General features: G+C 33.2%; 5 protein-coding genes and 1 non-coding gene across 8 annotated transcripts; 3 read left to right on the forward strand and 3 right to left on the reverse strand.

The window, feature by feature from the left end:
* The first annotated feature begins 69,410 nt into the window (after positions 1-69,410).
* Positions 69,411-105,616, forward strand: MED20 (Mediator complex subunit 20). Of its 3 annotated transcripts, XR_004758563.2 has the most exons (7): positions 69,411-69,529; positions 75,382-75,524; positions 81,344-81,594; positions 85,410-85,609; positions 87,828-87,878; positions 97,211-97,362; positions 105,454-105,616. XR_004758563.2 is itself a non-coding variant. In XM_035362100.2 (6 exons), the coding sequence occupies exons 1-5, from the start codon at positions 69,468-69,470 to the stop codon at positions 87,832-87,834; spliced, it is 663 nt and encodes a 220-aa protein (XP_035217991.1). In that variant the 5' UTR covers positions 69,411-69,467; the 3' UTR covers positions 87,835-87,878; positions 105,454-105,616. The 3 variants fall into 3 exon arrangements, 2 of the variants coding, with proteins under 2 accessions (XP_035217991.1, XP_035217993.2); XM_035362100.2 differs by lacking the exon at positions 97,211-97,362; XM_035362102.2 differs by lacking the exons at positions 87,828-87,878; positions 97,211-97,362; positions 105,454-105,616 and having other exon boundaries at positions 85,410-85,613.
* Tsr1 (Tsr1 ribosome assembly factor) lies at positions 93,692-161,692 on the reverse strand. Its single transcript, XM_085812396.1, has 20 exons — positions 161,533-161,692; positions 158,410-158,480; positions 157,169-157,255; positions 150,332-150,447; positions 142,101-142,179; positions 141,904-142,017; positions 135,417-135,487; positions 130,844-130,988; positions 125,760-125,927; positions 115,473-115,611; positions 112,645-112,820; positions 112,503-112,570; positions 112,319-112,411; positions 112,089-112,230; positions 110,204-110,255; positions 108,822-109,027; positions 105,471-105,573; positions 94,122-94,262; positions 93,950-94,024; positions 93,692-93,871 (listed from the first exon to the last, which is right to left on the reverse strand). The coding sequence occupies exons 1-20, from the start codon at positions 161,639-161,641 to the stop codon at positions 93,711-93,713; spliced, it is 2,316 nt and encodes a 771-aa protein (XP_085668522.1). The 5' UTR covers positions 161,642-161,692; the 3' UTR covers positions 93,692-93,710.
* Positions 161,693-161,957: 265 nt separating this feature from the next.
* LOC118194289 (uncharacterized) lies at positions 161,958-226,665 on the forward strand. Its single transcript, XM_085812410.1, has 10 exons — positions 161,958-162,637; positions 190,300-190,443; positions 201,447-201,673; positions 204,611-204,665; positions 210,219-210,309; positions 210,532-210,614; positions 212,148-212,308; positions 216,184-216,235; positions 221,639-221,756; positions 225,617-226,665. The coding sequence occupies exons 1-10, from the start codon at positions 162,212-162,214 to the stop codon at positions 226,504-226,506; spliced, it is 2,247 nt and encodes a 748-aa protein (XP_085668536.1). The 5' UTR covers positions 161,958-162,211; the 3' UTR covers positions 226,507-226,665.
* Positions 226,666-235,006: 8,341 nt separating this feature from the next.
* Positions 235,007-475,726, reverse strand: LOC118194290 (calcium-activated potassium channel slowpoke-like). Its single transcript, XM_035365509.2, has 30 exons — positions 472,508-475,726; positions 412,942-413,003; positions 399,908-399,928; positions 385,351-385,447; positions 379,245-379,356; positions 370,704-370,855; positions 367,609-367,776; positions 347,422-347,513; positions 338,736-338,846; positions 333,519-333,624; positions 328,134-328,286; positions 321,671-321,826; positions 320,686-320,798; positions 319,369-319,527; positions 316,463-316,539; positions 307,293-307,313; positions 304,357-304,407; positions 301,611-301,676; positions 295,192-295,263; positions 289,777-289,800; positions 285,685-285,916; positions 272,845-272,928; positions 266,825-266,999; positions 262,028-262,252; positions 260,301-260,484; positions 258,161-258,262; positions 257,052-257,182; positions 253,042-253,236; positions 241,833-242,000; positions 235,007-238,936 (listed from the first exon to the last, which is right to left on the reverse strand). Exons 1-30 carry the CDS (start codon positions 472,868-472,870, stop codon positions 238,856-238,858), a joined length of 3,753 nt encoding a protein of 1,250 aa, XP_035221400.1. The 5' UTR covers positions 472,871-475,726; the 3' UTR covers positions 235,007-238,855.
* TRNAS-GCU (transfer RNA serine (anticodon GCU)) lies at positions 424,607-424,678 on the reverse strand. The gene has a single exon. It is a non-coding gene; the product is annotated as a tRNA-Ser (tRNA).
* Positions 475,727-521,316: 45,590 nt separating the features above from the next.
* On the forward strand, positions 521,317-555,535 carry LOC118194287 (UPAR/Ly6 domain-containing protein bou-like). The gene is made up of 3 exons (XM_035365506.2): positions 521,317-521,452; positions 547,760-547,906; positions 554,416-555,535. Exons 1-3 carry the CDS (start codon positions 521,404-521,406, stop codon positions 554,631-554,633), a joined length of 414 nt encoding a protein of 137 aa, XP_035221397.2. The 5' UTR covers positions 521,317-521,403; the 3' UTR covers positions 554,634-555,535.
* Positions 555,536-576,716: the final 21,181 nt, after the last annotated feature.

Below are 576,716 nucleotides of genomic sequence, written 5' to 3' on the forward strand. Positions count from 1 at the left end.
CATTGGAACTGTTCTCGTAAATAATAAAAGCTGTTTCTCAAAATATTTCATACCTCTGGACATAGTAATCTTTTACGTGGTGTCTAACAAGTTTACGTTTAAAATTTCTCTGGATTTCAGTATCTCATCACGCGAATAAGATGCGGTGTGTGTTTCCACCGAAAACAAATGCCGCTAACGCTTTCTCCGACATTGTTAAATGAAACGATCGTTTGGAAGTAGGTATAGTTTTTTACGGCAGAGACATTGCATGGGAATTGAACGTATTTGCAATTCTTTGAAAGCCCCGAAGTAGCTCCTGTAACGACGCGCGAATTAAACCCTCTCTTCTTCTGATTGTGTCACAGTAATTTTCAAAAGTGGATGACGATGGGTCCCGCAGGCTTACGAGAAATGACTCTTTTCTGACTTGGAAGAGCTTTATTGTGAAATGTGAGGTTCCTGTTAACTAGACGTTTTAACTACGAATTCTTTCTTTTGGGCTTAGATGTATCATTTGGTAACAGTACTGATTATGAGATTGTTTCGACAACGGCACTCTGTCTTTAAGGAATTTAAAAAAGCCAAAAGATAAAAGTGCATTGTCATGAACTGTATCAAAATGATGTGATATTTTCCAGCATAGACCAAATATATTTAAGCATGCGATTTTATTCTCAGTGGATTGATTTTCTTCAAATGTACAGCTTCGGAAATCTACAAGTGTACAACTTTGGAAATTTTTACTTCCTTCATAAAGGAAATATTGTAATCACCGAAAATTCCGGGTATCATATGTCAACGAAAATACCCATTTTGACCACTATTGAATGCAATTGAACGATGTTTTTCCGTGAAATTTATACGTAAGGACAGAATAAAGTACTTCCGCCCCAAACGAATTATGGAACTGATTTAAAATGGATTCAGAAGAGATTTTTTCGTGGCCTGTTTGTATGTACGTACGTATGTATGCATGTATCTCGCAAAACTCAAAAAGAGTAGTCTCAGGACGTTGAAATTTTCTATATAGGACTGCTATAACATGTAGTTGTGTACCTCCCTTTTTGGTTGCAATCGGCCGCATCAAAAGTGTATAAATACACTGCTCAACATTGAAAATGCAACACCAAGAAAGAGTGGTCAGAAAATGATGAAATTTGGAAAAAAGACAGAGACAGCAAGCAGCAATAAGTGATCTTTATTTCAAAGAGATAGAATACAGAGCGAGAACATACAGCATTTTATTGATGATCTCATGACTTCTCTATATGAAGGATGTGAGGATCACCTCCCCGTATTAACTACTTAATAAGCTACATTGGTGGAAAAATGAGCTAGCTACGCATACAATAGAAAAAGTGCCGCGCGCTGAGACGTTGAAACAAGAAAGAATGAACAGTATTGAGTCTAACACTCTCATCCTTTTTCAGAACGAAACGGCTTTATACAAACAGATGAGTATCGAAGCAAAAATAAATTCACGGGAAAACTTTTGTACATATAACACCGTTACATATGGTTTTTACCACACCATTGTAATGGATAAGCTGTAGAAACCTTTGCATTATTTTAAATCGGCGATTTTTGTGCAGGGGTCATGTGACAAGGGGGGACACAGTGCTATACCAATTAGCCGCTACGGTAGAGGGGTGGGGCTCGCGTCCTCCGTCACTTGTCATCAGTCAGAGCCTACGCATGCAAAATCCAAACAAAATCAATCAGGAAGACGTATACAATATCTGCGTCCACGAATCAATTTTGAAACATAGGGTAGCTAGCTTTCTGAACGTCTTGAAGAAGGAAAAAGTACCTAAATACTTAAAAGTTTTCAGAACCTGGGGAAAAATAAGCGAGTGAATATGGTAAATGCTGATTTGTTTTTCAGTGTATCCTTTGAGAAGATATTTCTAGCCAGCCGTATTGCATATAAAACAGCTATTGATAGTTATTTAGTTGTTCATGAAAGAGCGTCAGGCTGATACTTTATTCATAAAATATTCATTTTCGTGTGCACCTTCAAGCATGAAACGTCCTGATGCAATATAAAATGCACGAATAGAAGAAGGCGATGTAGTTGTGGATCGCGTGTGAGTCACCGGAGGATTTCAGACTGCAACGGGATTATCACTTCCCTATTCCCGTCACCTTTGATGTCGACCGACTCCAATATTATTAACTCACTTTTTAGCTCTACCGCTTCATTTGCTTCATTTGTGGAGTTCCTCCTAAAATAAGAAACTGAATCAATCTACTGGACTATGTGGGAGTGGAGATTTGACGTTATGCAACTTTCCCTGGGAGTAAAATGTTCTTTTCTCTCAAACAGCAGTTTTCGGAAATATTTTGATCAAATTCTCGAAAGATTGATTGGAATAATGGGTGTTACATTACAATCGTATCGATAAGTAAGTAAACGTGGTAGTTAGATACCGTCTAACTTCCCATGAGGAAGAACAACCACCTCATTTAACAGATAACTTAGGAAGATATCAATTATTGGCCTAACTCACTCGTACCTTTCGCCTCTTTTCTTAAAATTATACATATATTTTAATAGCGGTCTTTCTCTTAGAAATAAAATTAGGGCTTAGAGAATAGAACTATTGCTTAGAAATAGTGCTTTTTTGCCTTAGAAGTAAACACATTTTTACTTTAAATGCCGTTAGTAACATTATTCCTTTACCTTCAAAGAAAAATATAATTTATCACATTGCTAAAGTAATGCGATGAATTGCATCTTTATTTGAAGGTAAAAATATTTGTTTGGGTTCTCATTAAGTTTGGATTTTGCTGAAAAATTATACAGAAATTTGAAAATGTTTCTTCACCACGTGAAGATCTTGCATAATTTTAAAAATCTTATGTTTGCAGAAGATTTTGCCAACAAGCAAGAGTAACTTGACACTGATAAGTGTTTTCAACTCAACTTCCAAGTTCCTTCACAACTAAAATCTATGTGATTTGTGAGTTATTTTTGAAAGATTCAAATTTTAAGCAAGTTTAATTATTTAAGAAGTAAGCGTTTCTTAAAATTAGATATTTCTGATAAAATTGTTCCTCATTTTAAGATTTTTTTCCTTCTATAACTTTTTAAAAATTTCTTTGATACTAAGCAATTCATTTTATTCACTGTAATCAATGGAACAATTCAGAAAAGGAGAAGGCATGGCTACAGTTACAACAGTTATACTACACAGTTAATAATACAGTTATTTATAATTCTTAACACTCCAAACACTCCAACCTCAACGGAAATTTTTAAAATTAGAAATGGTTAGTCAGAAAAGTTTTCAGTTTTTAAAATTAAAAATGGTTAGTCATTTTTATATTTCCAGAATTAATTTTTGAATCTAAAAAGACCAAAAAATTAATATTTGTAACATTTAAAACATTTGTTTAATTGGAAATGGATTTCTTTGATTAAAAGTTTTGAAAATAGAGACTGGGTAAGGAATTTTGTAGACAAGTTTATACTGATATACTATTTGATATAATAATTAGATAATTAAAATACTTGTAAAATACATGTTTAACTGAAATGCAGTGAAATCTGCAGCACGAATAAAATATGTTTTTGCTGCCATGAAATTATATATCTTGATATCAAATTTTTTATTTCTGTGACTTATGTCTTGTCTTTCAGTATTCAGGTATGCTTCTTTTTTGTGTTTTTGTTTCATTTTCTCCAATATTTGTAGAATTAGTTAAGCGTACGCCACGTTAGAAAGTAGAGGCTTTAAAACGTTCAGGAAATTATTTATTTCTTTTTCTGGGGGTCTATACTCCTTGTGTGATGCAAATTTAAATTGTGAATGACAGATCGACCGTTGAGATCTCGATAATGCTGTTAAGCCCCGAACATCTGGACTGTTCGCTTAATTCGCCAATCAAAACAACTTTTTTCCTTCTCTCCATTCATTCGTTTGAGATCATTCTACGGGTCCAGTATTTATCCAGCTAATTTCGGCCGGCAAGCTTATCAGCGAACATTCAAGAGCAGCTGATGGTTGCGTTGATCTAGACGCAATAGAACAGACAGGATTTATGCTTCCCCATCCTTTCCCTCGATGGAAGACGCTTTCTTTATAAGGGGGGTCCACTCCAAATAGAATATTTACCCATTTTGCTGATTTTATTTCATCAAAGATATTACTGTTTTCATTTCGCGTTAAACGCTTTTAAAAGCGTTCTCAGAGTATATGCTTGTAGGGTTTATATTTATTTTAACTAACATTTATTTTAAGTTTAAACTATCTTTCCTGTCAAGCCTTACTTTCCCCTGGAATTGCCAATGCCAGAGCATGTAAATTTTAGTAAAACGCGCAAAGTATTCAAATTGTCAGCGGAAGTAATCTGAGTTAAATAGAAGGGAAACAAGTTCGTAAGTGTGCTTTTCTTGCTTCACGAGCGTGAAGGTGGCTAGGTAGAAATTGAAGAACCGCGCGTTTCGGCCTGTGTGCTTGCCTCGGCAGATAGTTGAATCTTTCAACTTAATATTCAGAAAGTTTGCTGAAATATCAGCTGTATCTTAGAACGCGGTTAGGTTAGTTACGTTAGAGAGCCTCGTAGGTAGTAACTTGTTATTATTCATTTTTAGTTTCTTATTTTTATTTTACCGCCGGGTCGGCGTAGTTTGTGAGCGTCAAGTGCACGCATCTGTAACTTCTAAAGTAGAATAAAAAGGGAGTTAAACCCTTCTTAAGAGTTTTGTGTACTTTCCAGTTCATAGCAGTCACTATTATTGTTGCGTGTAGATTGGGGCTGCGCAACACCACATGCTATCAGACTTTACAGCATTTAGCTCACATAAATGTGCATTTAAACTTTGAAAGGAGACCTCAAAACGCTACTACGAACAAAAACGCTATTACAACAATACTATACACTTATGTTTCTTTTTTAGTCAATTTGATAGCAAGGGTTCATAGTTATAACTTCATCTTCAATTTCCAACCACATTTATTTATCTTGCTCTTTTTTCTACATATTTTTTGCGTAAAGGTAGAGTGCGTAGCTTTTAACTTTATTATAACTCCTATTAAATGGTTATTTTTTTTCCTTAAAATTAACAAGTTCGTGAGTTTTAATTCTTTTATTAAATTTTTTTCAGCGTTTGCTTCATATGGAAGTAGTTATTTTACCGTCTACTTACCTTTGTGTATTTCCAGGGATACATACAGAAATTCCAGAAATCTCAAAGTAGCGTGAACAACTATATTTATATTCTCTTTCATTATTACTTCGGCTTACAGAATATCTTTACGTTAGTTTTTTTCACTCCCTTCAGCTTCTGTTTGAAAATACCCTATGTGCGACAAAATTTGTTCTTTATAGTACCACACCTCATTGGTGTTGAATAAGGCTTATAACGTATGTAATGAATTTTATGGAGACACACGCTCACACAGATATATATATATATATATGCTCAAACAAAAAGAATGGAAAGTATTTATAATAACAGTTAATGATTTTACAAAAGAGCTTACTTTATTAATTAAAATGCTAAAAGACGACAAAATACAGCATAATTTCAGCAAAAGCAGCTAGCTAAACTAGTCAAAAGTTATAAGGAGTTGTCAGTTAAAAGTTATAAGGAGCGAAAGTTTTGTGTGCTGTTGTATTTAAACATCCCATAGCCATCAACAAATACTTATGCTGATTCGTGTTTAGAGGAACTCCCCATTTTTCAGCAATGTTTATTTTATTACTGTACAGTATTATGTTACTTTTCTATGTTTATTAATATTTAAAGTCCATTTTACATTGCTAAAATAAGAGAATATAGATTATTTTATAATCTATATTTTCTTATTTAATTAATTTAGTTGATAATTATTTTAATTGAATTTCATGAATATATAAAAATGTCTGGTTTTATGTTGACTACAATAATTTTTAAGAAAGACTTTCCAGACAAGGACTGTAGAAATTACGTTATGGTACTTAAGCAAAGATTTTCAAGAACTGCGAATTTTTTCAATTATTTCTTGAAAGAATTAGGACTTCAAATTTAGAGCAATTTTAATAATACCCGGAGAGGAGAGAACATTTCAAAAAGTTTGGAAACATATTTTTACAGAAACTTTACTTTCTTTTTAAAGAAAAAAGAAATTTTTTCAATTTTTAAAAGTTATGAACTTTTAAAAGTTTGAGCTTAATACTTCCAAATTACAATTTTACGTGTCGTTCCGTTTGTTAAGATAAGAGAAAGTTTATGAATAAAATGACATCGCATAGTGAAACATCTGTCCTTGAAAAAAAATCCTTTTCTTTCTCATTAAAAATTCTGTCGACAAGCTTTTTTCTCCTTGAAGGGGAAGGATATGCAAGATATAAAATATGAATGAAAGCTTTTAAATTTAATTTAGCGATAGTCAATTTTATTCCTCATTTGAATTTGAATAAATCCCCTTTCTGTCTTAAAAGCTATCCTCATTAGATTGTAGGGTTTATATTTATTTTAACTAACATTTATTTTAAGTATAAGCTATCTTTCCTGTCAAGCCTTTACTTTCCCCTAGAATTGCCAATACCAGAGTATGTAAATTGTAGTAGAACACGCAGTATATTCAAATTTTAGCAGAAGTAAGTTGAGCTTAAATAGAAGGGAAACGAGATTGTATGTGTGCTTCTTGAATCGCTAACGTGAAGGTTGCTAGGTAGAAATTTAAGAACCGCGCGTTTCGGCCTGTGTGCCCCATCTCGGCAGTTCGCTGAATGTTTCAACTGCTTAATCAGTAAGCTCGCTGAATCTCAGCTGTATTTTAGAACGCGGTTAAGTTAGTTACGATTTTAGAGCCTCTTAGGTAGTGATTTAGTTGTTTATTCATCCTGTCATTAATTTTTAGTTTCACAGTTCTGTTTTTGTTAAACCACCGGGTTGGCGTAGTTTGTGAGCGTGAAGTGAACGCAGCTGTTATTTCTAAAGTGGAATAAAAAGGGATTTAAACACTTCTTACGAGTTTGTGTAATTTACAATTCATAGCAGTCACTACCATAGTTGCTGACAAGTTGGGGCCACGCAACACTATAAGACGATCTTATTAATCCTACAATGTGATCAGCTGTTGACCAATCACCGTTCAAAATTTAAACAAAGAAATCAAATCTACAAATATCTCTTTGCTGAAATGAGCACTAACTTTCCTGCCTTCTCCTTACTCTCCTCGCACGTGCCTTTCTGCTCCCTATGTTCTCCACTGTCTCGAGATGTCATCAGTTTTATAAAATTTTGGGTGCTTATCGCATCTACAATCTATGAATCTATGAAGAAAATCAAAATCATCAACATTCGAAGCTGGAGTATGTTAACCGTAACATGTGCCTTGAGCAAGAGAATTTTAGGTAGAGCTGTTAAGAAATCAAATTTTAAACTTTTATTAATTTCTTAATTGTACATCTATATCTTTACATTTACGAACACACACACACATATGAAAGGTCATGAATAATGACAGGGCATAGGAAAAATCTGCAGGCTATATCCTTGATGCTTCCTCGTGTCTTTCCTCATACGATAACCTTTCTCTTGTTACGCCAATACAACAATACTTTTTCTGCAACCCTACTCTTCTAACCTTTCTTTTGAATGAGGGGGGATATGTAAGATATAATAAATTACGATGGCTGCTTTAAAAATAATTGGCGACGTCAAAATTAACTATTTTAGATTTGGTACTCTCCCCTTAAATTCATCTGCTCTCCTAAATTCGATATCTTTCCATGTTATATAACACTGCTTGAAAAAAAAAAAAGGTAACTGAAACTAAAATTTAGCAATCATAGCTTGTCTCTACAATTGCATCTACTTCGGTGTAAATACCGCTCGAAAATAACTACGTCATCCTTCCCTTTTCCTAACTTGTGCTCTCCCAACATTGCACTGCTTTACCTTGCTTAAATGCTTACGTCTTACTTTTAAAACCGGTGTATATGTTACGGTGAAACACCGAAATCTGGAGAATGTCGACTTTCACCAGTGAATGTCAACATTCACATAGTCTCTTGCTGTATGTCCGAAATATTTTCCAAATTCTCTTATTTCTGACTTACACCGGTCAATGTCGACATTCAATATGTACTAATGGTGAATGTTAAACATATAACAATATTATATTTTCTTCTCCGTCATTCAGTCGCGAATAAACGCATTTGAGACTTGAAATAAGAACTCAAAAACATGAGAACCTAAAACACACAATACATTCAAAATGAGAAAGGAAAATAATAGAAGTTAAAACTTACTTAATTATACAGTACGTTCTAAATGAGAAAATAAAATAACAGTCCTAAAAAACTTACTAAATTATGTGATTCAAATCTTATTTATTGCAACAACTTAAACTATTATTTCACTTTATGACCTCTCTTTTCGACTTTCACCAGAACATATCTGTGATTGTCGACATACACCGGTAAGGGTCCAAATATACAAGAATGTAGTGAAATATTCGGTCTTTCACCGACGTATTTGGTGAATGTTGATATTCTCCGGTGAATGTCGACATTCTCCAATTTCGGTCTTTCACGGTAACATATGTAAAGATTATCGTATTTCATTGTGATTGTGTAAGTGTATTCTCAGATGGTTTTATATACGTGAAAATAAAAATTGTGTTACTTCAAGTTCAGTTGCGTTAACTGGCGCCATCATAGTTTTTACCTTCAGGCACTACTGTCTTCTCAGCCATATGATGAATATCGAAAGCTGTTAAAGTATCCGATTCCTCCTACGCATTAAATTACGATACGCGCATATATATATATGTGTGTGTGTGTACTTATGAATATCAGAGAACGGAGGATGCGAACGATATTTATTACTCCACTCCTACCAAAAAACGCGTTTGCAGAGTACCTAGCTCGCTCCACCTTAAATTTCACTAACTGGAGTAGAATTGTCTTACGCGATCGATCCCGCTACGAAATAGCCAGATGACAAGCGAAGACGCGTGTGGAGACGTCCCGAACAATCATGGAATACTGACTTAACTGTTTGTTGTTGTTTTTTTGTAGAGTCATTCTGGGTTCTCACTTTAGTAGGATAATGCTAGGGCATATCCTACTAAAGTGGATATAATGGCAATCCTTTCGAATGATTATTTTTGTGCTTGTCAAGATAATTTTCTAGTGCTCAGAAGATTTTTCGTCAGTAGAGCATGTCTAAGGTTGTATTATAAGGTATTTCTCCCGCCTTCTTAGCATGCCTTCGTGGTGTAGTGGTCAGCACGATCGGCGCGAATTTGAGAGGTCCGTGATTCTAGTCCCGGCTACGGAATTGCTCATTTTTCATCTCTCCTGCTTTCAAAAAAGTACCTAATGTACAGGATGAGCAGGTGCCTCCGATAGTCTCAGAATGTTGCAGATGTAACTCTACAGCTTCAGAAAGTTTGGCAAAAAAACCGAAGAAGTCATCATATGACATCTACCAAATTTTCGTCCCATTCGGACAAGTCCTTCCTGGTGAATGCCCCGATCAAGGCTGTTGAACACTGGAAGTTCGGACCTCGTTCGAACCAGGGTGAATGAGCTGGCTCTTTTATAATTCTTTCGGAAAGGCAGGCTTCCGCTCAGTCTGATAGCTATCGAGTGCTAATTTAAATAACCTTACCTAACATTATTCTCGCTATTTTTCCTTACCCTCTTTTATAGGTTGTATCAAATTGCTTATTCAAGAGCCCTCATACGAAGAGCATGTATGAAAACACATGCACTGACGGTAAAATATACATTAAAAAAAATCCGAAAGGTTTCAGATTTTAAATTATGTCCAAAGCGGCAATTTTTTTAAAATTTTGTGTGTTATCTTTATTTAATAAATAGCATATTCTTCATATTTAAGCCATAGAATTCAGTTCAAGAGCAATATCGCAAAATAATTTTAAAATGAGCATATCTTTAGAATTCCCGATACAGAGTCTCGCGCGCTGGGGATAATTTTTATTTTTTTTATTTTTATTTTTATTTTTATTTTTTCCGTACAGTGTTGCCATGGCTCGCTTTGAAATCGTTAAGTTTGTTAATAAAAAATTTGTTGAAGTGTTACAAAATGTGAAATCGATAATGAAACAAATTTCAAATTCAAATTAGCGCTTTCACATGCCCATATTCTATGGAAGATTACGTTATTCAAATTTCGATGGTTCTAGGTACCGTACTCTTGTTTTATCACAATGCGAGAAACATATATACCTTCATGCAGATTCTTCATTATTTAATTTCTTTAAATACAATATAAGGCTATAATATTTGGTGGTAACAATTTGATAAGTGAAACAACGTTTATCGTGAATCCGCGCAAAATGCAAAAACGAAATTAATAGTCCTTTTGAGCAAATTGTTCCTTTGGACTAATAATAAAAAAAAGTATTAAGCAATATTGTATGTAACGCAACCCAAAAAAAATTAATAAAGACATATACTGAGCTGCTACATTATTTCAACAGTGTTTTGCAATTTATTGATAGTGAAGAAAAAGCCCAAGATCATTCCAGACTAACAAACTTGTAAGGTATTTCTCCCGCCTTCTTGGCATGCTTTCGTGGTGTAGTGGTCTGCACGTTGGGCGCGTGTTCCAGAAGTCAGTAGTTCGACTCCCGGCGAATGCTTTGCTCATTTTTCATCTTTCCTGCTTCCAAAAATAGCTAATGTCTCTACAGTGGCGCCCGAACTAAAAGGGTTTGAGCCACTGAGCTGGTTTCCGTCCTGGGTATACCCATACGGAATTGGATGCCAACCTCGCGGATATTAATTGTTCCATATAAAAGATTTACATGGGCACGGTTACAGGGCCCTTGATGTCTTGGTTACATTCTGTTGTCAACAGAGATTAAGGGATTATTAACATAAGAGACACATAGACTATACAATAATTTGAAGCTATTAAGACTGTACGTGAGGCTATTAAGACTGTACATTTGAAGCTATTAAGACTGTACATGAGCTATTTTGCATGATGATGTTTGAGTGCGAATATCAATGTGTCAGTCGCATGACAATACCCACCATTGGTACTTCTAATGCTGTACATGTGACTTACATTATGCTATGAGGTGAGATTTTTAGGAGCAATACATGGGGGAGCATGGATAAACAGACACTATAGTACCACACTCGATACTAGGATAAACAGACACTATAGTACCACACAGGATACTAGGATAAGCAGACACTATTAGTAACATACATTGAACATTAGAACTGTACTTAAAATACTACATATAACAAGCATTATACTAAGCATTGAAACAATTAAGACAGTACATGGTGCTGGTAATACATGAAGATACCGATGCGAGCCAATTGGTGCTGATTAACACTGTTAATGCCGATCAGGATACATACATTATGCTGTAGGAATGCACAGTAGTACTTATAACATACCTTAACCTGAATATTAGTACATATGAAACCATACAAGAGAATGCGTGATAAACATGAGTGCTGAGAGAACATGATGGCAGGTTCTCTCAGCACTCATGTTTATCACGCATTCACGCATGTTTATCACTCATTCTCTTGAACTAAAAGGGTGGTGGACCAATATTCTCCACACCCAGGATTTGGCGATTGGGTCCCTTAAAAACCCAGTCGCCCTTTAAAAGGGGTAGTATATAGGGTATTTGTTCGTGGTGTATTGGTCTGCATGCTGGGCGCGCATTCCTGAAGTCCTTCGTTCGATTCCCGGGAAAGGCGTTGCTCATTTTTAATCTCTCCTGCTTCAAAATTCCTAATGTCTCCACAAACTAACCAAAAATCATTACTGAAAATGACTCACTACGATAAATCTTTGCTTTATATATATATTTTTTTATATTTAATAGACAATAAAGCCTCGTTTCCCTAAAGAATCGAATAATCGGAATCGCTATCTTGATTAATTTTATCCTCAAAAACGCTCCAAACACACTTTCGAGCCTAAATTGCCCTCGGCATTAGGCCAACCAGACACTGATATTCTTTGGCTCAAATCATATTACCAACCTTTGTGATAGGTTGATAATAACTTAGGTATGTAAGATTTTGTCTGTAAGTACTTTACCGATTCTTGTTACTAACCATTGTTATAAATAAAATAAAATTTTGACTTGAACAATATCCCATATCCTAGTTACTATCCTTTGAGAAAAATGAAATGAAGGTATGTAAGATCACTGCACTTAATGCAACACATTTTTCACTGCACTTAATGCTAATTTTTTCACTGCGCTTAATGCAACACATCTGAAATCGGGCTACAGGGACATATAGGATTTGAGCTCTTGTCTCAGCTCAAATCCTATATGTCTCTGTAGCATCTAAATGATATCTTTGGGTTGTGATAGCCTAGGCGTATTCTAATATGCTTTAAATTAAAATTACTGACCAACGTACCTGTATCCTTGTTCACCGCCAGTCTCCAATGATCTGTCTCGAATCTGTTGATGTTAACTCATCGAATGCACGAAGAGAACTAACGTTTTTGATTATTTAATCACCTCTCTTAGATTGCTTTAGATTACTACGCGCGGTTACCATTTTTTACTCTTTGCCTTTTTCTAACATAAGATATTACAGTCTGAAATACATTCAGTTTATAATATATTTGGTAAATAATTTGTATGAATATTTTATATTAATATATTTGGTAAATAATTTGTATAAATATTTTATATTAATGTATTTATTAAATGATATTGCTGCGGCCACAAATTATCTACCTATGTCCAGAATAAGCATTTGCGTATAGTCTTCTAAGAACTTCTTTTTTCATGTCACACGCACATTGATCTACCAATAACAAGTACCGAATTATTCTCATCTGAAATCGGGTGTAATGTTTTTAATGACAGTTTTATATTAAAGAATGCTGAAACATGCAAACATGTAAACCAGGCTTTAATTTGAAATGAAATTGGCTGTGCAGAAAAACGTGTTTATGATAACCAGAGCATCGAAGGCTGTTTTGTTGTATGAAAATGGATGCGTTACAAAGCTCCACCCTTAAATTTATCAGTATTGCTGAATCCAAACCATGTGCAGTACGTGAACGGTCCCCTGAAAACCGCATTAACTGAGTGGGCTGTGAGAAGTGCTGCTTTTCGAATTTCTACTAGCAAAATGGCAGCATTAAATCCTTTTAAGCGAAGGGAAGTTGCGTCACAAAAGAACGGAAGAAATCACATAAAAAACAGATTAATTTTTTTGGGTGGTGCGTTTCTATTTTGCTCATTCTTTGGTGAAGTATTACATAAGGAACTATAGAAACCTTCGAGTGTTTATCATTGCTAGCATTTTATTTGATTTTGTGAGAATTAATATTTTGCAAGGTTGATTGTCTGTTTTGCAAAAGATTCAGAGAGGTGTTCTTGGCTAATGAAATATAAATGTTGAAAAAAATAAAATACACACACACCTGTGATGAAATATTTTTGTTCGCTGCAGTTAAGGTATGTGCCTACATACGGAGCCCTTTTTTTTAAATACATAAAATTTTAATTAAACACACATGTTTTTGAGTAAGATGGGATATAAAACTATGAATTTAAATGGAATTTTATAGAACGTTTCATTAATTTTTCAAATATAGGCAATATTTAGTAAAATTTTAGTGAAAATTTTCATTTACGTCAGATTTCCTAAAATAAATTTTAATGAATATACTTCATTAATCTTTACACAGTATATAATTAACATACTTACCTGTGTTCTGTATCGAAAGATTTGCAGTACTTATAAATTTTTTTGAAATATTCAAAACTTGGTGCAAAAACTCAAAATTTAAACAAAAAAAAATCCTCTTTTCTTTCAAATACTGTCAATAAAATCAATAAATAAATACAGAGGTCAGATTTTGCTACAGAACACAGATAAAGATAAATAAAACATTTTGGCAAAATTTCATTTCAATATTCTAAATACATTTTGAGAAATTAATGTAATCGCAATCAAAAATAACGAAAAACACAATTTCTCAGAAAATGCATTTAAAGATTTTAATACGGCACAAAAAATTTTGTAGTCACTTTAGACCTTTAAAACTCGCCGTATTTGTATGTTAGGGCCCTCTTTTACTTCATTCTGAACTAATTTTGACTTTCTTTTAGCATTTTACTGGTTAAGTTTGCTGCTTGTAGAGATTGGCTTTTCTATTTCTGAATTCGCTGTTTGTCTATTCCCATGTAGCTTTCAAGCATAATGGGATTAATTTCTATTTCTATATACCTGAAAATAGGTAAAAGTCCTAAATATCTTGAATTAAATAATAATACAGCAATATCTGCACCTAAAAGCAATGTTTTCAGTTGGACAAAAGTTTCTTTAGGTAAAATATACCTCAAAAGGTTATTAAAATACTCATTATTGTTTTGAGTCTTGCCATGTAGGCATTTTATCAGCAAAGTGTCACACAGTGAAAGATGTGTTGTTTTTACAGCTTTTATATTGTTTAAAAATTAGAAAATAGTTGTTTAAACTTATTGTTTACATTTTTACAACCATTTAAATGCCAACTACCGGCATCCAAAAATTCACTTCCGGTTTACTTTTTATACTATAACTTTGCTTCTATTTATCGTAAACACAAAAATAAAGCATTTTTGGAAACCTAAATATATGGCTTATAAAGTGAATAAATAAAAAAAAATTTCGAAAATTTTCACCAAAACGACGAATTTAGGGTAGGCACATACCTTAATTTGAGAAGTACATAGCTTCTTTAACTTAAAATCCCATTGAAATAATACAGTACTAACTTCCAAAAGTTTCAACATAGTATTTTCAATTCCTTACGGTCATACATTTCTAAAAATAATTCTTTACACTTAGAAATATTCGACTAAATTTCTGTGCAGTCTTGAAAGATTCCAATCTTTCACGGTAACATCTTCAAAAGGCTTATATAACTGCTATTTTTACAAAAGTCAATGCAGCAATCCAGGAGAAACGTTTGATGGAGTTACATGGCAGTCCTTCAGAATGCTTCAAATTACCAGAAAGTTTTCGTAGCGGCAAAGGTTTCAACAACGACTAACTCTACGAAAAGAAGAAATTATACGTACGAAATTTTTGTAAATAAAGCCATTCGTTCTCAACAACATATTCTTGCTTGGCAGTTTTGCCAAATATCCTAATAAAAGATATTCACTATCTATCCCGTTTTACCTTCGATATCAGAAGAATTAAGATGGAAAATGAGTATACAATCAATTATCCAATGAAAGACATCTCGTCACAACACAAACAGTTTAATATTACGATTCTATTTACAAGTCTAATTAAGTGTTAGTTTTAGCTTTGACACCTCAAAGCAATACTCAAAACATAAATGGCATAAAAATAATACTCATCAGTTTTTAAATACTCATGAATAACATCTCAAAAAGTCATTATTCTCATTACTTAAAACGAAAAGTAAAAACTATAGAACAAACTCGAAAGCGTAGATGTTAAAAAACTCAACTGTTGCCAATCGCGATTTACTAAATTACATCAAGATAAAGATAATAATCAGGTAGAGGCTCAACTTAGCACTACCGTTAAAATCAACATTCTAACTTTAAATTAATTCATTGTAAGGAAATGGTAGTTAGAGGAGATTGTATGGAAATGGAAGTTAGATGAGATTTTCTTCATATATTCTTTTACACTGGCTCCAAAAAGTGAGCCAGTCTTTGATTTTCGCATCAAAATTCAGAAGTTCGAACTTCGGTAACTTTCATTTTTGAACGTTCGAAGAAATAACAGAACTTTCGACTTTAAAATTCTGTTAAAATAAAATACATTTTTACGTTTACTTCTGCTTTTACGAAATTTTCGTATTACTCTTCTAATATCGCGTGCTTATTTCCATATTTTTTATCATCTTCGTCTTCTAATAATAAATAACATATTTCATGATGTGTTTCTGAGAGTGAATTCTACTTAAATTAGCAAAATTAGATTTAATGATCTTTTTTTAACATTATCTCCTTCTAATAAACCATTCAATTCATTAAAGCACTTCGTAAAATTATTTCTTATGAATGAGCGTTTTTTAATAAACAATTCCACTGTGGAATATTACGTCAGCCAATAAATGTACCTCTAAAATCACTTCTGGGTTACCATGTTGCGAAACTTTGAGTTTTACTCATTCAGTCGGTTCTCCGGTAAAATATGTAAAAAGAAAGTAACAATCAGTAGAGCAGGCGATCTATCAAAGTAATTAAAATAAACAGATAATCCACCTTAGTACGAAAATATAGCCCATTTCCACCTTTCGTTTTTTGCCAAACCGTGAGCAAAATATCTTTAAGGAGAATTATGTTTTCTCAATTGTTGAGTTGCTCGCTATATCTCAGGCCACTGCTGTGATTTCTAATTTACCGCCCTCTTCAGGAAATTGTAACCCTTTATGTTCCAAATTACTTTATTTTTTGAAAAAGAGTTTGTAATTTTTTATTATATTTCTTTATGCATAAGAAATGTCTCACATTAAACTTACAAAAATATTATTATAAGTTGTTTGCAACTTTTTTTTAAATTTAAAATTGGGGCTTACAAATCCCGTTGGGACATAATTGAGCTATTTTGTTGTAATGGGAGTTTAAAGTCCCAGTTTAAGACAGGAGCTTGGACTGAGTGCGGTTTTAAATACTGCAAACTTACAATTCTCACTCCCTGTGTCGCCTATCAAATATTTTTCAACACTTTTATACAACTTCACTGCTTGACCTCGCAACGCAGCGGATGTTATGGCTGCTTTTTATTTCATCAACACAGTGAAACCTCGTTACAACAATATTTTAGGGACCAAATAAATATATTGTTGTAGAGAGGCATATTGTTATATCGAGAGCCCACATATTTTGAGCATTTAATAAGAGTTTTTTTTTTATTATTATTATTAGTTTAAGGTGCATAACATACTACTTTTAAGTCTATATTTAGAAGAAATTAATTTGTAAAATACTAATAATAGTGGTTTAAATACTAAAAAAATAAATAAATAAGATAAATTCATAAAATAAGCACAGAAATATTCACATACCTGAAAACACATTTTATTGAAAATAATCCAATATTTTTGTTTGTTTATTGATTTTTTTTAACTGTTAAGTTCACCAATACTGTATGCATTGAGTCTAGTGCACGAAAATGTTCTTCATTTGTCAACGGAAGGCTTGAAAAAAATGTCCGTAGAGAATTCACAGATTGAAGAGCTTCCTGGGATGACAATAAAGACTGCGATGGACCTGTATTATCATCATCATCATCAATATCATCATCATCTCATCAGTAATTTCAGAGAGAATATCTTCATCAGTAACTCCTGCGAAAACCATAAGATCATTATCTGCTGTTAAATAGTCTTCTATAGTAATTCCAAACTTTTTACTGCTTGTTTCCTCAAGCTGGGATACGGATTTTTTGATGTGCAAAACACATTCTTGATTATCTGAGAGATCATTGTCTATGGAATTTTCATCATTATCAGATTTCTTATCTTCCATAACACAAAGACCGGCCTGTTTCCAGCAATTCCGAATGGTTTTTTCTGTTACTTCCCACCAACTTCCAGCAATATTGTCACACGCTTCCTTTACATTTACAGCTTTGAAAGGGTCTTCTATTTTATTTTCAAAGTATTTTCAAAGTATTTTTCAAAGTATGGAGTCCACCAACCGTTTTCTGTAATATCCTTTGAAGCACTTAATTATGCCCATATCAAGAGGCTGTAAAATTGAAGTGCAATTGGCAGGGGAAAAAGCGATTTCGATATTTTGTAGCTTTGGAAATGACGTGTGAGCACCGCAGTTATCTATCAACAAAACGGGTTTTTTCTTTCTCTTCTTCATTTCATTGTCTAACTTCTGTAACCATTCGGAAAAAAATTTAGACGTCATCCAGGCCTTCTTATTTGCTTTATACTCCACGGGAAGACTTTTCACGTTCTTAAAGCATCTTGGCTTCAATGATTTACCAATGACGAGAGGTTGTATTCTATGCGTTCCTGAGCTATTTATACACAGAAGAACAGTCAGTCTCTGCTTTGATTTCTTCACTCTATAACACTTTTCACCCTTGAATGCCAATGTTCGATCGGGTAGGAGTTGGAAAAACAGCCCAGCTTCATCTGCATTATAAATGTCTTCTGGAGCATACTTTTCTAAGATTTCGTTCATCTTGTTTTGCCGCCATTCATTTGCGTCGTTTATCGGGGCTGACTTTTTCTCTCCGTGAACTTCTTGGAAAGTTATTCCATGACGATCTCGAAAACGCATTAACCAACCATTGCTAGCTTTGAAAGTTTCGTTTCCTAGCATTCCTGCAAATTTCCGTGCTTTTGCACATAATAAAGGTCCATTTATTGGGACATTTGTTGCTCTCATCTCTTGAAACCATTTTAAAACCGCAGTATCAATGTTTTCATTTGTCGCAACTTTCAGTCGTTTTCGCTCTGGGTTAATTTCATTTGAAGTTACAGCATCTTCGATTTGCTTTCTCTTCTTTAGGAACGTTGCAACTGTAGATTGCGATAATCCATGTTTCTTAGCCGCATCAATATGCTTCATTCCCTCATCAATATCATTGATAACGTTCAGTTTATCTCGAAAAGATAGTTGCTTTCGCCCTGCCATCTTAGGGAACAATATCGCGTGAAAGAAAGAAAAGTTTAAACCAAATGTTTCGCGTAGAACTCAAAATCGTTAAAGACTATAAAACAACTTTTGAACTCACTTTTCAGTACGTCACTTAACAACACCCCGCCTCCATCTCCCCCTGTTCCTCTAACAAAGGGCACTTGTTCTGTGACAAGGTGACCAGACAGGTCTAGATGTCCTTAAACCTTATCAGAATTCCAAAGCTTACTGGGAAATGAGACTAGGCATACATTTACACTTCACCCCCTCACCCACTCCAATTTCCAAAAGGGTGGTCTTCATCTTTTTTGAAATCTGAACAATAGCTATTTATTCAGGGATAAGTTGAATATCTACAATGAGTCTTAATAGACGGAAAAAATAACAAAAGAAAACGAAAAAAAAAAAAAAAAAAAAAGCATTTGAAAATCAAAATATAATTATAAAGGGAGAAAATAATACTGAAATTTAGATTGAAAAAAATCGTTTTACAGAGGTATAGCAATATTGAGGGGAGATTAACATTAGTTTATATGCAAAATCACCGGCACCACAAAACATTATTGTAGTAGAGGGAGTTATTGTTGTATCGGGTATCGTTGTAGCGAGAGTTTACTGTATAATAAAACATGAATTTGGAGGCTTCTAAAAGACTTCTAATCTTAGATGATTTAATCAGAATCTTTAAATGTTCGCGATAAATCCGTATCTTTCCGTATGACTTGTCGGTGTGTTAGGAACTTCGAGTCTTTGAACAGGCCAGGCCAAAAGTTGCGCAGTTTTCAGGCATGCTTTTACAATAGTGTTGGAAGCAAGATGTAAGGCTCTATGTCTAGAAGCTTATCTTAATGTCATGCAGACCCTACTAGACTGAGAAGCAAGTTACCGCTTTGTTCTGAAGCAAATGACCAAGTCATAATGAAGGTTAAAAACTGCTTGTGCTGTAGACGAAACTCAGCTACTTGAGAGTATTTAACATAACATAAAGTTAATTTTAATGTAGTTTGAGACTACACACAACATAGAATGCGTTAGCTGGCTCAAGATATTAACTGTGCATATTTTAAATAACGGCTAGCAAAATGCTAAAGTCGGAATACATTGGCAGAGCTGGCGATAGTGTGTAACTGCAAAACGAAGTGGCAAGAAGCTCTCTCTAAAGCATTCAGACCCTCGGCAACAACTAATTTGTATTCTGATGAGGACTGAAAGAAGTTGAAGTAAATATTGAAATCATAATAATTGGTTAATTATATAAAATTCCCACAATTCAAGTCCCCAGAACTATTACCTTGTCTCGAATATGACGGCAGGCAGCTTCACCATTTTCAGAACATCATTGTATTTTTCAACAGAAGCATTTGCTTTTTTCTCCAGAATATCGTTGTATTTGCCAGCCAATTGCAAAATCTAACGGGAAAACATCTGCAGAAGAGCGTAAACAGCTTAACTGGCTCTGTGCCACTTCAAATATCGGTTTTCATATTTGCCAAGGAAGGGACACATTAGCTAAAATACACAACTGTTTCTTAATGAAAATTTCTTGATTCAAAATTATAATTTTCACGTCACCTCAGGTGATATATGTATGTATATATATATATATGCTGAATTTCGAGGACGTAGCTCAATTGTTTTACATGTGTATATATTTTTTCTTCTGAAAAATGTACTGGAAATTATCATTTGTTCAAAAATCTTATATAATTGTTTGTTAACATACATATATATTTTAAGGACGATCCGTTAGGAATATTGTTTATTTCTTTCTAAGTATTAAAACATAAACTTTTCATTAAATCATTAAAGCTGCTATAAAGAAGAATTAAATTTTCTCGACGTGTAATTCAGATTAATATTGCAATTAACTGTATTATAACGGCGCTTTTACTAATTATAATATGGTAATTAATTTAGGTACTAAAGAAGGGTAATAAATTGTATGAAACCTGAAAAGTGATAGTAATTATATCATTGAGAAAGGCATTGCTTTGAGGAGTTTATATTCGATGAGTGATGATGAAGGTTTGCAAGGGGGATGGCTTGAAGAGCAGGTGGCTTCTCTTTATTCTATTCATTCTCAAAAATGTGTATTTTAGATCATTATGTGTAAGTATGATGATCCAACAACTGAAGTAGACTGATCATTTTATTTTTATTTTATAATTTTTTCCCATAATCTCTGCAAATGAAACACTTTCGATTCTTCAAAAGCATTTATAGAACTCCACTTTTTTTTCTCTGAAATAAAAAGTCTACAAGCAGCGCAACAAAAGCTTTCTGCACCTTTAAGAGATTACAACCAATTAAAAGAGATTAGTTATTTCCGAAGACTCGTTCCGTAATTTGCTCGTTACAGCCAATCACGGGAAAAATCATTTTTCCATTTCGTTTGTTTGCCATACGCAGCCCTACTACCGTTTTATGTTATCCTTCTTCGAACCGGAAATGACAGCAGATTATTTTCGTTGTAATTCTTAAGCAGACTTTTTTTTTATTTTGGAAGCCTAGGTATTAACTTGGCTTTCGTGAAGCTATTCACTCCTGATTTATTTAACGTTTTCTGTTGAGCAAATGGATTTTTAACAGAAGAACGATTTCCTAGTAAATTCTTAATTTTAATTAATTTACATACATTTTTATTAAATTAATTTTAATTTTGTGCGCAAGGGCAATTTATTCTACGCAAAATGGAAAACAGCTTTTTGATTAAAAAACATTGTTACATCATTTATTACATCATTATTTTCACTTTTTGTCAAATCAAGTCTTAGCCTCATAAACTAAAAAACGAAAATGATGTCAAACTTCGAAGCATAAGACCTCTATTATAACGTATGTATGATGTCTTACGAAAGTGAAGGACAGTTTTAGTTTCCGAGAACAATATCAAAATTTTTAAATGTATGAAAGTGGAACTGAAAAACATAATTTTTGAAAATTATATGTTTACCTAATTTTTATCATGCAATGTATTTTTCAAAAATTAAATACTGACTTTTCCTAATACCTTCTCTTTTATCCAGGAAAATCGTGTCACAAGTCTTTGATACTGATGAAACTGCAAAAGAAATTAATTGTAATAAATGTAATATGTAAGATTATGACATTCTTTTATTCCTATTAACAGGCAGCACCCCTAAAGAGAGCTACATTTGTAGGGTTTCTCTTAATTTAGTTAACCTATTATTCAAATTTTTTGTTATCTTTCCTGAACTCCTCAACTATCCCTTTCATTTCCTCGCCAGGATGTAAATCTAAAGTTAAGTGAAGCGAGTATTTAAATGGGTGAATCTTGGAGTTTATTCAGAATGTGTTTTCGTTAGTTGTGTTTTCGTTAGTTTCGTTTTTCGTTTCATTTCTGACCTTGCTATTACGCGGAGTTGCTTATACACCTTTTTGGCCATTTGAATAATTAGCACGCTGGGTAGATTTGTCGAGTCAACTTAGTTAGCTGTAACTTAAAGCTAGTCCAACACTAATATTTGGATTGATTTGTGTAACAGTGCTTAAGTTCCACCGCAAGTTGTCGGTATTATTGCAAAGCACGAAGTACGTGCTTTTCTATTCATAGTTGATAATAATAAAGGCTTATTTTCAACCTTCTTCTGTGCTGGTACTATCTCATGCCTGTGGAGAAGTCGCCAAGTTTATTAGTAGCATCTAGTAGAGTTTATGTGGCCAAAGAGAGTTAGATCCTATACATTGACTTTAATGTTTCTTTATAATTAATCTTACTTTTACTTTTTTTTTTCTCTTTAATCTTGGCTTCTTTAATATATGCGTAGTAAATTACTTCTTCATTTGTTTCTCGGAAAAGAAAAATCTGTTGTTAAAGTGGCTTAATCGTTTCTCGAAAATTTGCAGAATTCAGGTTGACAGTCAAAACTAACATGGGGAAAAAATAGAAGATTGTTAAAACATTGCAGCAATCAAATATTAAGTGCTTCCAAATTTTCAGGAAAACTTAATTCGTCAAATGCAAAATCAGTTAACTTATAACGTTGCGCGCCTACAACTTGCACGCAACCAAGGGTGACTGTGAAAGCTTGTATAAACCACAGAGTCTTGTAAAGGGTTTAAGTCCCTTTTTATTCAACGTAATAAATTACAATTGCGTCCTCTTGACGCTTACAAACTGTGCCCACTTGGCAGTCAAAATAAAAATAATAACCTGAAAAGAAAATAAAGACAAGATTCTAACTACGAGGCTCTCTAAAATAACTAACTCACCGTGTTTTACAATACCGCTGCTAATTCAGCAGACTTGAAGCTCACTGGAACAATTTCCACAACTTCCCGCCAAGCACATAGGCCGCAACGCGGGGTTCTTCAATTCTCGCTAACTACCTCCGCGCTCGCTAAGTAAGAATCTCACCGAATTCGTTTCCTTCTATTTAAATCATAATACTTCCGCTGATAATTTGAATCCTTGCGCATTCTACTAAAATTTACATATTCTGGCATTGGCAGTTCCAGGGGAAAGTAAGGCTTGACAGGAAAGATAGTTTAAACTTAAAATAAATGTTAGTTAAAATAAATATAAACCCTACATTTGCCGCTGCCAGAATTTGGAAAACTTGGAAGCAGGTCCTACAAACGACCTGTTGTAAGTTTATCTAATTCTGAACTAACTGGCGAAAGCCTCGTTTACACAAAAAAAATCTTATGTAACAATTATATACTAAAATTCTTTTGCTCGTTACAAAGCTTTCTTCTTACAGCAACTTTTCCTGGACTTCATCAATCAATCTTGGTCTTTCCTTCCAGCATCTGGAAGGAATAAGTATCAGTATCTTTCTACATACATTATAATTTACACTTTCTTGACACAATAAATTTTTGTTTTTAACGTTTCGTTTTTCTTAGTTATTGCTTACTTCACATTCATTCAATTTTTCAAGCATTAATTTAACTTTACCCTGGCTCTCCACCATGTGTGGTGTCAAACGGGAATATTCGTGTTTTAGTCTTACAACACTTCCCCTAACCACCATGATTTGTTAGAATTCAACAACCAACTAGACACACCTTACTCGACATTCTACAACTCAATGAGCTACTTTAATATTCTTAAAAATTCAAATGTAGGTGGAGAACCCTACAAAACACATTCATTCTAACTTCCCCCTCATTCATCTTTAAACATGCAGGCTTTCGCTCTAAAGCATGTCTTTACAGTTTAATACTTAAATTTTGACTTCATTGCTTTTAAGCATTCACTTTTAGCATCTACAATTTTATGCTTCTAGACTAAATTCTAATTTTATATAACCTTCAAGTATTTACATACATTTACAAATTTTTAATACATATGCTTTTTACAATTTACCATAAAATGAATAAGAGAAAATAAATTTTTACTTTACTCATTCTTCGCCAAACTGGCGGCACTAAAACTAAAATTCTTATTAGTACAAGAATACGAAGTTATTTTTATCTCCGGCCAAATTTTGGCTTTAACATAACAGACTTAGCCTTTCGACCAACAGAAAATGCTTGTTTTTAGCTTTTACACTTAAAGAAAATAATACACTCACGTTTGTGAAAATTGCAACACCATGAAGGACTTACGCGAGTGAGCTGAAATTTTCAGGAAATGCAAAGTAGCGCATGATATGCAAATGATTAGAATTGCAAATCCGTAGCGCATGCGTATGCTGAGCAGCGCCCTCTGAACGGCTGATGGATCCGAATAAATAGACGGCTGTAGCGAGGCGTGCAAGGTTCTTTAATATACGTGTAATAGGCGTGTATGGTTATCGGTGGTTATCTGCTAGTGGTAAACGTTAACTCAATCTGTACTTATGCCTCATAATTCAGCGGCCATATTTGCAGCAGTAGGTCGCATTTTCGTCGCTCCTCGTGTTTCGTCTTTAGCAGCGGAAGTTTTTATTTTCAGGTGCTGAAACAAGTTTTATTATTTAGCCCACATCAGTAGGAATACGTAGACACTAATGTTTTGGTTCTACGACCAACGGTTCATTAATTACGGATTCATTAATTTCTCAGTTTAACATCCAACGGGGCTGAACCTTAAATTGCTTTTGAGCGACCGCCGGAAGCCGAATCATATTGAATTTTATATCGCTGGAAAGAGGACCTTACAAGGAGTATTTACAGACCAGTTTCAAGACAATTGGTTAATTATACCGCTAGTAATTAATTTTTAAAGTAAGTGATTCTGCAGCCACGAGGTGTCCGTGACCCTCGACCTTTTCAAGCGATCCAACGACCACCTGCTGTCCAGCGACCCCCCGGCGTCAGCGACTTCCTTTCTATCAACAAAGGGGAAAGAAGACCAACAAAAGGGACTGTGTTTTAATTCGTCTTTTCGCTAATTAGGCAACTAACTGAAGTAGCTCTTCGGAACCTTCAGTTTTGGACTCCTCATGTGACAGGGATTACAGGGATATAAATTTCAAATTTTTTGGACGACTACAACCCGAGTTTTCATTTTTTGTGACTTTATTTTGGACAGGATTTTCACCTTCGCGCGCCTGTGTTTACGTACAGTGTTTACCTGATTTATGTCCATCTCTTGGATTACACAGTGACAATATTTGAACGATTTCTGCAGAAACTCATTATACAGAAGAAGAGCAGAGAAAATAGCGGCCAAGTGTCAATTCGCTTACCGCGGCTGCTTATAGATAGTACAGAGAAGGTTAGCAACCAAGGTAGGATTGCCTGTTTCTAATTAAATCAATTAGTTTAATTAAGAATCGCATTACTTACTGGTTAGACTCGGCTAATTTTAGTCATTAACTTCATATTATAAAATAGGCTTCAGGTATAACACCGGATACTGTATAATTATCAAACTATGTCAATTTGTGTCATTTTGCGCTATCTAATAATATCTATTACTGCTATGTTAATTTAATTACAGTTTCTAACGCTACAATTTTGCTGTGATCGTGTGCATTTAATTTGTACTCTGCACAGAAGGCTCTAGCTCCCATTACAAATCTGTTTTATTTACCTCAGTTCAAACTGGCTCATTAATTATATTAATTGCCAGTATAATTCTCTTGTATCAGTATTTGATAATATGTTTTTACGGAATGCATAAACAGTAGCATTTCTTATCAGAGCATTATGATTTAGTTTCTCTGTACTTTATTCTAAACTTTTACGTGTGGTAATTGGCTTACCAACGTGTTTTAATTAGGCAGTAATTAAACATAAATAGTAATACTATATTATTTGTGTGTATCCCTGTGCATATTATTTATTCCGTGAATGTATAATAGTACTATTACAGCATTCTGGTCACCTTTTGATTATTCTATTTTATTAATTAGCATTAATTAATTTGTTGACCATTACAAATTTCTTCGAATAAGAGCATTAGCGTTACTTAAAGTGCAAGTGTGTGTGAATTACGAGCAGAGTTAGTGTCACAGTGAAATTTTACTGCAGTGAAAGTGAATAAGTGATTATTAAGTGCTTACAGTGATACGTGTGCAAGCAATTAGTGAACAAAAAGTGCATTAGTGATTAGTGCTGATTAGAGTTAGTGTCACAGTGAAATTTTACTACAGTGAAAGTGAATAAGCGATTATTAAGTGCTTACAGTGATAAGTGTGCAAGTAATTAGTGTACAAAAAGTGTATTAGTGATTAGAGTTAGTGTCACAGTGAAAGTGAATAAGTGATATTAAGTGCTTACAGTGATACGTGTGCAAGTAATTAGTGCACAAAAAGTGCATTAGTGATTAGTGCTGATTAGAGTTAGTGTCACAGTGAAATTTCACTACAGTGAAAGTGAATAAGTGATTATTAAGTGCTTACAGTGATACGTGTGCAAGTAATTAGTGCACAAAAAGTGCATTAGTGATTAGTGCTGATTAGCACAAGTGCATTTACGTTCAGTGAGTGCATTTACGAGCAGAGTAAGTGTCACAGTGAAATTTTTACTACAGTGAAATGTATAAGTGATCTTTAAGGGTAACAGTGATACCTGTGAAGCGACTTCTGTGTGTGTCTATGTGATTTTACTCTTTGCATCAAATTCAGTGCGCCATCTCAAGTCCACAACTGTTTCTCGCACTGTATAGTGCAAGTGATTGCTACTATGACACGGCCATCAACCTCAGTGGCTGAGTACGACAATTCTAACTGCGACTCTGATCCGGCAACTCTTGCTGGCTCAGAATTAGACTATCACACAAAAATCAATAAGCTCTGCGAAAGTCTTAGAAAAACAGCCTCCATACAAAGACGAGGCAGATACCTTCTTCCTTCAGACGTAAAGGTATCTCTCCTGGATTTGATAGACGCAGTGCACACTTTGGCACTCGAAGGTCCAAATTACATACCGAAACCTGAAGCAGCAGACGCCTGTACCAACACTCCCTCCATAGTCTGTTGCGGTTCATTGCACGGCACAGCTCCCAACGATTCATCAGCGCTTAGCGATACCGTCGTCAGAGTCAAAACATACGCGCAAGCAACCAGACCGAAGCCAAAACATACGGTTTTAATTTATCCCTCTGAGGGTACTGCACAGGGTAATAAGGACCTAAAAGCTGTCCTTAACGAAAATTTCCCTATTCAGAAGCTTGGAGTTAAAATCTCCTCCATTAGAAATCTACAGAAAGGAGAACTAGCTGTAGACTGTGTTTCCAAAGAGGACGTGACCAAGCTCACTACTAGTTTACAAAGCACGCAGGGACAAGTAATAGTCAAGATCAAGCAACCACTGACTAGACTACCACGAGTGGCTATCCACAACGTATCTCCTGACGTCCAGCCAGAAGAGATAGAAAATGCACTCGCCTCAGAACTCCACCTCATCAAAACAACAGCCAAAGTCATGTACCGACTCAAGGATAGAGGAAACACCGTCAAATGGATACTTAAATGTCAACCAGCAGCATTTAGAAGCCTCCTCCAGTCATCCAAGCTCTTCATTGGGTGGAGAGGACATAGGATTGCTGAGCACTTCGACATAAAAAGATGTTTCCGATGCCAGGAGTTTGGCCATCTGCAGCAAACATGCACCAATCTACTGTGCCTTCTGCTCTGGAAGTCACAGTGTTAAGGACTGTCACGCCAGCAGGCCAACATGCATCAACTGTTCAGACGCCAACTATAAAACGCGCAGCACAATGCCATGCAACCATCCGACCTATGATACCAACTGCCCAACGTATGGACGATACATCGAACGCGTCAGAAGGAGCACTCTCTATGAATAATGAACAAGAGCCGAACAGCACGACAACAGAACAAGCGATACGCGGGCCAACCCAAGAAACTTCAAGTGCGGAAGCTAATTCTAATCAAGCACAGATAAAGTGCACACAAATTAACTTACAACGGGCGGTAGCCGCGACCACGCAGGTAGTCCAGCATGCTATTCAATATAACTTAGATTTCTTGATAATTCAAGAACCTTATTGTCGCGAAGGACAAGTGGCAAGCCTAACAATGGCATGGAAAATTTTTCAGAAGAAAGCCAATGCAGAACAAGCACCACGGGCAGCCATTGTCTGCTGCAACCCCTCCTGGTCTCCATACGTAGTAACCACAGAAAGAGACTTCGTTACTATTCTAGTCATCTTTGAAGAGCAGCAATTCCTCCTAACCTCCGTCTACTCCCCGCCCACGGAAGGTCTTACGGATGTGACTTGCAACTTTATACGAGTGAAACAGAAATGCCCAACAGTACCTCACGTCGTTGGAGGAGATTTCAATGCACATAATACTATATGGGGCTACCAAGACACAACGCCTAAAGGGCGAGACATGGAAGACTTTATGGCCTGTCACGATCTACATTTACATAATAGTCAAGGGGCACAACCAACCTATGACAATACTTATCATAAAGGATGGCCTGATCTTACACTCTCAACTGCTAATTTTGCCAACAACTTTAGCTCATGGGATGTTCTAGATGATGAGAGTAACTCAGATCATCGATACATCCACTTCACACTAACACTTGAAGCCAGCATTAATATCCTCCAGAGATTCAAACTACCGGGCGGAAAGATACGACGACTGAAGAATGCCTTTCAGGAGCTGCTCATCAGAGAAGACATACTAGAAGACCTTACCAACCCCCAAGAACTGGATGATTACACAGACCACATTCTGTCATTACTCAGACAAATATGTCAGCAGATCCTCCCTACAAGGACCGCCAAAAAACTCCAAGGCATATCCTGGTGGACGGGAAGACTGAGAGAGATGAAACAGAGGTGCAGAGCTCTGCGCCGCCGCCTCAGATCTGCTACCAACGAAATTGTAGCTTCCAACATCCTTACGGCCTTTCGGCAAGAAAGGGCCGCCTACAAGAAAGCAATTCTTGAAGCTAAAATTAACAGCTGGAGATCTTTCTGCACCAGTAACAGTAATCCATATGGAATTTTACACAAACTGGCAACGCAGAAGATCTTCCAACCAGCGCAAGTACCAGTTCAAACAACAGCACTACATACTATGGACGTAGCGGCCTCCACCGCCAAGGAACTTTTAAATGCTATCTTTCCCACAGATGATACACAAGCAGATACTTCAGAACAGAGGCAAATTAGAGAAGATACAAGCTCGCCATGCACACCGAACGATATACAGTTTTCTGCACAGGAGATACGTAATATATTCCGGTATCTGCCACTAAAAAAGGCCCCGGGTCCAGACGGACTCGATTACGCAATTATCAAAGTTGCATATCAGGCACGACCATCCTACTTCCATAAATACTACAACCAGCTTTTGCATTATAAAATATTCCCCACAGCTTTCAAAAAAGGCAATGTGGTATTATTTTTAAAAAAGGATAAAGACCCCCTAGTATCGAGTTCCTTTAGGCCAATTTGCCTTCTGTCGGCGATGGGAAAGATTTACGAGAAGCTCATCGTCAACAGGCTAAAATTTTATCTACATCAATACCAAAGCATTAGCCCAAGACAATTTGGCTTCAAACAAGGCAGTTCTACCATTCATGCCCTGCAGCGAATCCATGAAGTCATAATTCAGAAGAAATCGCAGGGCTACCAGACGGCTTTTATATCGATAGATTTGCAAAGTGCGTTCGATACCCTCTGGTGGCCTGCCATCAGGCAGGCCCTCAGAGAGGCAAGATGCCCAAGAAATATCTTTCAAGTTCTGGACAACTATCTGGCAGACCGGCAACTGATGATCTCTAACAACAGTAGTACTGTTTCAATAACACAAGTGAGAGGATGTCCACAGGGGTCCTGTGCAGGGCCTCTGCTATGGAACCTCACCTTTAATAAAGTCTTAGAGGCAAGGTGGCCACAACATACTGTGTTAGTTGCATACGCGGACGACGCGGCATTACTGGTCAGAGGCCGCACACGCGCTGAGCTTGAAGCCCATGGCAGTGAGTCATACACTATCTTCGAAGTCATGCACCTCTTCGAAGAGCTAAAACTCCAAATATCCACCACAAAGTCCACTGCTATCATCTTTCCAAGAAAGGGTACAAATCCAACACGTAGCCCATGTATCAAACTACAAGGCCGGAATATTAAGGTCGTAAAAACTTTAAGATACCTTGGGGTAATATGGGACCCAGGTCTGACTTGGCTTCCGCATATCCAGGCACAAAAGATTAAAACATCTGCAATTGCCAGGAGATCACGACAATTCCAAGGCCGGAACTGGGGACGGAATCCCCACATTCAAAAGGTACTTTATAAAACTGTAGCTGAGAAGGTGGCACTCTATGCGGCAGCTATATGGGCACAACCCATGACCGCACGCAAGGTTAAGCAACTCCTATCACTACAGCGCCCATTCGCCATAGGCTTATGCAGAGCCTACCGCACCACTGCAACTTATGCAGCACTCACCTTGGCAGGCATCATACCACTTCATATCCAAGCGGAGCTAGAGGCCACATATACTAAAATAATACATCTACAGAAAGACGCAACCTTTGCAGGCACCTTACATAGCCCTGCAAATTACGAACATCCATGTACTCCTCTCCACACGCACCCAGCACACAAGGGACTTGGCATTCACACTGTCCTCAAACCGTCACGAAGTCAACCAGAAGGAAACCCTAATATGCACGCGTTCTACACAGATGGCTCGAAAACTGCTGAGGGTGTAGGTAGTGCCTTTATATACTACAGGCAAGGCCATGCTGCACACCATTGGAAAGGGCACCTCAATCCAAATAATAGCATTTTTCAAGCAGAAGTAGTTGCCATAACAGCTGCCATTGAATACGTGGCGCTCAACAACATCACACATGTGCAGCTTTATACAGACAGTATGTCGACACTGCTTGCTCTTGACAAACATAGTCACGCCTCCCCGCTGATCATACGACTGCAGCATATCCTAAAAGATAATCGGCACGCACATGTTGACCTAGTATGGATTAAAGCCCATGCAGGTAACATGGGTAATGAGACAGCGGATGAACTCGCTAAAGAGGCTGCTTCGAACCAAAATGCCAGACCGATATCAGTATCAGCACCACCATCTTTCCTCAAAAGTCAACTGCGAAATGCCGCTATCCAGTGGTGGCAAAGAGAATGGGATCAGGGCGACACGGGAAGGAGAGCGCATAGCTTCTTGTCAAAAGTAACCACGGAGCGCCTTATGGCAATTGCTCCCCTTACCAACTTCATTACTGGTCATGGTCCCTTCCCGGATTACTTCTGCCGCACCATCTCAACCACGGATCGCTGTGTTTGCGGGGGTGAGGGGTCACCGGACCATTATATCTTTCAGTGCCCACTCACGGAACAGTTCCACTTCCCGATACCAGCCAATATCTCAGCATTTCACAAGTTCCTAGCCAAAAACAGAGCGGCCATAAATAAAATCTGCAAAATAATAACCACCATTGCAGCATATGGCCAGGACCTCTGTCAACCAGAGTAATATGGCTTACATGCATTACTTGCACTGACATATGCACTCTAATGCTCTACCATCTAATCTCTGACTGCATAGGGAGCAGAAGAAAATTGAACACCATTTTTAGGTGTTTAATTTTCTTCTTTTGTTATAACCTATTAAGTGTTTTTTTTTAAACCGTGCCTGTATGTTAATTCAAATGTACTTCAAATGCCAGATGTCAAACAGTTGCCCCTGTATGGCCATGTATCCACACTTATAACTATTAAATAAACTCCAGGGGAGGACGCGGGACATATGCCTGTTAACCTCTGTTAAACTTCAGGCGTCCCCGTCCTCCGTCACCTGTCACCTGTACTTATGCCTCGTCGACGAAAGAGAGCGAGATTTGAACAACTTACAGAGTTTGAACGAGGGAGAATCATCGGCCTTCGTGAAGCTGGATTGTCGTATCGTGCAGTAGCCTCTCGTGTGCAGCGTAACAGCAGCACAGTGATGCGCGTTTGGAAGCAGTGGACGGACGAGTGTCGGACAACTCGGAAATCCGGGAGTGGACCCCGAAATGTGACGTCAGCTCGCGATGATAGACACCTGGTCCGCATGGCGCGGACGGACCGTACAGCTTCCTCTAGACAATTGGCAGCACTGTGGTCAATAGCTACAGGTGTTTCATTGTGTGCTTCATCAATTCGTAGACGTCTGCTGCAGTGTGGACTGCGCGCACGGACTCCTTTATACAGGATCCCCCTAACGCACGACCATCGCCGCCTGCGGCTACAATGGGCCAATCAGCATAGAGACTGGCGTGCTGATTGGCAGCATGTCGTGTTTTCTGACGAATCCCGCTTTAATTTGTGGTACCATGATGGCCGCATTCGTGTCAGACGCTATGCCGGTGAACGCCACCTTCCGGAGTGCATTATCGAACGCCACAGTGGACGAACACCCGGAGTTATGGTCTGGGGCGCCATAGCATATCATAGACGATCTCAATTGCTACGAATTGTGGGCAATCTGAACAGCAACCGGTATATCCGTGAAATTCTACAGCCCGAAGCTGTTCCCTTCCTTCAAAGCTTGCCAGGCGCTGTATTTCAACAGGACAATGCCCGCCCTCATACTGCTCGGATTGTTAAATCCTTCTTTGCAGCGCAGCAGGTACAGCTTCTTCCTTGGCCTGCGTGTTCCCCGGATATGTTGCCAATTGAACATGTGTGGGATGTCATTGGTCGGCGTCTTGCTCGTGATCCTCGTCCTGTTGCGTCTGCAGACGAACTTTGGGTACGCGTACAAACGATATGGAATGCTCTTCCTCAGTCAGACATTCAAACTTTGTTTGACTCCATGCCACGTCGTGTAGCAGCACTTATTGCGGCGCGTGGTGGCCACACAAAATACTGATTCTGATCTCTTGTTCTTGTTTGTTTGCTTTGAACATTTAATCATTTATTTGTACCACTACCACTCAACTGTGTATTAAATTGCATTCAATTATGACGATTCCTTCTTGGTGTTGCAATTTTCACAAACGTGAGTGTACTTTTGCCTTAGCTAAATAAAGTAAAACAAAACTAAGTCTCAACCGAGACATATTGACTTTCGTCAAAACATAGAACTTCGTACTTATGCATAACATTTCGGAACAAAAGAGAGAAAAAAAAATTTATAGAAGGTTTTAACTTATCTTTGAATTTTCGATGCTTGAAACTCCGTCATCCGTTTTTGACAAAATTGATCCCAAGTTAGAGGTGTCATGGATGTCAATCTTCTCCTTATTGATCTCCGAGTGTCGTCCCCGTTGCTCTTTCTTTTGCGTCCTCTACATGCTGGCCTCTTGACGGAGTAATCGTCTGGTTGTTGGCCTTTGCGTTTCTGCCTGGGACGGCTGGTCGTGACGTCCTCCGGTCTGGAGTCCTTCTTGAATTTCTTCTGTTCGTCGTATTTTTGTGCCTCCTGTTGGCGTTTCAGTTTCCGGAACGGCGGCCTTGCTGGCACCTGACTCTGTGGCCGTGTGCGCGTTCTCCTTGATGTGTAATTTCTCCTGCCATCTTTTGTAGGTGGTGTTTTCGTCTTTACCACGGTTTCTTTACCCGGTCCATCTGTATTTTTGTTTTTCTTAAACGCCGGAGTTTGAAAATCCTTTTTTCTTTTTGATACCGACGTCCGGGTTGTAGAAGTGCTAGGTCTCTCTTCAGTTCTCCGTTTCTTGGGTGGTGGAATAGTTGTTGCAGTCTCTGGCCCTTCTATTTCGTTTAGACTTGAATCCTGCAAGAAACTTTTAAGGATTTCAAAATCATTTGGATTATAGTATTTTTTCACCTGGTCGGGACTTGCTTTACAGATTTCCCCTCTCTCGTTTTTAAGATATAAGACTACTCCTTTGATTTCCTGAATTACATAGGGGCCTTCAAACTTTGGAGCTAGCTTTGCCATAAAATTGTCTGGGGCACTTGATAAAGAAAATTTCCGTTTCAATACTTTATCCCCAACTTTAAAATCTGCTTCACGGCGTTTTCTATCATAATATAACTTCTGTCTATTTCTTGCCGTATCCGAGGTTTTAAGCGCCTGATCAATCAACTTTTGCACGTCTTGTTGTCTAAATTCCTGCTCTCTTTGTTGCACAAAGAATAATTTATCTAAAGGCGTAATTAACTTTCTGCCTAAAAATAATTCTGCTGGAGTTTTTCCCGTAGTATCATGATGTGCCGTTCTTAAAGCATAAGCTAATTCATTTATGTAGCCATCCCAGCGCTTGTGATGTGTGCTAACGTAACTGCGAATTATTTTTACAATGTTTTTATTAACTCTTTCTGCTATGTTAGCCTGTGGTCTATACGGAACCATTTTGATATGGCGTATATCAAGTCCATTGCATATGTTTTCAAATATTTGACTAATGAATTGTTTTCCGTTATCGCTAATGACTTTTATCGGTGCACCGTATTTTAAAATGTATCTACGTAAGAATGCATCTGCGACTGTTTTGGCTGACGCGCGTTTAAGTGGAACAATTTCTATCCATTTTGAAAAATGATCTACTATTACTAAAAGAAAACGATTTTTATTTAACTCGCTCTGGGGGAAGGGACCAAGGAGATCTATGCCTAAAATTTCATTCGGAAATGTAGCGCGAATGCTATTTAAGTACCCGGCCGGGCTGTAATTAATATCATTTATTAACTGACATTGATTGCAGGACCTGACATACGCCGTTACTATTTTGCATAATTGCGGGAAATATACCGCCTCGCGTACCCTTTTTATAGTCTTTCTGACCCCGAGGTGGCCCGCTGTTTTTTTTTCGTGCAACTCCTTCAAAATGCTTAATCGAAGCGAGGCTGGGATGACTGGCTTATACTCAAGATTTTCGTTTGTTGTTTTCGTATAGAATAATAAATTATCTATTATTTCATAGTTTTTTGCTCTATTTCTTATCGCATCGATATCTGTATGCTCAAAGCTTTCGGGGTCTTTCAAATAAGCATAGATATTTCCAAATTCAGGATCAGCTTTCAGTTCAGTAATAACCGTATCTCTAGAATCTAAAATTTTTGAAGTCAACACAGCGCATTTAAGTTCATTACCTTCATCGTCCAGTTTTATACGAGAAAGTGCGTCAGCTACATTGTTTTCCTTACCCGGTTTATATTTTATTGTGATATTATATTCTTGGAGTTTTTAAGCCCATCTTATTAACCTGGGCGTTAGGTTTTTTCCCGAGTAAAGTCTACCAACAGCCGCATGATCCGAAAAGACTGTTACTGGCGATTTGCCGAAATAAACTCGAAATTTGTGTACAGCCATTAATACGGCTAATGTTTCTCTTTCTGTAGCTGTATAATTCCTTTGTGTTTGATTCAATGTTTTACTAAAAAATGCCAGCGGATGGTTATTTTGCATAAGAACCGCGCCCACCGCATAGTCTGATGCATCTGCCGCAATTTCCAGGATTTCGTCCCCCTCAGGGAATTTTAAAACAGGGGCATTAATAAGCGCTTCTTTTAATCTTTCAAAAGCTGTGTTCGCTTCCGCTGTCCACGTAAATTTACTCTTTTTTCTTTTGATTACTAAGAGTGGTTCAACAATATTAGCGAAATCTTTTATGAAAGATCGATAGTAAGAACATAATCCAAGGAAAGACGAAAGTTTCTTGGCGGTGTTGGGCGGTGGGAAATTCTTAATAGCTTTTATTTTTGAATCTTGCGTTTCTATACCCTTTTGCGAAATTTTATAACCGAGATATTTAAGTTCTTTAGTTGCGAACTTGCATTTTGAGGCGTTAATTGTAAGACCGGCCTCTTTTAATAATTTAAAAACTTGTTCGAGGTCATTAATGTGTTGTTCCAACGTACTACTCGTTATAATTATATCATCTAGATAAATTAAAGTTGATTTTCCTAGGACAGGCTTTAGAACAATGTCCATAGCTCTCTGGAATGTTGATGGGGCCCCACACAACCCAAAAGGCATGCGTAAAAATGCATAAGTGCCCGATTTTGTTATAAACGCGGTTTTATGTATATCTTCGGGTCTCATAACTATTTGATAGTAGCCAGACGTTAAGTCCAAAGTAGACATATATCTCGTCGATTTGATCTGTCTAATGATCTCGTCTATAACCGGCAAAGGGTAAACTGGAAATTTAGTTATGCTATTTAGTTTTCTATAATCGATAGCAAACCTCCAAGCCCTTTTATCCGAAGGAGGAAACTCGTTCTTTTTCCTACATAGTACGACTGGACTCGCGTACTCACTATTTATGGGCGTTATTATTTTATTCTTTAACATCTCCTTAATATGTTTTTCGATGATTAAGTCTTTTTGTTTATCATAGCGATACGGTTTAGTCCTACAAGGTTTTTCGGCATTTAATTGAATCTTGTGAGTCACGATCTGACAGTTTCCCGGTTTTTCTGAAAACAAATGAGAAAAATTACTCACCACTTGCTGTATTGCTTTACTTTCCTGGTCATTCAAATGGCTAAGGTCCAATTCAGGTGTCTCCACCGGTTCCACCACCCTCTGGTCCATCTCCAGCACCACGGAACTATCTTGAAAATTTAATTTGGCCCTCGCGGCCCTTAAAAAGTCCATACCTAAAATAAGAGAGTGTTGGAGGTCTTTCACCACAAAAATTAATACTTTGAGATTTTCCTCTTTTACCTGTACGTTTAATGATACTTTCCCGATGCAGTGACATGTTTCTCCTTGCGCCGCTATAATTTCCGTATTTCTGGTTTTAAAGAGTCGTATCCTATAAAAATTCTTTTTGAAGAACTTTTCACTCATGAAATTTCCTTCTGCTCCTGTATCGATGAGGGCTTCTACTGGTACATCGCCAACCAGGACTTGTATAATTGGTAGCTGTGAGTTTTTTACGATGACTGTATTTAGATGTCTATTTGAGGGTTTTTCTAAAACTTCCGGGGTCTGGACCCTCCCTTTCACAGGCCCCTTTAGTCGTTTAAAGCTTTCCTTTCAATCTGTGTCTTCTGGGTACGCGGATGCTTATTTTCAAATTTTCTTTTCGGGCCTTGACCTTCGAGTTTCGATGCGTTAGCTTGATAGTTCTTTCCCCCGATCCTTTCTTGATCGTTTCGATGCGTTTCTTGATAGTGCTTTTATGAGCGATTTCCATTTCTGGTTTCCTCCTTCCTTCTGGTACTTTGAGAATATGTTTCCCCTCTCGCTCTTTCCGCTATTCTGCGATTTTGAAATTTCACCGCCAATTCGAAAAGTTCCTGCAATGTGGTTGGGTTTCTAATTTCAAAGTAGTCTTGGACAGCGAGTAACAATCTTGGTAATATTATTTCAATAATCTCCGCATCGGGTTTCTTGCCATACAGCATATCCGTTAGCTTGATTTTTCGTAAAATAAAGTCCGTCAATTGTGCTGTATCCCGTTGATAGAAACTATATAGCTTGGCTTCCAGCCGTGCGCGATCTTTCACTATGGGGAAGGCCTTTACTAACGATTTTTTGAAATTTTCAAATGTATACGTCGGGCTTCCAAATTCACCTAGAAGAAATTTGCCTATATTTTTCCACCATAGCGCGGCCTGTCCTCTTAGTGCTGATGTGGCGATAGCAACTTTTTGTCTTTCAGGCACAGGATAGAGCTGAAAGTGGTTTTCTATACCTTCTAAAAATACGGACACCGAATTTTTTCCGTCGAAATAAACGTTTGGCTTGATTGATGCTCTCAAAGTCTGGACCAGGTATCCAAATCCTTCTAACTGCGTTGTAATTTCTTGGTGTTGTCCAGCGGCTTCCATCCAGTTTTCGGCCATTTCAGTTCGATAAGTGTTCGGGCGCCAATATAACGTTGCGCGCCTACAACTTGCACGCAACCAAGGGTGACTGTGAAAGCTTGTATAAACCACAGAGTCTTGTAAAGGGTTTAAGTCCCTTTTTATTCAACGTAATAAATTACAATTGCGTCCTCTTGACGCTTACAAACTGTGCCCACTTGGCAGTCAAAATAAACATAATAACCTGAAAAGAAAATAAAGACAAGACTCTAACTACGAGGCTCTCTAAAATAACTAACTCACCGCGTTTTACAATACCGCTGCTACTTCAGCAGACTTGAAGCTCACTTGAACGATTAACACTACTTCCCGCCAAGCACATAGGCCGAAACGCGGGGTTCTTAAATTTCTCGCTAACTACCTCCGCGCTGGCTAAGTAAGAATCTCACCGAACTCGTTTCCTTCTATTTAAATCATAATACTTCCGCTGATAATTTGAATCCTTGCGCGTTCTACTAAAATTTACATATTCTGGCATTGGCAGTTCCAGGGGAAAGTAAGGCTTGACAGGAAAGATAGTTTAAACTTAAAATAAATGTTAGTTAAAATAAATATAAACCCTACAAACTTAAGTGAATAATGGGTGGGTAACGAAGAAAAATATATGCATCAGTGAGGGAATGCAAAATGGCAAATATATTTCTGTGAAATCTATGACAAATAACTGAATGGGATAATATTTGCTGGCTAAAATAATATTGCAAGAGCTAAACTTATGGCACGAAAAAGCTTCAGAGAAGAATTTCAAATACAATTCCCGTTGTAACGTTATTACAGTAACGAAGCTCAAGAGACTGAAAATACAATTTATTACAACCAATGGAAATACAATAAGAAGAATGAATATCCTGCCGCAAAATAATGGCACAATTATTTGACGAATTAAAAAAAGAAATTTTTTTTAAGTGATTATCACTGTTGCACCTCCCACCACCCCCCAAAAAACGAATAATAACATCAGTTTTAAATTATCATATTAAGGAGCAATAATAATTACTGTTATATATGTAGTTAATAAATTTTTTATTTTTTGCCATTCAGTTTCACGTTACATGAATAATTCTCCACGATAAATTGCTTAACATGAAATTCGCTGCTCATATATTTCTCTCCAATAACTTATCTAAAACACCATAAATTATAATTTTTCCATAAAAATTTAAAAACTCTACGTATGAATAAGCAGAAATACTGAGAAATTTTTGTTAATTAATTAATCCAATTATGCTATCATTTTACTTTTGCTTTCATGTTTACTTTAGTTAGCTCCCACTAGGAGGCAAATTAGTTTATGCCTCCTACTTAGGATGCATAATCTTATATCTTACATTTATTACAATTAATTACCTTCAAAGTATTTATGTAAAAGCGCAATGTTCTGCAGCTCGAAAGGAAATTTTTGGCAGTTGTCTCACTGGTAGATTTTCCCTACTACTGAATTTTTAATCTCCTTTGTTTTCGCCATCAAGGTAGGAAGTAAGATGGAGTGGCTCTAAACATATTTCTCCCGTACCCTGCTTTGAAGCACTGGCGATCCCTACGTGGTGACCAAAACATTGGTTCATTTACCATTAAGTTCAATGGGTTTTGACGCGATCGGTTGTAAATATTTTGTAATTACGTCGTAAATATACATATAAATGCATATATTTTCTTTTTCTACAACACTTCAGAGTCCTAAGTATATGAAAACAACATATTTTTAAACAACATTTCATTCTGAACGGAATTAAATGCTATACTTTTCGCAGAACAGTTTTCTCAGAATGGTTTAGTTTGAATGAAATATTTTCACAAGTTTTCGTTAATTACATTAGAAAAAAAAAATGCAAGGTAATTCGATTTATAGAGCTTCTTCCTAAAATACTTCCTTAAATATGACATGATTTTTTGGCTTCTGAGGAATCTTTTAAATCGAAAAATGGAAGTCAAATTATAATTAATGCTCTATTCGGTTCATTTTAAATTAGAGAATTATTAGGAATTAGCGAAATACTTTAAATAGTACTTAGCTGTCTCTGAACATTTTTGAAAGGGAATAAAATAAGTTTTTTTAAAAGTATTATTTAAAACTTGTAACTGATTTATTATAAAATGAAAGTGAATAATTCTTTTAATTATACTTATCAGATTTTTTTTACCCTTAATTTCAACAATACATATTCCAAAACTCTTTATTACTTTCTTACTCTTTATTACTTTATTACAAATGTGTGGTTCCAAATCAAGGGAGAGCTAACTTATTGGCATATCTGTGTGTATATTTATTAATTTTGACGAGGATTGCAGCATTTGATGGTAATTTTATTTTTAATTAACCCAAATGAGTAAAACGTGTGAGCTCAAAGTAATTATTTTTCAGATATATAAAATTAAAACGATAAGTTTAAAATGAGCAGCAGTAAAGCCTCTCCTGTAAAAAATTTTAAAAGGTACATATTACAATAATATAGCGGATGTGAAAAAAATTTATTTTATTTAAAACATTTTGGCGTTTGGAACATAAAATAAAAGTAGCGAATACTCTATCAAGGGTATCGAAAGACGTCTACAATTTTAAAGGTACCGTAAGGTATTTTTCATTCTTTAAGCATAACATTTTTGTTAAAATCTATATTTTTGTAGTTCAACAGCTTAGAATTTTATAAAACAAATTCATAATCAAAATCGCTGTTGTTAGTTATCGAAAAATAACCAAGATGTGATTTTTGCGTAAATGTCACTAAACTATAAAAATTGCTATTATCCATCATACTATGAATGTTTCTTTCATGCGAAAGTGTCCCTTTTTCGATTTGTATGGAACTGTCGTGTGTCGAAATACTATCAGAACACTATCAAGCGAGCTTCTGAATGTAAACAAAGAACACTTCATCTGGTGACTGAAGCTTCGAAGCAGTGCTTCACTTCTAGCGCCGGTTGGCCACTCCTTCCTTTCTCACCTCCATGGTTTTCGCTATCCGCTACTTCATGAAATCATGGCGCTTAAGTTTGATGCCTTTGTACCATCTCGGTGCCTTTCTACCAAGCGCGGTGGTTACTGTTATGATTTTCTGTAGTTCTGCAACCGGATAAAATAGATAGTGAGAATCTAATTGTTCCAGAAAGGTTGCTACCGAACTTCTGAACCGAAATTACTTGCTGGTTTAATTGATGCTCGCGTCGTGTCTACGATGAACACGGATCGGATTTTCTGGTGCCTAGTGATGAGTCGGTACTACCGAACCGGGTATTTTGTAACGGGTACTTAGTTGTAACGGGTACTGAAAATCGGTACATCCAAGTACCCGTTACTTCAGTACCGAAATCGGTACTTTTCGGTATTCGTTCTGTACCGAAACGGGTACTTTTCGGTATTCGTTACTTCTGTACCGAAACGGGTACTTTTCGGTATTCGTTACTTCTGTACCAAAACGGGTACTTTTCGGTATTCGTTATTATGTTACTTCTGTACCGAAACGGGTGCTTTTCGGTATTCGTTACTTTGTAACGAAAATATGCGTCTCTTCTCGGTATTTCGGTATTCGTTACTGGAGGATCGATGAGGGTTCAGCTCACTTCGGTTTTGGTACGAGGACAGTAGTATCTGGTTGTATTTGCGAAATGGTTATATGCGCTCCTTGTGTCCATGAATGGTCTGCTCCTCAGACACTTCCGTAGTTGACATGTTTTCTGATATTCAAAATCTTACTCCGTACAGATAAAATTAAACACGTGGTGACATGGCAGAGTTCCTTCGATACTCCAAATCGTTACTAGGGTACTTTGGTACTCCAAATCGTTACTATGGTACTTCGGTACTCCAAATCGTTACTAGGGTACTCCGGTACAGCAAACCGTTACTAGGGTACTCCGGTACAGCAAACCGTTACTAGGGTACTACGGTACAGCAAACCGTTACTCCGGTATTTCGTTACTTCGGTACTCCAAATCGTTACTTGTGTACTCGGTACTTGAAATCGGTTTTCGGTACTTTGCAAAGTAACGGTTACTTGAGTAATGGGTATTTTGTACCGGGTACTTGTCTGTACCCGTTACTCTCGTACCGGGTGCAAGAATGTACCGAAGTTGCCCATCACTACTAGTGCCGGTGGAGCTCGCAGTCTGGGGTGGGGTGGGGAATAAATGTTTCCTTTCCTTGCAACATGATCGTTAATTTGTTTGGGTGCCACATATCACTTGATCTGATAATGTTAATCCAATAACCCTCACAGATATGAAGCGAATTATCGCTGTGTCTAAAGTAACTACAAAGTCATTGAGAAGGTTCAAAGAAACCTTTCATTTTATAATAGAATTTAGAACACAAAGGTATCCTCTTGAGCAACAGCATCAGAGCCAGCTCGGGGTGATGCATCTAAACAGAAAAGTCAAATTTAAGTTAAACATTTATCATTATTCAGGGTCTACAAGGTTAAATATTGCTAGATGCTGGCTCAGTTCTCTATCAGGGGGTTAAAATCAAAAATTTCAATTATTCGGTAGCGACAGAATGCAAATTCCAATTATTGAATTACTGCCATACCTGGCAGGAAACAATCACGTAGCGTTCACGCGAGCCAGAAACACGATCTGTTTTAAGAATAAAAATCTCAGTTTAAATAATCGGCTACACATTGCGTAATGGGATGGAATGCGAAAAGAAGTTATAGTAAAGGCCGAAAACGTAACAACTGGTTAGCTTAAAATAATAACCTACTCTTACTAAATATAATTCAGACGTTTTGCATTCTACCAGGCTGAGAGCTTTTAGCGTGGCGAGCGAATTTAAATTAACTGTTCGAAATTGTAAAATACCTGTCGTTATTCAAAATTAAAGTATTTTTTATTTTCCGAATTATTCTTTATTTCCTTCAAAGCTTTAAAAATATTTGTTACCTGCATATGAATTTCTAATCTGATTAAGTCTGTAGACCCTAATTGAGACAAATTACTTTTGAATTTGACTTTTTCTCAATCTGGCTGCTTACCTTTTTCCCATTTTTCCTGTACAATATTTGTTACGTTTGCCACCAAAGCTCGGAGAGAAAGAAAAATCTAAAATTTCAGTTTAGCCCAAAATACCCGGATTTTAAAAGACGAAACTATATTTTGCAGTTCCTCGACATGAAAATTACTCATCTCCTTAGGGGAGGATACAAGCAATGACAGCACACGACCGTTGGCCCCACTGATAATTTTGTAGAGGTGATGATTTGAGGATTCGAAAATAACAATATTTTAGAACGTGTGGAAGAGAATACACCAGTTAGTTTTTAGGTATGGTCGAGATGGTTGTGGATGTTGCTGGCATACTGAAAGGATAAGAGAAGGAGGGAATCTGGAGATAACAACTGGATATTCACTATATAATTTGATTTAGTTGTAGAGACATTAGGTATTTTTGAAAAAGAGAGTACACTGCCGGGAAAAAAAAAAGAGACAATTCTATACCTCCCGTTCTACTGGCCGATTGACGAAAATCAAATTGCGTTTTTCATGTTTCGAATGGGCCCACCAGCGACCGAGCGGTAAAGTCGCTGAACACTGGTAGTTCGGTCCGAGGTTCGAATCCCGCGAACGGGCTGGCTGCATGAGCGTTTTCGTGGTTTTCCCCATGTGTAACGTGTATACGAGCCAGTTTCTCTTAGAAAGCCCTCCACGAAGGCATCCCTCCCCTTAGGTAGATAGCCCTAGTGTGCTTTGCCATAATTAAATACACCATGTTTCGAAAGTATCTCTTTTTTTATTAATCTTATCTGATTCTTCCTTTCGTATTTCGAAATTTAGATTCATTCCAAATAAAACTCGCCTATTTTATATGATTTATTTTTAAAATTTATATTTTAAATAATTTTTATAAATTTTTCGAAACAAATTTTGAATTATAACCTATAAAAATTTTCACATCATCTAAAAGAAGTTGTATTTCCAAACATACCTGCAAAAAATTATAGTTTTTTATTTAAAAGTTTCTAAGATATACGTGAATTTACATTTTGGCGAGTTTTGAAATTTGGTGTTTTTATTATAAACGACAATAACGAATATGTGGTTTATGCACTTTTTACTTCCTTGTACGAAGTAAAAAGGAAGTATTGTAATCGCGAAAAGTTTCAGGCAGCATATTTCAACGAAAATATCCCATTTTGACCTCTTTCAAATGCAATTTAACAATGTATTTCCGTGATATCTGTATGTAAGGACAGAATAAAACACTCTTTTCCTCCAAAAAATTATAAAACTGCTTTAAAATGAGTTCTGAAGAGAATTTTTCGTGGCGTCAGTACGAACGTATCTCGCATAACTCAAAAACGAGTAGCCTCAGAACGTTGAAATTTTGTATATAGGACTGCTATAACATGTAGATGTGCACCTCGTATTTTGGTTGCAATCGGCCGCACCAAACGTATATAAATATATTTATATATATATATCCACTCTGTTACCCGGCTCAGTAATTCAGTTTCTTTACTCTTATATGTTTGTAAATTGTACATTTTTTGCTTTAAAAATGATTGAATTATGTTGTTTTTATCTTCCGTTTAAAGTTTTTATGCCTTTCGTAATTCTGGAAGCAATATTTGTACAATTATCAACAATTTAAAAGCTGTTTAAGTGCGGTTAAGTTTTAAATAACATGGCGGACATATTTATGTTTACATTTGAAACAGCAGAATTGTAGATTTGTTGCCAATCTATAGAGACTAAGCTTCGCAACACAAAAATAACGCTTTCGTTTATTATTGCAAATTAAATCATGCTTAATCCTTTCTGGAATTTTTTCCAATATTTTTAGAATTATCAACAATTTAAAAGTTGTTTAAGTGCCGCTAAGCCTAATATTTTTTGCCATGGCGGCAATTGCTTGTTTACACTTGAAACAGCAGAATAGTAGATTTGTTACCAATTTATAGAAAGTAAGCTTCGCAATAATAAAGATAACGCCTTCTTTTATTATTGCGAATTAAATCATGCTTAATCCATTCTGGAATTTATTCGATGAAATAGGTGTTTAAGATTTACTTCGTAATTTTTAATGCAGATATTTTGAGTTTATGTATTTTTGCCTTGTCGCAAAGTGAAAACTGAATTAATTGAATGAGAAATACTCAATCATCTGTGCAAAACTGTTTCTTTTTTTTTTTTTTTTTTTTGCTTAATTTCTTTTATACATCGTTCTAGCTTTGTTATAGTATTTGAATAGAACATGTGGCAACGATTAGATAATTCTTTAAATGATATAAATTTTGTGCATTCTGAGTTATAATATGAATGTTATAATATGTCCCTCGCCGGGACTCGAACCTAGACCTCTCGAATACACGCCGAGAGTGCTACCGTTATACCAAAAAGGCATGTTGGAAGGAGGAAGAAAATGCCTTACATACTCCCCATTTTAAGGGGCGCTAAGGATTAGAGGACCCAACCTACAAATACTGGTGGCGAAAAATAATTTTAATATCTAGTGCAAGATCTTTGCAAATAAATTCAAAGAATGTAAGTGTCGGAAAACAAGCGTGAGCCACTACAAGAAATGTTTAATGTAAGGGAAAATTTCGAAGCCATGTCTTTCTCCTGCTTGAAACGGGAAATTAAATACCATTACTAAGAGATGAGGTACATTTCTGAAATTTGTTCTAGTCGAGAAAAAAAGGCACGAAATTCTGTTTATTTTTATGCTTGCAATAAATATTCCTTTCTCGCTATAAAAATACCCGGGATTCGCTGCGACATTATCTGTGATTGCATTCTTCACTAAGAATGCCATTAATTTTTTAGCATTAATTTGCATACTCCCCGGTGGTTTCAATTAAAACTTAAGTAACCCATAAATGGGGAATTAAAATACTAAAAGGTTCACAATGAAAAACAGTTTTATATTTTATAGTGCGTGTAGATCATTTTGGACTTTCATTAGAGGCTATAAAAATTTTTAAGTTCATAATTTTGTATTTCCTGATAGTTCACTATTACTAGATGCCTGTTTATTCAATAAATTATTTTTTTTTCAATCGTAAGTTTCTGTAGTCGTCAATAGTAATTTAGCTGAAAAACTGATAATTCTGTTACTTCATCAAATGTGCATCTGTGTTATCAAATAGGATACAGCAAATATATTTTGTTCCCTTTATAATGCCTATGTTAGAGTAGGAAATTGCTTATACTACAATGCAAAAGACTTTCCCTGTTCTCTTCTACTATTTTAAAAGCGCACCAGCGGCCGAGAGGTAAAGTCGCTGAACACTGGTAGTTCGGTGCGAGGTTCGAATCCCGCGAACCGGCTGGCTGCATGGGCGTTTTCGTGGTTTTTCCCATGTGTAACGTGTATACGAGGGAGTTTCCCTTAGAAAGTCCTCCACGAAGGCATCCCTCCCCTTAGGCAGATAGCCCTAGTGTGCTTTGCCGTAATTAAATACACCATCTACTATTTTAAATTCTTTGTTTTGGTTTACTTGATTGTGGCATGCTAGGGCTATGCTAGGGCGTGCTTGGGAATGCCTTTGAAGGGAAGTAACTAAGGGAAACTACTTCGTATCTATATCAAGGAAACGCACATGCAACCATCACATTCGCCTGGAATCAAACGCAGGTCTAACTACCAGTGATAAGCGACTTTTCCGCTCTGCAGCTGGTGGACATTTGACTTAGGCATTGTTAGAGTCTGATCGAGAGTGAAGGCTTCGCATACGATGGTCCCTCCGTCAGAGACATGTGTCTGCATATTTGACTGTTTCCTTTTGTAGAATCAATGGAATTTTTTTTCAAGCAGAAATTCTAAAAAAGAAATGGTTATTTGATTCAATTATCAATGAACATATTCTCTAAATTAAACTGCTTAAAAATACAGGTGAATTGTTAACAGAATTTTATGCTATTTTAAACAAGGGTTATTGCATTTGTGTCTTTTCAGCTGTTTGTTGGTTTAAACTTTATTTCGGGTTACCCCTGAAAATGTCTAGATTAACCGGTTTTTCCTTGGTTAATAGGAAGTACTGGGTAGTACTGTTGTATAGTAATGCCGCCGTTCCGTGAGCTCTATGCTTCAAGATTTACTACAACAGCGAACACCGCGTAAACTAAAATATTCCACTGAGAAGTGTCGCGGTGTATAATTTACCAAATGAACTTGGCTTTAACAATATATGTCATAATTAATACAGCCAAGTTAACTGATAAATTAAGCACCGTAAGATATTACCGAAATTAAATAACATAATAAGCGTACGTCGTTAATACAGTCATGTCCATAAATTAAGGATAATGCAAAATCAGGCAAAAAGGAAGAGTTAGAAGCAAAACAAATTTGACTTATTTGTAAAGCTTATTTATTAAACAAAAAGTAAAGAACAAAAAAAAAAAAAAAAAAAAAAAAAAAAAAAAAAAGATGCTACATGTTTGATATTATTAAAAAAATTAGCGATTTTTTATCCCTGGAGCAAATTAAAAAAAAATATTTACAAAAAAACAATATTACATGGTTGGTATGATTTTTAATACATTGTATGTCTCCTAGACGATGCAATACAGTCCGTACAACGCCTAGGCATGCTGAGTATCAAATAATCGATCTGATCTTGGGGGATATTACACCACTCAAAAGGCAATGCTCTCCAAAGTTCCGGTAGACATGTAGGAGGAGGTTGACGGGCTGCAACTCGTCCGCCAAGCATGTCCCATACGTGCTCTCCTGGATTCCAGTTCGGTGAGAATGCTGGCCAGTTCATATGGGTGATATTCTCCGATTGAAGGCATTCACTTACGATGTTTGCACGGTGAGGACGGGCGTTGTCATCCATAAACACAAATTGTGCGCCCATGGCGCCACGAAACAAACGTACATGTTATTCCAGAATGACGTCCCGATAGATTTGGCTTGTCATGGTTCCAATTTGAACATGCAGGTCAGTTCTGGAACCCAGAATAATTCCACCCCAAACGAGCACTCCTGCACCACCGTAACAGTGTCGTTCAATGATGTTTTCTTTGTGGTAACGGGTACCTGGAGCTCTCCTAATGAAAGTCCGGCGAGAATCAGACTCCAAGCTAAACATGGACTCGTCGGAAAACGTCACACAAGCCCGCTGTTGCGGTGTCCACAATGCATGCTCTCTACTCCAGGCTAACCGCAGGCGACAGTGAGTTCATTAAGTGGAACGCATCTGACAGGTCTACGAGCATATAGACCAATCTGCCCTAAGCGTCTGTACACGGTCTGCCTTGAAATTGTCGTACCAGTGGCTGAAGAGAGCTGACGAGACAGGTCTGAGGCTGTGCTCCGCCTGTTTCTTTTCGGCAGTAACTGCCAAATACCGGTCCTCATTCGGCGTTGTAACGCTGGAGCGACCTGTGCTGTAACGTCTACTCACATTACCATCATCTTTGAATCGTTGTCAAAACCTGGAGATGACACTCTGGGCAATTCCAAGTTCGTCTGATACTTCCAGTTGGGTATGCACACATTCCAAACGGCCGATAATATTCTACCACGTAAAAAATCATCCAAATGCGTCCTTTGTGTCATAACTATTCGGTTATTGCACTGAAATGCTCATAAAGCGCCTGCGAACAATTTTACTTCTTTACCTGTATTCCTTATACATCACTCTCTTACACTGTCGTCATTGTGACGTACCATCGGTGTCATCTGGTTAATTCCTGAAATTTGCATATTTTTGAAGATGTGTGTAGTGATTTTACAGGTGATATATTTGTTTTAGAGTTCGATTTCCGCGTGACTCCGAATTATCCTTAATTTATGGAAATGAGTGTAGTATAGTTAATCATGCATATTATATTGTGTTCTTAAATTTCTCTTTCTGTTACATCATGAACGTATGGAGTTAAGAAACTGAATCCTAATGCGTAAAAGATAAATGATAAAGAAACAAATACATTTTTACTTCCTTGTACAATGTAAAAAGGAAGTATTGTAATCGCGAAAAATTTTGGGTACCATATTTCAAAGAAAATACCCATTTTGACAGCTATCGAATACAATTTAACGATGTTTTTGTGTGACATCAAGATGCTATCACGTCTGGTCTGTGTACGTACCATTTATTCCATAACTTACAAAAATAATGCAAGATTTCAGAATTAAATCATTAATTAAAAAATTTTTAATTTAATTTGACATAATTAGATATTTTAATGTAAATATAATGTAATCCCTATTAACCGGCAGATTATGTGATTTCCTAATGTATATTAGATGTAATTATGATACATTAATTAAAAAAATTATGTAAGACTTCAGCAAAGATGCAATTGTCTGTAACATGATAAAAATGAAAGGAAATGTACTAATACGGAATTTGCGAAAACGACAATGTACTAGGAGATGTATAAAATATTCTTCACTAATTAGTTCCTTAAAAAGATGTTTAATGTAGTTCGATGTAATTAGGTATACTAATGTAAATATATTGTTTGTATGATGTACAATGTGCAATGTCGAATGTACAATGAATGTTTATATGATGTATGTTCGAAGTAATTATGTTATATTAATCTGTCATATTGCAATTTTTTAATCGATTAATTTCATTGTAATAACTGTATACCGTGTTATTGTCATCGTGTATTCATTGCGGAGTCTAGAATTAATTTAAAGTATCTCTGTAAATGTCTTGTTAGGCTGGTCTCTTATGCGGGTCAACCGAATGCCCAGAGGGTACAGTAGTGTGGCGGAGCAATACCTGTAAAAGTCATTGGCGAAGTTCTGATGCTCCGTTTATTTCTCCCTGTCCCTAGGACAGAATAAACGATTCTTCCCCCCAAACAATTATAAAACTAATTTAATGGATTCTGAGGAGATTTTGTTTCGTGGCATCTGTACGTATGTACGTATGTATGCATTTCGCATAACTCAAAATCAAGTAGCCTCAGAACGTTGAAATTTTGTATATTAGGAATGCAAAAACATGTAGTTGTGCATCTCCCATTTTGGTTGCAATCGGCCGCACCAAAAGTATATAGACATATGTATATATATACACTCATGTCCATAAATTAAGAATAATGCAAAATCAGGCAAAGGAAGAGTTAGAAGCAAAACGAATTTGACTTATTTGTAAAGATTATTTATTAAACAAAAGCTAAACAGCAAAAAAAGATGCTATATGTTTGATATTATTAAAAAAATTAGCGATTTTTTCTCCCTAGAGCAAATTACAAAAAGAACCTATTTACAAAAAAAGAATATTACATGGTTGGTATGATTGTTAATACAATGTATGTCTCCCAGACGATGCAACACAGTCCGTACAACGCCTAGGCATGCTGAGTATCAAATTATCGATCTTATCTTGGGGGATATTACACCACTCAAAACTCAATGCTCTCCGATGTTCCGGTAGACATGTAGGAGGAGGTTGACGGGCTGAAACTCGTCGGCCAAGCATGTCCCACACGTGCTCTACTGGATTCAAGTCCGGTGAGAATGCTGGCCAGTCCATACGGGTGATATCCTCCGATTGAAGGCATTCGCTTCCTATGTTTGCACATTGAGGACGGGCGTTGTCGTCCATAAACACAAATTGCGCGCCCATGGCGCCCGAAACAAACGTACATGTTGTTCAAGAATGACGTCCCGATAGATTTGGCTTGTCATGGTTCCAATTTGAACATACAGGTCAGTTCTGGAACCCAGAATAATTCCACCCCAAACGAGCACTCCTGCACCACCATAACGGTGTCGTTCAATGATGTTTTCTTGGTGGTAACGGGTACCTGGAGCTCTCCATATGAAAGTCCGGCCAGAATCAGACTGCAAGCTAAACCTGGACTCGTCGGAAAACATCACACAAGCCCGCTGTTGCGGTGTCCACAACAGCGGTCCGACATGTGTCGACAACAGCGGTCCACATGGTGTATGTCCGAAATATTTTCTCTCTACTCCAGGCTAACCGCAGGCGACAGTGAGTTGCAGTAAGTGGAACGCATCTGACAGGGCTACGAGCATATAGACCAATCTGCCCTAAGCGTCTGTACACTGTCTGCCTTGAAATTGTCGTACCAGTGGCTGAAGAGAGCTGACGAGACAGGTCTGAGGCTGTGCTCCGCCTGTTTCTTTTGGCAGTAACTGCCAAATACCGGTCCTCATTTGGCGTTGTAACTCTGGGGCGATCTGTGCTGTAACGTCTACTCCCATTACCATCATCTTGGAATCGTTGCCGAAGCCTGGAGATGACACTCTGGGCAATTCCAGGTTCGTCTGATACTTCCAGTTGGGTACGCCCACATTCCAGACGGCCGATAATTCTATCAAGTAAACAATCATCCAAATGCATCCTTTGTGTCATAAATATTCGGTTATTCCACTAAAATGCTTATTAAGCGCCTACGAACAATTTTACTTCTTTGCCTGTATTCCTTATATATCACTCTCGTACACTCTCGTCATTGTGACGTACCATCGGTGTCATCTGGATACTTCCTGAAATTTTCATATTATTCTTGAAGATGCGTGTAGTGATTTTACAGGTGATATATATATTTTAGAGTTCGATTTCCGCGTGACTCCGAATTATCCTTAATTTATGGACGTGAGTGTATATAGCCACTCTGTTATTCGGCTTAGTGAGCTCCCTTTCTTTATTCTTATATGTTTGTAAATAGTAAAATTTTTGCTTTAAAGCTGATTGAATTATTTTGTTCTTATATTCCGGTTAGGGGTTTTCTTTTCCTTTTTCTTTTTTTTTTTTTTTCTTTTGGGTAAGAGTTTACAATTGGGTGTCCCTTGTTTTTTGGCGATTCTTTTTTGACGCTAAGATCGGGGCCAGGAAGGCACAATTTCAAGATGGCCGCTACATAAAAACAAAATAAAAAGTCAAAGAAGTGCGCAAATTCTGTGTCCATGTACACATTGATCTATTTTCACTTAAAAAAAAATCAGAGAATTGCACAAACTAGGCAGTGCGCACTGCTTTAGCTTTGTCCATGCACACATTGATCTATTTTCACTTAAAAAAACATCAGAGAATTTCACAAACTAGGCACTGCTTTAGCTTTGTCCATGCACACATCAATCTAGTTTCATCTAAAAAAAATTCTGATGTGTGCACCACATGACTTCCCTGTACGGAATATTAAATTATACCATAGCGACACTCTGGCCCTAGGTTCACTTAACAGCGTTACATTTCATTCATTTTTTTAACTCACAATGCACAAAATTCGTATCATCTTAAGAATTATCTAATCGTTGCCACATGTTCTATTCAAATACTATAATAAATCTAAAACGATGTATAAAAGAAATTAAGCAAAGAACAACAACAATAACAAAAAAGAAACAGTTTTTCACAGACGATTCAGTATTCTCATTCAATTAATTCAGTTGTCAGTTCACGACAAGGCAAAAATACATTAAAACTCAAGAGGTCTGTATTGAAAATTATGAAGTAAATATTAAACACTTATTTCCTCGAATAAATTCCAGAATGGATTAAGCATGATTTAATTCGCAATAATAAATGAAGGCATTATCTTTGTTATTGCGAAGCTTACTTTCTATAACTTGGTAACAAATCTACTATTCTGCTGTTTCAAGTGTAAACAAGCAATTGCCGCCATGGAAAAAAATATTAGGCTTAGCGGCACTTAAACAAATTTTTAAATTGTTGATAATTCTAAAAATATTGCATACAGAATTACTAAACGCATAAAAACCTTAACCGGAAAATAAGAACAACATAATTCAATGGTTTTTAAAGCGAAAAATGCACAATTGCACATCTACATGTTATAGCAGTCCTATATACAAAATTTCAACGTTCTGAAGCTATTCGTTTTTGAGTTATACGAGATATATACATACGTACGCACAGACGCCACGAAAAATTCTCTTCAGAATTCATTTTAAATTTGTTTTTCAATTTTTTTGGGGGGAAAAGTTCTTTATTCCGTCCTTACGTACAGATGTCACGCAAAAACATCGTTGATTTGCATTCGATAGCGGTGAAAATGGGTATTTGCGTTGAAATATGATGCCTGAAGCTTTTCGCGGTTACAATACTTCCTTTTTACTTCATACAAGGAAGTAAAATTCAGGATACGAAAACAAAGTTAAAACTATTATGATAACCAGAAATAAGGTTTCATCGCCAAAATTTAACAAAATTTGTCGCTAATCGAGGGGGCACCCAATTCTATACTAGAGCTTCTATTAGTTAACCTGCATTTATAGTTGTAGAATTATCAACTATTCAAAAGTTGTTAAGTGAGGCTAAGCCTAATTTTTTTTTTTTTTTTTTCCATAGAAGTCATATTTGTTTACATTTGGAACTTACCTGAGAAGTGGATTTGTTGCCAATCTAGAGAAGCAAAGCTTCGTAACAACAAAGATAACGTCTTCTTTTATTATTGCAAATTAAATCATGCTTAATCCATTCTGGAAGGATCATTTAAGTTATTAAATTATCCCATATGTTGACTCAGCAAATTCCGTGACGTCCACAATAAATTAAACTAGTTTCTACGGCTTCAGTGTGTTTTTGCCGAGTTAGATCAAAAGTAAACTTTCAGTTTTGTGCTCCGAAAAATCTACTCTTGCCGAATGGCTTGTTTTTGCGTAGAAACTCATTTTTAATTGTACAAATTTTCTTTTTATTGTTTTAACTGTACTTTCTGTTTTAAGTTTTTATATATCTTTCCATTTTTAATATAGAAGTTTTATGTGTTGTTGCCTTGTCGCGAAGTGAGAACTGAATTAATTGAATGAGAAATATATCTTTAATGAAATTCGAGGAAATAAGTTTAAATGAAAGGCATGAAAAAATGCGTATAATTTAATATTCCGTGCAAGAATGTCATGTGGTGTACACATCAGGTTTTTTTTATTATTCAACGTAACGCCTGCTATCTGACAGAGCAGTGCAAAATGCGCAGTACGGCTATAAGAGATCCATGCCTAGATAATTTTTGCTTTGAGGCAAAGAGATAAATGCACGTTCTTGTATGCAATCAAATTAACTACGTATATGTACTTTTTATTACTCAAATAAAGTAACTATTTTAAATCGTAATAGAATAATTCTTATAATAGTTCCTAATCTCCGAGATAGTATATATTCAGGAAAATAATGTAATAAATTATAGTTTTTAAATGCAAATAGCAAATGTACCTTTTTTATTAAAATAAATAAATAGCCTTGAAATAATATAAAAGTAATATAATTAGTCTAAAAGTATTGCACTAATTTTTCAAACTTTATTTATTTATTTATTTTTACGAAAACAAAACGAAAAAAATTATCAACAATATTTTCAATATCTGATTTAGTTTCTTAATTCATACTCCATAGAGATGACAGCCAGATTTCAATGCTTTTCCGGATCAAGAGAAGATTTTGGGTGATTTTTTTGTATTATTCTTGAATTCTGTTTTACTTCTTTTCCTTTTCTTTCTATAGACTTTTTTTTCCCCTCTCTCCATTATTCTTGGGCCATTTATTTTAATTTCATTTTGTCCCATCTTTTTTTACTGGCCTTTCGAACTCGTATAAAATATATGAGATTCCTTTTTACTCTCCTCTGAAATAGGAAATTGCACCCTTTCTATATACCTCCTTCGCATTAAGCTTGATTATATGAAGCACGTGAAATAGATTTTGTAGGTATCTTTTTAAACCTTTTTGTGATGTTTATTGTTTTCAATTTGAAATAAATCCCAGCCATGATAAGTTAATAATAAACTGCAATATATAAAATATTTATCTTCAGCATTATATGAGTTCATTACTCAGCACACAATTAATCATTTTAAAAGTAATTTATGTAGATTTCTGAACAATATTCGAATTCCCTACAATTGGTGAATTCTAAAATCTCTATCTAGTATGTACAGTGGATGGACAAAAATATGGAAACACCTTGTGAAATGCATGTTTGAAAAGAAAGATTGATTTTAATGAAATATGTAGGTGGCGCTGGCGTTTTTGACTACTGACGCCACCTATACAACTTCGTAAACGTGCTAAACAGTTCAGTTGTTGTCGGAGTACTGTTATGTGAGGTTGTCATTGCATTATGTCAGAGTTAACAGACTTCGAACGGGGGCAAATTGTTGGAGCACGTATGGTAGGTACTTCCGTAAGCAAGGTAGCCGAGGTGTTTAGTGTTTCAAGAGGTACTGTATCGAAGATTTATTCCGCATATTTGAAAAGCGGAAACATATCATCTGCTAAATCACAGCGCGGACGAAAGTGTGTCCTGAGTGATCGTGGCAGACGATCATTAAGGGCAATTGTGACGAAAAATAAGACCACAGCTGCAAAAGTTACTGCTGAAATGAATGTTGTGTTACCGAACCCTGTGAGTACCAAAACAATTAGAAGGGAGCTTCATAAACAGGGAATTGCTGGCCGTGCTGCAATTGAGAAGCCACTCATCAGTGATGCTAATGCCCGTAACAGGAAAAGGGGGGGGTTTAAGTCATAAAGCCTGGGCTATAGAGCAGTGGAAGCGAGTAATATGGTCTGACGAGTCTTCTTTCACATTGTTTCCCACTTCTGGCCGAGTTTACGTCTGGAGAACGCCATCTCAAGCCTATAATACAGACTGCTTGTTGCCAAGAGTGAAACATGGCGGGGGTTCTGTTATGGTTCGGGCAGCCATATCGTGGTTCTCTGCTAGCCCCATGATAACTGTGTCAGGGCACATGACTGCCAAGACTTATGTGAACATTTTGGCCGATCTAGTTCATCCCATGGTACAAACTTTGTTCCCCGATGGTGATGGTGTCTTCCAAGACGACAAAGTCCCTGCTCACACAGGTCACATTGTCCAGGACTGGTTTTCTGAGCACGAGGATGAGTTGTCAGATCTCCCCTGGCCACCACAGTCACCAGACCTGAATATTATCGAACCTTTGTGGTCTACATTGGAACGGAAAGTGCGTTCTCGTTATCCACCGCCAACATCGTTATCTGAACTTGCCACCATTTTTCAGGAAGAATGGTATAATATTCCCTTGGCAAACATACAGGAACTGTATTTATCCATTCCGAGAAGACTGCTAGCTGTTTTGGATGCCAACGGGTTTCCTACACCATATAGGAACATGTTTTTTTAAAGGTGTTTCCATATTTTTGTCCAACCCCTGTATCTTCGGTACGCTTTCATCTGATCCCAGAAAAAAATTTTATGATTATGATAATAGTCAGTAGTAGTATAGATTGTATAGATTGTATAGATTGTAAGTCTCTTTGAGTTTTTCTTAATTTTGCTCCAGTAGCATTCTATTTTTTTTTTATTTTTTATTTTTTCATAATTTTGTTTACAGCATTTTACTTTCAACGAAAAAATGCAGGACGAAACGGTACATTTTTTTTTTTTTTCTTTTTTTAGTCCAAAGGGGCTTTGTCGCTGAAGGACTTTTGTTTTCGTTTTGCGTTGAATCTCTTTTCAAACTGTTGCCACCAAATGTTAGAGTCCTGCATTATATTTGAAGAAATTAAATAATGAAAAATTTGCATAAATGTATGTATATTTCTCGCATTGTGATAAAACAACGGTACATAGAGCCATCGAATTTTGAATGACGTAATCCTCCTATGAATATGGGAATGTGGAAGACCAAATTTTAAATTTAGAATTTCTTTTATGATCGATTTCATATTTTTTAAAACTTTAAAGAATTTTTGAGTAACGAACTAAACGATTTAAAAGCGCGCAATGGTAACACTCTACGGGGGGGGGAACCTTTTTTTTTTTTCCTGCGCGCAGAACTGTGTATCGGAAATTCTAAAGATATGCTCATTTTAAAATTATTTTGCAACATTTCCATTGAACTCAATTTTATGGTTTAAGTGCGAAGAACGTGATATTTAATAAATAAAAGTAACAGACGAAACGTTAAAAAAATGCCCCTGTGGACGTAATTCAAAATCTGAAAGATTTCAGATTTTTTTTTTTTTGAGAGGGGGGGGGGTTAATTTTATATTCAACAGTAAAGATTTTCGTTTGGAAGGCAGTAAATATTACTTTTAATTAGAAGTTATTAATTTACAACCGAAATCTTGCGACTATAATCATTTTGTTTATAGTTAAAAAACTTTTTGTAGTTTAGAAGTTCTAACAAACTCTGAGATATTGTTGAATGTATAATTCTATTTATAAAGATGTGTAAAGAATTCTATTTGCTTATGATTATTAAAGTTTTACTTATTAATAATCATTTGTAAAATTTTACTTATTAATAATTAATCTTGATATCATTTGATTATCAAGATTATTTCAGTAAAAGTTTGAAATGAAGATGTAAAAAATCCTTAGGTACGTAAAGAAAGAAATTGCTCTTGTGTAGTTGATTACACAAAAGCGGTTTCATTTTTTTTCTTTCCCTAGGTTTTAAAAAAAGTCCTTTAAATTGAAATGGATTAGCAGTTGGAGAAAAATTCCAAATCCTCTGACTCGCTTTGCAATTAAATGTATTCGCCATTATCTATTCTTTCCGTTCGAAACTTATACTTGTTTTCTGTAACACGCTAACAGTTATTTGACTAAAAAAATAGCACAAGGATTATTTTTGCAGCCTCTAAATTTAAAGATAAATTGGAAACAAATTGAAAATTTTTTATGATGGATTGTCGTCGAAAATAAGCGGAATTAATTTTAATTAAGTGTTTCAAAAACAAGTCCCTTTATCTTTTTTCTAAGATCGTAATTAATCTAGTAGGAAATCCACCGAAAGAAGAGAATTACATCACAGGTTTGGAACTGTGCTAGTATCCGAAATTTATTCAGAAAATTTAAGGAAGAAAAGATGTAGTAATGACGAAATTGAAAGAGAATTATTCATATTTCAGTTTCCGGCAAATGAGATCACAAACACGAATGCAATTGCTTTTTTTAATATCATTTAAAGAAAAAGAAAAAAAAAAAAAAAAAAAAAGAAAGAAACTTTAAGATGGAAGAACGACCTTTGTAGCTTCGTTTGAGCTTTCTAACGAAAGAATACATTAGTTGCTGATCCTTGTAGAGTTTACAGATAACAAAGCCCTGTCATAAAGTCACCCTTTGTAGAGTTAAGTTGTTCTGTCATCGTTGATATTGTGTTCAAAAACAGAATTATGTAACTTATGCAATTTCTTTGCAATTTCGTGAATTTTTAACATTAAAACTTACTATTCTTTTCTTTAACATTTTAAAATATATTTTAAAGCAATATGTAATTTTTAAGAATAAACTATTTTAAAGTAATACAATTTTAAAAATAATATATAAAAGTTTATTTTTTTTTTCATATTTTGGTATTGGTATTTAACGTTATGCTTCCAAGTGGCTAGAAAAGTGAGGCTATTTGACGACACAAGCGATTTTCATTTAACATTTACACTGCCTGAAAAATGGAAAATTCTCAGAGGCCATTTGAGGAGCCATAAGCTTCTTCGTTCAAATTAAAACTATACAATGGTTAACAAACTGAGAGATTTGAAAGCAATTTTGAATAGATATAATTTATAATATATCTAATTTCTTTTATATAATGTCTAGATGGTAATTTCTATAAACTTTTATACTCGTATCATAAACGAATCATGTAAGATATTTCGTCATGCTTTAAATACTTCGATGCGTAAACGCTTAAATGATGCTTAAATGCTTCGATGCACTACATCTGACGATCGATGTTCATGGTACACTTACATGATATTACTGGCATTTGTAATAATAGATTATAATTAAAATTAATTACAAAAAAATTAATGGGCAAAATTTAATACATTATAATGTATTAAAGATGTTCTTTCAGTGTGTCTTTTTAGATTCTAAGGTACATCCTAAGTTTATAACAGTTATTTTAAGTTTATTCACTTTTCCTATTTCTTCTAGCTTCAGCTTACAATTCATTACCAGAATGAGTTTTTAAAATCGCTATTAAATGCAAATGAGAAGCAGAGTAGTATTTAAGTCGATGTTCCACTGACTTCAGCAGAGAGAGAATTAGTTTTCCTGGATAGCGCGCGTTTGCAGTTTGGCTACGTCTCTCTAAGTTGTTACTACGCTCGGGCGTATTACGTACCCTTGATAGCTTCGCTGGCTAATTGAATATTACGGGACAAATAGTTTAGACTTGTGCTAGCTTCGGCTGAATCTCTTTAATTTGTCATTAGTTAGTTCTTATTTCTTATAGTTTTGATTTTAAACCCAAGTGGAGACTTGTTGTGCGCCCTAAGAAAGGGGCCATTTGTGAATATTTATTTTGAGCAATAAAGGGTATTTAACCCTTCTTGAGTTGACGTTTCTGTTCTTGAACTTAAGCGATTATTCGCTTAGCTGTTCACTAGATTCCTCAATACTTAGTTGATAGATAAAAGTGAGGAACCCTACAGTATAATAGTGAATGCCTTCCATTTCAAAGTAAGAAAGTCGTGGTTTGGATTCCCGGCAATTTTACCACTGATTTTTAGTGATTATAATAGACAATGGATTAATAATTTGTTCCTACTTTAATTAGGAATTTTTAAATATTTCTGTAACTTATGTAAACATTCGTGCTTATTTGCATGTAATTTTTTTTTTTTTAATTTTTAACCCAGAAAGGGATAATTTGTCCAGAAGGGCTATTATTTTCGTGGCATTTTGCGTTGTCCACAATAAAACGGCGTTTCACTTTTCAAATTACTACCGCCAAACATTAGATCCCTGTATTACTATATTTAATAAATAATGAAGAATCAACGAGAATGTATGTATATAAAAAACGCATTGTGAAAAAATAACAGTACCTAGAGATATCAAATTTTGAATAACATAGTCCTCCCCACGAATATGGGCATCTGGAAGCCCAAATCTGGAATTCGTTTTATTACCCGTTTGATATCTTGTAAAATACAGGGTTATTCAAAAAGAAAGAGCAGATTACAAACATGTATTTCTTCCAAACTACAAAAGATAGAAACATGATTCTAACGTTAATGGATAGAGAAAAGTGTACAATTTAGTATTGGTAAAAGTTACGTAAAAGAGCTTGTTTTTATCTCTCCTATGCCTGACACTCTTGAAGATCTACGACATCAAATTATTGAAGCAGTGAATTCGATAACGAAAGACCAGCTGATTCGTGTGTGGGAAGAAATGAGCCACTGATTCGACATTTGTCGTGTAACACATGGTGCTCATATTGAATGCATACCATAATTGTAAACTTTTCTCTATCTATTAACGTTAGAATCATGTTTCTATCTTTTGTAGTTTGGAAGAAATAAATGTTTGAAATCTGCTCTTTCTTTTTGAATAACCCTGTATTAATGAAATTTTTATTAAGAAACTCACTGATTGTAAAACGAGGAATGGCAACGCTGTATGAAAATAAAATTATTTCCAGCGCGCGAATTTTGAATGACGTAATCCTCCTACGAATATGGGGATGTGGAAAACCAAATTTGAAATATGGAATTTGTTTTATTATCGATTTCATATTTTGTAAAATTTTAATGAATTTTTCAGTAACAAGCTCAACGATTTAAAAGCGAGCAATGGCAATACTCTACGGGGAGGGGAAACCTTTTTATCTCCGGCGAGAGGAGCTGTGTATTGGAAATTCTAAAGGTATGCTCTTTTAAATATTTTGTGATGTTGACTGAATTGAATTTTATGGCTTAAGTGCGAAGAACATGATATTTAATAAGTAATGGTAACACGCAAAACCTTAAAAAAACACACCCCTTTGGACGTAATATAAAATCTGAACGCTTTCAGATTTTTTTAATAGTATAATTTTTTATTTTATTTTGTTTTGTATCTATTAGTAAAATCTGGATTTAATCTAGATTAAAGCTTTAATCTGTTGTTCCTTAGTGCGTTTAATTCGGATATATTTTATAGAGCTTTTAATTCTGAATCGTCAGAGATAAGGCTACAGAACCCTCTACGGGACTCTGGCGAGAAATTTTATTGCTTCTTTGCTTTCAATATGATATTCAACAGGAAGTGCTCCTATCCTAAGTCATCACTATTTATGGGAGTGATCATTATCAATTACCAGTGCATTCAAACTGCCAAAGAGCAATACCAGTACTCTAGACTCTGACGCTCAGATATATAAACTATGAATTTTGAACTTTACATTATTATCTGATGCTCAGCATACAAGTGCTCTCCATACTGCTGCGCACAATTCTGTGCGCATTGAACGCTATGCACAATGAACTCTGTGCACTCTGTACAAAGTGAACTCTGTGAAATCTCTGCACAATCGCACAACGACACAAAAATAACATAGCGTTATAACTCGCATCACACTCATCTTCCCAAATGCTAATATATTCTTCCAAGCACACCAACAAATATCAAACTGCAACACCAAATTAATTAAAACTTATTATCTGCACCTTGATTCCTGTGTACCAATATATCTGTACCCCAATTACCTGTACCCGAATTTATCTGTATATATGTTCTTCTTATCTAAATAACTTGTTACTTCGATGTGTTTTATTATGTCAACAGTGTAATGAAATGACCTGATATGTATGTAATCTTTTGCCTTTACACTCAATAAATGTCGGAAAAGGTTAGTGCAGTGGGGCAATACAATTTTCGTTTCTATAACGATGTTGTGAACCTGAACGTTTTCCTGTCCTGTCCTGCTTCTTGGCATTCTGGAATTTTCCAAAAAACATATTTCTGAGACCGTACGAGTTATTATCTTAGAAGGCTCTAGTCGCCTTGCACATGGCTTCAGAAATAATAATTTTTGTATCTGCGGTAGCATTGGTGGTCCTGATCTCTGTATGTTCAACTACTCGCATACCACAAACTGTCATTTGAAAAGATCGTCATGTCCCGTCAACAAGCATGAGTGAAAAATATCAACAAAAAATAAATATGTGCTCAGTCGCATTGTTCTGCGCATTTCTAAGAGTATAGCTGGTGGCCTAGAATAATTCGCTGCTAATTCTCTATCCCCCTCTCCTCCACACACACACACACACACACAAAAAAAAAAAAAAAAAAAAAAGAGGCCTCAGCTGTGTATGTTTGCATTTTATTACGCATTTTCCCCTCTTCGTATGGATTGTTACCTTGTGTTTTATATCCCTGTATTCCTTATTGCACATAATTTTTTTCTGTTACACAAATAATATGTAACATTTTTGTATGATTTATTTCTCTAAATATGCTTCTCTATTAACATTGTACCAATATATTGTTCTGCTAGACATTTATATTAATACTAGAAATCCCGACGGTCATATGAAATGACCGCTGTTCTAGATATTATAAATTGTAATTAAAAGGATTTGTGCAAAGGTGTCTTCTAATTTAAACTGAATTACCCAGGGCAGGCGGTGAGGACGCCCCTTTCCTTACTGCCCCACGGAGTTTCCCACTTCTACTTGCTTAATTCCTTAAAGCAGAGTGCAATGAAGGAAACCACTGGCGGTACATTTCTTAAGAGCCACCGCTAGCTCAATAAATAAAGGTGATTTAAATAATAAAATGTTAATTAAATGTAAAAGATCTCTTTGTACACAACATTCTTGTGTAAATCTTTCCATCATTTTTAAACTCGCCTAGCAGAGGACCATCCATTATTTTTAATTTTACGTCCGTTCTTTAACGAAATCTTGCACAGGCACCATAAAATTGACCGTGTCCAAATGCAGGCTCAGGTAAAAGAATGCTAACACGCTTAAGCGTTTGACCCTGATACTTATTGATGGTCATAGCAATGGCAAGTTTTACAGGAAATTGTCTACGTCTCAAATGAAACAGGAACCCTGTGCCGTGGCAACTTCAGCCCATTGGTCAGCAACCAATAAACTATCGGCGACAAACAGACACTTAAGGCGCATATATATATATATATATATATATCTGGGGTGAAGTAATATCAACTCCTCCGAAAATGCTGGCTCCCGGGCTTAGCGAAGCACACCGTTGGATTCCGCAGGTCCGTGGCACGCCATTTTGATCATTCGCGTTTTTTTGGGACTTTAATTAGCCGAGATATTAATTAAAAACTAATTTTCCTCTACGTTTTCCCTACATTTTCTACTTTCTTTCTTGGGTTTTCCCTATTAGAGGGATTTGGCTACGTGCCAAATTCTTTTTTCTCGAATATCTACGGAACGGTGCCGAGTTGAAATTGGAGACGCGTATCCTCCGATTCCAAAAAACTCTCCGAATCCATCGATACCATTCTCATCTTCGTATGAAGAAATTCCTTAGCGAGATTCCATCATTGGATAAGCATTTATCCGTTGTAACTTTCAGTATTTCAAGTGTTCCCAAATAAGATCCAAATTTGTCCTATAAGGGTGTCAGTAATAATTTTTGGATTCATTTTACAGATATTATTGTTTTCAACGATTCTTTGACATATTCTTCCTCCAAAATACTTTCTCAACCGTAACGTTATCTATAGTCTATGCATAACTCGCTCCATTTGGTGTTAAACTATCTATAGTCTATGCATAATTCACTCCGTTTGGTGGTAAAAATTCTCAGTCCTGTCTTGCTTTGAAACCAATGATAGTTGTTTGCACTAAACACTGGAATTTGTTTCAGGAGCAATATATCATTATCTTTATCAAATTTTCCTTGGTTTCAAAACGGTAATTCTTTTAAATAATCTCCAACTGTCTGAACTATAATTTAAGGAAAGTAATCATTTAATTTAACTATAATTTGAGGAAAGCATCGTAGTTCATTTGCCTTGAACTATTAATTTCTAAAATTAGCTGAGAAATCGTTGCTTGGTTTTTGTTTTAAGCTCGAGCTTGTATTCTTATCAGTTCGGCTTCATTATTAGTTTATTTTTCTCTAACTCAAATCCTTGATCTTTTTCCTTGATTCTATCCTTAACAATATTCTTCAAAATTACTTTAGCAAAATATAGATCACTTTTATACTAATTGTTATTTAGAGTAATATTCTTCAAATCGAAACATTTTGCTGATAGAGGCACAAATTGGCCAGTTCCTTTTGCCGGAATTTCTTCTGCTTGCTTGAAATGTTTCAGAAAATAAAAATTCATTTAAACCTCCATTAATAAATGTTGGTTAACCTTCCAGAATCCTGTAGGTGGGCGTCAAGTACCACAATAGCTGTTCTTTTAATAAGGAAACATTATATATATCAAAGATTCCCAAATAAAGACGTTTTATTTATGTTATATATTCTTCCAGGAAGTCGAGAGAATCTAGTATCTAGCATTCTGATTCGTAAATTTAAAGAATATTCATTTTTGGATGAGAATAAAATGAAATTAAATATTGTTACCTCTCAGAAATTATATTAATAAAACATGACTTATATTTACGTAGAACTTATGTGTTTGAATTAAAATAAATAAATACTTAAGAAGCAAACGATAACAACTTACTTATTGTGCTTTCAGTTGTATGGTTGCTTTATAATTAGGAATTCATTGCGTTCGAGCATGTGATATGAAAATGAAGATTTCTTGTTGTGGGATTCCTCACCGTGTAATTCTCAGTTACTGTAGAAAGTGAAGACCCTTAAGAACTGATAAGCGAATAATCGCTTGAGTTCGTGTGACAAGAAACAACAAGATGGAATGGTAAATAACCCTTTATTATTCAAATAAAATTTAACAGAACTCCGTCTTGGAGTGTACAATAAAAGCCGACACTTGGGTTTGAAGTCACTTATGTTAAGAAATTTTAGAATGAAATGCTTTCCATTCTTGACAAAAAGAAAGGTGGTATTTATAGGCTACTCTTTTAGAATCTTCTAAGAGAGTAGCCTATAAAGACGGACGCGTGCAGACAGTATACATGGTAACTCTCTTCCTAAGACCGAAGAACTTCGCTCCTCCTCATTATGTATTCATACGTGATTCTAAAACTACGTTCTGGCCGGAAGTAGTAAGTTGACGTTAAGAATCGACAAGAAAGGTACTTAAAATTTATCTGTTAATAAAATTAACATAATCCTTACATTGAAATTATAGAATATTATGATGACAACACATATAACTAAAATGTGAATATAAACGAAACCAGGGCCGGATTAAGGGTGTCGTAGGCCCTAGGCACTCCAGCAGCGTAGGCCCCGAAATAATAAACATTTTTTAACTGAAATTGACCGCTAATATTAAGTAATAATTTTGTTGTAGATATAAATCCGAAAATGTGATGATGCGGTAAAATAACATTATTTTATTTTGGGATTTTAATGTTTTTATTTTTCATAGAGCCATTTTCAATAGCCATAAATCCAGAATTGAGTTTATCTGCAACAATGCAACTTTTATATCTACCAAATTCCATGCAGAATTCCAGGGTTTTGAACATGACATGAACATGACAAGACATTAGCCGCCGGGCGGGAAAACCTCTCGGACGGGCACATGCGTTTGACACAGTTGGCCACGTTTCCATGCCCACTACCAAACGCTTGCGCGCGATCGAGAGGTTTTCCCTGCTGCTAAGGTCTTTTGTTTTAGTAGCTCAGTTGTGTAATAAGTTAATATGTAAACACTACGATAGAGCGTGTATGCCTGTGCTTGTATTTAATCACGCTCAACCCCAAGTCAATCTTTAGTTTAAAAACTGGAAGTTAAATTTATTATAAGTAAGGTAAGTAAAGGAAAGTTGTTTTTATACTCTACTAATTTCAACCTAGTTTTTGATTCTGGAATATTGCTTCATTCCATTATAAATAATAGAATTTTCATTTTATCACTTCTTATTAGTATAATAGTCCACCGTAGAATGCAGCACAATGCAAGGAACTTTGAGTAGGCCTACTATGGGGTGGTTTGGCCATACTATTGTAAAAAATCTCCAGTAGTAGTCGTAGAAATAGTACAGTCCAAATCACCTTTGGAATAGCTTAATTTTAATCCATACTCGTAAATCCGGGTTTCGTTTTTACAAGTTTAAAATGCATTACTTAACAAATTTAAAATAACTTTTTAGCTTTCTGATAGCATAATAAAAGCGACGGGCGCAAACTAAAATGTATATTTAAAGGTGACGAGAAGAAGGAGAAAACAAGTTTAAATTTTAGTTTGTGCGTGCCCATCGCTTTTATTATGGTATATCAGAAAGTTAAAAAATTATTTTAAACTTTTAAGCGCAATTTATAAAAGCTTTTTTTAAATATTTTTTTTTTAGCGAAAAATGTCTGATGGATATAAAAGAAAACACCAAAGTGGACATGAAAAACGCAAAAAGAAAGAGAAAGTGAGTGAGTCGCTTAGTAAAATTAAAGGTTCTTTATTGAAATATGTTAACATTTCTAAGGAGACAGAAGATAATGGAGATGCGGTAGATATTTCCTCGATCGAGGTTAGACCTAAAGAAGCTGAGGCTTGTTGGGACTCGCAAGAATGTTCAACCAATAAAACTGAGAATGTCACAGAAGACGAGGCTGACGGGGGTTTACGAAATTTTAACGACGCTTCGAAGCAGGTGGTGCCTGAATCACTACCAACAACATCAGCCTCAAGTATTTTCAGTTCTGATCCAGCACGGTGGACAACCATAAGCGCAGATCTTATCGATTACTTCTCTCGTAATCACCCTGTGCAGAAATTGGATATAAATTTTAAGTTATACGCCACTAAATTTGGCGAAATAATGAGATGTCCATCACAAGATTATTTTTTCAGAAAACTGAACAACAATGATATTATAAAAAGGGACTGGTTGATATTTTTCCGAATCTACTGGCAAGTTTTTTTGTTATAAATGTATTTTGTTCAAATCGGACCTACCTGGAAATCCAAACCTGTGTAACCAATTCCTTACAGGCTTTAATGACTGGAAAAACGCACATTCGAGAATTTCAAGTCATGAAGTGTCAAAAGAACATTTTGCATCTATTTCTGCTTTAGTGAACTACCAACAAACTAGAAAAATTGATGAGACGTTTGATATTGTCAAGGAAAAAGAAAGCACATATTGGACAACTGTTTTAAGAAGAGTAGTGGAAGTAATTAAGTTTTTGGCCGAAAGGGGACTAGCGTTTAGAGGCGATAATGAAATACATGGTGATCCTAGTAATGGCAATTTTCTTGGGTGTATCGATCTCTTAGCCAAATTTGATCCGTTTCTAGAAGAACATGTAAGAAGATACGGTAATCCAGGCCGCGGAAAAGTATCATATTTATCCTCCACAACGTATGAAGAACTAATAATTTTACTGGGGTCAAAAGTATTGGAAAAAATAATTACAGAAATCAAAGAAGCCAAGCATTATGGAATCACTGTGGATTCTACACCTGACGTTAGCCATACGGATCAACTCTCCATAGTTATTAGATATGTCTCAAAAACTGGAGATATATATGAAAGATTTTTTATGTTTGTTAAAATAGAAAAACATGATGCCAAGTATCTTTTTGACACTCTAATTTCAGTTTTAGAAAATCAGGGAATAGACCCAAAATTTTGCAGATGTCAGTCTTATGACTATGCGGCTAATATGAGCGGAGTGTATTCGGGAGTACAAACTAGATTTAGGGAAATCAACAGCGCAGCCACTTGGGTACCATGTGGAGCTCATAGTCTTAATCTAGTTGGCACAGCAGCGGCAGAAAGCTGCTTAGAAGCTGTAAATTTTTTTGAAATTTTGCAATCGCTCTACAATTTCTTTGCAGCGTCCCCTCAAAGATGGTCTAAACTAAGGTCTTTGGGAAGTAAAATTTCTGTAAAAAGACTTTCAGAGACCAGATGGTCAGCACGTTATGAGGCTGTAAAAACATTATGTGCCCATTATGATGATATACGTGGTATTCTTACAAATATTTCAACTAGTGAAGGTATGAAACCTACAACAGTGATTGAGGCACAAACCTTAATCCATCAAATGAATACTTTGGAGATGGTATTACTCACAGTTATTTGGGAAGATCTACTAAAACACGTCGATATTGTAAATAAATCTCTTCAAGAACCTGGCATCGAGTTTAACACGATGGTGCGACTTTACGACAGTTTAATTCAATATTTATCTCACTGCAGAACTGAGGACATGTATAATAGCTATTATCTTAAGGCAAAAGCCCTTGCACCAGATTCAGAATTTAAAGAATCCGAAACTAGAGTTCGTAAGAGAAAACGACAGTTCGATGAAGGGCCAGATAAGACTCCCTCTCGCAGTGCCAAAGATTCCTTTAAGATTAATGTTTTTTTTTATTGTTCTGGATGTGCTTTGCGCTGAAATGACAAAGAGACGCACTGCGTATACCAGCCTTTATGACACATTTAGTTTTCTTACGGATAATACACTGACGGAGAACATTATCAAGGTTAAGGCTCAAGCTCTGGTAAAAATGTATCCGTCTGACTTAGAAGAAAACTTTGTTAATGAGTATTTGATTTTTTCAAATTTGTACCCCAAAACCACCTCTACAACGGATCTCATCAAATTACAAATAAAGGATAAACTTGTGTCAAGTTTCCCAAATGTTAATATTGCATTGCGCATATACCTTTCGATATTGCGTTCGAATGCAGAAGGAGAAAGATCATTCTCCAAGTTGAAGCTTATAAAAAATTTTATGCATTCAACTATGGGTCAAGAGAGAACTTCGTCACTGGGCCTTCTGTGTATTGAAAGTGATGTCGCTCGCGGCATTAATTTTGAAGATATAATACACGAATTCGCTGTGTCAAAATCCCGAAAAAAGGAGTTATTTTAAGATCTACTTAGTAAACCAAACGTTTTGTATTCGTATTTTTTGTGTATTTGTATTTACATATATTATTTTGACCTTAACTATATAATAATATAAAAATGCTTATAAGTTTTTGGGGTATTTTTATTTCAATATATTTTTTTTCAAAGCCTTAAGACCTTTGGCCTTCGTAGGCCCTAGGCACGTGCCTACTGTGCCTAATTGGTAATCTGGCCCTGAACGAAACTAGTCTATGCTTCTTTGAAAGACACATGATTCATAGTCAGTCACAATCCCCATTAAAAAAACTTTGTATCTAGAGTCGTAGCTAAGCTTTTCAGAGCACGGGAACAAGTGAAGATTTCGTGCCCCCTTTCTGTTTGTCAAGAATGGAAAGCATTTCATTCTAAAATTTCTTAACATGAATTTAGCGCCCCCTGGATACTGCACCCGGGGACAGGTGTCCCCCATTGCTTCCCCCTAGCCACGCTTCTGTCTGTATCATCAAGTAAGATTCCGTAATTTACCAATAAAGAATCGTGATCTGTATGATTATAGTTCAGGCTGTGAGTTATTATACATGTATTCCCAGACACGTGAGTTGATAAGTGGTGGATTTCAGATGACATCTAGTTAGTATTTCTTACATTTCATTACATTTACTTAGGATTTTGTGGCCACTAATAATTTTTTCAGTTTTGTTTTTGGAAGTGGCAACAAAAAAAACTTATACAATTAACAAAAATATGTGCTTGAAGTAAGTAGAATTATGAAAAGGAAGTTTTGTTATTTACGCGAGTGAGGTTTTATTTATGGTTCAAACTTATTCCCAGCAATAAATGGATACTTTAGAATACGTTTATTAATCTCTAGAGTCCGTGATGCACTGATAGCTTTTTGTAAATACGGGGTTACCAACTCAGAGCAATAGAAATAATTTTCGTGCAATGTTTGGTAAAATCACAGCATTTGATTGGTGGATTGCCATATTTATGAAATCTGGGCAGAAAGTTAACACTATGTTTGTGGGTTTTTTTTAACTCATCCTGTGGGCAAAAAGTCTTAACTGTTGCAACACGAGGATAATTTTTTTTCCCCCTCTTTACTCTGCGCGTGCGCATTGATGTTATGGGTACAATATTTTGAATGTGCTATTAACGAAAGAAGAGGTATGGGAGTCGTAAGGTAATTGTGTATTAGCATTCTCGTATTTTATATTTGTATGCTAACAATAATTGGATTAGCACGGTTTAGTTTGATAAAGCATCTTTATAATGCATATTTTCGCCTAAAATGATCTTTTTAACTACCTACTTCTTCTCGATGTATGTTTTGATGGTTTGGAAATATAAAGAATAATAATAATATATAAAAAAATGTTTTGAATGCTGTGTTGTATCTAAAATTAAATGGCTAGGAACAACTGTATTAAACCTAAATAGCAGCCATCTAAAATGAAATAGAATGTAATTCTGGTGAACTGCAGAATCGGCTACTTATTTGGTGGGTTATGTTTGGCGCTTTTTACAAGAGTAATACTGGTTATATATCCTGTGAACCTTAATGGTATAAGCAGGGTTTATTGGGACTTCTATTTGAAATTAATGAAACAATTTATTACAACAAAAATAACATACAAAACACAACAAAAATAAAACATAATCTTTTAATTAAAATAACATAATCCTTACTTAGGAAAACATTAAATAAACATTTTTCTTCAATTCAATAATACAAATTATAGTAAAATTATTGACATCCTTGTGATAAAAAATATTATTTGTACAAGAATATACAATCTCGAATAAATTTTATGATGAACAGAGACTATAACAAAATGAATAACTTTTTCAATTTGTTTTTATCATATTTTTACATATGTAATATATACAATAGCCAATAGAGTTCAATGTCCAAGATTATCCATCATTTATTTTTCAATTTTATCATATTTTATGGGTGCATTACCCATAATTATTTCTTATTAGAAGATCCATTTGTCTTCTAAAACAGGAAGATGTCATATTTTGTTGGTGTATTACCCATAATCAGTTCTTCTTATTAGAAGATCCACTTGTCTTCTAAAACAGGAACAGTTTTTATCTGAGCTAGAATGCTTAGTTTCTAAAGCTAATTTATTATTCGCTTGTACACAATTAATGCATTCAGTTTCATTTTTACATTCCCAATGATTATGCCCTTTCTTAGAACATTTACCACATATCAGATCCTTTACACATTTTTTTTTGAAAATGACCAAATTCTTGATATTTGAAACATCTAACGACATTTAAGTACTGTTTTATTGTAATTCTATGCCATTTCAAATTAATTTTAATTTGGTTCATAATTGAACCAAACTTATCTGGTTGAATATTTGCTACCCAATGAACTTTTTGGTTTCTAGCTTTTATTTTGAACAAAAGTTCAATTCCTTCATTTTCGAATATTTGATTTTGTCTCTTAATTGCTTCTAGAATATCGTTTTTATTCATTTCTTCATCCAAGTTATACAATATAATTTTAGGCTGTTTCTTTTTAGGAGCTTTTACTTGAATTTCATCTCTCAAAAGAGATATTAGAGATATCTCTCAAAAGAGATTATTTCTTGTTCAAGTGAGATAATGTCGAACATTGTGCAGCCAGACCTCCATTTTTCACTTTCCTAACATTTTTAATACCAATCTTCAACTCAACTGGGTCTATCACTTCAACCACTTTTAATTTTACTTCTTCAGAAGAAGTTCCCTTTTTATTAGGATATATTAGCATCACATGCTTTTCCATTTTCTTGGTTCTATCTTTTTTTGGATAAGCTTTCTTATCATATATTTGTTTCTCATTAAGAACTTCAGCAAAAGTTCTCTCATGTTGTGGTTTCTATTCCAAAATTTCTAATTTTCCTTTTAAACTTTCAATCTCTAATGCTTGAGATACCAACTAACTAAACAACACTTCTTGTGTATTAAAAACTTTCTTTCTTATTGCTATTGTAACTCTACTTGCATCTTCCAAGCAAGTTTCAAGCTCACTTATTATAGTTTGAGCTGCTTCTATTAATTCATTCTAAATATTCTGATCCATTGTCAATCTCTTTTAGAGTTTGGATGGGAGGTGGAGCCCTCAGACCACGACAAGGTACCAAACTCCTGGGAATTTTTACAATTGACTATATCAAATATTCAGGTATATATAACACTTTCCAATAATAAACACTTTTTCAATCCACCTAATGAGCCCAATAATTTCCCCTGAGGGAATTCCCTTACAAGAAAGAGTAAAAGGAATTGGATTTTTGTCAATTTCCTTTGACTTTTTAAGTGAAAAATACATTGATGTGTACATGGACAAAGTTAAGGGAGTGCGCAATGCTGACTTTGTGCAATTCTCTAATTTTTTTTTAAAGTGAAAATAGGTCAATGTGGATACCGAGTTTGTGCAATTCTTAAAAACACAGCAAGCAGTGGGTGATTCTGTATCTTCCGCTGTAATTTTTACTGATTTATAGGTTTTATATTGTATGAGTATTAATGGTTTTTGAAGTTAAATTATAAAGTATTAGATGGCAGAAAATTATATCACTTCTCAAAATGGCTCTAGTGTAGAATTGGGTGCCCCTTTGATTAGCAACAATTAACAAAAAAAATTGATGATAAAACTTCACTTCTGGTTACCATGATAGTTTTAACTTTGTTTTAGCTTCATGATTTTATTTAAATGAAAATAGATTGATGTGCACATGGGCAAATTTAAGGCAGTGTGCAATGCCTAGTTTGTGCAATTCTAGGATGTTTTTTTAAGTGAAAACACATCGATGTGTACATGGACACAGAGTTTGTGCAATTCTTTAACTTCGTATTTTGGTACTGTGTAGCAGGCGCCTTCCTGGCACCGATCTTGGCTTAAAAAAAGAATCGCCACAAAACAAGGGGCAACCAATTGTAAACTTTTAATGTTTATAATACTGCCTTGAATTTAATGAGCTTCTATCTGAAGAAGCAAAGCTTGTACTGTGAGTATAACGGACTGTATATTTTGAAAATCAATATGAACTTGATTGTTAATAAAGATTACAGATTTGTCATCCATTAAGTGTAATTTAAATAATTAATATAACTACTGTAATTATTTATAAATAAGGTGCAAAAAGAACCTGTACCTGTTCACCTTTGAAATTAATAGATTTCAGTTAAAATTATGCCAAGCTTAAGGTTGTTGTTTTGCCTAATTTTAAGTTCTACTTAAGCGTGTTTGTGTTCTTTCTCAATTGTAGCTGTATCTTTAAGAATATCTAGGTTAATCTTTGGATTATGGTAACTTGGCGATTTTGTGGCGAAAATTTGGCGACCATCCCTGCTACAGCAACCTGCTAGTTTTTGTTTGGATGCCATTTTCTTTTCACAAAGTAAAGGCATTTTTTTTTTTTTTTTTAACTCAAAATTTTTTTCCAACAATCTAGCTGAATTATGCTTATGCTAGAACTTTTATGGAATAAAAGTGCTTAATCATGATGAAGATTAAGTGCGAAATTGGGAGAAAGTGCAGAATCGCAAACTGCTTGCCGCGTTTTTTAGAACTGCACATACGCGGTAACCATGTACACGTTGACCTATTTTCACTTAAAAAAACATATCAGAATTGCACAAAAATAGCATTGCGCACACTCGACTTTATCTATGTACACTGCTAAAGTCCTAGCTAGTAACCTAATCGCCTTACCAAAATGTCGCCAAAGTACCTGTTACCATATTCCAAAGATTAGCCAATATCCAACAAAACATTGATTGATTTAGGTTAAAATAAAAGATTTTGACTTTCCACTTAGTAACATCTGTAATAGAATTTACTGATTCTGTGCATTCTTAAAGCCTATTCTTCTAAATGGTATAGGTAAATGGTTATTCCTAAAATAATTTTTTATCTTAACTGCTCACTTGAGGACAGCATCAAATATTAAATTTTGTCCAAATAAATTTAACCATTAAGAACGTCCACATATTAATTATGATCAGTGTTGTTAAGCTATCTGTCCTTCACTTCAGCATTGTCACTTATAATTGCTTGCATAAATGTAAAGCATTATCAATTTGTAGTAATCTGCACTTTTCTTGAATTAGCATTTTGCACTTTGTAATAATACCATAGTTTCAAGAAAAGATTGCTTCATAATAAATCCGTGTAGCTGTGATTGTATCATCAGGAATGTTACTTCTTCCTTTTACAGTCAATTACAAATTCTGTTTTAAGATTGTCATTTGCTTTTTGAGCAACTTGTGATTTAACTTCATGAAGCAGTGATGCAGCAAGGCTTTTTTTAATGATAAACAGGTCACAAAGCTGAAATTAGGCTCGAAAACTAAATGATTTTGACTTCATGATAAAGCTATAATTTAAAACAAAATCATGCAACTATAATTTCAATTGTCCTGTCAAACAATTCAAAGTTACTGTCTTTAATTTTATAATGGCCAGCACCATTTCATCGATGAAAAATAAGTTTGAAGGGTATAGGAAGTTATATGGAGACATATCTCTTCTCGATCCAAAAACTTTTCAAAGCCATTGTCGCCAAACTCTTTCGACTATTTATCTATATTATTAGGCCACTATGCAAGTGTAACAACTGATAATCTTAAGGATGAATATCAAGACCTAGTAAGTAAATGGAAATTACTAAAAATTTCAATTGAAAATCATTATTTTGAATCTGATACCGAGTTGGAAGGAGAGAGTGCTTTATCTGTTAATGAGCATTCGTCCAAGGCTGAATGCAGTTGCGGCTAATCTTTAGAATATGGTAACAGGTAGTTTGGCGACATTTTGGTATGGCAATAAAGGTTACTAGCTAGTAGGACTTTTGCAGTGTACATGGATAGAGACAAGAGTGTGCGCAATGCCATTTTTCTGCAATTCTGGGATGTTTTTTTAAGTGAAAATAGGTCGACGTGTTCATGGATACCGTGTATGTGCAATTCTTAAAAACGCGGCAAGCAGTTTGCGATTCTGCACTTTCTCCCAATTTTGCACCTAATCTTCGTCATGATTAAGCACTTTTGTTCCATAAAAGTTCTAGCATAAGCGTAATTCGGCTAGCATCTTGTTGGGAAAAAAATGTTGCGTAAAAAAAAAAAAAAAAGTCTTCGTGAAAACAAAATGGCGTCCATACAAAAACTAGCAGGTTGCTGTAGCAGGGTTGGTCGCCAAATTTTCACCAAAAAATCGCCAAGTTACCATAATCCAAAGATTGACCGCAATTGCATCTTGTGTATATATAAAGTGCTTTTGAAATATAATTTATATAGTAGCACGTATGTCAATGTCTTTTTTGCTTATAAATTTGTACTCGCCATATTTGTAATGCAAGGTGAATGCGAAAGAGCTTTTTAAAAATTGTAAAATGCAGATTAAGGAGGACTATGAAGTAAGCTAATTTGGAGTCATTGCTATGGATGAACATACAGAAGGATATTTTGGCTAAAGCAAAAATTGAAGATATAATGGAGGAAATGTTTGCCCAGGCACCTGGAATTAAAAAATATTTAAATGGCTAATTATGAATCAACTGCTGTTTTCCTTATTATTTACTCACTGTTATTTATTGTTTGTAGTTTATTTGCATATATATATATATGAATAAACTGTTATTTTTCTGCAAAGGTATATTTTTATTTTATAAAACGAATTTTTATGATGAAGATGACAATGTTAACTTATATGTATATTACCTCACATTTCATATAGGGCCTCAGGGCCGACATTTTTTTTTCCCCTGCCAGGGTCGATTTCTTCGAGGGTTTGAATACGCCACTATTAAAATTTATAATTGGGGCATTCTTTCATAGACATATTGTACTTCTAAAAGTCTAAACGTTTTAGTCTGGAAGATAGAAAAATTATATAAACATCAAAGTTATGTTTGTCTGCACACATCAGCCATAGCTATTGAAGGCATATTTTGTCCCAATTTTAATACTTCTATATGTGTCTTATTTTTCATTTGTGTAATGTATATTTAGTAATATATTTTAATTTTTTAGTATTCATCAGTTTCCTATCCCAGAAGGAAAAAGTGGACAGCAGGCTGCTGAATTGTTACAAAAAAGATTAGAAACAATTGGAGCTGTTAAAACTGGTACATTTTGTGTTGAATGCGAGACTTATTATGCTGCACCTCATATAAGTATGTATGCTAGTATAATTTTTTTCTATTTCATCTTTCTAAATGTAATTTGAGGTTTTAAAATACTTACATTTTGTATTGTTTATTGAATATTTAGTAACCAGAGTTTTGTCAGAAACCTTGTCTACCCTTTTAAAAAATCATATTCACATTCATATCCTGCTTCTAGAAAAAGAAGAGTTGTAATTGAATGAAATTTTATACATGCTTTGCTTATCAATATATATATGTATATATAGAAAGTACTCACTGCTTAGTAAAATCATTTCCGATCCAAAAGTATTCGAGTTTATTAAGCTGCTGAGTGTAAGAGAGCGATTTGTATATGATGAACCATGATTTAGTTTTACACCTTTTCAAGTAAAATAATGAATAACAACTAATTCATTAAATAATCCAAAATAATGATTAAAAATTAATACTAAAATTATTTATGCAATTTTTAAATTCATTTTTTATTATTTATAAAATATTTTTATTGAATTTTTATCACATTATTAAAGGAATTTAATCTTTTACAAACGATCTGTTCTATCTGTATTTGTATTCTCAATTTCGTAAGACTGCCAACAGCTTTTCTGATCAGCATGTTTCAGTTCAAGAATTTTTCTCAGAATTTGCAGTGCTTTTCTATATCTGATCGATGCATGATCTCACATTTTAACACATTACAATGCATGCCATAACATTTTATCGTATCACTTTTGCAGTCAGTTTCTACAGTTCTTTTAACACTTTCATGGTCAGTTTTTGTACACAGTATTTCGATAAATGACACAACATATTCTGAAAATGAATCTTAACTTCTCTCACTGATCTAACTTCTATCTTCGTAACCTGAAATATTAATTATAGTTTGCAATTCCTCTGAAGATTTTGATATAAAAGTCTCTGAATATCAAATTATACTCTGAATATAAAAGTTGGTACTGGCATGTTTATCGCAACTACCTTAGTAGAAGTTGCGAAACTCTAGTGACCGTGCATGCAACAGTTCTTTTGATAACCATATCCATTGTAAGTTGCAATTCAAAAATTCGATAAATCACCTTTGGTTATGTAAAAGACCATGAAACTGCAACAAAGTGGTTGTGTTAATACATAAGTACCTAAAAGTCATGTTTTTGAAAACAATTTCAAATGATTTGAAGAGATTAACACCCTTTATATGCATGGTTTCTGCACCCTTTATATGCATGGTTTCAAAGGAAATAAATATCAATTTATTTCCTTTGAAATACTTGCATTTTCACAAAATTTAATTATGTTTATCATTTACGAAACATCTTTCTGTAATGACATTTGAAAGCTTTTATAATACGCTAAACTAAAGTTTACAAGTTAGAAGTTGTATTTGCAGGAACAGGTACTACTTTTCAAAAAGAAATCTGAGATATATATACTCCATAGTTATCTAATTATTAAACCTGTTTTTTCATTTTTCAATTCACTGTCAGTTTTAAATAGAACATAAGTAAAACTACTTTTTGTCATCCATGAGTTCTTGTTGGTATGGTAAGTTAGAAGTAAAGTCTTGACTCCTTTCAAACATCGGAGTTTATTGATTTTGTCAATAACAAATATTGTTTTTGTAATTGTTGAGTCCATATTGTACATTAATAAAACAGGAACTTATTTCTTCAATTTGTTAAATAAACTATTGTTTTACTTTTAACTATTAGTGTATATTCCTGTAATGTGCTGCACTCCACTTTCATCTGTATTATAAATTTCATGTGGCTTGTATTCATTTAGCAGCCTAAATAACATCTTGTATCCAGGTGTCAGTTGCATGATAATCCACTTTCTCCTTGTGAGCCATATGTCAGTTGGTATAAAATTCTGTCCTAGCATTTAGTGAATAAATGAGAATAAGCTCTAGAAATAGAAACATTTTGTAGCTTTATAGCTTGAAACCATTCTGGAAAAACAGTATCAACACCTCTCAGTTTTCTGGTTTTTTTTTTTTTTTTTTTTTTTTTTTTTTCACTTCCTTGAGACGTGCATTTTTTTCGTTCTTCATTAATTATAAATTTTTGTTTATGTAAATTGCACTATGTTGCTTATAATGTAGTTTTTCTCTGGCTGCTATCACCAAGAACATTAAAATCTTTAACAATTTAGCTTTTCTTTCAGGTTTAAATCTCTTTGCTTGGCATTTCGGCATGTTACAAGTTGAGGGTAATACAAATTAAAAATGCTTCTTCTAATGATTTATTAAAATTCCAATTTACATTTTTAGCCAACTGAAAGATTATCCTTTATCTGTTTAGTCCATATGCCTGTTCATGATTACAGGCATAGCCAATGCTTTCCTTGAGTTATCTTCAGTCTACATTTGCCATTTTCTTTTCATTTAAAAACTATTAATGTGCTGTAATACTTTGAAGAATTTCATGAGCTTTTTTGCAACTCATATGCATCCCGAAGTGATGAATCTGGAAACCTTAAAAGGTGGAATACCAACGTTGCAATTTCACCTCTTGCCAGCTGGTATTCAAGAAGATACCTTATTCATTTACAGTGTTTGTAGAGAACTGTTTTTGTTAACCTTAAGATAAGGAAATTCTGCCCCTCTGAAGTCCAGTAGGGGTAAAGAACTCTGAAAGCAGTATGTCATAGGTACAGAAATAGGGGGATAGGAAATTTTCAATCAAACTGGTTTTATTGAAATATTACCTGCTTGAATGATAGAGCCACAGTCCACAATATGTTAAATGAATGATTTATGAAAGGCTTTGATAGGTACAAGTAAGGTAGTCTGGCACTGAAGAATAAATCTTTTGCCAATCTGAGCTTAATAAGCTGTGGAAATGTGTTCAAACAGTGGTTTTTCCATTGATTAGCATATATTTATTTTGATTCATAGAAATTTGAACGTAATAAGCGGCTGAGTTTATAAACCAGTGAGTTAGGTAAGCAGCGGGTACTGTGTATGTGTGATAATTTTGAGATAGTGGTATCTTTAAGTCATGGCTGAGATGGTTATAGATGTTGGTGGCATACAGATGGAATGCATTCCATCTGTATCCAACATGGAATTCATAGGAATTTAGAGAACAAAAGTAACAGTAGATCCACCACATAATTTTATTTCTTAAGGTATCATCACTATGGAAGTGATAAACACCCCACAGTTCTATGTACAATTTATCACATTTTGAGACAATGATGAAATAGAGAAGTAAGCAATTGCTTGTGCTCGCAGAGTGAGAGGAAGTCTGGGAAAACTATTTATGCAATTTTTAAATTCATTTTTTATTATTTATAAAATATTTTTATTGAATTTTTATCACATTATTAAAGGAATTTAATCTTTTACAAACAATTTGACAAGAGCTAACCGTCAAATCTTTTCAAGTAACACAGTTTAGATTCAGGAAGAGAACATAGCCGAATTACAAAGAATTAAAAAGACTGTTGCTAAAATATAGTAATTTTGAGTCGTGTATTTGTAATGGGAAAGGAGAAAGATGAAAATACAAGTAAATGTCTGACTATTTTGTCATCATTGTCAGATAGTGTGATGGTAACAGAATTGTTTACATCAATCCAAGCCTACATGTTCTCTTCTCGGACATTAATCTTCTTCAAACATGTAACTAAATCCAAGATGCTGGACATGAATATCGGACTTGTTTTAAAACCACACCAATCTTTGTCATTCGACTAGTCATTTACGAACATGGTCGTAGGCTACAACATAATATTCCAATCAAGAGCCAAAGTAAATATGGCATCTTTCAATGTGAATTGTTTTTGAAAGCCATTGACATTACCTTTGAAGTTATTATATTGATGCATGAAAAGGGATCAACATTTTATAACTAATTCAGGTCTTCAATTTATTTGCCCATTATGTATTTTTAGTTCTAAATTTCAGATTTAAATTTGTTTCTTCAAAAGTGTTGTTATTTGATATTTTATTTGAACTAGGTGCTCGTCATAGAAGGATTTTCTATATTAGAAAAGTTAATAATTCTTATTTCTAACATCCACTTAAATATAATAAAGCATAATACATTTTATTTCTTTATTTTTTACTCGTCTTTTTGTGAATTAAGTTAAGATGTTAGAATCTTTCACTGTCATACAGGTATGAGAGAGAGTATGTTCTAATATTCCTAGTGTACAATTAACTATTCTACATTGCTTTATTCAGCAACAGGATCATGCATTATTGTCAGTAAAAAAAAATTATTATAATTATTGGTACTTTTCCGTTTTGCTGGCGCAGGCGACAAAGTTGCCAATAATGGTACAACCGATGACAAATGGAATATCCTCGCTGGTAACCTTTTACGCATCATTTTCAAAAGAAGTCGCAGCCATTTCTAATCAGATTGATTGTATCTTTCAATATTGGCATACAATTACGTATAATTTTTATCAGATAATTCAATTTTATGCTCTAAGGCCATTCGCAGTAATCAAGTCAATTAGGATGTAATCACACCACTCACCCAAAGGCGAAAATGTAGAAAAGGCAAAGTCAAGGGCTAAATTCATCAATTGTAATGAGAATGCCCTAGCGAAGTAAAGCACTGCGGTTTTACATAACTTCTGAGTAAGCTGTTCATACGAATTGAAATAATTCTTGTATTTAAATTTGTATCCCAAATTAAGATTTAACTTGAAATTAATGTAGATAATTACTGAGAGAATTAGATTTTTGTAGTGTAGTTTACCTGAGGTCATTTGGGTTCACGTGATAAGAACCGGCGAATCAGGATGTTGAACCATGAAAGCATAGTAAATTCTTGAATTAATGCCATTTTACAAAACTTTAAACGATATTAAAATGTTTATGCCTTCAAAATAAAAAAAAAAAAAATCTTAGAACTAACATTTGTTAAAATTTTTTATGTGTATACTGTATGTTATTGCCAATGCAGTCTGCTTGGCGAGATTTGCTGCGGCGAAATGGAAAAGTACCTTATTATTTAATTTAATTTTGGTAATATCTTTCATATATAATTTACAAATTAGATCATAATTATGTATGTTATATAGATATCCTGTTTTATGTAGCATTTGCTATTATCCTTATTAAGTCTTGGGATGTATTACTTGCAGATGTGGGTATACTATTGTAAAATAGAAATTGTTATTTGTGCATTCATGTAATAGATCTTTTATCATTTTTAAAATTATAGATTTGATAAACTGTTACTTGTACATTTATTATTTGTAGCTGTTGGTGCATAAGTCCTTGTCATTATTCATTGGGTTGGCAGTATTGCATTGTGAAGCCTTCATTTTTTATTATTCAATTGTATTTCTTCAGGAGTTTGATTTTTGCAAACAGAAATTTGTATGTTGATAACAGCTAGTTTTGGCCATTTTAAAGGCCAGTATGGAGCGTCCAAGTAGAGAAAAATTAATACTTCTGATATATTTATCCCCCTTTCTGATTACTCTTACGATTTCTGCAACAGTTGTACAGGAGGCATTGAACTCCTACCTAATTGCTAGCAGGTGGTCATTGACGAAGATGGTGATTACATTGCTGAGTGAATGAGTGATAATTGATTTATATTATAGTGTATCAATGCCTTTATATCATGCATTGTATTGTTTTGTAGTTTATTTTGTACTGATAAAATCATAGAATGGTAAACATGAGAACCAAATGAAGAACAGCAAGGATATATTCACTGATCCAGTATTTACATAGGCATTTATTTTAAAATGTTGCAAAAACATTATTTAATGATGCAGTGTGTGTTGTTTATTATTAAATTTAAGCAATGTCAGCCAATTAATAGAGAGAAATCTATACAAACTGAATTTATTTGTTTTTTATTTCTTTGAATTAGATCCTAATAGGGCGGTTAATATAATTCATAACAGTGAACATCCAGTTACTTGCTTTGCATTGCTGGATACTGGAACATGTCTAACTGCTGATTCTCAATTTGATATGTTCATGATGAAAATGGCTGGCATATATATCCCGAAGAAAGCTACAAAAATTGAATCTAAAGGACCTCGTTACGAAGTTCGAGATTTCGTCATTAAATTAGGAAGTGTATCTATTGGACCAAGTTTTAGAGGAATATTAGTTGAAGTAAGTACATCAACTTTTTATAATTGTTTTATATAACATTTAAAAGATTACTGATTTGAAAAATATGTGTAATAAAACCCACCAAAATGTGAGTTATTTCAGTGTAAAATGTATTTCATACTGGCATGCACATTATAAGTTCCATTTGGGTCAGTGAGAATATTTTCTTCCACTATTTAAAATCCAAAGTTTATTAAATAAAGTTCAGGGTTTAGTTAATTGTATTTTAAAATTATTGATAAGCAATACAGAATCTCCCCCTTCTCTCTTTTTTTTTTTTTTTTTTTTTTAATATGTGTCCTTGTTGTGGATTCTTTTTGAGCTGTATTATTAGCCTGAGTCTTCTGTACATTTCAGCCATTTTATAACCATTTCTAAACATTTAACACACTTAATTAGCATTAATTATTTCATATTACAATTATTTTCACTCTGTTCTGAATTATGTGTTTATCTTGAAGTGGCAGCATGATCTAATTTGAAATATGATAACCATGATCATTTAGATTGACATTTAGCTACTTTTTAATTCTAATTTCATCATGGTTTAGATTTCTTTCAATCATCTTCATAACATCCATTTCAAATAACGTTTTCCTAATTGTTTATATCATCCTTTCTAAATTATGCATTCGTATTTTGATCTGAAATATTCAGATAACCAGCATTCTATTAAATCCTTCACCATTAAAATACTATGACATTTAGAATCAATATTATTCAATGAAAACTAATTTTTGTTCAGTGTACTTTGTTAGAGAAACTTAGCTAGAATTTATTTATTTAAAGTGTGTTTGAATATCGGTTTTTAGTTTAATTTTTTCCTTCTTTGTAATCATGAAAATATTTATACCCATTGATACTTTTTGTATCATACATTGATATGTATTTCATACAAACATATGTTCATAAACTTGAGAACTATCAGTGTGTTAAAATGATGGATCTTTTTTAAAGAACTACTCTTATAAGCACTATCAGGTCACCAAATTTCTTGCCAAATATTTTTGGCGAGAAACTCCATGCTGCCATATTCTACCTAAATTTTTTGTTTACATTTCGAACTTTAAGCCTAAAATGTCTCCAAAAACATAGTTTTTGCACATACAATTTAAGCTAAAAATCCGAAACAAAAACAAAATATTTAGATAACAAAAACATAAAGTTTCTAACCAAAAATATTTGACAAGAATCCATGTACACAGCGATATGTTTAAACTTAAAAAAACATCTACGAATTGCACGATCTAGGCAACGAACGAATCTACGAACTACACACACCTTGCTTTAATAAATTAACATAACAACAATAAATTTCAAAGAATACCATGTACACAGCATTCTGTTTCAACTTTAAAAAACATCAATGAATTGCACAATGTAAGCACTACACATTAATCAACAAAATAAACTAAAACAACTAAAATAAATTTCAAACAATTCAAAAAAAAAAAAAATAATAATAACGACAGAAATTCATACTAAAAAACAATGAACATAACATTCTACAAAATAAGAACAAGAAAAATATAAAATACTTTTTTTGAACAGCAGAAATACCAATTTAATACCGCCTTTAACATGCCACCACGTAATCACTATCTTATTTATATGACAGCCAGACACACTGTCTAGAAAATTCATACTATGGTTCACAAATAAATGTTCAAAACCTTCTTTTCCTAAATCCTTGTAGCATTTCCATCCATCCAAAAAAATAGTTGTACCAGGCTCAATCCACTCTTTAATGCACTGCATCAGTGTTTCCCTACTTCTATCATGTACAACCACTAAAAATAATCTCCCAGACCCTCTTTTCACACCTTCAAATACCCACTGCCCCTCAACAGGATGGCCACGATATTTCCTTTTCCGAACTTTGGATTCATCAACTTCTACCACTTTATCTTTCCCGCCTATCTTCTCAGACACAGAGCAGACTCGTTAACAACTCCAACATCGTACCTTTTAATACTAAATTTCTTTTGTACACAATCTAAAATACGCGATTGAAATCTTGCCACCACGTCTCTCATTGCAACATAGGCCATATCAAAACACGCGCGACACGAACCAACGAGCAATTAAACTACTCCAGCAAAAGATCTTTCAACGTCAACAGGGTTGCCATACAACATGCAATCGTGCCAAAAACCACAGAACACATTATCGCCACATTTGGTGATATTAGGGCACATATGAGTAGAGCCTTTTGTAAATTTAGGAAAGGGGACCTTAAATTAGTGTAAATTTTATATAATGAGATGTTTGATCGTTCTTTGTTTGAAGAGTTTTTTTTTAAGTTATTAGCCCAAAGGGCTATTAATTTCGTTTTGGCATTTTGCCCCTATAAAAGTCTGAATCACTTTTCAAATTGTTGCTACTGGATATTAGAGTCCTGCATTATATTTAAGCAAATTAAATAATGAAGAATCTGCATGAATGTATGTATGTTTCTCACATTGTGAAAAAACAACGATATCTAGAGATATCAAATATTGAATAACATAGTCCTCTACTCAAATATAGGCATTTGGAATTTGTTTTATTATCTATTTCACATTTTATTAAACTTTAACGAATTTTTGATTACCAGTCTCAAAGATTTCAAATTAACATTAACATCGAGTGCATTTTCAAGCATGGATATTGGTATTATGTTTGTAGCATAGCAATGTAAAGGCATTACGTCTAATGGTATTTTGCATTGATTGATACTGAATGTTTGTATCACTTTTCAAAATCTCATTTTGAATCCCCAGTGAAAAAATTCCCCTTTGGGTATAATATAAAATATGAAAGCTTTCAGATTGTAATTTTTTAAATTTTTATTCTGGAAAAAGAGGTTGTGTATAGAATCTTTCTTTAAATTGGTAGAATTTTATTAAAAATCTATACCTGTGTAAGTCTTCGTTTTGGAGGTGGTGATTAAATTTACATTTTGCATTAGCATGTTTCTCTTCCATACAGTACATCTTTTTGGATCTTGATGGAAACAAGTGTATATTAATTGTTGGTAATTCAGTTATTAATTTATTTGAACAAATACTAGTATTGTTTAAGAAGATATTTATAGTGCAGTGCTGTAATAAATAAGACATGTATTCATTAACAATTGCTTTTTGCATATGAAATAAACATGCTGAGTATCTTGTTTCTGAAATAAAAATTAATTCATTTTACTTTTAATTGATTTGGCTTGCATGGAGAAACGAGATATCCACATATTTGCTAAAAACTTGATGTGTTTTAAATATAGATGTTAGATTTGCGAACGTAATTGACATGCTCACCTGGTTGAAATAATACTGAAAAAACAAATTGCTGTAATAATTTCTGTTGCTTATAAGATGGTAAGTATATGCAAATTAAGTAAATTTAATGTCATTATTCTTATAATGTAGATTCTAGTTTTCAGAGCTGCCAATAATATAAAATAATGACTTTAAAGAAAATGGTACAGTCTCTGTTAAGGAATACCTTGAGTTAATGGGTACTTCCTATTAATGGACAGTTCCTATATCCACAGACAGTTGGCCAGTTATCACTTTTTCCTTTGCAACAAATGATGAAGCTTAGTTAAAAAAATTAATTTCACATCTTAGTTTCATGCCAATAATGTGCATGTATTATTATTTTGCAATCAGCTTATGTTATTAAATTTTGAATTAAACATTTTAGCCTCATATTAAAATAAATTTTGAAATGGATTTATTAATAGTTTCATTTATAAAATTATTTATCATGAGAGATTCATTACTTGTCCTGGTGCTTCTCTAGAAATTGTAATCTACATTTCATTTATGTGTCCTTAGGTTGAATATACACCTTGTGTAATTCCTTTTTTTTGTTGGGATTTGATGCGAGAATTACTGCAAGGTTTCATGGGAAACAGTGTGCAGTGCCCTTCACAATACCTGCAAGGAAGAATGAATGAAATATATACAGCTATAGACACTGTACAACAATACATGGAACATTTTAATTCATTTCGCAGGTTACCATCTGGTGTAAGGTAAGATTAATTTTCTATGTTATAAAACAATATCTAGTATAGTTCTTAGACCGTATTACCCATGTAAAGATGTAAAGTTAAAGGGGGGCAGAAAGCAGGAGCCTTAGTTTGGCATATATTTTGAATAAAACTTGATTGATTTTGATGGCAAACAGAAGCAAGTCTTTCTTTTTCAGGAGGGAAAAAAAAAAAAAAAAAAAAAAAATTATGCAATTATTTAGCCAGGTACACAGCTTTTATAAAAATAGCTCTTGCCTGGAGCCTGAATTGAATTGAGTTTCTGAAATTTCTAATTTAAAATTCTTCTGTGAGGTGTTAGCAGAAGTTTTTTGATTTGTTTTAATTCCTGACTGTATTTAACAAAGATTTAAGCATGCAAATTTTCTTACAAATATATTGTCTTATATTATTTCTGTGATAACTTTTCCTCATCTCAAAATATTCTAATGCATGTTTTGTAATGAAATTCTTTAGCTTAAACATCGGGAAAGTTATTTCAAGTAACTATGTTATGACAATCATTAAGAAAATTTTGATAGGATTGGCTTTACATTTTGTACCACATAAATAAGCATAAAAAATAAGTGTACCAAAAGGGAAGCTGTGCTGTATTTCTTTAAATCTTTGTTTAAAAATTGTAGAACCAAAAATAACGTAATGTACCATTAGTGAACATGTTGTACAGTTTGAGTAACCCTGGCATAGTTTAATACAGTACAAAGTCCATTATCCGGAATGGTCTATAATCCGGACCTCAAAGCCACAAACTTTATGCATTACGCATGCGCGCATTAAAAGAAATGTTTAATAACGTAAACAAATAAATATTAAGTGGTTTTTTTTTTTTTTTTTTTTTTTTTTTTTTTTTAAATTTGATACCCTTTAGATCATAGTTGCTCTTTATTTCAGAAATAACGGTTTCATATTTGTAACTGTATAATTTCTGCATGCCATCTTACCAGATTTAAATTGATGATCTATAATCCGGAATTGCCGAAGTCCCGACAAGTCTCTATTATGGACTTTGTATTGTAATAATTTGACATATTCTGTGTAGGAAAATATTACATAAAAATTTGGGTACTTATATATTAACTTGTTGACCTTAAAAGTTAGCTGCCAAAGAACCATGAAAGTTGCCAAAGCTGTGTAAATACTTCCTGTGGACTTCTGAAAAAACTGGTACATTTAATAAACTATCAGTATTTGACCTCCTTCATTTTTGCCCTTTGCAAAAGAGCTTTTGTCATTTTCTACTATGTTTTAGGCCTTCTGATTTTACTGAAAGCTTTGCTTAGAATGCGATGAGTACAAATTTCCTGCTAATAACCATTCCAATCTATTGCAGTTTTGTTGCCAGTGTTCAGTTAATCATATTTTGTCCATTAATGCTCGCTTTTTTTTTATGGTGGAATCCCATACCTTTGAAAATAATCCACTGCTTATTCTACAGAAATTAGGTCCCAAACTTAAACAGTTTCCCCCTCCTCCAAAATGCATGAAAAACCACTGGAGTAACAATTAATTTATATCTTTTCTTGTTCATAAAAGCTAAATGTGACTTACCAAGAATCAATCCAGGTTACGTCCATTGAAACCACACATGTTATGAGTGTGTTGTTATGTCACACTTATTCATAAGTGGTGCTAAATCATGTTGTATGGTGACAGTTTTATGATCATTAGGCTAATACATAAGTACCAAAATTTCTTTTAAGTATTCAAAGTGACAAGTTCAAATACAAATCACAATCTTTGAGCTATGACAAGGTGTGAGACAACATGCTGTAACATTACAGAAGTGATAACTTGTTCAGTGATGCCTCCATTTCACAAAAGCCATATCTTCATGACCAGTGTCAGGATATTTTAGTGATCTGCCATCAAAAGCTCTTAATTTCAGGGTGCTGACCAAGCAGCGATTTTGGAAATACTACCAAAAAATTAAAAGTGCATGACTAATTCAGTCTGCAAAATATTCTAGACAATAACTTCACTTGTCGTCGAAATCAAAGAATAAATTTATACAGGTTTCAAGGTTAAAAAATTATGAAGTTCTTAAAATATAATCATAGCAAAACTTTTGTAATTTTCTTCAATTATAAAATGGTTACAATGAATGAATAACCATGTACTTCACATAAAAAGATTTTAAAATTATATTTACAATTCTTGATTTATAAATTTAATTCTAATTTATATTTCTTTTCTTTTCTAGTAGTTGAAAGAAAAAAAAGAACCATTTTAAGTCATGTGCCTCTTGTTAAAGGTAATTAAAACATACTCCTTTGTAAATATTTGTATCATTTTACAATATAAATATTTGTGCTTTTGGATATTTTTGTAGGAATATAATTGTTTCTGAAATTATATAATTTAGTTCATTAAACTTTGAAGCTGCATCCATGCAATGTATAAGGTGTACAAATTTACGAAATTTGATGGCCGAAGCAAAATGTATTAGGGAGGCCTTTTTCTCGTGTGATTTCTTTCAAGATTGATATCAGTGACGCAAATTATATAAAGTGCTTCATGAAATAACCTAATTTACTGTTTTTTCATTTAAAGGTATTTCTCATATTCATATGAATTTTAAATGTGACAAATTACACAGCAGAAAATGGCTGTGTATCTTAACATTAATTTACAAATTGAAAGAGGCTTTGTTAAATAGTGTCAGTCACTAGTGGAAGTGCAAGACTAGTCCAATTTACAATATTTTAAAAAAATCATAAACTGAAATATGAAATTTTACATAAAAGGACCAAGAGGCATGTCACTCATTTGCTGTTGTGTAGGCCCTGGGCACATAATTATTCAAAAATAGAAAACTAATCTGTTCTTGGGAGAAATGGAGTCAGTGTTGTTTTAGTTTATGAATATAAAAAACATTGTATTGTTTGTATAAAGTTTGGTATTTATCAACATTTTCTTATTTAATTTGTACAAAATTTTAATCTAAATTTAAATAAATGTATGTGGGAAATGTTATATCATGATATTCCCTAATCCCCTACTGTGTGACGTATGCATTGCGTCAGCATGTGTTTCCCGCCTTCGGGAGAAGACGAGGATTAGCTGGCGAGCGGAGCAGATGTCGCTCGATTGCTCGTATACCATTTTCATTAATTGTAATCCTAATGTAATCTATATTTGTAAATAGTAATAAATGTATTTGCTATCAATTATGGTCATTGCCTTTCCCCACATGTATATAATTTTTTTTTTTTTTTTTTTTTTTTTTTTTGAATTTTGGAAAGGAGGAGAGGGATGATTGTCTGGCAATGATGAAAAGGGTGCTGCAGATTTGGTTTGGGCAATTGCAGATATTGTCGTTCTCAGCGTACGGTTTGTATTAGCCAATTCCCAGATACACATACCATCTTCACACTTTTCAAAAGTCTCTTTTTCACCTCCATGATATTCCTAACCATTTTTTACTTGATTCTTCTCATTAATTCTCTTAAAATTTAACAAGTTTACAAAAAACACAATGTGAAAACCATTTTTAGCTTGTCTCTTTTCATTAACTTTCTTAAAACTCAATGTTAACAAGTTTAAATTATGGGGAAAAAAATAATGTGAAAATTTAGGGTTATAGTGTGGATAGTAACAGGCATACTGGTGCTCATGGCCTGTCATAGCATTGTCTCCAACAGTGTAAATAAAAGATATGCATGCAATCATGACTTTTCAGCTTATTTGATTGAATTAATTTTAACAGATCTCCTATTCACCTGCTAGTTATCTGTTTATTCTTGCAACTATTCTGTTGCCCCCTTCATTTTAGAAGTATAATTGCCCTTTAAAAAATAATTCATTTTAGAAGTGTAATTGCCCTTCAAAAATTGAATAATTAATTTCAGAAGTTGCTACACAGTGTAATTATATGTTATAATGAATAACTATATTAATTAAATACTTTTTCAATCTAATACAATAATTCTTAACTCATCAGTATTATTTTAAAACATTGCAGGAATTACAAACGAATGATATACCATATAATTTCTTTTACAACAATCTTGTCAAAATTTTTGAATGGTTTAAATTATGCACTGCCAATCTTTTTTTTTTTTTTTCGGAAGGGCTCAGCCCATAATACCTTTAGGCATGATAGCAAACTTGAAGACATTTGTATGTTTCTACTGATTTAGCAATCACCCCCTTCTCAAAAAAAAAAAAAAAAAAAAAAAATAAGTTTAAGGAAAATGAAATTGAACTCCAGAGGGAAAGTTTGTGCATAAAATTAAAATTCTAAAGCAGTTCTGAATCACCAGGTAAATTTGATATAATGCGATTAAATATTTTCTAAGTAAAAAAGGATATATAAAACTTTTTTTTTTTTCAGAAGAAAATTTGGGTATAAATTAAGAACTATTAATATGTTTTAATATACTAACATAAAAAATAATGAATTTCAAAAAATTCATTATGTTAACATAATGAAAAAAATAGTAATAAATGTGTGCTATCAACTATGGTCGTTGCCTTTCCCCACATGTATATGTTTTTTTTTTTTTTTTTTTTTTTTTTTTTTGAATTTTGGAAAGGAGGAGAGGGATGATTGTCCGGCAATGATGAAAAGGGTGCTGCAGATTTGGTTTGGGCAATTGCAGATATTGTCGTTCTCAGCGTACGGTTTGTATTAGCCAATTCCCAGATACACATACCATCTTCACACTTTTCAAAAGTCTCTTTTTCACCTCCATGATATTCCTAACCATTTTTTACTTGATTCTTCTCATTAATTCTCTTAAAATTTAACAAGTTTACAAAAAACACAATGTGAAGTATATTAGCACACTAGTTTAGAAAATAATGATCCTTAAATTAAGTGACTAAATATTTCAAAAAAATTTAATTTGGGGAGTAGAGAAGTATTTTTCATTCAGTACTATCAATATAAACATCAGTAATCATACATATTACTCTTTTTGTACTTCAGTAATTTATAGCACTCCATTTTGAAATACATTAGTCAAACTAAATGAGTTTTGAGAATATTTCTATGTTGTAAAATGATAAACGAGTCTTTTGCCATTAACCAACCATTCTTTTAACCGGAGTTCTGCTAAATGTACTCAAAAGATATTTCAATAGGTGAATTAAATTTACATGTAAAGCTTCTACATCCACATAAATATAACAGTAAATTTTTAATCATAAATCCTCTTGTTCTTGAGTTCAGAATCTTTTATTGTTCAAATTATTAGAATGGTTAAATCCATTTTTAAGCATATGAACATTAAAATGAAAAGTATTACTTTTACATAAATTTTAGTAATTGTAATAATTTAATTTATTAGAATAGTTCATTTTTTATTTTTAAACCATGGTTTTGCTTCAATATAACATACATACATGTTTAATTAGTTCATCAAAAATTTGTTAGACACTATCCAATCAAGAACTAGCATATTTTTCCACTCTGCAATTCTACTCTAAAGTAGTGAATTTAAAATGGTTAAGAAATATTTTCAAATCATCATTAGTAATATTTCTTTCCTTTCAATTTCCAGTTGCTGAAAATTTTAAAAATATTTGAAATTCTAGTTAGATCTATAGACAAAAATAATTATTTTGTAGTTAATATCAAAGGTAAAATCCTCTTTCATTTCTTACCAACTCTAGCCGCTGTCCTGTCTCCCCTCCTTCCCTCTGTGGCCATTCTAGACTCGAAAGGGGCTAAAGCAATTATGCAAGGCTTTCCGCTCTCTTTTCTTTAACTGCTCTTTCTCTCAGCTGGGGGACAAAAGAAAACAAACATAAATAATTTCCCCCCTGTATAGCCAGTAGACAGAAAACTGCACAACAAAAGCCCACAAGATGAGTGTCCACTTAAAAAGAGCGCATATTTTCAGGAAATCTAAAACAGTTACGACTTCTTGAAAAATTTTACAAATTATTATATATAAATAATAATTATATTAGATTTCAAGTGGGAATGAAGTTATAATTTATGTAAAATTGTTCAATTAATTTATTTGAAACCTTGCTTTTAATTCACTATTGTATATTTATTATTTCTGATAACACAGAAATATTTTCCTAATCATAATAAAATAGGATACTTTTATCTCTTTCGTTGAAATAAATGTTAAGCTTGAATTCTCCATATTAAATTCATTATACACACATAGTTACTAAATTAAGTTACACATAGATATACGTTTTAATTAATTTTATTTTGATTGACTCTCTTTTCTCTCTCTCTCTATATATATATAGGGTAATTTGTCACATTTAAAATTCACATATCACAGCAGCCGGAGCCCAAAATAAAATTTGTTCCATTACATTGTTCAATTATTTGTTATGAATTTATTTTTTATTTCATCTTTTTCATGAATCTGCTGTGTATAACTGGAAAAGGCCGGGGAAAGATATTAATTTCAATGTAGCATGTACATCGATCTGGGTTTTTGTCAGTGTTAGCTCCTATCAATATTGGCTGCTTTGGCTATCAGCGTGCACTTTCATCAGTATGGTATTTGTTGCATGGGCAATAATAACAGTGGGGATTTCTTTTTTGTGGGCTTTTGTTATGTGCATTTCCAGCCAGTGGGCTTTGTCTGGTCACTGAATATTTAGTCTCTTAATTTACAATGAAAATCACTAAATAATAGTTTTTTCTAAAAAATATCTTAAACTAGATGTGAAACTGATTGTAAAAAATATTTAACTAGCCACTAGTCTTGATTGGCTATTTTTGCTTGTTTTTTATGCATATAAATTACTTTTAATTAATCACTCAGCTCCAATTTTTGGATGCTTCAAATAATTTGTTCTTTTTAAAATTGGTTATGTTTCATCTGTCTAATATTCTAATCTTTAACTTTAAGATTTAATTAACTTTTCAGATTCCTTAACAAATTCATTATTCAGTTTAGCCTTTTGCATTTCATGTAACTTCCTGCATACAAAATTACAAGTTTGTAAATTCTTGTGCATTGTGAGCAATATCGCTACTTTTTTTAATCACACCTTTTATTTTTTACTTAAACAATATCTGACTAGATTTTGACTGGATGTATTCCAAATGATATGTATTTTGGCTGAAAAAGAATGTTATTTACCAATTAAATGCAGGCAGTGGTGCTGTTGATTGCTTCCATGTGCTACAGATTTTGAGCTAGATATATCTAGCTCAAAAATCGAATTTCAGCTTCCCGAATATGTCAGTTTATAACAGATGATTCTAAATTAAATGGCAGCTTTTTGCACCTTTTCAGATGACAAATTTAAAGGTGGAATGATCCTGATTCCAAAGGAAGGTTCACTTACAATTTAATTTCATCAGTAAGTAAAAAAAGATGTATGAGTATCTTAATCAAGTGTTGACTGACTCATCATGGACATTTTCCATCTTACTACGAAAGGTTCTCGATTAAAAACTGTGTTTATCTTTGTGGCATATGAAATGCTAATTTAGAGGACCTGTTATTTAGTTGTTCCATTATGAAATATATTGTACAAAGATTTATCCCTAATATTATTAAACTTATTAATTAAGCGATTTATGTAAAAATGTAGTGTCTAAATTGAGATTGTCAAATTTCATAAATTATGTGTCTGTAAACGAAAGGGTATTTATTGCATATTGAATGAGTTCAAGATATTCCTGTCTGTTTTACTTAAATTATTATTATTATTTTTAAAGGTTTAACTGTCAATCTGATGATTTTGGGAAAAGAACAGTATTTCCAACACCTTATGTCCCAAACACTTTGAAGGGTCTAAAATATGTAAATGTAAAGCATAATATAATTACTTAAAAATAATCCTAATTACTTTTGGATATCTTCTCGCATAAATATCTACACCTTCTTTGGGATTCAAGCTCAGGCTCGAAATGCGAACAGGGCACATTTTAAGAACCAAATTAGTGTAGTCCGAAATTGTATTTGCCTAGTTACTTCTATATCTGTATTTTCACAATTTAGAACACTTAAAAATAATTTTAACACTTAAATAAGACTTGAAATAGCATTTACAGCATACATATTGAATACTTTCAGGAAGCAAGGTTATAAATATTTAAGGTAAATAGGTTATGTAATTTAAAAGATATAGACGAAGCATATTAAGCATAATTTATTTACAACATTTCTACATCATTTGCAACACTGATAGTAGTTGGAGTTGGAATATAAGGGTCATAAGTCCATTTTGGAAATATTCTTTTGTAAAGATACATTAAAACAACATCTTGAGATTGTAACTGTTTTTCAAAAACACATTTCATGTGCCCATGGGAACCTGAAAATAATTCAATATTCATTATATTTGATCTGTATTAAATTGTTTTTTAATACTAAATGTTTTAAATGAACTCACCTAATGATTGTATTATGTTACCAATATTTCCACATTTAGTTCTCAACTTGATTTTTTTGAACCAGTTAATGTCCTCTGAAATCAATTATAATGGCATTAAGTTTAAAAGTAAATTAAATGTACTTAGTATAAAAACTTATAATTATGCTTAAAATATAAATTATATACTTGCCTTTATTGAAAAACATATATCTTACAACAGCACTTCTTTTAAAAATTTTAAAAGGATGCCCACTGAGAACTATTCGTTTTATAATAATACGCTTAGGATTGGCATCAAGGACTGAACCTGTAGCTATTAGTTCATGACTACCTATAAATAGGAAGAGAGAAAATACTTTTAACATTGATAGCAAATTTTAAACATTATCAAATTAAAAGATTATTTATAAAAATAAAAATAAAAAAAATATTATCATCAGAATATTAACTGTGGAAAAATTCGCATTTATATAGTTCACTGTCAATTGTCTTCCCTTTTCTACTAACTACTGTCATTGATATGAAGGGGGAAAACTGTGTGTAGTACATTCTTTCTAAAGGGAATGGTTAAATGAATGGTTTAGTGACAGTATTTTTACTTTAATAGTAACTTGTGAGTAATATTAATTAATGCTATGGTTTGGCTATGGCAAAGCCTCGAGGGCTATCTGCTTAAGGGGATGGATGTCTTTGTGGAGGATTTTCGAAGGGAACTATAACTGCCTTGTACACATATTATACATAGGGAAAACCATGAAAATGTTTATGCAGCCAGTCCGTTCATGGAGTTCAAACCTCAAGGAATGAACTATCGGTGTTCAGTGACTGTTCTGTGACTTAACATAGAAGCAATAACGGGGAAAGTTACAAAAGGGATGATGAAATTTTTTCTGTAAAGCCAAGGAAAGCACTTTTGTGTTTTCAGTTACAGCCTCATTCAATTCCTGGTGGTTGTGGAATGAGCAGTGATGCGTGCAGTAGCTGTCCCAGTCCAGTAGGCGGACAGTGTAGTGTTTTATGATTTTTTACTGCAATTTCTAATTTTGACTTAGGTACCCTCGGATACAACAAAATGTCCTTTCATAGGACAGCGTCTGAATCTACGGATGACGAAGGAATGGACACGGACAGGTCAAGATTATCGACGAAATCTCAACCGGCGAAATGGAATGGGAAAGGAAATGGAATTTGTAAAGAAAGGAAAAAAGAAGAAAGGCAAATCTTGCACAGAAGAAAAGATAGACATTTCTGGTTCAACTGAGGAGGTACAATTGGCACTTTTCATGGAAGGTTTAAGGCATCATGGAATGGGAAACCTTATGGAACTTGCAAACAAGTGGTGGCTCCACAGGACATACAAAATGCTAAGAAACTCAAGCGCAACGAAGATGATCAGAAAGAAACAGAGAGCCAGGTGGATAATGAGAAATCGGACAGTGAATGGAAAATTCCAAGGAAAACGGCAGAATCCCTGGAGAAAGAGGCTGTCATGCAAATCAGGAATGAAAACCCCCTTCAAACAGGTAGAAGAAAAAGATGTTAATGGGGAAGGTGGAGTTATCATAAAGGAAATGCCCCCACCCATTGTGTTTCGACAAAATTTGATAAACTGGCTGAAAGTGGATGAAATTTTTCAAAACTGCTGTATGTCAAGAACTCGGATGACTACAGGAAAACGACGAGAACACAAGTTAGTTTGTTGTTGTTTTAAGAGTTTGTTTAGAAAACTGCTCTTGTTGACTGTAGCGAATTCGCGGTTTAGCTTTCTATAGTTGTTTTGAATAGTTCTGTTGAACGTTTGAGTAGCTAAAAGATAACTACTGTGAGATATTGTAATACTGTTCTTGACATGCACATAAATATTGTTAATTTTCATATTTGCCTCTTATTCTTCAGTACAGCAGTTTTGAAAAATTTCATCCACTTTCAGCCACACCATCAAATTTTGTCGAAACACAATAAGTGGGGGCACCTTTCAAATTCAGTTTGGAATTTCTCTCTGGGGTGTTCTCTCCGTGCTCAGGGGTGTTCTGCAGTTCCTTCGTATGTGGCCTTCAATACCGCAGTTCCAGCACTTTAGGGTCGGTTTTCTCTCACCAATATTCTGTCTCAAGGCATTCACTGGTCTTGTCAAATCATCCGTTTTGTTGACCATGTAAAACTTCCAAACTGAATTTGAAAGGTGCTCCCACCCATTGTGTTTCGACAAAATTTGACGGACTGGCTGAAAGTGGATGAAATTTTTCAAAACTGCTGTACTGAAGAATACAAGGCAAATATGAAAACTAATAATATTTATGTCGATGTCAAGATCTCGGACGACTACAGGAAAATGACGAGACATTCCATACATGCCAGCTGAAAAGAATATACAAGAAACAGATGCTGTTGCGAAGAAAATTCCTGATCCAAAAAGTAAGACGATTCACTAGAACCAGATGAGGAGTGACAGAAAAACTGCCTATTTTCTTCCTGGAATTGACAAGAAATGCTGCCGGAAGTGCCATATTCTATCTGAATAACATGTTCAGCATCAATATACAGATTGAGAAGTTTGTCCTCAGAAAGCATCCGACACAATGTTATATATGTTAGGAATACAGCCACACCCAACACTTGTGCAAATATCAAGAAATATGTTGTAAATGCGGAGACAACCACAGCACCAAGTTATGCCCTGAAAACCAGAAGATGCTCCTACCTGCATTTCTCGTGGGCAAGGACATGTTAGCAGTTACCATGGATGCAAGGCCTATCAAGAAAAGTTTGAAAGAAAGGAAAGGAAAAGGCCCCCAGCCCCGAATCTAACAGATGAGGAATTCCCAAGTCTAAGCGTCTCGAGTGGAAAGGAAGCAAGGTCAAAGGCAAAGAATGGAACCAGACCAAGTTTCAGTGACTAAGTGAAGGGAAGAAGATTCAATATCCCAAGAGAAGCAAGTGAAGCCATTAACTGGCTCTAAGATGAGAAAATACGGGACTTCCTAAGCACCATCATCACACATATAGACAAGATCAAGAAAGCAAGTATGGTTGCAGATAAATTATCCGCAATATTCAAGGCAACGCTGTACCTCATGAGAATTGCAGAAGAAGCAGATTTTAGAAGACATGCACATTCGACGGATTTTCCTACCTACTGTTACTAGTATGTTGCTTAGTTTAAATTTTCGCTAAAACTTTAACATACTCATGCTTTCTTCCTACTCTTTTTCTAGAATATAATTGGTCTTTTTTTCCTGTCAGTATTTGTAATTTTTTGACATGTTCTACAACGGGTAGGGTCTTTGAACTCAGATACCCTGGTATTTGACACCGCTCTACTGGATCGAGGTTACAGCCAGTTATGGATAGCTATGAATTTTGGATAAACCCAAAAGGAATAAAATGGTGAAATAACAGAATTAGTCCTCCCCCCTCATAAATTTTAAACGGTAAGTCATTTTAATTCGGCTTCACCAAAAAGCTTCTTTATATTGGAATTTAAGATTTACAATGTTAAGAGAAAGATAATACACACATGAATACACAGTTACGTTCAGTTATTTCTCTCGTTTCAAAATTTTCAATTTTATTGATTATATTCTAGTAAAAATTAAAAACCTCATCTTTAAATATTTAGATTAATTAATTTTAAAATGTTAATTGGAAACAGGGGCCAAGTTCCTAATTTCATTTTTGAACACAGTTATAACAAGTGATTAGTAAAATTTAGAAGTAAAGGTAAGGCTTACACATTTAATGTGTAAACAACGAATAACAAAATTATTCAATATATTTAGAAATGTATTTAAATTTTTTTATTAAATTTAAGTTATTACTGCACTTCTTCCACTGAAAATAAAACTGGAATATTTTGTGTACCGATGAATGTAAAACTTTACCCAAAATATCTTTTTTCAAACATTTAATTTTCTCAGGGATGGAAACTCTTCTCCTCTGATGCTTCAAATAAGCTCTTGTATGATTTTTAATTTTAAATTCAGGTATTTCAGTTGCTGGAGAAGCTCACCAAGGTTCTGAAGAGCAGAATTTTGCAATATTGTACATGATTTGACATAGACTAGAAGAGAAACACGCTAATGTGACAATCAAAATCGTAAAAAACAACCTTATATTTAGCGTAGGTATAATGAAACACTCAATCGATTTCGAGGGCAGCTAAAGGTCCCTCCTCATCAGGAGAAAGAAATACATAGAAAGAAGAAAATAGGAATCACAGAAACACGTGGTGCTTATCAGCACTGCACGTGGTTATAACTAGATTTTTAATCAGAGTTGCACTGGCTGCCTACTTTTACTGAGCCAGGCTGTCTGATCAAGCATAAAGAAATATTAGCGAAGTTAAAATAGAGAGCGAGGGGCAAATGCACATTACGCTCAAAATCTGAACTTCAAATAATGGAAAGCAACCACTGAACGGATTTTTATACCCTCTGGTACCAAGTGCGAGGAGGTAACGCCATCTATCGGCAAAAATAATTGAATTAAGACAGAAGAATTTTAAAGGCATTAGGAAGGACTGGATTGGACTTCAAATCATTAACTAAACTTTCTAAATCTTTGTGAATGTGAAAAGCCTCAAGAAAATCCAATTCGCCTATGGAAGAAGCCTTTTGGATGATTTTTGCAGACCCAAAATCAAAATTATGGTTAAAAGTCCAGCTATGATACGCTATTGAAGACTTGTTAATTTCCCCTTTTTTGACATAAGATTCATGTTCCTTGATACGAAACTTCAACGCTCTTTTTGTTTGGCCAATATATCTTAAACCACACTGACATGATATACTATAAATTCCCCAAGAATTCAAGACAGAAACGCAATCTTTTAGAATCGAAGGGTGAATTTTATTAATAGGGGAGAAACCGACTTGAAAATTGAATTTCTGGAGAATCCGTGCAATTTTATAGCTAACAGAAGGATAAAATTGGAAGCACGACAAGGTCATTGATATTATTTCTAACAGTGGAATGTCTTCTTTGATGGGAATCTGAAAATTTTTTGACGGCTTTATCAATAATCACGGGAGAAAATCCACGGTCAATCGTATTGGATGTTTCTCTCCTTTTGGAATGTTTTTGTCATTTGTTGATGAAAATTGTCTTCATTATTTATTGGTGTTTTTTTCATGTTATAAGTAATTACTTGTTTGGACTTTCGGAATTACATTTCTTTTGTTCACTTGTTTCTTGCTTGTGCCCTTTTCACAATATGTCCACTGACAGGAACCGATTTTGTAAGTTACGCCTTAAGCGTACGAAATTCTTGAATCATCTACAGTTTCTACTTAAATGCAAACATCAAAATTTCATTCCCAAATTTATACATGTGAAATGTAGCCTTAAAGCTTCCGTTCACGTTTCAAAAATTTTGCATAAATTCAAATTGGCACTTCTTCGTCACATTATAAGGGACACACGCAAACGTTTATCTAAAATTGAATTTGAATTATATTACCTCCATTTAAAAATTGCTAATTCCACTGAAAATTTTTCCTCATTTGAACATACATCCTGGTCTAGAACCGATACCGTTTGTCAACGGCATAAAAATGTGCTCATTTCTTAATTCCAAAAACTCACACACCAGTCGGATAGACCCAATTATCTAGCTGATCTTCCCACTGTAAACGTTAACTGCATCGTTAATATCTCCAATAGGAATCTTTCGGAGGATCAGTTAGAAGTATTAAAATATAATTTCAACTTTTCAAAGACATCTAAACCTTCAATTTCTCAAATCATCGCCCCTATAGAGAAAGCCTTTAAATTCTCCAAAATTTCGGAAACGCAGAAGGATACAATCCGCCACCTAATTGCTCATAACGTTAATTTTAACAATAAATCTTTGGGTTCTAATCTTAGCAAAAAGGAAAATGAGATCTTACGTGAAATTCATTCTGATACTAATATCATTATCTCTAAAGCTGATAAGGGCGGACAGATCGTTGTTATGGACAAACACACATATATTACTGGAGTCTCTAAATTGATAAATGAAGGCCCATACTGCTCGATCCCTAAAGATCCTTCAACTTCGGACCTCATGAAAGTAAAAAGTGCTATTAAATCTTCCCACATTCTGCCAACTCAGTTGAAGAAATCACTTATTCCGCCTATTACTAATTGCGCTAGACTTTATGCTCTTCCAAAAGTCCACAAAACCAGTATTCCTTTTCGACCAATTGTTTCCAACATAGGTACTGCTTCATATCCTTTGGCCAAATATTTAGTTTCCAGATTTTCTCCTCTACTTGATAACAATATTCACACTGTAAAAAATTCTGTTGAAGTCATTGATAAACTTAAAAATATTTCCCCACTTCGTTCCATTATGGTTTCATTTGATGTCAAATCATTGTTTACTAATGTTCCGGTCGAAGGAGCACTCAATTGTCTTGAAACTAGGCTTCGGGAATTTCACTTCACACATACTGAAATTAATGAGTTGGTTTCGCTTACTAAAGTTTCTCTAAGTCAAACCCACTTTGTTTTCCAAAATGCATATTTTCGTCAAGTTGAAGGATTGGCTATGGGTAATCCTCTCAGTCCGGTACTTGCTGACATTTATATGCACTATTTTGAGATGAAATTATTTGATAAATTATCTTTTCGTCTTTGGATTCGGTATGTTGACGACACTTTCGCACTTTTTGACGGTTATAAAGAGGATTTATCCGAGATTCTATCTATTATGAATTCAATTGATCCAGCCATCCAATTCACTCTTGAAATTGAATCCAACAATTCCCTCCCCTTCCTCGATATTCTTATAATCCGCAATGAAACCGATTTTAGCACCACTGTGTACCGTAAACCCTTTGCAGTTTGTTTACCACCCCATGCCAAGTCATGCCACCCTGTTAAGCAAAAAATGGCTTCTTTTTACTATTATGTTTTCCGCACGCTAAAAGTTTGTTCCTCTGAATCTTTGCTTACCAATGAACTTAATTATTTGAGAGCAGTTGCGATTGACCGTGGATTTTCTCCCGTGATTATTGATAAAGCCGTCAAAAAATTTTCAGATTCCCATCAAAGAAGACATTCCACTGTTAGAAATAATATCAATGACCTTGTCGTGCTTCCATTTTATCCTTCTGTTAGCTATAAAATTGCACGGATTCTCCAGAAATTCAATTTTCAAGTCGGTTTCTCCCCTATTAATAAACTTCACCCTTCGATTCTAAAAGATTGCGTTTCTGTCTTGAATTCTTGGGGAATTTATAGTATATCATGTCAGTGTGGTTTAAGATATATTGGCCAAACAAAAAGAGCGTTGAAGTTTCGTATCAAGGAACATGAATCTTATGTCAAAAAAGGGGAAATTAACAAGTCTTCAATAGCGTATCATAGCTGGACTTATAACCATAATTTTGATTTTGGGTCTGCAAAAATCATCCAAAAGGCTTCTTCCATAGGCGAATTGGATTTTCTTGAGGCTTTTCACATTCACAAAGATTTAAAAAGTTTAGTTAATGATTTGAAGTCCAATCCAGTCCTTCCTAATGCCTTTAAAATTCTTCTGTCTTAATTCAATTATTTTTGCCGATAGATGGCGTTACCTCCTCGCACTTGGTACTACCAGAGGGTATAAAAATCCGTTCAGTGGTTGCTTTCCATTATTTGAAGTTCAGATTTTGAGCGTAATGTGCATTTGCCCCTCGCTCCCTATTTTAACTTCGCTAATATTTCGTTATGCTTGATCAGACAGCCTGGCTCAGTAAAAGTAGGCAGCCAGTGCAACTCTGATTAAAAATCTAGTTATAACCACGTGCAGTGCTGATAAGCACCACGTGTTTCTGTGATTCCTATTTTCTTCTTTCTATGTATTTCTTTCTCCTGATGAGGAGGGACCTTTAGCTGCCCTCGAAATCGATTGAGTGTTTCATTATACCTACGCTAAATATAAGGTTGTTTTTTACGATTTTGATGATTTGACATGTTTGGGACTTAATGTCCGTTCTTTCTAGGAAGAACATTATTAAAAATTAATAGCAACAGCAAAAGTTATAAATAAAAATGACTTAAAAATGCAGCTAGTCACTTCTAAATAAAATGTACGTGCTTTGTTATTAAAACAACCACCTCCACTTGCACACATTGGAAAGAGCAGATCTGAAAGATCTAGATGTGAAGTATTATCAACCAAATTTTTGCTTCTCCAATCTATGCATTTTCTACATGCAAAGGCAAATTTCATATAAAAATTCAGTGTTTTCTCCCACATTAGTAATTTCAGCTTAAAGAATATTAAAAAGATAAATCATCTAAATGCTGATATACATGGCAAATTCTAAGTGATATTTGAACTAAAATAATAAGGGATTATTTTAAAAACAATTTATAAATAATTTGTTCTTTAATTTGGCCAAAATCAGCAAAAGGTCCTTATTTATTCATTTTTGAGAGATATGTTTTGATGATTCATTAACAAATACAGTACAGAATCTTTAATCCAAATATCCATAATCCGGACCTCAAAGCTACAAACTTTCTGCGCATGTTTAGCATTTACGCATGCACGTTTAATGTATAAACGGACGGTATAAGCTAGGCTAAAATTATCTAATTCAGTTAATGTTGCAGATTGCGTTGTTCCTTGGTCTTCTAATTGGATCCAGCTTATTATTTTTTGCAGACTGTTAGAGCAATTTTATAAAAAGTAAGCTTGAACTTTCAATTATGTCAAAAAGAGTTTCTGATTCTGGAGCTGCCAAAGGATCTACAAAGTGAAAGCATATTTTGATGTCCATCAAACAAAAAGTGGAATTGCTGCAAAAAACGGATAAAGGCATGAAAAAAGTGACAGAGAGGTTCGTGAAAACGAAAAAATTTCGATTGACAAGTTAGTCGGTATTCTCGGCACAGCAATTACAGGACTTGAACAGCGGAACTTTGTAACTGAACAAGAAATTATGACTGTTTGTAGAATTAAACAGAAAGTATTAGCACAAAAAACGAAGCAACTTAAACAACTTACATTGAAAGAAATGTTTAAATAAAGTAAACAAAGAAGTATGAAGCTTTTTTTTTTTTTTTTTGTAAATTTTGATACCCTTTAGATCATAATTGCTCTTTATTTCATAAATTACGGTTTCATATTTTTAATTTTATAATTTCTGCATGCCATCTTACCAGATTTAAATTGATCATTTATAATCCGGAAAAACCCCTAATCCAGAATTGCTGAAGTCCGGACGAGTCCGGATTTAAAGACTTTGTACTATATGTATTTGATGGGTTTCCATTCGAATTCTTTCCTACTTCTTAAAATAAAGCACTTTTAGTTTCACATGTTAAGATTATTTAAAAACTAATATCATCTGTCTTCTTTTATATGTTTTCATAAGAGTTCCCCCCCATGAAGTTGTTTCAGAATATTTAAATGTGTGTCAGTTTTCTCTTAAAAATTCACTTTACACTTTTCTGAATTCTTTTTGGAAGGTTTTAAGATTTGAAAGCAAGAATTATAAAAAAAAATGCCTTCATCACTATTAACACAATATAAATGGGTTTTACAGGTAATTTATAATGAATTTCTTATTTTCTGGAGAATTTTTGTAAGAACAGTGAAAACAAAGTTATCTGAATTTTCTTCCTTTGATCCTGGAAAAAGTCTTTCTCTTAACATGTTTATCGCCACTTTATTTTTTTATCTTTTCATTAGATACAAAGTAAAAATTGAAAAAATGTTTTAATATTGGCACATAGACAGATTATCTTATATGTCTCACTGCACCATTTACAGGGAAGAGCTCTAAGTATTTTGCCACCTGGTGCAATCTATGGGTTCCGACCAGTGTCTGTCCTAAAGTCTAAAATTTTGCAAAACCTTAATCTTTAAATTTTGTTTCTTAGTGCTTCATTAAGGTTTAAAGTTCTGCCCGAATGGCTTTTGGCCCTGGAAGTGACTTTATATCATTTTACATTTATTCTCAATACTATATTAAAGAAATAAAATTAGAATTATACATTCTAAATACATGCAGTTCTTTAGAATAACAGAAATCTTAGTGAATTCTGAAATTCTAAAATGAAGAGGAAACTTATTGCAAAATTGATTACACGAAGAAAATTATTCTTCAAAGGTGTGTTAAAAGTATTAATAAATTAGGGGAAGAAACAAAATCTAGTGGGAGGATTGATTTGTTTATTGAACCTTAGAGAGATGCTAAAGAGAAGAAAACTAATGTAAATTAACTAAAATATCTGAAAATTTTAAAGTTAAAAGATGTACAAATTATTCTGTGAATTATTGCCATATGTTTAATTCCCTCCTGCTGCTCCCCTTAAAATACCACGTTACTGCAGTTCATTTACTGTGAAACATTTTAACATTGACTCTAAGCGAGCTGGAATCACAGTGGTCCAGCTGTTTTTTCATTAGTGACCCATACAGATCACAATTTCCATGTGCAAAAAATATGTTCAAACCCTGAATGAATTTCTAATCTGAAGTTTATTTTAAATTATATCGTAATGGAGGTTCTCAAAATGCTTTTTTTTTTTTTTTTTTTTTTGGCTTGCTTGGTTTGTCATACATTTTTTTATATATTTTTTGTATAAGTGAATAATACAGTAATGTTGTTTACAAGTACAGTCAAAAGTCGTTAATCCGGACTCGTCGGGACTTCGGCGATTCCGGATTATAGATCATCAGTTTAAATCTCGTAAGATGGCATGCAGAAATTCTAAAATTAAAAATATGAAACCGTAATTTATGAAATAAAGAACAATTATGATCTAAAGGGTATCAAAAAAAAAAAGCTTAATATTTATTTGTTTACTTTATTAAACATTTCTTTCAATGTAAGTTGTTTAAGTTGCTTCGTTTTATGTGATAATACTTTCTCTTTAATTCTATAAACAGACATAATTTCTTGTTCAGTTAACAACTATTCCGCTGTTCAAGCCCCATAATTGCTGTGTCGAGAAGACAGACTAACTTGTCAATCGAAATTTTTTCGTTTTCACTAACCTCTGTTACCTTCTTCATGTCTTTATCCATTTTTTGCAGCAATTCCACTTTTTGTTTGATGGACATCGAAACATACTTTTGTTTTGTAGATCCTTTGGGAGCTCCAGCATCGGAAATTCTATTTGACATAATCGAAAGTTCAAGTTTACTTTTATAAAATTGCTCTTATAGTCTGCAAAAAATAATAAGCCTGATCGAATTCGAAGATTAAGGAACAACGCAATCATCAACATTAACTGAAATAGATAATTTTAGCTTACACCGTCCGTTATACATTAAACATGCAGGCGAAAACGTATTCTGCGCTTGCACAGACACATATGCGTAGTCGTAAAGGTCTTACGCGCACGCATAAAACGCCTGTGCGCATGTGTCAACGCGGTGCATGCGCAGAAAGTTTTTAGCTTTGAGGTCCGGATTATGGGTGTCCGAATTAACGACTTTTGACCGTATATGGTTTGCTATTATGACTTTTTATCCCATAGGCTATAATTTATGGTATTATATTCATGTTTAATAATGCTTATGTGTTAATTTAAAATAGGATTAAATAAAATTTACCATCTTGACACTGCCTGAAAACTGTGACTGATGCTGGTGGAAATATCACAGGAGCATAAAAAGAAGCAACAGCGGGTTCGTCATGTGGTAGAAAACGTTCATACTGAAAGGAAATAAATGAATAAATAAAAGATATATGTAATATGTTTCCTGATTTATTAAATTAATATTTTAATAACTTAAGTAACAAATTTATCATTAATATGGAAAACAATTTAACCCAAATACTGTACAAAATATATTAAAGAATTTCAAGAATATTCTTGAATAAACTTTCAATTGGCATCTTTTTAAGTGTCAGTCGGAATAAACTTAAGTGTATTGCTCTTAAATGAATTTTGTGCTTAGCCTAATTTTCAATTAAAATTTTAACAAAACATATTTCCTTGAATTAACTTATTGAGTCTAAAGATTGTACATAACTCTACAAATAATTTAGCACTGTGCAGCAAGATTCACCATATTGCAAAGTTAGGTTTTAAGAGCTGGGAATTCCAACTTTTAACTATACTCTTCTGCCCTCTCCAAAAAAGGGGCACCCTCAAAAGCTGCAATACAATCATAAAATGGAGCATGCAAATATCAGTGGAACAGATATGCCATGGATACTGCAAATTGTGAATAAAGATATTTTTGAGATGTACGTAACAGAGCTACAAACAACTAATTAAGAGAGAGGTTGCACTATAAACTAAGAGATGCAGATTGGCATAACAGCTATATCAGTTGTAGCCTTGGTTGATGCAAATGGATATTTGCATAGCTGCTAAATCTCCCAGCAGATCACCAAATATCCCAGCTTTCTTGTTAAATTTTATTTCATATGAATTATATTTTTTCATGTAATATTTTATTGACCTCTGTCTTATTAAATTTGATTTGATCTCAATTATCATCTACTACTCATTATCACTATCGTTATAGTCTACTGCAGGCATTTATAGATTTCTATCTGAAGATGCAAACAATGTTTAATCAGTTAATATTCATATTAATTTTGTTTACTTCAATATACAGTACATTACTAAGTTTACCAGTACAAATACTGTATGCAGTAATTATTTAACTCCACTTATTTTATTATGTACGGAAGTTTATATAATTTTATATAACAAAAATACTCTGAGTACATGTAATGGCTGTCTGTTTCAGTTAATAAATCAATACTAGAATTACACACAGTGGAAGAAATTATAGAGTTTAAATAATTTATTATTTCTTGGTAAGTTAAAAGAAAAAAATTAAGTGCATGGACTGAATTATTTCTGAAATGGCAAAGTACATTCATACTGTGTTAAACAGTATATCTGTGTTGAGGAATTTTAAAAAAGAAACTATGTACGTATGTTACCAATGAGTAAAACCTCATTCAGCCAATGAGTAACAAAAGCCAGGACAAATTATCAGTATTAGCAGCTGCAATCAGTTGGCATCTTGGCAAATTTATCTAATTTATGTATTGAAAAAGGCTATAAATACCACATGCTGATAAGTAAATATTAATGCAGATGTATCAAAGTCTAAGTAGACTAGGCAAGTTTGTTAAATATGATTAAGCAGTCAAGAATTATCTTTCACAGAAAGGATGCTTTTATGGAAAACTTTTTAATTGTAATGACCCATACTTAATTAAACACATAAAATGGCCACCTCCATTATTGATTCAATTTATTTCTAAATATTTTGAAACTTCATGTTACTTAATTTCTTTGTTACACAGACTAAGATGAAACAAGTAACTATCGGTAATACTTAAGAGTTTAACTCATGAAAAGCTTCGGATAAAAATTCATTCAGTCAGTTTTCTACTATATACACTGGTGTGCAAAAATTAAGGACGAAGTCGAAAAATTAGAAGAGGCAGAGCGGACAGAAAGACCAATCAGGAGATTAAGTAAGATGATGTACGGTAGCACATGCGCAGATATGCAGGTAGACGTAATGGGGGAGTGTCTGAGTAGTATAAAGCATGTTGTCGATGTAAGATCAGTATTTCTGGCAAAGAGATTGCATGCCATATAGCAGTTAAAATCACACCAATTTGCTGCCTCAGCGAGAAATGGCGAATAATAAATCTGTTAGACGACATCTGGATGCTTTTACCCGAGGTCGAATCATTGGGAAGTTGGAGGAAGGCCATAGTGTGACAAGTGTGGCTGCAGAGTTCGGAATTGCTCACAGCATCGTTTCACGACTTTGGAGACAATTTCAAACTACAGGAACAGCTATCCGGGGGTTTAGCAGTAGTCGTCCACGAGGAACCACACCCGCAGATGACCGGTATATTGCCTTACAGGCCAGAAGAAACAGGCGGCAGACAGCGGGAGAAATCGCTAAACACACGACACAGGTGACTGGACGACCGATATCGCATTTTACCGTGGCCAGAAGACCGCACGGTGGTGGTTTGTTTGCAGGACGCCCTGTACGGTGTGTATCTCTAACGCCTGTCCATTGGAGAGACAATGAATGGGGACGAGTACTCTTTACAGATGAGAGCAGATTCAGTCTGAGTAGCGGATTCTCCTCGCACACTCATCTGGAGAGAGCGGGGAAGCCGCAATCATCCCTCGAACATCATTGAAAGGGACAGGTATGGAGGTGGCGGTGTTCTCGTTTGGAGAGGCATCATGCTTGGTAGTCGTACAGACCTTCACATCTTCGACGCAGGTTCAGTCAACGGGACCCGATATTGTTACGAGATTCTTCTTCCATATGCGCATCTTTTTAGAGGCGCTATCGGTCCGCAGTTCCTTTTCATGGACGACAATGCACCATGTCATCGCACAGTAGCTGCCGAACAGCTCTTAGAGAGTGAGAATATTGAACGTATGGATTGGCCAGCACGATCTCTGGATCTCAATCCCATCGAGCATGTATGGGATTTTCTAGGCAGATGCTTGGCAGCTCGTACCTTACCACCAGTAACGATTCCGGAGCTTCGATTGGCGCTGCAAGACGAATGGGCAGCAATGCCTCAACAACTCATTGACACCCTCATTCTCAGGCAGATGTTGTGAAACCTGCCTATCAGTCAGGGAAGATCATATCCCCTATTAAAGACCGGATGTCTCTTGCTGGACACCCATCACAGGGATGTTTCGGCCTTCAGTCGCATTGCGCTGCATGCTACTTTTTCAATAAAGCTTCTTTTTATCGCTCTGATTTCTCTTTTAGTAAGTGTTGCTTACATTACTCATGTCCTTACGTATTGGGGATCTTACGGTATTAAATGTGTTGATTTGGAAAGCTTTTGTACAAAGTTATATTGAAAAAACCGTCTCGTCCTTAATTTTTGCACACCAGTGTATATGCAAAAGAGATGTATATAAGACCTGAAGCAGAACTTACTTTAAATTTATCACCAATATGGTTATGTTCTGAAAATATTGGTTGACAAGTGAACCTACGATATCCAACATGAAAGATTAAAGTGTCTTTTGATTTTACTGGAGTCTGACATGAAGTTTGTTTACGAATTATAACATTCACAACAGACATCTTTTGCTCATGAGGCAGCAAACCATACACAACAAAAGGTGATTTTTCTGTATTCTCTGGAAGAAAAAAAAAAAAAAAAAAAAAAAAAAAAGAGCATTTACTGCATATAGTAAAACAAAAAATGAAGAATGTGAAATACTGTAATTACTATTAGCAATGAATAATTTAGTTTTTAACATGAGTACGTAAACTAACAATTTATAATGTATTTGCTAAATAAATATAATATACAGTACAATTTGAATTAACCACTAAAGGTAGAGAGGTTGGAACTGTTGCTTTGCATGATTAACAAAATTCCTGCCCCAGATTTAAGAACATCAGCGTTAAATTATATTAAGTATTTTTTTAAAATATTCCAAACTACTCTCACAAAATATCGTTGACTGTCTCACACATCTGCCTCCATTTTGAGTTTCATCATGCATTTAGTAACATTTTACCGTGTCAAAAGATTTTAGATGCTTTAAATTAGCATATGATGAATGCCTACTTTCGTAAGTATTAAGATATGCCTGCTCACGCAGCTGAATTTTCTTCGCCCACGGGTGTTGGTACTTCCCTAGTACCATTTATTTGAAAATATCTTTGCCTAGTGCACTTTAATGCGATCTACTGGCGAAAACTCTTTAGTAGTTAATGACCAGAAAAAAGTAAGTCATAAGTCATAAATTAGCTACTTCAACAAGTCTCACAACAGATAACAGTTTTTGTAGCTGTAAATTAAAAATATGAATTTATTAAAAAAAATTATAAAGAAGCATTAAAGTGATATTAAAAAAAATTAGAGATGATTTTTAGTTGTTTCAATGCAAATTAATGCCATAAATTTATATATTGCTCTGATTACAGATGATTTTGCTTGCAGTTTCTGTAGACTTCAGGACTTGATTTTTTCCACTCTTTTTAAAATAAATAATTTATTTTTGGAAAAAGTATAAAAGGAAGATTAGATGAACATTTACTGAAATGAAATTATGTTTTACAGAATTTTAATAATAACAGTATTTTTTTAGAATTAAGAGTGTTTGATTACTTTTGTGAAACACTATGTCTATTAAATAGTAGATTCTTGCTTAAATTTACGATTTATCTATTCACATTTAAAAGACTTGCATTCACAATTAAAAGACATTAATATTCCTTATATTATAATAACTTATATTTTAAGAAACAAAGAGAAATTCAGAATTACACAAACTAATGCCAAAAATTTAAGGAATTTTTTTTACCGTATAACGATTGTGGCACATTTATGATATGCATGGTCACGTACAGTCCCGGCTGAAAGAGGTAAAAAGATAATAACTTATGATGATTTAATAATTACTAAATTCGCTCAGATAATATAAAAATACATTTTTTACATATTATTACAAAACTATTTAAAGTTTTATAAAATCTAATATATTTTTCTTAAATGGTTATATAACAAACATTTGTTCTTTTCTAAGCAAATTTTGCAATAAAAATGACAATATTCTTTCTTATTATGCCAGGATAACTATTTATCCAATATTATAGACTCCAACCTATAGCAAAACTTGTCAGTAATCAATGCATGAACAATATTGTTACAACTCTGAACTGGGCATGTAAGCAGAATTTTTTTATTAACCTTTTGTTAATTTTTCAATTAATCATTAAATGGAATTATATTAATTCAACTTAATATACATAAATGTAAAAAATTGAATGTTCCTTGTAAATTATATGCATTTTCATTTTATTATTCAAGCAGAAATATCACCAGACCTACCTAATATATTATTGAAGCAAATGTTTTAAATAACAAATAATCATAAAGGAAAATAGAATACGTAAACCATACATCTTTGAGATTTTTGGATTTGATTTCTGTAGGGAAATAAATAGTTTTCACACTCAAATTTGGTGTAAGTAAAATCCCTCCCCTTTTTTCCTTTTAATAACACAATTCTTTCACAGGTTGCATTTGAATTAGGTAATTTTTTCGCTAAGGAAATTGCGTTTTGATACTGAAATTGAAGGGCTATTCAATTAAAAATGAAATTAAATAGCATTCAGCGTTTATAAAATTCATTTCATCGTCTTTTACGAAGAAATTTGATATTTCTTGCAATTTTAGTGAACTCGCCTTTGAGAAAATGCATGCCATTAGAGTTTTACACTAGGCGCAGCTGAAACGTCTTAGTTGCTAATGCAAGGTGTATGATTTACAGAAACTTTCAATGTTTAAATCCATGGAAATTCTGCAGAATATGAGTTTTGGCTTGATAATTTTAGGCCTGTTGTATTGAAGTGATATAATTTATGAAATTAAAATCTTCCAGTTTAATTCCAATTTATAAGAATCACGTGTAACATTTTCTCACCGTAACATAACCACGCGGGATCTGCAGGGTGCTCAATTAGGAGCATTTCACCAGTCATTGGAGGAGTAAGTTGATTCCATTTTACATATAATTCTCCTTGTCCTTCTTTCTATAAAATTTTTACTTTTTCCCATAGCTCATAGTGTTTAAAAAACAATGGGGAATCTGTAGTAACTACAGTCTATGCATTATTTTGAAGCTTAAATTATTAAAAGAGAATTATAAATAGTTAGCATAAAATTTCAACAATGACTCTAATTATATATTTCAGAGGTAATTCTTGCTATTATCATTGGCTCTTACTATCTAGTTGCAAATTCTGCTATAATTCTATAAGTCTTGAATGTTCTACTGATGCGGCTTACAACAATATGCCAATAATGCAGATGTGGAATAATGTGCCCCAAAACAAAACAGGGATTCTTCAAGTGTTCAACATATTTCCTTATCAAGAACGTGGCCTCAACACATTTAGCTGTTTAAAATCTAATTTAGAAAAAAAGTCGCAGTCTAAGTAAACATGAAAAATATGCGTGATCATAAATTAATTTTCCAAAAATGTGTTACTGAAAATTCCGAAAATTAGGTTTCCCTTGAAGCTTTCGTTTATTATTTAGAACACTGATTCACTCTTTTGCATTGATGAATAATATAAGTTATAATTCATCATTTCTCGTAATGTTTTATTTTTTCATGGATGAAAAAATATACATGATAAATTTAAATTAAATCTTTTATGTACGAAAAGTAGATATATACACACCATTGCTCCTTCTTTTTCTTCAGTTAAAACTTTCTTCTTTGTTTGCTTAAAGCTTCCAAACATGTAAATCCGTGAATAATCAGGAGGTAAATTTTCTAAAGGATCCCAGACTGATTTCTTGAAGCTTTCTAAACCTCTATACCTATGAAAATTATTCAGAATTTTTAATCCATTAATTTAGGTTTGGAAGATACTGAGTATAAACTTAATTAATTAATAAAATATAATACCTTTGGAATCTTACTCTTGCACTGATATCGATAGGAGTATCTAGTTCATCGGGGAACATCTGATTCAAGCGTTCTTCTTTAAATCTCACTAGCCTTTTAAAAACATAGAATATTGAAAGTGAAATAAAATAATCTCTTATAACTAATTGCAAAATTTTATAAAAATACAATAAAAAATACTAACATTTTCTTTTCTTCATCCAAATCCAACTGCTTATCATAATTTTCATCTTTTAATTCTGGTACAGATTCCTAAAATAATTATATAAAATGAAGTAATTTTGCTTAATATAATAAAAATCCTAAAACATTAAAATTAACCATACCACATCATCCATTTCAACATCACCGACTGCTTCAGATCCAGACTGATCTTCATCATAACTTTCATCTTCACTACTTTCACTTGCATCATCATCATCACTATTGAGAATCCAGGAAGCCTGATAATCACTTGTTCCTTCAGCTACTTTTTTAACTTTTTTCTTGGGTGTTAACATGGCTGCATTAAAGAAAATGCTATTATTTATCTATCATTTCTTAAAATGACAAAACATGACTGATTTATATATCATCCCACTTAATTCATAAATTATCATCCAAGTTTGAACATAATTCCATTATTTCAGACCAATAATTAGTTCATGATTCATTTCTATTTCAAATACATTAAATAAAACTAAACATAAAAGAACAACTCTAGCAAAACTATATATATAAACACTGCTGTATATACTAAATATTTACTATACATAAAAATCACTAAACTGAACTTGGAAACTATTTGTTTTGTACTTTAAAGATCTTCTTTTCAGACGAATTCCTACAAATTTAGCAGAAATTCTTATTTTTAACTACTTTCTGATATTTTAATTTGCTTGCCTATTTAGGAAATTTATCAATTTAAACTGGTATTATAATAATTTTTTTCAATTTCTACATTTCTTATCTTTTGAAATTTTTAATTTAGAAACATCTAAAATTGACAATACCTACTTTCTGTAAAGCATGACATTATGCTACAAAGGATTAACCATCCATGTTGGCAAACTGCCACTCCTGAGAACTGTTGCCATTCCTCAAAGCATACACAATTTATTAATCATTACCTGACCTCAAAAGATATCAATTCTAAAAGCTACTGCAATTCTTAGCAGCATAACAAAGTATATTTTATTAGTATATTTGGGCAATTTAAAAACTGTACAAACCCTGACATTTAAAACTATTTCTGTTCCAAACATATTTGAGTGTTTTAAACAGCTGAGTTGAATAGATGGTGAATCAGTTTCTAAACTTTTCAAGTAAAATAATAACTAATTTATTAATTAATACTACAGCTATGATAAGATTTTATCACTTACAAACAACTTCTTTGTTTGTTTCAAAGTTTTCAACAATTTTTTCAATTAGATTTTCAGTTTTGTAAAACTGGTGGTAGCTTTTCAGCAGCACCTTTTTTGGTTGAAGAATTTTTCTTAGAATCTGCAGTGCTTTATATTTGACTGATGATGGCATATTATCACTTTCACTGTCAGTTTTTGCAGTTATTGAAATAATTTCACAATCAGTTTTTGCACATGTTCAGCAATGGCAGAAATTTGATTGTCCTAAGCAGCTTAGTTTAATAAGTAGTGGGTACTGTAAATATTTCTTTAAATATTAGTTAACAAATTTAACTTTTCAAATTAAAGCCACACTCTGCTTATCTAGATTAAAAAAATACCAAATTTTAAACAATATATTTCACAATACATATTAATACAGTACAAAGTTTGCAATCTGGACTCGTCGGGACTTCGGCGATTCTGGATTATAGATCATCAATTTAAATCTGGTAAGATGGCATGCAGAAATTATACAATTAAAAATATGAAACCGTAATTTATAAAACAAAGAGCAATTATGATCTAAAGGCTATCAAAATTTATAAAAAAAAGCTTAATATTTATTTGCTTACTTTATTAAACATTTTTTTCAATGTAAGTTGTTTAAGTTGCTTTGCTTTTTGTGCTAATACTTTTCTTTAATTCTATAAACAGACATAATTTCTTGTTCAATTACAAAGTTCCACTGTTCAAGTCCTGTAATTGCTGTGTCGAGAATACAGACTAACTTGTCAATCGAAATTTTTTTGTTTTCAATAACCTCTCTTTCACTATCGGAAGCGGTATTTTCTGGATCTAGAATCACACTACAGATTTCATCGTCCGTTAATTGATTGATGATTGGGGCATTGTTGCAATGAAAAACTTTTGTTATATCATCTTCATTTGTTACCGTTTCTCCACATTTCTTTACAAAATCCAATACCTGGAAAATTTCACCTTTAGTTTGCGATGTCCAAAAACCTTCAAATTCGCAGCTATCACCTCACCATTATGGTAGCTGGCCATAAATTATGCCAAGCATTTTTTAACACATTCTCCCAACGCGCATGCGTAAAGCATACAAAAAAAAGTTTGTGGCTTTGAGGTTTGGATTATAGATCATTCTGGATAATGGATGTCCGGATTACAGACTTTGTACTGTATCAGTCAAGTATCTGTAAATGTTGATTTTAATGTTGTACAAACAACTCCAATTGATAATTACAAACTCTCATTAATAATAAAAAATAATGCATTATATTTATTAGATATCGCTACAAAAGAACTACCTCTCTACGTATGAAATGTAAAGATACAGTAAAAATTGCTACCATAATTTTAAAGGCCAGCAGATCAAGATGGCTAGTAGATGAAGAAGTATACAGCAGTTAAAAATTTTAATGTTAATTAAACAGCTTCCACAAAGGCTGCCAATTAAAGTTGGCACATTAAAATCTTTTTGAGACAAAATCGAGTATGATGTGATAAAAATATATGTAATTTTGGAAGAACTTCCTAATTTAAGATGAGATTAAAAGATCTTTATCTTATACATCTGTATACTGAAAAGAAGACAGCATTAGTAAGTAATATTAAACAAAAACGAAAAAAAAAAAAAAAAAGAAAAGTTATTATATGACTGATTCAGTAATTACTGGATTTTAAAAAAGCAATTTTCTTACACTATCAGAAGAGTAAATTCAAGATTTAGGAAACTATTTTTTACTGAATAGATTAATTAAAAAATATATTGTTATGTTTCATTTACTAAGTTTCCTTAATACCTGCATTTAGCTCTTCTTCAGTAGGCCATGTTTGTTCTCCTTCCATGGGATCAGGTATAACCTCTGACTGTAAGGATTCTTGTTCAGATGGATTTGGTTTGTTAGAAAAAAGTACATTATCTGAGGCCATTTCTACATCCTTAACCAAAAATAAAACATTAGTCAAAACAAGGCATAAAGAAATTCAACAATAAGATTAATGGATAACAATGTAATAAATATATACATACTGGTTGTTGAAATTTTTAGATTTGGCTCATAAAAAACCTTTTAGCACATATTAAATCTGTTTATTGCATATCACTCAAAATATATTCTCTCTGGATCCATTCATTTAATTTAAAGTTTAATACAATATTTTAAGAACTCCTGTGTTTTCTTTTTTGGAACACCACTGAAAACCTTAGTTGAGACTCTATACTTAAAACCATTAAAATGAGTTTATTTCATTTTCAATTTTAGTTAAGGGAATACAAAACAATTCAGGAAGAAAAAAAAAAAAGAAAAAAAAAACAGTTGGTGAAATAGCAGGATGATGAAGTACAGTAATTTAATTGAAGGCCAAAACTTCAAGGACAGTCATAAGAGCGAATTCATATTGATACAAGAACTTTTTTGCCAGACAACAAACTCTTGCTCTGTTAGCGAATGTGGTGTCAGGTATTTGATTTCAAAGTTCTAAGCTTACAACTTTATGGCCCTCTGCTTTTCTCAGAAGCTTTGTTTAGAACAGTAGAAGTACAAACTTCCCGCAAGTAATTTGCCAAGATATTACTGCTTCATCGGCAATACCCAGCAGCCCCCCTCCATGTTTCGAATATTCTCTCAACCAATTGTAAATGAACTGGAATGAAGTCACAAATGCGATTCTACAGCGCTTGGAACCACATTCTTTTTCAAATGAATGAATGAATATTCTCTTGTCACAGTTTTTCATACTGCAGCACCACTGTTGATCTGTGGTTACATCAAATAAAGAGCAGTTGTTATGAGTGTGTTGCCATGTCACACTCATACATGTAAGCATGATTGTAAATTATTTATTGTTATTAGACAAAATATCTATTGAGAAATGGCAACAGCTAATTTCTGGATGTCATTCTATTAATAATTTAAAAAAATATATTCAGATGATGTACGATTGAAATGTATGTCGGTAGAATTCAGTAAGAACATCTGTTATGTTATGTACGTTTACGAACACGTTACGTGTAAGTTATTAAGTAACGAGTACAATTTATTTCTAAGTAAATGTTTGTTTGTCTTTTAAAATCGTTTTATGAATCATTAATTAAACTACAAAAGGAAGCTAACATCCATAATTCACACTAAGTCTTGCTGCATGGCAATAGTTTCATGGTTGATGGAAATAATACATAAGTATTGAAACTAAAACAACATTTTATTTATTTTGCCAAAAATTTGCAATGGATTAACATTTAGCAGTGATGATATATTTTTTCACAACAAATGACTACTAAAATTAAAAAATAAAAATTTAGAACTAGCAAAGTATACTTGCTGGGACTTGTCATCTGCCAAAAATTTACGCCATATTTACGAAGTATCAAGTATGCATAAAGTTAACCTTCCTGCTTAGATAAAATTGCTTAAAACTTTAGCAGGAGTAAATATTTGTATGATATTCATAACTTTTCACAACAACAACTCTGATGTTTAAGATAAGCATAAATGCTTCTTCACTTATTATCATATAATAGTGACACCTTTATTGCAGGTATAATAATGACTATTTGAATCTTGAAAATTTGTATTTTTCTGTTAACAGGATGCAAGTAACGAAATGTCATAGCCTTTTTATATCACTTTATGAATGGCTGTGCAGTGGTAATTCACATAATGCCACATTTGTGCAAGTCTCTGATTTTTTAAACAAAAACAGATTGTCATGTGCATGAAAAGAACAAAACTGTTGTTTGTTGTTCTCCCTGTGAAATAAAAATTCTGTGTCAGTTAAAGAAAATTAAAAAAAAAAAAAAAAAAAAAAAAAAAAAAATTAAATGTTTGGTGCTAAGTAGCACTTTCTTAACAGAAAAGTTACAAAATTTTTCACAAACTGAACATTCCTTTCTGGGAAACATGTTAACTTTTTGTGTGTCTGTGTATGCGCATTTGTTCATTTAAATTGATTACTTGGGAATTTTTCTTCTTAAGGCCCTACTTTATTAAAAATCATGCAAAAAAGAGACTTTAGTTTGGCATAAGTTTTGAAGATTTGTATTGGCACTAATTCCAATTCAGTTCTTCCTAATGCTTTCACAATTTTTTTTCTTAATTTTTCATGGTTTATCAGATTTTCCTAGATACAGGGTTCGTACACATTTCTGCACATGAAAATTAAGTACTTTTAAGGATCATTAATGAAAAAAATTAAGGACCTATGAGCTAATAGCAAATTAATAATTCAATTAAAAATATTATCTTTGCCTGAACTTTACTTTTGTAATACCATCCAAAAAAATAAAATAGATCCGTAATTAGGATGCATTATTATTAAACATCACTTAATTAACATACTTATTAATAAGTTTGAGAATTAAATATACTTTATGCAGTTTATCAAATAGCATTACATATTATACACTTATAATAGTTCGGCAGATTTGAGAGAAGATAACTGACATTTTATTTACGTTTTACTAATAGTTAGTTAGTTTTTTTTTTTTTTTTTTTAAACGTCTTATTTTTTCACATACTTGCTCAATCTAGAGGTTTAGTAAATAGGAGGTAGATTTTATGTCAAGTGGTACAGGTTAAAATGAGAAGTAAAATCATAATCAGAATGATTTATAGCAAAAGAATGGCTCTTGTCACCACTGCTTCTTGCCTACAGAGAGAGACCTGATGATCAGAACAAAACTGAAAGGCCAGATGTGGGCACGGTTGGCAAGTTTTGAAAGTTAGTTGGGCTCTGTCTGATGCAGTTAGTGTCATAGCTTCGTGTAGAGTTCCAAGGGTTGTAACTAGCGGTGCCATCTCGACTCTCAAAATCCGGGAGAGGAAAAAAAGTTTCCAGGAGAAGAAAAATGTTTCTTTGGCAGTCGCAACTGAAGAAAAATCGGCCTCCTGAATCTCATTTAAAAGTATTTCTTGAGCTGCAGGAGCAAGCACACTCTCGCAAATACTTGTACATTTCATTCTACCACAAGAAATCATTTTGCCAAAGAAGAATCTAGAAATAGAGTGCTATACAATTTGTTTGTGCAATCCTGGAAATTAAAAATGTGATGGTGCTTAATGCTATGATAGACTGAAGTAATTTCAATTGCTGATATACTGTCCTTTTCTTTTGAAGATTTCTTTACAAAAAGGTTTGAAACCGATTGCGAAGAATCCCTATTCAATATTAACGATTGGTGTTTCTTGCTTTGGGTAACGTACAGTTAGGTTAGAGTCACTACTCTAACACCCTCGTACTTAATATTAACCGTTTTCTGACATAATTTACATTCTCCGTTAAAATTGTCTCTCTTTCTAAGCCAATCAAATTAAGTTAACCACTTGTCTTGAAATGACGTCGAATATTTTGTCTTTTGTTGTGGCACTTATTCACTTGCAGAATCAGAATCGTTTTTTCACTAGACATTATTATGAAAGCGTTTAAATAATTCCAAAATATGCACTTTTTTGTGGATAGCTAGCTAATTGAAGACTAAATTAAAGAATGGATTGAAAATGACAGGATGAGGGCGCACGAGCGCGACATGCCAGCATGAAACTACGACTCATCCATAAGGCGCTTACTCACCGCAGATTGCTGCTGCAAAGAATATGTATTGACATAGACGTTCTTTGGGTGCTGTGCACGGTCGTGCCATTTTCGATGCTCTCTACCATTTCGCCCATGCGCATTGTATTGTTATTTTCGAGAACGTGATATTCCGGGAGAATAATATTTATTTTAAATTTTTTCTGGGAGATTTTAATTTTCAGGGCCCAGGAATTCCAGGAGAGGTGGGAACCTTAGTTGTAATCCAGTTAACATATTTTAAGGTTCCAATAAGCCACTAAAGCACCAAAGGTGATACTAAATTGCTTTGTATTATTTCAGGTCTTACTAGATACAAAGAATAAGTTTTACATGAATTTTTACATTTTTGTGTTTTATCTTGTACCACGGTAAGGATTAATGAAAGGCAATAACATGCTTTTATATGCAGAGACGATTTTTAAGTGTAAGCAGTTATAAATAATTGATGGTTAGTTGGTTGACTTTTAATGGCACAAAACCTTGAAGGTTATCATGCACCAGACGAATGGTTAATAAAATCCAAAATGCACAAACACATTGTATCAGATGAATTGTTGAAATGAACCTGTAATGCTGATGAAGACATGGAGAAATGATTTTGAGAAATGAAGGTAGAGCAGGATAAAAGGGAAAAACTTCAAATCATATGGTAAAAAGAGATGTCTTTTAAAAATCTTGTGAGGGTGATGTGAGGGTTTCTTCAAATGTTAAGTTAACATTCGTAGAGTTGAAATGATATTCACGTTTCTGACTAAAAGCAGGACAGCAGGTTGATATAAATAATTGACTTAGGTAGTTAGATAACCTTAGTCATTATGGATTTACATGACCACAATTAAATTTTACTTATTTTTTAATAATATTTATTAAAAAGCCATATCAAAATCATAATCTAATAAAATTTCACAGTTTAGAATACATGCTATTTATGTCATTGATTCTTAAATGATATTAGGTTAATCATACATTAAAAGCTACAAAACATTTATGTTTTGTAGCAACAACACTCAACAAAATATTTTTGCCTCTTTTTAATCTGAAGCATGCCCAGACATTTTGGCTAATTTATATAGATTTTCTTCTTTTAAAAATTTCTTTCAATATGCAAACCAATGTTCTCACTAGTTTCTGTGTGCTGTATCTCCTAACTTGTCAATCTCTCCACAATGTACCTATGAGGGTTTACTTTATCTGTTAGAAGTTAAACAGTTCAACCCCCTCCCGACAGATGTGAAGAAAATTATCGCTATGTCTGAAAGTAACTATAAAGTTAGACAAAGCCTCTTATTTAAAAAGCACTTAAAGGCATGTTTTTATGCTAACCAAATCAATTGCAGTTTGTGGTGATGTAATTAAACGAGAACAGTCAAATTCAAACAAAAAAGGTGGACTAGTGGTCAAAGACTGTACAATTTAATTTTAACTTAAGCTGGCTCATTAACTCTATCGTCATAACTAATTCAAATGCCAGCAACGATAATGCAGATCAAAAGTTATAAATTATCAGAGCTGGCAGGAACTAATGCAGCGAGCAAGCGGAGATTAAAAACACATTTTGTCTTACACACCAAAAATCTCAGTTTTAAAACTATCTAAGTGATTTGCATTCTGGGGAGGAAATAGAAACGAGAAATTATAGTAAAAGCTGAAATTATAAATAACTGGATAATTTAAATAATAATAACTGTATATATATTCGAAGAATAATTTCCTTTCTCTTTATGTATTCGGTTTCTTTCTTCAACATGCTTCCTTTTCATTTTAGAATTTTTGGATTTAATTAAAGATTTCTGTAATTCTAAAAAAAAAAAAAAAAAAAAAAAAAAAAAAAAAAACCTATATGCATTTAGAATGCATATTAAAAGCTGCTAATTTTATTTCTTTAGCAATACGAACATTCAGAAGAAATATGAAATATATATGGTAAGGGCCGGTTACAGAGCTGGTGTGGCAGAATGTTTAGAATTTAATGACACACCGAGCAACACAATCTAGAAATGGCAAAACTTTTAGAACTTAGAGCAGGTACTGGAAGCAGAATTTAGGATCTACAGATATAAATTTAGTATTCCATGTGATTTTACCAGGTGGGAAAATGCCTAATGTCAGACCTGTGTATGATGCATTAAGACATACCGTATTTGACGGCATATAAGACGCACTTTTTTTCCTAAATTTGGTCTCAAAAAAGTTACCTGCATCTTATACGTGAAAGACACAGGTTAACTTTCAATACTAAATGCTATTTTTAGCCCAGATAAAAGGTCTAGACACACATAACTTTTTCTACATCTGCCATAATTATTTTGCGCATGCGTGAAATATCTGTCGCCAAAAAGCCTCAAAGCTCGAAGCTGATGTCGAAGTTCAAACAGGTTCGACGGTTACATTACGTCTATGGAGCCTTTCCTTCTTTACAAAGACTTTCTTTGACTCAGCCGACACATGTATCGGTATCGGTGCTTAAAACTATTTGTTTAAAAAAAAAAATACCCTGGAAAATATGACTACAGGAAACAAGACTGCTTAAAAAAAAAAAAAAAAAAAAAAAAAAACTTCGATGCCCAGCTCCATCTTGGTCTGAACTTGAAAATGCCGTAAAAATGTGGGTGATAGATAAAAAGAAATCTGGGATAAGTGTTTCAACTAAAATGATAATCAATGAGGCCAAAGGATTTGCAGAAAAACATGGGAATCAGAACTTTTCAGGGTCTGAGGGCTGGTGCAACAGGTTCATGAAAAGGCAAGAATTATCAATGTGCACAAAAACAACTATTGCAAAGAAAATGCCAACAGACTATGAAGAAAAAAAAATACTAGCATTTCATAGGTTTGCTATAAATGCACGCAAGAAAACTTCTTTTGAGCTCGGTCAAATAGGAAATATGGATGAAATTCCACTCACATTTGATGTATCACCCAACAAGATGTGAGTTTTAAAGGATCTAAAACAATAACCATAAAAACCAAAGGTCATGAAAAAACCCGATATACGGTAGTTCTAACATGTTGTGCTGATGGCACAAAACTACCGCCGTTTTTCATATTCAAAAGAAAAACTTCCAACGGGTGTTATTGTTCATGTTCATCCGAAAGTCTGGATGGACGAAGTTAGAATGAAACTGTGGTTACAGAACTTATGGGCGAGTCAACCTGGTGAACTCTTAAGAAAACGCTCTCTTTTGATTTTGAATCAGTTTAGCGCCCATAGAACTTAAACCATAAAGAATAAAGTGGGAGAATTAAAAACCCAGATAGCTGTCATTCCTGGAAGACTGACTAGCCAATTACAGCCTTTAGATGCATTGGTGAATAAGCCATTTAAGGAAAAGGTGTGAGAACGATGGAACAAGTGGATAAGAGAGCCACATCACGCCCTCACATTCTCAGGTAGAATGAAGTGGCCCTCTATTTCGCAAGTGTACGAGTGGGTAAAAAGATCTTGGGAGGACGTAAAGGCTGAAGTAATTGTTAAGTCCTTTAAGAAGTGCAGAATTAGTAATGCTCTTGAGGGAACAGTAGACGACGCATTATTCGAAGAAGGTGATAATAGCGATGACGGAAACAGTAGTGATGATGATATTCTCGTTTTCGATGATGATGATAGTGAAAAGGATTTTTATGGTTTTGAAAGTGATTAAAGTCTAATTTCATGATAGGCAACGTTTTCCTTGAATCTGTGTTTTTTGTTATTTCTGCTTTATTTTGTATTATGTTTGATTGCTTGCCGTTCATTCATTTATTCATTATTGAAATTTACATATCATGTTCAAAATAGCTTGCCGTTTGTTAATTTTCCTTAATAAAAATATGTTTGGTAATTGCATTCAATGATTGTTTATTTGGCTTTTACGAAACGTGAGAACTAAAAGAAACCACATTTGAAGTTATTGTGGACTATTGAAACTTTTTTTCCTTGTGTGTGGTCTAAATAAGGGTGCGTCTTATATGCCGTCAAATACAGTATTAGATGAATCTTCTAAATTGCCACTTTCCAATTTCTTTATTAATAAAAAAATCCCTTTCTATAATGCCAGTCCATGTGATACGATTAGAAGCATTTTTAATATTTCCCATGCTTGTGTCTAGTGAAAAGTAGAGAATATAAAGGAAAGATAAGCATGTTAAAAAAAAAAAAAAAAAAGACTCTAGTTTCAGAAGTTAAAACATTCAAATATTATGTTTTCATTGTTCTTCCAGATGTTCTCCAAAAAGTAAGAAATTCATTGCATATTTTCTGTAAAATACATACATTATGTGTTAATACATACAGACATTTTTCATTTTGTCACATTTTTCTGGAATCTTCTAGAATCGTGGCTCTATAAATCTTGCCTTAAAATCTTTCTAAACTTTCCAAGTTGTAATGTCTAATGTCCCAAAAGAAAATTACCCCTACCAATTTTTTAACAGCAAACAGCCAGAAATAGTTTGAAAAAAAAATCAGATTTAAAAAGTGTAAAATTAATTTTATAGAGAAAACTGATGCATATTCTGAGACAATTACATGAGAACATTCTTATCATGAAAAAATTAAAAAGAAGATATTTTTAATTAATTACACAGCTATTTTGCTTTTGCTAAGAACTGTTTCGTAAATTGTGCATTATACCTTGTTTATTTTTCAGATTCAAAATATTGTATAATATGACAGTAAAAAATAAAAATGTTATATTTTAATGTTATTTTTAAAATATAATTTCAATATATTACCATTATTTTAATAAAATATATCAATGTTACAACGTTAAAAAAAAATCGTCGAAAAATTGCCAGATCTTGGAATTAAAAATTTGCTATAGAAACTGAATACAGCCGTCCCATCCAAGCAAAAAGTTATTTAAAATCTCTTCATTAGAAAAACTGAAACAATTTCGAAATGCTTATGTTTCACTTCTTGTTTAGAAACTCTAGCATCCCACCATTTATATTAGAAATACGAACACATTATAACCCATTCAAAAGATAACCATATTTATCAGTGAATCACCAAAAATATATCTCCAAAATGGCAATTCACACTTAAAATTTCAGTCGTACAAACAGACAGAAATTTGACGATTAAAATTAAGGACCTTCTCCCGATTTTGGCTGAAATTAAGGACTTTGAATGACCAAAAATCAATTCCAAAAAACTTAAGGACTGTACGAACCCTGTACATACATGATGTTACAGTCATTTTCGTTTGCTCCAAAAATTGTTTTCAATATGAAATGGTTGTGCTCCTCTTATATATATATTTCTTTTGCTCTTGAAGAAGGAAGGGGCTAATTTTAAACTCTACATTGGTGTGTTTACCTTCCAATTTGGTAACTTAATTAAGTTCGAACATATTATTAATGAAATCTATCAATTCTGGCCCACAAACACTTTAAATAGAATTCCAAGAAAAAAATACTTATGAATAATTGTAGTGGAAATGAATAATATGATTAGTATGAACAATATGAAATTGCAAGTATATTTTCTTGGTTTGAAGAGAGATCAGACTGAACCAAATCAAACTTGTACACTGTGGATTGATCTGGAAATGTCATTTTTTTCATTTAAGATTTTTGAGAAATTGTATTCCTGGCAGTAAGCGTGCTTAAATTTCTGTAATGTTGCATTTTCAGTAACAATTCAAACCAAATTTTTCATTTATCAGACATATTTATATAGGGATGAAGATCACTATCATAATCTACTTGATTCATTTGGAAATCACTCCAGCCGGTATATGAACAAGTGGATTCGCATTTAGTGGTTTAGCTCAAACACATCCAGATACTTTTAATGTACCATTATTCAAGGTCTGGAAAATTGAAAATTTTGTATATATGCTTATATATCGAAGTTTTTAAAATGAAGCAAAACAGCACTACAATGTTGAACAAATATTCTGCTGATTCACATGAGATTCTCAAAAAATCTTATGGGCATGTCTTGATCAGGCAATGAATTTTTAAGGAAATCTTGGTTCTCAATAAAAGTTAATTATGCCTCTGAGTATAATCTTAAGGGATACAATTCAAAACTTAACTCCTAAAAAAGACAAAATGCCATCACAGAAAACTGATTTCAACCTTAATTTATTATAAATTTCCTAAGCACTCATTTTGTCTGCTTATTTTTCAATGACTAGTTCAGGTATTGTTGTTTCTGTTGTAACCTTTTACAGAAGAGATGTATCATATTAAAATTCACTTTAGGGAAAGTGAGCTTTATTTTACTTAATATAGTTATTTATTTATAAATGCATTTATGTTGTATTATTAGCTATAACAGTAATCTTGAGAATTAAGTCTACACAGATATTTTAAAATATTTAACACATGTTTCACTATTACAGTTCTGTAATATAAAACCTTAGTATGGTTTATTACTCTTTTCTAACTATCTAATAATATTAAAATTCTACTGTGTAGGGGGAAAAAAAAAAGAAGAAGAAGATCCACTTTTTATTAAAATATATGTGGAACAAAAGACATATACTGGTTAAAGATGAAAACAAGTTTAATTATTTAATACTCACTTTATGAACACCAGGTTTTGCTTTGTTAGCAAAGGGATGAGGATCATTTTCATAATCTACTTGACTCATTTGGAAATCACCCCAGCCAGGTATATGAACAAGTCCATTCACGTTTAGTGGTTTACCTCGAACATATCCTGATACTTTTAGTGTACCATTATCTAAGGTCTGAAAAATTGAACATTTTGTAATCCAGAGAATTACTTACATACTGAAACTTTTCAAAATGAAGCAAAAAGGCATTACAATGTTTATTTTATTCTACAAATACTGGAATCATCTATTCTTACTGTTACACTTAATTTTTTAAGATGTATAATTAATAATAATTTCTCAAAAAAGAACTGTATAAATGTTTACAAACATGATGTTACTCAATTACAGTGCCGAAACTATTTTATAAAATGACTACTGAAATTCCAATTTACGGAATGTTCAAGTTACTGTTTTACCACAAACACAGGAGGTTTTAAGAGAACACAAATTTTAACTTCATTCAGAGTTAAATTTATACTCTGCCTGAAACAGAAACCGAAATTATTTCATCATATTTGAAAATGCATAAAATATACTCAATGGGGTAAATGTTAAGGGCATTTTCTCAGAAACAGTCATCACAACTTGATACATTAAAAATGAGGTTTCCCCTACACAGAAGAAATAAATATATAAAGTTATGCATTTTTTTAATGGTTGGAAGCAAAGCAAATATAGAGGAAAATATAATAAAAAATCACATTAATTAAAATTTAAAAACAGCAAAAGAAATTTTAATGGTAATAATATACCAGGTTGTAACGCAAGTTTTCCACTAAAAAACATTCTTAGTTGGGGGGGGGGGACATGAAAGCAGTACTTTTAGAGCAGGTAGTAATAATCACCAACCAAATCTATGATTTTCTGCTAATATTTTGGTAGTTTTTCAAAGCCTTTGGTCCAGAAACTTGATGGCCATTAGTCCCAAAACCTCATTTCGGACATCCTATGCAGAATAGAAGACAGCACCAGCAAGATGTGAGTTTTCGGCTTCCCCGTCTGCACGAACTGAAACACATTTACGGGTCCACCCACCCCTCAGAACCAGGCACGGAGGTTCAACCTCTTCTAGCCTCTCAGAGAGGGTGCAGCACCACCTGGGGGTACCAGGCAGCACTAGTCACTAATTTGCTACCTACCAGCCGCTCGGGCTGCCCGTCGCAGTGGATCATTACCGCACCCCCTGGCTACTAGAGTCGTACCGCTCACGACTTGTCAGACCCTGAGGCCGGCCAATAAGTGACTTTTCCCAGGGCCTTCAGAACCACCAAGTTCATAAATTTTATGTAAATGTTATACCAGCAATATGTAGCTACAGGTGTGAAAAAAGGAGTGATGTCGATGCTGTATGGTGGGTGTGGCAAAAGATCCCATTTGAGTCTGTAACAAGTCCAGCTGGCGAATGCAGACACAAGTGGCTTCTCACTAGCTTGATTAAAAATTACCTTATTTTGTTGGAACTCAGTTCGACATTTTTCCTTGATAGCAGCATCAACGCGGACTAGCATCTCGCAGTACATCTTACTGTCGAGGGTTTTACCTTTTCCCAGATACTCTTTGTGAATAATACTATGGCAATCCCACGAAATACAAAGTATGAGCTTTTTGTTAGTCAAATTCTGCTTTGCGACGCTGACCACCCCCCCTTTTCAGCCCGTGTTGTTGAAGTGAATCCACTTTTCATCACAACTGACGATCCTATGCGGAAATTTTTAATCCTTGCGTTGATATTTGAGCAGATTACTGCAGACTCAAACACGTCTATTCTTATTTGCTCGAGTCGGCTCATGCGGCACCCAACGTCAAGTTTATGTGATGTACAGCATGACTAATGGACATGGCACTAACATCTAATTCCTTAGCAGACTCTCGTGTGGTTGCATATTGATCTTCCTCCATAAGTTCTCGCAGGCAGGCCAGAGCGCTCTGCTTCTTGAATATCATAGTCTTTGTTTTGGAACTTTCGGTACCAAACCTTCACCGTGATAGTTCCCTTCCAGACACCTTGCACTCAATGATAACGATATTGTTTTACAAATTTCACATAACAGTGTTCTAAAGCAAGTCTCTTTCTTCCAAATGACAAAAATACGCAAAAAAAATATTAATATAAAAAAATCCGCATACGTTTGACAAAAGATTAAACACAGCAACATGAACTATTTGCACAGACGACAGTTGCGGCAGCGGAAAATTTTCATTAAAACCTGATTTTTTAAATATATTATAAGGCACATAGTAAGTTTCAGAAATATTGTGTCACTGCAATATTCTTTGGCCAAACTGGATTTTTATTTTATGGAAAACTATTCTTATATTGAAGTATTTCTCTGAAATAAAAGTGAATATTTTCAATGCAATGAAAGATGATACCAGAAATGTTCTAGCAAAGTAATCAATACAAAAATAAAAATTTTAATTTGTAATTAAAATATGCTTGCACCAAATTACAGATCAATACATTTAATTTGATTATACATTCATTCATTACAATGCTATAAAATCTATATACTCTTACGAGTGCCAGCAATAAATATACAATTCCTTTTTTTAAATTAAAATTTGCTTTCAACTAAATTTGTAGTCATTAGGTTGATGCTATTGGCAGTTGAGTAAATCTTGTGCTGATTATAATCTCTGAGTAATTGTATTATTTATACACTATTATTCTCTACCTACTACTCACATTATTTTCTGTTACTCATGTAACAAAGCTTAGTTAAAGAGCCTTGGACATTTCGTTTTCCTGCTTACGGATTCGTAATGACCTTGTACGGTCTTTCAGAATTTCCTTTCCTTGGTCACACTGGCAGGGTTTGCGAAACTGGAGGGTGAATTTTGCAAATCCCGATGGACCAATTGGACATTTTGTTTTCCTGCTTAGGGATTCATAATGACCTTGTACAGATTTTCAGAATTTCCCTTTCCTTGGTCAGACTGGTAAGACTGGCAGAACCCTGAAGGACCAAAATGGGAATGGAGGTCATTAACAGACAGTTAGAGGATGTGCTTTGGTGTGACATGATGTATTGTCACTGCACATAAACATATTGTCATTTCTTGTTTTTAGGGTATCGTTTCGTTTTAATCGATTTGAGTTTTTCATTAACTTAGAAGCAAATGCTAGTCTTAATTAATAAACAGGAGATGTTGTTATGATATCATGACTGAATCTAAAATTAAGTTCAAGGCTAAAAATGAAGCAGTTTTCATGCACAAGGCATATCTTAATCATTTAAAGTGAAAAACTCATAGTAATAAAATTAATATTTTCAAAACAACCTCAAATTGGTCTCCAATATTTACCCTATACATTAACCCTAACTGCGTACTCTTTTTATCAAACTAAGTTAAAAAATTGCGTATTTTTTATTACATATTTTAAATCTACATATATTTTAGACTTAAAATATACAAAAATTTTTTGTAAAAGAGTTTTTTTTTTCAATATAGAATTAGGTCATAGGAAAAGGTTGTCAGAATACTGAAATTGAAGAATAATGATATAAAAGGAAAATTTTGAAAATTAATATTGGCTAAATTGTGATTAATTTTATAAAATACAAAGGCGAAACATATATACTAATGAAATATCTGCATATCAATTTTGCACCAATGTCGAACGTTTTCAATAGGAACTCAATTTTCAGATTCATCACTCTCTGCAGAGGAATCCGAGAAATTCTCATCAGTTTCGCTATAACTATCTTCAATATACTTGAAATCAGAATCGGAATTACTATCTCTGTCAGAAATATCATCAGGAATATAGATTGTATCACTCACGAAATGCTTCCTGCTAGACATCTTTGAACTCTGAAAAGCGCGCGCAAAATGCTACATTACGCATTCTTGTATATTTGGCAGAAATGTGGACAACTAATGTCATCTTTTGCCCACATCTAAATAAACAATTAAACATCACAGAAAATCCAAAAAGAAACCTTGAACAGGGAAAGAGCGGGCTGCACAATTAAATAGACGGCAAAAATTCATCCCCGCGGAAATCGCGGGTTGCGCAAATTTTGCTACTTCTACGTTGCCCGTGGAAATCACGGGATGCGCAGCGAGAGGGTTAATGTCTAAATAAAAAATAAAACCTTATGATAACTACATAATACTGTAGACACAAACACTGCAATCTGTTTTTAGCTTTTAATTACTGATTTCTGTATCAAAATAATACTTCCAGCTATGCCAATAATGCTGAATTAAATTTCACTAAAATTTTAATTTTATATTTTATTTTTGATGAATAGTTTTTATTGCAAAATAAATCGTAAGTTTCCATCAATAAAACTATTTTATCTCAATAAATGGCTGAAAAGTCTTGCTTACATCTGCACTTGAGGACATTTCTGCTAAGAGAAATAATTGAAATTTCTTTCAATTTTTAGACATTTGTAGAATTAAATGGTAAGATCTTTTCTGTTTTATTCCTTTTTTAAAAATAAAATTGGTTAATTGACTACGAAAAGCTCAGCAAAACTGTCTATCTAAGAATGGGTGCTTTCGTACAGAATTTTCTAAGCAAAATTTATTGGTATGCATTTTCATTACACATGGGGAAAATTTGAAAATTGTTTGTTGCAACATGAAGTGAACTACTTTACTTCAACAAATAATACTTTGTTGAAGAATTTAAAGCATTTGTTATTATAATGTACTGTTCATGCTTGCTAAATTTAAACACAGATAAGCTAAAGGAAATGTACTTTCTGATCATCCACACTCCTGCAGAAAAGTCAACAACTCATTGGCAACTAAGTTTTTGCCAAGATGACACAAAAAGGCTACAGCCATTTAAAAAAAGACAGAGAACTAAGAATTCCATAAAAAAGCAATGAATCAATAAAATTGAAAAGAATAATCAATAATAAAACAGTTACTTCTTCAAGAAATATTTATGCAATTTTGTAATTTTGTAATTTTAAAAACAAATTTTTTAAATACCTAACATTACTTTTGAAAAGTTTCTTACAGATTAGACAGCTGTTATGATCTTTAAAAAAACAAGGTGAAAAATGAATTTTAATATTATTACTTACAGGATCATATTCAATATTTTCTGCTAATAAGTGAAAACGTGCATCTCTAAATGCTACAGGACGCTGCTTTTGGCACCCAATCTGACGAAGAAGAAGTTGAAATTCTTGTTTTGTGTCAGTTGAGTGAAGTTTCTCATCAGGAAATCTATTAATGAACAAAAAATAAACAAAACTTCAACACATAATTAGAACTTTTGTTACTTTCTCATTATCAATAACCCACAAAAAATTGCTAATGAATATTGCTGAAAATATTTGTTTAGCTATCTTTACACCTTATTCATAAATAATTTTACAAGTAACAAGAAATGAGAGTAAGCAAAAATCTCTCTGGTCAATATTTACATTTTTTACTGCTGGTAGATGCTTTCAGCAAAATCACAACTCAATACAAATCTGCATGTACTCAAATGCATATGTGTTGTGCACATGCTTGAGCTGGCTGTTACTGCACCTATACCTGAAACTGTCAAAACCCTAGCAAATCTAATTAATGTTAAAATTGGAGGAGGGAGGTTAAATTAGATATTCCACATTTTTTGTTCTTTGTCTAATTTCATTTTGTTAACTTTCTGATAGTTTTATACTGAGAAAATCCTGAGTAGAGTAAAGGAAGTTTTTACTTATCAAAGTATTTTTAATACAGTGAAAATATGTACATACTGTTGCATGGATAAACTTAGTAATATATCATTTATTAATGTAAAATAATATTAAACATGAATATTAATTGATTAAACATTGGTTGAATCTTGATAAAATGTTCTACACATGACTACTGTAGATTGAAGCAATTCAGGTCGACTTAAATTTAATAAAGAAAATTATACTACGTTTCATTTTATTTCTGGGAAACATTTTCTTTAGGAAAATATAAAAATTAAACACTGCAAGATTCGACAATCTACTGATACAGTTGGCAGTAATAGAATATGAATCATAATACTAACATGAGTAAGAAGCATATGCATTTGTTTCTTGCTTATTCACAAAACAAAAAGCTTGTACTACTACTGTCTGAGAGACTTTATTGATTTAATTACATGTTTAATTTAATTCCGATATCCTTCCTTGTCTTAAAATTTTCAATGGATATGCAGAATTAAACCTTGAAATTTACTATTTTAGCTCAATTTCACTGTAAATAAAAAACACATAGTTGTGATACTGCAAAGATTTAATATAATATATATACATACATATATATATATATAATAAAACTGTTCCATTAGATGTAAAAAAACTGCATTATTATTGAAATAAGAGTGCATTATTAGATGAAATAAGATGGCTTATTGAGAATTGCAATAGACTGGCTTAGGAAGGACTGCGACTTTGGTGCGTAGTTCTGTACATGCTCATTCTTTGGCAGACAAAATGGAAAATTTTGCATTTTCCGTCAAAAGCTGTATGCATATCAATTTGTGTCCAATTTGCTTTATATCTTCTTGGTGCGTCATTTTTTTATGTCTAAGAGTGTATATATATATATGCAATAATCATATACTATTGATAGTAACAAATTTTCTCTATTTAATATTCTGCTACAAATCATTTTGTTTAAATTTATGAGGAACAACACCTAGCTGTTAGCAAAAGAAATGTACGTATGTATACCTCTCTCAGATACAAGCATCCAGTCTTCTACATAATAGAACATCATGTAAATAAAAAATCTGATGTGTAATCCACATGACTTCCTTCTGTAGAATATTAAATTATATGCATTTTTTCCTGCATTTCATTTATGCTTATTTCCTCGAATTTAATTAGACATATATTTCTCATTCAATTAATTCAGTTTGCATTTCATGACAAGGCAAAAATACACGAAACCTCAAAGCATCTTTATTAAAAATTGAAAAATATAGAAAAAATAAAACATTAGATACAGGTAAAACAATTAAAAAAATTTTTTACAATTCAAATTAGAGTTTCTTTCTTTGAAAAAACAAGCAATTCAGCCAGTGGGCGAGAAGGCAGATTTTTTGGTGCACAAAACTGAGTTTACTTTTGGTTTCACTCGGCAAAAGGATACTGAAGGCGTAGAAAATGACTTGATTTGTTGTGGACGCTATGCTGAGGCAATATATGAAATAATTTAATAACTTAATTGATAATTCCAGAATAAATATGGCCAATAACAGAGAAGTGCCAAGAGTTGTTTGTTTAAAGATTAAAATAAAACTAACTAGAAAGAAGTATATCTTTCAGCAATTATCAAACACTACTGGTTTAAAGGCATCTTATGAGGTATGCTTAGAGCTAGCTAAAAGTAAAAAGTCTTTTAGAGATGGTGAGCTCGTTAAAAGATGCATCATAAAAATGGAATCATTATTTGGAGATAATAAGATGGCTAAAAATTTTGATACAGCTGACATCAGTCAACTTCTTATCTTTGTCCGAACAATAAATGAAGAATTTAAAATTCATGAAGAACTGTTGGAATTAAAATACTTAGGAACAAGTACCAAAGTGACTGATATATTTAATGCACTGGATAATATTTCTAATTTTGGAAGTCATGGGAAGAGCTCTGGCATTGTAATAGATGAAGCTAAAGCAATGGTTGGTCATAGAACTGGATTAGTAGGACTGTCTAAAGAAAAAGGCATACATTGTTTGTTTTTCCACTGCATTACTCACCAGTAGGCTCTCATTGGAAACATTATAAGGCTCAGTGAGACAGTGAAAAACCGTTCTAAATACTATAAATTTAATAATGGGAGACAGAGCATTTATTGCATTTCTGGACAATTTGGAAGATGAATATGGTAACAGTTCATTGTACTATGAAGTGCATTGTCTAAGATTTGGAGATTGCCTGCAGTAGTTTTTTTTTTTTTGGCTTGAGGAATGAAATTCTTGCTTTTCTCAAAAAAGAAAATACTGTACATGAGTATCAAGAAAAACAGAAGAAATCCAGTTTTTAAATGATCTTGTTTTTCCGACACACTTAACAACCCGTCTAGATGTTTTAAACCTGAAACTACAAGGGGGAAAAAAAATGCCTACCTTTTTAGATATATTAAGAGATCATTATTCATTAGATCAAAAAACTTGATCTAATGAAAACTGCTCTAAAGGCAAATAATACAGCCCATTTTCCATCTTGTCAGTAGTTGAAAGAAGAAAATGACACTAGTTTTAGTATGTTTCATGAAATAATAACTGATGTCAAGAAAAAGTTCCAGGATTTTGATTCCCTAAAACCAATACTTAATTTGTTCTGTTAAACAATCCCATGGACTAAGGTGAGTGAGATGCTCTGCAACCTGCAAAAAATTTGTGATTTTCAGGCAACCCATTCTACCAAAAAAAGTGTAATCTCTCTGAAAATGTTTGGAAACTGATTTCTAAACAATGTTTCCCTAAAATACTTAAATTCTCACTGCAAATGTTATCACTGTTTGCCAGTACATATGTGTGTGAAAGTGCTTTTCCTGCTTCAAAATAAATTAAATTACAAATGAGAAATCACATTGCAAGTTCTTCACTGGAATTGAGCCTAAGACTTTGTTTTACTGAAGTTACAGTGGGCATTGATAAACTTGTACCAGAAAAGCAATGCCCATCATCACATTGATTTCTCAACTGTAAAATAAAGTAGCATATTAAACTAGTGGTTGGCCCTCACGTATTTAAAGGTTGGACCACATTGCTTTAAAGAAAGCAATACAATAAATAAGAAATATTTTTAAAGCAGTGGAAATTTTCCTTCACTGGGTAAAACTTATGAAAGTCCAATTTAATTAATTTTCTTTATATTGCATATCCGATTGTAACATGCTATTTGTGAACGCATCTGTATGTTTAATGTGAACTGAGAGTCCAATACAGAAAAATATATTTAAACTGCCCTTAAACTGCATTAAATAAAAAACTGTGTTTTTTGAAAAACTAAATTTAAAGCCTTAACATGACTGTTATTAATTGCTTTTAGGACTAGAGACACAATTAATTTAAAGAAACAGTTGTTAGCTAAAAATCACCACACCATTGACACTATCATGTTCTAAGGCCAGCATGTGGTGCCCAAGTTAGACACCATCAGTTTAAAGGAAGAAACTATTTCACATAGGTAACATTCATTCACTATTCAGATTCATTCTTTATTTTTCATTAATGATATTCTGGTAAAGGCATACATACCAGAAACTAAATTTTTTAAACAAATGTAGGCATTCATTTTAAGTTCTAGGAGAAACATATATTGCAAATACAGATTTCAAATTATTGAATGAAATGCATGTGATAATAAACAAATACAAAAATTTCTACAGTCACATACTTACAAAATACCATAAATAAAATATCATTTATTTTTTATTTAATGATTATTTAAATGCAGCATTTGGGTACAGGAATATACATGGAATAATCAGAAAAAACACTATTACATCCTATTTTATATATGAATAGAATTTGGAATGAATACATGCACACACACACATAATATTTTACACATGTAAAGTTTAAACTTTCACAAAACAATTTACTTATAAATAAAAGTTATATAATCTCAAACCAAGATTAGTTACTTTTGTCAAGAAACCTATAAAAAAAGAATTACCTCTTTTCCAAAGTTTTCAATATATGCTTTCGACACTCAGCTTTCTTTTTTGGGTTTAATTTTTCTAAGCCCTATATTAAAAATAACAAATACTGAAGCTAAGAAATCATCTCAAAACTTAAAATGATATTTTTCATACATATTTTTATCTCAAATAATAAAGTTAATAGTTTTAATACCTTTCTTTCATAAGCACCAGTAAAAAGACTATAATACCCCTTTCTCTCCAAAATATTTTATACTAAAAATTTTCCCCATTATGCATGATCTAATACAGTGTTTAAAATTTCTTATATTTTTCATTCTATTGGGGAAGGAAAGGGATTTGCATTTCTTAAAAAATTTATTGATATTGTATATATTACTAAATAATGTCAATAAATATGCAATAAGTTGATGCATTCTTAATTTAGATTACTAAATTAATTATGCATCAACTTCTTACTGAACTTAGATCCATTTTTCATTTATAAAAAAATGTATGTATGTGCACAAATAAAATATATAGAAACATACAAGCAGTACACAATTGATTATTAGTATAATATATATACAAATAAAATAAGCAGCAGGAATCAGAAGAGCTTTAGAAATTTATTTATATTTTTTTCGTTCTTAAATTTAACAAAATTAGTATCTAAAAACTTAATACTGGTGCTGCCAAATTATGTACTTTATAATATTTTGAAATAAACTTAACAGTTGTGTTACATGTAATAAACTCAACAGCTTAAGAGCTGAGTTGAATTGGCTGTGTAAGTAGTACACTTCTTTCACAAATTATTAGCAACTGAAAAATCGATCTGTTTTGCATGGAGGAAACTTTATCAAAGATAATGCATTCTCCAGTTCTCTAATGTTACTCTGTTTTTGAAAATATCACACTTCTGAGTAATTATCTAATATTCACTATCATCACTAGATTTCAATTATCTTAAGCAAAATAATTGATTCTCCAAAATGCTAATACAAATGTCATGCTGAATGTCAAAAGTCACAGGCCTTTTGAACCTATAAAAAAAAAAAAAAAAAAAAAAAAAAAAGAAGAAGAAGAAGAAGAAGATTGAAAGTGAGTATTCAAATGGATCAATAAGAGCAATACATGAAATAAACTACCATTCCAACAAAAACATCAGGAGACATATGAAAACATCACACAGAAATTACTTTTCATATTAACACATTAAAGGCGGGGGATCTTGACGAAAATATGCTAGGTAACGCAGCAACCGCCTTGCCTCGTTTTTCGTCCTAGAGAGGGCAATATTTTGTGTAATCATAAAAAAATTTACACTTAAAAAAGTTTATTTAAACTCTTAAAACTACAAGAAATATTAAAAAAGAACTAAACACTAATTACAAAAAATGTTTTAAAGTACTTATTTATGAGAAGAATCTAGTATTTTTTATGTGAAATTGTTGATAACACTCGCCACGGTGAAGAGGTGCATTGCAAAACTCACATTTGAAGTAAGTCAACTTTCTTTTTTTATGTGGCACACAAACTACGCAGTTTTGTTGGGTATATAGCTTTTTTGCCTTTATTTTCTATCTGAATTAATTTGTGCTTCTTGATGTCTAGCAAAAGACGTCCAGGCAGATCAATTTTATATCATGGTGCCGAGTCCGATGTACCAGGTTGTGGCTCTTCAGTGTCCATCAATTCCAGATCTTCGGTTTTTTTTGTCAGTTATAAGACAGAGTGATAATTCTAACAGATATTTTTTATATGTCAAGCTATTATTATTATGCATGTTATATACTAAATAGGAATTGAAAAATGCACAATTAGAGAGAGATTGTAAGTAGAATGTAAACAACCAAACAGCTTCAAACCACAAAACATACTAAATACAAATGTAAAGTGGCCATGGATTGTGCAATGTGCACTAATATGACTCCCACCTTTAAGCTATAGTCGAGATAAATTGTAGTTCTACGACTGCCGCCTTTGAACTACAGTCGAGATAAATCGTAGTACTACGACTCCCGCCTTTAAACTACAGTTGAGAAATTGTAGTACTACGACTCCCGCCTTTAAGCTACAGTCGAGATCAATCGTAGCCCTACGACTTCCGCCTTTAATATGTTAAGAAATATCAACACATGCTCAATGGTTTGTTTTAGGTGATTATGACACATAAACTCCCCTTAGGCAAATAGCCTTCAAGGCTATTTGTCTATGGTGAGGGATGACTTCTGGAGGACTTTCTAAGGGAAACTAACTCGTATATAAGTTACACATGGGGAAAACAATGAAAAAGCCCATGCAGCTAGCCTGTTCATTGGATTTGAGTCTCGGACCAAAGTACCAATGTTCAGCAACTTTACCACTTGGCTGCTGGTGGGCCATGTGCTCAGTGACTTTTGACATTACAGTATATTTACAACAACCAGAATAACACGATTTATCAAAGTTAGAGAGGGCCATCAAAATATTACAGTAATAAATATGTTTATTTCTATCACTTGCTTTTACTTCCAGTTACAGTCAAACCTCTATTTCACAAAGGCATGTGAAAAGCTTTGCTAAAATAAATGCTAAGAAAATCAGCTACTTTAGTTTGTTTTGGTTGTCAGGAACAATGTTTATTATCATAATAAGTCTTGCATCTTTGTAATGTATGGAAAACATCTTTTGGTACACTTTCTTCAGAATTAAAACCACACTCTAAAGTATCAAATGCAGTTAGCATATCTTATGCTGAAGATTTTGTACATTCATTTTCATCTTCTTCGTCACCATCAGTAGCTTTCTAGCTACTACTTTTTTACACTCTCCAATACGTCTTCTTAAGTAGGAATTGTTGAGGTCTCAACATAGTTATCTACAAAGAAGTAATCTTGTAAATGATCATTATTCTTTAATTGTCTTCGATTTTTTAATAACCACATATTATTCAGTTCCTCACTCTTCTACAGCTCTTCCCAGTACCACAGACTACAATCAGTAGTTACCCTTCAAACTACTCAAAGCATTAACACAACGAACTGAAAAACTGAAAGTTATTACTCTTTCCAGTCTTATTGTATATACCATCATAAATGTGCACCTATAAATTAAAAATATATTTTCAAATTTTCTGATGTATTCCCTGTATAATGCATACCCCTTTCTTTACGAAGATACCTGAAAGATATATGTGATATCTTTTGAAGTCATTCATTCAAAGATTTTTCTCAGGCTTTCGAACAACAATGTACCAAATTGACAAGTGATAAGGGAAACAATATTAATCTTGAGCGAGTAAATAATTCCACAAAGAGGGTGATTGCATTCAATGCAGGTGTGAGAATAAGGATTTAGCTTTAGGGTTTTGAAAAAAGCAGAGCATAATTTGGGGTAAGAATGCATTTCCTAACTGAATGAATTTGTGGAATTCATAATCAGATGTTTTCTCTTTCTGCAGTTGTTTGAAGCCATGATTTTAAACTGAACATCAAAAGGTTTTAGTAAATTGCATTTGCTTTAGTTAAATACAGTTGATCTAGTGTTCCTTTTGGTAGTGAGTATGGCTCCTGCCAAACAAAACAAGCTAAGTGCTGGTTTCAAATGCAGTCATTCAATTTGCGAAAAAAAAAAATGGAAATTGCTCTTTAGAAAGAATGCTTGGTGTTAGTGAAAGCTCCATACATGAGTGGAAAAAAATTAAATCGCAATAATTATGCCAAAGAATAAATGTTTTTGTGTAAAGCAGTAACAAAATGGCCTATCCTAGAAGAAAATGTTGTGAACTGGGTTCTAGAAAATTCCCAGAATGGAATAATTATAACAAGAAATAGCATATGTATATTTGCCTTAATGTGGGCAAAATAGAATGCAATGAAAGTGAAAACTTTAAAGCAACTTTGAGTTGGTATAGTTCATTTATGGCATAAAATAATTTAGTTCTAAGGGAAAAAACAAGAGTTTCACAAATGCTTTCCGAAGAATTGGACACATTGGTAAGTTTCAAGAAGTATGTTACTGAATGTATGTTATTGGAAGGTACTATGGCAAAAAAATTATTTACTGTCACATATCGGAAGTATGGAGGAAACTCCAGTAATGTTGGTATGGTAGAAAATAAAACAACTGATGTGAAAGGAACAAAAAGGATCACAAAACAACAGGTCACAATATATCTCCCCCTCACTGTAGTGCTTTTCTGCTTAGAGGATGATACAAAATTAAAACCCATGGCTTTTGGAAGAAAGACGATGCCAGTATGTAATTTCCCATTTTTCTTCTCATTTACGCTCAGAAGAAAGGATGGATGGATAAAAACAATGTGAAATTGCAGATAAGAGATATCTGTCAACTAAAGACTCTAGAAAATCTTTTAATTTGGGACATGTTCAAATACCCTCCAACGAATAATTCAAAGATATTGTTGGAAGTGTGTAATAGTGACATGACAGTTATTTCATGTTGCCTAACACCATTAGATGTGTGTTTCAGTCAACCAATAAAAAAAATTTTAAATGACAGTAAAATACATGGATGTTAAAAGGTGAAAAACATTTACGAGAGGAGGCCAAATGCATAAATAGTGTGTGAATGAATAATAAAAGCATGGAATTAAATTAAACACAAGGTAATTGGAAAAGTCATTTAAAAAATGCAGTATACTACTGATCTAGATGAAGTGGTAAGTGATTAGACTAGAAGAGAAACACGCTAATGTGACAATCAAAATCGTAAAAACAACCTTATATTTAGCGTAGGTATAATGAAACACTCAATCGATTTCGAGGGCAGCTAAAGGTCCCTCCTCATCAGGAGAAAGAAATACCTAGAAAGAAGAAAATAAAGGAGTCACAGAAACACGTGGTCCTTATCAGCACTGCACGTGGTTATAACTAGATTTTTAATCAGAGTTGCACTGGCCACCTACTTTTACTGAGCCAGGCTATCTGATCGAGCATGAAAAATTAGCGAAGTTAAAATAGGGAGCGAGGGGCAAATGCACCTTACGCTCAAAATCTGAACTTCAAATAATGGAAAGCAGCCACTGAACGGATTTTTATACCCTCTGATTAAAAATCTAGTTATAACCACGTGCAGTGCTGATAAGGACCACGTGTTTCTGTGACTCCTTTATTTTCTTCTTTCTAGGTATTTCTTTCTCCTGATGAGGAGGGACCTTTAGCTGCCCTCGAAATCGATTAAGTGTTTCATTATACCTAGGTTGTTTTTACGATTTTGATTGGTAGGTGATTATTTATTTACGGTTCAGAGTAACAGTGATGGTGAGGATGAAACAGAATTCGAGGATGTGGAAGACGAATATGAGTTCTTGTTGAAATCATAATTTAGGATGTAGTACGTTTATAACATCTTGAATTTTTACTTTTTCTTAAGAGGAAAGGTTTCAATTTTTCACTTTTTTCTACATTTCCAAAATAACAGTACAGTAACTCAACTTTCCCATACTTGCCTCCAAAACATTTCTTTTTCTTGAATGTGAATGATTTTATCAACATTGAAAATATCTTTTAGCTTGTACACTTCATTATTTCTTTTAGTTTTCGATCTTTCCATATGAAAGTCATCTTTATTAACATCTTTGCTTTCACCACATATGATTTTTCAACCACTCCCCCCTTTTTTTTAAATTTCCCCAGCCACTCACAAAAAATTCATTTTGTACTACAAGCTTTGGCAAACTCTGCAGGTTTATTTGGTATTAATGGTCCTGATACTGGTACATACTGTTCTCTCACTGTATGCGGCCATTTTAACATCACTTTCCTGCACACATTTTTTCATGTATGGCACTTGGATCAACGGAAGCTTGATGAAAATTTGTCCTCATTTTTCAGGATTGTCTTATAAACCATTTTGCAAAATACCAAATTGTATGGCAATGTCTTCCTTCTTTACACATTTGACCACTTTGACAAGAATCAGCATTCTTTTTTTAAGTGTTAGACACATTTGTTTTGACACTTCTGTCAATTATTACACAACTTACTTTAAAAAGGAACTGCAATATAACAACAACAACAAAAAATAAAAATAACATACAGCTGTTGCTTAACCTTACTGGTTTGCGAAATACGACTGATTGGCGAATTTTCAACAAAAGAGTGGGTAAATGCGTTCTCATTCAAGAATCTCCCTCTCCCCATTTCATTCCTCCTGTATTATGGAGTAGGATAATAGATAATGCACCACTTGCTTTTCTTGAGAATCAGAGCTGCACACTTGTGTCACAGCAAATTAATAGTTTCAAAGTAACCTTGAAAAAGCATTTATTGTAAAATTTTGATAAATAATTAGTATACTTCACAGCTACTAGATTTGTATACAACAAAATTCACACCTTGGGTAAAATTCTGAAAAAAATTTGCGAAATAGAAGAATTTGTAAAATAGGGTTTAATTAAATAGAGGTTTGACTGTACTGTAATTTCATTTGTACATTTATTCTATGAACAAAAGAGAACAATATTACAATTTGCTTGAAAACATAATGCATCAAAAATTAAAGTGATAACATTACCTGAACAACATGAATTGTTGTAGGTAAAGCATGAGCAATGATCACAGACAAAAGCATATTTTTGTTATCATCTGGAGGATCAGAAGAATGGATCAGAACTAGAACATCAGCAACCTGAAAAGTCACATTTCAGTAAACAAAGGTTAACAGAAAATTACTTAAATTAATAAATAAAATAAGACATTTTAAAAATGTACCTTCATAGCATCCATCACAGAAATCAGATCTTTTGTATTAGGAATTAAAAAAGTAAATCTTTGTTTCAGTCGAGAAGAACTAAAGAATATAAAATAGTAAGTGATGTTTTAAGAGAAAATTTCATGAAGTTATTGAAATAATTATGCAATTACTTATGTAGTAAAAAAATAAAGTCAAAAATTCATATGATACATACAACATACACATTTTGTATTATAAATCAATACTCTGGAAATAAAATTAGCTCCACATATCTAAAAAAAATAAAAATGTAAAGCTATGCAAATTAAGAATTATATAAATTCAAGAAGTTTTTCACTGCTCTGAAAAAAATTTGATAAGAGCATCTTGTAAACATGCATAAATAAATTTTAAATACATTCATTAATGCTTTGGAAATTGAATTTTATAAGGTATTTCTCTCCTTCCTTTCCATATACCTTTGAGGTGCAAATGGAAGCAGTGTATTTGAGAGGTCCAGGGTTTGTATCCTGGTGAGGGCACTGCACATTTTTCACATGTCCTGCTTAAAAAAAAAACTCAATGACTCCACAATTTAGAAACTATGATGGAAGTTTTTTCTTTTTAATTAGAAATAATGTATTATCTTCTCTTATCCATTTATTTATTTATCTACTTTTTAACATATTGGGCATGCAAAGTAATTTCAAGTTTGGTGAGCATAAATTTTCATTTAAATTTAAAAAAAAAAAATCAAAATTTGCAAGTATCTTACTTTTTTCTTTATTAACAGAGGAAAAACTTTTACATTTATTAAGTTTTATTTAAGTTCAAGCATTAAAATATAATTTTCATTTATACACACAGTTAAAATTTGTTAGAAGAATTCAACACTTTTGCATTATGTAACTGAAAGAGCATAAATTTGACAAGCTGAGACAAATTTGTGTTCCATTCCACAGTTACCAGCAGCATATATGCATCTTAAAACACTGAACTTTTGAGTGACCTATGCAAATAACCTAAGACATAAGAGTACTTATTTAAATATTATTTTGAAATGTACTTATTTCTTCAGAGATTTGGAATGAAATGTACATTTTCTCCACTGGGATTTAAGTATTCTTTGCAGTCAGTTGTTATTCCTAAGAAATGTTAACTAGGATAATTGAGTGCCTCTGAAGATGTTTTTAAGCTCCCTCATTGTGCAAAAGAACTTCATAAAGTTTTTATTGAGGTTTGCGCTGTTAACTGTTTTGGAATAAGATTTAGGCTTTAAGACAGCAGTAAATTTGGAATTTTTTCTGTTAGAAGATGTTATTTTGTCATTGTTGGGGGGAGGGGAGTTTTTCTATGATTGTCCATTTTGTGGCGGGTATTATTATTATGCTGAAAATTGATCGATTTTATGAAATCTGGCTTTTGGATATTATGAGCAGTCTATCAACAAACTCGTTGATCAATTCCAGAAAGAGCAGGATATGGTTGAAATTCCCATAAACCATCATGCAGCAAGTTCACAACACAGATGAACTAACTAACCAAAATCTGTACCTGACCCGTGAACTCGATTACATTTTGGGGACTGATACAGAATATCAGCCATAAAGCCACCCAAAGGATGGTATAATACTCTGTTGAGTCCAGGAGTACCACATCCTCAAGATCATCAACATGTTAAGGCTCGCTCTTAAACCCACTGCTAAACACTAGCCAGCCAAGACCACCATCCCAGTGAAAAGAGACTACAGTGGGTTGGGTATCAAAACTTGAAGCTTTTACTGGCTGTTGAAAGTGCTACCTGCCAGTACTACGTGGGCGGCCCCTCCCTTCAGGCTTTATACAGATTACCGAGGACAGTAGGGACAAGATACTCAAAGGCCCAAGTGTTATTCGGCTACTGAGATATTCAAGTTAATGGAGACTTATGCCACCCGACCCGTGAAAAGTGAAGGTGAACCTACCCCATGGATCACCGGGAACTGCCAAGTTCATGAATTTTATACCCCCATGGCCGAGACTGCCTAGGTACAGATCCTAGCCAGTACTGCACAGAGTGCTCTGTGCCAACCCCTGGGCAAAACTGAATATGTATAATGTAGTTGGCACCTGGAAGTATTAGAGCAAAGTTATGCAAACATGGAACATAAGGACTATTTTCGGAATATTTAACATAATCCTGAAATGCAAGTTTTGTATATTGATATATTATATACATATATAGATACTTACGAAAAATCCTGTCGACCATTTTTGCCTATTAAAGAAAAGACAACAAACTACGCAATTTTTCGCCAAAAATGGAAAAGTCTTCTTTAAACACACTGGGTTTGGTGTAACCTTGATTACACGTGTTAGTTATTATTCTTAAATAAAGACTCCTTTTTTTTCCCTCTATCACTCATTTTCAAAAAAAAAAAATTAAAACTTGGGACCTGCCTACTACAGAAGAGCATGCTGTTGAATATTTCCAAAGTTATGAAATCTTAACTGCCTAAAAAAATGTGTTAATGGCCCCACGAAATGACACTTTATTTAAAAACTGAGGGAAAATTAAATATAAATAAATAATAATATAATAAATTTGAAAGAAAAATAAGAATAGAATGTTTTTTCTTGTATTTAGTAAATAGTTTTTTTTTTTTTTTTTTTTTGGTTTGGCGCAAATGGTGTCATCTCTTGCGGTTGATGGTATTTTCTGTTATATATATAAAATATTTTTAAAAATAAATATTCAGAATTTGAGTTAGGACTTTTAGCCTCAGGCTGCATTGATGAGATACCAATTTAAGTCTGAGAGGACTGTGATACATGTTTTGAACATTTACCTTGTTACTTTTACTGCTTTTGCAGACCACTTCTAAACGTAAGTTATAATAAACATTAATTTTTTATTTAATGTTTATTATAACTTACGTTTCTTTTTTTTTTCCTTTTTTTTTTTTTTTTTTAACCTGTGCTAGAGAAAAGGATAATCAGCACCTTAGCCTTTTAAAGTTTAAATGCACATGCATCAATGATTATGAGACTGAAGTTTAAAAAATTCATTTATCAAAATCTTCCTAAAAATTTGAAATTTTTTCTAAATTATTCTAAGATAGTAGCAGGTTTCCAAGGTTTAAAGGTAATAGTAACAAGTGATAATGTCTATTTAAGAATAAATTTGATCTAAAAAGTTAATTGATGAAAACTATTATGTGTGGAAATTTAGCACCAATAATGGATAAGAGCAACATGACAACCCAATCATTAAGATCTTCACTTTGGTTTTATGTAAATCTGATGAATTATTGATAATTCGGTTTAATTTTTGCAAAAAAAAAACAATATAAGTTAACTGCTATTTATCTGTTTTTCAACTGCATTTTGAAAAAAAAAATGATTAAAATTTAGGACTTCAATGAAACAGTATGCAGTAGTAATTTTAAAAATTACAGGAGTCTGGCATGAAGAAAAGTGTGAAATCATGTGAATATACCCATTTTCACTGGCTATGAAGCATGAAAAATTATGATAAGCAATTTAAGTTTTTTTTTTTTTTTTTTTTTATGTTATCTCCATAACTTGAATATGATGATTACCTAAATAAGGAACAATCTGTTCCTTCAAATTTATGCAGATTGACTGGCATAAGTTTGGTGACATTAATTTTCATGGTTGATGGAATTTTATAATTAAATACAGTCAAAAGTCATTAATTCGGACACCCGTAATCCGGAATGATCTATAATCCGGACCTCAAAGCTAAAATCTTTCTGCGCATGCGCCGCATTGACGCATGCGCATAGGCGTTTTACTCGTGCGCGCAAGACATTTATGACTGCGCATATGCATCTGCGCAAGTGCAGAATACGTTTTCGTGTGCACGTTTAATGTATAAAGGTCGGTAAAAGCTAAAATTATCTAATTATCTATTTCAGTTAATGTTGATAATTGCGTTGTTCCTTAATCTTCAAATTGGATCCGGCTTATTATTTTTTGCAGACTGTAAGAGCAATTTTCTAAAAGTAAGCTTGAACTTTCGATTATGTCAAATAGAATTTCCGATGCTGGAGGTCCCAAAGGATCTAGAAAACGAAAGTATGTTGCGATGTCCATCAAACAAAAAACGAATTGCTACAAAAAATGGATAAAAGCATATCCTTTGTTTATCTAACCGTTCCGAAATCTGTTTATCAATTTCACGCTGCTCTGTGCGAGGGGGCACGTCGCGGCGCGCAATGAACTTAGCTTAAATTGCTTATCATAATTTTTCATGCTTCATAGCCAGTGAAAATGGGTATATTCACATGATTTCACACTTTTCTTCATGCCAGACTCCTGTAATTTTTAAAATTACTTGATCTTTCAACACTATCGTTATCTTCAGGGCAGATGTTTTTATTTTAGTCGGCTTATAATTCCTTACTAAATGTAGTATTTAATTTCGATGTACTCCGTCTTTGATATGATTTAAATCAAATTCCTCGTCATTATAAATATCATGAATACAAATCACATAGTTTTCTGGTTGCAATTTTCTAATTTTGGCTATGAGTACGGTATGCTTTACGCATCCGCGCGTTAAAAGAAATGTTTAATAAAGTAAACAAATAAATATTAGGCTTCTTTTTTGGTAAATTTGGATACCCTTTAGATCATAATTGCTCATTATTTTATAAATTACGGTTTCATATTTTTAATTTTATAATTTCTGCATGCCATCTTACCAGATTTAAACTGATGATCTATAATTCGGAAAAATCGCCGAAGTCCCGACGAGTCCGGATTAAAGACTTTTGACTGTATGATGTTTCACTATGATCTTTATGTCTGAAATGTCTTTTTTTCTTTGATGTCTCAAATAATTTAAATATTTACATAAAAAGCAAAGCAAATAATTTCAGATATCGTGACAAAAACAATTTCTAAAATAAAATTTCACTCTTTGAATTTTACACATATCAAACTGGAATTACAGTTTTATCAGCAAAGCAGGAGAAATGTTAGGGAAATTCAGTATTTTTGCAGAATGAAGCTAAATGCAATGTCTGCAGAAGAGTATAAAATTGGCAAGCTAAGATGAATTTGTTTGTCATTTCAAATTTTACCTACAGCATGCCCATAGCATAAAAGACACAACAAACATAGCCTCAACTTGGGTTATATTTGAGAGCACTGTGTTATGCTGTTGACACATTTACCTCATTAATAACTTTTACTGTTTCTGAAACTGTCAGCTCTGTTTTTCATACTGAGTACTTTTTGAATGCTAAATAAAGCACTGCTGTTTATTATAACTCATGATACTTTTTATTCAAGCTACTGGATATGATACTGAACACCTTAGCATTGCTTAAATGCACACACATTAAAATAATAACAATAATAATTAAAAAAAACTCTACAGATATTTACCCCAAAGGATTATATCACTGAACTATTTAGATTTACTTTTGTTTTTTAGATACAACCGCTACAGTTTCAAGGTTCAGGAATGTTACTGATAATAGGAAACAGAATACTTCAATGCTAATGACTCTGAAAAAAATATTCATTTTTGATTTATAAACTGTGACTAATATTTTGCTTTGCATAAGGATTTACTCTGTGCTGTTAAGTGAAAATACATAGTAGTAAGTGAAATCAATAGCTTTTGGGCTAAACAATCCCTAAATAATATAACTTTCAAATGCTCAATATCAAAGAGGCTGACTAATTTACTGAAAACTTTGGCACACCCACTCAATGGTATTTTTTATGAACAAGAAACATAATTTGAAAGACTGCTTCATAATGGTGCCATGTCACCTTTAAACACATTGGTCACTATAAGAAAATATGTAAACTGTCATAGCATAGAAGTGCAAGCACCTTTATGCCAGAGCACTGCAATGAAAATAGGGTTTCAGGTAGCTACTCTGATTAGCAAAGGACATGCAAATTTTACAAACATATCAGTGTCCTAGCATAAAGGTGCCTGAACTTTTAAAAGCTGCTTTCAGCAAGTTAAAAATTACCATTAGGACCTCTTATAGCGACACTGGTAATATTAGCAAAATTTAACTGGTTTTATGAATGACAGAAAAGATTAATGAATTTGTTACAAATGAAAGAAAACATTCAAAACATAAAAAAGAAACTGAAAAGTTTGAGATTTTAAATTAAGTCCAAAGGTGCTTTTTTTTTTTTTTTTTTTTTTTTTAATGTCTTGTGGTGTTACCTTTATTTATTAAATATCATGTTCTTTGCACTTAAACCATAAAATTCAGCAATGTCACAAAATAATTTTAAAATGAGCATATCTTTAGAATTTCTGATACACAGTTCGGCGCGCTGGAGATAAAAATTCCCCCTCCCCGGTAGAGTGTTACCACTGCTTGCTTTGAAATACTTGAGTATGTTAATCAAAAATTCGTTAAAGTTTTACAAAATATGAAATTGATAATAAAACAAATTCCAAATTTCAAGTTTGGGCTTTCAGATGCCCATATTCTCAGCAGGATTATGTCATTCAAAATTGGATGGCTCTAGGTACCATTGTTTTATCCCAATGCGAGAAACATACATACATTTATGCAGATTCTTCATTATTTAATTTCTTCAAATATAATACAACGCAATAGTATTTGGTGGTAATGATTTGTAAAATGATACAGCCTTTTAAAGTTTTCAATGCAAAATCGCAAAACGAAAACAAGAGTCCTGCAGGGACTTTATTCATACCATAATAAATACAAGACTTTTATTCTTTTATTTTCTTCATAATAACTTGCAAGCATTATATAAAATTTTAAAATGCCTACAAATACAGAATTTTAAATACTGCTAAAGAGCAAATATTGTTCTGACAGCTGTTATTGAAAAAATATTCCGAGCAAAAAACATTGACATAATTGAAAGATGACACAATTTGAAAAATTATTTTACAGAGTAAAGTTTAGAATAAAATTATGTATTAATTATGTAAGTTTCATTATAATATTTTAATTTAACCAAATATTATAAAAAACAGACAGACAAAAATATATACTTCATGTAACAAAACCTTCAAATATTTTGTAATACATAAAATGTTTTCCATAAGTAAAACGTGGTACTTTCTGGTATCTGCATTCCCACTGGAAAGTCATGAAAAAGGATTTACGAGGCAAAACAGTTATACAGTCAAAAGTCGTTAATCCGGACTCGTCGGGACTTCGGCGATTCCGGATTATAGATCATCAGTTTAAATCTGGTAAGATGGCATGCAGAAATTATAAAATTAAAAATATGAAACTGTAATTTATGAAATAAAGAACAATTATGATTTAAAGCGTGTCAAAATTTACAAAAAAAAAAAGCTTAATATTTATTTGTTTACTTTACTTTCTTCGCTATCGGAAGTGAATTATAATGACAAGGAATTTGATTTAAATCATATCAGTATGGAGTACATCGAGATGAAATACTACATTTAGTAAGGAATTATAAGGAAAATAAAATAAAACATCTGCCCTGAAGATAAGGATAGTGCTGACAGATCAACTTCCAATTCATTGCGCGCCGCAGCGTCTCCCTGCCGCAGAGCAGCGTGTAATTGATAAACAGATTTCGGAATGGTTAGATAAACAAAGGTTTTGCCTTTATCCATTTTTTGCAGCAATTCCACTTTTTGTTTAATGGACTTAGAAACCTCGATAAACATATACTTCGCACATGTCTATTTTGGCTGGTATGCAATATGGATGTTGTACAATGTCAAGTTTGCGCAGTTTTACGATGTTTTTTAAGTGAAAACAAACTGCTATGGACACGAAGAGGACAATAATAGAAAAAAGGTACATGTTTTATTACTAATGTTTCTTGTTTTTTCAGTTTTATTAATTGCTTACTCTTATATAAAATTCTAACATGCCACCATTTTGAAAATGTATGTTGCCTTTAACTTGGCAAAATATTACTCACCGAGTTTACAAATATTTTCCATAAATAGTTGATAACGATAAATAGTTGATAAAGAGTTTGCGACTTTAAAGTGGTCATATGTATAATATGATAGCACTAAAAATTTTTAATTATATAACAATATAAGGATAATTCAGAATTAATTTTAAAAAATTCAAAATTTTTTTTATTTATTGAAATGCAGGTTAAGATGTGTTTGAAAAAGCCAAGAATCATTTGGCTTAATACATAAATTCATTCAAATTTTAAAATTATACATTGATATTCTACTTTATTTCATTCAGTAAGAAAGATGATTTAATTCAAATGATATTCTTTGTTCAATATGATCAAAAGCATTTACCTTACATGACAATGGCCAAATTTATTATTGATAACAAGCAAGTTATCATCATCACAATTTTTCATATCATCCAGAAATTTTTCAGCATCAATTGTATCATTAAGTGGCAAAATCACCTATAAAAGTTCAAGTAAATTAACCATGCAACTTACTGAAATAATCCAGAAAATGATGAACTTTTTTGTACAAAAATTATAAATACGACTGTTTTTAAGAAAGTTATATTTTAACACTGTTATAAAATAATTTACATATTATTTCTGATGCCCATGCATTAAATGACACAGAGAAAGGCATATTTATAAAAAAACACATAAAATGAGGAAGCTACAAACACTAGTAATTAGTTTTAGGATAATATCAAGTTTCAAAATATCTATGGTGGTTAGTGAAGTTGCTTGTTATAACCTTGTAACCAGATTCATATCCAAGAGAATGTATGGCTATCCACAGCTGTTTAACTCCCCTTCTTGTAAGTATAATATTAGTTGCACCCTGGATAACATTCTTGGTTAACAGATGACTAAATAAACAATGAATCTAGTGCTGGATAAGAAAATATCTGATCACTGATTAACAGAAAAAAGAATTTCAAACATTATTTCTAAATCCCCTTACACAATTAAAACTGCAACAACAAACCACTACTGTAACTGATTTAAGGAAAAAAAAAAAAAAAAAAAGGAGGCTTGTTAAATGGAATGACTTCTTCCATGCAATTAAAAAAAATCTAAATTTATCTGAAGAGAGAAAAAATTCATTTGCTCCCATATCACTTTTACTTTATTTTAAACTTTGGTTATATGAATTACTTTCAGAAGTCTACCAAAAATGAGAACTTTACCGAATTTGCTTGTTAATCAAATTAATGATGTTGCAATTCTTTGGAGTTCAGTGCATTAATTCATTCCTTTTTTTCATTCTACACTGAATTTAAAGGCTTACTTTTAGCCCCAAGAATGGTATTTAAAAAGGTCTTTGGTAAAATGTGCTTTAACAGCTTCTTTTAATGATTCTTCTTTTCATAAGCATTATTATTGCTTTTTATCATTTGTTCTCTGCATCGTCTTTTATCAAAGACATAATTTTTTTACAAACATTTATGTTGAGGAAGAATCTGTTGAATCATAATTCAAGTATTTAATAGTTGAAAATGTAACTGAATGATACTTTTACAAAACTGGCAGCTTCACAATATTGCTAGGAAGGGGGGATAAAGACACACCAGTTTTTATTTTTTATTTATTTATTTTTTTTTTTTTTATGTGGTGTATTTTCAATGTTGTACACTCCAATTAGTATTTTTAACAAGTTCTTAATTTTTAACATCACTTTTTTTTATGTTTTGATGCATAATTTAAATTCACTCTAAATGTAACTGATATGCAACAAATGAAAAATAATGCTTCATTTTCCAGCTTCTGCCTCTTAAAATGCTTTCTAAAATAATAATTATAATGAAAATAGTGAAAGACAGAACAATTCTCGATGTGCAAAATTATGGAATTCTAAGAAGTAATACTAAAAAAAAAAAAAGCAAGAACCTGTCTAGAGTTGCATAAAGTATAGGAAATCAGTAAATATGGCAGTTCAGAATTTTAAATATATTGTACTTCAGATTCTAACACATTTTAAAGCTTATCATATATATTTATATTTGTTGGGTCAATAAGCTTTTAAAAATTAGTTTTGTTACAAAGAAGAATAACAATTAAAGTACAAGCTTAAAATTTACACGGTAAATAGAATTCTCTTTGAACAGCACCCCCCCCAGAGAGAATGAGTAGTTAGGAAATTATGGGACACTGAAAAAGTGATTTATTAAAGAAAATGATGATTCATTTCATGACTACTTAAAGAAGTTTATTTGTTTTACACTTCAATATTCTATTATTTTTTAGTTTTTTTTTACTTGAAAAAGTTTATTAATGATGATAACATTTTTTTTGTTTTTGTTTTTGTTTCACAGATACCTACATATAAACAGGAATGCCAAAAAAGTGTTATTTTTTTAAGCACTAACAGTGAGGTGGAAACCCATAACATTTTAAGAGCAAAAGCTGGATTCAGAAAAATGCAGCATTATTTTTCATTTGTTTTACTCTTATAACAACTGCTTGTGGGACAAGCTATATCAGCTGCTTGTTTTAAATTACACATCAAAATATTTTAAAAAAAAAGTGATCTTGAAAATTAGAACTTGTGAAAAACACTCAACATTTTAGAAACTGCTTGTTTTAAATTACACATCAAAATATTAAAAAAAAAAAGTGATCTTGAAAATTAGAACTTGTGAAAAACGCTCAACATTTTAGTAAATCTCTGAAACTCTTATTCAGCGCTTTTGAGTCTGCTGGTTACAAAGAGCTGAAATATTTTAATAGGCCACTACGATTTTTAATCATTTTTAGCAAATCTGTTCTGGTACTAAGTATTATTAAGTGATTTTGTGAGATCAATAAATAAGGATCACTGCTGATGATTCACTCTGTTTATTCATAGTCTGTTTGGAGAATGGATAGGTTATCAAAGGCAATATTAAAAGCAGTACAATACATAAGATGGCTGATTTTTAACATACTACAGTCAAAAGTCTTTAATCCGGACTCGTCGGGACTTCGGCGATTCCGGATTATCGATTTTTCCGGATTATAGATCATCAGTTTAAATCTGGTAAGATGGCACGCAGAAATTACAAAATTAAAAATATGAAACCGTAATTTATAAAATAATGAGCAATTATGATCTAAAGGGTATCAAAATTTACAAAAAATGAAGCTTAATAATTATTTGTTTACTTTATTAAACATTTCTTTCAACGCGCACATGCGTAAAGCATACATTACGCATAATTGAAATTAGAAAATTGCAACCAGAAAACTATTTGATTTGTATTCGTGATATTTATAATGACAAGGAGTTTGATTTAAATCATATCAAAGACGGAGTACATTGAGATGAAATACTACATTTAGTAAGGAATTATAAGCCGAATAAAATAAAAACATCTGCCCTGAAGATAAGGATAGTGCTGACAGATCAACTTCCAGTTAATTGCGCGCCGCGACATCTCCCCCCCGCGCAGAGCAGCGTGAAATTGATAAACAGATTTCGGAACGGTTAGATAAACAAAGGATATGCCTTATATGCCTTTATCCATTTCTTGTAGCAATTCCACTTTTTGTTTGATGGACATCGAAACATACTTTGGAAGCTCCAGCATCGGAAATTCTATTTGACATAATCGAAAGTTCAAGCTTACTTTTATAAAATTGCTCTTACAGTCTGCAAAAAACAATAAGCCGGATCCATTTCGAAGATTAAGGAACAACGCAATCATCAACATTAACTGATAATTTTAATAATAATTAGATAATTTTAGCTTATACTGTCCGTTATACATTAAACACGCACGTGAAAATGTATTCTGCACTTGCGCACACACATATGTGCAGTCGTAAAGGTCTTGCGTGCATGCATAAACGCCTATGCGCATGCGTCAATGCGCCGAAAGATTTTAGCTCTGAGGTCCGGATTATAGCTCATTCCGGATTATGGGTGTCCGAATTAATGACTTTTGACTGTACTACTTTTGGTTTTGTGCATTTCTTAATCCACACCTATATAGATGACGAAACGTGAATTAGGTAATTGAAAAGTTAGGTTTGAGGGCACCTTCCCCCTTGAAAAGATCTGTCTCCTGCCTGCTGAACAATTATTCACTTCATGCACATTAAAATTTATTTTAAAAGTTTTTAAGATAATAAATTTTAGGATTGTATTATTTTTTCTTGTATTTACTTGCTTGCAGTTTATTTACTTATGTTTTCTAAATTTAATGATATTGCAAATTATTTCACAGCAATAAGTAATCAATTTTAATTTGCTTTATGTGAATGACGTGTGTGTGTAAAGAAATCAAATACTGGAGGGGGGGCAAATAAAATAACATTGTTATTTATCTTTAAAAAAACCAAATACCAATCTATATGGGTTAAAGAGTGGTATATTATTAGGTGATTTGGATAGATACTGGATGAGTATGCAAAAGCAGACCTTCATGCGCTTCACCTGGGAAAAGCTAAATCTGCATGCTTTTTACGATTATCTTTCGCTCATTAATTTTGTTTTAATTTAAATGATTTCCCCTCTGTGTTTTCACACATCATGACAAATTTGTAATGCTGAACATATGTATATTTTCACTGTCCATAAAATTATAGTGACATTAAAAATTGGAAAACTTGACAGCTAATGACATTAAAGTCTACAGCTTGGCATTTAGAAACAACAAATATACTGGATGATATACTATCTGAGGTGTCTAAGGCTTTGTAGAAGTTAAATACTATATACTATACATTAAAATACAGATGTACTCTACAAAATGTAAAATTTAATAAGCACAGAATCATCATGCACAAAGTCTTAAAGAATCATTCTTTTGTTTAACCCATAAGCCGCTGGTGTTGCGTTGATGCAACAGTCAAAATAAATGCGTATATAAATATAACTACCTAAGATATTTTATACCAGCAGATGATTTTGTATAGGGAATATTATGAGGATTATTTCTGTAAAAAATTATTTGCCTTCAACAATCATTTTGTTTATAATAATTAATCTCATACTTTAAGCAAAATTTGAGCAAAATTTTCGACCGGGTATTTTTTCTGAAAATATTTAACGAAAGAATCGCCGTCTTTATGAGTGATCTATTTTTAGTCAAAGTCACTGTTTATCAGAACATTACATCATTCAGATGTTTATATTTGTGTTGCGAAAAAAGGGAAAACAGGTGTTGCGCTGACGCAACGTCAGCAGCAAACGGGTAGTCAATCTCCTTTTTCACTCATTCCTTTCAATGTTCTGGTTGTTTTAAAATGCCTAGAACGAGGTACCTTACATTAGAAGAAGCCCTTCAAAGATTTTTTGATGAAGAAACAGATGATGATAATGTTAATAATGACCAGAATGAAACTGATATTGTTGTTGTTCTCCCACAAATTGCAGAAGCTAGTGACGAAGGAGAAAGGAATGGCAACGTTTTAAATAAGGATAATGATATTTTACCAAAAGATACTGCTGGGGAAGTAGAATTTCACGTAAGAAGTACGTTTTAGCCTTCTAAAAGCAGTTATAGTCATACTAAAAAGTTTAAAAAGCAGAAGACTGAAATCTAGAAGTGGATAAAAAAGGAACTGTTAGTTATGTCTCAGGAAGAACATGAAGAAACTGATAGAAGAGAAATTATAAAAGACAAAATGCAAGGTAAAACTAGTGCACAGATTTTCGATTTTTGTTTTGGTTTAGACATTTACTCTCTTCTCGTTGAACAGACAAATATATACGCTCAGGGAAAAAAAAAAAAAAAAAAAGAATGCCCAGAATTTATTGCATCTGAAGCCTGTATGAGAAGATTTATTGGAATATTATTGCTTACAGGATATCATTCTTTACTTCAAGGAAAAATGTAATGGTATTTTGATAAGGACATTTCTGTTTCTGTTGTACGAGAATCGATATCACTTTTGCAGAACAGGAATATGAAGCAGAATTTGCATTTGACAATAGTCAAATTGACAATACTGATAAATTATATGAGGTGAGACCATATCTAAACTTACTAAATATCAACACCTTTCACTACTGGAATTACTACTTTTAGATTTCAGACGTGAGAATGCATTATTCCTTTTGCAAACTTCTATTGAGAGTGTAGAGTTAGCCAGAAATAGATCAGCAACAGGAAGACCTAGTAAATTCAGCATTCAAAAACCATTGCATGGAGATGGTAGACATTTTATTGTAAAGTCCGTTGATAACAAAAGACTTTGTTGGAAAGAGTACCATAGCCAGACTGTTTATAGATGCAAAGTATGTAATGTAGCTTTACATCATGATTGTAATCAAGCTTTTCATGCTTGAATCTTTCAATTGAAATAATCTGTATTTGTAAAAGAAATACAATGTATATTTTAATATTAAATTAGGTACTTACGTATTAACGCAACCAGGCCAAAATTCGCATAAATTGCGAAATTTGGCGACCCTACTTATGGCAACCCTACGTGTTATACGTAGTTTTGTAAAAAGAGCATGTGGAGATTCACAAAATTTTCCTGCATTTTTGTGCAAATTTTTGTAATTTATGAGAAAATAGCAGTGTACATGGATAAAGTCAAGAGTGTGCGCAATGCCGTTTTTGTGCAATTCTGGGATGTTTTTTTAAGTAAAAATAAGTCGACGTGTACATGGTTATGGCGAATACGGTTTTCAATCAGTGCTAAAAGCAATAGCCAAAAGATTTCCGCCGAAAAAATAATTCTGCAACTTATTCAAATTCGAAACCGGAAGGGTTTAATTGCTATTTTATATTTTAAAACAAAATAATATAAAAAACTGTATTAAAAATTATCTGTCATTAATAAATGTACATTTTCTTTCTATTCATACTTTTTTACTCTAACAAATTGCGCCAATGTAAGTACGTAAGTAATAATACGTAAGTACCTTAAATTAATTACAAGTAAAGTGATTTGTAGATTTATAAAACGTTATGCAGCTAAAAAATAATCCTGCGCTCCACTCAAAAGAAACATGACACGAGTACAATCCTACTCACTAAACGTCCGTAGTCTTATTCCGCTGACGTTGCGCAAACGCAACTCTCGCGTTTTCCACAGGTAAGAGCATTTTTTTTTTTTAATTTTCAATGTAAATTTATGTTATAAATGCTTAACTCAATATTTGTTATTATTTTCATGAGAAAAGAAACATTCCTTGTAGTTTTGGCCATTAATGGCTTAAAGGTAATATTTCCTTATTTTTACTTACCGTCAATATTGGTGGACTATTTACACCTCCTAAGCCTCTCTTCTGCATAACAACTTCTTCCCTTTTTGCTTTACGAATCTGACTCAGCTTCATGATAGAAAAAACAGGATGAAAAAATATGTAAAACAAAACTGAATAAAGGAATGTAATCATCAAAATAACTGTAAAATTTTTTAAGATATTTTTAACCTCACAAAAAGAGCAATTTCATGTAAAGTAATTTACTGGCAATATTTAAAATAATAAAATATACAGCAGAATTCAAATAATTAGCTAATGCTAGTTATCCCTGTTCATTTTCGGATATAAACAAACAAGATTTCTGTTCTCAAAAAATTCAGCATGATATATTTAAGTCTTCTTTTCTCACTGCATGCTAATTGAACTAAAAAAAAAAAAAAAAAAAAGATACTCTTCACTTAAACTTCACTTAACCAATAAATTAGTTTTCTTCTTATTTAGGATTTTCTGCACAAATGTTAGTATTCTACTTTTGTAATAAGTACAGAATCGGAAAATTTTGATTTAGATTAATCTCCACTTTCGGGTGCATATTCTGCTGTTAACAACTTTTTGGAAGTTATTCTAACTTAAATGCACATTGTTTATGTAGCATAGGAAGAAAAACAGTAGAAAAAAAAAAAAAAAGAAATTACAAAAATTTCTTGAAAAAGTTACATTTTTATTATGGAAGTTTCTTGTTCCCCACCGTTAATTATGTGATATACAGTTCTTTTATGGAATTCTTAGTACATAACCATTTTCAAAACAGCTATCGCCTTTCTCACATAAACCTGGCGAAAAATTAATCACTAACAACTTGCATACTTTTCAGAGAGGTTGCAGAGAGTCAGAGTGTATTTTTAAAATATATAAATCTTTATGAAATAAGTCTTTTGGTGTAAGAATATTTTTGGTAGCTCCTTCCCCTTTAAGTGCAAACAATCAAATTTAATGTAAAATTTCAAAAAGGGAAAATGTAAACAAAACTCTGGAAGACATGGTTTATAATCTTCACAATCTTTGGTCACAAGTTGGACAGATTATTAGAAATTTACAGTACAATGAAAATACTGATATTAATCTTTAGCCTAAGTTTATTTAGTCAATGAGTTTAATTAAGTGTCCAGACACTGATTAAAAGATTACAAAAATAACTTAATCTTTGAAAAATATGTATTACTTTCTAGATATTAAACAAATTTATGCCTAAGTAACTTTAAGCTTTCTGGTGTACATACCTTATTTTTACGATCTATTCTATTCAGGTCATGCTTTTTATGGCGGCTCAAAGTTTTCACATCAACTTTACCTGCCAAAAAGAAAAAAGGAAAATTATTAATATTACAGACAAACCTTCATCAACAGACACTCCCCTTTAAAAAAACAGTTCCAAAACAAGTGGAAATAGGATATAAAAGCATCTTATGATAGTAAACAAGAGAAAATGGTGATAAAAAGTTTTCATTCAAAAATCAAATTGAAAGGCCCAGGTTTGAATCTCGGAGAAGGCATGAATGTTTGCAAATGTATAGGGTCTGTACAGCATGAGGGGACTCTAAATTATGCGGTGAGCCTAAAGTCATAAGGGAAGAGGGATGGGAGACTCTCGGACTAATCTCCCATAGGGTGCTTGCTGTCCATCAAAAAGGGGGGACTGAACAAAGTTGTTCTGTCACCTGTATGGTGCGAAGTAGTTCTGTTTCCTCAATTCCTCTTTCCGCATTTTTCAAAATTCTTCCTGTTCCTGCAAAATCGGACAGTACAGTCTTCCTCTCACAGCTCCTCAGGAGATGTCACGATGAATCATTAAAAACTGGGCAGTTTCTTTGTAAAAAATCTTTAGTTCCATTCTATTTGTAATTCTGGTACAATATTAGCAATGTTATTTAAATGCTATTTTCACATCTTATGTTCATCGATATGGATGTTTTAGACATTATTGAAACTAAAAGGAAAAAACCCTTTAGCCTTTTATAAAGGTTATCGATATCGAATTCAGAATAGAAATAAGTAGTATATTGGATTTGCATAAATAAAAGAATTAAAAGCTGCAAAGGCACAATTAAGACCAAAGCAGAAGTTATTTTAGAAGAAAGAACGTCATTTTAGAACTTTGTTTTAGAATGAATATTTATTTTGAAAGATTTTATTATAACTAACCCTTATGCAGAATTTTGAAGAATATTATTTTTTACTTTAGGAAATGATTTTTTAGTTCATTGCCAAAATCAACACAGAGTTCAAACACCTCTCTCTTTCCTTTTAAATACAGTATTAGCTTTATTCATGCAAATATCTGAGACTGTAAATATTTTTTAATTATTTCTTTAAAAAAAATTTTTTTTTTTTCAAATCTAAAAATTTTTTGCTTTCCTACATTTTGAGAGGCCAATGTCCAGTCAGCCCCCCCCCACTATGTAACCCCTTTGGGAAGGGGGCAATGACAATTGATGATTTCGCAGAAACAGGAACATTTTTGACAACCACGGAAACAGGAAGACACCATATGCTGCTCACGGCTCTGTCCAACGAGAGGAGCAATCTTGCACACCTTGGCAAGATGAATTTCGTGGGCTTGTTCTGATGTTACTGTCAGACAAGTGAGATCAGTCACAGCAACTAAATTTTTCATAAAGTTCAGCCATTTAAACAGCAATTAAAAAAAGTATAAATAAAAGAAATAGCTTCTTTTGTGATGCATTGGACCTAACAAAAACAAATGGAAGGCAACAAGTCAACCTAGACATCATCTGGAAGTGGAAGAATAAAAAATTTCAACAATAGTTTTATTTATTATGGCTAATGCTAATTCCATCAAGATTCAATAATTAAAAAAAAAAGATGAAATAATAAGATAAACAAATCTAACAATGCACAATCTCATATAAAAATTTTTCTCTTGCTGAGATAACTAGGAATCAACCCTTTTACAGAATCACCATTTTAGATGCAGATTGCTGGATACCAGCTGTGTGAAAAGTGTTAGTTTAAGGTAGGCACAGTCAACCTGGTACCTTGCAGAATAAGGCTTGTGTGGTAGGGGTGGAATTTTTTTATCATTTGATGATCAAAGAAGATCAAAACATGCATGGATGTCTTTATACATATACATCCCTTATAAGTTTAGTTCTCTACTTGACAATTTTCCTTCATGCAGTCTCTCCAGTTTCTGAATGTTTGTATGGTTTTCTTGTTTATTAATAACTTTTCTTTCTATTAAAAGCTTCATACTGTAAATTATAGCATATATAAATGCAAATTTAATTATAGCTTCTTTGCAATAACACTATATTAAGTTACTGTGAACGGGTGGGTGGTATAGAAATTTTACTGCCTACAAAGTGGGCTGTATAAAATGGTTCATTACCCCTGGCTTAAAGTGTGATCGAAAATATTTTCAGAAGGCAGGATTTCTTATATTTAGTATATTAATAAAGATAACTGAATCCAGTCAAGAAAGAAATTCCTTTTTTAGTTCAAGTTTTCTGGTAAAATTAAAGTTGAAACAACACATTGCAGCTGACGGAAATATGAACAAAATAATCAAGGTTGGTAGCAGACAATGCATTAAAGAAAAATGAATAAAACTTAAAAACAAATGAAGCAAGTAATGCCCTAAATAACAAAGACTATCAGAAATATACTGAGGGCACTTATTTCTATAGTATTAGGGAATCTGAAGGACTCATTACAACCAATTAATTAAAATTTTAACATAAACAATGAATATTTTCTGTGTCATGTTAACAATGAAATTGGTACTTTGTAGTGTAGTTATTTCGAAGCAGAAGTAATGAAAAATTAGCAATGCCCTCGCTGGGAATCGAATCACAGACCTCTCAAATATGTGCGAACGTGCTAAACACTACACCACAAGGCATGCTAAGAACGCGGGAGAAATGCAGTATATACCCTCTTTTAAAGGGCGACTGGAGATTAGGGAACCCAATTGCCAAATCCTGGGGGTGAAGAATCATCATCCACTGCCCTTTTAGTCCATCCTTGCGCCACTGTAGAGACATTATTTCAAAGCAGGAGTAATAAAAAATTAGCAATGCCCTCGCCGGGAACGAACCACAGACCTCCCGAACACGCTGCGAGGGTGCTGACCGCTACATTACGAAGGCATGCTAAGAAGGCGGGAGAAATACCTTATAACTTTATTTTATAAACCACATTATTTTGCTATCATTTTTCAACAGGCGATAAAGATATATAAATGAATTTTTATAATCATATTTTAATGAATAGCATTTAATAAAAACTTCATCGTGCATATAATTTGCATCAGTGGCCCGAGGCCGCAATTTAATTGAGATTAAGAATTAAAATTCTTTGCTTTATTATAAAGAATTGTATACCTTTATCACGTTGTTTTCCTTTATCCCTAGTTCTACCACTTTTATGTGCTTTATTTGATTGTTTCAATGGTCCTGGTCTATGGACAACTTGCTTCCCTTTAGAAACCATGATTACTTACAACCAACATAAACACAACCGTCAACATGCATGCGGAACGAACATGTGGCTTCAACATGTTGCCAAACATATCATGCAATGAGTGAAATTTCCAGACCTAGCAAATTTACCCTTACACTAATACTTTTCTTCAAAAAAGAATTTAAAATAATGTTCAGAAATTCAAAATATAGTGTAACATTAAGAAACAAAGCTTAAAAAGTTAGTCTGAGAAAAAGAATAAATAATACAGAGCGAATAATCTCATATTTCAAACTGTCTCTGAACAGAAATATATGCATAAAATGTAACCGTAACGATACAGAACGTTATTTTCCATGTGGGTTTTGTTTTTGATGTTTAATTATATGTAATTTCTCTCTTCTTTTAATCATTAACTGGAATACAGGATTTACTTGAAAAATTTTAAGCATTTTTAAGTACATAATAAGCGAAGAAATATTATTTTATATCATCTTTTAAATTAAGTAATTCTTAAAGAAATAAGATTATGTATTTGTGATCGAGCCGATAACAGAGAATAAAATATTTTGTATCATTACATGGAAGTGTAAAACGAGAATGGAAAGCAGCTCAAAATTTAATTCCTCTGAAATTAATGCATCTGATACTTTTTTAACTTCTGAAAAGACATCAGTCAGTGTAGAATTAGGTGCAGATTCTTTCCATTCTGAAACGAATAATTTTTCCGATTCAAGTCACTGTACTATAAATCCAATTCCGAGCACTAATAATGATTCTAAAAATGCAGTCTTGAATAATGCTGAAATATTTATTTCCTCGTTGAATCCTGCATGTGAAGGACAGTCACAAAGTACTGAACATATGCCTAAAAAATTGCCATCTGATGACAGTTTAGAAGTCAGTAAAGACCCAAGTGTTGCTAAAGCTGAAGAATTACCTGCTACCACTGAAATTTCTGGAGCAGAAAGTATAGAAGCTTCAACTGGACAAAAAGTCTATGAAGCACTGGATTCGGAATTCACGGTAATTTTGTTATTTAATATAATTGAAAATACAGAAGTAATGAATCTTGAATGTTATTTGTGTAATTTCAGAGTAATTCAAATTGTAAATAAAAAATAGAAAAGTGTTAACAAAAACAGTGGACTGTTTTTGTAATACATTGTTTTTGAGTGCAAATAGTTTTTTTAGTATTCTGCTCAAAACACTTTTGGGTACAAAAAGTTGTTTGGACTCTTTTGTGTTAATTCTGTCATATTGGCTGACCTTTCAAAGTTCAAATGGAATGTTTTGTTCCTGATGCCTAGATACTTGGTGTCATACCCTGTTTAATTATACGTAATTTCTTAGTTAATATTTTCTTTCCGTCATTTACTGTAGTACAGGATTTACTTAAAAAATGTTAAACATGTTTAAATGCCTAATAAGCAATGAAACATTATTTTAAAATACCGTTTAAATTAAATAATTCTAAAAAGGATTAATATGTATTTGTGATCTAGCCGGTAACATAGAATAAAATATTTTGGGACTACTCTCATATGCGGCCTCAAGTCGCCAAATTCTGCGGTGCGAAACTCAACGGTGACATGTTATTATCTAAATTTTTTGTCTACATTTCGAACTTTAAGCCTAAAATGTTTCCAAAAACGCGGTTTTTGCAAATGCAAAAACCACGTTTTGAACACACAATTTAAGCTGAAAATCCGAAACAAAAACAAAAAATTTAGATACAAAAAGCGTAAAGTTTCTAACCAAAAGTATTTGACAAGAATCCGTGTAGACAGCAATGTGTTTTAGCTTGGAAAAAATCTACGAATTGCACAATCTAGACAACGAACGAATTTACGAAGTATGCACACCTCGCTTTAATAAATTAACATAACAATAAATTTCAAAGAATACCATGTACATGGGATCCTGTTTAAACTTTAAAAAAGGTTTACGAATTGCACAATCTAGGCATTGCGCACAAAATAACAAAATAAACTAAAATAACTAAAATTACAAACAATTCAAAAACAACAATAAGAACAGAAATTCATAGGGGTTTTCATTTGCAGAGAACCTGTTGGTGCCTCGGGAAAGAACCCATTGGCGCCGTTGCATTTTTACTCGCCAAGCCATAAACGTGATATTTTGTAAATGTGATTTTTAGTGTATGTAAATTCAAGTTAGCAGACGAAACATTATATTAAGCATATGGTAGTAAAATTCACAGGTTGATCTTTACATTATGGTAACTTGGCGATTTTTTGGCGAAAATTTGGCAACCAACTCTCCTACAGCAACCCTCTACTTTTTTTTCCCCGCCGCCATTTTGTCTTCACGAAGTAAAGACATGTTTCTTTTCTTCTTATCTACTGAACATTTCTTCCAACAATCTACTAGCCGAATTACACTTATGCTAGAAATTTTATCAAACAAAACTGCTTAATCATGACAAATATTCACTGCAAAATTGGGAAAATGTGCACAATACCATACACCTTACGCGTTTTTCAAAATAACACATACACATAAACCATGTACACGCCGACTTATTTTTACTTAAAAAAACATCCCACAATTGCACAAAAATGGCATTGCGCACACTCTTCACTATATCCATGTACACTGCTTTTTTTTCATAAATTAGAAAAATTTCACGAAAATACATGAAAATTTTCTCAATCTTTAAACCCGGTAAAAAGAACATATATGAAATTACCTGATCGCGAAAAAGTATTTAGCCTTTACAAATATGAACATTTCCACATATAAAATAAATAAAATATCCAAAAACTTTTACCTCTAAATCATCTATTACATTATACACGTCACCAACGAATTCATACCGCAAGCATTACAAATAATTAGTATCAAATATTTAAATTATTTCCATGCACGTTTATTTCAACTTAAACGTATACCAAATTCCTACAAACATAAAATTCACAAAATAACTATCATTTAATTAAAATATCACTAAACCATGTACACGTCGACTTATTTTTAGTTAAAAAAACATCCCACAATTGCACAAAAATGGCATTGCGCACACTCTTCACTATATCCATGTATACACTGCTTTTTTCTCATAAATTAGAAAAATTTCACAAAAATACATGACAATTTTCTCAATCTTTAAACCGGGTAAAAAGAACATATATGAAATTACTTGATTGCGAAAAAGTATTTACCCTTTACAAATATGAACATTTCCACATATAAAATAAATAAAATATCCAAAAACTTTTACCTCTAAATCATCTATTACATTATACACGTCACCAACGAATTCATACCGCAAGCATTACAAATACTTAGTATCAAATATTTAAATTATTTCCATGCACGTTTATTTCAACTTAAACGTATACCAAATTCCTACAAACATAAAATTCATAAAATAACTATCATTTCATTAAAATATAATTAAATTCAAAAACACTACTTAAAATATAAATGAGCACATACATTAAATTAATAAAAATTACCTTACAATCCTAATTACTTTAAACTAAATCATTGCTAATAACAATTTTCCCAATAATACCAAATTCCTTTCCACCTTACATTTAGAACAATGCATAAAAATAATATCCTCAAATAATTAAAAATACTAACTTACCTAATCTTCTTCAGAATCTTGATTACGTGGCGGATACACTTTTCTAATTCATTCAATAAAATTATTCAAAGATTTTTTCTGCGAATTTTTCCTCCATACTTCCTCCGCTAAATAAAAAGCAAACTTCTCTTTATCACAATGCCTAAATACCCATTTCGAATCACTTTAGTTAGGGCCCTGGGATCCAAAAATTACACAACACAGAATAAAGCTAAATACAAAATTTCCACATTTTTTCCCGATTTCCCCCCTTTTCCGATTAAAGAACCGTAATTCGTCCATTAATATCACATGACATATCCCATGATCTCTCATTTCCCTCACGCAAAATAATGCATAATCGGAACTGAGTACTGCTCACATTATTACCAAAGTCCCAGGTAGTAACCTTTATCGCCTCCAAAATGTCGCGAAACTACCAGTTACCATATTGTAAAGATCAACCAATTCACAGATAATAAGTATATAGAGATAAAACTAACCGGTTAAATGTGATGAGATGTGTGGAGAAAATAAATTTGTATTAAATTCAAGTTAGCACTGAAAAGAATATATTAAGCATAAGACAATGTATAAGCATTTATAACGGAAATAAAAATTTATTTAAAAAATATAAATTAGTATTAATATACTGAAATTAACCAGTTAAATGTGATATATGAAAAAAAAATTGTCTTAAATTCCAGTTAGCACAGAAAACAATATATTCCTTACACCAGCAGTGATTTGCTATTTCAATTTAATTATCTATTTATGTCACACCTGCCATCCTCTGAAAGGTTATTGTTGGAAAGGCACTAACAATATATTATCTGGGTTTTCATCCCCAGAGAACCCGTTGGCGCTGTTGCATTTTTACTCATCAAGCTCGAGTGATGAGCCGAGCTGCAAACGTGATTTTTAGTGCATGTAAATTCAAGTTAGCAGACAAAACAATATATTAAGCATATGGTAGTAAAAATTCACAGATAGTAAGCATGTAGATGTAAAACTAACTTAAATGTGATATATGAGAATTGTATTAAATTCAGGTTAGCACAGAAAAGAATATATTAAGTATAAGACAATATATGAGCATTTATAATGGAAATAAAATTCATTTGAAAAATATAAATTAGTATTAATGTACTGAAATTAACCTGTTAAACGTGATAAAAAAAATATGTCTTAAATTCCAGTTAACACAGAAAACAATATATTCCTTACACCAGCAGTGGTTTGCTAATTTTGATGATCATGGTGATGCATCAAACTATTCTGTCATCTTAGGTAATCAATAATCGGTTGATCTTTACATTATGGTAACTTGGCGTTTTTTTGGCGAAAATTTGGCGACCAACTCTCCTACAGCAACCCTCTATTTTTTTTTCCCGCCGCCATTTTGTCTTCACGAAGTAAAGACATGTTTCTTTTCTTTTTATCTACAGAACACTTCTTCCAACAATCTACTAGCTGAATTACACTTATGCTAGAAATTTTATCTAACAAAACTGCTTAATCATGACAAATATTCACTGCAAAATTGGGAAAAAGTGCACAATACCATACTCCTTACGCATTTTTCAAAATAACATATACACATAAACCATGTACACGCCGACTTATTTTTACTTAAAAAAACATCCCAGAATTGCACAAAAATGGCATTGCGCACACTCTTCACTATATCCATGTATACTGCTTTTTTCTCATAAATTGGAAAAATTTCACGAAAATACATGACAATTTACCATATTGTAAAGATCAACCCAATAATCTTAATTTTAACTTAATCATCTATTTATCACACCTGCCATCCTCTGAAAGGTTATTGTTAGAAAAGCATTAACAATATATTATCTTGTTAAAATTTTATGCCAGAAAATTGATTTATTCTTATAATTTTAGATGACAATAACCAATAATAAAAATAAAAGCATTACTTAGTTATTTAAATTGCTGGTTCTTAGAGCTGTTAATAATTAAGAACACAACGTGAACAGCCGTGTTACAAATTAGCATTCATCCCTCCCGCCGTATTTTCTTCCTTTCATCCTGAACCGAGAACCGGCATCTATCTACGAATATATTTCTATCTATTCGTTGTTAAAAAATTCAGAAAAAATAATAATAAATAAGAGAAGAATAATATAAATCTGCAAATGCAAACAATGACGGTGATAATTCAACAAAATGAACACAAGAGGAATGGTTGCAAACTTCGAACAAGCGAATAGGATAAATCCGCTGGGTTACCAGGTTTGAACTATTATCTCCAAAGTTAGCGATGTTTACATTTACCGGGCTCTCTGCGGAAGTGCTTCCTATTATCTTGTTAAAATTTTACGCCATAAAAATTGATTTATTCTCATAATTTAGATGACAATAACCAATAATAAAAATAAAAGCATTGCTTAATTATTTTAAATGCACATGCACATTTTTGCAGCCTACGAAAAAAATTATTTTAGGGGTTGAAAACCTCATGGTTCTGCATGCTTACAGCTGTTAATAATTAAGAACACAACATGAACAGCTGTGCTACAAATTAGCATTCACCCCTCCCGCCATATTTTCTCCCTTTCATCCCGAACCAAGAACCGAACTGGCATCTATCTACAAAAACCTCTTTAATTATATGAAAATATTTCTATCTATTCGTTGTTAAAAAATTCAGAAATAATAATAATAAATAAGAGAAGAATATAAATCTGCAAAAAATGCGAAAAATGACAGTGATAATTCAACAAAATGAACGCAAGAGGAATGGTTGCAACCTTCAAACAAGCGAATAGGATGAATCCGCTGGGTTACCAGGTTTGAACTATTATTGCCAAAGTTGGCGATATTTACATTTACCAGGTTCTCTGCAGAAGTGCTTCTATTCATAGTAAAAGAAGAATGAACATAACATTCTACAAAATAAAATGCACTTACCATAATACATTCGTTAATAAAATTTCGCCAGTTACACAACATCTGTGAACAAAAGTGCCACCGTTTTTGCTATATCACATGTCTTTCTGCGATTCAAAATTTCGAAAGTTACGATAAAAACTTCCTCCAAAGTTAACTTACTGCACGAAAACCACGATTTAAATCTTAAACTCCGCTGACAGCCACATACTTTACCAGCAAGCATTTGACTGCAAATCCACACCAGAGTATCAGAAATGCCCTTCTTCATCAGAGTTCTCAGAGCAGCTCCGTTTTAAAAGTCTCACAGAAATTCCAAAAATACACTTCAATCCTCATAAACACACCAGTGAACAAAAGATTCATTAACAACTCCAACATCGTACCTTTTAATATTAAATTTATTTTCTACACAAACAGTATTGTCTACCAAACCATCCCACAGCTTTGGAATCGTGCCAAAAACCAGTGCAGAACACACATCGCAACATTTGGTGATCTTAGGGCGCATATAAGAGTAGAGCCAATATTTTGTATCTTTACATGAAAGTGTTAAACAAGACTGGAAAGCAGCTCAGAATTTAGTTCTGAAATTAATGTATCTGACGCTCTTCAAGTTCTGAAAATTAAGATTTTTAGCTTTTTCTCGTCAAAAATATGTTGTAATTATACAAAAGAAAGTTTGGTTAATCTTAAGATTATGGTAACTTGGCGATTTTTTGGCGAAAATTTGGCAGCCAACCCTGCTACAGCAACCTGCTAGTTTTGTTTTGGACGCCATTTTGTTTTCACGAAGTAAAGGCTTTTTTTTTTTTTTTACTCAACATTTTTTTCCAACAATCTGCTAGCCGAATTACGCTTATGCTAGAACTTTTTTGGAACAAAAGTGCTTAATCATGGCGAAGATTAGGTGCGAAATTGGGAGATAGTGCAGAATCGCCCACTGCTTGCCGCGTTTTTAAGAATTGCACATACACGGTATCCATGTACACATCGACCAATTTTCACTTAAAAAAAATCCCAGAATTGCAAAAAAATGGCATTGCGCATACTCTTTACTTTATCCATGTACACTGCTAAAGTCCTAGCTAGTAACCTTTATCGCCTTACCAAAATGTCGCCAAACTACCTGTTACCATATTCCAAAGATTAGCGAAAGTTTATATTACCAAAAAATTGACCATGGTTTTTAAATTTCTTGTTTAAGATAACTAATATATGAAAGCAGATAAGAAAAATAGTACATATACGTATGTGGCTAAATATACATATGTGTGTGTGTTTAAATTGTTGTTCCCCCCCCCAAAAAAAAATCTTAATTTTTTCAAGTTAAAATTTATTTAAATATATAAAAAGGAAAATCGTGCTAAAAGTTACTGTGTGTGACATTAAAAATATATATATATCTTATATATATACACTATGTGGTGGACAAAGCCTGGTCAAGACAGTTTGGTGATTTTTTTCCAGGGCTACCCTGTTTCAGGGAGTGAAAAATTAAATGTTCGATCTGATCAGGGCTGTGGAGTCGGTAAGGGAAATGACTCCGACTCCCTCATATATATATATGTGTAAACATATACACATGGGTTACAGCTTTTTTTTTTAATATAAAAGAAGTAATAGATGCTACGGGGAAAAAATTGATGGCATAGCAAATTATTTATATTAGCATTTATTATGAAATGGAAAAACTGACATTAGTTATTTCTAAGAAACAGCATAGCTTCGTCAAGATCTTTGTTGGAGGGCCATAGATCCGATTTGATAAACTTCAGAGCTGAGAAGAGCCTTTCCACACTGAATTGAGTAGGAGGAAGAGAGCTGTTACTGTTAGGGCTACTTCTTTCAACGTTTCAGAATAGATTTTATAGTCACTACAGGATAGATTTTTATAGTTACTAGTCATTGCCTTAATCTTTTTAATATTATACAAAACTATTTCTCAAAATCTAATTCATCACTGAAAGAGGATGATAGAGATTCAGCTGCAATGTCTGCTGTTTGACTGTCCTGATTTTAATATTCCAATTGTTCTGAAAATAATTTTTCTTATTGAAAGTTCATAGATAAGATGTTCGTAGATGGCTTTCTTTGCCTTCTTAATTTGTTCGTCATCCAACAAAATTCGGTGTTTTGGATCTGCATATATTGAACCCATCAAGATCTCATTGTCTAGCAAACTAGTTTCTTTTTTCTCCATTGAAGAAATGATTCCTTCTATAATTAACCCTCCATTTGAGAAAGAACAAACATCACAGTCTTCCATTCTCGTCTCCTGTTAATTCTTTAAATTGTAGCTTTTTTGTGGCTATATACGATGTAGAAAGAAGAGTTTCCAATTCTGAAAGATCATTCCACAGTCTATCTGTTAGTGAAACATTAGAGTTATCTACATCTTCTAAAAAAGTTCTTAATTCTAACAACCTCTATATTATAAAATATGTACTTCCTCATTGTGTTGCCTGATCAATAATTGCTCCTTTTCCTGCTTGCTTCCTAAGAATTGCATGAATTTTGGGAGTTCTTGCTGCTACTGGTTCTTACCTAAATTTACCAGTGAGATTTGTAACTAAAGTAACTATATGAATCTGTTTAGTCACTAATGGCAAATATCACATCCATCCTGATCCCTTATTTATTAATATGTCATTGCACCTATTTTTCCTATTTTTCCTGCACTTGGCATTCAGAATCATCTGAAGGTACGGTTTATTAAGCATTGTATTAGAGCGCGGACTTACGTGTTGAAGCGCTCTTTTGGTTTTTTAACTGATTAACTGGCCATACGATTTTGCAGACGGTTAATGTTTAAATTTATATAATGTAAGATTTTGTTTTTATGGAAATATAAAAGAAGTATTTCATCAATATAAAGGGAAATGTTTTAGTGTGGTAAAGTAAATTCTGTGATGTATTATATTTATAGAAATAATTCGCTGAAAAACAATTTTGTTTTGTTAGACAAAAAAGAAACGAATTTTAACAGAACAGTCCAAATTTTACCATTCATTGTGTCTTACAGACAGTATATAAGTTATTTATCTGTTTAACACCATATCCCTGGTTTTGTTTTTAAAAATTGTCAAGATGTTTTTCCCAGAATATATGATTTCCAAATGTTAAAAACAATTAATAAATATAATTTAATCTACTGACCGAACAAGAAACAGTTCGTTCTATTGTGCCAGCGTGCAGTGAAATTCTCTGCACGTGGAATAGACGTTCGGTTTGTCGTCACCAATGAGCAACCTGATGACTCATCCTGATGTCATCAGGCTGATGACATGGACCTTATAAGAAATAGACCAACCCAAATGGGTTTTCTCCCTCGTCTGACGCTTTCCTGGCTGTCACCTTGATTACATCCGGAGGAGTAGGGACGACTTGCAGAAATTTAACAGTGGTAGCCTATTGCAGCGTGTATAATTGTCAAGAAAAAGCTGGTTGTAGCACCTCATTTCACAAATTAGAATTTCTACATATATTTATTTTTGAAACTGAGATTGATTTTTAACAATTTAGCATATTTATCAAGCGTAATTAGCGTTCCAAATAATTATAAAGCTATTGCATGCTTTCAGGGCTGGATATTTTTTTAGCTTTTCTTATGCCGTAATTAAATTTGTAACTATTTCTTTTAGAAAATAATATTTTAAATCCGAACTAATAGAAAATTTCAAACAACCAATTTTCTCTTGCAATTTTTATGCTTTTTATTGATGTAAATAAGTAAAAAATACTAAAATAGTATTTAAAAACGAATTTTTTAAAGTTTTGTTTAAAATTCTAATTTGTGCTGATTTTTTTAAATTATAGATGAGTATTATAGCACAATTTCTCTAAGGAATTTTATTTCAGTTAGATTTCATAATACATCATAGTGATAAACATTTTTGGCATCTTAATTTTTATACATTTAATTCTAATATTAAAATTGTATTTAACCGTAATAATTAATTTTGCTTGTATTTTATAGTGATTATTTTTTAAATTTATTTTTTAGTTCTGCATAAGTTTTTTTTTTTTTTTTAATCTGCTGTTAATTTAGTTTATTAGGTCGAAGCAGCATTTTGCGCTGTTTCACTGTAAATGTCCGTGTCTCCTTGCAAATTGTTGTTACCAAATATTATCGCCTTGTATTATATTTAAAGAAATTAAATAACAAAGAATCTGCATGAATACATGTATGTTTCTCACACTGTGACAAAAACGACGGTATCTAGAGCCATCAAATTTTGAATAATGTAATCCTCCATCCGAGCATGGCCATCTGGATGGCCGAATTTCGAATTTATTTTAATCTATTTCATATTTTGTAAAACTTTAACGAATTTTTGATTAACAAACTCAACGAGTTCAAAGTGAGCAATGGTAACACTATGGAAAATAACATTTTTATCTCTAGTGCGGAAATTCTAAAGATATGCTGTTTTCAAATGTATGTGGTTTACGGGCAAAGAACATGATATTTAATAAATATAGGTTACACACAAAACGTTAAAAAAAGTTCCTTTTGGGTGTAATATAAAATCTGAGGGCTTCTAGATTTTATCTTTTTTTTCTTCTTCATTACACTCAGAAAATTGTATGCTCCGAATTTTATAAATTACTAAAATAAATAATCCACTTTAATGTGAATAATTTAATGATGATATAATTAAATAAATGATCGTTTTGTAATGTTATTAAAGTTTTGAAAATCACTGCCTGAAAATGATCATTAATTTTTTTTTTTAAATTATCAGATCTTGTTTAATTTTACCTTATTTATTTCAAAGCATCACACACTACCAATCTTATTTAGTTTTAGTTTATTTTTACGCAAAATTAAGTTCATAAATTTTGTGTTTAGAGTTTTTTACCGTTTTACCAGAGTAAAGATGTTTGTACAAGAATTACGCGTGAAAAAAATGCACGAAATGCAGTAAAAACTGCTTTAATGAGATATATTAAATCCTATTTGAAAAAAGTGTGACTTTCATAATCTCATCACTATACAATGTATCACATTTAATAATTAAAAACAGTTATGTGATACAAACGCAAATAGATTTCAGTGTTTTAAAGTAAACCAGATCGCCCCTACTCTTTCTTGCGGACATGTCGGTGATGCGCGCCTCGCCCACTAGTTTAGTCCATTTCTTATAAGGTCCATGGCTGATGATGAGGCACCGCAGTGGCGGGTGCTGTGTGTTGCTACATTTCCTGAAAATATAAGTTTTTCGTGGAAGTCCGAAGCATTGTTTTTTCGCCGCTGATATGACACCATACAACACAAGACATGATTTTTGCTTCAGTGCTAGTAGAATTCTTGTAAGTTTAGCTGTTTTTATAATTATACCTCGACTACTCGTAGGTAAATATTTTATTTATTGTTTTCTTTAAATTTATATTCATAATAAATAACCCATTACAGAATGGAGAATTCAGATGTCTCAATAATTAAAGATTTATTGAAAAATCCAGTTTTGAGACGATATGTTACTACAAAAAACGAAATAGTTAAATTAAGTAGACCGATGCCAGATATTCTATCGCAAAATGTTAAGATTAAAGGACAACAGTGTGTACGACATTTTCAAAAATCTATGTATGAGAAATTTAAATGGTTAACCGGTTGTAGTGAATTGAATAAGTTGTACTGTTGGCCATGTTTACTTTTTGTTGTAATTGAAAAGGACAAGAATATTGGGGCAAAACAAGGCTCCAGTGATTTAAATCATCTCCATGAAGCTGCAAAGAAACATGAAAAAACACAATCTCACATAAATGGCGTAATATTATAAAAAAACATTTGGTACCGCCAGGATAGATTTAATGTTAGATCAACAAAAGGCTTCATCGATTGTTCAACACAATGAAAAAATAACAAGAAATAGAAATATTCTCATAGATGTAGTTTGTTACTTAGCAAAACAAGAAGATTCATTTCGTGGACACAATGAGAATATAAATTCCCTTAATCAAGGAAATTATATAGAATTAATAACTTTAATTAGTAAATATTGTTACGAAATGTAAAGGCGCAGTGAGATGGCTTCCCCACAAAGCAGTTTTAGGGTTGCCATAAAATAGCAAGGAGGGTAGGGTTACTACATTTGACAAGAAATCGCCTATTTGGCGACAAAATTGGCGATATACCATGAACGGTTGGAGAACCTTCTGGAACGAATTCTTACCGGTTTAGTCCAGAATGTTCCCGAACACAAGCCGAAAGCTATATAAACCGTGCTGGTCTGTAGTCAAGAAGAGTGTGCTTCATCGACAGGAAGTGTGTCTCTCATCGAGAGTGTGTGTGCTTGTCTAGCGAGTCAATCCCTGCGGAATCAATCGAGTTGACAGCCAGGCAGCGAGTGCCGAGTGGGTCGTCGAGTCCATGGAAGGAGTCTGTTAGTGTATTGTGGTTAGTGCATCGTCGAGAGAGCGTGTTGAGCTCCGGAAAAGACTGAACCGAATAGTCAGGAGCTGTGCTCGTGTGTCGTCGAGTGCATCGCGAGTTGTAGCGTGGAGAGTCTCGAGAGTACGTGGAGTACCGAGAACGACCAAGCAGAGTCGGGAGCTGTACTCCGGAAAGCAGAGTCGGGTGCTTTGCAGGAAGCTGTCTCCACCGTGATAGCGTAATAACCTGAAGGCTGTGTCGCTGATCGTGTCAGCGTATTTATAGTAGATCTTCGATGACTGTAAAATGTGTTTTGGAGCTGTACTGACAATACTGACAAATAAAGTGAGTTTCAATACTTCATCAAGTGTCGTCGTTATTCACTCTAAATCCATACGAACCCTGTAACGAATGTGAAGGAAGAAAATAACGTAACAACTGGTGTCAGAAGAGAAAAAGAAAAACGTAACAATATGATGACCTTTTAGCAACCCATCTAAGAACTGCAACTGTATTTTCTGGAACCTCTAATAGAATACAAAATATTATTTCATCGATAAAAAATATTGTAATTTCAGAAATTAGAAATGAGGTAAAAGAAATGTCATTCGTTGCTGTTATGCTGGTTGAAACATCTGACATATCTCACAAATCACAATTATCGGTTGTGCTACGATATGTTAATAATTGTAGTGTGGAAGCTTTGTGAATGTCCAAGAAACGATTTTGAGTTGGGGGTGTGAGAATAAACTGATTGCTCAAATGTACAATGGGGCAGCAGTCATGGCAGGAGTGTTGAATGGGATGCAGGAAAAAGTAAGACTTTTTCCCAGAAGCTATGTTTGTGCATTGTTGCGCACATGTACTTAATTTAGTTCTGTCGCAATCTGTAGTGTTTATAAAAGATTGCAAATTATTTTTTGCAACAATTTCTGGCGTAGCCTCATTTTTTTCGGTGTCTACAAAAAGAAATCATGTTTTAAATGAGGTTATTAAAAGAAAATTTCCAAAATTAGCTACAACACGTTGGAACTATTCATCTCGTTTGGTAAATACCATAAAAAGCGAAAGGCAAGGCCTATCTGATTTATTTGAAAATATTATTGAGAATCCAGAAGGCTGGGAAAATGATACAATTAATATTACAAAGAGTTATCACATGTTTTTTGAAGAATTTAACGCTAATTTTCTCCTAAATATTTTTGCCAAAGTGTTTAGTTATACTGATGTTCTATTTGATATTGTACAAAAAACTAACTTAGATATAGCATATTCTAGTCAAAAAGTAGAGGAAGTAAAATATGCGAACTTCTGTTGCATTTGATGAAGTTTATGAGAAGACTATTTCTGTAGTGAATCCCCCAAATTAAAAAAAAAAAAAAAACGTTGTGTAAATTTACAAAACCAAAACCAGCATTTTAAAAATTTATATTATGAAATAATGGACACTATTTATTGTCAGTTAGATGTCCGTTTTAAAAAATTAAATTCGCTCAACTTTTTTGAACTATTGAATTTCAATTTTTTTTTTTTTTTTTAAGAAATATCAAAGTAAATTTCCGGATGAATGCCTTAATTTGTTAAAGAACGCTTATGCAAAACATTTCGATTTTGTAAAGGTAATTAATGAATTATGCATTCTTTATCGTAGTGAGTCATACCACAAAATGAATTTATCGAAACTTATTCAGTATATAATGTTGAATGATTTGACCCTAAGCGAAGTAAATAAATTGGCACATTTAATTTATACAATTCCATTTTCAACTACTTCGGTGGAGAGATCATTTTCGGCATTGAATAGAGTAAAAGATTATGCACGCAATTACAATGAGCCAGGATAGATTAAGCAATTTATCTCTAATAACAACGGAAAAAGAAATGTTACACTTATTACAATCAAAACCAGAGTTTTATGATCATGTAATTGATGATTTTGTTAGTAATACGGATAGACGTATAGATTTTGTGTACAAATGAATAATAGAAAGTTAAAGAAGTGTTTAATCTACATTTTTATGGTTTTATTATTATTATTGTTGTTGTTCTCTGCACACCCTGCATGAAAACCTACCGCACGCCACTGAGTTTGTCATTAATTTTTTTTTCAATTCATTTTAATTTCATTTCAAATCCAAATTGTCCAACAAAAACTGGAATTGACCTGTTTTTAGCGACTCCAGCTCCGACTCCTTCTACCCCAAAATCTGTCCGACTCCAACTTCGACTAGACAGCTCTGGATCTGATAGCCTAATTTTCGGGACTAAAGGCCTCATTCAATTGAAACAGCGATCGTTGTATCCAGCATTAGCGATCACTTTTGAAAACGAGTGATTTTTTTATATTCATTTGAAACACTTCCCTACCAATGGAACTCGCAGGGTTGCCAGAGGTTACTTGATACGCGATGCTGTTTGTAACATGGTCGGAAGTTGCGGTGGTTTTGAAATAATCAGTGAAAGAGCTACCAGATGTGCAGGTTGACTCCTCGTAACCGTTCTTTAGGGTTGCAGTTCAGGTTTGGTGTTGTAATGCTTCTTTGGCGATATGAAGCAACTCCAATGATGGAACACAGCAATAACTTTTATTTAACACTCCAAAATGGCGACATACAAACAAGAAGATAAAACATATTCTAACATTTAAAAATAATTTACATTCTTCGTGCGAGAGTCGCACGTGGCACTCGAGTCTGGTTTCAAATATTGCCATTCACAAATACCTTAATGTTCATCTAATTAAATTATTTAAACTACAAGATTTTAATAATATGTAAAGCTGTTACAACCTCTCCCCCAACGGAGAGACTTTTACCGAAGGGAAAAGTTCTGTAAAATTCGAAAGTTTATAAGCTCGGCTTGCTCAAATGCTTAAAGAGAAAAGGTAATTTCTCTCATAAGTTTCCAAACTTCAGGCCAAAATTTTTAAGTTTTAAACAAATATTTTTATGCCACATTTAAATAGGAAGAAAAAAAAGGGAGAACGTTCAAATACATCAGTTGAGTATACATTAAATAAATAAATAAATCCTGAACGTGGTTACATACACTAAGAGTTATTACATTACTTAATTCTACTCAGAACATCTACGTTCTTGTGCAAAGATCCTTTGCAATGAATGACCTTAAAATTATAAGGTTGTAATGAAAGTGCCCAGCGCATCAATCTAGTTACATTTGGCATTGGATTGTAGCCAGACCAAAGGATTATGATCAGTTTGAATCAAGAATTCTTGTTGACCATCCAGATAAAAATGCAGTTTCTTGATAGCGTAGATGATAGCAGCGCACTCCTTTTCAGTAGTACAATAATTCTTTTCAAACTTAGTAAATTTTTTGCTTATATACAAGATAGGATGTTCACGTTGTTCATCATCTAATTGGCATAGTACTATACCCATGCCATTGTCTGAGGCATCGGTTTGTATAATAAACCTTTTATCAAAGTGGGGAGCATACAGAATTGGTTTCTTGCATAGCAACTCTTTTAAATTTTTAAAAGCTTTGTCACATATTTCAGACCATTGTATATTTCCTTTTTTTGTTACCCCCTTCCAGAGTTGCCAACTCTCCCGATTTAGGCGGGAGACTCCCGATTTTCGACCGATCTCCCGCCAACCCGATTTACAATATATTTCTCCCGACTTTTTCTTATTTTTAAAATTTCTCACGATTTTTATGGAACTTGGCTTAATACTTTGTTATATGAACAAAAGTGATTTTGGACGTCTGAAAGCAATTGAATTTTCTCTAGACTATATCTAAAACAAAACCTTACGAATCAGATAACTTCTGCTTTGTGAGTGAGAGCATTATACGTATCCCAGAAACGTCGTTCTCCAGTTCTCCAATGGGCATCGAACTCCACTGCGTGTCAGCTGGCATATATTAGCCAATGAGGACAAGGCAAGCTGTTATTTGGATGTTCTTTAGTTATTTCGTTCAATTTGTCCTGAGTTGTGTGAGTGCACGTGCCTTCGGGAAATAATTTTAGAAATTATCATCTTTTGTTATGTCTGCGAGAATGAAATATTCATGTACGTTTCAAAAATCGTACACAGTTGACTTTTCTTCCATTATTTCCTCAAGGAAGTGTAATAAATTTGCGATGTGCACCGCCTGTCGTTGCGATTTTTCGATTTCGCAATGTGGGAGGGCGGATGTTCTCAAACATGTGCGAACACAAAAACACAAGGATAACATGAGTCATTTTGAAAAAATAAAATTTTCTTCGGAAACAAAGGACCAAAAATTTATTAATGCAGAATGTCTGTTCTCTGCGTTTTTACTGGAGCACAACCTGCCACTGAATGCATCGGATCACGCTGCAGCTTTATTTAGAAAAATGTTTCCCGATAGTGAAATTGCTAAGAAATACTCAAGTGCAAGAACCAAAACAGGTGCAATTGTTAAAGAAATGTGTTTGAAAAATAAATCTTCAGTTATTGATTGCACTAAAACAGCTCCGTTCTGCCTCTCTACGGATGGAAGCAATAATACCGATTCAAAACTGTATCTAGTTGTTGTTTCTTTTTTTAATCCAGAGTCTTCAGAAATTGAGTGCAGTTTACTTTCTGTCCTCACTTCAGAAGGACATTTGACAGGCTTTAATATACCACAGCTAATTATTAAACTTTAAAAGAAAATGCAGGCCCTCTGTATAATTACTTAGCACTTGGTGCCGATAATGCACCAGTATTGGTAAGCTTGAAGACTGGTGTTGCAGGCATCTTAAGAAAGGAAAATTCAGATTTGCAGATTATGAGGTGCACCTGTCACCTCTTAAATTTAGCAGCTGAAAAGGGGGAAGCTTCTTTACCAGTAAATGTGGATGAACACATTGTTGATATTTATTATTATCTTGAAAGGAGTTCTAAAAGGAAGGAAAAATTGAAACAGTTCCAACAGCTGCATAACAGCAGTTTACAATTAGAAAACTTGAATGAAGTTATGAAATCAGCTAGGATTGACACCCAGTGGAGTTTAATTGGAAAACTGAAAGGTGCTGATGGAATTTTAAAATATAGTCAACTGTCTAGAATTGTGTTGGCCATCTTGACAGTTCCCCACAGTAGTGCAGAGTGTGAGAGGATTTTCAATGTTGTTGCGTAAACGAGGACTAAATTTATATCTAATATTAGTGATGATACATTAGAACTTTTATTAGCGAAAGCAGGCCTACGTGGCAATTGCAGTGAACAAAATTAGGAAGTTACTTTCTTAAAGAAAGTAAAATCTGCCACTGTTTATAACATTTGTATGAAAACTGATTAAAGTGTCTTTTTTTTTTTTTTTTTTTTCCCTTAAACGATGCAAGTAATAAAAATGTTTTTTTATGTGTAAGGTATTTTTGTGTTGCTTGCATTTAAGAATTAGTTACTATTTAAAGTTAATTCATTATTAAAAACCATATTTTTATCATTTAAAAAGTCTTTTTAACATTGTGAAAAATCTCCTGATTTCTTAAAAAAATCTCCTGATTTTTGAGTGTCATAGGTTGGCAAGTATGCCACCTTCAAAACGTCCGTGAGGGGTGAAGCAATTTCCGAAAATCTCGGTATGTACTGGTGATAATACCCTACCAGTCCTAAGAAAGCATGTACTTCTGTTTTAGTTTTAGGTGTAGGATACTCCTTTACAGCCAAGATCTTTACTTCATCCGAGGTTCGTTGTCCTTGTCCCACAACATGGCCTAGGTATCTCACTTGATCTTGTGCAAATTTACATTTTGATGGTTTTAGTCGTAAATTTGCTTTCTGTATTCTCTCTAGAACAGAAGTTAAGTTTTTAAGGTGCTCTTCCCAGATTTCTGAGTAAATGGCAATGTCATCCAGGTATGGTACAGCGAAACCTTCGCATCCAGCCAGGACTTTAGTCCTAACTTTGCTAAAAAAATATGGGGCATTTTTTAATCCAAAGGGTAAACGTAAAGGTCTGAAACTTCCAAAACTAGTTACAAATGTTGCATATCTTTGGGCTCTTTCTGTTAACGGAATTTGCCAGTAGCCTCTAGATAAATCTAATAGGGTAATATATTTTGCTTTTGCTACAGTTTCGATACGTTCTTCAATATTAGGCAAAGGATAGTATTCAGTTTTAGTAACAGCATTGAGTTTACGATAATCAATACAAGGCCGAGGATCCTTTGATGAAAATTCTATCAAAATCATGGGAGATGTATAGTCCGATTCTCCCGGCTCTATAATTTTAAGATCGAGCATTTTCTGTATTTCCCTTTTGAGAATTTCAGTCTGTCGGGGTGACAGTCTGTATGGCTTTATTTGTATTGATTCGTTATTTAATAGCTCAATATTGTGACAAACTAAGTTTGTTAGTCCAGGATTATTTGAAAAACAACCAGAATATTTCCATAAAATCTTTCGTAAATCTTCTATTTGCTCGGATTTCAACCTTTTCTCGAGTTCATTCTCCTCTATGATGTCCGAAAAATTTAATATACTTGGATTGGAAGGTAAACGAGGAATGTCCATTTCTAAGTCTCCTTCCACTTCAGTTATCATATTAATCATTTCTGGTCTTTTGTAATATGGTTTAAGCATGTTAATGTGATATACTTGATTTGGCTCATTTTGTTCCTCGAAACTTACAATTTAATTGGTTTCTGAAATTTTCTGCTCTATTTTTCCAGGTCCTTTCCACTGTACTTCTAGTCTATTTTGACGATTCGTTGATAAAACAAGAATTAAATCTCCTCTAGTAAATTCTCTTTTCACTGTGTTTCGATCATACCATATTTTCCTCCGTTGTTGAGCTTCTTTCATGTTTTCCACGGCAAGTTCTTGGCATTTCTTCATTCGATTAATAAGTTAGAAAACGTAACTGACAACATTATTACTTTCTTCAATCGGTTCTAGCCACTGCTTATAAAGTAAAGTGACTGGCGTTCGTAGGTTTTTGCCATGAACTAATTCTGCTGGTGTAAAACCAGTGCTTTCATGTGTGACTGTTCTGAGAGCAAAAAGAACTGATGGTAGATAATTCTCCCAATCCGAAGTCGCTCCTATACATACGACTCTTAACACCCTTTTTAGCGTTCTATGGAATCGCTCAACGGGATTACTCTGCGGATGATACACAGAGCTTCTTACATGTTTAATTCCGAAACGCTCCAAAAATTCCTCTGTCAAAGCACTGACGAAAGAGGTCCCCTGATCTGTTTGGATCACTTTTGGGAAACCCATACGAATGAAAATCTGTAAGAAAGCATCAATCACAGATGGCGAAGAAATGTCTGTCACCGCAACAGCATCTGGATATTTGGACGACATACACAGAGCTGTAATAATATATTTTTTCCCAGTCTTTGAAATAGGTAGCGGACCAACGGCATCGACATTTATTTTAGTGAATATTTCGGAAATTACTGGTACTAATATCATTGGAGCCTTCTTTTTGTCATTTCCTTTTCCAGCGCGCAGACAAGCATCACAGGTTCTTACAAAATCTTCAGTTTCTTTGTAACACCTCGTCCAGTAAAAATATCTAGCAAGTCTGTCTTTGGTCTTTTTGACACCCAAATGACCAGAAGTTCCTTCGTGGCACATCTTTATAATTGACGGCTTGAGTTTTTCAGGTATAACGACAAGCTGTCTTTCAAATCCTATTTTATCCGTCGTATTTTTAACTAAAAGTTCTTTTCCTGTCAGACTATAGTTCTCATTTTTGCATGTACCTTCTTTAACTTCTTGGATGATTTTAGACGGTTCCTTATCAACAAGCTGAAGTTGTGCAATTTCTTCTGAGTCAATGTTTACCAGTTTCATGAGAGTTTCATCTTCCGAATTTAGCTCCGGTAAATTATCTTCTTCTTCAAAAACATCTCTGGATGCTTTATTTCCTTCCTTCATCGGTTCCAAGATCTCCTCTTCGGCTATTTCTCTTTTCTTTTGAGCTCTAGTAGAGACAGCATTAACCTGGTGAGAACAACTCTCAGGTTCCTTTCCTTGTTTATTCAACAGTGCAAAAGTTCGATTGCCTAATAAATACCTTCCTTTGTCGAGTTCATTTCTAATAATGGCAGCCTTAGTTATTACTCGCCCAAGATCGCAATTTAGTTCGATCTCAGCCAATGGTAAACAGATTGGATTCAAATCTAATGGCTGTTGCATCCACACATTTTCACCTGTCAGCATTTCCAGCGTGACGTATTTGCGACAAACTATATCAGTACTAGCACCTGAATCCCTTAATATAGGAATTTTATGACCATTTACGTAACCCATACTAGTATAAGGTAATAGAAATTTATCCTCTGGATTCTAATTCTGTTAAGATTAGCAGGAGATTCAGTACTATTCTTAAGTTTTGGACATTGGGGTCTTAAATGTTGATAGGACCCACACTGATAGCATAGTGACGTTTTTCGTTTTTCATATTTATCATCTGGACGTGGACTTCTAGGTCTATGAAACCAGCTTTGCGAATTAAATCCTGATGACGATTTTTTTTTCAGTTTTATTTTTATTATCTGAACTCAATTTACCTTGAGTTAGTGCATTGTATCTTTCTTTCTGCCGATCCACTACAGGCTTTTTTTGAAAGTTTCCGCAAACGTAGGCATCAAGTTTTTCAGCTATTTTTTTAGATGAAATCATCTCTACCCATTCATCAAGAAAATGATCTCGAATTTCAGGAGGAACTCGACGTTTAAGTTGGTCAAGCACCATCAAATCTAGCAACTGATCAAAAGTCTTAACTCCTAGACCAGTCACCCATTCTTTGCAATAATTTTCTATTTCATAATTGAAATCCACCCATGTGGATTCGGTACTCTTCTGATGTTTCATAAATTTCTGCCTAAACTTTTCCGGGCTTAATTTAAACCGTCTTAACAATAAATTTTTCACGTGTTCATAGTCTTTAGCTTTATCGGAGGGTTCTCTAGCTATTAACTGGGTTACTTCGTAAGGAAGTAGTCTTAGTAAATGAGATACAAATTCTTCGTTATAAATTTTAGCCCATTCTGCTTGCCTTTCAAACAATAGCAAATATAGACTGATATCTCCTTTCTTGTCATCGAATTTCTGCATAAGGTGACGCAGCTCCGTTTTCGGCCGGATCTGTCCGGTATTTTGAGACTTTGTCTCTGCTTCAAGTCTTAATCTCTCTAATTCATATTGTTCTCGTTCCTTCTCTGCTCTTCTGCTTCTTCCTGTCTCCTACGTTCTTCTCTTTCCCTTTCCTCCCTCTCTTTCCATTCTTCTATTATTGTGTCTAAGACTCCTTTGACGAAGACTTCATCATAATCTCTACTTTCAACAATTTTCTGTTTTAAATCAACTATTTTCAAATCTGCAGTCACATGAACTCCCAGTTCAGCCGCGAGATTTTGCAAATCTTCCTTACGAGCTCTTCCTAAGTAAGACATTGTTTCTGTGTTTAAAATTAACGAACACTGTGTTCCTTATATTTCCTCAAAATAGCTCAAATTAATTACTTTAATTAATTAATGCAGTCAGGAGTCACAAAATTAAATGCACTCTGTTAAATACGTATACCTCAAAAATGAAATATTTAAATTATATGAAGTTCATTCTCTCTACCACATTAATGGTGACTAAAATAAGAATAACAACATAGAGCAATATATATATCTACTGTCTGGACAACTAAAATGAATATTAAAAATAATATCCAAAACAGTAATAAAATAAGACAGTTCAACATTAACAGGAAGTAATAATCTGGTATCGCTAATATTGTGTTCAGTGATGAACTAATAACATAAATCAATTCAATATTAACAGAAAGTAATAATCTGGTATCGCTAATATTGCGTTCAGTGATGAACTAATAAAATAAAGCAATTCAATATTAACAGGAAGTAATAATCTGATATCGCTAATATTGCGTTCAGTGATGAACTAATAACATAAAGCAATTCAATATTAACAGAAAGTAATAATCTGGTATCACTAATATTATGTTCAGTGATGAACTAATAAAATAAAAATACGCACGATTATTCGATCTTTGTCGGTGCCTCCAAAAATAATTAAGACTGTAATGCTTCTTTGGCAATATGAAGCAACTCCAATGATGGAACACAGCAATAACTTTTATTTAACACTTCAAAATGGCGACATACAAACAAGAAGATAAAACATATTCTAACATTTAAAAATAATTTACATTCTTCGTGCGAGAGTCGCACGTGGCACTCGAGTCTGGTTTCAAATATTGCCATTCACAAATACCTTAATGTTCATCTAATTAAATTATTTAAACTACAAGATTTTAATAATATGTAAAGCTGTTACAGTGTGCTGTCTTTTGCTTTTCAGCATTATTGTTTCAAAGTTTTATCCATGAAAATTCTTCAAAGGGTATCATTTTATCTTAATTCTTTTATGAAAACAGCTAACCTAAAAGACACATTCCATTCACATAAATCACATAGATGTGAAAAATATAGGTCAAGTAAGGTTTACGTGCATACTGAAAAAAAAAGTGATTCAAAAGAACTTTTAAAGCAAAAGAAAATAAAAATGTACCTAGTTCTATTAACAACTCAAAAAATACATTGTAATATATTCTAAAAGGAAATTTTATGTAATACATAATGATGTAAATTACATATATTTAATAAATACATAACACTTTATAATGAATAATGGGTACTATTCGGTTTCGAGGGCCGTAACAAATCGCCAAACTATTGTTGATGCCAATGCTGCCAAAAATAATTGCGGCAAGAAAGGAAGTATAATAGCAAATAACTATCTAAGATTGATGTTTTAATTTAGATGAAAGGTTAATTTCATATAATACTTTTTTATTATTGTAATTTATATGAAAAAGGCTAAACACGACTGAATGGAAGCATAAGAGTAAATACCTATTTCAGATCATTATCATAATTTATATAAAAATTGCTAAACATAACTGAATGGATACCTGCATCGCTATTTCGCTACCGACTTATCGCTAAAGCATAATTTCATCTCGTTGGTTGTTCAAACGTAATTTTCTATAATGAATGATGCCTTTTCTTTGAAAATATTCTCGGTAAAGTGCAGAATGGCTCACTTATTTGTTTGCCGCTTTTTACAAGGGTAAAAACAATTGGATTTTTGTCAATTTTATTTTACTTTTTAAAAGAAAATAGGTCAATGTGTACATAGATAAAGTCAAGGGGGTGCGCAGTGCCATTTTTGTGCAATTCTGAGATTTTTTTTGAAAAGTGAAAATAGGTTGATGTGCACATGGATACCGAGTATGTGCAATTCTTAAAAACGCGTCAAGCAGTGAGTGATTCTGCACTTTACCCAAAATTCTATTGCCGACTTTTCATCATGGGCAATTCCCAAATTGTTAAATCCATAGGATATCAAAAAAGGATTTAAAAATTAAACTAGTATTTCAATGGCGTCTTAAGAAATATAGAACTATATGAACTTACGCGATCTGAAACCAGCGCGTACGCTAGATTTGGCGTGCTGTTAAATGGGCGCATGTGCTAGATTTGGCGCTTTTGCGCATACATTTTCGCTGCAATTTTTTTACGTCCCTCAAAACAGAAGAGTACCGAATAATGTTCATAACTATATAATAAATGCCAACACATATCACATCATGGTACATAACACTGCTATGAAAGGAAGAATTTTAATTAGAAACATACCTTTTATATTTATTTGATAACATAGACGAATAAAACATAAAGATGACAAGAAGTTATGCAACTTAAGAAACAGCAAGAAGCCTTTTAAGTTATTGCAATATCATAAGGCACTGATTAGGAAGTAAATATCATTTTTCTGTTCTTTTACATCAGTAATAAGTTTTTCATTAAAAACTTTAGCAGTGAAAGCCAAAACAGATTTATTATTGGTGCCTCTGATGCAAGGTCACACAAAAATAAACTTGATTTAGCAAATTTCTAAAACATTAAAATCAAAAGTAGTAAATTACAGTAACATATGTTATTAAAATACTTTAATTACACATTAAAAATTGTCTGAATTAAATTAAGAATAAGTGACTAAGCTTGTACAGCATTTTAAAACATATTTTATGTTGATACAATGGAAATAAATTGACAGCAATCACAGTTAAATAAAAGAGCTGGAAATATAGTCTACATGATCTAGAAATAAGGTTAAAATTATTCGTTAAATACCTAAATTGATGCTTACTTTATTCAAAATGAATATAAATAGGATATATTTATGGTACTTTAAGGGAAACATTATATAATGCATAATTTCAATCATATTATCCGATGTTTACATTTTTTTTTTTTTTTTTTACATTGGAAGCCGAATCAAAATTTAAATAAAAAGTGTACGGTAAAATCCTAGTATACGGTGCAGCCTTGGCGCGATTTTGAAAATTATCGCCAACACCAAAAATGACCCAAAGAACGTCTATGTATATACTAGACATTATATACTTTCACTATATACTACATAGTATATAATATGTATAACTATATATATTCTTTGAATGACCAGTTTACTACCCATCGTATATGTCCCGTTTTCACTGTTCATCATAAAAGTCGCCAAATCCCTAGTGCACCGGATACTAGGATTAAACTAAAGGGGTACTTCATAGTTATAATCGCGCACAAAATTGAAATCAAATGTAAAATATAATTATTTAAACTTTATCCTTTTACGATAATAACAATAAAAACAAATCACATCTACTTATCGCCGTCGGTATCTGTGTATTGACTATACACATTCTGATGTTCATTTTGTACATATAAATCAGTTTGTCATTAATTAGCAATACTTAAATAATAATACACATTTCTCTAAAACATGAACACTTATTTTTTTTTAACAATTATGAAAACATACGAAGTGAACTTACTTCAAAAGCGCACGGTCTTGCGCTCGGAATCTATTCCAATGGACAAGAATTAATTACCCATTTTCTTCATTTCTCGGGGAACAGAACATACTAAAGTTATTTCTGGAACGATATGAATAATTTGATGCAGTGCATCCACGCATATTTCTCTGAATTAGGTAGCACTCCATCAATACAAATGTAAACAACACAACGCTAAATCAATATCCGCTAGCAACAAGTGCCCTTGATTTGTATACAACACAGATGATGAGTCGGCTCCCCTTGCTAGGAACCTTATACACCCTGTACTTTGATATAAGTTGCTGCTCACTCAGTAAATCTAAAGCATTTTCTTTAGCACACTTGATTTCTGTCCTCGTGAAAGCACAAACAACACAGCCGCCATATTGATTCGATCGTTTTTCTCCGCGGAATGCTAGGTTCGAAGTGATCGCTATGAGAACGATCGATCGCGAGCTTAGAGTGATCGTTGTGTTTCTGTTGAATACCAAAACAGCAAAATCAATAGCAACTGATGACGTGTGACGACTAACGATCACTAAATGTTTCATTTGAATGAAGCCTTAAGTCTACATTCTGATTTCTATATTCCTTTTCATTAAATTTCCATTACTTTTTAGAATCTGTTAATCATCATGGGTTTCAACCAAAACAGAGCTCTTTTCAAGAGTCTTCTCTTGAAAAGCACAGTAGTCCATAGGTGAAATGTCAGAACTTCACAGGAATTCATTGAAAAGGTATATATGCAGTATCTGTGTCAGTCTTCATTTTCTCAAGGAATGCAATGGTATTTTTCAAAGTATGATTTATTGCTTTGTCTTGAAGAAGCTTCACTGCTTTTTAAAGTCAATTGTATAAAGAAATGGAAGTCCTTCTGTAAATACAAATGTAAAACTTCCACTTGATAATACTTTGAGTTGATTTTAATAATTTTTTTAACTCTTCTTTTTAATTTCCCTTTATAAAGATCTGCATGAAAATAGTAAACCTCTTACTGAAACTTTCTTTGCATTGCCCGAACCAGGTTTATACATTTTTTCGCTTTGTTTTCAATAATAGACTTTTTTTTTTTTTTTTTTTTTTTGTTGCTATCATGTAAGTAAACCCTTGCTTCATCAAGGGTCACAATTTTTCTCCATTTATCTTCTGCTAAATGATTTTCATGCGTTTCAAATTGTTCTGCACCGAGCCATATGCCTCGGCAAAAGGTGAACATGATATTTTTTAAGTTGTAAATCTTGGTTATTATTTTATTTATTATTGTTACAGACGTATTTTAAGAGTCTGCAATTGATTTTTAAATTAGCAGATTTTCTATTGTTACCAATGATTTAACATTTGAAGCAGTACACAGGTATTTGGTATATCAGATATTCATTTGGGATATTCTCTCTGTGTAGAAGAAATGATTGAAAGTTTTTTCTTTCCAGTTAATAATGTTGCTTGTTTTTTACTTAAAAATTTTAATACTGTGCATTTCACAACATTTTTTAATTGTGGAATTGGAATATTTCTCTTCAGAAAGTGCAAAATTACATCTGTCAATACATGGCTTCTTTATATGTGGCGTATTAAAAGAATTGAAAAGCAGTAGATGATATTTCTGATTTTAAATAATAAGCTTTTAGTAGAATTTTTTATTCAAAAAAAATTTTTTTGTTAAATGTTTTATCCAAAACATTCTAAAAATGATTAAACACCTTCTGTATTTTGTTTTTGCAACGAGATCTTCTTTCACGTAAGGTGGAGCTCCTTTTGTCATGAGCTAACAATTAAAGAGGAGAAGCAATTGGAGAAAGACAATGTATTGTGTAGTTTGGAGCAGGTTTGAAACATTGAAATATTCTTAAAAACTATTTAAATTTATATATAAAAAATTCATTTTAAAAATCTTAAGGTCATTTTCTGATGAGGTTAATATTTGAAATGAAAATATTGAGTGAAATATCCCATCAATAAATAAATAAGAATTCTTTCACACTTTTCACTGAGGAAAGTTATTTAATTACTTTGCATTTTATTCAAGAAGTTGTAAAATATTTAGTTTAAAAATAAATATAACTGTTGTTATATCTCTTTCATGCACACATCCATCAAAAGTACATGCGTACGTTTCTTGAATTATGTGTTATTGTTCATAAGATTGCTTTCCTTTCTATGTAGAATAAATATAGCTGAACTTTGGTAAAGAAATCAGTATGAATCAATTTAAGTTATTTCAGATATTTTTCCCCTGCAGTATGTTATATTTTGTTTTCTAATAATAAAAACATAAGAATTTAATTATTTGCATAATGCTGTATTCATTTCTAAAAGTATACTGACTAAAAATTTATGAAATTGTAGTTTTTGTGTATATTCTCTGCTGTTTATCCAAAATGTAACTTCATGAAGAAAGAATCCAGTAAGGTTAATATTTGTACATGTTTAGATCTTGATAGAATATGTAAATCATCTTCTGTAATACCACCTAAAAGCATTATAAAATGTGAAAACAGTAGGTTCTTTTTTTGTTTTCGTTTCCTGTGTCCTTGTATGGGAAACTGCCACCTTTTTTGGTATACTTGTTAGAACTCTTGGCTTCTATATCATTGGGCTCGTGTTCGAATTCCAGAGAAGGCAGGGATGTTTGTAAGTGTACGGTGTCTGTGCGATACAGGGGGCACTTAAAATACAGGCAAACCAAAAGTCTTCAGAGAGGCTTATTGGTAGAGGAAGAGGGATAGAAAATCCTCATATATGTCTCCGATCTCCCAGGTGTTCATCAAAACCAGGGTGGAGCTCCATAGCTAATGTGGTGAAATTATACCTGTATAATTATAGATTGACTGTAATTTCATGATTAAGATGTTTTCTATATTTATTATGTGTGTCATAATTGAAAAAAATCTTTGAATCAATTGTATAATATTTGTAATTTTTTTATTAACTAACTTAATTATCTTGCAGGCTGATGATGGTACTGAAGTTTCAAAAGCAGAATTGAGTGAACAGAGTAGTGTGGATGTTTCAGTTGCTCAGTGTGAGCATTCTCCAACAAGCATCAAATTGAATGGAAATTCACAACAGAGTGAATCTGATTTGTGCATGGATGTAAGCCTTATTTCTGGGAATTTATTTAGTGCAATATTTCACAAAATGATTATTTTAATTGTTCATTAGAGCTTATTGGCTATTTGATTAAAATATTGATGAACAGTTTTTAATCAATTAAAAGTTATTTGTGAACCTTTAAATCTTATTGAAATTTCACTCTTATTTGTTTTTTTATTTCTTTAAAGAAATTCTTTTTTTTTTTTTTTTTTTTCTTTGTACTGTATCATTTTTTCGGTCAATGCTAATACAGGGTTCGTACGGTCCTTAAAAGTCCTTAAGTTTTTTGGAATCGATTTTTGGTCCTTAATTTTGGCTAGAATCAGCAGAAGGTCCTTATTTTAATCATCTGAATTTTCTGTCTGTTTCTATGACTGCCATTTTGGGTGTGAATTAGCATTTTGCAGAAATATTTTTGGCACTTCACTGACAAATATGGAAGTAAAACATAAGCATTTCAAAATGATTTCATTTTTTGTAATGAAGAGCTCTCAAACAAATTTCCGCTTTTGGGGATGTGAATTCTTTTATTAAATGGTTCTAAATTTGGCGATTATCAACATTTTAAGCTCGGTTTCTATAGAAAATTTTTAATTCCGAGATCTGGGAATTTTTTGACGATTTTTAGAACATTCTAACATTGATACATTTCATTAAAATAATGGTAATATATTGGAATTATATTTAAGAAATAACATTAAAATAAAGCATTTTTATTTTTCACTGTCGTATTATAAAGTTCCATTTTGGCCACATATTATTTTTTTGAATCTAAAGCCCTATTATGATGTAAGCAAGGAATAATGCTATAAAGCACAGTATACAAAACAGTTTTTAGCAAAAGCAAAATAGCTATGTTATTAATTAAAAATGTCTTTTTAATTTTTTTATGGTAAGAGTTTTTCCCATTTCTCAGAATGATCAGAATTCTTACAATATGCATCAGTTTTCTCTATAAAATTAATTTCGCACTTTTTTCCTCCGATTTTTTTTTTTAAACGTTTCTGGCTTTTTGCTAATACAGAATTGGTGGGGGTAATTTTTCTTTAGAATTTTAGACATTGAAGCTTGGAAAGTTTAGAAAGATTTGAAGGCAAATTTATAGACCCATGGTTCTAAAAGATTCCAGAAAAATGTGACAAAATGAAAAATGTCTTGATGGTAGTAATGCAAAGTTTCTTACATTTTGGAAAACATCTGGAAGAACAATGGAAACATAATAATTGATTGTAATTGTAAACATAATAATTACTTTTGATTCTAAAATCACTTTCTTAACATTTTTATCTTCCTTTTATTTTCTCTGCTTTGCACTAGACACAAGCATGGAAAGTATCAAAAGTACTTCTAATCTTATCATATGGACAGGCTTTATAGAAAGGAATTTTTTTATTAATAAAGAAATTGAAAACTGACCATTCAAAAGATTCATCTAATATGTCTTAATGCATTATACACAGAGCTGGCACTAGGCATTTTGCCATCTGACACAGTCTCGTGGATCCTAAGTTCTGCTTCCAATGCCTGCTCTAAATTCTAAAAGTTTTGCCATTTCTAGATTTTTTTGCTCGGTTTGTCCTTAAATTCTAAAAAGTATGCCACTCCAACTCTGTGACCGGACCTTACCATATGTATTTCATATTTCTTCTGAATGTTCATATTACTAAAGAAATAAAATTAGCAGCTTTTCCATACATTCTAAATGCATTTAGTCTTTTAGAATAACAGAAATCTTTAATTAAGTCCCAAAAATTTAAAGTGAAAAAGAAACATGTTGGGGAAAAAAATAAATAAATAAATATGTAAAGAGAAAGAAAATTATTCTTCAAAGATATGTACAGTTATTGTTATGTAAATTACCCAGTTGTTTACAATTTCAGCCTTTACTATAATTTCCCTTTTCTATTTCCTCACCAGAATAAAAATCACTTAGACAATTTTTAAACTGACGTTTTTGGAGTGTAAAACGAGTGTGTTTCTGACCTCGATTTGCTCCCTTCATTAGTTCCTGTCAGCTCTGATAATTTGTAATTATTAGACTTTCCATTACTGCTGCTGGCCAATATATCTTAAACCACACTGACACGATATACTATAAATTCCCCAAGAATTCAAGACAGAAACGCAATCTTTTAGAATCGAAGGGTGAATTTTATTAATAGGGGAGAAACCGACTTGAAAATTGAATTTCTGGAGAATCTGTGCAATTTTATAGCTAACAGAAGGATAATAGTGATAAGATAGTGATAAGATAAAGTGATAAGATAGTGATAATTCGTTTCATGTCTGGGGGGGGTCGGACTATTTAACTTTTACCAGATCAAGTAAAACCCTCATAGGTAGTACATTGTGGAGAGGTTGACAGTTAGGAGAAACACGCAGAAACTAATGAGAACATTGTTTTGCATATTGAGACAAATTTCTAATTGTTAGAAAACATGCTTAAGGAGAAGGAAATTGATATAAATTCGCGAAAATGTCTGGGCAGGCCTTCAAATTAAAAAGACGCATAATTATTTTGTTGAGTTTTATGTTTTGTAGCTTTTAATGTGTAATTATCCTAATATTGTTTAAAAATCAATGCCATTTGAGTTTATTATGACAATAGAGTTACTGAACCAGATTAAATTGAAATTTAACTGTATAATCTTTGACCATATTTTAGTCCATATTTTTAGTTTGAATTTGATTCTTCTTGTTTAATTACATGACCACAAGCTGAATTGATTTTGTTAGCATAAGAACATGCTTATATATTTCAAGTTCTTTTTGAATAAGAAGCTTATTTAAACCTTTATTTATTTATTATTTGATTTATAAATGCTTTCAGACATAGTGATAATTTCAAAATCGTAAAAACAACCTTGTATTTAGCATAGGTATAATGAAATACTCAATCGATTTCGAGGGCAGCTAAAGGTCCCTCCTCATCAGGAGAAAGAAATTCCTAGAAAGAAGAAAATAAAGGAGAAGGAGTCTTAGAAAAACGTGGTCCTTATCAGCACTGCACGTGGTTAAAACTGGATTTTTAATCAGAGTTGCACTGGCCGCCTACTTTTACTGAGCCAGCCTATCTGATCAAGCATAAAGGACAAGAAAAATTAGCGAAGTTAAAATAGGGAGCGAGGGGCAAATGCATATTTACGCTCGAAATCTTAACTTCAAATAATGGAAAGCAACCACTGAACGGATTTTTATACTCTCTGGTAGTACCAAACGCGAGGAGGTAACGCCATCTATCAGCAAAAATAACTGAATTAAGATAGTAGAATTTTAAAGGCATTAGGAAGGACTGGATTGAACTTCAAATCATTAACTAAACCTGCTAAATCTTTGTGAATGTGAAAAGCCTCAAGAAAATCCAATTCACCTATGGAAGAAGCCTTTTGGATAATTTTTGCAGACCCAAAGTCAAAATTATGGTTAAATGTCCAACTATGATACGCTATTGAAGACTTGTTAATTTCGCCTTTTCTGACATAAGATTCATGTTCCTTGATACGAAACTTCAACGCTCTTTTTGTTTGGCCAATATATCTTAAACCACACTGACACGATATACTATAAATTCCCCAAGAATTCAAGACAGAAACGCAATCTTTTAGAATTGAAGGGTGAATTTTATTAATAGGGGAGAAACCGACTTGAAAATTGAATTTCTGGAGAATCTGTGCAATTTTATAGCTAACAGAAGGATAAAAGTGATAATAGTGATAAGATAAAGTGATAAGATAGTGATAATTCGTTTCATGTCTGGGGGGGTCGGACTATTTAACCTTTACCAGATCAAGTAAAACCCTCATAGGTAGTACATTGTGGAGAGGTTGACAGTTAGGAGATAAAACACACAGAAACTAATGAGAACATTGTTTTGCATATTGAGACAAATTTCTAATTGTTAGAAAACATGCTTAAGGAGAAGGAAATTGATATAAATTCGTGAAAATGTCTGGGCAGGCCTTCAAATTAAAAAGACGCATAATTATTTTGTTGAGTTTTATGTTTTGTAGCTTTTAATGTGTAATTATCCTAATATTGTTTAAAAATCAATGCCATAAAGTGCATGTATTTTAAACTGTGAAATTATATAAGATTGTGATATTAATAGGGTTTTTTTAAAAATATTTATTAAAAAAATAAACAAATATTAAACAAATTAAATTAATTAAAACAAATATTATTAAAAAATAAATTTAATTTGACAGTGGCCATATAAATCCATAATGACTAAGGTTATCTAATACCTATTTTAATCATAACTAAATGCATTCCCTCAAAAATTATCTGTGCATATTAAAGCGAGTTATTGCCTTTCATTAACACGTTGAGCTCGGCGTCGGTCCCTGGGAACAGGCACCGGAATTTTCATTTGGCTGGCAGACCAACAGTATTAAAGTTAAAAAATAAGTATAGTCTCAATGGAATGTGATCAAATATAGTTTTAATGAAATTTATTGAAACATTCTAAACAAAACTACGGCTTAACTTTATACATATTACAATACAAAACAACTATTTTGGTAACATTTTGGCTATCTTGCGTCCAAATAGTTTTGAATTGCCATCATAACATTTCGAACAATAATTTCAGACTTTATGTGCATCTCCTTCCTTATTGTATGATTTATGAATATTTTAAGTCAGCAATATTGCACCGCTTGATCGCTCGCTGCCGGCTGAATGGAAAGGACAGCAAATTCGGCGCCAGGCTCAACGTCTTAACCTTTACCGTATTGAGACTCGAGGTAAAACACAAAAAGATAAAAATTCATACCTTTACCGTATTGAGACACGAGGTAAAACACAAAAAGATAAAAATTCATGTAAAACTTATTCTTTGCATTTAGTGAGACTAGATGCAAAGAAACAACTTATCTAGCAAAACAACTTTTCACCACTAGTGCTTTAGTGGCCTTATAGAACCTTAAAGTATATTAACTGAGTTACAATCCCTGGAACTCTACACAAAGCTATGACCCTAACTAATCAGACAGAGGTCAGCTAACTTTCAAAACTTGCTAACTGTGCCTACATCAGGCCTTTCAGGCTTGTTTTGATCAGTAGGACACTTTCTAGGCAAGTAGGAGCAGTGACAACAGCCAGTCTTTTGTTATGAATCATGCTAATTATGATTTTAATGCTCATTTTAACCTGTGCTGCTTGACATAAAATCTATTCAACTATTTACTAAATCTCTAGACTGAGCAAGTATGTGACAAAATGAGACATTAAAAAAAAAGCTGTTAGTAAAACGTAACTAAAATGTCCCTTATCTTCTTACAAATATGCCCAGTTATTATAAGTGTAAAATATTTAATGCTACTTGATAACTTTCATAAAATTCATTTTATTTTCAAACATAGTAATAATTAAGTTATGTTTAATAATAATGCATCCTGCTCACGGATCACTTTTATTTTTAGGATGGTATTAAAAAGTGAAGTTCAGGCATAGATATAATATTTTTAATTGAATTTATCCAGTTCCCATTTGCTCATAGGTCCTTAATTTTTTTCATTAATGGTCCTTAAAAGTACTTAATTTCCCTGTTCAGAAATTTGTATGAACTCTGTAGTAATATATTGGGAAGTTTTTAAAGCGTAGCATCATTTATTCAAATCATCAACCACTTGTAATCATCCAAGGTTATCCATGCCACTTCTTGAATATAAACACAAGAACAGTTACTGAAATTAATTGGTTGAGAAATAGAAATATAAACAGATATGTATTTTTTATTGAGAGAAAATTCCACTGTATATTAAAAATTTTAGAACTGTTGTTTATTAATCTTAGAGCACTAAAATATTTGTAAACAATTAATTAATATATAATTTATGATAATCTTACACTATTGCAGTTTCATGAAAAACATGAATTTTTTACAATTGTAGAATTGCTTAGTATGGGGTGGAATAGCAGGCAAATAAACTTGCAATTCTTCGTCTACCAAAAGAAGTTGCTCATGTTTTTTATTTTTTATGCTGGCCACTGCCGAAAATCCCTGTTTTCACTGATATGTAGTTGAAAAGGGAAGTAGTATAGATATGGCATATTCTTATAATGCTGGGAACTCTCTTTTCACTAAGATCCAGAAGTGAAGTAGTGTTTCTTCTTTAAATTTGTGCCTCACAGTTAAGTCAACATGAAGTTCATTCAGCTTTTTTGTCTCTTGTGATGCTAAGGGTTTGGTATTCTCATTAGTAATAGCAACTGGATTGAGAACTCAGTCGCATTTGTTCACATTGAGGTGAGGAAAATATTGTTTCATTTTATCTTCCAGCTCAGAAAGATGTTCTAAAAGGAAACTAGAACAAATGTCAGTATCGACTGTAAGAGGAAACATGTCAAGTTCAACTTTTGACCTTCACAACTGTGTTTTTCTTAAGAACCCATTCAGTTTGTCACTTGATTTAAGACTGTTCTCTTCCTTTCCCTGCATTTGAAGAATTCAGGTGTTTGAAAATACCAGTTAAGTATGCTACCTTAGAACTCTTTTTTATTCCGCGGTTAACAAGGGTAGCAAAGTCCGGTTTTTCTTCGCCTGTTTGTAATGAATCATTTCAAAATTTCTTTTTTAAGTTTATAAAATCTGAAGAATATTGAACTACTCTCATATACGGCCTCGGTTGGCGGAAAATTTCTCGACAAACATTTTTGGCACGAAATTCCACGCCGCCATATTACTACCTAATTTTTTTGTCTACATTTCAAACTTAAGCCTAAAATTTTTGCAAAAACACAATTTTCACACGTGCAAAAGCCACGTTTTGAACACACAATTTAAGCTAAAAATCTGAAACAAAAACAAAAAATTTAGATAGCAAAAACAAAGTTTCTAACCAAAAATATTTAATAAGAATCCATGTACACAGCAATATGTTTTAACTTAAAAAAATCTGATGTGTACACCACATGACTTCCTTGTATGGAACATTAAATTATATGCATTTTTTCTTGCATTTCATTTAAACTTATTGATTGAATTAAATCTACTTTGACGACAGCGCATAACCCACAATAGAATAAATGCATTCTTTAAAATTCACTCTAGTATTTGTTTACCACAGCGACACTCTGGCGCTAGATTCACTTAACAGTATTATATTTCATTCATATTATAACTCATAATGCACAAAATTTATATCATTTAAAGAATAGAATTATCTAATGGTTGCCACATGTTCTTTTCAAATACTATAATAAAGCTAGAACGATGTATAAAAGAAATTAAGCAAACAAAACAAGAAAGGAACAGTTTTCACAGACGATTGAGTATTTCTCATTCAATTAATTCAGTTTTCACTTCGCGACAAGGTAAAAATACATAAAAACTCAAAATATTTATATTAAAAATTACGAAGTAAATCTTAAACACTTATTTCCTCGAAAAAAACTCCAGAAAAGATCAAGCATGATTTAATTGTCAATAATAAATGAAGGCGTTATCTTTGTTGTATCGAAGCTAAGTTTCTCTAGATTGGCAACAAATCCACTAGTCTGCTGTTTCAAATGTAAACAACCAGTGGCCGCCGTAAAAAAAAAAAAAAAAAAAAAAAAAAAAAAGGCTTAGCGGCACTTAAACTTTAAAATTGTTGATAATTCTAATAATATTGCACACAGATTTACTAAAGGCATAAAAACCTTAACCGGAAGATAAAAACAACATAATTCAACCATTTTTAAAGCAAAAATTGTATAATTTACAAACATATAAGAGTAAAGAAACTGAGATCACTGAGCCGGGGTGACAGAGTGGATATATATATAAATATATTTATATACGTTTGGTGCGGCCGATTGCAACCAAAATACGAGGTGCACATCTACATGTTATAGCAGTCCTATATACAAAGTTTCAACATTCTGAGACTACTCGTTTTTGAGTTATGTGAGATACGTACGTACATATGTTCGTACAGACACTACGAAAAATTCTCTTCAGAATTAATTTTAAAGCAGTTTTATAATTTTTTTGCAGGAAACGAGTCTTTTATTCTGTCCCTATGTACAGATATCATGCAAAAACATCATTAAATTGCATTCGATAGCAGTCAAAATGGATATTTTTGTTGAAATATGCTGCCTGAAACTTTTTGCGATTACAATACTTCCTTTTACTTTGTACAAGGAAGTAAAAATCACAAAATTGCACATTCTATGCAGCAGGGAAATCTACGAACTACGCACACCTAGCTGAAATAAATTAGCATATCAAATATAAATGTCAAAGACTACCATGTACACAGTGCTGTGTTTAAACTTGAAAAAAAAAAAAAAAAATCAACGAATTGCACAATCTAGGCAGCGAAGGAATCTACACACGCCTCACTTTAATAAATTAACATAACAACAATAAATTTCAAGAATAACTTGGTCAAGTAATTGATCCACTTGATTTGGATCAATTACTTGTCCTCTTTTTATTAATTGCAAGTTCTTCTCTGCTTCTTACTCATTTGCATTTAGCAACTAAAAAGTTCTCCATGTTACACAAAAACTATAGCTTCTTCCATATTGTACGAAAACTATACTTTATAATGACATGAAATATGACTATCAGCAATCAAGTAGACAGAATTTACATGCAAACCACTCTGTTTCAGATTACTGCCAGATGGCCAAAACAATATAGTAGTGCTAAGTTCTGAAAATTTTCACAGGCTAAAAATGCTCCTTTTTCTTTCCCAATCAGATCTTTTTTGGGGGGGAGGGTGCATCCGTGTGTGTGTCATCTGCCAATGACCAACTTTTGTTGCAGGGATGTGAGGGAAAGGTCAGTTCTCCATACTTTTATCTCGAAAGAATGCAGAGTTCAAGTGGAAGTTGGGAACCAAGAAAGAATTAAATAATTCTCTTTTTTCATTTTGAAATAGAGATGTTTCTGATTGAGAAAAACAAGGCAATAAAATAATATTGGTGACAGAAAAAGAATACATTGTTGTTATAATCCAAATATTATAATTTATCATAGTAAGTATTAATTTGCATTGGCAAGCAACTCATGCAGATAAATTGAGAAGATAACTTGTAGGAAGTTTTAATAAATTTGCATGTTAGATTCATAAAACCATCAGTTATTTTTGAGAAAAATGTGGATTGTGTGTTGATAACCAGTGATCTACATCGTAACTGGCAACCTCATACTATTTCAGTTATGGCAAACGTTTTGAGCTTGTTGTGTTAAAGTAAAAAAACCTTGCTTAAATCTGCTGATATGTCGCATATAGAAATGTTAATAACGTTTGATATTTGCAGCTCTAGTAAAAACAATGTTATTTTTCTGAATTTTTTTTTTTTTTTTTTTTTTAAATTTATTTTTCTCATTTATTGTTGGATTTTAATAACGATGAAAATCAAATGGTACGAGAACACAAAAACATATGGGTATTCTTTAGAAAAATAGGTAGGTTGGTGTATTTATCTATTAAAAAGAAAGTAAAGCACATTATTCATTATGTTTGTGAATTTTTTATTGCTGAAGATTGGTAGTTTTTCAAATGAAGAATTTTATGAATTTTGTGCCTTTCAAAGCAAGCGTTACTAAGTTCTTCTCGTATTTGGTTTCTTAATATTATTTAATACTAAGATCAAAGTCTCACAAAAGTATGTTGATGAAAAATTGTTAGCGATGGCTTTCATCGCTAAATTTTTTTTATGCAGCTAAATATGATAGGTAATCTGTTCCAAGAACTCGTGAACTAAAGTGCATCCGTCTGCCAAGAATGCACTTAAACATACCCAAGATGAGCACAACACATGTTGACAATGACTAGGCTGTTTGAAGACACAGATATTTTTGTATTATTTAATTTTTTGTCACTGTTGACGTTCTGGAAATGTGTGATGCATGTCACCCAAAAATGGGTTTGCAATTAATAGGTTTACCATCACTTTACTAGCAGATCTGCTGCAGCTGGGCTTTGCAAATTGGAGTTCTGTGCATGTTGCATGGTTTGGTCTACAAACTGATTGCTGGAGATTACTGAACACCTGAATTTGCTACCACACTGCATCTTTATCCACACTACATCTTCATCCACACTACATCTACAAAATGCTATATGCAAAAATAGTGATTTGATGATTCAGGCAGAGAGTTGCTGTCAGTGGTCATGTTGTTGGTCATCACCCTCTCTTCCCTCACAATACTGTCACTGCAGTGTAGAGTACAGATCTAGTCTTTGTTCAGTATGTTTCCTCCTTTCTTTAGCTGTCTATCTTCATGCCATTTTTATGGAAGGTAGCAAGCTATTTCATTAAAAAATTAAATAAATTGTCAACCAGTACTCAGAATCAGAAACATTGTTTGGTATGAAATGACTATTAGGGTTACTGACTTGAATCCCATTAGGCAACTATGGAACATGCTTAGAAGGTGTTTAGTTTTTCTCCATGGCTCTTCCTAGAATTTACGCTATGAATAAACAGAGTTGCCTGACACCCCATATGTGAACTTGTTCTTGGCATGAATTCATGACATGCCTTTACAGCAGAGGTCATCATACTTCATATTTTTAGACTGTCACCGAGAAACCTTTTTCGTGATCAAAGAGTCTCTTGCTTTATTTATCACTATTATTTTATTGATAATTTTCATTACCTATGTCAGTGTCATCTGTTATATGTCATGATCTATTAAAGTTTCTGTGAATTCAAGCAAATACTTTTATTTTTATTTGCCTTTTTCATTTTATAGTTTAACTTTTGGGTATGCATATATTAATATTGGAAGTGAAAGATTTATTGTGACATAGTTTCTTGTGTATTTATGAACAAAATATTTTCAGAAGAGAAAATAAGAGGTTTGTAAACTTTTCAAAAATTGCCTTGGAAGTATAATATCTTAAGGATAGAAAAATACTACCCTGGTTTTTTTTGTTGGGGTAGAGTCAATAAAGTTTCACCACAGAATGAAGTTTTATAAAATACTATCGAAAAATCTCTCTTACCTTGGGGGGGGGATATTGAAGAATAAAATGAACCTTTCGTTTTTTTTACAGGCAGAAGATGAAATAAAGGTTTTAGAAGAACCAGAGAAAATGCTGCAATACAATATTACTGTTTCAACTCTTAACTCAGGATATAATGTTGAAATAAGTTCCCAGTGTAATGTAAATGGAATTTCATATCGTTGTGAGTCTGACTCTTGGACTGAAGATGAAAGCTCTTCGAGTGATGATTCTTCATCAGATTCCTCTGATTCTTTTTTTGACAGACTGCATGAAAAGTACATATTAATTAATTTAGATTATTCTATTTTTTAATGAAAATGTATAAAAACTGCAATTGTATGTTTTATTTCTACTATAGCTTTAAAGTACACTTTAAATCTTATGATATACTTTGAATGTTTTATTCTAGTTTTTAAAATTTATTTGTTTAAAACTTTCATTGCTTTTATGGCAGACCTGTTGTCTATCCATTGCATTAAAGATTTAAAATATATATATGTGTGTGTGCACACACAAATACATGGGAAATTTATTTCATTTTTAACTTTAAAATAATGAAATGATTGTAACCTTAAAATGATGAAGAGTTTTTGAAGCAGAATGCGACAAACAATGCAGGTTTTGTTGTGCATATTTTATGCAGCTGACAGATTTCTTGTTCAATTCACTGAGCTTTGCATATGATGTACTTCCTTCTCGGTGTAGTTTTTTTCTGAAGTGGGTACTGTAGAGCTCAAAACTGGTATATTCACTGTAGTTTAACAAAAAAGGAATAATTTCCTTATTAAGTCAGATCTGTGGTTATTTACTGACTTTACAGTATATTAGCATTATAAATTTCTGTATTGAAATGCTGAAGCACAACTTTTGTATGTAATTTTAGTGATTTGTGAACCATTGTGTGATCCAGCAACCGTTAAAGGGATGCATGGGGCAAAACAGATGGAGAGGCACTAATTTAGTGAATATTTCTAGCAGAGAGGTATTGTGTCTGTAGTGATTATTGTCATAAAGACAGTATGTTTTATATCAATCTTTATTGTTATATTCGAAAGTTATTTGAAAGAAACTGTAGCTACACTTTAATTTAATTTTTAATTGTAGATATACAGTACAAAGTCCGAGATCGGGACTTCAGTGATTCCGGATTTGAGTTTTTTTCCGGGTATTAGATCATCAGTTTAAATGTATTAGGGTAAAATGTAGAAATTATAGAATTTAAAATATGGAATAGTTGTGTATGAAATAATGAAGCATTTATGCCCTTAAGGGAATCAAAATTTAAAAAAAAAAAAAAAAAAAAAAAAAAAAAGCCTCAATATTTATTTGTTTGTTTTATTAAAAATTTCTTTCAATGTAAGTTGTTTGAGTTGCTTTGTTTTTTGTGCTGATAATTTTTTGTTCAGTTGCAAAGGTCCATTGTTCAAGCTCTGATTACGACATCGAGAATTTCCACTATTGAAGTTTTTTCATTCTCAACAACTTCTCTGTCACTTTCTTAACTATCAGTAGCAATATTTTCTTGATTTAGAATCATACTATAGATTTTGCCATTCATTAGTTAATTGAATTGTTATCCCAATGAAAAACTTGTTAGATCATCTTCATATATTAGCACGCATTTTTTTACAAATACCATCAATTGGAATATTTCATCACTCTGTTTGCATATCTGAGTTCACAGCTGTCACTGTATTTATTAGCAGCCACCATGAATGTATCATGAAATTGCCAACTAGAGACTAAATTTTTTTCTTATTCCTATTGTGCGCTTGAGGAAATTAGGCCAGAATTACACCTATTTAATTGTTCATTACATTTATATCTATTTTCCGCATCTGCTTTAACCCTGTAAGCGGCAAGGCCGTATATATGTATGGCCTAGAATATTTATTGTGATATCTCTAAGAACATATATATACGTGCATATTAAAATATGTCAGTGAAATTGAGGCAATATATCAAAAGAAAACAAATTCAGGTATGAAATACCAGAAGAGTTTTTGCATTTAAAAAAAAAAAAAAAAAATTGTTCTCATAGTAGTTTTGGGAAATTTGTGCTTTCTTAGTGAAAACCCTGGCCACCCAGAGGGTTAATAAATAAATGCCCTACGTAAGGCTTATCTGAACAACAAATCAGATATTCTTAATTCAAACAGTATTATATTAAATCTTTTTTAGCCTATGAATATCATTTACAAAATGCACTTTCTTTGCATAGGGAAAGAAATTTCTCCTTATCAAACTACTCAAAGCTTTATAGCACATTTGTCTAAGGTTGTAATCGTTCCATACGATATTGGCAACCTAAAAGGTTATCATGCTCTTCAGTATTCAGTTATTAATATTTTTTTAATTGTTTAGATATCCCTGAATGAGTCATTTCTTTGACTATTGTGTATTGATAGTCATGCGAGGATAAAAGAAAAAACTAAATAAACAATGATTCACCAGATTGGCATCAGGGATGTAAATGTAAAATGAATGATTTTTTTATTGTTGAATGTTTCAGTTTAAGATGCATGCCAAGCTTTATTCTCTGAGGGCAAGCAAAACATGACTATGGAGTTAAATTGTTAATCATACAGATTTATGTTAGTAAATGATTGTTTTTTCAATATCCGCATGGAGGTATTTCGTTTAGTGCCAATGAAATGAAGAATCAGGACTCTCCATGTTTTATTTTGAAAAAATATCAAATGTGCATATGTAAAGCACACACAAAAAAATTTCTAAAAAAAAAGGGTTGTTGGTGTTCTGTAGGTCTGGATTTTAGATCATTACAGATACTGGATGTTCAGGTTTGGACTTAATACTGTATTTAATTTAAATTTAGAATATGGCTCTAAGTTTTGAAGTATAGAAAGACTTATTCCTGGTAGACTATTGCAATAAATTTATGTATTTATATGTAGATATAGAAATTATGTATTGGAGTATTTCAGCTTCTGCTTGAAATGTAACAGTATTTTAGACAGAAATATTTATCTAATGAATCTTAAAAGACTTTAAAATGTTTTGATTCTCCTTATTGTTCCATATTCTGAAGTAACTCTTTAGTGTAAAGAGCTAAATGCCTGTGTACAATTAGCAGTGTGAATTATCTATTTTTTAATTATATTGATTTCTTCTTAAAATACTAATAAATAATTTTATTATATACTAATAAATATTTGTATAAAATATTACATAAATATTTGTTGTATTTATAGTCAAATGCCTACAAAAATACCAAATATAAAGACGAAAGGGGAACTCGATTTGGATGTAAGTAAGTTTGTTATTGTATACATGAGTTGTCTCAGTTTTTATATGAATTTTCATATTTTTATTTTGTTTTATAATTTTGAAGTGAAATGATTAGTTGTAATATAGTAGTTGAATTTATTTTGAGTTGAATATCTGTGTGGTATTTCTTTACCAGTAAGTGTGGATGAACACATTGTTGATAGTTATTATTATCTTGGAAAGGTTGCTAAAAGAAAGTAAACAGCTGCATAATAATTAATACTGAAATAAGAAGAAATCTGAAATATTAATGTATATCTGGCTATCTTTAGAGAAATGGTTACCTAGAATCCTCGACCAGTAGAACCCATTTCTTGCATTTTTTAACCCTTTCCGGCACGCTACCTTTTAAAGTCGGAGTTTTGATTTTAAAAAAAGGTAGGCAGTTTAATTAGGCCTAGAGGAGTACACAAGTAAAATTTTGTGAAGGTGGTTTCTGTGATGATTCTGTGGATGTGCCCGAAGAGGGCACACTGATTGAATAGAGCTTCGAAAAGAGTGCTGAAACGAGCATTGTTGTAAATGAACAGACCGATGAGATGCGGAGAAACAAAGAATACGAACTCTCAGTTATCCTGGATTATCGGTGAGCCCGATCTGGGCACGCCTAGATTCGCCGTTTGATTTTAGACAAGATTTCAATGTAAAAGTTTAAAACTAATATAAAATAAAGAGATTAGCATACAGCCAAAAAATAACATAGAAATATCTTTTTAAACAATTTTTTTATACCCTAAAAAAAATCTGGAAGATTTCTTTGAAAAATGTGGGTCTAACTAAACATGGCTAAAATATATGGACTGGTTTGTGTTGAGCTGCAATCTATTATAAATAAAGAAGGTTTGGAGTAACCTATAAATCCTTTTTTATTCAATTTTTCTGTGCATACAGAAAGAAATTTTTAGGGTTAAGAAAGAAGTTTAAGAAATAAAAAGAATTTTTAGGAATTTTTAAGAAATTTTTAGGGTTAAGAAAGAAGTAAATGCTTCTAGAGTTAAGATAAAAGGCTCTGTTGAAAGATATAAAATAACTTAAGTAAATGGATTAATTCATAATAGTTTATAATAGAATTTAAAACCAAGAATGAAAACATTTTTTAGAATTTAAATAGTATTTTAAGTAGTAATTTGAACTTCTGTTTAAAAATCAGCTTCCCCACCAAAAAAAAAAAAAAAAAAATCGCTAATTGCAAAAATCCAAAATCAAAATAAAATTTTTAAATGTTGAATAATAGCAATTTTAAAAGACTAAATAATAAGACAATACTAGTGAATTTTTAAATGTTGAATAATTTTAGTGCTATTTTTTAGTAACAGCCTACTCTCTCCAAGAAGAATTCCAATTGTCTTGTCAATTTAGGCTAAACTTTCTTAAATAGAAAACTGCACTTTAGGTCAACCTTTTTTTTACTTCCATCACTTAGTACTTGAATTTCCAGTCACTTGGTTTTTAAAACATTTTGAAGGCAAGTTTGTTAATTTTAACGTGCTAGTTTCTAATTAACTACTTGTTTTGAACTTAGTTTAAGATTATCATTTTTGATCTTCTCATGATTTTGAAACTTTTAATGTTCTAATATGTTTACTTCTGTTTTTGAAGTTGAATGAGAGTGTAGGGGATATGTCTTCTAAAGTAAGCATTTCATACAAACTAATTATATTCTTAATTAAACTTTAATTTTAAGATTATTTGTTATTTTGTTTTACAAGATTCTTTTGGCTTAAAAGGATTAATGTCTATTTGAATTGAATATTAATTGTGACTTATGATTTGAATCTGACTTTAAATTTGAGATTATTTGCTATTTTGTTTTACAAGATTCTTTTGGCCTAAAAGGATTAATGTCTTTATTTGAATTGAATATTAATTGTGACTTATGGTTTGAATCTAGCAAATAATTTGATGCTTACTTGGAAGTAAGATGAAACACTCTCTTAATTTATTTGTTGTGAATTGATGGTAGATTGGTTTATCCCCTTGATAAATTGATTAATCTGTGGTCAATGACAACAGCTGTTTATTCAATGTTTAAAAATTTACTTTTGGTTTTGGATTTTTGCAATGAACGGTATTTCTTTCCTGATTTTTAAACAGAAATTCAAATTACTACTTAAAATACTATTTAAATTCTAAAAAAAGGGGGAAAAAATGTTCATTCTTGGTTTTAAATTCAATTAGTGTTCCTTGGAGAGATGGTATATTGAAAGTTTTCCTATTATAAATTATTATGAATTATTGGTTTATTACTCTGCAGCTTTAGCATAAATTTTAAGCTTTTTAATTTACTTTTACTTATTTTATTTTAAGTAAATGGAGATATAGTTATTACTTCCACTGATAAAAATAGGTGTGAGAAAAATTAAGTAATTTCTGCACCTGTGGGCAATTTAACCCGCGGGAGAGCGCGTGGGGTGTATCATACCCCAACCCTACATAAAAGTGGAATCTTCTTAACTTGTGAAACTGAAATTCTGTGCTGCTTTCAGTAGCTGAGTTTCTAGTTGCGGTTGACTTTCAGAACTGCTTTTTCTTTGCCTGTGTGTTTCAGAAAAAGATTTATCAGTATTTTGTTGGAACTGGAGTATGACACACCCCACGCGCCTGTCCGCGTAAGTGTTTTTCTGACTGAATATTTAGTTCAGAAATTTATTTCTAGAGTGTAACAATAAATATTTCTACTCACAAGTGATTTTAAAGTACTTGACATTAAATTCTTAAAAATTTCTAACTGCATTATGGTAAAAAGAATGACTCCCTATGAACTGGAGATGCAACACCTGTGAGATTTATTAGAAATATTTGAAAGCGATGAAGATTGCATTTCGGAAACTAAAGATGAAACGAAGAATATTTTCTACAATGTTTTGGTTTTGAAAAAGATAAAACATTAATTCCTGATGTTCCTAAAAAAGGAAAAACTTTTCTTGTGCTTTCAACATTATATAATGATCATACTATTGGAGAAAATAAAACGTCAGGAATTATATGTTTTAATAATATGGCTAAAGGACCAGTGGATATGGGGAATGAAATGTCAGCCAATTATTCAGTTGCCAGAATAACAAGGACGTGGCCAATGGTAATTTTCTTTCCTGCACTGAATGTTGATGTAATAAATGCTTGAATTATATTACATTCAACTGCTAATCCACCAACCAGAAACAGAAGTCTGTTTTTGAAGGACTTACCATTACAATTAATGAAAAAAGTATTGAACAAAGATCAGAGATTAATACTTTTCTAAGAAATTGACGTACTACATGCAAAACAAAAGCAGAAGTTTCGACGAAGAATTAAAACGAATACATGAAATTCGAAACAACTAAGTATGAAAGATGTGATAAATTTTTTGCCCTCGCACCAAGGACAGAAGAACGTAAATGCAATGTTTAAAATGTGAAAACATTCTGTGCCAAGAACACATGAATGTATTTCGTTCAAAGTGTGAAGAAGTAAAATAAGCATGGTGTATTAGAGATGCAATGAAACTTAGAGGCATGATGTTTATTTTTTTATTATTTTTATTTATCTTAATTTTAACTGTAAGATTATTTTGGAAATTAATTTTTTGAAACTCAATTATTATTCACTTATTTATAACACACAAGAACAAAAAAAAAAAAAAAAAAAAAGAGTCAGTTTTAAAACTAAATAATACTATTTTTATTGTATTTTAAATATTGGGGTATGTGATACCCCACGCACCCACTCTAGTAATTTTTCTTGGTGCGACTTCCACCAGGTTAATTGGAAATTCTCGAAATAATATTACAATATATAAGTGGGAAGCTTTCCCAAGATAAAAAAATCACTTCACAAAGAAGCACATTTTCCGATTATTTTAAGTTTGCCTTGTGAAGAACGAGTATTCATGTTTTTTTCTTTGGACCTTTACAAAGCTTTTTTGTTTTTGTATACTCCATTCTGCAATGGTTCAATGTTCTCAAGCAATTCTACAGTTCAGAATTACATTATTTTATGTTTTGCAATTAATGAAAGAATTATTTAACGGTTAGGGAGCATTTTCTTGATATTAGAAGGTAACAGTATGGTACAAGTAATAGTTTTTTTTTTTTTTTTTTTTTTTTTTTTTTTTTTTTTTTGCATGTACATTTAAGAAATAATAACTGAACTTTCAGATATTAATTAGTTACTATTTAAAGTTATTTCCTTATTAAAAATGTATTTTCTCTCTTTTTTTATTATTTAAAAATATGTAGAATTGAAAATCTTTTTATGGTTGAGGAAATTCTCCTGACTTCTTAAAAAAGAACTCCTGATTTTTTATTGTCGTAGGTTAGCAAATACGAAATAATATCATTCATGGGGCTTTTCTAGCCTTGTATTGTATAGCTTCTTTGCATGTTAAATTTCGAAACTCTGCGGTCGCAATTTGAAACTTATTTTCCAGGTGGTAAATATAATGAATTTTATGGGTTCATTATCCTATCCATTCAGATATTAAAAATAAGAGCATGCTACTGAATGGGAATTGAAAAGTTAATCAAGCTGTCAAATGACCGTGGATTTAAAAAAGGAAATTTCCAAAAAAAAAAGGTATATCTGTGTATAAAAGAATTTATGTCATTAATTCAAAGAATATAATTTTTCTACTAATTTAATTACTTAATGCTAAAAAAATTAAGAAATTTTAATCAATTGTATTTGTAGAATATAAGTATACTGGTAGTAACATATGCTAAAAAAAATTGCTTTTGAAGAATAAGGTGAGCTCAGCATTCTAATTTATAAAAGTGCCTGCTTAAAAAAGTTAGAAATGCTGGCTTAAAAATATTTCTAACACAAAAAATCCTAGAAAATATATGAATGGGGGCAGAGCATGATAAATTTTGAGGTGCAGTAAGCTTTTTTTCATTGAAAATATAAATAGTGATATGATAAGTATTTACACCAAAGGAAGATAATAATCATGTGGTACTCTGGTATGGGAAATAAGCATAAGAAAATTTGGAATAGCACAAGAAACTAGAAGTATAAAGCAAGCAAATGTAGAAATTATGACCAACCTGCAAAACCTGCCAGAACTGAAACTATGTAAGCACTTGAAAACTGAAAAGGAGAAACAATCTGTAGAATAAAGTCAGATAAGCCCCACCTGGAAAATTCATTGAATTAAAGGATGAAGTGTTATACATTTGGAAATTTATTAATGAACATCTTGGTGCATTCAAATCTTGTAAACTCTAAAGCTTAAATTGATGTCATTTGAATTTCAGTATTCGGGCTTGAAATGTAAATGCTATTTCTAGTCAAATAAATAAAAAAATGAGTAGCATGTTTTCATTATGAGCATATTGATTTAAAATTATTCAATTAATTTATTAGTGTATTTATTATTTATTCTATAAGTAATAAATATAACAATAAATATATATATTGTGTAGTGTTTATATTATGTTCTCAAATGCTTTTCCTTATTTGGAAGTATAAATTTAATATTCATAAGCCATCCTGGTTTTTAGTTTCATTGTCTTAACTGATTCAACTGCTTTGTATTATTTTCAACTTTAGGACTTACCACCAATTGAAGATTTGCAGATATCTGTGTCAGAAAAGGAAATGAAGAAGATTGGTGTTGTTCATGCTGTAGTTGATAAATTAGGTGAGGCGTTTAAAACTTGCTTTTGAGTTCTTTATTAACTTTTAGTCCTAAATAATTAATGATCTGTAATAAAATACTATAACTAAATTTAATTTTGAATTTCCTTTGGTTTAATCGTGCATTAATTTAAAATATTCTTATGTCATTTGCAGTTAAATTTTATTATAAGTATTTATAATTAATTTAATTCCATAATAAAATTATTTTTCATCTTCTTTACAGTTGTAATTAAAGCCATAAAGGATATGCAGCCATTAGATTTAGATTCTGTGTTGTTTGTTTCAGCAGGAAAACCTCTAGGTCGAGTAAGTTTAGTTTTTTGTTTAATTCTGTTTCGCTGATCTAGGTTTTGTACATAAAATATTCATACTACAGTGAAAAGTCGTTAATCTGGATTCGTTGGGACTTCGGCGATTCCAGATTATAGATCATCAGTTTAAATATGGTAAGATGGCATGCAGAAATTACAAAATTAAAAATATGAAACCGTAACTTATGAAATAAAGAACAATTATGATCTAAAGGGTATCAAAATTTACAAAAAGAAAAAACTTAATATTTATTTGTTTACTTTATTAAACATTTCTTTCAGTGTAAGTTGTTTAAGTTGCTTCGTTTCATGTGATAATACTTTCTCTTTAATTCTATTAAACAGACATAATTTCTTGTTTAGATACAAAGTTCTGCTGTTCAAGTTCTATAATTGCTGTGTCGAGAATACCGACTAATTTGTCAATCGAAATTTTTTCGTTTTCAATAACCTCTGTGTCACTTTCTTCACTATCGGAAGCGAATTATAATGACGAGGAACTTGATTTAAATCATATCAAAGACGGAGTACGTCGAGATGAAATACTACATTTAGTAAGGAATTATAAGCCAAATAAAATAAAAACATCTGCCCTGAAGATAAGGATAGTGCTGACAGATCAACTTCCAATTCATTGCGTGCCGCGGCGTTCTGAATTCTGTTAATAAATACTGAATTCTAAATTACAAGTCTTTAATTTTTCTTTTAAGGTTATGCAGTTATGTATAATGTAAATAGAAAGGTGCTGATTGGTTTTTCTTAACATGTGCTTAAAAAGTGCTTATAGGTGCTGATTTTTTTTTCTTAAAATGTGCTTGAAAAGTGCTTATAAGTGCTGATTTTTTTAACTAAAATGTAGCTACAAACCCTTATATATGTGAGGGAGCCAGAGACAGTCTTTGAAATTTAAGGAGTCGGAGTCTGTCATTTTCCCTGCCGACTCCACAGCCCTGCGCAAAAGAGCTCCTGTGCACTATATTCAAGAATTCTGAGCCCTCAGTTTTTCAGTCTTTTAGCAGAGGCTTGCTAGTGGCGACATCTGTGGGTCAAATCAGAATTCATGTCACGTGAGTGGAATCCTTTACCACTAAGACAAAAGAGCTGTTGTACACTGTATTCTAGATTCACTGTATATCGGATTATTCGAAGTTAATTACTGTATCTATGCTGTCATCTCTGACATATAAAAATCAGTTTGTGTAATTTTTGATACTGTAGCTTTTGAAATTAAACTAAGTTATGAGAAGAGCTTCGACTGTTCTTCGTCAAACAATTCAGAATCATTCTTAATGTTTCTGTTAATGACATTAATGATGATCCTGTATCCTAATTTAAACAGTAAACATATTAAAGAAAATACTAACCAGCTTTTCAAAGTTTGTTATTATTTATACATGCTAATGTATTTCAAACACAAAAAAGCATTTATGATTGTAAGTTAGATAATGAAAATTAAGTATTAGTAATACAGATGAAGTAAAAATTATGTAATTATTTTTTAAATCCTTTTCCCTTCCTTTTTTCACAGGTCTTTGATGTTTTTGGACAAGTAGTTGATCCATTTTATTGTGTCAGGTTTAACACGAGTGAAGACATAAAAGATAAAGGAATTTCTATTGATGATGATGTATTTTTTGCCCCAGAGAAAACAGATATAACATCATATGTATTTGTTGAGCAGCTGAAAAAGTAAATTGTCTTGCCTTATAACTAAGTTTTTAAATATTTAAAATTTGTTTCTGTGAATTCTTTTTCTCTGCATTTTTATCATTAATGTTAGAAACATCTGCAGTCAAATCTTTCATTTTCTCTTGTCATGCAGGGCTGACTATGGTTTGGATATAGAGGGAATTCCAGATTTTTAGGCTTTTTAAATCCAGAATTTCCAGATTTGTGTAGTATAGATGTGGTATCTTAGACCATTCTGATATTATTCAAATGAAAAGTTTTGCTAAAAGAAAATTCTTTACCTCTTTTCAATTATTTGAATACTCAGAATAACTGTTTCCAACAAACACTCGAACCAAAACTGTCAAGCTCTTTAAAATGCCAAAAAGTCAGTTTGTTTCAAAAATAATTTTTTAAAAAAATCAAATTTTTTCGAATATTATTTTTAATAAACAAGTTTATTTTTAGGTTAAAACTAGAAGAAATATTTTCAATTGCTTGTATGGCAAAATGTATGTCAGCCTTTAACCCTTTGAGGGGCATTATATAAAATAATTTAAATTGTGGTAAAATTTTGAATGAATTGTAACTTGTAGACCCTTAGGACATAAAATTGAGACTTAAAAAAATTCTAGAGGAAAATCCTGAATTTTGAGGGCCAGCATATATTTTATACTGGTACCCCTCTACAACATTTTTTCCCCAGGCAGCTGCCAATTTTTAATTTTTGTTTTTTTCATCTATTTTTGCGAATCTTCAGACTTACCACTAGAAATTTAAAATTAGGAAATGAAATTTATGTTTTTTGCACTTTAATGATGCCATACAGCTGAATATGCTTACATAAAATATGGGTAAAAATATTTTAAAAGTGAGTTAAATTCAATATTATTATTTTATGAAAAATTTTAGCAAATATGCGTACATCGCTGCATGCAGAAAGCATATCATGCTGTAATTTAGTTTAATGTTACAACAAGATGTTACTCAGACGAAAAATTTAAAAAATAATTTAAAATTGAACACTATGACTCAGCTGAAAAATTATGTTGCTTTTTTGAAGTTATATTTAATGCTTTAGATAATATATAAAAGAGTATGCTTCACGCTATGATAGCAAGAATCGCCCTCTCCTCCCACACACATACACTTTCGGTTATCAGGCCCAGTAAGGGGCCCTTTTTTATTTTATGTAAATATCGGTTATTATATATCATTTTGTTCATGAAGAAAAGCTGTTAAATGATTTTATTATTTGATACACCTCAAAGTTCTTATTTCTATAAAAACTTTAAAAACTCAAATATTTGTCCCTTTTTTTTCCTTTCCAAAGATAACCTTTTGCATCTAAAATTGGTCTTAGAAATATTTCCCTCATTTCACCAACTGTGAAGACTAAACCACGTACTTGTATCCTAACTCAGGGGACAATTTTTTCTTGTATTCCTTATTAGTCTCTCATCTGAAATTAACAAAGACCTAAAGAATAAAAGCATGCTATCAAATCAGTAGGTTTTCCATTGCACTAAGAAATGGACCTAAACTGCATGTCAATTTCCTGTACTTTTAGAGTTACCCTTTGTGTGATGTTATCACAGTCCCTTTGTGAAGATGGCATGACCCCTGCATGACAAATTAGTGTTCCATCACCTCTTTTCATTTATAGGATTTTGGAAAACACAAAACAGTGGGTGTGTTTGGAGGCTAACAATGCCACATTTAAACTCTACAGTTGTGTAAAGTTTTTTGATGCCAGACAAGTCTTTCTCGTGGGAAAGGGTGTAGTTCTGAAATTAAAATTTTAACTAAACAGAAACGAATGAGAAACTCAAGTGATATAAAAAAATCGATGAAAAGAAACTAATATACTTGTATTCAGTCCTAGGACAGGGTCAGTAAACTTCCCATACCCCCATGAACATGATACTGAATCCTAAACAACTTGTAAATTAATCGTAAACAAATTATTATATCTTTACATTGTAAACTATTATAATGTAAAGAAATTCTGTCATCTCACAGAGTAGAGAAGGAGAAGCCTGGTGCTGCTATCTATTGGCAAGGTACACTCAGTAGGGATGCCGGTATATATTATATATACCGGTATTAAAATTGTATACATAATCTTCTTTTAATTATCAGTTTTGGTTGAAATGCAGTAACTGTAAAAGTTTCAGCATGTGTGCGTCATATATTTGAAGATTGTGAATTTTTCCCTATCCTCCAATGGAATTTATGAATATTCAAACATGATACCTTTGAAAGAGGCATATTAATTTCATAACTGCAAAATATTGAGCATTCATAGGGTAGTGTTGCCATTTAGAATCAAAAGTAAACAGTAGAAACTTATGATTACAGCTTTTGGTGTAGAAAAATTAGCATTTTTTAGAAGGTTAAAAAATTAACAAACATCTGGTATATATTATATACTGGTGCCCTTCAAAGGGTTAACAGATTGTTTATTAAAATCTGGTTAAGCTTTTGTCTTCGTAAAATTTTACATTTAACATTATTTTTAATTTTAACAAATTATTTGTGACATACAAGTTTTTAAATATTTTTAGTAACAATATAATTGTAGTTGATTTCAATATGGAATTAAAATTACAAAGAATGGAAGACATTATTCTAATGATCTTTTGTTTTTTTGCCATGAGATCCACAAAAGTAAATACACATAGAAAATATATTCTAACATTTGGATTTTATTGTTAACCAGCCAAATTCAGTTTGTACTCTGCACATATTGGGTAATAATAATAACGCAATAAAAAGATATAAAAATAAAAAGTTCTTGGTATTATTTCCTTATTATTCCTAAACACAACACACTAATGAAATTTTGATTCTGATATTGCACTTACTTTGCTAACAAACGTTTTGGCAAATCTCAAGCAGGTGTCATTAAGATAAGGTTTTGCCTGTTAGAGCATGTGAAATCTTATCTTAATTGCATATCAGTCATTGCATGTATAGATTTTGTTTGCAACTATTGTAGTATGTTGGTGCTTGTTGAGAAGAATTTATTAAAGATGAAGCATGAATTACAATTTTCTATTGATATAATATTTATAAAACATAAGCTGTTTATATGCACACTTTGTATTTTTGATAACAATGCATGATAATGCAGTAATTAAATGTATTAACCCTCTTCTTCTATGGAATTATGTGGTTGGTTTAAAAAGTGCACAAAAAATAATGCTCTTTGATTTGAGCCTTTGACCAACTGTTGTAGATGAGCCTCTAAGAAAATCAGGTTGTAAATGAAGATAAACAAATGAATTTTTTATTTCTGTAGATAACAGCTGTAAATGGTAAGTTTGGGGAAAAGTAGGGTTAGGGAAGACTTAAATATTGCCATATTAACAGTGTTCTTTTTACCACTTATTGTTACATGATACTCCTTCTCCACTTGAATCTCCAGTAGATACTGAGAAGAGGGTAGTACTGTGCACTTTGAAATTCACTTCTAGAGAATTTAATTTTTTCCATCTTTATTACATTGTATTTTTGTTTCACACTGAGTTTCCCAACGAAAACTTTTTATATGCTGAAATATTATAATTGAGCAGATATAATCATATACATGGCTTGCATTAAGTAAAATCTACACAAGAATGTCTTCCCTGCTTAATAAAATAAAGCAATTAATATAAACTTGGAGATTAGGGCAAACATGTCGTGAGAGGTTGCATATGACATGCCTCTTCAGTTGAGTAGCTGATTAAACCGAAATCTGTTAAGAGGGCACTTGTAGAAAACTGTGTCACACTTATAGAAGATATTCTAAAATATTACTTTTCTCTATTTTGATTCCACATATTAAAAATTTTATGATATTTATTTTTTGAATAATAGTAACTCATTTTATATTCTAATTAATATTTCAGCCAAAAAGGGTCAGATGCATCTTGGAAAGACAATAATGAGCCACCTCCAGAGGTAAGTTTCAGTATTAGAAGGGAGCAATTCTAAAATTTTTTAATTATGTGATATTTTTTTTTTTTTTAAATTATGTGTCTTTCCTGATTTATATAAGTATACTGTTTATTGAATCAAAATGGAATGCACTGGAATCGTTATTAAAAATATAGCAAAAATTTGTCAGTTAAGTTAATTGTATGTTTCCATGTATATGAAATTGAACATTATGTGTTGCCTTAAGCTAGATAAATAAACATAAAGAGTTGAAATTCCTGAATATATTATTGCCAACTCTTTTGTAGCATACTTTTTCTACATTAATGAAGTGGTCAAAATTTGTAAGCACTCTGTTTAGAAATAAAGTGTGCCCTACAAATGTATATCATTTTAATATTAAACTGTACTGAAATTATAGATGTCTAAATTTTAAAAAACTCATTTCTTTCATATAATTCAGTAAATATACAGAAGGATTTTAAATATCTGACAGAAAAGTAAAGGTTAGGTAGAGCGGAACAAAATAAGCTGAGTTTATAATGAAATAAGTGGTTCAGAAATGGTGCCTTTTAGTTGTAGAGGGTGTTGTTGAGATCAATAGGTGAAAGGGGTTAGCTAATGTGAGTCATGATTCCTTGTCTGGATTTGAGTCCTATGCATCACTACAAATTTGAAGCTTGTCGATATATATTTTATCTATTACGCTGTAGTCAGAAATGAAACAGCTGTTCAAAAGATGTATAGAGAAAGGCTTCATAAGTAGACAGCTGCTGAATCACTAAATGTTTGAACATATTAGTTGCTGCTGCATAATTTGTATTGACTTTACGTGTCTGTCTGACTTACCTGTTCATATCTTCTTGCCATTTCCACGTGCATGCATTATATTACAAAATTTGCTTTTGTTTCTACCTACCTGTCTGTATATTTGAATCAACGTTTTACCAAAAGATAGTAATATATCCACATGTTGTCTTTGTGTTTGTGATTAGGATTTGCAGTCAATAGTTAACCTACCAGTGGCCAAACAAATTAACACTACTAAACACTGGCCATTTAGTCTGGATTTGAGTCCTAGTAAACAGTAATTAAGATTAACACGACGAACAAGTATTAATTTAGAAGTCAAACAACAGAAATCAGCATTATATTTTGAAATTTTCACAGGACTAGTTTTGATGTTTTTACCGAACCATAATCCTCAGCTGTAAAAGTGCACACTTAAGTAAAAAGTCAAGGTGATTCAGAAATTTCTGTCGTTTCAGGCGTAATTTAGTGAAACGATTAATGGATGGAGGCATGATAAACAATGCAGAAAATCAAACTAACTAACCAATAATAAAACACGCACAAAACAGTAAAAAATTTCGCTCTGAAAATGAATACAAAACAAAATGTTTGCAACTAAAAAGCATGGAATCAGATAAGCAAAGCACAATAATATGTTAAAAAAATTCAAAATACAATGCTGATTTTTGTTGTTTGACTTCTAAATTAATCCTAGCAAACAGGTAGGATGCTTGGGATTTTTATGGTTTTCTATATGTGAATATGAATCAATTTTTTTAAGAATGCTCTATAAGTTATTTTTCCCTCCTTCTTAGCATGCCTTTGTGGTGTAGTGGTCAGCACACTGGGTGCATATTCGAGAGGTTAGAGTCCCATTGAGGGCGTTGTTCATTTTTCATATCACCTTGGATGATAGCCATGGCATGTTTTGCGTAAACAGTTAGTGAATTGTTGATCACATAGCAAACTGCCTTTTAGTGTAGATAGGCTATGAAAGCAGTGGTAATGTGATTGAATTCTCATAAATCCTGCAAACTTGTATCATCAAACTTTTGCAGATAGAAACTGTTTTTTCTAAAGTTCCAAATGAAAAATTCACGCAACTTTATTACAAGGTGACCATAGTGGTTTGGAGATAACCTACTGTATGCAACGAGACATACCTAGACATGACATTTGCTCTTTCTTTAGCATTCTTGTTTGAATTGTCGCTGAATTAAAATAACCAACATTCAGGAAATCAAAAAATAACATGCACTTTATCTCAAAATGATTCCATTTTACATTTCATGAGAGTGTTGCTGTGCATCTGTATAAATAGTTCTTGCATTATTTGTCCCTGAAAATATTAGTTACCAACTACCAGTTTTTGGTGAATTTTATAAATAGCATACTTTTGAATGAGAACTTAATAGATTGGACCCAATATTCTGAAATGCTTTGAAAAAATTGTTGTTAGCATATGTTTAGAAATTGTTTGTTTTTAAAGGAATATCCTCCCACTGAATGCTATTTTTATTTTCTTGAGATAAAAATTTTAATTTATATGTTTTGTAATTAAAATTTAAATGTCACGTTGCCATATTTTTAAATAACTAATATAAGTTTTAAAAATCTAGGAGTTATTATACATATACAGTCAAAAGTCGTTAATCCGGACTCATCGGGACTTCGGCGATTCCGGATTATCGATTTTTCCAGATTATAGATCATCAGTTTAAATCTCGTAAGATGGCATGCAGAAATTCTAAAATTAAAAATATGAAACCGTAATTTATGAAATAAAGAACAATTATGATCTAAAGGGTATCAAAATTTACAAAAAAAAAAAAAAAAAAAAAAGCTTAATATTTATTTGTTTACTTTATTAAACATTTCTTTCAATGTAAGTTGTTTAAGTTGCTTCATTTTATGTGATAATACTTTCTCTTTAATTCTATAAACAGACATAATTTCTTGTTCAGTTACAAAGTCCCGCTGTTCAAGTCCCGTTAATTGCTGTACCGAAAATACCGACTAACTTGTCAATCGAAATTTTTTCGTTTTCACTAACCTCTCTGTCACATTCTTCATGTCTTTATCCATTTTTTGTTTGTTGAACATCGAAACATACTTTCGTTTTGTAGATCCTTTGGAAGTTCCAGCATCAGAAACTCTATTTGACATAATTGAAAGTTCAAGTTTACTTTTATAAAATAGGTTAACAACAGAAAAGCTAAATTTAAATTATGCAATTAACTGTGACAATGTGCCGTGTCACACTGGGCAATATTTTCTTGGTTAAAAAAGGTATTGCTACTTTTTTTCAGCACCATATTTTTTGCCTGAGCTCAGTTCCTGCGACTTTTCTCTTCCCTAGAATAAAAATCTATTTTTAAAGGAACCATTTTAGAACCACAGAAAGCATTAAAGCGCTTGTGACTGATCAGCTGAAGACCATTTCAATTTCAGAGTTAAGCAGTGCTATGAACAGTAAGTGTAAAATCTCAGGGGATGCAGGGCTTCCCAAGGCAACTGCTTTGAAGGAGATTTACTGAATTTGTAATTTAAATGTAGACAAAAGTGCTTCTAAAAAGTCATTATTTTATTTATCAACGTTCTATACCAGTTTGTTACAAAATCATGTTAATTTGAATCACATAATCACATCAGGGTTGCCACGCTACCTGGAAAACCGTAAAAAGTAAGTGAATTTGAAAATTGACCAAATATTTCATGGAATAGTCAGGGAATTTAAATATTTTAATCAAAATCTGGAAAAGTCAGGAAATTTCATATGGATATTTGCCCCCAAAAAGCGAGTTTTGCGCCAACGTTGGAACCGATCACTTTCTAGGCGAATTATGTATCGCATGATCATCATTTGGTCAGCTGGCAAAGAGCCAATTTTCGCTGCTCCAAACAGATTGTCTTGAGGGAAAGGCAAAGCAAGTTTCCAGCAACTTTTGGTTTCCAGTAACCTCGAGTATCGAGAGACTTCCATACGCATATGCAGCGCATGTTGAAGTAAAGAAAATATGTATTCTCGTATAAAATAAAATCGGTTTAATCCTAGTATAGGGCAACATGGAGGTTAGAATAGCCTCCATGTACTGTATACGCAGGATTTGGGGATATTATGATGAGCAGTAAACGGGTCATTTTAGTGTTGGCGACAATTTTCAAAATCGTGCCAAGGCTGTAGCGTATACTAGGATTTTACCGCAAAATCTTTTTAACCCTCCCTTTTTTTTAATAAATGCCTTATTTGTCATTTTGCAGTAAAATAAAAAAAATAGTAAATAGTCACCTAGGCTAACCATTTAATGTAACTATATTTGCCAAAATATCGTTGATTATTCCAATTCAATTTAAAATAATTATCTTTATTTTAACCTTATTTATGTCATTTAATGTTGCTTCTTCTCTCTAAATTTATTTATTAATTAATAGTAAATAAAACCTTCAATTTTCAGGAAAGTTTCTCTGCATAATCCTGACATTAATTCTAGCAATATGATGACATACCATCAAGAAATTTAATGCATATATGTTTTGTTTATGCAGGCTACTAAATAAATATAAAATACCTGAATTTATTTAAAAATATCATTAAACAGATTTCTCTTTCGTTTAGCTGAAAAATGTCTGCACTGAATCTTCATTGGAGAAAACAACTCCTATTATAGTTATAATAGTAATGCTTTGTGGATTATATATTATAAGTCATATGTGATATATGTATATATAAGTCATATGTAATTGGCAAATTTTTGTGTTTTCAAGTGGTACCATAATTAATTTACCTCTTAGCACAGTCAATGTGCATTACGCAGATAGACTGGAATTTTCTTAAAACACACCTGGAAAAGTCAGGGAATTTCATTATCCTATTTGAGTGGCAACCCTGTCACATTTGTCCACAGTGGAAACTTTTGTATTATTATAGATATTTAAATCTTTCTAGATGTTTTTATTTGAAATCTTTACAGCATAATGCTGGAATTCGTGAGTAATATTTTTATAGCTTGTGGAATGCATTAATCATATCTTTACTGAAAGTTCTGATCTTCTTAAGGTATTGGTGATTCCTATTTGGAAATTGTTTATTTTGTAAAATTAGTAATTTTGAAAGTTCTTTCAGTGCTGCTACTCAGAAACTGTCATTAAAATGTTAAATACATATTAAAAGGAAATGTAAAAAAAAAAAAAATTCTTGATAGTTGAATTGAGTGAACACTTCAGTAGCAATTATATTTGGAAGGGCACCATTTTAGAACAACTTTAACAGCAGTAAACCCTTTAATGGTGGCTTTCTCCAACAGATTACCACCTATGAAAGTAAGCACAATTTCTGATAACCTATAATATCGGCATTGAACATCACCTCCACAGAGTACCAGAATGAACTTTTACCATCAGCAGTCACAAGTAGCTTATTTTGTACCCAAGATTAATTTTCCCCCCTTTCTAAATAATAATCAAGGTTGCAATAAAAAGTCTAAAAAATATTAAATAATAAAAGAATGGGAATCTTAGATGGAAATCAGCCATATATGGAATGCATTGTAAATAGTATATTTTTCTGTTCTGTAGAGTAGAACTGTTTCATGTAACCTGAAAATAAATATTTCATTATGCTTATTAATTTTGTAGCACATTGATTATTCTGACGATGAACAAGAAAATGCGGCTAAGAAAAAAAGAAGGGCCAAAGGTAGAGATCGCGGAAGTGATGAAATTTTTGTTCTGCCTCGTAAAATTCCTGCAATGGGTACGTATAGAATGCATTAAATTTTGTTCTGAAGTATTTACTTTGCGAGTTGCGCACTAGAAATGAACGCTATGATCGAAATTCCTGTTCATTTGCTTGAAACTTTGATCATGTGCATGTTCGATCAAGATGTTTTTGCATACCAAATTTCATCACGGTCGCAAAAGTCCTTTTGATGCTTCGATTTTTTTGCAAAAGAGTGTATATATATATATAGCTTATGGCAAGCAGTAACCCTACTTAGTCTTTTGCTACTGCTGCATTGCTTTGATTTTGTGTGATGGTTTTTTCTCCCCACCAGTAGAGAGAATATCAGTTTTCAGAAGTGATAACAGTTCTTAAATGTCCTTGATTTTTCCAGAAAATAATGTTTCCAATGCTGGAAAAACTGCCTTAACTCTGCAAAGATATTTTGTGAAATAATAAAGGCACTGGAAATAATTCCATCTGCCTCTGACTGGTGTCTGCGTTATTAACTTGTTACCACCATTGACATTTATCTAAATATTAAATTATGTTTAAGGCATATTTAACTACAAATAATAGCTTGCTTCCTAAGATTTGCTTAGATTTAGAACATATTGTTTAATGCCAATTTAATTTTTGTTTTTATTGATCCAGCTCAAAACATACAAAATCAGTGTCAGATTTAATAAAAAATGGAGTCCCTTCGGTTGCCCAATAACAAACGGGGAATCCATTGATATTGGGCGTTCTCTGTTGTTTGATTGGTCTGGTTAATTAAGCAAAATAGACTGAAACCTCAAGCTCTGTAATTGTAATACCATGTGATAGGAAATGCATGAAAGTACATACATTAATAGTCTTATCAGGGTTCGTACGGTCCTTAAGAGTCCTTAAATTTTTTGAAAATGATTTTTGGTCCTTAAATGTCATTAATTTTGGCCAAAATCAGCTGAAGGTTCTTAATTTTAATCATCTGAAATTTCTGTCTGTTTTTATGACTGCCATTTTGAGTATGAATTAGCATTTTGGAGGAATATGTTTGGCAATTCACTGACACATATGATTATCTTTTGAATGGGTTATAATTTGTTTCTATTTTTAATATAAATAATGGGATAATCGAGTTATTAAGTAAGAAGTGAAACATAAGGATTTCAAAATTCATTTTTTCTAATAAAGAAATCTTAAACAACTTTTCGCTTTTGGGAATGTGAATTCTTTTATTAAACGGTTCTCAATTTGGTGACTTGTCAACATTTTGGCGATTGTAAGATCAGTTTCTATAGAAAATTTTTAATTCCGAGATCTCAGAATTTTTAGACGATTTTTTTTAAAACATCACAACATTGATAAATTGCATTAAAATAATGGTAATATATTGAAATTATGTTTAAAAAATAACATTAAAATAAAACATCTCTATTTTTCGCTGTCATATTATAAAGTTTCATTTTGGCAACTTATTATACAATATTATGAATCTGAAAAATAAGACATAATGCTATAAAGCGTAATTTATGAAACAGCTCTTAACAAGAGCAAAATTAGCTGTGTATTTAATTAAAAGTGTCTTCTTTTTAATTTTTTTTATAGTAAGCGTTTTCTCCGTCTCAGAATATTCAAAATTCTCAGAATATGCCTCAATTTTCTCTATAAAATTAACTTTACACTTTTTCCCTCTTTTTTTTTTTTTTTTTTTTTTCCAAAATATGTCTGCCTTTTTGCTGTTACAGAATTGGTAGGGATAACTTTTCTCTAGTATTTTAGACAGTGCAGCTTGGAAAGTTTAGAAGGATTTGAAGGCAAGATTCTAGAAGATTCGAGAAATATGTAACAAAATGAAAAATGTCTCCATGGTATCAACATGTAATGGATGTATTTTACAGAAATTTTGCGATGAATTTCTTACCAACCCTCATAGGTTCCTTGTGGAGAGGTTGGCAAGTTAGAAGATAAGCACGCAGAAACTAGCGAGAGCATTGGTTTGCATATTGAGACAAATCTCTAATTGTTAGAAGAGAAGGAAATCGATATAAACTAGCCAAAATGTTTGGGAAGGCTTCAAATTAAAATGAAGGATAAATATTTTGTTGAGTGTTGTTGTTACAAAACATAAATGTTTTGTAGCTTTTAATGTGTATCCTAATATCGTTTAAGAATCAATGTCATAAATTATATATGTTTTAAACTGTGAAAATTTATTAGCTTTTGATTTTAATAGGCTTTTTAACAAATATTGTTAAAAAATAAAATTTAATAGTGGCCACGTAAATCCATTATGACTAAGGTTATCTAATTACTTAATTTAATCATTTATAACTAACTGCTTACCCTTAAAAATTATGTCTACGTATTAAAGCGACTTATTGCCTTTCATTAACACTCACTGTGGTCATAAGATAAAACACAAAAATGTAAAAATTCAAGTAAAACTTGTTCTTTGCATATAGTGAAACTTAAAAATAATACAAAACAACCTATCATCTGTGGTACTTTAATCGCTTATTGGAACATTAAAGTATTATATTAACTGGGCTACAACCCCTTAGAACTCTACACAAAGCTATGACACTAACTGCATCAAACAGAGCCTGACTAACTTTCAACACTTCCCAACTGTGTCTACATAAGGCCTTTCAGGTTTGTTCTAATGAGCAGGTCTCTCTCTAGACAAGCAACAGCGGTGACAACCTTCAGTCTTTTGTCATGCTGATTATGATCTTACTTCTCATTTTAACCTATGCCTTTTGACATAAAATCTACCTGCTATTTACTAAACTTCTAGACTGACTAAGTATGTGGCAAAATGAGACATTAAAAAAAAAAAAAAAAAAAAAAAAAAAATCGACATAAAGCTAACTATTAGTAAAACGTAAATGTCACTTATCTTCTTTCAAATATGTCCAACTATTATAAGTGTAAAATAGTTAATGCTACTTGATAAATTTCATGCAGTTTATTTTATTTTCAAACTTATTAATAATTATGTTAATTAATTCATGTTTAGTAGTAATGCATACTACTCAGGGATCTATTTTATTTTTAGAATGGTATTACAAAAATGAAAATCAGGCATAGAATAATATTTTTAATTGAATTTATTCAGTTCCCATTTGCTCATAGGTCTTTAATTTTTTCATTCTGTGTGCAGAAATGTGTACGAACCCTGTCTTATTGATTATAAAATTTGGTCAATGTAAAAAGATATTTTATAATAATGATTACTTTTATGTATAAGATGCTTTAATTATTTATTACATCAAATAAATTACATTGCACAAAAGCTCCTTGAGACAGGAAAATTTAAAATTATATTTTATAAATCCCTAAAAACCATATGTAACTTTCAAAGTTCATTAATATAAATTTTAATTGCAAAAGGTATTATTAACTCTAAAATGATGCTAATAAACCAAATCATAATGTTCTGAAAGGCATGTGGCTTCCTTGCAAAAGCTCAGATGTTTTGGTAGGTTGCTAACTAAACATTATTTCCACAAAGCAGAATTTATTAAGCCAAGAACAACAGATCCTAGTACCCATTTATCTCAAGTCTTCTAATTTGTATAGTCTGTGTGTTAGCTGGAGCCTACTTTCATAGCATACTTAATCAGAAATCATGTTTTAAAGACTATTTCTTAAGCTGAAATTTTGTGTATTAGTGTGTAAACAAAATTAAATAACTTTTTTTATTATTTGTTTTTTGTTTTTTAATTTAGTTAACAGTTTTTTCATTCCTTAAGATCATTATTGAATTTTTGTAGAAGTATATGTGATTTCTTCTCAGGCTAAAATGCATTTAAAAATACCAATTTTGTGTTTTAAGCAAGTGTTAGAACTCATTTTTATATGTCATTCTTTTAAAGCCTAATATTGAGTTTTTTGTGTTTCAGGAAGAGACAGCCCAGTATTCATTCCTCCCCCTTATCAATCTGCTGGCATACGAAACAATGTTTTCTCCAGACATTCCAATACAATGCCTTTTCATTCAAATATGCAGCCAAACTCATCTTTTGTTTCTGTCTCCAGGCCCCCATCACAATCGTTTTTATCATCCCCAAATTTTACTTCTATGCCGCCTAATTATCACAGTATTCCTTCTCCATGTTTCAGCCCAAGATTTTCACCTAGTTTGGGCTCAAGATTTTCACCTAGTTTGAGCTCAAGATTTTCACCTAGTTTAAGCCCAAGATTTTCACCTAGTTTAAGCCCAAGATTTTCACCTAGTTTAAGTCCAAGATTTTCACATAGTTTCAGCCCTGCACCTACAGCACAGAATTCATTTCAAGTGCATTCGCCACTGCCATCACCAACACCATTTCATCTACAACAACATATCGTATCATATCAGTCACAAAATGCTTTACATCCTCCACTGCAACCCAATTATCAGCCTCCTCGGTTTGGCCAGTTCTCTGGATTAGCGTCACCCTCTCCAGCACTGCAGTCTCCAATATCCTACAACTCTCATGTATTGAGACCTGCTTCACATTTGCCTGGTATGAGTCCTTGCACTAATTATTTTGCTCCAGATATAAGTTCACCCCCACCTCCCTTGTCTGGACCAATGCCATTGAATTCACAGTGGTTTCAGAACCAGTCCGTAAGGATACCAAATTCACATAATGTACCTCCTAATACACCTTTAAGCATTCAGATACCTCCACAATTGGCAAGTCCACCTCCTCCATTACTGGCAATTTCATTTCCGTCAGGTCAACCTGTTAATAATATAGCACAGCAAAGGTTCCGTGCACCTCACTTACCACCTAATTTTCAGTGACACTGAACTTTAAGAATTTCCTGTATGTATGTAAATACTTTTTATTTATTTATTTTTTTTTCAGCATGTAAGAAGAAATGTTGTTGTTTATTCTTTCATTGTAAGCAGTGAAAAATGTTTGTTTTTATGAAAGACTGAATAAATGGTGATTTATGTAAATATTATGAGCTTTATTATTTTGTTTTCGTCTCTAATATCACATGAGCAGGACATACTATTAAATCGATTTCTTAAGGTCTTCTTCATTTGCAATTCCTCACAAAGTATTGACTGGCAAGTAGGTTCTTAAACCTGCTTCGGCTTTATAGCCAAATATAGCTTCACATGGACTGCAGTCTGCTCTAGAGAGATGTGCTCTATTTTTTCATAAATGTCATTGCATTGTATTCTTTCTTTCAAGCCAAGTGTGTAATTTCTTTTCAGTGACTTTTAACTGAGCCGTAAGACTGTGTTTTGTCTTTCCATAAACAATTTTGAATTCCATTCCACATTTCACAAACTTCTTCAATTAAAGCAAATTCTCTGTTATTATCACTTTTCAAGACACATAATGCTTCAAATATTGTGAGCACATCCAGTATATGATAAGCAATTTCCTTGGCTCATTTAATTTGTGACATTTTTAATTAAATAAATTTCGTTAAATGGTTTTGATAAGCCATCATAAAAGTCTTCATCCAGTTGTGACTGCCAGTTAGTGAGGTCGGTTTGACACCTTGAACGAAAATTAAGTGCATTATTTTGTAAAATGTCAAATCTGCCCTACCTGTCTTGTTGTTGGATAAGAGGTTGGTTTGGCTGCAATCTGTTAACACTGAATTTTCAACTGGATGGACATTTCACTTAGTTGAAAATTCAGTCAGTTACAAATCACTAAGAAAATACAAATGATACAAGTTCGGTAAATACTGTATTAGATGCTAAAACGATCTTGTTATGTAGGAGGTTTTGCAAATACTGAGTAGCTAAAATTCTAGCAATTAGAATATAAGTAAGGATGTAACATTATGGAGTTAATAAACGAGATCTAATCATGATTTTTTTGCTCTACAAAAACAAGCACAATTTCCTATCATAAAGTCACCTTAAGCAATATTAATGGCCTGAAATGGAGACTTTATGAAGTCGTATTCTTTTACTGCTGATCTCGATTTGGACAATTTTCTCATGAACAAAACAGTACGTGTGATAAAATGTCTTTGCTGAATTATAGGACTATTAAACATGACAGGAATCACAGCAGAGGAGAAGGAATCCTTGTTTTCATTAAGTCCAGTATCAAATTATCATTGTACCCACTTCTTCATACCACACAGAGAACCACACTCATTCTCGTCATATCACAATGGTACTCTCGGTACATAGAAGCAGGAATATTATATTAAGTATGGTTTTCATTGCTGCCTGAAATCCAGCAACCAAGACCTGCTGTTTAACTCAAGCCTGCCTACGATCTCTGCTGGCAGCCTAAATGCAAAATCATGAGCTTGGAACAGCAACAGAAATAACTTAAATGGTTGCATCCTAGGAAAATATGCAATGAAAAATAACATAAAATAGACCTGATATAAATAGACCTGATCTAATACTAGTACATATTAAATCATCGCCTGCATTTGCTAGATATAATTTTCCTTAATAACATCCCTCAAAGACCACAGCTTGGAGTTAAATATGAACTTTTGCCCGACCACGGTTCTTTGCTATTTACAAATTCTCCACCACTCTTGATGGCTTGGTCAGAGTAATATTAATAAACTTGCTGTACTAGTTTCGAAGCTTTAAATGTACAGCTGCAGAAATGGCAAATGACCAAAGAGAAGCCAGTAATAAGGATTAGAGGAAGGAAATCAAGTGACTGGTGCCCTCTAGTGATGAAAACTGAAAACAACTATAAAATAATTTCCTTAAAAGCTGAAGGTAAAGATGGAATGCAGTTGGGATCGTTAACTGAAACTGAAAGATTTTTGTAAATGTTAAACACCTCTAGAAAGTCTAATTCACCAAGTGTTGAATAATTTTGTCAGCAGAAAGTTAGAAAATTGGCAACAGAAGATTTATGTCTTTCTTTTTTCCTAACATGTACTTTATGTTTCTTAGCACAAAATTTTAAGTCTTTTATGTTATTATAGTTTGGTTAATATATATTAAACCACATTGTCAGAGAATCTTATATGTCCCAGGAGTTCATATCTGGAATGAGGTCCTTAAGTATAGAGAGAAAACGGCCCAAAAATTGAATTTCTGTACAATACCTGCAATTTTATAGCTAGCTAATCGATGAAAAGAAAAAAGGTAACAGAATTCTTGTAATCTTCTAAAATCAGAAGGCCCTTTCTGATGTCTTGTGATAATAACTTTTTAACCACTGCTTAAAATTAGGTGAAAAGCCTCTGTCCATAGCAACTGGTTTTAAGTAATTTAGGTCTTGATCAAGAGCTGATTTGGAGGAACAACCTTGAAGAGCATGGAAAACTAAGGAATAAAATGAAGCTAACTTTTGTTTAGTCGAATGGCATGATTTGACTTGTGGTGGAAAGCAAACAGATGAAAGTTTTACGGTAAACAATAGCATTCAAGCTGAATATGTTGTGTGTGACCAAGATGACTCAAGTTCAAAACTGACGTGAATAGCATGATCAGTGAAATTCAGTGTCGATACGACAGAAATTAAATTCTTGAAGTCTCGTCTTTAGGTATTTAAGTGCACCTTCCACTGGGACGTTAGTGAATAATGAATTTACATAAAAAACACCAAGATGAAATTTCTAGGGAAAGGGCTTCTTATTTTGTAATAAACTCTACTGAATTTTTTATGGAGTGTGTCCTATTAATTAACAAAGTTAACAACCTTGAAACGAAATATTCAGCTTACGGGAGCGAGACAGTATCCGCTAGCTAGCATTTGATATAATAGGGACTATTATGAATTTTGGTACACCATTTATCATCTATTTGCACTGGGGAAGATTTACCACCATCGCAGGTACAGTAAAAGTCCAGAAATCCGCAAAGCTTGGGACTAGAGGTTGTGTGGATTTTGCAGATTTCAAGACAGAAAAGATAAACCATAATATTCAGGCTAAAAGTGCAAAATAAATAAGGCATATTAGATACATTTAATTAAACTATTATATACATTATTGCAATAACTTATTATATGCATTAAATTATTATTATATATATAAATTGATTATATTATTCATTGTATCTATAATAATAAAAGCAAGTGTAATGTGTCTGTCTGTCTGTCTGACCAAGCTCTCCAGCCAAATCTATCGCACGCAGGGACCTGGAATTTTTTATACGGAAGCACAAAGGGGCTGGCCACCAGACCTCGAAGCCCGATTTTCGATTTTTGAATTAGAAAAATTTAAAAAAAATTATTTATAATTAATTAATCACGGTTTTTTTGACTCACTGATATTATTATTTGTTTTCAAATAACGTTCGATTGTAACAATTGATTTCTTTATTCTAGCGTTAGTTTGCTGTTTTGACGATACATCTATAATAATAAAAGCAAGTGTAATGTGTCTGTCTGTCTGTCTGACCGAGCTCTCCAGCCAAATCTATCGCACGCAGGGACCTGGAATTTTTTATACGGAAGCACAAAGGGGCTGGCCACCAGACCTCGAAGCCCGATTTTCGATTTTTGAATTAGAAAAATTTTAAAAAAATTATTTATAATTAATTAATCACGGTTTTTTTGACTCACTGATATTATTATTTGTTTTCAAATAACGTTCGATTGTAACAATTGATTTCTTTATTCTAGCGTTAGTTTGCTGTTTTGACGATACATTAAATCGATTAATTACAATTCATTTCTTTTTTGTAGCTTATTATTTATAATTAATTAATCACGGTTTTTTTGACTCACTGATATTATTATTTGTTTTCAAATAACGTTCGATTGTAACAATTGATTTCTTTATTCTAGCGTTAATTTGCTGTTTTGACGATACATTAAATCGATTAATTACAATTCATTTCTTTTTTGTAGCTTGTGGGGGGGGGAAGAGAGAGAGACAGTCTACATTTTCTACACTACTATTCCTGCGCTATTCACTTATCTGCATTTTCTAAATGCACGGGCAACGCCGAGCGGGTACAGCTATTATATATATACACAGCATCGAGGTTTGCCGATTTCGTCTTGTGCAAAGATTTTGGATTCCGGTGTTGGAATCACAGTTGCTGTAAAATTTCAACAGCATATCTTTATTTTTTCATATATCATACACAATCGTATCACAATTCCAGACGATTCTGCTATAAAATGCACCTATCTCCATCTTTTGCAGAATTTGCACTTTTTGCATTACCATCAATGCAACGTGTTTACGTTTTTCAACGTCACAAGCAGTAAAATCAGGAGTGCGTTTCTTATCTGTAATTGTATTAAAAAGGGCTGAAATTTAAAATATTCTTAATTTATCCACAAAATATCTGGATAAAAAAAAGGCAGCACTAAATAATCTCATGAAATAAAGCTTAGAAAATACAGCAATGTGAATCGGGAACTTGAAAGAAGATTTCAGTGAATCGTCTGCTTTCTTACCTCGATGCAGATTAGAGGAGAAAAAACTCTTATCATGATGTCAATAATTTGGTATTTCTGTTATGACTCATTATTATTCAATAATTATGATGTCATTATTCGCTAAGTATTTTTTCTTCAATATTTTGTACTCAATGTTGCAGTTTCCAGAACCTATAAACTGAATGTTTATATTTTGAGAGGCAACGCGAATTTCAGGAGTTGGCAGATTTCAGGTCGACGGATTTTCGGTATTTGACCGTAGTTTGATGTGATAAATCTTCAGTAATGTTAGTGACCCCTTTTGTTGATTAGAAAAGTGTAATTCGCAAGAAATTTGTTCTGGAAGGAGTAGACGTCATTTTTCCATAACAGCATTGGCCACTCTTAAGGACAGAAGTGGTGGGCATTTTATTGTAGAGGCACCTAAATAGATGGCCACCATTACCTCCTATGCCGGGGTCCTTCGGTATTGCCGTCGGGTTCCTCTAACCACCATACCATCTGGACGGCTGAAATTCATATCTTACAAGGAAACAATAGACTGACTTTTGAAGCGAAGGCTTCAAAATGCTGAATCGAACAGCTGGTTTTTGTTGCATGACAATTCGTCGTCATACAGTTCTATTCTTGTGAAGCAGTTTCTAGGAACAAAAAGCGTCACACTTCTGAACCACCCAGTTCTCGAAATTTGTTACCATGAAGCTACTTTTCTCTTCCTTAAATATTATTATTTTAATAGCACTGAAGAAATTCCTGGCTTTGTATGGTCCTTAAAAGTGCTTAGGTTTTTTGGAATTGATTTTTGGTCTTTAAAAGTCCTTAGTTTCTGTCAAAATCGGCAAAAGGTCCTTAATTTTAATCATCAGAAATTTCTGCGTGTTTTTATGACTGCCATTATGAGTGTGAATTAGCATTCTGGAGGTATATTTTTGGTGATTCACTGACAAATATGGTTATCTTTTTAATTGGTGAATGGGTTCATGGATTATAATTTGTTCCTATTTCTAATATAAATAGTCAGATACTCGTGTTTCTGAGCAAGAAGTGAAACATAAGCATTTTGAAATTATTTCATTTTTGTAATGAAGAGCTCTTAAACAACTTTTTACATTTGGGGATGGGCTTTCTTTTATTAAACGGTTCTAAATTTGGTGACCTATGGACATTTTGGCGTTTTTAAGATCAGTTTCTACAGAAAATTTTTAATTCGTAGATCTGGGAATTTTTCGATGATTATCTTAAAACATTGTAAAATTGATAATTTTCACTAAAATAATAGTAATATATTGAAGTTATACTTAAAAAATAACATTAAAATAAAACATTTTTATTTTTCGATGTAATTTCCACATTAAACCATGAAAGAATTTTAGTTTCGCTGTCACAAAGTTGCATTTTGGCCACTTATACAATATTTTGAATCTGAAAAATAAATAAGGTATTATGCTTAAAACACAGTTTATGAAATAGTTCTTAGCAAAAGCAAAATAGCTATGTAATTAATTAATTTTGGCCACTTATACAATATTTTGAATCTGAAAAATAAATAAGGTATTATGCTTAAAACACAGTTTATGAAATAGTTCTTAGCAAAAGCAAAATAGCTATGTAATTAATTAAAATGTCTTATTTTTAATTTTTTCATGGTAAAAGGTTTTCCCATGTAATTAATTGTCTCAGGATATTCAGAATTCTCAAAATATGCATTAGTTTTCTCTATAAAATAAATTTTACACTTTTTTCTCTGTGATTTTTGTTTCTAAAATATTTCTGTCTTTCCACTGTTACAGAATTGGTAGGGGTAATTTTTTTCAGAATTTTAAACATTGCATCTTAGAAAGTTTAGAAGGATTTGAAGGCAAGATTTATTCTGGAGAATTCCAGAAAAATGTGACAAAATGAAAAATATCTCCATGGTATTAACACGTAATGGATGTATTTAAGAGAAAGTTTTCAATGAATTTTATACGTTTTGGAGGACATCTGAAAGAAAAATAAAAACAGAATATTTTTCTTCTGATACTAGAAGCATGTTTATCTTCCCTTTAATTTTCTTACTTTTCACTACACAGAAGCATAAAAATGCTTCTAATCTAATCACAATGGACAAACATTATAGAAAGAAATATTTTTATTAATAAAGAAACTGAAAACTGACAATTTAAAACATTCATCTAATATGTCTTAATGCATCATACACAAAGTTGGCACTAGGCATTTTCCCACCTGATGCAGTCTCCTGTGGATCATAAATTCCACCTATCGCCTTTCTAAATTCTGCTTCGCTGCTCTAAATTCTTTTTTCCATTTCTAGATTTTGTTGCTCCATGTGTCATTAAATTCTAAAAATTCTGCCACACCAGCTCTGTAAATACCAAATATATTTCATATTTTTTCTGAATGTTCATATTACTAAAGAAATGAAATTAATAGCTTTTTCTATACCTTCTAAATGCATTTAGTTTTTTTACAATAGCAGAAATCTTTAATTAAATCCAAAAGCTCTATTAGGTTGTCCGGAAAATAATGCAGGTTTTTAACCTATATCTTTAAAGTATAACTCAACTCAAAAACAATTTTATTAATCAAAATAAGCACCAGCCCAATCAATGCATTTTTGCCAACTAGATATAAGTTTATTTATGCCCGCAAAATAAAATTCTAGAGTTCTGGATGTGATAACGTTGTCAAAGGCATTTTTGACCTCGTCTTGGTTTCTGAAGCATTTCTTCTGTAGAATGTTATCCAGATGTTTGAAAAAGTGGTAATCGGTCGACGACAGGTCAGGCGGATATGGGGGAAGAGGGAGAGTCTTTTATGCCAATTCGTTCAATTTTCTGTAGGGTCAGTTGCACGACATGCGGCCGAGCATCAATGGAATGAGGTGGAGAAGAACTGGCCGCTTTTTGTTGACCAATGCCGAGCACATGCGTTACAATTTTTGGTGCATTTCGTTGATATGCTGACAGTACTTGTCTGCCGTAATCGTTTCTCCCACATTTAGGAAGCTGTGGTAGATGAGACAGACCACCAAACAGTCACCATAATTTATCTTTTGGTGCAAATTTGGCTTAAAGTGCTGTGGTGTCTGACTGCAGTCTAACCACTGAGCTGAATGTCAGAGAGAATCCACTTTACTTATCCTGGATACCGAGGCCTTCGATACATCCAAAAGGCATGCAGTCCCAGTAGCAGATACACCAGAGAAAGGAGCACCAACCAATTGTGTATTTTGAACTCCGTGTATCTCCGTGACTGTTAGATTCTCACTGTTTGAAGTCAGTACTTCCAATACCACTAGAAATTCAAACTCCACATCTTGTTGCTAAGAATTCCGAGGCATTCAGGGTTTCCAGACGGAAGCGTTAATGCTGGTTTGAAATTTGGAGTACTATATTCGCCTGCTATTACTTTTGTCGCCTACTATTATTTGTGTACTATTTTATTATATGTTGCCTGCTATTATTGCCTAACCCCTATAAATATTTGTTGAAAAGTATTTTATTATGTAGCATTGTTTTTTATATTATTTAATCCAATGAGCTTTGCGTCTCCGCCTCCCCAATTAATTTTTATCGTACATATTGTAATAGGTTCACATTCACGTTTATTCTTTTAGATTTTAATGCATGGAACAATGCTTCTCTCCTTTAAGTCTAAATAAAAAATAGGCTTTATTTTTTTTTCTAAATATTACGTGAGAATTTACTAAACTAGTGTAATTTATTGATATTCAATGAGTTTTTTAAAAAAGAAAAAAATAACATTAAGCTTTATAAATCAGTTATTTCATTCTGTGAAATGAAAATTAAAAAAAAAATGAAATGTTAACCAGACTTTTTTTAAACAATTAAAAGCACACACCACCACAATTTTATTTCTTCAAAACATTGTGTACTGCACGATGTTTGGCAATATTTTTTATGTTTAGACAATGAACATCAAAGAAGCTGATAAAGCTTGACAAAGTTACCTTTATTATTATATTCTCTGCTGTAGTAACAAATTTTGCAAAGAAGCAATATTTATCTGCGATCAAAATGACAACACTATTTAATAAATTAGATCACAAACCAAGTTGCGTTTGTTACACAATGCCTCTCGATTGTCTATAGTTTGTTTATATTTAGGAATAAGTGTTCTCACATATGTACAACATCACACAGAAGGGTGAAACTAAGTCTCTACAGTTTTATAAATGCTATGATGTAAATGGTAGTGACTTTTCCAGTTCCTAATTTATTCTTAAGGTAAAAGAGATTAAATACTTTTGAAATAGATTTGGTTTATGATGTAATATTTTAGAATTCTAACCTATATGATATGCAAGTATCCCTGAATTTTTAATTCTGCCATTAGAAGTTTCTTTGAAATTTATTCTTGCCCTTACAAACTATAATTTAAGGAAAAGAAATCTGTGTATCTATTTTTTGTTGCAATTTATTTTCAGTCAATTCAATTTTTTTAATTTGATTAATTAACTTTCAATTTATTTTATTTTTTCAACTTATAAAATTTTTATTTGTTTCATCTTTTCTACTTACCACATTTCTATTATCAAACAAGATTATGATAAAATTATGACTTAACACGCAGTTGTAATTTAGATTTTACAAAGACAAATGATGTGGCATGTAGCCTCTTCAGAGTAAAGAGGCAATTTGAATTTCCTTTATTTCCAATCATCTAGCACATTTCTTCCTTATTTTACCCCTACTTTGTGATGTTGTACAAGTTTTGAAACACTCGACAAAATTACCATATCAAAACCTCTTGCTGAACAGGATTTTGGTCTGCTGCATTATTAACTACCATACCAGTCACAACCGAAGAATTGTCAGTGCAGGAATGTTATCCCCTCTTAGCCACTGAAGAATGCCATTTGCTTTGAACAAGGTTTTGAGCAATTACTAATCACAGACGATATTTACAGCAAACCCACGGTTTCGGGTGGAAATAATTCCCATACTTAATAATATTTTTCTAATTATTTTTGTAAATCTGCAGCAACTGATAAACTTTTATCTGCTCCGAAGATGTGCTTTCGAATTCTTGATATCTGAAGAAAACATAATTACTGTTTTTCGAATGCCAAAGCAAACTAAATTTTCCACGTGTTATATACAGACATTTAGGATAATATATACCGATTTAACGAAGATATAAAAAGAAATATCTAAATGACATCTGGCTTAAATTTCATTTTGGTTGCTAATCAGGCTTAAATTGTCGGTATTCAGTTTCTGTTCTGTGTTAGTAGGGTAGACTTAAACTGTCATTTTTATTTTACTAAATTTAAGTTTCATTTTATTTCGAAACTAGATTAAAGGACAACTTTTTAGTTTAGTAAGGAATGATATATTTCTTTGGAATTCTTTGATTTTTTGCAGAAATGTATTATGATAAAATAAATTTAGCTTTCGGATAACTGTTTTTGCACATTAAAAACAAATATAGCTGAGTGCATTGGAAATACTTCCCTCCGAAACCGGGGTTCGATCTCGTCTATGTTATATTTTTTGCGTTCCTTGTTTCCACTTATATGCCATTACTTATCTCCAGTGGCTCTGGAGTAAAAAGGGTATTTCTTAACAATGTGGTTAAACAGTTATCCATCAGCCGAGAGCAGATAAAAGTCTGAGCTATTTAGAATTTATATTTAGTTAATAAAATTTTTTTAAAGTACATTTTCTGAGAACTGTATTTAAAATTACGGTACATTGGAATTCTATACATTATGTTCTCAATTATTTCCATTATGTTAAGGAATTATGCTTTTATAATAAGGAATTTTCAGTATGTAAATTACTTCATTTGGAAAAGTTAGAACCAATTGCTGCAGATATTTTGTCAGTAATGTGTTTTTTTAAGTTAAAATTTGAATGAAATGAATCTTACCTCTAACTGGAGGTATTTTTCAATCATTTCTTCAGTTAAGAGGTAACTTTAGACTATGGAATGAATTTATGCGTATCGCAAATATTTAAGAACTATTAAGTATCTATCGTAGCGATAAAACAGGAATATGCAATATAAACTTGAAGTATTTTAAGATCTATAAAAAATTATAAATTTCTACCGAGGGGATGTTCAGACATGCACTGTTTATCACAAATTTCACTATACATCTATGAATGTGTGTGTATATATATATATATAATATCACTTTTTAAGTTTACATGGAATAAGAGAAATTTTAGTTACAGTTTTCGTTTCATATGAGTATATATTTTGTTGTAATTCAGGGTTTATGCACATCATATTAAGTTATATACACTGAATATTTATGTCATATCTTAACCTACTAGCAGTCACACATTGTTATTAGTATTGTAAGAAGAATGGTTTTAACTTTGAATCTAATGTGGATTGCATTTGAAAATGATAATTATTTGGATAGACATAGAGTATAAGATGTGTGCCAGCAATACGGCAAACATAAATGAATACTAAGGAGTTAATTTTACAAATGCACAGACAGTTACGTCAATAACAGTGGCATAGCTTCAGATTGAAAATTACTGTATTCAGTAATGCTTGAATTTATTTATAGATTCAAGGTGAAAGAAAAAACTAGAAAGTAACTTTTTTCCTAAATTTCCTTGCTTAAAATTCCTTCCTTTGAAAAATAAAATATGGAGTTAAAAATGGAATAAATAAAATCCCTGCAATGCCTTTTTTGTGTTGTATGTTTCAGTTGAAAGTATGATTTCAGTTGTTTAAAATAAATAAGTACTATGCCACTGTAAGACTGATCAAGAAAAGCTGGAGGACACACACTGGCCAATCATGTAATTGTTCATTGGCACAGTCAAGTATTCTACTTTTATGGCACTAAGAATTGAAGAATGCGTTTATCGTTGGTCTCTTGTATATCCAACCTTAAACCATCTCTAAGATGGTTTTGAGCCACAGTTTCTGTCCTCAGAAATCTCTGAGTAATGTTGAAACTTAACAGTTAGTTTCAGAGTCTTAAATTGACTAATTCCTGTACATATATTCTTCATTATACTGCTGCACACTCGATGAGTTGCAACGGAATACACCCAAATGCGCCACTTAAATGGCATGAAGCGGTGAAACGCTTTAACCTCTGTACATCATTATGATTGGTTTCCCATTCTAAAACGAAAAGTTCCTGTTATTGTCCAGTCACTTTTTATATCCATTTTGGTTCACTGTAGCGACCTTGACGAAAAGCCTTGTCTCTTAATTTTGAACAAGAAATATTTGCTTCTAATTTTTCTCTACTTAAATTAAGCTAACTTGCTAATCGTGACGCAAAATTTTTGTCACATTTAACTACTATCGGTAATTTAAACTTCGATTTAATTTAGTAAATAAAGAATTTAAAATGAGCACCTTATTCCAGATATAGTTGTAATTTCTTTAACACTCTCATTAATATATTAAAAGCATCGTTTCAAATATTTTTTTGAGCTAGATACTTGAATGAAGGCATAAAAATAATAAGTGCACTATGTACTGGCTAGAACTGTTAAAAATTTTGGAATTCATGTGGAAGATTTCTCTCTGAGTTCAGGTTAATCATGCCTCAAGATCCAATCCTCCCAGAGCTGTGTTTTAAACAATATTGAGCAGAATCCTGCAAGATGAGGTAATTCAGCTCATGGTAATAATACTTTGAAGGTATTACAAGCTCTTGATTGTCCTCTTGGATCTAAGTATCATAATTCTTTAACTGCAGCGAGATCTTTGGAGTGCAGCCATTCATCCTAAACTGCAGAGAGGAAATCAGATGAAGGAGTAAGGCCCGTCAGTCAAGGCGCTACAGTGCAGAAGTCAGGAATTGTCTTCTTTCGGTTCTTCCCCTCGGTTCGGTTTGTATTCAAGGCCAGGATCGAATTGCATCAGCACGAACACCTACAAAAGAACATATAATTAAGTGTGCAGTGAATTCCACAGTGTACCTTGTTAGTTAATTTTTAATGCAGTATTTGTTTCTATTTATTTAACATAACTTTTATTGAATTTGTCACAGAACTTTTATAGAAATTTTAGGGATATTTAACGGAAGCTTATTTTTAAGTTAAGCTTATCCTAATGGGGTGTGGTTTTTTTTTACTCCAAAGGGATTTGAATCCCGAAAGACTATTAGTTTCGTTTTAGCATTTTGCGTCGGACTCATAAATGTCGGTTCACTTTTCAAACTGTTGCCACAAAATGTTAGAGTCCTGCATTATATTTGAAGAAATTAAATAATGAAAAATCTGCATAAATGTATGTATATTTCTCGTATTGTGATAAAACAACGGTACATAGAGTCATCGAATTTTGAATAACGTAATCCTCCAACGAATATGAGCATGTGGAAGACCAAATTTGAAATTTGAAATTTGTTTTATGATCGATTTCCTATTTTTTAAAACTTTGACGAATTTTTGATTAACAAACTCAAGGATTTCAAAGCGAGCAATGGCAACGTTGTGCAGAAAAAACATTTTTATCTCCAGCGCGTGAGTCTCTGTATCGGAAATTCTAAAGATATGCTCGTTTTAAAACTATTTTGCGATATTGCTGTTGCACTGGATCTTATGGTTTAAGTGCGAGGAACATGATATTTAATAAAGAAAGGTAACACACAAAATGTTAAAAAACGCCCCTTTGGACGTAATTTAAAATCTGAAACATTTCAGATTTTTTTTTTTTTTTTTTTTTAATTTTATTTTTATTCTTTAGTTTGGCTATTTAGTATTCCTAAGTCCAGTTCAGATAGCTTCGGACAGCATAATGTGCAGAGAACAGCAATGAAGGCGAATCTGTGTGAGTAGATTTCTCGCCCTCTTCAAGTGCTTGCCAATAATTTCTTTTAGTCCGTGAAATGAGCTGATAACCTCAACTGGAGCAGTAAATTAAAGCAAAAACTCAACAAGAATTATATTGGCACTAGAATTTTACGTAATAAAACACAAACTGAATATCTCACGAAGTAGCTCATGAATTTGAATTGTTGCAAAGAGAGAGTAATGCAAAATTGTGTAATGAGAGGTTAATGCAACGATATAAAATGAAAAAGAAAGAATAATCCTTGTGATACAGACATTTAGGGAAAAATACCAAAATCTTGAAGTAGATTTCCCGAGAGGAGGCTAGTTCAACCTCGAGACAGCAAGGCAATTGTTGAAATGTCTTCTCATAAAATTAACAAGATTGATAAAAAGTGTGTATGCAGTCTATTTTACACAAGAGTGGTTTCTGGCCGATCTTAAAAAAGGGATCTAATGCTGTAGAAATAAATCCAAGAAGTTGGTAACATCGGCAGCAGATGACAGCAAGATCGCTCAAGAATAACATTAGAGAGATGAACCAAAATTAATAGACTAGAGCGGTAGTTAAATAAACATCCAGACAAGGAGCTGTTTCTTTGAGTTGAGCATTGGATGTGAAAGAATGAAATCGAGGCAGATTGTGTGTACTATATGCTAGCAGAAAGAGGCTTTTCGAAGTCTAGTATTGTTTACCCTCCCTCCATATTCTGCCACAAAAGAGCTTATTTTTCAAGGTGCCCTGAAAATTAGTTCTAAGATCAGAAATAATGGGCCTTTGTTCTGTTCTCTATTTGGTCAGCATTCTGAAGAAAATTGATTCTGGACGTGTTTTTATTTAAGGAAGTAAAGGGTACATGTTTTCATTTCTCCTGTATAAATAAGACTAACGGATATGCAAAACACAGGCATCTTCACTTTTGTAGTCAAATCGTTTGGAACAGGAATTGAATTCGAGATTCTAAATCTTCGATAACTGCGTATTAACTATAACATATTTCAACAGTATTGATAAGTTAGCTATAAAAAAGAAATTTAAATAGACTGCGATTCTTTTATCGAGTACCGTTGGGCGATAACTCATTATCATCAAATCAACAGCACTCAGCTAGAACTAAAGTTCATAGAGGATCTCCGCGAAGAAAATGATACTTGCTAAATACAATGGTTTGCTAGAAGCATCCGGATCCAACTCTACAGAGCACCTGTGCTCTAGAGTTGGTCAGAGAACCATATGAACAATCTCTTAAGTTACTTCCTTAGTCAAAATCAGCGCGCATGGAAAAATGGAATGTATTGAAACAAATATTTCTCAACAATTTCAGTAGTCATGAGAGTTCGAATAGTTGTTATGGTGGTTCTTACGGGATTTTTTCCCTGGTAGATATGTTTAATATATTTTAGGTTAATTTTACAAAATTTAATACTACATATATTATTTATTTATTTACTTTTTACTATTATTACTCAAGGCATGAAGAACCTTGATTACACAATATCATTCAAATTTTTGAAATGGTTCCAAGGTATAGAGTATATTTGCTACCTTGATTTTCGGTACTAATGTATTTGTATCATCAAAATTCGCTCAGCTTTTAGTTAAAATTGTGCCAGCCTCTTTAACTGAAGTTTGACTATTATTAATTTAGAATTCATTAGCTCTCATTAAAGCTGAACATAGGAATATTGCCTCTGGAAGAAGCAGAATATTTTTAAGTTGCCTTTTTATTTTGAGCTGTTGGCAATAAGCTGCAAATTTTATGAAATGCAGCTTATCAACAGCTTTTAGCAGTTGATTTCTTTGTGCTTTTTCTCCACAGTAAAGCTATTTAAGTTCTAATTGGACATTATAGTGACAAATTCTACTTTCGTTTCGTGTTAATTTTAAATGAGTATGCGGGGAAAGTTTCATTTTTAGGGAAAAGGTTTTTAAAGTCAAATTGTTTTAGTGTGCTTTTATGAAAAAATGCGAATAAAAAAAGAAGTGGAATTACCATATCTGTGGGAAGGAGTGGAAAATCAGCAGGAGGGTTCGTGATGACGAAGCGCTTCGAGGAGGCTTCGCACGATGAGCTGGTATCCCTGAACCGGTAGAGCCCAATGCAAAGCATGCCGTAGCTGCGGAGGGCCGATACGAAAAGATCGCAGTATTTACCTCCCTCCTGTAAAAAGATAACAGCTTGCATTAATAAAAACAGTAACATATTTCAACTGGATTGATACATGTTTAGGTGAATATTGCGAGCAGTGTATAAGGGCAGACTGTGAGTACTTTATACCTTTAGCGTATGGCAACAAAACTATTTGGGTAGAATGTTGTGTTTGTGGCAGGTTGAATGTATCGCTTGGTTTGCATGGCTTTTCGTATCTAGAATTCGTGCAAATAAATAAAGGTGAAGGAAATTCATTTGGTTTGTGGTGTGAAATATTAAGCGAACAACCGCTGGGAAACATTAAAAGTGACGTGTCATTTCTTTGTTAAGTCATGATAGAATCAAGATAGTAACTGATTGTTCTATGCATTGCACTGCAATTACGCAACTGCGTATGTTAGCGATGAACATTTATATTCACTTTGTGAGGTAAGTGAATATTCAACATTTACATTCTATTAAAAAAAAAATGTGGCTTAATCCTAGAGGAAAGCCGCACTAATCAAGACGTTGTTTAATTGCCTTAGGCTTGGACACGCTCTTTTATAACGTAATATTGAGCCACTAGCCAAAAACACGTTATAGTTATGCTATAACTTCACATTTTAAGAAAATTTAAATTATATTTTAACTGAGTTGAAATGTTATGGTTGTAATGTTACTGCGCGAGATTATTTTTATTATAAATCAAATTTATTGTGTGTTATGTGTTAACATAACAAGTTCTTAAAAATGCATGATTAGGATTTAACAAACGATTGAAAATATTGAATAAATGATTTAAAATTATAACCGTAACTACTCGAAACAAAGAAAAATAATTATTTGGCTTATTCTTTAGAATTCTTTAATGAATATAAAGTTGGATTTTGATTTTTTTTTTTTTTTTTTTTTTTTTTTTTACACCGATTGAAGGATTGTAGATATGAACTTTGTAGAACGAAAGATCTATATAGAGACATTTGAGTAGATATGTAGAGGTATGCGAGGCGAATACAAGCATCGAATTACAAATTCTGTTCGAAAGGATTCCTGGTTTGTGATTGAGTAAATTCAGCATCTGCGGTTTTTGCAAATTACGTGTATGTAATTGGGTAAGTGCTGGAATGATTTTATATGATCTGAATTAAGAATAAGTAAAAAAATTGTGATAGATTGGTTGAAGCCTCAGGTGCCGAGATATTTTTACAAATAAGTAAGATTTTCGTCGGAAAGAGTAAAATCCTCGTATACACTATGCTGACTATAGTGAAATATCGGATGCACGTCAGATTTAGTAATTTCATCATTAGTTAATGAAATTATTACGGTAGCTTTATTTTCATCGTTGGATCATTTTTCTGGAAACGTTACTTTTTTTTAGAAATCGCATCAATTGGAGTTATGGGCCATTTCAGTACTATTCCGTTTTGAGGACCGTAAAAAATCGCCAAACTATTGTTGATGACAGTGCTGCCAAAAATAATTGCCGCAACCCTAACGCAAAAAAGGAAGTATAATAGTAAATAACTATCTGAGATTATTGTTTTAATTTAGATGAAAGGTTAATTTCATATAATACTTTTTTATTATTATAATTTATATAAAAAAGGCTAAACATAACTGAATGGAAGCATAAGAGTAAATAACTATTTCAGATCATTATTATAATTTATATAAAAAAAGGCAAAACGTAACTGAATGGATTCCTGCATCGCTATTACACTACAGAGTTATCGCTAAAGCATAGTTTCATCTCGTTGGTTGTTCAAACATAATTTTCTATAATGAATGATGTCTTTTTCTTTGAAAAAATTCCTTTTCAGGACTTTTCGTCATGGGCAATTCCCAAATTGTTAAATCCATAGGATATCAAAAAAGGATTTAAAAATAAAACTAGTATTTCAATGGGATCTTAAGAAATATAGAACTATCTAAACGTACGCAATTTGAAATCAGCGCGTAAGCTAGATTTGGCGCTTTTGCTCATACAATTTCGCTACAGTTTTTTTAAGGTCTTCAAAATGGAATAGTACCGATATTTCTCTCTCGGTCATTTGTTCTACGTTTCTGATTGCTATCTGTTATTTTTAAAACGGCTTATTTTTAAAAGGTTAAAAACCGAAACCCTCTTTTATTTTCATTACATTGGAGTGTATGTTGAAATTGCAACTGTTCTAGGAGGATCATGACTGGTGCTCAGTGGTGAGGTTGTGAGCGATTCCGAGTGTGTGTTAATTCTACGATTTTTTTTTAAGCGTAAACAGATCGCTGTGTACGTGAATAGAACAATAGTTTATATCGTATATTATGTGCAAATTACTTATCGAGTGCAATTACAACAGCAAATACTATGTATTAAAATAATTATTAGTCCAAAGGGATTTGAATCCCGAAGGACTATTAGTTTCGTTTTGGCATTTTGCGTCGGACTCATAAATGTCGGTTCACTTTTCAAACTGTTGCCACAAAATGTTAGAGTCCTGCATTATATTTGAAGAAATTAAATAATGAAAAATCTGCATAAATGTATGTATATTTCTCGTATTGTGATAAAACAACGGTACATAGAGTCATCGAATTTTGAATAACGTAATCCTCCAACGAATATGAGCATGTGGAAGACCAAATTTGAAATTTGTTTTATGATCGATTTCCTATTTTTTAAAACTTTGACGAATTTTTGATTAACAAACTCAAGGATTTCAAAGCGAGCAATGGCAACGTTGTGCAGAAAAAACATTTTTATCTCCAGCGCGTGAATCTCTGTATCGGAAATTCTAAAGATATGCTCGTTTTAAAACTATTTTGCGATATTGCTGTTGCACTGGATCTTATGGTTTAAGTGCGAGGAACATGATATTTAATAAAGAAAGGTAACACACAAAATGTTAAAAAACGCCCCTTTGGACATAATTTAAAATCTGAAACATTTCAGATTTTGTTTTTTTTTTACTGTTTACTATTGTAATTTCGCTTGATTTTATATTTTCCACTCGAAACATTGCGTATTATTATAAATTTGTGGTTTTTATTTTCGTATATTGTTTTCCTTATTGTGAGAAATTAGATATTTGCGAGCAATTGATGTATGGATTACTAATACGTATAATGTTATTTAGGAATCTAAGAAATAGTGAAATGAAAACTATATATCTTGTTCATTTGCTGGAAAAATTATGTTTTCATTAATACATTCATTTCTTGAGTTTGTTTATATCGTAATGAATATTATATACGTAGTAGTAAATAAGGAATTTTGTGCAATCCTATGTAAGGGATACTTTACGTCCAAGCTGCTCTCTAGAAATCCAGAAAGCTTATCCTTTTGTGTTTTCTTATCTTAATTAGAGCCTCACGAGTAGTGAGGTAGAATAAAGTCAAGTGAAAGTTTACCTGTTTGCTTATTTGGTGTTTTAGAGTTTAGTTAAGCTATAAAAGATAACTCGCATCGGAGCTTTAAGAAAAGGGATGAGAGTTGAAAATAAATACTTAGCTAGTTAGAAATAGTTTCTATGTCGTTATAACTCTTTTTTTTTTTTTTTTTTCTGCAGTGGATTAAGAAGACATTCGGAGTACAGAAACATCTTTCATCCCAACTCCTTTGCATTTTCCTTCCTTGCCAAATCATCGCGTTATTTTAATTATTATAACAATTATTAATACTTCAATTATTAATACCTCAACTTATAACCGATAGAGGAATTCTCTCCTTGTCAAGAGATTTAAAATAGTCTCTATTTGAATTTTTCCTATAACTTCTTTGCATAAAATAATTCAATAAAACTTAAATAACAGTATTTGATGACGTATTATTATGAATTTACACAATTATTACTTAATAATCATGTATGATATTTTAAAATTAAAATAAATGAGAAAAAAAACTAAACTTTAATTTTAAAAAATCTTATTTAATTTTCTTATTAGTAATTTCAACCACATATAATAATAATGAATATTCTGAAACTTTCTGTCGAGGCAAAAATTCAAACAGCTTCTGGAGTTGGAGCGGTATTTTTAGAGATAAGACACTTCGAAATTCTGTGTCAGATGAGTGTTCCATGTTCCAGCTGAACAGGTTCTAATTTAACTCTGAATAATTCATGATGTTGTTACTTATCTCACTATTCTGGGTTAATCTTTGGATTATGGTAACTTGGCGGTTTTTTGGCGAAAGTTTGGCGACCAACCCTGCTACAGCAAACTGCTAGTTTTCTTTTGGACGCCATTTTGTTTTCACGAAGTAAAGGCATGTTTTTTTTTTTTTACTCACCATTTTTTCCAACAATCTGCTAGCCGAATTCCGCTTATACTAGAACTTTTATGGAGCAAAAATGCTTAATCATGACGAAAATTAGGTACGAAATTGGGAGAAAGTGCAGAACCCCCCACTGCTTGCCGCGTTTTTAAGAATTGCACATACACGGTATCATCCATGTACACGTCGACCTATTTTCAATTAAAAAACATCCCAGAATTGCACAAAAATGGCATTGCGCACACTCTTGACTTTATCCATGTACACTGCTAAAATCCTAGCTAGTAACCTTTATCCAAAAATACTCACCAACTCGATCGACTCCGCACGGCTCGTTAGACGAGTCACACACTCTAACCGACTGCGGACCAGTAGGGTTTATATAGCTTTCGGCTTATATTCGAGAACATTCTGGGCTAAACCGGTAAGAATTCTTTCCAGAAGGTTCTCCATCCGTCCATGGCATATCGCCAATTTTGTCGCTAAATGGGCGATTTCTCGCCAAATGTGGCAATCCTGCCTTCCCTTGCCATTTTATGGCAACCCTAAAGCTGCTTTGCGGGAAAGCCATCTTACCGCGCCTATACATTTCATAGCAATATAATTAGAAAATAGGCAGGTTTTTCAAAAAACAAGCATTAAATATTATTGCTTTAAACATTTCTATATATATAAAGAAGAATATCTGTTTGTTCGCGATTAACTCAGTCACTACTATAGCCTATTGTCACCAAACTTTCTACAATTCTTTTCTGGGTCCTGGGAAAGATCGACGTCCACATTTTTCCAAACAAAATAGCCAAATTCAGAAATATTAATTAAAAACTCTGAAAACGCTAATTTTAGCACTCATTAATCTGAGTGGCAACAGTCTCGCACACTGGAAATAAAAAAAAAAATCTTTATTTCTAGAAGTGTTGCCACTGCTGGTTTTCAACTCGTTTGTTAATAAAAAGTTTCTAAGTTTTACAATGAAATGAAAATAGCATTGCCAAATATTAACTACATTATTCCCGGGCTCACCAGCGGCAGAGCGGTAAAGTCGCTGAACACTGGTAGTTGGGTCCGAGGTTCGAATCCTGCGAACGGGCTGGCTGCATGGGTTTTTTCGAGGTTTCCCCATGTGTAACGTGTATACGAGTCAGTTTCCCTTAGAAAGTCCTCCACGAAGGCATCCATCCTTTAAGGCAAATAGCCCTAGTGTGCTTTGCCATAATTAAATACACCACACCATTATTCCCGATTCCAAAAACTCGTGGGAAACCATTTTGACTGTTCGCATCTTCGTACGACTTTAATCGGCCGAGATATTAATTAAAAACTCTGTAAACACTAATTTTCGCACTCATTTTTCTAGGTAGCAACAGTCTTACGAGTTGAATATAAAATTGTTTATTTCGAAAAGTGTTGCCACTGCTCGCTTTCAAATCGTAGAGTATGTTAATAAAAAATATTTTTTGCCACGTATGATCGAATAAAATTGAATATAGGTGAAATATTGGGTGAAACTTGAGCTTTTACGACCATTTGATTAGAAAGACAAAAATCTTTAAAAAACTGCCTTGCTATATAATGAGAGAGACGTGATTTATTTTTCTATCGAATTTTTACTTTCTTGTTCGAAGAAAAAAGGAAGTATTGTAGTCGCGAAAAGTTTCAGGCAGCATATTTCAACGAAAATATCCATTTTGAACGCTATCAAATGCAATTTAACGATGTTTTTGCGTGACATCTGTACGTAAGGACAGAATAAAAGAAAAAAAATTATAAAACTGCTTTAAAAAAATTATAAAACTGCCTACAAAAAAATTATAAAACAGCTTTAAAATGAATTCTGAAGAGAATTTTTCGTGGCGTCTGTATGTACGTATCTCGCATAACTCAAAAACAAGTAGCCTCAAGAACGTTGAAATTTTGTATATAGGACTGCTATAACATGTAGATGTGCACCTCGTATTTTGGTTGCAATCGGCCGCACCAAACGTATATAAATATATACATATATCCACTCTGTCACTCGGCTCAGTGATCTCAGTTTCTTTACTCTTATATATTTGTAAATTGTACCGTTTTTGCTTTAAAACTGATTGAATTATGTTGTTCTTATCTTCCGGTTAAGGTTTTTATGCCTTTCGTAAATCTGGAAGCAATATTTGTACAATTATCAGCAATTTAAAAGCTGTTTAAGTGCGGCTAAGTTTTAAATAACACGGCGGACATATTTGTTTACATTTGAAACAGCAGATTTGTTGCCAATCTAGAGAGACTAAGCTTCGCAACAAGAAAGATAACGCATTCATTTATTATTTCAAATTAAATCACGCTTAATCCTTACTGGAATTTTTTTGATGAAATAAGTGTTTAAGATTTACTTCAGAATTTTTTAATACAGATATTTTGAGTTTTTATGTATTTTTGCCTTGTCGCGAAGTGAGAACTGAATTAATTGAATGAGAAATACTAAATCGTCTGTGAAAAATTGCTTCTTTTTTGTTTGCTTAATTTCTTTTATACATCGTTCTAGCTTTATTATAGTATTTGAACAGAACATGTGGCAACGATTAGATAATTCTTCAAATGATATAAATTTTGTGCATTCTGAGTTATAATATGAACGAAATATTAAGTGAACCTAGCGCCTGAGTGTCGTTATGCTAAACAAATATAGTTAATTTTAAAGAGTGCGTTTATTCTATTGTGGTTTATGCGCTGTCGACGAAGTAGATTTAATTCAATCCAATAAGTTTAAATGAAATGCAAAGAAAAATGCGTATAATTTAATATTCCGTACAAGGAAGTGATGTGGTGTACACATCAGATGTGGTTCCACATCCCATCAGACTGAAAAATGTATGACTAGGAATCGTATTTTTTGCATCGCTATTAGAGAAAGATTACAGCGGTATGGTTCTATCTGTTGTTATTATACAGCTGTATGGTTCTATCTGTTGTTATCTGTTGTACATTACTTTCAATCTAACTGAACTGACATTGGATACTTCCGCTAATACAGAATAAAAGAAGTGTTTATAAATTTTAATGAAAATTACGGAAATTAATATCTTATCGTCCTACTTCATTCATTACTTAATACAAAATAAACGTATTCTTCTAGGAAAAATAACTTTTTCTCTAATCAGTTAAATTGCAGATTTCATAAAGTAGCATTTTAGAAATAAATAGTTTATTTTTTCTATTTTCCGCATTATCTATCTAAAATGCACCATATTCTTTCATTATCCACCACTGATAAATCTTAACTGTAAATGGATATGACTTTGACGATCATGAAATCGCTCTTCTCTTTTTTACCATTAAAAATAAAATAAAGGAAGGGATTGTTAGTTGGAAGATGATTCCTGCTTTGAAAGAAATTGCAAAAAGCTGAGATCAATCGGTGTCGGAACTGATAGTTTAGCTTCTAATTCTAGTTTATTTTTACTACTTTCCTCAGTTAGGGTTTGACTATTTATCCAAAGTATAACTAGCACACAAAATAAAAAATAATTAAAAACAACACTAAGGAAAAGGTTTTTAACAATATTTAAAAAATAATTTATAGCTATTAATATAAGCTAGGAATTTTAAAGTGGAAGTAGAAGCTGGAGACTAACGAGATAAGGAATGAAAGGTATACAGGGTGTATCAGTACAGCGGTGACAAACTTTCAGGTGGGATAGAGTACACCTAGAGACGATGGAAAATCACACAGCAGTGCAATGGTCGGAAACGCTTTCCTGGCACGGTAGTGATGGCACAAAACGGGAAAAAGGAATGACACAAACAGTGAGAGAAAGCGTGTTTTATTATGATTAGTACAGCAGAAACCCCCAAATTAGAACAAAAACAACGATCGTCATTAAAGAAGATGTTCGAAATTACGACCCCGGACCGTGATGCAAGCCTCACATCTCCGGCGCATGGAAGATGCATGATTCAGGTTCCTGCATTACAGTCCGGGTTGTAATTTCGAACACCTTCTTTGATGATGATCGTTGTCTGTTTGTGTTGTTTTTGTAAAAGTTTATTTACGGGTACCCCTTGGCGAAAATTGGTGATTTTTGACGGTACATGGATACCGAGTTTGTGCAGTTCTTTAACTTTTTATTTGGTTTTTGTGTAGCGGCGATTTTTGCTAAAAATTGATCTATTTGACCTACACATTGACACATTTTCACTTAAGGAAATCACAGAATTGCACGAACTAGGCATTGCGTACTCCCTTGACTTAAACCATGTACACGTCGACCTATTTTCACTTAAAAAAACATCAGAGAATTGTACAAACTTGGCATTGCGCACTCCTCTGACTTTGTCCATGTACACATCGATATCAACAATTTCGCGACAATACAAGGGGTATCCTTCAGTTTAACCTTGTTTTTTTCTTTGTTTTTTTGTTGTACTCCGAACACTAAACATGTTTTCTCGCTCCGTTCGTGTCTTTTCTTTCTTGACTTTTGTGTCGTCAGTACCGCGTCAGGAAAGCGTTTTCGACCAGGCATTCTTATGTGTTTTCCCATCGTCTAGGTGTACTCCATCTCTCCTGAAAGTTTGTCAACGCTGTACTGATACACCTGTACCAAATATAAGCGTATATACGCTTTTGTCTATATGCAATTGTGTCTGTATGTCCTTGTTTATATGTAATTGCATCCATGTATCTACTAGTATTATCACATATCTTGGCACTGTATAGTTAATATACATATATTACGCACTGAATCATTATGTACCTAATGTATCTGTACTCCAAAATGTCTGTATATATGTATATGAATTTATGTTCTGTATATATGATAATTTAACTATGCATCTGCACATTTTATCCTATATCAAGGCACCGTATCGCAAAAATCAAACAAGGGTCCCATTCTAAAATTAATTGCACCAATTATCTGTTCAGAATTATATTAAGTACCTATTGTTAATGTATGTAAAGTAGCACTTACCAAACGCTTGGGTACCCACTGATTATTGTGTACCTAATACACGTGTTTTAATATCTTTGTACATAGGTTAATGTATTTAGGAAACAGCACAAATAATCCAGCAGCAAGACACTGTACCACACAGTACTAATCTAGGGTCTAACTTTTAATTCACTGTACTAATTACTTATTCTAGCATAACATTGCGCACTTAATAGTTCAGTATGTACATGTCTTGTGTATCGAATGATAATGCTTCAAAGGATCATAGTGTACTCAACATATGAGTACACACGTTATGTATATATGCTACCGTATCCATGCTTTTGCTTACACCTTGTAACATGGCAATGTATTATCTAGTGTCTAACATTAATTAGCTTTAACACCACTGTATTAAGTACCAAATTTGTATGTATGTTTATTTATTAGTGTGTTAACATGACTACGTATGGTTATTTAGGTAAAGGTGGACGTAGCGCTATACCGATTAACCGCATTGGTAGAGGGGTGGTGCCCACGTCCTCCGTCGCATGTCGCATGTACTGATACACCCTGTATAGTGATGAGGATTACTCCCAACTAGTCTTTCCAAATGGCTATTCGGCCACGATTATCAGGACAGGTGGGAATTTGGAGAAGAGGACCGATGCCAAAGGGGAAGAGAAATTGGGTTTTTGGACAAATCGACACTTAATTAACCACTGTGTTCGATTTTCGTTGGAACACTCATACGCATTGCATAGCGGAGCATGAAATTAGCGGATTCCACATCGGCGGATATGGGAAGAAAGGAGATTCAGTGCGAAATGAGCCATATCCGCCGATGAAAGAAATTATCTGTTTCTTAACTTAATACATCTCAGAAATTTTCTGTATTAAGTTTGAAAGACTTTGGGAAAGAGATCCTAAAAAAATGATATCCCAATTACCACTCTGAACAAAGTGCTGAGACGCAAATGTTTCGCATGGATTTGTGTACTGAAAAACATGGTGGTCATTTCCAGCGTCTGGAATAAAAAAAAAAAAAAAATGTTTTTTGTTCTTTCTTGCTGTACTATAGTAATCCTACACGTTAATATTGTGTCCCTAGAAGAAAATAAATGGCCGATAAAAAAAAGGATTTTAAAGATTAGATTGGACATTTTCTAGAGGCCGTGCATGCGCCATCGAGGGCATTAATCCTTTGCAGCACAGTGTGTCCGGTCTGGACACACCCAAAATTTTCCTTCTGTACGCACAGAAAAATTGAATGAAAAAGGATTTATAGGTTATTATAGGTTACTCTGAATCTTCTTTATTTATAATAGATGGCAGCTCAACACAAACCAGTCCATATATTTTAGCCATGTTTAGTTTTTTAAGACCCTCATTTTTCAAAGAAATCTTCCAGATTTTTTTTAGGGTATAAAAGGAATTGTTTGAAAAGAAATTTCTATGTTATTTTTTGGATGTATGCTAATCTCCTTATTCTATATTAGTTTTAAATTTTTACCTTGAAATCTTGCTTGAAATTGGACGGCGAACCCTAGGTGTGTCCAGACAGGGCTCACCGACAAACTAGGACAACTGAGATTCTGTATTCTTTGTTTCTCCGCATCTTATCGGTCAGTTCATTGACAACAATGTTCGTTTCAGCACTCTTTTCGAAGCTCTATTCAATCAGTGTGCCACTTTGGGCACACTCACAGAATTAAAATGATAAGTGCTACTTCACAAAATTTTACTTGTGTATTCCTCTAGGCCTAATTAGACTGCCTACCTTTTTTTTTTTTTTTTTTTTTTTTTTATCAAAACTGTAGCGTGCCGGAAAGGGTTAAAGATACTACACTTGTTATTTGCTTAATTTTTATTAGAAAAGCGCTGGTGAATTACTTACCCCAAACTGAGCGAGGGGTCCATCATACAAGGAAATCTGGCCCACGCGACAACGGTCTCTGTTAGCCAGTGACTCTGGAGTGCTGTAGCCACCACGGAGTCCTGCGCCCTCTGCCAGGATCAGTTCTAGCTCCGGCGTTGCTCCCCCGGTAACCAACGATCGGATCAGGGTGAGGGCGTTCGCATTAAAATACGTCTATGAAGAATGAAAAAAAAAAAAAAAAAACATTAAAAATGCTTATACTTTAGAATTAGAAGTGTGAAATGGTAGAGCAGATATAATAAGAATTCATTTATGAATGCTTAAAATTTCATTAACACGTACGCTCAAAATACACAAGTTCTAGTGCTGATGATACGGATTACATGCTGATTTGAGTTTGGTACTTTTTCGCTTCGCCGCCTCAAATCTCGCCAAGCAGACTTTGCTGGCGACAACACACAGTATACACATAAAAATGTTAACAAATGTTAGCTCTAAGAATTGTTTTCTTTTGAAGGCATAAACATTTTAATATCGTTTAAATTTTGTGAAAATACAATAAATTTGTAAAAAGACATTAATTTAAGAATTTACTATGCTTTCATGGTACAACATCTTAATTCGCTGGTTCATATCACGAGACCCCAATTTCACGTAAACTACGCTACAAAAATATAATTCTCTCAGTAATTATCCACATTAATTTCAAGTTAAATCTTGATATGGAATACAAGTTTAAATGTAAGAATTATATCAGTTCGTACGAATAGCTTACTCAGAAATTATGTAAAATCGCAGTGCTTTACTTCGCTCGTGCATTCGCATTATAATTGATGAATTTAACCCTAGACTTTGCCTTTTCTATATTTTCGCCTTCGGGTGAGCTGCGTGATTGCATCCTAATTGACTTAATTACCGCGAATGGCCTTAGGGCATAAAATTGAACTATCTAGTAAAAATTCTATGTAATTGTATGCCAGTATTGAAAGAAACAATCAATCTGATGATAAATGAAAACTGAGGCGTAAAAGGTTACCAGCGAGTATATTAAATTTGGCATCGGTTGTGCCGTTTTTGGCGACTTTATCGCCTTCGCCGGAAATATGGTGTTGGTGTAATTAATTATGGCAAAGCACACGAGGGCTATCTGCCTAAAGGGAGGGATGCCTTTCGTGGAGGACTTTCTAAGGGAAACTGGATCGTATACACGTTACACATGGGGAAAACCACGAAAACGCCCATGCAGCCAGCCCGTTCGCGGGATTCGAACCTCAGACCGAACTACCAGTGTTCAGCGTCTTTACCGCTCGGCCGCTGGTGGGCCCGGAAATATGGAAAAGTACCCTAGTTTTATATTAGTTCGATGTATTTTACATTTAAAACTACTAAATCAATCTGACGTGAAGTAAATAGGTATGTTTTTAATACACGCATACATATGCCTATAGGTGTCTTAAAATGTTTGCAGGATAAATATTTCTTGAACGGCTAAGTCATACACCATTGGTTCCAGTTTAAAAAATCAACCAAAGAAAATATACTTTCAGATAATTACAGTTTTGGTCCTATGATTTTTTTTTTTTTTTTTTTTAAGTCCAAAGGGACTTGAGTCCCGAAGGATTATTACTTTCGTTTTGGCATTTTGCGTCGGACGGATAAATGTCGGTTCACTTTTCAAACTGTTGCCATAAAATGTTAGAGTCCTGCATTATATTTGAAGAAATTAAATAATGAAAATCTGCGTAAATGTTTGTATATTTCTCACATTGTCATAAAATAACGGTACATAGAGTCATCGAATTTTGAATAACGTAATCCTCCAACGAATATGAGCATGTGGAAGACCAAATTTGAAATTTGAAATTTGTTTTATGATCGATTTCCTATTTTTTAAAACTTTGACGAATTTTTGATTAACAAACTCAAGGATTTCAAAGCGAGCAATGGCAACGTTGTGCAGAAAAAACATTTTTATCTCCAGCGCGTGAGTCTCTGTATCGGAAATTCTAAAGATATGCTCGTTTTAAAACTATTTTACGATATTGCTGTTGCACTGGATCTTATGGTTTAAGTGCGAGGAACATGATATTTAATAAAGAAAAGTAACACACAAAATGTTAAAAAACGCCCCTTTGGACGTAATTTAAAATCTGAAACATTTAAGATTTTTTTTTTTTTTTTTTTTTTGTAAAAAGATACAAAACTTAAAGCAATTAAAGTTATGGGAAATGTATGCAAGCATTGTAGAAGATAAACAGATACGTTAAGTTTTCGAATGCAGATTTCTTACAGATATACTTATGCACTTCTAAACAACTGGTTTAAAATTACTATTTATAGGCTAGTTGAAATTCCGAATTTGACAAAATTCAGCTTAATGTATCTCCTAAACTGATGTTTATTTTTTCTTTCTTACTAAAATTACGTGTTGATTACTTATATTCATAACTTAACAACATCTACGTTTCTTACGACAGAAACTCAACGGTTCTAAATAACTACAAAAAAGTTTCTGTGCGATAAAGAAATGAAAACTGTTGTATACACGTAATATAAATAAACAAAAAAATTCAGTCATTACGCGTCTCGGTGAATTTCAAGCAAAACGTTTTTTCGCTGTAAGCTTTTACTGTTGTTTTATATTTCTAGCATCTTGGGTGCTTTTCAGAGTATTGTCTTAGCTGTGGCTTTTTTAACTTCTCACTTTTTCTGCTGTCTTTAAGTAAAGTTTAGTTATGCACAGCCATGAAAATAAAATTTCTGCTATCTTTTACGAATATTACTGTTCGTCCATGATTCCTATACATATTATTAATGTTTTTCTTGATATGCGTGTAAAACATAAACGTAGAAAAGTTAAAAGCTAGAGAAAAACCTAGTTTGAATTATTTCTAATGCAGTCTCCCATTTTTGTTTCAATGTTGCCATTACTTTTCATTTACCCTCGTAAATTTTTAAAATCGTATAAAATTTCAAGTTTAAGATACACGGGCTCGTAGAAATATGCCAAGTAAGAAAAGTGGCAGATTTGAATCAATTAGATAACATTGTTTCAATAGCAATACATCGTGTGAAATGTAGGCTGCGTCAGAGTAATGTGACTGTTTTTTTTTTTTTTTTTTTTTTTTTTCTCTTTATTATGTTTTGTGAATTAACAGAATAAGGGGCACTAAGTACTACTTGTTATTCATCATCAGTAGTGATGCTTTGAAAATGTGTTCGAATTAATTATATAAATTATAAAACATTCGTCGCAAATATATTTTTTCATTTTATCATCAATTAAGTCTTGAAAATTCACTAAAATTTTACATCCAAATTTTGCCACTTTTTTTTTTTTTTCAAATTTTGCCACCAAAATTTCCCACTCTTGTTGGTAACCTATCAGCTTTTGTCTTAATCTGTGAATGTCATTCTTCATTTCATTATGTCATTCACACTTTTTCATTCCTATTTTTTTTTTTTTGGCTACACATACTGACGCAATGTAAGATAATCATAATATCTTTCGATATTTTACACCTTTCTGAACATTGAAAAATATGACATTGCGGCAGTGCAACGAGGCAGACTTGTTTTGTCTACAGTATTATAAATGTTTTCAAGACAATATATTGTAGATAATTTTAGCTTGCATTTGAAAATTGTGTTCCTGCAACCGAGTCTCCTAAAACTCCAGTTGCCCTTTAAAGGGAGGAGTATATAAGGTATTTCTCCCGCCTTCTTAGCATCCCTTCGTAGTGTAGTGGTCAGCACGCTCTACGCGTATTCTATAGGTTCGCGTTTCGAACATTGTATTGCACATTTTTCATGTCTCCTGGTTAAAAAAAAAAAAATCCTAATGTCTTTACAAACTTTGAGGCGGCAGCTGTAACATCAATAAAATGTTACCATCAGAAGGTAAACAAAGTTGCAGAAGTTGTTCATGAACAAGATCGTTTTATTCAAAATATGAAAGACGATTTTGAATTTGTGCTTTAGCATTTATTTGGTAAACATTAAAGATATAAAAATAATATTTTCCATACTGTGCTCATCAAAGAATCCAGGACACTGACAGCAAAGGCAGTGCCACAGGCGAAAGGCTGGGTCAAATAGAGCTCAGTATCAGGATCATCATCATCGTCTTGATCTAAGAACTGTACGTTTGTGTCATTCACTGTAACAGTAAAAGAAAAACATTAGAATTGTAACGCCAGAAACTTTGTAAAATGTTTGCATTATATGAAACTAAAAATCAAATCAAATCTTTTTATAGACATAAAAACATATTATTTGGTATAAAAATGCATTGTTTGGTTACTAATTGAATGATCAATAAGAGTGATTTGCTAAAAAATGAAACTGAGAACAGTTTACTTTTCATGTACTTCTTTGTTACGAATTTGGTTTAAGTGAAAAATCTACTGTTTTTAATATAAAGCAATCGAAATTTAAAACCAAACCGTTTTCACCCAAATCCGTGATATATGGCGTTAGAAGCATTTTTTGTTGCCTACAACTGCATCGCAAATGTTTTTAAGAATCATGAGTTAAGAGGTCATCTAAGAACTAGATGAACTCTGACACCAATTAGAGATAACAATTAAAAATAAAGCTTAAAAATTGTTGTGATACGTGTATATATCTTCTAAGTACAGCTAAGAAATTACAATTTAAATCTGAAAATCCAATTTAAGATCTTATGGAATGTTGAATTAAATCTTTTATCAGTTCTGCAAATAATTTATAAATTTTTAATAACGCTATAAATGCTCATAACTGTTAGTTAGATATAACCAATTAAACGTATTTAAAATTATTTCAGTTATATTTTTCATTAAAATTAATTATGATTTAAATTACTAAAAACTGCTTTTAAATTACTTACTTCATAATTCTTATAATTTTGGAAGATCTGAAATTAAACACGTTATTTCACATAAAGTGCAAAATTCTGGAAATTGATTACTCACAAGGCCATATGGAAACTAAAGGTTTTATGTTTCGTGCAATTGTCAAACTTTCAAAGCGGCATGTTAGCGTAGCCTATGGTCCAAAGAAATTGGAAAAATTTCTTTGAAAATCAAAAAGTGATCTATCTTTTTTTTTTTTTTTTTTTTTTTTTTTTAGGGAAAAAATTGTTTCAATACCTTACCTAGTTCTGTGATCAGTGGAACATTAGTTCCATATACGGATCCTCTTCTTTGCATCACAATGGGACTACCGAGGGGGGATAAAGCATCTGGGCCTCCTGGATCTGAAGAGAGGAAGAAACCATTATTTGTAGTATCAGGAATCAGAACTCATTTATAGTGGAACTAAAGAAAAACTTGAGTAGTTACTAAATAATAGAATAATTGATTTTTATGGTAGTAGAAGACAAGAGAGTGCTTGTTTTACACACACACACACATATATATGAAACCCAAAAATTACTCATTTTAATTTGGGTACTTCCCCTCTCTATTCTAAAAATAGTAACACCTTTTTGTAAACTGTGCCACTGAAAAACTAACTTGCATTATGTCATGTGCGTTGCTTAGAGCTCTTGGCCAATCACTAATCAAAACTCAAACATGGGATTCCAGTTTTGTATGTAGGCCTTGCTGAAATGCGCACTCACTTTTTTTACTCGCTGTTGCCCGGCTAGCTCATGTCTCGTCGCTTCGTTCTATTGGTTAAAAATGTGATAAATGTATATAGAATTGTTGGTTCGATAGTGAGGGAAATATTTGTCATAAGAAATTATTAATCAAGGAATAAAAATCTTCGTAGATCTTGTTATCTACAAGTGTTCAACGCCTGCAAGTATCTACTGCTACGTAAGTCGACAACTCGCCTTTAAAACATGTAATATCATATGAGTAATTAAATATTAGATTTTGAGGCCAAGCGTAGAAGCATCAACTGATATTCCATAGCAAATAATTTTGACTATAAAGAGATAAAAATGAAGTCGTTGCACTGATGATTATGATTTGCATGTACATCCTTTTTTAAAAAAAATCAAGGACAAAGGTCGTTAAAAAATAGAACATTACATTTACCAAATAATGATCCTAGCTGCCATCAAAGTAGTTCTCTTGGCTATCTATACACAACTGGCAACGTTTCTGGAGGTCTTGGAAACAAACGGGGAAATCTTCAACTGCGATGCTTGCAAGCTTATTTGCCACAGCCCGTTGGATGTCTGCAATGATCTTGATGAAGCTTTCTTTTCAGTCACCTTTTCACTCACGGAAACAAGAAAAGATAACAGTAGTCTTTGACGCAAATGTAGGATGACGTCTGGCTCTATCCAATAGTTTCGCAGAAATTCTTTATCTTGCCTCTTTCTGTTCATCTGTTAGTGAGTTAGGGACGATTCTTGTATTACGTTTCCCTAAATATTCGCGTAAAATTTTATTTATGACACACATTACGATTCAAATTAAGTTCATCTGGTATCATATGCACGACACGACGTTCTTCTTGCAATAACTGTCTTGCACTGAATCTCTGCCTTCACGAAACCTTTTATGCCACTCGAAAACACGACTTCTTGAAACTTATCACTGAATGAGATTTGGGTTTCTTATTTTTGGCAATGCTACTTGGGGAGGAAAACACATGATATGACACCTATTAGGCATTTATAAAGTCTGGGTGAGTCATCCATGGAAGAACAGTGAAACGAACTTGCATAAATTGGGGTCTTTATGACTTACACATTTATATCTTACTAAAAGTAAAACGTATTAGTCGTGGAAATTAAAATAACGATTCTCAAGTGATTGGTTTCCTTTTTACTGACATTTAAATGTCCCTTTAAAATGTCCTGAAAAAGGTAAACAAGAGTATTCGAATGCTTATAACATCTTTAAAAATAATTTTACACACAAGCGGTTTTTTTGTAGACGATAGAGTTAAAACCCTAGAATATTATCATATAAAATTTTTATTTTGCCAATTTTTGGTTGATTTTTGCTAAAACCCCCACTGTTTCCTTAACGAGTGCGACAATCCGAACAGTGTGTTGCTAAGCGCTGCCCTATAACCTGTTTGTCCAAGTTTGCGTGAAAACATAGCCAAGGTCATGTCAAGTAAGAATATTTACCGGGTAACATAAAAACAACGTTTGTTCCTTTTTAGTACTGTAAACTCAGAAATAATAATAATAATAATAATAATAAAGTCCTGGAACATCTAGGATATGACACCGTTAAAAAATGTTCAAAGATTTTTTCAATTGATGTTTAAATGTTTTTCTTTCAAATACCATTTATTTGGTTTAAGACATAGAAATAACTACGTACTATGAGTAAGCACTCCTATCGTGTCATCGAACGTCATGGCCTTTATATTCAGTGAAGCCAAGATGGCTTCCTTGTCCGCAAGCGTCGGATCATCGCTGCTTGGAATTTTCGCAGAAAGTATGACACACATGTCGCAGAGATTGATGTTCACTGCTCTCAAATCAGCGCGACTGAGAGGCGACCCCTGCAAACAGAAAACAGAATTTAATCTAAAAGACTCAAATTTTGCCACATTGGGATCACTGAGTAATTTGATTACTGTCATCACTTAAACACGAACGGTAATTCCATTGAGAAAAAAAAATTGTTTCTTACAGATTTTACCATAATTTTTATGAATACTGTTCATACATCAAATTCCAAGGGAGGAAAACGATTTCATTTGCATACCTGCGCAACTTTCAGAATACAGAAATATTTTTCTATATAATTTACCATTGTAAGAAATCATTTGCAGTTTCAGGAAGCAGTACGCCATACCAGCTATTCTCAACCGGCGGTACGCGTACCACTGGTAATATGCAAGAGAAAAATAGGCGGTACGCAAAGAAAAGCAAAGTATTTTTAACTATTAATTTCAAAAATCTCATGCAGGAAAAGAACATTTGATAGAAATTTTCCTTTCATCGAACTCTGACTGATCTTGTTGACTTTGGGCTAAACCGAAAAAAAGAAATTAAAGGCATTTCAAATAAAGCTATTAAATTTTTATTGCCATTTTGTACAACCTATTTGTGTGAACAAAGATTTTCTTCCGTGTTAATATTTGAAAACAAATACAGAACAAAATTAAAAGTGGATCCTAATTTACGGTTAAAACTAAGTAAAATAAGACCAGGCAGCCATAAACAAATTGATCTCTCTTATACAGGCTCAGATTTCACAGCAAATTTTAGAATTAAAGTATTGTAACTTAAATTTTGAGAATTAAAATAGTAACCATTGTTTAACCTAATATTTTTATGTGTGCATATTTAATACAAATAGCCAATAGGTTGTGCAAATGACAAAATATTTTGTTAATATCTCTATTCAGAAACTGAAAAATAATCATTTTAAAGTGTTGTGGTAGTACTAAGGATTTTCAGATTTTGTTTAAATGGTACGCGTTAGTCAAAAGGTTGAAAACCGCTGAGGTACCGTATTAATACGCATTAATATTTATTTTATGTTAAATTTAGGTAAAGGTAAAAAAAAAAAAAAAAAAAAAAAAAAAAAAAAAAAAAAAGTAAGATTAAAAGGTACCGTATTAATGCGCATTAATATTTACATTATGTTAAATTTGTAACATCTTAAAATATGTCCAGCTAAGAACATAGACGGACTTTTCAGCGAAAAGTGATTTCTTTCACACAATGGCAGTATCAGAAATTCTTTTTCGTTTTCTATCAAAGACTTATTGTATAAAAATGGTGAGTTTTTATGAGACAAGATTTCCATCCATTTTTATTAGAAAAAAATTATACATTAAAAACATTAGAGAAACCATTTCTCTTTCTGTGAGGAATGTAAAATTAAATTTTAGATTGACACTGCTTTGATATAAATTCACCCTCGATTTGCATAGGTTTTCTATAAAATCAGTGTCAATCTAAGTTTAAATTTTGCGTAATCTTAAATTCAAACTAATGTGCTTTTCTTCCACATATAATGAGAAATTTACGAGTTCGATTATATGATCAAGCACTGTTTCAAAAATTATATAAAAATATATCAGAATAACTTACGTTCAGTACAGAGATTTTGGGTAGATTCTGTAGCATCTTCCACTCACGTCGAAGATAGTCTACATTTCCAACGATAACAACGTGTTTGAGTTCGTGGTAATGGAAATTACTGGCACGAAGTGGCATCACAAGATTTCTCAAACCGATCAGTGGAGAATCAGGATCAGCGAAGAGACACACTACGACATGACCATTTAGTACAGTCATGGCTGCTTGATTTCGATCCTGAAACACGAACATCTTTTTTGAAGTTCTCTATAACAGGCAAATCTAAATGAACAGAAATGTATTATATATATATGTGATGTACTAGCTTTTGTCCGGAATAAATAGATTGCTGAAGAATCATAGATGTAGTCGTAGCTTAAATTATCAGACGATAAGTTTAAAAAACAGGATCCATTTATTATATTTCAGGAGAAAATAGCAGTTACAAAATCAGATATCCGAAGTAAATAAAAAAGAATTACTAATAACTTTTTGTATGAAGTTTACTGCATCAAGACATTTAAGAAAAAGCCTCCGATATTCCTTTGCGAGTTCTTTTATAGCCTCTGGAAAGGCGGAGCTTCCAAGAAATGACGTCAGCCTTGTCAGTCAATCCAGTTCGCTTTAAATATTTCCAGAACATTCTATAACTGTACGTGTAAAAAAGGCGGGAAAAACAAGACTACGGGGCTGTGAATTTAATTCCACGTAATTTCAAATAAGAGAACGTCGCCATTAAAAATGAAAAGAACATACAGTTAGAATTTTAAGTGTGTTCTTGACTATGGAATTTTATTATTACATATATATAAAGCAAGATTTTGAGAAGATGATGAATGCTGCAAATGCAGTTTTGAATTTGTGCTACCCTATCGAGTTCAGATGCTTGCGTGCAGAATTTGGCCCTTTTTGAAGATACATTTCTCAATGTGCCAGATTAGGTACTCTACAATAGACAAAGAGTAAACCTGAAATTATAATCTGAAAGCGACATGTCCATAACAAGATTGCGAGTTTTTAGTTAAGTATGCCATCATCGAGGGAAAAACTCTAGAATCACTGCTGAAAAAAACTCTAGAATCACTGCTGTGCCCATATCACTGTTCACTGTTCTACAGTCGCGACATAATTTTCATTGTGAGAATTAAGCACGAAAATGATGCCGAATATATGAAAGTCACAAAATGTTTAAAAGCTTCACAGACATTATAAGAAGTAAATCATTTTCAAAGGAGAATATATTTATATTTTATGTAATATGCAAGAAGTAACGAAACGTAAATCAAAGAATCTAGTTAAAAGTTTTTCGCTTGAAAACCACCGGACATTAATGTGTAAAAGCAGCTTATAACACTTACTACTCATTTCATTGCACTAAATTGTAAACAGTCTTGAACTCAGAATCCAACATTTAATAAGGGTAGCTGATGATGGTTTTGGTAGCTGATGCTGCAATGCAACTTTGCATCTCGTGCAACGCTTTCAATTTTGGCGTAAACTCCACCATGACAATCTGTTTATCAACGTATACAAACTCCTACCAATTTATTTCATTCTTTTTCCAATTTATTTCACGATCAGTGATAAATTCATTTATTTTCTCAAACATCTTATCCACTGTGGTATGATTCGGTAAAGGTTGGTAGAATATCACTTTTTCATCTATGATTTTATTGATTTTCAAATAGAATAGAAGCCATCAGATGTGGAAAGCTGACTACATCTGTTGCTTTCATCAAACTGAATGACAAAATATTTGCTCTGCTTTTATTTTTGATTAGTTTTACTTAAGTTTCGATTTTATTGATTCATCGCAAATGACAAAGAAATAACATGGAAACTTTGGCTGCTGCAGTACGGCTAAGAACAGACGCCGCAGTATCTTTAATGTAGCATTAAAGATTCTTCTACAGTGCAGCGGCCGAGCGGTAAAGTCGCTGAACACTGGTAGTTCGAATCCCGCGAACGGGCTGGCTGCATGGGCATTTTCATGGTTTTTCCCATGTGTAACGTGTATACGAGCCAGTTTTCCTTAGGAAGTCCTCCACGAAGGCATTCCTCTTTTAAGGCAGATAGTCCTCGAGTGCTTTGCCGTAACCTAATAAAACCAAATCTTATCCACTGTGCAGATTTCAGTGCAGATTTGGAGTTTGAGCAATTATAGAAAATTAGTACTCGTTTGTTGTATTGTCATGAAAAAAATGAAATGAACGTATGTTAGTTTTCATTTCAGTTCATTTTCGTTTAAAAAAGTCGAGAGGTTTACCTATTGTCAGGTTTACCAATTGTCATTATTATTTACCTATTGTACCAATTGTCATTATTATTTATTTACCTATTGTATCTATTGTAATATAGGTTTACCTATTGTTATCGTTTTAATTTCCTTTCAAAAAAATATTCCATATAATTTTCATTTAACTTTTTATGGCATTAGCACAGAGCTTAATTTGCGCCGTACTTCTTAGTTTTGGGGACATATTCTAGTCTAGCCAGAGCTTACCGGAGCTCTGAATAAGCACTTTTTTTACGTAAAGGAACAATTATTTCAGTAGAAATTTGGTCTAGAAAATTTTATTTTTAGCATTAAAATTATATAAAAAAAAACCATTTATTAAATTTTAATTTATCTCTTTGCATTTTATTTAATTACTTTAATCTTTCATTATTTTAATAAATAATAATAAATTAACTATGAATTCATTAAATAATAATAATAAATTAACTATGACTTAATTAAATAATAATTATAAATTAAATAATAAATATTAATTTGATACTCATTAACTATTTAATTTAAAAATTATTATTGATTTTAAATAGTCATTTCATTTATGTGCCTTTTTCCTGATGATCTTCCATAGGGCTCCGGCACTTCTACTTTTAGAAATTAAGCCCTGCTTTAATATTTTGTGCTGCGGATGTTTCGTGAGATTCAAGATTAAAACCAGAGTGCTAGCTGTATCTTCTGCCAGTCGTTCCCCTTTGATTTTGTTGTTCCCAACCGTTTGCCCATTATAACAGCAGGATTGGACCTAAGAAGTAACGGTGCTATTCCGTTTTTGAGGGCCGTAAAAAAATTGCAGCGAAAATGTATGCGCAAAAGCTCCAAATCTAGCAAACGCACCCATTTAATAGCGCGCAAAATCTAACGTACGCGCTGATTTCAGATTACGTAATTTTATATAGTTCTATAATTCTTAAGACGCCATTGAAATGCTAGTTTAATTTTTAAATTCTTTTTTTTATTTTAAATTCTTTTTTTATATCCTATGGATTTAACAATTTGGGAATTTCCCATGACGAAAAGTGTGCAATAGAATGCTGCGTAAAGTCCACCACTGCTTGACTGCAGAATCCACTACTGCTTGACGCGTTTTTAAGCATTGCACATACTCGGTATCCATGTGCACATCGACCTATTTTCTCTTCAAAAAAAATTCCAGAATAGCACAAAAATGGCGCTGTGCACACCCTTGAATTTATCCATGTACACATCGACCGATTTTCACTTAAAAAGTAAAAGAAAATTGATAAAAATCCAATTGTTTTTACCCTTGTAAAAAGCGGCAAACAAATAAGTGGGCGATTCTGCACTTTACCGAGAATTTTTTTCAAAGAAAAGGCATCATTCATTATAGAAAATTATGTTTGAACAACCAACGAGATGAAAGTATGCTTTAGCGATAACTCAGTAGGGAAACAGCGATGCAGGCATCCATTCAGTTATGTTTAGCAATTTTTATATAAATTATAATAATGATCTGAAATAGTTATTTACTCCTATGCTTCCATTCAGTCATGTTTAGCCTTTTTTATATAAATTATAATAATAAAAAAGTATTATATGAAGTTAACCTTTCATCTAAATTAAGACATCAATCTTAGATAGTTATTGACTATTATACTTTTTTTCTTGCGTTAGGGTTGCCGCAATTATTCTTGGCCGCACTGGCATCAACAATGGTTTTGCGATTTTTTACGGCTCTCAAAACCGAATAGTACCGAAGTGGGGTTATATAATTTTTTAAATGTATAAAAATTTGGCGTGCCGAACTCTACTCTAACCGATCATTCTTCGCAACTCGAGTGTCGGGAATTAAATTAGAGCTCGTGGGTTTAACTATTGTAGTGCGAAATAAAGGAAAAGGCGGATTGTTGTTACGCTACGATTTATTAAACTAGAATCTTGTGGAAGTACTTGTACTTGTACTAATTATAATATTAACTCCAAAGCCATAACTAGCATATGGCCAGTGTGGCTGTAGCCATAGGTGCCAAAAACAGTATAAATATGTATGTATTTCAATAACATACATTAAAATTAAATATTAAAGTGTGCCTTTTTACATTCATTCTGAAAATACATTTAAATCTTTGTGTAAATATTATACCACCAAAAATAATGGGATGTATCATTAGTGGTATACGTACCAGTGTTTGAAAAACTCTGATATAGACCACAGCCATATTTAATTTCCCATAGCTGGTTTCATTGGCGATTATTTATCCAATAATTATACACAATACAACAATTAACATCAGCTGAATGCCTAATCAAATATTCGGAGGAGCGCATTGATGATAAAATCTCATTGGGTATTTTCAAACTGAATATTCTAAATCTTCATCAATTTGTAAACTAACGTGGAATAAACAAACTTTTTCAAAAGGAAAAGTGATGGTTTACGCAAGAAGGCACAGGAAACAGCTTTTGTTTGTTCTGTGATCGGAATCGCATAGCTTCAACAGCCAACCAATTCTGCGTGGAAAACAATTACAACAATATCTGCTTCTTGGGATACTTACCAGAATGCAGTCTTCCAGAGATTTGGCAGGGCACCAATGGAACATGCCCGTTGAATCATATTTCATCTCTGTCTTCTCGAAATCAAAATCCTTAGCTTGGTCATCAGCAAGTCCAACAGAAAGTGGGCCCTCTTGTTTGTTTGACCCATTCGTGCCAGTCGCCCTACTAGTGGGCCTAAAGAAAGCAAGAGCAAATAATCGCGCCATAGAAAGTATATCCCGGACAGGAAGCAAATAAATAGAATGTAATAAAATTAAGGAAAATTAAAATTAAAAAGTAAACTAAAACTGAGTGCAAATTTGCTTTATGGGAAAGCTGAATTAAAGGAACATTTTATCCGTTTCTCATGCGAAAATTAATGTTTTGCTTTTACTTGGCAATTGTAGGTAATTAACATTTTAAACTAGCTTTGAACCTAAAAAAAAAATAAATAAATAAATAAAAAACAAATTAAAAAAAAATATTAACTTAGGCCAGATCATCACAAGAATAAAAATTGCAAAATAATATCGGTTAGTAATTTACAAATTCAAAGGAAATATGAAACCATTACATGAAAGAATTATAATACTGAAAAAATAAAAGAAAACAAGCAACAGGCATGGTTCGAAGAAGGATATCAAAAACCTGCAAATGATACTTTCTAATTATAACACGAATGGGGGGAAAAGTAAACTGGCTGGCAGAAGTGAAATAAGAATTCTGAAACAGCTCATAAGAAATTTGTCTATCTATTGCCTTGCAGCTACTAAGCTGTTAAAGTGATTATCAGCAGTTAGAGTTGTTGACATCTACAAAATAAAATCATGGACTGGTTCAGTTAGAAGTAGAAGGAAAATGAGTTTTTCTTGCTTTATCAAGTATTATTAAATAGAAATATTAATTAGATACGTTACATATACGTAGCCATTAAAAGGGTGAAGATATTGTGGAAATTTGCGGACAAAAGAAAAGCAGAGGGAAAAAAAAAACTTTTTCTTTTTCTTTTTTTTTTTTTTTTTTTTTGAAATATTACTGCGAATTGGCTGTTAGCTAAATTGAAAAAAGGAAGGGCAAAACAATTTTTGTTAAGAATTAATGGAAATTTAGGATAAAAAGATCATATAGAGATAAAACCACTGGGAGAAATGAAGGAATTTAGTTTATAATTTTAGTCTTAAATCATGTGTTACGATTAATCTAAGAAAAGTACGTTTGAAATTAAATATAAATGATAATACAGGAATAATATTTCTATAAAATCGAGGTTATTTATGGTTGAATTTTGAATTATTTTTATCATACAGTAACTTATTTTTATCATACAGTAACTTATTTTAATTATAAAATAAATTGTACGATAATTTTGTATACTTTGTGTTTTTCCTAGGCATATGATAAATTAATATGGGCTTAGTACATCTGTTAAATAATTAAATCAAGTCAAGAATAACTCATTTATTTCAAGCATAAAGGGTATAAGAGGTGCATCAATATAAAAAACAGTGTAAACAACCAAGCAGTGTGCTAGTCCAACAAAACATGCTACGTGCGATGCTAATGCAATTCATAACTATCATGCAACGATAAATATATTAAGTAATATATCTAAAAAACAACTTTGTGATGAACAAGCGTATCATGCTCTCTAAAACATGCTAGGATATTTTATCACGTAGTAGTCCTCTTAAGCGCAACTCAATCCATTACTTTTCTAAAATAGCATTGTTTAATCCTAAGTGTAATTCACGGAAAAGGCTAAATGTTCTGATTCTGTTCATACTCGTTTTAAAAAGTATAAAATTCAAGAACTGGAGATACGTATTGCAATATTGGATTGGACAACATTTATTTATTGTCGTGACAAACAGAGGCATAGTGTATGTGAATACTATTTTATTGGATAAAGTAATTGGTTTTTGGAGGACAAAACAATAGCTTTTAATGGTTGTGAAATGCGTAACTTAACCCTTTGTTGCATCATGTCCACTCTAGTAGACAAAAGTTTAAATTTGTTTATTCTTCTGTAAATGCCGTAACAGATTCCATTCCTGTGTTTATTCATTCTATATTACTAGAACTTTCCACTGTCGATCATAAATGCCTGTATAGCATCACTAAGTGAAGCATTGCCTATTTGGAAAATGGCTGCTACTTCTGTTTCCAAGTTAGTACTATTTCTCATAGTAAACATTATATAATATGGCTTACATTTTCTTATAATACCATTTTTTATTCATAATTAGTCATTTTACACATTTTATTTTAAATGTCAGTTTGAGAAAATTGTGGACTGGGTCGATAAAGATCTACCGAAAAGAGTTAATTTAAACCGAAATGTACTGCTTATCAAGCCAAAACACCACTGGAAAGGTTTACGTTTGGCAAGGAATTTCTAGAACATTTGACATTTTAATGCAATAGGTACAGGTTACAAAATCCTAGGAAAATGAATTCAATCACAATCGACGAAATGAAGGTAGTTTGGGGGATCTTTATGTACATGTCAGTTGTAGATTTACCATTTAGAAGATGGTAATGATCACTGCAAACGAGGCAGGAAATGATTTCAAATGCAATGACCGTCAATCGTTGGGAAGAGATTTGTATGCATGTACGTATATGCATGCTGTCCACTGTAGTGAACAAACTGTAGCAATTATTTAAAACGAAATTTTAATAAAATTAACTTTTTTTTTTATTATTACTAAGGTTATTTTAAGTAGAAAAAATACAAACATTTTCGTTTAACTTCTCTAGATTATTTGTGTGCAACAAAGGGTTAAGTATGGTATAACTCTTTTGAAAATTAATGGTTTTCCAGAAAATTCACTCCTGAAAATACTTCTTCCAAATTTCTGTTTACACAAAACTGCCTGTTTATTTAAATTTCCTAGCAAACCAAATCGCCTATAACTTTCAGCTGATATTGTGAAATCAGACTACATGGCTTAAAGAAGGATGATGCATATTTTGACGTTATGCAGTAAAAAAAAAAAGAAATTAATACATTGATTAAATCACAGGGTAACGACGGGAAGTTCATTTTTAATATTGCTTCACTGGCGCTCAGTAATTTGAGATATTGTCTTTTGGGTCATTTTGAAAGATACAATCTTACCCAAATATCTAGAAAACTATAGGCAGGGATAGTCAATGCAACGAAACGACAACCCTAGCAGCTCTAGCTTGATAAGCTAGTGCTTATCAATAAAAATGCTTCTTTAATCAATCAGCAAAATATCAGTCGCTCTATTCCAAAGATCAGAAATGCTTTTTTATATTTAAAGAAAAATTATGACGTCAGTATTACATCACAAAATCTAGACGCGACATTTAGAGGGATGTGTAGCTTCTGGAAAACCCTCTTAAGGCGCTCTATATTTATACCCCGAATAAAGTTATCAGTATTAGTTTATCTGGGGGATTACCTTTAATAGGTCTTTCAACTGGTCCACTCACATGGAATAATGTTCAGAGCATAAGGAATAATGTTCAATCCCATTGCTTAAAAATGCTTAAAAATTGGTTAAATTTTTTTCCCCATTGCTTAAAAATGATCAGCTTTCTGTCAGTTTGAGAGAAGTATATCACATCTATTAGGCCTATTTTCACGTATGCGTGTTCAGCCTGAACTACTGCCAGTGAGAAAGAGTACAAAAAAAAAAACTTCAGGTGTTGCAAAATAAATCCCTTAAAATTATCGCAGGTACCTCGTATTTTATAACGAACAGAAGCACTTAGATCTAAAAATCACGGATTAATGGAAGATTTTATGAGCGAAGAAATAACCCAGCACATTTCGCACAAATCCTGGAGTACGACATTATCGAGGAGGATCAATGTTTTAGACTGTACGCTGCTCATTTGCTGCGTACTACACTGAATAATCAGGATGACCAATGAGAAAGCAGAATTCCATAGTGCTTTCATTATTCAGTTTAGTTTAATATTGTGTCTTTTCAAATGCGTGAATTCTAAGAGAGTACCAGAATACCGACCAGTCTCCAGACCTACCCGGTCTTCAATTTTAGAAGCAAAGTGCTTCAATCTCTTCTTTTCCCGTCAAATACTTATCTCTTTTGGAGAATATTCTTTGCGGTTGCATCACAAGTCAAGCCCTGATGGGACTCTTTCAATAACTGGCAAGAGTAGGGAACACTATGACCTGCTGCAGGCCAGTATACTGACCAAGTATCAAAGTATCAGTATTAGTTCGCTGAATTATCTTCCTTTGACAACAAGCTCTATTAAGTCAAAAAGCAACATCCCCGGTGCTGTATTATCAGACTGCGAAAAGTGCAGTTATGATGCCCCAAAGACGAAAGGAATAAAATTAAATTTTCCCTGCTTTTAGAGAGATAACACATAATAATTTTTTCGAGATTTAGAATGTCTTTGAGCGCCAGTATAGTATCTACCTTCTTATATTAAAGATTCTGACTAATTATGATTAATTTTCTTGCATTATGGATTCTGACTGATGGTTGTGAAGTGGTAATTTTTTTAGCGCCATTTTCCTTTATAAATTCATGAATACTGTTGCTTAAAATTATGAAACAGAGAAAAATTTATTGATCAAATATTTGAATTAAATATGCTGGTGTTTTTTTTAATATATCTTGGAATGTAAACACTAATGCACGTGTAACATATTTATCAAAATGCACGTTCAATATTTCATAGTTTAATGCAATTTATCAAGTGAAAATAAAAGCTTGATTTGCTAGAGAAAATTTGAGTGTTTGTTATGTACGAAAAAAAGACGTTTCCTAGAAGAGTTACGGATTTTAACGCCATTATTATTGAAGAGTCCTTGAAAACATTATACGAAATTGAATAATACGAAAGTGCAAGTATTTTCTTGAAGTTATGAAGCTATAATAAGTTAGATTTTGAAAAACATTGATGCTTTGAATCATAACAGAAATAACAGTGAGAGTGAAATTTAGAACTAATCATTTAGGTGTCAAAGGTAGCATGACAGAGGTTTCCTTTGTGTTATGTGAATACTAAAAATATTGTAATGGAAATACAATATTTCATCCAGTCATCTGGTCAGTTGATGAACGAACAGAACAGAACAGAATACATTTTTATATATATGGAAAAATCATTTAATTCCACGTCAAGTAGACATGAATATTAGGTATAGTACTAGTGCTTTCTCGATTCTCGTTGACTAAATGTTTACTTGAACTATCTGGTGAAAACGGTTAGTTTAAAAAATTTTGTAAAATGATTTGGTACTATTCCGTTTTGACGACCGTAAAAAATCGCCAAACTATTGTTGATGCCAGTGCTGCCAAAAATAATTGCGGCAACCCTAACGTAAGAAAGGAAGTGTAACAGTAAATAACTATCTGAAGATTATTGTTTTAATTTAGATGAAAGGTTAATTTCATATAATACTTTTTATTATTACAATTTATATAAAAAAAGGCTAAACATAACTGAATGGATTCCTGCATTGCTATTTCGTTACCGAGTTATCGCTAAAGCATAATTTCATCTCGTTGGTTGTTCAAACATAATTTTCTATAATAAATTATGCCTTTTCTTCGAAAAAATTCTATTGCCGATTTTTCGTCATGGAAAATTCCCAAATTGTTAAAACCATAGGATATCAAAAAAAGGATTTAAAAATTAAGCTAGTATTTCAATGGCGTCTTAAAAGAAATATAGAACTATCTAAACTTGCGCAATTTGAAATCAGCGCGTACGCTAGATTTGGCGCGCTGTTGAATAGGCTTGTTTGCTAGATTTGGCGCTTTTGCACATACATTTTCGCTGCAACTTTTTACGGTCCTCAAAGCGGAATAGTACCAATGACGGTATGAGTTGTACATGTAATTTCACAGATGTCGGTTCTGTTTTTAAATTTAAAGACGATCTGAGCTGACGAAGTGATGGTATCAGCTGTCATAAGAGGGCTACTATGTTAACATACGAAATCAGAAAAAAAAAAAAAAAAAAAATTGCAGACATAGCCAGAGCATGAAAATTGAAGTAGAGGTAGAAATAGAAAGTAGAGGCATACATGAGTTTTTTCACTTCATAGGCTAGGTGTAAGCCAGCAAATGTGTCGTCGGTCCTGGCGCCGTGCGTTGTGTTAGCCAGCGGGCTGGAAAGAAACAGGAGAAAGGGGCCAGAAGTGATACCAGGAATGTGCAAAACAACCACACGCACGCGCACACACTAGAACCGCGCATTTCAATGTGGATATTGTGAGGTGCCAGCACAAGAAACAAAGACAAGCAAAGCAAACACTTCTTCACAAAGTACGAAAATGAAATTAGAATTTCACGGGGAAGCGGAAAGCGCGTACACCATAACGCATTCTCTCGTCACTCGCATTTAAGAGCCGAAAACGAAACGTTATCACGGATGCACTTGGAAACCTTACGTAAAACGTTTGCAACTAAGCTAAATGATGGTTTAAACTCGGTATTGAAATTAACTGAAAGAAAAAAAAATACGGTAAAACATCCGGAAAATGAATTAGAATTCTCAGCCTCTACATGTGAGCGTCTTCGGACCTGTTCGCATACTTTCATTCTCCTCTTAAACGAAATTTATGTGGTCTTGAAAATATTACCCGGGGTAAAGCATTATGCCCGGACGTGCAACGAGAAAGTACAAATTGCTTCCCTTAAACATTTAGTTATAGAGTTATAAGTTCCGTTATACATTAAGTTATAATTCCGTTATACTATGACATTATAAATTCCGTGTGGCTCATTTAGCGTCGCAGTAAAACATCTTAGTTATCAGTAGCTTGATGATTCGTTTCTTGTTTTTCATGAAGTAGTTTCCGATGAACAATCTGATAAATCTAATTTATGAGCCATCTGACATTTCGTACGCAGTTCTATCCTAGCATTTTATCCTATTAAAATCTTTAGTTTTTATACTCAAAAGACACCTGGAACATTTTCTAGTTTCATAACTTGAAACTGTTCCAGAAGAACAATTTCTCTGAAACTCTCGATTATGTTATCCTTTTCGCGTTTCCTTGAGACATTAGTATTTTTATTAGGTCTTCATCAATTATACGTTTCTGTTTAAGGGAATTGCGCAATGCTGTTTGGGAAATTCGGAATTTAAATGCAGCTTTTTTTGGAGGAGGAAGGGCCATACATACAAAGAACATCAAGATATTTTAACAATTTATCCTTTTTTTTAGGCTGAAATCTTTTTGCTTAGGCATTTTCGACACGTTATAAGTAAACACACAACAAATTAAAACAGTTTTTCTTCCACTGACTTAGAAAGATTCAAAATTCACGTTTTAAACCAGCATTTTTCTGTCTATTAAGTCTACCTGTCACTTCAGGAATTTTTGCAGACATGTCCAATGCTTTCTTTCCAAGCCTGCGTTCCATTCAAAGACTAATAATGTACCTAAGAAGTATTTCATGAACTGTTTTGAGAATGTGATGTAAACATAAAAGGAGTTTTGCAACGGAAAGATTTTGAATGCGGAAACCTTAAAAGATGGGTTGTAGAAATTGTACGTTTGTCTCCATATCAGCTGGCATTTGAGAAGGACCGCGCATTCATTACCCGCCTCTACAGGACACATTTTAAAGGAAGGTCTATTTCTCTGAATTTCATTCGGGGTAAAGACCACTTAAGACTGTGCTGGACGTGTAGAATTAAGGGAGAGAAAAATTTCGTGCAAACTCGTTGTATGCATGATTCAATAGTAAGTAAGCCAATGTCCACAATAAGTGAAACAGCTTTGCTATTGCAGGATATTCTGGCGCCGAAGAATAAAGCTTCCACCAATCTGAGTTTTCTAAGTGGCGGTTTTCTTGTCGATTAGTATATATTTTTTTTGGGGGGGGGGAGTTAGAAATTTGAACGTAGTAAGAGGCTGATTTCGTAAATTTAATTTATTTATTACAAATGCTCAGAAGATTGGCTCTGACGCCATTAGATCTCTAGCCCTAATATTTTTGAACTTTACAGTTTAAAAAACACAAGTGAAGAACACGAGTCAGGGTGAATAGCATCAAAAATTTGATGTTGTTCGTACAGATGACATAAAGGAGAATCACAAAGTCCAAGCCAATACAAGTATAAGGGCAAACAGTCATGGCTTGTAGTAAGGCAGAAAAGTGCCACAGCTGAACTTCTAGGAAAATCTGGGATCAGCTGTGACAGTGGAATGACAGGAAAATCTGGGATCCTCCAACAGTGAGGCCAATAGCTTACCTGCAAAGTCACACAGTGATCTCTGCTGTATTCTGGAGGCATACCTTCCTTTTATCAGGAGTTTGACTGAATGAAATAAGAGGTTTTTCATAGGTCTGTGGAGGACCCTTGCACCATGTTGGCCAAAAGATTGGCAGCCTCGTTCCAAGGAATCTTGCAGTGAGTTAGTTGGGGAAGTTAATAAGCGGCCGGCACTGTAAGTGTCTTACTTACAATAGCCAGCGTTGTTGTATTAAATACTGATTACTCTATCAAACACGGTCAGTAAAAGAGTTTTGTTATTGAAGACAATCCCTTACGCCCAAAGATATCATCGCTGTATAAGGTATTTCTCCCTCCTTCCTAGCTTGCCTTCGTGGTGTAGTGGTTCTGCACACTGGGCCGGTATTCCAGAGGCCCGTGGTTCGACTTCCGGCGAAGGCGATTGCTAATTTTTCATCTAAGCTGCTTCTAAAAAAATCCTAATGTCTCTACAGCTATACATTTCAAGGAGAAATGCAAGTATAAAATACACTAGTTATGTTTGGTTCACGGGAGGGATTATTTTCAGACTTTCACCTTGACCTATATAGATATTTTATTGCATCAGTCCAGTAAATTTGTCGATTTCAGATTAAGATCACTTGGCATCTACAGACTACACGGATGCATTAACTGTGAATATTCTCTGTTTAAGCTACAGTGTAATGTTGTTATTTTTCTAATTTTACAGTATAACACCTACTTACATCTTGTATGTTAAAATATAATGTTTAAGCATACTATTGCATGGCACAACCATCTTAATAAAATCGGCATCCTTCCATCTAGTATATGCCAAATTTGCAATTCGGGCATCATGGATGTAGAGCATCTTCTTATACGTCCAGAACTAGATAAATAGTTTCAGAAACGTGGCGAAATAAGCAAACTGTATCGGAATTCCAGAACTTTCACGAACTCCTTGTAAAGACTACATCTCTTATGTTCCTTTCCTTTGTTGTTTAAATTTTTAACTTTTTAATTTTGTTACCACATTCATTTGTTATGGTTCTTACTTTAAATGTTTGTTCTTTTCCATTATATATCATTGTTCTTGTGCGATAACTGAGCTATTTTATATGCTTGGATTGATCCTTCTAATAAAGCCATATGTAACAAAAACAACAAAACATAGTACATACTGCAACGATATGCATAGCATCATGTTCAAAATATTTTATTGTTAGTTTTCCTCAGCATTATTTTCTCCAAGTTCTTGTAAACTCAACATTAATTATGGGTCTTGTTTGTTGAGAAGGGAACAAAAATGCACGATTCGTCGTCCCAAGCATAGTTGAAGCGCTTAAATAAGATGATTTATTTCCTCAGTATTAGCTGATTTTATTCGAAATATGATATGGCTAGTAAACCAGATTGAAATTATAGAATGCAAAGTTTATTGGCAGCCTTCTATTTTTCAGTGGAAGTTTCACGTAGCTTTAAAAATCAACACAGAGAGTATAGTGAGCAGTCCACCGTCAAGTTACTGTTTGGTTTATTATTGTTTATATTAGCATATACACATTTGCATTAGCTATGGCACCAAAATAAGTGGAAAGTGATGAACCAAAATTGCAGAAGGTTACCGAGACACTAGGTTGAGTTGAATTAATGACGAAAAACTGGCGAAGATTTTCCCTAAAAAACTACATGCGTTCTGAAAATTGATAGTAAGTTGACAAATAGGTGGAAAATATTCATGAATAAAAGTAATTGCTTTTATTTATTAAAATTAAATAATTATTTAAAAAATATTCTTTCCATTTTTGGAATTTTCAAAAATAATTTTTAAGGTATATCTTTTACATTGACCTCGCAGAAACTTCGTATTTGCATTTTTACAAATCGTCAAGTCTTCTTACATCTCTGTATAACACAAAAGTGAAATCTGACATGATATAAGAAGTTCATGAATTAACCAATAGATTTTAGTGACAAATAATAATTGATTAGAAGAATATATCTAATTATACATATATCCGGGAGACCAAATATTTCTTTGACGTAAATATAAATTTTTTAAAACACTGCAGCATATTGTGGCAGGTGCATTATTCAAACTGATATTCAATCTCTCAACATTATTCCTCAGAATTTTGGCGTTATTTTTCTTATAACTTATGTAATTAGCGGCGGAGCAGTAAAGCCGCTGAACACTGGCAGTTCGGTCCAGTCTTTGAATCCCGCGAACGTGCTGGCTGCAAGGGCATTTTCGTGGTCTTCCCTCTATTTAATTCGTCTGTCTTCCCTCTGTGTGTGTAGCCAATTTCCCTTAGAAGTCCTCCAAGAAGGCATCCTCCTAATCAGATAACCCCGGAATGCTTTGCCATAATCAAACAAAACAAACTAAACCTTACGTAGTTTGTTAAATTCATTAATGTTACACATTTGCAAACCCCAAATTTCATTTTTATGGGCTACGGCTCATAAAGAACAGGTAATCAAACTGTGCGACTTTTTTTTAGCTTAAAGATTATTAGGCAGTCTAAAATGCTAAGAAAATGCACAAGGAGAGATTGAATATGAGCTGGCGATTTTGCCATAGAAATAGCACGTACTGAGATAATTCAAAATTCAGTACATATGTTAAAAAGGGGCTTGCGTTAATCTTTATATTAATTTGTAATACGTATACAGTCCAATATATTATTTAGATTAATTACTATTAATCACTAAAATGCATTCGTTAATTTACGACCCATCTATAATTAGAGGAAATCTTCCTGTTTAGTTACTAAAAATAAAATTTAAGTATACAATAGATTGAACCAATTACAAACAGTGGAAAAATAGCAAAGTAGAAAAATAGCAAAAGTACTACGTCTTCCAATAAAAAGCTCAAATACGCACTCTAAAGCATATGACAGGTCACGCAGATCGCCATTCTGTAGCTTGATAACATGCATTAATTTATAGTAAGTGCATCCGTGTATTAAATTATACATCACGAACGTAACAGTATTTATAGCTGACAAGTACTTGAATTCATTACTCAATGAAAACTTACCGCTCATTAAATCTTCTTTAAAATATAAAACTGGAGTTCTGTTTGATTGAATCCTGCCTCGTATGCGACAGAGCTTCCCCGGTGAAATTCAATTTCATTTCATTTATGTAACATATATATAATACAAATTTAAATCGATCCTTTTCAGATTTGATTCATTAACACACAGATGGCACATGAAAGATGTTCAACACTTGCATATGCACAGTTTGATCATGTTTTATATTTTGTTGAAATGCGAATCGTTTTGCACGCCGAGATTTGAAAGCAATAAATTACGTTCCAAACAAATGCAGCGGTTTCAGAATTCCTCATTTGACATACGAAATATCAACATTACTAGGTGTGCCAAATCTGTAGGAATTCATGGTTACATTTATTACTTTACAAACACAAATATTTTAAGTCTTTTACATAAATCATGCGTTTTAAATTTAAAAACTAACGACACTAAAAACCATTTCTTGGCCTAACTACACTACTACTTAGCAATAAACTTAACGAGATATCAATACATTTAAAGAACCTCCTAATCTGCTTGGAACTCAAATGTTATACAGTTTATAATAGTTATATTCCTAATAGTTAGTTCTAAATAAACATCTCAGCAAAATGTGATCCAGCTTAGATACAGAAACGTTTCTGTTCTTAAAGCAGAATGCAATTATTTTGTACCTGCATTTCATTCTTGATGCGCATTTAATTCGATGGTAAAAGAAAGGTACTTTTAATATCATTTCTCGAGCTTAGATTACAACTCATTTTAAGTTATCTTTAGTTTATGTTGCGAATAAGTTGTGGCTTGTTGTAAGTTGAGGAGTTAATGAATCCTGTGTATTATTACAATTCATTAACAAAGAGAATTTCATATGATTCTGCATATCTCAATTACAATAACGTCACAATAAAAAATGATGGTTTTGACTATGAAAGGACTATGAAAAGGTTAATACCTCATATCATAATTAGAACAATTATAATGAAGTAGTAGATGTGTGTCACTTATCGCTTTTTAACTCATAAGGCTATGTTTACATCAGTATTTGGAAAAAAAAAAAAAAAAAAGCCACACCTCAACGTTATATAGTCTCAACGCAATACAATGGAACCTCGAGATACGAGCACCTCTATATAGGTGAAATTTGAGATACGAGGAAAGAAAGAGCGAAACATTTGTCTCTAAATACGAACATTGACTCAAGTAACGAGCAATGAGGCAGGCTGTTGGTATATGCGGCGCCATTTTCCAATCCGGCTCGACTCGGGAAATCGCCTCGTCAGATCATTCGGTGTTCTTTGTTTTGTGTGTTTGTGCGCTTGTGAGTCAATTGTTTATTAAATTTAACGTTAAAATAATTATTTCACGGTGCCTCCTAAGAAGATTGTTGCCTGTAAAAGTGACGGAATAGGAAGCAGTTTAAAGGTCGGTGTCGGAAGCTGTCATAAAGGTAAACTACGGTTATACTACACTCATGTCCATAAATTAAGGATAATTCGGAGTCACGCGGAAATCGAACTCTAAAATAAATATATCACCTGTAAAATCACTACACACATCTTCAAGAATATGCAAATTTCAGGAAGTAACCAGATGACACCGATGGTACGTCACAATGACGAGAGTGTAAGAGAGTGATATATAAGGAATACAGGCAAAGAAGTAAAATTGTTCGCAGGCGGTTTATAGCATTTCAGTGCAATAACCGAATAGTTATGACACAAAGGACGCATTTGGATGATTTTTTACTTGGTAGAATTATCGGCCGTCTGGAATGTGGGCGTACCCATCTGGAACTATCAGACGAACTTGGAATTGCCCAGAGTGTCACCTCCAGGCTTTGGCAACGATTCCACGATGATGGTAATGTGAGTAGACGTTTCAGCATAGGCCGCCCCAGAGTTATAATGCCAAATGAGGACCGGTATTTGGCAGTTACTGCCAAAAGAAACAGGCGGAGCACAGCCTCAGACCTGTCTCGTCAGCTCTCTTCAGCCCCTAGTATGACAATTTCACGGCAGACCGTGTACACACGCTTAGGGCAGATTCGTCTATATGCTCGTAGACCTGTCGGATGCGTTCCACTTACTGCAACTCACTGTCGCCTGCGGTTAGCCTGGAGTAGAGAGCATGCATTGTGGACACCGCAACAGTGGGCTTGTGTGATGTTTTCCGATGAGTCCAGGCTTAGCTTGCAGTCTGATTCTCGCCGGACTTTCATATGGAGAGCTTCAGGTACCCGTTACCACCAAGAAAATATCATTGAACGACACCGTTACGGTGGTGCAGGAGTGCTCGTTTGGGGTGGAATTATTCTGGGTTCCAGAACTGACCTGCATGTTCAAATTGGAACCATGACAAGCTAAATCTATCGGGACGTCATTCTGGAACAACATGTACGTTTGTTTCGGGGCGCCATGGGCGAACAATTTGTGTTTATGGATGGCAATGCCCGTCTTCACCATGAAAACATCGTAAGCGAATGCCTTCAATCGGAGGTTATCACCCGTATGGACTGTCCAGCATTCTCACCGGACTTGAATCCAGTAGAGCACGGGTGGGAGATGCTTGGCCGACGAATTGCAGTCCGTCAGCCTCCTCCTACATGTCTACCGGAACTTCGGAGAGCATTGCTTTTTGAGTGGTGTAATATCCCCCAAGATCAGATCGAGAATTTGATACTCAGCATGCCTAGGCGTTGTATGAACTGTATTGCATAGTCTGCGATACATACAATGTATTAACAATCATACCAACCATGTAATATTGTTTTTTTGCAAATGTTTTTTTTTTTTTTTTTTTTTCTGTAATTTGCTCCAGGGAGAAAAAATTGCTAATTGTTTTAATGATATCAAACATATAGCATCTTTTTTTGCTCTTTACCTTTTGTTTAATAAATAAGCTTTACAAATAAGTCAAATTTGTTTTGCTTCTAACTCTTCCTTTGCCTGATTTTGCATTATCCTTAATTTATGAACATGGGTGTATTTACCAGTGTTAATTATCAGAAAAATTGATTTTTATGTTGATATTTTGGGGGATGCGGAAAGGATTAGCTGGATTTCCATTATTTTCAATGGGGAAGTTTGTTTCTAGATACCAGAAATTCGCTGTACGAGTTCAATGCTGGATGGAAATAAACTCGTATCTCGAGGTTCCACTGTATTTGTTGAATTTTTGTTCTCGACATTGTAACCGAGTCCATATTCATTTGATATTCTCAACTCCGTAGAAGATCGTAATAAGAATTGAATTAAACGCAAGTAGAGTAGAAGGGATTTATTATTCAACATGTCTCATACAGTTCAAAGCATTCCCTTCATTTGCTGTTATTATTTATCTGAAGCAAAAGAATTCGAATATGCTTTGCATTAGTAGTTATTGTTAAACTGTTGTGCGTGAAAATATCATATATTTATCAAATAATTACTTATTTTCTATTCAATATATCTGTGTAAATTTATTTTTACAAACCTTAAGAAACAAGTATCTGTTGGATATTAAATCAGATCGCCACAAATACGTTTCAAATTTTAATTAAGATCACATCTAGACGCAAAGAAAAGGAAACATCAAACAACAAGTTTCAGTTTTTACGGAACGTATTGTAATTGCACTTTTTCTTAGTTCTTAACTAACAGTAATTTTTTTCGAATTTGTAAACTATAATTAATTTTAACAATTAATCATAATTTAATTTATTTTAATAGTTTATGCAGTGAAATTTAAATAACTTGTGTATTCGAAATCATATTCTTACTTCCTGCTAAGAAAAATACAAAGGTCAGAGGTCAAAACAAACATTCTGTAAAAAAGGAGATTTTCAAACACGTTAAGTGTAAAATTCATCGCATTAATCATTCGTTGGATATACTAAGATATTTTTACTACCAGAATATTATTTCAAAATCGTGTGTTACTATTTGAAAGGTATAAGTCTTTCTAATACTGTAAAACGATGTTTTTTTACTTCCTTGTACTAAGTAAAAAGGAAGTATTGTAATCGCGAAGAACTTCAGGCATCATATTTCAAAGAAAATATCTATTTTGATCGCTATCGAATGCAATTTAACGATGTTTTTGTGTGACATCTGTACGTAAGGACAGAATAAAAGACTCGTTTCCTCCAAAAAAAATTATAAAACTGCTATAAAATTAATTCTGAAAAGAATTTTTCGTGGCGTCTGTGTGTGCGTATGTATTTACGTATCTCTCATAACTCAAAAACGAGTAACCTCAGAACATTGAAATTTTGTATATAGGATTGCTATAACATGTACATGTGCACCTCGTATTTTGTTTGCAATCGACCGCACCAAAAGTATATAAATATATATATATATATCCACTCTGCTCAGTAATCTGTTTCTTTATTCTTATATGTTTGTAAATTGTGCTTTTTTTTGCTTTAAAAATGATTGAATTATGTTGTTCTTATCTTCCGGTTAAGGTTTTTATGCCTTTAGTAAATCTGCATGCAATAATTTTAGAATTATCAACAATTTAAAAGTTGTTTAAGTGCATCTAACCCTAATTATTTTTGCCAAGACGGCCACTGCTTGTCTACATTTGAAACAGAAGACTAGTAGATTTGTTGCCAATCTAGAGAAAGTAAGCTTCGCAATAACAAAGATAACGCCTTCTTTTATTATTTCGAATTAAATCATGCTTAATCCAATCTGGATGTTGGATTTTGGAATTGGATTTTGATTATTCAATTATGGCAAAGCACACGAGGTCTATCTGTGTAAAGGGAGGGATGCCTTCGTGGAGGACTTTCTAAGGGAAACTGGATCGTATACACGTTACACATGGGGAAAACCACGAAAACGTCCATGCAGCCAGCCCGTTCGCGGGATTCCAACCTCAGACCGAACTACCAGTGTTCAGCGTCTTTACACGCTCGGCCGCTGGTGGGCTGATCTAACCTGGAATTTATTCGAGAAAATAAGTCTTTAAGATTTATTTCATAATTTTCAATCCAGATATTTTGAGTTTTTTTATATTTTTGCCTTGTCGCAAAGTGAAAACTGAATTATTGAATGAGAAATACTTAATAGTCTGTGAAAAACTGTTTCTTTTCTTTTTTCTTCCTTTTTTTTTTCTTTCTTTCTTTTTTTTTTTTTTTGTTGTTGTTGTTGTTGTTGTTTGCTTAATTTCTTTTTTATATATGGTTTTATATTTATTAATTTATTATAGTATTTGAATAGAACATGTGGCAACGATTAGATAATTCTTAAGATGACATAAATTTTGTGCATTCTGAGTTAAAAAATGATCCTCATGTAACTTAATTGTTTTCAGGAAAGCTTGACTGCCCTTCCACGGCCGCAGTATCTTCGCCTTCGGGTGGGTGCGTTCGCACCTTGATTTATTTACATACGCAATTGACCAAAACGAACTGGTTAAAATCCTAATGTGATGGTGTACCAGTATACCAGAAGCTATTATGATTATGTTAAAAATGAATGAAATGTAACGCTGTTAATTGAACCTAGGGCCAGAGTGTCGCTATCCTAAACAAATATACTGAATTTTAAAGAGTGCATTTATTCTATTGTGGTTTATGCGCTATCGACGAAATAAATTTAATTCAATCCAATAAGTTTAGATAGCCCTAGGGTGCTTTGCCATAATTAAATACACACACACCAATAAGTTTAAATGGAATGCAAGAAAAAATACGTATAATTTAATATTCCGTACAAGGAAGTCATGTGGTGTACACATCAGACTTTTTTTATTTTTTATTTTGACGTTATTGTAACCGATGTGTGGTATGGCTTCATATTGTTAAGCCATTATTGGAAAAGAAACACATTTTTAACGAAACGTACTAAAATGGTTTTCGCTGCGTATTTAAAAACAAGGGATATGGACTACGCATATGTTTTTTGTGACGTATTGTGGATAAAATTCTACTTAAAATCTTATACTTAATCATCACATAAATTCCTGTCACAATATGTATTATTGATATCTCATATAGTCCCTTCTTTACTTGCATTTATTAAACCAAGAAGTGCTTTTGGCATCATTTATTAAAACACAGCAAGTGAAAAATACACATCCAACTCGATCCAAAGTATACCGAAAGAATTTGAACTAGGAATTAAATATATTTTATTTTTCGACATATTTGAATTTGTACTTAAAATTATACAAAAATATACTCCTATATCACGTGAAGAGCGGTTTTTTAGAAGTCTTCTAAAATGTACAGTATCCTGTAATATACCCACAAAATATTCAGCCATCTCCTTAAAATGTGCAACAACGTAATATTTCTTGACTGCAAAATATTACTGTATACAGACAGAATATTAGAAGCTACTTAGTTTCCTAAAAATATATTTTTTGTTTTCAGAATATAATTTTCATATAAATTAATTAAAATAATACATATTTTCAAATCTAAATTTTTCTGCATAACCTACTGATGTGTATAGAAATGTTTTACTTTGTTCTTATCTAAAATTGGTCAATTGCCTTAATAATACTCATCCTACACATTCTTCAGCGAGTTTACTTAAAATGTATAATATGCTGTAACTGACATATCGTTTTTCAAATCATTAACTTTATTTTGAAATTCCTTTTGTCAATAAAGATTAAGTATCTATAGGTTTGCGATATTAGTAATATTTCTTCTTTTACAATACCCCTGAAATTCCTGAAAAACATAGAAATGGCTAATCACAATTAATTCTTTTTGAATATCAACCTCAACAATTAAATTTATTATCACTAGTAAGGTATTACAATCATAGCTAAATAAATAATGAATGCATCTAGCCCTAGAGAGATGAAAGCAAAAATATGCTCCAAAATAGTATCAAATAAAGGCAAATATGCGGCTTAATGACTACGTAGGTACTAAGTAAGTTTCCTTCATTATTATGCAATTTAAGGTCAAATTTATATTATGAGATTGCTTATGTATCCGTTCTTTACATTTCCATGTCGATTACAGGAATTTCATTCCAGCCGCCTGCATATAAATCTCATAGTATATTACTTACAGAAGTAAAATATTACTTATAGAAATAAATTATTACTTATAGAAGTAAAATATAACTTATAGAAGTAAGATATTGCTTCAGTTCTTATGTGCAATTGTTAACGTACGCTCCAGAATTTTCAACTAAACGTATGTATGTTTTTGGATTTAAATAACTGTATTATTTTTAACTGTCGTAATTTAAACAAGTTAATTAAAATAAACATTTCTCTTCGACATTTTTGTTTTATTAAAAATAGATTCCTAAATAAATTATAAATATAAATTTAAAGAAAAGAAAAACGCAAACATATTCAAGCTTTACATACAGTTTTTGTATGTTAACATTGTACTTGTATAACATTTAGATACCAGCAACCAAAAATTGTCTTACTTTTGGTTCAAAGTCAACAATCAAATATACTTTGTTTAAATTTCAAGACAGTTTAGGGCATTCTGATGACGGTACTTGCGAATGAAATTCGATTTCGCCCAATCAGATAGCGAGAAGCATATAATTCACAGTTAAAGACATACGCATAAACCTGAGACTTTACAAATGTCAGGGCCATTACAGAATGATTTACAAGATTACAAAGCATGCTGCCACACCCAAAAACAAAACTAAACTCACCTAGGAAAATGTCCGGTATTGGTGCCCCCTTGCACCATGCCGCCGACACTGTTATTGGGGGCTGGGGACGTCAAGAGAGGAGTCGAAGGGTTAGCTCCAGGAGCTCTCTGTACCTTGAGGCCACTAGAAGAATTTCTTTGGCGGGGTGTGGTGCCATGCACGGCAGTAGTTCCTTGACTTCCGCGGTGCGTGGCATTGTGCCGACCACCAACTTGTCCCGCGATATTGCTGACTGATAAAATAATTATCAGAGAACAACAGCTCTTGATTTAAAATAAAATCAATTCAACACTCAAAATTCACGAAAAAGAACTGAACCTAGAAAGGATGACATGTTTTACAGGATTAAAAATACGTTTAAGCAGCACCGAACTGGAATTCGAAAGAAATTATTTGAAGACCTTGCTGTGTTTATTGCCAGTGGCATAGTCTTTTATTCAGAGTTCTTTATAATTCCAGTGGGATAGAGACTACAGGTAAAAAAACCCACGGTTTGAAACGTCATGCTGCTTCACAAGTTGAAAGGCAGAATACTTGAGATATCTAGTCTCTTAGGTGCTTTAATAATTATATTATTATTTTTTGTTCATAAACGGCAATTCTAAGAAATGTCTTTCTGATTATTAGCTCTCTATCAAACTTATTATTGTTCATTTAACAATTTTTTTTGAAGACATACGAAAAAGAAAACCGTTTATTTGCCAATGCCAATGATTATAAGTTACGAAGTGCCTATGTTTCAAAACCATGTACCTCCACATCAGAAAAATATCTAAGTAGTGAGCAGAAATAGGAAAATTGCATAATTGGTTATCATGATGCACACTAGAGGGAGCTACATTAGCTCGAGAAAGTTTAGAGATAGGAAAAACCAAGTTTTGATTTTTTTTTTTTTCATATTTTATGATTTTAAACTTTTTTTGTATTCTTTAATTTTATATATATATATATATTTTTAAGAACACATAAATACGACACTAAAGCAAAAAGCGGAAAGGAAAGATTTTACAGATGAATAGGCTCATTAGCATATGGCACTAATCATAGCGAAGTAAAGATTAAATTTTCGCTACGAAATATCCAGGGTAGCGGGCATGATGTGATAAAATAGTAAACAGATTGATAAGAATGCAGAGGTGGCCACTTTTCAGTATTACTGGAGTAGGAGAATGGTAGAGCAATGACATGGTTAAGTACTTCCTCCATGCCGTTTATTTGGTAGGAAAATATCTTGAAGATCTTAAAAACTCTTTTCTTAATTCAATGAAATAGAGACCAAAACCATTAAACAATAGTTTGTTTAACAATAGTTCGTCTATAGTTAAATATAAAATGTTTTCGAGAAGCTTATTTTGTCACAATAGTTGTTGGAAGTCCTGAGGATCATCCCAATCGATAAATGCTTTTATTCATTGGTAACCAGAAACTTCTTGGGATACTAAAAATAAAGCATAAAAAAGGTCACATCTCCTCGTTAAGTTTTGCAAACGTTGTTACAAGGTAACGCGATAGAAAAGCTGTACTCAGATTTCAAAAACTCAGTAGCCTCTGATTGAATGAGTCCAGACCTGTGTGCTGTGGAAATGTGTGGTAAGTGTTCTAAACGTGATACTGGACCTTGCCTCTTTCTCGCCTTGGTCTTGGAATTGTGAGGCCCCGTCCGGTTGATCCTCTGGCCCATCGCAACCTGTTTTCTAATTTTTTAAGACATTATTTTTACATCAGTCCTCATTCTAAGGTGTCCATTTTTTTTTTTTTTTAAGTCCAAAGGAGCTTCGTCCCTGAAGTTCGTTTCGCGATTTTGCGTCGATTCTTTACAAACGGCGAATAACTTTTCAAACTGTTGCCACAAAGTATTATCACCCTGTTATATTTAAAGAAATTAAGTAATGAAAAATCTGCATTCTCGCAATATATTTCTCGCATTGTGATGAAACAACGGTACCATCAACGGAGTCATCGGAATTTGAATGACGTAATCCTCCTACGAATATGGGCATGTGAAAGACCCAATTGGAAATTTGGAATTTGTTTTATTATCGATTTCCTATTTTGTAAAACTTTAACGAATTTGTGATTAACTCAAGGATTTCAAAGCGAGCAATGGAAACGTTGTACTGTAAGGATCCTAAGTTTTACTAACGTTTATTTTATTTTAAATCTTTACTATCACTTCTTATTTTCTACTTCCGGCCAGAATTAAAAGCTTTTAACTTATTTATGCAAATTTGTCTTGCTAACGCCAAGTATTTAAGTTGTGGCTTTTTGCCAAGCAAGAGAGAGGAAAGAGTTATTAGAAGCAGGCCGCTTGCCATAGTAGTTTTACTCGGTTGCTGGTTGCCTTCAAGGCCAGAGGTTTAATCCTCGTGATAATTTTAAACGTATCGTAGTGTTAGCAGCTCTCTGTACTACATACGGCTTTTTGTTAATTATTGGCCAATCTTAAAGTAGACACTTGTATATTAATCCAAAGTTAGTTTAGTTCGAGTTTTAGTTAATATTTTTATATTCTTACGTTCAGACCACAAGTGGTTGGTCTCTGTATTCAGAAGTCCGGAAATCTCTGTAAAGATAGAAAAATAAAGGGTTTCGTATACCCTTCCTGTGTGTATTGTCTACTTCACAATTTATTGAACATAGCTTTTGTAAGCTCCCTGTTCCGAGTCAGGACAGTTAATGTTTCCAAATCAAGTAAGGAGGAACACAGAACCTGATAGTACAATAAAAACATTTTTATCTCCAACGCGTGAGTCTCTGTATCGGAAATTCTAAAGATATGCTCATTTGAAAACTACTTTGCGACATTGCTGTTGAACTGAATTTTTATGGTTTAAGTGCGAAGAACGTGATATTTAATAAATAAATGTAACACACAAAATGTAAAAAAAAAACGCCCCTTTGGACGTAATTTAAAATTTGAAACCTTTCAGATTTTTTTTTTTTTTTTTTTTTTTTAACTGGGAAAATATATTATGTTATATTACAATTCATCCATAAAGAAATATCGTATAAGAAAGAATTTTTCCATTCATTTTTTTAATTGGAATTTCGTTACGTTAAATTATATCTCTGTCTGAACTTAAAAAAAGAGTTAAAGGACCTTAACTTAAATTGAAACTTTGTGCTTCATCATTTGTCTTTTTTTCCATTATAAGTAGCCTAAATAAAATTTTCTCAAACATAAGTATTTTTGTTCATGGTTATTCAAAATATGCCTGGTCACAAGGTAAAAATCTGTGTAATATTCTGGGTTTGACAGAAAAGCTCTTTGGTAGTCTGAATTTACCTGACTTAATTATTGATTTCATTAATTCTAAGATTTAAATCTTTGTCAACTATTAATTCCACTGATATTAAGTCCTTTAATTTATAAGCGATTTTATTCATACTGAATTTCATAATTTTGAAATAAATTAAGAAAACAGATTCATTTCTCAAAATAAATATAAAAATTTAAGTTTTATAAAACGATTTTTAAGTGATGATTAATGTTTTATACGAAATTCTAAATTACCTAAATTTTAATTTCCAGTACCATTATCAGTGTACCCGAAATAATTAATAATAACTTAAAAGAACAAATCTAAATTTATAAAAAATGGTATTTATAATTTTTTTGAATTTATGTAAAAAAATTAATTTGTATTAATTTATGAGCGAAAAGATGTAACTTTATTATACCAGAAAACTACTGTTTAAAGCATTTAGTTTGCTTATCGCAACTTAGCGATGATACGTGTTTTTATATTTGTTTATAAAATATATACGACAGTTTCATAAAGACTCGAATTCAGATATCATCGCTCTCGAGAACTTGTTTAGGTACGAAATTTCTTATAATTTAGCAGTGACTTAAAAGTAGGCTGTCTTTTCATCTATACTTTTTAATTTTGCAATTTTCAGTTTACTTTTTTTACGAATGTGTTCATCGAATGAGTTACGGCAAATTGAATTAATCAAATTTGCTTCATAATCTGAAGTTAATGTTGAGAATACCTGTTTTAAAGTTTAAATGAATACAATTTTAAGCATTAAATGTTTACATGCATTGTATAGAGGAAACTAAAACCTTACAATGTATTATATACTTACATTCATTTGGATTTTTTGGTGCGTCTGAAAAAACAAAAAGAAATTTTCTTAATTCAATTTCTGCAATACTGCAAAATACTCTACATTGTTAGAACATTAAGATGATAATTATTTAAGAATTAGTTAAATTAATTATTTATTTAAGAATTAGTTAAATTAGCTTTCTTCCGTTCAGTGGAATCATTTCATTAATGACTGGGAGATCACACTCCAGTGTGAAAATCACATTGTAGGCAAATGTTTCACCTTAACAAATAATATATTAGAATTTATTACAATATAGTGTTCAAAGATAGATGTGCAAGTGTACTATTACTAAAGCGAAAAAAAAGCCTGCATTTCATATTATTCAGTATCATTTTTGTTGACGTAATGCCCAGTGTAGTTGTATTTTTCCAAGCACAGCATGGAATTAAATAAAGGGAATTTTACATCATTTATCGAACAGAAACTGGATAGAACAGTATTTATTCACTGAAATGGGAAAGGCATTGTTCGCTGTAAAATAAATATTTAATGGCATTTAAATGTAGCAACAGAGTCTATAAACATTCAGTGGGTCAAAAAAGCTGAATCAGGCAAAATTATGAATAAAAAATAAAAGTTGTTCAACGTAAAAATTTGTGCAAATAATGATGAAACTATAGATGACTGCAATTTATTGGAGCTAGTCCAATACTGTCACAAGTTGAACTACTTTTATTTATTTTAAACTGAATAAGGTTATTTTCCTCAAGTATTTAAAATCACATAATAATAATGTCTGTTAATAACAAATTTTATTGATGCTAAATGGGAATTAATCATATGTATTCTTTCAAATGTTGCAAAAATTATTCGGCCATAATTGTTCAGTAGGATAGAATCATAAATTCCTCTCTGTCAAAGATGTCAGAATAATGAATGTGTCACCCATAAACGGTAACTGCTTCATAAAGAAAATAAACTTGTGCATTCAAACTGCAGAAGGTTATTTTCCTCAAGTATTCATTACAGGAACTATTCCGCCATAAATGTTCAATTGGATAGAATCATAAATTCATCTCTGTCAAAAATGGTAGCATAATGAATGTGTGACCCGTAAATAGTAACTGCATAAGATTTGCGTAAGGAAAATAACCTTATGCACTTAAGCTGCATTAGGTCATTTTCCTCAAGTATTTGCTACAGGAACTATTCAGCCATAATTATTCAAAAGGATAGAATCACAAGTTTCTCTCTGTCAAAAATGGCAGAATAATAAATGTGCGACCCATAAATGGTAACTGCACAAAGGTTTAAATAAGGAAAATAATGTTATACATTTAAACTGCATAAGGTTTATTTTCCTTAAGTATTTATTACATTACTTTTCGGTCTTCTTTGCCTGCCTGACTTTACACTAGTACCAGAAATTTGTGAATTACTCTGTATATTATGTGGGCGTACACATACATTATTTAAATTGTATTCTGAATCAGCAGTTTTGTAAATTATTTTGCATAACAAATACAGTAAAATGGATAAAAATACCTGTGATCGATATTGCTCTGTGAATTGCCAAGGTCGTGTCTGAACAGCCATCATGTATACCTTGCACACACACACGAAAAGAAGGGACAGTTCTGTATTCCGTTCTACTGGACCGATTGTCGAAATTTAACTTGCGTTCGTTTTCCTTGTCTCGAAAGCGCGACTTAGAATATATATTAGACTTATATAGCATTATTCTAACCTAAGTATTTTGACACAAAATGAATTTTTTTGAAATATCATACCAATAGTTTTCTATATTTCGATTCCACGACTCGAATTATGCCTAGATATTAAAGTTTGTAATTTTTTGTGAGAAATCTATGAAGAAATTTAAAAATTTATCTTGGCGCATTTTTTTCAGTTTGCGCCAAGAATAATTCACTCGGCGAACTTCTTAATTTATAAGCAACCTATTTTCCTTTCCTTTTTATCATTGTATACGAGCGGAAAAAATTTTCATCGTTCATACTTTCAAATAATTTTAACAAAGTGCGTAAACCACATCCACCGTTTTGAAGTTTACGCATATCTTCGAAAATTTTGAATTAAGAAAACCCTCTGATTTTTTGCAGGTATGCATAGAAAGATACTTACTTTAAGATAATGGTAAAAATTTTATAGGTTATAATTTATAATTCAAAACGTTTTTCGAAAAAATTATAAAAATTATTTAAAAATATAAATTTTAAAAATATAAATTTTAAAAATAAATCATTAAAAATGGGCGAATTTCATTTAGAATGAACTTAAATTTCAAAATGTGAAAGGAAGAATGAAGTAAGATTAACAAAAAAGAAGATATTAATAAATATATACCAAATTCCAATTAACATGGAAGAACTAAAACTTTGAGAACTACTTTTTTTAAAAATTACTCATGTCATTTTTACAAAACTTGGCAGTTTAGCATAATTTGAGTCGTAGAATCGAAATATGAAAAAAATTCGGTATGTTATTTCAGAAAAGTCCAATTTTATGTACAAATTCCTATGTTAGAACAATGCTATTTTTAAACCTAGCATATATTTTAAATCGCGCTTTCGAGACATAGAAAACGCAAGTTAAATTTCGACAATCGTTCCAAGGTATAGAACTTAATTTTTTTTTTTTTTTTTTCTTTTTTTTTTGTGCAAGGTGTACATAATGTAGTTTAGATCAAGTCTTCTTTAGGCAGATTTTACCCTAACTCGTTAAAGGGAGTGAATAAAAATTTTATGTTTGGAGGAGGGTTTATGTGTGCTATTTCGTATTAATGAGACTTTAAGATCGTTTTGTAAGCTCTCTTTAAAAACATCTTGTAGCTTTTATACCAGCTTATTATTCTATGTAGCAGATTCATAAGATATCACAATCTTTTCTGCGAGATCGAAATGTACAACATACCGGCAATTACGTTTTCGTTGCCTGGATTTCACATCTACTTCTGAAATTTCAATTTTACGAGTTGTAAACACTTAGTATACATGTTCAAAGCATTGCCAGTTGATTAATGAATCAAGATTTAAACTTTCAATTCGTTTTCTACAGAACTTTAGTTCAGTTACAGTGGAACTGCAGATATCTGGAATTCTAATTAACCGGATCGCATGTTCTTGTTTCGAGGCTAGGTATAATTAAGTTTCTTGTTATGTTATCTATGAGATTTTAACGTTTCCGTTCATTTAGTTCTGTGTATAAATACGACAGCACAAAGCACTAACATTTTAAGAAGATTTTAAATTAATTTACATGAATGTATGAGTATGTTTATAGAGCGTCTGTTTGTTTAATCCAAGACACATTTTTAAAGCATACGAAGGTCTCTTTTGCAACTCTTTCTACGTAATAATACTCAACATACAGTGGTGGCCAAAATTGTGGACACTTTTGGAAATTTTTATGTTTTTGAACTTTGTATGCTTATAGAAAACGTAACGTTTCACATAATGCAAACTTGTATAGATCATTTTAAAGAGAATTTATTACTGAATTCAATACAAAACTCAAAATTCAATTATTTGCAATACAAAAAAAGTTAAACGATAATACTTATCGATATACATTAGATAGTGATGATTGCAGTGAGTTATCAGTACTTAGTAGGGTACCCTTTATTTGTGATTACAGCTTCACATCGACGTTTCATTGAGCTGACAAGAGTTTTAAGCTCTTCTTTCGTTATTACATGATGCCAGGAAACAATTATAGCCTCAATTAGTTCCCTTTTACTTGATGGGCGCCTCATTCGGACAAGAGTTTTCGAACGGTGCCACAAATTTTCGATAGGATTGAGGTCAGGACTGTTTCCTGGCCATGACAACAATTTAATGCTCTTTGTACGAAACCACTCTTTCGATATTTTGGCCGTGTGGCAAGGAGCAGAATCATGCTGAAAAATAAACGAAGCATTGTTGGGAAAGAGATCTCTGATGGAAGGTAGAAGTTTTGGTTCTAGAATAGTGTCAATGTATTTTCTGGCATTCAGTGTCCCATCCATGACATGAAGGCGACCAATACCATCTGCTGACATGCATGACCAAATCATAACACTAACTGGGTTCTTCACAGTTGCTTGAATGCAGTCAGGATGTAGCTCTTCTCCTATTCTACATCTTACATATTTTCGCCCATCACTACCGAATAATGATATCTTAGTTTTATCACTCCATATAACTTGTGACCACTGATCATCTGTCCAATTAATGTGTTCCTTTGCCCACTGTAGCTTTTTTTTTTTCGTTGCTGAAAATTAAGATAAGGCTTTTTTCGTGGAATTCTACCTCTCAGTGCAACATCTGTTAATCTTCTCCTGATTGTTCTTGATCTGACAGAAACGCCAGCATCATTCAGATCACTTCTGATGGCCGCTGATGACATTTTTCTATTTTGGAGACATAGTCTTTTTATTCCTCTGTAATCAATAGATGTGGCGCACCTTTTTGGGCCTTTTCCTTCTTTGATTTTTATTGAATTTGTCTCCTGATATCGTAAACAAATCTTTCGCACTCCAGATGTAGTCACTGAACCACCCACCTGTCTTGCAATTTCAGCATAGGAAAGACCACTTTCTCGTAACACAATATTACATCTCTTTCTAGGTGTCCAATCTACTCTTTTATTTGATGTCATTGCTTCTTGACTAAATATTAAAAATTTTTACAAAAATTCCTACTTGTAATTGCAGTGTATAAGAAACAGGTCCTCCTTCTACAGTACAAAGCAAAACAATGAATTGTTTCAAGTGTAAACATGAGGTCAGCTTCTACTGGCAGTTACTAACATTTGATTGGTTCTCAGAACAAGAACAGTGATTGGCTAGGAAGGCTAGACATTACAAACCACTTCATAACTGTGTTTTTTATTTATATTAAGTACGTATTGCAAATAATTGAATTTTGTGTTTTGTATTGAATTCAGTAATAAATTCTCTTTAAAATGATATATACAAGTTTGTATTTTACGAAACGTAACATTTTCTATAAGCATACAAAGTTCAAAAACATAAACATTTCCAAAAGTGTCCACTATTTTGGCCACCACTGTAAACGGCAGTTAATTATTTTCGATTAACCATCTGGTGTCCGTTTCTTTGTACAATATTTTTCATTCTTGTTGTTATAAATTATAATGTTTTTAAATTGTATTATGGGTGAATCAAAATATAAAATTATTTCATTTGCATTAGAGTGAATGCACTTTGATTGCAGAAAAATACAATTCAGTTATCCGAATAAGCTGTGGTCCCAGCTATCCGGAGAGGTCTGCTTACAGAAGCCCTGTAAAGCGACATATATTTAATGAATTAAAAAGAGTTCTGATTCCCATCGTGAGTTATTCTGTTATCTTGAGGCGTCCTGATTTATCGTGCTATCATTAAAAATATCCATTTACAGATCTTCCAATGAGTTTGAAATTACTTACCTCTTAGTTTCACCCTCTTGGGTATTTCTGGAGGCGTGAAAGTTGGGAATGTAGAGTTGTGAACACTCTCATCTAAAGCAAACAGAGCAAAATATTAGTAGGCACATAATAATGGAGGCGTTCCAAGGACACACAGAGCGCCATGAGAAAAAGACATCGAAGCACACACCGAATAAGCAGAGAAGCAGCCAGGGGGACACAAACATTCTTTCCGGGAAAATTATATCCATGACAGCATTACATTAGCCAATAAAAATGCCGGCCGTGCAAGCAAACACAGAAAGCATTTTCTGTAGGTAAGAGCTAAATACGAACGACACCAAGATGACTAAAGTAGAGGGATGTAAAAATATCCTTCGAGAGGGTAATAATAAATATTCCAAAATAAAAATAAAAATAGCAAAATAAGAAGAAACATTCAGTTAAAGAAACAGCAAACGCGCAAAATGCTTTATCAGAATCATAGTTGTTTATCCAAACGCGTATGATTACGTATCTTTATTTTCATACTTTGTGCAAGGCCTTACCTATCGAAGTAGAAATCAAAACATTATTTTGTACGTTGATCTCAAACAGTGATTCAGTTTTTATGTAATTTCAGTGAGGTATTATTTTGTTGATTTTTAGTTATTGTTGCTTAACCCTTTGTTGCATACAAATAATTTAGAGAAGTTAAACGAAAATGTTTATATTTTTTTCTACTTAAAATAACCTTAGTAATAATAAAAAAAATAATTTTATTCAAATTTCGTTTTAAATGATTGCTACAGTTGGTTCACTACAGTGGACGGTATGCATATACGTACATGCATACAAATCTCTTCCCCACGATTGACGGTCATTGTATTTGAAATCATTACCTGCCTTGTTTGCAGCGATCATTACCATCTTCTAAATGGTAAATCTACAACTGACTTGTGCATACAGATCCCCCCACAATACCTTCATTTCGTCGATTGGGATTGAATTCATTTTGTCACGATTTTGTAACCTGTACCTATTGGATTCAAATGTCAAATGTTCTAGAAATTCCTTGCCAAACATAAACATTTCCAGTGGTGTTTTCGCTGGATAAGCAGTCCATTTTGGTTTAAATTAACTCTTTTCGGTAGATCGTTATCTACCCACTCAACAATTTTCTCAAACTGACATTTAAAATAAAATGTCTAAAATGACTAATTATGAATAAAAAATGGCATTATAAGAAAATGTAAGCCATATTATATAATGTTTACTATGAGAAATAGTACTAACTTGGAAACAGAAGTATCAGCCATTTTCCAAATAGGCAATGCTTCACTTAGTGATGCTATACAGGCATTTATGATCGACAGTGGAAAGTTCTAGTAATATAGAATGAATAAACACAGGAATGGAATCTGTTACGGCATTTACAGAAGAATAAACAAATTTAAACTTTTGTCTACTAGAGTGGACATGATGCAACAAAGGGTTAATACTAGTCATTTAGAAGGTTCTCAGATTTATCTTATTTTTCCAAGCAGTTAACCATCAAACAGCACATGCTGTAAATAACTAAAATACTAAATAAAAAGTATTTGAGAGAATTTCTTTTTTGTGTTCGACTGTATTCGTTTTGGATGCTGGTAGAATTTAAAAGAAAGGAATTGACAGATTTTAATTTATGCAAGGTGATTTCTGTTTAATTCAGATTTACTTATCAAGAATTTTAATGGAGAAATTTTGCGTCCCTACAGATGGCAGATTCAGAGGTGAAATTTTAACTATATTTAACAAACACTGAAGTGTTTGATTTGCCCGAAAGCCGTAGCGCCTCTGCGTGTTTTTTTTTTTTTTTTTTTTTTTTTTTTTTTTTAAGTTTTGTAATCCACGTGACCATCTAGTTTTGCAAACTCATGCTAATGTTAAACGTTTGTATGACGAAATAACTTATAGTAAGAAAGCAGTAAAAAATTTAAATATCGTACGTGATTAGCTTGGCTCCCTATAAAGTATATACAGGAAATGCGAATTTGTCCAAAATAAAGGAAATTTAAAATAACGAACTAGCTGCATGTATCCTTTACATTATGCACGTTGCATTATGATTTTGTTCTAGATGAGCATCATTCATACAAATTAAAACTATGAATTGTTTTACTTGAGTTAAATAACATGCAGTTTTTGTTTACATATATTTTGATCTTATGCAGTCATGTTTTATTATACACTAAAGAGCTTGTAGAATCCGAAGTCAGTTTTTTCAAAATAAACTTTTTTAGTGACTTAAAATGTTCTTCTGTGGCATTTAACCTATTTTGTGGATCCTCAAAATTATTATTAACTTCAATATTCATTGCATTTAATTAGAATTAAAAAGATTACTAACTCTTCATAAAAGTCAGACTTAATTGTTAAATTCACGATACAAAATTTTTAAGTCTCGAGATTTGCATCGATGCCTTAGAGTAGGGTATGGCTTTTACGAATGAACGAGGAAAAAAGGCAAAGAATTTCCAAACAAGAACGAAAATGAACAGTATTCAGATTGCAACATAAATAGGATTTTGTTTCCTACCGCTTTCTCCACTTTTCCACATCAAATTTAATTACTTTGCATTGTGGCTTAACATTCTTCTGTTTTAATGTGCTTTCTTTAGCAGTAAATTCCATTCTGTTTACCGTTACATTCTTCAGATATGCTTTTAATGTATTTCACTGAACTTTGCGTTTTGAAAGCAAATAGCTTCACATTAGCATAATAATTCGCTGAAACGAATCAGAAATTACGTAATAATAAATGTAAATAGCAAAGTCAAAAAGATATAATATAATCAATATTCTTTTAACGTTTTCATTTTTGAGCTTATAATGAAATTCTCCCTCAAATATAATCGATAACATTTTTAAAAATATTTTCTCTTAATTTTCTGATGTTGAATCGTCTAACACATTTTATATTTCAGAATTTATACTTTAAAGTTCAGACGATTAATCATAAACTGTAATGAAAGAATATCCAGAAAATCTGCTTCCAAAACGCATTTCGGATTTCAGTGATGGTTCTCTGAGTTCAAGGCATTCATAAATAATCATTTTTTTTATTGAAATTACAATGGACCTGTGATGTTTAATACGGATGCTTCTGAATTTCGCTTGAGAGCACTGGATAAGAACGTTGGTATATTGGTATATTTAATTATGGCAAAGCACACGAGGGCTATCTGCCTAAAGGGAGGGATGCCTTTCGTGGAGGACTTTCTAAGGGAAACTGGCTCGTATACACGTTACACATGGGAAAAACCACGAAAACGCTCATGCAGCCAGCCCGTTCGCGGGATTCGAACCTCAGACCGAACTACCAGTGTTCAGCGTCTTTACCGCTCGGCCGCTGGTGGGCCTGGATAAGAACGAAAGAATAATGAATTGTATTAACTTTAAAACTGTGTAATAAATGTTTATGTTCTAACAGAATGTTGATTTTAAAAATTAAATATTAGAATCTAATAGATTAGATGATACAGTTACAAAAGAAAACACACTTATGAAACAAATTTTTTGTTTTTGAAACGAGCAAGAAAATTCAAAATAACAATGCTTTGAGTCCTTTAAGTACGCTATTTCCGTATAATGAAAGCATTAAACCAATTTTAGGAGCTCGAAGTCGTAATTCAAAAACCAGTTATTTGCTTTAAACTGCAGTTATGTCTGAAAAGTGTTTAGAAATTCTTTAGACTTAAGTTTTCAGTAAGCGCTAGAATCCTATTCGTTGGAAATAAAGGCCATAAATACAAAAGCAGTTTGTTGTTAATCGATGATGCCTAAGATCGTTTACTTATTTTTGACATTAAAAAACACGTTGCTCATTACAATAAGCAAATAAATCATTTAAACTCTTTAGTCGAAGCGATACTATGCTACATTTAATTACAGAAAACAATCTCACATATGAACTATGCTGATTCTTGAAGTTCAGCAAAATGAATTGCTTCATACTATATATGTGTATTTTTTATATTATAAAGGTGTTTTATTAGCCCAAAGGTGCAATTTGTCCAGAATGGCTATTAATTTCCTCTTGGTATTTTGCTTGATTCACTATAAACGGCGAATCACTTTTTAAATTGTTGCCACCAAATATTATACCCCTGTATAATACAGGGGTCATCCTTCTCCTGATTTTTTTTAAGTGAAAATATATCGATGTGTACATGGACAAAGTCAAGGGAGTGCGCAATTCTCTGATGTTTTTTGAAGTGAAAATCGTAGATCGATGTGCACATGGACACCAGGTTTGTGCAATTCTTTGACTTGTTATTTTGGTTTTGTGTAGCGGCCATTTTGAAATTGTGCCTTGCTTGCCAATCCCCCAAAATCGCCAATTTTTGCCAAGGGGCACTCTTAAATATATTTTTACCCAACAATCTTGTAACTAAAAGATATGTGATGTTTGCCAGTCTATGTATGCCAAACTGCAGAACTGTAGGCCATTTTATTCGTCTAATTCTGGGGATTGCGGACGATTGAGAAATGCCATACTTCCCACTTGTTTCGTTTTCATTCTTCATCACCCTGAAAATTTCGTATTTTTGTGGCGATTGTGGTCGGGAAATTCGATAACATTCCGAGTGAGGTCTTTTTGGAAGATATAAAATGATTAACAATATGCGATGGGCAATGTAATCCTCCACTTTGTAAAATATTTGAACACCTTTTTTGGTTCACATGGCAAAGTTGCATGTTTGGTCCTATTAGATTGAGTTCCATCATTTGAGAAGTAAAAGCCACGGAGAAGATTTAGGACACATTAGATATTCACACATTTGATATTCAAAAACCAACGGTGGGCTTTCACTTTGTTATTAGTGTTAGTGTATCTACTGGATGTTCCCAAAAAAGATAAGAAAAATTCCTATCGCATTACCTTTCATTAAGATGAAGCACTACAATATTTTGCAACGGTTATGCAAGTTTAGTTTAACATCAACTTTTTAAGAGGGTGTATTGTCTAACATAGATTCATTTCTTAGCTCCAAACAGCTTAGACCTTAAGATGCAACAACACGCCGAACAAATATTAATTTCAAAGTCAAACAACAAACGTTAGAAAAAAGGAACCACAGAAGTCTTCTGTTGCCCAACATTGTTGGTCCGAAAATCACACTTTCAATTTTTCTGCTGCCAAAATTATTCAAAATAACATCTTGCCCAACATTGTTGGTCCGAAAATCACACTTTCAATTTTTCTGCTGCCAAAATTATTCAAAATAACATCTTCCATTTGTGAATTGTATTTTCTAGAGTCATTTCACATTCAAAAATTTTTTTCTGTTCTAGTTAACGACCCTAATTCCAATACATCTTTGCCTTCAGCCTTTAAAGAGATGATGTTTTAGTTCTGGTTTCATGAACAGATGGCGCCAGTGGCTTATCTTCTGTCCAGGCTTTCTTATCTTATCTAATCATTATATCTTATCTCGTTCATTTGCGCTTTTTCAGCTGACGATGATGGTTCGGTAAAACCATCGAAACTAGTGCTTTGAAAATATAACGCTGATTTTTGTTGTTTGACTTTTAAATTAATAAGCTTAGACCTTATTTATTATATTTTATTAGTTCTTTTTAGGTCGCTTAAAAACATATAACTTTAGAGATAAATTTAGGATCTTGTCCATCTGACGGAAAGAGTCACAGCAGCAAATTCAGGTATCAACTCCAGCATTCTTTCTCACGTGTAGATCAACTTTTTCAATACATGTCTGAAGTTGATTGCGCACACATCGAAACATTACAAGTTTTCAGAAGGAGTAGCATCTATTTATTTCAATAAAAATATTTTAACGTTAATTGCTACATAAATTAACATCGAGTTCTGTCATTAAAATTGTCGCACTCCCTGTATTTTCCTTATAACAATATTAAGTTCATAACTTTTTGTAACAATATTTAAGAATGATAATTTTGAACTGTGGAGAGATAATTTATGTCAAAAAAGCGAAGTGCAACATTTCAAACAAATGCTACAATCTGAGTTTACATAAAATCCTACCCATCTAGAAAATGAAAACTAAGAACTAAAATTGGTGTGCGAAAAGTCATACCCTACTTAATTCACGAAGGAAAAATAATTAAAAAACAACTTACCGAGCCATTCATAATAATAATAAAGTCTTGAAATATGTGTAATTTATTGTACCAAATTTGAGACCATGTTTGCATTTTGTAATCTGTCTTGAACACAAAGTAAACTATGCGATACTTCTTAAAAAATTTAGGCAGAGATTGAATAGAAGTAGGGAGAAAGTAGTTGTTCTCTATTTGCAACGTGAGTTATGGGAAAGAATAGTTTAATATCAATTTGTAAATCAAAAATTGTGATTCGCGCAGAAGTGCAGAGAAAACATACAAACTGGCGTGCACACGGCAAGCAAATGTAAGCTATTTCGAATTGAACCTACTATGGTCCGAATCGGATACTTCAGCCTCAATATCAACTGCACTTCCAGTTCTTGAGATAAAAAATTCTGTGGAGATTCATATTCTATCTGTTAGTTTTATATGTAATTTTTTATTATTTCTATAACATATATATCTAGAAACATCTAAAATAAATCTAAAATTTAAATAATTTCAAAATATTATTTCAGTTGCAAAAATACAGAGAAAAAGAGATTTAAGAGCGTAACAGGCTTAAAAATTTCGTAAAATAATAAAGCATTAGTAAAGCAGAAAAACGCGTGCTGCAATTCTGATAGAAAAAAAAGACGAAAAACAGAACAGATCTAAAGCGTGAAATATTATAAAAAGTTCTAAAGCATAATGATTTCGAACAGTATGAATTAAGAGTTTAATATTATAGTGCATGTTAGATATTGTTAATATACATATTTTCAAAGTATTGCTTAAAACTATTAAGAAATATTGATTTACATTTAGGTTAATCGAGTGACACCTAAAACATAACCATTCTTTAAACTACAACAATTTGTAAAAGATTTCATTTTGCGAAAAGTTATTTAAAAGTATCCTCCAATTACATCTTATCTAAATTATAATTATTACATAGTATTATAAATTATCCTAATAGAACATGCAAAGATTAGTTTAACATAATGATTAATGTGCTGGTTGTTGGGGACTACGATGCAGGGAGGAATCGGTATTCAAATCGTCACTGCATTCACACTCACAACAACATTTAAACCAACATGCATTAAACTAAACGATGAAGGACGAATTCTTAATTTCGCGTGAAAAAATTTCCATCCTTTTGGTGGAGGTTAACTATTAAATCTTTTATAATAAGACATGGATATGAAATACAACAGCCAAGCATTAAAAAAACTAACTACCTATGAAACATTATTATAAAGTGTGTGAAAGCATGCGACATCAACCAACTAATAAAGTCCACAGTGGTGGCTCTGATTCATAACATTTTCACTTATTAGGATATTGCATCCAGTTTTTTTTTAAACAAATCCGTAGATTTTGTCCCATTTTATATTTTGAAAACTTTCCGAAGCGTCCTTTCGAGATAATTGAAATTTTTCCAGCGATATCAACAGCTATACTTTTATTACTAGTGACAAAAACCGATATTTTTTTCGTTCGTATCACTTAACGGGTTTGTTGATTTAGACATGATAATATAACTTCTTATTAGATTAATAAATATTTGTAGTTATCTTTTTTACTGAAGCAGTTATCTAAAACAGGAGTTCTGCGACATTACACTAGTCATTTAAAAAGTGTTGCAGTACTGCATGACATTCATTCACATCTTTAGTGACATGACATTCGTGCCACTTTATTATGTTTCATTCACGTCACTCTTCTCTATGACGTTATATCGAAGTCGCCATGTGACGTTACATGAATGTCGCAGTGTGACCTCACAGCAATGTCACAGTGTAGCTTCAGAACAATGTAGCAGCATGACTACGCATTAACGTCACAATGTGACTTCACATTAACGTCACAATTCGACATCACATAAACGTTGCAGTGTGACATCATACAAACATCACAGTGTGACGTAAAGAAAAGCGGGCATTAAGCTATGCCTACAACATCATTGAGATCGTCACATTGCGACGCATTTGCAATGTCACAGCAACGTCGTTGTACTGTTGTGATACATATATATAAAGATTAATTTTAATTTATCAAACGTTGATTTAGACATGATAATATAACTTATAACGAATGTCATGTCACTAAAGATGTGAATGAATGTCATGCAGTACTGCAACACTTTTTAAATGACTAGTGTAATGTCGCAGAACTCCTGTTTTAGATAACTGCTTCAGTAAAAAAGATAACTACAAATATTTATTAATCTAATAAGAAGATAACTACAAATATTTATTAATCTAATAAGAAGTTATATTATCATGTCGTTGTACTGTTGTGATACATATATATAAAGATTAATTTTAATTTATCTTTATTCGTATAAAGCAAATTTAAAGATAATTAAAAATTAAATTTAAATCATGAAATTTTAATGAGGTACTGCAACAACAAAGTTAAAACGTTAGCGAATGTCAAAACGTTAAGTTAAAAAATTTTTACCAAAATCATCCACTTTGCAAATGCAAGATAAGTTTAATACAGAGAAACAAATAAAAAAAAGAATTCATCTGAATTTTTATAATTAAATAATGCTTGTTAAAATTAGAATGAAATTAAGAAAAATCCATATATATAATTTACATGAAAATAATTACCTTATTATTCGCGAATTAGTTTGCATCATAAACATAAGCATATTTTGAGTTTTTTTTTTTTTTTATTTTTCTTTTGGGAACGAGGTAGAAAGGAGCATAGTTTTAGCTCCATATAAATGTTTGAAGAGGAAACAAATTCTACCGATAACGCCAAATTTTAGTAATTTAGATTACAGTATTATTGTTGTTAGCCGGCTTCGAGACGCTGTGATTTCATTTACCAGAAATTCACTTCTTTACAAATTAAAAAAGTATTTTTTTTTAATAATTATATTTCTTCTACATCGTTTGATGAGCATACGCTTTTACTTTTATTATTAAATCTAAGTTTGAAAGTCGCTCCAGTTTAAAAAGAGCCACCACTGGGGGTAGATTTCGATAACCATCCAATACAACAATAACAACATCAACAACATCAAGAACAGCTGAAGTGCCGAGAAAAAAAAAAAAGACTTAAAAGAGAAGAACGTACTTGCCCGTCCAACAACTTGGACAGCTCTGACACCTTTCTTAAACAGCGCCACTGTAGCGAAAATAACACAGTAACAGTTTCCATTAACAAAGAAGAAAAAAAGAAGTTTTGTGTTTTAAAAGGCTTACCATCATTAATTGAATAGAGAATCACAATGTAGACGGAAGGTTTTCAACAAATTAATAGCTATTTCTCATTGTGTACTTCAATTTTTCTGTAGAAAAGAATGCTTTTTCATTGAGAATTTGTTTTTAAAAATTTATTCAATATTTGTATTTTTGATACAATACTTGCATTTTGGAGGGGCGGTACAAATACTTAACTATTATTCTTCCTCTTTCAGAAACCTGCTTTGAAACAGGTTCACATATTTATTTCTTGATTGCAAATTTTAGTGTTAAAATTTCTTTTAAATGAATGTAATTAATTTTCCAATTAATGCAGTTGCGATCCCCTTTTCATATATTAAATTCGCGCATAGGAATTTCATAATCAGTTGTTAGACAGAATCAATGAGTGAAATAGGATGAAATGTAAAAGGTGCTCTAATTGCGGTTACAGCCGAAAACATCGCGGCAAAAACATACCGCACGAAAATGCGGAGAAAACAAAGCAAGGCGAAAACGTCATGGTGGGAAAAAAGAAAGCAGAGTGAAAAGGCCGCAATTCTAAAACACCGTGGTACAAAATATCGTTGTCGAAAATGAAGCGATTCAAAAACTTCGCAGTTTAAAAACATCGTTGTAGAAAATGTGGTAAAAATTAAAGCACCTACAAATCATCGCACATATGCGTTTTTCAGGTTTTAAAAGTTGTAAATGCGTATTTGCATAAAGATTTGAAAGTGTAAGAAATGTTAACAACACTTTAAGAATAAACGGAAACAAAACAAGATATAATTTTCACCAAAACAATATAATTATCACCAAAACAATATCAGATTAACAAACGTGAAAGAAAGTAATCTGATAATTAACTAAGCAATTTTTATGGAGGTTACCGCATGCAGTTACTCATCTTCCTTTTTCAAACATTTTTAGGCTGTATTTTTCACGAAAAATTATGAGTAAAACTTTATAAAAATATTTATTTATTAATGACCTTTGTTAATTAACTATGTTAATTAAAAATTATATTAAGTGCTATAAGTTGCATTAATTTTCTACTGATTTTCAATTTTTAAATGCTTAAGTTTCTTCTTACTTTTTCAGCAAAAATTTATTACTTCATTAAAAAATATTAAATATTCTTGAATATGAAGTTAAAATATCTCTCTTTCTTTTTTGCGCTCCCAAATCATTATGCTAAAATGCATTTATAGCTTTTAATACTCGAAAAACGCATGTGTGCGATGTTATCGTCATGCGATGATTTGTAGGTACTTCATTTTTTACCACGATATTTTCTACGAAGTTGTTTTTAAACTGCGAGGTTTTCGAACGGCTTTATTTTGGGTGACGATAATTCGTATCACGATGTTTTTTAGAGCTGCGATGTTTTCTCTTTGCTTTCTTTTCTCCCACGATATTTTGTACCACGAACTTTTCATCTTGCGTTGTTTTCTCCGCGACGTTTTCGTCCGCGATGTTTTCGGTGGACGACCTAATTAAAATTCATTGTATGTAAGTTCACTAAAATGTGTTTTAAGAATGCATATTAAACCGTTTGCTCATAAAATTAGATTGTTGAATGCCATACATTTTACATTCTTAAAACGCGAGGCTAACTACTTTCTAATGCGTAAATCATGTCTGAAAAAATTGAGTGTTTAAACATAACAACTCCTGTGTTTCTCAGGAGATAGATTCAATTCAAATCCCCCCCATCCCTTTGCAATAACCACGTGACTGCAGTTTAGTCTCAGCTAACTAAGGAACAACCTAGTAACATCCATCACCACCGAATGTCATGTAACTTCACAGAGGTATCAATCTCTAGCTGGCTAGTGTGTTGGTGCAATACATATTCCATTCTCTTTGTGAAGTCTCTAATGTCCGATGAACTTTTAGCTGTTTACCTGTTAACAGATTTCTTACATCTGTTAAGAATAATGACTTTAAACACTTTATTTCTTCATTTTTTGTTCATTTATAGGGCTTTTAGTAGATTTCAATTTTAAATTAAGATATGTTAAACTGGTTAGACAAAACGTAAACTGGTTTATATAAAACACTTTAGATATCTGTAGATAAAAGTAAATATTTTTATCAGAGGTCATTTAACAGAGGAAATTTTCGTCTTGGAGAATTTTCTCAAATTTGTTGAATACTTTCCGTTTACTGACACAAGAAAACAATGGAATCCTTGAAATTCCTTTTGAAAATGATAAGTGATGACATTTGACGATCTTGATGAACTCAAATATTTACATACACACTCACTGACATTGCACACAAACATGTGTTCGGGGTTTCTTTTTTTTTTTTGTGTTTATTATTTATTTATTTATTTTTTTAATATTAGGGAACTTTAACGCAAAGAAAATATTTTAGCACTACAGGGCCAAATCTATCTACTTAAAATAATGCATAAGTGACATAAGTCGTAATCTAAAATTGAAATTTGGTGCCTTAAGAGGGAAATAATAGCAAATACTATAAACTAGTAATAAATATTAGAATTATTCCCCAACAATACAGCCAAATTCTATCTACAACTGAATGCACGTGCTTAGTTTAAACCTAATGCACTAAACTGGCTTTTGACGGTGTTTTTCGACTTCGACAGAATAATTATAGTAAACACAAAATAGAAATAAATAAGAAAAAGCACTATGGCTATTTTGAAACTTGTTACGTTATTGGTAAAAGTTAAGAATTAGCACCTATATTAGTCAGCCAAAGCAAAGATTAAAAAAAGCGTTTAGCAAGTTTCAACCAAAACACTAAAAGGCCAAGTTCAAAGCCACAAAAGAAACTTATAAAAAGCTCAATTACCTTTCTGTTTGGAATCTTTGGCTGCATGTGGGCATAATATGAATGAAAATTATTTAGTCAGTGAGAAAGGTGGTAGTCAAATACATTAAAAAAAGAGAGGAACTTCCACTTGACCAAAAATACAGCACGGAAAGATTAATCGCATTTTGGAGTGTAATTTTAAAGTACAATTTATTTCAACATTTTCAGTGCACTAATGAATAATCATCGAGTTGCATGGATATTCAGTACAGTGAAAGCTTATTTAACCCCTTGGGTACATTTGACGTCTGAGAAACGTCATTCACTTTTTCCCCCTAGGAACGGATGACGTGTCTAAGACGTCAAACCAAAAATTAAACTCTTGGGTACATTAGACGTATGAGAGACGACATTCACTTGTTTTTCCTAGGAGCAGATGACATGTCTAAAACGTTATTCGAGGTTATGCACAATTCTGTTCATTTCATTGTAGCTTGTATCAGTCATAATAGAAGAGGCAATTACTGTATTTCGGTGAACATTATTTGCGATACACTGCCCCATTATATCAAAAACTAGAAATATATTTTATGATAGTGATAGCGAAAGTGACTTTGAGAAATCTAAAGAAGGATTGTTTAGTGATCCTGAAATTGACAATTACAATGAAATACAAAGCGAAGGTGATGAAGACGTTATTGAACTAGAAAATGATGACAATTGTAATATAAAACCAACGTTTCGAAAGATGCACAAGACGTCTATTGAGCAGTGATAGTGAATCTTCTCGTGAACCAGAAAATGATGACAATTCTAATATAAAACCAACGTTTCGAAGACGCACAAGACGTCTATCGAGCAGTGATAGTGAATCTTTTCGTGATCCAGTGTCAGAGGAATGGAATTGGGAAAAAGAAGAAAATGTAGCCGATATAAAACGTTTTTCTGAAATATCTGGAATTAATCCTTTGAGTCTGCGTAGACTAAGTAGTAATCCTACGCCTTTACATGTTTTGAGAGAAGTCTCGAATGAAGATTTTTGGGACACTATAGTAGAGAGACGAATGGATATACCAGACAAGGGATAGAAAAAGAAGGTTGTATAAAAAAAAAGGTGGTTTCCTGCAATTTCTGATGAAATGAAAGCTTATATTGCATTATGCATCTTGATTTCGCAAATGAAGAAGCCAAAAATGCATATGTATTGGTCAAAAAGATATGCATTAAGTACTCCAATTTTTGCCAGCACGATGCCATGCAATAGGTTTTTTGATATATCAAGCTTTCTACATTTTATGGATAATTAAAAGGAAAATAAACATGACAGATTAAGAAAGATTAGATATATAGTGAGTTACCTAAATAATAAATTTTGTTACCATTATACTCCTGATAGTGAAGCAGCTATTGATGAATCGCAACCAAAAATTATATCCGTTCTACATGCAAATATTTTCTCAAATAAATCCGTACCCAAGCGGTTAATCTGATGGCGCAAAAGTGTTCAACATTCGAGATTTCAACGCTTTTTTTTTTCAGATTCTCTTCAAGTACATATCAGAAATTTAATTTTCGATAGATGTTTTAAAGCAAATAATATAGACTGCTGTTATCGCACTGATAGTACGAATAGGATCTATAACATAAATAGAATGAATTTACGGATGGTCCGCTAAAATTTCTAACAGAAGACGCTATCAAATATTTCCAGTTATCTTCGCCTATGAAAGACCAATATTCTTCCAAATGGATTGTAGAGTCGTTAGGATTTTTATTGTTGGAGACGTGGAAAATATGTAGTGTTCTAGCCGGGAGTCAAACCCTGGATCTCTCGAATACGCGTCGAGTATGCTAGCAGTCACACCATAAAGGCATGTGGAAAGGAGGGAGAAAAAAACTTTGTATACTATTTTCTCTTTTAAAGGGCGACTTGGAATTGGGAGCCCAGCTGCCAAATCCTGGTGGTGACAAATTATCTTTCACCACCTTTCAGTTCGTGGCACTTTTAGTTCGAATCATTAGGTTATTTTGAAACAGGAGACGTAAAAATGTAGAATGCCCTCCTAGGGACTCGAATCCTGGACCTCTCGAATACGCGTTGACTATGCTTCTAGTTACAATACGAAGGATGCGGAAAAGAAGGAGAAAATTACATATAGGATAAACTCAATTTCGTTTTTTCTGCTTGATGCACTGATGGAACGGGGAATGTCCAAATGGCATTTCCTCTTAACCCCATGTAATGAGAAGCATTTACATTATCACGCTGCTGATTGCAGTATATATTCATTTGTATAAATCATTTTGATTTTGCATTTGTCTAGGATAATGTTAAGCATCATCAAGTGTAAATATCACTGACAAAGAGAAGGACGCTCTGTCTAGCTGTAATTTTTTCCTTCTGTCAATTATTGATGATATGAAGGCATTTTTAGCAAACTGAAAAATGTCGCAGGAAAACGTTTCCTTTAGGTCATTGTGATAAAAAATGTTGCTGGCAAAGTGAACAAAAATATCATCTTATAGGAAAATCGGTTTCTGATAATTATTGACAAAGGAGGGCATCCATGGAAAGTTACAGGAATTCCTGTAATTGTTGTAAAATTGTTTCTTCAAACGATTAAGCATAGCGTATTATTGTAACTTATTCAGATAAATTAATCCAGTTACTTGGTGTCTACCAAAGCAGAAATAAGCTTTCATATGTACTACATTTATGAATTTCCAAGCCGTTCTTTATATTGAAGCAAATTTTCCGCCATCCGAATGAAATGTTGTATACATCACGAATTTAAATTTTATTGTTTGTTCAAACGAAAATCCTGCATTATATTGGGTCATATAAAAAGCCTCCGCGGTTTTTTGCCACTAGATGGTGTTGATGCCTATATATCCGGCAACATTCACCAGACTATCTCAAAGGAACATCTGCTGAAAAAGTGGCATTCAGCTTCCATTGTGTATGAAGATAGTTTTTTAAATTCGTTGCTCGTGCTAAAGTTATATTGATTTGAAAATGAGTTAAATATCTGAAGAAATACGCTATGTGATGCTTTTTTTATGTAAAAAAGCTGAAAAAGCATGCCGAAACATTTGCAAAGTGTACGATGAGAATGCTGTGAGTGAACAAAGGACCCAGGAGTGGTTTGCTCGATTGCCTTTCGGAAATTTCGGATGTTAAAGATGCACCTCACTTTGGTCGGCCAGTCACTGAAAAAGTCCATGAAATTTTGCAACTGGTAGACCAAGACCGGCACGCAAGCTGTCAGGAAATAACGAAGCAAGCCAGAAAGAGCGACCAAAGAAATGGCCAACTGAAGTTGTGTTGTGTTCTATCATGACAATGCGCGACCACACACATATTTGATGACTGGGAATATATTGATGGAACTTGGTTGGGAAGTTTTGAAGCATCCACCATATAGCCTGGATCTTGCAACGTCTGACTACCATATGTTTCGGCCTCTGCAAAATTCTCTTGATCGTAAAAAATTGGCCGACCGAAGCACCGCTGAAAATCACTTGGCAAAGTTTCTAGAGACATTAGGATTTTTTGAAAGCAGGCAAGATGGAAAATGAGTAATCGCCTTCACCGGGAACCGAAGCACGGAATACTGGCCCAGCGTGCAGAACCACTATACCACTAAGGCACGCTAGGAAAGTGGGAGAAATACCTTATCTTCTTTCTAAAGGGCGACTGGGGTTTTTAGGGGACCCATTCGCCAAATCCTTGGGTGTGAAGAGTCAACATCCACAACCCTTTTTTTAGTTCGGGCGCCACTGTAGAGACATTAGGTTTATTTGGAAGCAGGCAAGAGGAAAAATTAGCAACCGCCTTCGCCGGGAATCGAACCACGGACCTCTGGAATACCGGCCCAGCGTGCAGACCCACTACACCACGAAGGCACGCTAGGAAAGTGGGAGAAATACCTTATAAGGTTTTCGACGATAAACCAGAGAAGTTCTACACCGATGGCATTAGGAAGCTACCAGAAAAATGGCAAAAGTTCATAGATAATAATAATGGCCAATATGTACTTGATTAAAATTGATTTTCAGTAAAGAAAATTTTTTTCAAAAATGCATTAAAAATTCGCGAAGACTTTTTATATGGCCCAATATTTAAAACACGTATCCACATATGATTCTAAAGTGAAAAAAAGCTCATTCTAGGTAATGGTATGAGCTAAGGTTGCTATTTTATTGAGAGAAAAAAAATTTCCTACAATATAGTCAAAATCTATGCTCAGCTTGTTTTAAAAGCAAAATAAATGCTACAGCTGTACTCGGTTATTTTAATTTTGCGCAGTCATTTCTAAGGTATTTGCCTAGACTTGCGAAACTGATTTGAATGTTTTCCAACATTACCTGTAGAAATAAATGCAAATGCAAATACTGAACGGCTGGAAAATTATGAATATTATAAAAAGATCATTCATACTGCATTTTCAGGCTGCTTAATATCTTTGTAACTGTAATAGTTCATAGACAGATTTTATTAACGTTTAGATACCTCGAATATTTAAAGAAGGATATATCAATGACATCAAATATTTTTTTTTCGTCATTGGTGTAGCAGAACTAATTGGATAGAGATTGCGGTTGAATTTAAAATATATAAGTTAAAAGTGTTAAAAATAATGCAAGAAATGCATCACATTCATATTCTTTTTCTCTCTGTTCGAAAGCACTTTAGCTGAAAACGAAACAATCGTTTATGTTAACACAGCTTATTATGTAATTTTCAAAAAGAATGGTATAACACTTTTCAAGAACTTCGGAGACAGAATGTGAAAACAAAACAAAACAAAACAAAATAATAATAATAATAATGTTAATCTTGTCAGAATAAGAAAATTTTCTCTGTGAGGTATTCCTTACTTGTGCATGGGGTAATCAAATAAAAATGAGAATATAAAGTCTTTTTCCCTAGTGTTTATTCTAAGATAAATATCGTGAAGCAAGACACACTGGTCAAATATTAGATATTCTGGTCTTAAAATGGCGAATGACGGGAAAATGCTATAAGCTTTATGAACTGACTGCTCTGTTAATGAGCAGTATGTGAAATTAGAAAAAAGTTACCCTTCAGGTTTGATATTGATATTCAGTTGCTTAAGACCAGAAAGATCATTACTAGATCATTTTCCATTAACTGAAAACTTATCTTATAATAATTTGAAAGATTTGAATTGTTAAATGAGAAAAAATAGGCATGAGACATTTATAAGGCTATATTTGCAGAGACAGCAATAATAATATCAAGGACTCATATAAATTCCCTGAAGTAGCGTAAAAAACAAAAACCAATTTTGTATTCTTGCAAAATAGCGAATTTGCTTGCTGTATTAGCATATGGCTTGCGTATTCATGCTTGCATATAATGATATGCTATATGCCCTAACATCAATCATATCCTATTTTAATGACCACCGTATTTTCATTTCGAGAAGGGTTATCCTTTTTCGTAATTATTAGACTTTTGTTATGCAAATTAATATTAGCTCAAAGCAAGCCATGTTTCTCAGAGTAGCCATACGCATCACTGAAATTAATCACTAACATAATTCAGTAAAATTAATGCATCGAAGACAGATAATCAAAGAACAAACAAATTATCACAAGGAAGTTGCATAGAATTTATTCGTGAATATAAGAAGTGCCTGTACAGTCATCGATAAACATTTTGGCTATCTAAATGTTTCATCTATTACATCAGTCGAAGGGAATGAAATTATCTGTATTACAAGAAGGATAGATGAATGTCTCGTTCTCGTAAGTGACGTTTAGTGACAAGTGAGATATATTTTACTGGGTATTATTTAAGATGATAAAAATTTAATGGCAATATTTTAATTCTGAAACTTGTCATAGAATTTCGGCGAATGGTCCGAACAACGTGTTAATCGTTTGCGTGCTTTACAATTACCTAATTTGCACAAAGAATGTAAGTTAGGCCTAACTTACATTCTTTGTGCAAAATTAGGCCTAATTTGCACAAAGAATGTAAGTGTTTATTATAGTTCTATTGCAACAGCTATTGAAGAATGACAAAATCTCCATAGCGAAGCAATGTTGCTTTAAATAAGGAATTCTTAGTTGTTGTTTAAGCGTCTCTAAATCTCTGGATATGTGAATACTATTTTGATTGCCTTTTGAAAAGAATCTGACTTACATCGAATGCAGAAATTTGATCCTTCATGATCACTGCCTACCTTTGTAAAAAGCTTAAAATATTAGAATTCTCATTTGAGTGAATAAGAGATTTGTGTAATGTGCTGCATTTACGGTTTGAATATCCTACATATGATTCAATATTTTAGTGACAAGAATATGAGCATACATTAGTATAAGACAAAAATAATTTGGCATGAAAGAAATCAGTTTTTACTGTACATCGCATTAAAATATTTAGTATATTCCTTTAAAAAAAAAAGCGAAGAAAATTTACAGAAGAAATACAGAAGTACAAAGATTTGAATATTCTACAAGTTAAATTTATAATTAATGGAACCTATGTTAGCTGCATGATTTTTTTTTACACTCTAGTTGAGGTTCTTGTTAAAACTCTGGATGTCATATACTTGGTCTTCAATCATTTGTGTAGGTACTCAAAAGATTTAGTAAAAATTCTGTACCTTAGTATTTAATGTTTAACTTTTTTCAATATATATATATATATATACTATATGTATACAGATAAGTATTATTAGAAAGAAGAAAACTGGTTCTTTGTTCTCGTGCTTCAATTTACAATATTTTGTTAAACGAGTAGCCTCAGAGTAATTAAAATTTTGTATGTAGGACTGCTATAACATGCAGATGTGCACCTCTCGTTTTGATTGCAGTTGGCCAAATCAAAAGTATATATATATACAAGTACATATATACCCACTCAGTTACTTGACTCCGTGAGATCAGTTTTTTTTTATTCTTATATATTGGTAAATTGCGCATTTTTTTGCTTTAAGAATGATTGAATTATGTTGTTCTTATCTTCCGGTTAAAAGTTTTATGCCTGTAGTTAATCTGCGTGCAATATTTGTAGAATTATCAACAATTTAAAAATCGTTTAAGAGTGGGTAAGCTTAATTTTTTACCATACCAGTCCTATTTGTTTACATTTGAAATTTAGCAGAATAGTGAATATAGTTTTTGCACCTTTAGTGTCTTTTTGCCGAGTGAGGCCAAAAATAAAATTTCAGTTTTGTGCACCGAAAGGTCTGCCTTCTTGCCCGATGGCCGAATTGCTTGTTTTTGCGTAAAAGCTGTAATTTTAATTGTAAAAATTGTTTTAACTATTCTTGGTGTTTTGTGCCGGGTGGCCATAATTAAACTGACAGTGCTCACAGAGTTCTGTAGCGCGATCTATTTGCGAGAATGACGCCACATTTTGTCGGAAGATTAAACAAGACGGGACGAAGGATTCCGCGAAAAAAAATTAGTTCCAAAAGTCACCGCTAGGAGAATATTTGGCGCTGTGTAATAGAAAATAGAGTGTTAACAAATGCAAATTAATACGGAATAAAATTACCTTTTATTATGGATATGCCTTATGGAATATGGATATGCCTTAGAGTACGGTATGGAAAATCTTACGAAAGATTATCAACTTCTATCCGTACAAGATCAGCCGTGTACAGGAGTTACTGTACCCCGACCATGATAAGCGATTGACTTTTTCTCAACCTTTCTTGCCAGAATGGAGGTGGATGATGCTTGGCCGTGAAAAATCTTATGGGAAGACGAGACCCACTTTTACCTGGATGGAACTGTGAATACCCAGAACTGCCGAATTTGGGATGACAAATCACCACATGCAGTCACACCAATTCCCTTACATTCACCAAAGGTAACTGTTTGGTGTGGGTTCACAGCGGAATTTATCGTAGGTCCATTCTTCTATGAGAACTTTACCCCGAGAGAACCGGAAACCTGTGCTGTTACCGGAGAGAAATATCGCCACATGTTGAACAGCTTTGTCATTCCGTCACTTCAGCAAAGACAATGCCTGGAGGAAATAATTTCCATGCACTCCACACGTTGCTGTACGGGTGCAACAGATGATACGACAGAAATTCACAACAGAAAGAGTCATTAGCCGCTACTTTCCAACTGCATGGCCATTTCGGTCGCCTGATCTTACCCCATGCGATTTCTGGCTATGTGGTTACCTTAAGTCCAAGGTCTATCAAGGAGTGGTACAGGACCTGGCTACGTTGAAGGATAACATATCACGGACTGTACGGGAGATTCCTGCAGACATGTTACTTTTTGCTGTTGTGCATACTGTGCACAGAATGCAATATGTGGTCCACAACAACGGCAGCCACATTGAACCTCATTTGAATGCAAAATAAAGGGTAATTTCCGTATTGATTTGCATTTTTTAACACTCTATTTTCTATTACACAGCGCCAAATATTCCCCTAGCGGTGACCTTTTGGAACTAATTTTTTTTTTCGCGGAATCCTTCGTCCTTGTTTAATCCTCCTACAAAATGTGGCGTCATTCTCGCAAATAGATCGCGCTACAGAACACTGAGAGCACTGTCAGTTTAATTATGGCCACCCGTTATTTTGCTATATCTTTGAGTTTTTATGTACTTCTGCCTTCTTGCGAAGTGAGAACTTAATAAATTGAATGAGAAATCTATCTCTAAGGAAATTCAAAGGAAATAAGTTTATATGAAATGCAGGAAAATTGCGTATAACTTAATATTCCGTACCAGGAAGTCCTGTGGTGTCAGATTTTTTGAATATGTTTTTGAAACTACAGAAGCATGACATATTTCTTCAAATCTTACAAAATTATTAGAAACACAAATCCTCTGTTTCAAGTCTGTCATAAAAACAATTATGGGAAAGTACTTCTTATGGGTAAAAGTCTTATGGGAAGTACAATACGAAAAGATGCTCAATAATGGAAGTTTCTCCGGTAAAAACGTAATTTCACAAATGTTTGAAGACCAAACATTGGACACCATTTGTAGTTTCTGGGGAATACGTTTGACGCTCCTTTTTGTGACAGTTTGAAGTATAAGTTATCTGCACAAATGGATGAAACATCAATATATAATTGATATTTCGTTCATCTTGCAAATAGATGTAGCTCAATAAACAGTTATTATTTATTTTTTAAAATATCACATTCTGCTAAAAAATACTGTAAGTAAACAAATTGGCAAAATCTAAGAAAAAGATACTCACGATTTTTACACTTGCATTTCTTGATCAACTTTTCATCTTTTACATCTTCATGGCAGTGCTTGCAATAATACCACGCTCTACGACAAATTAAAAGAATCGGTATTCGTTTTAAAATACATTCATTACTATTTTCGTATAAAAATACAGTAAAAATAAATCTCGAAAATAAAATCTTTAAAATTTTTATTAATGTTAATTTAAAAATATTAGGTAAACGTGAGATTTACTGTAATATGATGACTATTAAATTCTTCAGTTCAACTCAAATGTTTGCTTCGACAGATATGGACTTAAATGCTTTATTATCCATAAGCTGCTTCACAAATTATAAAAAATTCTATAATATACAACAGGCATTTGCAAATGTTCTACTCACTTTTTAATCTCTAAACATAATAAAAGGAAGTCTGTCTGTCTCTCTATGTGTGTGTCTTTCATTCGTGCTGCGCGTAAGCTAATAGACGCAGGGCTACGAAGTTTGGTACATAGGTTCATCTATACAACAACCAATGCAGCTCGAAGCGATTTTTTCAAAATTCGAATGAATTTTTTTTTTAATTTTTAGTTTTTTTGGTGAAATTGCAACAAATCGATAATTCTATCTCATTATATCAGCAACAATGGCATCCAGCCATTGTTGCCCTGATATACCACTGTTGCCATTGTTTCATTTTAGTGTTACCACTTACAAAAATGAGCGCGAAAATTAGTGTTTTTAAGAGTTTTTAATTAATAGCGCTGGTTTCAGCTATATTTTTTTTTGGAAAATAGTGGACGTCGATCTTTTTCCAGGACTCAGAAAAGAATTGTTGAAAGTTTGGTGATGATAGCTGTAGTAGTGACTGAGTTATCAGGCGAACAAACACACAGACTTCCTTTATACAATTTGAATTCTAAAGATTTGAAAACAGGAAGTTGGTTAACTTATTTATTAAGATAATTAATATTTGTATTAAGGAATATTGCTTATTTCATTGAAATTGTTTTATATTATGTTTTAATTATATATAATTTTAATCATATAAAAGTTTTGCAGGATTATTTTAGGAAACGAATTTTTTATACCATTTGAATTCTTAAGATTTTGCAACGGGAAGTTGGTTAATTTATTTATTAGGATAATTAATATTTGTATTAAGGGATATTGCTTATTTAGTTTTAATTTTTTTAATATTTGATACAGTTTTATCGAATTTTATTTGATAAAGTTGTTTGCAGAGTAAGATTCGGTACAGTTCTGAAATTTAATGCTTGGCGTTCAATTTAGGCACTTTTTCTGGTACATTTAAAAGCCAGACGAAAGCTGGACGCGTAGTGGCTGGTTTAAAAAGAAAAACGGAAAACGCGAAGAATTACGTACTTATGATTTCGCCTAATTGTCATTATTATTCATGAATCTTAGCATCTATCTAAAAATAAATTTATCCGATTTCAATAAAAATATTCTATTTTAAAATCAATACGTTTCATAATGCCGCTTTCAGATCGTCTAAAGTTTGGAAAAGGCAGGAATAAGACGTTGACAAAACTGAATTGAAGAATCACTATCTTTATTTTTACACATGTCAAATCATCTTGTTGGCAGAAAAATTATTTTTCCAATCATCGTTGAATATAATGATTTTTTTACGTAGACTGATTTTGAAAGTACGAAATAAGCAGGAAAGGATGAGCAGCCTAGAGATGTTTGCTTTGCAGTAGTCGGGAAAAAAAAAGGAATGCGTAATTACTTGTGGAGCACTATTTATACTACGTAGGTGCAATTGTAAAGTTTAACTGCTATTGTTTAATTTTAGTTTTAGTTAACCTTTTCAAGCACTATTATGTAACTTCGAATGATCTCTAATTTGGGAGAACAGATGAATTTAGGAAGGAGAACACCAAGTTTAGAATAGTTAATTTGGAAGTTGCCAATTATTTTTAAAGCAGCCATCGTATTTTGTCATATCTCACATATCCCCCTCCCCCTTCAAAAGAAAGGTCGGGGGAGTAGGGTTGCAGAAAAAGCATTAGTGAATTAGCGAAGCAAGAGGAAGTTTATTATATGATGAAAGACATAAGGAAGCATCAGAGACATAGCCGGCAGGATTTTCCTATGCCCTGTCATGATTCATGAGCTTTCTCATACATAAACAACTAATTTACAGTTATTGCAACAACAATCGTATTTTATTATATATTACATAAATATATGTAGTAAGAAATTTAGAAGCAATTGTTCACAAAGCCCCAAAATTGAAATTTATATGTAATAAATTTCATAAAATCCCATAAATATTAAAACAAAAATACGTCAAATAAGCATTACCCTAATTTTAAAAAAATCAATGAAATTTAAAGAATATAAAAGAAGAAGAATTCAATTAACCTCAATGCCACTTCGTCAGGATGAGGAACACTGAAATCAATTGAAATCTCTCTTTCATAAAAATCCTTGCTTTTCTGTATCCAGAATTAGCCGGTGAACCATTCCAGTGCATTTTAATTGTAATAGTTCACCCGAAAATTCTAGCCTCTCCTCAAAGCAAGGAAAAAACAAAGTAAATTCTAATCAAAATTTGACCTTTAAACATAGATAACTGTATCCAAAGAATTGAAAACGTAAGTGAAATACTAAAATACTTTAGTGAAACATTCAAATCAAAATTTTACCTTTAAATAAAGAGAAAATAATCCAAATATATATATGCAAAAGCTGCTGTTCAAAGCATTTAATATGTTATAGAATGACAAAAAAAAAAAAAAAAAAAAAAAAAACAGCATTAACGGTATTGCTAATCCGAAAATGTTATAACAGTAAATGAAAAATAGTAATTATATTTTTATTAAGGCACACCGCTTTGTCGTAGGGACAATTTCTATTTCGAAACAAATAAACAAATATATAAAACAAAGTTAAAACTGACCTTTTGACTTCATCAGCTGATTGGGCCATGAAGAAACCTTGGGTGTTGGGGCCTATCTTTACCTTCTTTTTAGGATTTATGGTGATCTTTGTGTCCGAGCTATCCTCATTAGGAATCTCGATTGCCAGCAAAAGAAGTTTTAATTTGACGAAGCAAAGTCTGTTTCAAGAAAGAAATAATAAACGATTCATTGTTTTCTTAAAAAGCTACCAAAATTATAATATAACCTTGGGTGTTCTTATTAACTTTATATTAACAAATTATGATTATTAATTATATGTATTATATATAGCCTTAGACATATTGTGTAGCCCTGATATTCTTATTAACAAATTTAATTAATTATTTATTGTTTTAAAAGTACAAATTTCTTCCAAAAAAAACTTAATATAAAATGTTGCATGTGGAGTTTGTTATTTATTGTTTAGAGATATTTTTTTAAAAAAGAAAAGTTATTTAAGTTAGAAGTTAAAAAATTAAGTTAAAAGTATTTTGTGAATCATTTTTTAAAAGAAGTAATAGAAGAAGAAGTAATTCTTAACAACAAATAATTTAGAAGTAATTTTTAAAATAATTATTGATGCAGTTGTTAGCTTTCACAGCTCCGAGTTAATGCGGTAATACAGAGGAATTAACAAGCACTGAAGGTGAATTTGTTGCTGGCGAGAAATTAATATTTCTTTTTTTTACTATAAAAATTGATAATTGGTATCACCGATTATTTTATTAATAAGAGTAGTAGTTTTAATACAATTACGATACGTTCTATAATATAATTCTATAAAAAACAAACGGACAAATATTCTAGTTATGCAAAATGTGTTATGTTATTGCATATGTTAATTATCCTAGTTATGTTTGAAATAAATCTTTGCAAGAGAACGTAATTGTTATCTTAACAAGGAAAATCTTATAATAGATTCGTAGTTATAATTCAAGGGGAACTTTTTCTACTTCTCTCATTTAAAAAAAAATTTTTCATCGGTAATAAAAGGTAATTAAAATAATAATTAAAAAATTACAGAAATGAACTTTAATTTATATGACATGAAAAAATCACTGCTAAATCTTTATATTTAATCTTAACAGAATGCTTCAAAATAATTTTAGATTTAAGTAGTTTAGCCAGAATTTTTAATCTAAAATGATTCTGGGAAAAGTATGAGAAGTTGCAAAACAATTTTAAAAAATTGTCTTTTTAATGATTGAGAATAAAACAAAAACAAAGTGTTAAATATCGGATAACTTTCAGTTTTGAGATGATAAAAATGAAACGAGATTGCAACAAATTTCTAGAAGAAAGAGAAATATACTTACTCTGCTGCCTGTGGGAAGGTCATTCCACCAAATGACGGCGATAGATTTTCCGTGTACATCTCCATTCCTGTGCCGCACAGGTAATCATTCTGCCACTCTGGCATATCTGGAGACTAAAGAGGAAAAAAAAAATTATCTCCAGCGCCCCCTCGAGACTGTGTATCGGAAATTCTAAAGATATACTCTTTTAAATATTTTGTGATATTACTGTTGAATTGAATTTTATGGTTTAAGTACGAAGAACATGATATTTAATAAATAAAAATAACACAGAAACGTTAAAAAACGCCCCTTTGTGCGTAATATAAAATCTGAAAGCTTTTTAACGCTTTATTAACTGTTTGAAGTTTACAATACGTCAACTCGACGCTAACAAACGATGTCTCTGAAAACGCGGTACCTGAAATAAAAGAACTAACTAAAGATTCGAAAATACGTACAAGTCGTAGAACTAAACTACAGGGCTCAGAATAATTCGTGTTTCTTAAACCCCCTTCGAAAACTAGCGGCAGCAAGCAAATGCAATTAAGCCCCACGAACCAGTAAAAACTCTGGAAGCAGACACTTAAGCAACAGAGGTGATGGCAATAGCCTAACTCTCCCTCTTTCTTACTGAACCTCGGTTTTTAAACTCTTGCTTTAAGATAGAATTTGCATTCCTTCACGCGCGCTACCAAATTTAAATACTCTGACACTGACAATTAGGGAAATGAAAGATTATAGGAAAGAATAACAAATTAAATAAAACTGGTTATTTAAAATAAATATAAATCGCTACAAATAATAAGTTTATAAATTTGAAGATCTGAATAAATGTCATAAATGACTAACAAGCCTCACGCTCATTTTCAGTTAAGAATTTGTATTCTTCTTGAAATAATTTGTTTTTGAAACATTTCGAGACATAAATTAATTTATCTAATTTTATTATTACCTAATTTTATTAATTTAGTATTAACAGAGAAATGATGATAGTTCAACTTACTGTTTTGTAGGACCGCATGGCAAAGAGATTCGCCATCATGGTCGAGAAGCCAGGTGCCAGACAGCTTTGAGCAATGAAGCCCAATTTCAATTCAGATACACAGATGACATCATCGCCACGTTTCCAGTTCCAGCTTGGTATGTTTAAAAGGTAAGCCTGTCAAGAAATGATATGAATCTTACTCTTTGGTCCTCATATGCAGCATCAAGCACAAGATGTATCATTTAAAGCAACGGTTCTCAACCGGTGGTACGCAAGAGAAAAATAGGTGGTACGCAAATAGGGGGTACAAAGTATTTTTAACTATCAAATTCAAAAATCTTGTGAAGAAGAAGAACAACTGATAAAAATTTCCTGTGATCGAATTCTAACTGAAGATTTTTAAAATTATTAACTTTTGGCTGAACCTAGAAAAAAAATTAAAAGGCATTATTTCAAATAAAGCTATTACATTTTTATTGCCTTTTTGCAAAAGCTATTTGTGTGAAAAAGGATTTTCTTCCATGTTGTATTTGAAAAATAAATACAGAACAAAATTAAAAGTGGATCGTGGATCTTACACTGAAGTGACAAAAGTCATGGGATACCTCCTAATATTTTGTCGGTCCTCCTTTTGCAGCAACTCGACGTGGCATGGACTCAACAAGTCGTTGGAAGTCCCCTGCAGGAATATTGAGCCATGCTGCCTCTTTAGAAGTCCATAATTGTGAAAGTGTTGACGGTGCAGGGATTTGGGCACGAACTGACCTCTCGATGATGTCCCATAAATGTTCGATGGGATTCATGTCGGGCGATCTAGGTGGCCAGATCATTCGCTGGAATTGGTCCAGAATGTTCTTCTAACCAATCGCGAACAATTGTGGCCCGGTGACATGGCGCATTGTCATCCATAAAAATCCCATTGTTGTTTGAGTACGTGAAGTCCATGAATGGCTGTAAGTGATCTCCAAGTAGTTGAAGGTTTTCATTTCCAGTCAATGATCGGTTCAGTTGCACCAGAAGACCGAGTCCATGCCATGTAAAAACATCTCTGACCATTATGGAACCACCACCAGCTTGAACAGTGCGCTGTTGACAACTTGTGTCCATGGCTTCGTGGGGTCTGCGCCCCACTCGAACCCTACCATAAGCTCTTACCAACTGAAATCGTGACTCATCTGACGAAGCCACGGTTTTCCATTCGTTTAGGGACCAACCGATATGCTCACGAGCCCACGAGAGTCGCTGCAGGCGATGTGGTGCTGTCTGTAAAGGCACTCGAGTCGGTCTTCTGCTGGCATAGCCCAAGGAAGACAAATTTCGCCGCACTGTCCCTCGTACGTCCTCGTACGTACACGTCCCTCGTACGTCCCACAGATTTCTGCGGTTATTTGACGCAGTGTTGCTTGTTTGTGAACATTGACAACTCTGCGCAGACGTCGCTGGTCTCGGTCGTTAAGTGCAGGTGGTCGGCCACTGCGCTGTCCATGGTGGGATGTTATGCCTGAAATTAGATACTCTCGGCACACTCTTGACGCTGTGGATCTCGGAATGTTGAATTCCCTAACGATATCCGAAATTAAATGACCCATGCGACTAGCTCCAACTACCATACCGCGTTGAAAGTCTGTTAATTCTCGTCGTGCGGGCATAATCACATCAAAGCATGAATTCACATGAATAACTTGAACAGAAATGAAAGCCCTGCCAAAGCACTTCGCATTTATACATTTTTTGCGCGATACTACTGCCATCTGTATATTTGCATATTGCTATCCCATGACTTTTGTCACTTCAGTGTAATTTACGATTAAAACTAAGCGAAATAAGACCAGACATAAGGAAATTGATCTGTCTTAAACAGGCCCAAATTTGGCACTAAATTTTAGAATTAAAGTATTATAACTTAAATTTTGATAATTAAAATGGTAACTAATTTTTAATCGAATATTTTTTATGTGTGCATATTTAATACAAATAGCCAACAGGCTGTGCAAATGGCAAATATTTTCTCTAATATTCGAGAAATTGGAAAATAATCATTGTAAAATATAATGGTGGTACTAAAGTTTTACAATTTTTGTTCAGAAGGTACGCGTTAGTCAAAAGGTCGAGAACCGCTGGTTTAAAACATCATAACGACTGAACGTGTCCAATATGTTGCATCGAATATGTAATCAAAATATGCGGCACGTATAAATCAACCTATTAATTCACGTTCTTTAGAATTAAGAAATAGCTCCGTGAACAACCCAATATCTTGCTGGAATTGATTCATTAGATTTCTGATAAACCCCGGAAGCAACTAATAGCTTTGAGGGTAAAGATATTTTTATGTACCTGAACTTTATTCATAATTTGTACTTCTCATATTTTACAGATGATAAATATTTTACAGATGATACGTTATTTAAATTTTGGACTTGGCTAAATTTTGGTTTGTAATACTACCTTAAAGAAAAGGGAGGGAAAACGTCAAACAGAAATTTTTATAAGTGCCACCCAATTGATTATGCTGTAATAAAGTGTGTAATATTTAGCGCAGAAATGCATGGTGTTATTTTCAAAAATGACGCATATGTTTATAATTATTAATTAGGCACATTATAAATACTATATAAATTACAGCATTTGAGAGATACTATTAAAAATAAAATAAAGGGATGTAAATTATTAAAACGTATGTACATCACTTTTTAATCTAGTAGTTAACTTTAGTATTATATACCTTTAATTTGAATGATAAATAAAAGATCGTATGCCATATCGAATGGCACATATGAAAACAATTTGCAAGCTTAATGAAAAATCTTGTGACCCTTGGTATGCCGAAACAGCAAGTAACGCTATCAAGAACATAAGAGCTTGTATTGAGGAAGATGGTAATTGCATTTAAAATTCTTTCATTTAAACAAGTTTTCGTATTTATTTATGCATATTTTTTCTGTCAAATGTATTGTTACGAAATGCCCAGGCGCGGTAAGATGGCTTCCCCGCAAAGCAGTTTTAGTATTGCCATAAAATGGCAAAGGAAAACAGGGCTGCCACAGTTGGCGAAAAATCGCCCATTTGGCGACATTTGGCAACGAAATTGGCGATATGCCATGGACGGATGGAGAACCTTTCTGGAACGAATTCTTACCGGTTTAGCCCAGAATGTTCTCGAACACAAGCCAAAAGCTATACAAACTCGGCTGATACGCGGAGAGTTAGTGTCTCGTCTAGAGTGCGAGATAGTCTCGAGTGTGCCTAATCTAGTTAGTCCATGAGGAGAACGATCGAGTTGACAGCCGGCCGACGAGTGCCGAGTAGGCCGTCGAGTGCATCGAAGAGTCTCTTAGTGTATCGCGGTTAGTGCATCGTCGAGAGTGTGTTAAGCTCCTGAAACGACTGAACTGAATAGTCGGGAGCTGTGCTCTGTGTGTCGCCGAGTGCATCGCGAGTTGTAGAATGGAGAGTCTCGAGAGTACGTGGGGTTCCGAGAACGATCGAGCAGAGTCGGGAGCCGTACTCTGGTGCTTTGCAGTGAAGCTGTTTCCACCGTTATAGCCTGATAACCTGGGGACTGTGTCGCTGATTGTTCCAGCGAGTGTATAGTAGATCTTCGGAGACTATAAAACGTGACTTTGGAGCTGTCCTGATTAATATTGGCTAAATAAAGTGTGTTTCGATACTTCATCAAGTGTCGTCGTTATTCGCTCCAAATCTTCGAACCCCGCGCGAACGTGAAAGAAGAAAATAACATAGCAACTGGTGTCAGAAAAAAAAAAAAAAAAAAAGAACTTAACAATATGTAATGTTAAGAAAAGTGCTGGAGAAGCTTTATTTATAGATGGCATATATAATATGTTTACATGCGTTTGCTTCGAGTTCTGGCTTTTCTTTGATTTGGAATATTTTCTTGTGTATTTATTTCTTGTGTATAAATAAATACACTCTTATTGTGTATTTATTTCTTTTGCATGTATTTGATACGATATGTTGAGAAAAGAACCTGTATTTCAGTATAAAATTCTTTTCAGTTTCATATACATATTATAAACATAGCTCTAACGTAAAGTTTTGTGCAATTAAAACGTTTAGACATATTTAATTATCAGAAAGAAAAGTAGTCGTTATCTTAAGAATATCACGAGTATATTTCTTGGTTATTTGGGTTTCTCCTCATTTCTAGTTCTAAATGTTTTTCTTATATTATTCTTTTATTTTATATGCTACTGGTAAAAAATTACTTGCTTATATATAGGTAGTTAGCAGCAAAACTTTTTGACTTACCTCAGGAGTATCTAACCATTAAACAATAAATTATGTTAACATTTAGATAGTTAAAAAAGTAAAATCTAGTTGTTGAAAGTAAGTAAAATCTATATTGTTCTATAGATTTGTTGAATTAGTGCATAATGAAGAGAAAATACAGCATATAACAAAGAGAATGAGAAAGTTTTAGACACGCGTTTTAGAATTTTCATTAAAAGTAAAAATTCTGAGAAATATTTGAAATTGTTGTAACGTTTTCATGTAATGTGTTTAGAAACATTTTTCCTTTTATTTTATTTTCATAGTTAAGAATGAACTCTGCAGTTAGGTATCTATCTAATGGACGAGATGTGGTTATTCATTTTATATCATTAATTTTTGAGTTGCATCTTTTCCCTCAACACGAAGTTCCTTTTTTTGTTCTAAGGAATATTTTACTAGATTCTAAATGTGGAATGTGAAAATATAAACTTCATAGGCAGTCCATCAAAGAATACCTAATGTTAACGATTCATATAATTTACATTTTATTTACATTCATGGACGACTTAATTTTCATAGCAGTTAATAACAACTAGTGGAAGGAGTACATTTCAGTCAAGGTTGACAATTTCTAACTACAAGAATAATTTATACTGATGCCTCAAAGAATCATGATTATGTCGAGGCAGCTTTTGTTTTTTTGTTTTTGATAAAGAAATCAAAAATAGTAGACTTCGTAAGTCTGCATCTGTTTTTACCGCAGAAACGTTTGCCATTTTGAATTCCTTAACCTTTATTTCAAGAGGGCATTAGTTATAAATCAGGGAAATTTTAAGTTTACAAGCTGATTAAAAGTAGGTAATCGAGTGTCTGAATTCTTTAAATGCTTTTATCTCGTTTTTCATTTTTCGTGTTTTAATGCTAACAAGAAACACAACATCTTTAAAACTTATGATTGAGATTTTATGCAATTTGGTACACATATTTAGAACACTTCAAATAAAGAGACAGACTGTTTACTAATTGATAAATGTATTTTTTATAAATTTATTATGTGTTAAACAGGAATTTTAATGAGAAAATATTCTTTGTTATATTACACATTCTAGCTTAATTTTTTTTAAATATCTTCCTAGATTTAAAATAATAGTCTACCTCCTTGGGAATATTATTATGATGGGTTTGCATTTTTCAAAATATGAAAATATATTACACTTTTCTTAGCACAGCGTTTCTAATTTATTGTAAATATTGCTGTTTTTTTGCTTGTTTTCTTACTTTACTCCAAAAATACAAAATTAATGGTCATTAAGTAACTCAGCTTCTTCATGTTTTTCATCATTAGTTACTTTAAAGCAAAAATTAAATGTACAAAATTAAAAATTTTAAAAAAAAGTGTTCGAAGGTATACAGCCCCTTAAGGGGGCTCATACACCTTAAAACCCATAAGATCTTCGAATATGTGACTGTTGCAAGAATTGGGATAACTTATTTATTTTAAAAGCAATTACTTCAAACCTTTTACAGCTGGCTACATAATATAGCTGCTTTCTGAAATAGTCATCGGAAAGTTTGTGTTCCCACAAATATTTTTATAATTTAATCCGCTTTGTGACGAACGTTTTTGTCATGTTTCCACCTTGCATCGCACAGATTAAAACACTCTGTTGCATAATTTAATTCCATATTTAATATATAGCTTTTATAATATTTGGAAACTACTGTAAACCAAAAATTGTAAAAACTTCATGTTAAATTTTTATTTTAATTGCAGTTGAGTTTATAAAATGTATTTTACTAAAAAAATCTGTAATGTTTTCGTGCATAAAATTTTTTAATATTAAAATATTCATCATATTTTTGGTTCAGTTAGAAAGTAGTGCCCATATAAAGAATTCCATCGAATTATGTACCAATTATGTATGTACCATTAGCCATTTCTAAAATATCATGAAGAAAACGTTTGTCACAAAGCGGATTAAATTACAAAATTATTTGTGGCAACACAAACTTTCTGGTTACTAATTTCCAAAGCAGCTATATTATGTAGTCAGCTATAAAAAGTTGGAAGTAATTGCTTTTAAAATAAATAAAATATCCCAAATCTTGCAACAGTCACATATTCGAAGATCATAAGGGGTTTAAGGTGTTAAGATCATAAGGGGTTAAGGTTCCCTTAAGGTTTTGCGCCAATAAAAGTAAACCAACCAACCAGGTTGAGAATTTGATAAACGAATTATCTTACCTTATTATGATATTGCATGAGCTGGATGATGACCCTGATTTCATCTGAATAGTTTTTGATGGAGATGACCCTCATAATGTTGGCAGCATCTTCTGCATCGGGATCTTGACAGTATTTGTTGGCTAGCACCAGGCAAGCATCTGCTTCGTGAACCTGCAAGCGGACACCAGAATGTGAGAACTCGCCCATTCATTCTCAACTAAATTTACTTGATACCATAAGTTGTATGAGATATTTGTATTTTGTTTTTGTTGTTTCTCATCCCCGTGATCATCAGAGCTAGATCAGGTCCATGAGCCCACTCACCCTGAAAGAGTCCAGTATAAAAAGGGGGTCTTGAACCAGATCCTGTCTGGTAAGCCCCAAACAAGATAAGATGTGATCAAGAGAGGCCTGTGCGGTAGAACACTTAGTGCATATTTCAAAGTGTTTATTACCACCAACAAAAGTCATTGATGTCAGATGGCCACTAAGGTTTGGTTTGGTTTGGTTTATTTAATTACGAAAAAGCACACTAGGGCCATCTGCCTAAGGGGAGGGACGCCTTCGTGGAGGACTTTGTAAGGGAAACTGGCTCGTATACACGTTACACATGGGGAAAACCGCAGGCCACTAAGGAATCTAGTAAGTGCAGTTTTTGATCTCGTCTATTGCTGCTCTGAACCAAGGAGCCACCAGGGCACATACTCTAATATCATGGGTGCACTGGTGGGACCATCCAAACGGCCTTATGCTTTGCCTTACATTTAGAAAGTAGTCCCATATAGTAAGTAGTATGAGGAGCGGCAGGCATTGTGGTCACGCTCTATTTATGTTTGCTAACGATGCATAGGATATCACCAACAATTTTCGATTTCATCATTATCTAACGAGACTCAAAAACCTATCGCTTTCGAACCCCCCTTCCCATAGTAGCCGAGTGATTAAGACCACCAAACATTAGTAGCTCAGAACCCTGGAAAGCGAGCTGGCTGCATAGGTGCTTTCATGGTTTTCTTCGTGAAAAACATAGATCCGAGACAATATCCCTTAGAAAGTCCTCCATGGAGGTATGTCCTTTAGTAAATAATTCTCGTACGCTCTACCTTACTTCAGCAACTTAGCCTGATCTGGCCTACCTTTCTCTGAAGATACTAGTGGAAATACAATTTGAATTTGATTTGGTTTGACAGCACTGTGATATTGAGAATTAAATTAGGAAGGACTCTAAATAAAAAAATTCTTACAGAAGAATTTTATTGAACAAGAAAGTGTGAGCGGAACAAGATCAATTTAGTCCCCCCCCCCCAAAAAAAAAGTAAATTACATTTTTAAATTGAAGAGTTTTGAGTATGTTTTGTTCATTAACATTTAATAAACTAATAATAACCGTAAATAAATGCCAATTCCTTTTGTTTACGTTCATCAATCCTAAACTATACAGTTCTCCCAAGCCTGAGACTTTTTCGAGGCATTATCTTTAAGTCCTCATGTTTCTGTTACTTTTAGATTGCAGAAGAAAGATCCAAACCCACGCGGAAGACCCTAAAAGTTAACTTTGATGGAATAATAAGAAAATAAAAATTACTGTGTGTAATTTCAGTCAATAATTTTAAATGGAAACCACATTTATTACTAATTATTTAATGAAAACGGTGATAGAAAGTTTCATACCATTTAAGAAAACAGTGCTAGAAATTTTCATATCATTTAATGAAAACTCTGCTAGAAATTTTTATATGATTTAATAAAAACTGTGTTAGAAATTTTCATATGATTTAATGAAGACTGTGCTAGAAATTTTCATATGATTTAATGAAAACTGTGCTAGAAATTTTTATATGATTTAATGAAAACGGTACTAAACATTTTTCACTTAACTCTGTTACGCGAAAGAGCAAGTAGGGAAATTAAATGAAACGATCCACAGTCAGCAAGCATGCCGGCCTCATTAAGCACGTATATATAATACGTGTTGAATTCATCACGTAGGGTTCTGCTTGTGCAGAACCTTAACTCAGTATTCTTTAGACTCTCCTAGACTGACAAACGAGTTTGAGATAAAGTCTTTTAAAGTTAAAATAACATTTTTATTTAAGTCTTGAAATTAACAGAAGGCACTGTTAGTGCTACAAACGGAATTTCCCTACTTGCAGGTATTCGAAATAAATAGAACTAAAAGTTTAAATTCAAATAACATAGTTTTGCGCTCTTTTGAGGAGTACGGAAAATCACAATAACTGGCCAACAAAAAATTCTACAATCCAGTTATGTTTTATTAAATGCTTGCATCGTGTCAGGTTTTTTTCACACATCGTTGGAATTAACTAAGATCTAGAGTCTACTAGGTGTTCTTTAAACGGCTCTTTAGTTGACAGAGCTTTGATAACGCAGCATACGATTATCTGACACTTTTCTTTAATTCTCTATCAAGTTCAAAAAGAAAAACACTCTGGCGGCCAAACGAAATTTTTAAAGTCTACATTTAGTCATCATCCCTAAGCACTTTTACCGCGGCGATATTGTCACAGCAAAATGTCTGTTGTAATCAGATGCAAAATCAGCTTCCGATCTACTTAACTATATTTATATCATTTTTGGTATGCTGTTGTATTTTCTGTATATATATGTGATGTACCAGCTTTTGTCCAGAATAAAAGATTGGTGAAGAATCATAAATGTAGTCTTAGCTTAAATTATCAGACGATAAGTTTAAAAAACAGGATCCATTTATTATTATTCAGGAGAAATAGCAGTTACAAAATCAGATATCCGGAGTAAATAAAAAGAATTACTAATAACTTTTTGTATGAAGTTTACTGCATCGTGACATTAAAGAAAAAGCCCCGATATTCTTTTGCGAGTCCTTTTATAGCCTCTGGAAAGGCGGAGCTTCCAAGAAATGACGTCAGCCAATCCAGTTTGCTTTAAATATTTCCAGAACATTCTATAATTGTACGTGTAGAAAAGACGGGAAAAACAACTTGACTACGGGGCTGTGGATTTAATTCCACGTACTTTCAAATAAGAGAACGTCGCCATTAAAAATGAAAAGAACATACAGTTAGAATTTTAAGTGTATTCTTGACAATGGAATTTTATTATTACATATATATATATGTTGGCAGTACTGCTATTAGCTAAAATATGAATTCTTTCATTTTATTTTGCTCTTGTTTTTATTCAAGAACTCGATTTTAAAAGGCACATTGGTCATTCTCTAGAGGAATTATCATGTACATTATTTTTGTAGTAAAATTCCTTTTTTCTGTCTACTCTACAACAAAGCCTGAAGAATTTCTCAAAAAGAAACTTAAAGCTGTATTAGCATAAGGATAGACTGAATGGCCTGAAAATACTCGGTGCAGAGGAATTTCTGTATTACTGAATCGCAACACACAGGAATATTTACTTAAATATATTTACTCGGTGCAGAGGAATTTCTGTATTACTGAATCGCAACACACAGGAATATTTACTTCCGGCAGCAGCAACACATTGCTTTTAAATTTTTAAATTTATCAGTTAAATTCGAGCTATAATTATCTAACACTTTGTTGAATGGAATGATTTTATGCACAAAAAATAAATTTCCCAACCTAAGCAATGCGTTTGTATCGCTGAGTTTCTATCGCTAAATACGCTGTTAATCAAAAGTCCCACAAAATATGAAATAAAAGCATTTTGGGATTCGAGGTACACATCCTGCGGCTTGTTCATATTTAACGCTTTTATGTGCCGCCGTTTCTCCTCTATGAGAGGGAAAAACATAGAAGCAGATTCTTCATTCTAGAATAACAAGGATGTATAATCATGTGATACTTGTGAGAAACTTCGAATCGCGTATTCAGCAGAAGGCTGTTTGTCCTTCTTCACGAGAATGCAACAGCTCAAAGAGCAGTAGTGTCGCACGCAGTTTTGTCCAACAAAATGCATGCGTGGCCTTAAATATCCATCCTACTCCTTATATTTGTCCTCCTACGATTATTTTCTTTTTCTTAAACTGAAGAAGATACCGTGGAAATGTAGCTATGTGGATGATAATAAAGCCATTCTAAAGGTCGCAATATCATTTCTTCTGGCATGACGACATAAAACAGACACAAATTATTTCGGGCTTTGTTAGATCGGGCTTTGTTACTCTGTGTACCAATGACAAACGAATATAGTTTCAATACGAAGGATGTAATGTCCTTGTCTCGTGTTTGTTTGAGTTTTATTCAGTATCTAATTGTCAGACTGTATAGGATTGAAAAGAAATGCTGATGCTGATCGCTAATTTTATTAAAAATTTCTTTATTCTTTCTAAATAAGTATTTCTTGTTTCATCCTATTTTTGTTTAATCAAATGCTGTCATTATATTGACAATGAGAAACAATAAATTTAAGAAATTGCGAAATATTAAACTATGGCATAAATATTAGTTTAATTATCTTATATATATGCGGCTTAAGTGTTTGTCGCCGATAGTTTATTGGTTGCATGCACAACTGTACTAGCCAATGGTTTCTTATACATTTGGTTTTCAAATCCAAGTTCAGAATTTTCTTTTATTGTTGCCAAAACTAGATATGAAATACAATGTTTGCAATAAATGCATTTTCCTTTAAAAATATTAAATCTGTTTTTGTATTTTAAGCTGAATTTTCAGCTGAACGCAAATTGAGCGTGTCAGGGGGAACGTGAACATTTATTTGCATTGGCAGTCATCTGTTTTTGAAATGGTTTACAACTGTAATTATATCTTTTCCCACGGAATCTGTTCACGAGGATATTTGTCTTGTCAGAGTGGGATCAAGTATTTACACTTTGCATTTTAAACAAAAATTTATTTTGTGCAGTAAATAAACTAATTCAGATGAATTCAGTTTGAATTAGCAGACACCTTTGCACAAATCATTTTAATTACAATTTATAATATCTAGAACAGCGGTCATTTCGTATGACCGCCGGGCTTTCTAGTCTAGTATAATTTTAAATAATTAAACTAAGTTAATAAATTAAACTATGGCACAGTGAATTGAAATTAAAGTGACTGTGATTTGGCTGAAATTATCAGCAAGCCATTCAAAAATTCATGAACTAATAGCAATAACCGAAATCAAAATAAATTTAGTACTAAATCACATTTTAATCAAAATTTCGACCTAGTTTGGAACTAAATACTGATGCCTACAACATAACTAAGAATGATTCCTTTTCAATCATCGAAAGTTACAGAATTGAAATCCAGTTGCTTTTGAAACAAATGATACATATTTTTCAGTACTTATTATACACTGGAATACGTAGATTCTACGTACTCGTAGATTAAACCAAAAACTGAATTTTTTTTTTTTTTTTTTTTTTTTTTTTTAAGATTCGAAGCATTTGATTGAAAAGTGGTATGTATGTTTGATACATACTTTCACTCGCTGGAGGTCAATCGTGTTCATGACGCTGCCTTGGAAAAACTCCACAGTGGTGAAGTGCCTTTTAATCAATCCCTCCAGCTCCAGATCGGGTGGTTTTCTAAAAACGAAAGAGAATCATTGAATAATAATAAAAATGCAGTCTAATCTGAAAATATATGATTCATTCGTAGGCGGGTAGTTTACGTTTTAGTTAAAATATGCCATAATCAGAGTTTCGATCAGTTCATTTTGTGATCTTGTAGAAACATTATTATTTTTATGAGAGAAGGCAAAATGAAAAATGAGCAACGCCTTCGCCGGGAATCAAACCGCGGACCTCTGGAATACGCGCCCAACGTGCAGACCACCACACCACGAAGGCATGCCAAGAAGGCAGGAGAAATACCTTATCATCTAAAAACTAATATAGTCAAGTTATGTATAATGCAATAAATGTTTTGATTGGTGAACTCTTGTAACAATAGCAGGCATTTTACAACTGAGCCATTTTAGATATTTGACAGACCTTTGTTGGCCCTTTATAATATTGTAGTGCAAGTGCTTTCAATTTTTTGACAGAATTCATCTGTCTTGTGAGTTGGAGAATATTGTAGAGCGCAACCATTGCAACCACTGGCCAGTTGGGAAGAGATCTGGAGAATTTGCTAACCAAGGCAGAAGTGTTAGCATTCTGTATATTGAACGATGACACAGACCCTTCCCCACATATTTCTGAGCAAGAAATATGGCTAACCCTGATATCTGCATATGTGGGAAACAGGGAACTCTTAATCATTACACTTTCTCATGCCCTTAACTGAGGATATTCACATAAAATCCCCACGAACTGATCTCCTTGCATTCCAAAGGTTTCTAATTAAAGATAAACATCAGTATCCAAAGTTTCAAAAATTATGCAACGACTCTATTTCTACGGTTTAGATCTCTGTCTAGTGTAAGTCCACATACTGCATAAATTTAGTGGACTTTTACATGCTGCGATTATGGACAAAATGATTCCACTCGTGAACTTTATAAACTACAGTAAACCTTTATATCTGAAATAGCCCATGGATACCCACTTCTTTAGCATTATTATTACAATTCATTATCACATTGTGTTGCCAGTACTATTTATAATTATCCCATTATGTTTATATGTTTACTAATTATGCTTACCTCCTATTTTTGTTGCACCAAAACAGATGTTCTATTTAATTTGTGAATTTCAAATTGTGTTCAGACTGTTTTGTAACCTACTTATGTCCTTCATCTTTATTTTTAATAAATACTGGATGCGGGTGTACGGTGGGATTGCACGATGTACCATAATAGACAAATTTTAGACCATTTGGAAAGCTTCGGTCTATGTAAATTCTTATAAAACTTGCAATTCTCTCCCTTTTTTAAGAGTTAGTATCAGAAGGCATTACCAGTTTACCTATACATCGCTGGTATCCCCCATATTTTACCTGTACCTGTCTGTTAAACGAAACAGCGTGAACAACATGTGATTTCCCACTGTCCTGTTGAAAGAGGGGCGATGGAGGTTCGAAGATAGGGCACAGCTGTGGGCATCAGAAATATAAGGATGGTAAATAAAAGTACGCGTAAGATAGGCAAACTGGAGATAAACGGGATAAGTACCCGACGACACTCCCTGCCACCAGTTTAGGCGCTGGGCAATAGGTCGGTATTACGATGAGGAATGCAAACTCGTAAAGATGGTTTCTCTCAGTGCCTACGCATGTGGATACGACAGTCATGATGCTATAAAATGGGATCTGTCAGGAGAAACGACATAACGCTACAAATGCGTCATTCTACATCATTGAACATAACATTTTAATTGCCGATTCTTGTGCTGTAGCGTCAGCGAAAACCGAAAATAGTCGCCTTGTCGGCAATCCGCAATGTTGCAGATGTCATTACATCGAATTTTGGATACTTGGTTCTGTGCAACGCACCCAATTGCCTGATCCAGGGTACGAGTGATATATTTTACTTTTTAATAGTTTTAATAGTAGCACTTGAGCATACAATTCATTGACACCAGTTTGTGTTGAGTGTAACAAGTTCACTCAACACAAACACATGAAAAGAACAAAATGCAAAGTTTTGGAACCTAAATTGGTCAAAAGGAAAGTCAAACAGTCTGAAGATCTTGAAGCCCCTCTCTTTCCTGCCAGTATCTGTCATATACTAGATGTCCAGTCACTTATGGCATTCTTTACGATGAGAAACATCCGTAACACTGTCTCTCCCACATAATATACAGTTAGAGGACGAAAAGATGCCAAATCTAAATCAATGGACCGCAAGGCAATCATGTCCAGTCTCTAACCGAAAGGCTGCAACAGCGATTCGTCTTGGGGCAGGAGGTAATTTTAAAAGAGAGTCTCTCCAACGCTTTTGTTTAATTTGCTCTGCTTGCTTGAATCGGAAGAAATTATTCATACATTTTTTTTATTACTCGCACTACGATTCGATGAAATCTGTAGGATTTTGGTTCCTTTGCAAGACCCCTAATGATGCGGATGCGGATGGTCGTTGTTTCAGGTTTTGGGGATGAGGGTCAATTACATACTATACATTGTTCTGTGTGGCAATCCTGGATACATCGACTGAAAATTCTGGTAATAGTCACTGGATCTAGACGTACGAAAATTATGGATCGCATTACAAATCTGGGTATCTATGCAATTAAAATTCCTGCTGTTTATTACTTCTAAATTATATCTTTCCACGAAAGAGATAAAATAGATACTTCAGTGTGAATGGTGTCTGAAAATCACAGATCTTACTTAGAAAGTCAAGCGTCCGTGAAAACGAATCGACAGTACACCTTTATATTCTGGATAATTCCTTGAATTACTATTTGTATATTGATTTACTGTTTGCTATTTGTTACGCTGAGCTGCAGAAATACAATACAAATGTTTTTAACATTTAAGTCCGTTGCCCATTCCATAGGTTTTAAGCCCATTCCATAGGTTTTCATCTCATAGGACTAATTTTCGGATATAAATTTAGATCTAAGTGCCATTATTATGATATTTCTGGCAAAATGGGTGCCGGTTACAATGGATTTTACTGTACCATACCTATTTTACAGTCTTCACAATTTTCGGTAAAAATATTAAGCACATTTTATTTTAAAATAAAATTATTATTTTTTCCCGTATATAAGTAACTGTATTTAAAAAGTGTTTAAAAAATATAATTTTACTTATAATTTCGTAGGACCCAATCATACCATATGCGCACGAATTTTCATCATAACAATAAAACGTAAATTTTTCAGTGACACATTTAAACATTTTTCTGTTTTACACAGGCAAACTGTAATGTGAAATAGCAGTCGAGAATCTTCTAAAATTTACGTATTTAAAAAAGTGAACCTATTTAACATACAGTTTTAAAAAGCATTTCCTTATCATAATGAATTTTATGCAAATTAGACAACTGCTTTAATTTGCTTTTATTTTAATCTATTTTTATCCTTTGCGAAAGTAATGTTCAACTATTTAAAAGAAAAAATTAAATACATTTAGATGAAAATAGGGCAATATAAGAAAAAGTTTCTCATTTGAATAGAAGACACACATTTAAACTAACTGTATGTAAAATGTGTACTATTTGTTAAATGACATATATAAAAGTCCAACTTTCAAATTTAATCAGTTGCCATTTTTCCTTAAAAATAATAAAATTTTTTAATAAAACTATAGTTTAAAATATTAAAAATGTCATATTCTAATAAATGTTTCGTTAAATTTTATCGAAAATGAAGTAGAACCAAGCAAACAACTTGAACCGTGTAAAACAGAATGATACTCGAATCTTGCAACATTATAGAATTTAATTCTATGCAAATTTCGAAATCCCTGACAAATATTTTAAATATTTAAAGTTACACTTTTCCGAAACTTTTGGATGAAAAATTCAATTTTTTTAAATATGCCTAGAAATATTTACTTTAAGACGATGTGCAAATTTTTATTGGTTGTAATTCAAAATATGTTTCGAGAAAATTCCAAAAATTATTCGAAAATAAAAAAATTTTAACTATTTGGATTAAACCTAAATATCAGGTGTAAAGGTGGCGTATTAAGAAATAGATGTGACATATGAAGAAATACATATGAAATTCAATTAACATTACATAGCTAGAAGTTTAGTTAATTAAAATTAATTTAATTTTAATCAATTATATTGATTAATTAAAACTTGCTAATTAAAAAATTGCTCGTGAAGTTACTCGGCTTGTTATTTAGAAGTCCCATTTCGCATCAAAGTACGTTCGTTGTTACAATACGTTATATAAATCGAATATGTGCTATGGGTGGCGTTTTTGAGACGTAAAAAATGTCACCTGCCGACTAGAATTGCAGGTATAAAAATGTCTCCTTTTTTTCAGCCCCATTGACTGTACTTAGTTTGTTAATTATCATCATACTGAACGATTTGGTGGTATTTATTGGTACTAAAAATAGCTTAACCGTTTCGCGACGGGAAGCGCAAATGGTCACTTATGGCCGAGGCCGACAATCTCTTTCACGAGTCTCTGTTCAGGGCCGGAGGATTTTTTGCTGTTAAGCCTAAATCCATGAAATTACCGAAATATCAAAATGATGTTCTGTAGAGTTAATAATGTTCTGTAGAGTATTTAAACGGTATATGCTTAATATTATACTTTATTTACTTAAGTTACTTACTTTTTTACTAATGTCTGCTTACTTTTTATATATTTACTTACTTTTTACATATTTTACTTACTTTTTTATATATTTTCATGTAAAGTAAAGGAAAAACATATTTAAACGGTAATTTTAACATATATGATAGCTTAAAGAGTCGTCATAAAGCATGCCATCCGGAAACATTCAATTTACCTTATGTAATCAAAAACCACGTGCATGTGAGTCATGCTACTGTCATTTTGAGTAGAAGGTCAGACCTACATGTATCTGAAATCGACATACATAATCGACATACAATGCCATTTTGTGCCAAAAGTTAGTTTTTAAAACGTTCCAGGACACTGGCACAAATATGTGACGGCCGGGGGTGAACAAGAAAACGCTCTGGCACGCCAACGTGTCGGCTGGGAAGTGAGTGCGTTTCTTGCTGGCACGTATATGTGACAAACGGTGCGAAAGGAATAAGAATAAAGCCAATTTTCTTGCTTCAGAATTAAAACAGAAAAATAAGACAAAAACACGTTACCTGTGTAAGAACACAACTTCTACATCAACATCTTCACGGTCCTCATGAAGGAAATCCTTAAGAAAGTGAGACACAGACTCGTAGGTAATATGTCCACAAACTACGATATGCCTGCAAAAGTTGAAGAGTTAGTAAATGCACGTTTTATTTTCACAACAATGATTAAAACTGGAAAATTCCTACCTTTTCAGGGAAGGCCAAGTTATAATAATTGCTCCTTCTCTTCAGTTATGATTTACAATTCAAATTCCTATGGATCAAAGCTATCAACTGCTTATTTTGAATCTTTATTCCTGCCATTTTTTTGGTTATTTTTACGGTTATAAAAAATGGAAGAAGGGAAAACTACAGAACTAGAGAATAGAAGCAAAAAATTGTGAAAAAGCCTAGATTGTTAGTTAACTTTTAAAAACTAATCTCTTAACACAGCAATTAATTTGCTACCGATATTTTCTTAAGAATCAAAGACGTGATGGAGCAGTTTAATCGAAGTTACTGATTATGTAATAGTAAATTAAGGGAATTCTACTGTGATTAAATATTTATTTGTTCATCGAATAAAACGGCTAATATGATTTTTGATTATTATTTATTTATGGAATATTTTTGTAGCTATAAATAAGGAAATGCAGTTAAGTATCGGATATTCGAAATGCTTAGGTCGAAAGATTTAGCTTTTAAACTAAAAAAACTCAGTGGCGTAACAGCCCTAATGGGCCAAGGCCTGCAGTGCCCGAAATCTGCTTTCTTGACCGTGGGTCCCGGGGTGCGGATAGCTTTTACGATCACTTTATTCCATATAATGCATGAATAATTAAGATGAGAAATCTAACGGTGGTGAAGTGGCTAGCGTGGTCGCGCAGCTGCACCACAGGTCCGGGATTTGATCCCCGGGATGGGCAAGGTTCCTTAAGTGTTCCTGTTTCATTCCTTAAGTGTGTCGATAAAATGAGTACCAATTTCCCTTGGGGAGTAAACACCGGGGGTCCTGCGACAAGCTGACTACTTGCCCAGGGCATATGCTGATGCACTCCGGGGCCCAAAGATCATAAAAGCAGAAAAGGACATTGCAGGCCATGGCCCACTAGGGCTGTTGCGCCACTGAGTTTAGTTTAGTTTAATTAAGATGTAACCTGAAGAAGATTATCAGGAAAGTAATAAAAATGTATCTTTTGTCATCCACAAAGAGGTACCCAAGATCTGAATAGAATGGTGGGGAATGTATTCCCGAAAGAAGATGGCCATTTTTACTTTCTCTGCCGGAACGAAGGCATCCACTTGGCTGATTTTACCCACAGGACTCAATAAGATAGACCAATCCGTCTTAAAGTATACTACCACTCAGGACTGCTTGGGCTTTCCAGATGGAATGCTGTCTTTACATAAATGCGTACAATGTTTTATTCATTTGCTAGCCAAATCAAGATAACGCAATGGCCGCTTCATGAAAACTGAGATTAAAACCATAGAAATAAAAATAGCAGATACCTTCTGTCGAATGCTAAGAAATGGTGCACTTTTGCACACATCATTGGGTGCACTTTTAAGATATTAAGAAGACAGTTATTGAAATTTGCTTCAGCAATCTTTTTATATCTTAACGGTATAAGTAGCAATGTTGAATTCTTTTTCAGAGAAGGAAATAACCCAAAACTACGAGGCCAGGAATGTATTGGCTTGATTTTTAACTTTACCTTTATCAAAACATTTGTTGAACACAAAATAGGAATTGCAGGTAAGCGTCATTATGGTGTAACGTCTTCCTTTAAACGTCGGTTCTTCAATACATCTCATTAGATACCTTTCAGAATAGAAATATAATTCTCAGCCATGCCAGTAATACGCGGAAGAATGACATGCTGAGTGGTAAAAAATGCCATTAAGATTGAAAATAATTATTTTTGTTAGTTTCTAAATGATTTTACATTACGAACTTTTTTCAGAGGGAGTGGTCTGTACAATCAGACTTGCTCGCTTCGTGAGATCAAACTGGTCGATTCATGCTTAGTTGCCATTTATTACTCTGCGTTTAGGACATTCGACGCTTTTGCAATTGTTTCCACTTATTACACATTTCAGCTCTGGCTAAAATCTTTTCTCGTCATGTCATCTCTGGAACACGCAAAGACTACAATAATCTGTTGCATAGAAGGCGAAATGTACTCCTGTAGGCCACTTCATGTCGAATTTTGATGCAGACATCCTTGTAGTCTCACTGGCTCTGGAAAAGCCTTAAGATAAAGATAGATTGCTTCTCTAAAGCAGTTATTCTAGTTGATTACAAAGCGGCCATCCAGGCTGTAGTTATAAATCATGACACAGATACACAGATTATCTCAAAAATAAGACAAGCCTTGAATTTTCTTTATAAACACAACAAAACAATCGTTTTTCAATGGATCCCTTCACATGTAGGTATCGCTTCTTAACTATGAATCATTACAATTACCAAACATATTTCGTCATTCTAACATTCACAGTATTATTAAATTTAAAAAAAAAAAAAAAAACACTCTCAGTACAATCCGTCACCTTGTTCAGAAGGCATTATTTTCTTGTGTTTTCTTATCAAGTGCCTCTCATCAAAACGTATTTCTTTAGAATTTGCATTTGAATAATTTGGGTCATAATAGACCAAAGCTATTTCTCATAGAAATAAAAGAATTGGAATCATCATCTTTGATTTTCAATTATATCCAACATTCAATTTTTTAAAATATTTACATAGGCTATTTTATTAACAATGTTTAAATCCTTCTTATCACTAATTCCAGAGAGACAACGATGCTTGAGTGCTTTGTGATTCATGTTACAGAATTTTAAAAATTATCAACATCTTTCATGTCACCACATTTTCAGTTTTTCATATTGAAACACTTTATCAATCTTTAATGAAGGTTACCAATAAGCCCTAACTATCGCTTAGTCCCACAAAGACTGAAACTAAGGCTTCAGATTTGGGGGCGTATAAAATCGTAGTAAACATTGAAAAAGGGACAGAGAGGGGAGACCTACTATTTAAAAAGTTGAAATTAAAATTCCAGTTCAAGCATAATCTCTGCGGTAAAAAAATAGAAAATTCAGCAATTGTAATACCGATTAGGATATGAGACCGATTTCAAATTTTGATTATACAATATCGTAGTAAAAAAAACGGAGCTCTTTGGCCCCCCTAAAATTCGTTACACTGAAATATTTAGTGAAGTATACCTAAAATTGGAATTTAAAGTTCTGTTTAAAACTTCTTAAGATGTAATTGCTTTTAGTCTAAACTAAATGATAGTAAAAATGTAATATAATCTGATCTTTTCTCTTTTCTGTATAAAAACTACTATAGTTAAAAAAGGTACAGTCTTTTGTTTTCTTCATAAAAGCTAGGAAAGGGCGACAGAAACTCTGAAAGAATTCTCTTCTTAGGGCCTTCTATTGTGTATGAAAATTAACGGAAACAAGTGGATGATCAGGAGTTTCTCCTCGTAGCAATTTCGAGCTAGGAAAGATAATTTCCATATTTACGCATCTTTTTAAAGCTGAGGTAGCACGTATCCTATCGTTGATACAGTATTTTCGCAGGGAAAAACGCATCAGGGCCAGACGACTTTGGTGGCTATTTACAAATAGTCAAACCGTTGGTAACAGTACAGCTGATCCAGTGAAACTTCACACTAAAATGTAGATTCTCCTGTTGGAAAGAAACACTGCTTCATGCTTCTGTCACAGGTAGTTACTTTATGTCAAATCTGCAAAGTAGTTTCCTTCTCCTTAGGATTACTATATTTATAAAAGTTAGTTACTATATTTATAATTTTAGTTACTATATTTATAAAATAGTAGCATCATTCTTAGTGTAATTTAAGGTAGGAGATTTATTGCTACAGAGGCTGTTCTCACATTTTTAGACGATTTTGGTAAGCGGTAATAAAAAATCGTTTGCTGCAAAAGAAGTAATTGCAATTGTACTATGTTTTTAAAAGTCAAAATTATCGTCTGTGGCTTGAAAGTTTTGTTTTTATTCAAAATGGCGAATTTAACAAAGCAGTGGTTCGAAGGCTACATTGACGCTCTTTTCGAAGAGAAATATGCATACTCCGTTATCCAAAATCGATGTGAGAGTCATGGTATTGTGATATCTAAAGCGTCGATAGGTAATATCATCAACAAGAAAGGAAAAAAAAAAGGTCAAATTGGAGCCTCAAGTGGGACAAAAATTCCAAACTAATATCCAAGGAAAAAACGGACATCTTCGACTATTGCAAAGGTACGTTGTTTAATGTTAAAAGAAAATCCCCCTAGTCAAAAGACAGTTGCAAATACTTAAAATGCTCGGTGTCCTCTGTAAATAAAATGATAAACGTTGATTTAAATCTTAAGAAAGCGAAAAAACGCAATGTGCATCGTCTTCTTCCAAAGCCTATGGCTCAACGCAGGACACGCTGCAGAATTCTGTATGAGAAACACTTATCCAAAGAAAAATGGAAAACAATTGTCACAATAGATGAAGCATGGGTTTATTTAAATGATTGTAACAAAAAAAAAGAGCCATTTATTATCATAAAAGGGGAGAAAAAAATTTAAGTACATGGTTCAGAGAATCGAAAGAAAGTTTTTCTAAGGGATTCATGATTATTGCTGGTTTGTTGCCATCAATCTGTGAGACTCCATCAGGACAAAGCTAGCAGTCACACATCAAAATCCACTGTAAATTTCCTAAAAGAAATGGAACCAAAAACTGGTATCAAGGCCATAGACTTCACTGATATCCCTACTAAATCTCCCGATGTGTCACCTATGGAGTTTTGTACTTTCAGACTTTTAAAAACTGAAGTTATCCAAACGTTGTCCCCAAACCCTAACAGTACTCTGGAAAGCTGTTCGGGAGGAATGGGATAGCATATCTCTTCTGCCACTTCAAAAGGCATTATTATCCTGGAAATTGCGGTGTCGAAAGATAGTTCAGAATAAGGGATGTCAAATAAAACATTTAAAACACAAGAATTTTATGTAATTTAGTTTTGTGAATACAATATACATCGTCTAAAAAATGTGTGAACAGCCTCTGTATTGCTTATATTCCGATCGGTTTGAAGCTTCATAATTTGAGATTTAAAAAGACACTTCTTTTAATGAGTTTTCATTACTGTAATTTGGCTAAAATTGAACCTTAGAATTGCATGAAGACCATAAGCATATTTCGTATGGTACAAATCTACGAGTTTTAGAAAAATTTAGAATTTTATTTTCTAACTACTAAATGCTATTTGATTCCTATAATTGTTAAAATACTTACTGCATGTATTATATGTAAATCTCTGTTTGTGAATTGCGTTTATTAGTAAAAATATGCTTAACAGACATTTTGAATGACATTTCATAAACCTTATCAGAATACTGCATTCATATGTAATATCTTAGCGACATATATTAATATACTACGAATAAATATAACTTAGTTTTAACAACGCAGCAAATATTTCATAGCAGTGAATCTTAACTCAAGAGTCGTATAAACCTGTAAGGCAAAGATGTTATTATTTCTACACCATGGGACAACAATCGAGCTACAGCGAAAGAGCCGTGCACTGTTAAACATGCTTCTTGCGTTATTTCATGCACATGCTAAGCATTCAAATTACACATGCATAGTACATCAGGGTTTCATGCATTATTTCAGTCTGAACATTTTCAGATCGTTGCTTGAAAATTGCCTATTGCCTACCATATAGCACAAGGATACGAAAATCGCAAACGAATTTTAACTGTTAGTTTAACTGTTATGTCTGTATGCAGTTCAAAAAGAGGCGAAGTGCAAACTGTTGCTCTAGCATCTCGTAGACTCTTAGTCAAAATAAGGACAAGTATCCAGTTTCTACAACTATGGATACCTCGCCAACAAAAAAAAATGTTGAATGCTTCCGTCCCATGGAGCCTAGACCTGATGCTATTTGAATTTTATTTGGGGGAGCATTTAAAGGGTTTTTGAGCCCAACACTTTCAAAACTTGAGATTATTAATCTTTTAATTCCGTAAACCATTATCTAGCTGTGAAAACATCTTAGCACTATCAAACTTTTAGCCCTATTAAATTAGAAATATTAAAATCCTTTTTTTTAAATTTTATTTAAGCAATCTATACGGGGATCTAAGTACCTGAAAACACGAAAATGTGTGTTTTTCTAAAGCTAGGAAAGACCATTATTGATTCGATTTCTATTTTCTCAGAAATTATGGCTCGCATGCATTTTAAGTTTTATAACACTGTATTTGTATAATACTTGTGCAACTTTCGTTTTATGTAACTGTTCTGAGTAAAAGTGTTTTACAAAAATATACATATATATTTATTATATTTTACGTTTCTGTTCCTTCAAGGAAGTTTTATTTTCATCATAATAATACAATATTTTTTTATATATTTACATAATACTTTTAATACAATTTTTTTATTGCGAAACTTAAACTATAAAAGAACTTATTTCAGTACAGTGTAAAAAAAAGTGATTTGATTCATAAAAAATTTCAGTTACGCATTTATAACAAATTCTAAGAAAATATATATCTTGATTAGGACAGTTAGCTTTACTTGTATAAGGACTCTTGACACTCCTTAACAGCTTTGTTTATACCAAAATTATGGACATATATTTGTTTCATGCAAAGATTATTGATATTCAAATGTATATTTGTAATAGATTCTGAGAAAAGCTACATCTAGATTGGTGCGTTTAACCTTACAGGTATAATGGCTTTTAACTTCGCACAAAAAATTGTTGATGTCAAGATAGCAGTTGGAAAGTGAAATTATGTTAGCCATCAAGATTTATCCTATCATCATCGAATAGTGTATCGACTTGAAGGAAATTGACTTAAAGCAGCGTCATTTTAAACAAATTCTGCAAAATTTGCTAAGATGTCGTTAGCATGTTTTGTATGTTTTTAGGAAATTACAGCTCCTTTCGGAATTGTGAAAAATGTATTAGTCGTATTTTAAAAATGCTTATACATAGATTAATTTTAGGCATGATTTTAAAACCTAGTGTGAAAGAAATTATTTCTGCATTTAAATAAACGTTCTGTGTAAAAGATGTGCTAGTCATATTTTAAAATGTTTATATATTCCCGGTGTCGAAATATTCCATATATTTAACTTCAATTAATCAAAAAAGCGGGAAAATATTTGCAAGCTGGCGAAAGAAAGGAAGTTGAAAATAGTTTAATAATTAGTTTGTTCCACAGCCAGGGCTATATGGTAGGCAATATGACGGGGGACTCATATTTCGAGATCAAGTTCTATGAACGAGGTTCGTTCGCTTTGAAATATTTAATCTGATTTAGTGATAAAAAAGAGAGGAATTAATTAAAATTTTTTATATTAATTGAGACGAGTTTGATATGATTTACTGTTATTCTGTTTTTTTTTTTTTTTTTTTTTTTTTTTTTTTTTTTTTTAGAAGCGCTTTTGCAGCCATCCTTAAAATTCACTTTATTAATGGTGGCATCACATTTTAGTGCAGCTTTGTTAGGGATGTTCTTTGGAGGTACTATGTATGACAGATTGATGTTACTCTGATTGTTATTACTTCAGGCCTTAACTTGAATGACTAAAATAAATGGATTTGTAAAGAAGAACACTTTACGGTTTTCAACTAGACGTTTAAAAGGAGTTAATTGTTACATAGTTCTTTTAAAAGGTGCAGGCAAACTAACATGTGAGGAATATTTGGTAAAGGTGATAAATTGAAAGAGAAATTTATATTTAAATATCGTGCAAATTAAAAGTAGGAAAAGATGGAACGTCAGTATTTGAATGATCGCACAAAACTAGCGACGTAAAAAAAAAAAAAAAAAAAAAAAAAAAAAAAAAATGCGTAAGCTAAATTTCATAGATAGTTCAAAATGAATTCTGTGTTTAATGGAAAATAAGTAATTAAATAATTTCCAAATCTGCTAATTTTGGTGAAACATTTCTAATTTTAATCTGTAACGAATATTTTTTGTTTGTGAAGTTATAATTTTTGCTAAATATAGTATATTATATTAGCTAGAGTAATTAATTATCATTAATTAATTTTCAAATGTGCTTAAAAACAGCTATAAATTCCGCGGTAAAAAGATGCCGCAGATTTGTTAAAAAAAAGCACCGATACAAATTTCAGTATTTAATATTTCTGTTTTAATGAGATTAAATGCGTAACTTTTAGCAACTGCATAATTTCCAATTATGACCTCAATCAAACTTACACAGATTTAATTACACTATTCTGTCTTTTCTAGTTCTTTCCTAACAAAAAAAAAAAAAAAAAAAAAAAAAAAAAAAAAAAAAAAGTTGAATGTTTTAATAAATTATAAATCAGATACATTTTAAGTATTCGAATCATGATTTAAACGCGATGAAAACTAATTTAAAAACCCTTAATTTAATTTTTACACGATTAATTTCATTATTGGTAAATTTTCATATATATTGTAAAACGGCGTATCAGCGAACAGCTTTATCCGAGGTTCCATCTTGTACGAAACAAAAACAAAATAAAAGGTTAACAGGGTTAAGAATACTGAAACGTATGTAAAAATAAAAAATAAAAAAATAATAATAAAAAGAGAGGGGAATAAAATCGAAAAGGATTTAAAAGTGTGAACTACTTTGGGGTAACTACAGGTTTGTATTATTAACGATTATTAATTTTACCTTCGACCTCGTTCGGACTTGAAGGTCCCCCCGTATTTTGGCCGGGAACCAATCAGATCAATGATCTCCGGAATGCAGCTAGCAAACACCGCCTACCATTGGTCGGGAGAAGACACGTGACGTGCAAGACGAGGAAGCGATGATGACGAGGTGCACACGTGCAGACATAGAGAGGAAAAGAATAGAAAGGAAAGAAAAGAAATGTTCTCTCTCTTTTTTAAAGACTATCAAACATCAACACAAAACAGTATTCTGCAACAACAAATCGTCGTTCAGCCAATCATACGAAAAATACAAGACAAGTAATTGATTGCTTTTCAAAATACCGGATAAGAAATATTAGCTTATCCATTGCTAAAAAATTAGCTTATGCTTCGAGCACGTCAATTCCGTCGTGAGCATTTAGAGAATAAGACCGTTTTGAAAACATTAATTTTTTAATGCCATTTGATAAACTATTAAAATTAGTTGAGTGAAATAGTCTTTACATTTATTGGGTATTTGTCAAACGGAACAAAGTAATTCTTTGCGTAGTATCCTCATTTACAATGATATCGGTTTTAATGACCAGAAAATGATTTATATTTTGCTTAGTGTGAAACGCATGGTTTAGAAATCATTATATAAAAAACTCCGATAGCATGCTGCCAATAAAAAGCAAGCATTCTGAAAATTTAATTTTGAATATGCTCATATTTTCTTAATTTGGAATGAAACAAATTAAAGCAGCATCAAGTCGATTATTGAAAATCCTGACCAACAGACGCAATTTTAATGATTACCAGTATATGTTTCAGTCTCCAGAAGAGCAATCAATGCATCCAGTATTATATGCCAACTTAACAATAATTATACAGTTTAAGAGAAGACACAGAAAACGAAGTTTTGCAAAGATTTAATCTGTTACTGAAAGGCAAGGAAAAGGTTCATAAGCGGATAGACTATGAAATAGGAAAATTCTGTACATATTGTATTTTGTTTCTTGAAACATTTTCTATTTTTTCCCTGCTCAAAATGTTAGAATGATGGCTAATCAAAGAATTAAAGTGATTCGACAAGACAGAGCATACTTGGGAATTTTCAGGTGTTCGAACACACATCGAGTGAATGGATAAAACCACAGAACCGGCATCAAAGCTGATTGGCTATCACTGGTGTACACTCAAGCGCAAGTTAAGCCAACCTAGCATTTTGTTAATTATTTGAAGTACCTACTACCTTACTGATCCAACTTTTTTTCACATTGCTGGTCTATTTTCATTCCTTTTATCTTTCTTCGCCGACTGATGGCGGCTAAGTGAATTATCTCATTCTACCATCTTGATTCTTCATATATTCCTTTTGTTGTTGCAGACATTCTTTTATCTGATGCAGAGTAAAAGCGCGCTGTCGCGTGCTGTCACTCTCTTTCCATTCGACACAAGTCAAGTTCCTTGGGTAAGGCTTCTTTCAGATGATGGTATAAATGTCGTAACTGGTTTAAGCTGACTTCGTTGCTAGGCAACCAAACCTTGCTACGTCACAAAAACTGGTTTAGGAATTTTGGTATTAAGTTCGAAGTTTTCAACTCTATGCCGACTTGGCATAAAAGTCGACCAATCAGAGCGAGTTCGTGAAACCTATTGAGTAGTAAAACAGAGCGGGAAAGTTGTAGACATATCAAACGCATGCGTAAATTTAGATTCACTAATTGGCTACAGCTTAGATCCTGTCTCACAGGTGTGAAAGGAACTCCCGCGTTTTACGCTTTATAACTGCAGGTGTGAAGGGAACTCCCGCATTTTATGCCTTAAGACTACATGCCTATAACAATTATGCCACCGGCCGCGAAAACGTGGTATTGCGCGCTGAGTTCCATTCTTGGAAGCTGAAAAATCTGGATGCAAGACGGTTTCATGGTTTCTGTCATATGTAGCATAAATACGGGACAGTTTTGTAGTAGAAAATTACTTCCAAAGCTATAGTTGCAATGTGCTTTTTGTGCTTTGCGCAATTAGCTATAAAAAACCTTACCGAAGCTATTTTTTCCTAAACGGTAGTCGCTGAGTGCTGTGTTATATAAATTGGCCATTTATTCATATTAATCACATAATAAAAGTTGTAAATAGTTTAACAATTATCTGTTAGATTAGTAAACTTCTGCTGTTTCTAAAATAGTATTCAAGCGTCATTCCAAAGCAATCCAACGAATGAAAAAAAAATTAACTAAAAAATAAAACGAAAAATGATAAAATTTCTATGCATTTCGATGTTATCAAACAAATATTTAATGGCACAGAGAAATTTGGAGAAAAGGTGAATAGCGTTTATAAATTAATCGCTAAATGCCAGAGATCCATCACAAAAAGCGTAAACAGTATTGCAGGTACTGGCTAGATGTGCGCCACGTGTAATTATAAATTTCTGAAGAAGCTTACTGACTGTTAATAAAGACGTTAATAATAATACTACATATAATTATTAATAAAGACATTTATTTCTAGAATTTAGGGTATGAAAATAAAATTTTTCTATTGAAAGGTTGTAAATACCCAGAGGATTTGTTAAATAAATAAATAAAAAAAACAGTTTTATCGCACGTGTATCATATTCCACGTTTCTGCATAAGTTCTCCCCGATTGCATCTCTCTCCTTAAACAAATAACCCTTGCGTGCTTTGCCATGTTACAGTAGGCATAACTGTAGGTAACCTTAGATTTCAACTACATTCACAGGAGATTGACAATATGATGGTGAAAGTCTAAAAAGGGCAAGTAAAAGAGAAGAGTTTGACAATGAGGACATGATGTTTAACAGAGACATGTAGCCGGTTATATAATTACAACGTAGAGGTCAGAGTAAAAAGTTAAATGTTTAGCTTTAAATTATCTGACTCCTATCTAAACAAATTATCTTGGACAGGTAAGATTTTATTACCTAGTAGCACACTATAGGTGGAAAATGCCTCCACCATGAATTCTGATTATCGATGATGATCATAATTATAAAAGACAGCTTTAAATATTTCCGTAGAAAATTAAATATTGAACTAAAATGTTAAAAAAATTGTTTTGCAAGCGTCATTCAGGGTCTACTTATATAATTAAAATTACCTACTTAGTACAGATGATATGCAATTTTCGCACAAAGCATAATAACGTGTCACGAAGAAACTGGGGGATCTTCAGGAAGTTATGAGAGTTATCAGAAGCAATGCAGTGTGTCCTGGAGATTCTGTAAATGCTTTATATACAACCGTTTAATGTGCCGATAGTATTTTGATTTTAAGGGGACTCATACACCTTAAAACCCATAAGATCTTCGAATATGTGACTGTTGCAAGAATTGGTATAACTTATTTATTTTAAAAGCAATTACTTCCAACTTATTACAGCTGACTACATAATATAGCTGCTTTCTGAAATAGTAATCGGAAAGCTTGTGTTGCCACAAATATTTTATAATTTAATCCGCTTTTGACAAAATGTTTCGTCATGTTTCCCCCTTGCCCGCACAGTTTAAGATATTCTGTTGCATAATTTAGCTCCATATTTAATATATAGCTTTTATAAGATTTAGAAACTACTGTGAACCAAAAATTTTAAGAATTTTATGTTGAATTTTTATTTTATTTGGAGTTGAGTTTATAAAATGTATTTTATTAAAAAAATCTGTAATGTTTTCGTGCATAAAATTTTTGAATATTAAAATATTCATCAGATTTTTGGTTCAGTTCGAAAATAGTGCCCAAATAAAGAATTCCATCAAATTTCAAGTATGTACCATTAGCCATTTTTAAAATATCATGAGCGCAAGGTGGAAAGATGGCGAAAAATTTTGTCACAAATTGGATAAAGTTACAAAAATATTTATGGCAACACAAACTTTCTGGTGACTAGTTCCCAAAGCAGCTATATTATGTAGTCAGCTGTAAAAAGTTGGAAGTAATTGCTTTTAAAATAAATAAAATATCCCAATTCTTGAAACAGTCACATATTCGAAGATCATAAGGGGTTTAAGGTGTATGAGGCCCCTTAATACCCATCGATATGTTCATGAAATGATACTCGTTAGAAATCTAAACTTTCTGGGGAATAAGAAGGACAAAGAATAGTCGTGCTCTTCAAATGGATCACGAACAAACTATGACGTCATGATAGGGAGCATTATTGTTATTTGCTGGACATTAAGTTTTTTTTTTCATAGATACAGTATAAGCATATCTGACCTGTAAATATGAAGAGACAACCATTTCTGTGGTATATCGAGAACTATCGATGTAGTATATCATAATCGGATTTAAAGCGGGCACTGTGCCAAGCATCGAAGCGCGCGCACTGGAATGCAAGTAGCTGTAAATATAACCGTGTTGCGAATGATGATATATTTTGTACATATAATATAAAAAAGTAGCATGTAGAGTAAAAGTGTGTATCTTGTGAAATAATTACTCACTAAAAGAAACACGGCAATTTCCATTCATGATATACTTTTTATCAGGGGATCCATTTTGCAACAGGAAAATCTACCAAGACTTAAAAAGCATGCTGGCATCCTGCCATGAGTATCGGTATCTGTTCTCAAAGGTTTCATTTTTGACACGCTACGTTATTCATTCAATGAAGCAGAAACTGTGGCTCATTAGATTAGGTCACTCGACCAATGTCTGATTTCCTCGATGCTGTGAAAACTGATGCAATTGTTTGCGAGAAATGGACGATGTTGCGCTAATATAACGCATAATTTGATCCACAGTTTGTAAAATGCAAGTATTGTCCTGCGCAGATTTAATTCACAGTTTCATTTTACAACCTGATATTCATGACATTAATTAATCCTCACTAATATTATAACGGCGAATGTGAGTTTGTTTGCGTGTTTGTTACGCTTTCACGCCTTAATTACTAAACCGATCATCATGAAATTTTCAAGAAATATTTTTGATATTGTAGAGTTCCTCACTTTGGAATTCTAAGTTAATGTTGGAAGTGAAGAATCTAAGATCTGATAAGCGAATAACCGCTTGTGTTCGGTGACAAGAAACAACAAGATAGAAGGTTAACTAACCCTTTATTATTCCAATAAGATTTAACAAAACTCCGCCTGAGAGTGTACAAGCAAAGCCCGCACTTGGACTTGAACTTAAAAGACTAAGAATTAAACCAAAACTAAGATTAACTAAAGAAGTATAGCCGAAGCTATCAAGGTTCAAAACAAGTTGGCCTCTTAACTTATTTGACTACGAAGCTTAGCAAGGGCCTGAATTGAGGAGAGAGTGGCCAAAAAGGCAGACGCGCGTAAATCAGAAACTCTTGATTCTCTCTGACTCAGTAAGTAACTTCGTGGTTTAAATACCGCTCCTCCTCATTTAATATTCAGCAAATTCCAAAACTACGTTCTGGCCGGAAGTAGTAAGTTGAGGTTAAGAATTTGACAGAAAAGGAACTTTAACTTAAAATTTAATTGTTAATAAAATTAACATAATTCTTACAATATATTAGAAAAGGTTGTAGGCTATAAAATGTTTTCTTACGACTTTAATTAGCCGAAATATTATTTAAAAACTACTTTTCCCCTACATTTTTCACTTACATTGTTGGGGTTTCGTTATCAAAGGGATCTGGCTATGCGCCATTTAATTTTTTCACAAATATCAAAACGGCGGTTGGCTGAATTTCGACACACAGACCTCCTAATTCCAAAAATTCGTTGGAATCCATCGATACCATTCTCATCTTCGGACGACTTTAATCAACTTAATTAAAAACTCTGAAAACGTTAATTTGAATGAGACTCAATAGCGACATTAGGGATTTTTTCTTAGGTCTTCCCGTGTGGGTCCAATGAATTAGTGGTAAAAATTATAACTTTTGATCTAATTATCCAAATTTCTCGAAATTTAGAAACTTGTATTATATAATGAGATGACTGACTGGCTAATTCATGTGAGGAGAGAACACGAGTTATGTTTCCTCATGAGTTAGGCATGAAAGACATGAAACGTAGCAGTTTGATTCATATTCATGTTACATCAGAGGAAAACTACCATCTCGAAACTAGCTCGTTCATCGTGATTCGAGTACTGGAGGAACTATCAGTTTGAGCAGTCTTATCCATTTCAAGAATGAAGGGTAATTTTTTTAAAATAGAAATCAAAGTAACTCTGCAGGGAAAGAAAAGATTTTGGTCGATTCGGGTGCAAATGAACATTTCATCGAGATTAAATCATTCTCTTATTGAATAATAGAACTGCGATAAAGTACATGAACACTGGTTTTACAGATACAAATCTAAGTTAATGTCATATTTTAGTTCGTGATGGAAACCGAAAAGAAACATTTCAAATTTATCATTCCTCATTAAGTACTAGATTCATTATACCGTATTTATCCTTCCTCCACTAAGTGTTTATAAAAAGAGAAACGCGAATTTTAAAAAAAAAAAAAAAAAGGTTAATCAAATGTCTGATTTATTGGGTTGGCAACTAAGTAATTGCGGATTTTTTTTAGAAAATCAAAGACAGTTTTTTCATGGAACTAAATAACTTAATTCTGTAATGTATTGCCCATTTTGGTCAATGACCCTTTTGCCATCATTTAGGCAGCATCATAATCCCACGTTCATAAAACTTCTGGTTTTTATTAGCAAAAAACTGAATCAGGTACGATTTGACATCATCATCATTATTGAAATTTTTACCATTCAAGGAGTTTTGTAAAGATCGGAACAAAAAGTAATCAGATGGTGCAAGGTCACGACTATATGTTGGATGTGGCAAAACATCCCAAACAAGCTCCAATAATTTTTGCCGAGTGACCAAAAATGTGTGTGGCCTTGCATTGTCATGATGAAATACAACACCTTTTCGATTTGTCAATTTCTTCAACTGCATTGTTTAATTTCGTTAGTTGTTCAATTGATCGTTCAATCAGAATTGATCGTTCGGTTGGGTGGTAAAAGTTCAAAGTAGACAATTCCTTTGTAATCCCACCAAACTGATAACAAAACCTTCTTTTGATGAATATCAGCTTTTGATGTTGTTTGAGTTGGTTCAGCTGGCCCGCTCCACGATCTTTTCCGTTTGATATTGTTGTAAACAACCCATTTTTCATCGCAAGTTATCAGTCGTTTTAAAAATGGATCATTTTCATTACGTTTCTGTAGCAAATCGCATCTGTTAATGCGTTGCGTTAAATGCGTTTCTTTCAGTTCGTGAGGAAGCCATGTATTGAGTTTTTGAACATAGCCGAGTTGTTTTAAGTGATTTTCAATGCATGTATGTGATACATGAAGCTTCTCTGCAATCTCGCGTGTTGTACTGTGACGATCCGAATCGATTATTGCTTTGATTAGGTCGTCATCAACTTCAACTGGACGACCAGAGCGTTTTTCATCTTTGAGTGAAAAATCACCAGAACGAAATTTGGCAAACCAATTTTGACACTGCCGTTCTTTTAAGGCTTCGTCACCATAAGCAGCACATAACTTTTTATGAGCTTGCGATGCGTTTTCCCTTTGCGGAAATAAAAAAGCAAAATATGACGAAAATGTTCCTTTTGATTTTCCATTTTTCAACAAACGCAAAACGAAAACTACGCAACCGATCAAAAAACGTTTTTACTGATTGACAGCTGAATTGCCAACTATCAAATAACAAAATGTGTTTTACATTTGTACTACGTCTGCAACCCTAAAATTTCAACTGAAGCCATCTATGAGTGAAATCCGCAATTACTTAGTTGCCAACCCAATATATTGACTTACCAATTAAAAGCAGTGCTCAAAAGAAACCTTTAATGTAGTAATCGATGAGCTACTAAAGCACACTGGAGCAAAAAGGAAAAATAGAACAATTACGTCTCTCCCGTTCTGCTGGGCCGATTGACGAAATTCAACCTGCGTTTTTCATGTCTCGAAAGCGCGGCATAGGATATTTATTAGATTTATATATAGCATTATTCTAACATAGGTATTTTGACTTAAATGGCATGCCAATTTTTTTTCAATATTTCGATTCTACGACTCAAAGTATACCAAACTGTCAAGTTTTGTAAAAATCGGACGAGTAATTTTTAAAAAATTAGTTCTCAAAATTTTAGTTACTCAATCTTAATTGAATTTGATGTATATTTATTAGTATCTCTTTCGTATTAAATTTACTCGATTCCTTCTTCCAGAATTCTAAATTTAGACTTAATCCAAATATAATTCGCACATTTTTTTTATTTATTTTTAAAATTTGTATTTTTAAACATTTTTTATAAATTTTTATGAAAACATTTTTGTATAATAACTTATAAAATTTTTAATATCATCTCAAAGTAGCTATATTTCTAGGTACACCTGCAAAAAAATAGTTTTTTTATTCAAAATTTCCTAAGATATATATGAATTTACATATTGGCGCGTTTTGAAATTTGGCGTCGTCTTTTGAGCAATAATAACGCCAAATGTGCTTTACGCACTTTGTTAAAATTATTTGAAAGTTTTAAAGATGCCTTTTTTTCTGCTCGTGTACAATAAAATAAAAGGAAAGGAAAATAATTTAGTATAAAATAAGAAGTTCGCCAATTTTTATGGCAAACTGAAAAAAATGCGCCAAGATAAATATTTGAATTTCTCCCTAAATTTCGCGCCAAATTTTACAAAGTTAAATATTTGGGCATAATGAGCTGTAGAATTGAAATATGGAAAAAAATTGGCATATCATTTCAAAAAAAACTAAGGGTGTTTTTTGTCAAAATATCTACATTAGAACAATGCTATATATAAATCTAATATATATCCCAAGTCGCGCTTGGATATATAATGACATATATCCAATCGCGACTTGGGATATTCCAATTTATATATATCGACTTGGGATATATATTAGATTTATATTATTTCGAGACATGAAAAATGCAATGTGAATTTCGTCAATCGGTAAAGTAGAACTGTCCTATATATATATATTGTACACCAGTAGACAAATGCTTGTTTAATGCAAAGCACACAAAGGTTATATGTCTTAGGAAGGAGCTCTGGAGCAATTTTTGTTTTTTCAGAAAACAGTAGTTTTAATTTGCAGTACTCGTGAGAAAATATTCCCAAATCCTCTGCAGCTAAATTATTCCGAATTCAGTGGTTTTGACCATTCGCCTATAAGTGAATATGCCCTGCGGGGTAATATCCAAGTGTATATTGAGTCGAAATAAATGCTTTCTGGGGATTGTCAACAAAGAGACTAGTTGTGTTAAATCTTTGCAAAACTTCTTTTCAACGCAACGACAACAGCCAGCGGAAAGATAGTCATAGACAGAGGTGAGTAAAGAAATAACAGCGAGGGCAAACAACGGCACAGGCGAATGCGGATTATATCTCATCTCGGAATACCTTTTGCCATGTTCACGCCTAAACTCTCCGCCGTACTTAGGTCTTGTTCCCACTAACTCTAGGATCTCGGGGATGCAACTGGCAAAGACGGCCTAGAAAGGGGGTGAGAACACTCATTCATATAAAATAAAACTTTCTCGGATCATGCCAGTGAGAATCAGAGAATTACTTCTGAACAATATGATGTTTGACACTCGGCATAGCGCGCAAGGCAGTCAGTCTGAAGCACATTGAATATTTTTTTACAGGTAAGCATAATTCAGTACATAATATCAGTTTTTAACAAATGAAATACAAGTTGCAGTAATCTGTATTACTACATGAACTAAGAATAACTTATAGGGATCGTCTTTTGCATGTGCCTTCAATTTGGCGCTTCACAAAAAAAAAAAGTCTGCCACAATTTTTGATAGAACCACATGCAAAAGTGCCAAGCATCAGACTTAAGCTTTTATATTAAAACTTATGTAAAGTTTTGAACACATCTGATATAATAATAAAAAGTTTTTAAAAATGCTATTTAATTTCAAAAAAAAAATTTATTACTGCATGAGTGGTATTTAACTAATAAACCTTAGTATTTTGCATTAATATAGAAAAGTTTAAATAGTAAACTTTACAAAATTCTATATTTGGGTTAAAAATTTTAAGTTCTATACTTCCATTAAAATTCTATATTTGATTCTATATATATTTATATATAAATATATATATATATATATATATATAATTCTATAATTCTTATTCGTTCATTTGCATCTTGGCAGCTGAGGACGATGGTTCGGTAAAACTATCGAAACTAAAATTTAAAAAAATTAGCAAATAAAACTGTGAAAAATTAGCAAAAAAAAAAAAAAAAAAAAAAAACGCTGATTTTTGTTGTTTGACTTCTAAATTAATATTCTGTATTTGGCTTAAACTTCGGTAAAAAACTTTAAATATGTTAAAAATTTTAGTTTGAAAAGTATTTTTAATACACTTTATGAACTTTATTTTTATTTTGCTGACTAGTTAGCCATTTAAAGAAAGGCAACTTTAGAAATAATGTCGACCTGTGCGGGCACAGAATGAACTGGTCTGCGGATCATCGCGGTTGTTAGCAAAATCAGTAGACAAGCAAGGTTAGGCTCTTCCAAACACTGACGTCACTTACTTAGAGAAGTTGCAGAATTGAAGACACAAAGGACGTACGGAAGAAGTTCCCTCCTATATCATCCCCGACTAAAAGTCGACATCGTACAAAAGCAAATCTTTAATCTTAATTCTTAGTGTATAGAGACCAATAAGTATTTTATTTTATAGCAGGAGACGTGAAAAATGTGCTGTGCCCTAGTCAGGATTGGAACTACTGATCTTCTGTTTGCTAGCTGGACGTACTTTCCCCGAAATTAGACGGTAAGGTCGAAGAAAATACCTTATATTCTCCCCCACTTAAAGAGCGACTGAAGTGGAGAAAACTCACTCCTCAGATCGAAGTGGTAACCGTCGACCATTTGTTTTCGGTTCAGGCGCCACCTGTGGAGATCATTAGGCATTTTGTTTCGGTGCAGTAGGTGCGAAGAATGAGCAGTGGTGTCGCCGGTGTTTCAACTCCGGGGCTACCGACTGAGCTGCACGTGCTTCCCAAGTAGCACATGATGTAGCAAAGACGTTACCACGACCACTTTGCAACGTCTTTGCTACGTCATGTGCTACTTGGGTTTCAATTACACCCCCTAAGACACACGGTAAGGAGGAAAACATACCTTGTAAGTAGGTGAGAAAATGTCACATTTCTTTTTGATAAATTCTTTTACTACGGTTCATTTAAAACAAGTCTAAGAAATAGATGCTACTTACAAACATCCATTGCACTCTTCTCTCTCAAACTTCAGCGCATTTCCGCAGCTCTTTGTTTACCTGTTCATATATTAAATTTCCACAAAATGAGAACTACTTGATAGTTAAATCACAGAAAACCGGATATTTTTTTGCATTTTTTAAAATTTATTAATAACTAAATTCCAGTTTCTTTCTTATTTACAATTCAATTTCAATTTCTTTTTGTTATATACATTTTAATTAAAATTGACTTCAAATTTACTAGAAATGTGAGTTTGTAGGGTCATTAGATATTTTGAAGCAGGAGAGATGAAAAATGAGCAACGCCTTTGCCGGGACTCGAACCACGGGTCTCCCGAATACGCGCCGAGCGTTCTGACCACTACACTACGAAGGCATGCTAAGAAGGTGGGAGAAATACCTTATAAGTTTATAAGAAATTAAAAAAAAATGTAACATTTTTTAAAAAGAAGTTGGTAGTTCTTTTGGTTAGCACACTGTAGGATTTAAAAACGGTTAGACAATGAATTGAATTCATGATTAATTTAAGGCATTTTGTCCAAGCTTTTGTGAGAAATTTATTTATTTATTTAATCACAAATTAGGTTTATGAAAACAGTATAAAATGCTAAAAAATACGAAATTCGTGTTTTAATTTATTTGTTCCAATATAACTAATAAACTCAAAATTTATATATATATGTATATATAGATAGATATATCTGTATATGCTGCAAGCTTTTTCTAGGTCTTTTCCCTTTATGATATGAATAAAAAGTATTATTAATTTATCTTCTGTTATAAAGCGAATCAGCAAGCAAGCCAAGCTAGAAGACTCGCGTGTTAACATGAAAACCATAGTAGATTTAACGACCGATAAAGCTAACTTCATTGCGTGTACGGAAGGTACGCAGGCGTGCACGGAATTGAAAAATGTAATTAAATTTTGCACTGGGATCTTGTGAGCTTCCTGACGTCGAAAACCAGACTCCCAGACGCATTTTTTTTTTTTGTTTTGTTTTGTTTAATTGATTTAATTTGTTTTAACATACTTTTCCAAAAATTTGTTTTGCACGAGAACTTTAGTTTTTTAGTTAGATTTCTGCTGAAGGAAATGGATTCAAAATCGCTACGAAAATTCATTTTTTAATTTACTCTCAAACCCAAAGGCCAGAAGCACCTAAATGAAAGGCAAAAGTACGAGCCACCACGCTTCTGGCTGATCAGATCTCTTCAGGATAAAACTATGTAAAATCACCACATTACTCAAAACAACTTTACAACTGTTTTATTATTTCCATGTCAATTTTAAGCTTTAGTTACATTTTCCATTTTTGCCCACCTTGAGAATAAAAGAACCACCTTGAAACTGGTGGCTTCCCAGTCGCTCTATAAGTGGAGGAGATGTAAAAATTTATCGCTTTATCGCATTCCCCCGTTCGTGATCTTGTGGTATAAGTGATAAAAAAACCTAATTATGACGTGGAAGATTTGTGTACCAAATACTGCGTTGATTTGTCAAAGATTGTTTTCTTTCGAAAATATTTCTGCATTCTTATATGCAATAATACGAATACCGATAGGGCATAACATAAAATTATGCGTTTTACAGTTGCCGTTTATAAAAAGTTGTTTGCAGGTTGCTTTATCATAAAAGTTATTTCTTGTTCCTTTTTATGGTTATCTTGGTTATGTGAAGAAACTTTATGAAATTTCACTAGAAGAGATTAAGTTCTTAAAGACAAATAAAAACTTCTAGACAAAAGAAAAATTATGTATATGCATGAATAAAAATTTATCACCATAGAAAAAATTCTGTAAAATTGCAAGGATTCTAGTCACATTTGTTCACATTTTCAAATTATGTAAAAACTCAAATGCTACACGTCTGGCTAATATGTGATTTATCATCTGCACACATCAGTTATTTCGAACACGTGGCTTGTGAGACATGTTTACCAATTCATTAAAAAAAAAATTAGTGTTCCTTAGTGCTTAATCCTCCCAAATTCATCCGCTTTGCTGTCATTACCTCTGGCAAGCTAATACAGATGAGACGAATTTCGAATTCTTTTTCTTTCTGCCACAAGAAAGGTCATTAAAGGTCATGGTAAGGTCGGTCATTAATACCTGGAGCTGCGACCCAGGACCGATCTATTTGCTCTCATTTTCAGCTAGTTCTATATAAGCTAACAGTGTTCTTTAATACTGATCTATCTAAATGTTCCTATACAAATTTATTGAACATTTAATTCAGTTTTTGAAGTTTCATTCTGATAAGTCACAGAAGTTTTCACAAAGTAAGCTATTAGCAAATGCACTTATATTACCTTACAAACATTAACTTTATTTTTCGCAGCAACAGGAAAAAGTTTTTTTTAAAGAATTATAATAATACCAAGCACTTTAATCTGGTAGACCACACTTTAGTTAAGCAGCTTCATACCCAAAACTCAGTTCTTGAGACCGAAGTGATTTAAACAGACTCTCTGTCAAGTTTACAGACTATTTCGAGCAGTAGCACCAGACATCAGCTACTTAAGGCAATATAAAAACAACTGGTATTGATTTCTGGAAGTCTGAGACCAAAGTTTCGATGAGTTCTGGTCCACACTGGTAATTAAACATCTGACGAAACTGCGAAGAATGACACACAAGTTCACTGACTGTAGCCTTACCTACCTCATATCTTAAAGCTGTATACTTAGCAGTGAATTCCCTAAACAGCGGCAGAATTGTTGTAACATGGCCGGATACGGACAAACATGTATCCTAAAGTCGACCAGGAATTTACTTAGAGGTTCTTCACAATTTGCCCCATACCTAACTTAGCACAGCCCGTGTACTTTCTGCCTGCATCGTTTTGGCTGAGAAATAATGAATTCCGCGTCTACGATAGCGTCGGTGATCCTGATCACTATTTATTCCGCTGGCCCGCATATTAAAACGTTTCACTTGACAAGATCCTCCATGACCCACATACAAGTAAGTATGTTTCAGGGTTTCACAAATATTCCAAAGGCCAAAGGACAAATCTGTTGCCACTTTTCGCCTTGCTACTGGCCATGATTACCTCTCCAAGCATCTATATCCTATACAATTTCTGCCAAGTCCTCTTTACCAATTGTGGAACATTTGTGAGGAAGTGGACCTGAAACATTTGAGTCACTGCCTTGCACTGGGCTCGGGACACTTGTGGGAGAAATACTGGAAAGATGAACGATTTATAGACTTACTGTAGTTTTAGTTTTATTACCTTATAAGGTATTTCTCCCACCTTCTTAGCATGCCTTCGTGGTGTGCTGGTCTGCACGCTGGGCGCATATTCCAGAGGTACGTGTTCGATTCCCGGCGAAGGCATTGCTCATTTTTCCCTTCTCTTGCTTCCAAAAAAATCCTAATGTCTCTACAGTGGCGCCCGAACTAAAAGGGTGTTGGATGATGACTCTCCACACCCAGGCTTTGGCGATTGGATCCCCTAAAAACCCCAGTCGCTTTTTAAAAGGGGGAGTATATAAGGTATTTATCACAACTTTTTGGCATGCCGTCGTGGCGTGGACGCTGGGTGGTCTGCACGCTGGGCGCGTATTCCAGAGGTCCGTGGTTCGATTCCCGAGGAAGGTATTGCTCATTTTTCACTTCTCTTGCTTTCAAAAAAATCCTAATGTCTCTATAACCTGTTCCTTCTGTTTGTATTTTTGACTACAGTTGTCTTCTAATCTGCCATTGAAAATAAAAAAATATTTCAGGGTCACCTCACCCCCAAAAAATATTCGCTCAGTCTCATAAGAGATTGTTCTGCCACTGCAAACCGCCTGAAATAAAACTCTCTCAAAATCTTTATTTAAGAAAACGCCGGCATCTGTGTATATTTGAATTTCCTTGTATATTTTCCCTTCGTATTGAATATTTCCTTGTGTTTCATATCCTTGTATAATTTCTTGTACACCGCGAAAAAAAAATCGGGCAGATCTATATCTCTCGTTCTACTTAGCCAGTTAATAAAATTCAACTTGCGTTTTTCATGTCTCGATAGCGCGGCTTACGATATGTATCAGATCTATATATAGCATTGTTCTAATAGAGGTATTTTGGCCCAAATCGCACTTTATCTGAGATAGCATGGTAGTTTTTTTTCCTTATTTCGATTTTAACACTCAAATTATGCCAAGTGTTGTAAAAATTGCACGAGTAATTTTCAAAAAATTAGTTCTCAGAATTTTAGCTCCTCAATGTTCATTAATATCTCTTTTTTTTTAATCAAACTGATTTGATTCTTCCTTTCGCATTTCGAAATTTATGTTCATTCCAAATAAAATTCGCCCATTTTTTTATGATTTGTTTTTAAAATTTTTATTTTTAAATAATTTTTATAAATTTTCCCCCCAAAAAATTTTGAATTATAATCTATAAAATTATCTTAAAGTAAATGCATTTCTAAGCATACCAATTAGTCTTTTACTTAAAATTTTTTAAGATATACTCGAATTTACATATTAGTGCGTTTTTAAACTTGGCATATTTGTTATAAGCGATAATAACGCCAAATGGGGTTTACGTACTTTGTTAAAGTTATTCGAAAGTACGAAAGATGACCGTTTTTCCTCTCGTGTACAATGAAAAATAGGAAAGGAAAATAGGTTGCTATAATTTGCTATATAGCTGTATAAAGAATTTCGCCAAGTGAATTATTTTCATCGTAAACTGAAAAAAATGCGCCAAGATAAATTTTTGAATTTCTCCTTAAATTTCGCACTGAATTTTTCAAAATTTAACATTTAGGCATAATTTGAGTCGTAGAATCGAAATATGGAAAAAAGTTGGCACGTCATTTCAGAGAAAGTCCGATTTTGTGTCAAGATACCTATATTAGAACAGTGCTATAGATAAATGTAATATATATCCTAAGTCGCACTTTCGAGACATGAAAAACGCAATTTGAATTTCGTCAATCGGCTGAGTAGAAAGGGAGATATAGAACTGTCCCCCCCCGCAATGTACATAATATTAAGGTTTTTGCATTCATACAATAATATATTGTTTTCTAATTATAATATTATTTAGTACTATTTCAGTTAGTATTGTATTTATACAGTCCTGCTGCCGGGCGTACCCTTCTTGCAATCTCGATTGTTAAAATTGTCCGCGTATGTTTTGTTACTCGTCCTGTATATATTCCATGTATGCTAATCGCTCAGTGACTGCTATTTTACAGCTGTTGTTTTCCTTCGGTGCTGCAAGTAATGTAATGCACAGAGCTGAGTTGTCTAACACATCTTAATATATCTATCGCCTATATAAGTATTCCACGAGTGTAGTTTCTTCCTGTCTTTCTTCCACTGGTGGGCAAGTCCAATCATTTTTGTTTCATCCTGAACTAATGTCAAACAGGTTGAATTTAATGAATCCCCTCCTTCCCTGTAAGGCTTCTTACCATAAGCTACGCATATTTGTTTTGTTTTCCAACCTGGAGGATAAGCTAAGATTCTGATGGTGAGGCTTTTGGCCGAAAAGCTTCCTAAGCCCAGTGGATAGCTGCCCCATCATCGGAGGGAGAGAAAAAAGTTAATAGTAAGAAACAAATATAGATTATAAGTATCATACTAATCAATAAATATGTTTAAAGATTTTAAAGATTCATCACTGCTTGGAGCATATGAATTTAGAAAAAAATCCCCGCCTTATTTAAATGTGGTTTCGAGCTCTAAAAATAAGTTAGTGGGAATTAGTTTCGGAAGGGAAAGGACACAGATATAGAAAACTTACCCCCTCTCTCTAAATAAAAGGATCAATTTAAAATTAAAAATTTTTTACTGTCTTAGAGGTTACCATTTATTTTATTCAAAACTGACTCTTAATAGCAATTTAATCTTTACATATAACAAAAGAAAGAGTCTGTGTGCCTTTCGTTCCTGCTGCGAGTAAGTTAAAAGACCCAGGGCTACGAAATTTGGTATATAGGTGCATCTAGACAAGAGCCAGAGCCCCTCGAAGCGATTTTTTTCAAAATTCGAATCAAATATTTTTATGTTATCTCTTCGATTTTATCGCATCATTTTGAATAGTTTCATTCTTTTAGAAATGTGGTTTTGGCAACAGTTTTTCATTCGATTGTATACTGGACTGCTGACTGTCGAAAATCAGCACTGTTGCCAGTTGGAAAAAGGAGGGCGATTATTCTGTGCAGTTTTTAAATTTAATGTTTCTCTTGGATACTGAACGTTTGTCGAAAGAAGGCAACGAGAAGTTGGTTAATTTATTTATCAGGATAATTAATATTTGTATTAAGGGATATTGCTTATTTTATTGTAATTTTGTTATATGTAATACAATTTTTATTTCATTTGTGTTTTTACTTCCTTGTACGAAGTAAAAAGGAAGTATTGTAATCGCAAAAAGTTTCAGGCAGCATATTTCAACAAAAATATCCATTTTGACCGCTATCGAATGCAATTTAACGATGTTTTTGCGTGATATCTGTAGGTAAGGACAGAATAAAATACCCTTTTCCTTCAAAAAAAATTATAAAACTGCTTTAAAATGAATTCTGAAAAGAATTTTTCGTGGCGTCTGTACGAACGTATGTACATACGTACGTACGTATCTCGCATAACTCAAAAACGAGTAGCCTCAGAACGTTGAAATTTTGTATATAAGACTGCTATAACATGTAGATGTGCACCTCGTATTTTGGTTGCAATAGGCCGCGCCAAACGGCCTATTTTACATGTCTGTAAATTGTACATTTTTTGCTTTAAAAATGATTGTATTATGTTGTTTTTATCTTCTGGTTAAGGTTTTTATGCCTTTAGTAAATCTGTATGCAATATTTTGAGAATTATCAACAATTTTAAATTTGTCTAAGCCTTTTTTATATGGCGGCCATTGACGTTTACATTTGAAACAGAGACTAGTGGATTTGTTGCCAATCTATAGAAACTAAGCTTCGCAACAACAAAGATAACGCATTCATTTATTATTGCCAATTAAATCATGCTTAATTCTTTCTGGAATTTTTTCGAGGAAATGAGTGTTTAAGATTTACTTCGTAATTTTTAATATAGATATTTTGAGTTTTTATGTATTTTTGCCTTCTCGCGAAGTGAGAACAGAATTAATTGAATGAGAAATACTCAATCGTCTGTGAAAAATTGTTTCTTTTTTGTTTTTCTTGCTTAATTTCTTTTATACATTATTCTAGCTTTATTAGTATTTGAATAGGACATGTGGCAATGATTAGATAATTCTTTTCTTTAAATGATATACATTTTGTGCATTATGAGTTATAATATGAAGGAAATATAATACTGTTAAGTGAATCTAGCGCCAGAGTGTCGCTGTGTTAAAAAAATACTAGAGTGAATTTTAAAGAATGCATTTTTTCTATTGTGGTTTATGCGCTGTCGGCGAAGTAGATTTAATTCAATCCAATAAGTTTAAATGAAATGCAAGAAAAAATGCGTATAATTTAATATTCCGTACAAGGAAGTCGTGTGGTGTACACATCAGATTTTTTTTTTAAATGAAGTTGTTCTGCAGAGTAAAATTCTGCGCAGTTCTTAAATTTAACGTTTGGTGTACTTTTTTCAGGCATTTTCCTGATACATTTAAAAGCCAGAAGAAGGCTGGCCACGTAGCTGCCGGTTTTAAATAAACGAATGCATTTCAAATCTTAACTGGTATCCTACATCAATTTTACTCACACTTAATTTTCCCTTCCACATCACATCATTCTTATTCATTTCCAGCAACAGCCAATAGGCGAAATCGCTGAACACTGAGCTTGGCGCAAGTTCACTTCCCAGCGAACAGATCGGCTGTCTATGACATTTTGTGGTTTTTCTCAATTCTAACGTGAATACAAACCCATTTCTCTTAAAATGTCGTCCACGACAGTATTCCTTCTTTTAGGCAGACACCCCTCGGGTGCTTTGCTGTTATATAAATAATCTTGCGCGATGCTGTAGCTGTTATAGTAACCTTCCCATTTATAGCCCAAAAAGCTGGAGATATTCCTAAATTTCTGAAAATTTGTTGTGGAGGAGAAAATTTCGTTTTATTGCGAATCAAATTGACGTAGAATATGAGTTCAGAAAGGCAGTATTTTTATATTAAGGGGGCTCATACACCTTAGACCCCTTAACACCCTTCGAATATGTGACTGTTGCAAGATTTTGGTTATTTTATTTATTTTAAAAGCAATTACTTCCAACTTTTTACAGCTGACTACATAATATAGCTGCTTTCTGAAATAGTGATCAGAAAGTTTGTGTTGCCACAAATATTTTTGTAATTTAATCCGCTTTGTGACAAAATATTTCGTCAGGTTTCCACCTTGCGCGCACGATATTTTAAAAATGGCTAATGGTACATACTTGAAATTTGATGGAATTCTTTATATGAGCCCTGTCGTTTAACTTAACCTAAAATCTGATGAATATTTTAATATTAAAAATTTTATGGACGAAAATATTACAGATTTTTTTAATAAAATACATTTTATACTCGACTTATTTTTTTAAACTCGACTCCAGACAAAATAAAATTTAACATGAAATTCTTAGAATTTTTTGGTTCACAGTAGTTTCCAAATGTTATAAAAGCTATATATTAAATATGGAATTAAATTGTGCAACAGAATGTGTTAAACTGTGCGCGCAAGGTGGAAACATGACGAAAACGTTTGTCAAAAAGCGGATTAAATTATAAAAATATTTGTGGCAACACAAACTTTCTGATCACTATTTCAGAAAACAGCTATATTGTGTAGTGATCTGTAAAAAGTTGGAAGTAATTGCTTTTAAAATAAATAAATTATCCCAATTCTTGCAACACTCACATATTCAAAAATCTTATGGGGTTTAAGCTGTACGAGTCCCCTTAATTTTAGAAAACGGTACCAGCTGTTTAAACAAACAGCTTTTCGAGCTTTTCAGCTCAAGTTATTTCATTATAAAGCAAGAATTAGAATTCTGTATTGATGACAAAATGCACAGAAAGGTATAAACTCACCAAACCGACGAGAATAAAAAACACGATGAAGGCCCGCCCCAAGGACGTTTGACAGTAGATATCTCCGTAGCCAACCGTTGACATGGTCACGATTAAGAAGTAGACGCATTCCCAATATGTTAAGCTTTGGGGGTTTAGAAATTCCAAAGGGTCGCCTGAATTCTCTAGCTGAAAGTGAAGAGCCAGTTAAATGTCGAGAAATTTATGAAGTCATTTGGTAAAGTCTGAACCTTAAAAGAAAAACAAATATTAAATCAATAAGCAAAAAATACATAAAAAAATCTGAAAGCTTCCGGATTTTACATTACGCCCAAAAGGACTTTTATTTTGACGTTTAGTGTGTTACCTTTATTTCTTAAATATCATGAAAGTGAAATTTATTTTTGTTTATGAAAGACGATTTTGAAAAAAAAAAGTGCCGCAAAGATCATTCGTAGCGATATTTAACGATATGCTCACAAGTTCGTAGGCCACGAGTTACATTTTTTAAAAGTTCGTACACTTCTGAACTCAAATTACAACCGAAAGAAACTTCAAGAGGTTTTAAAACCGAAATCTGAAATTTCCAGATTATAGGACTCGAATAGAGTTTTACGACAATTTTTTTTTTAAATCTCAAGAAAAATATAAAAATAAAAAAGATATATTAAAAAGATCTGAAAGATCTGAACGCTTCTTTCTGATTTTTACATTACGCCCAAAGCTACTTTTTTTTTTTTTTAACCTTTCGTGTGTTACCTGTATTCCTTTACTTATTAAATATTCTTTGCACTTAAACCATAAAATTCAATTGAACAACAATATCGCAAAATAATTTTAAAATGAGAGTATCTTTATAATTTCCGATACACAGTCTCGCGCGCTGGAGATAAAATTGTATTTTTTTTTCTTACAGTGTTGCCATGGCTCGCTTTGAAATCGTTGAGTTTGTTAATCAAAAACCTTAAAGTGTTACAAAATATGAAATCGATAATAAAACAAATTCCAAATTCTAAATTAGGGCTTCCAGTTGCCCATATTCGGTGGAGGATTACGTTAATTAAAATTGGATGGCTCTAGGTACCGTTGTTTTGTCACAATACGAGAAACATACATACATTTATGCAGATTCTTCATTTATAATACAGGGTAACACAAGATGAATATTTGGTGGCAACAATTTGAACAGTGAATCGACGCAAAATGCCAAAACGAAATTAATAGCCTTTCTGGGCTAACAGTCTTTGGACTAATTATATTCAAATTATGCATGTAAAGCAATTGTAAATATACGTTTGTAAAGGACCTGCTTTTGAAAAAATCAATCGAATTTCAATTATTGAGATTCGATTTATTCAAATCGCTTCTTTTCGAGACTACTTTAGATTAGGCCTGGTGTTAATTTATTTAGGAGGTTTTATTCTTAGTCGATCAAAAACGTACAAAGAAGTTAAGTCTATATTTTTAATAAGCTTTAGAGAAAAATGTGTAGGTTTATTAAATTACAATAGAAATAGTTTCTGTAAGCCAATATCAGACATATTCATATAATAACATGTCATTACACATCAACAGTACGCTCCTATACGACATTTGACAAAATATCGAAATTTTGAATATTATGTCATTAACGTTAACATCGTTACGTACGAGATAGATATATTCAACGAACATTTTTAATGTAAATTTTTACATTAAATTGTAAATTTTTACATTTATTCATATAATAACATGTCATTACACATCAACAGTACGCTCCTATACGACATTTGACAAAATATCGAAATTTTGAATAATATGTCATTAACGTTAACATCGTTACGTACGAGATAGATATATTCAACGAACATTTTTAATGTAAATTTTTACATTAAATTGTAAATTTTTACATTAAATGTAAATTTTTACATTTATTCATATAATAACATGTCATTACACATCAACAGTACGCTCCTATACGACATTTGACAAAATATCGAAATTTTGAATAATATGTCATTAACGTTAACATCCTTACGTACGAGATAGATATATTCAACGAACATTTTTAATGAACATTTTTAATGTAATTTTTTAACATACATTCAACGAACATTTTTAATGTAAAAATTACTTTCTCATATAATTCATCTGTGGTAAGCGTCATTATATCAAAACTAAATCAAGACTCTGCATAAAAATAAATAAATAAACAAATAAGGTGCTCCAGTGAAAGTTATTTACTTTCCTTTTCAACTCGAACTTTACGACGTTCAAGAAACATTTAGAATTTCGAAAGCCTTTTTTTTTTGAGAAATAAAAAAGGCAGGAGGGGAAAAAAAAGTACCTCCCAAGTTTCTAAACAGGCTTCATAGAATCGTGCTTTGACAATGTAAATAAAACTACCATGAATCACTTTTAAGAATCATAAATATCTTCAAATATGCCGCCCTGACGGTATAGTGGTTAGGGAAGACTGTCCGCGATACCGGAGGGCCGGGTTCGAATCCCGGAGAAGGCATGGATATAAAATTATCTGTCCCTTCACAGGAGGTACCTACTAGGTGCCTCCACAATAAAATGGCCACCACTTCTGACCTTAGCAGGGGCCATTGCCGTTATAGACAAATGCCCCGCCATTGGAAAGAAAAGTATCTTCAAATACTTTATACGTCATAGAATAAACAATTCATCTTAAAATTTCAGAAACAAAAATGGAAAAGTATCCGAGAAGAAAAAAATGTCATAAATAAAGAATGGTATAAGAAGGAAAGGAATTGGAAATAAGTTTTAAAATTAAGTAGAATAATACGACTAAAAGAATTATTATCGACGGAAAGCTGCGAGGTAATAAATAAAGGAATGTGTTCGGTGTGGCATTCCAAGTTCTAAACTTTCTTCTTTCTTTTGCATCCTCGCTTTACTATTAACATGATCATCTCCTAAGTCTGCAAATTCTTCAGACGTGAGGGCACTTCATTTAGTATTTTGAAATGAAAGTTATATGGCCGCAGAAAGAAAATACACGTTGCCTAAAATTTAGAACAAAAATTATAACCTTGTTATGCCAGGCGTTTCGGATAAGAATGTTCTTCCCTTAAATGCAGATGGTACTGTGGCTGAAATGGGATACTCACCAAGTGGATGACACCTGCTGCTGTCAACCAAACGCTGATGACTATTGACACGAGCTGTGCCAGGCGAATCGAACTGCTGGTCTTCAGCACGTTCAAGTACTGCAGGATGTCGGGTACAGACATGAGGCGCAGCGCCCGCAAGAAACGAAGCCCTGAAAGATCATCAGCAAAATGTTAAAGAACAAATGAACCTGTTGTAATTAGCTCATACATCATTCGTGTTATTCATTGCACAGTGTCATGGTAATGTAAAATTTATAATGATTGCAGTATATCCAAAATGTTTGGGATAAATTGTACATTTATTCCAAGCAGTTTCACAAAATTCTTTAATAATATGTACCTGCCAAAACATTTCATTGAAAAATGGTAACATTCTACTACTGTGATTGGATATTCCGCAACGTATGTACTTCCGGTCGTCCACACTAACTAGTATATTGGGTCACATAAAAAAGATCTCCGCGATTTTTTGGTACATTTTTTAACAAAAATTTCCTTTATCGAAAATCATTTTTAATCAAGTATATATTGACCATATTATCTATGAACTTTTGCCATTTTTCGGGTAGCTTCATAATTCCATCGGTGTAGAACTTCTGTGGTTCATGGTCGGAAAACTTGGCCAAGTGATTTTCAGCAGCGCTCCGGTCGGCGAGTTACCATCAAGACAGTTTTGCAGAAGCAAATGGTAGTCCGACGGTGTAAGGTCTGGATGTGTCAAAACTTCCCAACCAAGTTCCGTCAATTTGTCAATTTGTTCAGAGTCATCAAAGATGTATGTTGGCCGTGCATTGTCATGATGGAACACAATTCTCTTTCTGCTGGCCAATTCTGGTCGCTCTTTCTGGATTGCTTCGTAAAACCGGTTGAGTTGTGCCGAATTGATAGTTTCGCCAGATTGCAGCAGCTCATAATGGACAATTCCTTTCCAATCCCCCCTCCCAAACACTCAGCATAACCTTATTTGGAGACAATCCAGGCTCTTTTCAAATGATTCCAAAATGTCGTGCGGTTTATGTTTAGTGCCTCCGCTATTTTTTGGCAGCTTGCATGCCGGTCTTGCTCTACCACTTGCAAAATTTCATCGACGTTTTCAGTATTTCACTCATTTTCAAATCAACATAACTTTTTACACGAGCAACGAATTAGAAAACTATTTTTTCAAAAGAATGAAAGCTGAATTTCACCTTTTAAGCACATATTCGTTTGAGACAATCGGGTGAGTGTTGCCGGAGATAGAGACATTAACACCATCTAGTGGCAAAAAACCGAAGAGACATTTTATATGACCCAATACATGCGGATAACTGGAAAACACGTATAATCCAAAAATGGATTGTACGCGTACAATAATAAACCCTTATTATTGTAACAGTAACTCTTCAAAAAGGGAGGTTAAATAAAATATTAATACAATTTACAAGGATTTTGTAGTTTTTCTTCCGAAAACAAAATCTGTTGTACTTCTGTTTTTGAAAGCCGCACTGAATTTTGAAAGCCGCACGCATTCTCAAGGAGGGTGGTACGGACCACATTGGAGCAGTGATATACTATTGACAACCTTGTTATTCCAAGCGTCTCATATGAGAATGTTCTGCTCTTGAATTTAGATGATGATGTGGCTGAAATGAGATACCAAGTGAGAGACACCTTGTACCTATTTATGTCGAGCTGATATAAATACATCCTTTCAGTGATAATTTCAGCACTTTAGAGGGTATTTTGGAAGAAAATAATGAGCTAAATAGTTTAAAGAAATCTTTGAATGTGCACACAAAGCAAGTAAAAATTATCTGGTAAAACGGCAAAGACAAGTAGAGGAGAACCGAAATAAGTAGATTTTAGCATAAATGTATCTGCGGAAATGAGAAGGTACAAGGCGCTATTGAGAGGTAGGTAAAAATGTTCTAATACCATAAATTTTAATTCTCAGGGCGAATTTCAAGCGGTATGCATATCCGCCTGAAAGCAGAATTCGGGGACATACAAGTATGAGACTGCGGACGGAAACGTAACAGTTACTCAAAGGAGATACAATTGCTATTGACGGGATGCAGAGACATCATCATTTTTTAAAGAACTTAGGTGATATGATCTAAATTCCCCTCATATCAAGCATTATGGGATACTTTAAATAACATTGTAAGATATTGTTGCCGTTATAACTCAGGATATAATTACATAATTTACATAATTACAGACTTTTAGATATTCAAAATACTTTCCAGCAGAACATACACTTTACAACAGTTCACTTTACAAATACGCTTAACGCAGACAACACATTACACACTTTACAGAATTTTACAAACGTACGTTGCGGAATATCCAATTATTGAAGCAGTAAAGATGGTTAAACTTCTCGAAACAAATTGAACGAATATTAATTTCTGATTCTAAACACTGTTCCTATTAAAAATTATGTAACGAGGCATAGATGAGCGCCGAGTTTTCAAGCGTATAGATAACTAGCTCATAACCGCCCGCAGGGTACTGTATATTGGGATGCGTCCCCATTATTTAACGTGGCGGGATGCGTAATGGCAACCCGCACATTGAGTTGATCAATGTTAAACGAATTTCGCTTACTGCGCATGCCGAAAAGAGAATTTGGCGCAGTTTCGACTTTGGCGCAATTTTAAAAGAAGATAAATACGGCATATGGTCGATATTGTGTTATTTTGGGGGTAAACAGTTCGAGGTTTTAAAACGTGTCAGGTTGTAAGCTGCTTCATTACTTGAAGTGTAAATGTCGATTGTAAACTACCCAAATTTTCTTTTAAAAAGGATTACAAAACAGGATGCATTACAAGATATATTAGCTGATTATACTTCTCAGGAATAAAAACAATTGAGTATTTACCATACGTTCCATTCATATATACTTTAACAAATTAAGGTTTAAATGTAGTTTAAATTACTGAATTAAAAACCAAATAAATTATTGTAAGTAAATGAAATAGACTGTTGCAATTGTAAACAGTCGATAAAACCTACATGACAAACAAGCTTGTGTAGGGTTGCTTATGCTTAGCCGCCAGTATTTTCTCCCACGCCAGCGGTACACCATTGAGCATGCGCAGTAAGCGAAATTGGTTAACATTGATCAACTCAATGTGCGGTTTGCCATTAAGCTGGCGGGATCCCCAATAGGCCTACACAACGAAAAATTGCCAACATAAAACTAATAATATAAATAACTATTATATCTTTCGTGAAAATTAATGTTATTATATTTGTTATCAAATTTTTTTATCAGTTACTATAATTATTTGTCCTTGATTTTATATGTAGGGCAATTTTTTAAAAACAACAATAACATTTTTATAATAATAATAATAATAATTTAATTAATTAATAATTTATTTCTCTTAATAACAACATTTATTTTCATGAAACTCATGATAACAGTTAAATATACATTTTATTATTAACCTTATCATTTAAATGTTGTTTGCATTCATTGGATAGATGCAAATTATTTACTAATTTAATAATTTTAAAGAAAAATGCATTCATTTGCAGCATTGTATTTCACATCTGGTTTTGGCAACAATAGAAGAAATTCGGAGCTTGTATTTGAAAACTAAATGTATGAGAAACTTCTGTTGTATAACAAAAATTCATTTTGGGCAGGGATTTGCGTAAAATCCGTTCTTAGTGCTCGTCTACATCGGGGAATGAGTAACTATGCAAAATTTCAAGTCAATCATGTATATGGCTTGGGAAATCTCGTAATAAGTCAGTAGTATTTTCGCTTACATATATATATAGATATGGGTGATCCTTGCCACCTCATGTCGTTTTCCCATAAACTTGCAGTAAGTTTGTGTACTGTTACTAGGCATTTTAAGGCAGTGCATTCCAGTATATGGCCAGATGGTAAGAATAATGGTTTCAGGCATCAGTTTTCGTACAAATAACAAAGATTGGTGTCGCTGACAACATGTCTGTTAAAATACTGAGTTAAAGGTAACGTACCCTGTAATACATCTTGCTAATTGCGGGAAGTGGTGTTACATTTGTCGTCTGCTTAATGTGATGTTGTAGGATGTGCGGCGGCGTGGTTTGCATCCATCTCACTCTGTTTGCCATTTGATTTGTGCCTTGTGTTTCCCTAGCCTGAACGTGGCCAAAGTGCTGGTCGTAGATAATGAATGCTTCTTGATATTGCTTCTAATCTCTCAATAATTGGCTCTAATCTCTGAATAATTTTTCGATTGCCACGCACCCGTGTATGCGCGTTCACCCAGAAAAGCGTGACGTTATGGTGTTGATGCCTCCGCAAGTCTCTCTGGATTTGTGTAACTAATTGGAGATGTGTGATAATGGTTGAGTATAGACAGAAATACCAGCATACTGTGTATATGTAGAGTGATATCCTGTAGGTTTTGCTGAGTGAAGTAATAGATGGCTCTTGAAATAGCTACTGTTTCTACCTGAAGCAATACATTGGTTTTGTTTAGTGGCTCCTTCCATAGGTTATGTTGTACAGGAGCATGTTTACACTTTAAGTACTGGGTGAACATGTAGCGTTATCGCTAACATTTCATAATTGTCTGATGATGTCACTCTTGGAAGAAACTTGAAGGAATGTGATGGTGAAATGCCGATTGGATTATTGCTTCTTTCTTCACACGAATATGCAATGATGTTAAACCTGCCAGGACATTGATCGAAGCAGTCACTGTTGCGTGAAATGCCCTTGTGAAGTTTTACTCGAATTGTGGCTGAAAGCTAAGAAAATGTTTAACTCTCCTTCCTTGCTTAGGTTAGGCCCACACTGGAGCAGCATATGTGACCATTTTTTCGATGACAGTTGAGTATAGAGAGTCTTCTGAATGTGCATGCCTAGTCCCTATTTCATTAGGACTGTCAGAGATTTTGCGAAATGTGGCTAGCATGTTGCTTAATGTGAAGAATCCAAGTCAGTCTTTGATCCTATGTAAGACCCAGGTATTTTAGTACTTTGAGGGTTTTCATCCTGCTATCGTTGATGGTGATTCCTGGACTAATGTTGCTGTCTTCTTCCTTTTTTTTTTTTTTTTTTTTTTTTTTTTTTTTTTTTTTTGTAATTAGAAGGACCTTATATTTGCCTTCTGAGATGGTCAATTTCAAGCACTGAAGAGTTCATAGAACTATTGAGAGGTTTGAATTCCATGCATCTTCGGCTTATTTCTGAATTTTCTCAGGACTAGAAGGGCGATGTCATCTGCGTAAACTATTACTTGGGTGTGCTCAGCCGAGCTATTAACTATGCTATTAAAGGTGGGATTCTATAAGACTGGACCGACGAATTATCCGTACGGGCATCCTCGTTTCTGTTTGCGTTCAATGAAGCCATTGTTATACATGACGATCTGCTCACGATTCGAGAGGTAACAGGTCAGAGCTTGATATATGTGTTTGCTGAGCATCTAGGTTGCTCCAATGCCTGTTAATTATCTGCCATCACAAGGTATCGACGACAGTCTTAATATCGAGACTGAGGATGGCTGTGTGGTACCTATGGTTTCTGTTCTCCAGGGTGTAGTTTTTCATGGTTATAAATGAATGTGTGGTAGATTTCTGTTCTCTGAAGCCATATTGGTGCTCCCCGATTGTGTTCGCATTGTGTATGCGATGCTTCAAGCGCTTCAGTAGAAAACTTTCATGTACCTTTTTTAGAGTTTGGGCAGTTGTTCCGATTCTATCCGCAGCTCTGTAGACAAAAGCACGTCGAGCAGCTTCGCTTTTGTTCAGCTATAGATAACATCTGAAAAACCTCACGGGAAGTGATGACTTACTCTAGAAGACCGCTTTTACCTACGTTTCAAGAATGCCTTGTACGAACCCTCCATTTTGGCATATACATTCGGTTGCAAAATATGCTTATTTCGATCACTTCTTACCTGTTTTTACGTTTTCCTCAGACATTTTTCAGCCATCTTTTATATAAAATTCAAGGGAGCTCATACACCTTAAAAGCCTTAAGATCTTCGAATATGTGACTGTTGCAAGAATTGGGATAACTTATTTATTTTAAAAGCAATTGCTTCCAATTTTTTATAGTTCACAACATAATATAGTGAACAGTAATCAGAAAGTTTGTGTTGCCACAAATATTTTTATAATTTAATCTGCTTTTTGACAAAATTTTTTATGACTTGTAAATGTCATAAATGTTCTCAGCTTTGCGCGCAACGTTTAAAACATTGTATTGCATAATTTAATTCCATATTTAATATATAGCTTTTATAACATTTAGAAGCTACTGTGAATCAAAAATCCTAAGAGTTTCATGTTAAATTTTTATTTTATTTGGAGTTGAGTTTATAAAATGTATTTTATTACAAAAATCTGTAGTGTTTTCGTGCACAAAATTTTTTTAATATTAAAATATCATCAGATTTTTGGTTCAGTTAGAAGATAGGGCCCATATAACAAATGCCATCCAATTTCAAGTATGTACCGTTATCCATTTTCTAAATATCATGCGAGCAAGGTGGAAACATGGCGTGAACGCATAAAAAATTTTGTCGAAAAGCAGATTAAATTATAAACATATTTGTGGTAAAAAGTTGTAAGTAATTGCTTTTAAAATAAGTAAAATATCCCAATTCTTGCAACAGTCACATATTGGAAGATCTTAAGTCTTCCAATATGTGACTAGTTTTGAACCTATATGACCTAGTAAGAAGGTTTACAAGTCCCCTTAAACAACTATTTTTCTAACTTATTAATAGATTCTTTACATTTTCAATACTGATAAAGTTTTCCATATTTTCTTATATTATTTCTGATGCTTCCCAATTACAGACCATGTTACGGAGTTATTTCTGTAGTAAGCTATAGAAAACAGTGTCCTTCGCATAACGGAGGATTCACATAGAAAAATACGTCCTGGAACAGACTCTATTCGTTATACGAGGCCTCACTGTATAAAAAGTAACAGCATGGAAAAGCATTTTGCTCATAGTCAGTTCAGTTATTTGTATTTTCAGTCCTTTGTTGTTTTGTATTTTTAAAATTTATTTATCTTGTTTGTTTCCCAATATTGCAGGTTTCATATCCAAGTACGCATAAAAATGTTTCGAATGTATGTCGAGCTTCCCCAGTTCAAAGTAACAGAACGTCTTTTGCTCTGTCCTATAAATGAGTCTTTCATTTTTACCTGGAAAGTGCTTGAAAATAAATTGAAAAGTTATTCCATTTCTAGTGATAGCAGTACTGGTTTAAAAGAGCAGCATAATTTCTTATTACATGCATGGCGAATCCTTCTTTAATGTGAATTTTCAAATGAAATGAACTGGAAGAACTTTTGGTTAATCTTTGGAATGTGGTAACAGGTAGTTTGGCGACATTTTGATAAGGCGATAAAGGTTACTAGCTAGGACTTTAGCAATAATCTGAGAAGTACGCAGTTCGAATCACAGATTATTTTGTCTCCGAGAAATGAGAGATCATGAGACATGTCATGTGACATTTTCCGGAAAATTCCGATCGTGATTTTAGCTAACAAGCTTTTAGAAACAATTTCGCCGTTAAAGTGCAGAATCGTCCACTTATTTGTTTGACACTTTTTACAAGAGTAAGAAGAATTGAATTTTTGTCAATTTTCTTTGACCTTTTAAGTGAAAATAGGTCGATGTGTACATAGATAAAGTCAAGAAGTTGCGAAATACCATTTTTGTGCAATTCTGGGATTATTTTTTTTTAAGTGAAAAGAGGTCGACGTGTACATGGATACCGTGTATGTGCAATTCTTAAAAACGCGGCAAGCAGTTTGCGATTCTGCACTTTCTCCCAATTTCGCACCTAATCTTCGTCATGATTAAGCATTTTTGTTCCATAAAAGTTCTAGTATAAGCGTAATTCGGCTAGCAGGTTGTTGGAAAAATTGTTGAGTTAAAAAAAAAGAAAAAAAAAATGCCTTTACTTCGTGAAAACAAAATGGCGTCCAAAACAAAACTAGGAGCTTGAAGTAGCATGGTTGGTCGCCAAATTCTCGCCAAGTTACCATAATCCGAAGATTCACCAAACTTTTTATTATGCGGTTTTTTTTTTTTTTTTTTATTATAATATATTGCAAGCATGAGACAGATTTTTTAAAAAAACTTCTTTCTAAAAGATTGCTATATTTAAATAAACTTTATGTCATAAGGTATTTCTCCCGCCTTCTTGGCATGCCTTCGTGGTGTAGCGGTCACCACGCTCGACGCGTATTCGAGAGGCCCGTTGTTCGGGTCCTAGCGAAGGCGTTGCTCATTTTTCATCTCTTCTGCTTCGAACTAACCCAATAGCCCTACAATGCCATCTAAGTTTAGTAAAAAACTCTTTAAATTATTTTTCGATTATAAATATGCTGGTTCATTATTTCAAACTTTAAAGCACACAGCGCTTTTATTTAGCTTTATTTACGTATTTTACTTCCCTATTTCCTGTTTAACATCCAGAACACAGGTACACAGAAAATATCAATATAAATAATAATGTTAGACAAAATATAAACAGCTATAATTTTTGTGTATATATGCAAAAACATAACGAATAACATACCAATCCATGTTCTGCCTAGATAAATTGACACGAAGGACGGTGGAATAGTGAAGTAGTCAACAAAGGAATATAGCTCCAGCATAAACCACAGTTTGTCACTTGCAGCTATAAACTGAAATAAAATATCCCTCTTTTACAAAGATACCACTGCAATATAGCAAATACAGAACCCGCACACGGGTGCAAAAATCAAAATAAAGTAGAATAAAATTTAATTGATTCTTAAAAAAAATTATTAGTTAAATAAAGAAGGGAATATTTTTATTGAAAAGAGAAAACAGTGTAATGAAGAGTATAAATAATTTGTCACATTTCCTTATATCTGATTATATACTATATTATCATCTGAGTTTTAGTCAAATAATAGGCATAAACAATTTGAACGGAAACATTAATTCATAGCAAAGTACTATATTCTAGTTCTGATTTTACACGCGTTTACGCGCATTTTGTATCTAAATAAAAGATCATTTTAGATATTCTCTCGCTTTCCGGCAGAAAAAATTATAAGATACCAGCTGGGGTACCTGTTTTCTACGGTCAGACAGTAGATTATGAGATTGTGTGGTAGTTGGAATAAAAGGTTAAACTTTAACCCTTTGATGGGCGGTGGGCTGCCAAACGTCCATCAAAGGTTGTGGGCTGACAAGTGTCCCACCTTTTTTATCAGTTTTTCTTTCCCAGATGAAAGCTGCAAAATTCCATTTAAAATACATACAATTACGCCTTTTAGTTCTCTAAATGTATAACAGATGGCAGCACCAGTATTCATTCATGAAAATAATGTAAAATAAAATTACTTTGCAGGTCTAATTTTGAAGCAGGTTTTTTTTTTTAATTATTATTTATTTCTAATGAAATTTTAATCGTCTGAACAAAAAAAAAAAAAAAAAAAAAAAAAAAAAAAAAAAATGCTAAGAATGAAAATGTTAGTGCAAAACTTGTCACCCCAAGCTTTAGCTATGCTAGCGCAGTTAAATGTCGTTTTTCTGTCCCTACTGACAAGCCAGATAATGATAAAGGTGTGAATAAGGTTAAAAGTGTGAAGGATGGAGCTAAAGACTCTTCTGTTGTTAAAATTATTGACAAAATTACTAAAAAAATGCCAGAGCTGCATGCAGCGGAACATACTATTGATAAAATGTTTATATTATTCTATATCTTTGAAAATGTATTTGGCACTAAATGTACTGACAAAGGATAGTGTTGTAAATAATTTCATCTTGTTCATCCTAGTTTAAAATTTAGATCAATTCTTGTACTTATTTGCCTATGTATTCGTATGTATTGCATTGATTTATCTTTCCTGTGAATATTAGCACCGTGAGACTCACACTTTCCTTATGCATGGTTTGTTTTTCCAAGTGTATTTTCTTCATCTGATCTATTTGAGTGTAGTTATTGTTTTTTGGTATCATTCGCAACAGCTTATATGTTCTACAAGGGGTAACGTTCACGATAACCCAGGCACCCTGGTGCTACACCGTTCCAATGGAGGTCTTCGTTGAAGATTTCTTTGCTAATGATGAAGACGGACCTGTACTTGTGTGTGCTCGAGATTGATAGAGTCATGATTAAATTCTACGCCAAACACAAAGCTGTTGCTTTGCAAATTTTATATTTTACTTTGGCATTTTTTTCTTCTATCTACATTTTACATGAATTACGCCGGGATTCGAACCGCAGACCGAAGTATCAATGCTCAGCGACTATACAGCTCGGCTATTTTATATGGATACTGAGGGGTAAGAGGAAGTGATGGTAAATCAGTGCTGACTGGATTAGAGATTAGTGAAGGGACAGAGGGCTTCATTGTATAAAGGTTTTAGACACGGTTACAGCCGAAAACATCGCGGAAGAAAACGTCGCAGAGAAAACAACGCAAGGCGAAAACGTCGTGCTACAAAACATCGTGGGAGAAAACATCGTGGGAGAAAACATCGCAAAGAGAAAACATCGCAGTTATAAAACATCGTGGTACAAAACATAGTCGTCGAAAATAAAGCGGCTCAAAAACTTCGCAGTTTGAAAACATCGTCGTCGAAAATATCGTGGTAAAAAATAAAGTATTTACAAATCATCGCATGACGATAATATCGCAGACATGTTTTTTTTAGGCTTTAATAACTGTAAATAGATATTCCCATAATAATTTGTGAGCGGAAGATGTAAAGAAGGATAATTTTTACTTTCACATTTTTTTATTAACTAATAAATTTTTCCTGAAAACGTAAGAAGGAAACTTAAGCATAGAAAATTAAATGCGATTTCTAGATTATACTTTTTATGACAAATTACCAGTAAAAACTTTATAAAAATTATTTATTAATGGTCTTTGTTAGTTAAATATGTCGGTTTAAAATTCTATTAAGTGCTATAAGTTGCATTAATTTTCGATGCTTAAGTTTCCTTCTTATTTTCTCAGCAAAAATTTATTAGTTAATATAAAATATAAAAAACAAATTATCCTTCTTTCTATCTTGCGCTCACAAATTATTATGGGAATATTATTAATTTACATTATTAAAGTCTGACTATTTACATTATTAAAGTCTGAAAAAAGCATGTCTGCGATGTTATCGTCAAGCGATGATTTGTAGATACTTTATTTTTTACCACGATATTTTCGACGACGATGTTTTTAAACTGCGAAGAACCGCTTTATTTTCGACGACGATGTTTTGTACCGCGATGTTTTAGAACTGCGATGTTTTCTCGTTGCGATGTTTTTTCCCACGATGTTTTGTAGCACGACGTTTTTGCCTTGCGTTATTTTCTCTGCGACGTTTTCGTCTGCGATGTGTTTGCCGCGATGTTATCGGCGGACACCTTAGACACTACAGAATTTAGGGGGGGGGAGTTAAGTAGAACCTTACATTTTGGTTCCTTTAAAAAACATGATCCTACTTAGGATTAGCAGCAGAATTTGAAAGATTATACACTAGTAAAAGAGTTTAAAACTTGACGTATTTTTCGGATACAATAATTACACTTTACTGTTGTTAAGATTTGCTGTCATTCCTTCTTCTTCTTTAGCTTTGACATGTCCAGAAATATTTAAATTTAAGAAGCTTTTAAATAAAAAAGAACCATCATACATCAACAGATATGAATGTTGAACAGCTATTAAACTACTATTACTGTTTATGAAGATCTTGAGAAAGAATTCAAGATCTGCGCTTGCTTATCTATAAATTTAACGATCTTTAGAATTTACAGTATCCATAATAAATGAACAGAGAAATCTTTAACAAAGTATCGAAAGAGTTAAATCTATTGAAATTCTTTCAGAGATTCTATTGGCAGCGATTTTGTGTTTACTCCTTTCAACTTCCATGCTTTAAGTTGTGGTCTAATACTAAATTCACCTTCAATTCAGAAGCACTGGGTTCCGGTCTTTTTTAAGAAAAATGGCGATTCCAGTTACAGACTCAAATGCGGCACTTTGTTGCATCGTTAAGTCACAATATTGGCGGTAAATTCTATTATTCTTGCAATACTACTTTTAGCAGCATGTAAAATTGTAAAATTGATACGATAATAAATTATGGTAGGTCTTGTTTTCAATGAAATTGCGCGGGAACAACCCATTCTGGAAATGAAACATTTATGGGCTATCAAGCCAGAGATCAAGGGAACTTTAAATGGGCTAGAATTCAAAACAACCAAAAAATGCTTTTACTTAATGTGTAAGGATTATGTTAATTTTATTAACAGTTAAATTTTGAGTTAAACTTCCTCTCCTACCGCTTCATAATTTTAACTTACCACTTCCGGCCAGAACGTAGTTTAAGAATCACGTCTGAATGCTAATGAGGAAAAGCGGTATTTAACCGCGAAGTTCTACTGTCTTAATCAGAGAGAACCAGAGATTCTGGCTAGCAACGCGTCCGCCTTTTTAGGTTACTCCTTCTTAAGCTATTGCTACGCTCGGCCGTACTTTAGGCCCTTGATAGCTTCGCAATCATTTAATCGCGTTAACCCTTTCCGTCACGCTACCTTTTAAAGTTGGAATTTTGATAAAAAGAATAAAAAGCTAGGCAGTCTAATTAGGCCTAGAGGAGTACACAAGTAAAATTTTGTGAAGAGAGCACTTATCGTTTTAATTGGGCGCGTGTGCCTAAAGTGGGCACACTGATTGAATAGAGCTTCGAAAAGAGTGCTGAAACGAGCATTGTTGTCAATGAACTCAATGAACTGACCGATGAGATGCGGAGAAACAAAGAATACAGACTCTCAGTTGTCCTAGATGATCGGTGAGCCCGGTCTGGGTACACCTAGGGTTCGCCGTTTGATTTTAGGCAAGATTTCAAGGTAAAAATTTAAGACTAATACAGAATAATGAGATTAGAACAGCCAAAAAACTAACATAGAAATGCCTTTTCAAACAATTCCTTTTATACCCTAAAAAACATCTGGAAGATTTCTTTGAAAAGTGAGGGTCTTAAAAATTTAAACATGGCTAAAATATATGGACTGGTTTGTGTTGAGCTGCCATCTATTATAAATAAAGAACGTTCAGAGTAACCTATAAATCCTTTTTCATTCAATTTTTCTGTGCGTACAGAAGGAAATTTTTAGGTGTCCCGCAAAGGGTTAAGGGGACAACTCTGTTAGAGTTTTGATAGCTTCGGCTATATCTTTTAGTTAAGATTAATTAAATTTTAATTCTTAGTTTCCTAAGTTGAAGCCCAAGTGTCGGCTTTATTATGCAACTCCAAGACGGAGTTTCGTTAAACTTTGGTTGGAATAATAAAAGGTTAGTTCACCCTTCTCACTTGTTGTTTTCTACCTCACGAACTGAAGCAATTATTCGCTTACTAGTTCTTAAGATTCTTCCCATTCAACTGTAACTTAGAAGTACACAGTGGAGAATCCTCCAAATGTTAAACATTTTTCAGTTTGTCTTTTTCGATCATCGGTTCATTTTTTGCTCTTCCATTTAACTTTTACGCTGCATTTATTTTAATTTAATTTATTGCTTATTTATTTTTCTTTAATTTAATCATATTTCTATTTTCTTCTCCTTATTTTTTTATTTGATTTTAGTTATTCCTTATTGTTTTATACATTAAACAAATACATTTATAAAGTGTTTAGTTTGTAAGGTATATTTTAATTTTATAACAGTTATTTTAAGTTTATGCCTCTTTTCTATCTCTCCCAGCTTCAGATTACAACTCCCTACCAGAATGAGGTTGTAGCGTTGCGTTGAATGCAAATGAGAAGGAGAATAGTATTTAAAACAAATTCAAGTGAATTCGACAGAGAGAGTTAGGATTCCTGAATAGCGCGCGTTTGCTTTTGGGCTACCTTTCTATAATTCGCTGGCTACGCTCGGCCGTATTACGTGTGCCTCTTGATAGCTTCGCTGACAACGTTAATATTACGGGCCAACTGGTTTAGAATTGTGTTAGCTTCGGCTAAATATCTTCAATTACTCATTAGTAAATTCTTATTTCTTATATTTTGAGTTGAAGCCCACGTGGAGGCTTTGCTGTACGCCCTGAGAAAGGGACCGACTGTTAATCTTATTTTCAGCAAATAAAAGGTAATTAACCCTTCTTTAGTTTACGTTTCTGTTCTTGTACTTGTTGTTCTGCAATTATTCGCTTGGCAGTTCGCTAGGTTCCTCGACATTACATTTAACAGGATAAAAGTTAGGAACTTTATAATTTTTCTCTTTTCTAATGGACTTGCACACTGCTTTACAGCTTTTAATTTTAAAAATCAAGCAATGTCGTCGTAATAACTCATCGATTTTAAATATAGTGTAACGTATTTGCATTGCTACGCTACCAACATAATTTCACTAAGAAATGTAAATTACCGCAGACGATTATCCGCAAAGAATATCCGCAGACGATGCGCGCGCTTAAAAATGTTTTTCTGTTATTCTGTAAGTTTTAACTAATAAAGTTGGTTGTTCGTTCAAAAATGGCGAGATTTCTTTAAAGTTCATTCTTTGGTCTTAGTCTGCAGTCGCCAGAAGCAGAAGAGTCCAGCAAATTAACTTCTTGAGGTAATGAATTTAGTACTAGTTTTATATTTATGACTTTTGTTAATATTCACCCATTCACTTCGAATATAACGTGCTGGTACTTACACGTATAAAAAAGTAGACCATAAAAAATATATTTAGCGCTAAGTCTATCTGTTGGGTGGTGTTGGTTGCCCATGATTGGCACATCTCGACTCCATCTCTGAAAAAGAAAAAAAGATAAACATTTGGATAAAACTTCCTTCCGTTTTGTTAGTAAATGAAAATCTTCAGCGAAAATACCATTCATACAAATTAGGCATGAAACTGAAATGATGAAAGCAATTCAGAAAGAAAAGATAAATTTGCTTGTTTAAATGTTTCAAATATAAAGAATGTGTAAAACATTTACAAGAAAGAAAATACAACACCAACATACAGCATATAGTACTGCTTGTGTAGGTAAAAGAGGAGAATGTAGACAGCTGTACAAAAAAAGTATCATGCAGAACATTCGCTAAATTGTTATACACGAAACAACGAATTGAAGCAAGTGTAAATCGAACTAACATGCTTCATAAAAGCTAATGAAATATCATCTAGAATTTTGTTAGCTAGGAATTTCTAATAGAAGTATTACTATTCTGATACTTATCTAACCTTTCATACCTGTCTAAATTAAACTATAATTAAAACGTCGTCTATCTAATGAACAATCAACCACACATGTGTCAAAATATTATATTATTTAAGTCTAAATTTTTCTAAAAATTCTTATCTAAAATAAGATTGTAATACATCCTACCAATATGATAAATTTTTATGCCAATTTATAGATATTCTGTTTTAAAACGTTACAGACTGTCTTTTATATATTTATTTATTTTCACGCTCAGTAAGTAGGTGGAGTTTGAGCTATGTGTAAATTAATTTTGAATCATTTTAATAAAAATTCAGAATTCGAAAATTTTTCGAAAGTTCTCTAAAATAGTTTTTCGAGTGCTACACGAACAATCTGAATCTAAAAGTAATATGATTTAGAAATACTATTTATAATGATGGAATTAAGCAAATCAAAAACAATCAATTAATGTTGGGTTTTTATTAAAAAGGTTTGGCATTACTTATAGTACGTGGAAAAGAAAGAAGTAAATTTTCGTTCCTATCAGTGCGGCAAATAACGTGTGGTCTTATTTCTCTTTGATGTGTATTATGATTATAATAATACATTCTGGTATGTTTTTTATGTATTTCTAAGTCCATGCATCATTTTTTATAAAAATATTAGCTGTAAAACTGATACATATATTAATTCTGATAACTTTCTGTGGCACTGCAGTGCATTAAGTATGAGTTGGCACAGGTAACGTAACTCCATCTCGAAAAATTTTGAGACACGGTGCATTTGTTAGAAATACAGTAAATAATATTTGGGACACTAAAATCTTTACAAAATAATAGTAACTGAAATGTTTTAAATTCATTCGCGAAGAAATGGCTTAGAAAGTACAGTATTAATCAAAACGTAGCGCATTGCTTAATATGTGTTCTAAATCTTCGTTCAGACAGCGGTATGACGAACGTTCAGACGGCGGTTTACCTGCGTTGCCAGGCAACCAGTCTGTGCTACGTCACAAAATCTAGTTTAGGGCTCTTGGCAAAAAGTTCGAAGTTTTCAACTTTATGACGACTTGGGATAAGCGTCGACAATTCAGAGCGAACGCGCGAAACTTGAATGGGAAAACAGAGCGGGAAAGCTGTAAACACATACACGCATGCGCAAATTTAGCTTCTGTAAGTGGGTGCGGCTTAGAGCTTGTGTCACTGGTGTGAACGGAATTCCTGCATTTTATTTCCTTGTGACTATGTGACATTCGTGTCGCCGTCTGAACGCAGCCTAAGAGTTTCAGTAATACTCGGTCAGCCTGGAATAAATTAGCAAAACGCATTCCGTTTTTCTCGTCATCTTATAAGATATTTCTCCCACTTCCCTAGCGTGCTTTCGTGGTGTAACAGTAGCACGCTAGGCCGGTATTCCAGAAGTTCGTGGTTCGATTCCTGGCGAAGGCGGTTGCATATTTTTCATCTTTTCTGCTTCTATTTAACTTAATGACTCCGCACCCAGGATTTCGCGACTAGGTCTCCTAAAACCCTAGTCGCCCTTTAAAAAAAAGGGGAGTATATAAGGTATTTATCCCACTTCCCTAGCGTGCCTTCGTGGTGTAACGGTAGCACGCTGGGCCCGGTATTCCAGAGGTCCGTGGTTTGATTCACGGCAAAGGCGGTTGCATATTTTTCATCTCTTCGGCTTCCGAAAATCCTAATGACTCTACATTCTGAATTTCGTGAGCTATGTGAAAGACGAGGAAAAGGTTGGCAAGTTTTTAGTTACAGTTTACAGAGGAGAAATATATTTAAAGAACCTTAAATATGTCTTTCTTCTTAAAAATTGCCCCGTCACTCGAGATCTTTTAAACTAGCTCTTCTTTCGAAGCTTCTACACTTTGAAGAGGTCTGCCTGGCTTGAATTTATTGAAATGTCTCGAATGAAATGAGTGTTCGTTTCTTTCGTGACTTTCCTTAAATTTCATGACAAATGGCCCTTTCAGATTGCATCCATCTAACTTTCTCGCACAGTAATTCATGCTAATCAGCAGCTCTTTCTTCGAAGTATTGCGTTGTCAAATAAAACGTATCGCCTCAGACGGTAAGCTGTGCTTGAGGATAAAATGACTATGATTAAAAGGCAATCCGTGTTACAAACAAATGGACGTGTTTCTTTGTCATTCTGGAAAAAAAAAAAAAAAAAAGGTTTCATTTCATCTACGGGCAAAAGTTGTAATTTTAGGAGTTATTTACTTAAGAAATTGGAAGTTTGTTTCGGCCTTCCAAAAAATATTTTAATTCTATTTTCGTAAAAATTGGAGTTACGTCACTTGTGCTTCGAAACGTGCATGTTAATTCATCATTTGCTGATCGTTTACGGATTTGTTGTTATACTATTAATCACTCAAAACATTTTCGTCAAGTTTTAGAAATATTAAATTCAAGGTCACTTTAAAATTATTAAATGTAATAGAAAAAGTATAAATCATTTGGCTGTGTTATAAATGAGAAAAGTCATTAGTAAAATCATTTTTACTTTTAGTTGCATAAATCGAAGAATATATTATGTACGTTGTTGGAATAAACGATAGGGTTTCGTACTAAACAAACTAACTATATTAAGGATAATTTCTAATAAATCTAAATTGTAATAAATTACAAAAACAGTACATTTCCACATTGTTGCTTAGTGTACTGACGAAGATACTAGCACATAATTCCGGATTTCTGAAATTCTATAGTTCTAAGAATGTTTCTGAAGTCGGTTTTAAATGTTATGGTACTGCATTACCTAATGTATCTAAATCTTTTATAATTTCTTTAACTTTTTAAAATATTACTAATTTTGACGATCAATATTTATATTATAATTTTTCCATCTAAAATATGATATGTCTTTTTTTGGCTTCCATAATTAATTACTTAATAATTCTTGTTTGAAAATTAATTTGACAAGTTATGTGTTACGGTGATGCTATATACAGCCTGAAGTTAATATTTCTAACAACACAACTATGCATCTGAATTAAACATATTTCTGTAGAAAAATAAGCTAAAAAAATTACTCATTTTTTACCTAGGGCAAAAATCTTACCAATATGATGATGAATCATCCATACAAGGAAATAAACCAATTTCTACAGTTAACATCTGTTTTTAAGAGAAATTCAATTTAATTTTTATTATGTCAGAAAATAAAAGCAAAATTATAATTTTTCAGAAAAAAACTATCTTAAGTAATTTCTGATTCTGAAAAGAAAAGTCAATATGATTTCAATAAGCTGAACTTTTAATAAATTAACATTCTACGTATATTATTGATTCGAAATCATGACCGTCTTAAAATTTCTCGATGTCGCTTTTTTAAGACAGTTTAATTAACGTTTTTTAAAAATATTAATAGAGCTCATATATGCTTTGTAAAGTTTTATACTGCTTTTGAAATACGTGAGTTATTTACATTTCAGTTTAGTAGTTTTATATATTTTTTGCGTGAACATTAAGCATACGGAATGCAAACATCAATCAAATGGAAAATGTTATCCTCTATAAGAAAGCAAACACTACGACATCGAGATAATGCCAAACACTGATAAGAAATGTGTCGGTAAACACAACATGCATCAAAGCAGACATGCAAGCAGAACTAGAAACTAACATCTAACATGCATGTTTACGTGACAGCAGGAGGGAGATCTCTGCTTCTTCGCCTCGAGTTTCAGCTTGTTGACTTCCTAAGCGATAAATTATTCTTTGGTTTCAGGTGCCCAGATGATATTCCGATGATCGTCTCTTTCTTGAACAAATTAATTGCTAATTAAAGAACTTTAGAAATTTCCAGACGTGCGGGTTTAATTCATCAGAACACAGAAACATGTTTATTTCTTAAGAGGTTATCACACTTGGCTACAGTCTCTGCTAGACTGGACTTCTCTGAGATTCTGGTAGCACTGTTTTAAACCGGAGAATTCCTAGAATAAAGATCACCGCCTAAAGCGAAGTCCCGCCTAGCTACGGAAACGATGTTGCGGCTACGCGGGATTTTTTCAAATTTATGTCTCGGCTGGACATCTATCCCGAGTAGAGACAACCAATCAGACGAAAGTTCTGCTTTTATGCTGAAAGACGAAAGCATCACGTGATCCCAATCTGAGCGATAATCCATTAGTGTTTGGAGTTCAATTCTTTGTAGTAAGTGAAAAAGGTAACCTAGCTACTTGGGTTTCCTGGAATTGTGCGGGTTCTGAGAATTGTCCCTTTCGACGTCCCGCGTAGCCGAAACATAGTGTGATTGGGACCTTACAAAGACCTGGATACTTTGCGTAAGCAACTTAATACACAAGTTGAGTCATAATGGTCTTTTAGCATTTGAGTTCACAACTAGATTGCAATGGAAGCGAATTAAGTCATAAAAATGAATGGCACGGAAAGAAACATGTTTAAAGATTTTACAGACTTTACAAATTCTTAATGTGTCCTTCCTCCGTGGCATGATAAATATTTTCTAGCCCCCCAGTTGAGTTTGCGCTTGCTCTTCCACCACCTAGTTCTCTAGAATGATAGCCCTGGTAACGAACTGGTCCTGTTTCACTAACCCATTGACATAAAATGACGTCCGAAAGACGTCATTCATTTCATGTACTATTATAGATTTTGACGTCTCCGGGACGTCAAGAATTGTCTTCGGCCAACGCCGCGTAGTATATTATTATTGTTATATGGCAATGTAAATTTGAAAATAAAACGTTCTATTTCTAAGCGTGTACATGTTCCGCCACAGTTCCGCCCAATTGAATGGTAAATCTTCGGACGCATATTTGTTTGTATGGCAAAAGGTTAAATCTTGGTTCTATAAGATGAAGTTCTAATCCATTTTTAAGGCGAAGTCTGGAATGTATTTTTGAGAAGTTACCCAACAGTTGGAATCGATTCTTTTATGTCTGGATAGTTCGATTGACTGGACTTACTTCCATGGGATTTCATGCTGTGGGCTACGTGATAGACAAAGTATTTACGCCACTGCCATCCGGAACTGTTGATACGACGCATTACAATGATTGTTTCTCCCATTCACTGGGTAAATCTGAAAGTGGGCTTCAAATTAGTTTACAGAATAAGCATTAGCGAGTCAGGAAGATAAGGCAGTGCGTTCTGTAAGGTCTGAAAAATGCTTTGAACATTTCTGTTTCGATTATTCCATTATGGTGCATTAAAATCCTTAGAACCATTCCCACTGAGGATCCATATTTATAAATTTTATATTTACCCCCTGTTTCTGAAAAATTCATATAAACGCTTTCCTTTTAGTGAAGCTCTTGATAATAACTTCTAATTAAAAATTTTACAGTGCAAAGATTTTGGGTATAACTCATACACTTCATGTTGTTTTTAGTATATCTGCGGAAGAAAATATTTTAATTACTATAAACGAGTTTTAGAATTCGATTTCGTTAAATATTAGTGTTCTATTTCGTACGTCTGTGGAATTTGTTTTAAAAAGAGTTAATTTTAAATTTAATAGTCAAATAGACCAAATATACCGCATAATTAATTTGATAGATTTTGGTGCCTGAATGCAGATACGACAATGTATCATCTTGCAGAAAATTTAATTAGAATTAACAATTACGTCACTGATAACATAGATTAAAGACAGAATAAAAAGAGAATTCATTACTCGCTGTTTCATCAGACTAATTATTTATGACGTTAGAAACATCTTTAGTCGGGCATTTTGGGATCTTACACAGCACTGACAATGCATATCGCGTTACTGTCCTTGATTTTTCCTACAAATTTTACAATAGTACATTGCTATAGATTTGACAGTTACAATAGTACACTGAGCCGAAAAAAAAGGGGGCAGTTCTATATCTCCCGTTCTACTGGGCCGATTGACGAAATTCAAATTGCGTTTTCTATGTCTCGAAAGCACGACTTAGGATACGTATTAGATTTATATATAGCGTTGTTCTAATATAGGTATTTTGACAGAAAATCAGACTTTTTCTGAAATGACATGCCATTTTTTTTTCCATATTTCGATTCTACGACTCACATTATGTCAAACTGCCAAGTTATGTAAAGATCGTCCGAGTAGTTTGAGTAGTTTTTCAAAAATTAGCTCTCAAAATGTTAGCTCCTCAGTGTTGATTGAATTTGATGTATATTTACTAATATCTCTTTATTTATTAAACGTACTTGATTCCTTCTTCCAGAACTCCAAATTTAGGCTTAATCTAAATATAATTCGCACATTTTTTATGTTTTATTTTTAAAATTTGTATTTTTAAATATTTTTTATAAATTTTTTGAAAAAACATTTGTATTGTTGCGTGCGTACGGGTTCGTTATGAAGTGAATGCACAAGTCCGATGAAAAATGAACAAAACTTTTTATTATCACAACAAAAATGCTTAAATTTTCTCAAATTATCATGCAGTATTACAATATCTCACAGTAGTTATCTTTTAACTACTCAAATGTACAATAGAACGTAATTCAAAACAGCTAAAGAACGCTAATCCGCGAATTCGCTATAATCAACAACAGCAGTTTTCTAAACAACAACAAACTAAGCAACTACTACAAACTGAGATGTTTTCCTCCTTTTATAAGATTTTAAAATCACGCGCTAGAATTTTCCAGTACTTTCTCGAAATCAAAAAGAGATATTTATTTATTTAATGCACGCGCTCTTGTATTTTCAATTTTCCGGCTTAGCTTTCTTTTAATATTCGTCACGCGCTGCACTGCGCGAGAAATAAAACCATTTAATTTATAATTAAACTAACATTAGCTTTTTAAATACCAAATTCGTAACAGTATTATAACCTATAAAATTTTTAACATTGTCTTAAAGCAGATGTATTTCTAGACGCACCTGCAAGAAATTAGCGTTTTTTATTCAAACTTTTCTAAGATATACATAAGTTTACATACTGGAGCGTTTTGAAATTTGGCTTTTTTTTTTTTTTTTTTTTTTTTTTTTTTTTTTTTTTTTTGAGCGATAATAACGCCAAATGTGGTTTACGCACTTTGCTGAAATTATTTGAAAGTATGAACGATGATTTTTTTTCCGGCTTGTCTACAATGAAAAAAGAAAAGGAAAATAAGTTGCTATAAATTAAGAAGTTCGCCAAATAAATTATTCTTGGCGAAAACTGAAAAAATACGCCAAGATAAATTTTTGAGTTTCTCCGTAAATTTCCCACCAAATTTTACAAAATTTAATATTTAGGCATAATTCAATCGAAATATGGAAAAAAAGATTTGGCATGTCATTTCAGAAAAAGTCCAATTTTGTGTCCAAATACCTGTGTTATAATGATGCTATATATAAAGCTAATATATACCCTAGGTGGCGCTTTCGAAACATGAAAAAACAATTTAAATTTTGTCAATTGGCTCAGTAGAACGGGAAATATATAACTTCCCATTTTTTCCCCCGCAGTCTACATTGCTTATTAGTACAAAAGTGCACAACTTAATTAAAAGCGAATATATAATGTGTATGTTTATATAATGTGTATACAATGTGTATATGTGATAAAATTTTTTATTCGCTTAATTAATTTTTAATTCGCTTAATTAAAAGCGAATATATAATGTGTATGTTTATATAATGTGTATATAATGTGTAATGTGATGTTTATATAATGTGTATATAATGTGTAATGTGATTATATAATGTGTATATAATGTGTTTTAAAACTATTCAGAGAATTAAAGACTTGTAGGATTTCTCGGTTCTTTGTTAATTCCCTAAGTTACTGTTGGAAGTGAAGAATCTTAAGAACTGATATACAAATATTCGCTTGAGTTCGTGTGACAGAAAACAAAAAGATAGAAGAGTAAACTAACCCTTTATTATTCCAACTAAAGTTTAACAAAACTCCGTCTTGCAGTGTACAATAAAGCCGACACTTCAACTTGAACTTAAGATACTAAGAATTAACCAAAACTAATCTAAACTTAAGAGGTATAGCCGAAGCTATGAAAATTCTAACAGAGTTGGCCCCTTAACGTTAATAGACTGCGAAGCTATCAAGGGCCTAAACTACGGGCCGAGCGTGATAATAGCTTCCGAGGGAGTAGCAAGGCCCACCAGCGGCCGAGCGGTAAAGTCGCTGAACACTGGTAGTTCGGTCCGAGGTTCGAATCCCGCGAACGGGCTGGCTGCATGGGCGTTTTCGTGGTTTTCCCCATGTGTAACGTGTATACGAGCCAGTTTCTCTTAGAAAGTCCTTCACGAAAGCATCCCCCCTCTTAGGCAGATAGCTCTCCAGGCTTTGCCATAATCACACACACACACACACACACCGAGGGAGTAGCCTAAAAAGGCGGACGCGTGCAGCTAGAATACCTCGTATCTCTCTCCCTAAGGACGAAGAACTTCGCGGTTAAATACCGCTCTTCCTCATTATGTATTCAGACGTGATTCTAAAACTATGTTCTGGCCGGAAGTGTAAGTTGAAGTTAAGAATCAATAGGAAAGGAACTTTAACTCAAAATTTAACTGTTAATAAAATTAACATAATCCTTACAGACTACTGAGAGCACTATTCGAAGATTAAAAAGTCTGCTTAAACGACAACTGTGATGTAAAAATGTCACTGCTATTTTTATGTATTACTGATAAAGCAGTTATAAATTTTGTTCAGAATACTATATATGAATATATAGATCAAACATATGTTGTTATAAATATTTACCCATCATCAAAATTATTTAAAGATGTTCTCAGTTCCATACGTTACGCATCTTGGATACAGAATTATTTGAATTGAAAGATCGTTTGAGCGTCACGTAGTAACGAATTTCCTTCATTAGTAATAGGAAGGATTTTAAAAATTATTTATATTATTTAACATACTCACAGCGTTATTTAACATACTTTATTAACATAGTCAGAGCTCTTATTACATATAAACATTTGTAATCGTATATTTTTAATTATTATGTTTTTAACGAAAATTGTTTATTTAACAAATTCATTTGAATTATTTATAAAATATATGCCTTTTAAATTCCTAGATTGAGAGAAATCTCTGTATGCTGTATATCGCAGAGCTGATATTTTTATTGAAATTAAATCGTACATGAAACACTTATCTTCTACTTTCATAACTCCACGAATGCATCTGAGAGTACGTTGAGTAGACTTTGTAGCAAGTGTCGAAAGAAGCAGTTATTTTTAACATTCGTCACAATTTACTCGCATGTCCTTCTTCTTTTTGCTCTTCTATTAAGCAAAATAAAACTGCTAATGGCAAGCTTCCAGTTTTTATCTTCCAGATTTTACAGCATTAAGAAAAGCATTTTTACATCTGTCATTTACTTTTAACAGTTTTTAAAGGCAAAAAGAGAATTAGATGTTTTATGAAGGGTAAAGAAATGTGCGCCTGAAGGACAAAATAAAGTAATAATTATCAGTAACAGAATGATAGTTTTCCTTAAATGAATTCAGTCTTATACAAAATTCTAGGCGAGGGGAATTTAGGGAACTGAAGGCTACAAAATTATCCTAAACAACAGTCATAATGATAAAAACGATTTTTAATTATTTGAATAAGCAACACAAAGGCGTAAAACTTACTAAGCAACTGATTCGCCCATTATACCTGAAAAGCTTTCTTTTTGACTGATATGTGTTTAATTAATTTGAGCAATTATTTGCTAAGTAATGTACTTCAAAATTAGAATGTGTCAATAAAATTGTCTTTTTATACATCAATTTTTTTAAGGGCAGTATGTTTAAATTTTATAAAATCTGTTCTCATTTCTTAGTATTAACTATGTGTTCTTTGCGTCCTGAAATTTATAGCAAAATGTGTATACGTTGTTTCGCTGAATGCCTTTGTGGGATCAATATTTTGAAAAATTTAGATCGTAGTCTTTATTAGTCCAAAGCGGAAATTTGTCCAGAAAGAATTCATTTCGTTTCAGCATTCTGCGTTGATTCACTATAAACGGCTACTCACTTTGTAAATTGTTGCCACCAAATATTATCGCCCTTTATTATATTAAAAGAAAATAAATAATGAAGAATCTGCCTAAATGCATGTATGTTTCTCACATTGTGATGAAACAACGGTACCTAGAGCCATTCAGTTTTGAATAACGTAATCCTTCACAGAATATGAGCATCTGGAAGACCTAATTTAGAATTTGTTTTATTACCAATTTCATATTTTTTAACACTTTAACAAATTTTTCATTAACAAACTCAACGATTTCAAAGCGAGCAATGACAACACTGTACGGAAAATAAAACATATGTATCTCCAGCACGCGAGACTGTGTATCCGAAATTCTAAAGGTATACTCATTTTAAAATTATTTTACGGTATTACTTTGAATAATAAAGTTTCTTCATTTAAGGTGCGAAATTTTGTGAAAATGGGGGGGGGGGATTACGGAGGGAAAATTTTCTGTAAACTAAACCAGTATTTCTGTAAAGAAACTCATTTTCTTTAATTTCATTCGTTTATTTTTTTTTTTCCGCGTAATCTTCGTTGTGTAAATTTTCAGTTAATAAAATTGTCTTTTTATACTTAAATCGCTTTAAGGGCAGTATGTTTAAATACGAACATTGCATTAAAATTTTATAAAACCTAGTCTCATTTCTTATAAAACATTTCTTTCTTATTTCTTTGATTAGTGTGCCTTAATTACAAAAATAAATACACATTATACTTTTAATTAACAGTGATGTTTTGTCAAATAATTTTAATAATAATCTACAATTTAATGAGACAAATTTTTCTATTCCACTTCTTTCATCATTATTCTTTAACTGAAAGTATTAATTTCACCACAGATACTCTTAAAATTGCTTGGCAAGAATGAATATACTAGATCGTAAAACTTACTGATGATCATCACTTGTTGATGTTGCTTGATTGAGAAACTTTTCTTTTCATGATAGAAAATATTTATTCACATATGTACGGTGATTCAAAAGTAATCTGTAGTTCTCTTGAAAAATTCCTCGTCGAATGTTTTCGAATTGAGAGTATTGTAAAATTTTCGAATTTGTTCACAGCTAAGCAATTTTATTTTGAATCCCTATCACGCTGCAAGTCTGTAATCTCAAATCTCATATTAAAAAGCTCGCTCGAGGAACTAGCTTTTTCCTTTTTCTTTTCTTTCTTTCTTCTTCTTCTTCTTCTTTTTTTTTTTAATGGATTAAGTACTACCGCCGAACTTGTTCCAATTTTCCGTAAACCGACAAATTTTCTTAATGAAGGATAACTTACGATCTACGAAATTCTATTTTGATTTGAACAAAACTTTAGATTATAAAATAATCCAGTAATAATAAAATTTAAAATGTATTTTAAGTTCAAACTTATGTAACTTAAAAAGACATTAAAAGTAGGAAAAGTGAGCTATCGTAAGACTAGTTAGCGGTTTGCGCTGAAATGGATGGGCCTCATTCGTATGGATAGAAACTTGGCGGCCATGTAGGTTGTGACATTTATTTTATATTGAATGATTATGCACCTGAGAAACCGGAAAGCCATCCTGACGAAAGTTTGTTTAAACTTAATTCCATGCTGTAAGAAAATCGATAAAAATTGTAGTTTTCCGTAACCTATGAAATGTATTAAATCGGATAATTTGTCATTTATCTATGCTATTCAAACCCCAGGTCAATTTTCACTAAATATTAAAAACGCCAATTACTTAAACCGATCGTATTCATAATTTAAAATCCAATTTCCTCAAATTAAATATCATACTATCCAATTGGAAAATTAAAAAAAAAAACTGATCAGCTTGATAAAGGAACAGCTCAATCAGCTCAGATTCCATTACACAAATCTTCGAAAGTCCTCCACGAAGGCATCACTCCCCTTAGGCAGATAGCCTTAGTGTGCTTTGCCATAATTAAATAAACCAAACGAAAATCGTACCTAAATTATATGTTCTTAAATGTACCGGGAATGTTTAGCAACAAGACTGGGAGTAAGCATCATGGAATCTTCAGTTTTCTGCCAAAAGAAACTAATGAATGGCTTTTCTTAAATCAAATTATAACGCGTATTCTTCATTTCTTTCTTACTCCCTTTCGAGAAACCTCTTTCCTTTGACTCTGTTCATATACAGGGAAAGGGAAAATTCGGAATTATTATGTGTTTTCCTGTTTCAGCGCGATGAATTTTCATCTCAGAAAGCTGCAAAGTAGTTGGGAACTTCTATACAAGATGACTATGGTTAAAACAGATCAGCTATTCAAAAGAAGGCACAAAGAATGAATCCCAAGTACTTTCTTAGTTCCCACCCGCAGAGTTCAGCGCCCGAGGACAACTGAAAATTTCGCGTCCCCTCTAGCTTGCTAAGAATGGAAAATATGTAGTTCTAAAATTTCGTAACGTGAGTTTGGCTCCTTCTGGATGCTGCGCCCGGGGAAAGATGTCAACCCCTCTGGCTCCGCCCCTGCTCATCCGCTTCCTCATACATATGCATATCAACGAGCTTCGTGCTCGTTTAGCGATGCACAGATCCTACACGGATGGGAACCTACTCGGAGAATGATGATTTACGCCAGAAGAACTCTTCTATCTACCGCTCAAACAACCCCATGTACCACCTCAACAAGCCATTTCCGCAGATATATTCTATTAATAAAATCTGATAGTTCTGTTGTCCTTTAATTGCATTTATATTTTTGGCAGACATTTCTTAAGTAGTAATCTTACGCAATTAAAGCAGCACAGCTTCACCGACACATGCTTCTGTAAAGTTATTATCAACTTGTAAGGCTTATGTTAATTTACCTAACAGTTAAATTGAGTTACTTTCCTATCCTTTCTTAATTTCAAGCTTACAACTTCCGGCCAGAAAGTATTTTTATAATCTCGGTTGAATGCAAATGAAAGTTCTACTGACTTCGTTAGAGAGAACCAGTGATTCTGACTAGCGTGCGTCCGCCTTTATAGGCCACTCTCTCTTAAGGTATTATTACGTTCGGCCGTACCTTAAGCCCTTGATAGCGTTGCCGTTATTCAACATTAAGGGGCCAACTCGGTTAGAATCTTGATAGCTTCGGCTATGTCTCCTTTAGTTAATAGTAGTTTAGTTTAATTCTTAGTTTCTTAAGCCCGAGTGTCGGCTTTATTGTACAACTCCAAGACGGAGTTCTGTTAAATTTATTTGAATAATAAAGGGTCTTTTAACGTCTTTCCAAGTTTATTTACTGTCTCACGAACTCAAACGATTATTCGCTTACTAGTTCTTAAGATTCTTCACATTCAACTGAGAATTACACAGTGGGGAATCATACATGGTTAATTTATTTATTACGATAATTAACATTTGTATTAAGGGATATTGCTTATTTCATTGTAATTTTGCTGTATGTAATACATTTAAAATTTTTTTATAAAGTTGTTCTGCAGAGTAAAACTCTGCTCAGTTTTTAAATTTAACGTTTGGTGTTCCCTTCAGGCATTTTTCTGGTACAATTAAAGGCCAGACGAAGACTGGCCGCGTAGCGTATATTGATAAATTAAAGCGTAATGATTTGGCAATGACTGTGAATGAAATCTTATTGAATATATACCTGTCTTTTAATTTTAACGCACCTACGAAACCGACAATAAGAGATTGTAATGACTGAAGAAACACTGGAATAGATATAAAAAATTGATAGTTTTTTTTTTTTTTTTTAATTAGACTGCTAATATTCCTGTGAAACATTTCTCTCACGTTCGGGATTAAGTTCATCTTTCTTTTACTGAATTGTTACTTTCAGTTGTCAGTTTGTTATATGATTCAAATTTTCAAAGTGAAGACAAAGTAAGTTTGCTTTTCAGTCTAATTCTGAAGAACCTCAAATTAGATCCTACCCATCTTATGTTCTTTATTTTTAACTTAACTGTTCCGTTCATTAATGATTGAGTCTATTCAGTCTATTTCATAAATACAAAGGATTTTTTTTTCATAATTCTGAAGCTGAAACAGGGCGAAATGAGAAGTTGCAGAGAAGGAAAAAGAGGGAAGAGGTCAGGATTGCGAAGGATGTGCAGGTGCTAGAGGGACAGAGTAAGGTATTGATATTTCTACTCACCCTTTTGTGGAGTGTCCAGTGCTGGGGGAAAAAAACAAAAGGAAAAAGGGTCAAAAACAAAGGATAAAATTTTCGTCATTTTTCATCAAACTACAGTACACTAGGATTTTTCACCACTGCCACGCAAAAAATTCTTTTCCTGTTTCTTTATATTAAAATAATTTACTTCTAATAACATTTGTTCTTTATTAAACCAAATTAGTACGTTTAAGAGCCTTTTGAACTGAACTTAACTGTTCGATGAGAAAAATCGAACACCCAAACGTTATTAAAATATTGAATTTTGCAATTTATTATTTTCCATAATTGAAAATGATGATGTCATGCAAGTTTAACTTACTTAATTCCTAGAACACAGGAATCTTTCTTGTTTTAACACTTTTAAACGTCATCTTCTGGTGATGAATAATTTAACACTGATAATTTTATAATGGAGCATTCATTTCGCAGTTCAGTGTACAGATTCATCACAAAAGGACGACATATTTTTAAATGCAGATATCTTTTCATATTTCGTATTTTGAAAAATTACAACTCTAAAAGAATTTTGAAATTTAATTTGTCTCTATTAATCAGGGATTTTTGCATTTACGCATAGATGCCAACATTTCCTTGTAACTAGAGCATTTCCTAAAAGTATTTTAATAAAAGTGTACATGATCATCCCTTCTCTTTAAGCCTTAATTTCATTTTGCAGAATCAAAACAGGGACTATTCATTTAGAATCAGCGTTTATATTTGCAAATTTTCGCAGGACTAGCTTCCATGGTTTTACTGAACCATCATCTTCAGCTGCCAAAGCGCAAATGAACGAGATAAGATAAGATTGGTGGACAGGAGTTAAGCTACTGGCGCCATCTATTGATGAAACGAGAACTAAAATGTAATTTCCTTAAAGGCTGAAGGTAAAGGTGGACTGGAATTACGGTCGTTAACTAGGACAGAAAGATATTTTTTGAATGTGAAACGCCTCTAGAAAATCTAATTCACTAATGAAAGATGTTTTTTGAATAATTTTGGCTGCAGAAAAATTGAAAGTGTTATTTTTCGGACCAACAATGCTGGGAAACAGAGAATTTATATGTTTCCTTTTTCCTAAAACCAATGTAAATTAAACCACACAGGCAAGGAATCATGTAAATACTACAGGAATCCATATCCGGAATGGAGTCCTTGAGTATGTAACTCTGAATTTTACTTACAGGGACTATTGAATTTAGGTTTAAGACTAAAAAAAAGTCGCAAGATGCTAAATCTGGTTAATACGAAACAAAACACTTTTGCGAGTTTTGTTTCCACAAAAAAAAAAAAAAAAAAAAAAAAAAAAAAATTGTGGCATCTTCAAAATACTCTGATATGATGCAATCATTTCTCATCCTCAGATTACAGAGCTCCTGTGCAACCGGTGTCCTCCCTCAGCAGGCTTTAACAGTATAATAAAACGCTCCGTTAGTAGTCTCTTAACGGTGGATGAATTCTAACTGCACAATTTCTCTTAAATGAAAAACAAAGCGGTTTTAAATTTCTCACTGTGGTTTATAACAATCCTAGCTTTCACTGACCTTCTGGTTATGATGAATTTGAAGTTATTCACATTGTTTTGACTCTGCTGTTAATTATGAAACAAACCTTTTGTCCCCTAGGATGACCTTAGAGGATTTTCGAATTCCAGATTAATGCACTTCAATTAAAAGACTTTCGAGAAATATGCCACTCATGGTGGATCGGTGCATAAATGTGGAAGGGGAACTTCTATGAAAATGATGCAGATTAGATTTAATTCATGAGAGTTTTAAAATGTAATTTACCTTTTCCTATTCCCTTTTGATGAATTTCTAATTCTGGCAGATCTCCTGATCGGCTCTGGAGAATATTTAATTAATGAATGCGTTGATAAAGTAGTCTGTTCCGGGACGGCCATGAGGCTTATGATATTGTTCGACACTAAAGCCGTTCATATAGGTGTAATGTGTTAAAAGATAGCTGCATCTAAAAATATCACATCTTCTTGTAATGATTCTCTGTAGTTTATTATATTTAGCAGCACTCAATTAATACAGCGATTACTAAATACTCAATTAAAATTTTGACAATTTTAAGCATTTTCTTGTTCAAATTAATGTAGCAGTTAAAAATGCAATAGTTTAGAATTTTCCTATAAAGTATGTTTTTCAAACTTAGCACAATAAATAATTTTGTTACTTTCCAGTTTATGATTCGATATGATTTAATCAATGCGCAGTAAACAGATATGGTATACAACAGACTAAAATAAGAATTTGATAAATTGTTAAAATCTTTGCTTTGGATATCTTTACAGACAAATTTAAGAAACTGCTAAAGATCTCTCTCATGGGTACAGCAATTGTAATGGCCAAACATACACGACTTGAATCTTTAATATATAAAAAATGCGAAACTGTAGTTATTGTTTGGTATATAATTAATAATATTGACCTATCAAAATACTTTTCATTCTTACATATTTATAGACAAGGTGCGTAAGAAATGCGCCAAAGATTTTTATTAAAATGACATTTACATTATTCTCAAATTGTATTTATCATATTTGTAATGCATGAGAAATAGTAAACTGCACAGAGTTATTCATAATTCCGCGAAATATTTTAAAAATTCCTAACAAATAAATTACGCAACTGATACCAAATTTCATCGCTTTGAAACAGAGGTAAACTCATCAAGATCGCTTTTACACATTTCACAAATGCTCGATGTTTGCCGATATGGTAGACATCGATGCGGCAGACATCCAGTAATCCAATTCGTCCCGTGTCCATGCCAGTACATCAAGATCGACGACAGCCGATACTGCGGCTTCCAGATTAATATGGGACAGAATCAAATATGATTAATCTAAACACTGGATTGATACTGCACTGTGCGTCATCTTAGCACTGGTACATTTTGATTGGGATATTCTCGTGTTTAGAGATAGTCTCATGTTTACAAATGGTCTTTATATTTGTGAAAAAACTTTAGCCAAGATACGCTTACTTACTTATCACGAGCTGAGTTGCTGTACCGCCTATTATATGATTATCAGCATTTATACCAATTGGTATAGCATTCTATTGTCTTTAGGCCTAGCTAAAAATCTCTATAGAATATTAACATTTGTAGCGAAATTTATAAAGTTATTTCGGAAGATGAGTATTTGTGACTTGTAATTATTAGACCCTTTCAAGACTTTATTATATGACTATCAGCATTTGGACCCAGTTGGTAGAGCATTCTATTGTCGTTAGGCCTAGCCAAAAATCTCTATAGAATATTAAAACTTGTAGCGGAATTTATAAAGTTACTTCGGAAGATGAGTATTTGTGACCTGTGGTTATTAAAGAGACTCTGTCAAGACTTTGACTGTGCTGAATGAGGTTTTTAGCAATGTTTTATGCATAAGTCGGTGCAAACTTGGATATAAATGGTACTTTAGTAGAATAATAGCAAAGAGTGAGGAGGTTTAGTAGAATAAGAGTAAGTTATTCTGATGCGTTAAACTGAACAATATCAACTGGGCATATTAATGTACATTATATGTATATTAATATACCCAGTTGATATTGTTATACAAGTACCATATTCAAATAAATATTCATCAATATTTTTATTCACTTATAACATAGGCCATCTTGCCTAAGTAAGTGGTTTTTCCCATGTGTAACGTGTATACGAGGCAGTTTCCCGTAGAAAGTCCTCCACGAAGACATCCATCCCCTTAGGTAAATAGCCCTAGTGTGCTTTGCCATAATTAAAATACACCATACACCTTGTCTAAGTAAGTCTCTCACAGACGCAATGACGTCTGCTATATCAACAAAAGTAGATAACCTGAGCATTTGTGAAACAGTACCTAAATCAAATTAATGTGTTCACTTTTATTTCCGCATAATAAAATTTAGCACTGATTGCGTAGATTATTTATTATGAATTTTAAAAATGCTTCAAGGTCATATGAGTAATCTACTCATAACCTAGATCAAAGGAATTTGCTCGAGTATCCGCGTACATTAGAACCTTGATCTATCATTCCAGCAAAGAATAATTTTTTTTTTTTGTCATTTTTGGTACCGAATGAAGAACATTATATCGTGTATAAAAAACAGAGATGCCTCGCACGTGACCTAAACTTAAGGCACTTGTTTTTAACTGGCTGCTATTTTGTAACGAGTTGCAATAGGTTGATACGTATTAGTTTTCATTAATATATTTTTATTAGTTTACAGAGGTTTTCGGGCTTTGAATGTATAAAGGGTAAGGAAGAAGACAACGTGAAAACGAAATGTAATGCCGAGCTTCCCTGAGATTTGCGAAACATTTAAGAAAAGTGATTTTTCCTGCTCAAATCAACACGGACCATGAAAATATTTTAAGTTTTAAGAAACAGTACCTTCAATTCAGGCAAAATTTAGCCAAGAAGCAACAGATAGCTTTCAGCGTTTTCACTAGAATGCAGTATTTTTAATGCAGTTGCATATTGAAAATAATAACTGTTATTTGTTTACAATACGTAAATATTCTTAGACCTACTCTTTTCTTGCATTCATCTTTTTTTTAACCACAGCACTGAAGAATGATAGATTGAGGTTCCACTGTACTGTAAAATTAGCTGAAATCTGTTTAAGTGCAATTTAATTTTCGTTTAGAAATTTTAATTATTATTAGTTCATTCTATTTAAATTCCTTTAGTAAACTGCCATACTATTTATCAAGAAGGTTTATTACATGCCTATACATTTACATTATTTACTATTTATTCTTTACATGCCTATATTATTACATTTACATTATTTCACGTTCAACTTTAGTATTTCACGTTCATTTTAGCATTTCATGTTTAAAACTCTAGCATTTCATGTTCAACTTTAGTAATAGATGCAGAGAAGATAGCAGTTTATCAAGTTCAGGTATACTAAAGAGATGAAGTAGTACTTTAAAAATCATAGCACAAGTACACCGAGTCAGCAAAATGCTTGTAACATATTTATATATTCCTTTTGCCACTATTGTCATTTTTATATATCATGTAAAGCATATAAACTTTAACATAAATACACAGCTTCAAGTAATGAGAGTGTCTTTTTTTTTGTCATTGATTTGCTATTGGTTAACTAAACCATGTAGACTAACTGAAAGTATATAACCGTCCGCTTAAACTTGGGTAAATCAGAAAGTACGTAACTGAGAACCAGGAACAGAATGGAAAAAGAAATGCAGATAGAAGAGATTAAAGATACATACAAGATGGAAACAGCAACAGAACTTTGGTAAGCCCATTAATCAGTGAAATCTTCGTAACAATGATAGGGACAATAACTATCTGGGAAGCAAAAGCATGTCTGAGTAAATTGTTGATGATTAACAAGGCTTGGGTAAGATATCATCAAAATGAATACCTTGATAACACGTTTAATAAACAAAATACCTCCAGACTAATCAGTGCTTTATCTTATACTCGTAACAATGTTCAATGAAAGTCTCCGCATACCACTATGTATCGACTATTGGGGGGGGGGAGGCATTTGCAATGCAATATTAAAACTCCCCATCGCGTTCCGCTGTCTGTAGAAGGAAACAGTGAGTGAATCTAAAATGAATAAAAGGAGCCTGAAATCTGATCTCTTTAAAACTGACACAAAGTATCCTAATGTGATGCTGTACTAAATTAATAAGTGACAGACAGCAATATACAGTGGATATACAGCAATATACAGTGGATATACAGCAATATACAGTGGGCTGCGTACGTCCATGGGGAAAAAATTAGCATCAAATGTAAATTATGTAGCTTTGAATCATATTTCCTTGCAATTGAATAAATATATAAAAGAGAAAATGTAATAGTTGGAGTAGGTTAGTAAAACAGGAAATACAATAAATTTAACAGGTTAATGCGATCAAGTAATAACATAATTTATGGATTAATGGAACAAACTGAATAGTTTAACCCTTTCACTACTAACGGAATTTATATCTCCCCACTAAAAGTGTAAAAATTACTGCTCGGTTAGAAAGTACTTAAAATCTCCTGAATGCTTCCATCTTCCAATAGTTGGAAAATGAAGACGCCGCCGGGCTCGTTGTACACAAAGGAACGTAGAGAAGAGAACTAATATCAGTTGCCCAATGTATAATCTTGGATTATGCAAAGAATACTTTTTACTCTGTACCATACGTTGTAAATCTATTTCATTTAATAAAGTTTTCCAGAATAATAGGTGTGCTTATTCCATCGCTAGGTGTGGGACATATGTATCCCATCATTAACTACGGCTGGGACATACGTGTCTTTGGCTTGAATTCTTTTGTCAAAAAAATCCCGGTAAAAGTTTACAATTGGGTGCCCCTTGTTTTTTAGCAATTCTTTTTTGACGCCAAGATCGGCGCCAGGAAGGCACAATTTCAAGATGGCCGCTACACAAAACCAAAATAAAAAGTCAAAGAATTGTACAAACTCTGCGTCCATGTGCACATCGATCTGCTTTCACTTAAAAAAACATCGCAGAATTGCACTAATTGCGCACTGACTTAAATTTGTCCATATGCACATCAATCTATTTTCCTTTAAAAAAAATTAGGAAGTTAAACAAAGTTAAAACTATTATGTTAACTAGAAATGAGGTTTCATTGCCAAAATTTAAAAACAAAATATCGCTAATCGAAGAGGCACCCAATTCTACACTAGAGCCAAAATCCCAAATGCTAAATTGATCGTATCTAGGACATATTTTGCTGTTCACTTCGACAGAAAACTGGGTACTTTTTTTCAACATTCGTAGTCAAAGGGTTAACATTCATAAACTAACATTTGATCCTCAATGATTATTTAACATTCTTGCCAGATTAGCAACCTGAATTTATATAAAGCTGTATATGTCCGTTTCCTGATATAGCGACTGAATAAATATGTAAAGATTATTTTGCAAAATATTAAGTAACAAAGTTGTGCCTGATAATACCTCATGTGCCGTGAAATGAGTTAGGACTATCTCTCATATCAAATAGAAATAACGCTGTTCTAAACTCCAACCAGCTACTAAAGCAGATGTTTCTAGTATTTTACTGACTCGGTGTGTATATCAAAAAAAAAAAAAAATAAATAAATAAATAAATAAATAAACCACATTAATAACATTTTAACAAAACTAGCTGAAAATACTTTTTAAATATTCAACTAAAATTTGCAATATTTAAAAAAATATTGAGTTAATAAAAGGAACAGACAAGCTAACTTTTTAATTTCAAATTTTCTTACAAAATTGGATACCGAAAACATTGAAGAATTGGGAAAACCTTTTCTTTACTTCTTTTGTAATCCCTTAGCGCTCGTTTTCTTTCTCAAAAAAACCTTTCTGAATAACAAATTTATGTTTTTTGAAGAAAAGGTTAAAAAAATTTGAAGCTATATTAATTTGAAAATTAAAGTACAGTATAAGCTTGGTGTTTGTAGAGGGAATATTTAGCAGTTTAGTATTCTTGGCAAAATCATGAAAGCATCTGATAAATGACGAACAGCACATTTTGACAGGTAATTTAGTTAAGATAAAATAACACGCCGAACAAATATTAATTTAGAAGTCAAACAACAAAAAATCAGCGTTATATTTGCAAATTTTCACAGGACTAGTTTCGGTGGTTTTACCGAAGCGTCATCCTCAGCTGCCAAAGTGCAAATGACACTTTGCACTTTGGCAGGTTTACACTTTCGTGTTTACTTAAAAACGCTAAGGGGTTAAGATATAAAATTGACTTTCTGCCACAGGTTTTCATTGTTATTATTTACAGTTTATTATCAAACTAGCTAAAAAACATAATTTTTCAACTTTTTTCCCATGAATGACAAACGTTATAATTTTGACATTCAAAGAAACTGAACTTGTTTTTTATGTTTAATTGATTTCATAAAGCAATATTTGATAATAAATGTTTAATAAATATTGAGTTAATGACGACATGCAATATTTCTTTTTCATGTCGATTAAGACTTAAATCAGTATGTATGGAACCGGTATCAGTATGTAAATTACCAAATAAACCAGTATCTTTAGAAACAGATAGGGATCAATATTTTTTGTCTTAAGATGAACAATTAAATTTACTTAAACTACATCTAGAAAACTAAAGAGTTTTTTAATATCTTGGTGGTTTGGTGGTTCTATGGAAGATAAATGGTAAAATAAATAAAGGTAAAATAACACGCCGAACATATGTTTGCACTTCAGTTTGTACTCGCAATTTTGTTCTTGACATTCTCAAAATTCTAAGATCCCTTCACGTAATATTTCTCATCAAACATCGGGTTGAAAAAACTTCGGCAAATACCTTTGTGTAACTGTATCTTAAATTTTCACTTTATCTTAGCATACTGCAGAAAACATTTAAGTCGGGGTTATCATACTTATGACACACAGAATGATAAATGGTAAGGTTCCTCTAATCAGTTTGTGAAGTGCATTTTAACTATTACATTGCCATTATTCTTTATTGTGCGTACTATTTCTTCCATCGACTTCCACCAAAATGTAAATTGAATTTAAATAGTGAGAGAATTTTAAGTTTACAAAAAAAAAAAAAAAAAAAAAAAAAAGATGGTGGCAGCCAAACGGTCTAGTCGTTTTAATCTAAGACGTACACCAAACCGACTTGCGTATTTTGCGAGTAAATCTGCAGCCGAGGAATTACTTGTTGAATGTCAGCTTCATGCTGTGTTTATTTAAAATTCCGAGTTACGAAAACTATCTTCCCCAAGTAGCAGTAGGTAGTAGATTTGTTACATTTTTAGTCTGTATTAGAGTTATATTTTTTTAAAAGTGAAGGCAAAAATTCATCTGAGCAACAATATGCTAAATAAGTGCAAATAGATATTCTTTAAGGTTTAAAATATTAATTAACAAGTCCCATTTTGTATGACTTTCCTATCTTTACGGATGTTAAAATCCTCAGGAGAGTAAGGAAGAGATTAAAATTTTAAATCGGTGATGGCTAAATTCCGTACCTTCAAAGGATATTTTTAGCACTGTATTATGGATTCACGATCCCCTCAATATGATTACATTATGTTTATATATGCGTGTTATGTTATATATACGTATGTCAAGTTATGAATTTGGGAAGATATTTTGGCATAAAAAGTTTCTTTTCGTCTATGTAGTAAGTTGATTTCGTATTTATTTTAGTTCTTCTAACTTTCGTTCTTTTCTTGTCTTCCAGTACCTGTTTTACGTAATAAGCATCAGTGGCCTAAATTTTATGTATTTAGAACGGAGAAAAATTGAATAAGTAGGTATCATTCTTTGGCAGCAAAATTTATTTCCTTCTGACATTTTGTGGAGCATATGCACTGCTATACACTATCTGAAAAATAATCCGAAATTCCTCAAAGATTTGTCCGAAGTGTTTGGTAAAGAAATTATGTTTCCAAATTTTTACAAAGATTTCAGAATCGCCTATCAAGCTTTTGAAATGAAGTATTCGCAAACATTAAACAAATTCGATGTAATATCTATTTAAGGTATTTATGATCGTAGAAAAATAGTTAACAGCTACCTTTCTTTCTCTATGTATATGGCATTTAAAAGAATCTACTTTCGAAGGATTTACGCGATTCAATACGTATTTCCTAAAAGATTAATCATAGATCCAGATACAGAAGTTCTTTTTCATAAGATTTGTGCAAAAAGCTTTCTCTGTTGGCTGTTCTGAAGTTTTCATTGCAAAGTCATACTACCATTTAATAGTCTTTTAAATCCTAAGGTACATAGTCATGTGTAAACTGCCTAATACGCATCTCCTATGCCTTGTGGTCTCGCATTATTTAAAAAAATATCCAATGTTTAGTGTCCAGGCTATTAGATATTCATATTTAGTAGCGAACTTGACATGCTAGGTGGATAATCTGTTTTAGGTTTGATTCTATGCACTATGTAAAAGGATCTTGTGAGGTATTTCTCCCGCCTTCCTAGCGTGCCTTCGTGGTGTAGTGGTCAGCACACTAAGCCGGTATTTCAGAGGTCCGTGGTTCGATTCCCGGTGAAGGCGTTGCTAATTTTTCATCTCTTCTGCTTCAAAAAATTACTTAATGTCTCTGCAATCTTACTTAGATTATCTTTTCTAATTTAAGGAATGAATTAATAAACCAGATTTTCGTAGTAAGAGAGTTTCAGTCTCACAACACATTTCAGTAAAAATGTACGAAATGTTATGTTTTCATACAGCCTCTCAGGGTATTACAATAGTAAATACAACAGTATATTGCAGGTAGTTAAACTAAAAATAATCCGAAAATTGCTGCAAATTTTAACGAAAAGGGGGAGAATTCGGCTCATAATATGCAGTATTGTAATGGGGGGAAAAACTTGTGATGTTGCGTGGCTTCAACTTGCCCTCAACAGTAGTAGTGACTGCTATGAACTGGAAATTACACAAACTCTTAAGAAGGGTTTAACTCCTTTTTTATTCCACTTTAGAAGTTACAGATGCGTTCACTTGACGCTCACAAACTACGCCGACCCGGCGGTTAAAAAAAAATAGAAAAGTACAACTAAAAATAAATAACGGGCTGAATAAATAAAGAGGTCACTACCTACGAGGCTCTATGAACGTGACTAACTTAACCGCGTTCTCAGATACAGCTGAGATTTCAGCAAACTTTCTGAATAAGAAGTTGAAAGATTCAACTAACTGCCGAAGTAGGCACACAGGCCGAATCGTGCGGTTCTTAAATTTCTACCTAGCAACCTTCACGCTCGTGAATCAAGAAAGCACATCTACAAACTCGTTTCTCTTCTATTTAACTCAAATTACTTCTGCTAAAATTTGAATACTCTGCACGTTCTACTAAAATTTACATACTCTGGCATTGGCAATTCCAGAGGAAAGTAAAGGCTTGACAGGAAAGATAGCTTAAAATAAATGTTAGTTAAAACAAATATAAACCCTACAAACTGTTAACAATTTTATTTTTTAATTTGTATGAAACCTTACTATTTCACTGCTTAATTCTGGCTCCGCGTAAGCAGCCGGACGACTTATAGCTTCCTCTGAGTCTTCCACTAGAATAACACTGAACTCAGAAGATGATTGAAAGTAAACCTTTTAACTAGGATAGAACGCAAAGAATTAACAGAAAACAAAGATTAAGATATACTTAAGTTATTACAGTAAGTTTTTAAGTAATTAAATATTAATTACTAAGTAACTGAAGTGTGAATTCACGAGACAGAACTTTACTGTAAGCTTTAAGTCAGGCCCTAGTGTAAACGCAGCTAGCCGAGGATAAACCCGATTTAGGCAGTCTAGAAAACTCAGCGAATATACTTCGGAGGTAGTGTACGGTCGCTGCCAAAAGTTCTTACTTGACTTCACGAGCTCTGTTTTTATATGCGTTAAATAATCTGCCTCCTGGTGGGAACCAATCAACGTAGCACGGCGGTCAAGACAAAAGTAATAAGTCAACTCTACTGTTTTAAACTGCTATTTTAATGACAAGCTATAAAACATATAATTTTTCAAAGCATTTATTTTCTTAAATGACACTATTTTTTCTTCAGGTATCAAAGAAATTGAATTTGTCGACCGATAAATCTTTACCATTCAAGGATATAAAATTTAAGGAAGATTAATTATTAAACTGATGAGTAGAAAAACGAGAAGGAGATACTATAAAACTAAATTTCATGGACTAGAAAAATTTTGCAGTTTAGTATTCCTAGAAATAGTGACTCGAAACCAGCGCTTGTAAATGAATGTTTTTTTAATATAAGGTGTCTGTCTGTCGTTTTTCAAAATGAATTTGTAAACTGTACCGAAAACTTTTAATTGATACTATTGTGAGAAAGTTTTCCTCGTAAAGCTTTTTTGTTTGTATATTTGATTGATTTTGTTTCTGATTTGTTTGAGTGATGGAAAATAATGCCGTGATCAATTATTTAAGGCTTATTTAGTCGTGAAATATTTCTGAAACACTCTGTATATGCACATACGTAAATGTTTTACGTGATTTCTGTTTATATATTATTTATCTCTATCATCCTGCTTTGCTTTCGGAAGATTCTGTTTGCTGTGCGTGTACTTTGATTTATCACTTCGTTTATGTGTTTCGATGCTTCGTTTATGTGTTTAAAGCTCTCTTTAAAATGGATTCGTTATTCGTCCAATAAAATCATTCAAAATTTATTTTTATACATGCAAATTTTTAACCGATTTTTTCAAAATTCGAATCAGATTTTTTTATTTTATTTTTTCGATTTTATCGCATCATTTTGAATAGTTTCATTCTTTTAGAAAAGGGGTTTTGGCAACATTTTATCATTCAGTTGTATACTGGACTGCTGACTGTTGAAAATCACCACTGTTGCCACTTGGAAAATGATAATTTTGTTCGGCTTTTAAACGTAATGTTTCTCTTGGATACTGGACGTTTGTTAAGAGAAGGCAAGCATTGCTTATTTCATTATAATTTTGTTATATGTAATGCATTTTTTAATTTGTACTTTTTTTATTGTTCGGTAGAGTAAAATTCTGCATTCTGCGCAGTTTTTAAATGTATCGTTTGGTGTTCCTTTCAGGCATTTTTCCGGTATATTTAAAAGCCAGTCGAAGGCTGGCAGCTTAGCTGCTAGTATTGCATAAATATAACACCGAATAAAAATATAGAATAATTTTACAATAATGCTAGTTTCGATATCATCATTGTTTCGCGAAAGATTTAAAATAATTACACATATTTCACTCAAACAATGAAAACCTTTGATTAAGTGGAATGCAATTGGTTAATTGAATCTTTCCGTCAAATTAGAAAACATTCTTTTCTCCTTATCTGCATTGTTTATAGCATATTGTCAAATTAATGTATGATACGTCGACAATATGCAGCAAGCAATAGATATTCAAGAACACATTTTAACAAGTTATAAAAACCAGTACCTACACAGAAATTTATTCGCTACACTAATAATCTGCACGCAAAAATTAATAATGCATGAAATTAAAGTGCAGAAGATGAGAGAAAAACTTACCGAGAGGCATCGATGAAGTAGATGATTAATGACGCTATACTAAGTAGGAACACCAGCACCACCTTGAAGAAAAACAAATAGAAGTATATACTAAATATAAAAAATAATACTCATCACAATCTACTTTAAATTTACAATTTTTACTTCCTTCTACGAAGTAAAGCAAATACTGAAATCACGAAAAATTCAGAGTACCATATTTCAACGAAAATATCCATTTTGACCGCTATCGAATGCAATTTAACGATGTTTTTGCGTGACATCTGTATGTAATAATAGAATAATGGACTCTTTTTTTTTCCCAAACGAATTAAAAAACTGATTAAAAGAGATTTATATAATAAACTATATATATAAAAACTGATTTAAAACTGATTCAAAATAGACTTTTTCGTGGCGTCTGTACGTACGTAGGTACGTATGTATGTATCTCGCATAACTCAAAAACGAGTAGACTCAAAACGCTGAAATTTTGTACATAGGACCGCTATAACTTGTAGTTATGCACCTCTTTTGGTTGCAATCGGTCACACCAAAAGTATATATACTATATATATATATATATATCGAAGATTGAAGTAAATATATGAATTACTCATAATGAATTGCCTAATACTTACATTAGGAGATAATATACTCATTTATCCATCAGTAAATTTTTGTATTTGAATATACAAAAGGAAACATAATAATAGGTTAAAAATTAAAAGAAAAATTTTTAAACCCGTCCTACGGTATAGCTACAGGATTGAAATAAGGTAAACTTAATGTTTTTTTAGTTTTTGATCTCAAATGAGCCAGGAGAATGAAGCGTGTTTTCGAAACATATTAATCGACTTTTATGAAGCTTTAATTCATTTTCCCCTGATGAGTTCTGAATTGAAGTTTCAGTAAAAGGAGATTAGTTTTTTATATTTTGTATATTTTTCCTTTTCGCATTTTTTTCTTTCTCGAGTTTGTTCTACTAATGAATTCTTATTTTAATTTTGACATGTTTAGATATTATATTAAACATCTTATTTAATTGTTTTAACTGTATTTGATGTTTTATGTTTTTGTCTACATTTCAATTTTTAATGAAGATATTTTTTTTAATGTTTTGCTTTGCTGCGAAGTGAGAACTGAATTAATTGAATGAGAAAGATAAAGATATCTCTAATTAAATTCGAGGAAATAGTTTAAATGAAATACAGGAATAAATAAGTATAGTTTGATATTTCGTACAAGGAAGTCATGTGGTCAGATGTGTCATGTGGTCGTTACAAGGAAGTCAAGGTCATCAGATTTTTTTGCTTTTTATGAATAGACTGCTCTACGATGAAGCATTCCTTTTTATACTTTCCAATTTTAGCGATCGTTCATTTTCTGTAAATTTTGAATATTGCGTCGAGCTTAGTTTGGTAATGATGACACATATTGCACTCTTTCAGCTCTAACTGTCTTTTAAATTCTGCGACAAAACAGTTTAAACTACATTCTGCTGATTCTGATTCTGAACCATGACATTCGAAACCCATTTTGTACTTCCTTGTACGAAGTAAAAAGGAAGTATTGTAATCGCGAAAAGCTTCAGGCAGCATATTTCAACGAAAATATCCACTTTGACCGCTTTCGAATGCAATTTAACGATGTTTTTGCGTGATATCTGTACGTAAGGACAGAATAAAAGACTCTTTTACTCCAAAAAAAACTAAAAATCTGATTTAAAAATGAATTCTGAAGAGAATTTTTCGTGACGTCTGTACGAACGTATGTACGTACGTGCGTACGTATCTCGCATAACTCAAAAACGAGTAACCTCAGAACGTTGAAATTTTGTATATAAGACTACTATAACATGTAGATGTGCACCTCGTATTTTGGTTTCAGTCGGCCGCGCTAGACGTATATAAATACATTTATAAATATATCCACTCTGTTATCTGGTTCAGTGATCTCAGTTTCTTTACTCTTATATGTTTGTAAATTGTACATTTTTTGCTTTAAAAATGATTGAATTATGTTGTTTTTATCTTCCGGTTAAGGGTTTTATGCCTTTAGTAAATCTGTATGCAATATTTTTAGAATTATCAACAATTTTAAAATTGTTTAAGTGCCTCTAAGCCTAATTTGATGGCGGCCATTGCTCTTGTTTACATATGAAACAGCTGAGTAGCGGATTTGTTGCCAATCTTGAGAAACTTAGCTTCGCAACAACAAAGATAACGCCTTCATTTTTTATTTAAATCATGCTTAATCCTTTCTGGAATTTTTTCGAGGAAATAAGCGTTTAAGATTTACTTGGTAATTTTTAATACAGGTATTTTGAGTTTTTATGTATTTTTGCCTTGTCTCGAGGTGAAAACTGAATTAATTGAATGAGAAATACTCAATCGTCTGTGAAAAACTGTTTCTTTTTTGTTTGCTTAATTTCTTTTATACATAGTTCTAGCTTTATTATAGTACTTGAATAGAACATGTGGCAACGATTCGATAATTCTTTAAATGATATAAATTTTGTGCATTATGAGTTATAATATGAACGAAATATAATACTGTTAAGTAAACCTAGCGCCAGAGTGTCTCTATGGTAAACAAAGGGAATTTTAAAGAATGCATTTATTCTATTGTGGTTTATGCGCTGTCGGCGAAGTAGGTTTAATTCAATCTAATAAGTTTAAATGAAATGCAAGAAAAAATGCGTATAATTTAATATTCCGTATAAGGAAGTCGTGGTGTATACATCAGATTTTTCTTCTTATAGGGTCTTGAGAGTCGCATGACAACGGTGGGTAATAAAACAAGTTAAATACTTTGAACAAATTATCACAGAACGCTGATGGTCCGTTAACAGATGGGACAGATAATAAATATCATATGCGTTGCTAAAGCAAAACAGAGAAATAGCAACGCTTGTTTAATGGCAACGGCAGATGCTTCTGATGCGGTTATTATTCATGACTTCTCACCACCAATCACGCCACCACCAATGTCCGGAACATTCTCAGCTGGACTATCGACAGTTGCGACAGAGCCCGATTTGATTTATTTAAAAACCTTTTCGTGTAAAAAAAATATATTAAGCCGCGGACCGTAGTTTACCGACCCCTGTTGTAAAGGAGTTAATTTATTAATTTTTTTCATTATATTGATGACATTAATTAAAATATTGTATTTTCAAGTATTTTTTCGTTGGCAACAAGCATGAATTTATTAAGCAAAAGGTAAAGAGCAAAAAAAAGATGCTATATGTTTGATATTATTAAAAAAATTAGCGATTTTTTCTCCCTGGAGCAAATTACAAAAAAAACATATTTTCAAAAAACCAATATTAGATGGTTGGTATGATTGTTAATACATTGTATGTCTCCCAGACGATGCAATACAGTCCGTACAACGCCTAGGCATGCTGAGTATCAAATTATTGATCTGATCTTTGGGGGATATTACACCACTCAAAAAGCAATGCTCTGCGAAGTTCCGGTAGACATGTAGGAGGAGGTTCACGGGCTGCAACTCGTCAGCCAAGCATGTCCCACACGTGCTCTACTGGATTCAAGTCTAGTGAGAATGCTGGCAGTCCATACGGGTGATATCCTCCGATTGAAGGCATTCGCTTACGATGTTTGCACGGTGAGGACGGCCGTTGTCATCCATAAACACAAATTTGCGTCCATGGAGCACCGAAACAAACGCACATGTTGTTCCAGAATGAAGTCCCGATTGATTTGGCTTGTCACGGTTCCAATTTGAACATGCAGGTCAGTTCTGGAACCCCGAATAATTCCACCCCAAACGAGCACTCCTGCACCACCGTAACGGTGTCGTTCAATGATGTTTCCTTGGTGGTAACGGGTACCTGGAGCTCTCCATATGAAAGTCCGGCGAGAATGAGACTGCAAGCTAAACCTGGACTCGTCGGAAAACATCACACAAGCCCACTGTTGCGGTGTCCACAATGCATGCTCTCTACTCCAGGCTAACCGCAGGCGACAGTGAGTTGCAGTAAGTGGAACGCATCTGACAGGTCTACGAGCATATAGACCAATCTGCCCTAAGCATCCGTACACGGTCTGCCGTGAAATTGTCTTACCAGTGGCTGAAAATAGCTGACGAGACAGATCTGAGGCTGTGCTCCGCCTGTTTCTTTTGGCAGTAACTGCCAAATACCGGTCCTCATTCGGCGTTGTATCTCTGGGGCGACCTGTGCTGTAGCGTCTAATCACATTACCATCATCTTGGTATCATCATCTTGGCCAAAGCCTGGAGATGACACTCTGGGCAGTTCCAATTTCGTCTGATACTTCCAGTTGGGTACGCCCATATTCCAGACGGCCGATAATTCTACCACGTAAAAAATCATCCAAATGCGTCCTTTGTGTCATAACTATTCGGTTATTGCACTGAAATACTTATAAAGGGCCTGCGAACAATTTTACTTCTTTGCCTGTATTCCTTATATATCACACTCTTACACTCTCGTCATTGTGACGTACCATCGGTGTCATCTGGTTACTTCCTGAAATTTTCATATGATTCTTCAAGATGTGTGTAGTGATTTTACAGGTGATATATTTATTTTAGAGTTCGATTTCCGGGTTACTCCGAATTATCCTTAATTTATGGACATGCGTGTATTTTAAGATAATGAAAAACGTTTAAATTGAAAAAGTTTAAAATTTTAATATAAAATAATGCAAGGGTTAAATGCTACGTGGCTTTTTTCCAAAAATTTTAATTCCTGAACTGCACAATAAGGAGTGACTGTTATTTTGACGAAATCATTTTCTCGAAGATTATTTCGTCCTAGACATTGATGTCAATACGGAAGTGAAAAATGTATTATTTTTTAGTATATATTTTGAGTTTCTCCAAAGTATTTGAATGCTAAAGTTACGTTTTTATACAATAACTATAAATCACCTTAAAATAAATAAAAAATAAAATTTAAATTACGTTTTCGATTTCAAATAAATGCCATAAAACAGACAGACTTATTTACTTTGTTTAAGGCGTCTTATTAGAGCCTTAACCACAGTAAATAACTCAGACTGTATTAAAGTAAACTTAACCACTTAACCACAGTAAAAAGGTTAAGAATATTACCTCAAATAATTTTCTTTCTGAGCACCTGAATTCATCTGCATGGTCTCATAAAAGAATTCCAACAATCACTACGCACTCTATTGTAAAGTTATAGAGTTTGGAGGTCGTTTAGTCACAAATGTTAAAAAATATTGACAATTTTTACAATTCCAGTCCACTTCAGCGAATTTTTATCCCAAAGAGCTATTAATTCCGTTTTGGCATTTTGCGTTGATTCACTTTTCAAACTGTTCCCGCCAAATATTACAGCCCTGTATTATATTTAACGAAATTAAATCATGAAGATGTATGACATAAATGTATGTATATTTCTGGCATTGTGATAAAGCAACGGTACCTAGAGCCTTCAAATTCTTAATGACGTACGTCCCCACCCGAATATGGTTATTTGGAAGCCCAAATTTGGAATTTGTTTTAATATCTATTTCATATTTTGTAAAGCATTTGTGAGTTTTTGATTAAGAAAACCAACAATTTCAAAGCGAGGAATGGCAACACTATACGAAAAAAAAAATTTCATCTCCAGCGCGTGAGACTGTGTATCGGAAATTCTAAAAATATGCTCATATTAAAATTATTTTGCAATATTGCTGTTGAATTGAATTTGATGGTTGAAGTGCGAAGAAAACGATATTTAATAAATAAGGGTAACACACCAAAATGTTAAAAAACGCTCCTTAGAGCATAATGTAAAATCTGACAGCTTTGAGTTTTTTTTTTTTTTTTTTTTTTTTTACTTATTATTAGTTCAAAGGGACTTTGTCCTTGAAGAACTATTGTTTTCGTTTTGCGATTTTGCGTCGATTCACTACAAACGGCGAATCACTTTTCAAATTGTTTCCACAAAGTATTATCGCCCTGTGTTATATTTAAAGAAATTAAATAATGAAAAATCTGCATTAAATGTATGTATATTTCTCGCATTGTGATAAAACAACGGTTCATAGAGCCATCGAAATTTGAATGACGTAACCCTCCTACGAATATCGACATGTGGAAAACCAAATTTGAAATTTGGAATTATCGATTTCCTATTTTGTAAAACTTTAACGAATTTTTGATTAACAAACTCAAGAATTTCAAAGCGAGCCATGGCAACGTTGTACAGAAAAAACAATTTTATCTCCAGCGCGAGTGTCTATATCGGAAAGTTTGAACGATAGGCTCATTTTAAAACTATTTTGCGATATTGCTGTTAAACTGAATTTTATGGTTTAAGTGCGAAGAACGTGATATTTAATAAATAAAGGTAACAAACAAAATGTTAAAAAAGCGCCCCCTTGGATGTAATTTAAAATCTGAAACATTTCAGATTTTCTATTTTTAGTTATAATTTTGTTCTGTTTATTTTTAAACAGTATCTAAGAGCTGCAAGCTTATTTTGTTTTATTGTGGCTATTAATATCTTGCGGGTTTACTAAATTGCGTGATTAGAATATTTTTATCATATGAGAAAACCTGAAGCATTGATTTTATTGTAATACTCGTCGATGCTTCCATTTTTAGATCAACGAGTTTTCTGAAGATGTTACCTGCTAGTAATTAAAAATTTTTTCAATAGCTGTTCATTACAGACTCCTCTTATTTTTGGATCTATACATCCCTGTAAATTTATATGATATTATATTTCTGTTGACACCATCTTTTCTTCAATCAACGTAGACATGTTAGACACAAGGGCAGTTTTTCTTTTCGTTTGATTAACGAAGCTCCATCGATCTGCTTTTATTATTCCCGTGACACAATCGATGTTTATTGCTGCAAGTAATGAAAGAAATATACGTACATCTCATACACATCGGTTGCTATAGGGACTGAACACCTGAAATATAAAACCTATTTCTCCTTTTTGCGAAGCCACAAAACAACTTGTTCCGGTACAGATGAACTTGTTATACATCCTTTTCTTAGAATAAAATTTTCATTTTCAGTTTTATCACGGGTTGCTTCATGGGTGGTGTATCTGAATCTAAAAAATTAGATAAATGACATTTTTTCTGTTAGTCATGTGATTGCTGGGGTTTCGCGAAGATTAATCTCAAAATTAATTTTTTTTCTAGGAATAAAATACAGAGCAACAGACATTTCCTATAGTATAGTCCTCTCGTTCTTTATCTTTTTAGCGTAACGTGTACACGAGCCAGTTTCCCTTAGAAAGTCCTCCACGAAGGCATCCCTCCCCTTAGGCAGATAGCCCTCGTGTGCTTTGCCATAATTAAATACACCTTTATTAATTAATTAAATGAAATCGGTTTAAGCTGGCTTAGTATTTTTTCACGAGGGATTTAACCATACATCTTTCAAACTAAACACAAATTTCCGGATTAAAGAATGGAGAACAGCGAAAGGAAGGCAAAGTGTAAATAAGAACTTCCGTTGCTAATCTTCGTTTCTTCTTTAATTTTGTGCAATTTTACTTTGGTTTTGCTCGCTTACTTGTTTGTGTCGAATCTTGGAATCAATTAGTTATCCACTACTATACAACTATTTTTTAAAGTGTTCACTCACGCGTATTTGCAATAAAAATGTGATATTTCGTAGAATTTTTTATTTCGATATAGATTTTTTTTACTTAAAGTTAACCCTTTCCGGCACGCTACCTTTTAAAATTGGAATTTTGATTTAAAGAAAGGTAGGCAGTCTAATTAGGCCTAGAGGAGTATACAAGTAAAATTTTGTGAAGATAGCACTTATCGTTTAATTCTGTTGGTGTGCCCATTTGGGCACACACTGATTGAATAGAGCTTCGAAAAGAGTGCTGAAACGAACATTGTTGTCAATGAACTGACCGATGAGATGCGGAGAAACAAAGAATACAGACTCTCAGTTGTCCTAGATGATCGGTGAGCCCGGTCTGGGTACACCTAGGGTTCGCCATCTGATTTTAGGCAAGATTTCAAGGTAAAAATTTAAAACTAATATAGAATAAGGAGATTAGCATACAGCCAAAAAATAACATAGAAATTTCTTTTCAAACAATTCCTTTTATACCCTAAAAAAATCTGGAAGATTTCTTTGAAAAATGAGGGTCTTAAAAATCTAAACATGGCTCAAATATATGGACTGGTTTGTGTTGAGCTACCATCTTCTATAAATAAAGAAGGTTCAGAGTAACCTATAAATCCTTTTTCATTCAATTTTTCTGTGCGTACAGAAGGAAATTTTTAGGTGTGTCCAGACCGGACACACTGTGCCGCAAAGGGTTAATGCGTCTTCAGAAACAGTCAAACAGCATCTCAATAATGTTTCTATGAATAAATCTAATGACTTTTCTAAAAAAGGATTTTTTCAGTTGTTGGAGAGGCGTAGGTGACGATGACGCTTAGTCAACTAAGGCACACGCTAGGCAGTCCCATATCTAACAGTGTGCTCTGAAACACTTGGACCTGTATTGAATTGGGCTGTCAGCTGAGCCACTGTTTGACGCCGATTTTGCTGTTCCAAGCCGGACAGTCTGCAATGTTCTTTTCCTTTGATGATGCGAGGACCTCCAACTCCTTGGAGTTTACTGCTGGTTTCCGGCGTCCCCGTCCTCCATCACCTGTCATTTATCTACTTTGCAATAATACTAACAAAAGCATATCGGGAACAACCTACTAGTAATACAGTTTCAGAGATACTCGTTCCGAGTCTTCGGGCCATTATTAATCTTCCCTCTTTCAGATTCCCTTAGATCAGCAGACCTTTCCACCACTCGCAAAAGTTAAGCGCAAGAATGATTCCTTACTCCAGTCGGATGGTGCGTCAAGACACCTGGGTACCTAGGCCCCGTGTAGATCAATAGTTTTAGTTACGAATGATAAAAGTATTTAACCTGGTAAATAACATAGAAAAGTTTTTTTTTAATATATTTTTCTACTTTTAATATATTAAGATTTTTAAGATTTAAATGGGAAGTGCGTGTGTGAAATTTGGGGGGCACAGAGCCGTCGAGCTGGTGGATTATCTGTAATAAGCAGATCAGTGACATGTTATAGAAGGTTAAGTGTGAGTAATGGCATCTCGAATCCAAGAGTAGCAAGATAATGCAATAAGGCGATTACAATGATTATATGCATAGTTACATCAAGCAGGAATAAACATAGGTTGCGAAACCATAAAAATTTAGCAAAAACAAAGAAGTGAGGGTAAGCATGAGGTTATACAATAAAAACTAAAAACAATGACTTGAGCAATAAACACAGAATAAACAAAAAACAGATATTAGTAAGTAGGTTACATAATCCAGGGGTTGAGGATGGCCAGGGGGCGATTGATATTAGCAAAGTCATTGGGGTTGTAGGTGGCAATTTTAATAGCAGGGTTGTTGATGGTGTTCTGTTTTGCATGAAATTTCTTAGCAATTTTGTAGGAATAGGATCTGAGTTGGCTGACCCCCAGTTCTTCATGAATACGTTTGTTTTTAATATACCACTGTGCATTTGCGAATTGCCTCAGAGTGCTATTTTGAGCAGTTTGTAACCTTTTTCTGAAATTTTTGTTAGAGTATGCCCATATAGGGCAGGCATAACAAAGCAATGGTCGCAAGATGGATTTATAAATGAGCAACTTGCTATCTGTAGACAAAACGCTGTTTCGAGCAATTAGGGGAAAGAGTCTAGCTTTACGAGCTCGAAACTTATGTATAATAGCTGTAGTGTAGGGGGTGTGTGAGAGAGTTTTAGTGAGGGTCATCCCAAGATAAGGGACTTGCTTGGCCCATGGGATTGAAGTTCCATAGAAATGGACATTTTTCTTCAATTTCTGTTTCCTTGTTAATATAATAGCCTGTGTTTTGTCCACGTTCACTTGAATTTTCCACTTAATGAGCCAAGTCTCTAGTAAGGTTGAAGTAAGTGAGCCCTAAAAGGGACCCTTGTGGGACACCGGCCCTGATGGGACGGGGAGTGGAATTTGTGCCTGATATGTGAACGATGAGAGTCTACCAGTCAGGTAGGACTTGATGATGTTTGTATGATTCCTTACCTTCTCCAGCAGCCAACAGTTAAATACCATCCCCACTTAATCACGTGCTCTCGACGTCATGCAGAAGAGTTCATTGAAAAATGTGGGGATGGTCATAACGCTTTGTCTTCTCAGTGTATGTAAGATAAAAAAATATGAAACAAAAAATTACTATCTTAAATTTGGTTACGACCCTTTCCTGGAACCTAAACTGCATCATATCTAAAAACTAATTACGTCATCTTATCGCTCCGTATTGCGTTTGGATATCATCGAATCGCGGAGCTCAAAATTTAAATAAAGAAATCAAGTCTTAAAACACAGCAGTTACAATTTTTACTTCCGTTGCCATTTTTATCGCTGTAAAACTGCGCAGGCCTTTTTTCCTATGTTTTGCTAGGGACCACCAGAGGCCGAGCGGTGAGGTCGCTGAACATTGTTAGTTCGGTTCTACGTTCGAATCCCGCGAACGGGTTGGCTGCATGGATGTTTTCGTGGTTTTCCCCATGTGTAAAGAGTATACGAGCCAGTTTTGCCTTAGAACAGGGTTTCTTAAATTGTGGTTCGCGACCGGACCTGAGGTCGCTAAAAATTTTAGCAGTTTTTATATTTCTTTAACTTATTATAATAATTTTACAATTACCAAATATTTTTACACAATGTATCTGAAAATAGATAAAGATAAGAAAATACAGACAAAGGAAAAAACGAAAACATTTCGACGCATTCTTTTTACAATATAAACGTTCATTTTCCTTGCTTTGCACGTGACGCTGTCATTTCGTCTGCTACTTATTTAAAATTTCCTCATTGTTCTATGTGTTAAAATTAGAAATTAAAGTTAATGACCTAAAACTGCAATAGTACATATATTACAGTACAAGTGAAAAAAACTGCAATAGTACATATATACAGTACAGTTTCACTCGCATGTTTGTCGGATTTGCACAATATTTATGGGGTCCCACTAATGTTTTGCAAATATTATGGGGTTCTGGCGGTCGCGAAAAAATCTCAGTGATAAAAGGGGGTCTCGACGGAAAAATGTTTAAGAAACCCTGCCTTAGAAAGTCTTTCACGAAGGCATTCCTCCCCTTACTAATTGCCTAAACCAACTAAACCAAACCATGTTTTGCTTTCTGCTGGCCACATGTACGTTCTCATCGCTCTGTTTTTTCCATTGTTCTAAAACTGTTAATAATGTTATATAAAGGTGTGGAGGGTACGGTAAGAACCGAAAATTATAATCTGAGCATATTCATACTTATTAAGACTGTGCACAATTAAACTGATGCGTTGTCTTTAGCACGTCTTCCTTTGTTATATTGTAGAGACATTACGATTTTTTTTTAAAGCAAGAGAGATGAAAAATAGCAACCGTCTTCGCCGGGAATCGAATCACGGACCTCCGGAATACCGGCCCAGCGTGCAGAACCACTACACCACGAAGGACGCTTGGAAAGTGGGAGAAATACCTTATATACTCCCCTTTTTAAAGGTCGACTGGGGTTTTTAAGGGACCCAGTCGCCAAATCCTGGGTGAGGAGAATCATCATGCAACACCCATTTTAGTTCGGGCGCCACTGTAGAGACATTAGGATATTTTTGGAAGCAGAAGAGATGAAAAATTAGCAACCGCCTTCGCCGGGAATCGAACCACAGACCTCTGGAATAGCGGCCCAGCGTGCTACCGTTACACCACGAAGGCACGCTAGGGAAGTGGGAGAAATACCTTATATATTCCCCTTTTTAAAGGACGACTAGGGTTTTAGGGGACCTAGTCGCCAAATCCTGGGTGCGGAGAATCATCATCCACAACGCTTTTAGTTCGGGCGCCACTTTTAGAGACATTAGTATTTTTTTGGAAGCAAGTGAGATGAAAAATTAGCAACCGCCTTCGCCGGGAATCGAACCATGGACCTCTGGAATACCGGCCCAGCGTGCTACCGTTACACCACGAAGGCACGCTAGAGAAGTGGGGGAAATACATTATAATGTCACCAAAGCCTTTCCAATGGCTAACACATAACATATCATGCTTAACGGACTTCTTCTAATCTCAAGATTTTCCACGTAGAATATCTGACTCGAAGCCTGTTCGATTAATGTTCAGCGGTGTTAACCCTTCGACTACTGATGGGCCTCTCTTAATTTTGAACGCCAGTGTATATTATAATGGAATAAATAAGTCTTAGAACCACTGTAAAAGTTCCAGAAAAGCCAGCGGCATTAAATTTCAAACTACTTTCAAGCTATGTCGTAAACTGTCAGCAGTATAAAATTCAAGGATATGTTCTTGCAGCACATTTTGTAAACGTAATTTCTATCTGTTTCGTTGCCTACGTAGCTTAGTAGTTTAGAGTGAATTACCTTGTACATTATCCCTTCTTTAGAAATTCTCAGAGTATCAGACATTCAAAGAGAGCATTAAAGTTTCATTTTCTTTTGATATTTCACGTACAAGTCAAAAAAAAAAAAAAAAAAAAAAAAGCAAAACTGAAAGTTTTTCTCTGAAAAGAGAAAACGTTACAGCGGTTCGTGTGGCTTCTTAAGTAATAACACAACAAAATTCTTCCACAAAAGAATAAAAACAAGAAAGAAAAGGTTTTTTTTCTTTTTGGAAAGAAGTTTTGAACTTATTCTTCTTAGAACTTTCTTTTTTTCCAAATTCGTGACTGGGATATTTTATCACCGTTTAGAGGTTTCTTTCTCCGCTAACATTTGAAGCTTTCCTTTCTTCAGAGTGGTGTCGTGTCCAGCTTGCAATGCCGAAAAGTGCCGAAGAACGCTTTTTTACTTACATTCGACAATTTTTTATGTAATTTCATACCCTTTCAGTGCAACATTTTATATTAAATGAAAACGGAAATTCCACAGGTGCCACCATGATTGAATGTAAGGATTCCAGAAACTATAAGAATAACTGTTATTCCTTCTTGCTTCGATCTGCATGTAACTTTCTTTGTAACTGCAACTAGAACAAAACTGCCATTATCACGTGCGATTTTTAAAAGTCTCTGGTATTGTAACTGTAAGACTAAACTTTCAATTTTTAAGTATTTTTACTTCCTTGTACGAAGTAAAAAGGAAAGTATTGTAATTGCGAAAAGTTTCAGACAGCATATTTCAACGAAAATATCCATTTTGATCGCTATCGAATGCAATTTAACGGTGTTTTTGCGTGATATCTGTACGTAAGGACACAATAAAATACTCTTTTCCTTCAAAAAAAAAAAAAAAAAAATTATAAAACGGCTTTAAAATTAATTCTGAAGAGAATTTTTTCGTGGCGTCTGTACGAACGTATGTACGTACGTACGTATCTCGCATAACTCAAAAACGAGTAGCCTCAGAACGTTGAAATTTTGTATATAGGACTGCTATTACATGTAGATGTGCACCTCGTATTTTGGTTGCAATCGGCTGCACCAAACGTATATAAATATATTTATATATATATCCACTCTATTACCCGGCTCAGTGATCTCAGTTTCTTTACTCTTATATGTTTGTAAATTGTACATTTTTTGCTTTAAAAATGATTAAATTATGTTGTTTTTATCTTCCGGTTAAGGATTTTATGCCTTTAGTAAATCTGTGTGCAATATTTTTAGAATTATCAGCAATTTTAAAGTTGTTTAATTGCCGCTAAGCCAGTTTTTAATGGCGGCCATTAATGTTTACATTTGAAACAGGAGATTAGTGGATTTTTTGCCAATCTAGAGAAACTTAGCTTCGCAACAACAAAGATAACGCATTCATTTATTATTGCCAATTAAATCATGCTTAATCCTTTCTGGAATTTTTTCGAGGAAATAAGTGTTTGAGATTTACTTCGTAATTTTTAATATAGATATTTTGAGTTTTTATGTATTTTTGCCTTTTCGCGAAGTGAAAACTGAATTAATTGAATGAGAAATACTCAATCGTCTGTGAAAAACTGTTTCTTCTTTTGTTTTGTTTGCTTAATTTCTTTTATACATCATTCTAGCTTTATTATAGTATTGGAATAGAACATGTGGCAACGATTAGATAATTCTATTCTTTAAATGATAAAAATTTTGTGCATTATGAGTTATAGTATGAACGAAATATAATACTGTTAAGTGAATCTAGCGCCAGAGTGTCGCTATGATAAATAATTACTAGAGTGAATTTTAAAGAATGCATTTATTGTATTGTGGTTTATGCGCTGTCGGCGAAGTAGATTTAATTCAATCCAATAAGTTTAAATGAAATGTAAGAAAAAATGCGTATAATTTAATATTCCGTACAAGAAAGTCATGTGGTGTACACATAAGATTTTTTTTTTTTTTTTCCTTTATGTTCCCTTTTTCGATTCCACCTAAAGTTAACAGGTGTGTTATTTTTGAAATCTTCAGTTAGAGTTTAATCACAGGAAATTTCTGTCAGTTGTCCTTTTTATTCACGAGATTTTTTAATTTAATAGTTAAAAATAATTTGATTCTTTGCGTACCGCCTATTTTTCTCTTGTGTGCCACCAGTGGTACGTTTCAATCTGTTGAGAATCTCTGGCCTATATGTCTTTCTCCCTGATGCAGATGACTATTTATAAAATCACTTAGAATTCAATGGTAATATATTGTCTAAATGAATACCTTCTTTAAAAAGATATTAATTTCAGGGTATGATATCCCCTTTCTAATTTGAAGATTTCTGGCATAAAGACTGTAATTATGATCTTCGTGGTGGCACAATTTTCTATCAGGTTGTAGAGTCATTAGGTTAATTGGAAGCAGGAAAGATGAAAAATATGCAATCGCCTTCTCCGAGAATCGAACCACGGACCTCTGGAATACCGGCCCCGCTTGCTACCGTTACACCACGAAGGCACGCTAGGGAAGTGGAAGAAATATCTTATATATACTCCCTTTTTTAAAGGGCGACTAGGGTTTTAGGGGACCTAGTCGCCTAATCCTGGGTGCGGAGAATCATCATCCACAACACTTTTAGTTCGGGCGCCACTTGTAGAGTCATTAGTTTAATTGGAAGCAGAAAAGATAAAAAATATGCAACTGCCTTCGCCGGGAATCGAACTACGGACCTCTGGAATACCGGCCCAGCGTGCTACCGTAACACCACGAAGGCACGCTAGGGAAGTCGAAGAAATACCTTATAAGGTTTCCTCTCAAGATAATTAATTAAGGAGGAGATGCCTATTTTTGACTGTAGTCCTTATGTACGAAAGTCTAAGCTTTTTAGACCAATTCTCTTCAGTTACAATCGGCTCTAATACTTTGCATAGGATGGCATTTTTGAATATTGTCTTGGAAAAACTGTATTGTTTAATGTCAAATTAGAAGTTTTCTTCTTTAGTGGCGTTATAATTCATTTAGAAAATTGCCCACCAGAAATTTTCTTTACATGTATATTAGCAGCCACTTTTCTGTAGCTGATATATACTGGGATGAATAGCACCTAAGTTTCTTTTACCTGCATACTCGTATTGTATATGCTCAAAGATATTAGCTTTGTACTACAGATCGAATATTTTAAAGACATCTTAATTTAGGTAAGCTGTTTGAATTTAAACTTCTGCATTCGCCTCACAGGAACAAAATATCCATGTAGTAACTAGGCAGACATTTTTTGCCTTTTCATACGTGGCGTTAAAATCAGGCAGGAGTATGGATCGCTAAGTTTAATAGCGTATTATCGAACTGTACTTATCTTGAGATTATTTAGTTCTTTGGAACGAGTCTCCCTAAATACTTGTTTCATTTTTATCGAAAGTCAAACTTCATATTAATCTAACCTAGACAGATTTAAAAACTCGATTTAATATATTAGGTACACGAAATCTTAAAAATTTGCTAATTGTGGCCATACATGCTGACATTGAGGACAGACATTTGTTATACGGAATATATATAAAAATCAGTTATAATTTGGTTTGTCAATATATTGCCTGATGTGGATTTTCTTCGGTAGTCATTTACCGTGCGGACTTAGCCTATCACTGTAATCTTATGCAGTTTACAGTTTTCTTTCTTAAATTTCCTAAAAATAGCTAGAAGAGCCCGAAATCCCCGGCACCATCGCAGCAAGCAAATATCGAGCTGTACATCTTTTCTCGATTCTCATTGGTTGTCAATGATGCTCCCATATCACCACGGCAACGAAGCAGCCATTAAAGCCTGTTGCTTTTTCCCCAGAATGACGTCAATGCTGACGTAAGACTATCTCGAACGAAGATGTGATGGAGATTACACAAAAAGGCCTTGATAGAAAGGATAAGAATTTTTGTCTTCACGAATTCTGATCCTTTACATGACATTTTAGATTTTTCTTTACTTGCTTTTGCATTTATTTTCGTTTTATGAGCTTGCTTGTTGCTCGTAACTCGTTTATGCTTACTGTCTGTTTCAGACACTTGCTTTTTCTTTCTCGAATCATTAACTCGGAAATGCGAAATTTCAAGAGCTTAATGATTAATTAATGATGAATTCATTATATTGTTGCGTGAGTAAGAGCTCGTGATAGACTGAATGCACGCTGTTGAAACAAAATAACGTTTCTATAATCAGAGCTCAAAAACAAAACATTTGTTACACATTTTTAATGAAAGAACGGTCTGAAGCAACATGTTTCATCTACCAAATCAAACGGTGTTCTAACTTCAAAGCATTATAGAATCACAGTCGCCCCACACCAAAAAGAAATATATAAAAGAAATACAGAAGAGCTGTAGCCACACAGCTCTTTGTTGAAGAAAGTTTCTTCGTTGAAGAAAAAAAAAATCATGCAAAACTTTTCAATATCTTACAAATAGTGAAACAAGCAAAAAATAACATGAAAGAAACTCAAAAAACAAAAATTTCCGCGCAGAATTTTACTCTGCAGAACAACTTTATCAAAAGAAATCAATAAAAATGCATTATATATATAAAAAAATGACAATGAAATATGCTAATCTCTTAAAAACAGTGACATAAGAAATACGATGAAAAATTGCTGCCAACCCCACATTTCTAAAAGAATGAAACTATTCAAAATGATGCGATTTCATCAAAAATCTATCAAAAATCTATAAAAATCTATCAACAGATCAACAATATTAACAATAAGACAGGCCCACCAGCGGCCGAGCGTTAACGTCGCTGAACACTGGTAGTTCGGTCCGAGGTTTGAATCCCGCGAACGGGCTGGCTGCATGGGCGTTTTCGTGGTTTTCCCCCATGTGTAACGTGTATACGAGACAGTTTTCCTTAGAAAGTCCTCCACGAAGGCATCCCTCCCTTAAGGCAAATAGCCCTCGAGTGCTTTGCCGTAATCTAATAAACCAAACCAACAATAAGACAGGAAAATTGTTGCCAAAATCACATTTGTAGAGATGTGAGAAGTGTACTCGGAAGCTTCATTTAAATTGTTTTTAAAAAAATACAAAATTTTATCATTTTTCTAAGATTCTTTTTGTAAAAGCAGTCGCAAGGATGAAAGTTTAACGTGTCCAAAAATCAAAGAAAAATAAACTGTATATTTTTTAAAATAAACTTCTACGTTGAAAGGGTGTTAAGCTCACTTTGTTAAATAAATTCGTATTTAATCGATTTATTGAAACACGAAATTTATTTTAAGTTCGTAAATTAGCTAAGTGCCTACCTTTCATGACGATGTGAAAAATGGAGTGTGTAAAAGCTCGCTTTCCTATAGCCCATGATGTCTCAAAATGATGCGATTTCGTCACACAACATAAAATAAAAAAAATTCTAATTCGAATTTAGAAAAAATCGCTTCGAGGTTCACTGGCTCTTGTCTAGATGCACCTATGTACAAATTTCGTAGCCGTGGGTCTATTAGCTTACGCGCAGCGCGAACGAAAGACACACTGACACACACACATACAGACAGACTCTTTCTTTTCTTATATGTGGAGAAGAGATGTACAAAATTTTGAATATGCCTGGCTTGCTGTAAAATAACACGGTAATAAAAGTAAATCATTCAAATACTTCAAACTACCGGTTTCTGTTTTGTTCTAACAACAAATGTCGTCAGTTCATGAAACTAAATTTTTTACTGCTGGTGAATAAAATTAATGCAAAACAGTTTTAATTTAAAATGCTTTCAAGTTTGTTTGTGAGTTCCCTCTCCGAGCGTAGAACAGTCATATATTAAAATCTGTATTACCATTTGAAAAGAAGTATTTAGTAAGAGATCTACAGTTTATATATATGTAAGATATAAGAAAATATAATAGCTGTTTTAAAAAAATAATTGGCGACCTCAAAATTAACTAACTCACTAAATCCAGATTTAGTAAGCTCCCCCTAAATTCATCTGTTCTCCCAAATTCGAGATTTTCCGACGTTACATCACGCTGCTTGGAAAAGGTAAGCAAAACTAATAACTAACCAATCATAATTAAGACATAATAATTAAGACATAATGATGAATTCATTATATTGTTGCGTGAGTAAGAGCTCGTGATAGACTGAATGCACGCTGTTGAAACAAAATAACGTTTCTATACTCAGAGTTCAAAAACAAAACATTTGTTACACATTTTTAATGAAAGAACGGTCTGAAGCAACATGTTTCATCTACCAAATCAAACGGTGTTCTAACTTCAAAGCATTACAGAATCACAGTCGCCCCACATGCCGAACATGCCGAACAAATGCTAATTTAGAAGTCAAACAACAAAAATCAGCCCTATATTTCCAAAATTTTCACAGGTCTAGTTTCGATGGTTTTACCGAACCACCATCCTCAGCCTTAAGACCGCAAATGAACAGGATAGGAAATAATGATTAGATAAGATAAGAAAGCCTGGACAAGAATAAGCAAGTGGCGCCATCTGTTGATGAAACCAGAACTAGTTGTGGTTTCGATAAAACCATCGAAACTAGTCCTGTGAAAATTTTGAAAATATAACGCTGATTTTTGTTGTTTGACTTCTGAATTAGTAACCAATCATAGCTTGTTTCTAGAATCGCACCTACTCTAGTACAAAACCCCCCTGGCTGCTAATTGCGTCACCTCTTACCTAGCTTCCACCTTGCTAATAATTCCCCGTCTAAACTTTTTGTCTCTTAATTTTTTTTAGAATCAATGTACACAGAAATTTACCGTCTTTAATTATGATTGAATAAGTGTTTGCCAAATTAATTGGATATGTGCGAAAATAAAGTCTGGAAATTCTTCACGTTAATGTTTCATTAATTTCAACTGTATGCCTTAATCACAGCCAAGACGGGCATCGAAAGCTGCTGAGGGTTCCATCCATTGCGGCTGTGCTTAGAAAATATGACATATATATATTGCGGCAAAGTTTTACTGCTACCTTTAGATTTAATATGGAATACGGATGCTAGTCCACGTCGATAAATTAAAATGTTTACTCGAGGAATTAGAAATAATTGCTTAAGATTTTAAAATACGCAGGCCTAGCATAAACGATTACCGTATTTGACGGCATATAAGACGCACTGGCATATAAGACGCACTCTTATTTAGACGGCCACACACAAGGAAAAAAAGTTTCAATAGCGTGGTTTCTTTTAGTTCTCATGTTTCGTAAAAGCCAAATAAACAATGATTGAATGCAATTACCTTCACGTATAAGACACAGGTAACTTTTTTGAGACCAAATTTAGGAAAAAAAGTGCGTCTTATATGCCGTCAAATACGGTAATTCATTTTGAAAACGCTGTATTTTCAAAAGTGTTATGCGTACACACATATATGAAACGAACTACAAACTTTTCACGATTTCACTAAGTTTCCCGGATAAGTGGAACATTGCTTCATTGCTGAATAGGCCCACCAGCGGCCAAGCGGTAAAGTCGCTGAACACTGGAAGTTATGTCCGAGGTTTGAATCCCGCGAATGGGCTGGCTCCATGGGCATTTTTGTGGTTTTCCCCATGTGTAACGTGTATACGCTTCAGTGCTGCCCACGGCTTTAACTGTTGGTACGGTTTGAAATGCAACCGTTCACACAAAATCTTCTACACAGTTTTTGGGGTATTCCGAACATCTCGTCAATTGAAAGGACGAACATCTGGACAGCTACAAAATGTATGGAATGAACTCGACTGTCGTCTGGACGTGTGTCGTGTCACCAAAGGAGCACATACTGAATATTTGTAGATAAGTGCATAAACATGGTGAGTTTGTGGCTCTTTTCATACATCTTTCATTGTGTGTATGTGTAATACTTTTGAAAGTATAGCCTTTTCAAAATGAATGACTCATTTATGCTAGCCTCGTATTTCATTTCTGATGCTTATGGTGTGAAAATATATTTCATGCAAAATTTTGTTCAGAAGCATATATAAATTATTTTGGCTAATCTTTGGAATATGGTAACAGGTAGTTTGGCGACATTTTGGTAAGGCGATAAAGGTTACTAGCTAGGACTTTAGCAGTGTACATGGATAAAGTCAAGAGTATACGCAATGCCATTTTTGTGCAATTCTAGGATTTTTTTTTAAGTGAAAATAGGTCGACGTGTACATGGTTACCGTGTATGTGCAATTCTCAAAAACGCGGCAAGCAGTTTGCGATTCTGCACTTTCTCCCAATTTCGCACCTAATCTTCGTCGTCATGATTAAGCACTTTTGTTCCATAAAAGTTCTAGCATAAGCGTAATTCGGCTAGCAGATTGTTGGAAAAAAATGTTGAGATAAATAAAAAATTAAAAATAAATAAATAAAAATAAAAAAAAAACATGATTTTACTTCGTGAAAACAAAATGGCGTCCAAACAAAAACTAGCAGGTTGCTGTAGCAGGGATTGGTCGCCAAATTTTCGCCAAAAAATCGCCAAGTTACCATAATCCAAAGATTAACCATTATTTTTTTATATGACTTACGTCTTTACAATAAGGAGAAACGCACTTTTATCATGCTGGAGATCAGGGCCGGCGCATGGAATTTCAGTAATTTGTAAGTAATATTATTTTCTTTCCGTTTTACAACAGCTTATGAGGGAATTTTCGAACAATAAATTATCTAAAATTAAGGGAAAAAAGCAACATTAGTGTTGCGTAGATTTTTAATAAAACTTTAAAGCTTTCAAATGCAGTCACATAAAGGTTCCATTTATTCTGGGAGTAAATATTGTGCAGAAATGGCAAGAGTGGTTAGCTGAGGAAGAATATCGAGGAAAAGCAAGAAAAGAACGGAGATTTTGCGAGAATACTGAAGCAGTAAAATTATGTTAAATCAAATATATTGCTTAAATTTATTTCTATGGAAACTAGATTCTGGAAAGTTTTAAAAAAAAGTAGCTTCGGGCGTAATGTAAAATCTGAAAGCTTTCGAATTTTTTATATATATATATCTTTTTTATTTTTATATTTTTCTTAAGATTTAAAAAAAATTGTCGTAAAACTCTGTTCAAGTCCTATAATCTGGAAATTTCAGATTGCGGTTTTAATTTCTCTTGAAGTTTCTTTCGGTTGTAATTTGAGTTCAGAAGTGTACGAACTTGTAAAATGTAACTTGTGGACTACGAACTTGTGAGCATATCGTTAAATATCGCTACGAATGATCTTTGCCGCATTTTGTTTCAAAATCGTCTTTCATAAAATAGAGATAAATTTCACTTTCAGTTTCCATTTCGTATTCCAAAACATTTACCTCTTCTAATTTTATCTCGCATGCATGTACACCACCACATGTGATATATTATACGACCCCTGGGAACAGCGTATTAACTGCAATTAACGATAGAGACTTTTCACGCTTTACGGGAGAGGATAACTCTCGATAGTGGCTCTCTACCGTTTTTCATTCATGGCCAGCTTTTGCTCGGCAGAGTATACCGCGCGCAAAAGAAGAAAAACTTCATGGGCAGCGAAATGTGACTCTGATTTTCTTGGAAACTTTCCAAACGCGGAAGCAGTCGGAAAGGAAGGTACGCCGAGACCGTTCCAATCTGCTTAGTTTACGAATTCAGTCCACATTACATCAAGAAAATTCGACTAAATGATTAATACAGAAAGGAAAAATAGGTATAAATTTCGAGAACGTTTCATAAAACCACTTTTACTCTAGTAGAAAATGAGAATATCTCGTATACTTTTGTTAACGTTCCTGTGTTAGAATGGCGCCGAAATGGATGATGTAGTTTCGATTTTAAATATCCTTAATAAATTCAACGACTCTTGGTCTATTTAAACCAAACTGCATACATTTAATAATAAAACAGGGTTTTCATCCGCAGAGAACCCGTTGGCGCTTCGGGAAAGAACCCGTTGGCGCCGTTGCATTCTTACTCGCCAAGCTCGCGGTTCATCGACGATGAGCCGAGCCGTAAACGTGATTTTTAGTGCATGTAAATTCAAGTTAGCAGATAAAACAATATATTAAGCATATGGTAGTAAAAATTCACAGATAATATGCATGTAGATGTAAAACTAAAGGGTTAAACGTGATATACGAAAATAAATTTCTATTAAATTCAAGTTAGCACAGAAAAGAATATATTATTAAGCATAAGACAATATATAAGCATTTATAACGGAAATAAAAATTCATTTAAGAAATATAAATTAGTATTAATATACTGAAATTAACCGGTTAAACGTGATGTACGAAAAAAATTTGTCTTAAATTCCAGTTAACACAGAAAACAATATATTCCTTACACCAGCAGTTGTTTGCTAATTTTGATGACCATGGTGATGCATCAAACTATTCTGTCATCTTAGATAATCAATATTTTTTTTATTTCAATTTAATCATCTATTTATGCCACACCTGCCATCCTCTGAAAGGTTATTGTTAGAAAAGCATTAACAATATATTATCTTGTTAAAATTTTACCCCATAAAAATTGCTTTATTCTCATAATTTAAGATGACAATAACCAATAATAAAAATAAAAGCATTACTTAATTAGTTAAAGTGCACATGCACATTTTTGCGGTCTACGAAAACAAATTATTTTAGACTTTGGAAACCTCATGGTTCTTAGAGCTATTAATAATTAAGAACACAACGTGAACAGCCGTGTTACAAATTAGGCCCCTCCTTTCATTCCGAACCGAGAACCGGCATCTATCTACGAAAATATTTCTAACTATTCGTTGTTAAAAAATTCAGAAAAAAATAATAATAAATAAGAGAAGAATAATATAAATCTGCAAATGCGAACAACGACAGTCTTAATTCAACAAAATAAACGCAAGAGAAATGGTTGCAAACTTCGAACAAGCGAATGGGATAAATCCGAAGGGTTACCAAGTTAGAACTAGTATCGCCAAAGTTGGCGATGTTGACATTTACCGGGTTCTCTGCGGAAGTGCTTCCATAAAACATTCATACGTAAACATTTAGTAATAATTCAGCAGTACAGATAAGCTATAAAATAATAATTACAACCGTTACAGGCCAGCTACGCTTTTAGCGACCGAATTCTACGAACGACAAATCTCAAAAGCGTGTTGCCAACGCAGGGCAACGAAAAGGTGGAAATTAATTCGATAGGCGTGGAAGTAAACAACTTTATTTAAAGTGTACATTATATAAATACATTATTTTATTCATAATAAACGTGAGTGTTTAGGAATGTGCATGACTATAGGCAAAATAAACTCGGAGCTACTTATTTCCAAAATTTCATACATTACATCTTTCTGCTCTGACTACAAAAACTTCGTATCGATTATTTCTCTCGAGTCTGCGAGCACCTTTTTAATAGCTGTTATCGAACACAAAAATTTCTTAGAATAAAATTTGTTCCTCAAATTGTACAAAAACTGCTAAGTATGGTGGGTTTCGATGTTAAACTGCAAATGAAAAAACATGATCCATTTTTAGTAATCGCCGAGATGAAGTTTCGTTGCTGGTAGCGGGTTGAAAGATATAAAATAATCTGCAAATATTTGTTCAAGGAAGGAAAAACACGCTGCTTTCTTTCAACAGTATATCCCTCTAAAATATTTACTCAAACAATTTATTACCCCAGACTAAGGGGGTGTGCGATAATGCTTTTAAGTTACCCACAGAAAACGTCAGCTGTCGTTTGTGACTTAAGCATTTCGAAAATAATTTGCTTCGAAATATTTTTCGGTTTCAGTCCAGTGAGTTGTACACTGTTCTACTGAAAGGTTACAGTATAGTCTTCCCATTTACAAATAAGTCAATCTGTGTTTTCTGCATGATGTTGCTTCAGCATATATAAGGTTTCATCATGGTTTTCAGTTCCTAATTTTATAACACGAATAATTTGAAATGCCATTTTCTTTCGACCTTTCAGTTCTCCGCAGACAACTGTCATTTCTGTTTTATTTTGTCTATTTTTCTAGTTTAGCTTCCTTCACTTTAAGACAGGACAGCCATCCACCAACAGTGTTCTCACGAATCGTGACATTTCGTGTTTCCACATCATTAAACACAACTGTTCGATTTGTTTCCCAATTGACTGATTCTAGAGAAGCAAGCAGCCAATATCTATAATAGAGTTAAACAGTTCCTTATGCTGGCCGCCCAACCGGTATAGTGGTTAGCGTTGGTGGTTGCCTTGCCGAAGGGCCCGGGCTCGAATCCCGGAGAAGGTATGCATGTTTGTAAATGTCTCAGTTTCGGGAATTCTCTGCAGCTGATATTTGAAAACTCAGTCCATTTATGTCCATGGACATAAAATAGTTTTCAATTTTGAGAAAAATGAATTTTTAGTTTTGAATTAGTGTTTTTAGTTTAGAATTTTTAGTTAGAAAATACTGTTATGAAATCATACAAAAATTTTGTAAAATATTATTACAAAATTCATGAAAATTTTAGTTTGAATTAGATTTTTAGTTAGAAAAATCGTGTTATGAAACCATACAAAAATTTCGTAATAAACTTTCAACTTTCATTTAATGAAATTTGTACATTAAACCAAAATATGTTCAAGACAGGAGACAAGCGAACTTTCGAAACTAATTTCATTCACCGTCAGATGACGTTAATGCCTTGATTTGCGTATGAGAAACAGCGGGAAGACTTTTGATTGAATAATGATAATTAGGCCTGTCTTTCACACATTTGCTGAAAAATGGATTTCTTCGTTTGGATATTTCATGAGATATCATTATTTTCGGGTATGTAAAGATAAATTTGGGAATGAATGTAAGTACAGCAGTTAGACAAATCGTCTTCAAACCGTTGACTCGAGGGTTCCGTGAGTCAAAATAAATATTCAGAAAGGAAATTATAAAGCCCTCACATTAGTGTTTATTAACTAAAGTACATGAAGATACATTTAGTTATAGACTAGTTTTAAAACTTAACATTTGGTCATCAAATGTCAAAGAGAATGACGTGCCACGCTTTGCAAATCTGAATAGTTTTCTAATGGAAAATGAATCGAATTGAGAGAACAGTGTTAAAATTTATACAACAGACCGCCTTTCTCAGTTGAAGAAAGCTATAAAAGAATATTTCCTAGAAGAAAAACTAACTATAACAGGATAAAAAAAAATACGTCCGACTAGCACCATAAATTAGAAGGCTTGGTAATGAAGGAAAGGGAGTAATTTATGGGCATATTCAACAGATTCGACATTAAAATCTAAATTGAAGGAAGGGCAGCTTCCATATTTTTGGTCTTAAATTCATGCAGAATGCCAAACGTTTCCCGCACAGCTATAAACATTCTAATGCAGTTCGGAATAATGCATTCTTTCTCACCGTATGTGGCAACGAAAACAAAATAAGTGCAGAATATGAAATTGTCCTGCAGATAACATCAGTTGAGCTAGACTTTGACAATATGTGTAAAACAATGCAAGTGTTATACCAGTGTAAAAAAATTGCAAGTTTACATTTTATGCTATAAGATATTTTTCCCGTCTTCATGCCTTTGTGGTGTAATGGTCAGCACGCTTAGTTTTCCGAGAGGTACGTGGTTCGAGACCCGGGGAGGGGATAGCTCGTTTCTTCACCTCTCCTGCTTTAAAATACCAATGAAAGGGTTTTTAAACCTAATGAAAGGTTTTAAACCAAATGAAAGGTTTAAAACCTAATTAAAGGCTCATTAGGAATTTAAAAACCTAATCTAAAATTGTTAACAAAAATATTATGTATGTAAAATTGTTAACATTAGGTATTTAAAAAAATATCTAATGTTTTTACAATACAAGTGTAAAAAATCTGATGTGTACACCACATGACTTCTTTGTACGGAATATTAAATTATACGCATTTTTTCTTGCGTTTCATTTAAACTTATTAGATTGAATTAACATACATCGCCAACAGCGCATAAACAGCAATAGAATAAATGCATTCTTTAAAATTCACTTTGTTTACCATAGCGACACTCTGGTGCTAGGTTTACTTAACAGTATTATATTTCGTTCATATTATAACTCAGAATGCACAAAATTTATATCATTTAAAGAATTATCGAATCTTTGCCACATGTTCTATTCAAATACTATAATAAAGCTAGAACGACGTATAAAAGAAATTAAGCAAATAAAACCAAAAAGAAACAGTTTTTCATAGACGATTGAGTATTTCTCATTCAATAAATTCAGTTTTCACTTCGCGACAAGGCAAAAATACATAAAAACTCAAAATATCTGTATTAAAATTTACGAAGTAAATCTGAAACGCTTATTTCCTCGAAAAAATTCCTGAAAGGATTAAGCATGATTTAAATAATAAATGAAGGCGTTATCTTTGTTGTTGCGAAGCTAAGTTTCCCTAGATTGGCAACAAATCCGCTACTCCGCTGTTTCAAATGTAAACAAGAGCAATGTGCGCCATCAAATTAGGCTTAGCGGCACTTAAATAATTTTAAAATTGTTGATAATTCAAAAAATATTGCATACAGATTTACTAAAGGCATAAAACCCTTAACCGGAAGATAAAAGCAACATAATTTAATCATTTTTAAAGCAAAAAAATGTACAACTTACAAACATATAAGAGTAAAGAAACTGAGATGACTGAGCCGGGTAACAGAGTGGATATATTTATAAATAGATTTATATACGTTTGGCGCGGCCGATTGAAACCAAAATACGAGGTGCACATCTACATGTTATAGTAGTCTTATATACAAAATTTCAACGTTCTGAGGCTACTCGTTTTTGAGTTACGCGAGATACGTACGTACGTACGTACGTCCGTACAGACGCCACGAAAGATTCTCTTCAGAATTCATTTTAAAGCAGTTTTTAGTTTTTTTGGAGGAAAAGAGTCTTATTCTGTCCTTACGTACAGATATCACGCAAATACATCGTTAAATTGCATCGAAAGTGGATATTTTCGTTGAAATATGCTGCCTGAAGCTTTTCGCGATTACAATACTTCCTTTTTACTTCGTACAAGGAAGTAAAAAGTGCAAGTATGCATCTTATGCAAGTGTAAAATAGTGTAAAAAAAAACGTAAGTGTGCCCTTGCCTTAGTGCAAATCCGTGTCACTAAATATAAGGCAAGAACAGATGGCCCCTGGAGCGTGAGTTTATATTATCAATGAGTATATTACATTAATTTTATGTTAATGTAATATACTCATTGTTAATAAAAAGTACAATTCTTTTCTATAATGGTCTTTACATAAAGCACCTATAACATATTGATCTACTTTAAATGTTATTTTAAGATTTTTCTAAGTGTGCATGGGGCTCTCCGAAACAATTTTATAGATCTAACGGTTTCCGAGAGTCGACAAAGTTTGAAGACTTCTTGAGTTCAGTTTCTTCCGTACGCTTTTTATTGAGTAGGGCTATTTCAAAACAATTTTTCGAAAACTGTTCATTCTTCTTCAAGTTGTATGAGTAGCACTTTTCTGTGTAACTCATTTCAGAGATGAAATGCACTGAAAGCGAAAATGTAAAAATAAAACAGTACTTAGCATGTGCAGCACGCAAAACTTCTATCAACCACGCTCGCCGGTAACGTACTGTTATCAATGAAGTCTTTTTTTTTTTTTTTTTTTAGAGATTTCCTCTGTGTTGTCGGAACTGTTCTTCATATGTGAATGGCAGTTACTGCAAACAAAAGGCGGAGAAATCTGGCGCCGTTGAGTAAAGTGCGCGTCACTGTTCAAAATAATCTGAAAACATTCTATTCTCTTTGGTTCAACATAAATTGGCTTTTGCAATTTCTGGTTCTATCTGGCAGCTTCAAGAAAGGATTTATAACTAAGGCCTAAGATTAAACAAAGGAAATTGCTTCCATTCCAAAGCGAGCATGTGTCCAGATCCATACATAATAGAACACAATGGACTACAATTTGTTATATGGCTGTAACATTTACAATAAGTTCCTAATAATAAATTTCCATTTTTACTCTGTACAGTCTTTTCTGATATGCAAGAAAGCTCATTATAGAAGAACTTATAAATTCACTGACAAATATGCACGCACACCTACATACACAAAAACAAAACAAGAGATAAGCCATATCTCTTCTTTGTTACAAGATAAGCCAATCTCTTGTTTGTTACAAGATAAGCCATATGTCTTGTTTGTTACAAGATAAGCTATATGTCTTGTTTGTTACAAGATAAGCCATATCTCTTGTTTGTTACAAGATAAGCCATATCTCTTGTTTGTTACAAGATAAGCCAATCTCTTGTTTGTTACAAGATAAGCCATATCTCTTGTTTGTTACAAGATAAGCCATATCTCTTGTTTGTTGCAAGATAAGCCATATCTCTTGTTTGTTACAAGATAAGCCAATCTCTTGTTTGTTACAAGATAAGCCATATCTCTTGTTTGTTACAAGATAAGCCATATCTCATGTTGTGTAAACAAGTGATAAGCCATATTTCAGCTAATAATACATTTCCATTTTTACTCTGTACAGTCTTTTCTGATATGCAAGAAAGCTCATTATAGAAGAACTTATAAATTCACTGACAAATAGGCACGCACACCCACATACACAAAACCAAAACAAGAGATAAGACATATCTCTTGTTTGTTACAAGATAAGCCATATCTCTTGTTTGTTACAATATAAGCCAATCTCTTGTTTGTTACAAGATAAGCCATATCTCTTGTTGTGTAAACAAGTGATAAGCCATATTTCAGCTAATAATACATTTCCATTTTCACTCTGTACAGTCTTTTCTGATATGCAAGAAAGCTCATTATAGAGGAACTTATAAATTCACTGACAAATATGCATGCACACCCACATACACAAAACCAAAACAAGAGATAAGACATATCTCTTGTTTGTTACAAGATAAGCCATATCTCTTGTTTGTTACAATATAAGCCAATCTCTTGTTTGTTACAAGATAAGCCATATCTCTTGTTGTGTAAACAAGTGATAAGCCATATTTCAGCTAATAATACATTTCCATTTTCACTCTGTACAGTCTTTTCTGATATGCAAGAAAGCTCATTATAGAGGAACTTATAAATTCACTGACAAATATGCATGCACACCCACATACACAAAACCAAAACAAGAGATAAGCCATATCTCTTGTTTGTTACAAGATAAGCCCTATCTCTTGTTTGTTACAAAATAAGCCATATCTCTTGTTTGTTACAAGATAAGCCATATCTCTTGTTGTGTAAACAAGTGATAAGCCATATTTCAGCTAATAATACATTTCCATTTTCACTCTGTACAGTCTTTTCTGATATGCAAGAAAGCTCATTATAGAGGAACTTATAAATTCACTGACAAATATGCATGCACACCCACATACACAAAACCAAAACAAGAGATAAGCCATATCTCTTGTTTGTTACAAGATAAGCCCTATCTCTTGTTTGTTACAAAATAAGCCATATCTCTTGTTTGTTACAAGATAAGCCATATCTCTTGTTGTGTAAACAAGTGATAAGCCATATTTCAGCTAATAATACATTTCCATTTTCACTCTGTACAGTCTTTTCTGATATGCAAGAAAGCTCATTATAGAGGAACTTATAAATTCACTGACAAATATGCATGCACACCCACATACACAAAACCAAAACAAGAGATAAGCCATATCTCTTGTTTGTTACAAGATAAGCCCTATCTCTTGTTTGTTACAAAATAAGCCATATCTCTTGTTTGTTACAAGATAAGCCATATCTCTTGTTGTGTAAACAAGTGATAAGCCATATTTCAGCTAATAATACATTTCCATTTTCACTCTGTACAGTCTTTTCTGATATGCAAGAAAGCTCATTATAGAGGAACTTATAAATTCACTGACAAATATGCATGCACACCCACATACACAAAACCAAAACAAGAGATAAGCCATATCTCTTGTTTGTTACAAGATAAGCCCTATCTCTTGTTTGTTACAAAATAAGCCATATCTCTTGTTTGTTACAAGATAAGCCATATCTCTTGTTGTGTAAACAAGTGATAAGCCATATTTCAGCTAATAATACATTTCCATTTTCACTCTGTACAGTCTTTTCTGATATGCAAGAAAGCTCATTATAGAGGAACTTATAAATTCACTGACAAATATGCATGCACACCCACATACACAAAACCAAAACAAGAGATAAGCCATATCTCTTGTTTGTTACAAGATAAGCCCTATCTCTTGTTTGTTACAAAATAAGCCATATCTCTTGTTTGTTACAAGATAAGCCATATCTCTTGTTGTGTAAACAAGTGATAAGCCATATTTCAGCTAATAATACATTTCCATTTTCACTCTGTACAGTCTTTTCTGATATGCAAGAAAGCTCCTTATAGAGGAACTTATAAATTCACTGACAAATATGCATGCACACCCACATACACAAAACCAAAACAAGAGATAAGCCATATCTCTTGTTTGTTACAAGATAAGCCCTATCTCTTGTTTGTTACAAAATAAGCCATATCTCTTGTTTGTTACAAGATAAGCCATATCTCTTGTTGTGTAAACAAGTGATAAGCCATATTTCAGCTAATAATACATTTCCATTTTCACTCTGTACAGTCTTTTCTGATATGCAAGAAAGCTCATTATAGAGGAACTTATAAATTCACTGACAAATATGCATGCACACCCACATACACAAAACCAAAACAAGAGATAAGCCATATCTCTTGTTTGTTACAAGATAAGCCCTATCTCTTGTTTGTTACAAAATAAGCCATATCTCTTGTTTGTTACAAGATAAGCCATATCTCTTGTTGTGTAAACAAGTGATAAGCCATATTTCAGCTAATAATACATTTCCATTTTCACTCTGTACAGTCTTTTCTGATATGCAAGAAAGCTCATTATAGAGGAACTTATAAATTCACTGACAAATATGCATGCACACCCACATACACAAAACCAAAACAAGAGATAAGCCATATCTCTTGTTTGTTACAAGATAAGCCCTATCTCTTGTTTGTTACAAAATAAGCCATATCTCTTGTTTGTTACAAGATAAGCCATATCTCTTGTTGTGTAAACAAGTGATAAGCCATATTTCAGCTAATAATACATTTCCATTTTCACTCTGTACAGTCTTTTCTGATATGCAAGAAAGCTCATTATAGAGGAACTTATAAATTCACTGACAAATATGCATGCACACCCACATACACAAAACCAAAACAAGAGATAAGCCATATCTCTTGTTTGTTACAAGATAAGCCCTATCTCTTGTTTGTTACAAAATAAGCCATATCTCTTGTTTGTTACAAGATAAGCCATATCTCTTGTTGTGTAAACAAGTGATAAGCCATATTTCAGCTAATAATACATTTCCATTTTCACTCTGTACAGTCTTTTCTGATATGCAAGAAAGCTCATTATAGAGGAACTTATAAATTCACTGACAAATATGCATGCACACCCACATACACAAAACCAAAACAAGAGATAAGCCATATCTCTTGTTTGTTACAAGATAAGCCCTATCTCTTGTTTGTTACAAAATAAGCCATATCTCTTGTTTGTTACAAGATAAGCCATATCTCTTGTTGTGTAAACAAGTGATAAGCCATATTTCAGCTAATAATACATTTCCATTTTCACTCTGTACAGTCTTTTCTGATATGCAAGAAAGCTCATTATAGAGGAACTTATAAATTCACTGACAAATATGCATGCACACCCACATACACAAAACCAAAACAAGAGATAAGCCATATCTCTTGTTTGTTACAAGATAAGCCCTATCTCTTGTTTGTTACAAAATAAGCCATATCTCTTGTTTGTTACAAGATAAGCCATATCTCTTGTTGTGTAAACAAGTGATAAGCCATATTTCAGCTAATAATACATTTCCATTTTCACTCTGTACAGTCTTTTCTGATATGCAAGAAAGCTCATTATAGAGGAACTTATAAATTCACTGACAAATATGCATGCACACCCACATACACAAAACCAAAACAAGAGATAAGCCATATCTCTTGTTTGTTACAAGATAAGCCCTATCTCTTGTTTGTTACAAAATAAGCCATATCTCTTGTTTGTTACAAGATAAGCCATATCTCTTGTTGTGTAAACAAGTGATAAGCCATATTTCAGCTAATAATACATTTCCATTTTCACTCTGTACAGTCTTTTCTGATATGCAAGAAAGCTCATTATAGAGGAACTTATAAATTCACTGACAAATATGCATGCACACCCACATACACAAAACCAAAACAAGAGATAAGCCATATCTCTTGTTTGTTACAAGATAAGCCCTATCTCTTGTTTGTTACAAAATAAGCCATATCTCTTGTTTGTTACAAGATAAGCCATATCTCTTGTTGTGTAAACAAGTGATAAGCCATATTTCAGCTAATAATACATTTCCATTTTCACTCTGTACAGTCTTTTCTGATATGCAAGAAAGCTCATTATAGAGGAACTTATAAATTCACTGACAAATATGCATGCACACCCACATACACTAAACCAAACAAGAGATAAGCCAGCTGAAATAGTGCTGCTTTGACTTAACTGTATAATTTAACTGCACTGAGAGAAACTTCTGATAAATTGAAATTACTGAACTTACAAGAGTTATTTATCAGTCTTTACACGCGTGTTTCACATCAGATTAATTTGTAATTATATGTAGAACAAGCTGCTGCTAAATTATTTCGCTCTTGTTATCCACAAGATGCAGCCGTAAAGTTTTCGTTGGTTTATTTTATTTTATTTTATTTTATTTTATTACTAGTCCACCGATTTGGACATATACTCTCACAAATTAGGATAAAAAGAAAGAGTTTAAGTTAAATATTATACAGGAACATTTACCTACAGGCATACTCCGAGATGTATAGCGGGCTGGACGTTATTCCATATCATAACTGAATATCACAGTTAAATAAGTAGTATGAATTGCCATGTCCAGGCTCATATGAAACGTTTGTTTGTAAGGGTGTAAGGATTATGTTAATTTTATTAACAGTTAAATTTTAAGTTAAAGTTCCTTTCCTGTCAAATTCTTAACTTTAACTTACTACTTCCGGCCAGAACGTAGTTTTGGAATCTTGCTGAATATTTAATGAGGAGGTGCGGTATTTAAACCACGAAGTTACTTACTGAGTCAGAGAGAATCAGAGTTTCTGATTTACGCGCGCCTGCCTTTTTGGCCACTCTCTCTCTCAAAGCTGTTATTACGCTCGGCCGTACTCAGGCCCTTGCTAAGCTTCGTAGTCAAACAAGTTAAGGGGCCAACTCGATTTGAACCTTGATAGCTTCGGCTATACTTCTTTAGTTAATGTTAGTTTTAGTTTAATTCTTAGTCTTTTAAGATCAAGTCCAAGTGCGGGCTTTGCTTGTACACTCCCAGGCGGAGTTTTGTTAAATCTTATTGGAATAATAAAGGGTTAGTTACCCTTCTATCTTGTTGTTTCTTGTCACCGAACTCTAGCGATTATTCGCTTATCAGTTCTTAGATTCTTCACTTCCAACATTAACTTAGAATTCCAAAGTGAAGAACTCTACAAGGGATTATGAACTTTACTCCCGTATGTTATTGTAATCTAATGATTCTCGTATTAAGATGGACACTGGAAGGTTTCTGGCTCGATTTATAAACAACCCAAATGTGTTTTCTCTAAAAATGAAGCGACTCCACAATTCAAAGTGGCCCGTGTTTAAATTAAAGTAGACAACTCGTCAACATCCTGACTGCAGAATTAAGGTGAGGCCCATCCAGCCGCATCAATATGTACAGCTCATCCACAGTTTGTATTGACCGACGTAGGATCTCATTTCATTTGATAACAGAACCTGTTCGCTATTCGTCACACCCTTACAACACTGTCATATCGACGACATTCTATCTTCCAATGTGAAGAAATTTGGTTTGTAAAAAAATAAAAATCGTCAAACTTTGTGTAATTGCCACTTACTTGAATCTTGTAGTTTTACTAGAGACATACTAGTTCAGGGATACCAGTTTGATATAAATGGGGATTTTGAAAATTCTGAGAACTTTAAACAAGTAGCTGAAGAAATTATGATGAGAATTAATCACATTAAAGAATCGATAGAGATTTTGATTGGATAATTTGATGGAACATGGCTGGCTTGCTGTTTTACGTTATTGTTATAGCCTGATGGCTGAACTTGTTTCTGCCCAGGGATTTCACCCCCTTGCAACAACAAACACCTTTCAAAAGGGATGCCCTTCCTACGAGACATGCCCAGCTTAGATTTCATCAAGAAAATAACTGGCCACATACAAAAATCATTCCCACTGATTGTCTTCATGCTTGTCAAAGCTTCCTTATCTTAGCAGATCGCCAGAGCTCTCCTCAGTAGAGTAAGCAAGTTTTAGAATTGAACAACAGGTGCCGTCCATCGTATCAGAAGACAAGACGATCAAATCCCAAATTCGGATACCTTTCTTTGCACGTCCCCTTTTTACTTCCTTGTGAAACGTTTCAGGCAGCATATTTCAACGAAAATATCCATTTTGACAGCTATCCAATGCAATTTAACGATGTTTTTGCGTGATATCTGTACGTAAGGATAGAATTAAAAGACTCTTTTCCTTAAAAAAAATTATAAAGCTGCTTTAGAATTAATTCTGAAGAGAATTTTTCGTGGCGTCTGTACGAACGTATGTACGTACGTACGTACGTATCTCGCATAATTCAAAAACGAGTAGCCTCAGAACGTTGAAATTTTGTATATAGGACTGCTATAACATATAGATGTGCACCTCGTATTTTGGTTGCAATCGGCCGCACCAAACGTACATAAATATATTTATATATATATCTACTTTGTTCTTCGGCTCAGTGATCTGTTTCTTTACTCTTATATGTTTGTAAATTGTACATTTTTTGCTTTAAAAATGATTGAATTGTGTTGTTCTTATCTTCCGGTTAAGGTTTTTATGCCTTTAGTAAATCTGTATGCAATATTTTTAGAATTATCAACAATTTTAAAGTTAATTTAGAAGTCAGACAACAAAAATCAAAGTTACATTTTTTAATTTCACAAAACTAGTTTCGATGGTTTTACCGAACCATCATCCTCAGCTGCAAAAGCGCAAATGAACGAGATAAGATATAATAAGAAAGCCTGGACAGCAGATAAGGCACTGACGCCAACTGTTGATGAAACCAGAACTAAAACATAATTTCTTTAAAGGCTGAAAGCAAAGATGGATTGGAATTAGGGTCGTTAACTAGAACAAAAAGATTTTTTTTGAATGTGAAATGCCTCTAGAAAATTCAGTTCACCAATGGAAGATGTTTTTTTGAATAATTTGGCAGCAGAAGAATTGAAAGTGTGATTCTCGGACCAACAATGTTGGGCAACAGAAGACTTCTGTGTTTCCTTTTATTTAACATATGCCTCATGTTCCTTAACGGGAAATTTTAAGGCTGTCTTAGTTTGGCCAATGTAAATTAAGCCACTCTGGCAAAGAATCCTGTAAATACCCCAGGAATTCATATCCGGAATGGGGTGCTTGAGTATGGAAATCGGAATTTTATTGATGGGAGAATAAACGATCCGAAAGTTAAATTTCTGCAAAATACGTGCAACTTTATAGCTAATTGATGGAAAGAAGGGAATGACACCAGAATTTTTATAATCTCCTAAAACAGGAGTGTGCCTTTTGGTGTGTTGAGATGAGAATTTTTTAACTGCTAGATTAATAATATTGGGTGAAAAGTCCCTGTCTATAGCTATTGCTTTTAAATAATTTACTTCTTCATCAAGGGATACTTTGGAGGAGCAAACTTGAAGTGCTGTAGTACATGTTTTTAATACTATTTCCGGCGATATATATATTTTCTAAATTATTTCTTTAAAAATACTACATAGCGATAAAATTTGGTGGCAGCATTCTTTTATTTGAAAAATGATTCGACACAAAATTGAGGATTAAGGCCAATACTTTTAATTGTTTCGTAACGAAAGCTTATCTTCATAATTAGTCGGAAAGTACTGATAAAAATCTGATGTGTACATCACATGACTTCCTTGTACGGAATATTAAATTATACGCTTTTTTTCTTGCCTTTCATTTAAACTTATTGGATTGAATTAAATGTACTTCGCCGACAGCGCATAAACCACAATAGAATAAATGTATTCTTAAAAATTCACTCTAGTATTTGTTTACCATAGCGACACTCCGGCGCTAGATTCACTTAACAGTATTAATAATTATATAAAATTTAACTTATATAATAATTATATAACGGAAACTAAGTTAACTGTTATATAATCCAATAATTATATAAGAGTTAACTTATATATTTCGTTCATATTATAACTCATAATGCACAAAATTTATATCATTTAAACAATAGAATTATCTACTCGTTGCCACAAGTTCTATTCAAATCTTATAATAAAACTAGAATGATGTATAAAAGAAATTAAGCAAACGAAACAAAAAAAGAAAGAAACAGTTTTTCACAGACGATTGAGTATTTCTCATTCAATTAATTCAGTTCTCATTTCGCGAGAAGGCAAAAATACTTAAAAATTCAAAATATCTATATTAAAAATTACGAAGTAAATCTCAAACACTCATTTCCTCAAAAAAATTGCAGAAAGAATTAAGCATGATGTAATTGGCAATAATAAATGAATGCGTTATCTTTGTTATTGCGAAGCTAAGTTTCTCTAGATTGGCAACAAATCCACTAGTCTCCTGTTTCAAATGTAAGCATCAATGGCCGCCATAAAAAAGAGGCTTATCGGCACTTAGACAACTTTAAAATTGTTGATAATTCTAAAAATATTGCACACAGATTTACTAAAGGCATAAAAACCTTAACCGGAAGATAAAATCAACATAATACAATCATTTTTAAAACAAAAAATGTACAATTTACAAACATATAAGGGTAAAGAAACTGATATCACTGAGCCGGGTAACAGAGTAGATATATATATAAATATATTTATATACGTTTGGTGCGGCCGATTGCAACCAAAATACGAGGTGCGCATCTACATGTTATAGCAGTCCTATATACAAAATTTCAACGTTCTGAGGCTACTCGTTTTTGAGTTATGCGAGCAACGTACGTACATACGTTCGTACAGACGCCACGAAAAATTCTCTTCAGAATTCATTTTAAAGCAGTTTTATAATTTTTTTGAAGGAAAAGAGTATTTTATTGTGTCCTTACGTACAGATATCACGCAAAAACATCGTTAAATTGCATTGGATAGCTGTCAAAATGGATATTTTCGTTGAAATATGCTGCCTGAAACTTTTCGCGATTACAATACTTCCTTTTTACGTCGTACAAGGAAGTAAAAATTGGATCAAGACCTTACTTTAATCAAAAATTTAAAATCCTTTCGGAATCAAAGTTTCTTAACATTTCAATCTCAGGACCAATACACAATGTCTATTATTGCACAGACTCTTTCATTTCATCAAAATAATATGACTATCACGAAGTATCCAGATAACAACGAGAAACAAATTCTTACTACTACTAAGTTCTAATCCGTTCTGTCTCTGTAATGGCATTCAATCACCTATAAACAGGTAATTCTGCTAAGTGAAATTGATTGCTGCAAGCTAAGGCGAAACGACGGACCGTAGTTGTCCGAAAATGATTGGAATTTCTGCAGAGGCTTAGGAAAAAAAAAAACGTAAAGGTAAAACGAGCTGAATCAGTTTTCCGTGATACTGCGTTCTGTAACTATACCCGTAACTAATCATCCATTATGTATTCCACAGCTCATTTCATTTTAGGTCTAAATGGGAGACGATGGCCTTCACTTCACGTGAATGCCAATGGGAACTTATTTTTTATTAATAAGAACCTCATTTAAATATTCCCAGCTTTAAGCAGGCATTTGCATACTGTAGCTGAAAGGTTTTATGACAGAATAAACTAAATGGCGCATAGATGAATTTCATCTGAAATGAATATACCTATAACAGAATGCATATAAATTGATAGCGAGTATTCATCGAAGGCTCATTACATTATACAATTTCGTATTCCGAATAGGAAATAAAAGATAATTGCAAATCGCTGTAAAGGCTGGAAATGGCAAATTATATGTTCGAGCATTTAGAAAGTAATTACTTTTCTGTATAGAATTTCAAAGTTTAAAATAAAATATGGAAAATAAATGCTTTACAAAATATGAAGCAGGTAATAACACAAATTGCAAATTCGGTCTTCCAGATGCCCATATTCGAGTTTATGTACCGTTGTTTTATCACAATGCGAATAATGAAGAATCTGCATAAATTTGCGTATGTATGTTACGGTGAAACACCGAAATCTGGAGAATGTCGACTTTCACCGCTGAATGTCAACATTCACATAGTCTCTTGGTGTATGTCCGAAATATTTTCCAAATACTCTTATGAGTGTGTGTGCATATATATATATATAAACATATGTTACGGTGAAACACCGAAATCTGGAGAATGTCGACTTTAACCGGTGAATGTCTCTTGGTGTATGTCCGAAATGTTTTCCAAATACTCTTATTTCTGACTTACACCGGTGAATGTCGACATTCACCATGTACTAATGGTGAATGTTGAACATATAAGAATATTATATTTCCTTCTCGGTAATTCATTCGCGAAAAAAAGCACTTGAGACTCAGAATAAGAACTTAAGAATATAAGAACTTAAAGCACACAGTACACTCAAAATGAGAAAGGAAAATAATAGAAGTTATAAATTTACCAAATTATGTGATTGAAATCTTATTTATTGCAACAACTTAAACTATGACACTTTGAATTGCACAAGAGGCCCTTGCTTTTACAACTGCATTTATTTGTGGAACACTTCCTTTTGGAATGGCAGCGTGTACATATACTCCTCTCTTTTCGACCTACATCGGAGCATATCTGTGATTGTCGACATACACCGGTGAGGGTCCGAATATACAAGAATGTAGTGCAATATTCGATCTTTCACAGACGTATTTGGTGAATGTTGACATTCTCCGGTGAAAGTCGACATTCTCCAATATCGGTCTTTCACGGTAACATGTACACACATTTATGCAGATTCTTCATTATTTAATTTCTTTAAATATAACACAGGGCTTTAATATTTGGTGGTCACAATTTAAAAAGTGAAACGCTGTTTATAGGGGAACGCCACAAAATTCCAAAACGAAATTAATAGCCCTTCTGGTCTAACGCCCTTTGGCCTAAAAAAAAACTCTCTGAAAATAAAAGGCTGATCCGATAAAACAGATTTTTTGCAACCCTCATTTAGTAAGTTTTGCTTTTGGCAAATATAGATACTGGATGGGGTTTCATGATTACCTACGAAAGCAGATCTCAATTCCACTAAAACGCCGCGTAAAAATGGCTGAAAGTCATCGAGGGAGTTTTATATTTTACCTTTTGAGAGTCGTTGAACAACTGTAATTTTGACTCAAACAAGTGATATAATGTACTTCTTATGGTAGCCGCCCAGACAGTATAGTGATTAGGTGAACCGGATGCGGTACCGAAGGGCCAGGGTTCGAGTTGGACATCTTATTTTCACTTAGGCAATCCATTTGTTTCAATAGGGAGACCTTAAGATCAGAAATTTCGTGTTTAATGCCATTGATATCATTTCTGTTACGACGTATAATATATCAGCTTCTAGCATAAGGACACTCTGTTTTAGAGCAAGCTGAAGAATTTTATCTAATCCCTCGATTAACTTTTCCGGAAATGTACTGGCAATTTACTTTTGGCTTTTAATCTTTTCCACTATCTTAAATGATTCTCTAGCCAAAGTAACAATATCATTGCATTCATTCAAAGCTAAATCAAAACCATTATCTTCACCAGTGACTGTGCTCTCAGTTGTAGACATCCTTTCAATATACCCCTACAATCAAAAGTATTACTACTTATATATATACATATATATGTGATGTACCAGCTTTTGTCCGGAGTAAATAGATTGGTGAAGAATCATAAATGTAGTCTTAGCTTAAATTATCAGACGATAAGTTTAAAAAACAGGATCCATTTATTATTACTCGGGAGAAATAGCAATTACAAAAATCTGATCTCCGGAGTAAATAAAAAAGAATTACTAATAACATTTTGTATGAAGTTTACTGCATCGTTACATTAAAGAAAAGACCCCGATATTCTTTTGCGAGTCCTTTTACAGCCTCTAGAAAGGCGGAGCTTCCAAGAAATGACGTCAGCCATTCCAGTTCGCTTTAAATATCTCCAGAACATTCTGTAACTGCACGTGTAGAAAAGGCGGGAAAAACAACTTGAATACGGGGCTGTGCATTTAATTCCACGTACTTTCAAATAAGAGAACGTCGCCATTAAAAATGAAAAGAACATACAGTTAGAATTTTAAGTATGTTCTTGACTATGGAATTTTATTATATGTATATATATATATATGTATGTAAGATATATATATATATATATATGTATGTAAGATATATATATATATATATATATATATATGTGTGTGTATATATATATATATGTATGAATCAGAATTATAATATAACTATAAACATTAATTCTTCCTCTCTATTCTAAAATCGTAATAACTTATCTGCATTGCGTCATTCAAATTAATCATGCGATCTTATGTAACCGTTAATACCAGATGCCTCTTGACGACCAATCACCGAATTGTAAACCAAAACTTTTCTCTTCGCGTGCTTCCTTCATAACTACGCACTTCAGCTTTTGCTCTCTACTGTGCTAAGATGTAATTTCGCTGGCTTGCTTTCTATCCCAACAATATCAAAAATGTAAATCTTCTGTGGAAAGGCACGACTAGAGTGCCAAGTGATTGTGGCCACAAATATCAATTGGAAATAAAAATGGAATTAAAACTGCCTCGACTTCCAAGCTTTTTCCTTTCCTTGCACATTTTTGCTTTTAATATTACATGTGTATATATATATATGAATGTACTCAAGATCACTCTCAAAATTTCAATATACTAATTAAAAATCTAAAATTTCATATTTACGATTAAAATTCATAAAACCAATTTAAAGTTCACTATCTACAATAACATATTTTTCATTTAAAATCCTATCAATTCAAAACATCTTTTATAGCAGCCGGTTTTCATAAAAACACACAAAATTACATCACCATATTTAACAGCGTTCGAGTCTCGAAGAAGGCATGGATGTTTGCATTTGCATAGTGTCTTTGCGGCAGGGGGGCACTCTAATTATATGGCGAGCCGAAAGTCCTCTCGAGAGGTTGGTGTTAGGGAAAGAGGCGTAGGAACTGGGTACTTTCTATCGAAATTGGAGACGTAACTGAGCGAAGTCGTACTGACGCCTACCCACCAGCGGCCGAGCGGTAAAGTCGCTGAACACTGGTAGTTTGGTGGGAGGTTCTAATCCCTGGCTGGCTGTTCTAATCCCATGGGCTGGCTGCATGGGCGTTTTCGTGGTTTTCCCCATGTGTAACGTGTATACGAGCCAGTTTCCCTTAGAAAGTCCTCCACGAAGGCAACCCTCCCCCTATGCAGAGAGCCCTCGTGTGCTTTGCCATAATTAAATACACCAACACCGCACTGACACCTGTATGGTGCTCAAGGCTCTTGCCAACGACAGGCGCAGTCTTTATCTCCTTGCCACCATGAATTTCGTGAACTTGTTCTGATATTACTGTCATACAAGTGAGGTAAATCACACACAACAACACTTGTTTTTAAATTGTGACCACCAAATATTAGGTCCTGTGTTATATTTAAAGAAATTAAATAATGAAGAATCTGCATAAATATGTGTACATACACAGATTTGTGAAGATTCTTCATTATTCGCATTGTGATAAAACTACGGTACATAAACCCGAATATGGGCATCTGGAAGACCGAATTTGGAATTTGTTTTATTAACTGTTTCATATTTTGTAAAGCATTGATTTTCCATATTTTATTTTAAGCTTTGCAATTTTATGCAGAAAAGTAATTACTTTCTAATTGCTTAAAAATATAATTAGTAGTAGCTCTTATGTGCTGCGCTAGAGAATGTTTCGAAGTTATTTAATTAAAAAAAAAAAAAAAAAAGTTCATTTCGTGCGGAGTTTCATATTTTTGATTTTCAAAAAGCATTGTAAAAAGTTATTTTTTTAAGTCCTGCAAGTTATTCTTAAATAAGCTGCAATTTACTAAAAAAAAAATGAAGCTTTTATTAAAACGAAAGGATCGTATAAAATTTTATCTGAAGAAATTTCAAAAATCGGGTATTTTGGGTCTCGTAATTGCTCTTATCTTTCTTTTGCTTGCACAGTTATGGAGACGGAACATTTTAGGAGCGGGAAATAGCTAAAATTACCTGAGAGCTCATCCCTGAAACCAAATCATGGGCCTTTAAAATATCGGCTTAATTTTCTGACCATTATTCTACAGCAGAACACTAGATGCAAAATTTTATTTAAAATATATAACTATTTTAGTAGGTAAAATTTAAAATTTATTAACGTATTTTCTACTTTTTCAATAAAACCTTTCATTTTATTAAAAAAAAAGTTGACCCATAAACTGTTTTCATGTCGTTCATTCGATTTGTGTTTGAGATCTGTTACAGAATATCAATTATATACTCACTTTGACAGTTAATTTCAAAACCAGTAAACTTAAAAATGTTATTTGCCGACGAATGATCTTGTGCTGTATAATAAGGCAGTTAGCTAAAAATGCCCTAAAATTGTGGTCTTTTATACCAAAGGGTCAAGTTGCCCAGAAGGGAAATTAATTTCGTTTTGGCATTTTGTGTCGGCTCACTTTTCAAATTGTTGCCACCAAATACTACAGCCCTATATTATATTTAAAAAAATTAAATAATGAAGAATCTGCATGTTTCTCACATTGTGATAAACTTACTTAGAACCCTACAGTTTTGAATAACGTACGTCTCCACCTGAATATGGGCATCTGCAAGCCCAAATTTGGAATTTGTTTTATTATCTATTTCATATTTTGTAAAACTTTAACGAATTTTCGATTAACAAACTCAGCGATTTCGAAGCGAGGCATGGCAGCATTGTGAGGAAGAAAAAACATTTTTATCTCCAGCGCGCGAGACTGTGTATCGAAAATTCTAAAGATATGCTCATATTAAAATTATTTTGCTATATTGCTGCTGTCGAACTGAATTTTATGGTTTAAGTGCGAAGAGCATGATATTCAATAAATAAAGGTAACACACAAAACGTTAAAAAACGCCCTATCGGGCATAATGTAAAATCTGAAAGCTTTCAAATTTTATGCACATTTTTTATTATAGCTTGTAGAGTCATTAGGTTAATCGGAAGCAGAAAAGATGAAAAATATGCAACCGCCTTCGCCGGGAATCGAACCACGGACCTCTGGAATACTGCCCCAGCGTGTTATCATTACACCACGAAGGCACACTAGGGAAGTGGGAGAAATACCTTATATACTCCCCTTTTTAAAGGGCGACTAGGGTTTTAGGGGACCTAGTCGCCAAATCCTGGGTGCGGAGAATCATCATCCACAACCCTTTTAGTTCGGACGCCACTTGTAGAGTCATTAGGTTTTTTTGGAAGCCAGAGAAATGAAAAATTAGCAACCCCTTCGCCGGGAATCGAACCACGGATCTCTGGAATACCGGCCCACGTGCAGAACCACTACACCACTAAGGCACTCTAGGGAAGTGGGAGAAATATAGACCAACTAAACTTCCTTGGTCTCATATTAAGCGAACAACTTTGACAAGTCTGCTACAAAATTGGCAAAGTAGATGGACAGAGGCATAGGTAGGACGAAGGACATTTCGCTTACTGCCAAAAGTTAACATGGAAATAAAGACCCACTGTGCTAGCCTAACACAGTTCTTGACAGGTCATGGACCATTACCAGTATACCTGAACAGATTCAGACTTAGGGATACTCCCTTTCTGCGAATGCGGAGAGGAAAGCGACACGGACCATTATTACTTCCATTGTGTACATACAAGAACCTGGCACTTGAAGAAACCAGCGGACTGTGCCTGGACAATGTGGACGAATAACACACTCAAAAACAGAATAGCCCTTGAATAAAATAGAGAAAATCTCAAGACTCTGCCTAAGCAGAAACAACGGTGGATAATATTATAATGTTTCCAAATGTTCAGAACTTAAAGCAGATAACCAGAATAACGCTTAGTGCCTTGCAGTTATCAATATGTAAAAACTGTTATTAGTATATAATATTCAACCTTGTTATTCTGGAGTCTTTCCCGCCGTGATGGTATATAATTCCGTTTGGTTCATGTCCGCGGTCGAAAGTCATCATAGCGGTGCACTCACTCACTCACTCACTCACTCACCTTATAAGCTGTGATTACTAAACGGCGTTTTATCCGTAAGAATTACGTAATTGATCTTAATAAATGCTGTTAGCTGTAATTACGATTGAAGATCGGGTAAAAAGTATGGGAGTCGCAATCATTAACACATATATTATAGATCCTTTATATTATTGGATATTATCTGCAATGAATAACAATACTAATAATAATGGTTTTTCAGGTCTGGAGATGTCACTGGCAGTTCCTACTAAAATTAAAGACTTATTATTCAATTTTTGAGGTTAAAAAATAGCAACATGGAATATGTGCGCTAATGTTATCACTGCCTGCATTATAGGCTATAAGATATTTCTCCCACTTCCCTAGCGTGCCTTCGTGGTGTAACGGTAACACGCTGGCCGGTATTCCAGAGGTCCGTGGTTCGATTTCCGGCGAAGGCAGTTGCATATTTTTCATCTTTTCTGCTTCCAATTAACCTGATGACTCTACAAGTGGCGCCCGAACTACGTAAAAGGGTTGTGGATGATGATTCTCCGCACCCAGGATTTGGCGACTAGGGGCCTAAAACCCTAGTCGTCCTTTAAAAAGGGGAGTATATAAGGTATTTCTCCCACTTTCCTAGCGTCCTTCGTGGTGTAGTGGTTCTGCACGCTGGGTCGGTATTCCAGAGGTCCGTGGTTCGATTCCCGGCGAAGGCGGTTGCATATTTTTCATCTTTTCTGTTTCTGTTTCCAATTAACCTAATGGCTCTACAAGGTTAGGAATAATGTTATGTTGTAGCAGATTGGAAGAAGACTTACTTTCTGACATCCAAAGCAGAATCGTACATTCAGAATTTCAAAATAAACACCGTCTGGCAGTAATTTCATTAATTTAGAGTTTCATGGATGAAAGCTTCTTTGGCATACCTTTCGAATTTATTGAAGCACAATTTTTTATAGTCTTATGGAATTTCTATGTATTTGCTATGCATTGACAGAATAAATGGTCTTTAATTATCGCGTGAGATATCGCTGAGAAACTATAATCAATTCTAAAATAAAAGGCCTATTTAGCTAACATATGGACTGTGATAGCTATTTTTAAGCATGTTTCATATTTTTGGAACCTTTCCAGGTAGCAATGGAAGACGAGCGGTAAACTAAATATGGTTCATAAGTAATTCATGCCTCCTAGTTGATAAGAGCACATAAAAGAATTTAAAAACCAGATCGCAGCACTCCTGTTAATGGAACGATTCAGAGTTCCTAAATTAGAATAAAAGAAAATTCTCGAGTCTTTCGCTCCGAATAAGCAAAAGTATAAACACCTGATAAAATATCAGCCGAGTGTTTTAAGCTGAATTTTTTGAAGTCTTACAATGTACAGGAGAATGTTTAATTCCCGAAACGTGTACAACTCAAAATGGCCGAACTATAGAACTTTTATCTGTCCGAATATTTAAAAATTCCGGATAATTTGACGGTATTTTTTCTGTAGACCAGACAACTATATGCTTTACTAAGAAACTCAAAATGGCCGAACTATACAACTCAAAATGGCCGAACTATACAACTTATATCTGTTCGAATATTTAAAAAATCTGGATAATTTGATGGTATTTTTTCTGTAGACTAGACAACTATATGCTTTACTAAGAAACTCAAAATGGCCGAACTATACAACTCAAAATGGCCGAACTATATAACTTATATCTGTCCGAATATTTAAAAAATCTGGATAATTTGATGGTATTTTTTCTGTAGACTAGACAACTATATGCTTTACTAAGAAACACAAAATGGCCGAACTATACAACTCAAAATGGCCGAACTATACAACTTATATCTGTTCGAATATTTAAAAAATCTGGATAATTTGATGGTATTTTTTCTGTAGACTAGACAACTATATGCTTTACTAAGAAACTCAAAATGGCCGAACTAGACAACTCAAAATGGCCGAACTATACAACTTATATCTGTTCGAATATTTAAAAAATCTCGATAATTTGATGGTACTTTCTCTGTAGACCAGACAACTATGTGCTTTAATGAAAGTGAGGGAATTTTTTTAATTGTCACGTATTTCATTTCAACAATAGTTAAGGGGTGTTGGAACCCAAAAATCGTCAAAAAATGGTGATTTCGGCTTTTTGCATTTTCAAATTCTCTACAATTTTATTTTTCTAAAAATACCATTCTTTAATCCCTGTGAAAATTAAAACTGTAAAAAATCTAATTTTAATTTGTTATAGAATGCTTTGATCAATGAGGATTTTTACATAAAAACGCGTTATTCTCCAAACATGATTTTTTATACTCGCTGTACCTTTTCTCAGGAACTACTGCTCACATGTATCTAAAACTTTTATGGCTTATTTATTAGGTTTCCTAACATTTACAGAAATGAGCTTTTTGTGATAAACTAAGAAAAAAAATTTATTTTTTGTGGGCAAAAAATGCTAAATTTTACTATGCCTAACAAAATATTCTGTAAATTACTCTTAATTAAAATTCTTTCAAAAGCTCATTTCAGTATAATCAGATAGGTATACTTTAATAACACAAAAAATTTGAAGTGTATTTCTACGGCAGATTTTGAGAAAAGGTACATCGAAAAATGGCCAATTTAACATTGTCGTTATAGGGGTTGCTGATACGCCTTAAAACGTTTTGGAAAAACTTTTAAAAAAAAAAGTTAAAAGACGTTTCTAACTTAAAAAAAAAGTAAGTTTGTAAGAATTATGTTAATTTTATTAACCGTTAAATTTTGAGTTAAACTTCCTTTTCAGTCACTTCTTAATTTCAACTTACCACTTCCGCCCAGAACGTAGTTTTAGAATCACGTATGAGTGCTAATGAGGAAGAGCGGTATTTAACTACGAAGTTCTACTGTCTTATAGAGAGATATACCAGACATTCTGGCTGCACGCGTCCGCCATTTTACACTACTCTCTCGTAAGCTATTATTACACTCGGCCGTACTTTAGGCCCTTGATAGCTTCGCAGTCAATTATCGTTAAGAGGCCAACTCCGTTAGAATCTTGATAGCTTCGGCTATATCTCTTTAGTTAAAATTAGTTTAGTTTGATTCTTAATCTCTTAACCCCTTGGGTACATTTGAAGTCTGAGACACGTCATTCACTTTTTCCCCCTAGGAGCGGTTGACGTGTCTAAGACGTCAAACCAAAAATTAAACTCTTGGGTACATTTGACGTCTGAGAGACGACTTTCACTTGTTTTACCTAGGAGCGGATGACATGTCTAAAACGTTATTTGAGGTTAGGCATAATTCTGTTCATTTCATTGCAGCTTGTATCAGTCATAATAAAAGAGGCAGTTACAGTATTTCGGTGAACATTATTTGCGATACTCTGACCCATTATGTCAAAAACAAGAAATATATTTTATAATAGTAATAGCGAAAGTGACTTTGAGAAATCTAAAGAAGAATTGTTTAGTGATCCTGAAATTGACAATTACAGTGAAATACAAAGCGAAGGTGATGAAGACGATATTGAACTAGAAAATGATGACAATTGTAATATAATAACGAGGTTTCGAAGACACACAAGACGTCTATCGAGCAGTGATAGTGAATCTTCTCGTGAATCAGTATCAGAGGAATGGATTTGGGAAGAAGAAGAAAATGTCGCCGATATAAAAAGTTTTTCTGAAATATCTGGAATTAATCTTTTGAGGCTGCGTAGACTAGGTAGTAATCCTACGCCTTTACATGTTTTGAAAGAAGTCTCGGATGAAGATTTTTGGGACACTATAGTAGAAGAGACGAATAGATATGCCAGACAAGGGATAGAAAAAGAAGGTTGTGTAAAAAAAAAAAAAAAAAGTTGTTTCCTGTAAGTTCTGATGAAATGAAAGCTTATATTGCATTATGCATCTTGATGTCGCACATGAAGAAGCCAAAAATGCATATGTATTGGTCAAAACGATATGCAATAAGTACCCCAATTTTTGCCAGCACTATGGCACGCGATAGGGTTTTGATATTTCAAGCTTTCTACATTTTACGGATAATGAAGAGGAAAATAAAGATGACGGAATAAGAAAGATTAGAAATATAGTGGATTACCTAAATACTAAATTTTGTTACACTTATACTCCTAAAGTGAAGTAGCTATTGATGAATCGCAACCAAAAATTATATCCTTTCCACATGCAAAAATTTTGTCAAATAAATCCGTACCCAAGCGGTTAAGTTCAAGCCCGAATGTTGGCTTTATTGTACAACTCCAAAACGAAGTTCTGTTAAATCTTATGTGAATAATAAAGGGTCTTTTAACCCTTCTCGAGTTTACTTATTGTCTCTTTCTTCACATTTAATTGTAACTTAGAATTGCACAATGGAGAATCCTATAAGTTATATGAAGTGCTAGAAACATCTTTTGCTGATTTAAAATATTAATTCTGATGCTCGTAAAGAATTGGGTGGATACATTATAAATTAAATACCTTTGTAGCAGCTAGATACATTACAAGGTGTCTAGCATATCTCTCTTATGCTTCTATGCAGAGTGGATCTCGTGCTTCTCCCCAGTCGTCCTTTATGTGGACGACATTATGGGATTCCTATCGGGTGTGCGTTTGTGACTACTAACCGAAAGTAGGATACCCAGCTTGTACCTGGAAGATACGTCGTGAGAGAGACACTTGTTTTTTCATGTTCTCATTAAAGGAAAAAAAATCTAATGTGGACTCCACATGACGGCCTATTAAATGATGCACATTTTTTTGTTTCACTTTATTTAAAAATATTCACTCGCATTATTTTATTTTAATTAAACGATCCCTCGAAACAAGTTGAAAATGACATCAAAAGCTGCAAAATTTTTAAATTAAATATCATACAGAAGTCAACCTTCATTGCGTCATACAGAAGTCAACCTTCATTGCGTCATACAGAAGTCAACCTTCATTGCGTCATACAGAAGTCAACCTTCTTGTATTTTTATTTTTTCATAATGAGTATTTATAAAACTTTCCCGCATATTAGGTATAGGAACCGGGAGTCGATATTAAAAGCTAAATTTCGTTATTTCTCGAAAATCTTTTTTTTTTATTTGATATTGCCAAAACGTATTTTCGTCATTTTAAACACTTTTATACTTAGAAGTATATGATAAGTATAAAAAGAGAGCAGTGTTTAAAAATTTAGCATAGATAAAACTCTAAACAAGAAGCATTATATCGTTTCCAGAAAACTGTCAGCGTAGCGTTCAAGCTCGTTAAGAAATCTGGCAATCCAGTTTCACTGAAATAGCGAAATGTCACGTTAGATTTTAAATAAAGGCTTTTGATGGCCATCTATAAATGCAAAATTTTAAATTAAAACGTTAAACTCTTTTTAGGTTAAACTTCAAATATTCAAACGAAAAATACTGATGAAAATTCGTGTTTTTGAAATATCCCATTTTTCTCCCACGATTCTTCGATTTCGAGCTGCAGCACTTAGGATGATGATACATTGTAGTGTAGTGTAAAATAACGTAACCAACCAAATGATTTAAAACGCTTGACACGCCTCTGCTATTTTTTTTAAACTTCAAAGATAAAAAAAAATCTGAGGTGTACACCACATAACTTCCTTGTACGGAATATTAAATGATACGCATTTTTTCCTGCACTTCATTTAAATTTATTTCCTCGAATTTCATTAGAGATATATTTCTCATTCAATTCATTCAGTTCTCCCTTCGCGACAAGGCAAAAATACATAAAAACTCAAATTGAAAGATATAGACCAAATACAGTTAAACAATTAAAAAAAATGTATAATTAAAATTCCAGTTTCAACGCAAAAACAAGCAATTCGCTAGCGGGCAAGAAGGCGGAATTTTCGATGCACAAAACTAAAAGCTTTCTTTTTTCCGCACTCGACAAAAAGGCTTAATTCACTATTCTGCTCAAATATGGTAAACAAATGTGGCTGCTATGGTAAGAAAAATTAGACTTAGCCGCACTCAAACATCTTCTAAATTGTTGATAATTCTACAGCATGCAAATTAACTAAAGGCATAGAAAGCTTAACCATTACGCATGTTATTAAGTGCGCATGTTTTGTTTTAAAAATAATTGAATATTTAAAAATAATTCAATTATTTTTAAAACAAAACATGCGCAATTTAGCAACATAATAAGAATAAAAAGAATTGAGCTTAATGAGCCGAGTAATAGAATAGGTTATATATATATATATTATATACGTTTAGTGCTGCCGATTGCAACCAAATTAGGAGGTGCACAATTACATTTTATAGCACAATTACAATTATATTTTAAATGTACAAAATTTTAACTTTCTAAGGTTTCTCATTTTTGAGTCATGCGACATATATATATATATGTGTGAAGTACCAGCTTTTGTCGTAGCTTAAATTATCAGACGATAAGTTTAAAAACAGGATCCATTTATTATTATTCAGCAGAAATAGCCGTTACAAAATCAGATATCCGGAGTAAATAAAACGAATTACTAATAACTTTTTGTATGAAGTTTACTGCATCGTTACAATAAAGAAAAGACCCCGATATTTATTTGCGAGTTCTTTTATAGCCTCTGGAAAGGTGGAGCTTCCAAGAAATGACGTCAGCCTCGTCAACCAATCCAGTTCGCTTTAAATATTTCCAGAACATTCTATAACTGTTATACTGAAAATGAATCAACTAAAGGAAGAATGATAAGAGATTACTGTACATTGAACACAAGTCATGAAATTAAAACAAAAAAATTATAACGCAAGTAGAATTTTCGAAAGAAATGAAAGACAGCTTCCGAAAGTCTATTAATGTCATGTCTATTAATGAAAGTCTGTTAATGACTTATTGTAACAATATCAATTCAAGAATATTTATAGGACAAAGAAACTAATAATTTACAGCATGAACACTGTGTAGAAAAGGCGGGAAAAACAACTTGACTACGGGGCTGTGGATTTAATTCCACGTACATTCAAATAAGAGAACGTCGCCATTAAAAATGAAAAGAACATACAGTTAGAATTTTAAATGTATTCTTGACTATGGAATTTTATTATTACAAATATATATATATATATAATTAGCATTAAAGTCTCTACGCAAAAACAAGTAGTTCAGCAGGCGGGCAGGAAGAAAGATTTTTCGGTACACAAAACTGAAAATTTTCTTTTGGGCTTACTGGGCCCAAAACCAGCATGGTTTTTGGTTGGGCCCAGCAAGTTGGGCCTACTCGGCCCAAATACACTGAAGTTGGGTGCAGAAACTGACTTAACTCGCTATGCCACTAATTTTTCAAATGTAAACGTTACGTAGTAGCACTTTAACAAGATTTAAATTGTTGATAATTCTACAACTATTGCATTCAGATTAATTAAAGGCATAAAAACCTTAACAAAAACATGAGAACAAAGCAAACGATGGTATCCTGTTCCTGCGCCGCAGTTAATCCATGCCTTGATATAGAATAATAAAGTACTCAATACAGTGTATTATTTTTCATGTACAATTCATGCTGTAAATTATTAGTTTCTTTGTCCTATAAATATTCTTGAATTGATATTGTTACAATAAGGTCATGATGACATTAATAGACTTTCGGAATCTGTCTTTCATTTCTTTCGAAAATTCTACTTACGTTATAATTTTTTTGTTTTAATTTCATGACTTGTGTTCAATGTACAGTAATCTCTTATCATTCTTCCTTTGGTTGATTCATTTTCAGTATAACCTTGCTTTTAATATTTGTCCTTACTTAGAAGTTTCTGTCCTTTTCTATACACTATATAACTTTTAACTAATTACACTAAGTAAATAGCTAATAGACTAAGTTAATAGTCCACGCACTATATAACATTTATTTTATATAACTTTTATTAAATTTCCTTAATTACACAAAGCAAATTTCTGCGAAATATTAATGCTGATGTCTTAGTAGTGTGCATCGATAGTAATTCATTTCCATGTAATTTTAGTCAAAACTGCATTTCAGTGTCATGACACTGTAGGTATGTTTCGACTCTTTCTTTAATTTTATGTAAATTCATTATTGAACTGTTTTTTAATTTTATGAGGAAGAATTTATGGAAGTGTATTATAAGCATATATAGGTATATATAAGTTTTATAAGTATAATAAATATTTTATAAGAAAGAATTTATATTATAAGCATATATAAGTATTATAAGTATCTTTTTAAGAATAAAGAACGTTTGTTAAATTCAAATATATATATATTATAAGTATATTATAAAAGTGAGGTAGATAGTATATGTATATTACTTATACCTCATATACTTATTATGATCTACTTATAATATATACATAATTATATATATAATATTCTTATACATAATATAATATATTTATATTTAGTATAATATATTTATAAATAATATAATATACTTAGTATAATATACTTATAACTTACCTTATATATACTTATAATGTATCTATATATAAGTATTTTATGAAGAATTTATATATTATAAGCATATATAGGTATATATAAGTTTTATAAGTATAATAAGTATTTTATGAGGAAGAATTTATATAAGTATATTATAAGCATATGTAGGTATATATAAGTATATATAGGTATATATAAGTTTTATAAGTATAATAAATATTTTATGAGGAAGAATTTATATTATAAGTATATATAAGTGTATATAGTAAGTGTAATTGTAAGTGCAATTTCTATAAGTATATATTTTCTGATAACTTCCGTTATCAACAGGAAGCCAGGAAACATAGGGTTGCTAGTAATTGGTTATAAAGTACTTTTCAAGTGACTTTGTAAATGTTCCCCTAGTAAATACTGCCTATTACTGCTCGCATTAGATCGGAGTCGTAAGTTTAGATATAAGGACATGTTTCAAATTTGATAGAACTTTTCCTTAATAGAAAGGCACTCAATACCAAAATGGAGTATGGACCGTCGTTTTACCGAAATTTTATTGGCAACGGTCTGTTACAAAACACGCCAACAAAAAATTGCGCAGCTCAAGATAAATGAGGAATTCATTCAACCGAGAATTTAACATTTCGGAAAGTTCAAACATAAAAATCTTAATGTTAATTTTTAACTAAATATTAATGGTGCAAGACAGATAGGAAAAACACAGACAGTAAGATAAGCATTCTTTGATATTTATGCCATAAGTTTTTATACAAAAGACACAATAATAATAAATTTCAACACTTAAAATAAAATTTTAAGGGACTCGTACACCTTAAAAATCCATAAGATCATCGAATATGTGACAGTTGCAAGAATTGGGATAACTTATTTATTTTAAAAGCAATTACTTCCAACTTTTTACAGCTGACTCCATAATATAGCTGCTTTCTGAAATAGTAATCAGAAAATTTTGTGTTGCCACAAATAATTTTATAATTTAATCCGATTTGTGACAAGATTTTTCGTCATGTTTCCACCTGGCGCGCACAGTTTAATAAAATCTGTTGCATAATTTAATTCCATATTCAATATATAGTTTTAATAACATTTGGAAACTACTGTGAACCAAAAATCCTAGGAATTTCATGATAAATTTTTATTTTATTTGGAGTTGAGTTTGTAAAATGTATTTCATTAAAAAAAAATGTGTAATGTTTTGGTGCATACAATTTTCAATATTAAAATATTCGTCAGGTTTTTGGTACAGTTAGAAAATAGTGCCCATATAAAAAATTCCATCAAATTTCAAGTACGTAACATTAGCCATTTTTAAAATATCATGCGCGCAAGGTGGAAACATGGCGAAATATTTTGTCACAAAGACGATTAAATTACAAAATTATTTATGGCAACACAAACTTTCTGGTCACTAGTTACCAAAGCAGCTATATGATGTAGTGAGCTGTAAAAAGTTGGAAGTAACTGCTTTTCAAATAAATAAAGTATCACAATTCTTGCAGCAGTCACATATTCGAAGATCATAAGGGGTTTAAGGTGTATGAGCCCTCTTAAATGAGTTGGATATATAAGCTGTAGTTATTAGTTATCATACTAGAAAACTCAAATATAATCCATTTGACATAACAGTTTCATCATATATTGCGTTTAGAGAGTTAACCATCGTTTTTAATTTGCAATACTCACATGTACATCCTTATTGCATATTTTGGGTTAGAAATAATCTGGTCATGCTGTACCATTTCCCAGGAAAGTGACGAAAAAACAGAATACACCCCACAAAGCCTGATACTCATAACCTAGTACCAAGCTCCTTCTCATTTCATGGTTTTCCCCATGTGTAACGTGTATAACGTGTACACGAACCAGTTTCCCTTAGAAAGTCCTCCACGAAGGCATCCCTCCACTTAGGCAGATGGCCCACCAGCGGCCGAGCGGTAAAGTCGCTGAACACTGGTAGTACGGTCCAAGGTTCGAATCCCGCGAGCGGGCTGGCTGCATGGGCGTTTTCGTGGTTTTCCCCGTGTGTAACGTGTATACGAGCCAGTTTCCCTTAGTCCTCCACGAAGGCATCCCTCCCCTTAGGCAGATAGCCCTCGAGGCTTTGCCATAATAACACACACACACCACTTAGGAAGATAGCCCTAGTGTGCTTTGCATTAATTGAATACACCACACACCTTCTCATTTCAGCATTTTGAAGCGAAACTTTTCTTACAGTTGACGATTTCCTTCATCATTCAACAGATAAGGATTTTTAGAGTCCTCTCTACATGTGACTTTGACAGCCACTTCTTCGACAGATAAGCCTCATACGTTTTGCTAAATTAAAACAGATCTTTCTTAGACATCAGTTTCTTTGCTGCGCGTTGTCCATAGTGAATATTCTAAGATAATACTACGTTACCTTTAGAAACATTACCCTTCTAATGTACTCTCTTCATAAAACTTTGACATCCACAGAAAAGACTTATGATATTCTATTACAGCATTTCTCAATCGGTGGTACGCAAGAGAACAATAGAGGGTACTTAAAGAAACACAAATATTTTTAACTATTAAATTGAAAAATATGGTGAAAAAAAAGAACAATTGATAGAAATTTGCTGTGTTCGAACTCCAATTGAAGATTTCAAAAGTGGCAGACTTGTTAACGTTATAAGGTATTTCTCCCGCCTTCCTAGCGTGTCTTCGTGGTGTAGTTGTTCTGCACGCTGGGTTGGTATTCCAGAAGTCCGTGGTTCGATTCCCGGGGAAGCCGATTGTCATTTTCCATCTTGCCTGCTTTCAAAAATCCTAATGTCTCTACAACGTTTGGCTGAACCGAAGAAAACAATTTAAAAGCATTTCAAATCAAGGTATTAAATTTTTATTGCCTTTATGCAAAATCTATTTGTGTGAACAAGGATTTTCTTCCATGATGTATTCGAAAAATAAATACAGAACAAAATTAAAAATGGATCCTAATTTACGGTTAAAACCAAATGAAATAAGATCAGTCATAAAGAAACTGATCTCTCTCTTAAACAGGCCCAAATTTTACACTAAATTTTAGATTTAAATTATTATAACTTAAATTTTGATAATTAAAATGGTAACCAATTTTTAATCAAATATTTTTATGTGTGCATATTTTAGCCAACAGGTTGTGCAATAGCAATGTATATATATATATATATACATTTTTTTTTATATTTGAGGAATTGAAAAATAATCATTGTAAAATGTACTGGTGGCACTTAAGTTTTTCAGTTTTTGTTTAGATGGTTCGCATTAGTCAAAAGGTTGAGAACCGCTGTTCTATTATTTATAGAGAATAGTCTAAGATAACTCTACATTATCCTTTAAAAACATTACCCTTTTAAGGATTTTTATGGTCCCCTCTGCATGAGATCTTTGACAGCCACATGAAAGACTTCTGATATTTCACTATTTAAAGAGAATAGTCTAAGATAACTCTACATTATCCTTTAGAAACATTACCCTTTTAAGGATTTTTTATCCCCTGTGCATGCGACCTTTGACAGCCACATGAAAGACTTGTATTCCATTATTTAAAGAGAATAGTCTAAGATAACTCTACATTATCCTTTAGAAACATTACCCTTTTAAGGATTTTTTTGTCCCCTGTGCATGCGACCTTTGACAGCCACATGAAAGACTTAAAAGGGTAATGTTTCTAAAGGATAATGTAGAGTTATCTTAGAAAACGTAAAGTTATCCTTTAGAAACATTACTCTTTTAAGAATTTTTTGTTCCCCTCTGCATGAGATCTTTGACAGCCACATGAAAGACTTATATTCCATTATTTAAAGAGAATAGTCTACTCTACATTATCCTTTAGAAACATTACCCTTTTAAGGATTTTTTGGTCCCCTCTGCATGAGACCTTTGACAGCCACATTACAGACTTATACTCCATTATTTATAGAGAATAGTCTAAGATAACTCTACATTATCCTTTAAAAACATTACCCTTTTAAGGATTTTTATGGTCCCCTCTGCATGAGATCTTTGACAGCCACATGAAAGACTTCTGATATTTCACTATTTAAAGAGAATAGTCTAAGATAACTCTACATTATCCTTTAGAAACATTACCCTTTTAAGGATTTTTTTGCATGAGATTTTTGACAGCCACATGAAAGACTTATATTTTATTATTTAAAGAGAATAGTTTAAGATAACTCTACATTATCCTTTAGAAACATTACGCTTTTAAGGATTTTTTTTTTGGTCCCCTGTGTATGAGACTTTTGACAGCCGCATGAAAGACTTATGATATTCTATTATTTAAAGAGAATAGTCTAAGATAACTCTACATTACCCTTTAAACATTATCCTTTTAAGGATTTTTATGGTCCCTTCTGCATGAGATCTTTGACAGCCACATGAAAGACTTATGATATTCCACTATTTAAAGTGAATAGTCTAAGCTAACTCTACATTATCCTTTAAAAACATTACCCTTTTAAGGATTTTTATGGTCCCCTCTGCATGAGACCTTTGACAGCCACATGAAAGACTTATGATATTCCATTATTTAAAGAGAATAGTCTAAGATAACTCTACATTATCCTTTAGAAACATTACCCTTTTATAGATTTTTTGCATGAGATCTTTGACAGCCACATGAAAGACTTATATTTTATTATTTAAAGAGAATAGTTTAAGATAACTCTACATTATCCTTTAGAAACATTACGCTTTTAAGGATTTTTTTTTTTTTTTGGTCCCCTGTGTATGAGACTTTTGACAGCCGCATGAAAGACTTATGATATTCTATTATTTAAAGAGAATAGTCTAAGATAACTCTACATTACCCTTTAAACATTATCCTTTTAAGGATTTTTATGGTCCCTTCTGCATGAGATCTTTGACAGCCACATGAAAGACTTATGATATTCCACTATTTAAAGTGAATAGTCTAAGCTAACTCTACATTATCCTTTAAAAACATTACCCTTTTAAGGATTTTTATGGTCCCCTCTGCATGAGACCTTTGACAGCCACATGAAAGACTTATGATATTCCATTATTTAAAGAGAATAGTCTAAGATAACTCTACATTATCCTTTAGAAACATTACCCTTTTAAGGAATTTTTGGTCCCCTGTGTATGAGACCTTTGACAGCCACATGAAAGACTTATATTCCATTATTTAAAGAGAATAGTCTAAAATAGTTCTACATCATCTTTTAGAAACATTACCCTTTTAGAAAGATCGGTATCTCGAAATTATAGCGTACCTTCTAAAAGTCATGACAATCTAATATTACATGACAATCATCACAAGACTTTCCGGCTCAAAAAAGGAGGAAAATTTTTTTTTCTTGTCAATGACGGAGAAGAAAATTATGAATTTTTCTTTGAAATTAGGTTAAAAAGTCCTCCACGAAAGCATCACTCCCTTAAGGCAGATAGCCCTCGAGTGCTTTTCCGTAATCTAATAAACCAAACCAAAGCTTTGAAATTTGGTCTTTGAAATTTCTATGAAATTCGCTCCAAACAGTTTTGTAACAGCACTCTTGGATAACGACTCCTTTGATGCAATGCCATTTTCTGACATGGCGTCATCCCTCATAGAGTCCTCACGGGTTATCTGAGCTATATCACCTCCAATTCATGTTCTAAATGTAGTAAAGCACGTTTTACATTTTTACTAATGATTTGTAATGGGTCTTTAAGGGGGCTCATACACCTTAAACCCCATTATGATCTTCGAATATGTGACTATACCAAGAATTGCGATAACTTATTTATTTTAAAAGCAATTACTTCCAACGTTTTACAGCTGACTACATAATATAGCTGCTTTAGGAACTAGTAACCAGAAAGTTTCTGTGGCCACAAATATTTTTGTAATTTAATCAGCTTTGTGACAAAATTTTTCGTCACGTTTCCACCTTGCGCGCATAATATTTTAAAAATGGCTAATGGCGCATACTTGAAATTGGATGGATTTCTTTATACGGGCACTATTTTCAAACTGAACCCAAAATCTGATGAATATTTTAATATTAAAAATTTTATGCACGAAAACGTTACAGATTTTTTTTAATAAAATACATTTTATGAACTCAATTTCAAATAAAATAAAAATTTAACATGAAATTCTTAGAATTTTTGATTCACAGTAGTTTCCAAATGTTATAAAAGCTATATATTAAATATGGAATTAAATTATGCAACAGAATGTTTTAAACAGTGCGAGCAAGGTGGAAACTTGACAAAAATGTTTGTATCAAAGCTGATTAAATAATAAAAATATTTGTGGCAACACAAACTTTCTGATTACTATTTCAGAAAGTAGCTGTATTATGCAGTCAGCTGTAAAAAGTGGGAAGTAATTGCTATTAAAATAAATAAGTTATTCGAATTCTTGAAACAGTCACATATTCGAAGATCTTGTGTGTTTTAAGGTATACGAGTCCCCTTAAGAGGAGCATTTTGTTATGTCATGGATATTTTCAAATACAAATTTAGAAATAACTTTAGATTGAAAGAGATGAAGAAAATGTGAATGAAATGGACTTACCAATATCCTTCCTGTGGTCGATTGGCCAGAGATGAGTTCCCCGGCCCAGTCTTTAGCTTCGGTCATAAATCCTATTTCATTTCCACCGGCCGCCGCGCCGCCTTTGCCGCTAGGATCCGCCGCTGCCTTGGCCACTTTCACCCCAGCTGCCCCGGCCGCCTTCTCCTTGTTCCGGCAACAGAGAAAAGCAAATGCTCGCCATATCAGGATGATGAAGAGTCCCGCCATGAATGTGAACACGCTCGACAGAAGGAAACACCACCATTTGCGCTCTTTCATGCATTCTTCGTGGGGATCCAAGGGCAAAGTCCCGTTGGCCGCCCCGTCGCCCCCATCTCCGTTGGTCACTGTCGTCTCCTCCATGGAAAACTCTCGCTAACTTCAGGAGTGAGACATCGGATAGAGTTGTCTGTCCGTCTTGTTGATTCCTCGAAGCAAGAGCGTTATTGATTCAGTCCTTGAGAATAGTAATCTGAGCAATTTCTGCCGTTCCGAATCTTCATAGAGTTTCTGGTTGTTCTGCAAGACGTGTTCTTCGATTCGCCTTTCCTCTTCCCCCTTTAGGCTGCAACATTCGCTCCTTGTATGCCGGGTTGCAGTCTCGAATAATATTTGTGACCTTAGATTCTGCCCTTTGGGTTTGCTATTTGGTGAAGCGAGATCGAGAAAAAAAAATATCAAATCTTCCCTTTTCTTAGTTGATTTCTGTACGTGGTTCTAGCTATACGCGAAAAAAACGTATCCTAATGAAGTTGTTTTAAAACGAATTCAGGTCCAAGTGACGGGATGTTAGAAGCCGAAATTTAATTATTGTCCTTCTCGCAAAATCTTTTAAGACTATGTTCAATTAAATTACATTTGAGAATTATTATTTTTAAATTTCTCTTAAGACTTAATTTTTTGCTTTTCTCTAAACCAAGTTGAGTACAGTGCTGAATTAACTCTATTTTCTGTTTTGCTTAGATATCTAAACCATTCTAAATTTCTTAACACTCAAAAGTTTTCCTGAATGACACCGAATAAAAAATTCCTTTTAGTTTTCAATAATTCCTTTCACTATTATTCGAATCCTTAACGTTTTTCACCAAATGGGATACCACTTGAATGACAGAAGTATGCTAAGCAGAACGTTCAACAATAGAGCTGCACTAATTGTATTTTTTAGTTAGTTTTATCTTAAGCTATAATGAGTATTCCAAAGGGAAGATTTGAATAAAAACTGAAATGACTTCCGAGATTCTCGCCTCGTCTCTCCTAATCTACATTTCTCCGAAGGAGTATAGTCTCCAAAAAATAACAGGTCGAAACTGCTGTATTTAGTCAGAACAAAAAAAGTCTCTATAAGACCGTATTAAAAATATTTTTCAGTCAGAGCTATTGTCTTCTTTCGCTGCTTTCACGTAATGGATTTTTTTTTTTCGTATGTATTGACACTTATACAAGTTTGGGTTGAAGCCTGAGGTGCAGTTTGGTTCAAAATACAGTGCAAAATAATGTCCAAATCTCAAAACTTCTCTTCTTGATTTTCACTAGACATGTTTTCGATATATTTCTTACCTAATTTACGGGGCAGTACCTTTCTTGCATGAGCACGGTACAAGAAAGAGAAAGGAGATCACTTATTAAGTGTTTTGCAAATACTATTTTCTGCACATCCATCTAACATGTAGTCTGAAGTTTCACGGACGAAATAGTAACTTCGAATCGTAACATACAAACATTAAAAAAATAGTTCATTTTACACCAAAGTTAGTAAATACCTAATACAGCAAATACAACATTCAATTAATTAGAAAAAGATTCTATATGTAAACTGATACAATGTATAAAACGTGTAAAATTCTGTTATGTTTACCACAACTAACTCTCAGTTTAAATTTATCGATTATTTATACGATTCACTCGATAACGGAAAACACATTTTTAAACAGAACGACACGATTAATATTATTTTCAGTACGAGATTTATTTGGGCACGTACAGCACCGAATTTGTTTTACCCACATCTCCGATATTTGGTCCATAATTTTCAGGGACAATTACTAGATTTCAAATATCAGTTTAAGGAGGCTTCTCTGTTGTATTATAAGAGATATTCTTCAATCGTCGGTGCTTTTTTAGTTTCCTGAAAGAAGTCATTAGTAGAGACGTTTACTAAAGGCAGAACAGTGGAAAAATATCGAATATTCTCTGACGGTGACCGAGACACCGTTCTAAAATGGTTTTCTGAAAGTAGATTTATTATATCAGGTATCATAGATAGTTTTATATATGTATATTGTAATACTGCATATGATTTGAATTTTTTTAAAAGGATATCGCGATTAATTCTAACAAATTTGACTTCGTAATATCCGAACTCAAAGCACGATAACTAACTCAATTTTCCGTATCATAAATCTTGACTTTTTGAAATAAGGAATAAATAAATTAGCTTTAATCCTAAGAAACGTTTTTCATCAGAAAATATATTTAAATTAACAAAATAGTATATTAAAATTACATACTAACTTTAAGTATCATATATTCTACTATCGATCCAAAAATGCGTAATAGTTAACCAAAAAGTAAGTAAATTTTAACTTTGGAACAAGCAGCAGGGAAAACGATAGTTAAACAGAACTGCAGTTAGAGCTTTATGTAAAATAATTATATACTTACCACTTAGCTGGTTGTTCCGATGGTAAATTTTATGGGGTTCGTTGGGAGTGTCGGAGGAATGTGCGTAATGAATGAGGGTATTAAATTAGGTGAAGAAAAATATCGAAAACATGCCTAGGCTGAGTCTGCTAAATATCGACTGGTCGAAGAATTGTGATTTCACATATGGGGATAATTATAAGGGAGAAATAATAGTTCCAAACCTGAAAGTATTCGCACCGCTGGGGCCGACTACATAATATTTCTTGGCATCATCCTGCGACAGCGGTTGCGCATGCGCAACACCTCTTCCAAAGATGGTGACGGTTTTGAAGATTTTTTTCCTTCCTTTCTTTACCTCGCTCTCGCAGACGAAAGGAATTTTGCGCAGCCACTTCTCGTTCGAGCGACAAATGGTGGTGTTTCGCTGGGTGTCTGCCGAAGTTTCTACACTGGGGGTTTCGGTCCTTCCCCCCGCTTACAATTGTGATGGTGGTGGAGGCTGTTTAAGGCGTCGCGAGCAGTTAGTTTCGATAGCAACCGGTGCAGCCTTTTCGGGTTCCGCCGCCGTGCGGATGAGAGAGGAAGTCCGCGAATCCCTGGAAAGGTGCTCTAGGGTTGCCAAGAAAAATGCGCTTTGTCGCCAAGTTCTAGCCACTTTAATAGTCTTCTAACCAGAGGATGCTTAGGCAGATCTGTTGCCTCTATAAAAATACAAAAAAAAAGTCTTTAATTTCCTGCTGCACTCTCTCTTAATCACTAATTTTATAAGCATTTCTTAATATTTACTGGAATTTAAGACATAATTTTCAAAATAAATTGGAAAGAAATTAACGTAGGTTAGATCAAAGATTACTAAGAAAGTTGTGTATAATATTAAATTATTATACGATAAGTGTAATGTACTTTACGTTGTAAAATACGTTTGAAATTCGATATGCAGTATTTAACACTGAAAAATTTCGAAATAATGAGTTAGCATCAAACTTAAAATAAAACAGGAATATATTTTTATTTTCAATTCATAGTTTAATTATTAAACCCACCTTAAGAATATATCGGAGCAGCGATTACTTCTTAAAAGCCAAATTACACATTTAAAGGCAATATACGGTATTAAAGGCAAAAGTCTTTGCTGCATGGGATGAAACACGTCAATGCAAAGTTTAAAACCAGGCAAAATTCAATCCTACATTCCATGGACATTACTGTAAAATTATTAATTGTGAATGTTGAAAGAAATGGTATGTATCTTCCTCGAGTAGAAAACCTGTTCTGGTACTTTTATAAACCAAAATATGTGTAATATATATTTACTCCTGTTCGAAGATCGATCTTTATATAGCGTCTTCGAAATGACAAAAATTTTCCTGTAAAACCTATGCGCATTGATATTTGAAGCTTGCCTAAAATTACGAATGCATACTTCTCAAGTTTCTTAAGCGGTTTCCAAAGACAGATACGAATCAGACATATAAGTGAATTTAGGATGAAAGCATTGAAGATGTAGAGAAATTAGGTTATTTCAAAGCAGGAGAAATAAAAAATGAGCAATGCCCTCGTCGGGACTGGAATCACGGACTTCTCGAATACGCGTCAAGCTTGCTGACCACTACACCATGAAGGCATGCTAAGAATGGGGAGAAATACCTTACAAAGTAAACTATTATCGAATTCCGTGGTTCGATTCCCGGCGAAGGCTGTTGCATATTTTTCATCTTTTCTGTTTCCAATTAACTTAATGACTCTAGAAGTGGCGCCCGAACTAAAAGGGTTGTGGATGATGATTCTCCGCCCCAAGGATTTGGTGACTAGGTCCCCTAAATATCTTAGTCGCCCTTTAGAAAGGGGAGTATATAAGGTATTTCTCCCACTTCCCTAGCGTGCCTTCATGGTGTAACAGTAGCACGCTGGGCCGGTATTCCAGAGGTCTGTGGTTCGATTCCCGGCGAAGGGGTTGCATATTTTTCATCTTTTCTGCTTCCAATTAACCTAATGATGACTCTCCTTGCTAAACGGAAGATTTATAGATAAAACCACAATTTTTTTTTCTAATTCTATGCAAATATGTTCAAAATTATGTATATTTAAAATAATTAGTGTTTTTTAACCCTTTGTTGTATCATGTCCACTCTAGTAGACAAAAATTTAAATTTGTTTATTCTTCTTAACAGATTCCATTCCTGTGTTTATATTATATTATTAGAACTTTCAACTGTCGATCATAGATGACTGTATAGCATCACTAAGTGAAGCATTGCTATTTGGAAAATGGCTGCTACTTCTGTTTTCAAGTTAGTACAATTTCTCATTGTAAACGTTATATAATATTGCTTACATTTTCTTATACTGCCATTTTTTATTCATAATTAGTCAATTTAGACATTTTATTTTAAATGTCAGTTTGAGAAAATTGTGGACTGGGTCGATAAAGATCTACCGAAAAGATTGAATTGAAACCCAAATGTACTGCTTATGAAGCCAAAACACCACTGGAAATGTTTATGTTTGGCAAGGAATTTCTAGAACATTTGACATTTTGAATCCAATAGGTACAGGTTACAAATTCGTAGCAAAAGGAATTCAATCACAATCGACGAAATGAAGGTATTTTGGGGTTATCTGTATGTGCATGTCAGTTGTAGATTTACCATTTAGAAGATGGTAATGATCGCTGCAAATGAGGCAGGAAATGATTTCAAATGCAATGACCGTCAATCGTCGGGAAGAGATTTGTATGCATGTACGTATATGCATGCTGTCGACTGTAGTGAACAAACTGTAGCAATTATTTAAAACGAAATTTGAATAAAATTATTTTTTTATTATTACTAAGGTTATTTTAAGTAGAAAAAATGCAAACATTTTCGTTTAACTTCTCTAGATTAATTCAGAAGTCAAACAACAAAAATCAGCGTTATATTTACAAAACACTGATTTTTGTTGTTTGACTTCTGAATTAGTATTTATTCGGCGTGTTATTGTGTCTTAATTCTCTAGATTATTTGTATGCAACAAAGGGTTAATCAAGTATTAATTGAAGTAGAAATTACTTAAGTGCTTTGCCGAAATTAGTCATCCTTTCACGAAGAGGTAACAACTGCATTCTTACAGCTAAAACTCTTTTCATCCCCTTTTTCTTTAGTATTAAATGTATTTTTAGTTTACTTTGTAAGGTATTTCTCCCCCCTTCTTAGCCTGCCTTCATGGTGTAGTGGTCAGCAAGCTTGACGCGTATTCGCGAAGTCCGTGGTTCCAGTCCCGACGAGGACATTGCTCAATTTTTATTTCTCCTGCTTTGAAATAACCTAATTTCTCTACATCTTCAATGCTTTCATCCTAAATTCACTTATATCTCTGATTCGTAACTGTCTTTTGAAACCGCTTAAGGGGACTCATACACCTTAAAACAGATAAGATGTTCGAATAGGTGACTGTTGCAAGAATTGGGATAACTTATTTATTTTAAAAGCAATTACTTCCAACTTTTTACAGCTGACTACATAATATAGCTGCTTTCTGAAATAGTGATCAGAAAGTTTGTGTTGCCACAAATATTTTTATAATTTAATCCGATTTGTGACAACATTTTTCGTCACGTTCCCAACTTGCGCGCACAGTTTAAAACATTCTGTTTCACAATTTAATTCCATATTTAATATATAGCTTTCATAACATTCGGAAACTACTGCGAACCTAAAATTCTAAAAATTTCATGTTAAATTTTTATTTTATTTCGAGTTGAGTTTATAAAATTTATTTTATTAACAAAATTTTTAATGTTTTCGTCCATATAATTTTTCAATATTAAAATATTCATCAGATTGTTGATTCAGTTAGAAAGTAATGCCCATCTAAAGAATTCCATCCAGTTTCAAGTATGTACCATGAGCCATTTTTAAAATATCATGCGCGCAAGGTGGAAACATGGCGAAATAGTTTGTCACAAAGAGGATTAAATTACAAAAATATTTGTGGCAACACAAACTTTCTGGTTACTACTTTCCAAAGCAGCTATATTACGTAGTCAGCTGTCAAAAGTTGGAAGTAATTGCTTTTAAAATAAATAAAATATCCCAATTCTTGCAACAGTCACATATTCGAAGATCATAAGGGGTTTAAAGTGTATGAGTCCCCTTAATAAGTTGTTAAGGCAGATTTATGAAGGAGCTTTCTAAATAACTATGTACCTAAATCACACACTCGTCCGTCAAACATTACCATAAATTTATTTTGCGAGTTATCGCAAAAAACTTAAACTGACTCTGACAGTATAAACAAGCAAGCAAATGAGATTTTAATTTACCTCACTATAAGTGAGTTCGAAACTAAAATAGTACGAAATAAAAAAATATCTTTGACTCAGTAAGTAGCTGAAATTACAATACAACTAGATATAATGCTAAGTGTTTCTAGTCAAGTCTACTGTGTCATTGGGTTGTACAACCTAATTTTAATTAAAACATATTCGCCAGTGTAGTACTAATATCTCACTTTATGATGCAAGGTAGGCGGGGCGACAGAAACGTAGCCAAAGATCTTTCTACTATAATTAATACGAAGATTTTTTTTTATTTCACAAAGCTGATTGTTTGTTAATGAAGTAATTAAACGTATAAAAATATAATATGAAAACTTCATATTCCAGTATATCATATGAAAGTAGAATTTGCCATTAAAAACTCAAAATAATTAAAATGATTTTATATAAAAATATAAAATTTCGTGCAAGTATTTCGCTTCACTTTTTAAATATTAATAACATCTACTGTTGCCATCCCGCTAATTCTTTATTATAGAGTAACTTTAAAATTCAAAGCTTAACCAATTTCTAATTCAGCAGTCTTGACTTTTTCTGTTTCGTTTGAAATCTAAAAATTAGCAAACCGCTTTAAAATTGTTGTGCCACTTTGAAAGAAAAATTAAAACATAATTTTAAAAAATTCGAAAGCTTCCAGATTTTATGTTACGAACAAAGTGACGTTTCTATCATTCACGTTTCGAGAACATTTGGGGTAACGCCTCTTTAGGTTAAAAATATTTAAAACAACATATCTTTAGAATTTCGGATAGACGGTCTCGCGCGTTGGAGATAAAAATGTTTTATTCCGTACACTGTTGCCACTGCTCGCTTTGAAATCGATGAAGTTTTAAGTTCACACCTTAAACCCCTCATGATCTTCGAATATGTGACTGGTGCAAGAATTGGGATATTTTATTTATTTTAAAAGAAATTACTTCCCATTTTTCATAGCTGACTACATAATATAGATGCTTTGAAACCTAGTAACCAGAAAGTTTGTGTTGCCACAAATATTTTTGTAATTTAATCCTCTTTGTGACAAAATATTTCGCCATGTTTCCACCTTGCGCGCATGATATTTTAAAACTGGATAAAGGTACATACTTGAAATTCGATTGAATTCTTTATATGGGCACCATTTTCTAACTGAACCAACAATCTGATGAATATTTTAATATTGAAACATTTTATGGACGAAAACATTACAAATTTTGTTAATAAAATACATTTTATAAACTCAACTCAAAATAAAATAAAAATTGAACATGAAACTTCTAGAATTTTAGGTTCACAGTAGTTTCCAAATGTTATTAAAGCTATCTATTAAACATGGAATTAAATTATGGAACAGAATGTTTTAAACTGTGCGCGCAATTTGGAAACATGACGAAAAATGTTGTCACAAAGCGGATTAAATTATAAAAATATTTGTGGCAACATGAACTTTCTGATTATTATTTCAGAGAACAGCTATATTATGTAGTCAGCTGTAAAAACTTGGTAGTAATTGCTTTTAAAATAAATAAGTTATCCCAATTCTAAATTCAACATTTGAGCTTCCAGGTTTCAGTGTTCGGGTGGAGGACTACGTTATTAAAAATTTGATAGCTCTAGGTACCGTTGATTTTTTACAGTGCGAGAAACATATATACAGTCATGCAGATTCATCAGTACTTAATTTCTTTAAACATAATTCAGGGCGATAATATTTGATGGAAACAATTTGAAAAGTGATTCAGCGCTTTTATTAATTTGACGCAAAATGCCGTTTCGATAATATTGTAATAGCCTTTATGGGCTAACGCCTCTTTAGGCTTAAAATAAAGGAATGTGTAAGGATGCTTGCGATGTATACGTTACTACAAATTTTCATCATAACCATTCTTTGTTATTTTTATACATAAAACAGTGAGTGATCATGTAGCGAGTGAGTGAGTGAGTGACGGAGGACGTGGGCACCATCCCTCTACCGTTACGGTTAATTGGTATGAGCACCACGTCCGCCCTTATCTAGAATGACATAATTAGATACTTAGGTTATCGCTACCCATTCAGACTTGCATGGTACATATTGCCATACTCTGACTTGCATGACTATTACACATGCCGCACCATTTTTCGGACTTGCTTATTCATACTTGCAGGGTGCATTTACATTCATATTGCATGGTGCATATTTCACACATTTCATATTACACATTACATTTACTGGGAAATTGAATATGACTTATATGTTTAAGGTTCTTTGCATCCGTAAGGTTCAATATTTATCTTTTGTATTCAATACAGATTACATTTCTAAGAATTTAATTATTAATTAATAATGTTAATTAATACTTGCATGGTACATATCATACACATTTCATTGTGCAGTTTACATTTACTGAGAGATTGATTAATACTTTTGTTTAGGGTATTTAATATTTATGTTTAAGGGTTTTTACACCTGTTTGGTCAATTCTTAGTATAAGTATGTATAGTTGGGTGCTTAGGTTAACACATAGGTTGGCTTTACGTATTAATTATTATTTACAGTTTGCATAGTACATATTACACACATTGGTACATATTATACACATTAAATAGTACTGTGAATATTGACATGGTACATATTCCACACAATAGTGATCATGTAGTATGTGATCTACCGCTTTTAGAAAATTAGTTATTTTTTAGATGGCGCCACTCAAAGGGTTTTTAGAATCTAACGGGAGAAAAAGTGGCGGATAAAAGAAAGGATTGAAACAATAACCAATTTTAGTTACAGCCATCTAAAAAAATAACTAACTAAAAGCGTTAGATCACATACTGTATAATTACCATGCATGTGCATGGGCGATCAACCTGGATTGGATGTGTAATCAAGAAACAGAGTTAAAATAACTGACTTAAAACTATGTGCATTGGCGCAACTTTTGTAATACTGAAAATAAACTAAAGTTCTCCATCGGCTGGCAGCACGTGTTACATCGGATCCGACAATTTCGAAAACAAAAACAATATTTCTTCCATCTAATAATTCCATTTTAGCTAAGCTCGTATACTATTATTGCATTGAATAAGGAAGAAAATTTTATTGGCAAAAGCAAAACTTTATTTCATTGTGTAAATTAAATAATGCAAGGAGCAATTTGTTTCCTTCTGGAACTAAGTGGACGCGTGTCAGCTTTCCTTCATAAAGTCATAAGTATTATATAAATTATACACCAGTCTGTTACTTTTATTTTGCAAGACTTATTTTACGTGGCTATTTTCTGTGCACAATTTATACCTCAAAAATGCGTCAGCCCAGAAGCTCTATTAATTTCGTTTTGGCATTTTGCGTTGAATACTTTAAATGTCGGTTCACTTTACAAACTGTTGCCAACAAATATTACAGTCTTTTATTATATTTAAAGAAATTAAATAATTAAGAATCTGTATAAATGTATGAATTTTTCTCGCATTGTGATGAAACGACGGTACCTAGAGCCATCCAGTTTTGAATAACATACGTTTCCATCCGAATATGGGCATCTGGAAGCCCAAATCTTTAATTTGTTTTATTATCTGTTTCATATTTGGTAAAACTTAAACGAAATTTTTATTAAAAAACTCAACGATTTCAAAGCGAGTCATGGCGACACTGTACGAAAAAAAAATTATTTGCGATATTGCTGTTGAACTTAATTCTATGATTTACAAGCGAAGAATATGATATTTAATAAATAAGATAACCCTCAAATAGTCCCTTAGGACGTAATGTAAAATTTGAGAGATTTCAGATTTCTAGCCCAAAGGGCGTTAGCCCAGAAGTGCTATTAATTTAGCTTTGGAATTTTGCGTTGAAAACTTTAAATGTCATTTCACTTTTTCAAATTATTTTTTCTTCATTTCTAAGCTTATAATACTTAGCATTTATAATGTCGTATAAATGCATTGTATTTATTACTACTTATAGTTAGCTAAACGAATTATTAATAAACAAAGTTCTACTTAGTCTGAACTGGAACTTTAGTCCCAAAAACCTTACGACAGATAGATAGTTATGGTTATGGCTGCGACAACAAACTTTTTTTTTTTTTTTTTTTTTTTTTTTTTTGGCAAAAAGAGCACGACTTTGCGCTGCAAATAATCACTACTTCTTGTGGTAAAGTAAAATGAGTGCAGTCACATAAAATATAAATATGATAAATAATCTAAACCGTACAGAGAAGTTCAACCGCTCAGAGAACACTTAAGCTAGCTCAACCTTTCTTTACCATTTTACCTTACTTTACTATTTAATTATGGTAAATTAAGGTAAAGTTTATTTTATTTTACTCTACTTATTTTAACTTTACCATTTTAATTATCTATCGGCTGCGAGAAATCACCAAAGCAGGTGTAATTAACCAAAGCTGGCAGAATTCTAACAACACTACGCAATTGTGCCAGGGTCTCTCTCTCTTCCTATATCCAAAAGAATGCAGCTGAAATACATAAAAAGTTAATTTGCAATCTAGTGGGGAATACGGAAAGAAGAAGTTAAAGTAAAGATCAAAATCATGATAACTAGTTAGTTTAACACGAGAACCTTGCGTCATAATAGTGGGATAATTTTTATTAAAGTAATAAGAATCACATATCAATTATTTAACATTGTTTATAATAATGTTGTAAATAAAATATCGTAATAAATATCGCCTGTAGTCCAACTTTTGATGCAACTGGATATTCTGAGAGATATATTTCTCTCGTTCCGTCCGCTTTAGATAATTGAAATAGCAGCAAAAATTTCCTTTTGTGTAAAATAATGCGTATCCCAATCTTTTTTATACGGTAGATATGTTTTTAAGAAACTGCACAATAAACATACCACGCCTAAAAAAGAATTAGAATATTGGTTCTAGAGGCGAAAACTCTAATACAATATGCATATTTTTTACGAAGGTTAAACAGCTCAAAATTTTTAATTAAATATTTATCATAACAAAATTGATTAATTAAAAGGTTATCCAATAATTATTACGTTTTATTAAAATATTTAAATGCTTTGAACTTTAAACATCAACGAAATACCAAAATACTTCGAATGGGAATTTTCGTCGCTTGATATGACCTCTTTATTATGAAGGAAATAAGTTTTGCTTTTTATTTCTTGTCCAAATTAAACTACTTCTGCTGTCTTTCATTTCCAGTTTATACTTGTATTCCTAAATGCTCTTCATTTAACCTTTAAAATCTTGGTAAAGAAAAGGAATAATTTATATCGATTTTGTAGAAAAAGCACTAAAATCTCAATGATAATGCAGCTGAGTAGTTTCACAGTTTAAGGGGGCTCATACACCTTAAGTCCCTTATGAACTTCGAAAATGTGACTGTTGCAAGAATTGGGATATTTTATTTATTTTAAAAGCAATTACTTCCACTTTTTTACAGATGATTACATAATATAACTGCTTTGGAAACTAGTAACCAGAAAGTTTGTGCTGCCACAGATATTTTTGTAATTTAATCCGCTTTGTGATAAAAATTTTTCGTCATATCTTCACTTTGCCCGCATTATATTTTAAAAATGGCTAATGGTACATACTTGAAATTTGGTGGAATTCTTAATATGGGCACTATTTTCTAACTGAACCAAAAATCTGATGAATATTTTAATATTAAAAAATTTTATGCACGAAAACATTACAGAATTTTTTAATAAAATACATTTTATAAACTCAACTCCAAATAAAATAAAAATTTAACATAAAGTTCTTAGAGTTTTTGGTTCACAGTAGTTTAATGTTTTAAATTGTGCATGCATGACGAAAACTTTGTCACAAAGCGGATTAAATTATAAAAATATTTGTGGCAACACAAACTTTCTGATTGCTAGTTCAGAAAGCAACTATATTATGAAGTCAGCTGTAAAAGATTGGATGTAATTGCTTTTAAAATAAATAAGTTATCCCAATTCTTGCAACATTCACATATTCGAAGATCAGATGGGTTTTAAGGTGTATGAGTCCCATTAAGAGAACGCGGTTTAAACAATGTTAGAGAGAAGTAAATCAGGTACAAAAAGAGCTCTTTTTGGACCTCTTTCAGCAATTTACAAGATTTACATTTTACGTGATTTAGGAAAGAAACAAATCACGTAAAATGTAAATCTTGTAAATTCCGAGTTAAAACGGAATTTGGTATACGTGTTATATAGCTTGTTATGTGCGTTGGATACATCTAAAACAAAACGTCAGTTATTTTGCTTATTTAGTATTCTCAGCTCTTACTGGGAGAGGGTCGAAGCAACAATTAAAACGATCCCACATAAGATCGCCAAACTGAGAGCATCTCTACGCCAAGCACATCGATTTCATTCTAACCACGGTCACCCCTTTCACGGCGCAAGCCTGCGATGGCGGCGATCGATTCATCGGCCATCAGTGACACCTGGTGTCGGAGTGAAGCAGCAATCAACTGCATCGATGGTTCCCCACGAGAAAGTTCCCGGATTCTACGCCTCCAGTGACGTCACCAAGCACCCGGTATACATCCGATGTCACAGAAGGTTCCAAAAATCAGCATGGTGTAAGGTGAACTCTTGGAGAATCAGCATTTTCAAGGACATTATATTTGTCAACATGTTCAACTCCCTGGGAAATCGATTTTTCAAATTCACACTGCTCCGCAACATAAGCGGCTTTCTTCAATTGTAGGGCTGGAGTCGAAACTTTCTCGAAGAAAGAACACGGAACCCAACCCAAAAACTCATCTTTTATGACATTCCACGCAAAACATTTAACTCATGTGTGTTGAGAAGATTTAGACTGCAAAAGAAAACATATTGTTCAAAAATCCTATAATATATAAATGCTATGAACGAGAATCCCATGAGAATAAATATTTATAGAAATCGTAATTTTGTGGATTTGATGAATAAGCGAAATCGAAACTGATCAGCCAGAACATTTCATAAGTGAAATATATGCTTAATTTGCTCTTAAAAGAAACAGCATATTTATTTTTACAGTTTCCATTCTTGTTTGCAACATGTTACTTATTTTTACATAAAACTATAACAAACTTTTAAGAAATAAAGCTTACGCAACGCTTATCAACGAACGCTAGAAGTAACAACGTTTTTAGCTCGACTCGTTGTTGCCACACGGCGAATCTTAATAACTATTCAAAACATTACCTCATGTTGCCACTTAGGAAGTCTTAATAATTATATAGAAACATTAAATTATATTACACTACAATTTAAACCACCATAATATATGATAAGCTATTATTATATTGTCTCCGTATGAACTCCTGTATCGTTTTTAGATAATTACGGAAAATAATTACAGTGGATTTCCAATTATCCGAATCAATTGGAAACGGAACTTATTTGGTTAATCAAAAATTCGGATAAGAGGATTTTTTCCGAAGAAAGGGCCTACGTACATTTTTGTTAACTGCTGCATATACTGTATGTTGAAAATAGGAGAAAAAAACTATTTTTAAAGAAAACGAGTTTTTAATTAATTAAAATACAAATACAACGCTTTTGCGTACATATTATATAGCGTACTGTACAGTACTTACAAGTGTTGAAAGTCATTGCTTTCTGAACATCTCGGTCAAAGTAAGCTGTATGGCGGACACCGTGCTTGCACTTAAAACATTTAGCCAGCCGTTACTTGCTTTAAGTGGACTCATACACTTTAAACTCCTTATGATCTTCGAATAGGTGACTGTTGCAAGAATTGGGATAACTTATTTATTTTAAAAGCAATTACTACCAACTTTTTACAGATGACTACATAATATAGCTGCTTTCTGAAATAGTAATCAGAAAGTTTGTGTTGCCACAAATATTTTTATAATTTAATCTTTTTCGTCACGTTTTTCGTCACGTTTCCAACTTGCGCGCACAGTTTAAAACATTCTATTTCGCAATTTAATTCCATATTTAATATATAGCTTTTATAACATTTGGAAACTACTGTGAATCTAAAATTCTAAAAATTTCATGTTAAATTTTTATTTTATTTTGAGTTAAGTTTATAAAATGTATTTTATTAGCACAATTTTTAATGTTTTCGTCCATAAAATTTTTCAATATTAAAATATTCATCAGATTGTTGGTTCAGTTAGAAAGTAGTGCCCATATAAAGAATTGCATCCAATTTCAAGTATGTACCATTAGCCATTTTTAAAATATCATGCGCGCAAGGTGGGAACATGGCGAAATATTTTGTCACAAAGAGGATTAAATTACAAAACTATTTGTGGCAACACAAAATTTCTGGTTACTATTTTCCAAAGCAGCTATATTATGTAGTCAGCTGTAAAAAGTTGGAAGTAATTGCTTTTAAAATAAATAAAATATGGGAATTCTTGCAACAGTCACATATTCGAAGATCATAAGGGGTTTAAGGTGTATGAGCTCCCTTAAAGAATGAACAACCAAGCTCCTGAGATAAAATCTTAGCTTTTCACAAAGAATTGGATCCGAAATAGGGTTTCCTATAAAACGTTGCTGAAAAAACCACTTGGAAAACAATGTTTTAAATGTTTGTTTGTTGCTGCATTGATTTTCTTGAAGAACTTCCATCTTCGTTTTAAAGCAGTTGACACAAAGTGTTTGTAGATGTGTAGGATGGCTCCGTTTAATGTCCGAAATCGTTAATTGTCTAACACTACTTTTCCGTCTTAATTTATTTCTTAAATTCTGAAAGTGATTCGGATAGTCTATCAGGGCTAGTGTTTCTTTTGACTTACTTTGGAAACATGAATGGTCCTGAATAGAAACAAGAAGCTTACTCAAGCTATGTTCAAGAATGTGTGAAGTAGACAATACAAGCAGGAAGGGTATACGAAACCCTTTATTTTCTATACTTTGCAGGAATTTCCGAAACTTCGGAATACAGAGACCAACCACTTGTGGTCTGAACGTAAGAATATAAAAACTTCTAACTAAAACTCTAACTAGAAACTAACTTTGAATTAGTATACAAGTGCCTAGCACTGAGATTGGCCTTTATTTAAAGAAAGGTACGTATGTAGTACGCCGAGTTGCTAAAACTACGATACGTCTGCAATTATCAAGAGGGCTAAACCTCTGGCCTTGAAGGCAACCAGCAACAGAGTGAAACTCGTGAAACTACAGTGGCAAGCGGCTTGCTTCCAATAACTCCTTCCTCTCTCTTGCTTGGCAAAAAGCCACAACTTAAGTACTTGGCGTTAGCAAGACAATTTGCATAAATTAGTTAAAGCGTTTAATTCTGGCCGGAAGTAGAAAATAAGAAGTGATAGTGCAGTTTTAAAATAAAATAAACGTTAGTAAAACTTAGGATCCTTACAAGTCGGAGTTCGGATAATTGGAGGTGTCCTGTATATGAAAAAGATGTAGCTAGTGATATCTTTACGAATAATTCGCTAGGCAGTTTGTAGAATTTCGTGTATCAGTTCCAGATACTGAAACAAAAACTTTCCTCCGCATACCTCCGACAATAATTGTTTCGAATCTATTTTTAGTCTATGCTTTTACTGTATATAATAGGAAGCAAACTAAAGATATTTAACATGACCCGTCGGACTTTTGATTTCTATTCGTACTGTACAGTGCACTATGATAAAAATGGATCTTTTTTACACACTATTTATACCTTGCGGACAGGTAGGAGGAATTCAATCTTTCCTCTTATCTGTCACGATAATTCCTCGGAAACGGAAAGGTAAAAAAGGTATATTATATTGTTACATTTTCTCTTTTCTTCTGACGCCAGTTGTTACGTTATATTCTTCCTTCACGTTCGTACGAGGTTCGTAGATTTGGAGTGAATAACGACGACACTTGATGAAGTATCGAAACACACTTTATTTAGCCAATATTAATCAGGACAGCTCTACTAACACAGTCGTCTACTAACACGTTTACACAGCTCTACTAACACGCACGTTACACAGCTCTACTAACACAGTCGTCGAAGAACTACAATAAACACGCAAGAACAATCAGCAACATAGCCTTCAGGTTATCAGGCCATAACGGTGGAGACAGCTTCACTGCAAAGCTCCCGACTCTGCTCAGTCGTTCTCGGAACTTCACGTATTCTCGAGACTCTCCATGCTACAACTCGCGATGCACTCGACGACACACAAGCACAGCTCCCGTCTCTTCGGTTCAGTCGTTCCCGGAACTCAACACGCTCTCTCGACGATGCACTAACCGCGCTAGACTACGAGACTCTTTCGGTGCACACGACGACCCACTCGGCACTCGCTGCCGGCTGTCAACTCGATCGACTCCGCACAGCTCGCTAGACGAGGCACACTCTCTGAGACGCACTAACTGACTGCGGACCAGCAGGGTTTATATAGTTTTCGGCTTTTGTTCGAGAACATTCTAAGCTAAACCGGTAAGAATTCGTTCCAGAAGGTTCTCCAACCGTCCATGGTATATCACCAATTTTGTCGTCAAATGGGCGATTTCTCGCCAAATGTGGCAACCCTTCCTCCCCTTGCCGGTTTTTGACAACCCTAAAACTGCTTTGCTGGGAAGCCATCTTACCCCGCCTGTGCATTTCGTAACAATATATACAGGGTGTATCAGTAAAGCGGTGACAAACTTTCAGGAGAGATAGAGTACACAGAGACGATGGGAAAACACATAGTAATGCATAGTCGGAAACGCTTTCCTGCCGCGGTAGTGACGACATAAATCACAAGAAAGAAAGGGCACGAAGAAGGTGAGCAAACATGTTTATCATGCTTAGCACAGAAGAAACCAGTAAATAAGAAATAAGAATAAAAACAGGCAACAATCGTTATGAAAGAAGGAGTTCGAAATTACGATCCCGGACTGTGATGCAGGCATCAGATCTCCAGTGCATGGAAGATGCATGATATACGGTTCCTGTGTTATAGCCCGATGTCGTAATTTCGAACACCTTCTTTGATGATGATCGTTGCCTGCTTTTGTTCTTATTTCTTGGTTTCTGCTGTGCTTAAGCATGATAAACATGTTTCTTCACCTTAGTTCGTGTACTCCCTTTCTTGTGATTTGTGTCGTCCTACCATGCAATTACTATGTGATTTCCCATTGCCTAGGTGTGCTTATCTTCCCTGAAAGTTTGTCGCCGTTGCACTGATACACCCTGTGTATAATATACCTTGCATATATATATATGTCATAATAAAAGCAAAGGAAAGACGGAACACTGTAGTTGCGTGATTAGACCCATATTGAAGAAGATTTTGATTGCGTAGTATGCTAGAATGCTAACTTGGTAATATCTAAAGAACTTGGCAGTTTTAATTCCATTTTTATTTGCAACTGATATTTGTGGCCACAATCACTTGGCACTCTAGTCGTGCCTTTCCACAGAAGATTTACATTTTTGAGATAGAAAGCAAGCCAGCGGAATTACATCTTAGAACAGCAGAGAGCAAAAGCTGAAGTGCGTAGTTATGAAGGATGGAAGCACGCGAAGAGGAAAGTTTTTGTTTGTTATTTGTTGATTGGTCAAGAGGCATCCGCATTAGCGGTTACGTAGGATCGCATGATTAATTTGAATGACGCAATGCAGAGAAGTTATTACGATTTTAGAATAAAGAGGAAGAATTAATGTTTTATAGTTTAATCTATAATTTTGATTCATATATTTTTATCTTACATATATATATATAAAATGTATTTTCTCATACATTATTTGTGCTGTGCAGCCGGAACAACAGGAATGAGACAAATTTTCGAATATGAAGCGATACATTTATTTTAGCATCCATCTCACATGCGTTCCTCCTGTACCTCGAGGAGAAGCCCTATATACAGATATATGTGCGTCATGGTGCTCATCCAATCAGCGATATTAATTGAAATCACGAGGTGACGCTATCTTCTCATCAGGAGTGTTCATAAGGACTTTATGTAATATGACAGATTTATGAGTTTGGCGATTTGGCGGGCGACAACAGGTTAATATAATTTATAATAAAGAAAAGATTTCGCCAAAATTTAGGAACAGGGATGCAATTTAGGTAGAGAATCGCCAACACATTACTAAGGAATATGATTAGAATTTAATTTAATCAATTCATTTGAAAATATCATTACATATATATATGTGTGTGTGTGTGTAAAATATAAAAAAAATCACGATGACTTTGCTCTGCGCGAACAGGGAACCTATAATTAACTTTCCGCAATTTTAGGATTTTCCTCTACACCAGTACTTTCGAGAACATCCTGGCATGTTATGTAACCGCTAGTATAAATACAGGGTTCGCGCCATTTTTCGTCAGACTGCTTTCTTCTACTGCTGCTACCAGAACTTTCCTGCTGCTCTTCCCATCTTTCCTTTCGTAGAATAGTTATAACGCGGAAAGTTATAAATTTAATCATACCTAGTTTAAAGCACTATTGAATATGTAATTTTGGAGAGTTTCGTCTAAAGTAAAAATCATCTGCGGTGAGAGCTGAATAAAGATGGGAAATGAAAACACCTAATTTGGTCTTTGTCGTCATTGGATACCGCCTTATACTCAGCCACAACAATGCTCGGACTCTGATGCAGTTATATGGTCAAGCTTTGACATTCAGGTGTCTGACTGCCAAAATATTATATATATCTATGTGTGTGTGTGTCATGTTTTAATATGGCATAGCGTTTAATGCGTAGATGTAGGAATCCGGTACTTTTATCATAGTAAAAATGGCTTAAACAGGGTTGAGTTGAAAGACATGATGACGCATTTAATACAACTGAGCTTGGAGTATCACAACCTTTATTTTTAAGCATATCAAATCATCCTTTTGCAGACAAGATATTTTTAATCATAGTGAGAACACAATAATTAATTTCCATGTACACGGGTTTTAAAGTACGACGTCATCTTAAATCATTGAGCATAGCGTCTGGCCAAAAGGAAAGCTTAAGCGAAAGTGAAAAAAAACCCTGCTATTCAAAGGAAGAAGGGAGGAAGTTAAAAAGTTTCAGTTCCGAGTTAAAAAATGTTTTGGTTATTGGGCAAGAGGTATCTGCATTAAGCATTACTTAACATGGAAAGATCTCGAATTTGGGAGAACATATTAATTTAGAGGGAGAGCATAAAATCTAGAATCGTTAATTTTGAAGTCGTGAATTATTCTTAAATATTACCCAGCTTCAGTTATTATTAAGTTAGTAAAAAGTAAATTAGTATAAATCTAGTTAGTAAACTTAAATATTTTATTTTTACCTTTAACAATTTCGCCCGCTTTGTTGTAGTTGATTAAATAAAAAAACTTATAATTATTTCGATTTTCTCTTTAGAATTTATTCCAAATAAACGACTGAATTAACCGGGACTATATGTGTCTAATAATGTAAACCTACGTTGCAGGACGAAGGACTGAATAAAGTTTCCTCTTCAGCGATAAAAGGAGGAAAATTTACTTTGCCTGTAAAACAGTTTTCTTTGTTAACAAAAGCGTTGAAATGAGAAATCATCTTTACAATGAAAACTTTATAGTCGTATGAAGGAAAACTTAACGATTACGCAGCTCCAGTTAACCGAGACAAAAATAAAAATGTTGTTTAAATTACGAAATGCCTTTAAAGTTGCTACAACCTTAAACCTTAACCTTATTTAACCATCAAAATTACCGTAGCCCAAACTTTCTGAGGGCTGTGGTTTTGTCCTTGCAAATTATAAGTCATGAGCACCTACAGATCTATGTTGTCAAATATAGTGGATGAAAATCGTCAGTCCCTACTCACAAGCTTGCTAGGAATACAGAGGCTGTTCGCACATTTTTTAGACGATTTTGGTAAGCGGTAATAAAAACTCGTTTGCTGCAAAAGAAGTAATTGCAATTGTACTATGTTTTTAAGAGTCAAAATTATCGTCTGTGGCTTGAAAATTTTGTTTTTATTCAAAACGGTGAATTTAACAAAGCAGTGATTCGAAGGCTACATTGACGCTCTTTCCGAAGAGAAATATGCATACTCCGTTATCCATAAACGATGTGAGAATCATGGTTTTGTGATATCTAAAGCGTCGATAGGTAATATCATCAACAAGAAAGGGAAAAAACGTCAAATTGGAGCCTCCAGTGGGACAAAAATTCCAAACAAGTATCCAAGGAAAAAACGGACATCTTCGACTATTGCAAAAGTACGTTGTTTAATGTTAAAAGAAAATCCCAATAGTCAAAGGACAGTTGCAAAATCATTAAAATGCTCGGTGTCCACTGTAAACAAAATGATAAGCGTTTATTTAAATCTTAAGAAAGCGAAAAAACACAATGTGCATCGTCTTCCTCCAAAGCATATCGCTCGACGCAGGACACGCTGCAGAATTCTATATGAGAAACACTTATCCAAAGAAAAATGGAAAACAATTGTCACAATAGATGAAGCATGGGTGTATTTAAATGGTTGTAACAAAAAGAGAGCCATTTATTATCATAAAAGGGGAGAAAAAAATTTAAGTACATGGTTCAAAGAATCGAAAGAAAGTTTTTCTAAGGGATTCATGACTGTTGCTGGTTTTTCTTATAATGGCAAGTTAAAAATAAGAGAATGCAAAAAAAATGTCAAGATTAACTCCAAATACTATCAGGAACATATTTTATCGCCAATATTTCTGAATGAAATACCATCGCTTTACCCACAGTGCCGTCCATCTGTGAGACTCCATCAGGACAAAGCACACATCCAAATCCACTGTAAATTTCCTAAACGAAATGGAACAAAAAACTGGTATCAAGGCTATACTCTTCACTGATATCCCTACTAAATCTCCCGATGTGTCACCTATGGATTTTTGCGCTTTCGGACTTTTAAAAACTGCATTATCGAAACGTTGTCCCAAAACCCTAACAGGACTCTCGAAAGCTGTTCGGCAGGAATGGGATAGAATACCTCTTCTGCCACTTCAAAAGGCATTATTATCCTGGAAATTGCGGTGTCGAAAGATAGTTCCGAATAAGGGATGTCAAATAAAACATTTAAAACACAAGTAGTAGCTGCCGAAGTAGGCTCACAGGCCGAAACGCGCGGTTCTTAAATTTCTACCTAGCAACCTTCACTCTCGTGAATCAAGAAAGCACACCTACAAACTCGTTTCCCTTCTGTTTAACTCAAATTACTTCTGCTAAAAATTTGAATACTTTGCGCGTTCTACTAAAATTTACATACTCTGGCATTGGCAATTCCAGGGGAAAGTAAGGTTTGACAGGAAAGATAGCTTAAACTTAAAATAAATGTTAGTTAAAATAAATATAAACCTTACAAGTTAATAAAGCACGTTTAAGGAACGCTGCCTTTAAAAGCAAAAAAATATAAATGCGAAAATATTTTGTCGCACTCGATCCACAGAAAATAACCTTTTTAAATATTATAAAAATCAAACTTGCTCAAAAAAATGTCAATTTAGTGTCAGTATGTTCACTAAAGATTAAAAGCTTTGTATTTCACCAATTTATAACCGGAGTACGGTTCAATATTGGAAGCGCAGCATTTATCGAAATTACGTTTAGCTAAACGAATATTAATAACTTGGATATCTCTTCACGAAGGTATCCTTCCTCTAGTTTTCGAATGTTTTGCTATATTTAACTTATAGAGTCATTAGGTTAATTGGAAGCATAAAAGATGAAAAATATGCAACCGCCTTCGCCGAAAATTGAACCACGGACCTCTGGAATACCGGCCCAGCGTGTTACCGTTACACCACGATGACACGCTAGGAAAAGTGGGAGAAATACCTTATATACTACCCTTTTCAAAGGGCGACTAGGGTTTTAGGGGACCTAGTCGCCAAATCCTGGGTGCGGAGATTCATCATCCACAACCCTTTTTAGTTCGGGTGCCACTTGTAGAGTCATGAGGTTAATTGGAAAAAATGAAAAATATGCAACCGCCTTCGCCGGGAATCGAACCACGGACCTCTGGAATACCGGCCCAGCGTGCTACCGTTACACCACGAAGGCACGCTAGGGAAAATGGGAGAAATATCTTATAAACTAAACCAACCAAATCAATCATTAAAAAAAATAATAAAATTCTGAAAGGTTTCAGATTTTAAATTACGTCCAAAGAGGCGTTTTTTTTTTAACATTTTGTCTGTTACCTTTATTTATTCGAGCCAGTTTCCCTTAGAAAGTCCTCCACGAAGGCATCCCTCCCCTTAGGCAGATAGCCCTAGTGTGCTTTGCCATAATTAAATACACCACACCACCTTTATTTATTCAATATCACGTTCTTCTCACATAAACCATAAAATTCAATTCAAGAGCCATATCGCAAAATAGTTTTAAATTGAGCATATCTTTAGAATTTCCGTTACAGAGTCTCGAGCGCTGGAGATAAAAATGTTTTTTTCTGTACAACGTTGCCATGGCTCGCTTTGAAATAATTGAATTTGTTAATCGAAAATTCGTTAAAGATTTACAAAATATGAAATCGATAATAAAACAAATTCCAAATTTCAAATTTGGTCTTCAAAATGCCCATATTCGCTATCGTATTACGTCATTCAAAATTCGATGGCTTTATGTACTGTTCTTTTATCACAATGCGATAAATATACATACATTTCTGCAGATTTTTCATTATTTAATTTCTTCGAATATTATGCAGGACTCTAAAATTTGGTGGCAACAGTTTGAAAAGTGAAACGGACATCTATAATGAGCCAACACAAAATCGCAAAACGAAACCGATAGTCCTTCAGGCATAAAGTAAAAGAACCCTTCGTAAATAAATTAAGTAATGTATAAAATTTAATTTACTTATCTTGTGCAGATGTGACGTGAAATTTTGAAAAGATGATGTGAATATTTTATTCAAGTTTTCTCCAAAAATATGGATTGCAGGGTTCTTTTGAAAACAATTTTTCTATTGCGAACGAGGAAACAGCGGTAACGAGTTTACGCGGAACTTATGGAAGAGCTTTTGCAGTAAGCGACTTTAAGAACGCAAAATGCAAGCAAAATTTTAGTTTCGGTATCTACTTTAGTATTTCGCATAAAATCATCGAGACGTCTTTAAAAGCATTAATATCCGTATACAAATGAAAAACAGAATTTACAAAGCAAACTCCAAATTAAAAGTAAAATGTAAGTACATGAAATTTAGAATAAAAAATGCGTTCTATCCTAAAAGAAATTCGAAGTTACACTGGTTTAGTAAATCTCACTAAAATGTAAAAAATAGATATTTAGGTATTACAAAAGTTTTGCTCATGGATGGCTGAAAACAAATTCGTGGAACTGTTAACTGCAACGAATTTTAAATTAAAATTGTCAAAGCGAAATATGCATGAAGAGAATGGAATCATTCTCATGTGTGCTCCCTATTCTATTATTTCTTAAAATTAAACTCGACGGCCCAAACAGCCCTTAGAGAGCTATGGCCAGCAGTGCCCTGATATCTGCGTTCTAGAATGTGGGCCCTGATATCTGCGTTCTAGAATGTGGGCCCTGATATCTGCGTTCTAGAATGTGGGCCCTGATATCTGCGTTCTAGAATGTGGGCCCTGATATCTGCGTTCTAGAATGTGGGCCCTGATATCTGCGTTCTAGAATGTGGGCCCTGATATCTGCGTTCTAGAATGTGGGCCCTGATATCTGCTTTCTTGAATGTGGGCCCTGATATCTGCTTTCTAGATTGTGGTGCTTGTGTATCTTAGACTGCACAAGTAGTCAGCTTGTCGCAGGATCTCCTGTGTCCCCAAGCGAACTTGGTACTCATTTTATCGACTCTCACAACGGATGAAAGGCTGAGTTAACTTTGCCCACGCCGGGGATCAAACTCCGGACTTGTGCTGCTGGTGCGTGGAGTATAGGACTTTTCGCCGTCGCCATTTCCCCGTGGCCGTTTCGCCGTGGGAATGTTTCGCCGTCAAGACATATTTTTCTTTACATAACTGTATTAGTATATCTTCCTGTATTATAACTAGTATTAAATTTATTTAGCTTAATAATTCCGTTTACCTTTTATTTACTTAATAAAGATTGCTTGTAATATATATAGTTGTTTATAAGTATGAGATATAAAAAAATTACACATAGTTAGTTAGAAAAATTATGTCGGTGTCAAAGAGAACTGGGGCTAAATCTCTGATATAATAGAAGTTATATTATCAATTTTAAAGTTATGCTAGTATAATTGTGGAGACATTAGGTATTTTGTGGAAGGCGGAAAGATGAAAAATTAACAACACCTTGGCCGGGAATCGAACCACGGACCTCTGGAATACCGGCCCAGCGTGCAGAACCACTACACCACGAAGGACGCTTGGAAAGTGGGAGAAATACCTTATATACTCCCCTTTCTAAAGGCCGACTGGGGTTTTTAAGGGACCCAGTCGCCAAATCCTGGGTGAGGAGAATCATCATGCAACACCCTTTTAGTTCGGGCGCCAGTGCAGAGATATCAGGTATTTTTTGGAAGCAAGCAAGATGAAAAATGAGCAATCGCCTTCGCCGGGAATCGAACCACGGACCTCTGGAATACCGGCCCAGCGTGCAGACCACCACACCACGAAGGCACTCCAAGAAGGTGGGAGAAATACCTTATATAATATTTATTGTTTCATAAGAATAAATTGAATTTAATTAAAAAATTTAAATTAAATACAAATTTAATTAAATAATTCTTTGCGCCATTGCTGCAAGGAATAAAATTTAAATTTAAACAAATTTTAATTTAAATTTTAACAAACACGTATAAAAGTAAAAAAGCAAATTTAAAGCAAAAATTAAAAAAAAGCAAATTTAAAGCCAAGAAAATTTTTAAAAATATTTAAAAAAATGTGCAAACATATAAAAGATTTAATGGTGCTACTTTGGTAGACGGTTGCCCGGATTTTTGGCGATTTACGTTGGCGCAATTGTTGGCGCGATTTCTACAAACGTCAGCCATCTTGAAAAACGCTGTTTTTACGCATAGTAAAGTATTCGAAACTTAAAAAAAAAATAAATATCGTTAGAAATAATGGATTAATTTTTTGTTGAAAATGTCGTTTTTTAAGATGGCAGGCAAGTGTAAATAAATACATTTACTATGAGTATAAAATACTAAAGTAAGGTTATTATTACTTTCATATAGCAAAGAAGAGAATAAAAACACCGCTATAAAAACATTGTGCCAACGTTTAATTAGATTAAAATATTACTGAAATTGAATATCGAAATAAAAAACATCATCCAACATTTAAAAGAATTTGAATATTATTAAATTTAAATACTTTAAAATACGTTATATAGAATATAATATATATATATATATATATATATTATATAGAATAAATATATTTACTACGAGTATAAAATACTAAAGAAAGGTTAAATTATTACTTTCATATAGCATAGAAATAGAATAAAAATACCACTATAAAAACATTGCGCCAACGTTTAATTGGATTAAAATATTACGTAAATTGAATATCGAATTAAAAACCATCATACCAACGTTTAAAAGAATTAAAATATTACTTAAATTAAATACTTTAAAATAAGTAAATAAAAACGCTTCGTACACTAGAGCTAAAATGACAGCAATTAGTTTATTGTCGGTAAAAAAGGAGGAATGTCTAATAATTTTCTTACCGTTACAGCGGTTATTTCTTCCAACATGACCACAATATCATATACGGCCGTCTCAGAATCGGCTCTTCTAACGGTCTTCATCTGTGATCTACATTTTCGCACTTCATTGAAGAAACAATTAGCGACGTTTCCTCCAAAAATTTAAAATAAATTTCCTCTGACCCTTGTAAGAATTTATAAATAAATCTTTGATTAGGAAAGCCAGGCTGGCGAAAATAAGGTCTCAAAGGACAATTTTTTGATTCCGAAACCAAAAATTCTTGGTACTTATCAAAAACAACATTCATCTTTGAAGGAGACATTTTTGAAGGAATTCGAAGATATGAATTAAATTTTAAAATGGCGCGGTAATGCACAAATTTTCAGCAACCTATCAGGGAGCTGATTACAGCTCATTAATGCACAGATATTCTATAACCAATCAGAGAGCTGATTACATCACGCCTAGACTTAAAATTATTTAAATAATCATACATAATAAAATCATTTTAAAAACGAAATGCAAAATTAAATTGTATTTTAATATTTAACAGCCATAAATAATGTTTAAAACATTAGATTAAATTTATAGATATTAAAACCAATTACTTTTAATGTAAGGTGACGTCACTGATTACATCATCCACAGCATAAAATTTCATAAAATATGATAAAGAATAAAATTTTTATTTTAAATAAAAATGCAAAATTAAATTGATTTTTAATATTTAGAAGCCATAAATAATATTTAAAACACGGAATTTATGCATAATAAAACGCATTATTTTTTAAATAAAATGTCAACAAAGTATCGGTTACCATAAATAACTTATCCAGCAATGGGTTTACTATAAGTCGTATTACTCGCCAAAAGAAAAATTGTCAAAAACTCGCCTAAATCCGTGCAACCGTCTACCAAAGTAGCACCGATTTAATTCTCGAACTAATCTACAATATCATTTAAATTCAGAAGCATAAGCAAATCAAGTGCAAAACCAATCCATGAAAATAAATTCACTAATTTAGAAAATTAAAATTAAAATAATCCAAACAATTTTTTTAAAAATGCATAAGTGAATGACTGTTGAGCAGGCAGGAGACAGACTTATCAAGGGGAAGTTGCCTCCAAACTTAACTCTCCAATCATTCAATTCGTGTTTCGTCATTCATGCAGGCAAGGGTAGAAGTCAAAACCAAAAGTAGAAAGTGAAGAAAGAATGTCCAAAAAGAAATACCAATAAAGTGGTACCCTTAGAAATTAGCATTTAAGGGCTTTAAATTTGCTTTTTTACTTTTATACGTGTTTGCTAAAATTTAAATTTAAATTTGTTTAAATTTATATAATATTTACATGATTTGTCAACATTTCTTGAAATTTTAAGCGGCTAGTTCAGAGAAAGCACTCCGCAAACGGGAAATTGGCATTTTTATGAAATCTGAATTGGAAACGAAATTACTTTGGTATCTTGTCAGCACATTACTCTTTTAAAAAAATCTGATGTGTACACCCCATGACTTCCTTGTACGGAATATTAAATTATACGCATTTTTCTTGCATTTTGTTTAACTTATTAGATTGAATTAAACCTACTTCGCATAAACCACAATAGAATAAATGCATTCTTTAAAATTCACTTTGTTTACCATAGCGACACTCTGGGACTAGGTTTACTTAACAGTATTATATTTCGTTCATATTATAACTCAGAATGCACAACATTTATATCATTTAAAGAATTATCTAATCGTTGCACGTGTTCTATTCAAATGCTATAATAAAGCTAGAACGATGTATAAAAGAAATTAAGCAAACAAAACGAAAAAGAAACAGTTTTTCACAGACGATTGAGTATTTCTCATTCAATTAATTCAGTTTTTACTTCGCGACAAGGCAAAAATACATAAAAACTCAAAATATCTGTATTAAAAATTACGAAGTTAATCTTAAACACTTATTTCCTCGAAAAAATTCCAGAAAGGATTAAGCATGATTTAATTCGCAATAATAAATGAAGGCGTTATTTTAATGTTGCGAAGCTTAGTGTCTCTAGATTGGCAACAAATCTACAATTCTGCTGTTTCAAATGTAAACAAATATGTCCGCCATGTTATTTAAAACTTAACCGCACTTAAACAGCTTTAAAATTGCTGATAACTCTAAAAATATTGCACACAGATTTAATAAAGGTATAAAATCCTTAACCCGAAGATAAAAACAACATAATTCAATCATTTTTAAAGCAAAAAATGTACAATTTACAAACATATAAGAGTAAAGAAACTGAGATCACTGAGCGGGGTAACAGAGTGGATATATTTATAAATATATTTATATACGTTTGGTGCGGCCGATTGAAACCAAAATACGAGGTGCACGTCTACATGTTATAGTAGTCTTATATACGAAATTTCAACGTTCTGAAGTTACTCGTTTTTGAGTTATGCGAGTATGCGAGATACATACGTACGTTCGTATGCACGTACGTACATACGTTCGTACAGACGCCACGAAAAATTCTCTTCAGAATTCATTTTAAAGCAGTTTTTTTTTTTTTTTTTTTTTTTTTTTTTTTTTTTGAGGAAAAAGAGTCTTTTATTCTGTCCTTACGTATAGATATTACGCAAAAACTTTGTTAAATTGCATTCAAAAGCGGTCAAAAGTGGATATTTTCATTGAAATATGCTGCCTGAATCTTTTCGCGATTACAATACTTCTTTTTTACTTCGTACGAGGAAGTAATTAATATGGCATGCGTAACGATGTATTTGAATAAAATTGTACGCAGAAAATTTTTATATAAAATGTTTATTAAATTCAGTTCAATTATTAAACTAAACAAAATCATTAAGCTAAATCAACTTAATATAATACGGCAAGCTATAATACAGTCGTGTCTAGAAAAGTAAGTCTTGACGGGGAAACGGCTACAGCGAATAGTTCCATTCTCTGATGCGCGACGCGCTAGCCTCTGCGCCACAGAGCCTTCCTATTGTTTGTTACTTCTCTTATTTTTTTGCTGGTGTTTCAGAATTTAGGTCAATGTACAAGGTATTTCTCCCGCCTTCGTGGTGTAGTGGTTCTGCACGCTAGGCCGGTATTCCAGAGGTCCGTGGTTCGATTCCCAGCAAAGGTGATTGCTCATTTTTCATCTCTCTGGCTTTCAAGAAAACCTAATGTCTCTACAGTGGCGCCCGAACCAAAAGGGTGTTGGATGATGACTCTCCTCACCCAGAATTTGGCGACTGGGTCACCTAAAAACCCCAGTCGCCCTTTAAAAGGGGAAGTATATAAGGTAATTGTTCCGCCTTCCTAGCGTGCCTTCGTAGTGTAGTGATTCTGCACGCTAAGCCGGTATTCCATAGGTCCGTGGTTCGATTCCCAGCAAAGGTGATTGCTCATTTTTCATCTCTCTGGCTTTCAAAAATCCTAATGTCTCTACAGATGTTAACGTAATATTCAGTAAATGCTGAGTGAAATATTAATATTATCAATAACTAGAAAACTTGTTAATAAAATAAAGGAACGTGTTAAAAGTCATCAAAATGCTCTGATCTAAAACAGTAGTATTGAACATAAATTTGCTTTCACAGTGATGAGTTCCATAATTCATAACATTCCAGTGAAGAAAATGGAAATTTTCGTATTTATCAATAATTTTTACGTAATATTTCTCAAAAGCAAAGCGAATTATTCATATTTATCAATAATTAGGAAACCTGCCGAAGCTTAATGATTAACATATGTAGAGATATTAGGTATTTTTTCAAAGCAGGAGAGATGAAATATAAGCAATGGCTTCGCCGGGACTCCTAGTGGTCTCTAAATTTAAAATTAAACGTCTTTGGGAATTTTTGTCGTATTCGTATCAAATATTTTGTGGATGTCTTTTATAATGCGTATAATATTTTCTTAAATTGTAGTGACCATTGGGTTATTTCGAAGTAGGAGACATGAAAAATTAGCAGTGCCCTCGCGGGGACTCGAACCACGGTCCTCTCAAATACGCGCCGAGCGTGCTAACCATTACACCACAAAGGCAAGGCATGCCAAGAAGACAGGAGAAATACCTTATATACTCTCTCTTTTAAAGGGCAACTGGGGATTAGGAAACCCAATGGCTTAGTCGTGGTGGTGAGGAATTATCGACCACCAACTTTTTTAGTTCGGATACCACTGTAGATTTATTCGGTTATTTTTGTGCTGGAGACGTGAGAAATGAGCAATGCCCACGCCGAAACTGGAACCTCGGAGCTCTCGAATACGCGCCGAGCTGCCGAGCGTACCTACGTGTGACCACGTAGGTATGCCAAGAAGGCGGGAGAAATACCTTATACATATAGCTTACATAAGTATTTTTCTGTATAAAATAAAAAAGTATATTCAAGAGGACGTTGGAATTAGGCAACTATAATAATTTTGAGCTAAACTCACTGGTTCTGCAAGACTGCTTCAGTTAGTCTTTGGCTCCAGACTACAGTCTTAGACTGCTCCAGTAGTCGTTTAAGTTGTCTGCACCAGAATTTTCTTTTTTACTCGTTTAGTAATGCCTAATGTGATTGCTGTCAATCGTAGCTCTATATTTATAATATTATTTAATGGTAAATGGGTTCTTACAGGAAAACAACATATACAATAATTAATTTATGCTAAAACCCTTTAAATTAATTTTATTGATAATTCAAGCAAAACAACAAAAGAGTTTTTGAGTCTTTGTGTCGTTATGTTTTGAGTCTTCAAGTCGCTAATGTTACGAAATCATACATTTATCATCCTGCCACCAGGAGCGGTGGCATCTCTACAAATATAAGAAAATTCTCTTCTACGCGGCCTCACACAAACAGCCAGTCTTTACATTGTTGCTAATCGACGTGAATGAAGATCTTGAATTAGGTTTTCAAATTATTTTGTATAGCTTTCATTGAAAATCATTAACGCCCTTTTAAATAATTTGTATCTTTATTTTTATTTTTTAATAATATAGCTAATTCATATACATTAAAATATATTTAATATATTCTGCACCTAACTGAAAATTTAATGCGCATTTGCAGAATTGCTGTAATTAATACAGGAAATATCTGATATGGTATTTTACGTCTTTGCTTGTTATTTCCATGTGCCCAAAAAACGTTACAGAGAAAAAAAATTCAATGAATATTTCTTTAATTAATGCCTATTTTCTGTAGACAGTTGGCAACTTTTAGCTTTCCCTAGACTGAATTCGCATTAACGGAAATTCTGAGAATGCTTACTTTTTCAATCTACGGCTTTGTGTTCCGTCGGCCGGCCAGGGAAGCTGTAGGAATGGTGGTTCACAAAGTTTGATGATCGATAATAAGTAAGTACTGGTTTAAACCTTTCCTCGTGATTTCAAGAAACCATAAAAAGTAAGTCTGTTATTTTTGAAGTCTGTAACATTATTGGCTTTGGTGTATACTGAAAGATCGGGAGAAACACAGCCTTTTTGTAGCCCAGGAGCGCTATTGCTTTCGAAACGGGATTTTGCGTTGAATCACTGTAAACGGCATATCATTTTTCAAATTGTTGCCGCCAAATATTATCACCCTGTATTATTTTTAACAAAATTAAATAATGAACAACCTGCATGAATGTGTGCATGTTTCTCGCGCTCAGAAAAACAACGATACCTAGAGCTTTCAAATTTTAAATAACTAAGTCCTCCACCCGAACATGGACACCTGAAATTTCGAATTATATATTTCATATTTTGTAAAACGTTAACGAATTTTAATCAAACTTAGCTATTTCAGAACGTCCAGTGGCAACAATTTAGGGAATAAAACATTTTTATCCCCCAGCGCGCCTATCGGTAATTCTAAAAGTATGCTGTTTTTAAACGTTTTGTGTATTTTGTTTTCGAATTTCACGTGGCGTAAGTGCGAAGAATTCGATACTCAATAATAAAGCTCGAAAGACAGAAACAGATGTGTTAGCAGAAGTAAATGGAAAAGCAGATTACTAGATTGTGATGCTCAGAGAGAGAGCATGAAAACCTTAACAAATCCTCTGGTTTGAGTTTAAAATCTGACTCCTTTCAGATTTTCCTTTTCATATGTCGTTGTTAGAAATATCGCCAGCAAAGTTTTAAAATCATTTAGGATCCTTATGGTAGATGATATGATTTTACTGATCATTTATCAATTACATTTCTTCGCAAATATCTTTATCTTTCTCTAATATCTTTATCTTATCTTTATCTTTAGAGACACAAGATCTTTATCTTCCAACTGGCAAATTATGAACACTGAAACCGTTTATTAATCGCGCCTGCGGCCTCACAATTATCTATCCCATTTGCCATACAATTAGCCGAGTACCGATTTTCCAATTGGCAGAATGTAACGGTATTGATTTGTCTTTTGATTTAACTGCCTGGGTAGTTAAACACACTTCTTGACAATAAACACACTTCTTGACACTTCTTGACTTGTGTGAAAATGACTTGTGTGAAATAAACACACTTCTTGACAATTTAAAACTTTGTTTTATATTCTAATAATACATCTAACTGAATTAAAATTTACTTCAGTTTATTATACATCTAAATAATAACCTTTGAGGACATTTTTTAAATAATATATTTCTTAGGTCATACTATATTACGAGTATGGATCATATGAAAATTTTCGTTAATAACGCATCTACAACCAAAGTACTTTAATCTCTTAATTATTTAGAAAAGATTTAATTAATTTTTGAAATTTAATCATTCTCTAAATTTCTTATTAAACCGGGAAATTTAAAAGCAATAAAGCATTTCTTGATAATTTAAGTCTTCGTTTAAAATTCTTTAACATATTTTCCACTCCGTAAACTTTAGAATGCATTTGACTAGTAGTATGAAGATATTGAACTGAATTTTAATAAATGTGTAACTTTTATAACTTACAGTTAATCTTGTAGTTAACTGATCTCGAAACGTTTTCTTTCAAGTGTTTAAAAAGCGTTCTAGAAAGTGCTCTCTTAGAAAGAGTGTAAAAGTCATCCTCATTTTTTTGTTGGAACTGAATCGAAATTTTAAAAATACTCGATACTTTTATATTGTTACGAATTTTGTATTTAGATAGCTAATTTTAGTACAATTATAATTAAAATTGCTGTATTTTCCCTTGCAATGCAGCGCGAGACACATTTTAAAAGAAAGCTATGCCAGAAAAGTAGAAATACAGGAGCACGTGCATTTAACATTGAGTAAAAATCTATCTCGATAATTTATATTTAAATTGAATAAATGTAATTGACCACTATGTTAACTGTAACCGTAATTCCATCCTCTTGTTGGTTTCCAAAAATCTCGAGAAGCAGAAAGTGATAGGACGATTTCAGCATGAGATTGGATTAGATTTCTCTTTAAATGCGCTGTGAATTGTGTTCTGTTTAACGTATTTGCGTTCTATTGATTATATCGCGTGATATTGTGAATATCTCTGAGGAAAACTCCAGCGTTCTGTTTTTTGATAACAATAAATTTTATTAACATTTCATCAAACACGTACGTCAATTTATTACGAGCTCAGAAAAGCAAGCAGCAATATTTAAGGGATGTTGGAACCCCAAAACGTTCAAAAATGGTTATTTTGGATTTTTGCATTTTCAAACTAATTCTCTACACTTTTATCTTTCTAAAAATACCATTCTTTAATCTCTATGAAAATTAGAACTGTAGAAAATCTAGTTTTAATTTGTCATCGAATGTTTTGATGAATCAGGATTTTTACATAAAAACGCGTTTTTCTCCAAACGTGATTTTTTTATACTCGATGTACTTTTTCTCGGGAACTACTGCTCACAGGTATTAAAATATTTATGGCTTATTTATTAGGTTTTCTAATATTTACTGAAATGAACGTTTTGTGATAAACTAAAAAACATTTTTTTTAATTTTTTGTGTGAGAAAAGTGTTAAATTTTACTATGCCTAACAAAATGCTCTGTAAATTATTCTGAAATTCAAAGTGTTTCAAAAGCTCATTTCAGCATAATCAGATAGGTATACTTTAATTACACAAAACATTTCAAGCGTGTATTTACAGCAGATTCTGAGAAAAAGTACATCGAAAATGGCGAGTTTGACATTGCCGGTATAGGGGTTGCTGATATCCCTTAAGGAAATTTCGTAGTACTTTGATCCAAAATGCGATTTTCTTGAAACTGAAACACTAATGTTAGAATGAAGCCCTCCGAACCTTCCTTGGATTTCCAAGTAACCTTTATACCCCTTTAATAGCTAATTCTTTACGCACCGGGGTTCTGTCTTAGTACAGTTAATGCACTCATCATTTATTTTACCATCTTATCGCTGCAGCACCCATTCTCCCATCCCGCTGTTCTGCAGATAAGTAAGAGGACCTTTGTCGAACGCCCCAAAAACGATCGTTGGTGCGTCGATCTCAAATCGATTTCGCATAAAGCCGTCGAAATCAATACATGGCTCACTTCTCGATCCTTTCAAACTTTCTGCGGCCAGAACATTTCTTTCAGAAGCGTACCCGGTACATCATTTAGTAGCGACAACTGCTTTTTCCCTTTCTCAGACTTTTCTGCGTGTTATCTTCCTCTCGAGGAAGACAACTTTCTTTTTCATCCCCCCATCGATTATTGTTTCGAGACTTCTTTATACTTCCTTGTACGAAGTATTGTAATCGCGAAAAGTTTCAGGCAGCATATTTCAACGAAAATATCCATTTTGACAACTATCGAATGCAATTTAACGATGTTTTTGCGTAATATCTGTACGTAAGGACAGAATAAAAGACTCTTTTTCTCCAAAATAATTATAAAACTGCTTTAAAATGAATTCTGAAAAGAATTTTTCGTGGCGTCTGTACAAACGTATATACATACATACGTACGTATCTCGCATAACTCAAAAACGAGTAGCCTCAGAACGTTGAAATTTTGTATATAGGACTGCTATAACATGTAGATGTGCATCTCGTATTTTGGTTGCTATCGGTCGCACCAAACGCATATAAATATATTTATATATATATCCACTCTGTTACCAGCTCAGTGATCTCAGTTTCTTTACTCTTATATGTTTGTAAATTGTAAATTTTTTGCTTTAAAAATGATCGAATTATGTTGTTCTTATCTTCCGGTGAAGGTTTTTCTTCCTTTAGCAAATCTGTATGCAATATTTTTAGAATTATCAACAATTTAAAAGTTGTTTAAGTGCCTCTAAGCCTAATAATTTTTTGATGGCGGCCATTGCTCTTGTTTACATTAAAACAGCAGGATAGCGGATTTGTTGCCAATCTAGAGAAATTTAGCTTCGCAACAACAAAGATAACGCCTTCATTTATTATTTAAATCATGCTTAATCCTTTCTGGAATTTTTTCGAGGAAATAAGCATTTAAGATTTACTTCGTAATTTTTAATACAGATATTTTGAGTTTTTATGTATTTTTGCCTTGTTGCGAAGTGAAAACGGAATTAATTCAATCAGAAATACTCAATTGTCTGTGAAAAAATGTTTATTTTTTGTTTTGTTTGCTTAATTTCTTTTATACATCGTTCTAGCTTTGTTATAGTATTTGAATACAACATCTGGCAACGATTAGATAATTCTTTAAATGATATAAATTTTGTGCACTCTGAGTTATAATATGAACGAAATATAATACTATTAAGTAAACCTAGCGCCAGAGTGTCGCTATGGTAAACAAATACTAGAGTGAATTTTAAAGAATGCATTTATTCTATTGTGGTTTATGCGCTGTCGGCGAAGTAGGTTTAATTCAATCTAATAAGCGTAAAAGAAATGCAAGAAAAAATGCCTATAATTTAATATTCTGTACAAGGAAGTCATGTGGTGTACACATCGGATTTTTTCCTGAAATGATCAGGATAAAATTTTGAACCAGAACTATTTCATCTAGGGTTTGGGATTCTGACGGACGTTTTTCAAAATCATCTGCCATAATAAATGTGTTGTGTGGTTAGCACGTGACTTCCTTGTACGGCATATTAAATTATACATATCTTGGCTTCGAATTATTCTAACTTAATTAACCGATTTCTCGAGGCAAGTTCAAAATGACATCAAAAATTGCAGATTTCGAAATTATTATCCCGGTTAGTTTTTGTCGTACGGGAGTCAAATTTTTCCTAATTTTATTTTTTAATAACGAATATAAAACTTTCCCAAATATAAGTGTAGGAACCGGGAGATCGCATTATAAGTTAGATTTCGTTATTTGTCGAAAATTAATTTTGGTTTTTCAAATTGACATTGCCAAAACGTGAACATTTTCGTCATTTAAAACTCATCTATAACTAGAAGTAGAGGGTGGTTATAATTAAAGTTCCACTTTGAAACTGTCATAAAAGGAGAACTACTGAACCGAACGTTATCAAACATGGTAATGGTGTAAAGGAGCATTTGAAACAACGTGGCATTTTAGACACCACGATTTTTATGTATGACAGGGTCTCACCTCACATTGGTACATGTGTCACACATTTATTAGGCAATATTTCACGAATGAACGGATTATAGGCTGACAACTCCCTACTTCTTGGTCAACCCGGTCGCCAGACCTCAACCACTGAGACTTTTGGCTATGGAGTTGTCTCAAAAGCACTATTTATGGTGATAATCTAAGCAGTTTGGCGGAAATGAAAGATGCGATGCAACGGTATGTCCGTAACGTTCCTCCGATATGCTAAGAGCTGCTGCTGAGAATGCAGTAATATTATTTAACTTGCAGTAATATTATTTAGTAAGTAATATTGCAGTAATATTATTTAACGTTTTACATTTTCAGCAAATATTTATTAGATAATAAAAAATATGAAATTAGTTACATCTTGCGCTCACAAACCATTATGAGATTTTTACAATTATTAAACAATTATTAAATTTTACAGTTATTAAAGCCTGAAAAACACAAGTCTGCAATGCTGTTATTGTCATGCGATGATTTGTAGGTACTTTATTTTTTACCACGATATTTTCGTCGACGATGTTTTTTAAATTGCGAAGTTTTTGAACCGCTTTATTTTCGACGACGATATTTTAGGAACTGCCAAGTTTTCTCTTTGCTTTATTTTCTCCCACGATGTTTTGTACCGCGACGTTTTCGCCTTGCATTGTTTTCTCCGCGGCGTTTTCGTGCGCGATGTTTTTGCAACGATGTTTTCGGAGGACACCCCTATAACGAATGGATTGCAAAATGTCTAAATGTATTTTTCGAGTACCGTTTCATTTACATTAAAAATAAACTCAAACGATTAGTGGCAAGATTTAATAGTAAGATAGAGATTGCAAGTTTTCATACATATTTTTCCTTCTGTCCTTCCTTTTTTTATGTGTGTCTTTTGTTTGATTAATAACATACCTTTTTAACATTTTGATATTTTGTTCATAGAATTTTACTCTCAAAAACAAATTGTGAAATAAAGAAATGCTTTCAAAAATTTCAAATTATTTTTCAGTTGCCTTTTTAGTTTTATGAATTAATAGCAGCAGATATTACTTTATGAAGAGAAGCAAAATGTATTTTTGCGATTTTCTATATTAGTAAAAAATTTTGTATTTTTTAATACTTGAAGAAGTTGTAATGAAAACTCTTCTTAGAAGTGTTAGATCATATATGAAAGTTTTTCCGCTGCAGAGCTGGTTTTCCCCGTGTGTAACGTGTATACGAGCCAGTTTCCCTTAGAAAGTCCTCCACGAAGGCATCCCTCCCCTTAGGCAGATGGCCCTCGAGGCTTTGCCATAATTACACAAACAAATTCCGCTGCAGATCTTTCTCGTAATTATTATTTTTAATAGTTAGCATAAAATTTAAAGAGAAGCTAAACATCTAGCCTCAACTGTGTTTTTTACCAGTAATGACATATAAAATTTTCGAATACGCACCTTCTATGATAAACACATATTACTTACTAGCGACCCGCTCCGGCTTCGCACGGGTATAAAATATTAATGGATATTTTAACAATGGATCGCAGTTCATAATCTTTTTCTGAACTTACATACCTTACCTTAAATTACGATTTTCGGAAAATATTTCCCTAATATTAAATTGATTTAACTCTAAATTTTAACCAAGATCTTAATAGAAAATCCCAATCCATAAATTATGGTTTTATTTAATCTAGTCTTATCTAACCTTATGTACTTATAATTACTATAAGTGCGATTTAAAAATTAACCTTAGAACAGAATATCATTTATATTTTAAAACTACTATCATACAATTATTTATCGTAACTTACTTATAATAACTGATACGTTGTCGCGCTGAAAAGCACGTTTTTATTAAGTATATTGTTATTTTCCTCGCTAGAGGGCTCCGATAATAAACGCGTCCGTTCGCTGCTAAATTCAAAGTGCTATAGGGAGAACCGCGGCCTCCGACGCGCTATTTATAGGCACGCTCCCGCCGCCCCGGCCGGCCGGTACCGTCGCAAACGCTGCATGGCCGTTTCCCTGCCTATCTCTCAAGATTTAAATTACAAACAAATAATATGTGTATGACATGTAACACGTTGGGCACTTCCTCTGCGACTGTACACTTACATTACACATTGTTAAATAATATAAAATCGGTGGTGATCCTTTTGAAAATTACAATAATTTTATTAGTTGCTTTAGGAGATTATGAAAATTATAAACAGTGAGCGGCGAGCGGTTGGTATAATGATTCATTGATTGTTTTAAAAACATTCCTGGTGGTGTGTTGTCGTTTTCTTATGTGTTTTATGTAGTATTGTCCATTTCCTTATATATTATTTTGTTCGTAACATGCATTTTATTTTGTTAGTTATATTTTGTTCTTCTCTTCTTTCCTTTTGTGCCGTTTCATAGGCAGATCTAAAATACGTGGTGTTCTTGTTCTTTGATGTTTATTTTGTTGTATTTTGATGTTTATTCTGTTACAAAGATCTGCCTGTTTCTTTTAATTTCTTTTCTTTGCTTTATTTCTAACATTTTAGTTACTCGGGACTCTGGGCCTTGGTTTCCCGGAACTTGGGGCGTCGTTAGGGGGCTCGGGCCGCTTGGTGTCTTCGTTTGTGGTTTGGGATTGGACGTAGTCCTATGACCATTGAGTCAATCTTAAGATTGACAGGGGGGTCGGACTGCGTCCATATTTAATACTGCCGCAAACGCTACGTCCCGCAATTTTTAAATCTGTTGCAATACTTAATACATTTGTAAGGATCTTAAGTTTTACTAACGTTTATTTTATTTTAAATCTTTACTATCACTTCTTATTTTCTACTTCCGGCCAGAATTAAAAGCGTTAACTTATTTATGCAAAATTTGTCTGGCGAACGCCAAGTACTTAAGTTGTGGCTTTTTGCCAAGAGAGAGAGAGGAAGGAGTTAGTCGAAGCAGGCCGCTTGCCTTAGAAGTTTTACTCGGTTGCTGTTTGCCTTCCAGGCCAGAGGTTTAATCCTCGTGATAATTTTAAACGTATTGTAGTGTTAACAGTTCTCTGTACTAGATACGGCTTCCTGTTAATATAAGGCCAATCTTCCACGTTTATTATTCCAAATTTAAGTTAGAGTTTAGTTATATTTTATATTCTTACGTTCAGACCACAAGTTGTTGGTCTCTGTATTCCGAAGTACGGAAATTATTGTAAAGAGTGAAAAATAAAGGGTTTTGTATACCCTTCCTGTGTATCTTGTCTACTTCCCACAGTTATTGAACATAGCTTTAGTAAGCTCCTTGTTCCGAGTCAGGTCCGTGCATGTTCCCAAAGAAAGTAAGACGGAACATTGAACCTGATACATTCTTTTGATAAATCTCTTAGGGTTCAGCCTGCGTTTGCAATGTAAGCGGAAAAAATGTAATTATTTACGACATCGCATTAGAAACCTCAAAAATAACAGTATTTCTCCACTATTTAATGGATGTTATTATACATATAAACCTTCCTCTTCAATCACTCTTGAATTTGGTATTTAAAAAGCTAATGTTAGTTCAATTATAAATTAAATGGTTTTATTTCTCGCGTAGTGCAGCGCGTGACGAATATTAAAAGAAAGCTAAGCAGGAAAATTGAAAATACAAGAGCGCGTGCATTAAAAAAATAAATATCTCTTTTTGATTTCGAGAAAGTACTGGAAAATTCTAGCGCGTGATTTTAAAATCTTATAAAAGGAGGAAAACATCTCAGTTTGTAGTAGTTGCTTAGTTTGTTGTTGTTTAGAAAACTGCTGTTGTTGATTGTAGCGAATTCGTAGATTAGCGTTCTTTAGCTGTTTTGAATTACGTTCTATTGGATATTTGAGTAGTTAAAAGATAACTACTGTGAGATATTGTAATACTGCATGATAATTTGAGAAAATTTAAGCATTTTTGTTGTGATAATAATAAATTTTTGTTCATTTTTCATCCCACTTCTGACACCAAAAATTGTTGCGTGCGTACGGGTTCGTTATGAAATGAATGCACAAGTCCGATGAAAAATGAACAAAAATTTATTATTATCACAACAAAAATGCTTAAATTTTCTCAAATTATCATGCAGTATTACAATATCTCACAGTAGTTATCTTTTAACTACTCAAACGTTCAGTAGAACGTAATTCAAAACAGCTAAAGAACGCTAATCCGCGAATTCGCTACAATCAACAAGAGCAGTTTTCTAAACAACAACAAACTAAGTAACTACTACAAACTGAGATGTTTTCCTCCTTTTATAAGATTTTAAAATCACGCGCTAGAATTATCCAGTACTTTCTCGAAATCAAAAAGAGATATTTATTTATTTAATGCACGCGCTCTTGTATTTTCAATTTTCCTGCTTAGCTTTCTTTTAATATTCGTCACGCGCTGCACTGCGCGAGAAATAAAACCATTTAATTTATAACTGAACTAACATTAGCTTTTTAAATACCAAATTCGTAACACTATCTATTAAAAAAAAAAACGCATCAAATTCCGTTGCGTAGTTTTAAAGAGTTAAGCATATATAGGGATATAGGGAACAGAGAAAGCGACTTTGTTTTATACTATGTAGTGATTATTAAAAACGTCTTTTACTTTCATTAAGGAGCGCAATTCATTTTTGTGCGCTGCCACCGACGCCTCATTGGCGGAGAGATGATGGAGCATCGCTCAGAGTTTAGGTTCAACAAAAAAAACAGAAAAAGGTCCCTCTCCAGAAAGCGGAAGAAATCTTCGGAGAATGGACAGAGATCGATCTGATCAATCGTTCTTTGGAGAAACCATCAATCCCCTCTCTCGTGACGTAACGGGGACTCCTCCCTGCAGGACATTCCCAGAACAGGTCGAAGCACAGTGCGTCATTTTGGTCTTCTGCCTCTAGGGCTGTTATTCGGTGACCCAGAAAAACAGAAAAAGAAACAGAATATTCCAAGTCAACCCTTTAGGGACGGAGCTATTCTACAGTATTGGCTGAAAACTCGGTGGAAAAAAAATAAACGTGATGATCGAAAGTTTTACAATTCATTTTTTACTTCCTTGTACGAAGTAAAAAGGAAGTATTGTAATCGCGAAAAGTTTCAGGCAGCATATTTCAACGAAAATATCCATTTTGACCGCTATCGAATGCAATTTAACGATGTTTTTGCGTGATATCTGTACGTAAGGACAGAATAAAATACTGTTTTCCTTCAAAAAAATTATAAAACTGCTTTAAAATTAATCTGAAGAGAATTTTTCGTGGTGTCTGTACGAACGTATGTACGTACGTATCTCGCATAACTCGAAAACTAGTAGCCTCAGAACGTTGAAATTTTGTATATAGGACTGCTATAACATGTAGATGTGCACCTCGTAGTTTGGTTGCCATCGGCCGCACCAAACGTATATAAATATATTTATATATATATCCACTCTGTTACACGGCTCAGTAATGTCAGTTTCTTTACACTTATATGTTTGTAAATTGTACATTTTTTGCTTTAAAAATGATTGAATTATGTTGTTTTTATCTTCCGGTTAATGATTTTATGCCTTTATTAAATCTGTGTGCAATATTTTTAGAGTTATCAGCAATTTTAAAGTTGTTTAATTGCCGCTAAGCCTTTTTTAATGGCGGCCATTGATGTTTACATTTGAAACGGGAGACAAGTGGATTTGTTGCCAATCTAGAGAAACTTAGCTTCGCAACAACAAAGATTCGCAACAACAACGCATTCATTTATTATTTAAATCATGCTTAATCCTTTCTGGAATTTTTTCGAGGAAATAAGCGTTTAAGATTTACTTCGTAATTTTTAATATAGATATTTTGAGTTTTTATGTATTTTTGCATTCTCGCGAAGTGAGAACTGAATTAATTAAATGAGAAATACTCAATCGTCTGTGAAAAACTGTTCCTTTTTTGTTTTGTTTGCTTAATTTCTTTTATACATCATTCTAGCTTTATTATAGTATTTGAATAGAACATGTGGCAACGATTAGATAATTCTATTCTATAAATGATATAAATTTTGTGCATTATGAGTTATAATATGACGAAATATATAAGTTAACTGTTATATAATTATTGGATTATATAACAGTTAACTTAGTTTCCGTTATAAAATTATTATATAAGATAACTGTTATATATTTATTAATACTGTTAAGTGAATCTAGCGCCAGAGTGTCGCTATGGTAAACAAATACTAGAGTGAATTTTAAAGAATGCATTTATTCTATTGTGGTATATGCGCTGTCGGCGAAGTAGATTTAATTCAATCCAATAAGTTTAAATGAAATGCAAGAAAAAATGCGTATAATTTAATATTCCAATACAAGAAAGTCATGTGGTGTACACATCAGATTTTTTTTTTACTTTTTTACGTCTCATTCCATGACTTTGAGATGTTTGTTCTTTTTGTTCTTCAATCAGTTTAGTTGCTGTTGCCATATTGTTTTCAAATAAAACGAATCTGATGTATATAAAAAATCTTTACATAATTTAAAGAAGATTATATTTTTAGTTTCCTTTCAGTAATGCACGAGCATATGTTTCACGCAATATACTATATAATACAAGGCATTAGATTATTCCTTCATGGGGCATTACGTTTTGAACTAAACGGGGAGGGTTATAAATTAACTATTTTCGTTTCAGATCATCACCCTTACCAAAGTTAAATCAAAATATAGGGTGCGGCAGAATTCGTTCATATTTATATTACCCTATTGTAAGAGAATAATAACTGCTTTCTATTTATTGTTCTGTATGTCAAATAATAGTTATAGGAATGTCATTTATCTGCCGCTACACTGTTTTGAGAAGGATAAAGGTGTGGTCGGTGACTGTGACTGGTGAACGTTAATCCAAGGATGCTACACGACTACTTTCTTCATTAATTAAGAATGGTGACTATGGATGTGAAACATTTATTAGTATGGATATGGATCGTCTAGTAAGATAGGATGACCGCGCCAAAAGCATGCATGAATGTTTTGCAAATATTTTCAGAAAGATTAATTTCTAGTTATGGTGAAATCCCAATCACCCTATCTTAAACGTGCTGATTTTTTTCCTTATTAGGAATAGGAAGTTTTATTAACACGTTGTATTGGAATGGATTATTCAATTTTGAAGGAAGGGATGCCTTCGTGGAGGATTTTCTAAGGGAAACTTACACATTGGGAAAACCAAGAAAACGCCCAACCAGCCAGCCTGTTCGCGGGATTCGAACCTCGGACCGAAGTACCAGTGTTCAGCGTCTTTACCCTTCGGCCGCTGGTGGGCTTTATAACACGTTTTGCTTCACGAATATTCAAAATGATATTTCGAAGTTAATCCGAAGTATGTTCCACTTTCAATTCAGTATGTTCGCATTTCGTACTTTCAACCCCGACTTTTCACTTCCTTGTGCGAAGCAAAAAGGAAGTATTGTAATCGCGAAAAGTTTCAGGCACCATATTTCAACGAAAATATCCATTTTGACCACTATCGAATGCAATTTAACGATGTTTTTGCGTGATATCTGTACGTAAGGACAGAATAAAAGACTCCTTTTTCCTCCAAAATAATTATAAAATTACTTTAAAATGAATTCTGAAAAGAATTTTTCGTGGCATCTGTACGAACGTATGTACATACGTACGTACTTATCTCGCATAACTCAAAAACGAGTAGCCTCGGAACGTTTAAATTTTGTATATAGGACTGCTATAACATGTAGATGTGCACCTCGTATTTTGGTTGCAATCGGCCGCACCAAACGTATATAAATATATTTAAAAATATATCCACTCTGTTACCCGGCTCAGTGATCTCATTTTCTTTACTCTTATATGTTTGTAAACTGTATACTTTTTGCTTTAAAAATGATTGAATTATGTTGTTCTTATCTTCCGGTTAAGGTTTTTATGCCTTTAGTAAATCTGTAGGCAATATTTTTAGAATTATCAACAATTTTAAAGTTGTTTAAGTGCCGCTAAGCCTTTTTTTATGGCGGCCACTGATTGTTTACATTTGAAATAGCAGACTAGTGGATTTGTTGCCAATCTAGAGAAACTTAGCTTCGCAACAACAAAGATAACGCCTTCATTTATTATTGCGAATTAAATCATGTTTAATCCTTTCTGGAATTTTTTCGAGGAAATAAGTGTTTAAGATTTACTTCATAATTTTTAATACGGACATTTTGAGTTTTTATGTATTTTTGTCTTGTCACGATGTGAGAACTGAATTAATTGAATGAAGAAATACTCAATCGTCTGTGAAAAACTGTTTCTTTTTCGTTTTGTTTGCTTAATTTCTTTTATACATCGTTCTAGTTTTATTATAGTATTTGAGTAGAACATGTGGCAACGATTAGATAATTCTTTAAATGATATAAATTTTGTGCATTCTGAGTTATAATATGAACGAAATATAATACTGTTTAGTGAACCTAGCGCCAGAGTGTCGCTATGGTAAACAAGTAGCGTGAATTTTAAGGAATGTATTTATTCTATTGTGTTTTGTGCGCTGTCGGCGAAGCAGATTTAATTAATCCAATAAATTTAAATGAAATGCAAGAAAAAATGCCTATAATTTAATACTTCGTACAAGGAAATCATGGGGTGTACACATCAGATTGTTTTAATAGGGTAATTTTTTGGTATTAGCATATTCACCAACACTACAAACGACACCATTCAGATTCCGAGACAGAAAGTCTCGTAAGAATTATAATTTTATATTTTTACCCTCGAGAGAACTGACCAGATTTAAAAGTACTAGGGAAGCAGACAGCATCTATACAAAACTTTAAATAAAGCAGAACAGAATTACACAAAAATAAAACATAAAATTAAAGTAAAACATAAAATTAGCAAAGCTTGTGCTTAGCGTAGATTTAGTCATGACCTCTATCGAGTTAGAGAGCAAACAAGTACTCTCTTCATCTAGAGCAAAGAAATTTGCTCTGACTCAATAACTCCGGTTGATTTCGTGGGCAAGAGGTACAGAACCCTCTTCATCAGACACAATAAATATCTTTGCTCCTGACGAAGAAGGACTTGTTATTGACCAAACCTAGTCAAACACAAGGTTGATGCTTTGCTAAAATTTCGTTTACTCTACTTTCCATCATATCTTTTAAGGGGGGGGGCTCATACACCTTAGACCCGCTTAACACCCTTCAAATATGTGACTGTTGCAAGAATTCGGATATTTTATTTATTTTAAAAGCAATTACTTCCAACTTTTTATAGCTGACTACATAATATAGCTGCTTTCTGAAATAGTGATCAGAAAGTTTGTGTTGCCACAAATAGTTTTGTAATTTAATCCGCTTTGTGACAAAATATTTCGTCAGGTTTCCACCTTGCGCGCACAATATTTTAAAAATGGCTAATGGTACATACTTGAAATTAGATGGAATTCTTTATATGAGCCCTGTCTTTTAACAGAACCTAAAATCTGATGAATATTTTAATATTAAATATTTTATGGACGAAAACATTACAGGTTTTTTTAATAAAATACATTTTATAATCTCGACTCCAAACAAAATAAAAATTTAACATGAAATTCTTAGAATGTTTTGGTTCACAGTAGTTTCCAAATGGTATAAAAGCTATATATTAAATATGGAATTAAATTATGCAACAGAATGTTTTAAACTGTGCGCGCAAGGTGGAAACATGACGAAAACTTTTGTCAAAAAGCGGATTAAATTATAAAAATATTTGTGGCAACACAAACTTTCTGATCACTATTTCAGAAAACAGCTATATTATGTAGTGATCTGTAAAAGGTTGGAAGTAATTGCTTTTAAAATTATGTGCGAAGTAAAAAGGAAGTATTGTAATCGCGAAAAGTTTCAGGCAGCATATTTCAACGAAAATATCCCCCAATTCTTGCAACACTCACATATTCGAAAATCTTATGGGTTTTAAGCAGTACGAGTCCCCTTAATGTCGGCATTTTTTTAATTGAAGCGATTTATTTAATGTTTTTTATTTTGAGTGAATGCATATCTCTGTTCGACATTCATATAATTCTTTCTGTTTTATGAAAATATCATTTTGATACAGAGTTTTGAAATTTCGTATTCACTTTTTGAAGTCGGATTTACTTCAGCTTGAATGAAAAAAATATAAACTAACTTGTAACCTAAAGAACTCTTAATAGACGTTTAAATTATTTTCCGTATCATAAATCTGCAGAGTATTCCCTTTTCGAAGGGTGCACAAAAGGCAAAATTCACAATCTCAATGAATCCTTTCATAATAGCCCACCAGCGGCCGAGCGGTAACGTCGCTGAACACTGGTAATTTGGTCCGAGGTTCTAATCCCGCGAACGGGCTGGCTGCTTGGGTGTTTTTGTGGTTTTCACCCATGTGTAACGTGTATACGAGCCAGTTTCCCTTTAAAAGTTATCCACGAAGGCATCCCTCCCTTAAGGCAAATAGCCCTCGAGTGCTTTGCCGTATTCTAATAAACCAACCTTTCATAATATAAACTGGACTAGATTGTCCCAAACAAAAGCAGCTGAATCAAAAGCTGTTCTTGATTTCTATACAACTTCTCCTGGAAATACAAAAAAAATTACAAACTTTTGCTGTTTTATTGCAGTTTCTTTCTTATTTCGAGCAAACTCATCAAAAAGGCATAAAAGTATATAAAAAACATTTAAGAAAATAAAATTTAAAATAAACCTTTGCACTTAAAAATGCATGAACTGAGTAAGTAAACCTATTTTTCACATTCGTATATTTCACATTCGTTGGTTTTTAATGGTAATAGAAGTAGTATAAAATCGAACACCAAATCATTAAAATCTTTCTTCAAATTCTTGTCGTAATAATGTTATTTTTTTCCTCGCATATTCTTGAAATTTTTACTTTTAATAAGGCAGGATTTAACATGCAAGAAATGTGCGAAGTATTTTGATGAGAGTTGTGTTTCAAGTAAACTTTTAAAGTTTGTAAAACATGCCAGTGATAAGTTTATACTTTCTTTGAAGCTCCTTATTGAGAATATTTTAATGAATATTAATTTTTTTTTTTTATTTTAATATAACTTAAATTTTGCTAATTAAAATGGTAAGAAATTTTCAATATAATATTTTTTATGTGTGCACTTTTAATACGAATAACCAATAAGTTGTGCAAATGGCAAAATATTTTTTTTTATATTTTTATTGAGAAATTGAAAAATAATCACTGAAAAATATATTGGTTACTAAGGTTTTTCAGTTAATACTAAGGTTTGAGTTTTTTTTTTTTTTTTTTTTTTTTTCAGATGCTACCCGTTAGCTGCTTTAAAGAATAAATAAATATAAGGAATTCTTTTCTTAAATTATGTGGATTATTTATAACGAAAAATTCTTCTAGCGCTTTTTGATGCGTTTCAAAACTGAGAATTAATTATCAGAATTTCTTTCTTAAGATGAATTTTTGAACTTTCATAGCTAATTTTGGGCGCCTTCTTGTTTTTGATCTGAGACACAAGTCTCAAGTGTCTTTGCTCTGTCTCAAGTGGTATATTTCTCGGTCTAGGATATAACCATGTTAACGTCCGATACGACCACCGACCAAGTAAAAGTAAGCTCTTTCGGCAAGTCTCATCCAACTGTTAGACAGGCATAAATATATGTAATATTCGTAAGCTAGCTATAAAATTTAGTTAACTAACTAAATTTCATATATAATTAAATATATATAAACTAAATTTTACATATAATTTAATTTAATTCTAATTTTAAATTTAGTTTAAAAAACTCTACGAAAGACGTACTTAACTTAGGTGTGACAAACTTGCTGCACTTTCAGTGATTGATGGTTAGATATGGCAAAGAAATTTTACCGATGAGTTTTAAAAAAATGCCTCGGATCATATTTCGTCGTAAACCGTATTCGGTAGATGGCAGCACTGAAAGGTTTGAAAATGTTACAGAAAGTAATTTTGTGTTAGTATGCCTTCATGCATTCGACGACAACAGTACGATGAATTGAATTGACATGATTGGTGGCGCTGCATATAAAAATGAAGATTTCGGTGGGAATAATATTACTTTCGAGCATTGTAAATACCGGTAAGTTCTCAGTACTCATCACAATTTTAAATTCAAAGTATATTTAAGATTTATCCTGTAAATTTATGTTGTTTTGCTTTTGCATTCTAATTAATTACTGAACCAGTTTTCTTGCGTCCAGGGTGAGCCTGGCCGCAACGGCACTGGTAACCATGGTTACCGAATTTTGCCGGACGGTAAAAAGCGTTCATGTGTTTGAGGGTAGTAATCTCTTTCTAAAGTTAATTTTAATTTTCAACATTACCTTATAAAATCGAGTTCTAGTTTTTGTCTTTTTTCTTCGGGGAGGGAGGTTGACATACTAAATGAAATCACTGCGTATATTAAGCAGTTTTTTTAATTTGTTGCGTTTTGAAAACGTGATCTCCTATGTTTAAATTTGCGATGTCTGCACCAGAATGTAGTTATTATTCACATTAATCTGAGTGGCAGTCTCTTTGCTCGGTTTCGAGTCAATCTAACTATTCAGTGTTCAGCGACCTTTTCCTGTTAACCTGATCTTACAGAGAAACCCTGTTTGAATGTTAGTTCTGACGAAACACATATTATGACTTATCTCACTTGGCAAGAGTCTTGAGCACCATACATGTAACAATACCATTTCGCTCAGTTCTGCCCCCCCCCCCAATTTTGATGGAGAGCACTCAAGGGAGACGGGTCCGAGAGTCTGGCTCGCCAAATATATAGAGTGACCCCATGCCTCAAAGACTCTATACATTTACAAACATCCATGCCTTCTCCGGGATTCGAATCCAGGTCTTTCGGTTCCGTAGTAGGATCCCCTAACCACTTTCTTTTCCACTCATACGTTAAAGCTCCTCCAGAAAGTATACAGAAACTGCTTTCCGTGCCCCCTGGAATTTTAGAGCCATCAATGAAAACACCATTTGCAAATCCCAAGTCCTATGTTCTGTTAAAGTAGATAGTGTCCACAAGGTTATTTTTAGCAGGGTGGCAGGGAGCTTACGGTATATGACGCTCATAATCAGTATGGATATAAATTTGTCCCCAGAGACTCATGGTGTGACGTAGTCTGCTTACGTTAACCACTACAGCCTCTCGTTCGATTAACAAGTCCAGAGGCGACGTGCCTGCAGTAATTGGTAAGGCTGCCGTGGACGTGGTACGATAAGCCTTGCAAATGAGAAGAAGAAGCTGGTGTCGCTGTATAGAGAGTAATGAATGTCTCATTTGGGAAGAGATGTTAGTTCCCCAAATAGCAGCGGCATACAGAACAACTCTTTCCACTACTGTCTTGTACCATATTCTACGCAAGTGACATGGGATACCCCATCTCAACGAGGTTGTTGATCGCATGGAAGTAGTCAGTCTATTGATTCTTAACTTTAAAGAAGAGATGTGTGGTTGCCAGGAAAGTCTATTATCTATTACTACTCCTAGGTACTTAACTTATTTAACACATTTAATGGAGGACCCCAAGAGTTTAAGACAGGGGTGTTTCTACGCAATGGAGAGCCTCGACTAATTATGAGTGCTTGTGTTTTAGGCACCGAGAGTTTCAGTTTATGCTCTCTCACCCAGTCAGTCAGTGGTTTTCCCCATGTGTAACGTGTATACGAGACAGTTCCCCTTAGAAAGTCCTCCACGAAGGCATCCCTCCCCTTAGGTAGATAGCCCCAGTGTGCTTTACCGTAATTAAATATACACACTCACCCAGTCAGCAAATAAATTAAGGCTATCCTGAGTTCGCGTTTCAAGGTCGCTTGTTGGTAACCAATTCCGCATGCATATATCTATACCTGGGTCGGAAGTCAACTCAGCGGTTTACCTCCCCTAACCACTGTACCGTCTGGGCGGCATTATTTACCAGTGTTATTTATAGCAGTAGGCTTCCCTAACCTCTAGACCGGCGCACATACTGCTGCGTGCGGGAGACTGTAAAAAATGTGTTTCTTTAATGATGCATGCGTAGTATATATAAGTAAGAAAAATAAAGAATATTTAAAAGCTTAAATTGGCAGCATACATTAATTTCCCTTCTCTATTCTAAAAATAGTAACCTCTATTTGCACTGCGTAGTTTCTAGGTTAATCCATGTCAAGCAGCCAATAGTAATTTTACAGCAATATTAACTATCCAATCAAAATACATTGAGAACCAAAACTAACTCGGTCTGAATTAAAATTTCACCCTGAACATTACGCACTTGCTTTCTACGTTTTGGCCTAGCTGGAATGCTGTCTGTCTGCTCCTTCTATCTTAATGCAAATTTATCTAAAAATGTAAGCTTTTTGGAAAAGGCACAGTTAATGTGCCAACTTGATTGTGGCCTCAGCCTGTTTCCTGAAATAAAAAAATCTGATGTGTACACCACATGACTTCCTTGTATGTAATATTAAATTATATGCATTTTTTCTTGCATTTCATTTAAACTTATTGGATTTAATTAAATCTACTTCGCCGACAGTGCATAAACCACAATAGAATAAATGCATTCTTTAAAATTCACTTTAGTATTTGTTTACCATAGCGACACTCTGGCCTAGATTCACTTAACAGTATTATATTTCGTTCATATTATAACTCATAATGAACAAAATTTATATCATTTAAAGAAAAGAATTATCTAATCGTTGCCACATGTTCTATTCAAATACTATAATAAAGCTAGAATGATGTATAACAGAAATTAAGCAAACAAAACAAAAAAGAAACAGTTTTTCACAGACGATTGATTATTTCTCATTCAATTAATTCAGTTCTCACTTCGCGAGAAGGCAAAAATACATAAAAACTCAATATCTATATTAAAAAGTACGAAGTAAATCTTAAACACTTATTTCCTCGAAAAAATTCCAGAAAGGATTAAACATGATTTAATTCGCAATAATAAATGAAGGCGTTATCTTTGTTGTTGCGAAGCTAAGTTTCTCTAGATTGGCAACAAATCCACTAGTCTGCTATTTCAAATGTAAACAATCAGTGGCCGCCATAAAAAAAGGCTTAGCGGCACTTAAACAACTTTAAAATTGTTGATAATTCTAAAAATATTGCATACAGATTTACTAAAGGCATAAAACCCTTAACCGGAAGATAAAAACAACATAATTCAATCATTTTTAAAGCAAAAAATGTGCAATTTACAAATATATGCGAGTAAAGAAACTGAGATCACTGAGCCGGGTAACAGAGTGGATAAATATATAAATATATTTATATAGGTTTGGTGCGGCCGATTGCAACCAAAATACGAGGTGCACATCTACATGTTATAGCAGTCCTATATACAAAATTTCAACGTTCTGAGGCTACTACTACTTATGCGAGGTACGTACACTCATACGTTCGTACAGACGCCACGAAAAATTCTCTTCAGAAAATTATTTTTAAGCAGTTTTATAATTTTTTTTGGAGGAAATGAGTCTTTTATTCTGTCCTTACGTACAGATATCAGTCAAAAACATCATTAAATTGCATTCGATAGCTGTGAAAATGGATATTTTCGTTGAAATATGCTGCCTGAAACTTTTCGCGATTACAATACTTCCTTTTTACTTCGTACAAGGAAGTAAAAAATGAAGATTTAATCTGCCTCCGCCTTCAATTTCCTGTTCATTATGGATCAACACTTCTACTCCATCAAAATTTCTGCTCGTCATTACATCTAAGTTTGTTTTTATTACATATGTACTATTCGTAATGTGTTTTTGTGCTGATACAATGCCGTATTCTGTTACGTACTTGTAAATTACCCAAATTAAATAATTGAATTAAACTTTTTATGTAAATATTTCCTCTTTCAATCCTCGGAAAATTTTCTTAAGGGGGGGGGCGTGATGGCTTGTGATATCAGACTCCGTGCTATATGCAAAGTAAAACGTTTAAAATGTAAAGTGTGCGCTAAAGTATGACCTAGTTTAAATCACCTTTAATGTAAGCAATAATCTTTTTATTTTTCATGTCCAACGTCCACGTACTGAATTAAAACTATTCGATAGTCATCAGAAAATGAGGTAGCGGTTTTAGCGACAAAAAGGAAATACACAATGTTATTTTCTATCTGATATGAAATTATTTGCAGGATATGATATTATAACGAGTGAAGTTTTGGGGAATTGTATGCTAATTAAAAAGTTATTTATAATTTCAGCCTTTACTATAACTTCTCCTTTCCGTATTCCTCACGAGAATGCAAACGAGTAGCCAGTATTTAAACTGAGGTTTTGGGATTTTTAAGTCAGAGCGTCTTTCGGTCATCGCGCGCGCACAGTTAAATTAACAAACAAAAATTGTTAAACTTTACTGATAATAAATGTATAACAATTTTAAAACTTTCACAAAAGGAGAAAACTTGTTGTTACAAATCCTGACATATTATATACTCGTGTAATGTAAAGTTCAGAAACTCCCTCAGTACCAATCAACCAGTGGCAATAACAGAAAGCAAAAGTGCCCATCTGTCAAATGGATCGGTGTGTGCTTATAGGTGTTAACCATACTCGAAAATAAATGAATTAAATTACCTGCATATAGTAAATAGAACAAAATCGTCAAATAATTGCGTGCGAACTTATATTTAAATCGAAATCAGTTTAAGGGGGCTCATACACCTTAAACCCCTTATGATCTTCGAATATGTGACTGTTGCAAGAAGTGGGGTATTTTATTTATTTTAAAAGCAATTACTTCCAACTTTTTACAGCTGCTATAGCTGCTTTGGAAACTAGTAACCGGAAGGTTTGTGTTGCCACAAATATCTTTGTAATTTAATCCGCTGTGTGACAAAATGTTTCGTCACGTTGCGCGCATGATATTTTAAAAATGGCTAATGGTACATACTTAAAATTTGCTGGAATTTCTTCTATGGGCACTATTTTCTAACTGAACCAAAAGTCTGAGGAATATTTTAATATTGAAAAATTTTATGCACGGAAACATTACAGATTTTTTTAATAAAATCCATTTTATAAACTCAACTCCAAATAAAATAAAAATTTTACATGAAATTCTTAGAACTTTTGGTTCACAGTAGTGCTCAAATGTTATAAAAGCTATATACTAAATATGAAATTAAATTATGCAACAGAATGTTTTAAACTGTGCGCGCAAGGTGAAAACAGGACGAAAACGTTTGTCACAAAGCGGATAAATTATAAAACATATTTGTGGCAACACAAGCTTTCTGATTACTATTGCATAAAACGGCTATATTATGTAGTCAGCTGTAAAAATTTGGAAGTAATTGCTTTTAAAATAAATAAGTAATCCTAATTCTTGTGACAGTCACTTATTCGAAGATCTTATGGGTTTTAAGGTGTATGAGTTCCCTTAACGCAAGTAAGAAAAGAGAAAGGGAGAAGTAGGAATTTAACTTGCTATTAACGATTGGAACGGAGAATTTCTTGTTAATAGTTCTTTGGGTTAGAATAAGTAAGCGCTTGCCAAATTGAAAAACAGAAATAATCAAGGTGACAAATGACTTTAAAATCTTTAAATTTTTGATTTTGAGCTAAAAAAAAATAAAGTAGTCTGAGACGATTCTAAAAATATATAATTCATACAGGTTTCGAAATTTTAAAAGACAGAAATCTTTCATTATAAAATGTAAACAAGCGTTAGAAAGTCCACCAGTTTAGAAGGGACTGATGTCTGGTGTGGCCACAATACAGTCATACCAGCTGGTAGGAAAAAAAAAAAAAAGTGTTCATAAACAGTCGTTCATTCTTTGCAAGAACCTGTGTTATTAGCTGTTAAAAGTGAGTTTATAAGTCTCTCTGGAAAAAAAAAATGCTATCAAAGTGCATTCATAGAAGAACTCAAAACCCGAATGAAAGTTTTAATAATTGCAGCTGGACACGCATAACAAAAACTGCTTTTGTGAGTGTCATCACATTGGAATTAAGTTTGTTAGATGCGATATGTTTTAATAATGGTGTACAAAGCCACAATAAAGTAATGAAATTATTAGGCATTTTATCTGTCGAGTTATGTGTTTGTGGTAGTTGTGCTGCTTACATTTACTTTGATGTAACACAAAATGTTTCAAATAAATCAACTGAAATTTGAATTTGTAACAATATTGTTGCGTTTTTACAGTTTCGTGGATTTGGATTGATTAATGACAAGACTTGATAAAGAACGAAATTGCTCAGGACAGCTCCAAAAACACGTTCATAGTCGTCGAAAAACTCGATAAACACGCTGAAACAGTCAGCAGCACAGCCATCAGGCTATAACGGTGAAGACAGCTTCACGGCAAAGCACTCGAGTGCAGCTCCCGACTATGTTCGGTCGGTCTCGGAACTCAACGTACTCTCGAGACTCTCCACGATACAACTCGCGATGCACTCGACGATGCACCAAATCGCGATATACTCTCGAGAGTCACTACGACACTAGACTGCTACTCCTCGTACAAGCAGGATTTATATAGCTTCTGGCTTGCCTTCGAGAACATTCTTGACCAAACGGTTAAGAATTCGTTCTAGAATGCTCTCTATCCATTTAGGGCATATCGGCAATTTTGTCGCCAATTGGGCGATTTCGCGCCATATCTGGAAACCCTGTCTTCGCTTGCCATTTTCTAGCAACCCTTAACCTGCTTTGCGGGGAAAGCTATCTTACCGCGGCTGGGCATTTCGTGACAATATTATTAGAACACTTGTGATGTCACCGGTGATTAATGGCCAAATAGTCAATTGCAGATATTCATTTTCCTTAATTTTATTGTAATTACATGGTTAATTTACTGCACCGCCCCAGACAGACGTTGACCAACGCCTTCTCCCATAGCTGCGAAACATAATTCTAGTGACCTTTTAATTCTTAGATTACCGTCGACCAAAAGTGCTTCGGTCAGTTTCTTTAATAATCTGTGTGACTAATACAATTCTAAATGCATTTAACACGTACGATAACTAGCTGATCACTTCATGAATGTGGGAAAAAATGGCTCCAACCCCATGTATTATGCATTGTCTTATCGCCCCACCTCGCTCCTAAATTTGCAGAACCAACTTTCGCAGCTCCCTAATCGCGTCTCGGGTAAATTAATCATTTTGTCTGGCAAAGAAAAATTTAAAAAAAAAAAAAAAAAAAAAAAAAAATCGGTTCTTTTTCTTTTTGTGGATGAAGCTGGCTGGAAGCCGGGAGGGGGGGATTTGCCCGGCATGTATGCGACTTCGCATCTGAATGATCCTTCCTGGAAGTAAATTTTACCGGCCTTTCGCCCTTTGGTATTTTCTTTCTCCACGCCAGTTGGTTGGAAAAGGAAAAGAAGTAGCTGCGTGGAATGTTTAATATTTTCAGAATACGAGAAATACAGGGCGCACTTTTCTTCAGAACTACATTTCTACTCTGTACGTGGTTGGTTACCGTAACGATCGTTCCCCGTTTTGGTTAAAATTAGATGGATGAGCGCGTTGTCACTTCGCTTCTTCTCTTCGGCATTAGAAATATTCTTTCCAAAAATTTTGGAATGTATGTTATGGTAGCTTGCATTTATCATCACGCGAGATAAGCCTTTAATTAAGTATAAAATTTTTAATTTATGTCATGTGTGGTTTCAAAAAAGTCTTAAATCTAGCATTCCATAAAGCTTTATTTATCTTTCAAATTTAGTCAAACTTATCGCTTAATAAACCGAGCCTTTCGGAAATAAAAACCTGTCTTGTATTGAACTGTCTTGCATTTTAACGTTTTTAGTAGTTTAAAGCATCGCTACTGGTTGTATTGCGCTCTATTTAACGTATTTGCGTTCTACGGATTATTATTGCATGATATTTTGAACAGTTGTACGGATATCTCTGAGGAAAATTCCAGCATTTTGTTCCAGCAATTCTCTTGATGAGAATAAATTTTATTAACATTTTATCGGACTTGTGCGTTCAACCCATGGACCTTATAAGAAATAGACTAACCCAAACGGGTTTTCTCCCTCGTCTGAGGCGTTGCCGGCTGTCACCTTGATCACATCCGGAGGAGTAGGGACGACTTGCAGAAATTTAACATTAATTGCCTATTGCAGCGTGTATAATTGTCAAGAAAAAGCTGTTTGTAGCGCCTCATTTCACAAATTAGAATTTCTACATATTTTTATTTTTGAAATTGAGATTGATTTTTAAAAATTTAGCATATTTATCAAGCATAATTAACGTTCCAAATAATTATAAAGCTATTGCATGCTTTCAGGACTGGATATTTTTTTAGCTTTTCTTATGCTGTCAGGAAATTCGTAACTAATTCTTTTAGAAAATAATATTTTAAATCTGAACTAATAGAAAATTTCAAACAAACAATTTTTCTCTTGCAATTTTTATGCTTTTTATTGGTGTAAATAAGTAAAAAATACTAAAATATTAAAAAACGAATTTTCGAAAGTTTTGTTTAAAATTCTAAATTGTGCTGCTTTTTTAAAATTATGGAGGATTATTACAGCATAATTTCTATAAAGGAATTTTATTTCAATTATATTTCATAATACATCATAGTGATAAATACTTTTGACTCCTTAAAAAGTTTTATACATTTAATTCTAATATTAAAATTGTATGTAACCGTAATAATTAATTTTGCTTGTATTTTATAGTGATTATTTTTTGATATATTTTTAGTTCTGCATAAGATTTTTTTTATTTACTGTTAATTTAATTTATTATCCCAAAGCGGCGATAGCCTAGAAAGGCTGTTAGTTTCGAAGTGGCATTTTGCGCTATTTTGCTATAAATGTCCGTGTTTCCTTGCAAATTGTTGTTATCAAATATTATCGTCCTGTATTATATTTAAGAAATTAAATAATGAAGAATCAGCATGAATACATGTATGTTTCTCGCACTGTGCAAAAACGACAGTAGCAACAGCCATCAAATTTTGAATGTATCCACCCGAACATAGGCATCTGGACGGCCGAATTTCGAATTTGTTTTAATCTATTTCATATTTTGTAAAACTTTAATGAATTTTTGATTAACAAACTCAACGAGTTCAGAGCGAGCACTATACGGAAAATAACAGTTTTATCTCCAGTGCGGAAATTCTAAAGATATGCTGTTTTCAAATATATGTGGTTTACGGGCGAAGAACATGATATTCAATAAATATAGGTAACCCACAAAACTTTAAAAAAAAGGTTCCTTTTAGGCGTAATATAAAATCTGAGTGCTTCTAGATTTTATTTTATCTTTTTCCTTTCCCTTCATTATGCTCAGAAAATTTTATGCTCCGAAATTTATGAATTATTAAAATAACTAATTCACTTTAATCTTAATAATTTAATGATCATATAATCAAATAAATAATTCTTTCGTAATGTTGTTATAGTTTTGAAAATCACTGCCTGAAAATGTTCATTAACTTTTTAAAAAAAATTATCAGATCTTGTTTAATTTTACCTTATTTATTTCAAAGCATCACGTACTATCAGTGTTATTTAATTTTACTTTATTTTTACGCAAGATTAAGTTCATAAATTTTGTGCTTGGAGTTTTTACCGTTTTACCAAAGTGAAGATGTTTGTATAAGAATTACGCGTGAAAAAATGCACGAAATGCATTAAAAAGTGCTTTAATGATATATATTTAATCCTAGTTGAAAACAACTGTGGCTTGCATAATCTCATCACTATACAACGTATCGCATTTAATAATTAAAAACAGTTATGTGATACAAACGCCATAGGTTTCAATGTTAAAGTAAACCAGATCGTCCCTACTCTTTCATGCGGAGATGTCGGTGACGCGCGCCGCGCCCTCTGGGTTAGTCTATTTCTTATAAGGTCCATGGTTCAACCCGTACGCACGCAACAATATGCCTACTATAAGCATAATTTCTCGCAGTCGAATATCTGTAATAGTTTTGACTGTGAATGTTTCGAATATCAGTACTTCTTATACACAGCAAAATGTTTCAGTTGCGTCGTAAAAATATTCTACGAACGCTTCTTTCCTATAAATCGATGTGGGGTGAAAAAAATCCATTTTTCAAGGAAGAATAGAAGTAATGTTTTTTTCCCAATTCAGCCAGATGAAATTATTTTTGCGGATTTATTTTCTGTTTCTAACCATGAATCGAACATTTCTTTTCTCACACTTTTCTGTGAAGTAATGGATTTATCGGGTTAGAATTAAAAAAGAACTTCGAAAGAACACTTACAAAAGGAATCTAACGGGGCTTATATATTATCTGTCAGAAAGTTCTTTTTTGAAAAGTAAACATAAGAAAATTTATTTTCTTAGAAACCAGTAGAGAAGTTATAATTGTTCTATTATAATTCAATACAACAATTTTTTCCTCCGGCTCTTTCTGTTTTATGCTGACAAATTTTTGCTCTTCCGTACGTCTTTTAGAGGAGTCTTTCCAAATTTTCGGTCGTTAAGTTGGCTATTGCACGAAACATAAACTATTTAATTTACCTTTCGGTTTAGTTTGGTTTATTTAATTATGGCAAAGCACACTAGGACATCTACCTAAGGGGAGGAATGCCTTCCTGGTGGACTTTCTAAGGGAAACTGGCTCGTATACACGTTACACATGGGAAAAACAGCGAAAACGCCCATGCAGCCAAACCGCTCGCGGGCTTCGAACCTCGGACCGAACTACCATTGTTCAGCGACTTTACCGCTCGGCCGCTTAATTTACCTTTCACGCCGCTTCGCAAGTAAGCCAGTTTCCAGAGCGTTGCCATTCGATGTGGCATAAAATCTTTATCTCTCAAATTATAACTGCGTTACAAATTGAACAGGTTAAACTCAATAAACGCACTTTTTTAGTAATTTACATTTTTATTTTAACTTTATACATCTTTAACGAAGTCTTTCCGAAATTGTGGATCGTTTCGATATGTTATCTTCCCACCCCCCTCATCTTCACACATACTATTTAATCTTTTGACACAAAAACAAAACCAAAAATAATATATTTGTTATAAAAATCTGAAAGTTTTCAAATTTTACATTACGGGCATAGGGGCGTTTTTTTAACGTTTTGTGGGTTACCTTTATTTATTAAATATCATGTTGTTAGAACTTACACTAAAATTCAGTTCAACAGCAATATCGCAAAATAATTTTAAAATGAGCATATCTTTAGAATTTCCGATACACAGTCTCGCGTGCTTGAGATAAAAGTGCTTTTTCCGTATAGTGTTGCCATTGCTGGCTTTGAAATAGTTGAGTTTGTTAATTAAGAATGGTTAAAGTTTTTAAAACTATTGAAACTGATAATAAAACAAATTCCAAATTCGAGCTTCCAGATGCCCATATTCGAGTAGAAAAGTACCTTATTCAAAATTTGAAGGCTCTAGGTACCATCGTTTTATCACAATGCGAGAAACATGCATACATTTATGCAGATTCTTCATTATTTAATTTCTTTTTAAATATAATACAGGGCTGTAATATTTGGTGGCAACAGTTTGAAAAGTGAACCAACATTTAAAGTTTTCAACGCAAAATGCCAAAATGAAATTTTTTTGCCCCTTGAGCAAAAAAAGGATTTATGTAGTATTTAAAACGTTCCTTTGAAGAAAATATATTTGTGCAGTGTAATATTAAAAAATAAAGAAGTTCGAAGTAAGCGCAAATAACCAGACATTTTTTACAGCTGCCTGCAGTTTCTTGGAGCTCAGTCCAACATTAAGAAGGCATCTTCCACATTTTGATAATGTTGGATACAGAAAATGAATTTGAATGTATTTTCGTCATTCATCATTATGTTACTGTTGATAATATCACTCTTTCCTAAGATATTCCAGTGTTACTTTAATGCGTAATACTATGCAGTGTTAATCATAAATTAATGTTTAGTTTAATATCTACTATTAAATAATAACGAATTTCTATAATATGTATGTATCTTTGTATGTCCTTTGCATCAGAGCTTAGATTCTAAGATTAGAAGTGCCGGAGCCCTATGGAAAACCGTCAACAAAGAGGAACAAGAGTAAACAAATAAATAAAATGACAATTAAACTCATTAATAATTTTAAAATTAAATAGTTAATTATTATAAAATTAATTAATAGTTATTTAATTAATAATTATTAGATAATTAATTATTATTGAAATAATTAAAGATTGAAGCTATTAAATAATTAAAATTAAATAAAATGTAAAAAGATAAATTGAAATTTAATAAGCGATTTTTAATATAATTTTATTGTTAAAATACAGTTTTCGAGATAAAATTTCTATTGAAATTGTTATTCAATTACATAAAAGAAGTGCCGCAGCCTTCTTATTCAGGGCTCCGGTGCGTTCCGACTAGAATTATGATTTATTACAAAAACTAAGAAGCACCAAAGCCAAGATCCGGTAGGCTCTGGCCTAATTTAAGCTCTAATCGTGGGGAGAAAAGTTTCTTTATCATTACAAAAATTAAATATACTTAAAGATAGCTGATGAAAATTCCAGGGCGAAACAGAATGAGGGTATCAGTGGGTGGAAACAAAAAATGAGGGGAATCTTGGTGAGGAAGAACGTTCTCTTTAATCGCGGCTCTCTGCTGATATAATTATAGCCATCAAGTAAATGTGTGTCAGGGGTAAAATGAGTCCTGCATCTGACTCCTAAGGATGAATGTAAAGTTGCTGTTTACGCTTTCCCGCACATTAGTGGATATTGTGGAAAGACGATGTATAGGACGTGCTTGAGCAGTTTATCTCAGTATTTCATTCTTATTGTACTCGCTATCATTTAACGCACATTTAAGAACATTAATTTTCCTTTCTGCGAGGGTAACTAACTGTAAGCACCGATAACAATACACTAGATACGATGGCATGGCGAGAAATTTACGCTTTCTTAAACAAACTCCCCCAAATTTATTGCCCTTTTTAAAGGGAAAGTTTTCCGCATGTGAGTGAGGGGACTTTACTTGAACGTCTCATGTTTTCATGAGTTCGTATTTCTATGGAAATAGAGTATTGCAATGCCTGCTTATTGTTAAACTAAAACGATACGAATTCTAAATTTTTTCCCTTTCAATTGTGGTTCAGTTTATAAGAAGTACCGGAGCCCATCTTATTTAGGGCTCCGGCTAAAATTGTAATTTATCTCAAAAACTGAGAAGTTCCGGAGCCGGGCTCCGGTGAACTCCGGCGCAATTTAAGCACTGCCTTGCATTGTAGAAAAACGAAGAAGTACCGGAGCCACCAGATTTTGAATGCATATAGTCCTCCCCCCGAACATGTGCACCTCAAAACCTGAACCTATATGCATGTAGGTATGTATCTCGCATTGTGAAAAAACAACGGTAACCTACAAGGAATTTGCATAACATAGACCTCCACCCGAAAATGGGCACTTGAAAGCCCGAATTTGTAATTCTGATTTCGTTTTTATTGTCTATTTCGTATCTTATATTTTATAAAACTTTCATGAATTTTTTATTAAAAAAACTCAATAATTTCAAAGCCAGTAGTGGCAACACTGTAAGGAATAAAAAATTTTATCTCCAACGCCCGAGACTGTCTTTCGGGAATTCTGAAGATAAGTTGTTTTTAAATGTTTTTAGCTCAGTCTGGCGTTAGCCCAAATGCTCTTGAAACGTCTATGTGTCTGTAAATGGGGAAAAAAATGCCCATTTGTGCGTTATATAACATCTGGAAGCTTTTCGGATGTTGTATAACGCACGTTGCCATTCGGCAAAATCAAAGATATTTAATTTAATATCTTTTTTTTTCAATCAAAACCATTTTAATCAATAAACTCAACTTTTAAAAGCAATGAGACTGCCACTGCCCGAAATAAAATACTTTTTATCTTCCATCACTTGTGTTGTCGCTCAGTAAAGCGTAAAATATTTAGCGTTCAAGTTTAATCTGTCGTTCATTGATAAACAAACCAAACGATTTAATGCGGTTCTTTATATTTTTCTACTTTTTGAGCTAGTTGATTGAAGTAAAAATTCATTTGAATCAGAAGATTTCATTTAGAAGTATTGGATATTTTATGAAATCACTCTAACTGTAATTATTAAAATCATTATATCTTTTATATGATAACTATTTTAGGCTATTAGCAGCGCAAACAGGTATTATTGTATAAAAATAACATTTAAAAGCATCAAAGAGTGTAAATTCAGGAAGATATTTTTCCTAAAGCATCCTTTTGTAAAGATATCGCGAGGAATGTGGAGTAATTGCCGTTTCACGTACCCTCGAGGCATGCTTTTGTGGAAGATGTATACATTATTCTGTATTAAACGTTGCCATCCGCTTCGGATAATAGAATTGCTGAGCAAACGATATCATTGCTGACCCATCATCTGACACGTTCTCTCAGTGTTCTTTTCTCTGATATATTGGAAGAATTTTAAAAGGTTACCTTTGTTCCAAATTTATTCGATCGGCAGACAAAATAGAAGCGTGTCGTGAGTGCCTGAGTGATTTCCCACAGTTTCTTCAAGAGCTGCGCTTTATTAATTTCTTAAATGTCAAGCGAAGTCCACTTTCTCACTTATTAGTGCTTGGATGACTAACCGTTTAATCTGTTTCGGCTCTGAGAAGTTTTAGCAAAATGCTTGTTTCAAACTCTGTCTCTTCACTTCGCTGCATGTGTTAAAACAAATTTTGTGAAGATATAATCAAAGCTACGTATGCCAGTGTTACAATAAAAGCTAATATCTAGAACAGGGGTTTCCATCCGGTGGTACGCGTACCACTGATGGCACGCATAAGTGGTACGCAAAAAAAGCAAGATATTTTCAAGTATTAAATTCAAAAATTAAAACCCCGACATCCTGATTGAGTTTTTCTCTAACACTCGTAAATTTATCCGATCTGTTCAAGAGTGGTGGTGGTAGTAGTACTTTGTAGTGGTGGTTCAAGAGTTGTGGTGGTAGTAGTGCTTTGTAGGTACTTTGTAGGTAGTGTTCTTTGTTCAAGAGTGGTGGTGGTGGTAGTAGTACTTTGTAGTGGTGGTTCAAGAGTTGTGGTGGTAGTAGTGCTTTGTAGGTACTTTGTAGGTAGTGTTCTTTGTTCAAGAGTGGCGGTGATAGTAGTACTTTGTAGTGGTGGTTCAAGAGTTGTGGTGGTAGTAGTACTTTGTAGGTACTTTGTAGGAAGTGTTCTTTGCTCAAGAGTAGTGGTGATAGTAGTACTTTGTAGTGGTGGTTCAAGAGTTGTGGTGGTAGTAGTACTTTGTAGGTACTTTGTAGGAAGTGTTCTTTGCTCAAGAGTAGTGGTGATAGTAGTACTTTGTAGTGGTGGTTCAAGAGTTGTGGTGGTAGTAGTACTTTGTAGGTACGTTGTAGGTAGTGTTCTTTGTTCAAGAGTGGCGGTGATAGTAGTACTTTGTAGTGGTGGTTCAAGAGTTGTGGTGGTAGTAGTACTTTGTAGGTACTTTGTAGGAAGTGTTCTTTGCTCAAGAGTAGTGGTGATAGTAGTACTTTGTAGTGGTGGTTCAAGAGTTTTGGTGGTAGTAGTACTTTGTAGGTAGTGCTCTTTGTTCAAGAGTGGTGGTGGTAGTAGTACTTTGTAGTGGTGTTTCAAGAGTTGTTCAAGAGTTGTGGTAGTAGTAGTACTTTGTAGTGGTGGTTCAAGAGTTGTTCAAGAGTTGTGGTGGTAGTAGTTCTTTGTAGGTACTTTGTAGGTAGTATTCTTTGTTCAAGAGTGGTGGTGATAGTAGTACTTTGTACTGGTGGTTCAAGAGTTGTTCAAGAGTTGTGCTGGTATTAGTACTTTGTAGGTACTTTGTAGGTAGTGCTGTTTGTTCAAGAGTGGTGGTGGTAGTAGTACTTTGTAGTGGTGGTTCAAGAGTTGTTCAAGAGTGGTGGTTAGTAGTACTTTGTAGTGGTGGTTCAAGAGTTGTTCAAGTGTTGTGGTGGTAGTAGTACTTTGTACTACTACCACCACAACACTTGAACAACACTTGTACTACTACCTACTTTGTAGGTACTTTGTAGTGTTCTTTGTTCAAGAGTGGTGGTGATAGTAGTACTTTGTAGTGGTGGTACTAAAGGTTTTCAATTTTTGTTTGTTTAGATGGTACGCGTTAGTTAAAAGGCTGAGAACCGCTGACCTAGAAGGTTTAAATTTTCCACTCATTAAAAGGGACTGCTACTGACAAAAATGTTATTCGATTCAAAAGAATGTTATAGTATATTTTTCTCGCCTTCTTAGCATGCCTTCGTGGCGTAATGGTCAGCACACTCTTGAGAGTAGTCAGTGGTTCGAGTCCCGGCGAAGGCATTGCTCATTTTTCACATCTCCTGCTTTTAAAAAGTACCTAATGTCTCTACACTGGTGCCCGAACTGAAAAAGGTGGTCGATGATTCTTCTCCACCACCAGGATTTGGCAGTTGGGTCTCATAATCCCTCAGTCCTTTAAAAGTGGAAGTATATAAGGTATTTCTTCCGCCTTCTTACGAATGTCTTCGTGGTGTAGTGGTCAGCACACTCGGCGCGTATTCGAGAGGTCCGTGATTCGAGTCCCGGCGAAGATGTTGCTCATTTTTTATCTCTCCTGCTTCGAAATAACATAATGTCTCTACAATGGCGCCAGAACTAGAATCCTGGTGGTGAAGGATCATTCTTCACCACCAAGATTTGCCGACTGGGTCCCCTAATCCTCAGCCACCGTCCAAAAGGGGGAGCATGTAAGGAATTTCTCAAGCCTTCTTAGCATGCCATCGTGGTGTAATGATCAGCACACTCGGTGCGCGCGTATTAGACATTTTTAAATGTATCGCGCTGTATTTTAATAATCTATTTAAATTTATTGCGGTCACCGTTAAACCACAGGGCACTCTGATCTTTGGTTTAACATGTTTCAATGCTCTGTGTGCGTTTATTGTGATGCACCGTGCCAGCGATCAACCCCTTGGCGTATGTGTTTAATTTTATTTTAATAACACGACGAACTGATACAATTTTACAAACATTTAATTGGTAACTTTTTGAATAACGGAATAACAACCTCATGAATATTCGCAGTGTTTTTTTTAAATTAATGAAAGATATTCTAACATGTATTTTATATTTACAGAAGAAATTCGTTTGGTATAAATGGTTTTCACTATACGATCAATGTTAAGGTCTTCCTTTCACTGGGTCGGATTGGGAATTTCTATACTGCAAACTCTGGTGCAAATTTCTTGGTTTTAATGAAACTCTGAAAATGTGCATATCTTATAGACGGTAGGTTATTGTTTTTTCCTGGTAGATGCGTTTTGAAAATTTCTTATTTATATTTTTCCTTCGAGTTACAGAAGAGCATCCGTTCCCCTCCCCAAAGATTTATAAAAGATACGGTTTACTCAAACTGCTTCCATAGTTAATTTGAATAAAATCTAATGCTTTAGGAAATTCTAATCCGATTGTGTAAATGTAGGGTTGGGTGAGCTGTTGAAAGGTGACACGCCATTTTTGAAGCGTGGTAAAATGGAATTGGAACTGTCGATAACGTTCAGTATTTCTCATTTTTTCCGTTCTTTGTTGTATCGAATGTTGCTATGCCTACCGAGTAGTGTTCCTGAGAAACATAATATACGAGGGCTATCCAGAAAGTAGATTACGTTTTGGAATAAAAAAATAAACAAAGTATAGGAAACAAATTTTATTATATACAGATGAAAGCCACACTCAAATACTACTTTTCTACATAGTCACCATACAAATTAAGGCATTTATCGTAGCGATGTACGAGCTTGGAAATTCCTTCGTCGAAAAATTCGGCCGCCTGCGCCTTCAACCACTTCGTTACCTCTTCTTGCAGCTGTGCGTCGTCATCAAAACGCATTGATTGCAATTTCGTTTCACAGTTCACATGTTTCACCCATGTTTCGTCACCAGTAACGATGCGATCGAGTAAAGAGTCACCATCCTTATGGTAAGCGTCCAAAAAGTTCAACGCTGCAGCCATTCGCTGATTTTTGTGGTCCTCTGTCAAGATTTTTGGAATCCATCTTGCACAAAACTTGTGGTAACCAAGCTTTTCGCTGATGATTTCGTGCAACAAACTTCGCGAAATTTGTGGAAAACTCAAAGAAAGTTCCGTTATTGTGAAATTTCGATTTTCACGGACTTTAGCATCGACTTTTTCGAGAAGTTCGGCGGTCACTATGCTGGGTCTCCCACTTCGATCTTCGTCGTGAACATTGGTTCTGCCATTTTGAAATCTTATGACCCACTGACGCACTCCACCTTCAGTGATAATGTTGTCCCCATACACTTCACGAAGCTGCCGATAGATTTCTATCGGTTTACAGTTTTTTGCAGTCAGAAACCTTATTACTGAGCGCACCTCGCGGGATTTTCAATTAACGCAGACATTTCAAACCGTCACAGTATCTGAACGGAGCACAGCACGAACCTCTCACTAGCACGGCTAGATGCAGACTGAGCTGCGCAACGCTCTGACCCCAAGATGGCCGCGCTAGCCCCGCCCCTAGCGGACACAGACGGAAACGTAATCTACTTCCTGGATGGCCCTCGTACTTTCCATGAGTTTAATAGGCTGTTCTATTCATTTAAAAATCAAATTTTTCTGTTGTTAGGTTGATGCGTGTTTTTATCTTTGACAATGGCACGATATGTTAAAATTCACTGCATTTTCGGATATATTAAGAAACTACTTAACCTATTAACTGCCATGATCCCCATTTGGAGATTAGAAGCGGAAATTTAGCAACTTTAATTAGTTTGCCAACAGTAGTTATATTTTTAGATTCCTGCTATTAGCTCATATTCTCCGTATGTCTTATTCAAATTTACAGTTGTTAATAAAATACTTTTTATTCCTCCACTCAAGTTCAAATACATTTTTATTACTTCCTTGTACGAAGTAAAAAGGAAGTATCGTAATCGCGAAAAGGTTCAGGCAGCATATTTCAACGAAAATATCCCATTTTGACCTCTTTCAAATGCAATTTAACGATGTATTTCCGTGTTATATGTACGTAAGGACAGAATAAAACACTCTTTTCCTTCAAAAAAATTATAAACATGCTTTAAAATGAATTCTAAAGAGAATTTTTCGTGGCGTCTCTACGAACGTATGTACGTAAGTACGTGCGTACGTACATATCTCGCATAACTCAAAAACGAGTAGCCTCAGAACGTTGAAATTTTGTATATAGGACTGCTATAACATGTAGATGTGCACCTCGTATTTTGGCTGTAATCGCCCGCACCAAACGTATGTAAATATATTTATATATATATCTACTCTGTTACCCGGCTTAGTGATCTCAGTTTCTGTACTCTTATATGTTTATAAATTGTACATTTTTTGCTTTATAAATGATTGAATTATGTTGTTTTTATCTTCCGGTTAAGGGTTTTATGCCTTTAGTAAATCTGTATGCAATATTTTTAGAATTATCAACAATTTTAAAGTTGTTTAAGTGCCGCTAAGCCTAATTTGATGGCGCACATTGCTCTTGTTTACATTTGAAACAGCGGAGTAGCGGATTTGTTGCCAATCTAGGGAAACTTAGCTTCGCAACAACAAAGATAACGTCTTCATTTATAATTTAAATCATGCTTAATACTTTCTGGAATGTTTTCGAGGAAATAAGCGTTTAAGATTTATTTCGTAATTTTTAATACAGGTATTTTGAGTTTTTATGTATTTTTGCCTTGTCGTGAAGTGAAAACTGAATTAATTGAATGAGAAATACTCAATCGTCTGTGAAAAACTGTTTCTTTTTTTGTTTTGTTTGCTTAATTTCTTTTATACATCGTTCTAGCTTTATTATAGTATTTGAATAGAACATGTGGCAACGAGTAGATAATTCTTGAAATGATATAAATTTTGTGCATTCTGAGTTATAATATGAACGAAATATAATACTCTTAAGTGAACCTAGCGCCAGAGTGTCGCTATGGTAAACAAAGTGAATTTTAAAGAATGCATTTATTCTGTTGTGATTTATGCGGTGTGTCGGCGAAGTAGGTTTAATTCCATCTAATAAGTTTAAATTAAATGCAAGAAAAAATGCGTATAATTTAATATTCCGTACAAGGAAGTCATGTGGTGTACACATCAGACTTTTTTTTAATTGTAGTGGCTGATGTTGCTCTTGATGTTATTGATGTATTAACGCTTGATGTTAATTCAATTTTTTCACATATTAAAAAAAATTTTTTTAATTTTATTTTGGTTATTTTTAAAATTTTTCTTTGTTGACCTAAGTGGGAATTAACTTTAATTTTTTTATTTAATTAATTATTGATTAATTAATTTTCAATCTTTAATAAAATACTTTTTATTCATCAAGTCAGTTCAAATGCATTGTCTTAAACATGTAGTGGATGGCACTTGATGTTAATGCAGTTTTTCCGCGTATTAATTTTTTATTAAATTTTTATATTTTTAAAATTTTTCTTTGTTGCCCTAAGGAATTGACTTTAAATTGCTTTTTTTATTACTTGTTACATAGTTGTTTAAACCTTTCTGAAACTTTTGCACGAGTTTGTAGAGACTTTAGGTTATTTTGAAAAGCCGGAGAGATGAAAAACTAGCAACCGCCTTCGCCGGGAATCGAACCGCGGAACTGTGGGATACCGGCGTAGCGTGCAAACCCACTACACCACGAAGCCATGCTAGGAACGCGGGAGAACTACCTTATATATTCCCTCTTTTAAAGGGCGACTGGAGTTTTTAGGGGACCTATTCGCCAGATCCTGGGTGAGGAGAATCATCATCCAACACCCCTTTTTGTTCGGGTGCCACTATAGAGACATTAGGTTATTTTGAAAAGACTGAGAGATGAAAAATTAGCAACCGCGTTCGCTACTTACTTACTTAAAACTATTTCTGGTTTTAAAGTTTAATTTGAATATCTAGAGCAAACTACAATAAAAAAATTATTATATTTTACTTTTTAAAGGAAAACAGTTTTTCCTTTAAAAAGTAAAATATGATAAAAATGTCAGTTTGGCTTTTAAGACTGTTTTAGACCGAGATGACAGTCTGAAGCCAAACTAATTAACTGAAATTAATAATATTAATTTTGGTAATATTCATAACATTAATTAATTAATAATATTAATTTGGTTTCAGAATGTAATCTGCAGAAAGAGGGTGTAAATTTTACTAAATTTAAATTCTCCGTGAAAATAAATGGCCTTCTTAGACTAATCGAAGTTAGCATTTACAAATAATTTAGATTACAACTATTTCTCATTTTTTCCGCTCTACCGGTATACTGTTTAGCTTCGTTGACTACCGTGCCGAAGGAACAGGGTTCGAATCCCGGAGAAGGAGTGGATGTTTCTAAATGTATAGTGTCTGTGCGGCATGGGGACACTCTAAATATGCGGCGAGCAGAAAGTCGTTTTCGAGAGGTTTATGGTAAGGGAAAAGGGCTAGAAGATCCTAGGACCTGATCCCCCATGGGGAATTTCGTGCTCTTGGGTTGACTATAGGTATAGGTATGCGTAATAACAACAACAACAATAATATTTCTCATTTTAAGAAACTTGAACAATAAAGAAAGCAAACGATTTTGCTTTGCAGTTCGCTCACTTTGAAGAATTTCGTTCATCTTCCTATTTTCAGTATTTCCGGAGGTATTTCCCCATAGCACAAAAGATCCTCAGTATGTCCAATTTAAGTCGCAATATCCCGGGACAACTTAGGATGCCCTGAGGATGTTGATTCTCAGATGTTCTGAGAAGATCGTAATTTAACATTCTGAGGATGTCTTATTAAAGTCGCTATGTCCCGGGATATGAGAGGATGTCCTGAAGATGTTGATTCTCGGATGTCCTGAGGACTTCACCAATGTCACATCCTGAGGACATTCTTTCTGCATTGTCCGGAGGACTTCCGTTGTCAAATATTCTGAGGATATTTGTTCTCAAATTTACCAGTTTTAATTTTTTGAAATTGCACATTATTTAATTTTCATATGTATTTTACTAAAATGTTTCTAAATGCCGTACATTAAAAATATTGACTTATTTGAGTAGAAACGTTTCGAAACGTTTCTACTCAACTAAGGATATACTTTCTCAGACGCACTGCATGCCCGAGTTTGTCGGCAACAGTGACATCGCGGGAGTAATATGTATAACTTAACGTTTTATGGCATCTCTCAATTCCGACAAATCTCGTGGATTCGATGCGTGCACCCTATATTTCAAGTAACTCCACAATCAGAAACAAGGTCAGAGGATCGCCGTGGCCACGAAACTGCAACGCTACCTTTCCTCTCTCGTGTTGTCATTCATCCTTTAAAATGCTCTTCTTTGGAAATGTTTCACGCCGGCAGCTTTCGTGATACGTGTATCATTCCAACGCCATTTATGGCTTTTAACGCACCGGTCAATTTGCGCAGGAAAACAGTGGGGGTTTCCATTCGAAATTTTTGAAATTTTTTTCCTAGTAACGGTAATCCTGAGAGCTCTATTATTTTGAATCGTCCCAATTTCGAGCGCATACCTTTTTGAAAATGGTTGGCATGCCTTCGTGGGGTAATGGTCAACACGATCGGCGCTTATTCGAGTGATTCGAGTCCCGGCGATGGCATTGCTAATTTTTCATCTCTCCTGCTTCAAAATAACTTAATGTCTCTACAAATATAAAAATTAACTTTAGACAAGCAGTTAAAAAGTGCGAAAATGAACGACAGTTTGAGATTTAGCACTGACTCTATTTTCTAGTTTGTTCTAATGTAATTAATAAATCACTAATTAAGATATCTGAATTATCAATTCATTTAATCTTTAATAATAGTCTGTGACCATTACATTAGTACGAGACGTATAATGACCACTCTAGAGAATATTTCATTAGCACTAGATGAACTAAGAAATGAATATAGCCTGATTTAGTAAATTATAATGAATTCTGAAAATTTTATCTGGTAAATGTAGTTACATACTTAGCGAAACATGGACTAGCATGATTGAGAATTCAGTGTTTGCGCGTTATATCTGTATATACATAAAATCTTTTCTTGTCTGAAAGTATTACTTACTTTCAGAATTCAAGTGTAAGCTGTATTTTTTAAGTTTTATTTTATTTTATTGTAAATTTTTATCAGATGATATTTGTTGCATTATTCGTCACTTACCTGTTTAATTAATTAATGATTTCATAAATATAAAGATATTAAATAAACCGTTACTGAGCTTATAACTTCAAGAGTTTTCTTTAATCAATATCATGAGCTTTAAATCTGTTATTCAAATCAGTAATTACCGTCAATGGTACTCGTTTGTCCAAAGAGGACTGCGCGCACAGAAGACCAACAACCGTGCTAAATCGTGCGTGGTCGCTTTATACTGAGTTTACTTATAAGGTATTGTTACGAAATGTAAAAGCGCGGTGAGATGAGATGGTTTCCCGCAAAGCAGTTTTAGGTTTGCCATAAAATGGCAAAGGAGGGCAGGGTTGCCACATTTAGAGAGAAATCGCCCATTTGGCGACAAAATTGGCGATATACCATGGACGGTTGGAGAACCTTTTGGAATGAATTCTTACCGGTTTAGCCCAGAATGTTCCCGAACACAAGCCGAAAGCTATATAACCCTGCTGGTTCGCAGGCAGTCAGAGTGCGTTTCTCATCGAGTGAGTGTGTCTCGTTTAACGAGTCAATCGCTGCGGAAGCGATCGCATTGATAGCCGCCAGCGAGTGCCGAGTGGGTCGTCGAATGCACCGAGAGAGTCTCGTAGAGTATCGCGGTTAGTGGATCGTCGAGAGAGCGTGTTGAGCTCCGGAAATGACTGAACCGAAGAGTTCGGAGCTGTGCTCTGTGTGTCTTCGAGTGCATCGCGAGTTGTAGCGTGGAGAGTCTCGAGAGTACGGGGAGTTCCGAGAACTACCAAGCAGAGTCGGAAGCTGTACTCCGGAAAGCAGAGTCGGGTGCTTTGCAGGAAGCTGTCTCCACCGTTATTGCCTGACAGTGTGAAGGCTGTGTCGCTGATTGTTCCAGAGTGTTTCTAGTAGATCTTCGACGACTGTAAAAGTGTTTTGGAGCTGTCCTTAGAATATTGGTAAATAAAGTGTGTTTCGATACTTCATCAAGTGTCGTCGTTATTCACTCTAAATCTACGAACCCCGTACGAACCTAAAGGAAGAAAATAACGTAACAACTGGTGTCAGAAGAAAAGGAAATGGAAACGCAACAGTATTTATCCCGCCTTCGTAGTGTAGTGGTCTGCTCGCTGGGCGCGTATTCCATAGGTCCGTGGTTCGATTCCCGACGAAGGTGTTGCTCATTTTTCATCTTTCCTGCCTTTAAAGAATACGTAATGTCTCTACACTACTGCGTTTGGCTATGCAGTGCTTTTTGCGTCTTTCCAAAATTTCAAAGCGCTGCCATGTTTTGTCAGAAAACTCACCTGATTGTCATTTTTGAAAATTATTCACAAGTATTTAGTAACTCATTTTATCTGATTTCATTTTTATATAATGCTTAAAATGCATTCTTTTTTTACCCAAAGGAGTTTGAAATATAACCCTGAAATTCTTTTTGAATTGTCGAATTCTATTATGTACACGTTTTCTTGTCTTCGCTGACAAAATCTCTTCACTTGTTCAAACTTTTCTAAATTTAGAATTTTCTTGCTTTCCTTACAAATAAATGAAAAATTATGGATTCGTCTAGATATCATTTTGTTCTTCGTGAAAGTGTAAGTACCTCTAGACATCTTTCCTCAGTATTGATCCATTCTGTGGCTCCTATGTTGTCGTAGAAAGAGAAGCGATAGGTTGAGGCAAATCCTTAGCTAATTATACTTTAAAGAGTTGTCTTGCTGGAATAGAGGAAATTCTTTTCCGGGTGACCTAAATGGTTCCCTTGTGCCCACTCTCAGCGCACGCAAACTAAATGTAAGAAGTAGTTTGGCGAAAATAAACCGCCCTCGCGTGATGTAGCAAAAGCATTAAAACGGACTGCATAGCGTCCAATAATTTGATTTAAGGCCTTGCGGAGGAATTTGCTGTAACCGTGTCTCCGTCGCCTCGAAAATTTAGTGCACGTGAAACCCTCAGCATTTTAATTAAACTTTCATTCATAATTTTGCGATTTAACTTGTGGTCGGATATGCTAAATAAAACACTAGAATATAGAGAACTCGTGTTAACCGGATTACTTGTTCTTCTTCCTAGAACCTGAATAAAAGTACACTGCATAAAAAAGGGAGGGCAGTTCTATATCTCCCGTTCTACTGGGCCAATTGACGAAAGTCAAATTGCATTTTTCATGTCTCGAAAGCGCGGTTTATGGCATTTATTAGATTTATGTATACCGTTGTTCTAATAGAGGTATTTTGACACAAAATCGGGCTTTTTTCTGAAATGACAAGCCAATTTAGATTCTATGACTCAAGTTATGCCTATTATTAAATTTTTTTTTAATTTGGTGCGAAATTTACGGAGAAGTTCAAACATTTATCTTGGCGAACTTCTTAATATATGGCAACCTATATTTTCCTTTCCCTTTTTACATTGTGCATGACCGGGAAAAAAAGCCACATCGTTCTACTTTCAAATAGTTTTAACAAAGTGCCTAAAGCGCGTTTGATGTTACTATCGCTTTCAACAAATATGTCAAATTTCGAAACGCGATATAAAAATTGCTAAACATAACTGAATGGATGCCTGCATCGCTATTTCGATGAATGATGCCTTTTCTTTGAAAATATTCAGAATCGGAATTCAGAAAGTGCAGAATCGCTCACTTATTTGTTTGCCGCTTTTTACAAGGGTAAAAACAATTGGATTTTTGTCAATTTTCTTTTACTTTTTAAGTGAAAATAAGTCGATGTGTACATAGATAAAGTCAAGGGTGTGCGCAGTGCCATTTTTGTGCAATTCTGGGATTTTTATTAAGTGAAAATAGGTCGATGTGCACATGGATACCGAGTACGTGCAATTCTTAAAAACGCGTCAAGCAGTGGGTGATTCTGCACTTAACCCAAAATTCTATTGCCGACGTTTCGTCATGGGCAATTCCCAAATTGTTAAATCCAAAGGATATCAAAAAAGGATTTAAAATTAAAAAAGATTTAAAAATTAAACTAATATATCAATGGCGTCTTAAGAAATATAGAACTATATAAACTTACGCAATCTGAAATCAACGCGTATGCTAGATTCGCTGTTAAATGGGCGCGTTTACTAGATTTGGCGCTTTTGCGCATACATTTTCGCTGCAATTTTTTTACGGCCCTCAAAACGGAATAGTACCGAATTGGATAACTGGTTTTCCTTTAGCATCGATAGTGTTGTTGTATCAATTATTATAACGAGAGTAAATTATAATATCCATTTCATAACTGCTGCTCAGTTTCAAATTTTATCTAAATATATTTCTAATATCAAATGGTATATTACTTTAATATCTCTGATCACTAGTATATTATTTTAATATCGCTGATCTTAATGTGATTGTAGTGTCTGGCATCGAATGCTTCCAGTGCAACTCGACTTACACGCTGGATTGTCTGGAGAAATTCATCCAGCCCAACTTTCTGAAATCCCAACCCTGCTCCGATGTTTTCGAGGCTCGCTACTGCATCAAAACCACTGGCATCTACCAAAGTAAGTTAGCTTTAGAAGAGGCTAATAAAGGCCTATCGTACTTTTTAATATAATACCTCCATTCATATAAATAATTTTTCCATTGAAAAAATGAAAAAATTATTTGATGAAACTGCTCTAATACTAAGTGATTGGCAAAAGAAAGAAAAATTACAATATTGAAAAAAACATGTGCATTGTTTTTTCCCAGAGGAGGTAAAAAGACTAGACCACCAAATTTGAAATATCAAGGCAAAAGAATCAAATTTGTAGATAATATGAAATATCTTGGCGTTATGATTGATAACAAATTAAATTTTATAGAACATTTTAAATTGGTACAAAAACGAACTGATCTGATTTTATTAAATTATAGAAGAACCTTTTTCAGCTGAGATTTTAGCCTTGAAATCCTCCATTCTGAAGATTTACTTAAATGTAGTGCTTCCAATCATCATGTATGGAATTGGAGCCTGGGGATCCAGGGCAGGGGAACTGGTTAGATTACGGATGAAGTTAGACAGTATTCAGAGAGCTTGGGGTTTAGCTTTAACCCGATGTTTTAGAATGGTGCCTACCTAGGCCGTCTTTGTGTTGGCTGGGCTGCCTCCTCTCTCAATTTTATATGAATTTTATTATGAGAAATTTTTATTTAGAACTAGACGAATGGAATTGAAAATGTATGAAGATTATTTAATTACAAAGAATGTTTTTGAAAAATTTAATATTCATTTAATGCATCCTTCCAATAGATTTGGTTTTGTTTTTGATAAAAGTAATCCAACTGTTGATGTGTTTGATATTTATACAGATAGTTCTGGGGTCGGAGGGAGCGTAGGAGGTGCCTTTGTTGTTTTTTACTATGGAAATGAGGTGGATTATAGAATGTTTAAGTTCAACATATATAATTCAGTTTTCCAGGCAGAAAGTGAAGCGTTCAAACAAGCCTTATTATGGATTAAAAATACCTTGTTTATACCCACGTCTGTAAATATTTACACTGACTGCCTGTCACTTCTTCTCCCGCCCAGGCAGTTTCAATCCATTAATTGTCGAAATGAAGAGTCATTTAGAAACTTTGAGTTCATATTTAAATATTTAGCTACATTGGGTTAAAGCCCTTATAGGCTTTATTGGTAATGAGAGGGCCGACAGCCTGGTCGAGCAGGCGGTCTCAAATGTCAGTGCAATGGATATTGAAGTAACAGGTTCGAAGAGAATTGCAGTTCGAAGAATGAAAACATTTTACGTTAACAAATGGAAAATACAGTGGTTTTCTTCACCTAAAAACAAAGGATTTATGGAAGTAATTAAAATCACAAATAAAATGAAATGCATAAACAGTATTGATGTTAATCAGGTTTTAACTGGACATGGTAGGTTTCCGTTCCATTTCAACCGATTTAATCTGCAGGAAAATAAATTATGTAATCGTTGTCAGGTTGATGGTGATGCTAGGCATTTCGTGGTTGATTGTAGTTTAACAGTCCCTATTAGACAGATTTTTAACATTACTGATTTTAATGTAAGTGTCATTAATTTTAAAGTTTTTAAATCATATTCTATTGCTCTAATGAAGTTTATCAATGAAAATAGGGCGCTGGTAGGAATCTTCTGTTAAAATTGAATTTTGTATTTGTGTGGGTTTTAGATATCTGTGGTGTTTTAAGTTGTGAATTTGTGTTTATGGTTTTTTTTTTTTTTTTTTTTTTTTTTTTTTTTTTTTGTGTGTGCTTACTTATTTTTGATTTAGTATTACTTATTTTGTTTGTTTGTTGGTCTGTAATTTTGTGTTAGATGTTCTTACTTATTTTTGATTTAGTATTACGTATTTTGTTTGTTTGTTGGTGTGTAATTTTGTGTTAGATGTTCTTACTTATTTTTGATTTAGTATTACTTATTTTGTTTGTTTGTTGGTGTGTAATTTTGTGTTAGATGTGCTTACTTATTTTTGATTTAGTATTACGTATTTTGTTTGTTTGTTGGTGTGTAATTTTGTGTTAGATGTGCTTACTTATTTTTGATTTAGTATTACTTATTTTGTTTGTTTGTTTATGTGTAATTTTGTGTTAGATGTGCTTACTTATTTTTGATTTAGTATTACTTATTTTGTTTGTTTGTTGGTGTGTAATTTTGTGTTAGATGTTCTTACTTATTTTTGATTTAGTATTACTTATTTTGTTTGTTTGTTGGTGTGTAATTTTGTGTTAGATGTTCTTACTTATTTTTGATTTAGTATTACTTATTTAGTTTGTTTGTTGGTGTATTTTATGTTAGATGTTCTTACTTATTTTTGATTTAGTATTACTTATTTTGTTTGTTGTTTGGGGGTGGCTGGGTTACTGGCTGCCCTCGTTTGTGGAGCTACGGGGCCCCTTCTTTTGAGCTATGGGGACACTAGTGTCCAGGTGGGCTGAAGGGAGCCTCCAATTCTTACAATTCTTACCTCCATTCATATATCCATATGGTGCTGACCCCTTGATTGATGTTTCGCTTGTAAGAGGAAGGTAGGTATATTTTAATTTTATAATAGTTATTTTAATTTAATTGTGCTTTCCTGCCTTGCCTCGTTTCCGCTTACAACTCCTTACCAAAATGAGATTTTAGAATCGCGTTGAATGCAATTCTAAAGAAGAAGTATTTAAAGAAGATTCAATTTACTTTGTGAAAGAGAGCTGGGAATCCTGAGTAGTGCGTGTTTTCCCCTTCGGGCTAAGTCTCACTAGAAGCTCGGCCGTATATTACGTGCCCTTTTTATAGTCGCCGGCTAGTTTAAAGTTAAAGGCCAACTACGTTAAATTTGTGTTAGCTTCTAGCAAGTCTTTTAGTTAGTGATAGTTAGTTCTTATTTTTGCGCTTAAGCCCGAGTGAAGACTTTGTTGTGAAACAGATAAAAAAAAAAGAAAAATTTGAAATTCTAAATCCGGTCTTCCAGGTGCCCATGATCGGGTGGAGGATTACATTATTCAAAATGTGATGGCTCTAGGCTCCGTCGTTTTTTCACAATCCAAGAAGCATACCTACATTCATGCACATTCTCATTTACATATTTGCATCTCATTCATGCATATTCTCATTTTTTTATTATTTCCTTGTACGAAGTAAAAAGGAAGTATTGTAATCGCGAAAAGTTTCAGACAGCATATTTCAACGAAAATATCCATTTTGACCGCTGTCGAATGCAATTTAACGATGTTTTTACGTGACATCTGTACGTAAGGACAGAATAAAAGATTCTTTTCCTCCAAGAAAATTACAAAACTGCTTTAAAATTAATTCTGATGAGAATTTTTCGTGGTGTCTGTACGTACGTATGTATCTCGCATCCCTCAAAAACGAGTAGCCTCAGAACGATGTAATTTTCTGTACGTAAGGACAGAATAAAAGATTCTTTTCCTCCAAGAAAATTACAAAACTGCTTTAAAATTAATTCTGATGAGAATTTTTCGTGGTGTCTGTACGTACGTATGTATCTCGCATCCCTCAAAAACGAGTAGCCTCAGAACGATGTAATTTTCTGTACGTAAGGACAGAATAAAAGATTCTTTTCCTCCAAGAAAATTACAAAACTGCTTTAAAATTAATTCTGATGAGAATTTTTCGTGGTGTCTGTACGTACGTATGTATCTCGCATCCCTCAAAAACGAGTAGCCTCAGAACGATGTAATTTTGTATATAGGACTGCTATAACATGTAGATGTTCACCTCGTATTTTGGTTACAGTCAGCCGCACCAAACGTATATAAATATATTTATATATATATCCACTCTGTTACCTGGGTCAGTGATCTCAGTTCCTTTACTCTTATATAATTGTAAACTGTGCATTTTTTGCTTTAAAAACGATTGAATTGTATTGTTCTTATCTTCCGGTTAAGAGTTTTATGCCTTTAGAAAATCCGCAAGCAATATTTTTAGAATTATAAACAATTTAAAAGCTCTTTAAGTGCAGTTCAGCCTAATTTTTAAATAACATGGCGAACATATTTGTTTACATTTGAAACAGCAGAATAGTAGATTTGTTGTCAATCTACAGAGACTAAGCTTCGCAACAACAAAGATAACGCCTTCATTTATTATTGCGAATTAAATTATGCTTAATCCTTTCTGGAATTTTTCGAGGAAATAAGTGTTTAAAATTTACTTCAAAATTTTTAATATAGATATTTTGAGTTTTCAGATTTATTATAGTTAGTATTTGAATAGAACATGGGGCAATGAGTAGATAATTCTTCAAATGATATAAATTTTGTGCATTCTGAGTTATAATGTGAACGAAATATAACGCCGTTAAGTGAACCTGTCGCTTTGGTAAACAAATAGAGTGAATTTTAAAGAGTGCATTTATTCTCTTGTGGTTTATGCGCTATCGGCGAAGTAGATTTAATTCAAGCCAATAAGTTTAAACGAAATTCAAGAAAAAATGCGCATAATTTAATATTCCGTACAAGGAAGTCATGTGGTGTAACATCAGATTTTTAAAAATAGTACAGGACGGTAACATAGTGATTCAACGCAAAATCTCGTTTCGAATCTAACGGCCCTTCTGAGCTAACGGTCCTTTGGGCTAAAAATGTTTCTATTTATAACCAAGGTTAAAATAACATTTTTAAAAAATAAAACATGGCGTAAATAGTCACACGAATATGTTGTTAACTAAACGGCTACCGGTATATAATGTAATTTATTTTTCATTAACGTTTACGTGCTGCATATTAATCAAATATTGCCCAACAATAACTTCTTAAATAGTGTATTGAATTTTTTTGTACATTATTTAAACCAATCAAAAGTTAAATTATTAAAATACATAAATTTAGAACCTTAATTTTATTTGGTCTATAAAAATCCAGATAATTGAGTTCAGGCCCCGTGAATTTGATTAAAAAAATTTTACATCTGAGAGATAAACGGAGATGACTGATTGTAAGATTAATTATGGAATGGAAGTTGCAAACGGAAAAAGAATTGTAGGGTTCATATTATTTCAGTTAACCAGTTATGATGATTTTGACCTTTACTATAACCTCTCCTTTTCTGTTTCCTCACCAGAAGAAGGAAAAAAAAAAAAAAAAGAGGGATAGTTTTACATCTACCGTTCTACTAGGCCTATTGACGAAATTCAACTTGCGTTTTTTATGTCTCGAAAGCGCGACTTAGGATATGTATTAGATTTATATATAGTACTGTTCTAACATAGGTATTTTGACACAAAATAGGACTTTTTCTGAAATGACATGGCAATTTTTTTCCATATTTCGATTCTACGACTCAAATTACTCCAAACTAAAGTTTTGTAAAAACCACACGAGTAGTTTTTAAAAAATTGGTTGTGAAAATTTTAGCTTCTCAGTGTTAATTCAATTTGGTATGTATTCATTAATATCTCCTATTTAATTAAACTTATTTGATTCCTTCTTACCCAGTCCCAAATTTAGATTCATTCCAAATAAAATTCTCCTATTTTTTAAGATTTGTTTTTTAAATTTGTACTTTTAAATAATTTTTCTATATTTTTTGAAAAACATTTTGAATTGTAACCTATAACATTTTTACAATCATCTTAAAGTAGATGTATTTCTAAGCATACCTTCAAAAAATTAGAACTTTTTATTCAAAATTTCCGAAGATATACGTGAATTTATATATTGGCGCATTTTAAAATTTCGCATATTTGTTAAAAGCGATAATAACGCAAATACGGTTTACGCATTTTGTTAAAATTATTTGAAAGTAGGAACGAAGTGACTTTTTTCCGCTTATCTACAATGTAAAAAGATAGGAACGTGGTGCCTTTTTTTCTACTCCGGCATATTGGAAGGGTAAGGCAAATAAGTTGCCATATATTAAGAAGTTCGCCAAGTGAATTATTCTTGGTGCAAACTGAAAAAAATGCGCCAATATAAATTTTTGAATTTCTCAGCAAATTTTACATAATATCTAGGCATAATTTGAGTTGTAGAATCGAAATATGGAAACAAAATTGGTATGTTATTTCAGAAAAAGTCCAATTTTATATCAAAATACCTAGGTTAAAAAAATGCTATATATAAATCTAATATATATCCTAAGTCGCGCTTTCGAGACATGAAAAACGCACTTTGAATTTTGTCAATCGGCCCAGTACAACGGGAGATACAGAACTGTCCTTCTTCCACCCCCCCCGCAGTGTACATCGTAATATAATTTTTACTTTTTAAAAGCAATTTTTGATCATATTTGTGGTCACTTGATAAGGCCTTTCTCCCGCCTTCTTAGCATGCGTTCGTGGTGTAATGGTCAGCACGCTCGGCGCATATTCGAGAGGTTCGAGTCCCGGCGAGGGGCACTGCACATTTTTCATATCTCCCGCTTTCAAATAACCTAATTTCTCTACAACTTCTTTTTGTGAGAATAAATGTTGTGATTTTATTTTCTCTCTTCAGAAATTGGGAATCGCCAATTATGGAGAATAAAAATTTTGAATTACTTTCTAAATTCTTAAGCTTTTGATTATAAAATGAATTAATTTAATTTCTTGGTAATTTCAGGTGAGGTCGGCACCCAGCGTTTCTGCTCGTCTCGTGACCTAGGCAATTACTGTGAATCCATTCATCATGAAGGGGATAACCGAGAATACAGATCTTGTGTCTATACCTGTTCTACGGATGCCTGCAACGCCGCTGTGTCTGTGGGCTTATTTCCGCACCTGTTGCCAAAGCTCGCTATCATAATTGGTACTGTCGGTGGCTTCATCGCGAAGTTTTAAATATTTCAACTACTACAGATGTAACTGCCTGTTGTTACTAATTATAATATCTGGTGTCTCCCTTTTTCCGCGATTCCTGTTTCCGCGGTTGTCAAAAACGTTCCTGTTTCCATGAAATCATCAGTCTTCATTAACCCCCTTCCTAAAGGGGTTACAGAGTGGGGCCCGAGGGGAGCTTGGTCTCGCCGGAAAGCAAAAAAAAAATTTAGATTTAAAAAAAAATAATTTTTAAAAGAAATAATTGAAAAATATTTACGACCTCAGATCTTTGCATGAATACTGTATTTAAGGGGGCTCATACACCTTAAACCCCTTATGATCTTCGAATATGGGACCGTTGCAAGAATTTGGATATTTTATTTATTTTATAAGCAATGACTTCCAACTTTTTACAGCTGACTACATAATATAGCTGCTTCGGGAATTAGTAACCAGAAAGTTTGTGTTGCCACAAATACTTTTGTAATTTAATCCGCTTTGTGACAAAATTTTCCGTCATGTTTCAACCTTGGGCGCATGATATTTTAAAAATGGCTAATGGTTCATACTTGAAATTTGTTGGAACTCTTTATATGGGCACTATTCTATAACTGATTCAAAAATCTAATAAATATTTTAATAATAAAAAATTTTATGGATGAAAACATTGCAGATTTTTTTAATAAAATACATTTTATAAACTGAACTCCAAATAAAATAAAAATTTATCATAAAATTCTTAGGATGCTTGGCTCACAGTAGTTTCCAAATGTTATAAAAGCTATATATTAAATATGGAATTAAATTATACAAGAGAATATTTTAAACTGGGCACGCAAGGTGGAAACAAGTCGAAAAATTTTGTCACAAAGCGTATTAAATTATACTAATATTTGTGGCAACACCAACTTTCTGATTACTATTTCAAAAAGCAGCTATATTATGTAGCCAGCTGTGAAAAGTTGAAAGTAATTTCTTATAAAATAAATAAGTTATCCCAATTCTTGTAACAGTCACATATTCGAAGATCTTATGGGTTTTAAGGTGTATGAGTCCCCTTAAAAGGAAAGAGAGATGTTCAAACTGGGCGATGATTTTGGCAATGAACCAAAAGATTGTTTCCTAAAGTGAAAAACAATATTCTTCCAAAATTCTCCACAAAGGTGAGTTATAATAAAATCTTTCAGAATACGTATTCGTGATAAAACGACGTTCTTTCTTCTAAAATGACGACTTTTTTGGTCTTAATTGCAGCTTTCAATTCTTTCAGGTATGCAAATCCAATAAACTACATTTTCCTTATTTTTATTCTGAATTCGATACTGGTAACCTTTATAAAGGTCTAAAGTTTTTTTTTTTCCTATTAGTTCCAGTAATGTCTAAAACATCCATATTAATTAACATAAAATGCGAAATTAACAGCTAATATTATAGCAGAATTACAAATGGAATGAAACTAAAGATTTCGGGAGGAGCCTAAACTAAGTCACGTCTTCAATCTAACGAAGACTAACTTATTCACAAAGAAATTGCCCAGCTCTTTGTAATGACCCATCGTGACATCGCCTGAGGAACTGTGGAAGGGGGGACTGTACTTTCCGATTTAACGGAAACAGGAAGAATTTTGAAAAATGTGGAAAGAGTAATCGCGGAAACAGAATTAATTCATAAGATTTATAGTCAACTTGGTCCTCCGTACCAAGGATCTTCAAAGACTGGAGAATGAATATTTTTATAAACATATGTGGTGGCTCATAAAAAGTTTCTCCAACCATCAAAAAACTTACCAGAGTTTGGTAAAATGAAAATCTCGAGATTTTTTATACAATATCCGAGAATCTTGTTTCTCAAATTTATGTGCTGTGAATTGCCTGTGTTACTGTGCACGTGAACTTTCTTAACTGACATTAACCAAGCTGCAATTTTGAAAAAGAAAACTTTAAACTGTGTCCCCATTTTAACTCTTCTGTTTATTGATTCCAGCCTTAAAAAATAGGTATGACAATTTAATTCGATTTAGTTTTCTTCCAAGTTTGATTCAGGCTGAAAATAAGTGTTCTTTTAAGAAAACTGAGATTCTTGTTAAACTTTTGAAATAATTTAATATAAAATTTTATTTAAATTAATTTTATTAATTTAAATAAAATTTTATATTAAATTATTTCAAATGATCTCTACATGTAATAAAAGAAAGAGTCTGTCTGTGTGTGTGTGGGTGTGTCTTTCGTTCGCGCTGCGCGTAAGCTAATAGACCCACGGCTACGAAATTTTCTACATAGGGGTGCATCCAGACAAGAGTCAGTGCACCTCGAAGCGATTTTTTCGAAATTCGAATTCGAATTTTTTTTTTATTTTGTGTTTTGTGACGAAATCGCGTCATTTTGAGACACAATGGGCTATAGGAAAGCGAGATTTTACTCTACACACTCCATTTTCCCATCGCCATGAAACGTAGGCACTTAGCTATTTTAGGAAATTAAAAGAAATTTCGTGTTTCAATAAATCGATTCAATACTAATTTATTTAACAAAGGGAGCTTAACACCTTTTCAACGGTATTTTTTTCTAAAAAAGTTTATTTTAAAAAATGTACAGTGTATTTTTCTTTGATTTTTGGACACGTTAAACTTTCATCCTTGCGACTGCTTTTACAAAAAGAATTTTGGAAAAATGATAATATTTTGTATTTTTAAAGAATTTTTTAAATGAAGCTTCCGAGTACACTTCTCACATCTCACATCTTTAAAAATGTGATTTTGCTAACAATGTTGATAGATTTTTGATGCAATCGCATCATTTTGAATAGTTTCTTTCTTTTAGAAATATGTCTTTGGCAACAATTTTTCATCGTATTTCTTATGTCACTGTTTTTAAGAGATTGGCATATTTCATTGTCATTTATATAAATATATAATACTTTTTTTTATATATATAAAGTTGTTCTGCAGAGTAAAATTCTGCGCGGAATTTTATGTTTTTTGAGTTGCTTTCATGTTATTTTTTGCTTAGTTCACTGTTTGTAAGATATTGAAAAGTTTTGCATGATTTTTTTTCTTCAACGGAAAGTTGGTTAATTTTTTAATTAGGATAATTAATGTTTTTATTTAGGGATATACCTTATTTCATTATAATTTTTTCTCTTGAAAATATAAGATAAAATATCATTAATTATACTTTGCTTTTCAGAATTTTTTGTTTTTTGTATTCTTTTATGTTATTTATTGCTCATTTCACTGTTTTTAAGATATTGAAAAGTTTTGAGTGATTTTTTTAGGAAACAAAGTTCTTAACCTCCTTTATACCATTTGAGTTCTTAAGATTTTGCAACGGAAAGTTGGTTAATTTATTTATTAGGATAATTAATATTTGTATTAAGGGATATTGCTTATTTCATTCTAATTCTGTTATACGTAATAACTTTTCTTTATGAATTTGTTCTGCAGAGTAAAATTCTACGCAGTTTTTAAATTTAACGTTTGGTGTTCCCTTTAGCCATTTTTCCGGTACATTTAAAAGCCAGACGATGGCTGGCAGCGAAGCTGCCAATTTTACATTTAATTACATTACTTACATTTAATTACATTAATTAATTAAATGTAAAATTTTTGAATTTTAAATTTATCGAAAGGCTAACTATGTGTTTTTTTCGTATGAAATCACTCGCACAGTGTGTATTTAAACACACGTTTCTACACATTGAAATTACTCATTTTTGTTGTTCACGCTGCAAAGTGATTGCAATGAAACAGCAGTATAATATTCTGAAGAGTATATCTTACCTCTAACTACAAATGATTTAACAAAAAATAAAAAGTTATAAGAATTTTAAACTAAAACGTAAATTGTGGTAAATGAAAATTAATTTAAAATTCAGTCTGAAAACTAGCTTAAAGTCTAACCCCTCGATGAAGAACTTTCTACCTAACTAAGGTATTTTTCCCACTTTCCTAGCATCTTCGTGGTGTAGTGGTTCTGCACACTGGGCCGGTATTCCAGAGGTCCGTGGTTCGATTCCCGGAGAAGGCGGTTGCTAATTTTTCATCTTGCCTGCTTCCAAAACATCCTAATGACTCTACAAACTTAGCATTAAAAATTGCAGTAAATTAAAAAATATAAGCAACTGTAAGAGTGTCAGTGTGTAAGTATATTCTTTGTAATCAGATTCATATTTAAAATTTGAAGCTATTTAAGCTAAACATTTACAACTAATTGCAGAATTAATCCTAGATATTAATTACTGTACCTATTAGTATTAATTAATTGCTACACTACTTCAATGAGTATCAATTATTTACTACTAATTGCGGAATTAATCTACCGAATATCAGGGTGCATAAAATCATGTATTTAAATTTGCTATAGGAAGTATAGTAATGCCAGATAATACAGGAAATTAATCTTCTATAATGTTTTATTTCATGAGAAATTAATTACAGGTGGAGATTTTTTTAAAATCATTTAGTGAAGAGATAATTCAAATAGGTAAAAGTATAGTTTAGGGTACCCCTTGGCGAAACTTGGCGATTTTTGGCGGTACATGGATACCGATTTTGTGCAATTCTTTGACTCGTTATTTTGGCTTGCGAAGCGGCGATTTTTGGGCCAAAAATCGCCGCTACACAAAGCCAAAATAACAACATAAACAATTGCACAAACTCGGTATCCATGTACACATCGACTTATTTTCACTTAAAAAAAACCCAAAATTGCACAAAAATGGCATTGCGCACTCCTTTGACTTTATCCGTGTACACGTCGACCTATTTTCACTTAAAAAAAAATCCTAGAATTGCACAAACTTGTATTGCGCACTCCCTTTACTTTGTCCATGCACACATCGATATATTTTCACTTAAAAAGTCAAAGGAGCACCAAATTCTACAATATAGGCAAACAAAAAATACATAATCTCAATAAAATACATTTTAAACCAAACAATAAAATAACATAAAAAAGGAAAATATATTATACATTTAAAATTTTGTTATACATTCAAAAGCAAATATTCACTTATCATGATTTTCGAATTCGCTTCGTACAGCCAGAGCCACGTAAAAATCAAAATATCAATCATACTCAAATGACTTTTTTCAAACCAGGTACTCTTTCTGATCGAACGCTTCACATAGTGACCATCTGAACCTTTCTTCCTACAAACCCATTCAAATCCATCTAAACAGTTTTAACACAAAAACGCTTATAAAACATCCCATGATTCAAAATTTTCCAGAATCATGCACCCGATTACGTCACAATAGGGTTTCCATAACATTCAACTACTCAGGTTACCATAAATGAAACAACAACTTGGCGATAAATCAAACAACAACTTCGCCATAATACAAGAGGTACCTTAAAGTCTACTCTACCCATTCAAATATTCAAAAAAAAAGCTGTTTTTTTTTTTTTTTTTCCCCGAAAGATGGCTGTGCACCAGGCTTCAACAATTTTTTTTTTTCCCAGGTCACGAAATTTGCACAGTAAAAACAGTATAGCTTCTTTGCAGAATTAAAAAATACACTGGAAAATTAACATCACGCTGATCAGTTATTGTGTGTAGTGTTTTGCTGTTAATTCAAGATTTTCGTTTTGCATAAGCTACTTCAAAAAGCGTAAAAACCATTATATGTTAATCAAATGAAAATGATTGACAGACTATATTTTCTGAAGTGTTTTCGGGCTAAAAATGGCATCATTAATGGCTTATTGGAACCTTAAAGTATATTAACTGGATTACAAACCCTGGAACGCTACACAAAGCTATGACATTAACTGCATTAAGCAGAGTCTGGTTAACTTTTCAACACTTGCCAACTGTGCCTCCATCAGGCCTTTCAGGTTTGTTCCAATCAGCAGGTCTCTCTATAGACAAGCAGCATAGGGACAACATACTGTCTTTTGTTATGAATCATACTGATTATGATCTCACTTCGCATTTTAACCTATGCTGTTTGACATAAAATCTCCCTACTATTTGCTGAACCTCTAGACTGACTAAGTATGTGACAAAATGAGACATTAAAAAAAAAAAAAAAAAAAAAATCTGAAATGTTTCAGATTTTAAATTACGTCCAAAGGGGCGTTTTTTAACATTTTGTGTGTTACCTTTCTTTATTAAATATCATGTTCCTCGCACTTAAACCATAAGATCCAGTGCAACAGCAATATCGCAAAATAGTTTTAAAACGAGCATATCTTTAGAATTTCCGATACAGAGACTCACGCGCTGGAGATAAAAATGTTTTTTCTGCACAACGTTGCCATTGCTCGCTTTGAAATCCTTGAGTTTGTTAATCAAAAATTCGTCAAAGTTTTAAAAAATAGGAAATCGATCATAAAACAAATTTCAAATTTCAAATTTGGTCTTCCACATGCTCATATTCGTTGGAGGATTACGTTATTCAAAATTCGATGACTCTATGTACCGTTGTTTTATCACAATACGAGAAATATACATACATTTATGCAGATTTTTCATTATTTAATTTCTTCAAATATAATGCAGGACTCTAACATTTTGTGGCAACAGTTTGAAAAGTGAACCGACATTTATGAGTCCCACGCAAAATGCCAAAACGAAACTAATAGTCCTTCGGGATTCAAATCCCTTTGGACTAAAAAGCATAAAGCTAACTATTAGTATAACGTAAATGTCACTATCTTCTTTTAAATATGTGCAACTATTATAAGTGTAAAATATTTAATGCTACTTGATAAACTGCATGAAATTTATTTTATTCTCAAACTTATTAAAAATTATGTTAGTTAATTCATGTTTAGTAATAATGCATACTACTATTTTTAGGATGGTATTACAAAAGTGAAATTTAGGCATAGAATAATATTTTTAATTGAATTTTTTCAGTATCCATTTGCTCATAGATCCTTAATTTTTTTCATTAATGGTCCCTAAAAGTACTTAATTCCCGTCGGCGTTTCACTTTTCAAATGGTTGCCACTAAATATTAAAACCTTACATCTTATTTTTAAAAAATAAATAATCAATTTGCATGATTGTATGTATGTTTCTCGTACTGTGAAAAAACGACGGTACCTAGAGACATCAAGTTTTGAATAACGTAGTCCTGCATTCGAATATGGGCATCTGGAAGCCTAAATTTGGAATCTGTTTTATTGCCTATTTCATATCTTGTAAAACTTTAACGATTTCTGATTAACAAACTCAACAGTTTCAAGGGGAGCAATGGCAACACTGCACGTGTGTATCGGAAATTCTAAAGATATGTTCTTTTTAAATATCTTGTGATATTGTTGTTTAATTGAATTTTATGTTTTAATCGCCAAGAACATTATATTTATTAAATAAAGATAATTCACAAAACGTTCTGGGTGTAATATAAAATCTGAAAGCTTTCAGTTTTTTTTTTTTTAAATTTATTTATTTTTTCTCCTTGATAATAAATTTTAGCTTAATCATTAGAGCTAATTGTCTTAATTTTTAACGCTTCCATCTGGGTCCATTATTATAAAAGATCCTATTTCTTTGATAAATTAGAGCAACAGCTTCTTGTTTCGCAAAAAGCTTTTCCATTTTTCGATTGTTTTATCAAGAATGAATCGTAAGGGGCCATGCATCATTACTGAATGCTGGCTGTACACTTAATGATTTCTAAATCAAAGTTACGATATTCGTTTACATTAATAGCGACGAGATCTTTAATAAACGCATAATGTGTATAAAAATCGAGAAGTAAAAGGGAATTTGTTGAAGAGGCTAAGGAATGAGGACTTGACCTTTAAGAGTTTTATTATCTCTAGAAGCACGATAACATATTCTCGGCGTTGCAAGATTCAGAAACCACGCGTGGCGGATCTAGGAAACCTCACAGAAGAGGTATTCAGATCTTTCCACTGTTGGATTTGCGGAATAGGTGTCATGACACATATAAGAGTATTGAAGAGATTTATTAGGGGTCATTTTAAAATTTATATTACATTTAAATGCGTTTTTTGGTTGAAATTGTTTTCGAAACTTTTTATTGTCGATCCCCACGAAATTTTACGGATTTCCACTTTTATTCCGTGATGGCTTCGTGAATTTTTTTCCGTCTTTTGCCACCGTTGAAATTTCTATGTACGAAATTTCTGCTGTTATCTTAGTGAGCATTAAATTTATTCGGGAATATCAATTAAGTACACGAATATCAGATAGTTTATTGCCAGAACTTTCAATTTTTGTTGCAATTTTGCGCACACCAGCGGCCGAATGTTAAAATCGCTGAGCCCTGGTAGTTCAGTCCGAGGTCCGAATTCAGCCAAGGAGCTGGCTGCATGGGCATTTTCGTGGTTTTCAGCATGTGTAATGTGTATACGAGCCAGTTTTACTTATAAAGTCCTCCACGAAGGTATCTCTCTCGGTACTTACGTATTGTCGCAACCTCGTTGGCGCAGTTTGGCGAATTTTACGGAAGAAAAGAACGACTACTTTTATTGTAAAAAAATATATGTTACATACATACACATTCGCCGTTTCAACTGTATATTTATTGCATAAGACAATCAGTAAACATACTTACAAGGGGGTTTTTGTTTTTATTATGGTGGAAATTTCGTAGTGATTGCTTTGAGAAAGAATTCGAAGTATTGTTCCTTTAGCGATTTTGTGGCAGAATAATGTATTCCTACATTCATCTCTCTTTCTACAATTCTTTTTTTACACTATTATAGAAAAATCTTACGATCATAAATTTTAAAATCGTATTTAAGAAGAAAAAAAATTAAAGTTTTTTATATCAAAGCCTTTGGAATACAGTAAAAAGGAATGCGTACGAAAATGGTGACGTATGAAAATGAATATTTGTATTTATTGCATAAGACAATCAGTAAACATAGTTACAAATGAGTTTTTGTTTTTATTATGGTGGAAATTTCGTAGTGATTGCTTTGAGAAAGAATTCGAAGTATTGTTCCTTTAGCGATTTTGTGGCAGAATAATTAATTCCTACAGAAATTTCACCTCTCTTTCTACAATTCTTTTTTAGTACTATTATAGAAAAATCTTACGATCATAAATTTTAAAATCGAGTTTAAGAGGGTGTAAAATTGCGTGCTTCCAACCTGCACGCAACAAAGTGGTGACTGCAGAAAACTGGAAAATTAGACAGAGTCTTGAGAAGGGTTTAAGTCCCTTTTTATTCAACTTTAGAAATTACAATTGCGTGCTCTTGACGCTCACAAACTACGCCGTCCCGGCGGTAAAATAAAAATAAGAAACTAAAAAGAGATAATAACAAGTAACTAACTACGAGGCTCTCTAAACGTAACTAACGTCTAAACGTTTTACAATACCGCTGATAATTCAGCAAACTCTGAATATCACGTTGAAAGATTAACAATTTGCCGAGGCAAGCACACACGACGAAACGCGTGGTTCTTCAATTTCTGACTAACTACCTCCGCGCTCGTGAAGTAAGAAAAGCACACTTCGAACTCGTTTCCTTTCTATTTAACTCAGAATACTTCCGCTGATAATTTGAATCCTTGCGCGTTCTACTAAAATTTACATACTCTGGCATTGGCAGGAAAGATAGTTTAAACTTAAATAAATGTTAGTTAAAATAAATATAAATCCTACAAGGGGGAAAAATTAAACTCTTTTCTATCAAAGCCTTTGGAATACAACAAAAAAGAATGCGTACGAAAATGGGGACGTATTAAACTGAATATTTGTAATGCGTATGATTGCCTGAATAATAATTGCTATACACATGGTTACCAGAGTTTGGTGTTTTCTGCTAAGATGGTTGCGATAATACGTAAATACCTCTCTCTCTCTCAGCAGATAGCCCTCGTGTGTTTTTCGTAGTCAAAGATTGCAACATCAATGCCCCATGCGCTGCAGTGACTTGTAAGTTGATGCAAGTTGCTTAAGTACTACAGACTGCAATAACTACCATTGTTCAAATAGGGCAGCTTCACCAGTGGCCGAGTGGTTAAGACCGTCGAATGCTGGTAGTTCGACGTAATTTCGAACCCAGGCGAACGGGCTGGCCGGCTGGTTTGCCTTCTGGGTTTTCTTCTATATTACCTAATTTCTCCTTATTAACCTAATTGAGTCTAATAAAAATTTCCAGCCCTCTGATAGTAGGCTGGAATTAGCAAACGGAGAAAGATAGCACATCTAAAATTTTCAGTAGAAAGTAGGGAGAATATTGTTGTCATTCGATGAGAACAATCACTCACGAAGTATTCAATCCAGTAGCGAAAGCTCGCACATGATCTTGGAGTTCAAAAGTTGATCCCTTCCGTGTAATCGTTTATTTAAATCTGCAAAATGTGTGTTTGTATATAATAGTACAAATGCCATGACATGCACTCAGTCCTTTGCGGCGACTCAAGATAAATCAAGAATCACGAAAAAAAGCTCGATAACGTAATTTGTATTATTTAATAATAAAATAAAATGTGTGAAATCTAAAAATTAGTGTTTGCCTATAATCATTACCATGTTCGAGAAAATATTTTATTTGTAATTATATCGTTGAACATTTCTTCATAGTGTAACGTTGCGCGCCTCCAACTTGCACGCAACCAAGGGGTGACTGTGAAAACTGTATAAAAGATAGAGCCTTGTGAAGGGTTTAAGTCCCTTTTTATTCAACGTAATAAATTACAATTGCGTGCTCTTGACGCTTACAGACGGCGCCAACTCGGCGGTCAAATAAAAATAATAACCTGAAAAGAACTTAAAGACAAGACTCTAACTACGATAGACTCTATCTATCTCACTGCTAATTCAGCAGACTTGAAGCTCACTTGGACGATTAACACTACTTCCCGCCAAGCACATAGGCCGAAACGCGGGGTTCTTCAATTTCTCGCTCACTACCTCCGCGCTCGTGAAGTAAGAATATCACACGCCGAACTCGTTTCCTTCTATTTAAATCCGAATACTTTTAACTTTTACTATTTTAAGCATGTTAACTGTTGTTGACTGTTGCAAAGCACTCGAGTGTTATTTTAGATGAGGAGCAGGATGCCTTCTTGGAGGGCTTTTTAAAGGAAACCTGCTTGCCCCAAAAAATTGCCCCGGGAAAAAAATTGCCCCAACTGGGAAGGGAAAAAATTACCCAAACTGGGGTGGGAAAAAAATTGCCCCAACTGGGGTGGGAAAAAAATTGCCCCAACTGGGGTGGCAAAAAAATTGCCCCAACTGGGGTGGCAAAAAAATAGCCCCAACTGGGGTGGGAAAAATAGCCCCAACTGGGTGGGGAAAAACTGCCCCAACTGGCGTGGGAAAAAATTGCCCCAACTGGGGTGGGAAAAAAATAGCCCCAACTGGGGTGGGAAAAAATAGCCCCAACTGGGTTGGGAAAAAAATTGCCCCAACTGGCGTGGGAAAAAAATTGCCCCAACTGGGGTGGGAAAAAATAGCCCCAACCGGCGTGGGAAAAAAATAGCCCCAACCGGCGTGGGAAAAAAATAGCCCCAACCGGGGTGGGAAAGAAATAGCCCCAACTGGGGTGGGAAAAAATTACCCCAACTGGGGTGGGAAAAAATTGCCCCAACGGGGGTGGGAAAAAATTGCCCCAACTGGGGTGGGAAAAAATAGCCCCAACTGGGGTGGGAAAAAAATTGCCCCAACTGGGGTGGGGAAAAAATAGCCCCAACTGGGGTGGGAAAAATTGCCCCAACTGGGGTGGGGAAAAAATAGCCCCAACTGGGGTGGGAAAAAATTGCAACAACTGGGGTGGGAACTGGCTAAACATACTTATGTTCCTGGAAAAGTGGGCGACGAAAAGTAGATGTATTTAATAAATAAAGGTAAACAAAACATTAATAACGCCCATTTGAACGTAATTTTTTTAAAAGATCAGATTTTCCGAAATTTCAGTCGCTATCTTAGACTTCTCCAAAATTTACTGTAGGCGGAATGTTCACATTCATAATCACTGAATTCTCTGAATATAAAGCATTTTGAACAAAAGCAAGCGGATAATTAGTTAACTGGTGGGTATATCCCAGTTGCACTCAGTCTTTTCTACCATGTATCCTTTCACCATTACTATAAAATCCTTTTAGTCCTCCCTCCTCTCCAAAACTCGAAAAATACAATATGCATTTATTTAAATTTAGATTATTTTAAGCATGTTAACTGTTGTTGACTGTTGCAAAGCACTCGAGTGTTACTTTAGATGAGGGGAAGGATGCCTTCTTGGAGGGCTTTTTAAAGGAAACCTGCTTGCCCCAAAAAATTGCCCCGAGAAAAAAATTGCCCCAACTGGGGTTGGAAAAAATTGCCCCAACTGGGATGGGAAAAAATTGCCCCAACTGGGGTGGAAACTGCCTAAACATACTTATGTTCCTGGAACAGTGGGCGACGAAAAGTAGATGTATTTAGGAAATAAAGGTAAACAAAACATTAATAACGCCCATTTGAACGTATTTTTTTTTAAAAATCATGTTTACATTCATTGTTCACTGCCACGCCTATCGAATTAATTTCTACCTTTTCGTTGTCCTGCGTTGGCAACATGCTTTTGAGATTTGTCGTTCGTAGGATTCGGTCGCTAAAAGCGTAGCTGGCCTGTAACTGTTGTAATTATTATTTTATGCTTATCTGTACTTCTGAATTATTACTAAATGTTTACGTGTGAATGTTATATTATTAAATGTATTCAGTTTGGTTGAAATAGACCGAGAGTGACTGAATTTATTAAGTATAATCAAAGTCGAAACTGCGTCATCCATGTCGGCGCCATTCTAATACGAGGTACGTAAACATCATTCTGGATGCACCGGCGAGATTCAGGTGGAATTCGTCAGCAGTTCAAGGAGAGATAAGTGATTTTTTAGTTCGATTTACATCTAAATTTGATTCTTGAAGTTTTATATCTATTTTGTATTGATTTTGATTTTGAACTTGAATACTTCGATTACTTATTATGGATCAAGCTACTGTCATTAGATTGCGTGGTAGGGCAAAAGCGGCCTTCACAAGGCTTCAGAATACTATTTCTTCCGATTTATCTAAAAATGAAGTAATTTTGCATCTGGAGCGCTTAGAGAGGATTTATTCAGATTTTGATAAATTTGATGCCCAATTACCAGAAGAACAGTCAGAAATTGAAGATTTTGAATCGAAGTATTTTAGTTTGAAACTTCAGTATCAAAATTTGTTAGATGTATTAAATGCGGCTAATTTGCCAAGTGTTACAGGAAATTCTAATTTTAAGTTACCTAAATTGAATATTCCTATTTTTTCTGGTAACTTTAATGACTGGATGAATTTTAAAGATTTGTTTGTTGCAACAGTGCATAATACTTCTTTATCGAATATACAGAAATTTCATTATTTAATCGGATCACTTGCTGATGAACCAGCTTCTATAATTAAACATCTTCCGTTATCAAATAATTCTTATGAAGAAGCATGGGCAAAATTGCTCGCTAGGTACGATAAAAAGAAACAAATCGTACAATCGTTAATTAAAACATTTATTGATCAAAAATGTATTTCACAGGTTGATAAAGTTAATTTACGGCAATTAGCTGATACTTCCGATGAAGTTATCAGAGGTTTAAAAGCTCTTGGTGACAAAACAACTTCTAGGGATCCATGGTTAATATTTATGTTGCTTCAAAAGGTAGATTCAGAAACTCGAAAGTTATGGGCACAGAAAACAGCGGAAGATGATTTTCCTACATTGGAATCATTTTTTGAATTTTTAAATTTAAGATGTTCTTCTCTCGAAATTATCATAAATAAAGAAGCGGAAGCTAAAGTTGTTGATAAAAGTAGTAATGTTAGTTCTAAAACATTACAGAATACTAAATGTTCGAAATGTAACGGACTTCATGCGTTATATAAATGCGTTAAATTTAAGAATTTGGATGTTACTGCTAGAAAGAACTTTGTGAAAAAACGAGGGTTGTGTTTTTTATGTTTAAATTCACATCTAATCAAAAATTGTAATTCACAGTTAAAGTGTTATTTGTGTAATTCAAAAACGCATAATAGTTTGTTGCATGAAGATATTAAAGCTAACAACGTACAGCTTTTAAAACCGCCAAATGAAAACGAAAGCACTCCAGAGAGAATTTCGAATGAATCATGCGAGGGTCAAGGTCAGGTAGTTGTCAGTAATACCATTCAAAATTGCAACTCGGCGATTTTGCCTACAGTTCTCGCACTCGCATTTTCATCCAGTGGCGAAGCTATCGAAATTAAATTATTGCTGGATTCCGGAAGTGAAAGTTCGTTTATTTCTGAACGAGCTGTTCGAAGATTAGGATTAAAAAGAACAAATCAAAGGTTACTTTTGCGTGGAATTGGCGGAGTGCCAGCTTCCAAAACTCGTGGTTTTGTTGATTTTAATGTTCGGTCAAAATTAAATAATCAAATAATTGACGTTAACGCATACATTTTGGATAGGTTAACTTTGCCATTGCCGGAACAAGTGATTAATGTAAAGCATATAGAATACATTAAATCTATTCCGTTAGCGGATCCGAATTTTGCTCAACCCAAAGAAATTGATTTGATATTAGGAGCTGATTATTTTTTCTCTTTAAGATGTGGCCAAATATATGGTTCGAAAAATGAGCCTGTAGCTCAAAATACAATTTTCGGTTGGGTGATTGCTGGGAAGGTCGGAAATAATATGGAAGGCCCAAAAACAGCAAATGCACACTTCATAAAATTAGAAGATAATATAAATATTAATTACGAACTTAAACGTTTCTGGGAAATGGAGGATATTGTCGATGTCGGGAAGAAGGAATTTCTGACACCTGAGGAACAATTTTGTGAATCACATTTTCAAAACACTCATGCTGTTAATTCATATGGGCAATTTGTTGTAAAACTTCCATTTTATAAATCGCCTAAGTTGGGTGGGTGATTCAAAACCGGCAGCAATTTATAGGTTGCGTTCCAGGGAACGAAAATTCAAAGATAATCCGGAATTTGAAAAACAGTAGTATAAAGATTTCATACGTGAATATGAACAGTTAGGACATATGACTGTGATTAATGATGATTTATCTAACAGATCGGATACAGAAAAGTTTTATCTTCCTCATCATGCGGTAATTAAACCTTCTAGCACAACGACAAAATTAAGAGTAGTTTTTGATACATCCTGCAAATCTGAAAATGGTATATCATTGAATTCTCTTTTAGGGGTAGGTCCGAAATTACAAAGAGATATTTTTGAGATTTTGATTAATTTTCGATTTCCTAAAATTGTTTTCACAGCCGATGTGGAGAAGATGTATCGTCAGGTGATGGTAGCCCCTGAAGATCAGAATTATCAATTAATACTTTGGAGATACAATTCCAGTGATAAAATGCGCACGTACAAGTTGAAAACAGTTACTTATGGTCTTTCCTCTGCTTCATTTTTAGCAACTCGATTGTCTGAAGCAGATAGCTTTAGAGTCTAAAGAGGAATCAGATGTATCTCGTATATTGCAAGAGGATATGTATATGGACGACTTATTGTCGGGTGCAAATACAGTTGATGATGCAGTATTTGTCTGCAAGAAAATATCTTCAATTTTACATGCACGTGGTTTTGATTTGAGGAAGTGGAATTCAAATTCTGTCGAATTCTTAACTGAATTTAAGGAACATTGTTCATTGAATTCTGATTTTGAGATATCTCCTAATTCGAGTTCGAAAGCCTTAGGACTTTTTTGGAATTCAACTACTGATACCTTCAGTTTTAAAGCTACACTGCACATCAACGCACCTATAACAAAAAGACGTATATTAGCAGAATCTGCTCGCATTTTCGATCCTTTAGGTCTCTTATCTCCTTGCACTATATTGATTAAAATATTCTATCAAAAACTATGGTTAGTTAAAGGCGACTGGGATTCAGTTGTTCCCCAGCATATCTCAAATGATTGGTTTAAATTTCAAGAGACATTCAGCCAAATCAATAATTGTGAAATTCCGAGATGTGTCGTACTTACAACGGACAGTGTTATCCAACTACATGGATTTTCTGATGCATCTTCGCAGGCTTATGCAGCAGCCATTTACTGTCGCCAAAGGTGCAATGGTACGGTTAAGGTTAATCTTTTGGTATCAAAGACTAAAGTCGCGCCTATAAAGCAAGTATCCATTCCTCGATTAGAACTCTGTGCTACGTATTTGTTGACCAGATTAATGCGATCTCTATTGAACATTTTAAAGAAGTTTGATTTTGAAATTTTTGCGTGGACGGATTCCAAGGTAGTTCTGTCTTGGCTATCAGCTCATCCACGTAAGTGGAAAACTTTTGTGGAAAACAGAACATCTCAAATCATAGAAGTGATACCTATTAAACATTGGAATCATGTTCCCTCTAAACAGAATCCTGCAGACATTGCTTCTCGTGGTATTGAACCTCAACTCCTACCAAATTGTACTTTGTGGTCGAATGGTCCACCATGGTTGCGTCAGGAAGAGGAAAAATGGCCTGAATATGAATTAGAATCTGAAGATGATGCTGAAGTAAAGGCCGAACAAAGATCTGATCCTATTTTTATTTCTCATATACGTGAATCGAATGATTTATTAGCTAATTTGTTCGAGCATTATTCTTCGCGTTGTAAAATTGTTCGTATTCTGGCTTACTGCCAAAGATTTATTACTAATTGCAAGAAGCATCATGTTACTCAGAACATTTCACGTAGTGGCATTAACTCCAGCTGCCTTATGCCGCTAACATTTCTAGAGATTCTAGTAGCAGAAAATTTCATTATTCGTTGGATTCAGAATCATCATTTCAAAGATGATTTACAATGTATTAAAGAAGAGAAACCTTTACCTAAGAAGAGCCAACTACGTTCTTTGTATCCATTCGTAGATAAAGATGGTCTCTTATGGGTGTCCGCCGATAACATCGCGTCAAAAACATCGCGGACGAAAACGTCGCGGAGAAAACAACGCAAGGCAAAAACGTCGTGGTACAAAATATCGTGGGAGAAAACATCGCAGTTCTAAAACATCGTGGTACAAAACATCGTCGTCGAAAATAATGCGGTTCAAAAACTTCGCAGTTTAAAAACATCGTCGTCGAAAATATCGTGGTTAAAAATAAAGTATCTACAAATCATCGCATGACAACTTCGCAGACATGCTTTTTTCAGGTTTTAATAATTGTAAAAGGATGTTCCCATAATGATTTGTGAGCGCAAGATGTAAAGAAGGATAATTTTTACTTTCACATTTTTTATTAACCAATAAATTTTTGCTGAAAAAGTAAGAAGGAAACTTAAGCATAAAAAATTAAATGCAAATTATAGGTTATACTTTTCATGAAAAATTACCAGTAAAAACTTCATAAAAATGATTTATTAATGGCATTTGTTAGTTAACTATGTCGGTTTAAAATTCTATTAATTCTATACGTTGCATTAATTTTCTATGCTTAAGTTTCATTCTTATTTTTTCAGCAAAATTTTATTAGTTAATAAAAAGTATGAAAGTAAAAATTATCCTTCTTTACATCTTGCGATCACAAATCAATATGGGAATATCCATTTACAGTTATTAAAGCCTGAAAGAAGCACGTCTGCAATGTTATCGTCATGCGATGATTTGTAGATACTTTATTTTTTACCACGATATTTTCGACGACGATGTTTTTGAACTGCGAAGTTTTTGAACCGCTTTATTTTTGACGACGATGTTTTGTACCACGATGTTTTAGAACTGCGATGTTTTCTCTTTGCGATGTTTTCTCCCACGATATTTTGTACCACGACGTTTTTGCCTTGCGTCTCCGCGATGTTTTTGCCGCGATGTTTTCGGCTGTAACCCTCTTATGGGTGGGAGGACGTCTTCGAAATTCATCTTTAGCATTTAACATCAAACATCCTGTCATACTTCCTTCTCGACATAAATTTAGCGAATTACTAGTGAAAGAACTTCATATTACTTACCTTCATGCTGGTCCTTCTTTATTATCACACCTTATCAGGCAATCTTACTGGATAATTGGAGGAAAGAAACTGATACGCAGTTGTGTCAACCATTGCTTAATATGTCATCGATTTAAAGCTGCTTCAAATTCGCAATTGATAGTTGACTTACTTGAACATCGTGTGACTTTGGAACGACCTTTTTACGCATCTGGTGTGGATTACGCTGGTCCTATTACCATGAAAGTTAATAAGGGTCGTGGCTCTAAAACAACGAAAGGCTATATAGCTCTGTTTGTTTGCTTGTCAACTAAAGCTGTGCATATAGGAGCAGTCAGTGACCTGACGGCAGACTCGTTTATCGCTGCACTTAGACGTTCCATTTCACGTCGCGGTGCACCACGGCACATTTACAGTGACAACGGCACCAATTTTGTGGGAGCATGCTGAAAACTACAAGAACTAAATCAGATTTGGTCTTCCTTGTATGCAACGGAATCGGTTTCCCGAGAACTAACTAAGTCATCTATTGAATGGCATTTTATACCTCCTGCTTCGCCCCACTTCGGAGGAATATGGGAAGCCGGCATTCGCTCAGCGAAATTTCATCTGAGAAGAGTATTGAAAGAGTTTTACTACTTACCCAGATCGAGGCTATTTTGAATTCACGTCCACTTACTTACGTGAACGATACTGATATTGACTGTATTAATGCTTTAACCCCTTCTCATTTCATTACAGGTGATACTTTAACTTCCTTTCCAGAGAGTCATCAGACTTTACGTACAAGGAGTTCTAGGTGGGAACTTGTACAGAATCTACGTTTGGGCTTCTGGAAGCGATGGAAAAAGGAATACTTGATTTCTCTTCAGCAGAGATCCAAGTGGCAGTACAACAGACCCAATCTAAAAATCGACAAGGTGGTTCTTATCATCGAAGATGGATCTCCACCGCTAGCTTGGCCTATTGGACGGATCATCGATGTCCATCCGGGCAAGGACGGCTTAGCTCGCGTAGCCACTGTCAAAACTAAAACTGGTGTTTTCAAAAGAGGAATTAATAAACTTTCACCGTTACCTGTGTATCAGGACTAAACCTGATAGGGTGGGAGTATGTTCACTGCCACGCCTATCGAATTAATTTCTACCTTTTCGTTGCCCTGCGTTGGCAACATGCTTTTGAGATTTGTCGTTCGTAGGATTCGGTCGCTAAAAGCGTAGCTGGCCTGTAACGGTTGTAATTATTATTTTATGCTTATCTGTACTTCTGAATTATTACTAAATGTTTACGTGTGAATGTTATATTATTAAATGTATTCAGTTTGGTTGAAATAGACCGAGAGTGACTGAATTTATTAAGTATAATCAAAGTCGAAACTGCGTCATCCATGTCGGCGCCATTCTAATACGAGGTACGTAAATATTCATAATCACTGAATTCTCTGAATATAAAACATTTTGAACAAAAGCAAGCGGATAATTAGTTAACTGGTGGGTATATCCCAATTGCACTCTGTCTTTTCTACCATGTATCCTTTTACCATTACTATAAAATCATTTTAGTCCTCCCTCCTCTCCAAAACTCGAAAAATACAATATGCATTTATTTAAATTTAGATTATTTTAAGCATGTTATGTAGTAATCGTTTGGTTTATTTGACTGTTGCAAAGCACTCGAGTGTTATTTTAGATGAGGGGAAGGATGCCTTCTTGGAGGGCTTTTTAAAGGAAACCTGCTTGCCCCAAAAAATTGCCCCATCTGGGGTGGGAAAAAAATAGCCCCAACTGGGGTGAGGGAAAATAACCCCAACTGGGGTAGGAAAGAAATTGCCCCAACTGGGGTGGGAAAAAATTGCCCCAACTGGGGTGGGAAAAAATTGCCTCAACTGGGGTGGGAAAAAAATAGCCCAACTGGGGTGTGAAAAAAATTACCCCAACTGGCGTGGAAACTGGCTAAACATACTTATGTTCCTGGAAAAGTGGGCGACGAAAAGTAGATGTATTTAATAAATAAAGGTAAAACATTAATAACGCCCATTTGAACGTAATTTTTTTTAAAAATCTGAAACCTTTCAGATTTTTCGAAATTTCAGTCGCTCCCTTAGAATTCTCCAAAATTTACTGTAGGCGGAATGTTCACATTCATAATCACTGAATTCTCTGAATATAAAGCATTTTGAACAAAAGCAAGCGGATAATTAGTTAACTGGTGGGTATATCCCAGTTGCACTCAGTCTTTTCTACCATCTATCCTTTCACCATTACTAGTAAAATCCTTTTAGTCCTCCCTCCTCTCCAAAACTCGAAAAATACAATACGCATTTATTTAAATTTAGATTATTTTAAGCATGTTATGTAGTAATCGTTTGGTTTATTTGACTGTTGCAAAGCACTCGAGTGTTATTTTAGATGAGGGGAAGGATGCCTTCTTGGAGGGCTTCTTAAAGGAAACCTGCTTGCCTAAAAAAATTGCCCCAACGGGGGTGGGAAAAAAATAGCCCCAACTGGGGTGGGGAAAAATTGCTCCAACTGGGGTAGGAAAAAATTGCCCTACTGGGGTGGGTTAAAAAATTGCCCCAACTGGGGTGGGAAAAAAATTGCCCCGACTAGGGTGGGGGAAAAAATTGCCCAAACTGGGGTGGGAACTGGCTAAACATACTTATGTTCCTGGAAAAGTGGGCGACGAAAAGTAGATGTATTTAATAAATAAAGGTAAACAAAACATTAATAACGCCCATTTGAACGTAATTTTTTTTTTAAAAATCTGAAACCTTTCAGATTTTTCGAAACTTCAGTCGCTCCCTTAGACTTCTCCAAAATTTACTGTAGGCGAATGTTCACATTCATAATCACTGAATTCTCTGAATATAAAGCATTTTGAACAAAAGTAAGCGGATAATTAGTTAACTGGTGGGTATATCCCAGTTGCACTCAGTCTTTTCTACCATGTAGCCTTTCACCATTACTATAAAATCATTTTAGTCCTCCCTCCTCTCCAAAACTCGAAAAATACAATATGCATTTATTTAAATTTAAATTACTTTTTATGTGTTTTATAAATTAAGCAAGGAACATAAAAAAAAAAATTCTGAAAACTTTCAGATTTTATATTACGCCTAAAGGGATAATTTTGTTTTTCATTTACAGATTATTTTAATTATGCGCGTTTCAAGAGCATTTGGACTAACGCATAAAACACATCATGTTAAAGGCATTAAAACACATCATAACTTTAAATTTCCGATAGGCAGTCTCGTGCGCTATAGATTACAATATTGTACAATGTAGATTACAATTCCGTACGGTGTGTTGCCACCGCTCGCTTTGGAATCGTTGAGTTGCAATTCGTTAAAATTTAAAAAATATGAAGCAGATAATATGAAGCAGAAATGAGAAATTCAAGAATAGGGCTTCCAGGTGCCCATATTCGGATGGTAGACTATGTTATTCGAAATCTCATGGCTCTAGGTATCTTTTTCTACAGTGCGAGAAATATATATATATATACATCTATGCAGATTCTTCGTTATTTAATTTCTTTAAATATAATACAGGGTGATAATAAATATGGTGGCAACAGTTTGAAAAGTGATACAATCGTTGATAGTTACTCGCCGCAAAATGCCGTTTTGAGACTAATGTCCCTTCTGGGCTAACCTATCCCTTGGATCTACTAATAATTGGCAGTCTTACAATAATTGTAAGACTCTAGCTAAATTAAAGTTCCTTTTGCTGGATAGATCCATACCTGAACTGCGAAGCGGCTGTTCGCTAAGATTAACGGTATTAATAACAGTGCGTACGAAGGGTGAAAAGGCTCTTTTATTCAACTCAATAAAGGATTCACCATCGGCATTCCTAGTGCTTAAGAAACTTAGGCAATACTTTTGGCTGTAATTTTTCAATACAGAATTATAAAATTAAAACTAAGCCTAGGCGAGACTACACAGTGGTAATTAATGCGAGTTGGCTTTTAACCCTACCACCGACATACACAAACCGGGAATTAATATACACGTTCATAAAATAGCCAACTTGAAATATCAGCGAAACAATGGGGCTAAACGGCAGAAAACACTTTGCCTGAAGTGTCTCAGACGCCAGCTTAAATGGCATCTTTCTACCCTATTTCGGGGCCCACCAGCGGCCGAGCGGTAAAGTCGCTGAACACTGGTAGTTCGGTCCGAGGCTCGAATCCCGCGAACGGGCTGGCTGCATGGGTGTTTTCG

The sequence above is a fragment of the Stegodyphus dumicola genome, chromosome 1, assembly GCF_044657685.1.
Source record: "Stegodyphus dumicola isolate Sdum_Otavi_A_Nest chromosome 1, ASM4465768v1".
Classification (NCBI taxonomy): domain Eukaryota; kingdom Metazoa; phylum Arthropoda; class Arachnida; order Araneae; family Eresidae; genus Stegodyphus; species Stegodyphus dumicola.

Bases quoted from the DNA above. Each gene is read 5' to 3' on its own strand.
- MED20 (XM_035362100.2), top strand. From the start codon at position 69,468: ATGTTATGGGTACAATATTTTGAATGTGCTATTAACGAAAGAAGAGGT. The intron at 69,530-75,381 runs GTAATTGTGTAT...TTAATTTTTTAG, and splicing joins AGAGGTATGGGAGTCGTAAG to TATTCATCAGTTTCCTATCC. The intron at 81,595-85,409 runs GTAAGTACATCA...ATGTGTCCTTAG, and splicing joins TTAGAGGAATATTAGTTGAA to GTTGAATATACACCTTGTGT.
- Tsr1 (XM_085812396.1), bottom strand. From the start codon at position 161,641: ATGGTTTCTAAAGGGAAGCAAGTTGTCCATAGACCAGGACCATTGAAA. The intron at 112,412-112,502 runs GTTAGTATTTTT...TGTTTTTAAAAG, and splicing joins TTGGATGAAGAAAAGAAAAT to GCTAGTGAGATTTAAAGAAG. The intron at 112,231-112,318 runs GTATTATATTTT...TAATTTTCATAG, and splicing joins GCAAGAGTAAGATTCCAAAG to GTATAGAGGTTTAGAAAGCT.
- LOC118194289 (XM_085812410.1), top strand. From the start codon at position 162,212: ATGGAAAGCAGCTCAAAATTTAATTCCTCTGAAATTAATGCATCTGAT. The intron at 162,638-190,299 runs GTAATTTTGTTA...ATTATCTTGCAG, and splicing joins CACTGGATTCGGAATTCACG to GCTGATGATGGTACTGAAGT. The intron at 201,674-204,610 runs GTACATATTAAT...TTGTATTTATAG, and splicing joins TTTGACAGACTGCATGAAAA to TCAAATGCCTACAAAAATAC.
- LOC118194290 (XM_035365509.2), bottom strand. From the start codon at position 472,870: ATGGAGGAGACGACAGTGACCAACGGAGATGGGGGCGACGGGGCGGCC. The intron at 347,514-367,608 runs GTGAGTTTATAC...GACCAATGGTAG, and splicing joins TTTTTATTCTCGTCGGTTTG to GCGGTGTTTGCTAGCTGCAT. The intron at 304,408-307,292 runs GTAATTGAGCTT...TTTTCGCTACAG, and splicing joins CAAAGATTCCAAACAGAAAG to TGGCGCTGTTTAAGAAAGGT.
- LOC118194287 (XM_035365506.2), top strand. From the start codon at position 521,404: ATGAAGATTTCGGTGGGAATAATATTACTTTCGAGCATTGTAAATACC. The intron at 521,453-547,759 runs GTAAGTTCTCAG...ATGTGATTGTAG, and splicing joins TTCGAGCATTGTAAATACCG to TGTCTGGCATCGAATGCTTC. The intron at 547,907-554,415 runs GTAAGTTAGCTT...TGGTAATTTCAG, and splicing joins AACCACTGGCATCTACCAAA to GTGAGGTCGGCACCCAGCGT.